The sequence below is a fragment of the Lathamus discolor genome, chromosome 2, assembly GCF_037157495.1.
Source record: "Lathamus discolor isolate bLatDis1 chromosome 2, bLatDis1.hap1, whole genome shotgun sequence".
NCBI lineage: Eukaryota > Metazoa > Chordata > Aves > Psittaciformes > Psittacidae > Lathamus > Lathamus discolor.
The window spans coordinates 21,876,280-22,452,995 of NC_088885.1; the positions used below are offsets into that span (position 1 = coordinate 21,876,280).

The 576,716-nt window shown below is 40.3% G+C and overlaps 4 protein-coding genes across 19 annotated transcripts; 2 read left to right on the top strand and 2 right to left on the bottom strand.

The window, feature by feature from the left end:
• Positions 1 to 49,181: 49,181 nt before the first annotated feature.
• Positions 49,182 to 376,508, top strand: RARB (retinoic acid receptor beta). Of its 13 annotated transcripts, none has more exons than XM_065666116.1 (10): positions 49,182 to 49,210; positions 58,285 to 58,379; positions 179,852 to 180,354; positions 306,623 to 306,771; positions 328,732 to 328,873; positions 353,783 to 353,943; positions 362,951 to 363,127; positions 370,249 to 370,453; positions 372,052 to 372,210; positions 375,046 to 376,508. In XM_065666116.1, exons 3-10 carry the CDS (start codon positions 180,177 to 180,179, stop codon positions 375,240 to 375,242), a joined length of 1,368 nt encoding a protein of 455 aa, XP_065522188.1. In that variant the 5' UTR covers positions 49,182 to 49,210; positions 58,285 to 58,379; positions 179,852 to 180,176; the 3' UTR covers positions 375,243 to 376,508. The 13 variants fall into 13 exon arrangements, with proteins under 13 accessions (XP_065522188.1, XP_065522186.1, XP_065522189.1 ...); XM_065666114.1 differs by lacking the exon at positions 49,182 to 49,210 and adding an exon at positions 49,257 to 49,432; XM_065666117.1 differs by lacking the exon at positions 49,182 to 49,210 and adding an exon at positions 49,484 to 49,733.
• A 65-nt stretch (positions 376,509 to 376,573) lies between these two features.
• On the bottom strand, positions 376,574 to 439,083 carry TOP2B (DNA topoisomerase II beta). 2 transcript variants are annotated; one of them, XM_065666110.1, is made up of 36 exons: positions 438,476 to 439,083; positions 420,480 to 420,653; positions 419,700 to 419,790; positions 417,639 to 417,702; positions 416,190 to 416,335; positions 415,409 to 415,506; positions 413,809 to 414,021; positions 413,554 to 413,727; positions 407,404 to 407,505; positions 407,184 to 407,321; positions 405,538 to 405,676; positions 402,043 to 402,200; positions 401,227 to 401,352; positions 400,301 to 400,411; positions 400,106 to 400,211; positions 399,800 to 399,909; positions 397,852 to 397,944; positions 397,643 to 397,757; positions 395,881 to 396,002; positions 394,423 to 394,571; positions 391,643 to 391,874; positions 390,043 to 390,177; positions 389,391 to 389,591; positions 387,525 to 387,720; positions 387,245 to 387,336; positions 385,905 to 386,060; positions 385,691 to 385,774; positions 384,429 to 384,626; positions 383,933 to 384,077; positions 382,632 to 382,790; positions 380,701 to 380,908; positions 380,101 to 380,180; positions 379,700 to 379,810; positions 378,250 to 378,366; positions 377,275 to 377,372; positions 376,574 to 377,059 (listed from the first exon to the last, which is right to left on the bottom strand). In XM_065666110.1, the coding sequence occupies exons 1-36, from the start codon at positions 438,527 to 438,529 to the stop codon at positions 376,898 to 376,900; spliced, it is 4,857 nt and encodes a 1,618-aa protein (XP_065522182.1). In that variant the 5' UTR covers positions 438,530 to 439,083; the 3' UTR covers positions 376,574 to 376,897. The 2 variants fall into 2 exon arrangements, with proteins under 2 accessions (XP_065522182.1, XP_065522181.1); XM_065666109.1 differs by having other exon boundaries at positions 380,101 to 380,183.
• A 20,531-nt stretch (positions 439,084 to 459,614) lies between these two features.
• NGLY1 (N-glycanase 1) lies at positions 459,615 to 482,713 on the bottom strand. The gene is made up of 12 exons (XM_065666126.1): positions 482,538 to 482,713; positions 481,243 to 481,357; positions 478,714 to 478,956; positions 475,664 to 475,823; positions 472,554 to 472,776; positions 471,714 to 471,835; positions 471,147 to 471,292; positions 470,854 to 470,964; positions 465,688 to 465,852; positions 464,854 to 465,042; positions 461,293 to 461,470; positions 459,615 to 460,798 (listed from the first exon to the last, which is right to left on the bottom strand). Exons 1-12 carry the CDS (start codon positions 482,663 to 482,665, stop codon positions 460,623 to 460,625), a joined length of 1,956 nt encoding a protein of 651 aa, XP_065522198.1. The 5' UTR covers positions 482,666 to 482,713; the 3' UTR covers positions 459,615 to 460,622.
• Positions 482,714 to 484,126: 1,413 nt separating this feature from the next.
• OXSM (3-oxoacyl-ACP synthase, mitochondrial) lies at positions 484,127 to 491,133 on the top strand. Of its 3 annotated transcripts, none has more exons than XM_065669200.1 (3): positions 484,127 to 484,234; positions 486,894 to 487,911; positions 490,537 to 491,133. In XM_065669200.1, the coding sequence occupies exons 2-3, from the start codon at positions 486,929 to 486,931 to the stop codon at positions 490,937 to 490,939; spliced, it is 1,386 nt and encodes a 461-aa protein (XP_065525272.1). In that variant the 5' UTR covers positions 484,127 to 484,234; positions 486,894 to 486,928; the 3' UTR covers positions 490,940 to 491,133. The 3 variants fall into 3 exon arrangements, with proteins under 3 accessions (XP_065525272.1, XP_065525273.1, XP_065525274.1); XM_065669201.1 differs by having other exon boundaries at positions 484,132 to 484,488; XM_065669202.1 differs by lacking the exon at positions 484,127 to 484,234 and adding an exon at positions 484,749 to 484,908.
• Positions 491,134 to 576,716: the final 85,583 nt, after the last annotated feature.

Consider the following 576,716-nt stretch of genomic DNA (forward strand, 5'->3'; position numbering starts at 1 on the left):
ACAGCATGTTCCATCTTTCAAAGGCTCCACAGCTTTGTTGTTCTCCAAACACAACGAGAAAGCAGTGACTAAAAAGCTATCAGACTGAAGCACAGTGAATGCAGCGTATTTGTGGGGTGTCTGGAGACAAATGAGATTTTGGCGTAGTGGTGACTCACTTAATCGCGCAGCTATCTCAAGATAATGTGATAGTATTAACATAAGTAACTATGTGTTGCAATTATTCCTCTCAGAGTGTTATATACTCGCATTTATAACAGTATTCGCTGCTTCCAGCTCATAAAACAAATCCTGAAAGTATTCTCACAGAGATTAGTTTGTAAGTACTCTGAATAAGCTATTAGATTTTGTGTGTATATGGCACCATTAGCTGCGTCTACCTAGAGTAAAGTGGCACCAGATCTGGCAATTACCCACAGAGGCAGGAGTGGGCAGTTTGATGCTAAGAGCTATGGCAAGAAAACGGGTGAAAGAAATGACTGTCTGCAACAAGGTTTGTTAAATTCTAATTTTCTACTGATATTATTTCTTATCCTAAAATTGCCAAGGGCCCATGAAGATAAACACAGCAAAGAGCATCCCAAGTAAACAATTTCTAAGCCAAAGAGGTAGGCAAAGGACTCTGGAAGATGATTTATTAGAAAAGTGATCACAGTTGGGGTCAGCCTTATTTTGATAACATGTGCTTTCAAGTAAAGTTTTTTAAACTCTGTTCATTTACCTCCTGAGTTATGGTAGACCCTAAACCAGGTCTTCACCTTTCCAAAATGCCATATGAATGGTGATGTTACAAATTTAAACAAGCAGTCATATGTAAATCAGAGTTAATAGAGCATCCCCTTTGGTAGTCGGACATACATTATTCAGCTCTGGGTACCTTCTTTTTCCCCTGCAGGCTCCAGCCATGATTAAAATGTTACTTTAAAATAAATGTCTCCACAGAGACAAAGATGGATTTAATACATAATAGATTCTACCCCACCATGCTATTAAGGAAGAAATTTACCTCAGCATGAAGATTTCATTACATCTCACCAAAGACTTCAGATACTGCACTGTAATCTCAGAGATATCGTGAGGCCAAAATGGATTAAAGCACAGAATCTCTTTAAAGAATATTTTCCATTCTTTTTGAATACAAAGATGTAAGATTTCCTGTGAAGATAGCTGCCAGCGTACATGAATGCCAATTGTTAGTGTTTTTTAAACCACAGTCTATTATTTTTATTAACTGGCCTGGCATGGTGTAAAGCCTGCAAGGCCATTATATATAGTGCTGTTCAACATCAAGTTTTCAACTGATTTTATTAAGGAGGTTATTGCTGTTCACTAATCACAGAATCTCAAAATCATTAGGGTTGGAAAGGACCTCTGGAGATCATCCAGTCCAAGCTCCACTAAAAAGGCAGGGCCATGCAGAGCAGGTTACACAGGAATGTGTTCAAGTGGATGTTGAATGTCTCCAGAGAGGGAGACTCCCCAGCCCCACTGGGCAGCCTGTTCTAGTGCTCTGCCACCCTCAGTGTAGAGAACTTCTTCCTCATGTTGAGGTGAAACTTCTTCTGTTTTAGTTTATGGCCATTGCTCCTCGTCCTGTCACTGGACACACTTGAAGAGTCTGGCTCCATCCTCCTGGCATCCACCTTTGAGATTTTTGTGCTTTCATGAGATCCCCTCTTCTCCAGACAAGCCCAGCTGCAGCAGTCTCTCCTCACAGGAGAGATGCTTCAGACTCCTCTCTCCAGTAGCTCCTTGTCTTTCTTGTACTGAGGAGCTCAGAACACATACCTACCATGGATACTGTTGAGACTGAGGCAGCTTGGACCCTAGAAATCCACAAAGAATAGCTCCAGCTCAGTGTCCACCCTCCAACATCCAGATCAGTAACAGATACAATGCTTTGACAGCTTTGGATATCCAAAAGCAAGGCTCACAGGCATTAGTCAAAAAGGTTAAGCTAATGATGAAACACAGCTCAGTCACTTACCCAGAGTTATATTGCAAGTGATGTTGCAGAGGCCCATTAGCAGTGCCGAAGTAGCCCCCCACACACACATAAACGAGTGGGAAACCCAGACTAATGTAGCCACCATACAATTAACAGGCAGCATACATAACATGACTGAAAGATGAGCAGTGCATGAGATCAGAACAAATGGTCTGTAGGACAATATGGGGCAGCTGTGGGGAAGTAAACCAGGGGCTCCGGGCTGAAGCAGACTGTGAGATCTGACAGAGAAATACGGATGAAACAAAAAGGTAGATGCTATCCATAGGGTTTACAGAGCTCTCTGGGGAACTGTGGTGACTATACATAGACATTTAAATATTAATATATTCTTTATTCATTTTGTTCAGCTGTAAAACAAGAGTATGTCTAGAAATAAATGTGTATAGATATTATAAATTTTTCCGACTCACACATTCTCTACCATGGCTGGAGAGAAAACAGATCAATAACCTTAAGTACTAATTTCCGGACCTATAACTACATGGTCCTTTCAGGGCAGTAAAAAATACAACCAGGATTCTTGCACATTACCTAGAAATAGTTTGCACTAGTTTGATGCCTCCCATAAACCATAAGTTCTGTTTCTAACTACAAAAAAGGAACTCTGCATGTTGGAAGTAATGTGATTGGCCAGCAATACCCTAATTCTTATTACAATTTTTTGGGTTTTTTTTTTTTTTTTTTTTTTGCTGCAAATATTGCTAAAGAAAGAAGAAATCAAGTGGTCTTTATCTGAAAGTATATTAAATACAAAACCTTCCATGTGTCAAAATTGCTAACACCACCAGCAGCCCAGCTGGATTGCTTCTGCTCCCAGACGAAGTTCAGAATTAGGATGAATTAGATCCTTTCCACACCATTATACCACTTCTACTTGTTGGAGAATGTGGGAGGAAAACTGCTAACGCTGAGGCCAATTTGTTGTTAATGTCATCTATTTGCATGCTTAATTAATGTAAATGACTAGCAGCTACAGAAGTTTTAGACAATGACAACATTTATGCTCCAGTTTTTCTAAGCTAAAACCTCCAGAAGAAAAATAAAGCCAGTTTACATTTTCCGTATATCACTGATAGCAATTTCCAGCTTTTCTTAATTTATTCTACTTTGGGAATTAGGGGCCAGGCAATAATTACTGAAATATGGAAAAAGAGATTATAATGAGGCTTAGATCTGGGCAGATGAGAATTACAACAGGAAACAGTCCTTGTTCCCATAGAGGAAAGCAACGAGTGCCCAGGCTAGTTCTGGGCATGTCCTGGAAAACAATATTGTACTGTGCAAACAATATGATGTGAAAGAATTTCATAGTACTAAAACTCCCAGACACAGAGCTGATAATGGAAGTCGTGAGAGGGCTTTGCAAAACAAGCTCAGTGTGAGCACTGAGAGAATGAAGCCTGCAATGATTAGACTTCTGAATAATCAGGCAAACAGCCCGCATTGTAACAAGCACTGTTTATGGAGCTGAAGCAAACACAGACAAGTTTGATTCACATGCCTCAGTAAGCGCAAAAACACTTGTAACAAGGAGCCTTGCAAACTGAGCAATTAGGGCTATGGAAACAGCCTCTGCCCAACCAAGATCGCAAGCTCTGGGAGAGGTGGGAAGCACTCAGCCAAGCTGGGATGCCCCAGAGGGGCCAGCTCTCAGCTCCCAGATAGGCAACAATGGCAAAACCAGCTGCCAACTGGGGCTGTGTTCCATATACAGCTGCATCAGTATAACATTGCCAAAAAATGTCTGAGCAGAATTATATAAAAATCTAGCAGAAGAAAGCCCTACATAAAGCAGTTCTAGACATTTGAGAATGTCTAAAACTGTTGCAAAAGGTATAATTTTGGTAAATGGCACTTTATTGGCTTTATTACTTAAATGTAATATAAACAGTTCCAGCTGCAGCAGCTGAGGCACAGGTTTCTGCTTGCAGTAAACGTGAATGCATAGCATTACGTGGATCTAGAAGTATGTGTGTCATGTTGATCTCCTCACAGACATATTTACTTTACATAAAGACAGTTGTCTACTACAGTGTTTCACAGACTCTTTTGTGTTAAATTTTCTTAAGAACAAAATTCTCATCAGCACAGCCTCATAAAGGGTTTGTTTTATGGTCGGCCATCTATGTGAGGCCAACTGCCATTGACTAATAAAGCTGTTGTTAGTAGCTGTGAAGGTGTAATCAGGGTACAGCCGTTAAAGCTTCTCCCATCTCCCAGGGATACTCCCAATGGCTGGGTCTCTCTGAAGCCCCCCAGGATTTTCATGTCACAATTTGGGCCAGCTGCAGTTACTACCACTGTTCTCCAAAGGAGAAGCTCACCCTAGTCCTCCTACGGCTCACCAGGGCTTTGTATGTCCTGTAATGGAGCACATGTATGAGTAGGACTGCCCAGCTGTCAGAGCGGACAGCTTCTTATCCAGAAATGCATCCCACTCCAGGGTCCAGCTGAAGGTGACCCTTTAACCACTACTGCTTTAATATTTGACTGCAACTTCCATGGTTGACCACAGCAAAAAGTTCCTTTTCTAGGGTATGGACTTGGAGGGGGCTGCAAATGGTGTGGGATCCTCTTTCAGCATCAGTTTTTTTGGATCCCCTGCTCTTTTATCCTTTCACAGAAGAAACTATAGCAATACATTAAATACACCAGAGAAGCTTCAGCAAAATTAAGTTCATTGGCTTAAAATACATGTACCTTTTAGTCTGCACCTTGTCCATACTGTAGTAATGTTGATTTGGTGCACAGTGTCAGCTTCTTTTACTACCAATTCCTTCTTTTTCTGAAGCCCCAGTGGGCCTGACATCTTCAGACCACTTTGCAGCTTGTTTCTGACCTCCTTAATCTGTCTGGTTTGGCGTCTTGTTTGAATTTGGGTGTATTAGAAATCATACAACACAGGAGTATACGAACAGAGAGATACCGAGCAGAGAGATGCCTGCTCTTTGTTCCTTACTTTAACACCACTAAGTCTAAATGGACTTGGAAATACAAAATGAATACAAATTGCAGTTAGCCGGAAGAATCATAACCAGTGTTTTGCTTCATCTTTGTGAAAGCAGCAGTGCTACAGGTCTCATGAAGGTGCTTTGCTGAGCACCAAGTAATCTGTTGATCTAATAAAATGGATCATTGCATGTCAGAAGCTGCAGACCTCATTTCCATGAACTTGTTGTGTGGCCTACCCATACTTGTTTGCCACTTAGGAATGCTACTGAATTTCAATAATTGCCCGTGAAATGCAATTAAACATTCTAAATACATCCAAACCAAATAAAACTGGTTTACGATTTATACACTTCCATTCTTTGTCATTTTTCCATCTTTTTGTACTAGATTTCTTTGCTAGTCAAGACACGTGTTTCCTGAAAATCATTACACTTTATGACTCCTGCTTCTTCTGTGTATAATTACACAAGAATTTGAAGACAAGTTCTCAAACCTACAAACCTTCTTTTGAGTCCCAAAACTTTTTCTCTTCCTCGTGTTGTAAGAAAAGAATTAATCCCTATCTGCAAACTTTGTCATTTCAAGAATTCTAAGCCATTTTAACTATGTACTTATGTGCTAAACTTTCAACATACAGTTCTTTACTAGAAGACTTTTAGGAACTGTCAAGTGAAAATCAGAACAGTTAGCTAATGCCTCTGAACCGTTAATGCTATTAAACTTCAAGGGCATTTTTCTCCCACATTAAGCATCGTTCAAAAATATATAAAAAAATCAGATCCTCACTGTTTAATGCATGGAAAGTGTGTAAGATTAATGCTAATTTACAAAAATTACATTGCCAGAAGATGGCACCTGCTATACGTATTTGATCCTGCTGGAACTAAGATGTGCAGGCTGATCTAGAGCAGTGTGATTCTGATAAATTGATTTTGCCCACTCTATGTTCCAGGGTCTAGAGACTGGAGCATATATTTGTTACATAATGACACTCAATGACTTCATTAAAAGCAGAATTTAGACTCAATTTCAAGTACTAGCACAAGAAAATCACTGTTTGCTGCACCACGTGTATTACAGAACTATCATTTCGTCTAACCCATGTTTATTTAGAATTGCCATGGCCTCGCTTAAACTTTAATGTTTGCAGCCTCTTTCCCACAAATTGGAATGTGTGTTTGGTTTCAACACTGAAAAACTTCCACAGGAAAGTATTTTATTTAAAACTGAAACTTGGGATTCTTAAATATTAGGATTTTGCCTCTTTCTTTTTTGTTCTCTTTCTGCACATACTACAAGACAGAGCTCTCTAGTTTTTCCCTTCCCTATAGCATTTTGAAGCATTTTTTGGTCCACAGCAATCAGAGTGACAAAAAAACCTGGGCACTATCAGTTTTCTCTCAATCACACTAGAGGAAGAAGTGGGGAGTTCTTTAGAATGATCCTTCTGTTGGTACCTCGTTTCCATAGATCAGATTCAATTATCCCTGCAGGCTGGTAGTGATCATTGAAATTTGTAAAACACATTTCCATTTGGTACCCACTTTTTACAATGCTTAGGGCATCCTTAAACTTTGGGACTGAAGCTTTCATTGTAAAGTAGGTTGAACTGCCCGTGTCTGGAGAACTCTTGGTTAGAAGTGGGGCAGAGTTTCCAGGATGTCAGTGTCCGTGAAACTGGAAGTGAAGCTACAAGAATTAATGGTGTCCCTGTCTGCTCGCATGTGTCCTGCATACTGGTAAGAGCTTTCAGTGAAAGAGAGGGCCATGGGCAGGTCAGGAGGCTTTGGAAAACATGATTCTTGCTAAATGCTATAAGGGGGGAAAGAGCAGCTATAAGTAAGACCTTTGGGGATACCTTGAGATCTGTGAGGCTTTTCTTGCAGTGATCCAAATGCTTGAATGACTAAGTCTGTTGTTTACTTTCTGGGAATAGACACTGTGCACCCATAATGTTTTTTAATCTAATCTTTTCTAAATATAAGTGTTTCATACATTGTTATGCTTGGAGCAAAGATAACAAAGTCCTGGCAAGGAGCAGGAAAGGTTTTAGGGACCTGTTTGGATTTAAATCATGCCATAATGTGTAAGGTCTGGAAGGACCTGTTAAACCAAAGGCTCTGGAATACAGGCAAGGCAAACCATCTTTGCCAGCTGCAAATTCTTTAAAATGAGAGGAAGTGGCAGGAAATGCTTCCTCACTGTTTCCTTCTGTTGCTCTCCAAAACAGTAACTCCATCTCCCCACTTCCAAACTGTTGCTCTCCCAACTGGAGGCTAGATTTTGCCCTTTAAACTACTGCTCCCTCCAGGACTCTGAAATCTCTTTCTGTACTTTTGATTTCTGTCTACACTGTAAGAGTTGATGTGACCTCTTAGATTTGCTGCTTTTTTGCACTACTGTTTCAAAAGTTTTCGTAGGTTCAGAATGAGTATCTTGTGTTATTTTTATTCAAATAGTAATTCATTCATTTTAAGTTGCTACTTCTGGATGCTGGCTTTTTTTCATCATATTAGGACAATGACTTCAATGTAAAAAACCCTCAGGGTTTTTTTTAATGCAAGGAAAATCTATGAACTAACAATAAGAAGAGTTTTCATTAAAATCCATGTAGATTAAAAGGCTAAAACATTCAAATTAGTAGACAAGGCAATCTTCCTAGGGAGAAAACAATAAGGTAAACAGATGCTCTCAAGGTAAATTGATGTTCTCGGCAGCACACAAATAAGAGAAAATACTGCAGATTTAATTTTGACAATATACTGAAAATAAATTAGCTCAGAATGTCAAATGATGAACATACTTCTGACAACATTGAATCATTTTTAAGCACTTCACAAAAACATGTGATAGGTTTAGACACAGGATGAGAAGGGTATAGAACATTAATCAGTGCAGCTGAACAGTTAGGAAGGTCTCACATGTAATTCGTACCTGACACTGACCAAGATCACACAGCCAATTAGCAATAAGGCCAGAACAATAGTTCAGCTATTTTGATTTCCTGTCCTCCAAGTTATCTGTTAAATCACAGTTACGTCTCAGACTAATGGCATTTTGTTTGAATCTTCCATTTACATGGCTTCAAGCATCTTTTTACAGTATCTATAGATAGTACCTGTCAGTTATTTCCACTTTGCCCATGAGGAAATTGAAGAGATTTATCTCAAGCAATGTAACTGCTCATGAACAATTTTCAGTCACAAACACTGAATCCCAACTTACAGTCAACTACCTGGTGCAGATTAAATGATCATTGATGCAAGTAGGAATTTTTACAGAAACCTGCAATCTTTTATTATGGCAACAATTTTAATATTGGATCAAATTAATTTACCTTCTCTAGTTGGGGCTGTTCAGCCTGGAGAAGAGAAGGCTGCGTGGAGACCTCATAGCAGCCTTCCAGTACCTGAAGGGGGCCTATAGGGGTGCTGGGGAGGGACTCTTTGTCAGGGACTGTAGTGACAGGACAAGGGGTAATGGGTTAAAAGTTAAACAGGGGAAGTTTAGATTGGATATAAGGAGGAAATTCTTTCCTGTTAGGGTGGTAAGGCACTGGAATGGGTTGCCCAGGGAGGTTGTGAGTGCTCCATACCTGGCACTGTTCAAGGCCAGGCTGGACAGAGACTTGGATGAGGTGGTTTAGTGTGAGGTGTCCCTGCCCATGGCAGGGGGGTTGGAACTAGATGATTTTGAGGTCCTTTCCAACCCTAACTATTCTATGATTCTATGATTCTATGATTCAGGTACTCCTTTGGATTCAAGGCTCTATCTTCCTAAGAAAAGCAGTCTCTGATATAAAGAAATATTTAATTACTCACTTCGAGTGCTAATCAGGATATTTATGTGTTAATTGATTATTAAAACTATAACTACATCTTTATTTTCGTTGTAATTGAGGGTTTCATTCTACACCAAATAGACATTCAATCTGCATATTCATAAAACTCAGTGGGTGCTCTTTTAAAAGTCAACCAAATTTAACAAAATGTAATGAAAACTAGCTTATTAAATACAAATTAAAGCTGGAGACACATGAACGGAACTGTCACCCAGCTTTATGTTCTTGGATTACTGCATCAAGGATCATCTTTCAAAACAAGTCCACAAAATAGACTTTTAAACAACAATACCAGCATGTGATGTGGAAATGCGAACACCGGAGTGATAATCACTTTGTCACTTATTAGTAATGCTCTGTGGAGTAGCACGCTTGTATCTATAATGAGCCAAATTTGCTTCTTGGAGACACTGGTGCAACTAGCTCCATATTTCAGGAATTCCCTACAGATACGATAGATCTTTTAAAAAGTAAATATTTATATATTTTGGGTATGACAGTTTACTAATTGAGAAGAGGGATAGTCCTCTCATGGATTAAATATTAATATCTAACAAAAAACAGGAACAAATTGCAGAAGCCCAGTGGAAGAAGTGTACATGTGGGAGTTTCCTAAGGATCTATACTATTCATAAATCATTTGGAAAACAGTGTAAATCTGAAATGAATAAAGTTGCAGGTGATACTACATTATTTAAAGTAGTTAAACCTAAATCTGACTGGGAAAGTTATAGAAAAGGTTTTGCAGTCCTGAGTGACTGGACAACAAAAGTGCAGATGAATCACTTCTGTTTCTGACAAGATGAGAACTAGCAGGCATGGAATACAGTTGTCAGGTAATGAACAGAAAACAAGGTGAAGTACTTTCTCATAAAAGATGTAAGTAAAATATGGAATCCCATGTTACAGTAAAATGCAGAGAGCAAAAATACAAAAGGTATCGAAAAGGGATTTACTAAATACGCTTTGGTAGATATTAGATGTGTTGATCCAACACAATCCCAAAGTGTGTATGCCGGTAGGAAGGAGTAAGATTTTTGTGAAATACTAGATTATGAAATAGGCTGAACCAGCTTCAGATGGAGACTCAAGGCATCTATCTCCACGTTACTAGAGGTGAGAGTACCACCAGGCACCATTATCAGTTTAGACTGGAAAAAAAAGGTAAAAAGGTAAACACCCATGTTACCTCCTGCACCTCAAAAGTCCCTTATTCGTCTTATACCTTCCAGACCAAGTGAAGGTGGACACAGTAGAATACAACACTGCTGCAGCAACACATCCTCCTTAACATCTCTAGGTTAGGGATTAAGCTGCACAGGAGCTAAAGCTGATTAACTCACATCAGGCTCCTAAACCCTAGGAGCCTAAAAATAACATTCTGTGTGTTTTCTTTTTACAGTCACATAAAATATGCTTGGTCTTTCATGTATTCACTAGCACTTGTGTAGGATTTTATGCTAAAAGGTTTCCTACTTTCTGAAACAATCTGTCTGGTTTGAATCACAGCGGCCTTTTTCTTTCTCTCAGTTCATGTTTTTGGGCCTCCATTACCATTTTCTCTCTCAGATGTATTGCAGAAGCGTAGGTTGCGGCATACTGTTTGCTGTGGAGGGTGTTCTATGGAGCAATCTCTGAAGCAGAGGTGCCCCACCCATGAGCTCAGCCGCCAAGTGCTGCTTCTTGCCTGGCTTCAGACTATGAGCTTGAGCCTCTGCCTGTCACATAGCTGCTAGTATGCCATGCTGTCCCCCTAGCCATCACACCAGCAGCTTTTAAAGCAAGAGCATTGCACAAGCTTGAGCTGTGACACACTAAGAAAGCTATAATTTTCATATTGTATCTCCTTACCAATTGTAAATCAGTCATTTTAAGGATGTTTTCCATTCTTGCTTCCCTTCAGGCATCTCTTATTTCTCTCTGGAAAAAGAAGATGTAGTTTATAGCCAACTGCAGGACTGAAATGACATATATAATAGCAACAGCAGGCAACAAATGTGTCCCTAAAGTGGCAATATGGTGCCTTTTGTTTTGTTTTAAGACTTTGGAGTGATAGGCAATTTGTCATTTAGAGCTGCTATTTGAATAGTTACAGGGAATTTAGAAGACAATGTTATGCATGTTCAGTAATGAGAAGTGCATAGTCTGACCTAGGCCCTTTGAAAATTGAAAGACAGCCAGGACAAAATGTTACTATTATACATAGGGCTATTAGCATTAAAGGCTAATAATACCGTTTTTTTTTTTTTATTTTCTTGCAGTCTTCATTTACTTTCCATTAAAAAAGACAAAACAAGCCCATTCTGACCGCCAAATACTTTTACACAAAACTGAACTCTTTCACATTTTGTAGGAATAAACATAGCCTACATGGAACACTTTTGCTATTAGAAAAAGAAATGTTTTTTGTCCCTAAATATAATGGTTTACTTATATAATAATATCAAACTCCCCCATGTAGCTATTTAAAGAATAGATATTGCCACTCTATCCACATGAGTAATTCGTCTCTCTAAAGGGATGCCGAGGACAGAACAAGTACTTAACCATGTCGCAATGCCCAGATACAGTATAACCCCCCTGCCACACAGAGGGCAAACCCCATTCCAGGCTCAGGGATGCAGCAAGGCAGAAGATATGGAAGCCACAATGTGGTTAGAGCTCCACAGTTCTCTTTACCTCTTGGGTGAATTCTGAGAGCACCTCAGAGGGGCAAGTGCAGGGAAAAGGAAAGGGATAGGGATGAGGCAGCTGAGCACCTGCAGCACTCACTGACTTCAGCTGTAGTTCTATGAGCTCACATTTCTAAAACCACTGTGCCAGGAAAACTGATGCCACTGTGCAGATCTCAGTGGCAGCTGATCTGAAGATGGGATCACTGTCTGAATACCTTCTTGTTAAGAATTTAAGGGGGAGGAACATAAGGCACTAACACAGGGACGGGGTAGGAGGTGCTCTGAGCATCACTGATAGCTGCTAGCTGAGAATCACCCATCTATGTCTTTGTGGCTCTAGCTCATTAGTCACCTGACAGCCCCTCTACTTCTTACTTCAGTTCTCTTGATTACTTCAATTTCACTTTTCTCTGTCTCACTTACTTTTCTCTCTTATTTTTTTAACTTCTATAATGTCTGCTTCCACCTCCCTTTGCTTATTGTATGGAAAACCAGAGGTGAACATGTATTATTTGCTATTTTAAAACATGCACTAAAACTTCAGCAGTATCATGGGTGATGTTATATCAAAATTATTAGTTATCTGATTTGTTTCTATTTGTAAATGTGTTCTTAAGGGACAACACTCATTAACCAAAACACAAAAATTAAAATTAAAGCCCTATAAAAGAAATATGAAAACCTCATAAAAATTAACCCCCAAATTCAATATTTTTCAATATAAGATCATTTCAACATTTGTCATTATTCCAGGTTCTCCATGTTTTCCCAAAATAAAATACACTAAGATGGGGTTGAAGTTAAGAATATATCTCTGCATTTTAGGTTAAGACGGTATAGGTACATTGCATGTTATCATTGTATAGAGTGCCCTAAATGAGAGAAATCAAGGTTAGGGATTATAACCGTATATTTTAAGGGTGAAAATGCCTGAGCAGGATATTGAAACAGCCTTATTTCTGTCCTCCTTTGATGGCATAAAGCCATTCAATGTCTGCCATCAAAATACTTCTGTTCATGGTCCTAAATTAGACTAAACTGACTTTTATAAGCAGATTACACTCTACTTCTTTATGGTTATTATGGTAGTATTAATGCTGGGTTTATCTCCTGAATTTTCCTATTATCACATGCTAGTGGGGGCAGCTGAAAACCCATCATGGATCGGTTTCTCTTTCACTGATCTCCATGGGGTGGGGGTCTCACTGTCGCAGAGCCACGGGCAATAAGGCAGCAGGGGACTAAGTCTCTCCAGCAAACGGCAAAGAGGGGGAACTCTTCTTGTAGTTGCCATGGCAATCAGGCAGCCAGAGCCATCCCCATGCCCTGTAATGGACAGCATCTCACCATCCTCCCGAACCCACTGCCTTCCACTTGTCTCTCATTCAGTGATGCACCTCTTGTTTAAGATGTAACTGCCAGAAATCCGTCTCCCCTGCACTGAAAGTTTCTCACACAAATAATTTTATGGCCTCCTGTATTTTCAGGCTTTGTCACATGTAGAATCCCCCACCAGGATCCACACAGATGTACATCACTGCCTACATTCTCACTCCTGTCTCCAGCCTGCATGACCAGCAAATATATACCCTGCACCCCAACAAAATTCAAAATCTTAACCATAAAGTTATAACTACTATGGTTCTTATACCTTCATTCAAATTAAACAAACGGTGTATCATTATATGGAATATATTCAGTATTTACTTCTGGAATGAGGTTCAAGCATTTCTACTGTCTGCACACAATATCAATAGTGTTGCCACTGGTTTTACAAGTCTTGGATATGATTTTAATCTATCTTCATTACTTAAAAGTACTTCAGTAGATTCCATGACTATTCCTTCTTTTACACAGAGGGATGTCTCTCACAGGATCAGTGAGATGATAGCAGTATTCTGACATGAATGAATTGATAAAGTGCTAATCCTTTGTTGTTATTTCACTCAAGAGTGCAAACTGTTTTTATTGACCTTTGTGAGACAAATGGCTGCAAAATATGGTACAATTCTTGGAGTTATTCCAGTTTCTGTATAAATATACCAGTGGGTCACTTGCTTAGTCTGTGGAGTATGCATTGCCTCTTGCATAAGAAATCACAGAAATATTAATGTAAAACTACTACTGTGTCTCTTAGTGCATTATCATCACATTCTGAAGCTTTCAATAGATGATCTTTCTCATGTTCTTAGACAACCTTGACCTTCACTTTTTAGTGAGGTGAATAATATTACATCACATACAAAGAGAACAGTGTAATCATCTTTTCTATTTGCAGTACTAAGTCAACAGTATTTGATACAATCAGCATGCGTCTTGATACTGAAGGCACATGGTGACAAGTCTAACTGAATGTAGTTATTTGGCTGTCATGAAATGCACCTTATGGTGATAAACTTCTGCCATAAAATTGGAAGACTATCACATAAACATGTTTCATGAAGAAATACGCTAACAGAATTCACTGCTAGTTTATAGTTGGAAAACTGCATTCTATTTATTGTGCTGCAATTTTTACAGTAAGTCAGGTTCCAAAACTCATTATGTTTTACAATGAAGTAATTACTGGGTGTTGATTCTTTTACTTCAACCAACAGGTCTACCTAATTAGTGTACAATAAATTGAAATACCATGATTAAGGATGTATGAAAGGATCCAGGACTGGATGCAGCTTCAGTGTGCTTAGAAGCAGGGGGAACCGTGCAGTTGGTCTCCCAGGGTGCACCTGGGATAGGTACCTCACAGGGCAATCCTCATGGGAAACTTTCTCTGCCTTTGCACCCTCTTCTCTGTAAACATGTCCTAATGCAGATACTACAATAAGGGTATAAGGCAATTCACACTTGTGTGTATTAAATCTTAAGCTCGATACAAAACCAGCTTTTTCTTTTAATAGCTCATCAAACATTTTATCTTTTAGATAAATTTCTTTTCCCTGTAATCTTAAAGGATATGGTGTTCATAACACTTACGGAAGGTTAGGCTATAAAACTACCCAAAACAATAGCTTCTATAAACTCAGAGACATTCTCTTATCTGCAGCATAAGTCAGCCTCACTGCAGTGCAATGTTTCTAGCTTTGTATTTTATTGGTTATGGGAGATGTTCTGTGGCACAAGGAGTAGGAAGGTTTCTCAGTCCTACTGAACGTCAAAGAGAATTGGAGGCTTACCCTCCATTTGTGCTATTGAAGATCTCCATTGTGCGTCTGACCGGCTGCCTGCGAATGAGATTTGAAATACGGGGTCATTTTTCTACCAGATTAACCATCCTGCTGTTAGCAGTAACAGGATGTGGGTATGACTGCACTTGTAGAACATTCCCCCAAAGAAATGGGACTTTAAGAGAGGCTGTGTTCATTTGATGTTCTTAGGCTGCCCAGGTAAAAAAGCAGAACAAAAATGGTCTCCCAGGAATATTTTCAAAGTGAGGGATTGCGTGGTGCATATTTGCCTTCCTCCACCTTGGAATCTGTAAATTTTAGAGCATGAATGGGTACTGTGGAATAGCAGAAGGAGAAAAAGTTTGAAGCAAACTATGATATAACTACTCAAACAGCAAAGCAGCCCCCTTTAGAAAACTGCAACTCACCAAAATGTAAATAAATCTCAGCTGCAGTTCGCATATCTGCCAGTAGAAGAGGAAATAATTAAATAATCCAGATTGTTTTCTTCAGATCAGCAAAGTTATCTTTCTCTCAAAATTATTTAATCTTTTCAAACTTCTTGCAGCCATTCATGACATTAGACAGCTGTATCATGATAACAATAAAATTAATGCCTCACTTTTATCAGGCCAATATTAACCAGTACTAGGATAGTTCAACAGACAAAGAAAAATAACCACCAAGTCTCAAAGAAACAGGAAAAGTTTTTACAGGCCCATTATAGCTACACGTTTGCTAACCTTGCCAGAGCTACTGAAGCAGAGCTCAGCAGGAGTGATTAATACAACTAAAGCCTAAGCTTTGACTTGATCTTACTACTCTTTTTTAAAAAGCAGATTCTATTAGATGAAATAAAGTTCTCTTTCTGATCTCAGAGAGATCAAGAAGGGTTTTTGTGGTCAAGTTAAGAAAAATTGAATCTTCATGTTGGCAATAAATTGGAAAATCTAATTAATTCTGATGAAGAACTAATAATGGGTCATTCCAAGATCTATAGGAAAAACTATTTTTCTTCAGCCTTTTGTTGCTTTTATTGATTTATACCCTGATATTCATAGATAATAGAATAGTTTGTTTTGGAAGGGAACTTTTTAAGGTCCTCTAGTCCAACTCCCCTGTAATGAGCAGGGGCATCTTCAACTAGACCAGGTCTCTCAGAGCCCCATTCAGCCTGACCTTGAATGTTTCCAGGGATGGGCATCTACCACCTCACTGGGCAATTTGCTCCACTATTTCACTGTTTCCCAGGGGATCCTAATAACTAACACCTTGAAGAGCTAGAATTTGCTTTCCTAAAATTCAAGGTCCTGACTTTACTCTTTGCCTGATCCATATCCCAAAACTGTGGACTCTACCAGTGCATGATTAAGATCACTTTCCATGTTGTGAGAAGAATAGTGAGTTAATACATCCATGCTGAAACGCTGTTTTGACTTTCGTCTGCCCAAATTTGAAAAACTTGTATCAATCTCTATTAAAAAAAAAATAGAAAAATCAGATGTGCTGTTGTTCACAAAGTGGGCAAACCCTTCAGTTTCATTCATGTCCTATAATGTACCACACAAAAATTAGATGGGACTAGTGTATGAGAAATTGCAGTACAAGACAGCCTGACTATAGATAAGAGTTTTAGAAATATGAGATTGCCCTCATAGAATTGGGCATATTCACATGAAGAAAGTCATTAGAAAATGACAGATAAACATCAGGGCAGAGATCACTGGGGAATTATGATTAATGATCAGAGGAACAAGAAATTTATCAAGACATATAGGTGTTATTGATCTCCTGAGACAGGGGATTCCTGGGTTGCTGTCTCTGCTTCACAAAGTATTTATGTGTTTTCACATTATATGTCTTTGTGTTCTGCTCTAGGTCTGAAGCATTCCCTATAGTTAGTCAGAAAAAATGAAATGCCAAGAGATTAAAAATTCTGCAGATATTAGAACAGTGGCTGGACACGGACACATAAGATATCAGAAATTATCATTTGTACGTTTCCTCCCACGCCAGTGTAAAAGACTTGACTAGGTAATGACATGGAAGCTTGGTACTTTTCAGGTTTATTTGATTGGGTTGTTTTGGTTTGGTTTTGGTTTGGTTTTTTAAGTGGCCTTTAGAATTTTAGAAAGATATTTGTATTTTTGCTTTCAATTATTCCTTAGTCCTAGGGAATTAATTATAAATATGAAAGGAATGCACAGATCAGTCAGGACACAGTTTGACCATTTTAACTGAAAGATTTTAAGATTGCTGAAGTCTAGACCTGATTAGAAATTAAAAACAAGTAAGATTAAAGAACCAAATCCTATCATTGAGGCAGATTAACTGCCCCAGGTGCTCCTTGTGATGTACCATGATGTTTAATGAGTTCATTAATGACTTGAAAAGGTGAAAGGTTAGCATAGCAACAAAGTTAGTTGAGCAGACTAAGTTGTGTACACGTACAAGGACCTGAGATGACTGTAGAGAACATTAAAGAAACTTAAATAAAATAGCTGGAAAGTCATTGTGATAACAATGTGGTTCAAAATCAGGCTACGCAGAAAAATAATCTGTTTAGCCTGGAAAGAGCTAAGCTGATTATATCATCTAAAGGAGACCTGAGACATCACTGTACACAGATCAATGTTCAACTGCAGTCAAAAAAGCAAATCAGCTACAGGGCTGTGTGAAGGGTTCTAACAATCAAGAATGCAGAGACCAGTGTAATGGCAGCACAGAAACAGAGGCATAGCATGGTGAGGTATGTCTCAGCCCATCTCCAGATAGGTGCTAAAGAGGAAAGAAAATAATTTCTATGGAGATGATAGAAATCACTTGCCTTACAAATAAGAATCTATACCATAATGTACATTCTAGATCAGGCAGCCAGGGACTCACAGCTTGACTTCTTTGCATATATATTGAGCTAACCTTTAAAATTACTGACCTAACCTGTCAAATCCACTTCTGTGCTTGTGCCTATCTGAACATAGATAACCACAAGCAGAACACCACCTCTTCTCAGCAGACATCTCCCTCAATTCCAAGATCAGTCAGAGGGCAAGTCATCTTATGTTTCCTTTTTTGACTTTGTATTTTTTAAATTTACTCTTTTTTTTTGGCCAAGGATGATCCCTTTCCCCATATCAGTGCCAACATTCGAATAATAAAAAAAACAACCCAAAACAACCAACAACCAAAACCAGCAAAAAAACCCCCAACAAACCATCCTCAAAAAATGCTTTTGAATAGAACAAAAGACTACATGAACCTGTCCTGATTTGAGTAGATGTTCAAATGACTTCTTCCCAGCCACCTCAGTGGACACCCCCCAGATGCCATCCCCTGATGTGCCCATATCACCCATGGACTTCTCCTCAGGGCAGCAGTGCTTTGGCCAGGCAGGTGAGCCCCTACACACTAGGTGGGGCTCAGGAGGGTGCAGAGCAATGGGGACAATGGCCAGGCCCACATACAGCAGGCTGACAGGTTTCCTCACAAAACTTACAGCTAGAGAGAAGAGAAACACTGACAGAGAAGCTGTCATAATGTGGCATCTCCTATAACTGGGTCTCAAGGTGCTGAACATGAACCATTAAATGCTTTTATATGTGTGAAACCAGAGGGTTGTTGGCCCTGGGGGAGGCAAAAGAGTGGTGGCTCCTGGGAAGCGTAGGAGCACTGCATCATCTCTCCTCCCAGCCACAGCCTGCATTGCCACATTTCCAAATGTGGAAAAAAGTTTCCAGTACCACTTTGCTGAACATAGGTCCCATGAATGCGGAGGAGGGGAGAGACAGCAGTGTTGAGGGGAGCAGTGTGTCCTCAGTGTTGTACTTTGTTGGTTAACGTTGACATAGCTACTTCCTCGAGCTGCTCCAGCTTGTCAGAAGTGGGAAAGTGTCTTCTGTTCGCATTTCAGAAAAAGATACACGGCTGAATCAAGGAATGGCTGTGTAAGTAATTTTGGTTTTTATGATTTGAGCCCCAAAAGGTCTTAAACTGTCAGATTTATTGTCTATCCAATGTTATGACTTTTAGTTGTGTTTATTCTCTGATGTTTACCATCAAATGTCTCTACATGAGCTTGGATCTGCGGGCTTTCATATTGCTAAATCATTTTTTAAGCTTGAGATGTAGCTTCTGTTCAACATCAATCCCTTGAGACACACCATTAACATGAATCATTTCTGAAAGTATGCCGTGCAATATGAACTTCGTGTTGAGTCAATCACTCACTCTGAATGAAAGAAGTGATGACCTTCATAGAAGCAGCGCATCACAGCTAAATATCCCCGGACCCTCTTCTCCGCTGTCAGTTGTGGCTGCTTTTGGTGTGCATGCAGACTTAATCATAGCACAAAAATAGGCTGAAGATTATTTTCCGTCATGTGGTTAGGTCAGCAGAGCTTTAAATAAAGGACTGACAACAACCTGAGGCCTTTACTGAGTCACAAAGACCACTTTCTTACTGGTTTCACAGAGGACTAAAATAAAATGTAAGTTGTACTTTAATTAGTCTGTTCCAACTTCCTCAGTGCCCCTCAAGTAAAATCTTTTTTTTTAGAAGTGCGGGCTTCTCAGCAGATATTACAGCAACAGATGCTTTTCGGTCCCCTTAGGATAGAGGCTTAGATTTGCAGAAGTATTGGGGCATCTCCCTCTACTGATTCTGTGAATCCAGACCAGAGGCTTGGATCCTGCAGATCTGATCTTGCAACAGGGGATGAAAGCATGAAGCTGATCAGTCTATTAATTTGATGAGTGCTTAACTGACTTGTGCTTTAGCACAGCTCCCTTTGTAAGAGTAGACATTATATGTTTGCACATAGTCCTGTGCAACTACTGCACAAGTGGATTGGGTGGAAAAAAACAGTTTTGCTATTAAAAAATAAGGTTTTATAACTGGTTCTGTTTTGGGTGTCCTTTGGGATTTGGGATTTTTCACTCACCCTTTCAGTACATCAGCGCTTTCTTCTGTAAATTAGCCTAATTGTATGTTCCTGCTTTATAAAATCAGTGGGAGGCCTGGTTCAGCCTCCTTCATTCATGAATGATTTAAAGAGCGTGGAGATTACTAGATATAAAGGGCATAAAAGGGAAGTTAAATTCGAGAGAGATATTCTAAATAAAAATAAAAAAATACAATAGCGTCAGTTCGACACACTTTCACAAAGTTATTTTTCCCAACTCCTCATGTGCTACATTCTGCAATATAAAATATTATAGAGGTTTTCTTTTTTTTTTTTTTTTGGTAAGCAGATGGATTTTGGGGGCCCTCTTATTCATTTGTGAATATGTCGTTTCCTTCTGAAGATAATTTGATTTATAAAAGCAATTATCTTCTTCCTAAGCAGTATTTCTGTTGCTGAAATACCATATTTTAAATAATACAAATACTTTAGCAAGACTAAATATGCAGATTGCATTTCTCTATGTTCACATTTGCTCTTAATTTCAAAATTAATCAGTCACTGCAAATACTTCCTAAATTCCCATCTTTGAATGAAAATAAAAAAACAGTGTTTGCACCCAAGATTTGGCTAATATATACAGGATATTGTCAACAGAAGTAAGAATTATTGACCTCACATATCCCACCAGTTGTGTCTTTTGGTCAGTATGAAATACTAGCCAAGTCATTTGAAAAAATTCAGAGGAAGACATAAAAAACTCTAAAAAGACAATTACTGAGTACCTTCCCCATACAAAATGTTTCATCTTGGCTCCTTCTGTTGATTACTCTGACACAAGGTAGGATTTTTTCAGTTCCAAATTTGAGAAAATATATTATTTAGGTAACTGAAAAATCCTGTTAGTTGGATAAGAAGCTAATATTCAAGCAAAATCCTGCTGCTGACAATTAGACAAGCACTAATATCCAGAACTGCATTTAGGAGCATATTTTTATACAGTATGTCTGATGTACTAGTGAGAAAAAAATGAGATGGATGACAGAGAAAAATCATTGACGTAGTATTTAAAGAATAATGAATCGAGTGTTGTTTCCAGTAGGAAATGCCATGCCCAAAGGTAGTGATTTAAAATTCAGAACGTTATCCTCCTCATTCCTCACTTTGCAGAGTGAGCCAATGTATAGATATGCCCCACTGTCATACACACTGCAATTTGATTTTTTCCTAGTAGATACTGAAATGAAGGAATATTCTTTCTGCATAACTTAGGGCTGTGGCATTTAAAGGTCACCATAAGAAGCATCTTCCAGACACCTATTATCAACAGCAGCCTCTCAGAGTGTTGACTGATCATGATTATGTATTGTTAAAAGCATTTTCTGTCAAAGAGATATAAATGTTTTTCATATTGTTTCCTGCTTCTCAGAAAAATAGAAAAAGATAAGATTTTCAGTATTTATTCTACTGTCTGCTCATGGATGTGAACAGCCCCTTCAGAGTTCAATCTTTATAGCAATATTTTCTTTATAGATATCACAACCTTGAGTTGAGATTTTAACATCAAATACAGTAAATTTTAGTGTTCAGAACTGACAACAATGATAATAACAAAACATCCCTAAGGCTGTGTGGCAGCAAAGAATAGTTTTTAAATTAACAAAATACATAACAAATCATCACAGGCAATTGTCTCCTTCAATTTCTTGAGCCCCTGTCATATTTTCAGATAGCCCATTGAAACTAAGAGGAAAGACAGGGTAGCTAACAGCTAGTTTTAGGTGAAAACAAAACCTGCAACATAGCCCAATGTAGGGAGATACTGATTTACAGTTACGTTGGAGGTTGTCTGGTTCCCAGAGAACATCTTTGATCTTTGGCCATCACAAACCTTATGGAAGCTGTTGGTGTAACTGCTACTTTCAAGTCAGGTTAAACCAAGAAACAGTCACATTTCCTCTTTACTTTGGAATAGCATCAGACTGTTTCTCAGTCCCAAAACAGCACACAAGGCTGGGATAAGCACTGAGCGGAGGGTTGAGGAGGTGTTTTGGCATTGCTTTTTTTTGCAACAGGGATCCCTGCTTCCCTTTGCTCCTGTTTGTTTCTGCTCTACCTCATGTTTTGCCATCCCAATCCCAAGTTGTGCTGCAAGGCTGTATGCTAAGGCAAAGCCATGAAAAAATCCAGTTGTGGTGCTTTTCAATTTATTAATGTATTTATTTAATTAAAAAAGGATTGTCAGTGATCAAGGTTACACTGTGATATCACAAACATTTGTGCTGGTACTTCAGGGGGGACTAACTGCAGTGTAGAGAGGGCTAAAGCAGGGGAGAGAAACAAGTAAAAAGGGGCAGAGAGCAGAAGGATCTTTTAAACCGTGTTGCTGGAGAAAATATCGGTGGAGTGACACACTTAAGGGTTTTTCCTGGGATCTGAATGGAAATATAGAGACTGAGTGTTGTTCTGATATATTTGTGAATATTTGTGAGTCAGATGCCACCACAAAGGCATCAGGAAAGCCCAGAGGATAGCAAACAAATCACGGTAGAATGGCTGTGGGACAGTGTTTTGGGGCTAGACACTGAGTAGAAAAATTTGGAATTATGATTAGGGATTATGAGCAGTCTCCTGTTGCCTGATTCCTAATGTGTTCAGGCAAGCAAGAATCGATGCCTATTCTCTGAGGACAAACAGAAATATGAGGCAAATTTCTAATTATATTTTATTTCTTCTGCTGCTGGAAACAACCCACAAAACTCAAAGAATTTAATAGCTACTTAGCCTAAAAGATTAGCACTATCACACATAGCAGAACTGACAAAGAAAGCACGACTAGCCCAAGGAATTAGCTTCATTATTAATCACAATAATTATTTATGATGGGTTTGTTAAGCAGTGACAGTGCACTTAGGACTGTATACAGCTGAACCAAATGCCTGAAGGACCATATGATGACAAGCAGGTGCTGACCATCTGCATCTCATGTCTTATGTGTATACTGAAAGTGTTAACAAGGGGATCTAAGCTGAAAATTCGTACTCTTGTAGAGTATGCTTACTCTCTTGAAATACTTATTTTGTCATAATACCTAGCTGTTACAAAGTTTGAATGCTCTCTAGTAATTTCTTCTTACAAACAGGAAGCAAGAGAGTAATAGCTGTATGTAATAAAAGGGACACAGAGATCTTCAGGACTGAGGCAGTGATCATCCCCTGTACTGGGCACTGGTGAGGCTGCACCTTGAATCCTGTGTTCAGATCTGGGCCCCTCATTACGAGACAGACATTGAGGTGCTGGACCATGTCCAGAGAAGGGCAACAAAGCTGGTGAAGGGTTTAGAGAACAGTCTAGAGAATAAGTCTTGTGAGAGGTGGCTGAAGGAATTGGGGGTGTTTAGCCTGGAGAAAAGGAGGCTCAGGAGAGACCATATCACTCTCTACAGCTACCTGGAAAGAGGTGGTACTGAAGTGGAGGACAGTCTCTTCTCCCACGTAACAAGCAATAGGACAAGAGGAAACAGCTTCAAGTTGTACCAGGGGAGGTTTAGACTGGATATAAAATAACTTGGTTCACCAAAAGGGTTGTCAAGCGCTGGAACAACGCTGACCAGGGAAACGGTTGAGTCACCATCCCTGGAAGTATTTAAAAGGTATGTAAGTGAGCAACTTAAGGACACAGTTTAGTGGTGGGCTTCGCAGTTCTAGGTTAACAGTGGGACTCAAGTATCTTAAAGGTCTTTTATAACCTAAGTGATTTTATGATTCAAAGGAATAAGAAGCCTGATATTTGAATCCAACTTCCCACAGTTGTAATAGGTTAAGATTAGTTTCCCTTTTTTAGCTGAGATCGCTTCATTCTTGTTCCTTCTCTGCACTATACTGTCCCCTTTCCAATCCTCCTTTTCCACAGTCCCTTTGAATGAGCTGCCCATCTGCTTGCCCAGGATTGCTGTTGCTGTGCTGTAAGTCATATCTAGCACTGTTGCCTAGAAAACTGCTCTTCATCATTGGAAACCAGTGGTATATCTAAGAAATTTGCTGACTTACTCTTCGTATAGAGTTCTCCTCATGTACTAGGGTACATGGATTTTTCTAAACACCAGGGTCATGACAACATTTCTTAACAGATTAACACAGATAAGCTTTTTGGAAGACTTGATACTGACAGAGGGATTTGAATCATGCCTGGCAAATTTGGTGGTCTTCTACAGCACTGGTGGAGAAGGGAAGAGCTACTGCCATTATCTACCTGGGCTTTTGCAAGGCATTTGACACCATCCCACACAACAAAAGTTGTATTTAGACAGGATATCTGTGAAGTGTCAAGGTAGGAAGACCATATTCATTCTCTACTAGCAATGAATGAATAACACAATGGAACAAATAATATGTTAACATAATAAATAACTTTGTCACAGGCTCAGATGCACAACTAAATTATGTCAGCCTGGCTGAGATGATGTTATCCCAGTTGAGCCATGGTAACTGACTATCTGCATACTTCTCACTCATAGGAAGCATGAAGTAAAATGTGCTACCTTAAACCTGTCTTCAGGCTAAGAAGATGCATATGGTCACATACTTAGCAGTTAAATCATCATAACTCAGTCATTTGTCCATTTCCTAAGATACACAGGTATGGGCACATCTAATTCTGCTATTTGCTATCTTCAGAATATAGGGTTTTACAGATTCACTGTTCTGTATAAATGCTTAAAAAGAAACATTTTTGATCAACGATTTATTAAAGTAGTGTACTTCAGGCATCCTGAGACAAATATGTGCAGAGGAAGCAAATGTAATGGGTACTAAACAGAGAGCTCCCTGGTGTGTTAAGTCTGTAACTACCCTGGAGAGGCAAAATGCCTCGGAGCTCTTCTGTTCAGTTGTCTATAACGGTTTCACACCATCAGACTAATTCAGGGTGGAACAAGCCCCAACATTTTCATTGGCACTAGTATGTTCCACATGCTTATTTACTCTGACTGTCATCAAACTAAAGATAACTCCAGCATCAATGTTGCTTTTTTGAAAGGCCTACCAGACAAGATGAATTAAATACAAACTGCAGCATTTTTTTCTGAATTCACATAATGGGGGAACTTCAAAAACTGTAATGCTGCTTCTCTTACCAAGGATTTGTAACCCATAATTACATTGATACATGTGCCATGTCAGCAACAGCAGTGAAATTCACAGTATTTTTTATGTGAAATATACTGTTTTATTGCATTAATTCACATTTAATGTGTACACAGTAATAACCATAAAGCATGATAACCAAAGTTATATATTTTCTTCAGAAACTTCATTTAGAGAGCTTTCAAAAGAGTCCAAGGAAATTAAAATATCAGTCAGTTTACCTGCAGGATATAAAGCCAAAGCACTATGCACTATAATTTCTTTTACAAGCAGTCCCTTCCTCACATAATGTTCTACCTCTGATAAAATACAGTACTCATAATACTTGTACATATTGTTAAAACTGCTGTGCACAAGACCAAGATTTTAGAAACTAGAGAAAGAATGCATCACTAGAGAGAAACTGTGTTATTCATACTGGGCTGAGGAAGGAGAGCTGTAATAAAGAAACAAAAATCAAGAATTTATTTTCTGTAGCACCCATAAAGCAGGGATGTCACACTTGGTTAGGAAAAAGCTCTTCTTGATAGGGAGCATAAACAAATGAATAGGCATTAAATGGAGCCAAAGTCTTGAAGTCCCTTCTCTTGAAAACAGAAACAGCAATAATAGGGGGCATAGAAGATTAAAGGGGCATGGAAGATTAAAAAGAAGCGATATGACAATTTTGTCTTTATTTTGCCTAATTCTGTTAGCTGCCAGTGCTATATTACACTAGCCCTAAGCTAAACTAATGCAAACACTTCTTCATTATAAAAAGGAGACAAAAAAAAAAAAAAGGGGGGGGGACGACAGAATACAGTCCAAGAAATGCACCCTCAAACAAAGACGCAAAAATAGTCATAACTTGTCCTGACACTGGACAAAGCTTTTGGTAAGGATAACACAGTCATTAACTCTTCCTTACAGACATAAAATGAAATTTCAGGAAGTTTTTTGCTATTAGTCATTTAAGTTTAATTACACATGTAAAAAACGTGATCAGTTGAATAGTTGAGTAACAACTGCACATAAGATTTCTACTAGGTGTTATAGCAGGAAGCAGAGGTACAGAACAGTTATCACTGGAATCTAAAAGATAAAAGCAACCTCTGATAGATTATGATTCAAGAGTTGGATGGATTTACTTAGAATGACAGAAGTACACAACCACTTGATGTCAAGAAAGAGACATAATCAGAGCTTGCTTTTATCACCTTTAGCTTGCCAGAACTTTGTGCCACTAGCTGTCACAGATAAGGAATAAGAGTGTAGATTTCTCTCTATTTCAACAAAATATTCAGTAAGAAAAGCATCATCTTGCCTTCCAGCTCCTGAACATTTAAGACTGGTGTAAAGACAGAAGCTGTCTTAGCACAGAAACATAAGAGTTGTCTTCCTGACTCTGAACAAGACCAATTCTGTTACAAGAAGGTTCCACAGCAATTTCCTTTTAGGGTTTTAGATATAAGCTAACTAAATATACTTACCTCTATAAGAAAATCACTTTCACATTGCACAAGTGACCAAATGACAGAAACTACTGGAATTACATATGCTTTTATTATGGAGACAAGTTCCATAATCTGTTACTACCATTCTCATATTTTCACTCTATAGATTTTCTTAAAAACTTAGTGTAACCAGACCTTAAAACTTCTCTAACTTGAAATTTCTCTGATAACTCCACAAGGTTCAGAACTTTTTCTGTGCAGAAATCCATGGTACTGTGATGCTTCTGATATTGAATGGGATTCCTGGTAAAATATGGAGATTTGTGTCCACTGGTGCAAAACATCAGAAGAAAGCACTTAGTACAGGGCTGCAGGGCAATGACGCAGATAAACTCCTGAGCAAAACACTGAGATCTCTTCTACTTCCAGAGAAGACTCTTAATTCTCTTTGGAGTTTGTTAGTCACCCTTGTGTACAGCTGATTAAATTTGTTTGCAGATGTCCTGAAGATTATATTGACAGCTATTCCTGCTTACATCCTAAGTGGCAAGAAGTTGAAGAGTATGAGTTGACAGGATATGACAAATGGAAAAATGAAATTCACCATTGTGTATAGCACTTAGACTCATCTCCTTTTCACCCCTTGGCATTTTGACTGTGTTGAGACCGGAAGTCAAATGAACGGATGACATTTGGTTTTGCTAAGATAGCGGTGTTATTGGTGATTTATGGCTAAATTCCTCCATAACTACACAAATTAGCATGGAAGGTGAAAGTTAGCTACTCAGAAGATTTGTAGAGTTCTTAAGCATCAGTGGCAATTTCACTGAAAAATAAATCATGTAAGCCATAAATTTTAAAACAACTATGAAGAAGGAAAGCAGGTGAAATAAAAAGCTGGTTAAAAACGATCACACAGTGCACATGCCTGCAACTGCAACAAAATATGGTATCTCTTTTAGGCATATCTGCAGATTTAAGACCTGATTCCGATCTTACTTCTACTTCAGTATAAGCCAATAAAGCAAATCTATTGAACTTATCATAATTACACTGGGTTAAGAAAAAAAAAAAAAAAAGCAGAGTAAAATCAAGCTTAGAATTTGAATATTGGTACTTACATAGTAGATAATGCAGTTAATATCATATAAAATTACTGTAACTTTAGGTCAGAAGGTAGTTTGGGTTTAAAAATATATTCACTTTTTGAAAATATATTAATTTACCTAAAATGATTTTACTTCTGGGCACATTTTTTTCTGTCAGAACCTTTCTAATCATCAGAAATGTCTTTTTTGGAGTAGGTGCCCAGGGAACAGACACATACATACCCATGCAGAGTAACTTAAGTGGTCAAATGAAAATGGCCCCAAAATTAAATGAAAAAGGAAGGAAAAAGACCCCTAATTTGCCACAATACAAATTCTTTAAAAATAGTAACAATATGAAATAGTGAAAGAAAAAATTAAAAGGAGAGATCAGTGGGGTGAAATATTTACAGTTTCCACATTAGAGATACAGATACAGAGAAAATTCATGCTATCACTAAAAGTACAAATTAGGAGCAAAAAAGCACCTGACCTGTGTTAAATAGTAAATCAGTGAAAGCTATAAGAAGTGAAGTTTGGGAGCTACTTCCAAACAAACATAACAGAAAGGAGTATAAATGGTAGCAAGCTAAATGCAGAGATGCCATATGACAGGCCAGAAGGGATTTGAAGGAGTAACAGTAAGGACAGGTAACCTATTAACAAAACTTTTTTGAAACATACCATTACCAGAAAGCCTGACAGAGAGTTAGATGGGACCAATAGGTAATCAGGGTATGAAAGGAACATTCAAGGAAGATGAGGCTATGCAGGAAAGCTAAATTAATGTATTGCATCAGTGTTCATTACAGAAGAGAATGAGGTTCTGATATCAGTCATTCCTTATGGGAGACAAGGCTGAGGAACTGGCTCAAATTCAAGTGTCAATAGAAAAGGCTTTAGAACAAATTGACACACTGAACGGTAAGAAATCTCCAGGAACAGATGGTATTCACAGAAGATTTATAACAGAACCCAAATATAAAATGGCTAAAATACTAACAGTGGTGTCTAACCTATTGCCAGAGGAACAGAAGGTGGGAAATGTGACACCAACCTTTATGAAGAACTCCAGAGAGATCGTGGAGCTATAGACTGCAAGTCTGGTTTTTGTACAGACAAAATAGTAAAACTGTAGTAAAAGATGAGATTAATAGACACCTGGACAAACACAATACATTGCATAATACACAGTTTCTACTGAGGGAAGATCTTTAGAAATGCATTTGAGTTTTTAAAAACTGTCAACAAGCATTTAGATAAGTGATCTCTTTCGATATATGTATATGTAGTATATATATGCTATAGCATACTTGGATTTTAAAAGGCTTTCGATACATTCCCTCACTAAAGGCTTCTACAAATTAAATTACCACAGGATTAATGAGAAGAGGTTCCCACAGATCAGTAATGACTAAAAGGCAGATGACAAAGTATAGATGTAAGTGGTCAACTTTCTCAATCAACAGGTCCCTTCAGTACCAGTAGTGGGATCTGTACTCTTCATCATTCTCCTGTGCTACCTGGCAGAGGCGCTTCCTGGGATGTAAGACAGCAGGGACTTCCTGAGCCCACTGTAAAGGACAGTGGATATAAAATGGCAAATGAAGTTCAGTATCAGTATGTGCAGGGTAATGCATTTGGATTAATACATTCTTGATTATAAAAAGAATGGACTCTGAAGAAACTATCTCCATCCTGGACAGGAATTTGATGATTACCGAGGCTCATTCTACAAAATCATCCACCAGATGATGCCATCGCTGATGGCAACTAGAGTGTTAGGCTTTTTTAGGAAAGGAACTGAGAACAAAACAGAAGACATCTTAAGAAAACTCAGATGTGTAATAGCTTTAACTCTGCATGCATCTTTGGTTACCCTATTTCAAAAAGCTTTCAGTAGAACTAAACAGAGGCAAAGTTGGCAATAATTTTGGCAGAAAAGCTACTGAGCAGCTTAGGTTAAAAAAAATGGAGATTTACAAAACAAAAAGTTACGTCAAAAGTATATGGGTAGTGAATTGCTATTCACTGTTTTTCAAATACTAAGAACTGGAGAACATTCAGATTGCAGCAGTTTTAAAACAAATAAAAGAAAGTGCTTTTATATGCCATATAATTGTGGAATGCATTGCTTCAGGGTGGAGACCAAAATTAAAACGAATCAGTAAAAGAATCCAATGAGTCCCTGAAGGAGAGGTTCATTAATGAATTTTAAACACAATTCTACAGATGCTGCCTCTGTTTCAGGAAATTTAAACAACCAACAAAAGCTGGAATGATACAGAAGGCAAAAAGATACCTCTACATGCTTTGTTCAAGTATCTGTCACTGCCTTCTGTTGGAAACCTTCATATTACCTAGAAGGTAAGGACTTGCATAGATAAGAATTAATTTGCAGTAATATATCCTATAAAGCTTTTTTGTTGTAGGTTGTTAGCAGGGTGACATTCATAGTGAACTGAGCTGTACCATTAAGTCATCAATACTTGCCTTTTTCCTTGATGATTTCAAAACATATATTTATTATGTTCCTAAGTGAAGAAACATTTTAATTTTGTGGGTTCGCTTTTAATACTTGCTCTCACTTATGGAAAGTGTTGAGTGATAAGAACTCCTTTATTCTTAGATTGGATTTAGCAGATCCAGTCTTTATTTGTACAGGTCACAGAAACATTTAAAAGTAGTGAAAATGTTGAGCATGTCATACAGGTTTAAAAAGGCCTAAAACAGGCTACAGGAGTAGCAGTTCTGTACCTGTTTACAAACAGACTTGGACACAATGCACAGATAAAACCAGACAGACCAACACAAAAGACAAGGTACCAATGAATTTACTGAAATTTCTCAAAGCTGAAAGAAAACTGCTAAGAAAATATATCTTCTATGTTTCCTAATAATTAATACTAATGAGCGAGAAACAAAGCTACCAAATTTGTTTTCTTATGTGAGTCTTATTTCCAAATTCAGATTTAATATATGAGGAAAACTGCCAGCAATTTTCCCCTTGTCCAAAAGTTCCTTTCAATTTAGCTGCCAGGAGGCTTTCTCTACAGCACCTCCTTTTTTGAAAGCTCCTACTTAAATTCTGCCTCCATAAGAGAGTAAAAGCTCCAGATTTCCCTCTATCTAGGGTGGAAACAAGAGGATACAAAGAAAACCCTTTAACTTCTGTTGAAAGTCTAAGATGTTTTGGCGTAACACAGACACAAATGCAGAACTGCAGAGGCAGCAAATTCCAATAGGTGAATCTCATGGATGCAAACTAGTAGAAACCTTGTTCAAGTGCATCTTCCTCAGACAGCTTCAGATCTTGTAAGGTTGTCCTGAAAAAACTTTTCTACCATTCATGTAATGTTCATGAAAGCTGTTCTCCCACTTATGGATCAAGTTCTTCGTTTCAGGTGGACACAACAGACCAGGTAAAGCAGGCTGCTTTCCTGAACTCTATCTATTTTGCACAGCTGGGCTAAATTTTACCATGGGCACACAAAACTCATGTGCACTGAAGTTAAGGGCAGTTGAGGTGGGGGTTCTGGGGTTCTGCACAAAGGCTATGTATGAGGGGCACAGCTGGCTGCACTGATCATACTTCATGCTATCCTATAAAATGTATGTTTCCACTCTAAGGAAACCTTTTAGGATGCCTCTAGAGTTTACAGAGAGGGACAGAACCCTTCATGGGCAGGTCCATCCACTTTTACTATTTAGGATGGGATTAATTGGACTCTTAATTGACCTGTTTCTCTCCATTGGGCAGTAGAGGAAGCCTAGCTGAGGGGTTAACATTTGGTGTATTTTACATGATAACGTAAGGGGAATCCTGTCCACAATATAAGAAAAAAAAAACCAACCCAAACAGCATAACCCACGTCATGGAAATTACTGTGTGACTAGATCAGATACAGTTTGTACCTCAGACTCTGGCTTTCCCAGAAGACCCTAAATAAAGGATAAATCATGGTGCTTCTTGAACAACACTTGTAACAGTATAGTGTGAACATTAAACTGCACTGCCTCAATAAAATAGAGGTGAGGCTGCAATAATAAGCAATTCAATTCAGCAAAGAGCCCAAAGGTAGCAATCACAGTGTGCTTCAGTTCATCAGTCCGACTGCTGCATAACAGCCACAGTACTGGGTTGTCATCAGCATGTGAAAGATACCCTTCTCTTGTTTTCTCTTCCTCCCCAAAACTTGCTGTGACATATGAACTATGGTATCTGGCTCTAATGAAGTTGTACAGAAGCATCTGAAAGAAGAGATGAACACTTTTTTTCTATTCTGCCTCACAAGGACTTTTCTGAAAGCTGAACTATGTATAACAGATAGGAAATAAACTATGACATAATATCGGTAATTAAGTAGAACTCTAACAGCTGAAATATAGGAGTTGCAGCTTGTTGCAGCTTTTGGGATAGCAGACCTAATCCCTAATACCACATCTTCACTCATCTTTAGTTTTCAGTGCCAATAAACTGTGAAAAATAGTGTAATGAAGTCCAGTTTAAAAATAAACAGTATGCAAAATATACATAGTGGTGTCCCACAGATACAGCATCTACTATGAGATTTACACATTGGAACTGTGCACTTGACAAATGTTTTTCATTCTTGCTTGCAACTGAATACCCAAGTATGTTTTCTGAATGTATTTTGGTCTCAAGCATAGTGCCATGTTGTATTACATTCCACATGCAAGCAGTTAGAAGATTATATGCCAGCCACCAGCACTGTGAAAGTCAAAAGTGATTTACCATGTACACATGTGCCTCTTGATGAATATTTCTAAGATTATACAGCTGTTGTTTATCAAGTATCATTTATAAAGCATTACATGACAGTAAGCTATAACAAATGCCTGTGTAAGCTTGTAAAATGAAACATAATGCTTGGCAATTCAAAAAAGTATATTCATTGTAGATTTAATTGTTGAATAGTTATGTTGATTTATACCGCACAAATGGGGACTTTATGATTCACAATTACTTAGCAGACAGTGAACTTCATTGCATCACTAAAATTTGTTAATGGGATTGACTGGCAAAAAAATGTTAAGTGTGCTTGTAGGGATCAGTCCTGCATTCCCTGCACTGTTGAAACTTTGCACTACTCTTAACTCCACTTGTTCAAACAGAAACAGCACTGGATTTATTCCTACCAGCCTGAGTCTAAAAGTTTCTGAGATGTCTAGTTACAGATTCTTGTTAAATCAGTTAGCAACATGTCGTGGTTTAAACCAATCCACACAGGTCGTCCACTCACTCCCCCCCCTTCTTGCCCTCCCCCTGCTACTGGAGGGACGGAGAGGAGAATCAAAAAGAATGCAACTCCCATGGGTTGAGATAAGAACAGTTTAGTAACTAAGGTATAACACAAATCACTGCTGCTACCACCAATAATAATAGTGCTAAAGGAAATAACAAGAGGAAAGAATACAACACCTCAACACCAGCCGACCAATAACTCACCCCACTCCCCCCAGCCGAGCACCGACCGATACCTCGTCCAACCCTGTCGACCCAACCCTTCCGGGTCCCTCCAAGTTACATCCTGGGCATGACGTGCTGTGGTATGGAATACCTCTTTTGCTAGTTTGGGTCAGGTGTCCTGTCTCTGCTTCCTCCCGGCCTCCCCTCCTCCCTGGCAGAGCATGAGGCTCAGAAAATCCTTGGCCAGACCAAACATTCGAGCAGCAACTGAAAACATCGGCGTTATCACCACTGCTCCAAGGCCAAAAGATCAAAACACAGCACTGTACTAGCTCCTAAGAAGGAGAAAAATGACTGCTGCTGCTCAAAACCAGGACATTATCCACCCCTTATTCCATACCATTCACGTCATGCTCAGATCCCACATCTTCAATATGCCATCACTCTTACATATATATATACATCTACATATACACAGAGAAAAACATCATTTCTTAGTGCATGGACCTATAAAGCTGCTGAGTCCATCTGGTCCATGATGTCAGGCTCCATCTCTTGTTACAGTCTCTCAGAGCAGGAGAGGCTGTGTGCAGTGTTCACACTCATGAATAACCTGGGCAATAGTGTCCATTGCTAAGTCCACCCCTCGATCATGAGTCCATCTCTATGTTGCATCTCTGCCCTGATGGCCTGAAGTGTCATGGCCCACCAGGCTCGAAATAATTCACTGTCCCCTTCAGCAGTTTCTGCAGCTTGTTGCTGGGGACTCCATACAGCTGCCTTCCATCTCCAATGCTTCCAAAGCACTGGAGGGGCCCAGTGGACCAGGTACTCGCTCATACTGTCCCACACACCCTGCCACTCATGGCTGTTCAGCCTTGGGGAAGATCTCTTGGTCCTCCCATATTGTTGTCTAACCCCAGACAAGAAGCAAACCTGACTCTGCTTAACTTCTGAGATCAGACAAAATGGCCGTGGGTTGAACACGCTCTGTGTATGTGCCAGCATGCTGATCCCCATCACAATCAGCAGGCAGGTCCCAAGGGTACCCACAGGCCATTCAAACCCTTCAGAACTCTCCAGTGATGCTGCTGTACTTGTCCCTGGGGCTGGTGCAGCTGCTGTGCCTGCCGGCTCTCCCACCACCGGCTTCTCTTTCCCTGGGTACAGCTCTTCCTGCTCTGCCGTGCTGGGAAATGCTGCCTGGGCTCCTGCATCCTCCTGGGGCTCGGCGGGCGGCTGCCGGGGGACGCTCTCGGCCGCCACGAGGCTCGGCTCCTCCGCGGGGCTCGGCTCCTCCGCGGGGCTCGGCTCCTTCGCCGCCTCCTCCCGCTGCTCAGCAGCCGCCTTCCTCCCGGGCTCGGGCCCCGCTCCCGCCGCCGCCTGGTCCCCGGGGCCGCTCTCCCGGGCCGCTTCGGCCGCCGCCGGCTCCCGGGGCCGCTCCCCCTCGGCTCCCCGCAGCCTCACGAAGACGGAGGCGAGGACAAGGGCCAGGGCGGTGAAGAGCAGCGGGACGGCCCGGTACAAGTCCACGGCCACGTCCATCTCTCCCTGCTGCTGGAGCCCAACCGTATTACAAGCCATTGCCATAAAGTACAGTGAAACAAAAACCTTAGCCCAAGCCCCACACTTGATAAACACGAACACAGGGAATACCGGCTCTATGTAATGTACTACATTCTGAAGCGCTGAGAGCAAGAGAAACAACTTTGAGAGCCAATAAATCAGCACTGTGACGACTATTAATCTGATCATCTCCGTCGTTATCTCAACCCTTCGTGCCCCACGTTGGGCGCCAAAAAGAACTGTCGTGGTTTAAACCAATCCACACAGGTCGTCCACTCACTCCCCCCCCTTCTTGCCCTCCCCCTGCTACTGGAGGGACGGAGAGGAGAATCAAAAAGAATGCAACTCCCACGGGTTGAGATAAGAACAGTTTAGTAACTAAGGTATAACACAAATCACTGCTGCTACCACCAATAATAATAGTGCTAAAGGAAATAACAAGAGGAAAGAATACAACACCTCAACACCAGCCGACCAATAACTCACCCCACTCCCCCCAGCCGAGCACCGACCGATACCTCGTCCAACCCTGTCGACCCAACCCTTCCGGGTCCCTCCAAGTTACATCCTGGGCATGACGTGCTGTGGTATGGAATACCTCTTTTGCTAGTTTGGGTCAGGTGTCCTGTCTCTGCTTCCTCCCGGCCTCCCCTCCTCCCTGGCAGAGCATGAGGCTCAGAAAATCCTTGGCCAGACCAAACATTCGAGCAGCAACTGAAAACATCGGCGTTATCACCACTGCTCCAAGGCCAAAAGATCAAAACACAGCACTGTACTAGCTCCTAAGAAGGAGAAAAATGACTGCTGCTGCTCAAAACCAGGACACAACACCAGTTCAGTTTCTAATAGGTTGGTAATAAGACTTTCTTAAAAAAATTATTTTGTAGTTGAAAGCAAAATGGATTAAGAACTGAACTTTCTTCAGAAACTTGTACTTTTAGTAAAAACAAGAAATAACTTATAAGCAAAAAAAATCAATAGTTGGAGAGAAACAATGGAATAAAAAAAATTAAACGGTAAATTTTTAATTGTGATATGTTTGTGCCTTGCCTCCATTTCCCACTATGATCTGGGCTACCCAGAGGGACAGCAATTCCCATAAAGCCCATGCTAGAGTTCTGAGAGTTCTGGTGAAACTGCACATGCTGACCATCTCTGACACCTCTGTGGGCAGTCCTAGCTGAGAATCCTATGGTTATAAGGGAGTGGAAAATGCCTTTCCTATTCTGTGAAAAAACTTATTCAGTAGCTTGCCTGTTTCAATGCACAGACAGCTTCAATATCAAAAGTCTGTAGTCTTCATAAATGCTAACTAAGCTCAGTAAATAAAAAGCAAACGTTGTTTCTTTAAAACTTTAAAGAGTGGGTCTGACAAGTGTAGTGAGCCAAGAATAATCCAATAATGTTGGATCCCAGGTGAATGTATAATTGGATGCAGTTCATCATGGTGCCTGTCTACTTTTTTTCTCATAAGGAAGTGGTAAAGGAAAACCTGTTATTTTTCTGAATGAGTGAGCAGTAGCCTTGTAAAATGTGTATTAACTGCTTACATACACAGAAGACTAAATATACACAGCATTCATGCATATGCTTTTGTCATGTGCTTGCACACCTGCGACTGTAGAAAGAAAATAAAGCTGTGTTATTCCAGGCTCAAAATTAATGCACAGTATTTACTTACTGAATTCTTATAATAGATTCTAAATTTAACATACCACCACAAGAAGAGTGGGATACTTGCAGAACACAAGGGTAAGACTATTAGATCTTTCCAGCTTTGTCAGGTGGTAATCCATCTGCTTTTGTCTGTTTCTTTAAGTTATGAGGAATTTTCAGGATAGAATCTATGTATGTGTAGCTTTTATTTTGCTTTCTTTTGGCTGTTTATTTTGGAAGATTGGATGTGTATTTGTGCTCAGATGTTTGAAAAATGTCAGTGCCCTGCCTTAACCCACAAATCAAATACCAAATGCAACAGGAATTTCCTACAAATGTGTTAGATGATGAATACTTGGCCATGATCTCACAGGAACACTTCAAACAGAAAAATCAGAAGTACTGGAATTCAATTATTATGATAGTTCAATTAACCTCTATTGAACAGATGTAAAAATTATACCTAATTATACATGTAGCTGACTTCAGACATGGACCTCTGCCCACCAAGGACTAATCTAAGATCACCAGATTCATTTCATTTCAGACCTTTGCTCTCAGAAATGAGTACTACAGTCAGTGATTTCACCGTTAAATATCCCTCTAGCACCATAATCTCTGTAAAAGTCTGTTCAGTGCTCAATTTTATACTAAGGAACTTAATATGATATCCCCAAATGTTATCACAGAAATTCTAAAGGAAAGGTCACAGATTAAAAGGGTTTTTTAACATGAGCTTTGCTGAATAGTGCTGTAAGCCTGCCTCACTTAGGCTCCATAGACGTACACCAAAACGCATTAATTTGTACCTCCAATTTTAATACATCTGTATTGCGGTGACTAGAAAACATTATGAATTTATTCCTTTACACAAGACTCAGTGTAAGGCTGTATTCTGAGAACCCAAGTGGTGTATCTAGTATCAGATGTTCCTCTAGAAGATGTTATTTTCTGTCTAACCATAAAGTATATATGTTTATGATCCAGCAAGTTCCCTAACTTATAACAGCCTTTTCTTATCACTAAGAAAACAAAGTTGTATAATCAGTTATGCAGATCTGAACACAGATTCTGCACCAGTGTATTCTAGGAAAATATCACCTGCTCTGTGCAATGTCATTTTTGTTGCTCTCATATTAAGACTAAAGAATAAAACAATGAGCACAGGGCTTAAAGGCAGTGTTTCCTTCTCCCAAATGTTTCATTTTACCACTGGCTCAAATATATCATTTGTTCATTTCCTTTTCTCATGCTAGCACCATGGCACAGGGAAGAGAGACTTTTCCATTCCTCCATGACATTTATTTCTGTTTCTGTTGTTGAGACTGACTGCCCTGATCTTCCTGCTGTCTCCTTAGCTATTTTTATGAATACCCTCATTTTCTTACAACTAGTGGTTTCCAAAGGAAGTCTGTGGGCTGGCATCCAGTGAGAATATCCCTCAATATTCACCATTGTCTTCTGAGTAAGAAAGAGATTATCTGCTTCTTTGATCCCTGTTGATAGGATATATACAGTCATATATCTAGACTCCTTGCTAGGAGCTCATTCACTAATCTAAGTTTTCTTCCTATCATTCTGGTAAATCGCCCTTGGTAAACCACCAGCAGCGGCTGCAGCACATTCCCACAGAAATTACACTGGAGATGGAAATTCTTCATTATATTCTGAATTTGTGCATCTTGGATTTCCAGTGGTTTAAACATTCAGTTACTGTTGACCATAGCTTTCCTACTTTTGAGGTTACTTGCTTTTTTTTGTATTCCTTTGGCAAATATGATGTTACCTAGATAGGAAAGCCAACAGTCAAGTTGGGGTGGAGAGAGTGGGGAGTCAGATAGTCTTTCTTAGAGAGTCTCATAGTCTGAACATAGCATCTTCTTCCTTAAAGCTGCCAGTATTCTACCGGTAAAGAGATCTAGTCCTTTTGGCAAAATCAGTTACTTTTAATGAGACAAAGTGTTTATCCTGAGCTACAGAAAGGAAAATCCAGGTGCACTGCCTAAATTTATGACATTGGTATAGACTTATGAGTAAATTAATATCTTCAATAGTTATATAAAAGGGAAATGATTTTCAGTGTTTTCTGATGTGCGGTCATCATTTTAATGAGATAATGTTGACTAGGCCATTTTCTATTTGTGATTACACTGAACACCTCACCCAGGTTTACTGCAGGATAATAACCTAGTGGAAAGCAAAGCAATTCTAGTTTTTGAACAATGGGAAGTATTTAATGTAATTATAGCTTCTTTTAAAACAACTAACAGCTTGGAAATACGGGAAAACTGCAGAGTGCGTAACTTCTTAAATACCGCTGCTATGATTGTTTTTCCCATAATGTATCTCTTTTAAATAAAGAAACTTCATTATTGGCATGATAATCTAGTAAGAAGACATTAAACTTCAAGCCTGTTAACAGGGAGTATATTGTCTCATATATAAACTAGTTTATGCATTACATTGTGTAATTTACAATTATGGTCTTCTATTGTCTACAAGCAATTACATTTACAGTAAGCAGGTTGTAACAAGAGTAGTAAGGCAGCCTTGCTCCCTATAAACTTGTGTCCTACATCTTCTCCAAAATCACCCCTGCTAGCTGTGTTTCCTCTTACACAGATTCCTCTGCTGTTGTACCTGCAGTTGCCTTTCCCTGATCTTACTGCCTTCCACCATAACATTCTCTTATTCTTTTCAGATCATTAGTTCACCACCTGTGTAAGCTCTCTTGATGTATCCACCTGATCATCAACTCCCTCCTGTGCCCCCTATCTATATTCATGTTCCCAGGTGAAGAAAAGCTTGTGAAGACTGGCTGGCATCTGTTGGTTGGTTAGCCAGGTAGTGGGCACGTGTACTTCCAAACACCAGATTCCACACAGGCTGGCTTTCCTTCCCTTGGCATCAGCACCAGCAAGGTGTCCATCTTTTACCTAGACATGAAGTTCATAAAACCTGTAACAACTTACATCCTTGGGAATTCTGACAGATTTTATTGAAAACTGTTTACTGGTTTAAAAATTGATGTGGAAGGAGGACTGCCAAAAAAAGATGCGCAGCCATGTCAGCTTTGCATGTCGTGAAAACTGAGCTAAAAGTGACTTTCACAGTTGTAAATTAATAAGATTTGAAACTCGAAAAGCAGCAGTTCCTTTTAGTTTGCTTTTAGTTTTGTTTATGGTTTATTTCTTTTTTCTTTTAGATGCAATGAAACCTTAAATATCCAGTGTGGTCAAGATGTGTCCCCCGAAAGGATCACAACTGTTATGTTGCCTGCCTTCCTTTTAGGATAGAAACTTCTGAAATCTTACCAATTTTTTTTTATCAGCAAATTGCCCATAAGAAATTCAAAACATATTTTTTCTGCTACAGAGTAAATTCAAATGGAGACACAATACTACTAAATGGAAAAGAATTTCTCATTAATTTGTAGATGTAAAAATCCAAGACAGTGAGCTCCTAGAGACCTGAAGGGATTTGGTCAGCTTGATTGTTCAGAGAATTTTGCGTTGGCTTAGACTAAAACACTGTGGGAAAGCAGAAAAATCAGTGGTTGAACAGTCCAGAATTTTCAAACACAAAGGGACAAATATTCAAATAATTTGTCTGTCCCTGCTATTCCATTTGAATCCCCCTGAAATGCATACACTCTCTATCTCTCTCTGTCTCACACAAATATATTTTATGCAGACACACCAGTTATTATTGCAGCTGGACTTTTTGAGAACAAATGTGTGTCATAAAGCCATTTTTATATGTGGCAGTTTTACTAGCATAGTCTCACTAGAGGTCCAGGATTGAATAAGGATTGAATAAGCATGAAAATTGAAGTGCCTTCATATTCAAAATGGTGCTCACTCATCCTTGGTCAGAATTGAAGGAAGGCAAACTCAGAGGAGCATGCACTGCTGGTAGTGCTGTAACTGCCTATAGACAAATACAGGATTTTTGTTTCAGATGTTTGCTGCCCAGCAGAATCCAAACAAAAGGAAAATGTCATCATGGTGTGTCATTTGTGCTGCTGCTGCAAGACTTCAAAATGTTGCGCTATTTCCGTGTGTCTTAACTGTAACCCAACCATTATTCTATGTAATCTATATCAAGATTGTATTGCAGAAGATACCATACTGTAAACCTGACACACTCCGAGGGCAACTAAGACATATTAAAGTGGGATAAAAAATAACCTTTGATAAAACCTGAGAGCAATGGAAATCTTCCATAATACATTACACACAAGAATAATAAGTAACAAACTCCTTTAAAATATTCTAAGGCTGAAGACCAGTCAGGTCAGGACCCTCCTGTGCTATGGGCTGTAAAAGCATTTAGCAAATGACTGTTCTTAGCCCAAAGACTTAAGCAGATGAACCAGTCACTTGGGGGAAAAGAGAAGGATAATGCCACAGAAAGAGGCATATTAATGGGGGACAGTAACATAATCTCCAATATAAATAATCCTTATCAAAATTATTCTTTATTGTATTTGAAAATCTAGTGTTACAAGATCATTATTATACATGGGTTTTTTCAGAGAAGTTTCAGACTTACCTTGTGAGCATATTAAAATGAAAGAAGTAAATTAATTCTTTAACTGAAAAATAATTCCAAGAAGTATTTTCCATGTTTACAAAAAACTGATGGCATTTTAAACAAAACTTCACTGAGATTGCAAGTGCCAATTATACCACCTTGCAACTGGCCATAAAGAGAGAAGGCTGGTCTTAGTATGTTGTGTATTCCTGTTCGGTTTTCATTTAATTTAAATGGTGCCTTGATGACTGTATTATTTGCAGTCAGATTATTTAGATTTAAGTAGAAGAGGTATGGATTTTTGTGTTTGTCAATGGAAAGCCCAAGCAATGCCACAATAAAAAACAATAACAAGCAGTAAAAGAACACAACGGTATAATGTTCATTTAAAATGGAAATGGAGGTTAAGTGGGGCAATGACAAAATCTAGCAGGGAGCCATTTCTTCGGGTTAAACGAAGGATACTGCCGGTGATGAAAGCTATCTGCAACGGAAGAGGGAGCTCTCACTGCACAGGCCCCCGCCAGCAGGGAGCGGTGGTTGCCTCGTCTTGCTGAGCCTGTGGAGGTGGTGATGCCCATATCCTCCCCCTTATTCTCACTCCTGAGTATGATTCAGTGCAATTTTCATATTACCCCTTATAGAAAGCTATAGCAGAACGCTCCACAGCAAATTACAGTCAGATATGAGCAATGGTTGAAATTCGGTAACGCTTACCAAGTCTGGCTGTCAGAGGGATTATTTTCCTGAGTTAGGAAGGCACATTTCATCCCCATAGCAATAAGTCTGTTTCTTCCTGTATTTGCACAAAACCCAAACACACTCAGAAAAGTACTTCACCATAAATAATAACAAATACCAACTGTGTTTATGACAACCAAGAATGCAGACTGAAGGCTTGATGTAAAATTCACTGAATTTAATTAGAAGACTCTGACCTCATTGGGTTAAATGAAAGAGTGAGAGCATGATTTCACAAACCTCAGAATAGCTGTTACCCCTATACATCACCCTTTCTTTCTTAATAAGCTGTTCCATGTGACTAAGAAAGTAGACAAAGGTTAACACAGATAAATAGCTATGTTTTATCCTCCACACATAAACAGTTATGCCTAAGGTCTCAATTACAGACACCCAAGTGGTATTCTTGTCTGTGTGCTTACTTGTTTGTATTGTTTTGGAGATAATTATTTCCAGATAGGCATAAAAGGATGAAATACTCAAGATTCAGTGTGATTCTGTGAAAAAAGGGCCAGAAAGCACCTAGATGCTTGGTGTAAAATTGCCTCCAAGTTAGGGACATTAAAGGCTTGCTGTGACATAGGTGTTGCATGCCATTCTAAGATGCCCTAGGATATCTTTCCTAATCACCAGATAGGCTAGAAACCCATGCTTCAGCCCATGAATTGTGCCCTGTCATTCAGCAGCATTTGCAGGACTGCTTAAAAATCTGGAGGAGATCCTATGGTGAAACAATAACTTGCAGCAGCAGTGGATCTACAGTATGTTTCCCAGTTGAGCATCTCAACCTTTTCTTCAGCCAGTGCCACCCACTTACAGTATATCCAAGGGAGAATAGAATACAGGTTCAATTACCACTCTTGATTCTCTCTCACATTAAGTATTTGTTGCTAACCTGTAAGGTCTTAGGGAAGGTAGGTACACTATGCACATCAATGGAGCAATCAACTTGTAAAAGACCATAAATAGCAACTGTTAAAGTAAGACACCTAAAAATATCCTTCCATACTGTACTTTACACTAGTCACTTAAGGAGTAAGGTTATAGGAATGTCATTTCAAAAATAATTGCAGTACTGAACATCTGCCTTAGAGGCTCAATTCAGGAGGTAGAGCCAGGAAGAGGTATATTGAGACACTGCAAATGAGAAGTGCTACATGTGCTGGTAGGACTTAATTTTTCTGTATTATATTTTAAAAAAAGACACATTCACTAAGGCACATTTATAGACACATACATCCCTATAGCTGCTTGCACTGATGACCAAAGGCTTTTTCTATGTTTACGTTTACAGGAATCTAACCAGTAACAAGTTTCAGTATCGTAGAAACTCCCAGAAAACCAGGAATCCATCATCTACAAAGACTATGAATGCTGCAGTCATTCCTAGGGCTCTGCTTTTAGATGGGCTATAATTATGGGCCAGGCCCATTAGTTGGGCACACATACTATGCTGAAGTCTTCCACTATTTAGTGGCATAGTTGCACCTTTCTGGTGGTGTTTTGTTTGTTTGTTTCTTTTTTCTTAGATGTATGTATTATTATCTTTTTCTTTTGTTTTGGGTTTTTTTTTCTTGTTTTTGTTTTTTGTTATCTTGTGTTTGACATGCTTGCTGCTAACTTCTCTTGAAATATTGTCCCAAGTCACTGACATAAAAGTCTTTTGCATCTAGCACCTGTGCAGATGCGAAGATCCTTGATGAAGGTTTTGATAAATATGAAAGTTTCTCGGGAAGCATGAATCCAAAAATAATTTTATCAAAACAGTATTGCATTGTTGAGGGCTGAGTAGTATCACATAAAAAGATGACATAGGGACCTTTGTAACACAGATTTGTTGCTCTTCTCTGATCAGAACTCTAAGCATGGACTACCAATCTGATTTACACAGTATAGCCCTTCCATTACTCAAAGGACAGACTCTAGTTCATACTTGTCTGAAGATGTCTGAAGCTTTGACGTATAACAACCATTTGGATTCCTCTGCCAGAACACACAGCTTGCAGGGCCAAACTGCAATGCTATGTTTCATCAGCGTATGAGTAACTGTCCCCAGTCTTTCAATCCCTTTAGTGGCCAGGCTACCAAATCCTTTCACAAAGCACATTTTGATGTTGCATACTATCAGCAAAGCTTATTTCTTCTCATCATTTAATAGAAATATAGAACAGTTAGAGTTGGAAGGGATTTTAAAGATCATCTAGTTTAAAGGCCCCTGCCAGGGGCAGGGACACCTTCCACTAGACCAGGTTGCTCAAAGCTCCACCCAACCTGACCTTAAACACTGCCAGGGATGGGGCAGACACAGCTTCTCTGAGCAACCTGTGCCAGTATCTTACCACCCTCATAGTGAAAAATACATTTCTAATGTCTAATCTAAACCTCCCCTCTGTCAGCTTAAAGCCATTCCTGTCACTACATGCCCTTGTAAAAAGTCCCTCTCCAGATATCTTCTAGGTCCCCTTTAGGTATCGAAAGGCTGCTGTAAGGTCTCCCCAGACCCTTCTCTTCTCCAGGCTGAACAAGCCCAACTCTCCCACCCTGTCTCCATAGCAGAGGTGCTCCACCCCTCGTATAACCTTCACAGCCCTCCTCTGGACTTGTTCCAACAGCCCCATGTCCTTTTTATTAAATTTATTATTATCTGAGGACACCAGAACTGCACACAATACTCCAAGTGAGGTCTCACGAGAGCAGAGCAGAGGGGCAGGATCACCTCTTTTGACCTGCTGGTCATGCTTCTTTTGATGCAGCCCAGGATACAGCTGGCTTTCTGGGCTGTGAGCGCACACTGCCAGCTCATGTTGAGCTTCTTGTCAACCAACATGTAAAGTCCTTCTCAGGTCTGCTCTTAACCCATTTTCTGCCCAGCCTGTTGTTGTGCTTGGTAACATCTTTCCTACTAACATATTTTTGATGGCGCTTTGTAAAATAGTAGGCAGTGTAATCCATATAGTCTGTAAACGCCATACCTACTGTGATCAGCCTTAAGGACCAAAACAAGAATGAAATACTCCACTTTTATAGTCAAATACTTGTATTCCCCATTGCTTCATTTGTGACCCCCCCACCCAATAACACTGATCTGTGCCTACTAGATGGATCAGTTTCTTCAAGAAAAGATCCAGCAGAAACCTTGGAGGAATTGCATGTTATCAGAAGTGTATAGGACAAATACTGAAATACAGACACAGACTGATTTAGACACCTGTCTTTCTGTAACTTCCATTTTCGTTCTTTCTCCATCCAAATAAAGTTTTCCCTTATTAGATAGGTCCACAGTAATTTAGCCAGCTCTCTTCCTGTCCTGTACACTTTTTTCTGTAACTAAGGTTCCAGTTGTCACTGATTATATGCCAAATGATATGATTTCTTACAAATTGGCATTGCTTTCTGCAGTTTTACATCCTAGCTCCTTAGGCAGTTACAACCCTTTTCACTCCCATCAAATGGTCCTCCCATGTTCTTCATATTGTCTTATCAGTGCATTTGCTCCCTGATGCTCCCTGACAATCCATCCTGGAGACAACTTTGAGAAGCAGTTCTTCAAACACAATGCACCTAATTATGTCTCCCAATCTTCTCATTATTATCAAAGAAAAATCTCAGGTAACAAATGGGTTAGCTGTTCTAATGCCTTCTTTCTTTGTCTTTTATGCATGCCCTTGTTAAGTCATTATAAAGCTCAGTAGAGGAGGTTTTACAATATCAATTATACCGGTTGGATTTTTCCATGGCTTTATTTTTTACTTCCTTTATCAAGCATTCAGAAGTCATGGCGCCCATGTGCTGTTTAGTTCAATTCCCAAGGAGATAACAGAAGACCAGGTGATACATAGAAGCCTAAAGAAATCCCAGCTGAGTATTTGTAGCTGCAGATGCTCCTGTAATCTCAGCTGCCGCCATCAGTTATTATTGCATGATGGTCTGGTTTCACTACAGCTTTATTTTTGATCTCTAAAGGTAAAATATCATCTGTTACCTAGTAAGCATTGCAGAGACAAAAATCATGCTCTAAGCTCTGTCCACAGACCACATGTTCCTTCCTACCAGTATCTTGTAGGGAAAAAAAAATACTGCTACGGATTGAGTTGTCATTATTACTACCTTGGGATTTATATCATGTCCTTGGGTGAGTGCTGGCTGTTGCAACAAATGTTCATACAGTGCGCAGAAATCCCCCCAAGCTCAATGGGATTCTGCATTTCTCTCACCTGCTAGCTGATGTTGCAAATCCTGCAGGATGGGGTTTTTTCTTCCTTTCAGTACATGATGCTTTTCATTAAGGAAAGTAATTTTAGATTCTGAGTCTCAAGCATTTTGCAGTTTTATATGAGCTGATGTCTCCAGACTATACAGTAACAGATATCTGGGAGGCTGACATCAGTCAGTTTGTTTTAATAGCTGCTGATGCTGGCCTGAGAGGATCAGCACATCCTACTTTCCCTGGTAAAAGTTCCTTCTGCACAAGCAATTTTGTTTCAGATAGGTAACATTGCCTCCATATGTTATGCAGCTCAGGAATCAGTCTTGCACCTAACCTCTTAGGTCCATGGAAAGTAACTTGTAGCTGAAACTCCTCTAGTTTTTTGTTCACTTAATTAGCAGTCTCTTCAAGTGTGTGTCTGTCTGTACATGAGGCTGGCAATTAACAGCCGCTACTTTTAAGAAGACCCTAATTTCTGCTTTCACATTTGTAAATAAACTAATACATCTGTTGTAGTCTTATCCATCGTGTTATTGACCTTCACTAGCAGACTTTGAAATTCCCTGGATTAAACTGTTCTTCAACCTACTTTTTGTAAAGGATTTGCTCATTTCATGCATAGTTTCCTTTTTACTGCTGAATTCATATATGGTACAGAAGTTGTGAAGGAAGCAAAAAGCAGGGAAATTGACGATAGACTCTTTAATGTACACAAGTACAGATTCTTCTTCCTATAGGACAAAGTCTACTACTTTACTTTGTATAGCAAGAGACTACGCAGACGTTTTCAAAGCTGCATCTCATCAGTGTAGTCTTTGCTGCGGCCTCAGAGACATTGCTTTGGTCCCAAGCATTTTGAAATGTTTTGTTCTGTGGGGTTGTTTTTGTTTTGTTTTTATTCTCTTTTTTCATTTTTTTCTTTTTCTTTTTTAATCCCAGGTGACATTTTCTAAAAATAAAATCTGGGCCATATGCCTCGAAATTGGCTAATAGCAGAAAAAATTATAAATACAATTAGACCAGAAAATCCACTTTCAACATTCTCCCCTCGCTCTATTTTCTTTCTTCTTTACAGTAAAGGAAGAGTCTGACTAATCTTTCATGAACTGTAGGGAAAACAGGAGAATCTTGAATAGAATTTATATAAAGTATTCAATCCCCTTCTATGAGGACTTAAGAGGCATAGGCATTTCACTTGAAGATGGGAGACAGGTATGAAAGGATTATCCAGAGTTTTCCTCGATGATTTAAGAAAGGCTGCCCTACTTGACAGGATAGTTAGCCTTTCTGCCACTTGAACAGGAGGTTATAAAAGAAAAACTACCCAGTGAGCCTTAGGAAGCCAGGAATTATGAGAAGTTCCAGTGGGGAGCATCTAAGAAATCAGTAAAATGTTCCAGAAGTTCCTCCAAGGTATGAGAGGAAAGAAATTTCTGAGGGAGGGGAGGGAGGAAGGAGGAATGAATGTCAAACCTCTGACAGAAGCCCAAAAGGCACCAACATTTACTTCAAACTCTTCTGATCTCTACATCTAACTTCTTAATGGGGGAGAATTAATGGAACAGAAGACGAGAAGGACTGCTTTCTCTGTGAGTACTAAGAGTCACACTTGGAGGTACTGCATTAGGCACTGTAGCCACACATGCTCAATTCGTACTTACCATAGCAGTATCCATCGACACCTCCTTAGCATAGGAGAGACCGAAGTGTCGTACATGTACGACATGTACATGTACATGTAGTATGCTGTTCATGGGTGATGGTGGTCACCCACCCCCAGCAATCCTGACACCATCTCACTCACGTTTGCAGGACCCGTGCCTCCAGATCCCCGTCTCCTTCCTTAGCTCCAAGCAACCACTGAGAAGAAAGGTCTTCTAGGACTTCCCAGGACTGATGTGCAGGCTCCACGCTGAAGTCCAAGCTGCCCTGTGATTAACGGAAGGGCTGACCTCCTGACCTGTGGGAAGGCATTTAAGAGAGTGTGACCCACAAGAAGGCAGCATAGATAGCCTAGCTTTGTCATAGGCTCTGCACCCCGGCAGTGAAAGAAGCAATGTGGGAAAGGTGGCTTTAGGCGTTTTAAATAGGAGAGCTTTGAAAACTGATTAAGCAAGTAGAATGCAGAGCTGACTCACTCTGTATTTGTCTCTGTGTGCATGTGTACATATATAGACACATATTTTTGTAAGTGTGTGCATATTTGAGTGAGGATATGAAAAAAGAAGGCATACACTTCCAAAAGCCACTGCAATAACAAATTGTGAGCTGAAGCTGTCACATCATATGAAACAGACCCAGAGAACACGTGAAGACACAACATAGGTATTTTAAAATTACACTGTTTTGCTCACATTTGGTAGCATTTAGATCTGATATCCTTTATGGCTTTACTTTTTTTTTTTTTTCTCCTGAAACCAACATTACCCTTGTGAAGCAGTGTTTGACAAAAATGCAAAAATTCTTGGCTAGCAAAATATTTCATATTTTTATCTCCCAAACTCTTATCATTCAGCTTCAAGCAGTGAAAAAACCACTGATGTTCTTATGAATAAAAGAAGGATTGGGAAGATTAAAACGCACACCACTGGACCTGCTGAAGAAAGGTTCAAGTATGAGCCTTGAGGATCACGGTTGAAACTATGCTCCTCTTCACTGACAAGGTAGTTCAGAGAGATGCCAGGTCCAGATCCTCCCCATATTGAGTTTTTCATACAAGTTGCAGTAAAAAGAGCGTTGCAAACAGAACGCTGCTGAGTGAATGATCAGATTTTATGTTATTTATTTATTTTTGTTATTGCAGCCAGATGTTGCCTCAGGAAGTTGAAACAAGGAGTCAGGAACTGACAGCTTAATAATTAAATTGGGAAAGTTGGCAGGCCTCCTGCCACTTCCTCTCATACGCAGCATCTATGAGTGAAAGCGTGCAGTATCCCGGTGGCTCTCCTTCTGAACAGGCTCATCTATTACTGGGTAACGATTTTCCGTCGAGGAACAGCAAAGCACAGGGCCTATTACACCAGCTACACAGAGTTAAAAAGACATTATGAATAAAACGCTCACCGTGGCTTTTACCAACATTTCAACACAAGGCTGCCTAATGCTGACGTGTGTTTATTACACTTAATAATGTTTACATAATCCTTCCTTGAGCTCATTACGGCTGTCAGAAATCTGAATAGAGCATATTTTTGCCCGTGTGCATCTCTTGAAGACTTTAAGCTGAGATGAATGGCAGCTGAGACAGAGACTTTGCGGCTGGTTTCCCGTCCCGGTCAGAGCATCATCACACCTCTTCCCCCTCTTTGGGGATTTCTTCCCAGTGAGAAACCCAACATCTCACTCCTGGAGCTCCGTGCGGGCCCAAGCACCTGCAGAAAGCACAGCAATCACGCCAGCCCCAGCGCCAGGGCAGGAGGAGGCACACAAGCCCCGAAGGTGCTCTAAGCGGGTGCCAGGCTGCGAGTTTGCAGAGGGGAAAACTTTATCCACAGGCTGCGGGCAGCGCAGTTAAAACACAGAGAACTGCCGCGGCGGCACCTTCGGCTTGCAGGGCGAGGGGGCGAAGTCCGCTCAGTGCCCTTGCTCCCTGGTGGGCAGAACCGAGGACGGCGGGGGTTCGCAAGGCAGCGGAGAGCCTGCGGGGACCGTGCCCGGAGCCGCACAGCCCCCGCCGCGCCTCAGAGGGGGGGAAAATGGCGGGCAGAGCTCCCCTCATCGCGAGCGGGAAGGGGGCGCGCGAGCCCCCGGCGGCCCCGCCAGGGGGCGGGGCGGGGCGGGGCGGGGCGGGGCGGGGGTCCGGGGCTGCCGCCGCCGCTGCCGGCTGCACTGGCGGGGCGGTGGCGGGCGCGGGAGGCTGCGGAGGTAAAGCGGGGCCGGCGGTAAAGGGGGAGGCGGGGAGCGGAGCGTGGGGCCGGCTGCCCGCGCGTCAGCCCCTCCCGCGCGGGGCTGGCTCGTACCGTGTCGGCGGCGCGGGGGTTATCTCAGCGTTGAGCCCGTTAGCTGCTTCGCGGTAGTGCCTGCGCGCCTTACTCCTTCAGCTTCGCAGACAAAAGCGCACCCGAGACGTCGTGAGGGAGTGCTTCGGTACAGCGTGCTTGGGAAGCGCCGAGCTGTGCTCGGGACCCTGACAGCCCCGAGCCGGGGTAGAATAACTGCGGCGGCTGCCGCTGAGCTGCCGTTCGCTGTCCTGTTTGCCGTCCTTTGCATCAGCGAGTAGTTATCCTAGCGGGAAACAGGCAAAAATACCTGATGTTTACCTAGTTGCATTAAAGCAAGCTAATGGGTCTTGGCAGCGCTTGTTGCAAAAAGTGATTCAGAGGATGAAGGCAGGATCCCAGCCGGGGTGCGCTTTGGTGAAGGAGATTCCAGCGCAGAGACAGCCACGGTGTGCACTGGGTTTCTTTTAGCTGGCTACTTACTTCATCCCCGTACGTGTAGGAGAGTTACTTACTTGAGTAACTCGGTACATGGCCGGGAAGGCGTGCAGTGCAGGGCGGCCCTTCTGCCCCTTCGGGGGGCGGAATTCTCTTTGCCGGCCCCCGCACCTTCGTGTCTTGCTGTGGGACGGTGCTGGGAGCTCGGGGCTGGAGGGGGGTGGGCTGTGTGAGGGTCTGCGGGAGCCCTGCTGCTGCCCGCGAGTCAGGGATGCATCGTTAGCAAACGCGATGTGAGGGCTCAGCAATGTGCCTTGCGTGTTGCAGGCGCCGATACAAGGAGGTAGTGTGAATGCTGTTGATGCAATTTTGATGTTTTCTATCTGTACACTGTTGTCTGTATTGAGAATGGCAGTTTGGTCATTTGAATCTGTGGCAGAATTGTGCTGGGTTTGATAGCGTTGATATTTTGCCTTTGGGTGAGACGTGCTTAATAGCATTTTAGCAAGCTATGTGTAACACAATATGAAGGGCTTAATCTTTGGCGATAAATGCAGTCTAACTTAATGCTTTGAAGAGGGATAGGTAATAATAACACGGCTTCTGAAGGCAAAATATTTAATGTAGCAACACAAAATATTATTGCCCAAGGACTGTGCTGTATCCAGAGAATGCCAGTCAGGACAGCACAGCAGCAGCCCAAAGAGAGGAAATTGACTGAGACTGTTCTTCAGCTCCTACTCTTGGAAGAGTTCTCATGAGAAAGTTTAGCAAGCATAGGTTAATTATAGATGATGTTATGATTAACTGAAGGAATTGAACACCTAGTGCAAGAGCCTGTGCTGTGTGGGAGAAGCTGATTTAGGGTAAAGTGGTGACAATGTAAACTTAGACCAGTCGTGTGTGGTGAAAGTTGCTACGTGGACATCGCTAGTTTTCAGTTCTGGTTATGTCATTTGGGAAGAGTTGGAAGCAAAACTGAAAATAACATAGCTCTTGAAATAAGAGATTGAGAGCTGGTGTGTGCTTTGGTTTTTACCAAGAAAGGCAGTTTTTGATTCAAAATATTAACCAAGCCCTGGGCTTGATGTGTCAGGGTCTGTCTGAGCCTGATTTAATGATCAGAGAAGGTTGTTCCTCGGCTTTTTATATGGGTAAGCTTCCAGAGAAACACATTGTGCTAACTGAAGGGTTGCATTATTTATCCTTCTATAGTAGTGTGATAGTGTTAGTAAATGAGAGTGGTTACCAGTACAGGATCTCCCTCAGTGTGGGTTCTTGTTATTCTATGACTAAGTATGTGCAGGCTGTCTCCAAAGCAGATGGTCAGTTGCACTTTGCATCGTGTCTGATTCTCTGCTGCACTTTCTTGCAGAGCTGGGGGGTCTTTGCAGGCTAAGTCACCCCAGCAGCAATATGGTAAAGCATCTCTGTTATACTCGAAAATCAGGTTTTCTCCAGGTAGAAGGAGTGACACTGTGAAGGAGTGCTTCACCATGATGCCTTTTTGGTTTTCTGCCAAGGTAGTTTTGTCTGTATCTGTAGTAAAAGTGATTTATTGATAGTAGCTTGTTTCAGGGCTAATGGGTCTCTAGTGTGGGCAAGGTGTAGAAGGCTCAGTATTCTCACATATCCATCTTTCTCTAGAATGAAATGAGTTATTCTAGCAAATTCCTAGTTATGAGGTGCCCACAGGTGTGTATAGCAGGAGTGTGAGCCAGATGTGTCCGAAAGGGATCATCCACTTTCACAGTTCTGTCCATATGGATATGGTGGGAGAGGTATGTAGTGTGAATAAAGTCCCTGTGAATTCTGTAGATCTACATATGTAAAATCATAGTTGCAGTCAGGTTCAACCACATCTGTGCCAACTGCTGTATGAAACACCAGTATTTTAAAGACAGAGTTCTGATTTTCCACTGTTTTGCACCCTAGGGTGTAGTTCTCCAAGTATGTGTTACTAGCAATGACGTAAAAAAGTAGCCATTCCTTGGTGGGATGCTGTACAAAGCTGGTCTGGTGTCATCCAGCTGTTGTGAGCAGTTATGGTGTGCTTTGTGTCATAGTGGTATTTGCTTCTAACCCTTCTCAGCTAGCAGTTACTTTATGCATCAGGTTTTAATATATATTCTTGCCTGTTTAATAACTTGTAGTTTCCATAATATCTTGTAGCATTGAACTCTGTAAGTTATCGGCATTGAGTATGTTCTCTTTCGATATCATTGACTCTCTCCTTGTTTATATATTAAGGGGAGACAGTAGTTATTGAAATTCCTTAATTATTATAACAGAGTCTATTAAAATGCATATTTTAAGTGCAAACTACTGTTAAAGCTTAGGAAAGACTTTGGGGAAAAAATTGTGTCAAATCTTGCCTCTTTGTAGGTTGTGTTCTAATTAAATATTCAGTATTATAGGAGACAATCTTTGAGTCCCAAGATACTGATGAAATGTCAGTTAAATTGTATTTCCCTCCTTCAAAGTAATGTGCTGCAATACTGGGAAATCTTTAAGAGTTGAAAAGTCATTTAACTCTGAAATCTACAGTTTAGTTCATATTCAGGGTATATAGATTGGAAAATGCTGAACATGTAGGAAGTACAGACATAAAACCCTAGAATTAGGCCCACTGGGAAAAAGCCAAATGAAATACAGGGAAGTGTAGAGAATTTGTATTCCATATAGGTAAATTTCTATTCTACTTTTTTTTTTTTTTTTTTTTTTTTTTTTAGGAGCTACTCTTGTTATTGAAAGTAAAAACAACTTGATTTTATTAAATATTTATGTAGTTTGTTGAAGCAATACTTTGGAGATTTTGGATTTATTTTCTACACCAGCCTAAATTTTTTGTATTGTTCACCTTTCTTTTTTCCTGACAGAGTGAGCTTATTATTGTCAGCTTTGATTACAGCCATATGCATTTTTGTAGTGCTTTACAGCAAGTGTGTAGGGCAGTAGACCCTATCATATCACATGCCTAACTTTTATGACTTTGTTTTTCAGCAGTTATGGCAAGTCTGCTAGTCAGGTCAGAATTAAAATTATTTAGATACAATTGAAATATGCCAATAGTAATTCAATGGTGAAATGCACTTGAGCTCATTCAGTTTTCCTTTTCACTAGACTTTTTTTTTTTTTTTGCTATTTTTGTTTTTAATATAGAGTGCCATCTGTGCTAATTAGCATAGCACTCTGGAGGTCCTCTCTAAGCTAAACAGAAAGGATAGGACAAAGAGAGAAGCAAAACCCTAAACTTGAAGAAGTAAAAGTATCAGTCTTGGAGTTGTTAAAAAAACTTTGCACATAGAGTGGGTTTTGTCCTTATTAGACAAGCGATGGCAAAACCTTTCCCTGTTGTGTGTAGAACTTCAGACCTGAGTTGAATCCTGTGCTGATGTGTGTGTTTATGCTGTATACAGGCAGAGGGATCTCTCTTCAGAGGCACTGATTTCCCTTTAACTTCTGGAGTAGTGCTACGTCTTGTCTCCCACCTTTTAGTAGGCTGGCATGGGGAGTTTAGGTTGACAGCATTAAAACTACCACCATGCAACAGCTCTGGTGCGTTTGCCATGGCTTTTCTGTCATGGATACAGAATATTACAGATACCTGATGTCTGTCACTGTTATTAAATTGTGGAAGGATTATTTACTTTGGATATGTCTGTAATATGCAGAATTCTGCTTACAGTATACGAAAATAAGTATATGTGTGTGTATAAATATTTCCATGTCCATTTTTCAATGTTAAAGCATATTTTATGCTCTTGTGTGTAACTTCTGCAGCAGCTATGGGGGCAGGTTTTGAACTTGCATGACACAATCTTAAGGTCCAGGGCTGCTGGTTGTTGTTGGAGTGTTTGACAGTTGTGATTCTGGAGGTTTTAGCTCCTAGGTAAATGTGAAAAACCTGCTCCAGGCAGCAGCAATATGTAGCAAAGTAATAAAAGACAAGCTTTAAATAAATGATAAATAGAATCTTTATTAAACCCATTCTCGCATATGGTCAGCATCCTACAAAGGTGTGTAGAAAACTGCCTTCCTTGAGTCTCTGAATGAAACCTGATTCACCTCCTGTGAGGGCATGCTTTACACTGCCAGGCAAGCAAGATTGCTCTCCATAGATCAGTCCAAGTAACGCATCTTCCTTCTCACACATCTCCTTCCTCTTGTATCTGTTTTGATCTATGCCTAGATTCTCTGTGAATGCTTTGGAATTAGTGCTGGCAAGTGAGTAGCAAGTACTGCTCATTACATCAAAGTAATGCAGTACATGCTATCTCGAAATAATGATTAGAAATGGTTTTTCTTCAAGAGGGTATTTTAGCCCATGTTATTGGCACTTTGAAATATTTTAGTGTTAGATGCTATTCAGGAATTTAATTTAACAAAAATCTTAGAAGTAACTAAAAAGAAAATCCTGCTGTTTAAAGCTTTCAATCTCGAGTTCAAAGAACAGTCAAAGGAAGTTACAGATCATGTGTATTTTATTTTTCTTGGGATCAACTGCAGGAAGTTGTATAGCTGCATTCTAAACCACATTTAATTTTCTTTAAATGTAGATATTTCTTTGTTTGCTCGCCATAAAAAAAAAAAAAAAAAGCTGTTCCAGAGTGATCTGTGTTTAGGTGATCTGAGGTGTTACTCATGAAGGAGCGCATTTACTTGTCAAATCCTTTGTGCTGCTCTTCTGAGGCTGTCCTCGGAAGAACTTGCTTTGAGAGCAGAACGTAAGGTAGCTGATGGTGCCCGGTATGTCAGGGGACTGTAAAGCAATGCTGCATGATCAAGGTGAAAGATGTGAAAGACTTTATTGCATTTTCATAAGTATTTTAAAGAGCTTTAACGTGGAGCAGGCACTTTGTTTCAGTGATCGGTAGATGTTACCTAAAATATTTTCCTTTAAAAATTCAGCAGAAAAAGAGACAGAAACTTTTCAGGCTTACTGTACTGATTTGCAAGTTCACTGCTTCAGATGTGGGATATTGCTGTTACTTCTAATGTAAAATTTGGGTTGACCTTCATGGCTGTAAAATCATGCCCCACTTCTTCCTAAGTTTTCACTAACAGTATTAGCTACAATGTTAGTTTCTTGCTTATATTGTAGTATTGCCCAAGGGGTATTTGGTGACCATGCAAATCACTTGCTTTCTTCTATTTCTACCCTTATTCTTATGGTAGGGAAATTGTAGGAATAAAAGTATATAGTGATTAAAAAGCAACGTTGAATCAGAGTCAGCAGTGTTCTCTTGCAGTGATGGAGGCTAATGGTGTGCTGAGCTGTATTAGCAAGAGTGTGCCCACCTGGTTGAGGAATGGGACTATTGCTTTTGACGAGGCTGTTCTGGAGTAATGCTGTGTCCAGTCTTTGGTCCCCAGTGCAAGAAAGGTAGAGACAAACTCGAGGGAGCCCAGGGGAGGGATGCTTAGGTGACTGGGGGCTGGAGCATGTGGTATACTAGAGGACACTGAGTGATCTGGGTTTACCCAGACTGGAGATTAGAAAATGAAGGTGAATTACTGCTTTCCATTTCCTGATGGGGTGTTGTGGAACAGAGAGAGATACTCTTCTCTGGGGTGCACAGAGAAAGGTCGAGGTGCAGTTGTCACACATGGAAATTGGGAAATTCTAACTGGGCATAATGAAACAAATTAACAATGAAAATGGTTGAGCTCTGACCTGGGGTCATTGATATTGCAGGATTTGCCCTTGGAGGTTTAAAAAGTTGGCTGTACAAGACTCCGAAGAAGATCTAACTTTGAAATCATCGCTGTCTGGGAGTTGGAGAATATGGCCTCTAGAGGTCCTTTTCAGCCTAAATTAGTCTGATTCTGTAAGAAGGTTTCCCACAGAGGAAAATAAGTATCATAAGAGTAATGCTAAATAGTCGTTTTAATTATATTCTTAGAAGGAACAGCTATGCGTTGCGGGATCAGAGGAGCCCTTTGTATAGTACTCATAATCAAGATAATTTACAATGAAAATGATTTTGTAAAGAAGACGTGCAAAAGGAACAAGTTTAAACTTTCTGTGGGGCAAAGTACTTCTGCACTATGCTGCTGCCCTGACTAGTTGCAGTCTTGCTGTTGACAGTAGCTCTGACAAATAAATGTAAGGCATGTCAAGTGGTAGTCTTTGCTGGACTTGGCTGTGGTTAGCATAGGTGAGTTCCTCACAAGCCTGGGAAGGTATGTAACACACAGTAAATTTGAAATGGCTGTTACAGTTTGGTGTAATAAAACCCCCTTTTGATAGAGTGACTAGCGGAGCTCTGTAAGATTGATTGTTGACGTCCTTTGGGCCTGATGTGACAAGAGTACTCTTTGTTGATGGAGTGACTCACCGTTGTTAGTTGTGGCATCATGCTTGAGCATTTGTGTTTGTAATATACAGCTTGAATATAAGATGTACTGTTTTTCTCAGAGTTGTTTCATATTTCCCTGAGCTAACTTTGTGCCAAGGCAAAATATCAGTACTACTTGTCTTTGACATTTGTGTGAGGTCATAATGACATCACCAGAAGTCCCCTTGAGACTTTACTTTTTGAGCTGGTGATAATCAAATAATCTATGCTACACGAATTGTAATTCCACCAGCATTAGTCATTCAGGCCGTATCTCACTGAAGTAACATGGACTTTATGTATTGATGTCTGTATGTTCAATTTGGAAAATTCAGTAGTGAAGAATGAGTTTATTTGTTATCCAGCATGTCAGTGTGCAGACATGCTTACTTGTGGGAGAAGGAGGGAGAAATGTATCCACAGTAACCTCCCTGCTCCCCCCAAAAGTGTTAAATGCCTTTTAACACTACTTGAGTTAAATATGCTAGCTGTGATTCAGTTTTAAGAGTTAAGACTCTTGTTCAGCTTTTCGAGAAAGACTGAGACATATATATATATATATATATATATATATATATATAAAATCATCAGCGGTATACGTAGATACTATCAATCTAGGCTGCTGTATTTTCTCTGTGGACCAGATTGAGTGTGGCCTTTGTGCTGAAGTACAATGGGCCAGTATTAAAGCTTGAATGATTGCTGTTGGTGCACTGTAGGATGCATAGACTTCAGTGGCTTTTCTCTCTAGAGGCTAACTACCTGTACAGGCCACAGGATGGGAATTGAGGAGGCACATCAGGGAGAGCAGGCTGTTCATTGCTCAAAAGGGTATTGGGCAGGAGATACATTATCTCATACTCGCAACAGGGAAGGGAAGCTGTAGCTGTAGCATTTACCTTCCTAGAATCCTGCTTTTGTTTTTAATATCTTTAATATTTTATTTTATTTTATTTTATTTTAGTGTTGAGATTCAAGCTTTTCAAGTCTAAGTCAGGCTTCCAGAAGGACCTGAGAGTGACTTAATAGTCGGGAGGTATTAGCAATTTTGAATCCCTTTTAGCTGCTCTGTGTTTTTAAGTAATACTCAGGATGTGTTTTCAAGCATTGTGCACATTAAAGGGAAAGGCGATTTCTTTAATTTTTAAATGAAAGCTGAAATGCATGCGTTGTTGAGGAAGTGTAAGAAAAAGGCCAAGTTTCACTAGATTCAGATCAGAAATCTGGGAGCAGCTCTGCTGGTTCTACAAAGCTGTGGTAGAGCAGTAGCTTTGTTGATAGATCTGATTATTTTACACATAATCAGGCTTGTGTTTTTGGTTGGGTTTTGCAACTAATTTCACTAATGTTAAATGTGTATCTTTGATTTAGAGTATAGCCTGATATGGAAAGCCAGTAGCGAAGTTTGTTCAAAGTAGTAGTATGAGTACTAAGGGCCGGAGAGGCAAAGCACTTTGTTAGTTCAATACTCATTGTTTCATAGCACTGCTGATGTGAGAGAGAAAAACAAATTGTCTATTGTGGCTGCAGTTTCTGTACACTGGTAGAGTCTATTTGAGACCAGGCAATTATCTGCTGAAGATGAAAAAGGGCAGTACAGAGCAATTCCTTTTTTCTTTCTTTTTCTCTGACTGCTTTCTCTTTTGTCCTGCTTTTCTTGTTGGGCAGGAGTGGGTTGGCAGAAAAAGTGTCTAGTTGGATCAGAAGGATTGGTAGCAGTCACCTTACTGAAATCACTTTTCTCTTTTTTTAAAAAGGGGATAGAATTTTCTTGTATTGATGGTTCTGCTGCAGAGGTATTTCAGATTTTAACTTTTTCCAAACTTACCTTGAGCAAACTGGGGGAAGTTAATTGTGCATGCCTGGTGTTAGTGCAAAACCAGTTGACTGACCGTGGAATTCCCCTGCGTGCTCACAGGTGATTTTGGCAAGGACACCTACTTATTCCTTGAGCTGGAACTAAGGAGAGAGTCGGTGTTGCAATTGATAGGGGTGTTCAGTGGAAAGAGGAAGAAAGGAAGCATGTCATGAATCTGAGACACCTGTATTCAGAGACTTACAGTGAAGCAACACTGGTTTTGGTTTCTCATTTGTGGGTATTGGAGAGAGCATGAAGATCTTCCCTGATTTTGCCCTGACTATCATTGTTCTGATGATGAGAATGTTTGCCTTATTCCTTCAAACTTCACTTCGTAACTGCTTGTTTCCCTCATTCTTCCAGGATGTCAAACTGGTTTTGGTCCACGAAGACTACACTGGTGTCAATCTCCTTCTGATTTGCCTCCAGCTCTCAGGAGGAAAGGTACAGTTAGAGGGGTAAGTTAAAATCCACTCACAGAATCCTGTGAAGGAAATGAAGGCTTTAATTAGTGCCCTTTCTTTTGCATGGCAGTCTCTGGTACATTTCTTCCTTCAAAGCTGCTTGGTCCATGGCAGCAGGCTATCAGTGGTAGAGAAAGGGAAATCCAAAAGAGTGGAATCACTTTGAAAATGTAATGAAGAGTTAATGAATAGAGTGCTCGCAGGGAAAATACCAATGCAGGCTGTGTCAGGTAAGCACTTTAAAAGTGAAAAGTGCCCCCCTGTTGGTTTGTTCTCCTTTTAACTGATGTCTTTGAAAATCTAATTGGAATCACAGCTGAACTGCCATGACAAAATATGTTTTTGGTAGATAAAGTTGAAATAATATGCATTTAGCAATTGGGAGTGTTGCTGGAAATAGTAGGCACATGTAGAAATGAACACAAATTCGCGTTTCTTGTTTCATCCTAAGGGCAAAGTACCCTTGGTGCAAAGCCCAGGGGACCTATATAGTCATTAGCAGATGGAGGGGGACATTAATCTTCTACCCGCAAATCTGCCCCAGCACATAAAGCAAGGAGCGTCTGTTGTGAGGATTGCTAGAGGTTGTATTAAACGTGATGGTATAGTTCATAATCACAGTGCCAGCCACACTTGCTGTTCATCGCTCTGCTTTCTTGGTACTCTCTGTCTCTGGATTTCACTTTTTCTATCTGTGTATAATGGAGTAGTGAGCATGTTTCTGCCTTGTGAGATGTTGGCAGAAGCTTCTTCCAATGCTCTTAAAATCTCCCTCTTGCTGTAAGCACTAGAGTATGTTAGGATATATTTTAAGTACTTTTTTGTACATAAAGTGCATAAGGAGAAATGTATGATTTTTGTGTCATTCAGTCTTTCTTATTTGGAGTAAGCTAGGAGACATGCATGCTTAATGAGGTATCTCAGCAGCACATTTTTATGGGAGCGTAGTTTAAGGTTGGGAGTATGTCCAGTCTCCAAACTGCCTAGTATTTGGAAACAAGTGCCAGCTGGCAGTGGTTAAGGAGTGCATGCTTATTCTGCTCATGATAGCCAAAACATGCTCCCTGCTGTGTGCTTTTGGCAGCTTTGCACTGGCAATATGTCTCAAATGCCAGTTGCATGTCCTCTTTTCTACCTCATAAGCATGTCCCACAAGGCATGATTTAGCCTAAATAAAAATGTGCCTCTGTTAGACTTGGTAATATATGGAAAGAAAGAGACTGCTTGTTTTCAAAAAGCAGTCTTTCTGAAACATATGTAGTACGTTATTTCCATAGTGGAAATAATAAGATGATTATCACGCCTTGCTATACTCAGTGGCAAATTGGCCTTAAATTCCTGAAGATGTGATGATTTTTGAGACACCAATTCTTAGGCATGCAACACTGACAATTTTGTGTAATGTATTCTCAGTGAGAGCACTGGTTGGAATTTCAGTCCCAAAGTGGCTGCTTATTAAGAGTATTTGAAGCTCTAACTCTATCTGGTCAATGTATTAATTTCATTGGTGGTCAAATTAATTGCACATAATCATCACAACTTATTTTTCTTCCTATTTGTTGAATTGCTTCAAGCCAATAAACATCCAAAATAGATGTTGTATTTTGTTGAAAAAGATATCCTATGTGCGGGAGTATTGACTTTTGCAGTAAAGTGTTGCGAATGTGCTTAGCTGCATTATTTGAAGCAGTGCATGAGTTGTGGTAAATTGGGTACAAGTTCGTAGGAATCTGAAGGTAAGTAAATCCAGTCTATATTTGTTTGTCATTTTTATTCCCAGTAACAGTGTAACGGGTTAAAAAAAAGCACAGTTAAAGAAATAAAAATAACCCCAACCTAAACAAAAAAAAACAGCAAAAAAAGCCGAACTAAAACCCCAGCGAACAAAACATTGAATCTTTTCAACTCCATACTCAAATGACTGCATTTAAGGTCAAGTCAACTGCAGGGTAAGTAACTTGTGCTTAGAGCTTGGGTTTAAAAATGCTTACATATTTAAGCTCCGTATTGCTTGTTCTTTGAGACGGTCTCTCACCTTGTTTGCTTGCAGCAGATCTTGATATTTAGCAAGATGATTATTCTGAATAATTCAAATGCCTTTCCTTTTCTTAATCAATGAAATTGTATTGAGATCTCATCAGATATGGAAGTTTAAGAATTGAGTTATCTAACCTGTGTTCATCAGGCAAAAATTGTCATCTTGCCGAAATCATGCAGCTTCCCAAAGCTATGATCACACAACCACTAAAGAAGGGGAGAGACGGTACCCATTGGAAAATGCTAGGGTTTTTGTTATCATGCTTCCACACTGCCTGCGATAGCTGATTTAATGTTCCTGTTACCCACTCTGCTTCCACAGTAAGAACAATCTGCATTTCCCAGTCAGGAGGTAAAAGAGGGTTGTGCTTGACCCTTTCCTCAAACTCAAGCTTACCTCAGCTTTTTTCCTCTCTGGCAAGGACTCAATTCAGTTGCTTTCAACAGCTGTTCTAAAATGTTGCAGATTACCTTGTAAATTCTTTGTCACATCCATCATCCAGCTATATCATGGATATCCAAGGGCATGGACACCTACCTTCATGTACCTAAATGCTTTCATGGTTGACTGTTCTATAGTGAAGTTGAGAATCAAATGTTGTTGTGATTGGTGTTGAAGGAGCACTGCTGCATATTGGTTAACTTATTCATGCTCTAAAAAAAACTTGGATATGACATGCAAGAAAGGTATCTTAGAAAATAATAGGTTGCAAAATCAAACCCTCAGAAGTTGTGAAATGTCAGATTTATGTTATGCCAGATTTATTTTCTTCTGTGCCTGTAATGGATGCAGGAATATAGACTTGCAATTGTAATTTCATCGTATCTTAACCACTGGGCAGCTGAACTCTTACATTAAAAGACAGGAGTGTGACATGGTCATGGTATTTAGAAAATAGCATGGTAGTATTTGTGTATGAGGAAAAACAGATCATTCACAGAAGAATGATCATAGAATTCGAAGCTAACATATACAAGTAGAAGATAAACAGAATTTGACCAACAGCCTTTAAATTCTGTGTCAGCTAACTATATTTGCATTATGTAAACTTAATGTGGATTCTGACCTGCAATAAGTAAGCATGTGTAATGTGATAGATTTCGGTGAAGTTTCTCCCATTTATGCTGATGTTAAATTCTGCCTCTTGTCAAAAACTTTTCTAAAAGTTCTGCCAACACAGTTTTGTATTGGAACAGCTTTGAGGCTTGCAAGCAGTGTTTTTCTTTTGCGTTGTAGGAGCAGCTCCTTTTACATGCCAAAATATGGTCTTATTTTTAAACTGAAAAATAAATGAAACCTATGTGGAAATGGAAACTTTGTTGAATGCCAGATTCTGACCACGTTATTCCCATTGGAACCACTAGGACCACTTCTGCAGTCTGCTCTGTGTTTATAGCATTAAGAGGTATTTCACAATATGAGAAATACTGGAAAAAATGAGTGTAAGAAAGGCAGGCAGTCTGCCAACATCTATGTCTCTTTAAAAAAAGTTATTATAACCTACTTGCTGAGCTTAGTTTATGCAGATATCAAATTCAACCAGACTTCAGTTACAGCCAGCCATTCTCCATTTCAGAAGTGTTATTCTATAGGGAAGAGGCAGATGATTGAAAAATTTGGATTCCTAAAAATTTTCAACTTAATCATAATTTCATTATTTTGGCTTCTTTTCCTAAGACAGTAAGACTTGTGAGCTTGGAGGCTCTGTCTGTCAGAGCCTCTTTCTTTCCCATATTCCTTAATTTTTAAACCTTTTGTCCAATGTAACCAGAATTTTAAAGAGCTAGTTCCAGAATGATAGGGGTTAAAACAGATGGAGGGATTTGGGAAAGAGAAATACGGTACTCGAGTAGAAATTGGTTTGCTCTAAGAGTACCTTCCTCAGACAGTAGCCCTAGTAAAAAGGCCCAGATGTTTTGCCTCCAGCAGTGTTCAAGCAGTCAAATCTATTGAGGGCTTTAAGAAGAAGCTTTAGTGATTTTGGGCAGTTGTGGAATTAGAGCCCGTGTGAAAACGATAGGTATGTCATTTCATCATTCCACCATAAAAGGAAGGCGGAAATCTGTGTTACAAATTCAGGAGACTTTACAGAATCATAGAATCAACCAGGTTGGAAAGACCTTTAGGATCATCAAGTCCAACCGTTACCTCAGGACTGCCAAGTCACCACTAAATCTTGTGACTATGACTGCGTTGTACCTAGAGTCTCAACTTGGTCTTGAGCTGAAGTCTTCAGGGCAGTTACAGAGGTAGTATAATGAAGCGGGGCTCTGCCAGTGTCATGAATGCTAAAGGAGACAGCAGCTGCCATCACAGCATTTTTGAAAGCATATTCAGCCAAGCAGTGCAGACTAACAAGAAGTCTAGTAAGACCTGAAATGCTCACTAGTTTTGATAGCTGAACTAGTTTTGATAGTTCTCGATACATCACTAGACAGCTGTGGTCCTGCTAACCTGTGGCTTAAAGATGGCATACTGCTCAGCCCACCTGTTTGCGTGTTTGACAGTAACCTGTTTGTAGTTCAGTGCAGCTGGGTGGTATTACATTGTCGACACTCAAGATTTTTATCACCGCTTCTCAGTGCTGATTCATGGAAAACGTTATTAACAGTGTACCTGCTAGGGAGTGCGTAGTGTTTGGGGCTGAAGTTGATTATTCATAGGATTACAACACAGAGGCTGGTCTGATAAACTGCCCTTCCCAACATGTTCTTTCTTGGTACTGAAATTTTGATCAGGTTGTAATCTGCAGAACAAAAGCTCTTATATGAGGAGTTAAGTTCACCTTGAGCGATGCATAGTTCTTCATAGACTGGAAAATGGGCATGATGGATTTATGTTCTGAGCAGATAGCCCCTTAGCTCGGATGGCAGATCTTAAACATAAGCCTCCTGTTTTGTACATTTAGATTGCTTTTGGTGTGGATTTGTAGTACTACTTCTAATTTAAATTGTCTAATATTTGTTACTTTTTATCTCAATTCATAAGACGGATCTTCATTTTGTACCTAAGGGGAATTAATAATTGTCATATGTAGGCTTTTTGGCAGGGCATGGCTAGCGCCAAGGATCTTTAACTGTAGTAATCATACTGGCAAAAGGTGTAACTTGGTATAAATTGGGTTTCCTTTCTCTGGAGCCTGAAATTACCTGTATCTTTCTGAGTTTTAGGAGATGAAGGCTAAGGGTGTAAAAAGGCAGTTAGACACTAAGCTCTTACTAGCTGGATTTGGTGCATAAGTCTTTGCAAAAATTTTTAGTTGGTGTTTATGATGAGTGTTTAAGTAGGTGGCAAAGAAGCTACTTTCTACTACTTGGTTCTGTAACTTTAAGTACACTGACTTTGGTATGAGAATCATCAGACAATAAGTCTTGGTGATGGTTAAGTTATTCACTTTCAGAAGTTCAATAATTCATCTAAGAAGTGTCAGCAGCTGGGTCTTGTTAATGGTAAGCCTTTCATTTCTGTTAAATCAATTGTGAATAATAGGATCCTTCAGAGAAAAATGATGAAGTAAGCATTGATTTCCAAATTGGATGTCTGATATTGAAGCATTAATAAAAATCCAGAGCAAGCAGGCAACTAGGACCTCATATACTCTGATCATCTATGTAGTAATCAGAGCAAATCAATGATTTTTGTGTATGGTGCTAGATCTGTTAACGTTTCATCTGTCACCATTCATCATTTTGTCTATAATTTCATTTTTGTAATTGTTTAGATTTTGGGGGGCTTAATAGTATGCATTGAATCAAGCATTTACTGTCAAGCTTGTGTGAAACAGAAATGGCATTGCCATATTGTTTACTGTTTACTGGCTGTCTGTTTTACAATTGTAGGGCTTTCTGTAGCAATGGTCAAAGTAATGTTCACGTACTTTCAAATGAGGTTAAATCTTCTTAGAGGAGAATACTCCTGTTGTAGCTTCCTCTGCGACATCTTCCTTGGACTGTTCCCCAGCTGCACCTTCTGGCTCTGTGCGCTTTGTTCCAGGCTGTCTTGTGTTTCTGTGGAGGGCTGTGACTGTCTGGATGTTTGCAGAGATCAGTGATGACATGGTCAGATTCTGGCCTTGGGTGGCTTTAATAAAGAGGACGAAGATTTTGGTGACAGGAGCATCCATGAATGATCTGAGAGACAGTAGTTGTTGGTAGAACATCCCCCAAGACACAGAGGCCATAGGCTTTAGTGGATGGGATGCCTGTATTCCTTCTGCTTCCAGCCTCAGAATAAGTGAGGTTTTCGTAATGCAGTGCAAAGGTTACAGACTTGTGGGTGTAGGGTTTATTTTTCAGTTGTTATTTTCAGTCGTGTTCGAAGGCTGGGTTCAGTGCTTTTGCTTATTTCTGCTAGGCACTGGCTTTTTCTGTCCAGTATTGTGCTTACCAGCAATACCATTTGTTTAAAACTGTACTGAGTTTGTATGGAAACCTACATACAATCAAATCTGTTTCTTGTTGAAGTCAAAGGGTGTTTAGGCTAAAACTGGACCAGGATTTGGCCCATAAAGCATAGCAAGAAAATTGAACAGTTATAATAAAACTCTTAAGGCAAATAAAATGTTCTAGCAGGTGTTCATAAATGTGCTTTCTGCTCATAGACTCTGTTAAATGTTAATACTAAGGTCCTGCAGAAGCTGCACATAAGGACTGTGTGAAGGAAGCAAATGTCTGTTAAATGTGCTGTGCAATATTGTAGCGAAGGTGGGTGGCAGTGCAATGCCACACTACCTATTAGACTGAAACATGAAAGCTATTAGAGATTCTGCTGAATTTTCATTTTGTAAGGGAGTAGCTTTCAAGAGAGAACATATCATATAAAAAAGCCATGTGTTGTGCAAAACTAGAGGCATCTTTGTCAGTGTATGCAGTTTTCTTGGACATATGCAGAGCTTATTAGGTGCAGCTGCTAACGTACTGTACTAACAATAAATTTAAAATAAGAGAATACTTGTGAGGAAAATAATAGCTTAAAAGCAGTTTTATTTTTTGTATATTTCATTTTCCTTGGTTTGGTTTTTTTCATGCATTAGATGAGCCCACAAGCGGAAGTACTAATGTGACCCTAAATGTGTTTTGAGGATAACAGTTATTGATAGGCTTTTATATTTAGATCTCCATCTTATGCTAACTCAATATATTTTTAATCCATCACTTTTTCATCAAAGCAGTGAGGTCCATTTTAGGTTTCCAGTAGTTTTATGACCTTCCTCCTTTCTGGCTTCTAGGGGAACACTTACTGGCTTTTTCAGTACGTCTTGCAGCATGCCCTGAAAGCTGGTAGCTTGTACTGGGTTGGTTTCCTCTAGCAGTTAATTTCATTAAGATTCAGGTCAAACCCAAGGGACAAAAAAAAAAAATCTTTGTGTACTGGAGTCAGTTCCTAAAATGACACCATGAATGTGGCAGTCATTGTAAGAATGTATTTTGTTGGTGTTTGATTAATTGACTATCATCTCATCAATGCTCAGTCATTGTGCTGCAGGATAAAAGCAACCACTTATTACAAAGATACTCTCTTTCCCCGTTAACTTCTTCATTTTCTGTGCTGAAAGAGAATGCATTAGCTCGGAAAACACTAAGGTGGCTGAGCAAGGGGTGATCTTTCACATGATGTTTAGATCTGTCAAGTCACAGGCATTGCAGCTGCTCTTGTAGTACATGCCACTGTCAGAATGTCTATGTAACGTATGAAAGAGTTTTCTACTGTCATCTTGGTCTTGTCCTCAAGTGTTTGTTCCCTGCAGTGACAGTGCTAGCATTTTATTTATTTTTTTTTTTTAGCTGATGGGAGCATGGGTGTTTCAGAACTTGCTTCATTCCACCTTGTGAAAAGGACTGAAGCTGCATTTACACGGGGAATTCTCATCACTTGCTTCCCAAGGACAAGGAGGCCTAGTAGAGAAGCAGGGCAGGAAAAGACTAGGAACTGGTTTTAATCAAGTGGAAAATACATCAGTACTTCTCTTGTAAGTTGTGGCACTTCTAGAATAGTGATATTCATGCAGCACTTCTAATCCCTGCAGTATATTACAAATGCATTGTGTGAGAATTAAAAGTTAATTGAGGCCATTATTTTATGACTGGACTATTTATACAGTAAAGTTATTTGAAGTAATGGGCCATGAATGCATTTTGTTTATTAGCTTCCCTAGTGCTCATTTTTCTCTATCTTTTCTTATCACAGAGCAGTGGTTTTGAAATAAGGGGCTCTCCAGTGACACTAAATCCTGCTATATATAAGGCATGTTACTTACAAATAGTGTGTTTTGTTGATTTCAAGATACGCAACAGCATACAGTCAAAGCTTTTGGAAGATTGAGCTTTCAAGTGACTTTCTACCTGAGTTAAAAATAAAAATACAGAAGAAAGGGGTAATTTTCCCCCTTTGTTTGAAACTTTTTTGATTCAGGTACTTAAATGGTCATCTCTGCTCTGAAGATGAGAAGCTAGGGTTAAGGAAAATAATTTGACTTGTCTGGGTTATGAAGGGAAGTCTGGCAGACAAGGAAATTAAATTGAGACCCCCTAAATGACAGGTCAGCTCCACAGCTACTAGAGTATCTTTCTTTTCTTTTCTAAAATGTCTGTCAGAAATGTGAAGTTTAGATTTTCTAAGATTTCCGTAGGACAACTGCTCTGTTTCCCTGAGGATGCGAATACCCACTATTTGTAAAAAAAATATCATCCTCTGAGGTTGAGAATAGGGTATCTGTTATTAAATCTGCAAAAAAAAAATACAGTGGTAAGCCAACATACTTGTAATAATATTTTGGATTTCCTTTTCTAATTGTTTAATTGAATTAATATGAACATTTTAGCTATAAAGTTGGACAGCTGCAGCAGGATGTGATTTAACTGGCTTCTCTTTCAACACATTTTGGCAAACTTTACTGTATGCAATGTTAGAAAAATCCCATTTATCTGTCATGTAGCTTTCCTGCACTTCTTTAATATCCCTTTATTTATCCATTTTGCTGCTTAGTTCTTGGCTATGATAAAATGTAGTGCAAGGCAAAACCTTGCATGCCACCTTCTCTCTCATAAAAGGTGCTGTGACTTGTGTAGGAGCAGTGGTTACCTGACAAACTGCAGCACTAAGTGATGCAGTGTGTAACTATACAACCCATCTGTTCATCACATCTTGTCATGGTTTTCTCTATGTGCTGAGAGGCTGGATTTGCAGCTCAATCTTTTGCTTGTTGCATCCAAATTCAGTTTTAAGTACTCTTGTCCAAGTAAGGAAAACATGAGGAAGTTGCCTACAGATCCATACTAAACTCTTATTTTCTGGTAGAAACTTCTTTGTTGTTTTGTTGTTGGAGAGAGTATTGTATTGATATAATAGTTGTATGCTAACAATATATAGAGAGTATATGACAGCTTAATGAGTTTTAAGTACCTCTGGGTTGACCTGACAATCTACAATGCTTACCACAGCATGGCCTTTCCCTTGCACACATTGTTTTGTGCAATTCTGGAGGCAGCACCTAGGAGAGCCATCATCATAGCCAGGTCCTGGGGAAGTCGGTTGTGTCTTCCACCAGGACTGTGCTGACCATTACATTCTGTCTCTGCAACTGGGAGATGTTTGTGCACTCTAATAAATTACAAAATTGGGTATTGTCTATTTTCTTACAAGGTGCTGCTCTCCACCACTCTTAGTAATTGTGTGGTGTCCATTGCTGCTTAGCAGGGAAAGATTACTAGGCTGTTGTAAACCACCAGGTTCAGAATCTGGAGACAGCTGGCAACAGCAAGCAAAGAACTTGGAAAAAAAACCCTACATATGTAAGCGTCCTGAATGGAGTCAAGATTAAAGTAATTTATTCTGGATGATTTTAATAAAAATGCAGCTCTTATAGTTTTAAAAGAATACCTTATAAACTCATATTCTAAAGATAAAAGCTATCAAGCACAGATCCATGATATTACACCAGATACCAATTACTGCCGTTTCTTAATGTGCTTGTGTTTCTTTTGGTTTTGCATTTATTAAATATTTAGAAGTTCAACTGTAGATTTTTTTAATCAAAATCAGAATGTTCTCACAAAATGGGTGATTACATCATTTGCACATTTATATTGTAAGACATTTTAACGATATAAGCATTTTTTCATTTAGACAGCAACCATAATAAATCGAAATAAAATTCAGCCTTGATTGATGTTCTATATGTCATGTACAGGGCAAATCCCATCTATTAAATGTGGTTTGCCAAGGCAGCAATATTAGTAGCATTTGAATGTTTTTCTTATTAAGGAGAAAAATGGTCAGCAACATCAATGCTGTCTGCACCAAAGACCATGGTAAATGGAAACTGCCTGCAGCACATTTGAATTCTTCACTGTATTTGGGATGCAGGTATGATGCAGACAGTGAGGTTGGGTTGATTTTTTTTTTTTCTTATTTTTTTAAATTAGGATAGACTATTGCAGCTCTTCGGATGAAAGAGAGAGGCTGATTACAACATAATGGAGTGTACCGTATTCATCTCTTTGAAATATGACCTCACTCGGCCTTTTCCATTTTACAATCGATTCTCTCATTCCCTTAATGAACCTATGCATTCATGAGTCTTCCTTGGAAGTATGCACATGAAGTATTATAGTACCAGAGAATAATTGTCTGACAAGCCAAGTGCGAGTAAAGTGTCTCCCTTGTAGTCTTGTTCAATAATATTATGGACCATTAATGCATTGCATCAGGTTCCATATTGTTTTGTTAAAAATTATGCAACCATATTTTTCTTAGTTGTTCACAGTTTTTCTGAAGTGGTAGCTTCAGAAAACTGCTTCAACATCAACTCTGCAGAACAGTACATATGTGTCAGTGATGAGCTATTAGAAAGGCACTCTTGCAGTCAGTGTTCTGTTGTTAAATATTGAAACGGAATGAACTAATATTATGTTAAAGGAAGAGAGGAAGGGCTCTTTGAGAAGAAGAAAATGTATAAAGTTATATAAGGAATTACTAGCGGTACCATCATTTGGAAGATAAAATTTTTAAAAGATCAAATACCTAGTCTGACTTTTGTATCTAACTGCTGCTTCTGGCAATCGATGTGATTAGATGTAATAAGAGAATACTGTTAATTATTATGTTGCATGCTTTATATATGTGTGTATGTCTTTATGTGTGTTTTTTGATGAATTTTAATATAAATATAGATTGTTTCTATAACTACAAACTAATATGTTTTGTCTAAAACCATAATATTATCAACGCATAGCTGCAAACTGGTTGTTCACCTTTTCAACTTGCTGCAAAATACAAAACCACCCACTGGGTGATACAAACACAAAACAACCTGGATGGTGCCCAGAAACAAGCTACAAGCATAGAGCTCACTGTGTTCTCCACTGAGAAAGCAGGAGACCAGAGAATGGCTTGTACCCCAGTCTCACTTTGGGCGCAGAGCTGCCATAAAGGCTGAGCCTTACTGCAAACTACCCAGGAGAGTTGGCAAAACATTATGGAAAGACATTAAGACTAAACCACAGGCAGAGTAAATCAAACAGAAAATTTGCAGAAGTCTTAAAACCTTCTTAATGACAATTTCATTGAAATTCTAAGTATTTGATGTATAACCACCGGCACTGATTTGATAAAAATGACCATGAAATAAAGCTTGAGCTCGGAGAGAAGCAACAATCCTGTTTGTGATGTCAAAAAGATAATTCATCATATCAGAAAGCAGCATTTTCTTTCAGTTAGGCCAAAGTCAGTGTCCTAAAGTGTGAAAATTGCTTTGAACAGCAGACCTGTTCTGGTCCTGTTGCTCAGGACCAGAGATAAGAAGTAAGTAAAAGTAAGGTTTATTTTATAAAACATGAGAGAAAAAACCCTCAAGTTTTGGATTACATTAGGCCTATTAAAAGGCTTTCTTTAATTGCTTTGAAAGAAAAAAACATCTTTGCAAATGTAATGCACACTCTTCTTTTTAAATCATACTTTTCACTTTTGGTGAAACTTTTGTTCCCAATCAGTTCTCCTACTGGGTGTAGAAGAACCCATGCTAATGCATTGATGATATGGGATGTAAACTCTACTTGGGGTATTTCTGTAATGTTTTAGCATCTTTATTATCTCATAATTCGTGTGGCATACATACGCTTCTGTTTTCAGCAGGAGCTCTGCATCTCCCATGCAAGAAGTGCCTGAAGCCCCATTCGGAAAGCATGTATTCAGTAGGGGTACTTGCATGTGTGCTTGGTGATTAGACCAAAGCCTCAGCTGATGTCAGTGGGATTGAATGTGTGTTTAGTTGAGGCTTTCCATGAATAAGAGGGGTTTTGTGATGAAATACCTTTGAACAGACCATTTTATTCTTCATTACTCAATACCACATTGTACAGTCCTCGGAGGACTTGAGGATAGTTTTTTAACCTGTGATAGCAATGAACAAAAGTGAACTTTGGTTATCTCCATCTCATCAGATCCGTATTACAATAGGTCCTCACAAGATAATCTGTAAAGAGTCAGTGCCTCTGTCCAGAACAACTTCAGGCCTGTGAGAGGACAGCTTGCTGCGAGGTCAACCGGAACGCCTGATCTGCAACCTTGTGACTGATTTATTATCTAGTGTTAGTAAGCAGACTTGTGGAGACTTTTGGTTAAGGTCCATCTTTCAGAAGATTTGTGTGTGCTTAGATAATTCACATTTTGTATTTAGTATATAGCAAGAAAAAGAAACCATTATTTCTCTGCAGAAATAGTAACAATTGGGTTCAAGAGTCAAATGCACAAAGAATTTCTTCTTCTCAATTATCTATCAGTCATCTTTTTACTCTTCTGCCACCATAGAAAATACAGTTCTTTTGGTCTCAAAATTTTAAGTTTAAAAGAAATTAAAGGGCTGTATTTGTTTTATTATTTATTTTCTGATTTTTGAGTTCATAAGGATCATACGTTTTCAAGTTTTTTACTTTGCAGTCATGGGGCTGTGAAACTTGCTTAATTTTTAAGTGGAGGATGTGGTGGTTAATTTGTAGCAGTGCAACAAAAACTGTAGACTGAAATTGGCGAGAGTTAGCAATTCATTAAATGAAATCTGAAAGAACAATCTACACTTATGAGGTCCAATGAAGAAACAAAGCTACACGCCTGTGCTTCATCTCACTTTGACATCCAACATTTACATTATATTGATCCACTCTAGAAAAGAAATAATGTACTATTCTTTTTCTAAAATCTTTGATTTTGTATTGCTTCTCTTAAGCATTTTATGATCACTTGGTCTGTATCTTCAGTTACTGGACTGCTTTGCTTCCCAATTCTGTGGTTTGTTACCTACTCTTGTTCTGATACTTTAAAGCTTTTGCTGATAGTAAGAGCTAGGAAAGTGAAATGCATTGCCTCCTCGGATGTGTTCGTATGCTGTGTTTATAGCTGTGGAGATTGATGCTACTTTTGCTTTAGAAAGCTCTTTCTTAAGACAGAAATTGCTATATGATGCTGTGCTTTTAGAAAAAAAGATTCCTATAGGAGTATTTCTGAATCATTGATTCTAATGATTTTAGATGGAGACACAATAGTTGGAAAAAACAAGGACAAACTATTTTTAAAAACACAGAAGAAATTCCCCTCTCGAAGGAGACAAAAAAGCAGCGAGAATGGAGTTAAACATAGCACTTGCTGCTATAAAATTGTGTCGGACCCATTGGAGCAATTTCTTACTGTAGACTGACTGCAACCTAGGATACTGAAGAACTTTCTAGAATCCCAGAAATGGAAGTGCTTTCTTTATACATCTTAGGTACATTCGTGAGCTGACATTTAAATGGATACAGGTTTTGTGTGGGACGCATGTGAGCTCTTTAGAAACATTGCTGTTTGGAGGCTTTTGAGGTTAGAAGAGTGCCGTTTGGGACAAATGCTTTTTCAGCCATAAGAGTGGATGTCAGTAATATGTAGTATTTCAAGCTGGATTGTTGCCCCACTTTTGGATTGCTCGACAAGACTGAGAAGAAAAAAAATATGTCAGTTGATGGTGGTAGCAGCAGCCAGAAAGGTTTAGTGGAATACTGTGAGAATTTGATGATTCCCATCAAAGCATAACCTGTCCTTTGCTTGGTTATATTGCTGCTTATTGAAAGGGTTTGTTGGATCAGAGGTTGTCTGTGGCCCATTTTTTCATTCAGGGTAGAATTCTCCTAGGAAGAAGAGGCAAATAAGGGTTCACAAGATGATAGACTATAATAGATCATCTTTGAGTGGTTCTGCAGCTCTGTGCGATGAAGAAGGTATAGGTACAACTGAAGATGATACACAGGTACAACTAAAACTTAATCAGTCTATTTTGTGTTAGAAGATATTAGTACAATTTTTTTTCCTAGACTTTCAAAAAATTCTCATCTCAAACTGCTATACTATAGGAAACATTTAAGTATATTGAGTAGGAAGCATTAGCCACACTTACTGGAACCATTCCTTCTGCAAAAATTACAGCATAGTGTAACTCAAGGTTATTCTGTCTTCTGTGTGTTTCATGCTCAGAGCTACTTGGACACTTGCAGTTTGGACATCTGTCGTGGTTTAAACCCAGCCGGCAACTCAGCCACGCAGCCGCTTGTTCACTCTCCCCACCTTCCTCCCCCGACTCCCAGAGGGATGGGGAGGAGAATCGAAAGAATGTAACTCCCACGGGTTGAGATCAGAACAGCTCAGTAACTAAGGTGTAACACAAACCACTACTGCTACCACCAATAATAATAAAATGATAAGAGAAAATAACAAGGGAAGAGAATGCAACTGCTCACCACCTGCCGACCGATACCCAGCCCGACTTGAGCAGTGATCCAGCCCTTCTGGGTAACTGCCTCCAGTTTATATACTGGACATGATGTGCTGTGGTATGGAATACCTCTTTGGTTAGTTTGGGTCAGGTGTCCTGTCTCTGCTTCCTCCTGGCTTCCCCTCCTCCCTGACGGAGCATGAGACTCAGAAAGTCTTTGGTCAGAGTAAACATTACTGAGCAGCAACTAAAACCATCGGTGTTATCAGCGCTGTTCCCAGGCTGAAAGTCAAAACACAGCACTGCACCCGCTACTAAGAAGGAGAAAAATGACTGCTACTGCTGAACCCAGGACAACATCATAGAAGATTAGTGGGAAAATGTAGGAATATGAGTAGTAGGGTGTTATTAATGTTACTGTTGTATAGAGATCCCCCAAAATCAGTAAAGCAATGGTAGAATTTGTGCTTGATAGAAAATGAATTGGAGGAAGGCTGAGGGATGTTAGGATGTATCCAGTAAACCTCAGGGAATAGGCACTGTTATGGCAGATGAAATTTTGCAGCTGACAAATCCAAGTAAAATCTTCTGAGTACATAATTTGACCTAATTGTATGTTGCTGAATATTAAATTAACTACATTTGCTGCAGGAAAAAAACTAGCAAGTTAGGCTTTTGTCTGGCTCTTAAAAATGGGGGGGGGGGGGGGGAGAAAAGACAAAAATAACAAAAATAATTTTCTAAAACATAATAGCAGTAATCCTTTGTTACTGGTTGCTGCTGGTTTACATCATGATGCTTTATAATAGGAATTTTTCATTTTGTTCTGTATCACGCTTAAGAAAATATAGTAAAAACAGAGAAGGATGGTGGTATGGGCAGAAGTGATTTGTGGCATTGGAAGGAGTACACTGTGATGAGGTACTGAAAGAAATAAAACCAGCTTAGTTAGGTTAAAGGATGAGCATTCTGGGGGTGCATGTATAAATAAATCATGTGCTTTAACATACAGTAAGAACAAAGAACTGCATTGAAAGGCAATATATTGAGATAACCAATTGAAACAGTTTGTGTGTGGGTTTTTTATACAGTACATAATTAACTTTAGGATCTTGTGGCAAACCAGATACCTCAGTCTAAATGCATAAATTAAAAAAAATCCAAACCCTGACATTTACACGTCTGATTAAAACAGACACATTAACAGAAGTTAGGATAAACACCCACTCCCAACCCAATGTTTTAAGTCATAGTTACAGGAAAAAAACACCAAATTTACTATGGGCAGGTTATTCTGTACTTGTGCATTACAGTGTACCTTTCTTCTCTGTGGTACTAATCACTGTTAGGGGCAGAGGTAACATTAGACCGATCACAGATCTTCTTAGTCTGACTGACCATTTTGATGGTTGTTTTCTCAGAATTCTTATATATTTATGCATCTCCAGTGCAGCAGCAAGTACATAATTCTTCTGTGAATACTGAAGTCTCAGGCATCTAGTAATTAAAATACAAACGGTCAGAAAGAAAAATACTTTTTCTTTCTTTTTTTGAGTGCTTATTTACAGATGAGAATTTATTTCTGAATAAGGGAAGTCTCTGATAATTATCTAGTGATACGTTGCTTATATAATTGAGAATGTATTCATGGAAACACCCTCAAGAAAAGTGGATTTTGAGTCATACTGAACAGTATGTTCAATCAGAGATTCACTATGCTGTCAAAAGTATGTCTCAGGATGGAGTGTGTACTTGAATGTATTCACATATTAGCTGACTATGGATTATTTCTTTTCCTTCCGATGAAAGCTGACACTGGTTTGGATGAGCTTAAATCCTGGACTGAAGTATAGCCTGTGTGCTCTTCTGATACAAAGTATATATTTGGAAGTTATTCAGGTCTGCTAGCTGTTATTAATATCTATGCTTCTCCCAGGGCGATGAGCTCAAGCAGCTACTGCCCATTCATAAATATCTTATTTTTCCTATATGTAATGGGACTCCAAAGACATTCCTGCTCTCATGGCCAGGGCTGCATTTGCAGTGAAGCTGCATATATTGTGTAGCATATAGTTATAGTTTATGACATTTGCTTTTGTTAGGGTTTCTTCTGGGTAATCAGCATTTCAGCCACAACTCCCTTTATTTGGAAGGTCCAATCCTTGTACAGAATAATGTAATTTTTTATTATTTTTTTTTTCATGAGGAAAAAGCAGTGGAGTCACAAATGATTGCACTAAAACTGATTTGGAAATTTATGCAGGATGGAAGTGAAGGTGCATGTCCTACCTGAATGTAATGTTCCCCAATATTACTTACAGCTTTTTATCAGTGTAGGGGGGTGGTTGCTTTCTGTGTGTTGGGGGATCTCATATTTTTACAAGGTGAAACTCATTGCTGTACCGCCAGCTCCCATTAAACACATATACCACTTTCATCTTGAAAATCAGTACAAATTAGCTGACACCTAAATCTTCGGCTTATTCAGTGCAAGGGCTGGATTTTCAACTCACATATGAAATCCAAGTCTTACTCCAGTTTTAAACTTCTGTTTCCTGTCCATGTGTTCATGGATAAATACAGAATGTGACTTACTGCAGAGAGGGTTTGGTTAGACCCAGACCCTGGGGCTGATCAGCTTTAGCAGCGTGCTTTGCGAACTTCCATCCTTTAGATACACTGGCTGACTTTAACTTTTGAACACATTGGGTGTTTTTCCCTTCAGAATGTGACCATAGGGGAAGAGCTGTGGAAACTGAAGGATGCTCTCTCAAGAGCTTACGGTGAAAACTCTCCCATGTACATGCGTAACTTCTTTTAGCTGTAAGGGAAACTATGTGCTCACATTGAGGATAGAATAGAGTCTTTTGTTAATATCAAAGAGCCAATCAGGGAAGATTTTTTGATATAGAAAGCCTCCTGCTGCTTCCAAAGAAGTTCCCCTCTGCAAAGCACAATGATAAATAATCTTACTTCTTCAGTCATTGTATTACAAAGGGATATTGTTTTGTACTGTTGCATTCAGTGGGACTCATGAAATTCAGTTCTGTTTGATTAGATGGGCCAGAAATACTGCAAAAAGCGATGTGCTGGGCTGGTTCTTTACAGACTTGAGCCTCAGATGCTGTAGTTTTCCAGCATATATCACTCCAGCCTGCCCTCGCTGCAGTTACCTGTAGTATTTCTTTGTAACTTTTAATGGACCTTATTTTTGTAATTTTTAGAGGCTTTTTAGTTAAAATTGAAGATTTTCTGAGATTATTTCTGCTTCTCTAAATGGAAAGAATTTTTTTAATGATTTGTATGATCAGAGTGATCTTGTGCATTTCAAAATGAGTAGTAACACAACTAATTAAATAATATTCATCATGTAGGCTGGGCCATGCTGAAATGCCTAAAGATTTTAATGTGAAATATATGAATGCTCTTTATCTGGGAAATAATGATGAATACAAGAAACTGAAAGGCTGTTAAGATTCAAGCAGCAAGCAAACTCAACAGATTGCGCTCCTTCAGCTTCTAGTACTGTTTTTGAAAACAGTTGAATTTTATGTGTTTGATGGTAGTTCAGGTCATCTTCAGATTTCAAAGTGAAATCTGAGAAAATCATTGCCTCCCCTTCATGTTTTAGGAGAGGGACCAAGAGAGTAATTACCTGTACACATCCTGAATTCCCTGCTCCTAAATAAAATATCTATAACACATTGTATGATTCAGTAATAGGTAATATAATATTATATAGGTAACTATATACATTTATTATTTTCCGTAGATTTGAATCTTGCTAGGTCTGATTATCCCATTTATATTAAAGGTGTTTTGTTCTACTTTTGATGTCTTGACAGTGTAAAGGTCATAAGAATCACTTTCTTTTACTGCAGTGGTATAAAGTAACATTAATACAAGTAAAAATTTGCCTTAAGGTTTTAGGTCGCAATCTCCTTTGTATTTAAAAGTCTCTCCATCCTTTTTCATGCTTTATCTCTATTAAAGAACAGTTTAAGAGCGGGAAGGATGCACATCACTCATCTGCTCTGAGGCTAATACTGCTGTTCCCTGCAAAAATGTCATTTGTGTCACTGCATATTGTGCTCTTACATAATACTTAATTCTGTGACCTTGGTTCACCATCCCTTCCCAACTGTCCATTAAGTCTCATCTTCAAGCAGAGGCAATCTTTGCTGCATGGGTACCAGGAAGAATGCCTGATAGAATTAAAATAGCTTTCAAAAATAGGATTCCTTGTATGTTTGGCTCCTTTTGTACTGTTCCTCTTAATAATACTACCTATTGCCATACAGCCTAAGAGATGGAAGTGAAGAATTGAAACTGAGGGAAGTAAGGGACTGAGGAAGCAGAAAGAACTAGCCAAGGTTGAGAGTACTGTATCAGGTTGTATCACCTTATCATGTGATTGCTCTCATTTATTCAGTAATTAAGTGTGAATATAAATACCTTAGGCCTCTTTAATTTCTTGTCATGGCAAACCAACTTCCACCTTTGGTTGTTGTATAGCACTTAGATAAAATGGTTATAGTCATTTTGGAAAAAAAAAATTAGTTATCTGGACAAGTTAAGGCATCATTTTAACACATTTCTCTTCCACCTTTGAAACTTGTGAGAGACAGATCAGACAGAGCTTTCAACAGCTTCCAAGCTGCAAGGAGGATTTGAATAAAATTAGTAACTTGAATATGGTTAAAAGAATAAGGAAGCCCCATGCACTTTCCTCCCTCATCACTGGAAATGGCTGTTACAAAACTCTAATGATGAGTTGCAAACTTGTCTGTCCACAGCTTCCAGCTCAGTCCAAGTGGTTTTTTTTTTTGCATACATGGATTATAGTGGTCAAGTTTTTCTTCCATACTGTAAGCAGATCTTGCACATTTGGGGCTAACTCTGATTTAGAATACATTTTATGTTGACATACAGCTGTTCACACATTTAGAGCATGTTACAGGCTACAGTGGTGTGAGGGATGAATCCACCTAACAATAAAAGGTGCAGAACATTTGGAGGGACTGGTTTAGAGCTGATCTGAGCAGTGTCATTGACTGAAAGCGATTTTGCCCATTTATCCCAACTTAGAATTTGGTCCTTATCTCCAAATTTCTTCATGTCCTTATAGCTTTCACAGCACACTGCTGCTTTCTGACTGAGATCATTAGTAACTTGTCACAGCTCACTCAAAAGAGGTCAAATGCCAACTCTCCTTGTTTAGTTTGTCTTGCTTGGCAGATTCTTAATCAAGGGGTGTGAGATTTAATTCTGACAAATTAGTGGGCTTTTATATTGCTGAAGTTGCCTTTAAGAAACGGTTTCTACTGGACAGGTTTGACTCTGCTAACTGTTTTGAGAAATGTATAGCTGGTTCCATATTTCGGTGGTTATTGTGAAACCTCATAAATATTAAATCATTTTGGAGCATATTAGTTCCATAATGTGGGATCATCAATGGTTTCAAATTTTTCCTCACTAAGTAATGCTGTACTGAAGAGCAAAGTTGTTAGATGTACATATAACCTATTAACTTTACAAAGAATTTTTGCTGCTACACACATGCCAGTCTGTTTTAGTTACTTTGATCTGTGGGAAAGCCAGTCAGACTTCCCAGAGAAATCACAAACACTTGGCTACTGTGGAAGGTCTCCTGATGTTCAGTTTACTGTTACTGGACTATCTTCTGTACATTCCTGATAGTGTTTCATATAGGTCTGTACTACAGAATAATTAGCAATTCATTAATAGGTAAGAGGCACAACTGTTGTTCTGAAGGCTTATCTCAGGGTGTCAGGGAACCTGTTGCTAATACATGGATTCTGGCTCTGATTCTCTCCTTGTTTAATACTCCTGTCTTTAGGAATTTGTCATTCTGTGTGGTGGGAAGGGGGTGTTTACTGCTAGTGGACATGGTGGCTCCATGCTTAAATCAGATAGAGCTTTCCTAGTTGGAAAACAATGGAGAAGAATGAAAACCTAGCCCAGAAATTTTTAGGAATGCTGGGCTTTTATCTCTGAACGAAGAATTGGGATGAGCTTGTATAAAAGTGGTCTCTGCTAGCACAGTTATTATATGCTGGAGATGTTAAAAGACATCCCTGTCCAGAGGATAGCTGAAGTTCTGAGAGGAATATTAATTAATACAATCTGCCATGAATCCATATTCAGACCAGTGTGTTAGCTATTGTTGGCATTTTCACAGTGGGTCTTGTTTTTATCTATTGTATGGTTTTCCACAGCACGGCTAAAATCAAGCCCAAGTGGTGGCTGCAGGGCTTCTCTGCATTTCACTCTATATACTGATTTGTACTGGCACTGACAGGTACAGAGCAAAATAATCCTGCATTTGATACAGTGAGCAAGCTCACCTTTTGAGCTAATTTCAATTTCCTTACTACGCCTATTTTAACCAGGATTTGTGTATTTAATTCTTTTTGCTTACTGAAAAATATATCCCTGTGGGTTTGATAGCTTCCCAAAGAATATTTTAGATTTCCCACACTGATTGTGGGCCATATGTTAGTACTAATTATATAAACGAGACATCATACAATTGTGACATGCTTAAATGTTCAGTGCTTTAAAGAGTTATACAAGAGCCTGCTAGCTTGAGTAAGTGTTGAAAGAAAAGAGGAACTGCAGGTTTTGAGCAGATGTTAGTGGCTTGGGAGTGCTATCCATTGTCTTTATCTCTCTAAGAAGTTGCTGACACTTTGAAGAGTTTGTCAGACTATTTTAAGCTGCCATAGTGCAAGAAAAAAGAATTTCCTTTTTGCACCTACGGGTATGCCAGAGATTCAGTATGTATTAAATCACATGAAATGCTGGATGCTGATAGCCTCATCTTGCTGTTCAAAGTCAACATTAAATGTGTGTCTTTAGCAAGTGTTTTTGCTCTGTAGATGTTGCTCTGAGGTGGAGTAGCTCACAGATATTTTGTTATGAATTTATATCATTATGAATTACATTGTTAAGAATTAACTAAGATATAAAAAGGTAAAGAAAAAAAAAGGAAATAGTTGGAAGATCGGAGCTATAAACTGAAGACTTAAGGACCAAGGATGAGAATTTAAAAGATACTTCCCATTAATGTTAATGGGACATGCAGTATCTGTAAAGTCAATTATCTTGAACAAGTTTCTAGTAAAAAGAAAGTTTCTGCTAGTGCTGTCATATTATTCCTTATTGCTCCAAGTCTCAGTGATGTATACAATAGTAAAGAGAGTGTCACAGAAAGTATATTGCAGAAAAGTTTTGTCTTCATTGTTAAAAATGAAATATGCGTGTGGGCTATGCATGCAGTGCTGGTAAGCCAGAACTGTGTCTCTAAGCTATTTTTGTATGTTTAGCTTTAGTGCTGATGCATATTTAATTGCTTGGCCTGTTTTCCCTGCAGCAAGATGTGGCTGTCTTCCACTGAAGTCAGCGCCTGAAGTCTGCAGCAGCCCAATTTGATGTTTGTGCTTTGCCTGTAAACTGCAGCGTCCACATCTGCAAGTAGCAGGTTGATGTAGTCTGGGGGAAACCCAGAAAATCCGTTCTGCTTTTAGAGGGGTGTTCCTGTGGGGGATTCTCTGTGGGACTTTAAATGGGTGAATTTGCAGTTTCAGTGGCTGTGGCTGTAACTTCCGTGCTGGAAACACAGATATACTGTATTCTTCTGTCATGTGCAGACACCTTATTCAGAACACACTAATTTGTTTTATGTTGCTTGTCTACTTAAACAAGCACAGAAAGGTATTTGTAATCTAATGTGTTGAAGCGTTTCTTAATTAGAATTGTACTTTTGGCTTTCACTTCTAAGACCTGACCTTACACCACTTTGTGTATTTCTTTCTTGTCAGAACACGTTTGGAAAACGGAATCACAAGAAGCAATTAGTAATAATTGTGCTGAAAGATTACTTGGTGTAGGTAGATGCTTTGTCTGTGGAAGATGGGTATCATTTAATTTCAAATGGAAAAGTACCCATGGTTTCTATGTAGCGTTTGAGTAGTTGTTTCATAGGAAATCTTTTTTTGGTGATACATCAATTCAGTGTAACAGCTTAGATGGTTAGTACCAGTAAGGCAGGAGGGAGCAACAGGAGAAAAGCTTTGTAGCTGTGCATCAGCAGAACGGTTTGTGAGAGTAGAGGAGGAACCTAGCTTCATGATCTGGGCTGACCTGTTAGCTTGTATTTTCTCATTAACTAAAGCAGCTTTTTAAATCTGAAGATGATGAATAACTGTTTTCTTTTTTTTCTGTTGGACTTGTGTCCTATTGTGCTGTCTTCTGTAATTTGTGTAATACTTTTAAGTTCTCACTGTTTTATGAAAGGATAGAGGATTGTTCCATTTTAAATGAAGAAATCCCTTCAGATTGTACGTTTTCTGCTCAGCTGCAGATTAACAGTTTTATCCAGTCCCAATTGTAGAGTATATTGCCATAAGATAATTTGTTCCCTCTGTGTCTCAGTCATGCTTATTACCTTCATTTTATTATATACTTTGAGCCTGTGAAATGATTTCTTAACTGCACTTAAACATAGTTTGTGTAGACAGCAAAATTACTGTTCCCGCTCTCAGGATCAATTTGTAATGGGCTTTTATATAAATATTATGTGCTACACTTCAATATTGTTCATACTCCAGAAGATAACTGCTGCGATGAGTCTTACTTAAGCATGGTGCAAACGGAGTCCATATGGAATTTGAAGGAAAAGGTACTTAATTAGTGATGCTGTAATACCACCATCCTGTCTCCAGCAGGACGAGCGGTGACCCCCAAACTGCTTCTTCCACAAGGGAAATACTAGTTTTAATACAGGCATTTATTAACTGTGCTCTGCTTAGGGTTTGTTTTTTTTTGAGGGGTGGGAATAGAGAGCAGTAAGGAAATGAAGATGTGACTTAAAAAAAAAAGATAATACTGACTCAGAAAGATTCACAAGGGAGGGAAAAGGAGAGAAATCTTAAGTGGAGAAGTGAAAGAGATATTGATAGATAGTCAGGCAAAGAAATTGAGAAGGAAGTAGGGGAAAATAATTCACATAGTCTTAAAGAAGATTTAAGGAAAGAAGAAGGGAAAGAAGGAAGAATTGTCAGAATACAGAACAAAATTAGTTGCAAACTGTCAAATCAGGCACCCAAACATACTGCTCTGTTAACACTTGCCTGCTTGTCTTCACTTCTTTTCCCTCACTCTTTTCCTGTCACCTATTCTGAAAACAGGAGTTTGCTAGAATGAGACCACAAGAAGACTGAGCATTGCAGCTCAGAGATGTCTTAACATCTTTATGTTGACTGTTTTATGTACATTTATGTAGGTTACCAAGGAGATAATGCTCACACGCATTTAGTTACTTCATTACCATCTTTCAATTTTTTGCTGATTAAAAGCATCACTAGAGCCTCTGCGAAGCACTCCTCCTCTTTTTACCTGCATGAAATATCTGCATGGGAAAATAGGGTATGTCTAGAGAAACCTGATGCATGATAGCCCTGTAATTGGGTTGCCACACACCATTCATACTTCACTTTTTTTAAAACCTTTTCATCATTCCTGCTGAGTGAATGTCAGGTTTTGAAGCATTAGTACGCATAAGCATCAACCTTTGCTACCTGAGCTAAACTGAATTTTGCTGGGACAGGAGCCAGACTCCAGAGGGATAAATACAGTGCAGCATGTTGCTAAATTGTGGCTCAAAATAACATATAATAAAATATAAGCAGTATTCATATGTTTGTAGCTTTGCTACAAATAAAACCACAATTTCCCAGTGCTGCATTTGAGATGGGAGCAAACTCTCTGAGGTCTCATTTTTTAATTTTAAGATTGCACTTAGTTTCCTTTTTTTAATCCACGTGACTTTCCCTCCAATTACTTTGGCTGCGGTACTACGGATTTCAAGGTACTCTCACATTGCATAAAGCAATCAAAAAATCACACTCCTTAATGACTTTGGTGCATTGATAGGAAACCTGTGTTGCTCCAGCACAGTTAAGTCCAGCTAGTTTTATAAATATTTGTGACTTTGATTCCTACTTTTTATAAAGACTCTTTATACTTCTTGGCAATATAAATGAGCCTTTAAATAGGAGCAATTATAACCTGAACCATAGGTTTGTGTTTGAGAGGTGCTCGCGTGAATGGCATCGGTGCCAGTGTGCAGGATGAGGCCAGGCTGTGTTTTGCAGCAAGCAAGAGCAAGGCACCCTGTCTGACCTGTCTGCGCCAGCACTGGCAACGTGCTATGTTGCGCCTGTGCTTCCCTAATTATGGTTGAAGTAATTATTGCAATTGGAGATGTTGTCTTACGCTGTTGATTGCACTTATTTTTTTATGATGCTTGTTGTGACTCTTATTTTTAGCAAGATTCCCTTTCTGTTAATCAATATTTATATTTTGTTGTGTTATTCAGGCACCATGTGTTCTACATTATGAAGAGTAATTTGTTCAATTACATTGATTTGTTTCGGATTGGATCTGTGTATTATTCCTCCGTTTGTCTTTGGTCTTTTTGAAGGCAAAATTCCATGTGGTTCATTCTGTTGAATGAAATCCTTCATTTCTTTTTGTATCTGTTCATGTATGTGTGTCAGTTTTCCTTTGCCTTACCCAAATGCCTGTTGTGAAGCTCATTGAGGTTGATCCTCGTCCCTGCGGTTTAATGCTCTCACTGCAGCTCTACAGGGTCACCACAAATCACGCCTTCCTCTAGGTTCTCCAGTGCCTGAGGCTAATGCATGCTGTTTGACATCTACTGCTTAAACGTAGTTAAATGTTAATATAGTATAATACTGTTAATACGTCATGTGTTCTTTAACATCATGGGGCTTTGGGTAGTCTGTGCTTTGCAGGGTCAGATCACGCCACTCATACTGACTTCATGGAACATCTCACTGCTGTAAAGGTCTTCTTGAAGTTAATGCAACTGCATGAGGAGCAGGTTTTGCTGAAGAACCAGTCCTAGGGTTGTCTTAATACTGCAGGTTTGCCATGCTGCTCTCAGTTTCCCGGGAAGCTTGCTTTTGCTGGAGTATGAGTTAAATGCTATACACTTGCTTCATAGTACATTTAGGACTAAGACTTGTGCCAGTGTATTAAAAATAACTCCCACCTTTTGTAACTGTCCTGTCTAGCCAGGAGCTTGGCTTACCACTGTTCAGTCTTCTCCATGCTTCAAAACCTACATTTTTGTTCTCATAGTAGTGATTTTAATGTAGAAACATCAGTCATGTTAAATTTTCAGTATTAAGTATAAATTTTAGCTGTGGGCTTTCACAGAACTTTGAGATGGTGCTTTGCTTTTTTAAGTCAGTACAAGTACAGTAGAATCAAATCATAGAATAGTTAGGGTTGCAAAGGACCTTAAGATCATCTTGTTCCAACCCCCCTGCCATGGGCAGGGACACCTCACACTAAACCATGTCAACCCAGGGCTTTATCCAGCCTGGCCTTGAACACTGCCAGGGATGGAGCATTCACAACCTCCCTGGGCAACCCATTCCAGTGCCTCACCACTCTAACTGTACAAGACATTTGTAATACATCCAGTAAATACTTTGTCAGAGCTATCAAATGATGAGCTATATTAAAAGACTTTTAAGTATGAACATGTTGTAAGTGTGCACTCACAGTCCAGAAAGCCACTGTATGCTGGGCTGCAACAAAAGAAGCATGATCAAAGAAGCAGATCAGAAGAGGTTATCCTGCCCCTCTACTCTGCTCTTGTGAGACCCCACTTGGAGTACTGTGTGCAGTTCTGGTGTCTTCAACATAAGAAGGACATGGAACTGTTGGAACAAGTGCAGAGGAGGTCTGATTGTGGTCTGGAGGACAACATGTTGTTTGCTCCCTGCGATGATGTAACAGAAGGCTGCGTGCTGAGCCTGAAGAGTCATTCCTCCTGTTGACCCAAGTGGTTATCAGTGTGACACAATTTAATAGGAATTCTGTTATAATTTAAAAAAATATTACAAAATCACTCAGGGAATACATCCTCAGGAGGCCAGTGTCACCTCAGGTTGTAAAGTTAGATGTTAAGAAATAAGAAAATAGCAGATTTAAGTTGTCGTCAACTGTAATTCATTGCATGTGAATGAGGCTATTTGTTGCTGCTGTAATAATTTGTTAAAAAGACCGAGAGTCTCATTGTAGCTTATTCACATCTTCAGGCCCGATTACTGCATATCCTTTAGGTGAACCCCATTGTATTTACATTCATGTATTACTTCATGGAAAAGGCTTCAGCTGCTAGCTGAACTCAGATGTGTGGGCAAATTTTGATACCTGTAAGCCTGGAGTTTTGAGCTGGATGGATAAACATTCAGTCTTGCTTACTGGTAGTAGGCAAACGTGGTTTCTAGACTGACACACAAAATATACCCTGACAGTCAAGCAGTGACTTATCTGGTATTAACCAGCTGCACAGGGTTGTTACACAGGTACAGAAGTGGTGTGCTATGCCATGCCGGTCACCCCTTTCTTGACCAAAGATTAATGTGCAATTAGTTTATAATGGCATTGGATTAATTTTTAAGGATCCTGCCATACTGGATTTTAAAATAAATTTTAAGGAGATCTTAATAGCAGGATTTTTTTTGTAGACTTGATGTATTGCATTGGTTTACTGTTTGGTTGTTGGTATAGATTTAGAAATACACTGTTTCCACCGTACAGCAGAACTCACAAATGTAAGACTGTGCATTGGATGTCTTTTATTCATATATTTTCATTGATTTCTTTATTCTGGATGGATTTAAAGGTGCTGAGCAGAAACACGCTGAGCTGAGAAACTGTGGATTAAGAGGACTGGGCTAAGGTTTGTGAAGACTGTAATTATTTTTTTTTTTTCCCCAGAGGTTTGCTGCATCCTAGGTCCTGAAATTGCAGTGAAAATCAGCCTTCACTGTTGGTGCATGAGTGAAGAACTAGACTGTAAAGTGATTCTTGACTAAAGTCCCCTGGCATCTTGGTAGTAACAGTAAATAAATAATAAAAGCTGTAGTGTGGAGACAAGGAATCGTGTGTTTATATACTTGTGTGCATAAAATCTGTGTATCCAAAGACTGACTTTGTATATAGAGGCTCTTTTTCAGCTGGAAAAAGCCTTTGATTTCTTGCTGAAATCAAGAATTAATTCTTTCTGTTGAATATGAGGGATAGCTCTAAAAAGAAAGTTACTTATATATATGTCTTGCAAGAAAATAAATTCACGTATGAAAAGGTACCAAAAATACGATAAACTGATTTCAATGCCACAGCTATCAAGCCCGTAGCCAAAAATAGATTTGATTTTGTCAAAGCCAAATAGATTTGATTTTGCTTTAAAGACCAATATTCTAGTTTCATGGGAAGATGAAGTAATGCATTGTTTTAGGCTTAAACATAATTTTGGAAACCTAAATACAATCCAAATGTCTAACAACAATATTAAGTATTAAAAATTTTGAAAAATGTAATACATTTAAATATTAAAATGAATTATAGTGTTAAGTATTTGGTAACATGGCTTATTTGAGTGGTTCTTGTCATTCTTGTGTGAACAGTGAAGAGGTGTCGAGTATGCATGTGATGTCAGGGCTGTTTAAGTCATGGCCACTTGTTTAAAGTGGTTGGTTGTTTAGCCATGGGGTGGATGTCATATTTTGAAAAAACAAGCCAGAAGTTACCCACTTAATAAGAATGAAAAATACTATATTGCTGTAATCGGGTTAGCCAGTTCTTCCTCATAAGGAATGGGAAACGTGTTTGTGCATTTCTCATTCATGGCTCTACTTTGATGTCGGAAAAGCAGTGATAAATTAAAGCCTGTGTGCATTTAGTCGCTGTAAATCATCTTATAAAAAGTCCTGACCAGCAGAGGGCTTCTGTCCCTGGAAAATAATCCCTCACGCCGTTACTGACAGAGAAGAGGAGCTTTAACCGCACACCTTTCTGCAGTGGTTTTCCTTCTCATTTGGTCCTGCTGGCCAGTGCGCTCCGGGGAGCTGTGCAGAATCTCGTAGCCTCGTCTTCATGCCTTCAGGTTATACCCGGTGCAGTCTCATCTTCTCAGAGCACGGAATTGCAGTCTTGCAGTAGCACCATTTAAATTATGTTAAAATGCTTTTGTCGTTGACATGTAAATGTGAGGACAGGGAGGGATGTTTCAAAGATCTTTGGAGTTCAGATTATAGGATATAGTATTGATGGCCAACTTATAAAAAGTCTTATCTAATTTTATGCCAGAGCAAAGCTTTATTCTTTTCATCCTGCTATGGCACAGAATGGCATCTGATAAGTCTTTCTCTACTATAATTTATGTCTTTAGCAGTGTGAAAGTATATGCCGATGTGGGTGCACTCAAGCACGTCTATGGGATGGCAAGAGCCCTGATCTTGCACTCTGCTGGAAATACATTTTAAATCTGCCTTGATGCTTCATTACTGAATGTTCTTCTTGACACATAGTTTTGCATTTTACCTGCCAGGCATTAGTCTTTCTTTTGGCTAGGTTTTGCATTCCTTTTATCTGCTTTATCTAGAACTCACCTCTGTTGTTTATTCCATAGCCACAATGTGCTAAACAGCCTGAAGTCAAATATTGCTACATATAACTCTCTTCCTAAACTATCATTAACTTCGCCTGGTGCTGTGAGCCACCCAGTCAGAACCAAGCCTTTCAGCTGGGTGACTGGCAGCATATGGAGAGACAGCCTCTTCTGGACACATTTGGTTGAAAAGATAGTGTTTGTTCTGCCTTTCTGTGTTCAGCAGTGCCTTTTTTCCCTCAGCAGAATTGGAAGATAATAGGATTTTAAAGGGTGAGTAATTGACCAACGACCACTTCCAGCTGTAGCATTTTTCTTCATATTGTGTGGCCTCAGTGCTAAGGTGAAGCACAGCCTGATTTCTTATTTCCACAGCTCACTGCACTAAATCCCGCGGCAGCTTGAACATTCTGCTGGCAGCACGGGGGAAACAGAAAGATATCTCACTCGTGTGGGTTGGTTCTTTTTATTTTGGGTTTATTTTGTGTTGTGTATCTATGATTGTATGCACTAATAGATGCTAAAATTAAACCAAACGGATGCAAAATTGATTTTTCTTTCCAATACAAAATTAAATTTGTTGAAAATCCCATATATTTTAATATATCCTTTTTTGACACACCCTTTATAAATAAACTGCTTTGTTTTGTTTTGATTTTTTTGCTGCTAAGTTGTCTTTTTGGTGCAGATATTTGTGTTAGCTGTTGATTGCTGTGCTGTAGAAAGGTGAAGGCTGGAGGCTGTAGGTGCTCAGGGGCACAGCTGAGTAAAAAGAGCATTTGCAGCTCAAAGGGGTCTGGAAACTTGGGACGAAGATGGCAGTAACAGTTAAAAGCTTTGGTCATCATGGGGGAGGTTTATGAGAAAAGGAGTCAAGCGTTTTAATCTCCCGGGGGGAGTGCATTAATACTTTTCTCCTTTATTTTTATGAGAATTTATCTTTTGCTAGATGATACCGGCTGTTTTCATTTAATCTTTTCTCCTTTTCAGCTTTTTTCTGCAAGCTTTCCTCCCTCTCTCCCTCCTCTCTACTGCTTCTTGCTTGAGCATGAATGGCTCTAAGAGTAAATGACCATTTGGTGAGTCTTTGCTCACCATCCCCCCATATCTAATTTAACATGGAGTAGTTCTGAGGTGGGTGGTACCTGCTCTCCTCTTAGCAGGGTTTTAAATAGACTCATGGTGCCCATAGGTGAAGGGCATGTTTATCAAAAACATGGGGAAGCTGCACCAGCTTAGTTTAGGCTTAGCTTAAAAGCGGCTTAGACAAAGTAGTCATAAAGCCCTCTCTGGTGATTCTCCCGGCGGCTTGGGAGGCTTATTTAAATATACATTAGATTGATGGGTAATCAATATACAGCTGCATTTATTTATAGCCTTTAATTTATTTGTTTATGTATTAACGTGTTTATGTTATCCTAAATAGTGTAATGTGTGTCTAGGTGTTACTGTATCAGCTGCTATAGATAGCACGCAGGCATAGGGCTTCATTTTAAAATCAGAACCAAGGGTGTCAGGAGTTTTTGAAAACATCCTTTTTACATTTGCTGTGTCTGCATTAGAAAATGGTGCCAGAACTGAAGTAGTTTGTTGTTTTCTGATTATTTGGATCCTTATGGTCTTTCCTTTGGCATCAGTTTTGATGTCTTCTGTAAACAATCCTTAGTAATGTGAGGATGTGTAAGTGTGCAGCAGTTTGAGTACATCAAGGTTTTAGAAACTGTTCTCAGATTGCTCTGTTGGTAGAATTTTAAATTGGTGGTATATGCATTAGTGTTAGGTAAAACATATGCATATTAAATGCAGCGTGAATATATTTTGCCTTTCCTGAAGTAATTTAGAATAAATAAAGCACTCGTGACTGAGCACTTGAATGTTTTGTTGGAAAAGAACCAGGAAGCACATTATTGCAAAAAAGTGTAATGACTGAACCTTGTGCATCCCTTACCTTAGTGAGTTACTCAGTTTAAAAGGCCAAATAAATTAAAAGACAAATTAATGTCAACTTGTTGGTGGACTACTTACTGACTTTAATTGTAACTGTAAAAACAGATAACCTGAGGCAGATTTAAGCAGTAGCAGCTAACATTGTTATGATAGCCTCAGGAAGCAAGTGAAACAGACAGGATGTTTTGCAATAAAACTGTAAAACAATTAAAATAGCTGCACAAAACATGCTGCTCTTTAGCCTGTCCAGAGGAAGGGGTTGCGAAGGGAGTGTCAGCCAGTCATAGCATCACAGTTGTTATGAATTGCCATCTACTTTTGGAAGGGGCAAAAGATGAATAACAAAGTCGACAAGTAAATACATGCTACATAAATATGCATAAATCCATTACCATCTGCCACATTGTCCAATTTGACTGGGTTGTCTTTCTGTGTCTAACACATAAATCAGTTTAAAGCAGTTTCCCTCAAGCAATATTTTCTGTAATGAATGGGTGAAAGATCTACATTCTTGGGTTGTGACTGTAGTTCTGGTATATAATACAGAAAATACAGTATTTACTGTTTTCTCAAAAAAAAAAAAAAAAAAAGAAGCTGTAGTTAAAAGATTTATTTGACTGTGCAGCTTACTAAACTTTGCATTAGTCTTTGGAAGCCAAGCCAGGAAGTTAAATTATGAGGCTTTTTGCTTGGCTAGGAATTTTTAGTGGTTTATTTTCTACAATCACTACTGCAGACAGTAAGTAAAGATTAGAAATACCAGTCTGCAAATGTACGGGTTTTGTATCCCAGCATTATGATCATTTAAATAATTTTTCATAAAGTTTCATTCCTTGGTTGGTAAGCAAACATAGCTCATAGTGCTGCTGTTTATTCTTTGTGTCATCACTGTGATATGTCTCAGTTTAGGTCCAAGTAATTTTATTTTTCTGTCCTGTATATGTATAGCACACTTGCATTTAATCTTCTATCCAGATGTGGCCTCTGTCTCTTTAGATTCTGCTTGTATGATTTTCCAACATCCTGTTCTGGATTTCTCCTAATAACTATGACTATAGAATCACTGTGCTCTGCTGTACGTTCATCTGGGCTTCATTTCTTTTACACAGAGGCTGCTTTACACTGTTCTGGCAACGAAAAGGGGCCCCAGTGAGAACGGGACTCAAGACCCAGCTGGCTTGTCTTATTTCCTAGATCTTACCAAATAGATTGCACCAGGATAGATAAAATCTGTTTGTTTATCTTATAACGCAAAAAGAAAGTATTAAAATCTCCCTGTGTCCTTGTTTATTTACAGATCAAATCTATAAAATAAAACCTGTGATTTTTATTTTTTTTAAATGAACACTTATGTTCCTTCTTTTTTCCCCCACTCCCTTCCTAGGTAGAGATTAATAATCACTGCTGGAAGAATTTATAGTCCTCTGATTAAGAGTATATGTTAAGACTTTACATCAAGATATTTTTTCTGGTAGGGGGTTTTACTCTTAAAATGCTCATTTGTGTCAGAAAAAGACAAATCTGGGTTTTCATCAGCATTCGTACAAAGAAACTGGCCTGAGTTTATATATGAAACAATCTGATAACCCATCTTCTCTCTGTAAATATTTGCCTCCGGTAAGTCAAAGGTCAGAAATCTAAAATGTCTGTCAGGGTACCTCTGTGGAGCTTGGACATTTTTAAATCTGTATAGTTAGGTGTCTTTAAGTAGGTTAGAAATCCAGCTTTGGATTTCTGTTTTGTAAGATTCACAGGTTTGTAGTGTAAGAAAGTGACTTACAATTCAGCAATAAAATCATTGAAAAAGTAATTTATAGGTAGTATTGAAACAGTTTTTTGACGTGGAAAAGATTTTGTAGAGTTAGATAACTTCCAATAAAAATACAGCTTCATCCCTTCATGGAGCAGAAATTTAATGTTAATGCTGCAAATTAATCCACTTGGAAAAAAAGTAGAAGTGTGGGATTCATTTTCACTTCAAATTAGATGTCTAAAAATTAGGCATCAAATATAAGCTAATTGTCCAGTTTTCAGTGCAGTCATGGAAGCGAAGGGGCTCTAAAGAGAATGAATCGTCTCATCTAAATAAAAGTGTGCAGTAAAGGTGGGATACGTTTCCCCTGGAAGGGTAGGTTGGCTGTGGAGTTATTTTGAATAATCTGTAGTTAGCTAGTGCTGAATTAGTTGAAACCCATCCTAAATGATACGGGCTTCAGTGGTCTGTATTTCTGTGTGTGTACGGCAGTGCATAGATCTCAGTGTGATACGTGCTGTGCATGTGAAGAGGCAGTGTGCTTATAATAAAAAAACCCAAACAAACAAAACCTAGATTTTAAATATAAAGTATTAATCTACAATATGCTAATTGTCAAGTGGGCTTTGTAAAGCTGGGGTATGATTTACAGTAATGATGCTTTTAAAAACCAAACAGAACCTCCATCTAACTGCACATCTAAAGTCTCCATCTTCCTCATGAACTGACTGATACATGAAATAAAGTATAAAGGTTTGTTGGAGAAAGACCCTTTTCCTATCTAAGACTACTCTTTTGTCAGTTTTGTGTGTTGGCTGTTTTCCTTTGAACACATTTTGTATGTGTTAAGAAGAGAGAAGATAGTCTGGCAACTACATATCAAGGCAGGAAACCTATTTCCAGAGCTGCCCCAGGCTTCCTGTAAGGCTGAGAAGTTGATCCCACTAACTAGAGCTGGGAAAAAAAAAAAGGGAGGAAAAAAAAAAGGCAGCTTGGTTTTACGTGCAAGTTTTCAGTGTAGTATTTTTGCTACTGGTTTTCTTGTTCATAAGATCTAAGACCTACCTGCCTTTTAAGAAGGTGAATTTCCTGACCAGCCTCAATTGCTTTCCTGCAGGATGTGGTATGCATGTGGAAAATAACTTTTAACTGTTACTGCTCTATTAATCCCCAAACAAGATTCAAGGAAATTTGTGCAGGGGACCAACCTCTGAAACATTCTTGCTCCCTGCCCTTAATAATGAAGTAAAGAGATGAAACCCTCCTTAGAATGAGGTAATTTGTTATTATTTTCAAGCAGTGATGGCAGGAAATGGGAAGAAAACAATTGCTCTGAAAACAATTTGAATGTTGCTCCAGACAAATAAAAGACCGAGGCGGTGGCTGACCTCTCCTGACAAACAGCTGGAGCCAAAAACAGCCATGGAGTTGTCGATTAAGGACTTAATGGAGGAAATCTTTCAAATCAAAGAAACAGTAAACAAGGTAGATGGAGCTTTTACAGAGGTTAAAATTGAGATAGCTCAAATGAAAGCCAGGCAAAATGAAATTAAAGAAAAGGTGAATCAACAGCTCTGCGTGTATGAGGATGAATTGCTTACGTTAAAAGAGACTTGAAATGAGGTTTCTGGAATGATCTTTGAAGAAACGGGAGAATAAAAGGAGGAAAATCAAATTTGAGACTGGATACCTAGAAAAGGCTTGAAGGACATCACCCAGGGGAAGGTTTTGAAAATATTGCACTGGAGCTGATAAAAGTGAACGCCAAGAGAGACCTCTGAATTGGAAAGGTTGCACCTGAGCTTCCTCACATGTGCCCAGTAGACGTCAGCCCCTTGTATTGGGAATGTAGCGCTCACCTCACATATAGCAAATGACAGCAGTAAAGTTTCCTGCTGTTAGTTTTTCACATCACTCTCACTAGACCTTAGCTGGACGCAGACTATCTGCCATTGATGGTTTTATAGCTTCCCTGAATGTGAGGCCTTATATACGGCACCCTAGTGAAATGGGGGTAGGTTATTGCATGACAATACAGCAATAAGGGGATGAGCCAGTCTGGCCACCCTCAGGCTAAGGAAGATGTCTTTTCCTAACAAATGCAAAGGTATTATGTTTTGCAAAACTGCTCACTTCTAAAATGCAATGACCTACTTAAGAATTGTTGTGATAGGCTAGGTTATTTATATGCTATTTTAAGAAATTATGGCAAAGAGTATACAGGACGGTACTCCTTTGGTATTCCCCATTTTGGTACTGATTCTGACAGTGTGGTGAAATATGTGGTAGATAAGGAAGAATAAGGGTCTATAGTGCCTGGCTTTGCACTGATGGAACCTTGCATCAGTAAAAAAAATAAGGATACTCTTTCAGGTTTAGCTTGGATTTGGGTCAGGCAGTGAAGAGTAACATGAGTTTGCTCTGGAGTTGAGCCTCAGGTGTTAAGTTGGCAACTAAGTAGGATAAGTATTAAAAAAAAACAAGAAAGGAAATTAATACCTCCTTGCCATTCAGCAGAAGAGAAACCTGTTTGAAATATCTAGGCAAGAAAATGGTGGGATGAAAGCCTAAAATTAAGGTGAAATTAACTCTGCATCAGTGTTGTTGCTTGTCTTGAACTAACCACCAATTGCCACCCTGTTAAGGAGACCTTAAGGAGAAAGCTAGAGTAATGCAGTTCAACACTAGTGTTTTGTTTGTCCTTGGAGATTTCTGAATGTATACAAGAATGTTCATTATTCCTTTTCTGATTTATTTACTTTTTACTATTTTCTTCATTCAATTTTCCTGGCATTTACAGCAGTATTTTTTCCTTTTATTCTGCCAGTTTCAACTAAATAAATCAAGCATTCCAGTTTCTTGATGCTGACTAATTATTTGCAGCTAGGTTGGGTTCTTGGGTAAGGTAGTACTTTTGCCATTGAGAAAAGGAGGTCCTCAAGTGGTGAAGAATGCTACACAGTAGTCACCGGAGACAAAGGATCAAGCTCTGAGGAGCTGACATTTCCCCTATTTCTCCTACAAACTAGTAAGAATAATGGAATCAGTTAGTGCTATTGTTGAACATGATCCTAATGAGAAGAATTTTTCCCACTGGATCAAACCGAACGTGTAGTTCAGGCATTTAACAGTTGGGAGATCTGTTGTTAGCAGATGTGCCAATCTGAATAGCTGAGTGGGAGTTTACCCCTTATTTACAGAACCCAAGGCAGGCAGTTTGGTTAAAATAAAGGCTTTAAATGCCTTCTCTTGGAGATTCTGAACTGCATTATTTAGTGGACTGATGTATTGTGTAATAGTACTTCTACAGAAGTGGAGTTAGATATCAAAACTTTCCTTTCAGCATCATCTTATGAAAAGGTACCACTAAAGGTGAGTTGTAGTGAATTCAGACTGTGAGAATGAAGAAAATAGTCTTAAAGTATTTGTGTAGATAGGTTCGTTTCAGGGAAGAGCTACAAAGTGTATTGTGGATTTAGGAAAAGTGCTGAAATGCTGTCCTTACAAAACCAAAGACTTTACAGAAGTCACTCTTCTAAAAGGGTCGCAGGAAAGGTCAGTGCATTTCTAGGTCTGCACTTGTACGATGGTCCTCCAATAGAGAATTTTTCTGTTTGTACCTTTCCCTCTGCTCTTACTTGCAGGGGATGTAGTCTCTTGAGTGTCTTGAAAATCAGCTTCAATAGAAATGATTTTCTTTGCAGTTAATTGGCTTCCAGGTTCATGGTCTGTCTTACACCAGAAATAGACTTAGGTGCATCTCTCTTAATTTACAGGCTTCTGGATAGCTACCACAGGTGAAGTATTGCAAGAAACTTTAATTGTTTAGACAATGCTGAAAATAAAATACTAGCATAGGATTTCTTCACCTGGATCTTGACTGTGACAGATTATAAAAGATTGTGTGTTAGAAATTTGCCATTTTGGTTCCATTCTGAGTTTGTGGGCAAGTTACCTTATTATCTATATGTCTATCTGAAGATGTGTGTGACAGTGTATATGAGGCAAGACTAAATATATATTTATATTACATAGGTTTTAATGGCACACTTGTGCCCACAAGGTAGGCACATCATTAAACAGGGCTCTTCTCTGCATTTGTCACCAGTGGTATGAAGAAAATCCTGGGTCACATGCACTGAGTACCTTGACACCAATGCCCTCAGTCCAGGAACCACTGACGGACCCCTCAGCTCTCTGGAAAATATAGGAGTGCAACAGCCACCTAAGAGTGAGCAATTACTTACTTGACATAACTGTGTGAATTTCCATCTGCCATACAAGCAGAGGTTCTCCAGGTTGGCAAAGGCTGTTGTTGGAAGCTGCCATGTGCCATTTGTCCCACGGTCAGTAGGTCTTCTTGAATATGGATGTATTTCTAGTGAATGCTGTTCTTCCATAGCAGTTAACTAATTCGCCCATATTTACCAACTGCTGTGACCGTATACACAGCACATCTCAAAGAAACTGGGTATGGTACTGTGTTTTTTTGGTGTTCTTTTTACTGATGCAATTGCCTCATTTTGTGTGCAACTCATGATGGGCAGGGGATACTTTCTAATTTGTATTTAATAAAGTGTTCATGTGTGATGGGTGTGTAATCTTCAGTTTCACTTAATCCTTTATTTTAACTCCTTCCTTTCAGAGTGCTGCAAAATGACAGATTGATAAACAAACTAATTTGTTTGTTTCATTTTGGTATTATGAACAGTCAAGGAAAAGGCAATATCCACTTGCACTGGGGGATTTTCCTGCTTTATGTCTTATGCCAAGATACGCAGAAGCACTTTTAAGAATGGGCACTGTATAAACATAGGTAAAAGCACACTGTTACCAGGAAATGTTTGCTGTTGGATTTTTTTTAGTAGATGGTGTATTTTTGGTCACATGCAGATGAATTCTGATTTTATTCAAGATGAAGGAGGTGTATTTAAAATATGAAGCAGTACTTTTAAAAGTCTTCTATGATATTGTATGGTATCTAATGATAACTGGCACGTCAAAACAGACAGGAATGTGTTTATCTGTTTTTTTTAAGCATATTTCATTTTTGTTTAATTTTCAAAGTGGCACTGCAATTTTTTTGATTTTATGAGTCCCCCTTTCCAGTGTGGTGCCACTGTTAGGTACTTCACACTGTAGACACAACAGCTGGGTTAATTAAATAGATATGTCACAGTACTAAGCCAGTACCTGCTGCCGTTGTACACAGGCAGCCAAAAGCTACAGCAGATAGAGTCTCGCAGAAGCATTAGCAAGGTAATACCAATTGTAGTTAAAAACCCAAGCTATCTTATGAAAAATAGGACAAAAAGTGATGCTTTGTGTGCATTAATTACAAGTACATATAAAAGAGGTGAAATGTGCATTCATGATATCATAAACCAGTTATTATTGATTATGATAAATCAATACACTGCATTTCAGGTAACTGTTAGCAATCTCAGTATGGAATTTATGGAAGATTTTCTTTCTCTGTAGTCCTACGACATGCTCCCCTGCTTTGCTTTCTTTTATATTCCCCTCCCCTCTCCTTTAATATTGAGATGTTTTAACGTGCTCAAAAGATCTTTTACTGTTTTCATACAGAAGTTTGTTATTTCTTGTGTGTGGATCAAATTTGGAGACATCATCCTTGCAAGCTTGCTGCCTATTTACTCTCAGCTGTGAAAGTTATATGTCATGGCTTCTACTTCATCTCTGAAGCACTGATGGATGATGCTGTGTACTTAAGATCTGCTCTGTGCTTCTCAAAACCAGCTGTATTTCAGTGACTGGCAAAATACTCCCTTTATACCTGTTATTTGGTTTCTGAAGGTTCAGGTTAGTTATAACTGCGAAGGACAAAATGTTCTTCTATGACTTTGTCTCGTTGCCTCTTGACCTAGTGATGTAGATGTGCTGTAACTGAGGAGATAAGGTCATCTCAATGAGCATGATGGAGATTGTTAATAGATTGCAGATTTTTTTCCCCATAAAAGAATCAATGTTCTGCCTACTGGGAGGGCTACTGAGGACAGCAGCAAAAGCCGTACTTCCAGAAAGGACGGGTATGGAGTGAATGCCAGCACAAACTTCTCTCTGTGCTTTGGAAGCTGATTGGCAGGTTTCCAAGGAGCAGATGGTGCCAGCAACATTTTGTTGGTTGTTTGCACACTACTCGCAGCATTGTGGAGCAAAGGCAGCGTGGGGCTGCTCAAAATGGCAGTGCTGCTGTGGCAGAGAATGGGAAGAGTTGTAGCTGCTCAAGAGTGGCGGCTGCTAAATTGCACCTTGAAAGTAATTATTGGCACTTGCTGAATGAACTAGAATTGACCTGTTGGTCTCAGAAAGTAATGAAAGAGCCATGTAAACATCACTAATTCTGCAATAAATTGCTCAGAATTGTATAATAATAGGGAATGATATTATAGAATCATGATATGCGGATTCTCAAAGCGTGTAGAGCTGTCAAACATCAAACCTCCAGTTGCTTTTGGGGAATCTCTGTTTAAACATATGAAAAGCCAACTTAGAAATCTCATTGCTGAGACTTGTTAGCTATGGGGCTGCGTGGGCTTGCAAAAAACATTACCTTTTATTTCACAAAGTCCTCAAATTCCTGTTTAAAGTTTGTAATTTGAGAAGCAAACACTAAAATAGAGACCCAGGTCTCAGTTCTGCAAGCTCCCAGACATGTTAGTACCTACCTGCAAATAATTAAACATTGTGTTCGTACCTTTGGGAAGATACGGTTGCCCAGGCAAAAGGCAATAGGGTACCTGGAAGCAGGGAAGAAGAAGGCAGGCTGTGGCTTATGCAGCGCTCCTCTTCACATGCATCTGTGTCCACTGACCCATCACGCTGGGGACAGCCTGTCACCAGGGCTCTCTTTGCCTTCAGAAACCTGGGGGACAGTGGTTGGGATGTCCATGCTGTTTGCACTGCACTGCACTGCCTGCAGTGGGTATTCAAGACAAGGGTCCCTTCACATGCAGAAGTGTCCTCTACTTGCACCCTGTCCAGCTTCTGTTTGGAAATACATGCATTCAGAATCACTAAGGTTACATAAGGATTTTTGGTAGTTGTGTTTGAAAGGGTTCATCTAAGCATGTAACATGGGTGGACAGAAGATGGAATTTTGGGGGGTTTGGTGGTTTGTTTTTTTGGTAGAACACTGTATGTCCTGACAGAGTTTGGATGCGGAGACTAAGAGAATAGTTTTAATTTTGTCAGCCATGGCTGGCTAGTTCAAAATTAACCCTTTACAAAGTAAGTAAGTTTCACGAGTACTGAGTAGGATTTGGAGAGTACCTGGCATAACACAGCTGCCCTGCCTTAGGTAGTCATTTTGGCAAATCTGTGCCGTAATCTTACAAGCAAATGTCAGAGCCAGTTAAAATACTTCCCTAGTAGTTTTGGGGGAATCTTTGGAAAGTGGTGGAATATGACAGTAAAAGGGTTCTGGGTAGGACAACAGATCAACTGACCCACCAGCCTCAGGGGATGTGCAGGCGAAGCCCTGGGCTTGTTCTGCAGTGAATCTGGTCATCTCCTCGCAGCAGCTATGAAATGGTTGGTGGCAAGGAACTAATAGCTGAAAGTCATGACTTTTGGGGGTGTTTTCATGTTACATCCTTCCATAAAGGAGAGACTAACTATTCTATGATTCTATGATAAGTAAGCCTTCTTTCATCAGGCTTTTGAGTGCAATGTATTGTTTTTGTCCAAGGTCACTATATCCATAGTAATTACAATGATAGCTCTCTGCTGACTGTCTTGTTTTCATTTATGTATCATTCATTTGGTGTGTGTATGGAATCAATTAAATTAGTTTGTTTTAAGAAAAACAAACAAAACAGAAACCACCTTTAGTGAGCTACAGAAATGCATACACCCAGCTCCATCAATTTGGAGATGGTGTGTAATCCCGTTGCTGTGAGTTGTGCCTTTTACCCAGTGTTCTGTTGCCCCATCTTGTCTTCCTCCTGTTTTTGTTTTTGCCCATAGTTGTTAAAATAAAATTGTAGGCTCTGCAAAAGTGACCATTTTGCAAAGCAATCTTTATGAAATTATTCAAAATTATATTAGTAGCTATAAATAACAAGGAGTAAGAATAGTAAACAATCATTCATGAAGAGGGATGAATATTTGAAGACTGTGACATGGGATGTAGGCACATGGGTCATCTCTTTTCCCACCTGTTTTACATTTAATGCAAACTTCTGGGGATCTTAGGAAAAGCTGAGGCAGAGTGTGTCTTCTCTTCTGTGGGAAAAGCCAAGTTAGAGAAACCAACCCCAAGCTTCCAAGGAGTGGGGAAATGTCAAGACTCCCATCCCTGACTTTTGTGGCTGCTTCTTGTCACATCTTATAGACAAAAAAAAAATTGATAAGCTTTAATTCAATGCAGTGAATTTTTAATGTTTACCAATTATGATTGGTTATGATAGTGTTACCAGTTATGATTTTTTCCAAAAAAATTAAGGGGTCCTTGGCCTTCTCCTACCCTCACATTTGTTTTAATGAGAGATGCCCTTGAATTTGACATTAAACACAGCCTGTGATTATATGAAGTTAGATAGGGTGACAAGAGACTGAAAGGGGAGAGGCAGGTGTTTTATATCTTTGAGCAATTTCTATTTCTGGATTTGGACAGCATTTTAAATTGAAATATTCTAACATAGTTTTTACTACTGTCATAGGTGCTGTTTAACTCCCCTCCCACCTCAGTTCAGATCTGTAACAAATTTGAGTGCACTGTCCTGCACATTATACTGAGTTGTGTCTTTGGAGATGTGATATAGCCTGAGATTATGCAGTGTGACAACACTTAACCTAACATAATTCAGTTCAGTGCACTGAGAAGTAGAATGATAGAATATTTTTTTTTCCCTAGCATGGGTACCCATCCATTGTCACTCTAGTTACAGCATATTGTCTGATAGGAACATAAGAATATAGCTGTGTCATGTTTTCAGCTTACCAGATGGAACTTATCTGAATCCTGCTGCACTTTTGATGCCAGCGTGGTGTGGTAGCAGTGCATTCCACAAATTAATTATATGTTATAAATAGGAATGTCTAATGTATCTTGTCTTGTTTGTCAAACCTCCGACATGCTTTCTATTAGATATCTCACCTTTAAGCTAAATGCGTTCCCATCAGTGTTCTAGTCCCTATCCTGTAGGACTCTTCCAGTGCCTGTAATTATTTTAACAATTCTTCATATGTATACCTGGCACGTGTCACAAGAATAGATCACAGTATTTCATAGAAGAGTATACAGTCTCTTTATGTAGTAGCAACACTGTTTTTCTGTAACATTTCAATGTTGGCATGAAGAATTAGGGGGAAGAGAGAGATGCTTACAGTCAGAATTATCTTTTAAATGTGTTATTTCAGATGCATGAAAATGGTGCCAGTATCATTACAGCGCTGAGAGATTGGTCCTAAAATGTGTGTCAAGCACAGACAATGATAGTAAGAGCCTCTTTTACTTTAATGGTGTCTTTTGCCTTTTAAGCTAGTATTTCTGTAGTTTAATTTGTACACTCCTTAAGACTTTATTTCTTGTTCTTAATTAACCCAGTTAAGATCATATGCGATTTAAAATTATACTTACTGTAGACCTAACTTAATTTGGTTCTTCAGTTAGCTCAGCAGCCATAATTCAAAGGATGTTTTTTTAAAGAGATAAAAATCCTTACTTTCATATTTTGATCTTCCCTCTGAGTGTTTTCAAGGAATAAAGCTCTCTAGATTTTTCTTTTATTCCTCTTTCTTTCCTTTTCTCCTATTTCTTATGCCATGAGCTTACACTTTTTAAAAATTAATCAAGAACCGGTAGTCTTGAAAGGAGCCAGCACAGGTACTCATTTGCATGTATGCTGAAATGCATGCAGGAGCATCTGGAGATTGCAGCAATGTCCTCTGCCCTGGCTCCAGTCTGCAAATTGCTAGTAGTGCCCCTTGAAGGCAGCTGTACCTGTGTGGGAGCCCTTAAACTCCTTGCATGTATTCAGTGTTGGCTGTAGTGTAAGGACTAAAGTGATTAGATGAAGGGTAGCAACAGTGTGCTGACTTTTAATGTGAATGTTTTGCAGTGATTTTGGCTGTTAAGGATAAACCATTTCTTATGTAATATTTGACCTATAAATCTAATCAAAACTTTGCTAGGCTCTTTTTCTACAAAACTGTCAGCCTCCACTGTCCACTTTCGTAGGCTCTAAAATAAATAATGAAAACTACCATAAACACAGGGTTTGATATTGATTTTTCCGGAGTTTAAGATAATCTGGGGTCTTCAGAGATCAGTATCCTTTACTGTGTCATGCACTTACTTATGCTGCTGCTATAAAAAATAAATAACTGAAGCTCTTTAAGGTCTAGTTTGTGAAAAAGATGAAACATTTATTGGCCACTATATTTTGAACACTGTATTTCTGAAGCTGAATTTGATGCTTTGCGTCCCATAAAATAAAAATGATGAGATTGAAGGCAGTAATCAAAAGAAAAGGGCTCTATGTGTCACTCTGTTGCTAGAATACATGTGTCTGCTTGAACTGAGCTTTACTTCTAATATACTTCCATAAATTTTTAATGATAGCTAATGAATCAAGTGCTGAGAGGCCTTGGAGATGAGTTATTTGTCAGATTTTCTTTTCCCTTTCAGTGCTGTGTGGTGCATCTCCTGGATCCCTCTGGTTGCAGGCTGTTTCCAAGATATGGCTTTCAGTTCAGTCTGTTCCCTGTCCAGCATTTCTTTAGCAAATACCAGGGTAGGGTTCAGCAATACTAATTCCGAACTTTTAACACCAGCAGATGTTACGAAGACCTGCAGGAACAAAACAAGCACGGGCAGTGGTGCTCTCCAGGTCTGGCCCACCCCACCAGGTGCCGCTGTGATGCAGTGATGCCTGGAGCTGGCCAGGAAAGCCAGAGACACATACACAGTCCGTAAACTCCTGATTCATGCAAGCGAAAAGGCAAAGGAAATTGCAGCCTGCACCCTGTGACCTGACCAAGCCATTGTAAGTCATCAAGGAAGCCTTGATGAATCGGGAGCAGTCGCCTAAATATCAGAGGGCTATTTGGCTGTGTAGAATATTGTACCTACTGAGATACACATTTCTGCAGTGTGACCATATTACAGCATCAGTTTGAAAGGAGAGGGAAAGGAAACTTAGGAGTCAAGCCGCAGAAATAAACAAGATTCAGAGGGAAGTGGCTCAGCAGCTTGCAGTCAGCATTGTGTCTCCCTCCAAGTGTATGGTCTATGCCAACAGGCATGTCTGCACAGCACAGAGGAGTGCTCAGTTCTCTGCCTGCCCCAAGCATGGTGGTCTCTGTTGCTCAACATGCTTTGCTGGTGGCACCTCAGAAGTGGCATTTTGGCAGGAAAGAAATGTGTGAGGTGAGATCATGATGTAAATTGAAAGTGAGCTTTGTCAGCCACCCAAATGGAATTAATTGTGCTATGGATTAGGTAACCCAGATTACTCCTGCCTGTGGATCCTTCGAGTCTCCAAGAGGTGCAGGAGCAGGAGATTGTGCAATGCTGTTTGGGACAGTGTGCATGTACTAAGTGTGGGAGGGAAATCCCAAATGCTGGATTTAAATGGCTAAATACAGGAGAAAAGATGACGAGAGTAGGTGTCTTTTAAAAATTTGCTATTACATTGAGCTGATGAATTGCCGGGTTGTTAAACTACCTTTTCAATAAAATAGTGAGAAATAAGGCCATATAGCATTGGTCAGTTATTAGTGGATCCCATTTAAGTAGTAAGGTTTGATTTCTCATATTTGCTTACACTTACACATTTCAATTTCTTTCTGTTTCTGGAGAATCAGATTCCTGCTAGGTGACACAACATACTTTGGGCAAAGCCTCCCAGCCAGTATTTTGCTCTGTATCCCACCCAGGCAGGTGTAAGATGCAGTATACTTTTTTGCTTCCTCTTGTGCAAGTCTTATTTCCTGACCTTATCAAAAATAGTATGTCCAGCAGTTTGCTTCCCCACCTCTTTTCATCCAAGCTCATAATGATGTGAGGCCTCCCCAGCTCACTATGCACGTGGTTATTAGGAGAACTGAAACTTCACAGTGAGAGAGGTGATTATGAGAGAACTTGGTGTGATTCACCAGCTTGACACTAGGTTTACTGGGCTGTTATTGGGGTGTGCATGGATAATTCTTTCTGTACTTCTATTGCAAGATGCTGTTGCAGTTCTTGGAAGAATAGAACAGTATGATGCAAGATGAACTGAACCCAACTTTCAGAAATGGTGATAGCAAGGTTGAACTTGTTCTTTGATACATGTAGAAAGCACCTGAAATGTTGGCTTCTGTTGTGATGGAGTAATTTGAGGGAACAGCGCTTTCTAGCCCCTATTTTTCAGGCTGATGTTCTCTTCTCCAAACTCTCTAGAAATCTTGGAGCCACAGTAGGGATCTTGGAATCCTATTTCTGGGGATCTGTTAGAGTACATACATCTCAAGAGTATATAGAAGGCCTTGCAGGACATGCTCATTTACCTGATCTGAGAAGGAAAGAAAGTGGTTATCATCTTTCAAAATGACTTATAGAGACTAGCTAATGGTAGCATCTTCAGAAGTCACTTGTATGCTAAATGATACAAGGGAATTTATTCCATGTTAATTTATTCTGTATTGTTTCAAATTTTAGAGAGTCACTTGTATGATGGGATAATACTTGGTCCCAATATTATTTTTGTGAATCACTTTTAACTGGAATTGCACATGTTAATGTGTAGCCTGCACCATCGTATGTGCCAGACAATTGCACTTGAGGCAGCAAGCGTACATGTTTCATCTCTTCTGGCAATTGTATTTGAAACACTATATTTTGACAAAATTATTCACAATGTACAACCCTATCAATACAACCCTAGCTGCCTGAGTGTAAACAGTTTACATTCATGGAGCTGGAAAGTCTCACATAGTATGAGTAATTGGATTGTTGAATGGTTGAAATGGCACCGACTGGGATATTTCGGCCCGGTCTTCTTTTGACTGACATAATACAATATTCAGATTATTGCTTTTGAAGACTTCCATTTCAGTAGGCACACCATACATGAAAAAGTGTGCAGTATACTTTAATGACTTAACTCTTAATAGTAAACCTTATTGAACTTCATTATGGAAACTTGACAGTGGAAGCTGACTGAAGTTAAAAGTGAGCTTTGAAGCCCAAAGCAAAATTAATTTGAACCTGAATGTACGGGTTAAACCTCAACTGCTATTCAGAATATATGTAGTATATTTTCAGCTATTAATATTTAAATTCATTTTTTACTTAGCAACAAGTGCGCCAACTTTAGCTTCTACGGCTCTTCTAGCTGTGTTAAAGTATACTGAAATCAGGAATTCATGACTGCACACAGACATCTGGAGCCACAGACTCAGCAGACTTTTGAAGTCAATGGAGTTGCTCTGATTTACACCTTCTGAGGATGTGCCCTACAAAATCAGTGCCAGTCCAGACTTAGGTATTCTAGGTGAAATTTAGTGAACCTGGAAGAGTCATAGGATTTCAGAGTGGGTATTGTTTCTTTTGAAGGTTGATTGGGCCTTCCTCTATTTCTGTTGAGTGCTCCCCATGGTCTAATTAGTGGGGGTGTGCATTAACTATTTCTGGGATTAATTCAGTATCACTTTCATTCTTTTCCTTCTAAGAAATCAGATGGCTTTATGGCAATTCCCTGCTGGTCTCTAAATCCCTAAATCTCTTTCCTGTTTCTCACTTCTGTAAGGTATTAAGTGTTACTCAATAATGTAGAAGTTAGTGTGTTTGACTCCGTGTGTTTAATTGCACCATTTTAAGCATAAACAATTTTAAAGTCATGTTATTTCAAAGTGAATATGCGTTGCACCACACACTCTCAGGCTCAGTGGTAAGCTTGGCTGGTATTTGTTGGCTTCCAGCTACATTAAGTACTTTAACATATCATAACCCAAATGTAAAATTGCATCTTACTGCAATTCTAAAGAAGCTTGGCCATGGAAAATGTCGGGGCTAATGAACTTTCTGGCAGAGGGTATTTGCCTTTTCAGCTGCTGAATGTGAAAATTGGAAGTGTGAGCTCCTAGTATATTGGTCCCCAACCCATAGTAAACCACCCTATAATGCAGGCTGACAAGGGAGACCACAGTAATGTTGTCTGTTAACACACTGCTTGTACAATATGTGCACTGTGCTTTGTGGGACCATAGGCTTGTTAAGGAGATTCTCGTGGAGGTACCTTGCAGTGCAGGGGCTTCACATTTCTATATACCCTAGGACTGATGCTGCTTTGCTGTTACCAAGTACCAGGCAAAAGGCAGTTCATGTGTCTAGAATAGGGTCTTGCTTTATAACAGAGGGTCTGTATGTAGCAAACAGGGAATTTCTACATCATATACACTAAGCTTAGTAGCCACTCACTGGCTCACTTTTGGGAAAAGTTATGAGAGTTGTCACTGCATCCACTGGTCTCAGATGCACCGTGTGAGGTTATGGAAAGGATTACCTCCCCTGAACAGCATCTCTTTATTTTTCTGCCTGTTTACTTAGGCTGTGTGGAGAACTGAGTGAAACACCATCATCTAAAAAAACTCCAACAAACCAGCCCAAGGAGAGAAGGGCTGTGTTTCACAGAGCCATATTTTCTTGAGACCTTTTTGTACCAGAAGGGCTTTTGAGCACACACACACAAAAAGGTTTTTTAAATACTTATAATATCTGCATCTTCTGAGGTCTTCAATCTGAGCTGTTTGATGTGTTGTAGGCTATGTCATGAAGTTTAAACTAAGCAATCTAATAGGGTGGTTACTGGGAAATGTATATTAGTGGGAACATTAATGTGCCCTTTTTATATTGAAACCAGGTTTGACAATGTTTATGCAGCCCATGGGCTGAACGGTGATGTTAGTATGAAAGAGGCAGATTGTTTAGCCAAAATGAGAGGTAAAACTTGTCATGTCTTCATTACTGACATTAATGTTTTATGCACTCAGTGCTTCTAGGACTGTTTCTCTGTGTGGGATTATGGTAATTCCTGATCAATTGTGTCTTTGTAAGAAAATATAACCACGCGTAAAATAGCTAAAATGCAAGGTAGCTCTTCATTGCATAAAGACCAATTAGAGCATAGTTTATTACCCACCTGAGGTTTGAAAAGAAAAATGTTCCAATAAAAAGGCCCTTGATCAACAAAATGTGAAAGGACTTAGCAATTTTAGTTCACTAGGATTTGGCTAACTTGATTGTCCTCATTTCAGAGCAAGGCGTAAATCCTTTACATCAAGGTACAGACTTCAGCTTCTATTGCATGAAGACATCTGTCTTGGAAACACAATTACTTAGTTGTCTGTGAGGAGTGGAGGAGCAGAGGAGTGCAGGTGGGCTTGGTCCTTTCTGAGGTGTTAGCAAGGAAGGAAAAGCACTGGAGGAAGGGCAGTGTAGTGGCTGCTTTGCAGTTGCTTTGCCCCTTGATCATAAAACCTTACTCCCTTGATTGTAAAACTTCCGAAACAGAATGAAAAATAGAAGTAAGTGAAGATTTGGCCACCACAGTTAGCACTGGTTTGACTAACTGCCATGAAATGATTTGATTATCAGAATTTTGCAGTGTATTGTTTGTTTTTTTCTTCCCCCCCAAGGCAAGGATGCATCTTCTACTAAATTTATTTGCAATGTCTTGTTTTGAAATGGCAAAACTGATCTTACGATTTTTATCTTGGCCTCAGTCACATCAGAGCCCAACCCAGCTCTTTAAAACAAATTCAGCATTGCTTGTTTATATTGATTGCAAGAGTTCCATCCTGGTCTAGTTCAAGCATGTTTATTTTGCAGTATAAGGATGATACTTCAGAGAAGTAGATTTAGTTACTTCTGTTAGTTACTGTTATTTCCCTAACATTTTTCATGCTGAAAAGATTATATGCGGATAATATGCATAGGAGTATGAGGAATAGCGATAAAAAAATCAAGGAGCTCCTTTTGTTCCCCACCCGCTTCCCCAGTGCCAGAGTGACACAAATCCATTTATGCACACACACATTTATTACACAAATAAATGGATGAATAGATAGTGTAGATAGAACGAAAGAAACCTGCTATTTTAGATTGAAGTGCCTGCCACTGACATTAATTTAGATGTAGTATTAGGGAGCCTCTTAAAGGTCAGGTTTCCCCTGGAGCGTTAGTTTACCCTGGACATTTTTACAGATGATGTGCTAAAGATGTAATGCATCTAATAACTACATCTTGGCTTCATCTACTTGATTCATCAAATACCTTCTTGTTCAATACCAAGTTTTCAGTGACATGGTGTATGTGAAATATTAGAAGACAACATGTTAATACTGTGTTGATTACAATTGAATTTTTTCTATTTGGAGGTCGATAAAAAGGTGGGGGGAAAAACTAAAGCTCATTTATTGCCTAATGCTAGTGGCTTCTGAAAATAGGGACCTCTCATTGTTTGATTAAGGGAAGGTGGTTATGAATGACAATTGCACTTTCCTGGGAAGGTGGTAGTCAGATGCTTAGAGCATCTGGTCGAACAGCTTCATGACTACCCATGCAGATGGGTTTGTCATGTTGCATGTAAAACGTTACATATACAGCCAAATATAATTTCCAGGGTTCATACAAAGCCATAGGTAAAGTGCATTGTTATCACAAAGCAGAGCCTAATTCTTGCTGTTATCCTGTGACCTCTTGATAATACAGATGCTTAATCCATTTTAAGGGGTCTTTTAACTTGATTGTGAAGACCGGAGTTGACCAGAAACCAGAATAGGGCTGCCCTGAGGTTAATAAGATTGGTGCTTTATAGCAGTTTATCTTTCCTACTTGATATGAATATTTTTGCGGTGTGGCACTCGCATTGAGCTGTATGCTCTGCTCTTGTCAGTAAGAACTTCATACAAAGATCAAAAGCACAAAACATTTTTTTAGAAACCAATTGGCTTTGAAGTTAGTTGGCTTAGAGTGGCATGTGCCAAAGAGCTGGCAGTGGATCAGTTCAGAAGTTCACCTGGATTCACCTCTCCATCACTGAATTGCTGTGGTAAGTTGCCCAGCTGAAAAATGGTTTTTAGGTTTAAAACCAAGCAAATGTAACCACCCCCCCCGCCCCCAAGAACTGTAAGATCATCATATGAAAATGAAATACAGGTGTAAAGTTTTGCTATTTCACCAAGAGAAATATTTTTTTTCTGAGCTGCAGAGCTGGAGCTGCAATGCTGGCCAGGGCATGAGGCTTCTGAGGCACCAGGACAGGGATCGCTTCACTGGGTGGGGAAGGGGACGGAATTACATGGGGTGGGTGAAAGAGCTCTACGTTCTTCTGAATTGCAGATCTCTGTAATCATATTCCTAAAGGAAAGGTGTTTTTTGCATACAGATTCCACTGATAATCTGGTCTTCCCTTGCACCCAGGTGAGGACAAATGTGGTGGAATAAGGAGTTATATGGTCTTGCATCCTGAAAAGCACCCACACCAAATCAATTTACTTTAGCTTGGGTTGAAGACTAGGTTGTGTGTTCTTTGTCCAAATTTTGTTCTTAAACTCTGAAGCAAAACACAGCCTTGCCTTTGTGGGGTTTTTTTCTTTTTCCTAGAATTGCCTTTTGTGTGTATTGGCAAGAAAATAGCATTGCTCTTAAGGATCTCAAAGTCAGTTCTGCTTCTGCAGCCTTGGAGCTGCTGTTACATTAAAGAGAGGGAAAAAAAAATGCCTTTAAATATTGAATCAGTTTCTAAAGTAAAGAGGTTTGAATTTATGATTGATTTTGAAGTGATCTGTGTTTAAACTTTGAATAGGAATAAAATACTGTCTTGTTCAAATATTGAACTAGTTTTAAAGTTAAATGGCTTGAACATAGAACTCTCTCATGGGAAATTGTATTCTCATTTTAGCCTCTGACTTCTCTTGCATATTGTACTATACCTCATTGTACTCACATGCCAGTGTTTGCTTAGGCTGCACTGAGAAGCTTTCTGACACAATTTTATTAATTGATTTTAAAAAAACCCCACAAAACAACAACAAAACCGCTAAATACACTAAAAAAAAAATGATTAGCAGCGGGTATTTTTCCAGGGTAATGGAAATTCAGCAGAACAATGTAAGCAAAGGCTTAGGATGGCTTTTTATAGCAGAAGATCAGCGGAGATAAAAGAATTAAAAAACACTGGCATTGAGATGTGGTCACTGAAGTACAGCACGATGAGCGAGAACTAAGTAATGGGAATAGATTAGTCTCTGGAGCTTGGCTGATAATTAGATGAACAAACCATTACCTGTTACTGCTCACCAAGCCCTTCTTAATTTTTGGGGGTGGTGGTTATTCTTTATTGATGAGCATGCTGTAGAAGTTACTATTTTATTACTCTAGTAACAGGCCCATAGTTGTATTTAATAGCATGTGCTGTCAACTTCTTAGTGTGGCTGTGTGGCTGAATGGATTTAGTTCTCTGGCATGGCTTTCAAATTTGGCCTAATGAAAATCTTCCATCAGGAGCAGCAAGGGCTGCATTCCAGGAGTAGATAAAATGCAGCATGAGTAACGTGTGTGCTGTTGTCTTACTGGCCAAAACGTTAGGATGCCCTGTTTGTTTTATAACAAAAATGGCTTTTCAGTTTCTTAACACTTGAGGGTATAATTCAACTGACTGATTAAATCAATAGCCCCTTTTGCATATTCTCAGTGCACATTTTTCCTTGGTGTGAGTTCACGCAATGGATCGATGTGTCATTGATAGTACTGCTAGCTTGACCCTCTCTGTCAAACTCTATGGGGTTTGTTGAGAGTTGGAGGAGAACGTGGAGCTACAGATCAGCTGCTCTTGGTGCTGTACCCATCTGTGCTGCAGTTAGAAGCTGATTTGTGATAGCTGGAGACTTCCTGCAGCTAGAAAGTTTCAATGGCAAATCCAGTGTGTTATGAGTATGTATCTTTATGGCTGCAAGCAAGGTGGATGAGGGTAAATGGCATGTGCAGTGTTGGATAACAGTGTGAAAAATGATCTCTGCATTGATGAAAGTTGCATGAACCCATAGTGGAATGCGAGTTTTTTGTTTATTTAAATTTTTAATGCTGCCATGAACTTAAGTAACTGGAAGGGGAACCTCCATTTAAAAAGGAGGAAGACTTTGGGTTTGGATTGGATTGGGGATGGGAGCATTAGCTCAAGTTTTCAAAATCTGAAAGTCTGAAATATTTCTTTCAATAATGTCACTTTGTAAGTCAGTAAAAAAAAAAAAATCTGAAGAACTTCATGCGTATTTGAAGAACATGGGGGGGTCTTATTTAATATTACTGTGGTACAAAACCAGTAAAGAATCAGTGAAGGCTTTTCTGGAGCATAATAAATTTGTGCAGGCATAATTGAGAAATTATGGTAAATGTAGAAATCTGGATGACTGACATATTCTAAAAGATAAATAAATTACAGTCAGTGGAAGCTGTCTATTCAAACACTACTGTTAAGCCTTAGGAGTCACCTATTTCGTCATTTTAATAAAACAAGAGACATGGAAGGAAGCTCATAGTGGGAGCCATGTGCTGGATAGTCAGTGCAGTTGTCTGTACCAGGAAACATCCTCATCCTCCTTTGCATGCATAAAGAGCCTGTTAAACTGATCTGGCTGGGGTTTGGGGGGCCTGGTGGTGAAGGGAGAGTGTTCTTCCCCACAGAAAGGCTGGTAATGATTGCTATATGCTAAGAAATGTTATTCAGACTCCATTTTCCACATTAAATCTACATTTTCTCATGCTGTTGGCATTTAATGCCACTTATTTTTCTGAAGACAAAGCTTTTTATACAACCACTGAAAGAAAAAAAACCAACAACCAAACAACCTGAAACAAAGAGCAAGAAATGCTAGGTTGGTTAACTAAACCTGTTAAGGGATTGAAAACCTAGCACAAATGACAATGAAGTGTCGATCAGTTGTGAATTTTTATGTATTTTCCCCGCTATCTGATAAAGCTTTACTTCTGAATAAGTGGCCTTTTTATAAGAAGGTTTGGTAGGAGCCATGGGAACAGGAATATGACACTCTGTCTTTTTGCTTTGGGACTGATATAGTCATGAAGCAAGAGAGAGGGATGTGATGACTGATGGACGATGTCAGATGCAGAAATTTTGGATGTCTTGTTTAGTTTTGAGATCCTGAATTTCTTACCGCAGAGTGTATCTCCACTGGCCCTATGGTGGTGTCCTGGGTTCAGCAGTAGCAGTTATTTTTCTCCTTCTTAGTAGCTGGTGCAGCGCTGTGTTTTGACTTTTAGCCTGGGAACAGAGCTGATAACACCGATGTTTTTAGTTGTTGCTAAGTAATGTTTCCCCTGATTAAGGACTTTATGAGCCTCGTGCTCTGCCAGTGATGAGGGGAGGCCGGGAGGAAGCAGAGACAGGACACCTGATCCAAACTGACCAAAGAGGTATTCCATACCACAGCACGTCATGCCCAGGATATAACGGAGAGTTACCCGGAACAGCTAGGGCACGGCGGGGTTGGACGAGGTATCGGTGGGTGTTCGGTTGTGGGGGGGTGGGGTGAGTTATCGGTCGGCTGGTGTTGAGGTGTTGTATTCTTTCCTCTTGTTATTTCCTTTATCATTGTTACTATTGGTGGTAGCAGCAGTGATTTGTGTTATACCTTAGTTACTGGGCTGTTCTTATCTCAACCCGTGGGAGTTGCATTCTTTTCGATTCTCCTCTCCGTCCCTCCGGGAGTAGAGGGAGGGAAAGAAGGGGGGGAGTGAGTGGACGAGCTGTGTGGCTGGGTTTAAACCACGACAGGTGGTTGAGAGGATGCCCAGCCCTCATTTGGTATGTGATTCCTGCCTTTTGTCTGACCTCCATCAGCACGAATCATGGTGTGCTCTAGGTAGGGTAGCCAGTTACTGGTTCCTGAGCTTTGCACAGCTCAAACCTGAGGTTTATGGCTTCTCATCCTTTGACTAATTAGCAGGCTTTGCTGACACAGGTTCTCTTGGGCAACTATCTCCAACTAGCTGTGAGTTATGTGGGATGCCCTTGGTTGTAGGAAAATGTTGGTGTTTTACTCCTGAGCTTGGGAGGACTGACCACATCAAGAGAAGTGAGAGACCATCTGGTCTGCCAAGAGCTTGGCATCAACACCATAGTGTCATCATTTTTTCAGCAAGTTTGCATGACAATAGGACTTTTTCACTGAGTTGAAGAACAGTATTCACTGGAAAAAAAAAACCCACTCTTCCTGTTATTATTTCATATGCTTTCCCTTCTTCTAATTGTGAAGGATGTTGGAAATATTAACATATATTATGTTCTGTCAACTTTGAAATAGTCAGTAGGCCATTCAGACAGATTTATTATTCTCAGGTTTTCTTATCTTCATCTAGTTTCCATTAAATTCAGTGAAGTTACACTGATCTTTCTTTATTCTAATTTTGGCCCCAAACTGTGCATATGGTTCTGCATGTGTGGGTACATGCGTGTGAGCATGCACACACAGACTGTGCACACATTTATATATGTAAATAGAAATATATTGCAAAAGACTTGATGTCTGGAAGACTCATACCTACATGAGGTGTAATGTGAAACTCCCAGAACACTGTCATTAAGGGCATTCTACAGAAAAGTCAGTGCAGCAGTTTTGAAAGTGTATTAGCTATGCTGAGAGGCCTGGGAGTGCTCCTGAGACACACGTGGCTATGCCACATATATCATTGGGTGGGTTTTGGATCCCTTTCCTGGCCAAGATGCAAATTCAGAGAAACAATTCCATTTGAGATAAAGAAAATTGTTCTAATGAAGTCTCAAAAAGGAAAGTCGAGACTTAGAAATATGATGACAAAAATATTTATAGTTTATGCAACCTTAATTTCACCTTCGTGAAGCTTTGTTTTAATTGCTGTTTTTTCTTCTTTTTTTGTGGGGACAGGATATATAAAGTAAAGTATTGTATGGATGAGTGTAATCCATTGAATGGTTTATGGACACACTCCTCCAGGGAGTGTTATAAGTTCACCACTGAGTGCTAGATTTTGCATTCAGATCTCTGATTTAACTGCAAGAGGTGTAAAAACTGATGCATGGAGCCAACTCCCTACTGGTTACACATTTGAGACTCAAGTGCTTCATTTGTTACTTTTAAAGCTATAGTAAATAATTTTAAACACGAAGTGAGGGGTTTTTTGTTGGTTTTCTTGGAGGCTTATTGTTTCCAATAAATGATGACAAGTGTAAAGCAAATAAAACATTGCATGATCTTGGTAGAAATTATTATATTGGCTCCAAACCTGTTCGTTTGAAACAGTAGCTACAAGAGACTTGTATATTTTGGTAACTTTACTGACTTTTGTTCTCCTTCTGTCTCTTTTTGGGGGTCAGCCATCACAAATGCAGAAGCCATGCAGATCTGGAAATACAGTACTTTTTGTTGGATGGGAAGGATGGGTGAATTAATAATCTAATATGTAGGCTGCTGGCAGCACCCTTGGTGCTTCAGAAGAATCACAGCACAGCTGCAAAAGCAGAACAGATTCATAGAGTTCAAGACCAGCAATAGTGATTAGCATTAGTTATTATTATTGTCACAAATATTTGACATTTACCATGTCCCAGAGTGGAGCTGGTGCCTCGTTAGAAGTCTCTTAAGTCCTAGATTCAGAAAGTTGGGGATGTAAGTGGAAAGCCTGATGCATAGGTGAGGGGAGAATATTATGCCAGAGAAGAAGCTTTGATGGAGAGAAGGCAATAAGGATTATGGACACAGGGTAAATCAGTTACTTCACATTTGTCTTAGAAATGTGTGGGCAAGCTTGCAAGAGAGTGTACACATATTTGGAGTCAGTGTGGTGGGTCTTTACAGTGAGGCAGGATGTGAGGAGTACATTCCTTTTACATCCTGGTAGTCTGAGGATGTAAAATAGCATGGATTGTGGTGCAGTAAAATTGATGGAGGTAGAAGGCTTCTGAAGATTAGTGTCACCACTTGGGTGGAAGAAAAAGAAGAAATACTCTAATAGAGAGATATCATTGAACAATGGTATTTGTTGCCCTCTATTTATGGCTTTAGCAGCCCACTAAGCTTTTCCTGCAAGAGTTAGATACTGTTATCTGAAGAAGGAAAGCAATGAAAAAATCTCACTGTCTGATAGAAGCTAGGGATAAAGACACAGAAACTTAGGCTGATACAGGAGTGGAAGACAGCTTGTGCCTCACCAAGTTTTATCCCCTGCTGTTGCAGGATACTAAGTCATATAAATTGCTCCATCTCCCCTGTGGAAGGATTTTTCTCCATCCCATTCCCACAGGTTGGCGGTTGGAGCACCTCGCCCTCCTGATCGTTAGACATGTGCTTTTGAATTCCAGTCTTAATGTATTCGCAGCCAAGTCTTAATCATTTGTTCTTATGCCAGAATTGTCTTTTAAGTTGAATAGCTTCTCTGCCTCTCTGTTGCTTATCTCTTCTCCAACCCCCTGCAATTACACAGAAATTACATTCTTTCAAAACAGGTTATAAAACCTTGCATGACATTTGGGCCAGACTGATGGCTCAGTAGTTCACTAGATAGGTTCCTCCCCCATTCTTAAAAACAGATATTATGTTTGCTGCTTCTGTAGTCATTTGTATAACTTCTGACTGAAGAGATTTATTAAAGACTAAGTGTTCCAGTAAAGTTGAACTGAGAGCACAAACCTTGCTTGTAAAGTCTCTCATTATTTTCTGCTTGTATATAGAATTTAAACCTCCAGATACCATGTCTTGTACAGTTTGCTTACCTTTTTTGAAAGTACAGAAAGGATTTTAGACAAAGATTTAACCAGTGTGCATTTTCTGACTTTCTTTCCCCTCTCAATCTGTGTGGTGACAAATGACGGTGCTGTGGCTTAGTCTGAAAGGGAGAATGTTCTTCAGCTCTGTTGTAGGGATGGTCTTCTGGACTTGGGAAAAGGTAAGGAATCAAGGGAAAGCAGAGGAAATCTTTGGAGTAGAAGGCAAACAGCAAGGGAAATAAAAAAGCCATTACATGTTATGATTTTCTGAAACATTTTTAATTCCCCAAACCAAATGCAAGGATGAGAAAATTCCAGTTGTTTTTCACTCACAAAAAGCCAGTATTAAAACTCTGACCATTTGCACATAAATTGAACTGCAGGTGCACTTTTGGGGCATGGGGAGAGTTCTTAATAAAGTCAATAAAAATCAACCAGAAAATTCTATGGAGACTACACAAAATTAATACATTTTCCTGAAACAGTGTGGAATAACTCCATAGGTCCTCTTTTCATCTAAATGCTGGTTATTCAGTTTTCCCAGGTCAAGGCTACTTTGATTCCTATGGCCATGTGTCCCATGCAAAACAACTGATGGGGGTATGGTTTCCAAACTTCTCCTTTTTTTTCCACAGCAAGAATATTTCCCCCGCAGTACCCTGGAAGGTTATTGAATAGAGGCATTATTGCAGTCAATGTGTCATTTTACTATAGTTCAGTTCATTTAGTCCCAGGTGTACTACGTGTGTGTTCGTTCGAGGGGAGGGCATGGGAGACTTGCCAAGCCCTTCAGTTATTCTTGGCTCAGAGCCTAAGCACTACATTTTTCTAACTTATGAAATTATTTTCAACTTGTAACCTGTGGCACTTTCAAGGTCGTGATTGGAAGGTGTCAGGTGTGCTTTAAGAATAGCTCAGCATTAAAAATCCTAAAAGTTTCTTTGTATTTTTTTTCTTTTTCCTAATAATTGCTGGCTAACAAATACCCCAGAAAGCAAACTAGCATGAACTCTTCAACACCTCTCCAAATTCAACAAGACTGACATTTATAGCTTTATTGTAGCAGAGACATGGCATTTGGATTCAGATTGTTTGGACTGCAGAGTGTCAGTATAAATAGCTATGATTGACTTTTGTATGGAGCACATCTGGAAGCAATTTATGGCATTCCAGCTAGATTAAAGCATGTTTTAAAGGCATTTCACCAGTCTCTTTTTTTTTATTTCTCCTTCATTTTTTTCTAGCTATGGTGAATAAAGTTTCAAAGGCAGTTTAGCTGCTGTTTCTGTTAATGTGGACCATAGTGAAGTCAAATTAAGGGCAACTGGGGAAATTGGTGCATTTGTTTGTTTTTGTTTGTTTTGCTTTGTTTCCCAGAATAGAAAACCCCTGAATGAGTGTAACCGGAGCTGTATTCTGCTTTGGAAGGTAAAATATGGCATTTGACACCAGGACACTTACACAGTGAAAGCCAACGTACTAAACAAACTTGAGGTGCTGGAAATACTGACTCCTGAGTACAAACTTGGAGGACTTAAATATTTGCTAATGGGGACTGAAATGATGGGGCACACAAACCACCTCGCTGGTTTTGAAGTATATAAAAATGTATAGAAGCAGTAAAAGAAGGGAGAGAAATCACTTAGCATGACCTGTTGTGCTGTAATTGGGAAAATAGAAGGAAATTAAACGCATGAAATTTGAAGCTGGACAGAAAAGAGATTTACCTAAAAGGGCTGTTGTGCTGTGGCACAGGAATGAACTAGGGATAGTAAATTAGCTTGTGCTGCAGTGTACTGGTTTATTAGCAAGTTTCTAACTGTCTCTGCAGTAGACTTGTTGTCTTGCTAAAGCTTTCCTGTTTGTGGTTATGGTGAATTGGGTTAAAGGCTTGAGTTGCATGGTTTCTTTAGGTGCTGCTGCTGCAGGGTTGGCTGCTGTTAAGACATGTTGTTGGGAAAAGCCTACTGAGAAACAGTGAAAAGATAAAAATTCTACCACTGATTACTGTCACCATGTCGTATCAGGTTCCGCCGGTGACATTGGCTCCTCAAGTCTTTGTGCTTCAGAGGGTCTCCCCAGTGCTGTAGGGATGTGTGGGAGATGCTGATCAATTTAATTTTCATTAACAGGATGGACTAATTGTTTAGGGGGTTTTGTGGTGCTTTTCTTACAGCACAAAATTCATGTATCTGAAGGGGGCCTATAGGGATGCTGGGGAGGGACTCTTCATCAGGGACTGTAGTGACAGGACAAGGGGTAATGGGTTAAAAGTTAAACAGGGGAAGTTCAGATTGGATATAAGGAGGAAATTCTTTCCTGTTAGGGTGGTGAGGCACTGGAATGGGTTGCCCAGGGAGGTTGTGAGTGCTCCACCCCTGGCAGTGTTCAAGAGGCTGGACGAAGCCTTGGGTGAGATGGTTTAGTGTGAGGTGTCCCTGCCTATGGAAGGGGGGTTGGAACTGGATGATCTTGAGGTCCTTTCCAACCCTAACTATTCTATGAATCTATGATTCTATGTTAAATACATTGTCTACAGATATACCTGTACTGCCGTCAGAGGTGTGGCTTCAACACCAGTGGATGAATAAACTGTTGCCTGTCTGGTTTGCCTGAGCTACAAAGTCCAGTGGCATAGATGTGAGCCACAGATGTGGAGTAGATATGAGCACCTATCTCTAAGCCAGCCAAGTTGCTCCATTTTCATTGGTATCAGTACCTGAATAGGCTTAACTAAACATGTTTTGGGAGCATGTCTTTGCTCTTAGTTGCTTTATTCTGTGGGCAGTAGCTCTTTAGACCTTATTTCCTTGCTCTTGGATGTGGAGGGGAAAACTGTCTGGTTCAGTCACTCACATCCTTTATAGGTGGTATGAAAGCATAGGCTTCTTTGGTTCTGCCTTCAGAGAAGTATTTAGGATGATAACATAAAATGGAGAAGTAAGAAAATAAAGTCTGAAACCATTAAGTAGATTAATTGCAGTTCTAAATTAATATAGGGAAGAGTATGAGAGCACATGACTTCTTGGTAGGAGCTGTCTCTTGTGAGGATAAATCAAGAAAAGAAAAGAATTGTAAAAGTCATGAAGGTGGGATATTACTTTGGCAGCCAGCTCAGAGGCAAAAGTGCTTGGGAGATAATATTCTTTTAAATGCTGTAACTTAATTTTTTACTGCACTTCTGTCCTTCCTCGTGCCAGAGATGAGGTTACAGAGATTTTGACAAATTTTACTTTATCTGAATTTATTTTATTCCAGTCTTAATAAATCCCACTTTTAATTAGACCATATGAGGCTCAAACTGCCCTCTAGGAATTTTATGCAGACTGCAGGGGAAAGGTTAAACAATATTCAGCCTTCAAAAAGTGGCAATGATAATGAGCTCCTGGAGCTTACCCCACTTGGATCTTTTGCCAGCCAAGACAGAACATAGACAAAATTCATGAAAAGGATTCCGGTGCTCTTATAAGGGTCTGGAGTCTGGCAGGTGCATGATGCCTGTATAATTACATTTGCAGGACTAAGTTTAAGAGTTCATTGAAATATTGCATATATGTAAAGAGTGTGTTTGCATACATAAAATGGTCATTCTGTATCAACAGACGCAGTTGGTGCTGGAAAAGCTTTTGTTTGAAATACATCTTTTTGGGGTCCAGCTAGGTGCTTTTGAAGGCACTGTACAGGTGAACTTGCTTTCCTTGTGAAGCAAGAAGTTTCTGTTCCATTTTGTGCATGACCTTGGCTCACTTTGTAGGACCAGAAGTGTATATTGCTTCAGATTTTGCATCTGAGTACTTTGCTGTGAAGTTCTGTGCCATGACAGAATGTGCCTTGTGCTTCAGCATCTGAGCTTTGTTAAAAAAAAACAGGTCTTCCTGGTGCTCTCCCGTGTGAAGACGGGCACAATGCCTTAAACCAGAGGTGCGAAACCAGTGTGCTGCTCTTCCCCGAGTTTTCACACAGCCTGAGGCAAGAGGCGTCGAATTTGAATCATTCATTCACTGTTAGCGCAGGAGCCCTCGACTGGTAATACAGATGGTTCTGTTGGTCACTTCATGTGTTTAAAAGAAACACCATGAGTATTAAAGCTTTTCCTAGCAGTCAGAAAGAATAGGGGATTTGCGTTACAGCCAGGCACTGCCTAAACAACTGGGATGCCACCAAATACCCTCCCAGTTCACTCTGTTTAGCCATAGCCATCGGCACAATTTGCCTTGTGTATACCTAGATTTAACATTTAGATATTCATAACAACAACTTACTGTTGTAGGCAGCTTCCTTTGTCACTCCTGACAACTGGAAAGAAACTGGGCTATGCTTGCAAACCTGTTTAGGTGCTTGAAGTCTGTGAAATGTTTGTTGCCACGTTACGTACAGAAACCGCACTGACCACTCTCAAGCTCCCAGGTCCCTTAGGAGCCCTGCAGGCACCATGGTTTTGCCACCTCCTCACAGTCCCTGGAGCTCCTTCACTGATTAAGGGCACAAATTACCCTCCATGGTAATCTTCATAAAGCACAGGAGGGGTAGCAGTCCCCGGTGGGGCAGCCAGCAAGCTCAGGGTTACGTTAACTGCCTGATGGGAGGTGTATGAATGTAGAGAAAACTCCTTTGGGGATGGGTTTGATGAAAGAGACAACAATATATGCAGAGGAAGGCAGAAAGCCCATATCCTGCTTGACATTACATTTCACACTCTCTATAACTACCTGAAAGGAGGATGGAGAGAGGAGGTGGCTGGTTTCTTCTCCCAAGGAACAAGTGATAGGACAAGAGGGAATGGCCTCAAGCTGTGCCAGGGGAGGTTTAGATTGGATGTTAGGAAAAATTTTTTCACTGAGAGGGTGCTCAGGCATTGGAACAGGCTGCCCAGGGCAGTGGTGGAATCACCATCCCCGGAAGTATTCAAAAACCGTGCAGATGAGGCCCTTAGTGACATGGTTTAGTGACATGGCAGTGCTGGGGTAAACGTTGGACTTGATGATCTTAAAGCTCTTTTCCAAGCCAGATGATTCTGTGATTCTATGTTAGGTATCTTGTGCCATTTTCCAAAGTGCCTGAGAGGGTTCAGTTTTCTGTATAGATTTGTAAATACATTATTAAAAAAATGATTAAAAAATAGCGATGTTTTGGTGCTGGAGCTTCACTGGCTCAACAGTACTTGCAATGGCTTCAACTGAGCAGAGATGCTTTCACCGCTCCTTTCAGCAGCACCTGTGCACACCTGCAGCCGTTTTGAGCATGCTGCAGGAATAGGCATTGCAGCCAGTACTGCATTCATGCATGCGCCCTGAAAGAAAACACGCAGAAAATGACTGTAATTGGTTTATGCTGCCTGATTAATTTATTACTTATTTCCTGACAAGTTCATTGAAATGTAATTTTCTGAGTGGTGATAATATCCACAGAGTAAAAGATGGAGGATGGACAAGTTGAGAATACTAAATCATGAACAGCATTGTTGCAGGCAGACTTTGTTCGCCTTTTCATTAGAGATTGCATTCTGTTATTATATGGCCTCATTAGTTATGCTGATTGAGGCAGGGGAAACTTTAATGACTGCTGTGTTAGGCATTGGAAGCATATTTTAACTTACTGATGTAGAGTACGGGAAATAATTGCTAGAGCTGTATTAGCAGGATTGATAGGGGCACCTTAGACTCTCCATTACTTTCAGATACGGAGAGCTCAGTGATTGTTTTCGTTATGGATGATAGCTGACTTTCTCGTTATTTTTGTTGTTACAGCTTTAGAGCACACACTTTTTGTTTCCGATGGCTTTATTCTTTTAATTCACAAGCTGCCTTGCCAGTGTGCTGTGGCAAGGTAGCTGTCCTGTAAAATTCACAAGCTGGCTTCGCGCGATGCCATTATTCAGCAGTCTCATAAAATGTTTATCTGGTCATCTCTTATCAGGCTCATTTAAAAAAAGATATTTAAAACTGACATTCTTGCACCGTCTCTAATTTACAAATAGCAATAAATAGTTCAGGCAGCGTGCCAGAGACACCTTGGAGGTTTGTAACCTGATGCTGGCTGGAGCGCTGGATGAGGACTGTGACAATTCCATGCGTTTTTAATAATTAAAACATTGAACTGTTCTTGTACCTGATCCAAACCAGTGTTAGTAAGGTTGATCTTTAAATCAGATACCGTGTGGCTGCTGGGCCAACTTACACCTAGTGTAAACTCACCCGGAGTTCCCAAATAATTTTCTGTGTGGATTTTCTTAGTAGTGGTTTTCTTTGTGATTGAGATTAGTCTGCTGACTATATGTATTTTTTATATACATACATAAGCCAATGGAAAGTATAATTTAGTGTGTTTTACTGAAGCAATAACATTTATAAATGTAAATGTTGCCCGTTCACCAAAACAAAGTGTAATGCAAGTTAGAAGCACCATTTTATAAGGAAAGAGTTGACAGGGGGTATGAGAGTTTGCTTAGTGAGAGCTAGATTTTTTTTTTTAATATTTCAAAGAGGCTATTTATAATGTCAGCCAAAAAGCTTTATAAATAAATGAGGCATTAGACTTACAACAGAAAGCAGTATAAATTATAACAATGATGATGATTACCCATTTCACTGACAGGCATGTGTAATGTTTTATTTGTGTTTGAACTGAAGGAGTCTGATGGTGTATTTTAGAAATAGGTAATGAAGAATTAATTGTTTCTTTATTAATATTAGTGATGTTTAATGGTAATATATCCTCTTGCTCTGAGAATGGATGTGTGGGTGACATTGTTCAGAAGTGCTTTCCAATTATTTTAACAGAAACCATATGTACAGAGGGTAGGCGAAGTGCAGGATATCAAGTCTAGGTAATTGATGCTATGCAGACTTTATAGACTTTCTCATTTCGTTTTTAATTAAAGTTTCAGTGCAATAGAATCCTTTAAAGTAAATTAAAATTAATCATCAGTAGGTAAAGCTGCTCTGAGGAGAACATAAAGCCGCCAAAACTGTTTTTCATATTGTGCAAATATTGATGAATTAGTCAATATTAATTGATTTATATGTAAGTGTACCATGTGAACTATTTGGGAAACTTAAAAAATGTTGGCCTGTTAGGGCAACAGTTATTTTGTCATGGGTATCAATCAATAAATACTAAAGTAGATTACAGATCCAATATTATTGTACTATTTCAACTATGTGATTACATTTGAAAAACTCTGTGCGGTTATCTTTCAAAAGAAATTTTTATGTCATTTCCCTTTTTTGTTAATTTTTCATTATTCTTTTCTACAGTGATGATCATTGAGATCATCAGTCTTAAGTGGTACACGAAAATCAATTTTAGAAGTCACCTTTCATACACATGTATGTATTTTGATGAAACTTCTTGTAGGCTGCGTATTTCCTTTTTTGTTAGGAATCTGTTTTTTCCACTGAATGTGATTCCCTTTAAAAGTAGTACTGAAATAAATTAACTTTTCAAGTGATAAAATGTTGTGAATGGCTATAAAGGAAAAGTCCCAGATTTTATTTAGATAAAAATCCTCCTGATGTTAGAAGTTGAAATCCTGACACTGTTGAAACCATTGTAAAATATCCTGTTGAGTTCAATGGCGCTGGCAGTTTCACCTCTGGATTTTTTTGAAAGTAAGGGTAACATGTTAGGAATTAAGGCGAGCCGGGTATTAAACTTCCTCTGAATCTTCTGCAAATCCAAACCATATTTCTTTGCGCTTCAGCTGCCTGGATGTAAAAAAAGTGAGAATAGTTTCATCATAGAAATGCTGGAAAGAGAGAGAAACTAAAAGCTGACTTTTTTTTTTTTTCTCACGTTTTTGTGACTTTGTAGACATACAAGTAGGTAGATGGGCTCAACAAATGCCCACAATGTCTGGATGTTGTATAAATAGCAAGCTAGGAATTGTACATGCTGTCCAGATAACTAGATAATTCTTGGAAAACACGAAAATAACTTTGTACCTAGGAAGCTGTCACGATGCTCACGGAGTGGCATGATTTAACTGTGTTGTGAGATACAACAAATCCTTGCCAGGGGAAAGGACCTTTCCTGTGTTTGTCACGTTTGTTCTCTGTTGACAAGGAAAAAGATGAGTAGATGATGACCTAATTTGAGCATATGCTGAACCTTTAACATATAACTAAGCCCGCTTAAATACATGTTGTCCTGGTCTGAGGGCCTGCAGCTCCAGCTCAACAAGCAGCATCTAAAGAGATCCAAGCCATGCATGACAAGATATAAGGACTTAGCAGGCAGCCCTTTTTCATAGAAGTTGCAAATTTAAAGGTAAACCAAACTTCCACCATGTAAGCCTATGGTTTTTCTTTGTCATAGTTATAACATTCTTGCAGCGAGTGGTAAAATACCTCCTTTTTGTTCATGCACCTGTGAGAGGTTTAGTTCAGGTTAGAGAGCCTGAGCACTTGTTTGGGGGGGGGGGGGAGGGTGGTCAGGTTTGATGGTAATGAAAACCAGATAATCTGCACTGGTTTGTGAAAACATGAAGGGCATGTAGAGGGCATGTGAGTGAGTGAGTGAGTTGGGCTGACACTATTTCTAATGGTACGAAAAGAATAAAATAATCCTTTACTTTCTCTACTCAACCCTTTATTGGGCACTAAGAACAATTAAATATAGGAAATAAAATCGAATGGCCTTTTAAGCAATCAATGTAAACTTCTGTACTAAATTACTGCAGAATAAAAATACACTGTGTCATCAGTCTTTAAATACCTTGCTCATTAAAAGGTTGTGCACTGACCTCTGATCCCTAATCCTGTGGATTATTAGTATTAATTTCTTTTTCTTTTTTTGTCTTTCTCATTTTTTACAGGATAGTGGGAGTCAGTTTCCACATCTATCAAATTAAAGCATGGTTTTAAGAAAACAAGTTATTTAACTCGTAGTTTGAAAGGAGAAAGAGCCTGGTTCTCTCTCTGTTGTTTGTGCAGTGTGCATGTATGTTTAATGTTGTTTTTAAGGTTGTTTTTATTTGAAGAAGGAAGATTCTCCACCCTGACTTTTCCAGTGTGTCAGGTATCCATCCAGATGAGGTTATGAGCCCAGGTTTAAGCCTGTCCCTGCTCCCCAGGCTGCAGGAGCTCGGGGCAGGGGAGCTGGTGTGCTTCAGTGGTCACAGAGGGGACTCCGGGAGCCTGGGCAGCTCCAGCAGCCGGAGGGTTTCTCTCCCACGTGCATCTGCCCATCGCATGACCCAGCTGCTTGGCTCCTCAGTGAACTATGGGATGATGGGTCACAGCACCGCAAGGAACAAATCTTCAGCCTTAGTGAGATCTTGGTGACTTGCGAATAATGCAGCTGCTGGCGGGGGGAAAGCTTGTTTGTTTTTCAAGCCAATAGCTTGCAGTGTTGATTTTCATCTGCTTTCCACAGCCCTTTCTTTCTTTTTTTTTTTTTTTTCCTCTTTTCCCCTCTGTTAACTAGGTATACTTAGGCATTTTGTAGCTCTCTGCTTCTGCCCCATTGTATTACTGCACTATTGTCGGCAGAATGAGTTTATCAGTGCATGCCTTTCACGTATGCACTGAACTGCTTTATGGTGGAGTTTTAGAGGGATCGTAATTGCCTAAACCCCTTTCTTTGCAGAGTTGAAAGTAGTCATCAGCCTAAGTGGCAAGAGGGGTTTTTATAGGGGTGAACGAAACTCATTTTAAGCATATCAAAAAAGTGAAGAGGAGAGCAGGGTACCCCCTTGGGATGAGAGTAGCATAGGTAACGCTCTGTGGTTGAACTTCCAGAAAGGTGGCGGTGGTTTATGTTCTTTTTAATGACCTGTGTGCTACCCAGGGGTCAGTTGCTCTGGCTTTGAGGTGTGTGTAGGCTTGAACCGCAGCCATAAACTCTGTAGTAAATTGTTCTCAAATTAATTTTTCTGAGGAATCAGGATTCATGGCTGAGTCTGCTGTGACACAGGGGGGGCTGCGCCTTCATTACCAAAAGCTTTTTTGTGACCATCACTTTTTTCCCTTCCCATGTTTTAAATGATTGGTAAAGCATTCTTCTCTCCAGGCAGTATTGGCAATGCCTGTTTTCAGCTATAAACCCTGCACCTGCTGTGTGGGTATCCTTCTAGTGACTGCAGTGGGCTGCCTTGGAAGAGCTCTGCAATAATTGCCTCGTATTCATTGATTCATCTCATATTTATTGTGATGGCTTTAACAAAGCTGATCTCATTTCATATTCATCCCACCGTTCATACACAACTTTTCACTGTAATTGATCATCGCTTAACCGAACGTTGCCCTGAAACCCTTTGCTCAGAAGGGAATGTGGAATTGTGTCACCACTGTTTTACCCATAGCAGCTTTGTCGGTCAGGAAAAGTTTTCAGTGAAATGCTAACCTTGATGTGAGTAGCAGATTTCATCACTGGAAATCAGAATAGAAAGAAAAATAAGTTTGTTTCTGCATCTAGAAAGAGAAGCAGTAGGAGACAAAGACTTCTTACACACAGGCTAAAGAAATAGTTACAAATGTGTATGATTCACTTTTAAAAGGTATATCACTTATATTTCATCATCCAAGTTCTGAACTGTAGCTGAACACATTGTCTTTCTTTATTCTGATATTTCCATAGGTCAGTGACTCTATGGTAAGTAATATATCAGAAATTTAACAGGATAAGAAGCTAAGCAGACGCAATGCCTGTCACAACTGCCCTTTGTATCTTATTTTCCTTTTAATGGCAATAGATTTCGGTTTTGAGGGGTTTACAATAGATTTTCTAAGAATTCTCTAACAACGCATGAAATATTGGCATTTTATTTTCTAAACATGTTCTAAAACACAGAAGAAAAACTGGAAATTTGAAATGGAACCTTCTCCTGTTCTTCTTCCTACATTTGTATGGAAGCTTGTTATCCATGTGTTGCATTACCCAAGTATTTTTCATGTTTTGTGCTATATATTCGTGTCTTTTAGTTTTTCAATTACCTTTATTTTGGGGTCATTTTATCTGTGGACTGGATAAAGCTTGGTGTTGCTGGAAACAGGGAGAGCACTTCATCTGAAGTGGGAAAGCAACCTCTTTCCCTCATGCAATGGACTCTTACACAGGGCCTAACACAAAGTCTTTATCAGTCTGTTTGGAGACTGACATTGATGTGAGTATGCTTTTCATCAGACTAGTAAAGCATTGTTTGTTGTAGGCACTTTCTCCTCTTTCAAGCCAGTATCACCATAAATGGAGTTTTTCTATAAATAGTACTATTACCTGCCTGATACCCTTTTCCCTCCTAGTTTGACAGCATTTCTTTTCTTTGCCTTATTGTCCAATACAACACAGAGCTCAGCAGTTTCTTTCAAGTGATGTCTATTTTTCTTCATTTTCCACTGTCTGAAGTACTCCAGTGTCTCTTCCATTGTGCCGCTTGAGCTTTAATTCTTTTTGAACTTGTTATTATAGGAAGAGCAGGGCACTGAAGGTGTGCTGCAAAAGGAGAGGTCCTTCAGATTTGGGAACTGCTTTTCTAAAATCGTGAGTTGAAAACTTGCTTCGTATTATTTCTGCATCTTAAGTGTATTGTGGCTAGAGGAGGGCCAGCTACCTTAGTGACGAGTGTCATGGGTGTATGGGACTTTCATTGGTCTTACTTTGGTGGCAGCAAGGAGAGATGTTAGAATTGCAGCTGTGTTTCTAATTTGCAGGCTGTGTAATTTCCTGGCCAGAGAGGATGCTTGCCTCAATCATGTGGGTGAAGTTTTCTTTTATGCATTGTACCATCAGCTGCATAAATCATGCAGTCTTTCCTTGATAGGAAATTTCTGTCTTCAGCTTTGAGGTAGAGCACAGAGATACAGGTACATTTTGGACATACTTAAACATAGCTTAACCCCAGTTGGTGTAGCTAAGCTGTTGTGCCAACTGAAAGCATTATGTGCACTCTTCTGTGTAAGGACTTCCCAAGCCAGGCTTCTCATCCTGCTTACAGGGAGCTGAGTTGCCTTGTAGGTGTGAGGAGGGTCGGAGAACCTCCAGAGTTTATACCCAAAAAGGAGTTACAAAATGGTGATGGGCTATAATATACTGTGTGCACAGCACAGGGTTATATAGTACATATACCTGTGCCCATATATTGCACAGAGTAATGTACACAGGACACAGTACACATAATAATGTACACCTCATCTAGGTCAAGGTGGGCATTCAGGTGGCATCCAAGTATGAGAGTATTTGGCCAAGTAATGGCTAATACTGGTATTGTTACTGGTGTCCAGTATAAATACCTCAGTTTTGCCTATTTCAGTGAAACTATAGAGAATGGTTGTTACTTGAAAAGTAATACCTGAAAAATGTATTTTTTTTTCCTAAGCAAGCTGTGTACCCACTTAGAATGCATTGCTAAAATCCAGTTGTTATAGTGCTCTTGCGCTTCTAGTGACTATCAGTCATGTTAAATGTTAAAAGAAAATTATCTTAAAAAGCATTTGTAGAGCTGTTAAGTAATGTAGAATTTGTGTTTGTAGTGAAGATAAATAGCCTTTTGCTCACCAAAATGCTGGACATATGCTGAGGCAAGGCCTGAGACATCCCGACTCAGAACTCTCAATGGCATGATCCAGTAAGTAATATTCTCCCATGCATGCAGTGGTGTTGTGAAAGTGACTTTTCCCAAAAGCCTGGCACAGATTTGCAGCCACCAGTAGTGTTACTAGAGTGACACGAGGGAAAGCTTCTCAAATATTTCAGGTGCTAAGAAATTGGTGTCCCAGTTTCTTAGAGAGGCTGGTGAAGCTGACAAGTGATGCAGATGTGTTAAGACTTCATTCAAAGTCCAGTAAATACCTGATACAAGCTGTAAACTGGCTTTTGCATATTCAGTTGCAGGGGAGGGCTGTTCCCTGCATGAACAGTCCCGAACTCAACTCCCCTGTCTCCTTCAGGAGTAGTAAGTCATTGCTGTGATGATATGCCTCAGTGATTTTACTGTCTATGAAATAGAGACCATCTTCATATGAACCTCTGGGGATTCTCTGTAATAATATTGTATTTTTAAAAAATGGCTGTACCACTCTACATAATCTTCACTAATCGGTACATAAACCCTGTTTGGCAGTTTAAACTGTATGCACAAAATATGAGACTTGGCTCTGCCTGTTCCAGTAGTTAAAAGCTTTACTCTGGTATGAAACACTTATTTAATTGTTTTAAAGTACAGTACACAGGCTTGTCTTTCTGTATGCCAGATATATTTGTTGTTGTTGTTGTTGTTCTGTTCCATTGTAGCTCTGAGCAAACAAAATTTTTGCTAAATTAAGGGATTACTTTCTGAAAGAAAGCCTTGTTCTGTGGAGTTTCCATGTTGTTTGGAGTTAATTGAATAAAAATTCTGCCCATTATTCTGGTGTTTTCACCAAGTAATCTTGTGTCTGGAGCCAGTTTTCATCTATTATTAATGTATTCTTGATGGATGGGTTTATTTTCTACCTACATATGGCAAAAATGTATCATTTTAAGCAAGTTACCCCACTCCCTCTTTCCCCATAAACAGAAGCACTTTCATTAATCTGCTTTCAGAAGCCTGAAATGAGAAGTTTCTCCTCCTGTGCACTAGTAATTATAGGTGGGCCATGGATTAAATAATCTACTGGTGATGGGCTATTCAAGTCTCTGCACTATGGGAAAAAGGCACGAAAGCCATTGTGAGGTTGGAAAAGAAGTTGTTCTTCATTGCTTGGCCATTTTTGCCCTCCATGTTTTAGCTGACATTAGTAATGACAGGAGGAGTCATACGATGCTACCAGTATGTAAAATGGTTTCTTTGGGGGATTTCAGGTCCCTATTTTTAATAATTTCAAGTAAAATATGACATTAGAAACACCTGTTTCTTTGTCAAGTAGGTGAGAGAAACAATCTTCCAGGATTTCCACTGTTCCACATTTAGTAATCGTGAAAGATCATACTTGAGTTTTCTGGAAACTGATTTTACTTCCTTTCCACCAGCTCTTTTTCACCTGAATTTTTAGGACTGGAAGGTATATAGAAGGGTTGGGGGTTTGGTTTTGTCTTCAGGGTTTTTTCCTCCTCCACCCAGACACAGCTAAGAAAATGCAGATCACTCACACTTCATTCAGTCAGCACTGCCCTGTCATTTACCCAGTGTCTCTGTCCCTTACAAATAGGTATGTTTCTCAGTATGCTACCATCATGCTTTTATTGAAGACTTGCTCGGTCTCACGTGGGATGCCTGCTGTATCAAACCTGAAGTGGTTGAAGGTGGAGCCATGATCTTCCTTGCCTGAGGAGTAGCTATCACTATAGTCATGTGAATTGTCCGTGGCGCCCACCTCTTGGAATCCACTGTCAGGCCGTATTCCTGACTTTAGCAGTGGAGTGATGTAGGTGTTACAGTCAGTTCTTTATGTCAGAGAATGAAACTCCAGTGCACGGCTAGAGCATGGCACCCCATGTTTGGTTTTGAAGTTGGATCGGGATGTGTTAAACAGTGCTTTGATATCACTGAGAAAGTACCTGGTTTTCGCTCTTTGGGCTTCTCACGCAGATTGCTTGCTTACTGGCATAGCAAGTGTTTTGCTTCTTGGTTTATAGTTTGCTGTTAGCATCCACAGCTGCAACTTTTGTAGCTGATGCTTCCTGTATCAAATCTGGTAGTTTTCCAGAATTAAGATTCTATTTTTATTAAAGAAATGTTGCTTTAACATATGATCTGGCTGGCAAATAGCAAATCTTCAGAAAGAAGACTGAAGTATTTTGGTGTTCTTCCTTGTCCCACCCCCGTAAGCCAAATATTTTTGGATTAATTCCATAAATATGCTGGACATCTGTGAATTACCAGATTCTTAACAGTTCCCTGCCTGGTACTAGATCATGCCGATGCTTCAGATAAGAGTGTGTGTGTAAAACTAATTAATTGCTCTGTTGATTCCTTTTCTAAGTGATGACACTACAGCATAGGGCTCAGTAAAATTTGCTTTTTGTCCTACCTCATTAAGGAAGTTGATCAAATAAGCTGGTTTATATAAAGCTCAGACACAGCTGGTAAGGATTATGTACAGAACAAAACCCGATGTTTGTTTTGATGTGTTTAAATTTCTAAAAGCCATTAAAGAGAACTAAACTGTGTTCTGGATGCCCTTCCTGTAATTAGTACATGTAATATAAAGGAATGTAAAGGACTACTCATCTTGCCATGACAAATGTTCAGTGGCAATGCGATGAGCTTGGAACATGCCTGGTCTTCAGTGTGGAAAGTGAGACTGGCCATGTGGCATGCTTTGGGTACTGACAGATGGACTGTTTAGTAGACAAAGTGTCTAAGGAATCACAAAATTGAGGCTCTGGATGGGAAGACATCCATCCAGCAGCTCCATCTGAATCACAGCAATGGGTGTCCAGGTTGGGACTACTGGCTGACTGCAGGGGAGGGAGAGTGCTAAGAGGGTAGAGGAGAAGGGAAGGAAAAAGAGAAAAAGAATGCTGCAGACATTCAGCACCACATGAAGCAGACCAGTAGCGTGACATTTTGCTGGGGAATTTGCTGGCAGCAAGCACAGCTTGAGCATCCGTGCCACTGGCATTTCACATGAGCCACCTACTCCCTAAGCAGCAGCCATCTGCTTTTGGGGTCGCTGCCTCTACACAGGTGTGTTGCAGCAATCCAGCACCTTGCTGGTGAGAAGCAGATTAAGTGAAATAGGTGAGGGAAGGGGAGTATTATGAAGATGGGTATGTGGGAAAAGAATTGGTGTTGGTGCCTCTTGGACACTCTGGAGAAGCGACATCCCACGTGAATGTTGTAGCCATCTAGGAAATGGCTACAGAGTGGTGGTACTGGCGAGATTCTTCTCCCCAGCCAGAATCTGGCTCTGTTGTGTTTGATCAAAACTGTTGTCAGCCAGTCCTCAAGCACAAGTAGTGTGTGTCCGTTAGAAGTATTATCATGATATTTTTCCTAGCCGGCTAGCTATAGTACATGTGTTTTATAAAGATGTGGCAATACAACTCCTAATGCCCTTTAAGCCCAGGGTTCAGCTATAGAACAGAATTCTTTTCTAGTGGGTCTCAATGGTAAGCCTGAGAGGACGGACAGACGCCTACCTTCTGAGCATCTACTTCTCTTTACACTCTATTAAGCAAAGAGAAACAGACTAGTGCTTGTCGCAGGTTCATAAGAGAAAACAAAGGGCTGTAGGTGACAAGTAAGTGGGGATAAAACAATTTTTAATGCAAATATTTTTAACTGATAATTAAAGTTTGAGGGTCTCAATTTATGGCATTTGGCAACTAAGGCAAACGAATACACTTGTTTTTCTTCACTGAAGTATGAACTGCTCTCCTTGCTCGAGAAGCATCCTGTTTTCTTTAGGCTGAAGTATGTTTTGAACTTTTTTTCACCCTGAGGATTCACTTTGCCTTATTAAATTCTATTCCTCACCAACTGCAGATGTTGCTGCTGGTGTCATAGTGGCCAGGATGTTTTCTTTCCTTCGTCTGTCTGTCTCCCTTTGCCATTCAAGCTATTTTTTAATTTATTTTTAAACATTCGCTTTATCATACATTCTATGGGGGCCAAAGGACTGCCAGCCTCACAGGATTGTGCTTTCATACTCCCTTATGGATCTGTACTATTATTTTTATTGTCTTATTTACCTTGTGACTACTACACACCTTTCCTTATGTACGAGGACCAATTCCTCTCCCAGATGACTTCACTTCTTACGGAACAGGAGGCTGCCTTGCCATGTCATTTCATCTGGACAGAGAAGGTGAATATGAATGAGAGATTGCTGGAAAGCAATGTAGGAGAAATATTTTTGTCTAGCAGTTGTCAAGTGCCACAAGCTACTCTGCACAACAACTCGCATGAGTTACAATTAGGCTGCAGCTTTTAACAGTGTGTGTGGAGGGACAGAAGTGGTAAAGATCCGTTAAGGGTCTGCTCTGCACCTTGCTGGGCAGGTAGGGTGGGTCTGTGCAGGAGCATGTTTGTGCACTTGCATGTGTAAATTTGGGCACCTGTGTATGCATCCATCTGGAATGAATGGGGTTCACATTTTCATATGATCAGACAAATAAACCTGTGATTGGCAGTTAAACATCTTAGATGTCTGTTACCTAAGGCTGAAAGCACAAGCTGGCTTTCCACTTCACCTCTCTTGGAATGATGTTGGGAACGGTACAGGATGTCTGTATTCCACTAGTCTGTCAATACATTCCTTACGTCCAGCAGCCTGCTCAGTTATGACTGTTGTGCCTGCAAACAGTTACAGCAACTTCTTTCATTGTTTAGAAAGCATTTAAAAAAAAACCATCAGATAGGATGTAGGTTTCCTTTGGATGAGCTGCGTTAAAAATAGTACAGTGTCCTGACACTGGCTCTTCGGCATACAGAAATGATGCTATTACAGGAGGGCCTTTTTGTGCTAGGCAGTGTGTAAACACTTCATTGCAAATAGTCCTTGTTCTCAAGAGAGTCTGCAGTGTCAATAGACAAGGCATGCACTGAGAGAAGGAGCTCAGACCAAATAAACCTGATAGCAGCAAGTCCCTCGCTACGGTCAGGGTTATTTATCGCTTTGGGTCTTTTTTGTCTTGTTTTGTGTGGAAGTCAGTTGCATGACAAGAGGACTGAAGTGAGCTCAGGGAAGAGAAAAGAGTAAATGAAACTTGGAGAAGTGGATGCAAGGGTATGGCTTCTTGGCAGAAGTTGAAAATCCAGGGCAATGTGCTGAGAAGTTTGGAGAGGACAGAGGGCAGGAGCAGAGGGAGAAGAAGGTGTTGAGGAAGGCAGCAGGCATGGCAGGAGAGACAGTGGTGACCCTGCTGGGATGAAGAAAGGGAATGAGACCTGGGCTTGGGGTGAGCTGGACACACTGAGGTGGTCAGAACGTGGGGCCATGAGGGCCTGGGAGCCACTGGGGAAAGGAAAGAAGGGGGAAAGAGGAGGTGAGGTTCAGTCTTGAGTAGAAGCAGAGCAGGGATGGGTGGCTTGGCCTTGCACTGTGCTGGTTTCAGGTTCAGTGGAGTACTTTCCTGAAGGCAAGGTACAACTTTTAACATTTAAATAATGATTTACTGATCACTAAAGCTAGTGCTTAAACAAAACTCATCCCAGTAAGTGAAATCCATTATGAGAGTACATCTGCATTGATTGTCATGGTAGATCTTTATCTTCTTCCAACTGTAGGATGGCACATTATCTCAGTTTTCTTCAGACGGATGGTTAATCCATAGTCTTTTGCTGCCTCAGCACACCAATTGGTTATGAACTTGAGGCAGATGGAAAGTTGAAGTCAAGTTCTGTATGTAAAGAAGCGTACATTGGATAACTCTGTGGAGGCTTTTAATTTTCTTAAGTGAAAAAAGCTTGCCAAATGTTCAATAGAAATATTCCTGGCATCAATACTGCAAAAAGAAGTCCAAGCAGTGGAAACCAATGGTCTGTGTTAAGCAGTGAGACAGGTAGTGTTATCACAGCCATACCACCGGACTTTTAAACGTAGAAACTATATTTCATAATCCATCTTTTGCTGTAAATGGATCCAAAAAACCCCAAATGGTGACCACAGAGCCCGCAAGCAGACGCAGCTGAGCTAAGGACAGATGGCTTGCATGTCTGTCTTCAGACAGAGCTTTCTGTAATTCAGCTCATCAGGAGCTGTTTAAAAGTGTATAGGTGCACGTTCTTTTCACATCGTGGTAGTTCTGAACCCTGAATATGAGTTGTAGCACCTTGAGTGTGTTGGGGAAAACACTGATGAGTTATTCTCAAAACCTTATATGGCAAGCCAAGAATTATTCTCCCTGCATTTCCGTATTGTAAAATAGCCCAGTGAGTTTTCTTCCATTTACAACTGGTAACGCTAACGATGAAATAGAGAACATCTGGCCCAGGAGTTGTGCTGGTAGTCATGGTTATTTGGCATTGGGGTCCCTATGGTACTGCAGTGTGGGGCAGCTTCTTCTTTTAGCTTTGTCCAAAATCTGTCAGTTATACCGTCTATAAAAGAGGCTAATAGTAATCTGTGGAGGACTTTGTTCTGGTTATTTATCAGAAATTTAAGTAAATGAAGAGCTAAAATGACCCCAGATGGGATTTCAAGGGACTGTTACTGTAGCTAAGAGTAGAAGTTGCATGGGTACACTCAGGGATGAGTTTGTGGTCAGTATCATTACTATCCTATAGTGAACTGAGTAGCAGCACGGAGGCATAGAGGTGGTCTGTGAAATCTACTGAATATTAAATACATGGAAATGTAAAATTAATAGAGGTGTGCATGTACATAGCTGTAAAGCTGTTCCATAATTTATGTAGTTTTTCTCAAGATCTCATATAAAACTGTGAATATAAGGACTCAGAGTAGTGTTTTTTTTCCAAAGCTAATAACATTAAATTCTGTTGTGCTATTAAAGTAACCTCTCAGGAATGCTCTTGGTTTTCTGATTGGGTGGTGTACATTGTACCTTAACACCACTGTTTCTTTAAAATATTTAAAGTAAATACCACTGTGAAGAAAGTGTATAATATGAAGTTGGAAAAAATTATTATATTTCATATTTGATTTTTGCTTATTTTTCATCCTCAGAAAATGTCATGATGCTTCATTATAATTCAGTCAGATGATCTAGATATTAGGTGTAAATACTTGCAATATGTTTAAACAGCATTTTAACCTAGCAGGATGCAATATTTTAAGGAAAGACTGAACTGCTTTGTCTCTGCCATTATAAGTTGTACCTGTAAGTTTATTTAACACTCCTAAGATGTTACACTGTGCTCTTGGTCTTCTCATTAGCAGTTTTGTGTTACTGGTAAAATACAGATCAGCATTTATAGTGAAGAGAGTTACTCGGCGACAGTAGGACACGCACTAATATTTAGTGCTATCAAAATGACACTTTGCTTGTGTAAACACACATGCTTATTACTCATGTCTCCCAAGATAATTGTTCGCTAAACAAGGCAAATGTAAACAGGAGGCTATTTTTTTCAGAAAGTTGCTCCTTCAGCTTCCTGTCCATCCCAAAGGTCAAATCCTTTTCTGTGAGACCAAAAACAGCTGCTGACGCAGTGGTGACAGTGAAGAATGACAATATTATGATCTATGGTATGGGTGAGAACTTGGAGTTAAAGGTTGTAACAGAGAAACATCCTTTCAGCATGTTTCTGCAAACCTTAATAAGTGGCAAAAGAAAAAGGCTTTTGAAATGGGCTCTCATTTAGAATGCTTATTTCTTCGTGTTTTAGTCTTTAAACACTTTTTTCCTGTGGAGGTCTTTACCTGATAGCATTCATCTATATTGCTCGCATTTTACCAAAAAATGAATAAAGCTGCTCTGCCACTGAATCTGAACCACTCAGCAGTGCTATCTCTAGCTTTAGTCATAATATCACTGTACGAGGAAAAGCTTTATTAACATTTCAGCACACTGGGGCTTGTAAAACCTTGCATAAAGCGCTGACAATGGAATAAGAGATGCAGCCCAAGCCATAGGCTCAGATAATCCCTGCCCCACCTCATCCTTCACTTTTACTGCATAAAGGACTTTCCAGCTGTGAAAGGGTTTGGGATGGAGACCCAGGTCCCTGTGAGTGCCATGGCGAAGGTGAAACCCTAGTAGATAAGGGTTTCTTTCTGGTCTAGTAGGAATGGTCTCAGTGGCACCACTGTGAGGATGGCAGAAGAAGGGGAGAAAAATACACACATCAGGAGCTCTTCTGTGATGAGATATTGGGGTTTAAAGGATTAACTCTATCCCAGAAAATTAACTCTATGCCACCTGAAGCCAGTGCATGAGGTCTGGCCAGAAGCTTTGGAAGCTGTCTGCAGAGTAGATATTTGTGCTGCATGAGGTTCAGTGCCAGCACTGGGTTCATCCCCAGCATTCAAAGCCATTTGGGATTTGCAGAGGAGAGCTCTCTACCCATTTCCCTGCCAAGTAATCCTCTACAAGCCTAATGGAAGGGGTTGTGGTTATTCATAGCTGCTTGGTTTTTTGTTTACTGTGGAGCTGGGGGAGGTCGATTAAATACCAGGTTTATTTTCGGTTTTAGTTTAACGCAGGGTGTACCCCAGCTCAGGACACTCCACTGGGCGGTTTCTGTTGTGCTTTAAAAAAGCTGTAATTTCTTCTCTCCAGCTTCCCTTCTGTCAGTTGCTGTGAAATTTCAGCGATCTGACTGATTAGCCAGTAACTTATTTACTGGTTGTAATTAAAAAAGGCAAAAAGTTTCTTTAATGTGTTGATTTTTGTCTTAAAAAGTGACATTTCAAGGAGAATCAGTTTTTCTGGACAAGTTTGGAAGCGGGTGTCATCCCATAGTAAACTACTGTGTTCCTGTTTGTGGCTAGAAGTGGAAAACACTGAGTGCTTGCAGAAATTGGGATAAAGAGGAATGCTTGCTGTGAGGGACGGTAACTGTCCCTTTTGTGATGTTAATGTTCAAGGACAAGGGAGAGACCTGCTATGGGACTGGGTTTTTTTTTCCATCAGACTGGAAATATGCTAGTTTTATGTGGGAAATGTCTTAAGAGAAAATGCAGATAAAAGAAAATAGGAACTTAGGGGAAAATTACCTGAGAAAAAATATATTTTGGTGAGAGAAAGAAGTTGGAGAACTGTTTGCCTGTTGCAGGAAAAGAAGTTGCAATTTCCCTTAGTTTTCCAGCCTATTCAGTTATTTGTATGTGTATTCCTTGTGCCAAGCAGTTAGGTGAGTTCCATAGTACTAAACTGATATTTAAGAGTTAAATGCTGGCAATAAGCAGACCTTTTAAAGTAGCAGCCCAGCTAATGGTACAGCTGCCTCAATGAGATGCACTGCTAGGGCTGGGGGAGCTCAAAAAGAAGAAAAGTCAGCTAATTCTCAGTAGAGGGTAGCAATGGCAGGTAAAAACATTGTCAGTTAAAACATATTTTATCATGATTACCACAGAACTCATTATTATGATTAAAGATGTACTAGCCATGACATGCCAGCTACATGCTGCTAGCAGAAAATACCTGCTGTTTGTAGGTTATTATCAACCTCCTTTGAAGAAAATCAGTCTTTCTTTACATTTGCAATGCAATGAAACCCCAGGCATTTCTTTGCATCTTTAATTTAAGCATGCTTTTCAAGCGCAGATACCCAGCTGCAGTGAGCAACAAAATACCCATCACACTGGTTGATGGGTTTGTCATGTTTTGTGGCGTCCCACTACACAAAAAAGGAGTTTTTGCAAAGATCTGTGTCAGCATTTTGGATTTGTTGCATTATCTGTTGAAAATCTAATACATGTAGACCAAGAAAATGGAAGAAATAAACGATAATAGTGTTTAACGGGGTACTGCAACATATTTTGACTGATAATTGTAAATATCATTGCTAATGTTGCATGGTAGCATAAACAACATTAGGGGAGATTTCTACCATGAGAAAAGTCATGAACTGTATCAAAGTCATTGGTTTTAACCTGCAATTCACCTATTAGAGCATGATGGAAAAAACACGAAAATGCAAATAAAATGCAAGTTCACATATAACTAGGCCCATTCCATAAAGAATTTGTCCTAAATGTTTGAATTAGTTATTTTTATATGTTAAATACCAGCTTCAGTAAGCTCGGGTTACTCAGTCAGATAGATGCGGTGCAGTTAGCAAACTGACTGCTTTGTGGATATGTCATTCCTCCTATCTTTATTATTTTTTAAATAATTTAGCACATGTGCACTGTTAGCACTGTAATGTGAACACTCCCATGCTGAGGATTTCATTTTGCCTGAGAAGAAAATGAGTGTTGTGATTCAAAAGGTTGTTGATGCCTTGCTTTTATGACCAGATATTGTCTTGCTTTTCCAATGAACACAACTCAGTAACTAGGTGGTACTGAACCTAGATATTATAGGTAGAGAAAGCTATTCCGTTTGCAGTTGTATATCTGTAAACTTACTGGATTTGCTAACTACAGAAACTCCAAGACTGCCAATCATGTCTTAAGAGGTCAGTTTATGCATATTGCATAAAATTAAATCACAATTTAGATTTCTCTTTCCAGTGTGGCTTAATTTTGTTTAAGTTTTTATGATTTAGATCCTTTTTGTAGCCCCAATTTTTTCCTTACCAACTGATGTAAATGCAGCTTTCTATCTCCATTTTTTTCTCCTGTGCCTCTTGCTGTTGCAACTTACCTTGGATGGCAGGTTATTGGTTATTGCCTACAGGAGCCTTTTCCGTGAGCTAATTTAGCTGTCAGTCTGAAATTGGAAAAATGGATGAAAGATGGATCATAGGCCTGGGGCATGCCTAGACCGATATCTAGCATATCCCTATCTGGACGCACGCTTATTAAAACAGATTTGAAAAATATTTTTCCCAATCTTGCTCTGCCATCATTTCATCCAGCTAAGAAAAACGTTTTTATAGTGACACTACTGATTCTTTGGCAAATCTCTTTTTTCCTGAAAGGGCGAAAACAGTATTTAGATACAAGATCAATAGAAAACCAAATAGAGTATTATATTCCCTAGAGAAACCCCTCGAGAGAAGACAGATGCACAGAAATTTAATATTCTTGTAGGCAAAAATCATGAACATGGGGGTTCTGTTCAGCTGAAATGAACTGTGGTAAATGTGGATGAAATAAACATTCTAAAATGAGTAATATATATATATATATATAAAAAAGGCTTTTAGGCTGAGCTTTTTTATTTGCCCTCTTGATGAGGTGCTGTGTTTGAATTTCTGACCCCTTCAGAAAGTCATTTTGCAACTACAAATAGTGTTTATCTTAAAATTGTGGGGTTCAGGCATAACTTGATCTAGTGACTGAAAAGAAGGTTTCTCTCCATCTGTGCTTTTGTTTCTTTTCCACAATAATTTGTAAATAAGCCTAATCAAAATATGACTATCATTTTCAAAGACAAGTTGAGTGTCTCTGTCCACCTTCTGTTCTTAAAAGCCAGATCTTGCTGGTTTATCAATTCAGTGAAAAGGACTTAACGGCTTGAGCTATCTGTATGTGGTGTCTCAGGCTTCTTTCTGGAGCTCCTGCATTAGCACCTAACCAGGAGGATGAGGGGTACCCTCCTGCTGGAAGAGCTACAGGATGAGCCTTAAAGCAAAGAGGTAATTGTGTGCTGTCACACTTCAGTCGCTGCTGTGCTTTTTTTTTTTGCTGTTTCCTTGCACCTTGCTACAAGTCTGTCTGGAGGATAACACATTCAGCTCTTCAAGAAACCACAACCTTTTCCTCCACCCAGCCCTTTTTCCAAATCACATTTGCTTCAGGCTCACCATTTCTCTTCTTCCCAGAGAGCACCTTGACTGCATTCACCCAACACTGAACATTAGCTGTAATTGGGTAGACCTTGTGTTTAATTTTAAACACACAAATACCACTGAACTATGAAAGCGATGTTGGTTTCGATTCTTAATGTTTAAAACATACCAGAAACAGCTACAAGCTTCTGGCAGCTCCGACCTTGCATGGCTTTTTCTACAAGCAAAATGCTATGTTGTTATTGTCCCTAAGGAACATACTGTCCAAAGTACAAGGTGAAATAGGGGTGTGTGTCAAATGATACAGGGAAGGAGGGAGAAGTTTGGGAGAAAGTGAGAAATAAAGCAGTAGTACATGTAGTTCTTAAACTATTCTTAAGTGTGTTAAGTCATACCTGTTATTGATGTCTTCTTTAATGTTAACAACAATATTTTACCTCTACAACAACTGCATGAAATTTAGACATAAAGTTGATTTAAGGGGAGTTGGATGTGCATAGTATATCATTTTAGAAGTTGGCACATTAGCATTTCTTGGTCGTATTTTTCACTTTGTATCTCACAATCACTTGGAAGTTTGAAACTGAAATCTACTTATTCATGAAGGTTGTTGTTTTTTTTACCTAAATGGAGTATGTACATGTGCACCTCTTAAATTGTCATTGTAGAGGTTTTTTTTGTGAGTGGCTGTGATTCTTGATTATGGAATTCCCTAATGGGAAAATACTTTAAGGAAAACAGGACCCTGATTTTGCAAACTTTTAGGTATGCAAGTAGATTTATTGCTATGTAGTGTCTCTGGATTTAGAGTGGCAAGAAAATCAAATTAATCTCATCGGGCACTGTTTTTTGGAGTACATTCCTGAAGAGGGTAAGCATGAATCTGGTTACGACTTATTAACTTATGTGATAAAAGCTGGTCCACATGCTCACAAGAGAGCACTGAGAGACAGTGGTGAGAGTAGAGCTCAAATAATACCCTGCCCCAGCTGTTCCCAGGCCCATTCTAGCAGCCCTCAGCCCGTCAGAGGCCCATCTGCAGAAGCCTGGAACAGGTCAAGGGCACAAGGGCAGGTGGGAACCCAAATTACAGACTTGGAGGAAGGGGCACCCTGTGTGCGCACCTCCCTGGGTTTTCCCAGGAGAGCCCTCAGCCCTGTGGTCCAGCTGTGACATACGTCAAGATAAGTCAGTGCTAGAGCACCTGTGGCACTTGAGGGGAGCTCCTGCCTTCGATATGGGGTGCATAAAGGGGTTCACAGGAAGAGTATTTTGGGATTGTACAGGACTACTTATGGGAGGCTTTATGAAAGTGACAGGAAAAATTGATAATGTATTATAGGTGAAACATCAGACTCAACAGTTTCAGTGTAATCCAGTTAAGACTGGGAAAACAGTGGCATTTTTTTGTATGTCTTGAACACTTATTCCGGCCAAATAAGTGCTGCTTACTGTACAGGCCACAAGGAAGAGGAAATTGCAGAGCACTTATTTGGTGTGAGAGTATTATTAACTGTAAGCACTGAAATTATGCAGGAATAAATGTTTTCCTTAAACTCATATTACTGTTTGAGAAAAAACAGAATTTAACATCAGAAACTGAGAAAGAATAATACCCCTTTTCTGTGTGTTTTTACATATTTTGGGAGCTGTCTTTTTTATTAATGTAGAAATACATAGGAAGAAAGGTCCACTACACGAATATATGGATCATGAACCTGTGGATGCCAAATCTTGTTATTCTTGTTTGAAGATAATCCTGTCAAGAAAATCAGGTAGGTTCCCAGAAGCGTAATTTGTGTAATGCTAGGAGAGTACCTTTAAAAAAACCTCTTGTCTGAACATCTTTATTTCATCCTCTCTAGATTAAGAAATCTGTGAAAAAAGCTGATAAAAGGTGGTAATTTCTTTTTTTTTTTTCATGTTCACAAGCATTACTCAATGCATGCCTACAAGCCCCTGTGAATCTGATAGGAAAAGTTCGATCAGTTAAGGAAAGTGAGAAGATTTACCCAGAATGAACATGCGTAGAAGGCATAGAAGAAAATTCAAGTATGTACTGATTGGTCCCATTTTTTTAGAAACTGATCACCTCCAGTTTTATCTGGTTGCTGAAGAATGTAGACTTTCATTATTAGGTGTTCTGAATTAGGTAATATAGAGCTAGCAGCAGAGCTGGGATAAGAGCTCAAGCCATCATGTCACTTCTGTGCTCTTATTTGTCAGTCAGTTATCCCCATAAGGAACAAAAAAAGAAAAAGCCTGTTTTGTTAATAGCCACTACTGTTGGTGTTTATGTTACAAGCCTGCGAGACACCAAGCAGTTACCTGCTTCTGGATTTTTACTGGGAATTGCTCAGCAGCACTTGAGGTGGTAGTCCAGGTTTCTCACCACAACTTAATTTAGGCAGTATGTTTACATACTGTCTTATATTTGCCATTCTGTGCACCATGCCTTTGAGTTTCTTCTGAGAGAGGTACCAGTGTTATGAATTCTATGTGGCAGTGCTGCAAAGACAGGAATAATTTGATGACAGAAGAAAGCAATGACAGAGAAGTTAGAAAACCTTTCTGAAAGTACAAGTAATAAAGCTCTGGAGAAGACTGCTGTAGGAGATTGTTAATTTCCCATCACAGTTAGTATTTAATACATGTAATGTGATGTAGAAAATACATCACAGAAGTATTTAAGAACATGTCTATTAGGAATGATGCTGGTGTAGTTTATCCTGCCCTGGAATGAGATGGCCTCTTGCAGTCCAGTCTCGCCCTTCTGCAGTGTTGTGTGTTAAGCTCACTCACTGGTATGCTGTGTGTTGCATCAGTAGCATACAGGTGCCTCACCTTAGTCACCAGGCCTGGCCATCTCACAAGGTACACGTACAGTAAGGATCCCACCACAGCGTTCTGTTGCATTTTTCAGGAATTCTTCCTTGGAAAGTTCTTTTCTTATGAAGAAGGAAGGAGTGGTTTGGCAGACAGACTCTGGCACCACTTGCTGTCTGTCAGTCATGGGGCTTGGTGTCTTGGGAGTCCTTGTTTCTGCACAGCCCATAGGAATCTTTCAATCTATAATGGATGGTGCCTTTATACCGCTCTGAATGCATCGGGCCCCTTTCAGGAGAGCTTTACAGAGAAAACAGGAGCTTGTGTATGCATTAATGTCGGTCCAGACATATTTCATGTGTGACCATACTTGGTCAGAGGTGCAGTACCTGGCACAGAAACTCCCATCTTCCTCTGAATTCGGGGCACTGACACCTATTGGAAGCTGGAGGACTGTAGCACAAGGAAGGACTGGGGAAAGCATGATGTAGGACATGGTTTGTCTCATGGGAAGGTGGAGTTGTCCTGGAGACACTTGCCTTTTGCTGTACAGCATTGGTCAGAGTTGGCAAAAGTTAATTTTTCACAAACATCTGAGAAATTGAAAGTCTTGATGAAAATTACTGAGCCCTTTGCTTAAACATCTGTTTCTTCGGAGAGACCCAGTCTATGTGTAATATGTTCCGTGGTGAGGACTGGGTGTAGTAGCAAATATCAACTTTCCAAAAATTGCTCTGTATCAAAAAGTGGAATTTAAAATATCTGAAGGAAGAGGGACCCGACCCCTTGCAGATTATTCTCATTGTCCAGAAGGGAAGAGATGTGTGAGGAGCGATGCTAAGTCTTTTGTCTCCATGTCCCCTAGTGTTTTTTTCTACTATCTTGTTTGAAAGCAGATTGTGTGTGAAGGGTATTTAAAAATATCCAAACCGATCAAAATCATCTATGGCACAGAGGCAGAAATAGCCAGGAAAACAAACAGACTGGAGATGAAATATGGATGAGATAGACATTCCAGTGTTCCATGAAAGAGAGAGCTAAAACCCAAAAGCCAAGAAACACAAATATAGCGAGTTAAAGTACAGATACTTTATGGTTCACGTTACTGTCTTCAATTAACTGTGATATAGAATTGCGTGATTTTTTCCTTTCAAAAGAGAAATCCATCTTCTTGCTTATTTTTCTACTTACTGCTTTCTGTTTAAGTTAATTCAGCAGTAATTGGATACACTGTGTCTAATTCTTAATAAATCAACAGGACTTTATAGTGATATGGACAGTGGCTTTGCTTGCCCCATTGTTTCTATCAAGAGTTTTATTCTGCTTCAAAACAATTTGCTGTGAACGCCCTTGTTTGTTTGCCACACTAGGCTTTGTTCTGGCTGAAAACTTTGATTTATTACTGTATATAATTGATGGCTGTGGGGTAGGTGGACTATAGCTATTGCTCCTCCTCTTTTAATCTAGCTTTGCGTAGAAATCCATGTAGTGGAGCATTCTCAAGGGAACCAGGCTGGGAAATTTTCTGTATACCCAATGGGAGGCCATTAATCATAGTGAAGAGTCTCTTACTGGCTGCAAGCATGTTTGTGAAAGTCGGGAAAACAAAAGTGGACCACCTCAAAATGACTGATCAAGGGAATAGATGTTAAAGCAAATGTATTCATTGTGATACATCAAAAAAGAAAACAAGAAAGAAAAGTTTATGCATTACTAATTACATTGAAGCATATTTATTCAGATAGGTTTGGCACATTTGAAGATATTTTATATACTCATAAACGAGTTTATTTGTAGATGTTAGAGATCAGAATCCTAGGAGAGTTAAATAAAAAGACTTCATGATTTCTAATGTTGATTGAAAAGAGAAACTTTGGAAGCAGCAGATAAGAAATGCCCAAAATGTTTGCATCTCAGAGCTGAGCTGGTTTAAGAAATGTGCTAAAAAGTCTAAAATGTTCAGTGAGATTTTGATGAATATTTATCGCAAAGATGTTTCATGAAAAACAGGCAAAAAAAAATCTAAGAAAAAGTATTTTTTGGGGAAGTTAAGAAATCATTTTTCCTGCAGCTTGTGCGCTCTGGCTGTGGCACCGTGTAGGTGAGGCAGCACCTGAGAGCACCTGCAGGCTCTCAGAGGTGGCACTCACATGCTTACTGTGAACCCCTGCAAACATTTTCAGGACTGAGGTCTCAATGTTTCTGCAGGTCCTGCTGTCTCCTCATATCCTTCACAAAAAGCCTCTGATCAGTTGCAAACCTAATGGGTTCCAGTTGTGGCTGCTCAGAAGGCATTTATATAGCAGAGTGATTGTGCTAGGATTTGAGTATAAGTAAGTTGGATATGAGATGGGATTTTTGTGATTAAAAATTTCTGCCCAGCAGGGAGAAATAAAGGAAGAGGCTCAAATGCATTTTTAAGCACTGACAGTCTGTATCTTTTCCCATTTAAAAAAAACCAAATAGTATAGAAAGAGAGATATTGTAATATGGCATAACAACATAAACTTTATTTACTAGACAAACAGTTGGTTTCTTCTAGTAAATTTAGCCTTCAGAGGCTAAATTTAATGCAGTCCAAGGTAATGCTACAGTTTATTTTCTCATGAACCTGTGGTACACCAGCATGCTTAAATCAGTTATTTTACCTCACAGAAACTCTTCAAGTGAAGCTCCCTACCCAGCGATTTTAGCCTATGCGCTTTAAAATTCATAATTTCCATGAGTAATGCTTAAATATGAAAATGGAAATAATGCTTTCCATAAATTAAAATCTGCTGTTTTGATAATCTGATAAAGTAAGATGGAAACATTTTCTCCAGTAATCAGTACAGTAAAAACTACAACTCCTCCTGACAAGTTAGTTATAAAGTTACAAATGGCGTTGCGAGCAGTAAGTTAAATCTTAATGCAAAATGCAGAGGAATCAATGTTCATTCTGAAACATTAACTATATTTTTTAATTAATTTATACTAAATTTATGGCAGTGGGGAGTAGGAGTGACTTGCATTTGGTGGTTTTTTTTACGATCAAGGGAAAAAATAAACTTTCCTGTGATTCAAAGAAAAACCTCTGCTTAGTCTGTCTTTTTCATTATTTATGGAAAAGGACTAATTTCAGCTGCATGTTCTACAATTTCCAGTATTTTATCCCATTTTTATTCAATACTGTTCTGAATATTAGCATGACTTCATTTCTTTCTTTTTTTTTTTTTTCTGTCATGCTAAAATGAAATCAAAGTACAGTCTCTATGTCCCCAAAATGTATATTAATGCTTGACATAAAGCACATGTTAAGATCTGGCTATTTCAAGTTAAGCATATGCTTAAGCTGCTCTCAGTGGAGATGGCTTCCCTGAGCTCCAGCTTACACCCTTACATACTTTGTTAAATTACAGCCTTGTCAAACTGAGTGCTGTGTCCTGTTTTAATGGTGTTCCACAGATGGATGTAGTGCTGCCTCTAATCTGAAATCCGTTTTAATTACTGCCCCTTCACTCGTTTTCTTGTTTCTTGGCACTGTAGAATTCCAAGCGAAATGAAGTCCAGGCTTAAGTGTTCATCTCAACTATTCATCTTAGCTTTCCTTATTGTTATGTTTATATGGAGTTTTATTAGACTCATGGGATCAAAATGTATTCTCTTAGTTTTACAAAAACTGAATAGCTATTGTACGTCCTTCGCATTTAAAGTAAACACAGCGAGATTTAAAGTGTTTCGGGTTTTTTTTCAACAACTGAAATATGGTCATATATTCTAAGTATAAATCATAATTTCATTATCAACAGAGAGAGGTCCAAAGCAATGTATGTGTATAGTTGAATGATATAAGTGGCATTTGTGTGTAAAATGTATTCCCTTGCCCAAGCAAACACTTCATAACAACATGAGTGTAAAGGTATATTTAAAAAACGAAAGGCTTAAAGCATGTTACTTATAAGTTATATGGAATGCAGCTTTTGTAAAATATGAAGCTCACTGGATATGATCCAAACCAGCTGAACTATGTTAAAAGGCATAATAAACAGTGCTAGCTTTGCATGCAGTTATTTAATTGGCAAATAGATTTTTCTATCACTGTCACTGGCAATAGCAGCCATTTGATACCAGAGCTTGGATTAAATGTTTCATCAGTAGTGCCTATTAAAGGATCTTTATGGAACAACAAGTTAGTCCCCTGGGCAAGCCCATGTCAACTGCAATAAAGAGTTCCACACAAGTGAATGAGATGTATTTTACAGGATTTACAGGGAGACTAGGATTCACTTTTCTGTCTGGATGCTTTTGAAGGCTGCTTCCCATTTTGTTTAACAACAGTGTCTGCTGGTGGCAAATACTGGATACTGAGCATTGCACATTCAAAGGATTCTTGCAGTTTTCTTGTGAAAATGGATTTATAAGTGTTTGTCAGCTTTCCGAAAATAGGTGAGTCTCTGATAAAAGCATATGCATCAGGATTTAGGCGGGTTTAATTTTCTGGTAAATATTCTGCATCTACATTAAGCCTACTGATACTTCAAGAAGCTGCCTTGGTTTTTATCTCTCTCTTTCAGGAAAAAAAAATCCAACCCCCCCTGAATACCTCCTTCCCCCTTTTAATACAGGGAAAGTGTAGTTTCTGTGGATTTCAAGATTGCTTGACTTTATGTAGTCCACTATCCTGCTCCCAGGTGGCTCATAAGATCTGTGCATGTAGTTAGTCCTTGCTGCAATGTTTTATAATTGGTGCGTATAATATATGCATTTGTCATTTTATAGCATGTTGGTTGAATTTAGAAAGATTTTTAAAGTTCATTTTGAATATGTATCTGTTTGTCATGGAACCTGAGTCTGTTCTTCTTGGCAAAAAGATTAATTTTTCCCTGGTTGATTTTAATTTCAGGCTTTTTCTTTAATACGTCTTCCAGAAATTCTTTAAGAACAAGCAAAAATACATAACATAGCTGAAGCCAATTACACCTAGTGTTCGTTTTCATATCTGTGTAAGCATGCTGGGCATACATTCAAGTCTCAGCTGTTCACTGGCATCTTTTTGATCTGAACGGATGATACTAACCTCCTTAGCTAGGTTACTGCTTTCTGAGGCTGAAAAGTGGAGAGCAAATGCCTCTGAGCTTGAATTAAATGAATCGTAAATTGAGATGCAAACTCTGGTGAATAAGCATGTTTCAGGCTTACTTGGAAAAGTTGAAACTTTTGTTCTGAACTGACTGTTCTCCAGTGTGAAGCAGAACTTGCACTGCCATTACTTCAAGAATTGTTTTGGGATTCTGGTGAGAGTATAAGTAGTCCCAGTTCACACACTTGGTAGTTTGCATTCTCAAGAGGTAAAGTATACCAATTATGCTTTTTTATATCCATAAATTATATTATACAACTATACATACCAATTATATATGTATCCATATATATTTATATGATTTGTATTTATTATATAATTTGTATCTTTCAAAGTATATATATCTTTCAAAATATATATCTTTCAAAATATATATATTAAAAATAGTAGGTTTTTTTTTTTACTTAAACACACTCTCTTAAGTCTCTTCATTGTGTTTTTGGGGAAACAAAACCACAGCTAAGTAACTTCTAAAGCTAGAGATACAAGGGTAGATTCCTGCCTCTACAAAGGTTCTTTTACCGGAGCTGGTAGAGCAGAAATGCTTCTAAGTAGTAGTGTAGTATTTTACACCCACCAGATCTTCAGAGTCACATAAGGGTAAAGAGGCATACATATGACATGTACCTGAGAGTTTTCACTGTGTGAATTTCTCTATGCAAAATGGTAAAGGGAAGCAGGTGTATTGCTCAGCCAGCCCTTCTTCCCTCTTCCTCTCCCTCCTTCCTCTTCCCTCTTCCCTCTCCTCTCCTTAAATAAAGTCTGCTTTATTTGCACCATTATTAAGCAACAGCAGCCTGTATAACTCTGAAAAAACTAGTGCTCTGGCCTTGAAATCAAAACCTTAAGATTCTGTCCTCCCAAAAGACTCGGATGAAGTCGTCTAACTAATCAGCTGTTGACTGCACAGCAAGTGGAGATTGCTTAGTTATCTGATAAATCATCAAGCAAGTGGATGGAAGAAAGATGCTTGTGGCTAATGTGCTTCTCTCTGTGTAGTTAAAACTTTGAATCATCTTCTGCCATCTTAGTTTTGTGTGCTTGTTTCAAGGTGGCAGAGATTTCTGTGGCAACAACCGTTATTTCTAGAGACAGTTTCAGGATTTGACCATCTCTGAAGGCTTCGCATGCTGTTGCAGAAGAAATAGTATCATGTTATCATAGTAATAAATAAGTCTGTCCTATTCCATTGTTCCTCACTCAGAGTGCACATCTGTAGCTTTCTGCTCTCTTCCCTGTAGACTGCTTGTGCCTTCTTCCTCCATGACTCAAGGAGGCGTGATATGTGCATCAATTTGCATGGTAGTTCAGCCCTGTAACCTGGAGTGCCATGACTGCTAATGTGTTTGCTGGGTAGGTTTTTCTGCTTGTACAGATTAATGACCCGATTCAGAAGCCATTCTGCATGCTGGACTCCTGCTGATTTCTGTTTGTGCAGAACTGCAAGGGAAGCTAACTTTGAGTATATATCCTGGCATAATTTAACCAGGGTCCAGTCCCAGTGTGCAGCCAGGGTTCAAATAACAACAAACTGGCCTTTGCACAAAATCTTTCTTTTTTCATCTGAAGGCAGAATATTTTCCTTCTGCAGAAGGAGGTGCATTCTGAGTACCCTGGGCACAGGTAAAGGTCTCTCTGGGCCTCTGGCACTTCTTCAAGCTGCGACAGAGTGCATAGCTTGCAGACAAGAAGTATTTGCTTTTCTCTGAGTTGTCATGTCATGAAAGAGTGTAGTTGCAGTATTTTTGAGGGAAAAAAATACTATTTTATCCATAAATTTATTGCACCTTTAATTGGAAACCTTAAAACACGCCAGGTTTTTTTGAAATAAAACAACTGAAGGGTGTGTACCCTTACTGAAGTCTCAATTTTCCATGGAGCTGGCAGTTGGCAAAGTGCCTTATATGGACCCTTGGTTGTCAGGAGAGCAGTTGTGTGATGCATTAATCCAGCTTGAGGAATCGTTGGTCTTGCCTGTAGGTGAACCAAGAATAGCTGCGCTTATTATCTCTTTGTCAGCATCTATAGGGCTTCACCACCTGACCCCATCTTCAGTTGTGTATATGTATATGGATCTCCAAGTTGCTTATTGCTTAGTGACTTAACTATGAGTTTTGCTGATAGAAATCCTTGATTTCCATCTTCTAGAAAAAACAGTAATCCTCAAAATCCATAGAAATCTAGTTTTCTAAGAATGGAAAAATCTAACCAGGCTGACGAACAGTATACTTGAATTTACATCTTTCCTGGCTTCTCACCAATACACTTGTGCACAGAAACTCTTCCTTGCAGAAGGCAATTGTCTGAAGTGCCTCAGATATTTGTAATGCTAGAGGTAGCCAAGGTGAGGATGGATTACTAGGTAGAATGCAATTTACCACATGGATACCACCCGCAGGTTTGTGGGTGGCTGGATGGGTTGATGGATGCCTACCTAAAGCTTTAACTTAGTCAACACTTAATTCAGAGGGTTTTCAGTTTTCACGGCTTCTAACAACACTGTAGTTCACACAGATTAGCTGTTCTTGAACAGCTTTTCCATTGTGTTGAGTGTAGGCATGCTTCTCTGCAGAATCACTCAAGCATCGATGCCTTTTCTTTCTATCTAGTTATTGCAACAAACATACCTGTTGTTACCGCTGAGAGGTTATCACTGCCTGGTAAGCAGTATTGTGGCTTCTCAAAGGGGATTTCATCTTTTGGCTTCATGCATGCATTTATGGAGAAGAGTCATGTTGTGAAAATCTTTGTGTGTCTCCACCGTCTTTTTCCGGCAGCTTTGGACAATTAGATTCTGATTTTACACATATGTTAATGTGACACTGTTGAAATGTCAGTGGATTTACCTGTGATGGAATCCTTAAGACTGAGGTATCTGACTTTGTAATTTGCATTGGCTTTGTAATGTCTCCCAAGAATATCTATATGCATTTTCGCCAGAAACTACAGAGGCGATGTATTTTCAGATATGAGAACTAACAGCAATAGCTCATTAGCAAATCCTCCTACAAGCTTCTGTTTCCTTAAACTTCATGCTTAATAGCTGCTGGTAAATATTCTCTCTTTTCATCAAAATAACTTGTAAAGACAGTGATTTTAAAGACTTCATGCTAAAACTGCACAGATCTGCTCAGCTAGCTAAGTTATAGATACTGACAGCAATATGAGAATAAAGAAGGAAGTTATAAATCTGAAAATACTGCAAAAGTCGAGATGAAAGTGACTGTGATTTTGAAATGACACTGTGTCTTTTTTGGTCACGGATGAGTGAGATTGAATTCATTTAATGCCAATAGCAAAGAGTCATTCTCTTCAACTGGTCTGAGATTTTGCTGTAGCGGGTGTGGTTAGAGCGATCTGTCATTTTCACTTTGATACCTGAAACCACAGAAACCACCAAAAAAAGCCCCTAAATACGGGGTTTCTTGTTCTGTTACCATGTAGACGCTACCTCTAGTTTATTCCAAAGTTCATTTCATCCCTCACAGCTGAGCTGAAAAATCAAATACCAAATCTGATACTCTCATATTCCATGTGGAAAAGAAAGCCTGGATTTGGAGTCAGTCCTACCTCTGAATAAATAGAGCCAACATTTCAAACAAACCTATGCTGATTAATAATGCACTCCTATATTGTGCCAAAGTAAATTTTGCATAAGGGTATGCAAAACCACATTGAATTTAGTAATCTGCAGTGAGTTTTAATTTTAGTTAATGTGAACTTTAGGGAGTCAGGGCTATACTAAAATGGTAAAGAAGTTTAATCTGCTGCTGTCTATGGGAACTGCTGTATTTTGCACATTTGTCTGTTGATCCAAAGCTTCTATTCCTCTTTTTCTTTTCTTTCTGAGCAAAATGCCTTTAGTATAAAAAGATGAAAGCAGAGAAGCATAACAGTCTGTAAGCCATTAATGCGTGTTGTTTATGATACATAGTTAAAGTGCTTTTCTCCTGATACCAGCACTTTTAAAGCCAGATACAAAGCAAACAAGTGGACAAAAGTCAGGGCTTGAGCATTGTGGGGAGACTGCCTTTTAATGGTCTCTGTTGGGAATATACACTTCTGCTGAAATTCTGAGCTTTGAGCATGGTGTTATGGTTGGCTTTCTGCAATCAGGATTCCATTTCTTTGGACTGAGGCGCGCATCCATGGTGAGACTGCAGTGGAAAGAAATGTGATTTCAGATGAGTAAGATAACATTGTGGTAGTGCTAAGAAAAATGTCTACTTTGAAGCTGACATAAACAGTTAAAAATGAATACATTTGCAGTGTATGATTTTTCATGGTTGGCCTGTGTATAAGAATACTAACTGTGTTGTACAGTGATAGTTTAACACTGGCATAACCATCCTCAGTGGAAGCAAGGAAGCACTGTGCAGCTCTTCATATGTCAGCTTGTTAAGCCTGACCATGTTTTGTATTTATTCAGAAATTATTACAGTGTAGCAAAAGGTGAAATTTTTGCTATGATGTGTAATCAGTTCATCTGTTGGCTGGTGGATCAAGCTATGCAGTGAAGCAGTTAAGACATCACTCTCTTAGCTGTTTGCATTAGTTTTACATCCAGCTGCTTTGCTTCAGCTAGTGCCCAGTTGTGCTCGACTCAGTAAATCATGGCTAATAAACAGCAATTTTTTAATGTGATGACATGCAAAAATATAACTATATATAGGGCTATGTTTTTTACATGCTAATGAGCTCTTGCTTCATTCCTTATTGTATAATTCCTCCCCATTGCCTTTCAGTGATGGAAGTGCTCTGTTCACAGGTTCTGCCATGTGTAGTGTCCCCATGGAGACCGTGTGCAGTGTGCACCTCCTTTTCTTTTTACCTAATAAGATCCTAGATGCTTATGGAAGCTTCTCTGAGACATATTGCAAAAGATACCACTGAAATGAATACTTTGCTAGATTACCTAGTATAAAAAAAATAGCAAAAGATGATTCCTACTTTGTGGCGGAAGGGGGGAAGGTGAGAGGCCTGTTTATGACATTGTGAGCTTTAATAGCATATATTCAAAGAAAGACTTTTATTTTGCCTGATGAGGATGCTGCCTGTCCTATTTACATCCCTTTTCTTCCTGCCTAGAATTGCTTTCTTTTGTTAAAGGCTGCTGCTGTACCTGCATTATTGACTGGTGTGGTTTCCAAGTGCTAAGTTTGCAGTTTCTGTGAAAGCTGTTTGGTTCTCATTATACCCAGTTCAATCTGTTCTGTAACTTGGTCTCCTTTCCTATTTACTGTTGTATGCCTTTATTTATAAATATCTCTTTTCTTCTTTTTTTTTTTTTTTCTCTTTTTTGTATGTTTTGTATGCCTGGTTCATAAAATCACAGCCAGAAGTACAAGCTTTATGACTATAAAACAAGTCATGCCTACGTTGTAGACTGTATCATCTGCTGTGATGTTGTATTCTATGTATTATCAATTTTACTGTAAGAGGAAAATTAGAGCATGCATTTTCCACATGAAGAAATCAAATGTAATCTAAATGCAAACCACAGGTTTTATTGCACAGTAATATTTGATAGCACTGCTATTACTAATCCCAGCATGACAAGAAACACAGCATAGTTATGAAGTTCACAGCACTCATTTTTTAATGGTCTTTTTGGTAGGAAAGCCACAAAGCCCGGACAGATTTTGATATGCATCCTTCATCATTTCTGTGAAAACATTATTGAGTAGGAAAAATAAAATGAGATAATTAACCATATCCAGTAAATACCATATTACCAATGCCTTTGCTTCTGCAGGGTACTTTATGGGGAATTTTACCATTTTTGTGTGGTTTTAACATCTAGAATCAAGTATTAAAAGGCAAGTGATTGTGTTACAGTAAAGATCATACACCTCCCAGATGGGGAGCACACTGCCACTGGTCTCGTAGGTTATACAGAGCTATTAAGATGACAGTGAATGAGCTTCTTTCAGTGCCCCACTAAATGTGTTACATTCATGTAACAATACGTGGTTTTAGTCACCTTCAGTAAAGTGTGAGAACTGACTGTATAATACAATGGTAACTTGGGAGTATTAGGCAGGTGTACTGTTTGGGAGTATTGAATATTAACTGGCACAGATCAGGTGAGAATATATTCTCCCTTCTTGAAATGTGTGAGTTTTGACATGACAGCTACTGAACACTGAGTAACTGGGGGTGCCATCCCTTAAACTGTGACTAAATCAGTTGCAATTAAAAGTGCATTTAGTATGTTTGCCTACATGTTCCATTTTATGACCCAAGAAAACTTGCTATGTATAGTTGTTCTTATGGTGTTTTTCTTATCATGGTTGTATATGCTCTGCAAGTTGCAGTTATCAAAGTAGACCACGCCTGGGGTATAAAACCAGATTCAAGTAGGATAAGCGGTTGCAACTGCATGGAGAATTTGGAGCTGTTATTGCCAGAAGAGAAATTTAACTAAAATTTTGGGCATAATGCCCGTTTTCAGATGATTAGGATTGAGTATTAATCCTCAACAGTTGTTATAAACTCATGATATCCTGAAGTCAGAAACATCATCCTGTCTGATCCTCTCTGGATCAATACTTACTTAGAGTGAAGGATGCTGCCTACTGCATCATGGATATTGCTGTTTCCATTAGATAAACTTTTCCTACAGACATCTCTTTCTGAAGCAAGCATCTGAACCAGATGTATTGGACACAACAGGCTAAGAGAAAGGCAATGCTGCTACATAGGCAGGCACTTCTAGGGGTTGCTCCCTGGACTATGACCATCTGTTCTACAGTTATTCTTAAGTATGTACACTATAACCATAAATTGGAGAGGAAAAGGGAAGGAATTTCTTGGTAGAAGTGAGGAACTTGCCGTCATTTGAAATCTTTTATTTTATATATGTGGACAAATGCATTAATCCAGGTTTTAGGGAAAAAATACAGGCCCCATGTTTATGGTTGGCCAGGGCCTTCTATGATGGGGCTACAGAACTGATGGATAAGGGTAAAGCAGTTGATGTCATCTACCTGGACTTATGCAAAGCGTTTGACACTGTCCCACATGACATCCTTGTCTCTAAATTGGAGAGACATCAATTTGATGGATGGACCTCTCGGTGGATAAAGAACTGGCTGAATGGCCGCACACAAAGAGTTGTGGTCAATGGCTCGATGTCCGGCTGGAGACCAGTAACGAGTGGTGTCCCTCAGGGATCGGTGTTGGGACCGGTCTTTTCAACATCTTCGTCACTGACATGGACAGTGGGATTGAGTGCGCCCTCAGCAAGTTTGCCGATGACACCAAGCTGTGTGGTCCGGTTGATATGCTGGAGGGAAGGGATGCCATCCAGAGGGACCTTGACACGCTTGTGAGGTGGGCTGATGCCAACCTCATGAAGTTCAACCACGACAAGTGCAAGGTCCTATACCTGGGTCAGAGCAATCCCAGGCACAGCTACAGGTTGAGCAGAAAAGAGATTCAGAGCGGCCCTGCAGAGAAGGACTTGGGGGTGCTGGTCGATGAGAAAATGGACATGAGCCAGCTTCAGTGTGCACTCGCAGCCCAGAAAGCCAACCGTATCCTGGGCTGCATGAAAAGGAGCGTGACCAACAGGTCGAAGGAGGTGATCCTGCCCCTCTACTCTGCTCTTGTGAGACCTCACCTGGAGTATTGTGTGCAGTTCTGGTGTCCTCAACATAAAAAGGACATGGAACTGCTGGAACAAGTCCAGAGGAGGGCCACGAGGATGATCAGGGGACTGGAGCACCTCCCGTATGAAGACAGGCTGAGGAAGTTGGGGCTTTTCAGCCTGGAGAAGAGAAGGCTGCATGGAGACCTCATAGCAGCCTTCCAGTACCTGAAGGGGGCCTATAGGGATGCTGGGGAGGGACTCTTCATCAGGGACTGTAGTGACAGGACAAGGGGTAACGGGTTAAAACTTAAACAGGGGAAGTTTAGATTGGATATAAGGAGGAAATTCTTTCCTGTTAGGGTGGTGAGACACTGGAATGGGTTGCCCAGGGAGGTTGTGAGTGCTCCATCCCTGGCAGTGTTCAAGGCCAGGTTGGATGAAGCCTTGGGTGGGATGGTTTAGTGTGAGGTGTCCCTGCCCATGGCAGGGGGGTTGGAACTAGATGATCTTGAGGTCCTTTCCAACCCTAACCATTCTATGATTCTATGATTCTGTGATAGTGGCCTCTATATATAGGAAATTTGCTAGCTATCCTGAGTTTATAGTGCCTTTCTATCTAGTTAGGGTTTTCTTGCCTTTTCGTTTAATCTGTACTGTGGGCATTCAGTCCTGTTTCTATTAAGGGGATATTAGCAAGATACCTGGAAGGAACTGGCTTGCTTAAGTGATATAACTTAAGATAAAATAAACCAAATTCAGAAGTACTATCACTGATACTTATGTACATGCTACTTTGATCATATTTTATTCAGTGTTATTTACCATTGGTGATAATGCTTTGTCTGCTTTATCTCCTCTGCTCTGTTGGTAGTTTTGTCTCTGTCCATATTCAGCTGTCTCAATTAATAATGCTTTTAGTTCATTGATTTTACTTTCCAACTGGCTGAAATTGAGCTGCCCAACTTTTCCTTTGTGAAGTTTTCCTAGATCTTCCTTGCAAATACTCATCCTTTTCTTCTTCTGAGAGGAAGCCAAGAAATTTTAATATGACTCTGATGACAGTGTCCAGTTAAAGCGCAGAGAGATTTCTGAGAGAGTTAAGTTCTGTGTGTTCCACTAAAACTCTCTTTCCGAAGTTGATCTTTACTTTCAATTAGGCTGTGGTTGTGTGCACTTCTGGATGCAGTTATAGCCAGCCTTTTGGTTGTACTGTGAAAGCTAAAATGGTGGACCACACTGGGCTTTGTTTTTGTTAGCTTGTGCCGGGAGTAAGTTAACCCAAGGATTTTAAGTCTTCTCCAAATGGCATCATTTTGTTGCTAGAAACCCAGGACTCTGAAATACTGCATATGTATGTATATGTATACTGAAAATGTCACTGCGGACTTTATCAGGTACACCATCCCTGTCAGGTGACCCTTTCAGTCGCTTTTCAGTCACAGCATCCCCTTGGACCTGTCAATGTTCCCCTAAATGTGGGTTCTGTCCAGTTGACCTTGCATTTACACACTTATGTGCTCATTTTTATCAGCACTTCCTAAAATATATTCCCCTCATGTAGTCCTTCTGCTGTTAGATGGTTGTGGGAGCAAGTCCCTATTTCCCCAAAACGCAATGTACCATGTACAAATGTACCAGCTGTGCAGTTTTTTAATATGCTTTATCTTATCCAAAGTTACAATGAATGTTGTCCAAGTACCTCAAAACACACTTTCAGAGCCTACATATCTTTAACAGATGCCAGGAAGAACAGCATGTGCTTTGACTTCTTTCAGCTGTCTTCTCCGCTTTTGTCATCTCCAAAGACAGTTTTTATCTTTTCTTCTTTTTTTTAACCCTTATTTCTTATATTTTTCTATATTCTTCTTTTTTTTTCTTTCTATTTTTCTTCTTTTCTGTTTTAATTCTTTCCCTTTTTACAGTTCTTCATATTCTGTGTCTCCTGGATTACAAAGAGAAGAGTGAATGAATGGGGCAGTACGTAATATAATAATACCAATTTTTATTTCATTTTATCATTAACATTTTGAAGATAAGTTCAGCAGGCAGTGATTACAATCAACTGAGGATGTCCAGAATAGAAGAGAAAGCAATGCTTGATTATAGCAGTTTACAGTTTTACAGTTAAAGTTGTAAAAATCCCACAAATAGTCCCTTTGGGAAATGAAATATAATGGAAGTGTGGTTATTAAAAACTAGATATAATGTACACTAGTTATTACCTATTACTGTAAATCACCATGAGATGCAGGAAACATATCAGATAGACAAAAGGCCTTTTTGGAATATGTTGCCTTTTTTTCTGTGGATATTTTTTGCTTCTTAGGCACTGAATTGATTTGGGATGTGGAATTCATTTAGGAGCATGCATGTTGCCCCTTTCTGAATGGCTCTTGAAATGAAGTTGTTATCTGTTCTAAACTGTAAGTCATGTTTCCCTATGCCCCCAGGAAAAGAACTTAAAGGGGCAATCACATACACCAAGTACTAATAGATATTAGTTACTTTTAGTTAATGATGTTGCTAGCCTTGAGTAGTTCACTTATCTTAAAATGGAAGTGCATGTTGATCTCCATTTCACAAATGGAAAAATTAAGTCAGATGGAGGTTAAATGACTTTCCTGAAGTAACCAGCAAATCACTGTCAGATCTGAAGATACAGTCTAGCAACCTTGCTAGACTTGCAGTTCTGGTGATATCCTTTCTGTTGTCATGGGTGGAGTGTAGGTGATTATGTAGGTGGTCATTGTCTCCCCTTTTCCTAATGATTTCCTGAAATAATTCTTACAAATTACAACCTTACATTTATCCTGTGGATTACAGAGTGTGAGGTTAGCCTAAGGAGGACATGCAACGTCACCTGGTGATTTCACATAAATCTGTTGTGATTCCAAGCATGCAGTGATGCTAACCAAATCAACTGTTATGTCAAGACTTCTCTTTGATCTGCTAAATTAATATGGATTGATTAAATTAATTAAATGGAAAATGACTGGAGATAAAGAAGGAGTCGAGAAGAAAATTACTGGCAGTTGTAGCCTTGTGTTGAGTTGGCCATGGCTAACAGCCAAATGCCCACCCAGCTGCTCACTCACTCCACTCTCTCAGGAGATGAGGAGAAAATAGGAGGAAGGTGAGAAGATTCATGGATTGAGATAATGACATTTTAATCGGGAAAGGAAAAGCTGTTCATGGATTGAGATAATGACATTTTAATCGGGAAAGGAAAAGCTGTTCATGCAAGCAAAGCAGAGGAAATAATTCGCTGCTTCCCATCAGAAGGCAGGTATCCAGCTACTTCCTGGAAAGCAGGACCTCAGCATGCGTGGTGCTTGCTTGGGAAGGCAAACACCATAACCGTGAATATAATTCCTTCTTCCTCTGTTCCCTGAGCAATCGTTGCTGTCATATGGTCTGGAATATCCCTTTGGTCAGTGCAGGTGTCCCAGCTATGTGACCTCCCAGTCTTATGCCCACTCCCAGGGTATTCATTGGGCATGACGCAGGGCAGAGTGGGCTCAAGAGGTCTTGCTGCTGTGCAAGCCCTGCTCAGCAATAGTGGGAATGTCAGAGGGTTATCAATACTGTTTCAGCCACAGATACAAAGCACAGCACTGTATGGCTGCTATGGAGAAACTTAACTGCATCCCAGCCAGAGCCAGTACAGCAGCTAAACATGGGTCTACAGCTTTAGAGGGTTGAAAAAGTATTTTATTTTGTTTGAGTATTGACCAAAATTCTCCACCAAAACAACCCAACCAATCAAAAAATCAAATCCCAAAAAGCTCCTTTTCTAAGGAGCAAACAGCAGCAGGCTAACAATAGCCATTCATAACACTAAAATGATGGACAGAGCATTGGGTAAATTGGACATTAACAAATTGCCCACAATGAGTGGGATTCAGTCTGGACATCTCTGGGAGCCGGGTAAGAAAATGGCAACATCAGAGCCTCCCTGAAATGTCATACTCTATAATGGCAGAAGAACTACGGGTGAGAGAGATTTGGATTACAGGGTTTTTTTGTCAAATGAGGATGTATTCATTTCTAAAAAATAAAAGCAACAGTGAAATTGGTAGAGACATTTTAATTAGATTGTGCACCAGCAGGGGTTTTGTTTCTATTTGATTAATATCTTGATCCATGACATGGTTATAGAAAGGCCTGCGTTTGGGCACCTAGCAAGAGAAGGCAGTGGAAAAACCCTATTACTTATTTCCAGACACTTAATTAAAAACCAAAATGGGCACTGTGGTCACTAGATTTATTTTTCCCATGTAGTCTATAAACAATAAGCTGAAATTGCAAAACAAAAAAAGTACACTTGCACCTTCTTCTGTTGACCTTTGAGCTGCTGCTTCTCTGAGATGGATGTAACCTAGGCCCAACTTTGTGATGTTGAGAGCTTTGTGTCTGCCTAACCCCCAGCTGATAATACCTCCCTAAGGCAGACATTAAATCCTATTGGGAATAGTAAGCCTTGAAGTTTGTTAGCTTGCTGGTGTTTCTTTTCAAGTGCCATTGAGGTGAGATGCAGCCTTGGGGTTCCCCTCATGCGGTACTGTCATCTTCTTTCTCACTGACACCTGAAAACACAGTTAGAGTTGTTTGTTAGTCTTTCTGAAATGTTCTATGGAAAAGTCATGGTCTGTAACCTCCCACCCCATGAACTGTGGTCATCTCATTGTGCCCAGGTCTCCCACTATGGTCTGTGCCTTGCTGTTCAGTGAGGCTTAGTGCGAGCCTCCAGCTGCCAGCCCTGCGTGTGCCTCTGTTAGCCAGCATTTTTGGGCTGTGAGGATAAGAAAGGAGCTTCATGAAGAATTGCAGAGTTCGTAGTTGTGATTTCTCTCTGTTGAATCTTGAATGCAAGTAGAACACAGGTAGCCCTCTGATGAGAAATGGTCTGTAAGTGTGGAAAATTTATAGTTTTGAACTGTATATATTATATTTTTATTACAGTTTTTCTTAGGATTCCTTTCTTGAGCTTTTAGAAGCTGCACTTGTAGGGATTATTACACCTGGTGTTTACACCTTGGCTCATACCAAGCTTGGTACCACAAGGGATTTGCAGCAGCAGCAGTGCATGCTTGCCCCATGGGCCAGCCCTAGCCATCTCCTCCTTCCAGGGACTCCAGACCCTGGTGTTCCCAACAGGCTTATGTTTTAAAAGTATTGAGAACAGTAATAGTTGACATATGAATGTTTTACATGTTAACAGTGTAGTGAATGGATTCAAAGAAGGTTTTTCGGTTAGTAGGTTTAAAATAAATATTAAACCAACAGTTAGGTTTTAAAAGAAATACTTTGTTTTCCCCCCCCCATAACTGTGCTTGTCATAGTGAAATGTAGAAGTATTTCCATCCTGTAAACAAATCAGAAAACATGTAGGCTTTCCTCAATCTGTTGTGACCTGCATTTAAAACAGGAGAAAGATGGGCTTCTTTTAAAGTCCGACTGAAGGCTGTTCTGGGCTGAAGCTGTTGAAGTAGATTTGTATAAAATCCATTTCTCACATATACAATTAATTAAAATGCAATGCAACTACAGCCAGCCTGTAAAGAAATACATAGGACACATGAAGAAATAACTGTGGTTTACGATGAGTCTAAAATGATGGATTCTTTCTGTCTGAAGACATAAACTTGCTCTTGCAAATCAGCATGTCTTCTGAGGATGGAGAGGGACTTTTCATAAGAGGAAGTAGTGACAGGAAAAGAAGGAATGGCTTTAACCTGTAAGAGCAAATTTAGATCACATATTAGGAAGACATTCTTCCCTGTGAGGGTGCTGAGGCGCTGGCACAGGGTGCCCAGAGAAGCTGTGGCTGCCCCATCGCTGGCAGTGTTCAAGGCCAGCCTGGACAGAGCCTTGAGCATCCTGGTCTAATGAAAGGTGTCTCTACCCATGGTGGGGGAAGTGTAGAACTGGACAGCCTTTAAGAGCCCTTCCAGCCCATTCTGTGCTGTATCTGTATGCATTCAGATACACAATGGAAGTTTGGGTGGTGTTTGTTTGCTGTGAGCTGCAGTGGGTTTTATGCAGCCAGGTAGAGTGAGTTAGCAGGGCTGCTCAGGTGAGCCTGATGATGGTTTGCAGGACTCCCCTGCAGGAAGGGTGGGGTTTGGGGTACTAGGCCAGTAGTGAGCTCATTGCAGAGGGTGAGGTTTCTCACTCTGAGTCTGTGGTCCATAGAAGGTGCTTCCATGTGTCCGAAGGGACTTGATCCAGGTAACTGCGAGGTAATTTACAGTATTTCCCAAGCTTTATTCAGGACTATTTTGGGTTTGCCTTCCATGGGGTCTACAGCTTCAAGTGGGTTTTCAGAGGTCCGCCCCTCATGTCTGGGGCAGAGGGGCTCTCCATGGTCATCAGGCCCTTCCTCCAGGACCAGGGTGTGATGTAGTTTGCTGTAAGTAGATATCAGCAGTGAATGTGTGGTTCCTATTGTGCATCAAGGAGGTGGCAATGACTGCTCTGACTTTTGGCACAGTTCCTCTCACTGGAGCCCAAGTTAACTGGGTGCTTTAAGGAAGGGAGGGATCAATGTATCATGAGTGTCTACTGTTTGTAGGAAGCCTGCTGCTTGAAGTGGGTTACCATAGCTGGAAGTGGGAAGAATTGCCATCATTCCCAGGAGCAATCCTGGACACCCACCACCCACAGACCATGCTGGTTTGGACGGTCAGAAGGCCAGGTATGGATATGGGTGCCCTCCACTAGTGTTAGCTGCTGGTTTATGTAGGGGTCATGCTGTGGCTTATACCCCTGGGTCAGTCACAACCCATGCTTCCGGCATTACTTTTAGGCTTTCCTAACCTGTGTAGCAAATGCTGCCAGCAACAGTCTTGAAGCTGCTGAAATTACAAACGGAAGTGTGTGCTAAAGCAGTGTCTTTTATTCAGTTGCTGGTGTTGGTTGCTGCTGTGTTCCTGTGTTTGCCTGTTCATTTTAATAGCCGTACTATAATGGTTGCAACAACAGTGGCTATAAATAGAGGAGATTGTGTTAAACCGTCACAGAAGGGTGAATATCCTGAGAAGCTGTGTGCTGGAAGTAAGCGTGCCTCTTTCAGAAGTTACTTCTCCTGAGCTGGTGCCATGAGCAGAGGAACACGTCAGTCTCTCTCTGTACCATTTAAAGTGTATTTTTGTTTGCAAAGTGTGTTTTGGTTTCAATTAATGGGCTTTTGTGTTCTCCCTGCTAATTAAATGTATGTATGTCTTTATCCTTCTGATCCTAAAATGAAGCTTGTAATGGGGAATAGGCTGGGTTTAATGTTTGCTTCTGAAAAGACCAAAATACTGTTCAAAAAACGCCGCAGAGGGTTTGGGTTTTGGAGGTTTTTTGGCATCTCAGCTCTGTGCTGTATTTTGCTTCTTTGTTAGGAAGTTTATGTAGAAAGAAGTTTTGTTGTTTCTAAGAGGTATAAAGACCTGCGTCTGTTCATTTTGTAGCCTTTGACTTTTAGCACGGCTGCTGGAGAGATGAGGTGGTTAATGATTAATGAAGAGGTCTTTTATTTAAAATGCTAATTAGCTGTTGAAATAGGCTTTAACCAAAACAAAACTCTTTCCAAAAGTTTCAGATGAGCTTGCCATTCCCCCACACCTTCTCCTTCCTCCTGCTGGACTTTCCCTGTTGTCTCACACAGTCTCCTGGTCTGGTCCTCAGAAACCTCCATAAGCACATGCAATACCCTGCTGCTCAGCAGAAACCATGGGGCAAGCCCCGCATCCTCTTTCATTCACAGATAAATACAGGGACCCTGAGGTGTGTACTGAAATGGAGGCACGTTTCCCACTTCTCCACATACTGGTGTGCTTGTTTTCTTTTTTCTTCCCCCACAAAGAAAGGAGGTCTATAAGAAGACCTAACAATGCCCTTACTGTTCTGTCAGAAACTGCCTGGCTATGACTTGTTTTATTTGGCCCTCGCTAAATGGCAGTTTCATTTACGTTTCGGGTGTTTGGGAGATAGTTTATCTTTGTCAAACTTCACTTTTAACATTTGTTTGGATTACTTGTCACAACACCTTCCCCCCCCCCTCGCCCCCCTATCTCTTAAGGTTCCAGTCAGCTTGACTTCACTCAGAAGTGGGTTTTGGTATTTTTGAACTTGCTTCTTATGTATTGTCCCTTTTTGAGCCATCCCAGTTAAGCTTGTTAATTGATAGTTTCTTTTTTGCATTTTCCCTCTGCTGATAATGCAACACTGTCCCTTTGAGCCTCTGACTCCATTGATGGTGGGGTAAGCGTCTCCTAAATCCTGTGAATAGTCATAGAATCATAGAATCAACTAGGTTAGAAAGGACCTTTAAGGTCATCAAGTCCAACCTTTATTCCAGAAAGAAAAAGATTATAGTGACACTTGTAAAAACCTGGATGCATGCATTTTACTCCATCTCACCTAGTACATAAGACAAGATCATGCTGCCTATGTTGAATAGCTGTGCTGGGATCAGGAGCATCGTTCTCCACTGTCCTGTCTGATAGGTTATGGTATTTGCTTTTTGTACCTGTGAGGAGATCCTACAAGTGTTCAGCAGTGTTTATCAGAGCCATCTGTCCCTGACAGCACCAGGAGACATGGGCTAATCAAAGAATCATAGAATACCAGTTTGAAAGGGTATCATCTGGTCTAACCATTCTTGGCAGAGCATGGTCTAGACTAGATGTCCCAGCCCCCAGTCCAGCTGTAAAACTGTCCAGCGCTGGGGAGTCCGTCACTTCCTGGAGAGATTATTCCAATGGCTGATTGTTCTCATTGTGAAAATTTTTCTTCTATGTCCAACCAGAATCTCCCCAGGAGTACCTGTTGGCCATTGCCCCTTGTCTTTTCTATACAATTTGTAACAAAGGAGCCTCCATCTTCTTTGCAGCCACCTTAATTCTGGAACATGGTGATAAGGTCTCCTCTGAGCCTTCTTTTCTCTAGGCTGAACAAATCCAGCTCTCTCAGCCTTTCCTCACAAGGCAGGCTTCTTAGTCCTTTGATCATCTTTGTGGCCCTTCTTTGGACCCTCTCTAGCATGTCCACATCTTTTTTTGCATAGTGGGGACCAAAACTGAACACGGTATTCCAAGTGTGGCCTGACAAGTGCTGAGTAGAGTGGGATAATGACTTGTTTATCTCTGCTGGTGATGCCGTTGTTGATGTAGCCCAGCATCCTGTTGGCATTCTTTGCTGCAGCAGCCACCATTCACTCATCTTGAGCTTGTTGTCCTCAAGGACCACCAGGTCCCTTTCCACAGAGCTTGCTCCCCAAAGGCTAAGGATTCTTCGTGCTGGGTTTTGCCAGATGCTGTCAGCATTGTGGTATCTCTTTACATTTGTGAGGGGCGGATCACATAGGAATATTGGTCCTTGAATACAGATGTGGTTCCACTTCTTATCTGCCCATACAATGTAATCATTGCATTAAATTCATTTGGAAGGACTTGCAGTAAGAGACAAGGGCAATACCACTGCAGCTTCCCAGCTCTCCATGAGCAGCTGTTCTTGTAATCCCTCCTTTAGGCTGAATCTCAAGTAAGCAGACTCTTAGCATTTCTGTTGTGCTTTTGGCTACATATAGGAGAAGCTGAATGGAAGAATATGATTTGAAATGAGACTGGGGAAGCTTGGAGTATGATAGCCACACTGTGTTGTTTAAGAATGAAAATTTAAAGAAATGCCCCACGTAGCCATTCCTTGCTCAGGTGTTCTGTCACAACTGGTTTCAAAGGGATGATTTGCTTATGCTAATCTTACTTGCAGCAATTATGTTTGGAGAATTGCCATCAATAATGTTTGGAGGGTTGCCATCATCCAAACATGTTTGAACTGATATTCTTTTCTGAAAAGTTTTTTAAATGTAAAAGTTACATTTCTGAGCTGCAGATGCTTTCATTTGGCAAAAGGCAGTTTACCAAAAGTAATGTGATTGCTGAAATAATTTAGTCTAATGCTTGCCCGTGCTTTATTCATTTCCATGCTTGAGCTGACTTGCAAAGGATGACATACGGACATGGGCAGTGTAGATAAATAAAGGAATAATTGCAAACATTCAGCCTTTTCCCAAAATCCTGGAGAGAGCCTGCAGACTTCAGCCAGCATGGTTGACTTTCCAGTGACCCTAAAGTCAACCAGAGGTCAAATGATGGGGCAGACTGCCCAAGAGCTGCTGTCCCCGCTTGCCTGGAGCTTCCGTGTTAGCTGCTTGCTGCAGACCAGTTGGTAGGATGGGCAGAAGACTGGTAATGGCTTGGTATTTACAATGCCTAAGTGTTTGCTTGCAGATGCAAACACAGGTTTTGAGCAGCTTGGGTCCATCTTATTCCGCTTTTGCCTTCATTTGGAAACTGGCATAGTGTTTGTCTGGGGAGCAAATGGAGTCCTTTTGGTAGTGCTTATCTGTCAGCTGCTGTTATTAATTGATGTAATTGGGTCTTTACTAATATTTACCTAGGGTTTTAACATGGAAGTGACTACACAGATAATTCTAGTGCAATCTTAGAAGAAAGTCGATGCCTTAATTAGAGAGATGGCTTGCTACTCTTGACTTGTTATTCAAGCATTGATTCTTGTTTTCCTGCCCTGGAAAGTGTTTTCCTTGGAATTTGAAGAAGTTGTTAACTAGATGGGTAACATCTGAAGAAGCATATCCTAGCAATTAGGATGAACAAATAAATTTGACAAACTAATATTTGTCCTGAAGGAAACCTGAAACATTTGGGGAGGGGAAGGGAATTTGGAGGCATTTCTGCCTTCTCCATGTCTCTTTCTGAAAAGTCACTACAGGAGAGTGTGTTGAGGAAAAACAGAACAGCAGGGACTCTTGAAGAAGGTGAGTTCCATCTACTTAACTTTTACTATGCTACACTAAGTCCTGTAACTACACAGGATCATCCAGGGAAAATGAGAGTTATTTCAAAGCATAGCAGAATATTATTTTAAGCAACACACTGGTGATGCTGAAGCACGGTGCCTCTTAATTCTGCTAGGGCCAGCAATTTTAAGGATTAAAAACATATGGAATACAGATATAGAAGATATCCCCAATGCTTGGGGTATTATTTAGCATTATTTGTATTATTCAGGCTAGCAGAAACAGAGGTACCAAGAGAAAGTCTCCTGTTACATGGTATGAGCCATCCAGTAGATGATGGGAGTTGGAAAGAAATTTTATGGGGAAGTTTTTCTTTAATTGCTCTCCTAGAGATTTCTTCATCCTTCCCCTGAAGCATCTAATGCTGGATGCTGTCAGATGAGCGGCTACTGAACTAGATGGACTATTAATCTGACCCAATGCAGCAATTCCTGTGTTCCTGTGTTTGTAAGCAAGCTTTGTCTGCCGAAAGCTGTCTCTCTGGAATAAACCCTCCATTGGAGGCTAGGGAAGGGAAATTGTCCAGAAGCTTTTATACTGTTGCTATGTAATTTTTGATGTTATTTTTTTAAAAGTGTGTTATTTTTTTCTCTCTCCTTTTATGTGTATGCATGTTTTAAATTATAAAATTCAGCTTCCTGTTTGATGCATTTGCTATTCAGTAATAATAGGGTCCGTTGAGTAACATAATTATTCAGAATTATGTGCTTCTGAAAATTGAGGGACAAAGTAATCTTAGCTGGTTGGCTGGCATATGGCTGAATGATGTATTCTGTTCAGAAGGGTGTGAACTGAGTCCCTTCATCACCCATTGCCAAAACCTCTAATATATATGTTTCTTCTTTAAAAGTAAAGATTTTCTTAAAGGAGGATATATTATTATTGTTGTTGTGACTAATCAGGGTTGGCAATGTTATAGTGAACCCAACTTTCTACCTTCACTCATTTTTAATAGAGGGTGTTCTATTTTGCTTGACTCAAAGAGCTTCAGTGAGTAACCTACTTTTGCAGTGAGTTAAGTGAAGCAGAGTTGTAATGTCAAGGAACTGTGTGCCTTGGGTTTGTTTATTTAAAGATTAAATTGGGTTTCCTTATTTTTCAAAGGCTGAAGAGTGGATGTCCCAGTCAGGCTATTTAATTCAGATCTTTTTAGTAGTCAGACAATATTGCTATATGTAGATGACATTCAGTTCTCCTGACTGCTTTAAAAGGTGCCTTAGAGACGCGAGATACAAGCATGCTTTGTTTCACCCAGAGAAATGTGAATTTCATATAGGGAGAATGTGTTTCATTTCCTTACCATGTGTCAACAACTGGATCCTAAACCTGTGTTTATCAGATGCAGAACTGGTTTGGGAGGATTATCACTAAATCAAATGCTAGACTGGAATTTAAGTTCTCACTACAGCATTTCTCAAATTTTTGTAGTATTCTACTTTTAGGCCGTTTGGTCTTTGATGCTTAGATCAGATATACGGAAGGCTATGTTTTTGCGTTCTCTTTGTGCAGAAGAATAAATACTTCTTTCTGTTGCAAAACCCTTGTACTCTTGTAATAAAGACAATACACCTGATTCTTTTTCTATAGTAAGGCTCATAATTACTGCTCAAACCCATGCTGAAAAAAGTTGTCTTGACTCACACATGGTAAAAGAGATCCTAAGGTTTTCTTTAACACATAGACTCTCATTATAATTTTGAGAATATATCTCCTAATTTTTAATAAAAAGAAAATCCAAACACATGTTTTTGTCTCACAAAACCAGGATCAGAGTGATTGAATACGAGACCTAGTCTATGTTGTAAATACAGCTATTAATACAAACAAGCGGTCTAGAGGGTGCTTTGTCTTAATCTTCTTTGGAGTATCTTCTATCTTCTGCTGTACTAGAGCTCTGCATCGTTTTTCCTTGGAATATTCGTTCATGCTTTGGGTGTGTTGCTTTGTATGCTTGAATTTCTTAGTTTTCCACACAATTGAGTCACTTTTAATTGCAATTAAGTAGGCTGGGGTGTGTTTTTGTTGACCATTGTCATTGTGAATACCTTACAGCAACACACTAGCTTTGCATTCATGAAAGAGGGGTCTTCACAAATTAAGTCATCAAGTGACTTAATGGTGACTCTACCCAACATGTCTGTTTTTCCTCCCACTTCTGCTCCCTTTCCCTGTTCCTCATAAACTCAGATACACAGTGCAGAGTAACCACAGTTCTCTCCATCTCACAGTCTTTGCAGTGATGGACTCCATGCTGGGAAATGGAAATCTTTGTCTTAGGATCCAGTATGGGCAGGATATCTTCAAGAGCCATGTCTTGTATAAGGGAAGTGGCAGCCTTTAGAGAATTCATTTATTTTGATTATTTCCATTGGCTGGCATCTCTTTTGCATTCTCTTGCATCATTTTGAGGACACAAATTGATTTTTTTTCTGCTTGCTTCTGATTTGTTTTAGCATATGGTACTCTTTGACACCCTGTGAATATAATGGACAACTGTCTTCATCCCAGGTGGCACAGATAGCACTAGCTGGGAAGAGAATGGAGTGAGGCTAATACTGAGGGATGTGCTTGAACCATCATGTGCCTTTTGGCCATTTCTGACTGGACTATTCTCCTTAATGGTTTTTTGTGGCCTTATTACATTAAAAAAAGTCAAAAGTGGATTTTGAATGGCTCAGCCTTACTAGTTAAGGTCCTCTTTTGCTTTCAAAATTAATAATTTTAATACATTATCTTGCCAGTGAAGCTGAAGGATTTAGTGATCCCAATTCATTTAGAGGTGAAATGCTGCCCTGCTAAGTGTTTGATCTGGGTTCAGGTTAAACTGGTTATGGCTAAAATGCTTAAGCATGTAGGTTTGGGCAGGTCTAAATGCCACATGATGGCATATAACCTATCTCCGTCTTAAAGAGTATGCATGCAACTTCTTGCATAATAAATGTGAAGTAATTCAGGCTAGTTTCTCTGTCCACAGAAGTGGGAAAGTTGTCTTACATTTATGAGTGGAAAGATGCTTTCAGAAATGGGCCTGTTGGGAATGATTGCTGTGCAATTAATTCACACACTGGTTTGCACTGCAAGAATACCTCTGTGTTGCATCAGAAGTCCTGCTTTGCTGACTGGCATGTATGACATAAGTCTTGAATTTCGTCAGTGCTTAAGCTCCTCTTAAGTTGCTTTTGGAAGTGAAATGAGAGGTTGTAGTTCACTTTGGTCTTTCTGACAATGTAATCCATTTGTTCAGCACCTCTAACAGGATCATTCTGGGAATCAGATCTTCCAAATATGTTAAAATAGGGAAAAGATGTGTTGGTTTTGTGGCTACCATGATTGATTATTGCACCTCTTGTCCTTACAATCTGACTGGTAAGGTTTTGTGACATTTTCAGGTGATTGAGAGGAGGACTCTGAAGGTGCTTTACATGTGCAGTGTTATCTTAGCGTATTACTGGCATGTTGCAATTTCTTTGATGGCTCCCTGTTAAGCAAAATATTGACTATTGACATAAAAATGCTATTTTTGTTCTGTAATCCAGTCTATGGCTTTGACCCCTCCTAGTTAATGGCTGCACTTGTTCCTAATTTTGCTCCCCTATTGTTCCTGTGACAGGGAGCTACAAGGAACAGAGGTTTTAAAATAAATGTTCATAATCTCTACCAGCCCTCCGGCATATTCTGCTGACCCTTAGGGAGTCTTACTGGGAATATATTGGAACTTGTAATATTTAATAAGTGAAGGATCAGGAGCCTGAAGTAGACAGCAGAAATGTCATCTTCTGGGTAAAGGAGGACTGAAGACTCTAATAACTCAGAGGAATTACAGAATATTTCAGCAGACGTACTACTAGACTTGTCATATGTAACAAAACATTATAAATTACGTGTTATTTTGTGTTAGCACAGTGTCCACACCTCCATGATAGATGCACCTCTAGTCCAAACAGACAAGTATTCAGAAATAAAGTTTGCAACCAATGCTTAAACCCTATTTATCCCGTTCCACTTAGATTGCCCTCCTCTATTGGCAAAGGGGTGCAGCAAGGATACAAACTCCTGTAGCTCTGAGGAAGCAGAATTTCCAGTCTTGTAGTGCAAAAGATTGGACTGCTAACAGATTGAACCTACCTCCTGAACATAGTGTCTTTGCCTCCTAATTCTGTCCAGGAGATTGAGAAGCCATCATTTTGAGGTCATCATTTTGCAGTTCAGGCACATCCCTGACAAAATCCTCTTTCAGGTTTCTCAGACAGACTCTTGAATAAACATTATTCATCTTCTGGGTGAATCCACATGCTCATCCTAACAATGAGTTTAGATTACTGCAGACAGCAGATTTTTTCTTTGCAGTAAAGTAGATTCTTGTGGGATCATTCTATGTGGCATATGAAGTGTGCTGGATTGAGGCAGAGCCATCCACTGCAGTGCATGTTTTCCAAATTAAACAGACTTTTATTCTTTTCTTTATCTCAGTAACTGTTCATTTCTTTGCATCACGTGTGATGATCACTCACCCTTCTTCAGTGCATGTCCAGGCGGCGCATCTGTGCCATAGTGAGGTACAAAAAGATCTATTTACTAGTTGCCCAGGTATTGAAAGCTGAAATTGCCCAGAAATTGAAGCTCTAGAGCTTTTTCTTCCTTAAATTGGTGATGGAGGCAGGTCTAATGCCATAAGTTGAAGTTGTGGCTAAACATCCAGGTTTGCTAAATTTGACTAATAGGTTCTATCCTTTGTACCATGAAAGATATCCTTCATGGGTTCATGCAGAGGAAGACTACCAAACTAACCACAGAGAGAGAGAGAGGGATGGTGTGCTGCTTTGCTTTATTGTGATGGTTCTGCTAAGACCAAGACTTCTCAGGAAGATACCTTTAAGACTGAACAGACAGATGGGACTTGCTTCTGTACTGGAACAGTCATGTCTTGCCTTGCTAACAGCAGATGTTTCAAGTTTAAATTGCCTGATTCCTCCCTGCCTGCTACTGGTAGAGCATTTGATGAGCCTCTGTCCCGACTGCTGGCTTCTCTGGTTGGGGTTTTAAGACCCGCATCCACTCACTTATTGTCACAAGTAATAGTTACCATGGTTGTCGCATGTCTTTGCACTCCTTTAATGAAGTATCTTGTCATTCTGTTTCAGTGGTTCACCTGCAGTGCTCATTGTGACCATAGAGTGTTGGTCTCCCAAAGAGATGTACTTGCCTGTCAAGGAGCTGCCCTCCAAAACTGCTTCCCTCTTCAGCTTCTGAACAGATGAAGTACTCCATTCTTTTAATGATTCCCAGGCCACCATCATTTACTAGGGATCTTCCATCTGTCACCAAAACAATAACATCACTTGACCCCTCTTACTGATCTCAGAGGCCTCTTAAAGGTTATAAACAGTCAGTGTAAGGCCCTTTTAGTAGTTGCACTGGTGGTAAGTGCTGTATTTGCTATTGGTCACCATGACACGTTTCCCATCAGCTAGAAGGTTAAGGATGCGCACTCTGAGAGCATGCTTGGGAGTCTTCAGGTCCCTTACATCCTCCTAGCTCTAATGCCACTTGGGAAGAAATTGGCATACTTGTAAACATCTGCAGCACGGTGTGGTTTTCCTTTCTTACCCAGTCTCCCTTCCCCTGGCCTCCCGTCTCTTTCCAAGAACCCTTCTCAGAAAAACTTGCTTTGGCAATCAGTGTGATGCTATATTGAGGTGCCCTGTAGCTAAAGTCCAATTAATTGCTAGTCAGGGGAAAGACCTTTAATGGAAGATCTTTTTGCTGGACTGGGAACATGTCCCATTCTGAATTTGATTTAGAGAACAGAGATGCTACTTTTCCTTTATAGATAGTTGAGTATGCTATCAATTTAAGGTGCTAACTCTTGGCCTGTGTAAATCTTCCCAAATCTTAGAAGCTTGTTGATTCTGGTTGTAGCTCACCTTTGTTATCTGCGGTGCTTTTCTCTGCTGTGGCTGGATGATGAGAGGGGAGCCCAAGGGACAGGTTTCTTAGTCCCATCAGTGATATTTTTTCCTCTTCATTGGTTGCCATATTGCATAGAAGCACGTAGGATCAAACCGATCTTGTTGGACACAGAGGATTGTAAAGGACTGTCTGGTCACAAAGTCGAATCTAGTTTTTCTGAGCTATGAGGAGAAACTGTGCAGGAGCAAAGAAAACCCCCTGAAAAAGGCATAGAGAACAAAACTAAAGCAGTAGGCATAGCACCTTGAGTGGGAAAAGCTTTGTATTGGAATTTCTGATTATATGTGACTTGAGTGACCAGCCTGCTTTTAAGAGCTGGTTTGCTGGCTACATTGTGCTGCTTAGATTGTTGATCATCTGAATAGGGAGATGAATTGAGTGATGCATTTTCCCCTTTTAGTTTGGGGATGGGCAGAAACAGGGAAATGGGTTTGGTCTGAAAAAACAGACAAACAGCAAACAAAACCAAACTCACAAAAAAACCCGCCAAACCTGCAAATGTGGTTCGGAGGATCTCTGATCTCCTCAGCTTCTGTAGCTCTTGGGGTAGTCTCTCATTTGGGATATTCTGAATATGAAGTTAATGGTTTACGTCCTTAGAAACATTAATAAAGTACAGATGACAATGCAAGAACAGAAAATTTGATTCCACTGAGAGCAATTTTGAGTATTAAGATACAGCTTTTAAAGTCAAGGAGGGAAACCAGTTTAAAAGTTCGCTTAAACTCAAGGAGCAGAAAGCTCCATTACCCTCCTTTTGGTTTCCTTAAATGCAAGAGAACTTCTTGATAGTCCACTGGGACTTTTGAATGTGGCAGAATAATGAATGCATTTACTTACCAAGCAGAGTATCCTATATACCAGCACAAAATGTATTCAAAGCCCCTTGAATTCTCTGCAGAAAACTGCAAGAGTCCCTTACAGAGGTGATTGAAAGATGCTGCACAGGAAATCAACTTCTCATCCTGTACATAAACATGAGCCAATTCTACTATATCTGGCTCTTGGAGCAGTACACACAGTAAATTGTTAACCCCATCACCTGACCTAACCATTTATCTTTGCTTCTCAGTATAGTTTTGGCAACTGCTGAGTAATGAAAGAAACATGGAATGCAGATAGCTGTAAGAAAAAAAAAAAAAGAGGGGAAAAGAAAAAAACAACCCTTCCCCCTCCGAAAAGCCCACCCTCAGTTACAGACAGTCCTTTAAAACAGCAAATAACAGGAGAGAATGAAAAATTTCCTGATGCAGTGGGAGGATCTTAAATGTGGTTCATAAAGAACAGAATTAACATCTCCCTAGAATAACAGCCATGTGAAGCATGGATTTTCAGTCCTTCACATCTGTTCATTATGCTAGCATTGTGCTAGCACAAATATATTGATAACTCCCCCCAAACCTTTGTAGAACAAATAACTGTAGCACATTTCAGATTCTGAAATGTAAGCTCTATGTGTTTTTAATGTTATGTTATACTTGAAGGTTGGCTGAAATAGGTCCTTCTGCTTATTATTGTTCCCATATGAGGATTCAGGCTATGTACTCACAGCTGCTACTCTCCAACATGGACTCTCAGTTCCACTGAAATCAATAGCTGGCACAGCAGGGTACTGTTGTATGGTGTGTAAATAAATGGGTGTCATTGTGTCTCACTTTTTCCACACACACACCCCACACCACCACCACCCCGCTTTTTTCCTTTTCTCCTTTCAGATTTAGATTTCCTTTTTCCAGGCCTATATCAGTGTGTGCTTGCAGTGCAGGCAATACAAAGTATAGCTGCTTAGGGAAAAAGAAGCTTCCCCCCTCCCTGTTTTCATACTTCCCTACTTCCCAGTAGGATTTTCAAATAAACAGCAATTGCATTAATTACATTAATTGTCTTTTAACAATCTCGGGGAAAAACACCCAAATAAAACACAAACCCATTTTGCAAGTGTCAGCTTTATGACAAAAAGGAATTCACAGTCACCCAGTAGACAGCTATCTTGCATACCAAGATGCAGAAAAGTAGTGTGGTAAGAGTGTCTTAATTCTGTTACAACAATTTATCTTACTTTCTCCCATAAGTCTTGCACCTATAGTTGAAAATATATGACAGTTGTGCTTACGGGATGTAAAGGCTGCAGATCTGCTTTTCAATAAACTGACTTTGAAGTTCTCTTCCATGCATTTTCTTTTTTATTCATGCATCTGGTCATATGGAGTGGTTTACTTTTTTTGGCTGCAGACTTGGCAGATACAAAATGCAGATGTTGTTCTTCTGACTTAAGCTGCTATTTTAAGCTTTTTGGCCAACAGTTGAAAATTTCAGGCTTGGTTGTTTATTTGCTTATCATCAAAGTGGGTTTTGTCATATAATTCATATGCAAGTATTAGCTTTCTATGTTTACTTTCAGAGTTTGAGATTAGCAGTATGGTCTTGTTATATTTTTTTTTCTCTTGCTCTCTTTTTAAACCAGGATGCTCTTTTGATTAATAATACAGTAGAATATGTTATGCTTCAGAAAGCTTTTCTTTGCCAGCGCCAATCCCCCCCGCCCCCAGCCCAACCTTCATATTGTGCTATAGTGCTTTCCCTTTAAGAAAACCGTATCTTTCTCCAGATGCCTGCATCTCTTTGATACAGAAGGGTACACTAAGTTCCATCTATAAACAGAATCCACTAATTAAGAGTAATTGCTTCGGAGATTGGTACAGACTATTCAGCATCAGATGCATGTTCTTCTCGGATATCCATTAGCCTCTAATAAGATAATGCAGATGTGCCAGTCTGTTTCCTGTTTCCTTCTATTGTACCTTTATTGCCGTATATGGACCAATGGGATGGGCTGAACAATAAGTGGATGTCCTTTTGCTCCCGGAGCCCTTCTCAAAGGAACATTTGTTATTAGATTGCTTTTTCTGTTTAGTTTCACATCACTATGCTAATAAAGGAAACATAACACTCCAAAAGCTGGGGGGTTTATTATTACTATTTTTTTTCTTCTGCCACAGTAACCAGTTTATTGTTTAATTAAATTTAGTTGGATAGCCAAGAAAACAAAAATGCAACATCTCACAGTCAATGAGGACTGGAGGAAAATGGAGTACGCCCCTTTATGAAATAAAGTTTCCAAGTGTTTTTAAGAGTTTAAAGGCAGCGAGGTTATCATGTTACTGTATCTGATTTACACTTGAGTCGTGCTAAATCTGCTGAATTATTCAGTACTACTCAATGCAACACCATCAGCTAGCATAATAGAAAGCATGTGCATAATCAGGGATTTCAATACAAACTGTACATTAAATACAGTAAGGGTTCTTGAAACTATTAGGTCCTGACTTGTTTTGAAAACAGCAGTAGAATATGTCTCAAAGCTATCTATCTAATAAATAAGGACTCCATCGACACTCCTTTGGGAAAAGATATAATATATTGTTGAGAAGTTTTTGCATGTAAAATTCCTCTAGAGTTGTTTTTGTTGCTGGGAGAGGAGCAACTGGTCTCTCTCATCTTACTGCCCAGGCTGTGCTCGCAGTGCAGAGGTTCCTGGTTTAGGATTTAGCTGAAGATTTAATAGTGGGGGATTTTTAGCAGTGGTAAGAAAATGGGAAATGAACTTGGAAAAGTCTTCCTCCGTGAGCCTGGAAGCTGGGGATAACTGTGCTGCAGTCTGCTAGCGTCAAATTCCCCAGAGCCCAGCACTATGCAGAGCACAGTCTCATGTCAGCATGCATCTCCTGTGTTTGTGGTTTCACCCCCCAGTTGTAGAGGAAGGGCAGCAGTGGTTCACTATGGTAGAAGGGTGAAGGGATAGCGGTTTTGCCTTTAAAGTTTGCTGGGTGCCGCAGTTGTGGATATCTTAAAACTGCTGGATTTCAGACATTGCCACAGGTAGATCAGAGCTCCCTATGGTCCTTTTCAGAAGCAAGGGAAGAAAAAGAAGGCAAAAATCGTGCTTTACTTGTAACACTGACCGCTTAATTCCCTGCTATGGACAGTGAGATGGGAGGAAGAGGAATGTGCAGTTGAGGTGGTGTTGGCAGAAGGGAGGACAGAGCATAACCTTCCTGCTGGCACAGGACTATGGGACAAGCCTCCTGGCTTGGCTTCTTGCCTATCCAGCTGTTGATGTGCGTCAAAGTCACCTGTAGCAGCAAAAGGATTTTATGAATTCAAATAAAATCTTGCGCAGAATTCCAAAGGATGAATTACGTTCCAGTAATACCAAAAATTATTACCAAATGTATGCTAAATAACAGTGTAATGAATGAGAATTGACTTGTTTAATACACTCTAGGAGAACTGACAGATTGGTGGAAAGCAAAGCTGTTTTCTATAGTAAAGCCTGTGCAAAATGCATGGGAATTTGAGACAGTAAGAAAAGCTGGCTCACTGTTTATCCAGCAAAATTTGGAGCTTGTATATGAAAATTTGTGGGTTTAAGCTTCTGCTCAGCTATGCAACCAAGAAGAAACATGGAAAAGACAGGTACACCTGCTGCATTAGCTGCAGCTGATAAATATTCTGTCTGCTCTGTGCTAGAGCTACTGTAGTCTCTTTCCCCTGTGGCCATCTGCTTTATCACTGAAGTCAAGTCAATAAAAAGCCTGTAAAAAAACAAAAAGGAGGCATATGTTCTGTCAAAGAAGAGTCATTGGCTACTGTTCAATGCAGTGTAGTGCACAGTGTGATCATCTCTTGGTGAGTCTACAAAGAAACTTTTCTGTATGATCCTTTTCCATGCTGTTTATACGAAGGGCCTTGTACTCGTGAACAGTCTCTAAGGACAAGTGTAATGGATGAGGATTTTCATCTTATACTAAGTAGACAATCTGAAGTGCTTCAGTGACAGCAAATTTGTGAAAATTTTGTCTTGTATGTACAAGGCAGAAATCAGTGTTGCTGTCTCACGTGAATGGGCACTTAGCTACCTTCAGGGTGACTCTGGGGCTAGTTTGGCTTGCTCCTTTGGAGTTGTTCGTCAGCTGGCTCTTCCTGTCCTGTTTAGAATCACCTTGTTAGCTCCCTCCTCAAGGGAATACAGATGCCAGGTTGGATGTAGCCTTGGGTGGGATGGTTTAGTGTGAGGTGTCCCTGCCTATGGCAGGGGGTTGGAACTAGATGATCTTGAGGTCCTTTCCAACCCTAACTATTCTATGATTCTATGATTCTATGTAGGACAGAGGAGAGTATGTTCAAGGTCCACATGGCATGGAAAGGATGGGGCTTGCTTCTGGCAAGTCACAGTCCAGAGAGGATTGTAGGGCACTTGCCATACCAAGTGACAATAAAGGAAAGTCTCCTCATAGCTGGCACCCATACAGTGTCTTACAGTGCTTTGCAGTGTGGTACAGGTTTACTTGAGCAAAAAAGATGCAGATGGTTCCTAGGTGAAAACATCTGTGGCTGATGTCCAGTGCTGATGTTTATCAGTGAGTAGAGGGGCATGAACTCTGAGTTGCCTTTAGTGCCATGGAACTAGCATGAACGGGACAACTGATATTTGGGTTTCCCATGCTGCAGCAGTTTCTACTTTGTGATGGCCTCTGCTGTGCAGTGGTGCTTCTGTAATCTCTGTTAGCAGAGCTGGTGACTTGGAGTCCCTTGGTAACCACAGAACACACATAGCTTTTGCTTCTTTACAAGAAGCTGGAGTTGCTGGAATGCAGGTGTCTGCCTGTGGTTACCTTCTCAACTATGGTATTGATGTTCAGCCATGTGAACACTGATAACACCCTGCTGCTCCTGAAGGACTCGACTTGGAGTCGAGCAATACGCAGTTTAGGGTATCATACCTTTTACACTGTCTTCCCTCTCTGCCTTTATTTAGAGAGAAAAGTTCTGGAGAACTTTGGGGAGACCAAGTTCTGGTGGCTCGTCTCCAACACAGCTATCGGCAGGAAGTTTCCTGCCATGAAGGGTGAAAGGAGGGTGATTTTTGAGTAAGATGAGAAAACTTGCTTTCTGGTAGTAATTTCAGTATAATTACACCTCACAAAATTGTAAGCATGCAGAACTATGGGGTTATAATCTGATTTTGGCACTGTTAGGTATCTCATGGAGTTGCATGCTGAGGAGCTGTAATACTGATGCATTTTGTCATCACTGGGTACATCACAGAACATGTTCATCCAGTGGTGAGGAAAGGACCAAAGAGTTGCCTCAAGTACCCTTTCCTCCTCTCTTTCCTGGAAGAGTTGGTTCTTTTATGGATACTTAAATATATAAATATATCTGATGTTGTGGTTCTGCGAGTTTTTATGCTTTATGATGAGCTCTTCATTTCTCCTGGCTAACAGATGTGTAATTGAAGGCATTACTTTTAAATTAGAAACTTTATTTCCAAAGCTCAATATCATTTAAAAATAGGTAACCTTGTTCTGTGGTTAATTTTATGCATAGATATTTGGGACTGGTCTTCATCAACATCCCTCCCCTCTTTCCCTTTTTCCACCCCCTTCTCACCCTCCCCCTAACATTTTGAAGTGTGGTGGTTTTGCCAGGGTTTTTTATAATTGCTTTAGAAAACATTAGTTCTTTATGTATTCCTTTGATACTTGTCTCTTAAGCATCGTAAAGCTTTAGCTAGGTAAAACAGTCACCTGTGAAGGTTCATCTTATTCTGTGTTGTTAATGAGTCAATATATTTTGAACGTTGAGGCTTCCTCAGAAGATCTGCCTGGTTTCACTGGTCTCCAAGCACGTGGTCCTCATGCTCGGCATGCACAGCAGCTGTGTGTTAGCTCGCTATACCCTTGTTACAGTCTCATCTCTGCACATGTCTGTCTCCATTGCATTAAAGGTATTTTGTGCATAATTTATACAGTTATCAAATACTTACAAGCTACATTTCTGTTATCCCTGAGCAGGCTGCACTCAGCAGAAATTGCTGTCTGAAAACATGCACAGCTGGTAACCTTTGCTGGTATTCCGCACAGAGCAGAAACACTCCACTGCTCTCTGACAGGCAAACATATGCATTCAGCAGGGTTGGCTCTTTACTTTTTTTTCCTTGCTCATTTGAATTCGTACCGACAACTAGTAGACTGAGTCGCAGTAGTAATAGTCAACGCTGCGTTGTCACAGTTTCCCTCCTCTCGCATCAATTTTGCTTTGTGACCTTGACAAGTCCTTTCACCACTGCCTTTGTTTTCCTACCCAAAAATCTTGCCTTTGCTTTCAGGCTGTAATTTCAAAGAATTAGGAATAAAAATGCTGTGTAGGGGTGGATGTTGATAGTGATTGCTGACTGTAGCAGATGCAAGGATGTAGCACGTTGTATCATGAAACAAAGGCTTTAGGCTGCCCAGGAAGTGCCCTGTTCTCAGCCTGAGGCTTTTGGTATACAGACTGAGAAAATGGGGACCCCTTGGTAGGTGACAGCCATTTGGGTAAAACACTGTAGCTCTAGATGACTCTGAAGATGGTGGTCATGAGAGTGAGTGGGCTCCCTAGCAGAGCGCAGGAGCAGTGTATTTCCTGCCTATCATGCCACTAACCCAGCTCATGAAATAATGGGTGCTTGTTTGGTGATAGAGGCGGTTCACACACGCACACAGACGCACACAGGCACACACAGAAAAAAAGAGAGAATGGTCAGTAAGGTATCTTTTAAGTAATAATGCGATTAACTAACTGTCCTTTGTACGAACAATCACTGGTAAACCAATTAGTGTGTTAACAGCTGAGTACAAAGTCACCCTCAGACACTTGGTATTGAAGCAAGCAGGAAGCTGCCTCAGCATCATTCATCCTGTACCTTCTATGGGGAACCTGAAAGCTTTCACATACATAGAAGCCCTACCATATCAGTATTTCAGGTGGTTATTGATGTATCTGTTATAAAACTGTCTGTTTCCAAAACAAGATTGCGTTTGACCAGAGACTGCTTTTGGTGTAACATATCAGGCAGGGAAATCGAGTTAATGGGTGTTCTGCTGTCAGCTTCACATAGAGTGAGAATTTTACCCCCAGGTAGTGATCAAGCTGATCTTGTAGGACACTGATAAATAAGTGATCACTCAACAAAAGTAGCAAAGGGATAAAAGAATTTTCTATTTGTATATACTAAAAATATGTATATTATTATCAATATATTGTTTTCTTCTTTCCACAGGCTGTATCAGTATGCATCTGTAGAGAGCAGCTGCCCTGCCAGAGAAACATTTGTGTAAGCAACTGAACTCTGCCCTGATACCTAGTGTAAGAAGACTTTTTCTGTCCATAATTTGCAGAACAAGAATGTCCTGAAAAAAAGAAGAGTAGGAAACAGCGATCAAATATAGGACGGATCTGATCTAGTGCGCTACCTTTTCATCATCACACAATCTAGCTCAAGCCGTACCTGCAGGCTTGACAGCCCTTTTCATTCACAAGTTGAGATATCTGTTTGCTGGCCTGGAGTGATGCAACATAATACTTACACACTGTGAGGTGTTAACATGACAACCAGTAGCCGCACATGTCCAGTACCAGCAGTGAATGGACATATGACTCACTATCCAGCAGCGCCATATCCATTACTTTTTCCTCCTGTCATCGGTGGACTGTCACTCCCTTCCCTCCATGGACTCCAGACTCACCCGCCAACTAGCGGATGCAGCACCCCTTCACCTGCAAGTGAGTGCTCGGTATTAATAGTTTTTATTGACCGGTTTTCCGCTAACAAAGACTGATTTTCATTCCAAAATTATTATAAGAGTAATTGGAGTTGCTCATCTGTGGTGTTTTTTACTTGGGCAAAGAGCATGCATTTGTTTTGAAATACAGTTTTCACTTAATCTTGTTTTTACACAAATAAACATGTAACTCTATGACACACCAAAGCTGTGGAAACCAGGGATGATAAAACCTGCTATGGATTTTGGCATATCCTGTATTATCATGTTAGCTGCATAATCTGACGTTGTGTATTAGCTGTATTCATGAGCATGTGTATTTATGAACAGCAATGGTTCCTCAGTACAGAAATCTCTTAAGTTGTGCAGTAATTAATACTGCTTTCGTTCTCTGTAGGTAACTACTTTCTTTCTGGGCAGCTTGTGAAGGCCAACACAATGGACAGCTAGTAGCTGTGAGCTGCATATGGCTGTAGAATGAGCCTTTGAGTCTATGGTTGAGCTCCCAGCCAACTTCCCCCAGTTTATATAGTGGGCATGACGTGCTGTGGTATGGAATACCCCTTTGGCTAGTTTGGGTCAGGTGTCCTGTCTCTGCTTCCTCCTGGCTTTTTGTGCTCCTCTTCACTGGCAGAAAGCATGAGAGACATCAATGTGTTATCAAGGTTGTTCTCACACTAAATCCAAAACACAGCACTGTACCAGCTACTAGGAAGAAAATTAACTCTATCCCAGCCAGAACCAGGGCAGTTCCACAGGCAGCAGTCTCACATTTTCAGTGCTGCTGAGTTGCTGGGCAAGTTTTTTTTTTACTATTTTATGATGAACACACTTTTTTTTCTTTTCTGCTTTGTCTTAGTTTTATATGTGTTTAAGTGCTCTTAACAAAGCTGTGCGAGGTATAAACTCTTTAACTAACATCACATGGGCATCTCTGGAGGTCTTTGCAGTGAGTGACTTATGTATTTTTCACCCATGTTTGGAAAACCAAAATGTATACAGCTTTGCGGGTCAGTTTATTGTGAAGGCACTTGTCTAAATTCATTACTATGATTGTTCACTATTAGAAGGTCTTGAGTAAACAGCATGTTTGCCAGACTACGCTTTCTATTAAAGGAAAAGGCAGTGTCCCCAATACATCTTTCAACAGAAAGCATGCAAAGTTAGAGCTCCAAACATGAAGGGGAAACCACAGTGAAGGCAAAATGTAAGACAAGTCGTGAGATTTTTTTGATGCCCAGTACTAATTCTGGCTTTGTGTCTCACTGTCTCACATGTGTGTATTTGAAGACTGGGCAGTCTTGAAGTAAAGCCTCTTTTTCCAGTTATGTGGACAGTTTTCATCCAGTCACCTCTGGGAAGAGGTGTAATTAGGTCAGGCTTTTATTTGCACTGTTTTATTGCAGGGAGTTGTATCTTTATTGGAGGTGAAAAATGAGAGACACTCAGCCAGAAAGTCTACAATCCTGCCAGAAATTATTCTGGTTATTTATCAGAATACTGTATCGAATTTATCCCGCACTATTGGAGGAACAGTCACCTGTGGAAGAAAGTGTTGCTAGTTTTGTGAACCTTTTCTGAGGCGTACATTGATAAATACCAAATGAATATGATCACATGTGCAGAGTTTTTCTTTTCCATGATTTTTTCGTGTGAAATTGAGTGTGTTGCAGATGAGTTATTAGTGATTACTGAACCAATCAGTGTTCAGTCTTTCAAAAATTAGTCCTAAGTATGAATTTCTGTCAATATGAAAAATAAGCGGCTACTTCTGAATCTTTGACCTTGCATCTTTTTGCCCTGGTCCCAGCATTTTCATGGCAGTATTTTTGTTGAGATGCTTTGCAGCACTGGCTCACCTTGACTAAGCATGAAAGCCTGGTAGCTGTGTTGTATAGACCAAGGCAATAGTGTTTGAAAACACCAGCCAAAATTGGCAAGATAAGGAAGAGGGTGACTTGAGTTAAAATTTCTTCTCAGACACAATCCCCTGCAGGATGACTCCTGGTTTGTGCTGCTCTTTTCTCACCTTTGATGGCAACAGTCTCCCTTGCTTCGGAACCCGTAGACTTGTGATTCTGGAGAGCGAGGTTAATATCGCTGAAGTTGTAGAGACAAGTTCTTGGAAGCAAGTGGGCTGAGCTTTGGGTTCTTTTTCAGGATTTTGTTCTTCACTGGGGATTTTTTTTTCATTATTTTTTTAGTTTGTTTGCTTTACAATGAAGTGGTTGATGGCCTCTGTTAAGGTTAGAACTTCTACTGGGTGGTGGAAGAATATAGATCTTGCTTGCAAAGACCTGAAGTAATTAAGGTTTGGCCAAACCATTGCTCTCTACGTGCTTGAAGCTATTTTACTATTTATCTTCCAGGTTCTTTTCATTCATACAAAATCCAATAGAAATAATTTTGCTAAGCGGGAATGCTGTGAAGATGTCTGGTTTTTTGTTTTGTTTTGGTTTTTTTTTAAACAATGTAGTTCAGCAGCTTTTGGTCAAAGTTACAGTCACTCAAGCTTTCATATTATTGTACTGTTCTATTTTGTTCTGTATTGGTTTTATATTTTCCATCATGTTGGATAACTTAATGCAACTTGATATATAAGGTTTATCTTAATCTACAGCTGGGATACACGTCTCCAGTCCCATTAAAGAGACAACAGTATTTTAGATGTTTGAATTTTGTGAGCACAAGGAGTTTTCAGTAAGCGTTTCAGGATGGGGTGATTTAGTTTCATAGATGCTAATAATGGTGTTGCCTCCATGACCTGTGACTTGGCTTCTGTATTATACTGAGATACATAGTTCAAAATGCTGGTCACAGTGCTAAAGAGGTCAGAAGGAAAAATATCCCTTTTACACATACATGAACTATGCATTAACACCAAATGAGACAACGGTCAAGAAGATCATTACTTTTATAAAGTCCAATTGATTTACCTACCAACGTATTACCCCATGCAGGACAGAGCAGACACCTTCAGTCCTGGAACGATCTTCACTAATTTTCAGGAGGTTACTGTTTATCTCATTTAGAAATAATAAGGAAAAGTAAAATGAGAGGCATTCCTGTGCTTTCTGGGTGGTGTGCCATCATGTCCCAGACCAACAGGGTCTGGCTGTCTTTTGGACTAGGAGCAGCTATAGGGAAATGGATGCTTAACAAAAGTCCTGCAGAGCCTGACATGTTTCCAAGAGGAAAACCACAAAATTTTAGTAAAATATTTGAGGGAGGAATAAATAAATATGGATAGATACTGCTACATGACACTTTATTAAAGTAAAAGTATCTTGGGTTCAGGCAAGTAGCGCTCATGGATGCACACACAGAAAATTCCAGTAACACTGGTAATGCTGTTGCCAGAGACCAGTAAGGCAGCTTGCCACAGTGTGAGAATACTAGCTTAAGAAGAATTTATCTTCTTTATGAAGCATCTGTTGTGAATGTAACTGCAACTCTTAATTTCTAGAAAAAGACTAATTATAAAAATAAGTCTTAAGAAAAACAAACTACAGAAACCGTTAACAAAGTGAAGCACTACCTGAAGAAGGTGGCGCTTCTTTGCAGAAGAAGGTCTGTAAAAGCCATGCAGATCGCCATAGTATATCTAGAGTTAAAACCTGATGAGGAAATTACTGTCTTTATGTTATGGCTGATAGAACCAAAAGCCTCACAGTGATGTTGTAGTTTCATAAGCAAATCTCAGCATGGAGACGATGAAGCCATGCTGCTTATTAGTAGAGGCTAGTAGGGTCTGGACAATAACTACTGTGGGAGCCACTAAATAGTAAACCAGTTTGGTTGTCAATTGTTTGTTTTCTGCTTAGACGGAGTATTCTGCTTCAGGCATCCTGCTTGAGTGGGGTGATGTGTGTAGTCCATGCATTCAATGGAAGCAACCCCATATTGTAACTCTAGCCCCCTGCCACATTTTAGTCCTTAGGTCCTTGGCCAAGGAGCATTTGCACCATCAATATTCTGCCTTTATTTGTTGTGAGGAAGGAGGAGGAGTAGCTTGGTAAGGGGGCAGGGGAGAGCAGTGAGCCTGATGCAAGAATGTCCTGGAATTTATATAAACTTAGTGAGATGGCTTCATCTAGATAGTTTAAAAATAAAATAAAATAAAATAAATCTGAACATGTTATTAGGCTGTTGGGATGGCAAGGAGAAAAATCCGTGCTAAGGTAATTCATTGTATTTTAGCCAAGCTTTTTCATACTTTTTTTTCATACTTTTCTGTCTGGGGTATTTTAAAAGTGCATTGTAAAGAATAAAGGACTTTGTATTCTGTTTTATGTAAATCTTATGAGAAATGTGTGGAAAGTAATATCATATGAGGAACTGGAAGAGGTAGACAAGGAACTAACTGCGACATTACTTCTGGGTTGTGCTATGTAAATACTAATTATATTTAGTAGTCAGGGTTGCATCTCAGGCTTTTCAGACATGCTCAGGCCATGCAGATGGTTGTTTTAGGGGTTGATTTCTCCTGGAATTGTTTTTCCTTTCATTACTGCTGGTTATTTACCACTGCATCCCCAACTAAAGACTGCTTGCCTTTTTTCTTTTTTTATTCCCTGGAAAATGGATTTTCCACTGGTATCCTTAAAAGAGTACAGTTAAATCCAGTGTTACTGGTGTAGTACTGCAAGATATTTTTGCCAGCTCCACCCATTGCAGGAATTTATTTACTTTTCCAGTTCTGTTGTTAATCATTATATTGACACAGAAAGTCCTCCCAAAAGCACTCTTTGGCAGATTGCATTAAATATGAATAGCAGATATTCATTACGATGTGTTGCCCCCAAGAGAACTCTAAACTATATGCACTACTCATGAACAGGCAAATACACTAATTCTCCAGCTATTCAAATTATTTTCAAATAGTTTTGTGTGTCTCTAATAAAAACAAGAATGTCTCTGTTTCCCTTAATTACTTGGAAGGTCAAGGACTCCCACATCTCCTTTTTTTTACTTCACAAAATGGGGAATATTTCTGTTGGAGGTTGGAGTATGGCTAATACATGATGGATTTTCTTCCTTTGGCATAGTTACCGAGGCAAGTGCTGTCTATAATGGGCTAAAAGAAAAAACCTCTGCACTCCTTGGCACTTTGGAGTTGTCTAAAATAATATTATAATTGTTGTATTAGGGAAATAATGTATTAATCAGCATTGCTTGATTATGTTGTTGAGCTTTTTCATGCCTTCTAATTTTAGTGTGTCTGTCTCCCTCTTCTTTATTTTTCCCCTGTTCTTTGTCCCTAGGAAGGTTTGCTGCATAGTCATTTACATGCATCTGCAATTAACAGATGACTTCTAAGACTACCTGTGTACCTATTCAGTGCATGTCCCGCACATCTTTGTTAAAAAGACAGAACATGTGTTTGCATTCAGAAAGAGAGGGATAAACAGAATATCAGTATCACATTTCTTAGCTACAGCCAGTGTTGCCTTATGCTGGCAAGTCTGAGGAGCGATGTCCAGATGATACCCTGCAGATATCACTCGTGACCTTGGAAATCAGCATTTCTTTTCAGTTCTTCCATTTGTTTGCTTTGTGGGTTTTTTCCTTGTTGGACTATTTGTGCAGCTTGAAAGCATCCATGCTTGGGTTAAAAAAACTATGTTACATTGTCATTCTAGTTAATCTGAAACTAGTGAAAACTTAACTTCTTTTTTTCACCTCAAAGCTTCTTTTTTCAGTCGTGCCACTTTCCAAAGGAACAGGAGTGCCTCTTGACTCAACAGGGCTGGTGGCTCTTGCCATAGCTCTGCCATGTGGAGGTGAATCCTCGACGCTCTGTGGACACAGACACAGTTCACTTTGGATTTTAGCAGGCACTACACTGATCTGCAAGAAATCAGTTCTTGGTATGTATAGAGAGGAATGTGCTTCCTGGGAGGAAGCCAAATTTAGAAATGGTCTATTCTGGGCAGGGATAGTGGATGGCGTAGTTCTGGCACATGCTTCGTAATGGCTCTGTGCATCCCTCATAGACCTGCTGTAGTCTGAAGTAGCCTGGCGTTTTGAAGCCTTACAGGAGCTGCCAGAGAATTGCTTCCTCCCTCCTTATGGGCCCCGGAGCAAGGAAACTCCCCAACCAAATACTTTCTTACCTAGGGCTGGAAATATGTTTCTGCAGAGTATTGCAAATGAGGTTTTCCTTTGTTCTAGCCCAACAAAGATAACAGTAGGTCCAAGTGCTGGGGACATCAGGAGTGAAGAGCAAAAGGCTGGTTCCAGTTCCCCACTGCCAGGTGCTATTGGATGACCCCTCCGTCACCGCTCAGCCTAATGGTGTCGATTATCTGTTGCAAATGAAACACGCGGTACACCATTCAAAAGGAGTATAATGCCAGACTTTGCGGTTGGCAGAGTAGCAGCGCCCAAAATTTTCTCAATGTCTGATGTGTTTCCAATCACCAGTTGCACCAGTAGGTGCAATCTCCTGGAATTACTAGTTGTGTGCTAGTTCGTGGTATTAAAAGTGAACATAAGCTTTCATTTTGCCAGTTCTCCATCGGAAGGGCTGTGTGTAGGAGCTACAGTTTTAAGACAATTAATCATGTTATTTTAATTATGAGGAGAGTTTCCATTCAGTCACGGTGCCGTGGTGGTGTTAGCTTGGGCATGGGGTGTTTGTAAATACCTCTTTCATTTTTTTTCTTTTTTAGCTAAAATGTGCCTTTATTTTGCCTCAGACTTGAGGCCTTGCTAGGATTTTCCTCCTGCACTCTTCTTGTGTTGTTATTTTGTGGATACTATGCTTTTAGAAATACTCAGCATTTAATTGGGAAGCCCTACTTAAGATTTGGATAGGGCAAATTTTCTTCAGGAGAGATCAGTTTATGGTTTTCCTCATCTAGAATATCTTCCCCTTTTGCCTGTTTAGGGAATATGGGGAACAAATTGTGTTATGTGGACTTTTCAGCTGTATCAATGACAGCATATTTTCCAATTACAATTTTATAGACCCACCTTATCTGATGATCCCTGAGAGGGCAGGGAATCCCTTTTCACTTCCTTTGTCCTTGAGCACTCTGTTTCCTTTCTTACTGCCCAGAACAGGCATACCCAGTAATATTCATAAATGATTTACAAAAGTAATTCCTGTGTAATAGCTTGGGAACGTCGAGATTTTATGATGCTGCCAGATGTGCTATCAAACAAAATTATCTGGTTCAAAAAACTTGTGATAAATCTAGGTGGGGAAAAATCCCCGGGGCAAACTCACCCTCTACAAAAGTAACTATATCATAAAATCGTGAGATTCTCTTTAGCACATGTTTGAAATCAGACCTAAAGCAACAGTTTTATTCACAAACTTGGGTTTGGAATAAACTAACAAACAGGAAGGACTGGCTTTAAGCAACAGAAAACTCCTTTCCTTTCAAAACATCATGTGTACTCAGAGGAAATATCACAGTAAATGTCAGAAATATTCTGAAAACCAGAACCTGCATCCCTGAGATGTTTTGTTCAGATGATGCATTTTTAGAAAGTAGTCATAGCCTAAATATAGTGGGTCTCATCTGGGTTAAGCTGCTGAGCTCCCAGTGGCTGTATCTGAGAACCCTGAAGTTGTGTGCTGAGCAGCATGCCCAACATAGAATCATAGAATAGTTAGGGTTGGAAAGGACCTCAAGATCATCTAGTTCCAACCCCCCTGCCATGGGCAGGGACACCTCACACTAAACTATCTCACTGAAGGCTTTGTCCAACCTGGCCTTGAACACTGCCAGGGATGGAGCACTCACAACCTCCCTGGGCAACCCATTCCAGTGCCTCACCACCTTAACAGGAAAGAACTTCTTCCTTGTATCTAACCTGAACTTCCCCTGTTTAAGTTGGAACCCATTACCCCTTGCCCTGTCACTACAGTCCCTGGTGATGAGTCCATGTCTGGCATCCTTATAGGTCTCCTTCAGGTACTGGAAGGCTGCTATGAGGTCTCCATGCAGTCTTCTCCAGGGTGAGAAAATTGGGGCCGTTCAGCCTGGTTTCGTATGGGAGGTGCTCAACCCCCCTTATCCTTGTGGCCATGTGTGTGTGCTCATTCTTTCCAAGTCTCTGTAGGGGGAAGTGCATGGGCAGCAGTGTATATGTTTTGATTGATTGTAAGTTCAGGTTTTGAAGGAGAGGAAGTGATGGAGATGCACTGGAAGTCTCTATGAGCATATCTCTGCTGGAGAAGGCTGGACCAGGACAATATGCTTTTGGCTTAGACCTGCAGGTTTATGGCAGTCCTTGAGAAACAAGGACTGCCAAGTCCAGCTCCCTGCACAAATGAGCTTCACCAGTATGAGCAGTCATGCCAGAGGAGCAAAGATTTTGAGTATGACTTTCATCCCATAGTTCAAGGTGTTTGGGAGAGGGGCTGAAAGGCCCGGCTTTGGTGGGAGTTTTGGGGGAAGACATGCTGAGTTAAGGCACTAGAAGAGTTTGGTTCAGCATGTTTTGGGAGCCCAGAGCAGGGTGCAAGAAGTGTGTCTGGAGGGCCTGACGTGTGCCATTTCTCACGGGAATGTGCTTCTGCTTCTGGAGTAGTCTTGCGATTTTCATGGGCTCGGTGTGCTGCCTGCTGTTACACAACATGCTTACAGCTTAAATTTAGATGGATGTCAGCTAGTGTATGCAAGTAATAGGTGTGGACCCTCAGGTGGAGCTTGGTCTTGCTATTTTTTGGTGCTCAAAGTGGCTGAAATTTGATTTAACCTCACTATTAGCTTCCTGAGTGTCATATGTTTAAATCTGAGGCTTGCACTGAGGCTCATACTCACTTTTTACAAGAAACCTGAACTGCAAGGAGAAAAAAAAAAAAAAAAGGAGGGTGGGAGGAGGTAAATGCTATGGAAAAAAAAAATAAAGAAGTCCTTTCCTCATCCTTTTACCTCCCTAGTGATGGAATCACAGGCACACAGCTCTTGGGGCTGTGGAGACTTCTCTCTGCCTGTGGTCACAAATGGAGATCATCCTCTTCTGTATGTGTGGAAAAACTATCTAGTTCTTAGAATTTCAAGCCTTGATATTTCAGCTGGATTAGTAAGGGCATGTGAGAGTGATCAGTGTTCATTCTGTAAATTTAAGGCAGGCACTTTTCAAAACCGGGCTTTTACTAAGGATGTGTTTTCATATTTGCAGTAATGTGAAAATATAATGTCTGAGAGATCATAGGGGGAAAATACATGCTTAATGAATTTTTCACTGCTTGCTTCTCAAAGTTAAATGTTTTCAGGTATGTTTCAAGGATTTATAACATACCTGACTAGAATCTTTTATAACTTGTGATGGTTTTTTTCCACTCAATTTTTAAATACCTAAAAATTAGTTATTATGAAAAAAATGCCAAAAGTCCGTTAAATATAGCTGTAATAGCATCACTTTTCCCCTCTCTGTATTTAAAAACAAAACGAAAGACATTATTTAACAGTATTGAATACTCCAGAGGAGGAAGGTGGTATCCTGCTGCTGTTACCAGAGGCTTGCAAAAACCTCTGGGCTCTAACAACCTCTGCAATCGTATTTGAGGGAGAAAAAACTTGGCTCCCTTGTAAGACTGAAAGTGTCCAAGCCAAAAGCTGGAGCAGTGCCCTGTTACAGTAAGGTCACCGTCAGTGGAAAATGCAGCGCAATTTCCTGTGAATTGTGACTTTTATTTGGGTGCTATGCCAGTAGTAATGTTACATTGCTATGGAGCACAGCATCTGACAAGGACAAATACCTAGGGGCTACAGCAGAGCCAATGGAAATCCCCATTATTTCTATCCTTATTCCCTTCTTACCCTCATTCCTTCCAGCCTCTGAGTGATACTTGTTTGAGGGTAATGATCCTGTGGAGAGATGCACAGACGTTAAGTCTAGAGCCCTGAAACGAGGCCATGCTGTAAATCTGCAGTCTTTGGAAGAGTTCACCTGCATACCAGCATTACCTAATAGCTATCGCTGAAGGCATGTGATGGGAAATAGAACTGTATCATGTAAACAAATCTGTTTTATTATATATTGCCTTTTCATAGCAATTCCAGGATCAAGAGTTTTGTTACGTGAGAAATTAAATCCTGCGAGAATCATTGAAAGTGTAGAAATAGTGATGTCATTACAAAATTAACTAGCTATAAACCCACGGGGTGACATATCAATTCATAAAGGGAATAGCAAAACATAATGCAGGGCACATCTGCTGCTCTGATTCCTGCAGAACCATGAGCCTATTGGTATCTGCAGACCACTTGAAACTGAACATCTGTTAGAAGCACTCAAAAAAGCAGCAGGAGAAGCCATACACCTTGCAAAACACTTTGCTGTTGGTAACATCATCATTTCCATGGTTTATTCTTACAGAAATTGTTCTAAGTCCCCTTCTAGTCCTAGATCTTCCTGGCATTGTTTCTTAAACAGCAACAGCATGAGTAATTGTAAAAATAGCATGGACTTTCCTAAGGGCTTTCCTAACATTTTTATTGCTTTTTATTTATTATACTGCTGTGACATACAAACTACTGTAGAGTTTCCAAACAAAGAGGGAGATATGATCTCTTTTCCAAGTAGCTCTGAAGCAAGAAGAGGAAGGCCTATAATGGGTAAGAGAAAAGGACCTGGGCCAAGCAATGAAGGCAAAGAATTCTCCCATCCTTGAAATGCAAAGTTTGGGGCTTCTTAAAAAAAGAAAAAGCTGAATGTTTAGAAACAAGGCAGCCTGTGGAGACTGACCTGGTTCATGTGAAGACCAGCAGTAAAACCTCAGTCACAGTCAGTGATTGGTTAAATATCGTAATTGAACTGTGTCATCTTAACTTTGAGCTGAACTGGTCAGGTTGACCGTGTTTCCCCTGGCTGCTTGGTCCAGCAGTCCAACTAATTGGCAATTTCTTCTGTTTAACAAAAGGAGAAATATAGTTAAGTAAGTCAGGGAGAGAAAGATTTCACTATTGATTAGCAGTGGTTGGTTTTGCAAAGTGACCTGACAGGCGTTTGGAATGCATCAGTTGCCTCATGGTGCAGGCCAGACATCTTGGAGCATGGTTTGCTCTCCTCAGCTTTTATTACTTGCAAAAGAAGCAAACTCTGCCAGGATGTTATTGGAAGGGATGTTTGCCATTTTAATATGGACTTACTCACACAAACTTGATGAAAACATGTTGCAGTATCTTTGCTTTTTAAGAACAGGTAAGTGTATTTATGTGCAGTAAAAAATGCAAATCATTGCTGTAAATTGTTTGGGAAGGTGAATTAAAACATGCAGCGCAAGTCACAGAAAATGCTCATTCTTTGTTCGGTTCACCTACTGCCAAAGTATTATATTAGAATTACTTCCCATTTCACTTTTTTCAATAAGCAAAGAATTTTTACTTGCTCATCCAAGCTGGAGCATTCCATAACCAAGGTAAAGCCTAACTGAGGCAGCCCATCACTAGTGCAAGTATATGGAAAATCACTAATGCTGGTAGTTTAAATGAGGTTTCTGCCAAACCTGTTTCACCATTGTGAAGCACTCTGCATGTGTGCCAGCGGGTTTCTAACAGTGCTGAGAATACTGCACCCTGGACAACCTAGAATTTAAAACTGTAATGAAGTATGCAGAGGAAGAGCATTAGCACTAAACCTCAGAGTGAGATAGGTGCGTTTTTTCTCCCTAGATGTTGCGTGATAATCCTTTTTTTATCAGTTTTCGGCCCATGAAACTTCTTTGGCTGCCCAGAAGACTCTGCGGTTAGTCCCAGTAAGAAAGCAGTGAGAAGATGAGAGATGTGTGCCCCTTAAACTTTTGCCTTTTCAGGAGTGAAAAAAGGTCTAGACAAAGTTGTTAAAGCAGCTCTCCTGAAGTCCTACTGCTGCAAGTTCTCTCTGGAGCTGATGCCTTTCCTTTCTCATTGGATGCAGTAAGCACATTTTGGGGGTTACCTGGTTTCTTCCTTAAATAAAGAATGTAATTTGAGGGTAAGGTATGTTGTTTGAGCCTGACAAAGAGCCATTCAGTAATGTACAATCACAAAAGGAATCCAGCACTCAAAGTCCCTTTCCTTACCTGTAGCTTCAACTCTCAGTCCACCCAGGAGCTCTCCCTATAATCTTTTCCTTAACTTTCTTGTCCTTGCAAGTTGTCTGGCTGTGTCTAGTTTTCTTCAATTAATTTCTGTGCTTTTATCCCACATGTATAATTACAGAAAATGTTTTTGCTCCCTCCTGTCTGAGGGAATTGCTTTGTATTTATCCTCAAAGTGGAAGGGTGGCATCTTCAGTGAGATGTTGTCTTTGGGGCAAGAGGAACATAAAAGTGGTTTTTAAGGTTAGGCTGGGTCTTGGCAGTCAAGACAAGGGGAAAGTGCAGCCTGGAAGGGAGCTTATGCCTGGACGGTGACAAAGGAGGCAGCTGGCTCCTCGGATTTGGTCTGAAACAGCTTCTAACAATGGGGGAGCCAGTGGGCAGATTCAGATTCTAAGTTTCTCAGAGGTGACACCAGTGGAGAGGGGGGCTCTTTGCTTATGTCTGCTGAGCAGTAGTCATCCTGCAAGAGTAACGGAGAAGGCATTAGAGCCTTGCTACTGAGTCACATCGCCTTTGTCGAGTCTCAAGTCAGAAGGTTGATGGTAAGTGTGTGTGACGATTTGAGAAAAATGTTGATGGTTGTCAGTTATCTATCGGTCCGGAAAGTTGGGAACCATTGACCTAACGTATGTCTCTAAGGTCAGGGAGGCTGATTTCCAAGGATTTTGCCCAGGATCAGACATTGGCCTGCTAGGAGGAGCATGAAGAAAGGTTGCTGTCACAACAAAGTATCATTTTTTCTTAGGATGGACTACTTTTTCCATATCTCTTTCCCTGGAATGCTTATCTTGTCTGATCTGATTTCAGAATACTTTGCACTGTACAAGGCACAATGATACTTTGGATCAAAACTATGTACCAGGGTATGTATCATAGTGAGAAAGTGGCTCCCACAAGGGGCAGATTTCTTTGTGACCTTGTTAACTTGAAACAATCTTGCCTTTGAATTGTTGGGAAACACATGATCATCTCTGTAGCCATGTTTGGCTATGCAGAAAATGAATGAAATGCTGCTTCTGTGCTCAGTGGCTCTGTACATGGGCATCACTGACTATAGAACAGCCAGAACTGGGTCTGTCCATCTCAGTGTTCACCATAGGGCTCTGCAGAATGACCTGAGACTGGCCACCTGTTCTGATGTTTTTGTGTTCAAGAGGTGTGTTTGCTTTCTAAAATGTTAGGCTCAGCCAGCCCATGCAGTTTCTTTCCTAATAAGAGGTTATTTTCTGTACGCACGAGTGTTTGTGATGGAGCAGAAGGTCTGAGTGGGTTGCAGGATAAAGGGGTGAAGGAGTGCAGCCAGGGCTGCTAGAAGGATTGCTGGTATTTCCCCGGGACAGAGGGAATGGGCTTCATTTGTGGCTTACATTTGTTACAGGTTCTCTCTAAGATCAGGAAATGAGTACAGTCAGTGCTTTGTAATTAACTGTGAGTGGAAAATCTCTGGAGATGGCTAAAACAGATTTGTCCACTTAGAGAAGAAAAGCCATGACTTAACAGGTGTATGGTGCCTGTACTCTGCTACTTAGGAGTTCTTCAGGCTCGGCTGCAAACAAAATATTATCCGACTGTAATAACATTGTGAACCCAAGGACCTTAACTGGTTTCATTATCAAGTGAGCGCCTGAGGGGAAATACACAGATGGAAAGGCATTCCTTTCCCTTGGTATAATGCTCCCATGACAGAGAATTTATGGCCAGGACGCAGTTGGCCCTTGCATGGGCGCCTGCTGGAGGAAATGCATGAAGCCAGTCTGGTCTTTTTGGTTTTTTTTTCTTGCAATGTGTTTAAGGGGTGAGTTTTCATTGCCATCCCCAGGCTTGGGGACAGCATAGCTGTATGCTGCAAGCTAGAAGGTGGGGTTTGTGTTGGCCCCTTTTCTGTGCTGTGGTCCTTGTTCTCTCCCTGGGCAATGGGAAGGGAGCAGCACTGCTTGGGAAGCACCCACTATCCTGATGGGTGGACTCCGGCTATTGTCTAGGTCAGTTTGAAGCTCAACTGGCATAATCTTCTTAGAAATCAAGTTTTCCCAAGATGTGCTGTGGGGGTGATCAGAAGTAGTCTCCTAAAACTGTTTTGGTTTTGTTTTGTTTGTTTTGGTTTTGTTGTGTTTTTTTTTCCCTTTCTGGTGAAGAGGCAGATCTTGGAAAGATCTCTTTCCCAGCCTGTTTGCTATACTGGTGGAAGTAGTATCTACAAGGCAGAGCCCTATAGCTCAGTCAATCTGAAAGAATACACATGGGAGCAAGAGGAGATACCAACTCATCATTTAGCGAGCTGAGGTGACTGTCCTGTTGTCTGATTCATTAGATATCCTGTGGTTTCTCAATTACAGTTGTCAGGAGAAAGGTATGAAAGCCAAGGAGGTGTTCTCGGATGTGTGACCAGAAAAGCTGATGTTCCCTGGTTAGGAGTCTGGTCCATCCGTTGTTGATGGCTGTTATTCTGGAGGACCTGGAATATGAACATGCAGAGCCCACTGGGTAGTTGTCTAAAATGCTGTTATGTTTTCTACAACTGAATAAATCCAAAAAGTTGGCAATTGCATGCCGGATCCATGTTATGTTTTCGTGTGTGTGCGTGTGTGCGTTTATAGACTTAGTCAAGAACCCCAAAGGTATTGAATCGAAAACTAAATAAGTAGTGAAGCTGTGGTTCAATTATAAATGTTAATGTTTTTGTGAAAAACTGGAGGAGGAGTTCTTTTCTTACTCAAAAATGGCTTGTTCCTTCTTGTTTGCATATCAGTTTGCCCTCCTTTTGAGCACTGTGTATGGTTTCACAGTGAAGAGTTCACAAATCTGAAAATGTTGCCCGCTTGTCGGGGACACTGATCATAGTGCAAAGGTCCTTTGAAAATTTCATACAGATCAAATAGCTCTGTTAAAAAAAAGGTCAGAATAAAGGTCACTGGAATCTTTCATTGTTGGCAAAACAACCTCTTTTTTCTTAATCTGGGGCATAGAAAGAGCTGAACAGAACGGATTTCACTGAAGTTACTGATTAAAACAATCAGCCACCCCCTTTCCCCAGCCTTCCGCCTTCTTCTAACAGACATCTGGCATGGAAAATTTAAGCTAAGTGTTTTTACCAAGGCTATAAGCAACCAAGAGCCTGGTACGATGGGGCTGCTGTCATAAGAATAAGGAGCCTCAGCCTCCCTGCCTACAGCAGCTTCTTAGTTTGAAGATGTTTTGCACAGGTGTAAAATTGCGATGCCAAAGTGCGTCTTGATATTGGCTTACTGTGTGTTGTATCCTGTAATTAACTGCACCCACCTGTATGTTGGCATTTCTCTGACTCTTGCTATCCTTTAAACTGTGGGTATCCGAGGATCTAATCCATCTAAGCCCTGGACACCCTGAACTGCAAATGAAGTCAGAGAGCTGCAGGCGCACAGCTCCTGGCAGGATTATGCACCCAGTGAGCTATTGCTCTCATTATGTTGCACTGCAATATATCATCAGTGTGAAACATCATCCTAATGATGCATTAGTGTAATACATCATCAGGGGAGTCCCACCAGTAATGTATTACTCCAAGTATGGCGCTACTCAGTACGGAAATTATCTTGCAGGCCTTGTGTTGTTTCATAACAGCATCAGCAAAGGCAAAATATGTTGCTAAAGACTGATGCAGTTTCCCAATTTCATAACTATGTTAATGGTGGAGGTACCTTCTGACTTTGCGATTGTAATTTCAAAGAGGTCTATTTGGTCAGTCTTTGGCTGCATTTCTGTTTGGAAGGAGCAGGAATTGATTCTTTAGATTGATGGCTAGTGAGGGCTTGAATAGGAAGCCGTAAATCTCTGGCCTGCGTGCCTGTTATATCATTTTTGGGGATGTGGAAAGGCTCTATGAAAACCTGGTGCCAGAATTTGCAATTTTAAGGATTTTTCTGATGTTGTCCTGATATAGCTGCCTGTTTCAACCACACACACAAAGATAAGTATGTTTAAGAAGCACTGCCTCACAAAAATTAAACCCCTCTGTTTCCTATACCAATCCATTGATTTTTCTTTGGTCTGCAAGATCCTACAGCAAAACAGTCCTTCCCTTGGGAGTTGTCTTGAAGGCAAGATTTACTTCAGGGGCAAGGCAATTGGATGACTTTGCTTACACTTTTGAATGGCAGTGGTGATACTGTGAGGTGCTTGCCATGGGATTGCATCAGTTCCAGGGACTGCCAGATGGAGAAATGTTGTTGTCAGTGGTCCATGTAATAGAATAGGACTGCATTACTCCATAGGACACATCTAGAGTAGGAATGGAGGAAATACTAGCTACAAAATAGGCATTTCTGAAATGTGGTTTTATTCATTGCCAGTGTTTTCTAGAGGGATTTTTGGGCTTTACAGGTGCAAGACAAGAAAACCTAACAGGAGTCTGAACTTCGGGGTGCTTTTGGACCTGCACTGTGTATTTTCAGAGTTAAAATGCTGCACACAGGTTGTTTTCAAAAAAATCTTCCCAGTCACGGAAAAACCTCTGCAAAACCACGGGCTGGTTTGTGAGCAGGATGAGCAAAATTTGGTCTCCCTTTGCTTTGCTGCTGCTTCTTTTGTATTCCCATGTAACTGGACTAAGCAGTATGATTGTGTCCCTCTCAGGATTTGGCAGTCACCCTTTTATTTTGCTGTAAGGTCTTTACCAGCTACTCCTACCTGCATACCTTTGTCAGAAACAGAAAGTAGTTTCACAACATGACTGTATTTGCAGGAGCACCTACTGAGCCCTCTGTCACTGCAGCAAAATGGATATTTTTTTTTACTGCTATAGCTTGTTGCATTCATTTCCAATGGTTTTACTGTCCCTATCCAAAGCATGCACATATTAATACACCGTGAAGATCACTTTGGTGGTGTTATACTTCTTTTACTGCTTAAGTACTTTGTGGGCTTATTTAGACAGTAAAAGCAGTACCACAAGCCAAAAAACTTCAGTTGTAACTTTCTTGAAGCCTTATTTGGGCAAAAAATGAATGGCCTTAAAAGACAGTGTCTAATTTATTTCTTGAAGTGGTGCTGGGTTAAGATCATCATCACAAATCACAGTCTTCAACGTTAGGGTCTCCCTTACTGCTGTAAGGAATACAAATCTGCTCTTCTAAAGTTCCTCCTTGAGACTGGCTTAGGCTCCCAAAGGTCCCAGCTCTCTCTAGAGGAGGATGGTGAGGCTGCTGACACAGCACAGCTCCTTTGTGCTAATACAGAAGCAGCTGAAGGAGCAAGCCTTTGCCTGCACATCAAGCAGAAGAGTGAAGCCTGGTGACTCTCTTCGCAGTGACAGCACCATGGACGATTGGCACAAATGAAGATCAGTCTGCACAACACAAACAAAATCCAGCAGAACAAAAAGCTATCCATCGAAAAACCAGGAGTTTAAAGGCAGAGAACATTTAATGAGTTGATCGTTATAGCTCTTAAAGTTTTAAGCTTAAAACTGCCACTTCATTTCCCTGCTGTTGTTTGGCCCTAGTTTGAAATTGGGTTCTTTCCCAGCCTGCCTCAATTCGGTAAATATTTTTCATCACCGAAACCTAAACTGGTTATAACCTTTTCTGATTTTGCAACTGCTGCTTAGGGCTTGGTTTTGTTGTGGTTTTTTTACCTTATGACTGCTCAGCTCATGCCTTAGAGTCTCTTGTTAGAGAAACACTGCCCTGGTCTGTGTATACAGAGCATGTAATGAATCAAGCATTGCTGTAAATATTGTTTGCAAAGTGAAGTGTTTCTGGCAAATTCCCTCAGCTTATTGCATAGTCATATATGGCTGGTTATTGTGTTAATAGATTATTAAGCTCTGCATATGCACTTTAACCTTCTCTGAACTTTGTTCTTGTCTTTTAGAAGGAATTAACGAAATCCAAATTAGAGGCAGGCTGTCAATCAACATACATACAGGGTTTTTGGCCTTGCTGGTATGTCCTGTTGCATAGTATCATGCTTTGTTCTTCCATCAGGTTGCACCATGACTCAGGCACAAATATGACATGTCAGAAATGTAACATGATGTGACACAGCCAGCTAAAATATCAGTGAGAGTTGTGTGGATAGCTTCAAATCATTCAATTCATGGGTTATTCGCTGTCCATTCATGTGTTGATAAAGGGTCCGGTAGGTTTCAACTTGCTGGCTGTTAAATGAAAGGGAAAAACAAACACGCACACACACACACGCACACACAAAATCCAAACCAACACCAAAGTAAAGAAACAATAGGTAAGACCCTCATCCTTCAGCTGGGTTCCCCCCCATTCGGTGCCTGGGCTGTGCACTGCGATTCCAGCTGGTGGTATTTGGAACCTGTAAGTTAATTAGAAGGAGAAATTTCTGCAGCCAGCCATGTAGATATTTTGGGGGAAAAGCATTGCCCCAGGGGAGGAATGATATTTGAGCAGATTTATAGTGCTCTGAGTGTGCATATGAATGAGACGATGGCTGTCAACATGGCTTGCTGCTGTGGGGAACTGTCAGCTTTGCTTGGGTGGAGGGGAGCAGTGGAAATGAAGGAAAAATAATGATAAAAACTACATTGGTCTTAAAATGGGATTTAGAAAATCTTGGAGTATGTAAAAGCAGACTCTCTTTATCTCCGGAGGGGAAGGGAAGAAATATCCTAGATAGGCAAGAAACGCAGATTAAAGTCTACGAAATACTGGGGAGAGTAAGGAGAGGATGGTGTCATCATGCATAGAGGCTTCTCTGAATGCCAAAGTGCCACCTCTCACTTGCATTTTGGTTAAAATCACCCTGACAGAGTTCAAAACATCGTGGTTTATTCTGCTTTGGCAAAACATGTTTCTTAATTTTGGTGCACATGGAAAGGTCATTGTGATATGGGGTAGTGAGAGAGAGGGACTCGCTGAGGACCATGGCCAAGCCAAGGGATGTGCTTGTTCCACCCTGGCCTACATGTTTTAATAAGTTGCATCACCTCAGCTGAAGTGTCATCCCTTGCTGTGACGGTGCTGGACATGATTGTATGGGGCAGTCTGTAGCTTTGTCTAACGTCCGTACAGGGCTGCAGCACAGTCACACACCTCACTGTGTGGGCTGTAGCACACTGCTGGCCAAGAGGGTCGATGGATGGGTGCAGCAGGTTCATTAGTTACCTTTCTTTGACAGAAGGATTGCATTTTCTGCATAAACACTGAGACATATTGAGTGGGTTTTCCAGCAGTTTTAGGAATTGCTTTTGAATCCACTCCTTTCACTTTTGCCTTTCTTTTGCAGCTTGAGTAAATCTCTAGAGGTTACTAATTACAGCGTGCTTTCTGTAGTGCTGGCGTGGTGGGCAGCATGTTTTTAACCTTGCCTTGCACAGAGGGTTGGTGTCACTTGACGTGCATGTTGAGGAACACTTGTGTGTTGCTGAACTCTGTCGTTTGGAGGCCCCTCTGTTTTTAAATATTTGTCAGTGCAGCCTGCTGTCATTTCCAGTGAGCCTTTATTGAGATCATTAAACGGAAAGTTTAAGATTAATTCCCTTTCAGGGCAAGAGGAGAAGGATAAATAACCAGTCCTGCTCGGTGTTCATTCTTAATGACTCCAGCACAGTGTGAAAGAGTAAACAGTTTTGACAAAAGATGTAATTGATTATTTGGGTTTGACTGATCACTCAAAAATGTAGCGTATCCTCATTCAGAAGGTGCTCTGTAAGGTAATGAATGTGATACTGTTAGAAAACAGGGTCTCATGCTAAGCAAGGGCAAGGTTTCATGCTGTGGCTCTGCCTGTGGCCAGGCTGGCGGCTACTGGGAGCACTGGTGCTGCTCCATCCCCATGCACCTCGGTGGCTGTTGCCCCTCTCATCTGTGGGGAGCCAGCTCAGAGAACCAAACTAGTGAAAAGCTAGGCTGCCAGATATAAGGAAGATTTAAGGAGAACATTTTCTGCCAGCTTAGATCCCTGAATTGCCACACTGATGACCCAAGTCAGAAGAACACCAAGGCTGACACAAAGGGATGGGGTCTTGCAGCTGTGAGGATGGGGTCTTGCAGCTGTGAGCTCAGGAAGGAGAAAGGTGGGACATGTTTAGTGTCAAATGGCCAGTAGATCTGCCAGCTGAATTACAGACTATGATGGTGGGACACGCTAACAGAGAAGTTAATGTTGCTGTGGTTATCTGTAGGCTTTCTGTATTCTCCAGCTTCCACCTCTAGTTTTTTGGGAATAAAGATGAGAGATTTAAAAGAATGTCTATTGTTTGCATCCTCAGATGCTCTGTGGGCGTATTAATTCTGTTCACATCATGTCTAGATGTAACATTGTCTTTTTCTGACCCCTTTTCTTGTGTAAGTTTTTCTAAATGTATCTCTTCCACTCCTTAATATGCTAGTCTTCATGCTGATTTTCTGTGCCTCCATGATTTTGCTACCAGAAGCACGGGTGATATGCAGACCAGTATGTTAGAGATGAAGTAACTTGTTTCCCGTATCTGTGAAAGAATGCGAAGGGGATATGCAGCAATGAAAATGAGAAAATACAGGAGTAGTACATGAAAGGCCACTGAACGAAAAGGTTTGAGAATGCAAGTATTTGCTGTTAAATTCATGCCATAGGAAGGCATTCTAGGTGCATAAAACAAGTGGAAGACTCGTATAATGCTTATGTCTTTAGGATGTCTTTAGGGATGCAGGACTGTTTTAAAGCTGAGATCAGAGTCGGCCCATTCATGTTATGGTTTTGTAGTGACAGTTACAATTCTTGGGCTTAACTCATCCTTTTGTTACTCATCTTTCTAAACCAGATATGGAGCAGCTGCAAGGGACCACAGGGAAAGATTGAACTGTTAGTGGTACCGATTAAATATTTAAATGATAGGCTGAAAAGGAAATCTATCCTTTTGGATATCCTTTGGAGCTATCTACTTATTGAGGGACTAAATAATACTTTGCTATGTATTTTGTTTCACAAAATATTGTGAATTGAATGGAGAAGGGCTATTACCATGGAGGTTGAAGGTAGTAGGTGATCAGTGAAGGGTTTGAAGTAACATAGTGAAAGGTGGCCAACATTAAGATCCTTGTAGCTGAATCGGGTGTGAAGAGCCTGCTGGGTGACCTGGATGTATGGCTGTGGCTAAGTGATAGCTTCTCTGAATCTCTGGACCCTTCCTGCCTTTTGAGTGCTCAAGTCTCTAGAAGGCAAAAGAAATTACAGGGTTTTCATCAAAAGGATTGCTCAACAGTACACATAAATTCTCTGGAGAAGAAAGTTGAGGGTAGAAACTGCTGTGAGCTTCCTCACCACTCAGTACAAGCACATACATAGTTTTTGTCTTCATTATAGGTACAGATATTCTGTGACTGAAGAGTTATGTTGATGCCTTAGGCAGAGAATTGTCAAATAGCTAGGATATAAAGCTTTCCTGCTTGTTGGAGGGATACCATCAATGCTCTGCTGTTTGTAGCATCAGCACTTACGCCTGATTAGCTACATCATATTTTAGTGCGTGTTTCTTTGTACTTCCCAATGCCTCTTCCACCTCACTCCTGTTTTTCAGCGTTCTGGGCAATGGAGAGTGTTTGGATAAAAGGATGGATGTTAGAGGAGAATGGGCAAGAAATACAAATTATCTGTTTGTGTTTCCTTCAGTGGTGAGTTTACCCACTTACGCTGCGCATGTCTGGGATTCTTTCTCCAGATGATTCAAGGTGTTTCAGTTTCTCCTCTTCAACAAAGTGAGACCTAGACTCAGGTCTCAGCGGGGTTTTTTGTTTGCTTTGCCGGTTGCATTTGTTTCCTTTTTTTGGTTGTTTGGTTATTTGGTTGTTTTTAGTTTTCAGCATATAACAGAGTACCCAGGGCAGAGATCATTGTGATGCTCTTTTCCCAGTCATTTCCAGCTGGTCAGCCTCCTTTTGGAAAGTGGATATCAGAAGTATGTGTGTGCAATAGGTGCTTCACTAGCGTTATTTACAATCACAAGCATCAACTTGCTACTCCAGTTTCCATACATGAAAGATGGTTTCTCTGTGGCTGGGTTGTGTGGTAATTGTACGGCAGCCACAGCGATTGTCATTTTTTTCATTTGTACATGCGTGAAGGTGAAATGAGATGGTACTGAGGGGGTGGTTGTTTGAGGTGGAGCCTATTTAATCAATTATTGTGCTTTACTCTCTGGAACTGATCTGGTGTTAACCTAGTACTGTACTTTCAGAAACCTTTGTCAGTGATATTGATAGCATTGCTCACTTTATCCCCCAGTAACAGAATTTGAGCAACATTGGATTGAGACCAAATCCACATCAAATTGTCTTAGAAATGTCTGTAGTCGCTGATAGCTTCCCATCTACAATTACTTTTTGGGATAGATCAGCCAGCTTTTAATCTATTTTCTTCTCTGATAATGTCCACTGATAATTTTTAATTGGAATGTCATGCCTGACATTTGAATTAGTCTATATTATTCCCCCAATAGTGTTGCCAACCATACTTGTAATGATGCCAAGCTTATGTGATAAGACTTCTTTTCTATAACACTCTTGATTTCCTTTAGTTATGCTACCATCCCTTATTTCTTCACTGATTGCATTTGTAACAGCTTTTATATTATGTTGCCTGAAATCAATATCAGTTTAGCTGACCTATAAATACTTACATCATCCTGCTTGCCCTCTTAAAATATTGGCATAAAACAAGCTTTTTCAGCTGGCTGCAGCTTCTCCCCTAAAACTGGGAAACAGGATCGGGTTATGGACAAACTCCTTTCACGTCCTGCTGCAGCCTCCCTACAACACTGTTCCTGCAGAGGCAGTTTTAGCACATGTCCTGGTTCATGCACACCTTGCAGGCTGGCTATGAGAAGTATGTAAATTCACAGTACAGCTATGGAAATGAAAATGATCATACACAAAAATCATTTTACTCTGTTTCTAGTAGCAGTGTATCTGTGAAGTGATGGTGCCAATATACTTGGTGATAATGATCCATACCTTCATTAGTAGTGTGGTGCTCTCAATCTTATGAACCCAATGGTGTCTCAAAAAAATATATGCGATGTGATAAATAAAATAGGATTGGAGACAGTATAGAGAACAACAGGTAAAAGTCACATAGCATTGCCCACTGGTTTCTCAGTCGCTGGGGGGCTATCAGCCCCAAGGAGCAGATAGCAAAGTAGTATGTGTAAGGTGATACAGTAGTGAGCGCACTTGCACATGAATAAATGTAGAGTGATTTCTGTGATGGAAGACCAAAGATCTGGGAATAGAGACAAGAAAATCTGCAGGCTTTGATGCCAGTATGTTTCTGTATTTGGCTTGAGGAAAACTAATGCAGAATTTGACACATTCTTTTAAGCTGATTGGAAATTTGTCCCTCTCCTTATTTTTTGAGAGCAGTTCTGACCTAGCCCATAATTGTCAAAGTGAAAAAAGGAAATTGTGTCGTCTCTGCTATTGTGGCTTAAAGCACTTTTTCAATTAAATTATCATTAGGGTTACATCATGAAAGGTATCAACATAATCCGTTTAACTATATCTTATAAGGCTCTTTACTACCAAGAAAAATCTCCTGTCTTTCAGGTACCAACATTACAGGAATTAATCAATCATGAACTCCAGGTGAAAATTCAGCCTTGGTGTAACTCAGTAGAAGGCGTTCATCTGTATCACGCCTTGGCATGTATCTTTGTCTGTGCTAGGATTTTATATTTGGTATTATCACAGAACTTGTGTGCAGGTCTTGTATCAGACTATTACAGCTAGCACAATAAGTGCTCTATACACCAGCATTGCCCCTGCTATTTTGGTTTCTACTTGATGTCACATTCTTAATTTCCATGGCGGATATTTTTGCCTGCAGAAAACAATTGAGAAAAGAGGTGTATTTGAAAAGCCAGGCATCAAAGCAGTGATAAAAAGCGGTTCTGAGCTCCGTGAATAATCAGGAGTTAATTCACTGTGTCATAGGTGAGCAGTATTTATTGCCTGTTACTGAAAACTTATCTCTGAGATAATACTAATTTTCTTGAGGCCTTTGTAGGACCATCAGTCCTGGTGTGTTTTGTCTGGTAGCCTCAAATACATGTTTTTATTTTCAGAAGATTTTGGGGTGGTGAGGGCTGCAATCGTCTCCATGTTGCAGCTGGGGAACTGAGGCATGGAGAGGAATATATAAAATACATTGTCATTCACGTTATGTTTGGAAGGCATTCCTGCTTGTGCTAGGTTTCTCACTGGGAGAGGTACGAGTTTCATGAGGGTCTGCCAGCGATGCTGAGATTTACAGTCTTGTGAGGGAATAGACTGCATTTTTTTCCCTTTATTTTTCCTTTTTGCTTTCTTTTTATGTTCTTGCTTCACCCCCCATCAATAAGGTAGCACCACACCATGGGGAGGAAGCATTGCCAAGCACTGCCCAGTGACACAGCAGCTGACCCAGAATTTCCCAGTGGGGTCGGTGTGGGATTGGTTGCTGTTCTCATCCTGTGCTCTTCCAGACAGCATAAACATGTCTAAGTTACAGGGATTTGAATATTTGAATAGGAAGCAGTTTCAGAGTATTGCTATTTATGCATTTGTCTCTGCTGTGTAAGGGTATTCATCACAAGTGAAGAGATTTTTTTTGATAGACCTTATCTTCATGTACAGCATAAGTACGGTGCATTTTGGTTTTTCCTGTATTGTTTTTCAGAGAGGCAAACTGCAAATGAAAGCCAAAACAAATCAAAATCAAAACCTCTATGATTTCCTGATGCAAAATAATGTTTCCAGCTTTAGAGAACAAATGTTTAATCAGTGTGTATCGTGCAATTATAGAAGAGGAAAGCTAGCATTTTTAGCTTAGAAAATATTGCTGTTTGTGACCCAGAGGTAGAACAGTGCTGCTAGTCCTACAGGAAAAAAACCCCAGACCAACAAATTTACTGTTGCTGAAGCACACCACCTCTGCATTGTGGGAGAGCAGGTTTTGCCTTGAAACAAAAAGCCCTACTTTGGGGAATGCTCAAAACCATTAATTTATAACTTTGAGGATTTTAAGTTTTAAGTCTGCCAAACAGTGGCATGTAGTCTGTCTTTTAGAAGTAGATATTCTTATCAAGAATCTGCATTCCCCATGAGGTGTTAGTTGCTGTTAGGGCATGGTTGATGTTCAGAAGAAACTTCAGCTCCCTATTTCAGCATCCATGCGATCTCTTGGTGTCTCTTCCTTTGCTACCCCAAACTTTTCTTTGTGGTATTGCTTTCTGTCCAGGCATCCAGGTCTTTCTCAGCAATGTCTTTTAAATTCATATTTTCCTCGTTCTTTATATAAACAATGTCAAACCCACTTGGTCTGCATATTTACCTGGAGAAGTGATAAACAAGGGTGTTTGTGTAAGCAGGCGTCAGTTGATGCTGGTGAGCACCCTCGCTACTGCATGCATGGAGCTCTGCTGTTGCTCTCATCAAAGCTGCTGATGTGCTGTCAGCGTTCAGCGTGCTCCTTGCTCAAAATTCAGTTGTGTATTTAGCTCTTGGAAACAAACTGATCTTTTGTGAAATCATGCAAGCTTAATTTTGAGCCTATTGCTGAGCGTTTCCCGTTTGGTGTGAGCTAGTCTCTTGAGATGGCTGGCATCCTGGAGTGAAGAGATGGAAATGAGAGATCTGCTAAATCTGCTGTTGCTTAGAGTCTCTGCCTTTGATACTGTCTCCAGAGACTGCACTGATCTATTCCGTCAACAGTCTACATCCCCGCTGGGGTTTTTATGGGAGATTCCTTTAAGGCATTTTGTACTGACAAGGCTATTTTTTCTGTGCACATTCAGTAGAATTTTGCAGAAACCTTCAAAGAAAGGGGTTTGGGTTTTTTCCACATTAGAACCAAATTCACCATTTCTTAGGTTCTTTGTAAAATTACCGAGAAATAAATTACATGAGTGGCCTAATTAACAGGACTTCGGATGAAAGATGCTTTTCTCTTGCATTAGTTTTTTTATATATACCTATGTATGCTGAAAAGTGACAGCTAGTAGAGCTGTCTAGTTTTTGCTGAACACAGCCCTTGGTGAGCACTGGCGTTAGGCATTTGATTTGGATATTAAAGGAAGAACCAGTGTGTTGCTGTCTTAGCAGACTTCTGCTTTCACTTATGGATGAGGTCATAGGTGTTGAAACCTCCTGTAAACCCCCCCCCCCCCCCCCCCATTTTGAAATTCTCCTTTGTTGCAAACCTGAGGAGATGCTGTTGTTGGTTGGGGTTTATTTTCCTTCTTTTTGCCACAGAGGTTTTCTTTCCCAAAAAGCACAAGACAAATCAAAGATGTGAGAAATGTTTATCGACTGTTTTTCAGCTAGTATTCCAGTAAGAAGGGCTTTCAGCATCTTGTCACGTGGAGGTAACTTTGCTTGTCTTTTAAGGAAAATCTCAGTGTTTTTACCTGAAGGAAAACTGGTTTTCGCTGAAGTTTTTATTTCTGGGATTTGGTTTGAGACCCAGTGGATGTGGCTGCTCTGAAGAGCAACTTTGTTGATTTTTCTCCTGCAAAATATTCCATTAGAGACTTTTAATATTTTTTTATATATATATACTGAAGTTACTAACCTTTTTTGTGCTGAATTTCCTTTATTTGATATTTTTTTCTCTATGCTGTACATATATGTACCATGTGGCCAGGCAGGGCTGCTGGTTCAGCTGCAGACACAAAGGGGAAATGCATAACCCAGCATTATGTTTGCTCCGTGCTAATGAATTGCATTTTAAAGTCTGCAGCTATGGATAACTCTGACAGAGCCAGGTATATCCACAACTAAGCCAGATCTCCTTACATTCCCACAGGGAAGGTGCTGAGAATTTTGGGTGGGAAGAGGAATTAGGAACAGGCTGCAGAGATACAGCTGCTCCATCCTTATTACATGAATTATCTCTGAAATATGGAGCACTGATTTCCAGTTGCTGTAGTTCTTAAATATTCAAAATGGGGGATTAGGGATATCATGGAAGTGCAGACAGATCTCTCTAATGATAGATAGTATGTCTGTCAAGAGCATGCCAATACAATCCGGAGAGAAACTGTGGTCTAGGCTGTTTAGATCTGTGATATTTGGGTGCCATTATAAAGACTTCTGTTAGTTGAGAAAATCTCTTTTGGAGTTGTTTTATTTTTCCTGTTATGTGTAAGACCCAATAATGAGTGATTCTGATGAGCTCATTAAATTTATTTATTGATCTACCTTTTATTTAGCAAAGACTACCCAAACAAGAAACCGCAGCATGGATTGTAGAGACAAGTGGCAAAGCATGCTTGTGGTTTGGTACATCAGTGTTAGTGGAGAAGGTACTCTGCCTGGGGTTTCGTTTCAGAATAGCTCAGAGTAGTAATGTAGATGAGTACATTAATCTCCTTAACTATTCAGAAATGAAAGATCAGGTACAATAACTTGTTATTTATTACTCTTCCAACATGTCTGTTCCATAAGATTTGCCATTAAAATTAAAATATAGGCGCCGTAACAGCTATTTTAAGAGAGTCTGTGGCTTTTCTGTTCAGTGCTGGACTATTTTTCACTGTCATTTCCAGCAGGTTTCTTGTCACACCGGTGTCCCCAGTGATGGGGCAGTGGAGAGCTTACATTGAAACAATGCCTACAGTTATTTAGAAGGACCCAAGGGGTAGGGTTTGACAACATGCAGCCAGGTAAGGTGCATTGTGGTGTTGGTCAGCCTCTGACAGCTAGAAAAGCAGCAGGAGCAATTCAGTCTCGCTGTACAGTAGCTCCTCTGAAAAAAATGGGAAATGGGATCATTTGTTGCGATGCATAAATAAATTCCCTCGTTCCGTGTTTCCTTTTTTCTCCAGCTAACAACTGACATTTATTCTTGCAGTCTTGCAGAGAAATTCTCAAACACACTACTTGGTGCAGCAGTGAAACTAGAATTACGTGTGTAAGCATTTTAATAGCGAGCCGTGCCTCCAAAAGGCTTTTGTGTGTAATAAACTTTTACAAGGAGGGGGTAATAATGACAATTCATTGTGTGGCAAAACTTCATTTTCATGTTTATTACAGATTAAGCCCTAATCTTGCATTACATACCTGAGGAAAATTATCCTTAAGGTTCTTGGAAACAAATCAAGAAAATAAAGGTAGACGCTGTAGTAGCCATCTCTGCCCATGCTGTTCTGTAATGTAACTCTTCTGACTATTGATTGATTTATTTCACTGCACATGAATGTGCCAAATCCTATCAAGCCACACTGCTTGAAATACCATGTGAACACATAGCCCCTGCTTTTAGAGTTCAACATTTAATCGGAGGAGACGGACAAACAGGAAGAGCGGAGGTAATGGAGAAGGGAAGCATGGGGATTACGTTTCCCTGCCCAGGGTAATGTGTGGAATTTGTGGCAGAGCTGGAAACTAAACCCAGGTGTTCCAAGCTCTGCTGTGTGGCTGGCAAACCCATACAGGGTATGGTATCACCCGGTATCTTGGATGGGACCCCAGGAGCGGTCCAGTTGGGTGCCCTGCTGGAAGCAGGGCCAGCTTTGTGATCAGCCCAGGTGGCTCCCAGCTTTTTCCAGTCCCGCTCTGAGCAGGCGGGAGGTTTGGGTGGCCTTGTCAGACGACCTGCTCAGCTGCCTGCCTGGCCTCCTGGAAACATCTTTCCCTGTGTTCAGCTAGAGCATCTCTTGACACCTCTCCCTCCTCTAATCCTTCGAAGGAAATTCCTATCAGTTATTTCATAGGCTGTTAACAGTGGGTGGCCAAAATGAGACCTGTGGTCTGGTGGCAAAAAATACCTTTGCCATGTGTTTGGAAAACAAAACTATTTCAAAGAGCTCGCGTGTTTTCCAGGGAAGGCTCTTCTCAATTTCCTTTTGGAGGCAACAGTTGGAGGATCTCCCTGCCAGGCCATTTATATCACTTTTATCTCTGAAAATACCATTTCTGAACCAAATTTACAAAAACTTGGTCCATATTGAGTAACTTGCTGGTCACCTGTTGGTGGTTATGTTAGGCTGGCGTTATGAAGACTAGGTATTCATATTGCTGACCTTTATATATACCCCTGGTTTTGTATAGAGATCTCTCCATTGTTCTGTATCAAGCTGCCCTTTTACTCCAAATGGCTTTGAAATTCAATTTATCTTTGAATATAACAGATGTATAAATCCAGGATTAAGGGTAAAAAGTTCCATTGTTCTCTTGGCTTTTTTTTATCTTTAAATGGGTAGTCGTCACCATTCAGGATTTTGTCTGATATTTCCCTTCTTTTGGTATATAATAACTTGTCTATCAGAAAAAGAGCTTTACAGTTAGGTGGGGGGGTTTTAGCTGTCTGTTGAAGGTATGTGTCCAGAGGGGTCGGGTTATGCAGAGGTTGCGTGTCTTCCCTGCTCTCCATGGCGTAAAGTATTTCTTAGCATTTAACCCTCAGACCGTGAATCCCCATGGCATTTGGGCAAGTTGGCATCTGACATGAGTGACATGAGTGGTGCCTTCCCAATAGTTGCACACTGCCAGGGCTGCACATTTATTGTCAGTCAGCACAGCGGAATTAAGGAAAGAATTGACTTAGTGTAGCAAAGGTAAGAAGGTGGCATGCAGCCTGGCCTCGTGTGTGTTACACCTGTGAAACTGTTAGCCATTTAAATTTAGCTGTGAATAACCTGGCAAGGCTGTTGGAAAATGCAGAGAGCAGCTGACAACCTCTCCATTACCTGAAATCAGATATTTCACCTCTCTGTCACACTCTCGCTCCGGGAACAGGAGGTGACAATCCCAAAACCTCTCTGAGAGCTGAGCTAGTGGGAGCACTGTGGGGGCTGACTCAGCCAGTGGGATCGATGGGAGGCTTTCCAGACCTGACTGGGGTTTGAGCTAGGTCAGTGCCGCTGCATTTGGGTTGGGTGTACTGCAAGGTCCTGTGTGTGAAATGGGCTTGACCCATGGTCTTGTTTCCATGTGAATGTGTTTCTCGGCCTGTAGCCTGAGAAAAGGCAAGACTAGTGCTGGCTGAGGGTGTCTCAGCCATACAGAAATGGGATCAGAGCTTGGGTCTTGGCTTCCCTCACCTCTTTGCCCCAGACCTAAGCACATAGACTCTCCCACACCCTATTTGCTTTCCTCACATGTCACTGCTGGTTTCCCATTGAGAAACATTGTCCCCTCCCTCCAGCCTTGCTCTAATGCAGCAAAGATCTCCCCAGTCCCTCTCCAGCTCATTGCATGGTTGAGGAGGGCAGAGAGGTATGCTGCATGCTCCTTGGGTCTCCAGTGTGCTTGCTCCTTGCCTCCTCCTTCAGCATCATGTGCAGGAGCCAGAAAGCCATGCAAGGTTGGATCTCGCTCAGCTGTTCATCTGTATGTGCTGCTTGGACACAGCATCTCACCAGTGCACCCAGGGTGTTTCACTGCCTCGGAGGCTGGGGTAAGGTCTGTGGGTGACAGTTGCACCCACACTTTTGCAGTGTTTTGCTTCATTTTTCCTTGCCCCCCCTGTGAACTCCACTGAAAAGTTTGTAATGAGATAGCTTTTGTTAAGCACCTGCTTCCTTTGCAAACTGGCAAACACAGTCCAAGAATGGGCACAGATGGAGTTGGCCAACAAGAAAGTTGCTGCCACAGCTAAGGCAGTGTGAGCCAGGTCTTTCTCAAATGGATAAATGGGAGTTTCCTCCAAATCTGGGTCCAGCAAACACGTGCCAGTGTTTGTTTCCTTTCCGATTACGAGCTTGTTGGATAAATCAGATAGCACTGTGTTTAATGTTTTTGATGCCAGCCTGCTATTTATTGATACAGCATGATGATCAGGTCAAATCTGTTGCTGGCCTCCCCTAAGTCTGCAGCTGCTATAAATAAACATTTTGTGCAGGTGGAGGCTTTGGCTTGCGGTTTGGCTTAACTTGCAAGGTTTGGGAACTTCTGAAGAATGTAAATCACATTAGAAATATTTGGCAAGGCAAGTCAGTGCCTGAACATAAAGGAATTCCACTTGAGGAGCTGGAGCAGCTCTGATGGGTCTTTTGGCACATCAGCCACCTGAACTCAACAGTGTCTTCCATGTTGCTGTGTTTTCCAAGGTTTTAGTCATCCTTATGAAGCATTGGCTTCTTCTAAGCAACGTTTGTCAGGGTTGTACTTGGTTGGTCTTACTGACGATCGGTCCATCAGGATATTTAAGTACTCATGGCCCTGGTGGTGGGGTACCTGGGGATTGCAATACCAATGCCGGAAAAGCCACTCAACGCAGAAGATGTTTCAGTGAACCAGGAAAACTTAGCAGCTGGGATGGAAGTTGGAGGTTGAGAGACCATCTAGGCCATCTTTTACCTATGTTTTAGATACCAGCGGTGCAGCCCATGTAAAATAAGCACTCAAGTCCCCTGTGCTGGAAAGGAAAAAAGGTGCTTTTGAAAGTTTGCAAGTGGAATTGCCATTTGGCGGCTAACATTTAAGCAAGAGTTAAAGGATAATGCTTGTGTGTTACATTCCCATAGAGGAGAGACTGTCTAAATTAGGTGGATTGGATCTTGCTGTTATCTGATGGGGAGGTGATCCGTGAGCTTGTGGACACCAGAAACAGAAAGATGAAAAATAGTTTGCCTTGTTCCCACTGCTCTCCACGACTGAGACAACAACTCCTCATCCAGAGACACCTTTGCATATTGCAGTCCCGTGTCCCTCGGGACTTGGTCAGGGCCTCTGTGATTAACCTGCACTTTAAGATATTTCTGAGAGTGTCAGAGCAGGTTCGCACCATTTCAATAAAAGTGTGCTAGGTCCAACATATGCTTCTTGCTTATAGTGATGGCAGCCAGTGTAGATAAGGGGTGACTGAAAAAGTTCCTGAGATTTCAGATACTTTAAAATAATAAATAGAGGCATACAGAAACTTCAGCATCTTTCTAGCAATGGGAATCAAGCATACTAAGTTACAGCTTAAAAGAAAAGAAATCCTGTTTTATCTTATCACTGTAAATTGAAATTAAGAAGCCATTCACCTTTAAAAAGCAGGCTTAAAGAAACTAGCTTCTAGGTACATGGATTTGATCAATTCGTATTTGTGACATGGGACATCCAGTGTGAGATTTAATAGCCGGTTAAGAAGAAGAAAAAAATTAGTCATAAATACTTACAGTTTTATTTCCTTCTGTTATGGCTTTGTTCAGGGAGCTTTCTCTCCTCACTACTGACCAAATTTCACTGTTCAGTAATCCAGTCCAGCTGTTAAATATTCAGGAAAATTCTGGGTGTTTTTCTTACCAATTAATTTGTATTTAGTTACCTTCGTCCAGTGCAGATTAGCTACCGAGTAACTGGGAGTTGGAATAAGAACTTGTAATTTTAGATTCTTCCATATGTACTTGGCTTAACACATTATTTTTCCTCAAAAGACTGTGCTCATAGGTATTTTATGTGAATATTTTTCTAAAGTCTTAACTTCTAGATACTTCTTTGGTTTGAATACTCATCTGTACTTTCAGTGAGTATATAATTGACATCACTCTCTGCTTTCCTACTGTTTGAACAGACTTTGCTAGAATAGTATAGCTTATTAATTTAGGGAACTGTTGAAATACCGGTGGATTTAGATTTTGTATAGGAAATCATGTGAATAGTGTGTTTAAAGCCTGAGGATTGATATTGTTTAACTTTTTATTTGTAGCTATGTTACATGCTCTTCTGAAGCTGATTTAGTGTTTTTCTCCCTCAAAACAAAATGTTTTATTGAGCACTTCTGATTTTTCTTTAAGTTTCAAAGGCAGGGACTTTTCTGCAGTGGGCTGTGTCGTTGCATGGTGTCTTCTTTCCATGGCTATTTTGGTGTCTTTGAGTGATAGTATTTCCTTGGCTCGGCACTAGGAGCTGCTTCAAGCCAAACCAGGCAGTTTAGAGAGCTGGACAGGACTGTGTGGCATGAATGCTTTTCTGTAAATCTGTAAAACCTTTTAACCACACTATGTGTTAGTGTATTGTCCAGTGTATATTTCTATAACAGGCTCTTCAGGCAGCATAGTGGTGTTAAGATGGCTGCAAATCACAAAAGGTTGATTTGCTGAAAAAAATCAGTTTTGGTCGAAGCAAAATTACTTGATAATTTGGGTCATATTTACAGAATACTTTGACTTGGAGAAAGGAAAAAAGCCTGCTTCTTCTGAGCTAGGAAGATCCTTTTCCTCTGCAGATTAAAGTTGAATGTTAGAAGGGAGGGTTACATCCCTCGAAGGGAGTATTTTTCACAGATTTATTGGAGGGTTAGTAGGAAAGGCACCAAAGCTGGCCATTTTTTCCTTCATTCGCCATTAGTTGCAGTGGTAACCTGGGATGTCATAGGTCTAAGTTTAAATCAGGGATCTTTTGCAGATGTTTTCTGACTGAGTGCTCTAGACATAAGGTATTTTCATTTGTGTTTAACTCCTACTGAAGTGGTAATAAACTTTTACATATTCATTGGCTAAAAAGCATAGAAATTGGTAGAGAGCCTAAGGAGGTTGTGCTTATTGACAGAGATGGGATATTTGACTTACCCACAGAAATTAAAAGACAATTTCTTTCCTTTTATATTTTCTTTTTATTTTCTTTTTTGTTTTTAATTATTATTATTGGGCTTGGGTTTTAGCTTTAGGGTGTTTTTTTTGGGGGGGGGGGGGCAGAGGTTGGTATGGTGGGGTTTTTTTCTACTTTCTACCTTTTTTTGCTTTCTTCTATTGTTTTAGACCTGGCTGCTAAAAGCAGTCCCTGCAGAGGGCTTTCCCTGCAATGATCTTTGTGTATGTTCATCTTTGCACATGAACTACACAGTTTGAGATGAAACTTTAATATCTGGATGTAACTATGCCTTTTGATGTTCTCTGTAATGCAGTGCACTCAGAGATCTATATCTGTAGTGACTGCAGAAGACATGCCCTACTGAGAAAAGGCAACAGGGCTGTAGTCCTTTGGAATATTCATTTTAATAGGTATGTGGCAGCAAAGTCCTACAGCAATACGATGGAAATGCTTATCAGCTCCAGTGATGTGGTGCTTGAAGAGAGCTTTGACGCCAGCCTTGTGAGAGGTTGGGTTCCCCATTCTCCTTATGATCCCTGAGAGTAGATCAGAGTTTGCACTGCTGCTCTCCATCTCTTTCTCTATCCTCATATTGCCAGCACCAGCTATTTTTACACTGCAAATGCATTACTAGAGGGAATCCTGCACCTTTTGCGCAGCACACCTTATGGCTGGTGGTATGGAATGGGAGGGCAGCTCTTGAGCATATCTGCTTGTGCTGCTGGGTACAGAAACTGATAAAAAAAATCTAGCTTGGGACTTTGCTTAACAGCTCTGTTTTAATTTGCTCAGCAGAAGAATTGCTTCTTATTTGCTCCTGCAGTCATTGGGGTTTAGGGAACAAAGGGTTTAAAGGGAATTGTCTTTTTTTTAAGGCTGCTTGGAATCAGAGATCATGCAAAGTATCCATCTGTGAGATTTAAATTACTTGTATAGCAAGGCTATAGAATTATCGTCAGTCTTGAGCCTTGTCTCGCATCAATAGAGAGAGGAGGAAAACATTTACTTGGTACAGTTCCTAGCGTAATTACCTGAATAATAGACTTTGCGCAGCCAGAAGAAAGAAAGAGGAAGCACTTTCTGTACTGCCTGTGACAGGGTAGTTTGGGAAACATATTGCGATATGAGAGTGTAAGGAATGCTGTGCTGGTCAGACCGAGGGTCCATCTGGCCCAGTGGTTTGTCTTCTACCCTGATTGCAAGCAGACACCTAAGGAAGAAGAGGGGAAAGAGGAACAGGTTTGTCTGTGATTTGAATTTAAGTCCTGGAAAATTACCACTGACATCAAACATCGGGAAGGATTTCAGATGCTCAAAGTTGTCCCTCTTGGGACTGGCAGGGATGAGGTGCAGGGCAGGTGTCTTCCCTGTGTTCACTCTCCTCAGGATCTTTCCACAGTGGTTTGCTCAAATAGTTGCAATAGGAATTTATTTTTTTTTTAACCAGAAATCCCCACTGATGCTTAGAAAAAATGTTTTTGCAGCACTGTTGACAGTCATGCTGGAAACACTAATGTAAACTGCTCCCTGCTTTCAGAAGCCATTTTGTTCACCGCACTGATTTAATTTGCTTGGAGCAGGTTTAATTAAGGTGGTGTTGAAAACCGGCACTCAAGCCAGGGACTCGTGTGTGCTGGAGTGCCTCCATGCTAATAGCAATAGTTCAGCTGGATTAAAAGGGGGAGGGCTTTGCCTGGTTTCTGATTTGGGTTACTTGTTAAGGGGACATTACTAAGGCCTCAATATTTATGGTCCAATTTGTATTATTGGTGCCAACCCTGGCAGATTTCAAAGCATTTTGATTTACTTTGTAACAGGCATGGCTTACTCATTTAAGGTAGGAATATAAATGGAGGGGAAGGCCGGTGGATAAATAGAACAACAATGAATAAAATAAAAATGATTGGTTGGTAGCTTTTGTATCATAGTAGAAGAGAAAATATTCTAAAAGTTTCCAGTGCAAATGAGCTGTTTCCAGATGTGAATAAATATTTCTGCATTCCAGCGGAGTAGAGCTGTGGGCTTACCCCTGGCTCTGTAAGGGGCTGAATCAGCACCACAAATCCCCAGAGCTTGTACTTTCTGAATAAGGTCCAACCCGACGATACTACTGGGTAAGCTTCCACCTTCCCTTTTGCCCAGTTTAATCTTTATGAATTACCTGAAAAATAGGATAATTTAAAATACAAAAATACTGGGGGGAGGGGAAGGAGGGAAAGTCTGGAAGGCCATTTCTATATGTGCTGTTAAATCCATTAAGGCTGTTAGAGCTGCGGCAGCTGGAAAGCAGAATGTAGCTTTATGCATGCTCTCAAATGGCAAAGGCGTTTGGAAATATATACGTTTGATTTCCTTCGTGCTGGAAGGTGTCAGCCAGTCATGTATTTTTAAGTCAGATGTGCATACACAAGCACAATGGATCTCTGTGGGCAGAAAGTGCCTCTCCATAAGGGGGCTTCTTGGAGGTTCAAATGGGAACGGACTGCAGGTCATGGTCCAGATCATTTTGTTGCGTTTGCGTGCTGTACGTAAAAGAGGAGGGTGGTGACAGGATGGCTGAGGGAACCCCTACCCCCAGCCTGGTTCCCAGTCCTTGCTGGACGCAGCTGCTCATGCCTCAGAGCCCCTTCTGTGAGTCAGTCCAAGTCCATTGCCCCATGAAAAGCAGCCTGTTTCACCGTCTGGATGAGTGGAGTCAGCTCATGGAGATAATCCAGATGTGTCAGGCGAGGATGTAGTAAGCAGGACCTGTGAAGGTGAAGGTCTGGGTGGAAAATGAGCATCTCACTCTGTTCCCCAAACTGCACCCATGAAGTCCTTCTTTTACAAAATGCATGTGTTCAGAGTAAGTAATTTCCTTGTGAGTGAGCAATTTTCCTAGTTTGATAGGAAGATTGCGTGTACCCCTGAGTGACAATGAGAGTCAAACCTGTGCTCAGTTGTGATTTTTCCCGTGGAACCATACATGTCCAACAAGTGGTGGTTGGACAGGCTTTGCTGAAGGTTATAGTGTGTATACACAGTTGCTGACACAACGCACAAAGTATGTACTCAGCTCTAAGCAGTTACTGCTGAACCAGTGTCAAAATGCAGAGCGGCAGAAGAATGCCAAGTTACTGGCCAGTTACCATGCAAACAAAAACATGTTATGAAATATAAAGCTGACATCTTGTTGGAACAGAGGCAGGGTGTGTTAGCAGCATTACTGGAAATTTTGAGGTGTATATATCATTTCTTTGTTCATGGGTGTGCATGGAAACGTCCTGAAACTACATGCATCACAAAAGTGACTGTGAAAAGCTGACAATCTCAGGACAAGAGCTTTGGTGCCCACACGAGTGAGGATACAAAAAGCTAAGTCAGAAATCCAAATTGTAGTTCTTGACCTTACAAGGCAACTTTAGCTAATGTTAGAAGTAAGTGCTCTCTTGTGGGCTGGATGTTAGGTCTGGAAAGTAAGTCCTGATCCATTTTTAATGGGCTTTTTGCACGATCCGAAGTCATCCAGGCTTGGAATATAGATTATTCTTTCTCCGTATACCTTGTTTTCCCTTAAGTTAAAATGGAAATTTCATTTCTTAGATGTTTTACTTGAGGATAACCTAATCATTCTGTTTGAAATAAGCAAACCAAAGGCAAAATGGAAGTGCAAAATGATACTGTATTCTGTGCTACCAGCCCGTCGTCTGATGCAAGCTGAATTTTGCCACTAGTAAAAAAATTATTCTGAAAAGGCATAGAAATCCAATCACTCCTAAGAGGTTCTGCCTCTCCAACAAGCTGGGTTTCCTTCTGCGTGAAATTCTGTTGGTGTCCCCTACCATTTTCTTTCTAATACCCCACTGTTTGGCATTTGTGAGGAAATGCACCTCTGTCTCATGAAGCTCACATCTTGAATTCACTGCCTGACTGATTAGCCAAGGACACACACAGCCAAAGTACTGGTCATGAAGCTCTATTGCCAGACAGCTTGCTGAAAAACACTTCAGAAAGAGGAGAGAGGGAAGAAACCCACTTGCCAGTTTAAGGACAATGCCTGTTTACTATTAAAACTTCTGCAGTCAGCGAAAGCAGTACTGACAGCAAAGCTGAATTTGCACTTATAATACAAATATGAAAAATGAACTCTACCATGAGCATGTCCTTAAAGAGGTTATAAATCCACTCTTGACTGGTATGCAGTGCAGCGTTCTGATTGTTACATCTAGATATGTTGCACTTGAAAGTATGGCGTATGGCATACTGGGAAAGACACCAATATAAAGATTTTGCAGCCAAAGAAATTTTACAGTGGAAAACTAAATGAGAGCAAGCCTGCCAGTACCCGAATGCTGTGTTGTTTTATTGGGTATCTTCGAAGTTTGGCATGTGGTGGGTTAATAATTAGATACTCTTTGTGTATAGTTCAAGTGAAGGCCACCAGCTATGACTTCACTTTGGCTGGGGTTTCCCTGTAATCCATTTAGCAAATTAAAGTGATTACTTTGATTGGTGCCATTATCTCCTATTCTCTTGCGGTTGAACCACTTAACCTGTGCTTAATTGAAAGAGATAGAGAGGGTACAGTAACAAATACAATCAAATGAAAGGGGCAATAGGATCTGTAGGCCAAACAAATGATCAGCACTAGGCTAACAATAGCAGATTAGAGGTGAGATCAATTAATTAGAAGCTATTGTAGGCGTTGGGTGACTGCCAAGCTTTCTAATAGCCTAAGCCATCATGCCGTTCTGTTTAGGAGGATTTTAATGACTGGGAGTTGATGTGGTTATTTCAATAATTACCTATTTTAATAATTACTTCATTAGAATATAAAATATATTATTCTGCAGGCTCTGTGGGAAAGCCAGTTTTATTAACAGTTCACCTGGATCCAGGGGCGTGCATGTACTGGCATGGGTCATGCCCTGCCACCTCCCGGGCTGGAGCTGCTGGCATAAAGGTCACCAACTGCCTTGGGATCTCCAGCCTTGTACCAGGAGACAGGAGCCACCTGGCTGGCCATATTTTCACAAGTGCTGCCTGCAGGCCTTTGGCTGATGGGGGCTTTGAGTAACAGGTTGAGAAGTTTTGTTGCCTGCAGTGCCGCTGCTGTGCGCAGGTGTGTTCCTGTCCCTGCTCAGCACTTGATGCTTCAGGTCACGGTGCTATTCTACGTTAGCTAGAGTAGATCTAGTGGTTGCAGGCAGAAAATGTGTTCTGTGTGTTGGGAGATGAGGAGATGTTTCCTCAGCCAGGTCAGGAACATTAAGTGCTTCCAGTTGGGAAGCCTGGGGCACTCTGGTCTAACCTTCATCCTGCCTGCTGGGACAGCCTAGTGTCATGCATGCTATAAGTGCAAGTGGGCAAAGTTGTCAAAGAGCTAGCATTGATATCCTTGAATATTCTGATCTATTAGTACTTGCCATGCATACAAGCATAGGGCAGTTGGTATGTGTAGCATGCTTTTCATTTGTGGTAGCAAACAATTTTTAAGTTAACTTTCTAGGAGTCATTGAATTGGATTTCAAAGGCACTTAAGGGTGTAAGTTTAAAAAGTTTTCAAGGGGCAAGAAAAGTACTGTAAAAGCCTCAAGAAAGGCTTGATCTCTAAATACTTTTAAATATGTATATGTGATAAATATTGTGGCAGCTAGATTTGCATGTAGCCACGTATGGTACAAATATTTCCTTTGTCACATGCTGCAGAATGCAAGCATTGCCTCTGGAGGTGTGGAATATCCCAAGCCGTTAATATTTGGATGTATGAGCAGAATTTGCTTGAAATGTTTGAAAGGCATCAGCTTTAGACCAAACCTCTTTTGTTCTATTTTGGGGGTGAGGGGAGGAACTGAAAAGAAGGAACATTTCCCAAGGCATTGTAATGGCTCAAGAGCAAAGTTTTAGCACATTTTTTTTTGTGGACTTTTTCAGGTTGGCGTAAATAGTGATTTTTTAAATTATTATTATTCTTATTTTGTTTTAATGGAAATTGTGCCAAGAAACTTAAATAAATGTGAAATTTTATTGTAGCTTTAATTCTTTTTACTGATGTTTCTACCAAACAGTAAACTGGGTTCTTGTTTTGTGTGTGTGCATAAACTGGGTTTGCTGAGAACTGGGATGAAAACCTGTAATAGAATGATAGCAAGTGCTATCATTGGACAACGCTGAGTGACAGATACATGCAGAGATAAAGAAGAGAGCAGTCTCCAAGAAATGTGAATTCTGGTCATTATTACCCTGTGATAATGAAGAACAATACAGAGTGTGGTATTTTGGTGGTGCTTGGTGGGGCTGCATGTTTGGGTTTGTGAGTAAGCGCTCAAGTGTTTGGGTGTTTTCCAAACTGTACAACCCTTTTGGAAGGCTGCATTAATCTCCAGATGTGTGAGAGGATATAATGGAAATAGCCATCCGGTGCCATTTTCCATCTCTGATCTTGATCAGTAACATGTAAAATGCACATGCTTATGCTAAAGCAAAAAAGTTTTTTAGTGTAGCTGAATTTATTATGATCTCAGGATAGATCAGGTTTACCCAAAGAGTGGGTGAAATCACTGTTTAATCTGAACTGCTGGCTCCATCCTTTTAAGGGGGAGCCTAGTCAGTCAAGAACTTGGTATCACTGGGAAGCTCTGGTTCAACAGAGATGCAAGAGTGGCTGACTTGATGCACAAAACAGACATACTGAAGTTAAACTATAGCACGTAATAAGCAACCAAGCCCATTCTTAAATCTTTGTAGTACCAAAATTTTCTTCAATGTTTGGCACCACTCATACTCCTTTTTTGCAAGAGCACTCGGGTTTGAATACAGATATTTTTTCATAACTAACATCTATGTTTCTAAGCGAATATATCTGAAAAAAAACCCACACTGTATGAATTAATTTTGGAGAATAGGATCTAAACCCCATATCTTGAATGAGGCAATTTCTTCTAAATGAGCAGTAGGTTGAACTGGTATCAGAGCTAAATATCCCCTTACTCCAAGGGATACTAACCCCTCAGGGCAGGATTCAGGTCATTAGCAGGTTAGTTTGAAAAAGCATATGCTATTGCTGCCTCCATCCGTTCTGGCCTGAAGATAAACATTAGATTCCAGTTTCCATTGTTACCAGACCAGGAACCTTCACAGCCCATAACAGCAGCTTAACAATTGTAAAAAAATAGGCTTGTGAGTTTAAAAGCCTGGAGGTTTTATCAGAGATGGAAAATCTAATGCTTTTGGGGGCGTTACAAAGGAATGCATTAATGGAATCCTTTGTGTGCCATCAGAATTTTATATGCAAATATCTACTTACACTTTAAGAGAAGTGTATGTATGAAGAACAAATAATGCACTGTGGACTGGTGTGTTTAAAATTTATCAGTGTGCATTTAAGGTGGCTACAGTGTAAGGTTACTCACTAAAAGGACAAATAACCTGGCCATACCAACTGTTTGCCGATAAACTCATTACGTGCCACTATCCACATTCATTTATATGCCATGTGGGTTATTGGAAAGCCTTTTAAGAATATTTCGAAGGGGTTTAAGTTTCATTGTGACTTTTTTTCCCTAAGATCCCACGCCCGCAAAGTGAGGAGGTATGCTTATTAAACAGCAAAACACCTTTAGAAATGACCTAAGAACTTTTTTCATGCAAGAGTTGATGTTAAAATTTGAATGCTTTAACTGGTGGGCACACTGAGCCCTTGGTGCTTGCTGGCGGAGCTGAAGTCAGTTGTTAACCTTTCATGGATATGAAGAATCTAGATGGCAAAGTTGTCCCTTTCTGCATAGAGCAGGGAGATGTCCTCTTTCCCCACCCTTGTTGCTTTTTATGGAATACAGTACACACCCATTGAAAGGATCTTAGCTGCTTTGAAACTGAAAAGGACACAAAGTTGCAAGGCAAAAGGGAGAGGCTGTGTACAGTAAACTCATTTACTATATGATAGAGCAGCTTTCCACATGGATATTGCCACCCTATTGTGTTTGCATGCATGCATACGGTGTGTATACATATTGAAGACCAAAATCTAGGATGCACTATCCTATAGAATGACAGAGAGTAGATGCCATATATTTTTATATATTTGAGGGACCTGCATTCAGTGTTATTTGTCTGCACCATTTTGGACCTTTCTGTTACTGGACATATCCTCAGGGATCTAGAGACTGCAGGTCTAACCTCTTAGTTGAGGTGTCAGACCTCACGTGATGCTACATGCTCTTAGCAGCTGTTCCAAAAGATGTGGGTGTGCATGCACATGCACAGGGATGTTGTCTAGAACATGGTATTTATAGTAGCATTTCTTACTGGGTTTTTGTCCTCCTTACTGACCTCTCCAGTCAAAAGGTACACAGTGGAGAGACAGAAACTGAAGATATTTGTGAAAAAAATCTGTTAGTAATTTGGATTGAAATCCTACCCTGTGGACATCAGTGACAAGAAATCCTATTACTTCAGCGGCGACAGGATTTCAGTCTTTGTGCTTTTTATCTTTATAAGATTCGTGGAAAAGCCAAGTTCAACACTAAAAACACATGCAAGGTATAAAACCAAAATGCCGACCTGCAGACTTTCAATAAAACAGGGTTTAATAAGTTACTGTCCAATCTGGATGATAGATATTGTGTAATAGTGTTTTAACAGTCAAATCTGCCTTCATTATGATTTGGACTTAAACGAGGAGATGGTGAAAATATTGCCAGTGACTTTAATGTAAAAAACAAATAACTGTAAGTAAAGGAAATGTGTCAAGAGGAGGCCTGAAACAGGGTTCAACAGCAAAGCGCATTGGATTTAATCACTTCTGCTTTCCTTAGAAGTCACCGCAAGTGAAGTATTTGGACATAATCTGAGCAGAAGGACCACAGCCAAAACCCTGTATTTCTTCTTCCAAGTTTCTGATGGAGAGTGTTCTTAGCTCCTTCACTGTCCCTTGAATTAAAATCCTGGCTCTGTTAGTCCAAATAAAATATAAAACCAGGGTATATTTCAGTCCCATCTGTATGTGCTGGGTGATGTACAACAGGTGGAATCCATTTGCCAGATAATTACTAGGATGCAAACAATGGAGAGCTTTTCAAGGAAGTCATCTCTCTTCATCGCAGCTCTGGTGTTAAGGCTGTATTTGTTCCCAATAATCACCAAAATTCCAAAAGACCAGTAATGAAATAACTCAGACCCATCTCCCCAAAAGCCATATGTTTCATATGAACAATGAAAGACTTGCTGTCCTTTCAGCAGAAATTAAAACAAATCCTTTGACGATTACTGCTATTATCTTCCTCCTTCCCCTTTTAAATGTAAGCAAGCTTTTGCAGGGGGCAGAAAGGGAAGATCATTCCTGGAGAGGGTGAATTCTGCCTGACTTCAGACCTCCCCCTACCCATGCTTCTGTCCTGTCCTCTCAAACTCGGTGGCAATGCTCCTTTTCATTAATTTCAGCTGTACAGGATCAGACCAGTCTTGACCCCCAAGCCATCATCCTTCAGAGACATGTATTTTCCTTAGCAAGAGATAACCTTCTATTATCCTACACCCTTTTATGCAGTATATGACTCTCACCTCTTTGTGTTGATAAACACTGGATTAAGCTGCCTTTGCACGTGAAAGTTCCTTCACCTACAGCCATCTCGTAACATGCTGCTGCCTTCCCAGTGGCGGCTCCAGATGTTTGTCTCTCCCAGCATCCTCTTTGTTCTACAGACACTAAATACATCTTGGGAATTGAAAACAAGCCTTGATAGCAACTTTGTGCAACAACTCAAAAAAAAATGGAGTTCTTCTTCAGTGGTATTGAGTGCAGTTTGATTTTTGGCTAGGTGAGCATGGCAAACATGATGGGGTTGTGTAGGGCAGAGGAGCAAAGCTGGTAGCTTCTCCTGGCAAGAGGTGGGAGTTGCTTTTGAAGGAGTACAGGCTGTGCAGTGAGCTCCCAGTAAAATGGGTGCATGGGGTCTACCCCTCTGGGGGGCTGTGAGACCAGCCCTTCCCAGGGACCCCCACCCCCTCTTACTGCTTCTGTACAATGGGGAAAGAGAAGGAGCTGTAATGCTTTAATTTGTCTATCTTACCCCTCCTGTTCTCTATTTATGTAAAACTTCTAATTGTATGGTAATACAGAAGATATGGGTAAGTAAGGTTGCTGTAAGGTACTACCTTCTGTCAGAATTTGTTACTTTAATCAAATGACTTCATTGTTTTTTAGAATACAGATTGCTTTCTGGTAAGGTAGGCCAATGGAAATTTCTTGTTGAATCAAGAAGTCACATAGGAATAACTGATATTTCTTTTTCTCCTCATGCAGTAAGAATCATATCTCTGACTTTGAATTTCTTTTTTAAAATCTCTTTCTATTCTGTTTTTGATATTTTATCTGCCAATGCCAGGAGCCAGCTAAGGAAAGGCTGGCATCCTCAATACTAGCTTGGTTTTGATTTGAAGTATACACGGTCATGCAGATTTTCCATTTCTCCCTTCAGATTGCTGTTTGGAGCATCACATAGGTAGATAATTGCATTGCCCATTCCTCTTCCAGGACTCTAGTTTTCACATAGCTATTTTCATCAGAGAAGACCTGGTGTTATGAAATAGCATTTCTCAGTCTAGGTCTTGAATTGCCTGTGACCTACTGCCACGCAGAAATTTTCCTTCTGACTCCAACATGACGCATTGTTTCTCAATTGTATGTTCTCTGGGGCTTTTGGGGGTTTATGGCAAGGGGCTTATTGTCTTTTTAATTGACACTGCCCTGCACACATTAGCGTCAGTGTTGCTGTTGCAGAGCAGAGGTTCTTCCTCATGAATACATTGTGCGCTTTGCAAGAAAAAACAAAAACAAAACCAAAACCAAATAGACAATGACCCTTCAGTGCTGTGATGTGCTCACCTATAATTACCTGCTGACTAAGAAGCGGATCAGTGACAGAACCTAATGGAGCTGAAGCAGCTCACTGTGATAAGATTTTTCAGGGTGTAAAGTTTTTGTGGCCAGAGATTGCGTAATAACTCTACTGTATTCCCGATAAATTCTTGGAAAGCCTTAAATCTGATCTTGGGAGTTTGACAGATGCGATATTGTTTGTGCGTTGGATTTTACCTACTGTAACTCCGTGTCCTCCGAGTACAGCAAGAAAAACCTGTGAGATTGTTAAATGGGAGCTTCACCTGCCAGTCTGTACTGCAAGATCTCTATAGCAACCAAACATAAATCAAGAAAATGGCCCCTTTTGTAAGTTGGTTAATAGGCACAACATGCTTCTTTAGAAAATCCAACTATTCTTTCAATAGACTTTGATTGAAAGTCAGCCTTTTCTACAGACACATTCACATTCACATCTAGTAGCAGCTTGTATGGCTGTCCAAGGTCTAATTTATTACCCTTTAAAGATTGGGCAAAGAAAAAATGGTTCTCAGAACAATGTTTACATTCAGAAGCATAAGCACAGTGCTACAAAAGACCATCCTTTTGTTCTGAACTTAGAATATTAATATTTAACCTACTACGTATTTCAACTCCCCCTGCTTTTATTTGGTTATCCACATTCTTCCCTTGTAATTGAAATCTTAACTATTTAATACCTTATTTATTAGTGGTGGTGGGAGAACAGATCTCTGTGCTGTTGTTTCCTAAATCTCTATGTGTATCAATACACTTCTCAGGCTCTTCCACTCTTTCTGTGGGCTGACTCTTCTCCTGAAGAGGTTTCTGATGGCAAAGGCAGGCATTTTGGCTGCTAGCATTTCTGATGTAAAATTTAGGTGTGTTAACCAGGGCGTTCCAGTAATCTTCCTCCTAATTCATTTAAAGCAATTGTGTGCTGGGAATATTTGTATCAGACACATCATGGTCAGATCCCTATAAATGCCAAAGGAAAATATGCAAGTTCTATACAGCAGAGAAGGAATTAGACGCCAAGGTGTTTTTATGTGAGGTCTGGGGGTTGACTCAGTTACCAAAAGGTAGATTTTCATTCAGAGGAGAAGGAAAACTTTGCAATTTCCCCTTTCTTTCTGGCTGGGGTGGTAGAGGGAAAGTACATCTGTTTCAGATATATTGCAATGGGAATTAACCCATTTACCTTCAACTAAGACAGCAAGCATGGGAGAAGCAGTTTTTTGGGGAGTGGATAAATTAAATGCATTCAGCTTGGAGTGGACAATTGCAGCACAAGTACTGCAGCTGACCTACGTCCCAGCAGAGTGGTGCATGTCCCTGAGCATGGGAGGCATCTTCACCTTGAACAGAGGCAGGGAGCAGAGAAGAGCAGTTCAGGCTCCTCAGCTCTGGCCATAGTGAGAGGGTTTGAGTGACACCACCTTCTTTTGAAAGCAAACTGGTGAGAGTTGTAGGGGGAAAGTCTACAAGAGCTAACTGGGAACTTTCTTCAGCAAAAGACCTGAAAGCATCCCTTAGGATTCTCCTGAGAAAAAGGACTTTAAAATGTTCTTTGCCTCAAACGCGCACCAGTGATTCGCAGATGGATGCCGGGATTTGTGTATGTACATATATATACAGCTGCATTTGCACAGCGCACACACATACCTATGTGTTCGCGTGCCCAAAACAAGCTCACTGCTGCCTGCTTTAGTTGGAGGCCAAACACAGAATTTGAATCCTTGTTTTACTTTTCTTCTAAAAAGTTTGCCAAAGGGTGCAGAGTTCTGTGTGAAGCTGTTAGCTTGTTCGAGCCTTGTTCAGTGCCACTTTCCCTCTGGGAGTTAGCATGGGATGTTATTTGTTAACTGGGAGTTAGCATGGGATGTTTCTGTGGCAAACGCTGCCAGCGGGCACATCCTCATAGCTGTGCCAAGTGTCAGAATAGTTTTCTTCTCTCTTGTTAATGTGCAAAGAGATGGTATGCATTTACTTCATTGCATTAAAAGAATGGCATGCAGTATATGCCCCGGATGTCGTTATATTAATAACTGTGTCAGTGATATCAAGCAGACACTGCCACACACCTCTCAGACTACAGCTGGTGAAATGCTGCAACCTGTAGTCCCTTTTCCTCCCCAAAGCCTGTAGAATAACAGGAGGAAAAAAAAATAGAATAACGCTGTTCACGTTTTATCATGTTCAAACTAGGAACATATGTAGTCTGCTTCAGAATAGTAGGTATATGGGTGACATTCCTTGGCATGTTGAGGAAGCTTTCACTGGGAGCCTACCCGGTGCATGATGTGTTTAAGGAAGTGTCTGCTGTGCATTTAAAAAACAAAACCAAAACCCCACCAAAATTTCAGAAGTGGGCGCAGTTTTGATGAGGACATAGTCAAATGTGTCTGTCTGCATACTCAAGATCAGAAATCCTTTTCAAAAATAGCTGGGTTTATATCATTCCACTATACCTACACAGCCTCCTGTGAGGACAGATATCACAGACCCGCTCGCATTAGGGCAACAAGCTTCTAGCAAGAAACTCCATTAAATCAGCAGTTGACACATTCTGCATTTGTTTCCGCATTTTGTTTTGCCCTGTGGAGAGTGTGTTACAGCAGTGTAATTCCAAGTTGACAAAAATACGGACAAACTGTGACAAGGTTTGCGTGGAAGGGAATAGGTCATGCCCTTTTCACCGGTCTTGAGCAGAGGGAAGCGCTCTTGGGCATGACTGCTCCGTGAGTGCCCGGGAATAGTCTGCAACATAATACACAGGTTTTTAATCTATTGGGAACTGACATCTTGTTTTATTGGTGGTAACGACATAATTTTCCCCAGCTTTTCCAACCGCTTTCTTCTGTGCTGCTAACATTATCTTAGTCTTATCTAGGTACAAGGGCAGAGTCCCAGGTTAAGAAGATGATGTGAAAAAGGGGGGTTGAAAGCAAAGCACACCCATGAAGCATTTCTGTTTCTTTTGTACTTCCAAAGCTTCGCAGTGAAAGTAATATTTTGTGCCTAATTTTTTTTCTTAATGTTCTAGTCTAGTCCCACATGTGGGATTAATTAGACAAGACAAATGGCTATGAGGAAACTTATCTCTTTCTGGGAGGTTGTTTTCTGATGTTGTCATGCCATTATTTCCACTTTTCAGTTGCTTGTTTGAATGACTTATGGACTCGATTGGTTCTTATGTTTGATAGGCAAATACAGCACTCCACTTTGCTAGTGTGTGTGTATGCGTGCACCTATGATAAACATTCATTTTTAATTTACTCCATTTACCTTGAGAGACTGCCAAGAAGTGATTCAGATATTCCAGTGCAAAGGGTTTTTCTATTATGATACAGGACAAAAGAATGCTGAGCATATGCTCTTTCTTCAAAGAAAGAAAGAATATTATTTATTTGTGCAGCTACAAGAGGGCTAGTTTTCCTATGTAAACACTCGCCTCATTTTGTTTGTCACACAGTCTACTAAATCTTTTATTCCCGTGTTTAAGAAAAGTTTTGCTTTGCGATGACAAAGGATTTCAGCATGTGGTGCCAGTGCTGCTGCCCTCCTCATGCTGTTGCACAGTGAATATTACAGGGTTTATCCATCTCAGTTTGCTTTGGGGTGAACACTCTCCTAAGGGACTAATTCAGGAAGCAAAAAAAAGCCTTTTGCAGCCCTGTTTGGTCCTGCGGACAGCTGCATGTTGTACGCAATGCTGTTGGATCAAAAGGCAATGCTGAACTTGATGGCTGCCTTTTGTATTTGGGGAAAAAGGTATCCGTCTATCTAGTACTGTGGGTCAGCGTTACTGAACCTGCACTTGAGAAAGAGGTGCAGATTTAGAAATATTTGCATAGTAAAATTGGACTGAATCCAGCTGAATGGATGTGGAGAAAGCTTAGAGCCATAACCTGCCCTGCTGTTAACAGTAGTCCTTCACTAATTTAACATGGAGTCTCTTTGGCTCAGACCCCTTTCTTGTCTGCGGCTGATTTTGAACATTTTCCTTTGAAACTTGTTTTGGACTGGATTTCTCTAGACAGTATGGCTGTTTTGGGTTTGTGTTTTAGTTATTTGAGTGACAGGGATTCAAGGGACATGAGTTTGTGTGCCAGAAGTGCTTTTGCAGGGTGGTATGTTAAGCCCCTGGATGCAGAAAGCCATTGTGCTATCCCCTTTTTTGCAGGGGAGGCTTCCAAATGTTTTGACCATGATATAGTTTAGTCATCTTTTATTGCTGATGGAGGGAAGTAATCTTCATTTTTGAGAGCACAGTAATGGGCATTGCCGATGTCTGATGTCAATATTTATTGAAAAGACAGCAGGTTATCTGGATGACGTTACATCTATCGCTTGCAGGGCAGAGAGTGACATTGCATTGACTGAAGGGCCACTCAAAATCTAACGAAGCAACAGTACTTCTTAATAAAACCTTCTGAGTAAAGATGTTCCTGATGTAAAGACTTATTGTCAGTGGCAATAAAAATCACAAATTGGAAAACAAATTCAGCACTTCAGTCTGGCCATTGAGGTTCCTGGGACTGCAGTGTTCATGGACTTAATGCAGAAGTTTGAATATGGGCTGATGATGGTTTATGCTTATGTGGTACAGGTCTGGCTTCATGCTCCAGTTTGCTTTTTCTCCTTTCTCCGTGGTTTATCATCCCAGGAGGTGATACAACAGATTAGTGATGTTTAGTCAGACTGCAGAAAGGATATCTCAGTGTATAGGATCATAGCTTTTTGAAAAAAGGTTAATTTCATCTTTATCTGGTTAAATTCTATAAAACCTTTATTTGAATGGCACATAGAGTTTTTATGAACTATCCCTGAGCGTCTATTAAAAAATGTCATTACAATTTGTTCAGCACAATTAATGAAGAAGCTTTCTCAGAAAATTAGAAAAGAAAGTACCGTAAGGCCACAGCAGTTACAGTTTAACATGCAACAAACAACATGATGGATGGAGGGGGGTGACGACATGTCTTTTCATTTAGATTGATTGAAGAAAAATGCTATATGAAGTCTCCGTTCTGGTAGGCATTGGGACAGGGGCTGCTGTAGAGCTGAAGACATGATAGTTATATACCAGCCTGAGAGAATGAGACTGAACTGCAAAAATCCAGCAGTTTTTGTCATTTTTTTTTTCATATACTGTGATGTAAAGCTGCAATTTGCAACTGTGATTTTGTTCAGAAACAGCCTGCAATTCAATCATGTTTAGTAAATATTCATTGGAGCATTTGCTTGGTAACAGTCCGGTGAAGCTGGGAGGACTATACCAGGCAAATATGATGACATGCAATTTTGATTTCTTCATATAAACTAGGAGTAACTAAAATAAAAATCTATAACTATATTAACAATGAAGCAAAGACTTATGTACTTACTGCATTTTGGTCCTAAGGTTCCTATAGGCTATTCATGCAGCTAAATATCTGCAAATCCAGAACACTGATTTCAAGTCTGTTCTGTACTCAACCGGCTACTGTAGTCAGTCCATTTCCATTGCTAGAATGGTTTCCAGTAGTTCATTTAATTCCCCCCCCCCTTTTTAATATAACAAAGTACTGCAGATACAGTAATTTTGTAAATGCCCTATCTTGGGATATAGTTTTGGAAATGATTTTTTGAAGGTTGTATATGCATCTTGTTCATCTTTCTATTTTGACGTGCTTATAATATCAAGAATTACTTCTATAATCTGTGACAATGTAATGCTGGCTTTAAAAATACATAGGTATTTCTTGGACTTGCATTGTTAGAATCATGGTCATCTAAGGAAAAAGCAAGGTCATATTTGTACAGTTTTCTAATGCTCATATGTGACACTGCTTGATGGTGGATGCATAGAAGTTTAAAGCTTGCTACCAGAAGTGTGTGAGAAGATCCACAAAGTAGTGTGTTTTCTGCTGAAATGCATCAAGCACGCTTCCTTGGGCAAGTCTAATTCCTCTGCTTGGAAGGAAAATGCTTGAGCTTTTTTGTTTGTTTGTACTTGTATAGGAAATCACTTTTTGTTCCTGTTCTAGGAGATACCACGTAAAAAGCCCTTCATTGGCTGTGTTGAAAAGTAAACTGACACAACCACAGACAGCTCAAAATATTTGCCATTTAAAAGGCTTGTGACAATAAATAGACCATAGTGATGAGCCGAACATAACAGCCATGTGTGGGGAAGGAAAAACAAGGCAAAACAATAAAGCTGAGAACTAGGCAGTGGATATTTGCAGCACAAAAGCTCACGGTGTATCTGCGTGTGTATTTGCGGACTTGAGCGTGCATTTCTCTCTGCACGCCTGTGGTGCAAATTGGTTGTGTTAAATGCTTCAGAGACCTGGCATCTGGACACCGATTCTGAAGTGTGGCTTCATGGGCCCCACTCCCATGTGTGCCTTTGTCCAAGGGAAGAAAATACTAAGGCCCTGAATATAATATGTGTACTTGGCTTATGTGGCAGCGGCTTCTCAGAGGTCTCTGCCAGGAGCTGGCCTGTCCAAGCCTCACACCTTTAGCAAGGATTTGCTCCCCTGACCCCATCCTGCAGCTCTGTTTCCTCACCGACTGCTGTGGTGTCTGCAGGGCTTGTAGAAGCCATCTCTTCAATCTTGTCCCTCTAAAGTCCCTGTTGAGAGAAGGGACAGGCTTGGTGCATTGGGCAGGTGTGAGAGGAGCACGCGTGATGCTTCCTTTGATCCCACAGGGCTTGGTCAGAAACTGAACCTGTGCCAGGATGCAGCACCATGCAGGAAAATCGCTGTGGTCCTGCTGAGAGCCAGGGCTGGGTGAGAGTTTTGTATGTAGTGCTACAAGTCTTGCCGCATGTGCAGCAGACACAGGTAAAAGCTGAATTCAGGTTGACTTTAAAATAATAAAGATAATAAGAAAAATATGCAGATAACTTGTGTCATTAGAAGTTAATTGGAGAAATGTGGGTAATATTCCACCCACAGCCCTGGGTGCTAAGTGATACTAAAGCAGCTGTTTCACTCGGGGGACACATAGAAGAGGACTAAGAACTGATAAGTTAAAAAGAAATAACAGTAAGTTTAGTATAAATTGCTACCAAAAATAAATGTGTAGCAAATGTTTATTTTGCCTGATTGCCTTTGATACATGCACAGTTGTTAGGGAAGGGAGAAGGAGTTGTCTGCAAGGAATTAGGCAAGTGACATGGCAAGTGAATTAGCCTCTGTTAGATCCCAGCCCTCTTGGCTCCAGCTCCCTTTTGGTAGAAGCCCTCTCCCCACATCTGGCTCCCAACTCCATCTCCTGCTTTTCATTAGTGCTCCAGCCTAAGTTGCTAGAAAGAGTGAGTGCATAATGCATCCTCTGCTCTTCCTTGGGCTGGAGCAGGGTTTAATGCAAATGGAAAAACACTGCTTATGGCTGCCTGTAACTGCTTTCCCCCCCCCCCCGCCCTTGCTTTCTTCCTTAGAGTAATCTGTCATTCAAGAGGTGTGCCATGCAAAGGGAAAGCTGAAAGGTGGGCGGCTAACAAGCGCGCAGGGAAGGTCAGAGCAAGTAGAGACGCGACATACAAGGCGCTGCGTTCATTTTCCCCGGCTTTATCAGTGCCTGGCTGGGCCTGCCCTGGGTGAGAGACAGATTTGTTGACTCTGCAGCATGGGAAAGAGCCGACAACAGATTTACTACGGAGATGACTTAGCAGCCCCCTCTGAGTGTTATGAAAAGAGTTTAAAATGTTTATATTGGCTCCTCCAATGTACAATAAATTGTTATCCGAAACAATTGAGAATAAAGAAGGGAAAAGTCATAATTGCCTCTCAGGAAATGCAGAGGCTGTTTCAGCGCGCAGGAGCAGGAGGGCGTTGGGTTTCATTGACTTGGTCTGGCTGGAAAGCAGCCTGCCCCACAGGAAGGCCGCGCATTCCTGTCCTCTCGGTGAACCTGCCTGAAAGGAATACAGGAGTTATTGGGTAATCAAGGCTTGTCAGCACCTTGGTTATGCAGCGTGGTTCAATCCGATAATGTGAATGGAACCTGTAATAGTGCTGATGAAAAGCACGCCAGTTTGAAAGGGGCCTTGAATGATTTTTTTGTTCATTTTCTGTTTACATGTAACGTGTTATTGATGCTGTTGCCTTCTAATGTGCCTGCTTGTTTCATAGAAAAACTGGGAATTATTCATTATTTTTAAAGAAGAGAGAGAGAGAAAGAGAGAGGGAGAGGAAGGAGGAGTGAAAGAAAGAACCCTGTTACGTGAAGAAAATTGCATTCGAATGCTGCGACTGAAACATATTGATTTTCTGGCACAGACTTTTTAGATTAAAAATGCCAATACTAAATCCTTTCATGACCTATAGTTCATATGAAGTTCATGTGTCGCTTGCTGTTATTCTGGAAAAAGCAGAATCTTTAATGAAAACATAGTTTGAAGGAATGTCCTGCCATCCCTGCATTTGCATGCGATTGTAATAAGACTTGATTAAGAGCTAAACATGCTACCGAGATGGAGGTTTAGGGTGGGTTTTGTGAATTGAAGTCCATCCATATCTTTTTTAATTGCTTGCTTGACTTTACTCTTTGTATTTCCTTTCTTTTCCTTTGTTTTTCTTTATTTTACTTATTCTTTATAATTCAATAGGAGGCCAAAGAAACTCATTTTTTCCCACCACTAAGCACAAGGATCTTGCTTCATATTTTATGGCATTCAGGGGATCAATGAGTCAAAATGCTATTTTGATCTGCAGTACAGCAAAAATTTCTCATATAAATTCCCAGAGATGCCCCAGACATCTCCAACTGTTTTTACCCCTTCTTAATAGAGACTTTAAAGGTACTGATGCTGTGTTAGCATCAAGTTGAAGAATTTAAGGCCAAAGTCCTGGCTCAGGTGATTTCAAACTGCTGGCTATTTCCTGCTGCTAAATTTCACTTCAGTTTCTTTCAAGAGGACCTTTGTATTTGTGAGACGTGGCAATAGGAAGCAGCCACGTATCTGCTGGCTTCAGCAAGACTGCACGAGGGACGTGTTCGTCTTGCTGTGCTGCCCCAGCGTTTTGACTCGCACAGGCTGGTCTGCATTATACCTAATATTTGCTTCTGGGTGGGAATGGCCCTTCACAGAGGGGCCCTTTCTTTTGCATTTTATCCTGAAACCATGCAACCCTGTGTTGCCTGTTGCAATCATCACTGAAGGAGCATGGGAGTACGTATTCATCCTCATGGCTTCAGTGCGATATAGGTCTGACTTGGGAAAGCAATTGAGCCCTTCCGTATTTAAAAAGGGGCAGAGGAAATCTGTGTGATAAATGTATGTACTTTTCCACAGGTTTGTTTGCCAGCTGGGCTCCAAGAAGTAAGTGGCTGTTGGAATTCAGTTGGCTGGCTGCTTCACTGGGGAGCCAGCGGGAGGGCTGCAGCATCCTCTGGAAGAACTACCCTCCTCACTTGCCACCTCACCTTACCCTCCCTCCTTCATGGGCTGGTGTGACTGTGAGAGTCCCTGCGGGGCCTGATGGGGAAAGGAAGGCTGGCCTGCTCACTATGGATAATTCACTGTAGCAGGGGAGACTTCTCCCTGTGCGGGAAGGGGCAGCACCTGGCTGTCCTGGGGTTAGACAGGACTCTTCAGGCTTTGCAACCTCCTGGGCCTGACTCTTGGGAGAACTTAATACTGGAAGAGCTTCTGCCTCTGTTTAAAAACACACAACATCTTATGCATAAACAGGATCAGTACTTAGTGAGCAGCGCTCTGTCTCGCTAAACAGTTTGATAGGTTTTTATGTGGTAGAAACAGGGAGCTCTTTCCTTGTGATCAGGTACTGGAACAGGTTGCCCAGGGCAGCCACCCCTGGAAGTGTTCAAAAACCATGTAGATAAGGCTCTCAGTGATACGGTTTGGTGGCTGTCTTGGCAGTGCTGCAGTGAAGGCTGGATTTGATCTTGCAGGTCTTTTCCCACTTGGTTTATTCTATGATGCTGTACTATTGCCCTATACTGTCTTAGGGTTGTCATGGCTGCTTTTGCACACCCTGCTGTTGGCAGGGTCTTCTCCTTTGCAGTCAACATTATGCTGGAGATCTGTGGCAGCAGCAAGATAGTGCCTGCATGGCACAAGGTACAGATAGATGGTTGGGTGTGAGGCTGGCCCCTACCGGGTGGCATGCTTTTATCTAGCATGCCATGGTGGCCACCTGGTAGCTGAGCCATCCCAGCCCCAGTCAGCCTGGGAGGACTTTGCCCCTGATTACAACACGTGCTTTTTGTCTGCCTTTGGTCAAAGCATGCCATGTGACCTGGGTTTCTTGCTGTTGTTTTCATTCCTGTCTTCTATTTATTCTCTTGGGGAGGACTGAGATGAGTTCGTGGTCTGTAACCGTACCCAGTAACAGAGCAAGGTTTTTCTTGGCATGACTGTTCAGTGGCTGCCGTAACTCCTGAGCTGTCAGGGGTCCTCACTGTGCCCTGCTCTCCAGTTTGATACCATACTTGGGAAAAAAGATTCCCCTTTGTGGACATCGGATACAGATGGCTCACTGGCTGTAGTGCTGGTGGAGGGGCAGAGTGTGGCCCAGGTTATGGAGTAGGAATTGAGGTTCACCTGCAGCTTGCTTATGAGGTTCTGTCCTGCTTTAGATAAAAATTTACTGTGACTGGGTTAGATACACAACTCTCACTTCTCCCTTCTGTTCCTGTATCGCACGTGTGGGTGAATGTGAGAGAATCACAGGGAGCAATGCAAGGCCAAAGCAGGCTGGGAGAGCATCTGTCTTTGTCAGCTCCTTCTCAGAGCTCTGCCAGGCAGCCATGGTGTAAGGTTATTGCAGGGTTTGAATTCTTCTCATAATATATACAGATTTGCAGTGCTTGTTTATCAACAGGAAAGTTATTTGTTCAGCAGTGGATCTTGGGCAAAATATTTACTTGCTCTTTCAAAACACCCAATTCTTTTCCAGAACTGGGTGCGTTGCTCCCTTCTTGGTGGCACCACGTAGCTCTCCTTGGTGAGAGACATGTGGAGCATCTCTCATCTGACAGGAGTTAGGAAGAACATTTAAACCAGTGCTGAGGTTTCTTGCTTTCAGAACACCCTTCACTGCTATGGCTGTTGTGCCATAAAGAAAATATGGACATGTCATTGGAAAAGCAAGCTTCTGCCTTGCCTTGGTTCAGATGCTCTTACTTGCCTGAATGTATGTAATGATTTTGAGCCAAAGCAAAATTTATTTTGAATTTGTAATGAATAGTCTGGACATTTTGTCTTGATTATAGGTGCTAGGACAGCAGCTAGGTAATTTATGGGTGTTTTATGGGTGTCTTGTTTATAGGTGCTGTAGGTGCAAGGGCAGGCAGTAGCAGTATACCTTGGGCAGCATTGGTTTGCCTCTTGGGCTCTGGCAGGACCAACATGAGTACTTTTAGAAACTGCCCAAGGAGCTACACTCAGAGCCCAGCCTTAATATGTGGCCTCCCTGGAGAAAAAGAAAAGGCAGAAAGGAAGTAGGAAAAAAGTGGTGTAAATAGACCTCTAGATAAAGCTCTTGAAAAAGGGAGCACCCAGCATACATATCTGCAAAGCCAGCTAGTACACCCCTTAGGAAATTAAGAAATTTAAGTTAATAGTAATTTTAGAAACATCACAGAAAAATCAGGGGTAATAGAGAATTAATAGTAATGGAGCTGCTGGGCAAACTCAAGTGGAAAAGGAGAATCTATGGATTATGGAAGGAGGGGCTGGCCGCTTGGGAGGAATATAGGACAGTTGTTAGAGGATGTAGGGAGGCAATTAGGACAGCTAAGGCCTCCTTGGAACTCAATCTTGCTAGTCGGGTTAAAGACAATAGAAAGGGCTTCTTCAAATACATAGCAAATAAAACTAACACAAGAGGCAATATAGGCCCACTGCTGAACGAAGTGGGTACCCTGGAGACAGAGGATATAAAGAAGGCAGAGGTGCTGAATGCCTTCTTTGCCTCTGTCTTTACTCCTGCAGACTCTCCCCGAGGGCCCCGGATTTCTATAGCCCCAGAAGGAGTCAGGACAAAGGAGGAGTTTGCTTTGGTAGATGAGGATTGGGTTAGGGATCAGCTATGCAAACTGGACATCTGTAAATCGATGGGTCCGGATGGAATGCACCCACGGGTGCTGAGGGAGCTGGCGGAGGTCATTGCTAGGCCACTTTCCATCATCTTTGGTAAGTCGTGGGAAACGGGCGAGGTGCCTGAGGATTGGCGGATGGCAAAGGTCACACCAATCTATAAGAAGGGCAAGAAGGAGGACCCGGGTAATTATAGACCGGTCAGCCTTACCTCCATCCCTGGAAAGATGATGGAACAACTTATTCTTGACTCCATCACTAGGCATATCAAGGATGAGGGGGTCATTAAGAACAGCCAACATGGTTTTATGAGGGGGAAGTCATGTATGACCAACCTTATAGCCTTCTATGAGGAAGTGACTAGGTGGAGGGATGATGGTAGAGCGGTAGATGTAGTTTTTCTTGATTTCAGTAAGGCATTTGATACTGTCTCCCACAGCATCCTCATAGATAAGCTAAGGAAGTGTGGGCTTGACGATCAAGTAGTGAGGTGGATCGAGAACTGGTTGAAAGGAAGAAGGCAGAGAGTTGTGGTCAATGGCGCAGAATCTAGCTGGAGGTCTGTGACTAGTGGAGTTCCTCAGGGGTCGGTGCTGGGACCGGTGCTGTTTAATATTTTCATCAATGACCTGGATGAGGGAACTGAGTGCACCCTCAGCAAGTTTGCTGATGACACAAAACTGGGAGGAGTGGCTGACACACCAGAGGACTGTGCTGCCATTCAGCGAGACCTGGACAGGCTGGAGAGTTGGGCGGGGAGAAACTTGATGAAATTTAACAAGGGCAAGTGTAGAGTCTTGCATCTGGGGAAGAACAACCCCATGTACCAGTACAGGTTGGGGGTTGACCTGCTGGAAAGTAGTGAAGGGGAAAGGGACCTGGGGGTCCTGGTGGATAGGAGGATGACCATGAGCCAGCAATGTGCTCTTGTGGCCAAGAAGGCAAATGGCATCTTAGGGTGCATTAGAAAGGGAGTGGTTAGTAGGTCAAGAGAGGTTCTCCTCCCCCTCTACTCAGCCTTGGTGAGGCCGCATCTGGAATATTGTGTCCAGTTCTGGGCCCCTCAATTCAAGAAGGACAGGGAATTGCTTGAAGGAGTCCAGCGCAGAGCCACAAAGATGATTAAGGGAGTGGAACATCTCCCTTATGAGGAGAGGCTGAGGGAGCTGGGTCTCTTTAGCTTGGAGAAGAGGAGACTGAGGGGTGACCTCATCAATGTTTACAAATATGTAAAGGGTAGGTGTCAGGATGATGGAGCTAGGCTTTTTTCAGTGATATCCAGTGATAGGACAAGGGGCAATGGGTGTAAACTGGAGCATAGGAAGTTCCACGTTAACATCAGGAAGAACTTCTTTACTGTAAGAGTGACAGAGCACTGGAACAGGTTGCCCAGGGGGGTTGTGGAGTCTCCTACACTGGAGATATTCAAGGCCCGCCTGGACAAGTTCCTGTGTGATGTACTGTAGGTTACCCTGCTCTTGCAGGGGGGTTGGACTAGATGATCTTTTTAGGTCCCTTCCAACCCTTGGGATTCTGTGATTCTGTGATTCTGTAAGAGCAGCTACACAGATAGGAGTGAGCATTTAAGTTCTTAAGTGTAATTTCTATTCCTGGGAAGGAAAAAAAAGAAAAATAGGCAATAAACCCAGGCAAGTATCTTGGGGATAACAGAATTTATGCAAGAAGCAGCATGGTTTTCTACGTACAAACCAGCATGTGTGAAGTTTAGGTGTGACAGACATCAGTCCTTCAACACCTTTGGTGCCCTTTCTTCTCTGAACCAGGCTGGCGGCAGGCATCTTCAGGAATCCCAATGGTCTGAAGTGCTGGGTCCTCCCTGTTAAACAATAATCGCTTGCTTTAGCATGTGGTTGTTTTTAATACTTGGCAGAGCACTAATTCTGAAAAATGCTAAACTGTGTTCGCAAACGTTTGAGGTTGCTTCTTGGTCTGGGGCCAGAAAGTTACCAATGGCCTTTAAGACTGTGTGGAGACATTGCGTCTGGAAGGAGACAAACAGGTTATCCCCTTTGTCGTCGCTGAGCCTGAAGATGAAAGAGCACCAGAAAGGTCTGGACATGTTATAGAAAATTTACCAAAACTGTTAAAAATGGTTCGAGGGAGTCTGAAAAGCATCTAGTGGGTCCAAACAGTTTAACCAGAGAGCTAGCAAGGGAGAGCGTGGTTTAGCAACATACGTAGGCTGTAACACACCAGGAAAATCAAGGAAATTTTCATGTGCTGGGAAGATAGCATAACCAGTAATAATGGAATATCAGTGTTTTATTAGACACTGGTTTATAAGCATAGCATCCCCTCCCTTGCATATAGGGCATGTTAAACTGCCTAAAGTATAGAGAGGAGGTTCTGATTTTCCCGTGTTGCTTGTTTATTCCGGGACAGTTATCATCCTCCCTAAATTCTGTTTAAAGTTCACAGCAGTGTATGCAGCTAGTGCAGTTTTAGGTTAAGCATATTTTATCCATAATTGCTATATTTGGTTCTCAAGTTATTATTGCAGTTCCTTGGGGTACATTTAAATCCACCTTATTGTAATAGATTATGGAATATAGTGGCTAATGTGTCTAATGTAAAATAAATGACTATAATGATTTATGATCCAGCACTTCAGTTTTATTGAACATAAGGATCATTGTACTAAAATGGATGGTGTATTGCTGGTTTAGCATAAAATACTGAATAACGTATTCAAGGAAATGAATGGATTGGCCAGTTCATAATATTCTGCCCCTTCAGCTGAGAGGTCTTTAATAAGCAAGAGTGTCATTACACTTGAAAATGTATGTGTAGGTAATCCATTATCTAGAACAATGACAGTGATTGGATGAAGCTCTTATTAAAGAAGGGCCCTCCTTACAGGGAAATACAGAGTACTTCCCTGCCTGCAGGAGGCTGTGCGTGTGTCTGTGTTTCTGGTTTTGTTACAGCAGTTAAAGCAGTATTTAGGATGTCTTTGAATATAGAAATTTCCATATATTTGAAGATAATTCTGGGATAGGGAGTTATAGGGTGGTTTCAGAGGTGGAAAGCAATGTCACTAGGCTGTGGTTTTGCATAGACTCATACCAAAGTGCATCTTGGTGGTCTGTATTACTGCATGTACCTGTAAGATATATTTTTCAGCTCTTCATTTTTATCTCATTTGAAGGCCAATATAATTTACACTCTTGCATGCACTTCTGTTATATCCAAGTTTAGTAGTGTCATCTCGTACTAAATGTCAAGATTGGTGAATACCATAAGGGTTAATACCACTGGGAGTATTACTGTGCATGGGTGTTCACCTTGCCTCAGTGTCACCAGCAATGTTTGCTTTAGGACAGTTGCAGACAGAAGTGTCCTGACTTAAACCCTTGGCTTCCTGGGGTTTATCCTCAACTCTTTAACTTTAACCTCAAAAAGGAAGACAGTTTTATTAGTCAAGAGGAGGAATTAATAGGAGTTGAAATGTGGGCAGTATACTTCAAATTTTATCTGATAAAAGCTTGTATCTGTATATAAGGAAACAAAATTAAAAATATGAAAACAAATTTACAAAGAACAGAGATGGTGTTTTAAAATACATGTTCAAAGGAAACTGGTAAGGGAACAGTGATGATTGTATATCTAAGTATTTTCACGTTTTGCTACTTACAAAAGTAAGACAGCAAGTTATAAAAGATCAGCTTCCAGCAGTTTGCGTGTGATAATTTGTAATAAAGATCACATTTTGTTATGTACTGGAGGGGAAAAAAAGAATAGATCTGGGGGATGTTCTCTTGGAATAGCTCCATAACCATTTTCTTAATAGTGCTTGGATAAAGCTAAAAGACACAAACTGTTAAAAAGGTGTATTTGCATTCGTTATGTCCATAGTAAAAGTGAATGAAGAACTCCTCTTGATATATTTACAGCTTAAATTGTTAAAGTAAACATGATCAAACTACAATAGTTCTGTTACAGCACTTGCAGACAAATAATCTTCCCATTTAAACAAGCTCTCACCAGCATTTTGAGTGGGAAGGAGTTTCGTGCTATTTTGCCATCTATTACTATCTTATCTGTCAGTGAGCACATCCTTTGGCAGACTTGCAGGGACACCTTTAAAACAATTCAAAAGCATTTTGGCAAGAACTGAAACACCTTCAGTTGCAAAAACACGTATTCAAAATTTTTATGTATCCACAGCTGTTCAGGCTGGCTTTGACATGTAATTGGAGACTGGTTTATAGCACAGCCATTCTGAGTTTTTCATTTCTTGCATCTCAGTCGGGTTTATAAGTACAGAGTCATACAGGCACACTCAGAAAATCCTAAACTAGCTGCAGTCATTCTTCTACTGGAAGCACAAACTGTATTGGTAGCTATGGCAAGCTGTTCCTCTGCTTTGGTGCAGAAGTGCTTGAAGAACCTGGCTTTCTCTAGTGTTTGGGGCTTTTAATTATTCTTATGGGTTTGGTGGTAACAAAGTTAGAAATGATGCTACTTTTTACGGGAGCCTGCTGTCAAGATTTCCTTGCTGCCTTAAACTTGCAGATTGTTAAGTTGTATGTTTTGAATAAGAAAACTAGTTGGAGAGTGTGTTGACTTTTTGTTGACTCTGAGCTTAGGGTCTTCTCAGTATCACAGCAGTATGATAATGTGTGGGGATCTATTTTAGTGGCTTAGGTAGGCTTAAATAGACTTACCAGCTCTTAGGACTAAGCATATTGGAGCAGCATCCCACTGCCTACTCATGTATAGCTGTGTTGCAGTTCAATTCTCCATCGGGGTGATGAAGCATCCTGGTTGCTGGCTTCATGGTTTGTTACAGCTGCTGCTACTGCATGGTGACATCCACAGTGTGGTGGCTGAGGCGCATTAGGTGATGCAGGATGCTGCCTACTGCTGCTGCCATGCTGGCTGTGCTCCTATTCATTCTGGGGTGTGAGTCATGAGGATGAGTGAGGTGGCAGTGCTGGGACGTGGCTGACTGCAGGAAAAGTGGGGCCTAACCATGAGCCCCAGCTTATCCCCTTTTCCTCCCTCCCATGTCTAAGCACAGGCCTGTCCCATAGCGAAAGCACAGATGTGCTTTATTGTATAGCCCCATGTGTAACCCTACAGCGTCCTGCCCATTGCCAGAACCTATCACGGAAGGGAATGCCTTGGGCTCTGAAGCTGAATTATGACTCCCCCCATTCCTGAAAGGCCTTTGAGTCTTTCCTCTGCCTTGGACATCTGGTTTTCACATCACAGTTACTTTGGCCCATAAGCTTCCACAAGAATTTTAAATAAAATATCACTACTAACCAGATCCACAGGGGGAAGCAGTGGCTTTGCTCACAAATGGGCACATTGTTGAGGCTGGAGAAGAAGGGGGTTCTTTCATTTACACTGGGTTACATCACTGAGCGCCAGCCAAATGATGGAGAACAGCGAGAGCTGTTATAGGAATAAGTTTATGCGCTGCAAATGCAGGAAATGTCATTGGTAATGGTGCAGATCTGATGTATATTCAGGCCTTGCCTATAGACTCACAGGAGTAGGAGATGGGCCAAGTGATGCCCTGGGAGCTGTGGGCATCACACTGCAGGATGGTGGGGGTGCCACTCAGGCTTGGCATGCAGTCTTGGTGGCGTCAAAAAGAGCCTTTCCTGGCTCTTCCATATGCGGATGTCTGGATTTATCTCACTCAGGTTTTAGACGTCTCTAGAACTTATACACTAACTCATTATTGCAAGCCCCCTTGACAGGCAGTGAACAAGCACTTGCAGGGTGGTGTCTGTCTAGGAAGGATGATACTGAGGTACCCTTACAAATACCTACCTGATGTAAAAAAGCTTTGACTGGCTCAGAACTAGACATCTAACTTCAGGATACTGAGGTTAGGCAGATAACTTCTCTTCTGTTAGCTCTCTTTCTGCTTATTTGTGTGTAACTTACAAATCTTGAGAAATGTGTGCAGAATAAATTCAAAGGTCTGTAACTGCCTCTGCGTATATCTGTGATTTCAAAACCATAATGAGATCCTGCCATAGAAAAAATCTGTTAAATCCCTGGTTAGTGAAGAACGGTGACAGCCTAAGCGTACACATAGACATACCCTGTGCAACTATAACTGTTGTCAAGGTCTTCCTACTGAAGACATTATTGAAGATTATTTCTAAACCATGTGGGGTGCAGGGCCTTTTAGACACCTCGTGATTTGTCTTTTCTGGCCACGGTTGGTGCTGCAGGCCCATGGGCTGCTGCTGGAGCCTGCCCCAGCCTCCCATCTTAGCACTGCCAAGAAACACCTTCCCTTTCTGTGGAAAGGGATACTTCCTGCCCCACTACCTTGTCCTGGTAGTGCTCTCATCCCAGCACCCGCTGACCACGGAGGAACAGACTGGCAGGGAGCCGCTGCTGACCTGCATTGCTGACCCGAGCTCAGCTTGCACAGCCAGACCCCGTGCTGCTTTCTGCTATCAGGAGAGGCACTTGCTGATGCTGTAATTATTGAAGTGAGAACTTCACCATATCAACAGGATTTTGTAAAGTTACACACAGCAATTCCCCAAATCCCCCCCACTTGGCCGTCAGTACGCTTCCTCTGCATTTGCAGAAGTTTCCTCTCAGACCAATGCATTTCCCACCATGTTCAGATGAGGGATGTAAAGCCAGCATAACATAGTGTCTGTAGTTAAAAATGCCTCTCAGGTTCAGGGTGCAAATGGGAGCTTCATAAGTCCTTATTACTTCCCTTTTTCTGTGTGGCCTGATTTGAGGCTGGTGGGATGTTCACCTTGGTTTACAAATCTAAAACCCAGCCAGGTCCCTTCCAGGCTGTGGAGCCTGGTGTTTAGATGGAGTTAAACAGTTTCACATTCCTGAAGAGAACAGGAATGTTTTCACAGTGGAATCTGCTCTGTGTGGATCACAGGAGTTTATTTTTTTAGCATGAACTCCTTGGGCAGGGTTTTTTTTTGTTGTTGTTGTTGTTTGCTTTTTTTGTTAAAGAGGAGAGGATATGCAGTGAAAATACCTATTGTAGTAACTAACGATGCTGTTATTTAAGCTTGACTGGGGAAACTGGTGTTAAAAAGTCCATCAGCTATTGAGGAGAGACAGTAACAAACACCTTGTGGTGTTTTCCTCTTTCCTGTGTGTAGGGCTAGCTATGGAAAGCCCCCACAATTATGCCATGTGCCAGTTGCTGTCAGGTGCTTACCATAGTTATTTCCTGGTGAATGCGGACAGAAAGCAGTGATGCTGAATGGGGTGAACCACAGCAGCTACGCAGCAGTTCAGGCAGACCGGGTAGCGTATTGCTTTTCCTGGGTTGCACGGGCACATTTTACCTTGTGTGCTGCAGCTAGTTGTTGAGATAGATAGAATAATTATGAGCCTGGTTAATCATTTTTCCCTGTATTAGTGTTGGTTTTGGGTCCTCATGAAAGTGTACGTGCACCAGGGACAAAACCCATTGATACTGCCTGCACAAAGAGGAGCCCAGGGCATGTCTCTGACTGAGCACTGCTGTTACTGGGGCTCTGCTAGTCAAGAAGCTCTGTGTCACTGAGGTTCCTGAAATGCTTTTTCCAAACAAGGTTTATCTGGGATTTAAAAGTAGGACAAAAAGCACTACATAAAGCTAAATATTAAGTCTGTTGCTTCCCTGGCAACAAAGGCAAGGAAACAGACCAAGTTGTACTATTCCGTCATGCAACTTTAGCTACGTGTCACGTGGCTGTATGTGGAAGGGATTTTTATTATCTTTTCATTTGAGCTTTAAGGGTAGGATTGAGTTTTGCCCTCAGAGAAGTTCTCCAGACTCCCTGTGGGTCCCAGCGGGAGGTTTGTGTTCTCATTCACGGGCAGAAATCACTTACAGTTCGTGAGCTTCCATACATGGGCATGCTCCTATGAGGTCCCCCCAGTTGCTGTGCCTCACTCAAGCTGGCTTTGTCTTGCAGCAACTTTTGCAGTCATTACATCAGAGGGGTTATCAGCCTCATCTCTACTACCAGGTACGCACAGATACCAAAGAGCAGCTGAAAGGGGATAACCTTTTGTCCCAAGTAAATGGTTCATGTAGTTGTGTTGATGTACCGTTTGAGATGGTATTAATCTGATGCATGCCACTGATGACAAAGGGATGGAAAGACCTCAGGTCACTTGGCAAAAGAAGCTGGAAACATATTAGTGGCATCAACTCTGGTTCAGGTGGCTTGGATCACTCACAGGAGGACTTTCTCCTTTGGACGGGATTGCCAGTCAAACAGGAGACAGGAGGGTAGGACGGAACAAAGAAACAGCAACAGTACATGTGTAGTTCTCTGCCAGAGATGGCAAAGAGGACAACAGCTCTGGGCCACAGAGCCATTTTCTGAGCTCATACAGGCAGTTTGTAGATTGTTTCATCTCCTTTTCTGCTCAGGGAGAAGTACGGGAGAGTTGCCTTGAGCTTCTTCTGAAAGAAGCAAAATCTTTGAAGGAAATAAGCTCAAGTAAACTTAAAAAGGAATGCAGGAAGTCTTTCTTTAGGAATTTGTGTATCACATGTGGCATTATCCCGTGTATTTCATTGCTGTGCTGCAGCTAAGGACTTTCTATGCTGTCTCTTTAACCAGACTAATATTCTGCTTACACTAACCAAAGTGAGTTATGTTCTGTATGAACATCTCTTCCACATTAAACTTTATAAGCTTTTCAAGGCAGTGGCAGAAGTGGAGTTGTAAGGTACACCCTCTGACTTGTTTTAGTTTCGTACATCCTGGCAGTGACACGAACTACTCTAGGTACATGAAAATAAAATCAACGAATTGCACAGGATGTGCGAGACAAGCTTGACGTACAGAGGCAACACAATAAGATCATTTGACTTTGCTATATTATATAGTAAAACACACAGTCTTAGCCGGAAACCTTAATCAGAAATGGTGAATATAAGCTCCTATTCCAGAACAGTAAGTGCTTTATGTTTCACCATAGAAGCAAATGGCCCATAGAAGCAAAATTTTTTATATCCTGTATCTTCACCAGGTTAGCTTATTTCATATGTGTAACTTGGTAGCAGACTGTTTGTAAATGCACTGTGTAGAGGTAATGGGGGTTTTTCAAACAAAAATTGGAAGTTATGGATGCTCAGCACTTCCCACACATTAAAACTGGAGCAACTGAAATGGTGTGCAGTACAGGACTGGGAGCGTGTTGTGCAACAAGTGTCAGCTAGAAGCAGACATGGAGAAGGAAGACTGAAAGAGCCTGGCGTGTTTAGTCTGGCAAAGTGCAGGCTGAGCAATGATACAGTGTGTGCTAAGTACAACAGATGGGAAAGCTGCTAGAGGTGAAAGGAATTAAACCTGGTGGGCAGTGTTTGCATAAGAGCAACTGGGAATGCACAGGTCAGAAACTAATGCAGTTTGTAGAGGAAAGGGAGGCTTTCCTGGCCAGCGGAGGAAGGAGGTTCCAGAGCAGCCTCTCAAAATCAGCTGCAGGGACATAAAGTCCTTGTGTTTTGTGAATGGACTTTCATGACACAAGCTTCTTGCAAAGATGCTGATTGGAATCTGTAATGTGTCATGTCATCTATTGTCCTGCAAATTCATGAGTTCTTTGCAGATTCACTGGATTATGGCACACACGAAAGTGTAGGTTATCTTAAGATCTTAAGTTCAGGGAAAGGAGCCAAGTCATTGGCATGTGCTATTTTTGAGGAATACCCTAATCTTTCTCCACAAGTAGTTTTAGTCTCTGGGGAGGAGGGGTAGGAAGATGCCTTCTATTCACTGCCAATAACAAAGCAGTGTGAGAGTGATTTGCATATTGTATGCACCTTTGTGTGCCAGTGATGGACATTTCCTGTTGGTACCACATTTCTGCTGATTGTGCCCCTTCATTGGACCAGTTTGTTCTCCGATAGGTTACACATAGAGCAGAAGTACTCATAAAGCCAGTAAAAGTGAACAATGCTCCTAACCTTTGGTGTGGCACAAAGATGTGACTGGTCCATCGTAGCATATCCGTGATTACCAGTGACGGGGGGAGGCATCTGAGCATACTTGTTAGTATCCACCTGTACACGTCTCCATGTGATTTTTCTGAACAGACCTAAACTCAATGACCTGAATTATGGTACTCATTACCTAAAGGTTAACGTTAGTACTGTGATGATGTTTGGTTTTTTCCCCTCTGTACCACAGGCTGTTCAGGGAGAGAGAAAAAGACCACTCAGGCCTTATTAAATCAATCATGGACTTTGTGTTAACATATCTTGCCAAGAGCCCGCCCTGTGTATCGCAGCATTCCCGGGGCCGTAAGCAGGAGAAAGTACCATAAAGTACTGTCCAAATGGTCTGTCTCAAACTGCAAATGCAGGAACATGGAAAATTAAAGAACCTTTGTGACAGGTATTATAGCACCAGAGGCTCTCAGGATACAAAAATCTCACTTTAAAAAGGAAAAAGTATGCTTAATAATATTGGTTATGGAACCAGGTCACTCATGCAAATAGAAATACAGTCTTTGCTTTTACCTAAAGGAGCCATCAAGGATCCTTCTGTGTTGTGCTGTGGTGTAATGTTCAGACTATGGAGTAAATCCCACTTCTGGTGCATGTTTCTGTCAGCAGAAGTGCTTCAGGGCATATGGCTTCGTACTGTGGGCTAGGAATTGTCTCCATTCCCATGACCAGATGAATTACACTAAGTTTTTAGAGCGACCTGGAGCTATTTCTTTCAGATGCTGGGCATCTAGTAATGGGCTGCAGAGAGCAGAGGCAGAAAGAAAGGAGGCAGAAAGAAAGGAGGCAGAAAGAAAGGAGGTGTGAAAACCTGCAGAATGAAGAGGATGCAACATGCCAGGTACCACTGCACTTGCTGTCCTATGTTTTGTGATGGGAGCTGTGTTTACCATGTAAGCGATGAGAATAGGGTTATTACTGTGATGTATTAATTTCTATTGCATATGCCACAAATACTGGATAAAAAATTAGACCCTGGCATTTCTACCCGAGTGTTTCATATGTTCCAGGTATTCTTATAATTTCCTAAAAGGCAGGGGTAATAAATAGCTTCTTAAATGCACAATAACACTGAGGCAATCTGAATGACATAAAGCTAATAAGCAAAGACATGTAGGGGTAAAACACTAACCATATTTGTTCTCAGCCGTATCTGTGGAGAGCGTATGGTAGTTTTCAAGGCAGGCAGACAACTACCAACATTTTTCTTCAAAAGGGCAGAATCTGACTTTTACCCTTTATGAGGGCATTGAGTTGCCTGTCTGAGGAGTCTTCATTTTCCCTGCAATCAGAAGGGGCACTGTGCGGACTAATATTGATGTCATTTCTCAGCTGAAGCTTGTTCTGTCTAAAACATCAGGGCCCAGACATCTCTATAGCAGCAGAGCAAGTGAAAATACCTGGTTCCATTTATAACCTCTCAGCTGTATTCACACTTTGGATACCAGTTTTTACAAACAATTTCTAGGTACTACAAGAAAAACATACTCTGTAAAGGTCAAACACTGAATGAAGCTTGTTTGGCATCAAATGCTTGATTCCATACATTTACATGTAGAATGACCCAAATTTAACCTTGGCCAAAGATAGCAAAGCGCTGTCAGATTGCACAAGGATAGCCTTTGACATGGTATTTCCTAGACTGTTGCAACCTATGGGAGCTGCTAATTATCTGTGGATAGCCAGAAAGGTAATACCTGTAATTTCCTCATCACCCCAGGCCAGCTGCCGTTGCAGTGGGTTAGTGTGGTATGCCACTATTGTGCACCATGGGTAAACTCTACAGTGACAAATGACTTCGAGTCATTTTCAAGGTGACATTTTGATCAGGGAGCTTGTGCCAAGTGTTTTCTATTAAGCATTTAATTTTACTGCATGGTTAATCAGCAAAAAATTCTTCCAGAAATCCATTATGTCATATGTAATATGTCAGGAGTGTTTATCCTTGCTTAAAATTAAGAAGGGCCCATGAATGCTTGAAAAATAACAAATCGTATTTCTGCTTAAAAGTAAAAAATATTAGAATGAACAAATAGCTTTGTTTTTGACCTCGTTTTAAAACTAGATGAGAAACCAAAAATGTAAAGATTTACACAGCTTGACATGTTATTCATTATGCAGATATTTTCAAAAGCAATGCCAGCCTGAGTAGTATTATGATATTTGATAAAATCAGTATTAACTGTGTGTGTCTTTTGAGGCTGTAATAAGTCTGGATCATTTTATATGACTGCAAAGACCTTTATGGAATATAGATCAAATCCCCAGCATGTTTTCCTTTCTTAGCGAACCCTTTGTGCATCTAGAAAGCTCAAGTACTAAGACTATCTGCAAGCTTGTATCAGACTTGGTCTGTCTTTTCCCTTTCTGTAAATGAGAAATGAGTTTTATATATGCTTACCAGCAATACATTTCTCTTTCAAGTCAGTGTCAGTATAGGTTCAGTTTTAAATGTGCTTGATCCTTGTTCGTGACCAGTTAACTCTGACAGGGCTACACATGCGTCTTGTTTACTCAAGGCAGGAGGTAGGCTGAAACTTTGGTTTCCTCTTACTGACCATGGCAGTAAGATGTCTAAATGGTTTCCAACCTGCTAGCTTTTAGCTTGGGCTGAAGTGCTTTGAAATCTTCAAGAACTGTACAATCCATAGATCTGTTTACAATCCTCTGTTCTTCTGGTTTGAATGCCTTTAACTATTGAAGTAATAAACAGCTGGACAGACTGGCAAAGTGCCCTTGTGAAATGGGGACCCAAAATATTTTGTCTGTAAGCCTTACCTATTGTGCTGTGCAGTAATTGTCTTAGAGGGCAAAAGGATCATCTGTCTCTTCTGCCCCTGGAAATCCTGTATACCAAGTAGAATGCTCTTCAGTTGTCTGAGACTCTCCATTCATAATACCAAAAGGGAAATAACTTTGTAATTTCTTTTGGTGCCCAAAGGATAGCTTCCATGTATCAGTGAAAAAGACCTTCAATTTAGACTGTGACACACTCTGCTGGCTTAAACACCATCATTTCCAAAGACTAGTTGGCATTGGTTCTGCCCTCGAGGGAAGAGACCAGGACAGAGCCAGGTGTTTCCCAACAGTAGTCCAGCCTAACTGCTGGAAGGACAGTAGGCTTTAAATCTGCTGCTGGAAGTGGTGTGCTTTCATGACATAGTCTTCAAATCTCACTTTTTCCTCATTTTCTCATGGCAGTCATTGCCTCTGGGACCTGTGAATGTTGCAACAAAGAAACCTTTAAAATTCCACAGGGTGCTGTCTTGAGTGCCCAGATCAGTCAAGTCAACTGAGCCACACAGGAGCCACCCACATGGTGGATGTTGCTGTGGTCCTACTTTGAGAGATGGAGACCTACATTTGTATGCTGCAGGAAACTAGTGTCTACCAAAAGAAATTCCCTTATCCATCCAGTTCTTCACTTGGACAACTGAAAGTGGAAAATCAACACGTATGTGAATCCTTTGTACAGTAAATCCTTTGTACAAAGTATATGATCATAGAATCATAGAATCATAGAATAGTTAGGGTTGGAAAGGACCTCAAGATCATCTAGTTCCAACCCCCCTGCCATGGGCAGGGACACCTCACACTAAACCATCCCACACAAGGCTTCATCCAGCCTGGCCTTGAACAGTGCCAGGGATGGAGCACTCACAACCTCCCTGGGCAACTGATTCCAGTGTCTAAAGATTGTTTTGATTGAACTAAGAATGATTTTCTGCAGAAGAACCACCAGTGACTGATTTGAGTTTTACAGTCCCCTTCTGTGCTGTGTGAATTCTGTGACACTTTGATTCTGTAGGGAGGAACTATGGCAGAGTTCCTTACTTTCTCGTGGGGGATGAGCTTTTCTTTGACATCGAGGAAATGAATGCTATGGACAATCATCATGGTCACTCCATCCATTTACATTATATCCAGCCCTTTTCCTCAGCCCTTAGCAGTAATTTCTTTCAATGGGGACTGGCAGTCAGACCTCACTTTTATAGCTGCATCAGAAATACAAGGAAGCAACTGCTGCTTGTTGATGTTTCTTCATTCTAAAGAAACATCCTGGTTTGAGTAAGTTCAACTAGTGCATGGGCTCTCTCTTATATGGGGTGCAAATGCTTTCCTGAAGCATCCTACCTCACTCTGAAAGCACTTTCTGTAGCATTCCATGGAAGTAGTCTGTAATACAGTGCCTATGTCTTTGCTTTCTGGGGACATACACCATGTTGAACAGTATCCTCAGCTACAAATTATTTTTAAGATTTTGTTCCATTTGCTTTGCAGTTGGAGAGGACAGCATAGCTGTTTTAGGGATTCCAGTAACAGAGAATAAAGACCGGGGTAGAACTCTCAGGGGCTGGCTGGCCTGGGAGCTTTCAAAAAATAGAAATAGGTGAAAAACTTCAGAAGCCCATTGCCAGAATGTGTTAACTTACTCTATCAGTAGGAAAAGAAGGTTGACCAGGTGCATTTATGCAGTTTGTATTGTCCTTACTCTGACTTCGAGCCACAACGATCATGGGCAAACCTGGACTGTGGCAGAGAGAAATGTCTAGAGAAAAGACTGCTCTTACAGTGAAAATTCTTGTTGCAGTTGTGCTTATTTGAGAGGCTTTATAGGGAGTCTGGGTAGAGCTGGTTTGAAGGAATTTGGAGGACAAGCTGGGAGAACCCAATTTAAGGTTGCAGCTACTATGAGGGGCTATATACAAACCCTAGAGATTTATAGAAATACTGTCCAGAATTTCATTTTAGAAAAAAATAAAATAGCCAAGTTTATCAGGTAAATGTCAAATAAAAAAGGGAAGGAGGAATTGGCTGGAGGGGCTTTTTTTTTTCCCCCCTCTTGTAACTAATAATTTTTCACCTACCAACAAAAGGGCCTACAGCACCTATCCTCTTGTTTTGCCAGTGACCCTAGAGGATGTGTTCATATTCTAACAATTTGTTTTGTCATTCTGAATCAGGGCACATTTAAGTTTTCATGCTTTGATAAAACCACTGCTGTCAATTTTTTGCAAATGCTCTTGCTGAAGTACTTAACTGATGCACATGATAATACTGTCTGAGCCTGGCAGAGTGAGTCAGAAATCTTACTGCAGTCTGTAAAGCTAAGTAGCAATTCACCTTCCACCCTACTGGGCAGTAAGTAGGAAAACATACACTCACATCCACCAAAATGTTCTTTGCTTAATATCCTTGTCTCTGGTCTCAAGGATAAGATGTTTGTTTCCAAATCTGTTCCTGTGCTACTCATAAAAACACTGTCAGAACAGTATTGGTGTGATACATTTGACAGGAACTTGTATTGGGCATACTTGATCCATCAAATCTCTGCAAGAGACTGACTTTGGGAAGTGCTCTGCCCTCAAAAGCCCTGATCGCTTTAGGGGATGCCAGGAAAACACTGGCAGTATAGGCAGTTGTGTTTGAAGTGTAAGTTGCCGTTTCTGTAAGAGGAATGAGAGATGGGTTTCTCTAAGAAGGGAAAGTAAGTGGTTTCTGAGAAGGTAGAATAAAAGAAAGCAGGGAATTAAGGAGCTGCTCTGTGTATATGATGATGGATTGTTACTGCTTTTTCTGGCTATGAACAAGACTGCTTTCCTGAGTGTCGGGGAGAGTGGGGAGTGAGCAGTTTGACAGGGCAGTAAGATCACTCGATAGCAGAGAAGAGATTCTCAGCTATCTTTGTCAGACAAAGATGAAGTAGGTAGGATGACTAGGTACAAATCCCTTTTTATCAGATCCGATTTCAAGTAATATTTTTGTATTTGTAAGGACATAAAAGTGTAAGGATGTTTATTTGCACTGACAAGAGGTTCTCACAAAATAGTACTGGGGCAGCGTGTAAGAGTGTGCCACAAAGACAATACTCTAGGTGTGAAGAGCACAGAGGGATCTATCAGTGCTAATGTCCTTCCTTAGGGGGAAAAATAATGATGTGCTCAATAAGTTATTGCTAGCTATATTTCTTAATTACCATGTACTCATTATATGGACTATTACTGACCATTTATACAAGAATATCTCCGAAACAGTGTCAGTCTTTCAGACATGTAAATTTTAAATTCAGTAAACTAATTATGATTTCTTTTAATAATTCTTTTCAAATGGTACTCAGATTGTTGAAAATGTCATCTTTTATGATTTATGTGATTGAGGGGTTTTTTTTGTTCCATTATGGTTTTATCTTTATCTTGGAAAACTAATACTAGCATTACTGTTGTTAGCAATTGTTGGTTCTTTCCCATACGTCTGGAACTGATTTTGTTCTCCATGTTCTTAATGGAGCTGAAGTGAATGTGGCTCTTTGTTTAGCTTTCTTTCTGTGCTACAATATCATTAGGTGTCTGAAAAATGTAGAGTTGCTGAGGCAGTTCACAAACATAAATCACTGACTGAGCCCAGTTTTGCAGTAATTTTAGAGCTGGGTTTTGTCTTAAGCTGGCACTTAACTCAGGCTTGGCCCAGCTGTGTCTTGGGACCTCCTGTTGTCATAGAACCATGTGGCCCTGCTGCATGTGCCTGCATAACCAGCAACCTCACTAACATCATCACCCACAAATTTGGTGTTGGCTCTTTATCTGCTGTTTTACCTAGTGCTGCTTTCCCAATAGCTTTGCCTCAGTGAGCAACACTCAGAGGGCCTCTATTCCCACTCTGCTTCTCCACCCTTCCACCCATAATGTACCCCTTAGACAACAGTTTCTAAAAAACACGTTATTAGCACAGAGCTATTTTTAAATGTGTTTTGTTGGGGGAAACACATTCAAACCATATGGAATTTGAAGCTTCGGTGCTTGCCAAACAACTGTTCTGCACTCATCTCCTTGGCACCAAAATGCTAAGATGAAGGCTGCTCTCTGCAGGTTGCTAGATGGGAGAGAGATGGCTGGGTACTGGTTGGGTAGTTTTTGCTGTGGCAGTCATTGAGATCCTGACCTGTTGCTGCCACATGTCATCCATGTCACATCTAGGGACCAGGTTAGGAAAGCTAAGGCCCAGTTAGAATTAAACTTAGCTAGGGATGTTAAGGATAACAGGAAGGGATTCTATAGGTACGTAGCAAATAAAAGACAGACTAGGGACAATGTGGGCCCTCTCCAGAAGCTATTGGGAGACCTGGCTACCCTGGATTTGGAGAAGGCTGAGGTTCTGAATGACTTCTTTGCCTCAGTCTTTACTGGCAAATGCTCTGACCGCATCACCCAAGTCTTGGAAGGCAGACACAGGGACTGTGAGAATGAACACCTTGGGCCCACTGTAGGAGAGGACCTGGTCTGAGACCATCTTAAGAACATGAATATGCACAAGTCCGTGGGACCTGATGAAATCCATCTGCGGGTCCTGAAGGAGCAAATGAAGCAAATGAAGTTGCTAAGCCACTGGCCATCGTATTTGAAAAATCATGGGAGTCAGGTGAAGTTCCCGACGACTGGAAAAAGGGAAATATAACCCCCATTTTCAAGAAGGGGAAAATGGAAGACCCGGGGAATTACAGACCAGTCAGTCTCACCTCTGTGCCTGGCAAAATCTTGGAGCACATTCTCCTGGACAACATGCTAAGGCACATGAAAAACAACAAGGTGCTTGGTGACAGCCAGCATGGCTTCACTAAGGGGAAATCCTGCCTGACCAATTTGGTGGCCTTCTATGATGGGGCTATGGAACTGATGGACAGGGGTAGAGCAACTGATGTCATCTACCTGGACATGTGCAAAGCGTTTGACACTGTCCCACACGACATCCTTGTCTCTAAATAGGAGAGATATCAATTTGATGGATGGACCACTCGGTGGATAAAGAACTGGCTGGATGGCCGCACACAAAGAGTTGTGGTCAATGGCTCGATGTCAGGCTGGAGACCGGTAACGAGTGGTGTCCCTCAGGGATCAGTGTTGGGACCGGTCTTGTTCAACATCTCTGTCAGTGACATGGACAGTGGGATTGAGTGCACCCTCAGCAAGTTTGCCGATGACACCAAGCTGTGTGGTTCGGTCAATACAGTGGAGGGAAGGGATGTCATCCAGAGGGACCTTGACACGCTTGTGAGGTGGGCTGATGCCAACCTTATGAAGTTCAATCATGCCAAGTGCAAGGTCCTATACCTGGGTCAGAGCAATCCCAGGCATAGCTACAGGCTGGGCAGAGAAGAGATCCAGAGCAGCCCTGCTAAGAAGGACTTGGGGTGTTGGTTGATGAGAAAATGAACATGAGCCGGCTTCAGTGTGCGCTCGCAGCCCAGAAAGCCAACCGTATCCTGGGCTGCATGAAAAGGAGCGTGACCAGCAGGTCGAAGGAGGTGATCCTGCCCCTCTACTCTGCTCTTGTGAGACCTCACCTGGAGTATTGTGTGCAGTTCTGGTGTCCTCAACATAAAAAGGACATGGAACTGTTGGAACAAGTCCAGAGGAGGGCCACGAGGATGATCAGGGGACTGGAGCACCTCCCGTGTGAAGACAGGCTGAGGAAGTTGGGGCTGTTCAGCCTGGAGAAGAGAAGGCTGCATGGAGACCTCATAGCAGCCTTCCAATACCTGAAGGGGGCCTATAGGGATGCTGGGGAGGGACTCTTCATTAGGGACTGTAGTGACAGGACAAGGGGTAACGGGTTGAAACTTAAACAGGGGAGGTTTAGATTGGATATAAGGAGGAAATTCTTTCCTGTTAGGATGGTGAGGCACTGGAATGGGTTGCCCAGGGAAGCTGTGAATGCTCCATCCCTGGCAGTGTTCAAGGCCAAGTTGGACAGACCCTTGGGTGAGATGGTTTAGTGTGAGGTGTCCCTGCCCATGGCAGGGGGGTTGGGAATAGATGATCTTAAGGTCCTTTCCAACCCTAACTATTCTATAAGTCTATGATTCTATCCTTCTCTTCCATCTTGTCTTGTACTGTGTTTTTCACTGCCCTCCACTTCCCTGTGCTTCTCCACTCCATGGAGCCATTAGAGTCTTCCTGTTGCTTGATCCTTCCTACAGCATTGCATTCAATAATCTTACTGTCTTTTCCAGGACCTCTATCTTGCAGTGACAGCTCCACTGGCACTGGTGTCTGTGTCTGTCTGCCTTATTTCGGAATAGCCACACAACTGCCTCTGCAGTAGCTCTTGGCTGCATTTGGCAGGTGCCAGAAAAAAAACCTTCAATGTCTGTATTAACAGCTAAAATTGCAGATGACAATTAGTGTCTTGTAATGTTCTAGTTTTAATTGGTCCTATTGGGGCTGCAGCTGTATGAGAGCTTCTCATCTGAATGGTTGTCCCCCTGAAATAAACCCCCTTTTAAAACCTTACTGCTGGTTATCCCACAGCCTGTGATCATACAAGTCCTATCTACGGGATGGCTGTTAGGGTGCTTTGCTATCCTTCTAGCCTCAGTCGCTCTCAGCAATTCCTCTGGGCTTTTGAGAAGGGTGTGGTGTTGATTTGTCTCTTCCATTGGCTGGCGATACCTGTGCTTCTTTGTGTTTCTTCTGTCACCTTCTTTTTCTGTTGTCATCCTTTTCTGCACACCCCCTCTAAGCATTTATCAACCACAGAAAAAAATCATCAAATTTTCTTGATCGGTTCATTTGCCTGTGGGTGATTGAGTGACAGATGGTCTGCATTCTTGCTGGCTGTGGCGTTAATAGTTTGTTGCTCATTCTTAATACGCTGGGGGTGGTAGGGTGGTTATGGCTTTTTTTTTTTCTGGCTTTTTCAAGTGAATTTTAATTTGAATTAGGTATTATGGTTGAAAGCTGAATTTTTACTTCAGATCTGCTGTTTTGACCAAGTGTCTCTTCTGCCTGTTTCTTTCTTCTCGAATCTTTTACCTCTGTGAATCTTCACATGTTAGCATATTTTTGAAGGCTGTTCTCAGTCATTGCCTGTCAAGGCTCTGCTGGCCTTTCTCCATGTTGCCAGCTATAGAAGGGTTCCTGGGAAGATGCTACATTGCTCTGACTCCAACCACTCCAGCCTGGCTGTATCCTGGAGGTGCTCATGCCAAAGACATGACGATGCCCCTGGGAATGGTCAGTGGTATCCATAGGGCCATGAGGAATGTTTTCTTTCTCTCCACAATCAAAACCTGCCACTCTGAAGCATGAGTCTCCAGCACAGCCACAGCACCCTTGCTGTGTTTGCCCAAGATCAAGGTTTGCACTCCACTGTGCTTCTTTCCTTCACTTTCTTCCATGTATGTATATTCTAAAGCTTTCTTAATGGACATTTTCCCCACAAACACTTGAGAAGACTGGCAGCTGAAGGGCTGTTTGGACTTTTTGAGTAATGTTGTTATGAGCTTGGCCATAATCTCCCGTAGTAAAAACTGCTGTCCACTGTGTTTAAAGGCTTGGGACTGCTGGGGAACATCTGATTTATTAATGGCCTCTTTTCAGCTTCCTCCTCATCTTAAGAAGATATAAGCAGGTAATTAGCTAGTTGCCAAGAAGATGGAGGAAATAAACTTTAAAATTCCTCCTTGTAAAATGACTTAACAGTTTTATTCTGACATGTGTGTTTTATGCTTTAATCATCTGTCTGTGGCTGTGAAGCAGGCCAAGTCTCTTAGTATTCTCTTAGATTTTAGAAGACTGATCCTGCATGGGGCTTTTTTCTCTTTTGTTGCTGCATGTGAGTGTTTTTGTTGGTTTTCTGGTAGATACTTAATTGGAATGTAACTGATTTTACAGTAAAGACTGATGTCCAGTTTTCGGTCCTATCTGCATTGCTCTGGTTTCTGCAAGGAATCAATATTCAGAGATGGATTGAACTCTTTTGCTGTGGCTTTCCATCAGAGACATTACTTACGTTTGATCATCTGTGCCAGTTACGCAGGGTGATGGAGGTGTACAGGTGCCTTGAGCAATGGCTCTGTTCCTGTTACAGTTATTTTTTGGAACTGGAGTTCTGGTATCTGCAGGTATCTCCACCTGAATTCCGATAAAAAAGGCAAGACAAGTAGCTGTTGTCAGGACTCTTCCAAACTCCTTCCATTCTCTTTCATCCTTCCTCACCATTTCATTTGGTGGCAATTATATTTTTCACAGAATCATAGAATTACTAGGGTTGGAAGGGCCACCCAGAGCAGGTTACACAGAAATGTGTCCAGGTGAGTGTTGAATGTCTCCAGAGAGGGAGACTCCACAGTCCCCCTGGGCAGCCTGTTCCAGTGCTCTGCCACCCTCAGCATAAAAATGCTCTTCCTCATGTAGAGGGGAGGATCACCTTCCATGACCTGCTGGCCACGCTCCTCCCAGTCACCCCATGACACTATTGTCCCTCCCGCTCCTAAGGGCACACTGTTGGCTCATAGTCAACTTGTCATCCACCAACACTCCCAGGTCCTTATCAGCTCAACTCCTCTCTAGTAGGTCAGCCCCTAACCTGTGCTGGTACTTGAGGTTCTGTCTCCCCAGGTGCGGTACCCTACACTTGCTGTTGTTGAACTTCATTAGGTTTCTCCCTTCCCTCTTTGAGTCTGAGCCTTCTTCAGGAGCTCATGTTAATCACATTATTTGTGAAACAGCCTTTTTATCACCCCAATAATCTTTAAAGGTATTGAATGACCCGTACCCTTTGTCAGGAACTTATGCTAGGTACACAAGTCTCTTTTAATCGTCATCCATTATCTGCAGGCTCCCTTACTTCTGCTTCATTCAAGCATTTTCTATTTGTATAGAGCTCATTTGTCTTTCAGATCATCAGAGTCTTTAAACATCTCTCTCCTCTGCTGAAACAGATGCAATCATGTTTGAAGAAAAAGATTCATGTCTATAACTTGTTACTTGCTACTTTTATTCACTGCTACAGAAGACCATGAATTCACCTAGAAGAAAATCTTCCTTGAAACTGTAGCCTGGAAAGGCCCTTGTTTGGGGTGCCAAAGACTCAAATTTACAATTGCATTCCCCAGGGAAAGCCAGAGGGATTTACAGTAAATATCACTGTTTGCATCCAGAACTGCTGACAAACTGGTCTCCATTTGATAGATGGATTCATTATCACTTCCTAATTACAAGCATGTTTCCAGGTGTGTTCACCGTGTTATAAATGAAACCTGTCCATTGTTATACAGTGATGGTCTCTGGGTCAGCCATTAAGGGATCTATAGCTCCTCTTCTGTCGTTGGACCAAATTAATCAGATGTATTTTTAACAGATAACCAAAGTGACTGATTAATCACTTGGTAATGCAGACTGCTATCAAGTTCATCATCTCCAAATAAAGGCAGGAACTCAGCAAGACTACAATGTGTCAAATGCATCAGTCTCAGTGTGTTAAAATACTTTCAGGGCCAGATGCTACTCTTCGGGAAGGAAGAATCTGCTACATCAAACATAGATGTTTTTCTGCATCTGTGGGTCAGATTTTGTGTTCATATGAAAGCTTTCTGGTTACGCAGGCTTGCTGTCAAATGGAGCCCCATGTGTATAGATGTAAGGAGAGAATTTGATCACTTATAAAGTAATACAATTTCTACCAGATTTTAATTCGATTTTTCTTTAGAACAGTGATTTTTTTTAAAAGGGTATTGAAAGCTGTATGCATCAGTAAAACACAGCCAGTCTTTGTCTAATCCTGTATCCAAGGATAGATTTAAGTGTGATTTTTCTATGTTCTACTCACCTCTTTTGAAGATATAACAGTCTGTCTTTTAATTTTGTATTGAAGAATATGCTTGCCATACTTCAAACTGAGATTAGGTTAGTGAAGGCATACCCTCTCTTATGCTGGAAAAATGAAACAAGTTCCTAATTGTCAAAAGATTAATCCTTGGCAGTCATCCAGGGCAATATTTGCTGTAGCAACTTGGTATCCATCACAGTTACAGACCAAAGGTCTTGTCATATATGTATTCCTCACAGCAGTGCTGTGGCAGGGCAGGGTAGCCTTGCTACACTGGGCTGTTAGTCTCTGGGAAACTCTATCCATTCCTCACTTAGTGCCCTCACAGGGGTCACAGTCTTTGATGACTGAGCTATTTCTGAAGACTGAAGTATAAAGCTGGGTAATAGAAAAAAATCAGTTTGGGGTTACTTTTTTTTGTGTGTATTGTGGTGTTTCTTGTTACAGATTTTAGCATTTGCTAGAAGCTTCGTCCATCAGTACTGATAACAATAATATTAGTGAAATGCGAGGCTGTTTTTTACTGTGAAAATCGCTATTACCTGTAGCCTGATAATGCTTAAATTGGATAATTTTTCATTTATTTAATTCATTTGGCATTGAAGTGCAAAGCTGCTATAGCACCATCTTCATCTGCCTGCATGATGACAGGACACCAGTCCCGTCCCTGTGTTTGAATACTGTCTTTTTCCCCTCATAAATTTACAGGGACGAGACTTCATTGTCCTGCAAATCTAACAGAAGAGTAGGTCAGTATTAGAAATGCCTCATAAATTGCTAAAGCCAGCAATCCTATGGCTTGTTCTCTTAGTGTAGCTAAAACCCACACAAAACTGCAGAATGCTGCCCCAGTATCCCTCCTGCCATGTCAGCCGCCTCTGTTGTGGTTTGGGTTATTACTCTCAGTGTTGCTTTAGAAACTTCTTCAAAGAGTGTTCTGTGTCCCTTATTCATCGCAGAAATGACGGTACAGAGAACGGTCTCGTTCAGTTCAATATTCATTGTCACTCATGCTGCTTACCCTTTGACTCCCCACACTGCTAGCTGGCAGGGAACTGCCTGCACTTCTCAATTTGCATGGCAGGGAAATAAACGGAGAAAAATTCACTCTGCTGCAGGCTGATAATGGGGACTGCAGAGAGGGGTCATAGATCTAAAAATGTGGGTGCAGCTTTGTTTCCTTAGACTCCCATTCTGCACTGCTGAGCTTGACAGGATTATGGGGTGTGGGTAGGATCAGGACTTGATCCCTCATTCCCTTGCTGATGAGCCTCTGCCTGTTTAGTGCTTTATAGGCCCAAGGGAAAAGGGCAAATTGACAGAGTGTTCTGCCATGCTGCAGTCTATATTTGGATCCCTGATTTAAAGCTGACAGATGTGTAAAATCATATGTAGCCAGAAAACTCCCTAGCGAGGACACAGCTGCATATATCAATGAGTCAAAGTTATTCCAGTTAAGGCTGGCATTAATTTATATGTGGCAAATTCCCTCCAGATCTCTGTTCCTGCTAGTGTAATATCACTGAGTGTAGTTTTGGGCTTGTTCCACCCGCTCTGGATCAAACCATGTGCTTTTTGGATATGAATGGAGACGACTTGTAAATCTGAAGCGCTGCTCTTCTCAGATGCTGGGTGAATGCCATCATACCCTCATTTAGATGTGGCAGCTGTTGTCAGTTACTTAATCTCATAAATAAAATAAAGCCAAATTTCCACAAACTGAATCCATCTCTACCACACGGCCTCCTGCAATGCCTTAAATGAACTGCATATTTTTGTTTCTCAGGAATCTTCCCTTTATAACGCATTCTGCTGCTTGATTATTTCCTCTGTATTGTACAGGAAACAGTGAGTAAGTGATTAATAACCTGCCTCAGTTATACTTTCCCCTCTTGCTGCAGCCTTGTCATGAAATAATGTGACCCACAGATGTCTGAGCAAATCAGTCCATTGTATTAGTGACAGATGCTGTTGGGGCTTGTTCAGTGAAAGTGAGCTATCGCAGGAAGAGAAGCTCAGGTATTCCTGCTACTTTGATCATCTTTTTTTCTTTCACTTAAATTCTGATCATGCTGAAAAATCCCAACAAAGCACGACATAGCCCACTCTGGAAAAGAGCCTGGGGTGAGTACCCAGTCCTGGAGGCTCAGGAGGGAGGTAGGAAGCAGGTTTGCTGGAGAAAGGCACTGAAAATTAGCATTCACTGGCATTGTCTGAAGGTATGTGAGGTGCAGCATATATGTCAATGCTTGCTTGCTTCTCTACTAAAAAGGATGTAATGGAAAATAAGTCCTTTGCACCTAAACAAATGAAAACTCTCAGTCATAGTCAATTCTATCATACACGTCACCCTTCATGATATTTAACGTTGTCTGGAGTGAGCGAGTGATGAAAATTAAAATCTCAGAGCTAGTTTTACTAGGGTTTACTTAGGAAGTTGGTGTATGGGGATAGCTGGCAGGAGAAATTTCCCACCCACAGTGGGGAAGATTCAGACTGACAAGTCATTTTCATAAAGCATGAACCAGGGCACACTGAACCAAATTACAAGCTGATTGAATCTTTTAAGAATTGCTGATAGTTGCTACAATTAGTCTATAATATGCTCTTTGGCCATCAGCTAATGCACTGGAGTCAGTTGGTCTCATAGCTGGAGAGAGTAGGCAGCCCTGGTGTGTGGCACGGAGCACTGGAATGTGTCATGCTGGCTAACTGAGGCTGTCACCCAAGCACTCTGCCAGATCTTTGTTTTCCTGAGTGGTTTTTTACTAAAGGCATGTTTGAGTAGTAGGGAAGGGCAAAGTTACATTATATTTGGTAGCAGCAGGAGCACACAATTGTATTACGTAAAAAAATATGAGTAGGTGGTGATACTGGCCACTCTTTTATGGTAAGTCGGCAAAGGAAACAAGAACACACATGCATGCAGATTACTCATAGTAGCTGGTTTGACCCAAGATAAGAAATTCTGCATTCAAATTCACTGGATGGGGGGAGAGGTCATTATTGAAAATTTAGATGCCAACTGGAGGAGCCTAGAAAATGGGCTAAAGGCTTAGTAATGTATCTGTTTAGCAAAAGGTTAACTAGGGACTCAACTGCTGTAGAATCTGCAGAGATTTCTGCTGCTGGGGGGATGTACCTTTTCCATCATTACTGTTTCTGAAATTTGCCATTGCCAATCAGAATATCAGTGCATATCAGCATGTAGTTCCTAAGCATTTTATTTCACATCAGCTTTTAAAAATAACAACAGAAAAAAAAATAGTCATGATGAGGAAGGGAGAAATTGAGATGTAATTTTACAGTGGATAGAAAGAATTACAGTGCTTTGAAGCCTTACAGTTGTCTGATGGTTCCATCCGATCAAATGCTTAATATGTAGTAGCCAAAGTCTTGCTCTCTTTTTGTTTCCATAAGGATGAGGGTCTTTTTTAAAGTCCTTAGTTCAATGGGATGGAAGATGTCCCACTTATGTCTTTCCTCCTCTCACCCTACTTTAAGGTACTTATCTTGCAATAATGAAACCTGAAAACAGTCATCAAGAGTTAACATCAAGGACTTCAGCAAAACCACAGACAAAATACCCCACAATCCTGCTCTAAAGAGCTTTCTATAGAACATCTGAGTTAAGCATGGCAATTACAAAGAAGCTCAAGTGGTCTTTGCTTGAAATTGCAAATGTACCACATTGCATTATCACAAGAATTCTCATGCAAGAACAGTTTGCAGATGGTTTGCATTGGCATACTTTATGTAAACGCTCTAGGGAACAGATGGCATCATGGGTTCTTGTGGCAAATGTGAATTTATAGCACTCACAACATGCTAAAGTCTTTTGCCTGTAGCTGAAAAGCAACAAAAATGAAGTGGAAACTCAGCCCTGTAAATCAGTTTGCCAGTGCCTTTGCCATTGTAGCTATGGATAACATTTAGTTTAGTCTTTATTGTGAAATTTGGGTTCTTTTATTTGCCATCTACTTGAAATTGGGAGTGAGTGCATGTGGCGTATGTGTGTTTATTTCAGTACCCATATGCAGCTTTTAAATTAATAGGCTTGACATTGTGTAAAGACCAGGTAGTTGAGATCTCAATCATTTAATACAAAGCTTTTGAATTTTTGATCCTGAACTGAATTCAGATAATTCCTGTTTTCCATGCATACATTGATAGCTCTGGGTAAACAGACTGATATTAAACAAATATTGTTAAATATTCTTAGAAGGGAAAAAATAACAACAAAGGTTAAATAAGAAACAAAACAGGTTACAAGTGTGAATTACAGACCTCTGCGTCATTTTCTATATACATATGCAGTGGGATGAGTGTCAGGGCACATTAATATAAAAAGTAACAGTTCCTTCTCATTTTTACAGAAGTTTGAATTTGAACATATTCTGTAAAGGTGTTATTTAAGAAGCCAGACCGGGGGGGGGGGGGTGGGGGGGGGGGTGGGGAAGGAGTGGGAAGAGAAAATTGTATAAACAAGCAAGAGATCAGTTGAATTCTTTAAAGCTATTATATTGAACTTAGAATGTAATTATTATTGTGGTGTGTCCCCTAATTATTTAGATGCTTGTAAAAAGTGATTTTATGTAAACACAGCTTGTTCTAAAACAGCCAGGTCTTTGCAGTGAACATAAGTTGTTTAAAATTTATTGACCTGTCGTTCACATGTGTTACTTTACTAGCACTTAATGGTCTGTTTAGATAGTCTTGGTGTGTATGAACTCCCAGTGCGCTACTCCAAGCACCACACGTTGACAGGTAGCTGCCATGTAGATAAAATAAGGGGCCCACTCCAAAGCATACGGGGACACACAATCATTACTTATTTTCTAATCTAAAGCAGGGATTTCCTCAGCAGCTAGAGGAAAAGAAGCGTGATGGTTTTGCGTTATCTTTGCAGCTGAGTTCAGCCCTAAGTCCTGGACCAATATGCAGCGAGCCCAAAAGCAAATAAGCAGGAAATCCAGCCTTGCACCAAATATAATTGATTTAAGGAGCTTGAGCTTTGAGGTTTTCTGTTTGAATGCATCGTGTGGACAGTGGCTGAGATTAGAAACTTAGTTGGTCCTTCAGACTGTCCCGAAAGATTAAAGACTGATAATGGAAAGGTAAATTACTTTTGTAGTAGATAGAGATCACCTTAAAAAACATCTGTGGTAAAATTTGCTGTGGTGTTTTTTCATCCTGTGTATAAATAAAGCTGTCCAAAAGGAAAAACTGAAACAACAAAAAAGCATTACTTCTTACAGTACTTATTCTCCTCTGGCTCCAATGTGATTGCTGCGCTTCTTTTGGGGAATTTCTAGGGCTTCCATGTATTTTATCAGTTGAGATAACTTTTTGTTGTCTAGGTCTTATGAAAAATATTGTGCTAATGATGTTATCAATATAACCCAAGTTGCTAACCAAACTTTGCTGCTCTGTTTCCACTATTATGAGGCTGAGTATTTCCAGAGACCCTCAGCTTTTCTGGTTGTTTGTTGTGATTGTGGATCAGCAGCATAGTTGTCTTCATTTGACACAGGCAGGGGTTGCATCCCTAAAATCCACTGCTGGAATGTCATCTGTTCTGCCCTATTTAGTGGCAATCAATGTCTGTGAACCATGAATACTTGGCACCTAAGAAGGTGTTTATCTTAGCTTTAAGTGCTTGGTTTGAAAATGCTGGCCTGAATTCATCATAATACTACATCATACCATCTGAAAACCTACTTTTGGAATGCCTGTGGCCCTGGGAATTCAGCAGTAAATTTGTCATAGAAAAACTATTTTATGTAAGTGTTTAAATATTGCAAAGGGTTCTGAAGTAAAGAATATATTATGTTATTATTTTCTTTCACATATGCAGTTGCATACTTGTTTTTCTGCCTTCATGTCAGGCCAAATTCTGTTGTATTTGACCAGAATAACTCAGAGTAACTATTCTTTCCAGTGAATTTTACATTTATGTAATCTGACATGACATCTATAGTATGGATAAGAAAAATCAGCATCAGGTTTTGTTTGCTGTGGCAATAAAGATATTTATCCATTCACTTTTCAAACTACACTGGCTTCCCTATAGACCGAGCAATTCCAGTATTTCTAACTCTTAAAAACAACAGAAACCCCACAACTCTTAAATCCTTCAGTCCTGTGACATGCATTTGGCTTGGAAAGCATATGAATCTAAACCATAAAAAGCTATGGGAAATGCTTTTTAAAAATTAAGACATTTTGCTCATATAATGCTTTCTGAGCTATTTTCCACCAACACAGGATTGCAAATTTTCTTACTAGGCATCCATTAAAATTGAAAATTCATACTTTAAACAAACAGGCCATCCTCTGCTTGAACATAATGTATCAGCAATGGAAATTTCATGTGGACCTGACAGATTATATATTTGGAGATCAGAATCAAGTTCGCAAGAATGGTTGAAAATCATTATTTGGGGAAAGGTTTGCTCAATATCTCCATTTTATTCCTCTACAAATATGACATTTTTGTGCTGAAGTTTCATATTTCTTTCATAGTTTCACCCTAGGAGCAGCATGGTTAGCTCAGGACGGTGTTTAAGCCTAGATTGTCAACCTCCAGAGCTGTCTTATTTTGACTGGTTGTATTTAATGATATTTACCATCAGCCCTGTTCACTAACAGGTGGTCTTATTGTAATGTGCTGAACATGAGCAAATCCTGGTGAAGATAAGGAAGCTAAAATAGCGTGGTGCCTCTGACAGGTTTAGATCTAGAGATTTTACTGTCAGAAGTCCCCTTTATTGAAAGCTACATGGTTGTGCCTCATCATGCCAGCTTTTTCCTCTGAGTATCAGATATGTGCTGAAGTTGACTTTCCAGCAGTTCCTACGTTTGTGTGAGACCGTTGAAAGGATTTCTTTCCCTTTGCTGTAGTGCTCAGCTCTATACCAGTCCCTCAGGCTGTTGTGCTGTGCTGTACCCCTCATTGTTCCAGGGCATAAAGGGCAAGTGCTAGGACTGTTTTTTTCTCCTGGGCACTCTCTGCCAGCGCTGGAAGGTAGGTCTTCATGGCACCTGCTAAAGAATGTATCTCTTCCCTTCCGGCATCTTTATCCTGGAAGAAGTCCTGCCTCCATCTTGACAGAGGACACCAAGGAGAGGGTAAGGAGTGCATACTACATGTGTTAAAAAGGTTGCCTTTTTGGCTACAGTTCTTCATTTAGCTAGATAAAGGCAAGGTTAATGATGACTATGAAGACTAACTAATGATTAGACAGTGTAATGAACAGTCCTCAGGGTCAGCAAAATCCGTAGGAAGCTCTTTGATGTGCATGGTTCGTACTCATGTTGCTGGCTAGGACTTGGATTCTGCAGGGTTTCAAAGGCTATCAGAAAAACAAGCAGGGTCAGGGAATGAGCCAAGGTGGTGTCCTATGAGTTGTCCAGACTGACAGCATACAAGCTTCCTCTCCCCAGCAATGCCGTGCATGGTTCAGGGGTCAGTTGAGTGAGGAGCTATCCCCATAGGTATCCCTGAGGAAGTGCTGTAGTGTAGTGGGAGTTGCTTTGAAAGCAGGCTGCTCCTCAGGGCTGCAACTGAGCTCTGGCACATTGTATTTATGAATACAGGAGGAATTGCTGTGCCTGCACATAGACCCTCTGGAATTCAGGGGCAGAAAGTTTGTGCTGAATATTGTTTGGATCCAGATTCCCAAAGTGGTCAGAGGGGCAGTTGTGGTATAGTGTGGTGGCTGCACCTTTGCTACGGACAAGGCTGAAAGAGAAGGCTAAAACTTTGCTAAAACACAGGTGTAAATATCCATGTATATTCTATGGGCTGTGACAGCACAGAGTGATTAGCAGAACAAAACCAATCTTAATTTTTTTCCTGTGCTGAGCTGCCCATATGGTCACTAATAGTTGAGAGCTAGGTCTGGTATTTCACAATAGCTTTGCATATGCTGTTGTGATCATGACTACAGATCTTGAGGTGGGGGGCAGGCAGGATGGACGTGCCACCTTTAATAATATTCATGTTTTCCTATGTGTTTAGAGCTACTTATGTCTGTTGTTAGATTCAGATCCCACATCTATAAGCTTTTTATTAAAAATTTTCTGGAAAATTTTATCTTCCCACACTGAAGGCCTTTTCATATGAAGATATGCTTCCGGTCCCATTGGCAGGACCGTATTAGCAGCATCCAGAAAGCCTCCCGGCAGGAAAGCCGTGAGCCCTGAAGCTGTAGCTTTTACATATATAGCCATTGCCTGCTCTCCCTCTGTCTTTAGAGGCCTGTAAGATCTTCCTGTGTATTGTTTTTAGGATTATGTTTGCTAGGGGTAGTAAACAGAGGGATAAATCAAAGGCATTTTGTGATCATCAAGATTTATAATCATCACTTTATTACATATTTGAGTAGGGTTAAAATAACAACTCAATTTTAAAAGGGAGATGGGGGAGTATATAAAGAATACTATTTTTTGTGTAATTATCTAGTAAACAACGATGTGCAAGATTGCACAGCTTGAACAATTAGTATGGAATACAAAGCTTGTCTCAGTGTTTTCAGTACCTTCTTGTTGCCTCTTTTGCAGGTCCTGAATTAATTTCAGTATTTCTGAGTTACTCAGTGTTACCAGCCCCAAATGTAAAATAAATTATAATACTGACATACAAATTTAAAGGCATAGCAATAGTAATTTAGAGTATCTCTTCCTCATCCTTCAGTTTCCTATATTTTCTGGCATGCCAGACTGGTCATATTTGTAAGCCATTCTTCTGAGTCTCTAAAACTGAAGACTTCTCCTTAAATGAAAAGCGAATTGCTCAATTAACTGCTGAAACTTAGATGAAGAGAAGAAAAAGGGTTTTTTTCAATCTCATTATGAAGTTGAAAGGTCTGGCAAAATTATTTAAGATTCTTTCCATACTTTAATACCTTTCTATAATGGTGATGTGGGGTCTTAATAAAAACTTATTTATTTAAAATCATTGCAGCATCCACTGTGGCTCAGCTTTGCAACAGCCATCTAAGATCCTCTATACAGCTCTGCAAATCATAGAATCATAGAATAGTTAGGGTTGGAAAGGACCTTAAGATCATCAAGTTCCAACCCCCTGCCTTGGTCAGGGACACCTCACACTAAACCATCCCACCCAAGGCTTCATCCAGCCTGGCCTTGAACAGTGCCAGGGATGGAGCACTCACAACCTCCCTGGGCAACCCATTCCAGTGCCTCACCACCCTAACAGGAAAGAACTGCTTCCTTATATCAAATCTAAACTTCCCCTGTTTAAGTTTTAACCTGTTACCTCTTGTCCTGTCACTACTGTCCCTAATGAATAGTCTCTCTCCAGCATCCTTATAGGCCCCCTTCAGATACTGGAAGGCTGCTATGAGGTCTCCACGCAGCCTTCTCTTCTCCAGGCTGAACAGCCCCGACTTTCTCAGCCTATCTTCATGCGGGAGGTGTTCCAGTCCCCTGCCTGAGTAGCAACCCAAGCAGCAGGCATGCATAAGTCATGTTGGGATGAGGCAGGTGTTTGCACTTTCAAGGGGAATTTAAAACCAAAAATCATTAAATAAGCCTCCTTTGGATTCTAAAATGTGATTTTAACTCAGAAGTGTAACTGTTAAACTAGTGGCCAGTGAGAGGCTTTGTGAGGGTTGTTTTGATCATGTGTAATGGAACTGATATGCTTTTGGAGAAAAGGAAAATCAAAGAGCACAGCAATGCAGTTCTGTTAAAAGACTGGGTATATACTGTAAAGTTACTAAAAATATTCCCACTGTGGGCTTTACCTCTTCCTGATGAGTGACACAACCAAGCCCCAAGACTTCATAATGTCTGACCATAAGGCATTTGGATCCAGGTTTTGAGAGACTAGCAGAAATCTTACATGCAGGTGCAGGTCCCAGTTCTGAGCTTATATTTCATGCTTTGTTGAGCCCAGATCTAGAGTTTTGGAGAAAGTGAGGCAGGCTCTGAGCATCTTAAAGTAGTTTAAAATCACGGTCTGGCTCTGCATTTCTGTAACAGACATCACAAAGTATTTTTGTTCTGGACCCTATATGATCTTCTACTAAAGCCTCTTGCTTCCAGTCTCTAGTATTCTAAAGAGGCCTCTTAATTTTGTAAAAGGCTCTGCTTTATCAGTTGACTTTCTATGGTTCTAGTTGTCACTCCGCTGTCTGTTTTCCTACATGTCATCTTTTCTCCCTCCTTTAGTTGGGTATGTGTTTGAAGTTAGTTTTAAAGGAATAAAATTACACCCATTTATTTACATAGCAGCTGTCAAAGCATGATACATCCAAAAGTAAGCACACAGAAAAGAGTTCATCCCCTGCTTTACTATCTTGAAATTGCAGGGACTAGGGTTTTCTAAACCCTTCTCCTTTTTATGAGTAATGATTAAAAGGACAAAAAAAGAAAGCCCTGCCAGGAGCACAAAACCTTTAAGTTACTGTCACACTGGTGTCACTTGCTAAAGCCATGTAATAGGTTTGTGGGAAAGACCTTCAGAAGAAAGAACCATCTCTATGTTTTTCAGTGGGAACTCAGCATAGTAAAGCTGTAGCTTAATTTCTTATGGTGTTTTCTTGGCATCAGCTTTATCTCCTCAGCTCTTAACTGAGGTCAAAAGAAAGGGCTATTTTGTTTTGTGGTGTTTTTGTAAGACTGTAAAATAAAATCTTAACAGCGTTTTTTCTTTTTAATATTGGGAGTATAATAAGGTCGCTTAAGAAAAAGAAAGCCAACCAGTAAGCCTGGGACGTCTCTCATTTCTTTAACAGCTACATAGTGTGTGCAGCTGAGAGCTGCCAGTTGGATCCTAGCAGGGGAGAAAACACTTTAGTTTGTTTGGTTTGTATATGGAATAACATTTTTCTTGCCTTGCAATACTTGTTTGTCATCACTCCCCCTTTGTGTTTATGTTCTGCTTGGAAATAGTCTCTGTGCTGTATATGCATTTGCCAGGATGTGCACATAAACAATGTTCCATTATGGCCCGCTCTGCATACTCCTTATTTACACCATATACATTCAGCAGTAAACACATTGGGGAATGACAGCGAGCAAACTCTTCTAGGCCCCTTTTTTCAGTTAGTCCAGACTTTCTGCCATATGCTTGCTGAGGTCCCACTTCTATTCATGTTTTTATTAGGTAGAAAAAAGTGTCCAGACTTCCAACAAAGCAGCTTTTGTGTTCTCTGTCAAAAAAAATCTTCTCCTATGAAATGTTGATAGAAGTACCCAGAGCCCTTGTGGGGGTGCAGAGTCTGAATAGGCCCATGGTGAAGGCATGGAGGGGAGCGCAGGGAAGCTGGGGTAAAACTCTAGCTTCTTACACGCCGTGAATGATTTTCACTTAACTTCTTTTTCTCTAGTTTTCCATTTAGCAACCAGGGTTGTACCTCTCATCCTGATACTGATACTTGTTACAAAGGCAATGTTTTTAGAGTGTTAAAGGCTTTCACAATTTTAGCTGGAAGAGATGAGAGATGCAAAATACTGTTTAGTGTAGCATAAAATGGAAGTTTGACTTGGAATACATGCTGGTTAGTAAAACTATAGAACCATGGTAAAAAAAGTTTTACAGTGGCATAAATCATTTGTAGTCACTCTGCACTTGAAAATGGTCAGATTAGATCTTTTTCTCATTGATTTTGTATTTGGTTAATGATTCCAGTCCCGAGATCATAAAGCTATGTAAGATGTAAATGATACGAGAGAATATCTTTAACCTCTACATTTAAACTATGTATTTCTTTTGACATTGAAATACTGCAATGACCTAGTAATGTTTTTCAATGTATTAATTTTTGCTGATGTACAAAAATATCACAGAAGAGCTGATTCGTAATTATTACACATGGTATTGCATAAATTTCTTCCTAATTAAAAAGCTTCTAAATTCTGAATAATCAATTTATGAAGGCATATGGTTTTGACAAATTATACATTTAATTTCTAAAGATTTATTCAAAATCTGACCTGCAGCTAGTTAATTATGGCTATAGTACTGATACAGTAGTACTGGAGATTGAGATAATCATATGGTTGCAAATTTATTTGGATATTGCCACCCTTAGTAGCAGGACATGAGAATACACCTATATTTTTTACCATCTTGTTTATTTTGCAGGAAGGAATTAATTTAATGAAGAACAGAAATATTTCATAGGTGCGTATGAAAAGGTACTTTCAATAGAGCATAAGCATAGTGAGCCTAGTCCTTCAAGTTTTACCCTTTTAGAGGCTACATTTCCAACGGCATCAGTGGTAGTTTTACATGAATAATATGAACTGAAGAAAAAAAATCCATAATGAGAAATGAAATTGATTTTTGCTCATTAATTTTCAAACTATTTCTGAAGTACCTCTTTTTGGTCTAATCACCCATCCACTATCTTGATACTCTTAGTTTTATAAAGTCAGCAGCTAAGTTATTCAATAAGAGCTTTTAAGATATCCTGCAACCCAAATTAAACAATATGATTTAAATTTATATCTTTCTATTCCATCTAGATTTACAGATGGTCTATGAGAACCACACAAAGAAAATACAGGTGAACTTTCAGAGTCTGAAATGTTCAGAAAAGCAAGGGTAACTTGACCATGTAGGTAGTCTGTCTAATAATATGCAACGGTTGCAATTGAGAAAAAAACCAAATAAACAACAAACTTAACAAGGTTCTCTGTGTTATTACAGCACATCAATTTCTGGTTCTTCTGATTAATCGTAGCCTTAATCAGCAGTCAGGAGCTACTACTGAGTAGTGAGTATCCTTCGTGAAGAGATGCTGGGAGGTATGCATTATACCTGTGTGTCCTTATGTGAGAATGGTGGGTGAGGGAAGAGGAGCAGACTTGGATCAAGGCTTTTCTCCTCTTAACCTTCTACTGAGAGGGTCCCTGGGTCTTAGAGAGGAAAGGAAGGGTATTGTCTTACCCTGCTTGTTTGAAATGGGCAGTGGCAGTGGTGCCTGAACTTTCTGGCCTTGGTTAGTGTCTTCAGTACTGTGAATCCAGTTTTGGGTGCGTAAAGAAGAAATGAGACAGACAGTTCTCACTTGCTATGACCAGAAGATGGTCAGAAATAAGTGTATCTCACATCAGCCTCATCTCTTACTTTCTCCACTGGAAACCTAGTAGCTCCACAGTGCACTACAATGCACAGTTGAGGCTCACCGCACCAAAGCGTGGCTGTACAAGGTGCACCCTGAGTGAGGATGTGTGCCCTTTCTCCTCCATCTCAGGCTCTCAGAAAGGTGTAAACTAATAGGCCTGAATTATAACATTTTTAAAACAGAGAGCTTTAGGAGTCTTTGACCTAAATTTTTATATTTGTAGATACAAACTTTGTTATTTCTGATAAGTAGGAGAACAGGAACAGTATTAATGCTAAATGTATATAATATTTGTACTTACGTTTAATGTACATACACACAAATTAAAGCAGTTCTAAAAACAAAATAGGGAAATTGCTGTAATGAAGTAAATTGAGATTCTCATGTAATTACTTGATGACAGTAATTAGGACTATTAGGGAAAAAAAACAGTATGATAAGATTTGCTAGAGGGTATAAGTTTACAGTAGTCAGCCTGTACAGTTTTGGATGAAAGCAACACATTCTCTGATGGTGAGAATTTCTCTTCTAGATCGGTTACTACCCCTACCAGCTTCAGTAATTGTCTAGACATGGGTGAATTTGGGTGAAAGAGACCATTGGTACTTGATAAATGCAGTCCATATAGGATCCCTGCAGACTAAGCATAAACCATTTTATGAAAATTACATTGTTTTTTACGTCACAACATCTGATGATACAAAATATGATTTAGACTGACCTGACCTCCATGCATGCTGTTCCTTGTACCATCAGGATCCCATTGTGAGTCAGATAGCTTTTCTTTTACCCTAGTAGCACTTGACTCATTTTTTTCCTGACTGATTTTTGCAAACCTATGGGATAATTCTGAAGCAGGAGGAAGAAAAGGTCTCTTAAATCATGCCAGATGTGTTAACTGGGAAAGGGTTAATCTGCCCTCAGGAGTTGCTATGTAACTGAGCCCTGCTGGGAGAGTCGGGGTTTCCAGCCAATGAGACTTAGCCCGACAATACAATGCATCTATCTTGTGTTTCTAACATGTTGTCAGTTACTGAAGTTTTTCTGAACTGGAATTACACTCCTGCTCCTTTCATACTCTCCCACCAAGTCTTAAATTATTGTATTCCACACCAAAGTTAGAAAATAACAGTACAATGACATGCATTTATCCCTGGAAATGTTACTTTGGACAGATTTGAGTAGCGTGTAGAAAGACCTCTTGTGCACCAAAACTAGGAAACTTGTAAAAGATGAGATTTCCCAAACAGCTTGAGGATAGCATGCCTTGGTTTGCTCTCAATCCTCCAGAAAGCCTTCTCCTGTCTATCTCTTCTCACCTGTGCATTCATCCTTCAGCACATTTACTTACGCAGAAAGAATGGCTAAATATCTCAATCTTAAGCTGTTCCTTCCCGCCTAATGTATTTCAAGAAGCTAGTATTGATTTTTCCTTGCTTCCTGATTAGGCTCTCTCTTTAGCAGTTCCTCTGCTCTAAGGCCACTCAAGACCTGAGGGCTGAAGCATGAATTCTTTAATTTCTCCTAGAAGAGCCAGGTCTGTTTTCTCAAAGTTTCACAGCTCAAGCAAAGCCTCTGTGGTTGTGCCAATGTATTTGTATGGAAGAGGTGGCACTCCTGAGGGTTTTGTTTTTCTTTTTTCCTGGAGGAGATCCACCCACAGTCCCTTTGAAGGCTACTGAGAAGATGGGGGAGAGACTAAGCTTGGCTTGTAAAAACACTACTTAGGAATCTCTGCTTTGGCTGTTGGGTTCTCTTAGGAAGCAAGAGGATAAAGTGGTATTTGTCAGAGTGTCGTTCAATTCTCAGTAAGAATTACTTCAGTTCGATACATGTGCCTCATTTTTTCCAGTGAGATTCTGCCTGACAATTTGCATTGGCAAAGCTCTCAGCCTTTCATACATGCCTGTGCAGTCCTGCCTCTGAGTGACATAATGATCCTGTGTTGTTCAGATAGCAGAATAGGCTTGAGTATCAGTGGTGTGCGCTTGTACTCTTAGTAAGTCTGTTTAAAAAACAACTAACCGAACAGGTTTTAGATGAATTTAGGAATCCAGCAGGTGCACCTTAAACTTTTTTAACTTGTTAAATAACATGTATTCAGTAACTTGTCATTTAGTCTAGCCACTTAGGATCTGGTTGTAAATAACACAATGCTGTGCTTTTTTAAGGATAATTCCAACACATTTCCCAGAATTGGGAGTGTGCACATGCCTTATCCTTGTTACTAAACCTCCTGTGAGTTTAGGCTTACTTTCCCCATCCATCAATCTCAATAATTCCTTGAAGAAGTTGGGCCATAACCCTGTCTTCTGGCATATCCTTTGTGATACTTCATGCCAAAGACAATGGATGAATACAGCAAGGGCAAGATCTCAGAACCACTTTTGCGAAGGAAAGAGTTTACATGCACACATTCTTATTTACACGACCCTGTATAAAAATGGGTGAAATCTGTTCTTCTGGTAGCCTGATGAGAATATGTGGAAAATCAGTGTCGATGAATGGGAAGCCTGTTCTTAAGATATTTGCCCCAAACTGTGGATGGATTAAAAGTAATGGGTTTTTTCAGTGTGATGGCAAGGTCTGTGCAGAATTGTTCAGTCAGAAGCAGGCTCAAGATATCAAAATGAAGAGTTTTGGTCTGGTTTATGCGAAGTAGAATTGATAGTTTTATAGACTGTGAAGCCTGATATGCATTACGTGCTCAGAGACCACATTGCGCATCCTCCACTATACATAGCACAAAAGGTCCCATGAGGGCAAAAAATTCATGATACTTCACAGTTGCTGGGCAATATGCTGCTGACCACCACAGTCTGTAACTGCATTCCAGCTCTGTAAGTCCTCTTTGATTAAAGCATGTGTGTCAGTTGTGATTCCATAAGTATAGCCATATGTCTGGACAATATCTTTTCTGTGGCCCAATATGGGAATTTTGCAGACCAAGAATATGGGAATTTGCAGATCAATTTACTCATATAGGACTAGCTTAATGAAGCAGGTTGAGATCACACGGATTTTTCTTTGTGGGCTTAAATTGCAGAAGTCAAGTAGAATTCAAGGAATGCACCAAAGAACAATCTGTTAGGTGTATTCTAGTAGAGTTTGGAAACCAGCAAACATTTTGCATGCTGCCATTGCTTGTTCTGAATGCAAGTGGAGTGTGGGCCGGCCTGATTTTTGCGGAGATCTTGTCTACCTTTGACTGTTACATTGGTGTAACAATGTTGGGTGAGAAGGCAATCTGAGAGAGTTGTACCTGCAACAGCTCAGCCATGGGGAGTTATTGTTGCATGAAGGGGATGTACAGACACCCCTACCTGCTCAGCAGTAGTTACATTATGTTAACCTGTAGGCTTGTAAAACTGCCCCTGTTAGCAAAGTTTACTTTTCAGGCTAGTCAGTATAGCTACAGTGATAATAATGACCCTGAGATGAGAGGACATGTGCCCTTAGTTAATTCACACAGCATCGATGGCACATATGCTACAAAAGAAAAGGGATGCTGATTTGCTAAATACATGCATAAGTTTCTAGGTAATCTTGCCTCATTTACAGTAAAAATTAGTGCATGCTGTACCCCAAACTGAAAATACATCTGCATATTAAAACAAAAGTGTGATTGAACAGTGTGTTAGTGCAACAGGCAGAGCAGAGGTGTTGTCATAATGACCATCATTATCAATGGATTTCAGGTGGTGTCACCACATTGTTATTATTATACCTGCTAGCCAGGGAGCTATGCCAGCACATTTTCCAGTCATTCCATCATTCTGCTTTTTAAGATGCCCACAGACAGGATATTGGACTGCTTTTTCAGTGTTTGATGCAGGTTTGGGAGCTAGTTAAGCGGGAATTGAATTTGCATGAATACGTGTGTCAGGCTGCCAAGCTGTAGATCTACTGCAGTTTCCACTAATGGCATAATCCAATCCAATCTTTATCAGACTTTATGTGACCAGAAGTCTGCACAAGTGTGTTTCTGGCTGTTGCTGGTCTCTGGGATCCCTCTATCTAGGCTGCCCCTGCAGCAGTGCAGGAGCACAAGTCCTAAATGCTGCTTAAGTTTGTCTTAAGTTAAACAGGGCTTAAGTGAGGTTTAGTCTTTGTTGGGATGTATGTCTGCGCTGAGTTGTAGTTCCAATTACTTCTTGGTAACTTTGGTCTTTTGTTGGAAAAAAACTAGGGCTAATTTTCCATTAAGAATTTAAACTGCCATTAGTGAACCTCTAGAAATACTGTTGTCTCAATTTCTATTCTGATTCTGGATACAACTACGGGTTGTAAGTTCTCTCCATTTGGAACTCAATTTATTCTGCATTTTATTTACTTACACACTGTGAGGCACCTTTCAGGATTTCAGAACATCAGGAAATGCTATCCTTTTATTAGGTAACTCTTTCCTTCTCGCGCCCCCTCCTTAAAAAAATACAGAAATAAAACAGTTACTCGAATAGCCTTTTGGAATCTTTATTTTCTTTTTAATGGAGCTCTGGGCTCTTTCACCTTCAGCCAATATACTACACCTGTATGCATATTCAGCATATAGGAAACTTTATTGTTAGAAGTAGTATTCTCTACAGTTTAATATTCAATATTTCTACTTACTCTTCTGCTCTTTCCTACATCTTGCTTCTACTTACACTTTATAGATCTCACATCCCTCATTTTCCCTGGATTATATAATGTAATGTGTCAGTGCCATGCATGGCACTCCAGTTACCTCAGGATTTTCATTATAACTCAATGTTTTGAGGGATTTATAGGCTAGCAGTGAAAATCTCTTTTCTTGGCTAAACCTTGAAACAAGAGCTTCTGGTCATTTAAAAAGAAAACAAAATGAAGCAAACTTTTTTCCTCTCCTTTCCTCCCTTTCCATTTAGCAGTGGTGTTTGCACTGCAGGATCTTCCTAAACAGCAAGTATACAGTCAGTATGTAGGCAATTTTTAATGTAATAATGCTTTTTCTTTGTATGTGTTTCAAAAATGCATGTCATCTGCTCTTCAGGCACATGATGCCAACCTTTCTGGAGGCTACAGCAGTCCACGTTTTGTGCCTCAGGTGCAGTTTGGTCTGTGTTTTCCTCTATTTGCAACATGGATGAGTTCTGCAGTGTTTTAAAAAATACACTTATCCTTCATCTCACAGCCCATTAACTTGCTATCTCCTTCTGTGACATTTGAACTGATCACAATCCAAAAAGACATGGGCTATATGTGCATATCTAGAACATCAGGACTATTTCCAAAAAATTTGGAAAGGATATTAAATCTCATGCTTTAATGCTTAAGTGATCTGTTGTTACAGAACAGGCTATTAGAGGACCTATGGGTGAGTTGTACTCTGCCACTCACTAGGGATTCCTGTGTTTTCCCTAGATCTAGTAGCAATCACTCTTAGAAATGGATTGCTGAACCAGATACACTTCCAGTTTTATCATTTAGGGCAGTTCTCTTCCCCTGGCTCTGGGCCAAAGGAGTGTACAATGCAGTCTGGATTCTAAGAAATGTGGTCATGTGCTCAAGTTTGTGGAGATGAATTATTTTTATAGCCTTTAAGTTAAGCAATCAGCTTTAAAGGCATCTTTATGAATGCATACCCACTGATTAAAACAGACAAAAAGCCTTTATCGCTAAGTGGCTCGCACACTGGTTGCATGCCCGAGTTCTGGGTTTGGAGCTGACTAACTCTGTTTTTCCCATCTAAAATAAAATACTGCTCTGCAATGAGTAGTCTTTTGCCAGTTGCTGTTATACTTCAGGCCTGAAGTAACTCTTCCTGTTACGTGCAAATTCCTGTTTCAGTCATTGCGAGCTGTGCGTAAGTAGCATACAGCAGTCAGAACCCCCCCCACTTTTTGATTTAATGTCACTGTAATTCCTACTTTTCTGTGTTTTTTCTGTCATTTGTGCCATTTCGTGCCAGTAACTTTACTGTTTTCTTCAGGGCAGTTCTTCCTCAGGATTGATACCCATTTCCCCAGGACTACCTTGGAGTTTTACATATTCAGCGATTCTGTTGCGACTCAGTGATTTTTTTTTCCCATAATCTTTTGACATCATTCATGTGCTTGAGATGCAAGGAAGACATCCGTCTACACTAAAAAAAATACATGTGTTGGGGGGAAACAGATCTTCAGATTTTGAGACCCTGGACCACTACTTGGAGGGGGGTGAGAAACATGCCAAGGCAGACAAGTACTGTTTCATATTAACATCTATTCTCAATGAAGAGGTAAAAATCAAAGCCTCTGTGTGTGAGGCAGGGTTAGTGAACTGCCAGTGATTCTCCCAGCAACTGACACAAAGGAATCTGTGAGTATCAAAGCTGAGGCAGCAAGCTTAGTGTCAGCTCTTGCCTAGGGAGTAGAAGAAAACATCACTTTGTCTCTGCTTTCATTGCTTAAACACAAACATCATTCACTAGTAACCATTTACTCTGCTGTCAAAACTGTTTCAAGAGAGTGCTACATTTGATTAATAGTAAAATGCATGCAAAAAAAAAAAAAAAGTCTGCTGCCCCTGAGGTACTTCATTTGGGAGAATTTTTGCATGTAATACTTAATTTTTCCATCCTATAAATATGCCTGTAATATTCCAGGAATACTCTGTTCCTTCTAGTAAAGTAATTTTTGTTAGAGAGCCCAGTGCACTTATCCTAATTCCAGTTAATGCTCTCCTTCTCTTGGTGAAGCATATTACGGCACGCTCACTCTCTCGTATTAACGAAAAAGTGACCAGCACAAACATGTGTGCAGTACATGATTCATAGTGCTGCTTTCTGAATTGTCCAGTGGGTAATTGCAGTACAAAAACCAGAGAAACAGATGTAGACCCTAAACCTTGGCTGTAAATTTTTGTTTTATGATTATGGGTTTCAAATGTGTTATGTCACACTGACAGATATACAGTAACACCAGAGGAAATAGATTTCTGACTTGAACTTTTGCTTTTTATTTCACTTGTGGCTAAGAATATGTTTATTGTAAAGTTTCTGCCATCATAGTCTGAGAGAAAACAGATCAAAGCGGTGATGTGAAATCACAATTTCTTTACACAGATAAAGTGGAAGATATTGGAGAGCTGTTGCCTACTCACACCTCTAAGGGAGCTGGGTAGGCATTTAAAGTATGTGGCAACACTTAATGTTTCATTGCATTTGAATTAGAGGGCTACTAGTTATCACAATAATCATGGTTAATCCTGGTCTAAATTAGAAAATACCCCATTTTATGAATGTAGCTTTTCCTGATAATCTGTTTAAGAAAAACAAGTGCCACGCTTGAAATATGAGATACATAAATTACTGTATTGTAGAAATAGTATGTGAGCAAACCATGAGGCTATTTGAAGGATTTCTTAATTGCATGTGCTTTTAGTAATAAGTATAAGCATTAGCACAACTATTATTTGTAATAAAACATGAGAGCTACCTGGCTCATTTAGAGACAGTGAGAAAAAGCCATCTTTTTGAATTCACACACAGTAAGGTGTGACTTCCTGACATTCACTTTCAGAAGTTGCCAGTCTACATTTTGAGGTAAAATGGGCAGGTTTTATTTTTAAATACAATATGCTAATGGAATAAACATAACTGTATTTCTGTTTGTCTGATTTTGTTTATTTTGACTCACATGGGAAATATGTTTTTCTTGGCGTAAGCTTAAATTGTTCCAAGAGTCTTGGTCCTTACAAGATGCTGTTTTCTCCCTAAACTGGAGGCTGACAAAACATACTGTGTTGTGTGTCATCCTTTCCAGTTATTTTTGTGGCAGCGTGTTACACAGATTCCAAACTTCTCGTGCATCCTGCGTTATCTAGTTAGAAAATAGTGCCTTTTAATTTAGCTTTGCTACTCAAACCAAAATTGTAGCAACATGGCCAGCTGAGTTTTGAACAAAAATTTACCTGCTTTTCTGCTCGCCTTTTTGACACAGCGAATGCTGCTTGCTGGGCTGAAATGGTTTAAACAACCCTTCCCTGATGGATGGCTTTTTCAGTAAGTGTGTGCTGTGCATAACTTTTGGCTTGCAGAGTGCAGGGGCTTCTTAAGCAGGGCGAGGACACCTCAATGGACCGAGACAGTCCTTAAAAAGATGCTATTGAACTCCAGCATTTATAACTGTTCTGCCTGGAGGGAAGACGGGAAGAGGGAGAGGCTGCCTGCTGCAGGGACAGCCAGAGCTCTCCCCTTGGAGGGGAAGGAGGCTAAGTAAGAAAAGCTTTTGGTTTTATCTCTTCACGTGCATTTCCTCCCAGATTGCAGCAGGTCTTTTTGCTGGCCGCTGGTTTTCAGTGTGGGTGTATCAGTTTCAGGGAACAAGTATGCGCTGTATGGAGGGCTTTGTTGTGTTTTGGTTTCTTATTGAATTCCCAAACATGTGTAAAAGTTTTGTTAATACAATCAGCATGCACTGTCAGAGAGCTTTCGGTTCATCAAAGGACTTTTTGTGGAGAGGGGACACTGCATTCATTAAAGTGGCTGTGCAGGTCCCACAATGAGACTCTCCCTGGTGTGTCTTTACAGTCACCAGTTGTGTGCCATGTCTGCACATAGCATCCCCTGCTCCGCCTGACTCCCGTCTTGGGCTTACAGGCAGTAATCAAAGGGTTTGTTTCCCAGTTTCTGAACCCCAGCTAGCTTTGGGGTGGGAAGTGAGGCTTCTCCATGCCTCGGGAAACCTGGCTCTGGACTGGTGCTCAGTACAAAGGGGCTGAGGAAACTTGACTCATTTGCTTAAAATGAAAGCGTGCACGTGGCTGTTGAGCTCATGTGCTTTCCGGTGGGCTGAGGGAGTGTTTCTAGGCTGTTGGTTTTTATTAGTAAGTGTCCATAGGAGTAAGGATTGGCGGAGGTCTCGATGGAGTCTTTGTGAGCAGGACATTGCAGAAAGTGCTTATCTACCTGAAAAGCACAGGGCTACCTGCTGGCTGGCTGCGGACGGTGCGCCAGCACAACCCTTGGGAAGGCCTTGACGGGTAGTCCGGCCGTGAGGGAGGGCTGCCAGCAGCGTGGTTTTGCAGAGACCTCAGTGGGTGTTTTGGTGGGACTTGGCCCCATGCCTTCAAACTGGCTGTGAGGGGCAGCCATGATCTGCCCTCCCACCACCCTGGTGTGGGTCCTGTTCCCCAGGCACCTGCTCGTGGCCTTTCTGCCCTCCTGGGGAGCTGGGGCTCATTAGCCCTCTGAAAGCTGATACAACCCCTCCAGGGCCACACGACCGACACCAGCCCCTCTCTGCTAATCAGAGACAGGCAGGACTCACCGGCAGCTGGGCGGGGGAGAAGAGGGGATGTGTGGCTGCCTCGGAGCTGAATGGTGAGGGCAGGCTCTCCTGGGCAATGGCGCCTGCCAAATCTGGCCCACTGGGGAGACCTGGAAGCGCTTGCGGGGTTTAGGAGCCAGGGTTAAGGGATGAAAGATGGACCTGACCCCCACACACACCCGAGGAGGGAATGGCCTGTGAGGTCTCTGCAGGAGTAGGACTGGCACCAGCCGTGTCTCAGCTGATGGCACTGAGCAGGGGTCCGCGCTGGTGTGCACAGGGGCTGCGTTAGGGTGTGAGGCTGCTCCGAGTCCAGTCCTGCCACTGCGTTAGTTGAAGCGCAGACCAAAGCCTTGGTACAGCAGCAGACGTCTGCGCCTCACTCATGGCCTCTCTGCTAAAGGAAGGAATGGGGCGGGGGGAGGGGGGCAGGCACAGAAGTTTTAGCAGATTGAGCTTCATTCTCTACAACGTCCAAAAACACCGCTGCCCCAGCTCCCCTCCTCCTCTGGCTTTTGGTTGCTCTGGGCTTTGGGGACTTTATTATTGCGGGTCTGTTTGCAAGTTGGCTCCCGGTCCGCGCCCGCCGCGGCTGTGCCCGCTCCGCACCAGCGCTGGGGCTAGCCTTTGCCTGCCCGCCCGCCCGCTTTCGCCTGCCTGCTTGTTTGCAGGGCTGCTGGGAGTTGTGAAGGCGTGTGAGAATCCTGGGAGCTGGTGATGTCAGACCGCTTGGGTCATTTGAAGGTTAGCAGCCTGGGAAGGGTTCACGGAAAGTTCACTCGCATATATTAGGCAATTCAATCTTTCATTCCCTGTGACACAAGTAGTAGGAAGTGAGCTGTTCAGAGGCAGAAGCATCTATTCACAGCCGAGGGGGATCCCGAGTCCCTGCCGGAGCTGTTTTATCCTGGGGAGGCGGGTGATCGGCACAACGCGGGACACGGCACGCACCCGGCGAGCGCCCGAGGAGTGGGACTGAGTCTAAAGAGATTTTGGGGGGAAATTCGTAATAACTAAAACTTGGAATGCCGCTTGCTTCCCCCCATCTTGCTGGATTGGCTGGGCAGTCTGGAAAATGGTAAATGATCATTTGGATCAATTACAGGCTTTTAGCTGTGTTGTCTGTCATAATTCATGATTCTGGTCTGGGAAAAAGACCAACAGCCTACGTGCCAAAAAAGGGGCAGAGTTTGATGGAGTTGGGTGTACTTTTATGTGCCATTTCCCTCTACACCTAGAGGAAAGCACTTTTGCAGGCATTCTGTGCAGGGGGAATCATGTTTGACTGTATGGATGTTCTAGCAGTGAGCCCTGCTCAGATGCTGGATTTCTACACTGCGAGTCCGTCTTCCTGCATGCTCCAGGAGAAGGCTCTCAAAGCATGCTTCAGTGGATTGGCACAAACAGAGTGGCAACACCGACACAGTGCTCAATGTAGGTCCCAACTGTTATTTTTCCAATTTAAAGCTGCTGTTATTATTGTTGTTGTTGTTGTTATTGTGTATTTGAAACATCAATATTTTTAATTAAGCATAGGGATAATGGGGGGAGGGAGGTTTTGTGTAAAGTGTGGTTTGCAAGCTTTTTTTCTCCTTTTGTCAAGAAAGAAAAAAGCAAAGAAGCACCAGACTGCTTTTTGTTTATCCCTTCTCATGTAGCATATTGATCCTAACAACAGTTGTGGAGCCAAGCAGGAGCACATAAAATTATAATGTAGTACGGCAAATAACTTGCAAAACTCCAATCAGTGAAGGACAAATTTACATAACATCTCTATGGTAGTTTTTTTTCTGTGTCTCCTTAATCTAATTTTATCGCACTTCTGATAATCTAGATGCGTGTTGTCTCAAAGTGCATTTTAGCAGAGCAGCCAAGCAATTAAAATACTGCTCTGAACAGTTCTTGAAAAGGCATGGAATTGGGTAGATGCCATTCCAAAAATCAGACAGTAGTTTTAAGTTTCCTAAGAAAAGGCAATATTTCTTTGTACTGACCTTGCTGCCACCTTTCCTCTTCACTTTGTTGCTCTAAGAAGTTGCTGTTTTGCTAGAAAACTACTTACTGTGAACACCCTTTGAGTTTAACCATCAATTATTTCTATACCTTGAGATTCAGGCAGCGTCGCACTGGTAACGGAGGAGGGAGAGTTAGTGGCAGGACACTTCTGAAAATGCATTATTAGATTATAGGGTCTTGTTTTGTTGCTGAAGTACATAGATGGTTAACACTGGCAGTATTTTATCACCTCCGTTTAAAGTTTGAGAAATGACAAAAAGTGCCAGAAAGCATCACCTTATACAGCTTATAAAAGCTTGCAGGATGCTTCACTGCTCTGACGGTGATGTAGATAAATGACTTGGCTATCTATCAAAACGTTTTTAGCACACTCTCAGGCACTTCAGTACACCATTAACTGTATAATTCTTTTTTTAAACTGTTCTGCAGGACGTTAAAAAGTTACCTAGGAATTAAATAGTTTTTCCTTCAATAAGGTTTATTTCAAAAGGCTGGAGGGCGGAACATAAAAAATGTTTTGTGAAAGTGTTTTTCACTGTGCTTAAAAGTTTTCAGTCACCATATGACGTTTGTGTGGGTTGAGTAATGAAAAGAGAATTGTAAAACTCAGTGACTACCAGCCTACCACACTGCAAATGTTTTGATGTCTTTACAACTAAAATGAGCTGTGAAGTTCAGCATGGGATGTTTATTTTCTCCGTGCTGTTTTCAAAATGCTTCAAACAAGATACAAAACAAAGCTTTTTCTAGCTATGGAGAGCTTCAGTTAGGGGAAACAAAAAATAAAAGCCCAAACAGATGTTTTACTAAAAAGGTATTTTCATCCTTCCATAGTTTAAATTTTAGTATAACTTCAGTGGTGATATTACGGAACCTGGAATTAAATAAACTTTCCTGGAGTAGGAGGCATATGCTGTTGTTAAAAAGCTTACGTTCGCAAAATGTTCTTTAAATAACTTCTGGCTTCAAAATGCCCTGCTCATTCTGTTGTATGTTGTTAATACCTAGAAGCAGGATTCTTAAAAACAAAATATATGGTACTTGTTCTTGGGCAAGTTAAACACAGGATTACCCTTATCAGAATGGAATGAGTGGTAAATATGTCATTTGCCTAGGGCCTGTGATAAGAGGCAAGTGTTGATAACAGCAAAGTTTAGTTAATCAAAGAACTCGTATTAACAAGAGTAAATAAAAAATACAGGAAAATGCATTCAGGAATCCAGTCTTGTAACTTTGTAAGCAATAGGATTAATCTTCACTGCATGGGAATTTAAAATCAGGCTGAAACCTGAATCATAATACATTGGCTGTAATCTGAACTGTGAAAGTTAATGGTATAGAAATGTGGAAAAGCAGTTTAGTTAAGGTCCAAATGAATAATTCTCTTTGATTTGTAGAAAAAGCTTTGGTTTTAATTTTGATGAAAGTGTAAGCACTTTATGTGTATGGGTAAATACATGTAAGGGGATTATAAAACACTAAAATTCTCTCAACGTGTAAGATTTTATCTTGCATCTCATAAAAATAATGACAAAACCAGAATTTCTGTGGTGCAGAAAACTTTTAATGGTTTAAACGTTGCTCCAGTGCTTGTAAATACAAAGATAGCAATGTTTAACATTAACTTGACTGTTTCCTGATTCTCTGTTTTTATGAAGACCTCTGTAATTTAATTCAGTGTAATTGTAGCCAAATTTTGAAAGTGCTAGGCATGTGATAGTTTTTTTGGTCTAGTTTGTTGTTTTATTTTTGGCTCTGCCATAAAAGCAGGACACCTGCAGCTATTGCTTTAGGCCTTAGAAATATTGCTTTGATAAAGATGTGATTGTAGAGTAAAAGGTAAATGGTTGTTGAGGGAATAATACATGGATAGTGCAGATTCTGAACAGGCCAGTAACAATCCCAGACAGCATCAGGGTTTCAGCTCAGATGCTGGCAGAACTGGCAATTGCAGGGGTTAGAGTTAAATGCTTTGGGTCTCCAACTTCAGTACATCTTCAGTATGTTAATCCCATTACGATTCACTAATCAAGCACACTCCTGCAGCATCACAAATTTGCTAGTCCACAAGGGTCTGCAAAGTAAAAATAGAGGGTAAGGCACAACACACACGACCTTAACTTGTGTGGCATTTTTTTCCTACTGCCTGTGGGAGGAAAAACCTGCTACGTGTTTTGCAAACATTAGCCACTGTATGTTGCAAGATGTGTTAAGAGCACACACAAAATAACCCAGTTTTGTGCTCTGTATGTTTTATGTGATTTTAGATATTGTGAATTTAAAAGGAAATTATTTATTTGCAAAGAAATATTAAATGCAAAGAAATACTCAGAAATGAGAGTAGAATCGGCTGCACTTATAATCTTGAGTCATTCTCACACCTTTTCGCATAAGATAAAAGTCAGGTCAGTAATCAAATCAGACCAGAATAGTTCTTATGACAACAAAATAGTAAATAGTGCAAGAATGAGCAATTCAGACTTTTTTTCAAGTAATGTAGAATTTTCTACTCCCTCATAGTGCAGCAGCAACGCATATTGAGAGAAAACTAGTAACTTTTGGTGAAACGTGAGCTAACTAAATACTGCTGAAGTGGGAACAGGACAGGCCATGGGAGATGATCTGCAAGGACTGGTGATTTGGCCTTAGAAAAGCCTATTAAAAAACATCTTCATTAGTCTCCATTAATTAAACAGGCAAAAAAAACAAATCAGCAGGCCCCAAACAAGAGTAAGTTTGTTTGGCAGCATGTAGTGTTTCAGCTAATTATATCAAGTAGAAAACTACTGCCCTCCCGTGTGTTGTTAGACTTAGAAGAATAAGAAATTTGATGAATGCAAAAGTTATAGATATGGCAGCAGAACATAATAGGATGTCGAGGCTTGCAGAGTATACAGTTCTTATTTCAGTTTGGTGGGAAGTGTTTTCCTGGAGAGGATCTAGCAGGTATTAACTCTCAGAAAGTTTGTGAAGATTGACTCTAGAAGGCGGGCGTGCATTTTCCTTCTGAATTCTGGATTATTGCAACTTTTGGGTCAGGTTCTTGTTCCCTGCAAGCACTGGAAACATCTGTGCTCAACAGAAAAAAAAATGCTCAGTACTTAATTTTCTTTCATCTTTCTGAATTTAAAAACAAACAATTTCAAGTGAAGAACTTGTAATCTGCATTCCCAAGTATCAAATTGCTGCAGGTGTGTTTGCTAGTGCCCAGAAGGCAAGATCTGCTTGAACCAGGCTATTTTCTTTAAAGTTCATCTATAAACTTACAGCTAAATCTCTAGGACTGATTTGCTCAGGGATACAGTCTTTGTTTTATATTTTTATACTCTTAGCTTAATACCCTGAAATATGTGATGAGGAGAGTTTATTTCTGATCCCCTTCATTAAAAAAAAGTGCATATTTTTCTTCCAGATTAATTGAAATGAGAACAACTGTTCTCTAGGTGGACCCTGATACAGTCAGCCTGTATCAGGAAAATGCTGCTGGCACAGGAAAACTGTAATGGACATACACCACTGTCAAAAACTCCAGCAGGCAAAAATGATGAGAGGTGTTTGCTGGTGAAGTCCGAGTGGGTAAGCGTGGAGGAAAAGCAATATATCTTTGGGTGATTCCCTGCTTGCCTAATGAGTCTGTGCAGCCAAGGTGCAACTTGTCAAAACAAAGCCAGGCTATCATGGTGCTGCTTTGCCTCGAAGAGGGTTATGGTGAAGTTAAGGAGTTGAAAGAGAAGAGATAATGTTTCAGACAGCAAAGTTAGTCATCCTCATGTCCAGTTAAATCCCTGCTTACTGCTGAGCTGTCTTCCTTAACCATGTGTGTGTCATGCCTGCACCAGGCTCTATGGAGAGAGGTGCCCCGGTTGGTGGTTATGCTTCCACCTCTCCTAAACATCCCAAGTGACTGTTTTTGCTCAGGTCTAATTTATATACTGCCCTTTACACAGGCGATGGAGTGTGGCTGTGTTACACAGCCAGCATTTCGATTTGGGAGCGGGGTTGTGAAAAAGACATTGTACTCGGGACTGCTGTCTGCCGTGGTTGGCTGCGCCGTGCCCCATCCTATTGAGACCTCAAAAGCAGAGCACAACTACCATGAATTGTGAGATCTGTTTGGCCATGAGGACCAGTGCTGGTATGCGTGCGAGTAGGGGGGAGCATCCCTCTCCCCCTCACAGTTTCTGCCTTAGGGGGCTGGCAGCAGCCTCCGAGCAGCAAATCTACAAGGGTGGGCGGCTGGGGCCAAATTAGCTGTGGTTTCAGAAGGCTTTCCAGAGCTTTGCTAGGCTGTAGCGTGCAGCCCCATGAGGAAGGATATCAGTTGATGCATAAAATGGCCAAGGAGCTTCGGTAAATAGACTTTACCCTTCAAATCCAGAGGTCCTGGCAGCGGCTGTGTGGGAGGGTGGGGTTGTACTTTTCCCCTTCCTGTACTTGGACACTTTTGATTATCCAGACTTTCTGGGACTGAGCAGGGCTGCCTAATAACAAAGCCTGCATAATATAATTGCCTAAATAGGCCTATTGTCCTTTTCAAGTCACTGTGCTGTGAAATCTTTCAACTTTTTGCTGCAAATGTTGCATCTAACGTTTAGATGACGTAGTGGCTACGGCAAGGAGATCTGTTTCCCTCATTTCTCACTGCTGCGTGGTTGAGAAGCTGACTATATTCCTGCCCCCTATTGATATTTAGTCCTTTTGGGAAGCAAATATTTTAGCCCCTTCTGGCAGGGAAAACTGCCAAAAGTAATAGGCCTGGAAATACAAAGCTATGATTGATTCTGACCTTTGCTCACGTGCATGAAGTCTGTCCCCATGCACTGTGACCCATGCCACTTCTTGCTGAAATCCAAGCCCTTTCAAACCAAATGGAACCATGAAAATACAACCCACAAAATGCTCAAAACTATTCTAAAGTAACAGAATAATCATTTTCTCTGTACTGCAAGAAACGGTATAGGCAGGAGGGCAGCAAAGCTGGATTTTCTAGCAGGCAAACCAAGAGTAATGTCTTTCATCTGCTGCTGCCTTTTTATGAGAACCATATTCTTGGTACAAAATAAACAATCTGGTATCATGTGGAAATGATTCTTCTGTGCAGTTTTTCAGTCACAGTAATCTTAGCTATTCCTCTTAATTGTAATCAGCAAAAAGCTTTCAACCAAAAACGTGGGGTTTAAATTGTCTCTTTAAAAATAATCTAAGGTTTGGGATTTTATTACCTGTCTTTGCATGAGCAAATAACGTTTCAAAAGTTAAGAATGTCAGAAACAGTAGCCTAAAGTTAGCATCCTAAATCCACATTTCATGGCTTCATTTCCAAATATGCTGGGCATCTAGGAGCTCCCTCAGCACTTTAAAAAACAGGCAATATACTGAAATGACCAAATGCTACTTAGAACCTTCATTTAATGTTAAAAATTCTTAAAGGACTTCCCCACTGTCCCCAAGCTGTGTGAAAAAGTAATTACATGACAGAGTTCAGAACATTGACAGTGGAAATAGAGACACTATAATAAACAAAGTAGGACTTTGCTTATAAAAACATTACTCTTTCTATAAATTTACAAGTCAGCCGAGGTTTTGTCCCTGTATTTTGTCTGCCTTGGATTTCCCTGATTCTCAGTTTGCTTCCTTGCATTAAAGTCCACTCATCACTTACTTATCTGAGTGGTTTCAAACTTGTGGTAGTATAGATTTTAATAGCAAAATTATCTCTTCATATAGTCTCTCATCATTAGCAGCTGCTCAGGATTGATTCCCAGTGGCAGCAGATTAATATGATTGTGGTCACTGTGCATTGTGCTTATTCTGAGGAAGAGAAAAGAGGGGAAAATCTAGCTTCCTTCAGCTCATTTTAGTAATCTGAATAGGAGCGGAACTTGCATCATATGACGGGGCAGCTCGCAGCAGCTCACCAGCATGGGGTCCCTGTGTGAGAACCTCCCTTGTACATGACAATCTGATAAGGATATCATGTGGTTTGGAAACACATTCCCACAATGTTCACTTCTTTGTCCTTTTATTTAGGAGTGGGTAGGAAAAAAGCTTTTTAGCAAACTAGTGCCAGCCCTTATATAACTGACCCCACTTTCTTTTAGCGTCCTATTTGAGCCTTACAGTTTCTTCAAGTACTGTTGTTAAGAGAGATGGAAATATAATCCAGCAAGTCTGTGTAAAGAATCTTGGACCCAGAGTGTATAATACACCTTTGTTCCCCTCGGACAAGGTGATTTTTCTTTCCCATGCTTATACCATATATAAACTGAATATTGCAAAACTATGTAAGTTAAATATACACATGCAAGTGACACTTGTATAGCTTTAACAGGTTAAAGCTTGAATGAGTATTTATAAATACTCAGAGTGTTCTGGATCTTCACCACTAAGGGCATGGTGTTAAAGTCCATCCACAGTTTGGAGGGATTTCCGTTTTATGCACTTCCAGTGACTTACATTTTACCCTCTAAGCGCACCGCCTAAGAAAAAGAGCAGAGAAATGTCTGGCAACAAAGAGATTTTTTTAGCAGAGCTTAGTTTCTTTTAGTGGTTTGAAGGATCTCTTTCCATTGAACCATAATATTTTTCTCTAGGCTCATGTTGTATTTTTAGCAAGGCTCTTTGAACAATAAAATGACAAATTAAGTCTATTTTTGTCTTTTAGACAAAAGCACTTAAATGCACTCAACCGTCCACCCTGGATTTTAAGAAGAGTTTTGGACACAGAGTGGTTGTATGAATGAGCCTTTGGTGTTATATATTTACCACTACTTTTATGAAATACCAGTAAAAGCTCATGCCATTGCGCTGGATATTCAGCACAATGAGCATGCAGCATTTCTTCTTAGAATCAAAGAAGGATCATTCTCCTTTTAAAGATACATAGCAGAGGTGTGGAGCAATTAAACAAGGTACCAGTGTTGCACCAACCAGAGAAAACTACCACAGGTTGATTTAACTCAGAATTCCTTCAGAGGTTGCTTCAGTCCTAGGAAGCCATTTGTGCCTGTAAGATACAAACAGTGGAAGGAATGGGTCCATTAAAATAAAATTTAAAAAAAATTAAATAACAACAAACTCCAAAACACACAAAAAGCAACACGAAAACACACACACAAATCCAAACAACAGTCAAGTAACAAAAATTCTCTCAAATCCTATGATTTTTAAATCTGAATGCAGCTTGAGGTTGAGTGGTCATTGGCCATTGCACCGTTCAAGTGGTCCTTTCTGCCAAGCTGGCTGCACAGCAGCACGTAGCATAGAAGTGTGTATCTCCTCTTTGCCCACGAGACTTCACTGTCATCTTTCTGGTCTTGTACCAGAATCACTCCTCTGCCAGCTGATGACCAACACCATGAGGATTCCCAGGTCTCTGCATGATACATGGAGGTAGCAGCATCTGAGTTGCTTTAAATATTTTGCTTCTTTGCAAATCCTGATCTGGGATAGAGCTGTTGAGGCACAGTGCAGCTGTACTCTGGCTTTCAGGGGTCTTGGAGCTTCATGCCCCCAGTGCTGTTGCTCAGAGACTGTCTTCTGGCAGAGTCCAGGACAGGGAGCGGGCTCCTCTGCAGCTCACCTCTCTGGGTCTGCCGAGTGCCTTTTTAGTTCCACACCTTGTACCCAAAATCCCACCATGCTGACCAGCGTTGCCTGTCTTTCCACGACTGAGCGTTTACACGCCAAGGAACAGGAGCTAGGAAACTGTGTCACAGTGCCATCTGGCGATACCTGCCCGAACCTTCCTTTGGCAAGGGCTGCACCCGCCGGGGCAGTTGATCCGCAGATAGATGCTTTCCCCAGGACCCTGGTTCAGGTGCAGGGAAATGCCTGTGCACCCCAGACGTCTGGGGCTTTTTTGCGCGGCTCTCTAGATTGCTCTAATCCTTTACAAACCTTCTCTTCCTAGCAAAGAGTACTGATCCACCAATATGCTTTTTTGGCTTGGGGCACAAGTCAGAGGGCTGGCTAAAAAAGTCAGGCATGTGTGACCTTTCTCATTGTTAAGATAAGGTCCTGAGGGGAAGGTTGGTTGAGTTTTTTTAAGCAGTTGTTCATACTTCTGTCTTTCAGCTTTTTGTCTGAGGAGATTTCTCTTCCCACCCCCATCTTTCAAAGTATTCCTTTGCATTGCTTTGCTGTTTGGGTTTCCTCCTTTCATTCGAGGAAGAAATTTTAGTAGTTACTGGATCAGGTTATATGTCAAATCCTCCTTAGTGGCTGGCTGAAAGTCTTGGAAACCAGTCTTTCTCAAAGATCCGTCTGTTTTACCCCAGACTTTGAACATTAAGATGTAGAATGCAGAACAAATGGCAAATCTCCTGTGTCTTTCAGATACTTCTTCAAAGTGTCTTTGATGAAGGAGCTAACAGAAGAACATACTTCTCCCTAGTCCTCATCCCCAGTGAAGCTCAGCCTTTCTCTCTCCTTTTAGAGAGCATATTCTGGCTGTGTTTTTGTAGTTGCACATGTCATCGCATGCTATGCAGGTTAGGTATGTGTGTATCGATCGCCACATTCACTTCTCTGAGACCACGCCAAGAAGGATCCATGATCCCTCCGAAGTTTCAGAAGGAAGCCTTTGGCTGCCTGCAAGAAGCTAGAGCTGACTCATATCCTTCTGTGCTTTTTTGTGTGTGTGTGTGTGTGTGGAGGGGTTGGTTGTTTTTTTTTTTTTCTTTTTGCCCCGCTTATCCAAATCCTTTCCTTTCTCTGTGTTTTGAGAAATCCTGCAAGACTTCATGGTTGAAGCACAAGCTATGTGTTAGGAAGTGCTGCATGTCTGAAGGCAGTTTGGGAAAATAGCTGTGCCTCTCTCCCTGAAATGGAGTCTCGTATGAATGCTGCAATTGTTCACAGGGCCTGTTTTCACCTTTACCAGAATGTGAGAGCAGAGCTTGGTTACACTGATACTGCCCAGTGACACCGTGTTTTGCTTCTGCTAACCTTAATTTCTGTGCAAGAACAAGAATCTACTCTGACGAAAAGAGGTGAGGAAGAATGACGCAATTAAATGAGATTAAATCAGAGTATCGGTTTCCCTGGAACACATATTTGGCTCTTTGCCGACAATCTTTTCCCCATTTTTCATATAAACACATATTCTCACATGATAACTCTTTTTGAAATATTAATGCTTCCAGGGCTGCATTACCTTTGTTTCTTCATCAAAGTCCATTACTATGAAAAGGCTGCTGTTCCTTAGGCTGTTTCAGCTTCAAAAGAATTTTAGGGCCTGGTCTATTGGAAAGCTCAGGGGTATAATTAGTGAAAATGGAAATAGATGCAAGAGAAATTTAGTTCCTGATGTTTTAATTTAGTGTAGTACTGCCATGTGTTGTTGAAGAGGATTCTTAAAGGCAAACATAATTATTTCATTATGGTCTTCAGAATGCTTTCATTGGTCTTAATGACAAGAAGCTGCATGAGGAGTCATACATTTTAATTAGGACTTCTTATATTTACATCAGATAAATAACAAATAATTGATGAAAAACAAAGTCTTCTGAATGGATGATTTCACACAGAGCTCTGGTTACAGTTTAATGATAAAACATTTCTCTTATTGCTTTGCATTTTAATTATCTAGAATTATTACTCTAACAAAGATCTCAAAATACTGTTATTTCCATGCATTTCGTTAGATTCACAACTAGTTTATATGACTTTGAAGCTGAGAAAGGTGTTTTTCAACATACGTCTTTTACAATCAGTTTCCAGCTCTATTAATTTCACTTTGCTTTTATTTCTTGCATTTAAATGCCTTTTTTTCTTTTTTTTTTTTTTTTTTTTTTTTTTTCTGGCAATAGACTCTCCAATAAAAGCTAATGGGAAGAGCAGTCAGACCTTTTCCTGTGTCCAGTTCCCTACATAGGGGTAAATCCTGCAGTTGTTACCATCCCAAAACTGCCGTAGAGGTTGAGCAAGTATGAAATTGCAGGTCGTGTAGTGGAATTTTCTAAGGAAAACTTTGGTGCCTTTTTGTCACCAGCTTAGTTGAAAGTTGTACTCTGAAATCTTTTGGATTTATTATGGAAATCTTATCAATACCCTTTTACAATTGTGTGTGTGCTTTCAGGTGCATTTAAAATACCTGTATTTTTTTTTTTTCCTTTTCTTTACCACCATTATCGGATGCTTTATAATACCAGGATAAATTATTTTAGAGTTTCCTACTTGCAAAAGCCTTTTATGTTTGCAAGCTCTCCAGCCTTTCATTTTTGTAACAATGTATTTCACATGATTCATTCCTTCGAGTATACAGAACGCTAATTGTTGTTATTGATTTTAAATTTCACAACCATTACAAGTAACGCAGATTAGTGGCAGATAAAGAGTAATAATCCATGGAGTTCTGGAAGTGTTTCATGTTTGTCTGTAGTACTTTATGTGATCAATAGTAACTGCCCCATTGAAACTAACTGCTGTATCAAATAACAGTAAATCAAATGAATGTGCTTACAGATTATTTATTGAAAGCTTTAATTGTTCACTGGGGCCCTGCTTATCTCAGGAAACAATAGAAGGCAGTGATCAGGCAAACTGCTTTGCAAATGCCAGGGGTGCCAGCAAACAATGGGGTGTCCTTCCTGCCTCCCTGGTGTGAGAGCTTTCCAAAATGTACCGTGTCCGGCTGCACTGGAATTGCCTGCTGCGACTGGTCCTAGCGTAAATTGGTCAGAGATGAGTATTCTTAGAGAGCATTTCTTGAGATCTTAGGTTACTCTTTTTAATTATTATAGGTTGTCATCTTTGGATGACAGACTTGTTATATCTGGTGGGTTAAAGTGTGCAAAAAGATTTCCCAAAATTTCCACGAGGTCCATTTAATGACAGGATAAGACCTTAGAAAAGGAAGTAAAGGAAGGCATACCAAACATACTCTGTGGGAAGCTTACCTAGGTATATTACAGTTTTGGGCAATTTCGTGCTGCTGTACAGCTGACAGACTTGTGCAAATACTAAGAAACCAATTATTTCTAACTAACAGCACCATAACATTCTATTTAACTAATTGCATAAAATGGACACTGTTTTGTGAAACATATTTATATGCCTATGTGTGATATTGGAGAATCATGATACAGACATTTTAAAATTACTAAAGCAAGGTAGCTTTAGTCATAGATCATGTGGAATTGAATCTCACATGAAAACAGTTGCTTCCTTTTTTCAAGCATAAGCTTTGCCTTAAGTTTCTTGGGACATCAGGTGTCAGGACTGAAGGTTGCTTGTCCAGTTCTTGGGAAACAAAGTAGTTCCTTTTTGCCATATTCTGCATAAAATACGGTTGATATTTTCCCTGTTTGTAAGACTGGAATATTGCAGTCAGTTGTGATCAGCTTAGCTGGGCAAAAAAAGCGCAAGTCACCAATAAGCTAAAGATTGAATAAGACCAGGTGAATAGGAAGTACTGCTAGCATGTATGCATTTGCTTACAGCGTACCGACAGATGGTATACAGGTAAAATTATGAGCATTCCTCACTCCAAGGGTTTAATAAGAAAATTCACTGCAGGTAGAGAATAGGAGAACAGAATATCAGAAAATGTGCTCTGCAGTCATGGTACTCATCCTCTCTCCAGTCTCTTGTGAATGTCATATTTTATTGGTCTTTACGCTTCTAGGCAGGGAGTGGAGGTGTGCTCTGAGCCACAGTTGCAGTGTTGCTACTGCTTGGCTTTAGGACACTGAACTCCTTTCTAGCATCCAGATACTGCTGCACCTGTTGTGCAAGGGGCAGAGGGATGTTTGCCAGTTTGACTGCACCGGTGGAAACTGAAATGCACCTATTAAAAAAAAATATATATATATAAAGAACATTTATGTAAACTCAGTGGCAAGGACTCTGAATTACAAGGAGAGGAAATCCAGAGGTGTGTCAGTTTTTCATAGTACCTTCCCCACCGTGTTATCATCTTTTGTCTGGCAGGTATTCAATTCAGAGATACAGAAATTCTGCTCAGGCAAGCATTACGCTCGCTAAACTGTATATTTTATTTGTCACCTCAGAAGATACCGGTGATGCTCAGTTCTTAAATATTCCATAAGCTTGAATTTCCTACACTAGCATCAGAAATGTTGAGATGAGCTGCTCTTAGTAATGCACTGTCCTGGTCTGGCATGCTGAGAGGTTTGAGGAGAGCGTTTGTCCCTGTTTTGGTCTCAGATGTTGCTCGTGTATGTGTGCTGGAGCATATCAGAAAGGTTAAGTTTTGGTTTGACTGCCCATCTAGTTGCAGATAAGCTGAAGTGATGAAAGCCATTTTTTCCTGTTATGTCATGTCTAAATGTAAATAATGTATTGTTTTAGTTATACCTCCACAGTTGCAGCAGTACAGCAATGTGGGTGCAGTTAGGCTAGAGTAACGATTAGTTTTGATGCTTACTCAAGTAGTAAGCTCCATGGATGTGAAAACATCTATATACAAGCAGAAATACCCCAGAAGTCCAATGCAATAGCGTTAAGGGCATGGGAGATGTGTACTGAAATACCTGCTTGGTTTAAGGATCTACCTTTGCTTCTGTTAGTCTACATGTTGCCCTGTCCTCTGCAGGAGGCTGCTGCTTCACGGCAGGAATAACTCATTGCTCCATTTCACAGCCCCGAGCCTTGCCAGCTTCAGCAAATGGCCCTGTTTTGCAGCAGCATAGATGGGAAGCTGGACGCATGCTTTTCTGCCCATTCCTTTGCAGCATTGGTAACCTCTGGGAAAGGTCAAGGGGTGGCTGCCTGGGATTTGCTGGTTCAGCAGGTTTCATCCCAGCTCCATTGTGGCATGGAATTGTACCTCTGGGTGGTTTAACTCCAAAAACAAGGTCTACGTTGAGGGCCTGAGAGTGATATCCTGAGCGATGAGATACAAAGCCTCACAGTTGCCTGTTGCCTTGTAAAAAAGGTGAGTGACAGTGTGACAAGGGGCTGTCGAAGAAAATAAGGAGATAGATCTCCTTTTCTAAGGAAATCAAGGTTTAGAATTAGCAGAGCAATAAAAGCCTTCTAAGGCAAAAGCTGGAAACAATACATTTTTAATAAAATGGGCAGTTACTCTAATTGCTGATCCCCCACTGTTCAATTTCTTTTAGTACCCTTATTCATTAAATTCAGCATACTTATTATTTACAGATGTATGCGTTTTAACTTGTTTATAGAAACCATGCCTTGCAGAAAGCTGTGGATGGTATAATACTAATTTGTGTTTATTGCTGCATATAATATGCAATTTTAAAAACAATTAAAAAGAGCGGTGGAGCTCATCATTGGAGTCAGCCCCAAACTGCCCATGAAAAGTGAAATATTAGTACCATGTACCACCTTAAAGGTTATAGGCCATTTGTAGTGGATTGATAGCATGCCGATTAATGATTTCACCTGTTCTTAAAGATTTTAAGCTCAGCAGTCTAGTTTCTAGATATTATTCTAATGTAACCCATTTAAACATATGTGATGGAGTTCATAATTGTCCTTGTAAATGGGTATAGAAAGGAGGGTATATAAATCAATTAGTAATATCCAGCAGTATGGCTGTAATACAAATTAATTGGGATGATAAGCATTTTAACTGCTACTATACTCACTTGAAGTAGTTTTGATCATTGAATTGGCTCTTGTTGAGTCAATCTATTAATTTTAAGATTTAAAAGCACCTAAAGATCAAAATGTTCTGAATCAATGGTCCTAAAGTTTGAGAATAAACTATTTTAAATATTACACAGCAGATCAGTTTTACTGCATTTCCAAGTAGAGCACAACAGTTCTATTTTGTCCATGTGGTACTGAACCACTGTGTAATAGTATTACATGATTAAAGATATTAAAACACTCATTTTCTTGCTGGATTTAAGCCACAGCAAAAAGTCATGATGGATGCTGTCATAAGAACATGTTGAATATACAGGAAATAAAAAATTTATTTGCAGACATAGTAACACTGAAAACTAATGCTAACTTGGATAGGAGGTGAGGTTTGAAGAATAAAATCATCGTTTTGTATAATACTCTAAATTATTCTATTTTGCATTTGATGCTTGAAAAGATTTGATGATAAAAGTCCTCAAACGCTATAAAACATTTAATAACTATACATGGAGACTTTATGACTTAGTAAAATATTTGGATGTATGTGAAGATTATACTCAGTACTTCATTTCCCTTGCATTCGTTATTTATTATTAAAGATACTTGAGCTGCGTTTTCTCCCATTTATGTTTGGAAGCCAGGAGTCTTTCTTGGAATTGGTGGTGTGACAGAACTGCAATATCTGAGAAAAGAATCAAGCCCCTTTTATTTTAAGTGGTTTGTCCCTCACAGTGTTCCTTATTTTTGATCGTGTGAGGAAAACATGCTGAATTTGTATCAATATGCCACAGATATAGGCTCAGTTTTCATAAACAGACCAGCGTTCTCATCCTCTCTACATAGGCATTGCTGCTTTGCCTATGCCACTTCACTCCAGATGAGGGTCTGACCTGGGAATTCACTGGTAAACAAACAGGGGCCAAATTGTAAGACAAGTCTGTTTTCAAAGGAAAATTTACCTCCTTGCAGATGATCATACAATTTATATATATATGTGTATATATACGTATATATATATATATAAAAGTTCCTATTTTCCAGTTTTGCAATACTATGTAATTTTCACTGCTGCAGTTTTCCAGTGGCCAGGCAGAAAATCACCGACCTGAAAAAACTATAGAGCTAGCATCTTTCGGATGTTTTTCTTCAGTTTTCCGTACGATTTATTTTTTTCATTTAACATGTTTTCTTTTTCATTTTGAACGTAGGCTCCTAATCCAAAGTGATGAGCTGCTGCCCTCTAAACTCCGCCGTGCTTGCCAAACCCTGAGGCCATCTTGTCTGTACACTTACTTTCACCCTGTCTCCCTCACGGTGTCTGCTTGGCCATTTATTTAGTGCAAGGCACTCCTGTTCTCAGTTACTAGCGCATCATTAAGTCTCGCTGTCCTGAGAGTAACACAGGTATAACCAGATGCAGTTCCTGTCCCTGATATAATTAATCCTGACAAGCTTTCTGCCTTCTACGTTTGCTCAGGTGTAAATGCATCTCAGGCTACATGGATATATAAGCTCAAATGTAGGACTGCTTTGCTGATAGAGCTATAAGAAAAACCCCAAACCTCAACCTGAAAAACAGTATTGTTTTCTTTGAAAAGATAATGTGAACACAAATCTCCATGGATAGTGGAGTTGGAACTTGAGAACCAGGCATTGCAAACCTACAGAGTGGCAGCAGCCTCTTCGTTATCCTTTACTGCTAGCAGTAGTAAATACATGTGTAGCGTATGTAGTTGCCAGAAGTCCTGGCTTTACTAGGAGAAACACCAAAGGCTGCAGTGATGGCTTCCCACTGGAATACATGTGGGACACAACAAAACGATGCAGCAGCTGCAGAAAAAAAGGGCTTAGGGTGTTTTCAGTCAGAAAGACATGGTTGGGGCATACTGGTGACTTCCAGATCATATGTACTCAATATATAAGACTAGCCTGGTATATTCAGGCTAAATCATAGAGTGGGTTGGAAGAGACCTTAAAGATATCTAGTTCCAACCATGGCAGGGACACCTTCCACTAGAGCGGGCTGCCCCAGGCCCCATCCAACGTGGCCTTGAACACTGCCAGGGATGGAGCAGTCACAGCTTCTCTGGGCACCCTGTGCCAGCACCTCACCACCCTCACAGTAAATATGAGTAAATATTAATATAAGGCTGATGTTGGCTTGGGCAATATAGTCAAGAGCAGAGGTATTTGTGGCAGCCTCTGGTGTTTCTTGTGCCTTTGTGGAACACAGCACCCATGTGTGTGGCTGCTGCTTAGTTGCCTTCAGGAGAGGATGTGGGACTTCTCTTCAGGGCAGGTCTGTTTCTGCCAGGACATTCCTATGTAATTGTATATATGGTGGGGTACAGAAAGATTCTTAGCTGGACATGCAGATCAGAAAATGAAGACAAGCCTTCCGTCATCTCTCCCAAGTTCCCTGCCAGCAGCAGGGGTGGCTCTCCAGGGGAGAAGGCACCCTTGGCCAGCCTTGCAGTCAGCAGGTGAGCAGGATGCACACACAGACTTAGGGATGCTTTGGAGCCTCTGCATTAGAGGGACTGAGCACAGACTTACCTGAATTCCCTGGTCTGTCATGTATCCCATGTGTAACTTGGGGCAAGGCACACAAGGCCATGTTTGGAAAATGCTGCTAGAACTACAGGTTGGTTTTTGGTTGCTGTTGAAAATCCCAGTTGGGTTCTGCTTGCAGTTTTCTAGGAATTTAAGACCAAGCAAATCAAGCTCTTAGGCTGTCAGTGCTTCTGTTTCCCATCTGTAAAGTTAAAAGAATAGCTTTTCCCTTATCTAACTTAAGTGTTACAAGGTAAAAATATGAGTGATCGTGGGTTATTCGCATGCTGGAATAATAGGAGCCATGCTTGTAGATCAGATAGGTGGAATAGAGCAGGATCTTTCATGCTGTTAAATATGGCAGGACCAGAAGCACTGCCAGCAGTGCTGTGTAGTGGGCCCTGGGAGAGTCACTCAGGGTGTTTGTGGTCTGCACAGGAATATCCCTAGGGAAGATATGCTGGCAGGTGGGGACCCTTGGGTGCCTTAATAAATGGCACTGTGAAGTCAGGAAACTGAATCTGCATGCTTTAAGAAATGGATTCATAAAGAGGCCAGATTGTGGCATAATGAAAAAATATCTTATAGAAGGATGCCCACCCTTCACTGGGCAATCAATAAAGGATATTTGTGGGAATAATAAAGAATGAAGAAGTAATTCTGTTAAGGAAAAGAAATTGTGTTGTGAGATTAGAATAGAAGTATAACCAAAAGGTAGATGCTGTTGTCTTCTGATTTACTGCACAGAAATCTGGATAGCTGTTTTGTATTGATAGTAGGATGCTGAACTTTATTTTTTGGCCTTAATCACCTGTTATAAAGGTTTCAAAGGGCTATACTCCTATTGTATAGCCAAGATCAGTATCCACTGACTCTGCTGACTTATGTTACATGACTGCTGGATAACGTTAAAGATTTGCAATTGAAACTTGGCAATTTTGTTGATGAAAGGCACGAAGGAGTATGATGCAGCTCTCTCTCTCCCAGTTATAAACTGAAGGAGATTCAGTAGTCAAGTGTAAACACTTTTGCCATTCTAGTTGGCAAATACAACTTGGTATATACACAGCAAACACATTTGCTGAATATGAAGAAGTTCCCTTTTTTAAGACACATCCTTCGAAGTTAGTCTGTGTTTTTAACACTGAAATACTGAAATAGTTAAAATAAAAGCCCTCTGAGGGCTTGCTTTGCAAGCAATAGCTCCCTTCAAGGTTATGGAGGCCTTTCAAGGTTCATTCTTTAAAATACATTTTGACTTGGCAGGATCACGATCATTACCGTTATTTTTGTTGGAGAAGTACTTGAAGGTCCTGCAGTGTTGGTTACTGTACAGCATATTCTGATACCCTGCCCAAAATACTGTACTGTATAAATACATGAGATGTGAAAGGGTGAGGGAAGAAAACAGTATCCTGATGGTATGTCTGCCTGCAGTGAAGCAATGGCCAAATTTGTACTTGGAACTTCATTAGGGTAAGGATATCAGAGCAGAGAGTGTGCGTAAGTGCTGCTTGTACTCACAAGGCAGAGGGCAGAGTTCAGCAGGACCCCCTTCTCCCAGATGTGACGGGACAGAAGCCAGCTGTCCGTATCATTCTAACTGACAAGAGTTGTAACAGTGAAAGCACTTTGGCTTTAGAGGCTTCTGCCAACTCAGCTACGCCTACTGGGGCTTGCACCTTGTCCAAGATAGCTATTGGCAGCAGCAGCCTGTGCCCTAGTCGTGGCACTTAAAACGACCTGGTCTGAGACACCTTTTGGGTGACCCTGTGTGCAGTTTCCCATTAGTAAGATGTTGCAGACTGGGCTTCGAGCTCCATAAACTCTACTTCTCGCTACTTCTGTTGTGATTTCAATCATACTCTAGAAATCCTGAGCAGCACATAGCAAAAACCTGTGGGATACTCTTTGAGCTTTTAAAATAACAGGTTTTTGAATTGGGCACCCTGAAGCAGAAACCAGGTCATGAAGTTTCATCTTCTGATGTTCATGTTGAAAGTAGAATGCCCTTTTTCAGACTAAAAGCAAACCTAAAGACCTGAGAGGTTTTTTTGGCTTTCAGCCCAAATACCACTTTTTTTAAGGCTGAGACTGTCTTGTAGAGATGAACTATGACTTGATTATTACTGGCAAAATTGTAACAAAGAATTAAAATAGAATAACTTACATTTAATGTCATGCATTAAGGCAGCTGTATGCAGCAAGCAAGACACAAATAATAAAAAAGAAACCCTCAAATGTGGAAAACATACTTCATTAAGTATTTCTGAAAATCTTGATAATAGTATCTCAATTGGAGTTATTGTGGCAGCCTGTGTTTTAATCCAGGTATGTTGTGTTCTCTCGAAATAAGAAGCGTTCCCTCCTGAACCTCGATGTATACCCAGCTCTATGAGGAAAGACTTTTGATGGTGGCGACTTTTCATTCTGCATTGATTAACATTTGCACATGGTTTTCCATGAGCCTTTTGCTATGTCTTCCTGCCCTCAGCCCGCTCTACCTCCATGCCACCAACCCCTGGGTAGAACAGTGAGCCAGCACAGCAAGTGCCGATACGTGAAATAGTAGCACGACTTCTTTACTTTGTATTGTTTTCTTTGCAAGGAAGAAAATTAGAGTCTTTGCAAAAGAGAAGACTTAATTTTCCTCTTTATGTTGTCTGTGATCCCCACCTGTTATATATAGGGTAAAAATATCTGGGACTTATAACCCAGCAACAGTATGCAGCCAGCGTCATATGTGACCGGGTCAAACACACACTCACTGAAGGGTCATGGCCAGGTTACTAAGTCAAGGCTGGCAAGTCTCCACCATAATGTTTTCTTTCTCTCTCACTCTTTTTTTTTTTCTTCTCTCCTTGTCTGTCTTCCAAACTACAATTTTAAACCAAAACCCAAACTCTGAGAACAATGCAAACTATTTAAGCATGACAAATTCAAAGAAGTTTTTTATTAAAAAAGAAAAAAAAAAAAAAGAAGTGGATGGGAGAGCTGAGTCAATGATATTTTGGATTTAATTTTATAGTATAGTTTTATGTGGCACATGAAAGAGAGAAATTTGTATTGAAACAATTGAAACCCACTTTTCCAGTTCCTGGCTCTTTCCTGGAAGATGATTAAAAGCAGACTTTTTTTCCAGACGAGACATAAAAATTAAATGATCTACAGTATATAGTTATTTTTTCAAATGTTTGGAGGCTTATAAATAACTTCTACAATCAAATGCACACATATAAGCAGCAGAGAATCTGGTTCTAATTACTTGTACTTTAGTTGAACTTTGGCGTTTCCTTTGACTTTCTGCCTAATGTATGTGAGCTGCGTGCCTTGCACTCCTGCAGTGAATTCACACACACACACACACACACACACACACATACACACAAAAAGCAAAAAATCCAGACTCTGGTTGGTGCCAACAAAAATGAGGGTTAACAGAATGTTTTGACCAAATGCAACACTTTGCTATTCACCCTAATTAGCTGAAATTGCTGCTTCCCACCAGGGACCCTGAGCTCAGTATTTGAAATTCCCTTGAGGCTATCCAGGAAATGCCATTTGCTTTACAACTTCTTATTCTTTTAAGACTCAACTGCCCAAAGTATGCATTAACATGCAAGCTTAATCTAAGTTTCTAGCAAAACTCAAGGCATTTCCTAGTGCCTGCCTGCTTCTAGATGGTCACAAAGTAAAATACCTCCTCCGTCTGTCAACACGGTTTAGCTGGCAGTAAATTAGCTCTCACAAAGCATGCTGTGCTTTTAAAGATCTTATCTGCTGCTTTATCTAACCTCTAGAAATATTTCAGACATCTTAGGAATTGTGAAGTGACCGATTGTTTAAGTCCCTGTGTGCTTAAGCTGCATTCAGTTGTTGGGTGACAACACTGAGGCTGTTTTCTCAGGTGAGTAGGGACCCTGAAGTGTCACATCCTGCAGGACAAGACAGCAGGGCATGGAAAGAAGTTGCTGTTTTCTCCCCCTCTGCTTTTAAAATTCTTCCTAAAATCCTAAGACTCCTTTAAAAATACCTCTTCTGGAAATGTCAACTACCTGCCCCCATCCTTTCTTTTTTTCCCATGTTGCATGTGCAGGCATGCATAGAAGAAAGCGTGTTCTGCTGTCGTGTGACCCCTAGCCACCGTCATGATACAGAAATAATGCTTTATACCTGCTGAGCATGAATTGCTGCAGATGCCTGCACTGGGTTTCTGCACTTCCATGAAGGCAGTATATCTCTTTTCAAATAAAGAGTCAAAAAGTCTAAATCCAAGGAAGAATAGTAAGTCAGAAGCTGGATAAAGTGTTGAGCATGTGTAACCTGAGTACAAGACTTCTCCAGAAAACTGCACGTTTTGCCTGTTATCAGAAATTAATGTTCCCAAATCGGGTTTTCTTACAAAAATAAAAAAAAATCAAAAAAAATCTAAGTCTCATGATAGTTGTTCGGTTGATGCAAGTATTATATTGAATAGATTAAAGGCCTTTCAGTGGCACACATATATATGTGTGTTTTAAAGAGTGACCTCTGGTTTACAATGGCTCTTTCCTTTTCAAATCATCTAAAAAAGAATTGTCTAGCAGCAGCTTTAGCTCTTCAATTGTTGACTATGTTGTGTGTTTATTAACTGAACTGGTAGCTTAATCTCTATGGTTATCACAAGTTGCTGGAGCTTGGCCAGTGCCTGACGGACCCCTCTGCTACGTATGGACCATGGCTCAAACACTGCTACAAGCTGGTCCTTGTTTAGCATGAAATCAGGAAAAAAGCAGAAGTGTATCAGTATTACCTCTCGAAGATTGCTTTCCCCAAACTGAACTCACAAAAGGATTGCAGGAGTGCAGTTGTTTTATTGAATAACAACCTTGTTTTGCCTGGGGAGCCTAAAACCTGCCTTTCAGATGGACTGGCAGAGTTGAATGCACTAATACAAAACACATTGTCTTCTGGTATTAGAGTTTTAAAGCTAAAATTTTACCATTCCATAGGCTGATTGGAAGCTACTGTAATTCATGTACAAGCATGAAATAAGGCAAGGAATGTTTGAGGCCTCTCGATGAATTTAACTTTATTTTAAAAGTACTAATAGGTTATTGATTCAAGCAGGATGGCTGTGCAGAGATCAATAACAGAACTCTCTAGCTCTCTTTAATACCAAAAATTACTGTTGAAAAGAAATGATCGTTCTCATCTGTGTTTTCATTAAGAAAAAATTTCTTCAAAGTTTTTGTGCAATAGGAACCTGCAGGTTTGCCAAGGGTCAGTGTATTTAATGCTGAAAAACCTAAGTACAGGTCTAGAATTGTCTTAATGTGTCAGTTTATGGAGCTACGTTATTTTACTTTTCAGAGTTTTTTTCTTTTTTTTTTCAGAGCCTCCTTATTGTTAGATGTATAAATTGTTCCTGTTTGAACAATATTTTTTAGTTTGCTTAAAATACAGCCTCTAACATGTCACTTGAGCATTTCTTTTCTTCTCAAGGAATATCCATCTTTGAAGTTGCTGCTAGCTTAACCATAGTAAAAATGGCAGAAAGGGGCCCTTCTCTCACAAGTAATCAGAGGTTGCATCATGCTCCATGATGCCCTCTGTGAATTCTGCAGCACATGAGTTGACAATGAATCATGAGTTTAATACAAATGTATCATCTTTGTAATCTGAAAAAATTGTGGTCAGTAAATCTTGTCTAAGGTTTTTCCGTTGAGCAATGTTCTTTAGCACCTGCAGTAGTAGTCTTGAGATTTAGCTCTGCTGGTAGTGCCTAATATCTCTGGATAGATCTGAGTTCACAGATCCTGTCATTTCTGTATATCTGTTGAAAAGTTAGAGGGATTTATCTGAGAAGCAGCAGACGGCTAGGTGAAACATGAAAATGTATTGTACATCTACAGTAAATGTGAGGACTGATGACAGGGTATCACAGAAAACTAATGCAGATGTTTGGAAAGATGTAGTTCGCATGTCTTATCTTGCATTGTAAAGCTTTCATGTCCTTTCCTTGAAAGGGAAAAGTGGCTTTTCATCAGGTTCAAAACAAATTACCATCTAGAAATATTAAGGCAGTAAAGGAATGTGGGGTTGTAGTGTATAAGTAGCTCTTTCTCAGAGAGGTTTCCTGATGTTACAGGATGTTTTGCGGGGTTGTGCCAGATTAAAGAAAAAAAAAAAGACAAATCAGGCAATTTTCACTTCAGGTATTACACTTTGTCTCTTTACATATGTCCTGATGCATGCTGCTATCCTGCTGTGGCAGAATTGAACATTGGAAGTGTTACCTTTTGTAGAAGAAGGCGAGTGATAATATAAGACCTCTCCCAAGATTCGATACTGATTGGAAGGGTACATGTGACAGTTTCCTGATATCCAGCATGCACACATGGATCCCACACAATTCAGTAGACTAAAACTAGAAAATTTGTAATTCTGGAGTCTGGTACGAGGTGCAAGCTCTGTATCTGAAGAGAGCTGAAGCCTTTGTAGTGGTGAGTTGCTGGATCGTGAAAAATGGTTGGATACTTTAAGATATACTTTTGAGGCTATAGTATGTAGTCCTGTCATTACTTGCCTTACTTTAGTTCCCCTTAAATTTTGCTGGGAAAGACACATGAATGTTTATTATAGTTTGATAGTTGTAATACAGTAAATAATCAGTTATTTAAAATTCATTCATGAAACATTCAGTTATTTCTTTTTTCTTTTGTAGCAGTTGAAACCCAGAGCACCAGTTCTGAGGAACTTGTTCCGAGCCCTCCTTCACCACTTCCACCCCCTCGTGTTTACAAGCCCTGTTTTGTCTGTCAAGACAAGTCATCTGGATACCACTATGGTGTCAGTGCTTGTGAGGGATGTAAGGTGAGTACCATCATCTCCCTTTCCTTTTATAGGACAGCGCTTCATTTTAAAGAGAGGCAGTGCAATGCAGTTTGGTGTAACTTGATTGTCTCCAAAGACCCCTGTACCTTTCTTTCGTGAATTAATTCTGATCAATGAGTAAAGCCAAGTAAATTACCATCGTGCCTGGAATTACTTCTTCCAAAATACGTCCTTCAGGGACTTCCGTAAGTATTGACTAACATAAGAATGCGATCACAGATGCAGACATAATCAAAGAGTAAAGTGAAAACACTTTGAGACTCTTCACTGTCCATCATGTCAGAACTCACACAGCTGTTGGCTGTTCTCAGCCTTTTTCTGTGTGCTGCTCTGTGTATCTAGGGGGTAGAATTTGGGAACAGGATCTGATCATCTGGAAGTTTTTGGCATAGACTCTAACTATCTGACTAATCCCAAATCAAACTGGGAATTTGAGCATTAGCAGGTTGGTATTTACAAAATTTAATCTGGCAGACTACAGGGCTGGTACATCTGCTAGCTGCTTTCCAATGCTCCGATTGTCAGAAGATGACTTGACTGTCCATAGGATTTGATAATACAATACACTGTTCTAAAGTAAAGAATATCTAAAAAGATACACAGCAGAGAAGGAATGTCAGCTAAGCCATGTGTGTAAGGCAATAATTAGAGATGTGCATACAGTGAACAGTAAGCATGCAAGAAATAAGGTAGTGTTAAAGATGTTGAAGAAATATATTATAGGACAGATGCTCTCATATTTAACTTCATTAGTTATGGCACCGTATTGCAATGTTCTTTAACAGTTAAAATAAGACCTATGATTTCCATCCTTCAAATTAAAATAGTTGTGTCGTGTTTAGTACAGTAAAGATACTAATGTATGCCAAAATGTGACAGGTGCTATATCCATATAAATAATTAGGATAAATTAATAAAAGGTGTTTTTCTGGTTTATTTTTGTGAGATGTGATAATATTTTCAGATACTGAGCAGTTAGCCATTTTTACTTTATCATTTGAACCTGCAACTTCTTCCATGCTAATGGCCTTTTGTAGTGACATATCATAGTCCTGGGTTTGTGTCAGGCAAAAAATATGGGACTGGAGCCTGGTTTTCCCTGTTTCATAGCTGTAGATACTGAAGTAATGAAAGTAACTATTCAAGTTCACCTTGGTTTTAAAATGTCTTTCTGATATCGAGGTTTTCCTTGGGTATCATGTCTGGAATTTTTTTCTTTTAGATGCCACAAAACCATCAAAATGTGTCTTTTAGGAAGAGCTATGGTAAGAATGTGCTGTAGCTAATTTCATTAAATAGGATCTCTCATCATACTCAGATGCTAACACACAGATGGTGGTGTCATTTGCTCACCCACAAATTCCCTCTAAGCGCAGACATAATTGCAGACTGTGGCAGAAAGGTCACATGTCCCTAAGACTTCGTTATATTTGAAAAATATGCAAAAATAAGCTGTAGGTCTTTTATTGGCATACTGCAAAGCATTTTCATGTGTGATGAAAGCAAGACTGCACTTGTCAAAATACATGAAGAAACCCATCTTGTAATGTGCTAGCCATCATTCAACAGCAACAACAACAACGAAATCGTCTTCACTTGCTAATTTGCAAGATGGGGTAATTCAGTACTTAGCAATAACTGCTGTTAAAAGAAAAAGAAATTAAAAATTAGCTACATAGAAAACCTGTCAGCCTAGGGGAAATAACGAGATTTCAAAGCTGTAACTTGGCTGCTTGAGACTGGTAAGATTTGGGTTAGTTGATGCTAGCTCTTCAACAGGTAGAACTAGTATTTTATGAATCTTTTCTACTGATTGAATCAACTTCCTTTATGAGTGCTAGAAGCTGGCAAAGAATATGATGAGACTACTGAGTCAACCAGTGGCACCTTTGATGGACAGTCATGTACCACATCAGCATTAAAAGTTGTCTGAGCTTTCAGGTCAAGAGATGGATGATGGATGGATGACAGCAGACAGCAGTACATGGCCACATCACCAGAGACTGCCTCAGAAGCCCCTACTCTTGCAGTTCCTACTCCTTCTCTGAAGAATGTTACCCTTTTCACTTAAGCCCTTTTGGACTGTTGGTTTTATTTTTGTTTTCCTTTGTCTTTGCTCTGTCTTTGTTTTCAGACAAGCATTACTTGGTACTGTATGATAACAAAGCTGCCACCTTGTACTTATTTCTAGCCATCCAGGCTTCAGCCTGTGCTCAAGCTTACCTTCACCCTTGGTTCCCAATATCAGTTCATGATGCTTCTTTTTTTCTCCAGCCTTCTTAATGCAAAAATCTATTCAGTTGCTTTTCATCTTTCAATAAGTACTGTATATTGAGCACTGCTACTGGGGAAGCCTTTTCTCTTTCGGATCTCTGCCTTTCAGTTGGTTAACATAGGTTTATTAGAGAGCCTATATTTCACTAAAAGCTTCTGCTTGGTAGGGAGCTGGAGTTACATGCTGATTCTCTGGTGAATAAGCAAGCAATAATAAAGAAGAATTCATGTTACAGATTTTAATCTAGTTAGGGAACACAAATGGATTTCTCCTTTACCTCAACACCCATCTCCATGCAATTTCATAGGATTTTATTTTCCTCAAGATTTGGAGTTTTACTGAAGCTGACCGTCAGGTTCAAAAGCTGTTGGGATGGGGAGAGGCAACCTCGCTTACAGACTCCTGGGATGCACAAAGCTCATTTTATAAGAAGCTAGACTAAAATGTCAACCAAATCTGTTAATTCTTTTTATTTTCTTTTTAATTTATTGCCTCTGACCTTGTTGCCATTTTCTTTTTCCTCACTTCTGTTTCCAGTGTTACTCTCTTCACATGATTTTACATCTCTATTCTGTGACATTTAGCCTTAAACTCACTTCTTTTTCCTTCTGCATTGCATCTCTGCTATGAGGTCCTTTCCTCAAGTCTTTTCCTTTTTCCTTTCTGACTCATTACCTTTCCCTTCAAACTCATGACAGTCTTGTTTCTCAAGGGAAACACAAATGAAAAACTCTGCTCGTATCATAGTTATCTAATTAGGGTCCCATTCCTCTTGTATTTTTGTGCTGGTTTTCCCTTGGTTTTCTTCTCATTCTTTCTCTCTGTTTTCTTCTCCTTTGCCTTTCTTCTTTGAGCTCCAGTGGAGCTGCTGTCACAGTCATTAGCAGTCTCCATCTAGTGCAAAGGTACAGCTTACTGTCCTCCAGGTTTTGGGTTGATCATAGTTTGGGTTGGAAGGGACCTTCAAATGTCATCTAGTTCAACCCCCCTGCAATGAGCAGGGACATCTTCAACTAGATCAGATTGCCCAGAACCACATGCAGCCTGGCCTTGAATGTCTCCAGGCATGGTGCATCCACCACCTCCCTGGGCAACCTGTGCCAGTATTTTACCACCCTCATTGTAAAGAATTTTTTCCTCATATCCATCCTGAATCTCCTGTAATTTAGTCTAATACCACCACCCCTTGTCCTGTCACAGCAGGCGCTGATAAAAGTCTTTCCCCATCTTTCTTATAGGCCCCTTTTTAAGAACTGAAAGGCTGCAGTAAGGTCTTCCCAGAGTCTTAGCTTCTCCAAGCTGAACAGTCTCAGCTCTCCCAGCCATTTATCGTAGGAGGGGTGCTCTAGCAGACTTGCTTTTTCCTGGCTCTCAGGGCTTTTTAGATTCTCCTCCTGCTTTGCTTAGATTTACTCAATGTCTCCTTAAATGGCTCTTTATCCACTTGCTTATGCTGTTCCCTGAGGTTCAGTTTGTTTCTTTGCTTTTTTGTCTCAAAAGCATCAGCTACTGACCTGTTTTATGGTAGACTGATGGGGAAGGTTATAGCAATATTCTGCTTATTATTAATGGATACCCTCCCAGCCAGGAGACCCTGGAGAGCTGTGGATGGTGATTATGTCCTTCTGATGTTCAGCTTGGGAACCACTGCACTGGAAATTTTATCTTCCCCCAGTTGCCACCAACCCAGGGATGACTTCCAAAGTTACCCCATCTCTGACTTCTCACCTGCCATCTTTCCCTGGTGTGCCCTCACTGTTACCTTGGGCACAGAGTTCGTGAAGACAGAACTTTCCATTCTCTCTTAGTGACATCGTCAACTGTAAACTCACGGCATGCAGTTTTTTCAGACTTTGTGCCACAATGACATAATTTCATAGAATCATAGAATGGTTTGGGTTAGAAAGGACCTTAAGATCATCCAGTTCCAACCCCTCTGCCATGGGCAGGAACACCTCACGCTAAACCATGCCACCCAAGGCTCTGTCCAACCTGGCCTTGAACCCTGCCAGGGATAGAGCAGTTACCACTTCTGGTCTGCAGCGTTGCAATTCACACAATTCGTTGTCCTTTTTCCTCCAGAATCTGCCTTTGTCTGCTTTCATTGACAAGTCATTGCTGTGTTTGCCTTGCATGGTGATTACATTGGTCCTTACTTCATCTTTTTCCACTCACTGTCATCCTTGGACCTTATTCTTTCTGGTACCTGGGAACAACCTCCTAGCCTCCTTTGCCAAACACTTTTTCTGTATTCTAAGTGCCCTTTTTTTAAGTGATCCTTCTCTCTTATTCATTACCAGTCTTCAGTACTGTGCCTACTAGAAAGTCTCTTTGTGGCTTGTTTTGATATACTAGTCTTAAAGTTTTTAGGGACAGGAGTATTTCATCATGTACACTTACAAACCACAATGGAAGTTTGGGAGCTGTATAAATAGTTTCAAGCTATCTTGTTTGCTAATTCTAGTATGCTCATGCTGAAAATTTTGTGATTATAGATTAAAGTACCTGACTTCTTGCCTTCCAAATTTGAAATATAGGAGCTTTCAGAAGGCTGAGAAAAGGCTGAGCTTTTTCTCAATTTTTTCTCATTTTTTTCTAAATTTTTTCTCATTTTTTTTCTCAATTTTTTCTCGATTTTGTCAGCCAGATTCAGCAGACAGGTTGTGGGTTGTTTTTTTTTTTTTGGGGGGGGGTGTTTTAAACTGGTTTTAAAAAGGAAAATCATGGCTTTGCGTTTATTTCTGAGTGTATGCTGCAAAAGACTCATGTGCCTCATAGCCAGTCAGTGGCTTTGTGTGTGTGTTAGAATCTCAAAACCAAGCTGATCCTCACAGTGCACTTGTATTTTGTAAGAGTAATTCCAAAGCCAGTCCATCTTTTCATATGTAAAATACCATACATTGACTGTATTCAACTTATTTGCAACTTTCCATTTTGTAGACTGTGACATTTCAGAGGCATGTTTTGGAATGTACTTGTGTGTTTCATGACCTCAGTTTAAGATCTTTTTTGGGGGGCTCTGTGGGTGTTGCTGGATAGCACTCAAATTCCATACAAAATGAGCAACTTGGGTTTATACAGCTGGTACAAGTGGCTCTGAGATTGGCTGTCACTGAAAGCTCAGCTCTTTGGTCCTGACTCGACTCTTCATTGTAGCCAGGTTTGCAGAAAGGAGACTGAGGGTTGTGGGCTGGATTCCCCACACAGCGCCATCATTGTGTATCCGAGGAGGAGAAGCTGGTGTTCTGACAGCTTCAGCTGTCTCTGAAAGCCTTGTCTCTTGTTCTAGATGTTTAAAAGATGGCATTCCTCTGCTGGCAATCCTGCCCGGATTCCTGACTTGAATTCAGTGGGCTCAAAGATGCCTAAGTGATTTCAGAAGAGAAAAGCACACAACACATAAGAGGATAAGATAGGTTTATGGTTCAGCAGTTTTGTCTGAATGATCAAGGTGCCTCTCTGCCTGTTATTGATGCTAACAGGCAAAAATGTAGGTAAATCTACTTCAGTGCTAAGTGATCCCAGGTTGGCTTTTATCATAAAATAAGAGTAGCTTTCCTTCCATCAGAGTTTTCATATAAAATCACATCAAATATGGGGTCATTATATTAGAGGGGTAGCCATATTTAATGTATTTTCATAGGTCTTCAGCTGTGAAAATACGTCTATTTGTTTGACACCTTCCTGTCTCAAATATTTTTTCTTTCTTTTTTGTTATTGTAAAGACTTTAAGCAGTATGGAAAATCGGCATTGATATAAACCCTGAAATTCAGATCTGTAATTCTGTTGGACTGACTCACATAAAAGAAAAAAAAGATAAGATACACATGGGAGAAGAAGAAAAAGATAAATAAAGGAGAAAAAGAGAAAAAATTAAATGGGTTTGTCCAAATTTGCTGATCCATATGGATATTCAGCTTGGGAGAAAAGTTGCCATGAGGTTGGTGATGTCACAAAGAGAAAAAATGGGAAGTTCTGTCTTCATGAACTCTGTGCCCAAGGTAACTGTGAGGCAAGCAGGAGGACACACCAGGGAAAGACAGCAGGGGAGAAGTCAAAGATGGGGCAGCTTTAGAAGTCATCCATGGGTTGGTGGCAATTGAGGGAAGATAAATCTGTTTTTACAGCTTTATCTTACTTGCTTACAGATGCAGTGGATGGCAGTCCCACCACTCAACTTTGGGCCCAAAATTAGTTGCCTAAGTTTGAAGACTGGGCTCTACACAGTCAGTGGAGAGGAAGGAGCTCTTCTGATGGCTGATTCAGAACATGTAAATTTAGGTCCACACTGGGTCACCCTTCAGAGGAACGTGTCCATATGAGCCATTGGGTTAGGTGCCTAAAGCACAACTGTGTTAATATTCACCATCATATCTCACATGGTTATGCCCATCAAGACAGAGCGTGTTGGGGTTCCCCTGTTGCAGGCCATGAATTCATGATCAGCATTGGATTTACAAAACGTTACTGACAGAGAGTGGTACTGGGTATTATTTAGTTGAAGTTTGCTGGCAAGGATATTATGCTTTGGTCTGCAAGAAATGTTGATGAGCGGTCTAAACTATTTTAGGGATTCTCATAGCGAAGTTCCCTTTATGGATCAGTGTTCTTCAGGACAGATGCCTTTTTGGTTTAATAATGCCTCTTACATCATATGATGACAGATTTGCATTTTCTGAGGCATTTCTGGGATTGTAGAAAGATCTTAAGCAGCAGCTCTTTTTGATAACACCACTCCTGCACATTAGCTTCTAGCTATAATGTAATTATATTTCAGCCTGCATTTATGCCCCTTTAATGGGAATTAAGGATCCAGACATAAAATTTTCTCAGTTACTTAACTAAATAAAGTTAAGTTACTAAATAAATAAAGCAAATTTCGTAAACCCGACTAATTCCATATATTTGTTTGGCTTTGTTTTCCTGGTATGTTTTGATCACCTGCAACTGAAACAAAAGAAATGTGAAGTCAAAAATATGTGCACAGCATAAGTTATATCAGGGAAAGAAATAATACTGTTTGCAGCAATGCAATTGTAAAAGCTTCTATTGGTTCAAAGAAAAATACAGATCAGCTTGAATGATCAAACTGTATTTGTCTCAATTTAAGCTGTATTAGTAAGTGACAGTGCCAGCAGTAGAGATGCATGCTGTCGTTCTTGCACAGCTATGAAAAATTCCTCAAATCATGGAAAATTGCTCCTAGTTTCAGCTAAATCAACAGTCGTTTCTTAGAAAGTGAAAAATGAATTTTTAGATACATTTGTGCATCCTATTAATATCATCTAATCTTAAACTGTAGGTGCTTTGCAGTGTAAGAATGTTCAGCACCATTCATTTGCAGGAAGCAAAACCTGGAATTTTTATGTATTTTGTACTGTCAGAGGAGACCTGATTGTTTTAATGCTGGTTTTGATATTTTAGTTTGTGAAATAACAAAGCTGGGAGGAGCAGGTGTCCTGTGAAAAGCTGGTATCTGTTTCAGTAAGTTCTTAATTAACTTTTCTCTTTCTTTGGAAGATAAAACTGTTTCCAGACACTGAATTTATTTTGAGTTTTTGAAGGATGGGGACGCATATATTTATTGGAAGCCCACCGAGAACAAGTAAACTTGCTGAAATAGATGGGATCAGGAACAAAAATGTTGTCTTGCCATATATTTTAAAATCTCTCTCTGGGTTGTGCGAATAACATGAGTGAAGAAAAGGATTAATCACTACCCATGACAGGTAACAAAAATAAAACTTGTGTTATGTGCTTGAATGCCGTATTTGATATCCAGTGCTTTGGGCCCAAGTTGTAGATTATACCTCTGCTGCTCCCCTCTGCTGAGCTTTGAGGGCAGAGATGGACAAAGAGCAGCAGCGTCTATAGGGGGGTATAGCAAAAACATCCACAGCTAATATTCCTCTTATCCTGCCTGTTGCCCTCTGTCATAAACCAGGGGTTCCTCTTAAGCTGTAAAAACGTTTTTTTTTTTACTAAATACTTTATTTTTTTCCTGGCAGTGATGCCAGTGCTACAGAAACACAGAGACTATCCCAGATTACTTTCTAACTGTGCTAACCACAGCACTTCAGTTATTTGTGAGCACAAGGGCTAATGTCCTGTGGAAACAGGACCTGGAAATGACTGTTATTTCGCATGAACTGTCAAATAACAGCATATAATTGATTGGCTAAAATCTTGCACTCCCTTCCTGTGCAGTATTCCCAATACAGCCAGTGAAGGCCTTCACGAAAAAGAACCATCAGACTCTGAAACTATGGTGCATCAGTGACCAGCCACATTCCGGGGCACTGCTTTGCTTTGCTGTGTACCTGAAAGGTTTCTGCTATACCAGCTAGTGCTGGTTAACTCCTGTGGATAGGTTGGATGCAGCCATCCTGTTTCAGAGGCTGAAAGAGTTAACTAAGGTAGATGTGGTACATCAGCCAGCCACAGTGCTCATGACTATTCCCAAGAGCATTTCGTAATATAGATGTAACTTCATGCCTGCTGACCTTTTATATGTTTTCAGGGTCTTTGGCAAACAACCGGACTGTAACAGCTAGCTTTTTCAGTATTATTATTATTAAACTAAAATTGCTGAGTCTTATTACTCTTCTGGTAGTATCCGACTCTCTCTGTACCTGAGAATACACACTGTAAAAAACCCCTTCAAATTTACATGTTTATATACCTGTTGTTATTGGAGATGAATCATGGTTTCTCACACCAACGTATGTGTGAGAAAGGTCCTTGCAGATGCGTTTGTCACGTTTCTATCCAACTTTCACCTGCTTATAGCTGTTGTAGCTTATTAGCAGAAGGCTGTGAGAGCTGAGGTTCACACCAGATCAGTAACATGTGCAAGGTTTGCAACAGCTTCAACAGAATTAAGTAAATTATATGTACATGTCAAAGTGCTGTCTGCAAATCACATCGTGACATGCCGACCAGAGATGCCAGAAGCAGGTGGACTGCGATTGAGTCTGGTACACTTGCCCACTGAGAAGTCCCCTGGTATGCATGCAGTGGATGTGGAGGGCGGTTTTGTTTTCCTCTAAGTAGGTTCTAATGGATTTTACATTTTCAATTTTCTTCACAAGAGAGGGGGGAAAGCCTTTTATTTTGTTCTCACTTTGTCAATCTATTTCATAGCTCTCTATTAGTTTAAGGACCACATGTGGCCTATAATTATAGATGTGGATTACAGGCTGTTGTATGCACACCCAGAAAGTTGTTACAGTGTAGGAAAAAATTCAGCTTTCCACCATCTTTAATACAGTATTGGAAGACCTTTAGAAGTATTTTTTGCAGGGACAATTCAGCAAATAAGGAAATATGGATATCTGAGCAAACATCTGAGATTTTATAGTAGCAGTAATAGCCTATCTTTTTTTTATATTATGCCATATTTATGCTTACTGAACAGCGTATAAAATTAGAGTGAACTAGCTTTCTAATTTCATTTTCTAATTCTGGAACTTCTTAAAAAGAAGCTGGTTAATGAGACATTGATGAAGAAGGCTATACAAGCAATTGAGCTGTTGAATTCAGATTTAGGATAGCTTGCTGGAGCCCTCAAGAAAGTGAAGTGTTTTCCGTGGAAGAGAGGGAGAGTACAATAGTTTGCTGAGTGTGGTTCTGGCCGAGTGTGTTGACTTTGCTGCTGGCAAGATGGTTGGGTTCACTGTTCTGCTTGCTTTAGGCATCTTTTTAAATTGTAGCCTGTGTTCTATATAGCAAGTACTTAAAGATTTTCTGATTGGCACATCTTAGAGAAGTAAATGCAAAATGAAGGTATTTCATAAGTGTACAAGATGGAATTGCTTACATGTTAAGTGGATATTCAGCTCTCTGTTTGCTACTTATTTTGGATTAGATTTTGAAAGCTAGATCTATCTATATTTTCTGGTTATTGTAAACTATCACCTAGGTCATAAGCAGTCAGCTTCCCAATTTGCAGAAGATACTTTGCTTGGCCTTGGAAAGTGTCCTTCCATTGCTCTCTGCACTTACTGTCTGACCTGCTAATGGAAACAGAGGTTCTTTATAATCCCAAATGAAGTGTTCCTTTGAGCAGATTTCCTAAAGGAATATTTTCTAGCATCTTCTGGGAATGGAGTGCAATTGAATTTGCAGCATGGATCCCAGAGCTGTTCAGCTTTGCAGAGCTGCTCTTTGTGAAACTTCAATCCTGTGCTATAGCAGGAAAGACAATTAGATGTAATTTTCCAAGATTTGGTATTTCCAATAGTCAGTATACATTCATCTTTTTCTTCCCCCCTCTAAAACAAAACAAAAACTTTACTAAAAGGCTCTTCCATATTTGACTAGCCATTCCAAAAATAAGAAACTGTCACAATTGAGGTTATACCCATGTGCTTATCTTTCCCTCTTTGTATCTGGATTTTACTATAGTCTTTAAGTATGGATACGTTGTTTCTTAAGTTATGTAGAAAAGACATGCATGCTGTGTCCTTCTTTATATTATTCTGATTATTTCAGAGGAATTCCCATATACAAAAGACGCCTCTAGGTGTGACATCTGTGCAGCTCAGTACTCTGCTTACAAAAGTTTATAATGTTGAAGAAGCCATGCATCCAATTCTGTAATTGCTAGTTTTGATATATTGGCATAGTAGTTATTTAAATTGTATACTGCTATAGCTGGTCTGCCAAATATTCATGGTCACTATTGTGAGTTGTTCTTCCCTTTGACAATATGCAGGAGTCCCCACAATTTCCACAGCTCAATTCAGAAGACAGCTAAGAAGTAGAAACACATTTTTATGTATAAAGTCTCTTACAGTTTCATGTTGCTATGCTTAAAATTTCTCATTTAATACATTTTAATGGAGAAGTTATTATGCAATAAAAAAAATGTATCATAATACCTAGGTTTAAAGGGGAAAATTTATTCTGGATCCCCTGTCTAGAATAATGGACACATAAATTGAAAGGTGAGACAGCAGTTGCAAGTAGTGCTAAAAAAATGTAGATTTGGATTTTTGTAAATGCAGTCGGCATCGTCACTACAGCTATAGTGAACCTCAGCGACTGTTGGGGACCCTTCCAGCGCTGGAAGGGAGAGCCAGCAGCCCCCAACCACAGCACATGAGCAGGGGCAGCCGTTGCCTGGCGGCAGGAAAACTGATCAAATCCTTGCAGAGCAAGTTTGTTCTTGTTTCAAAGTCTCTTTAAAAGTGACAATTTAATGGGACCCATTACTGTCAGCTGTGGCCGGTTCCCTCTCCCTCCTTACAGGCACTTACCAGGGAAAGCAGAGATTTATAGTATGCTGCAGCCACTCCAATGGGCTACTGTTCACTCCTCCTCCGAGTGTCTTGGCTGGCTGCTCTCCAGATGAATCTTCCCAACAGGGAAGACGGCTTCCCTGTCTCTGGAGTGTTTGACTTGCTTTGGAGCCCTGTGCACCCATAAGAAATATATATTAGGTTGTCACTTCAGAGTGTGCTGTGATCCTTGTGCGCTTTCTGCTGGTCCAGAACAGTGGTAGTGCCACAGATTTAGAAAATTTAAGCAGCACATTTCAGAGATAACTGTGCAGCCCATAATTTTTTAAATGAATGAGCATTACCACTTTTTTACTCTTTTAATTCTTTTTTTGGATCAGGGGATAAAGGCATTGTTCAGATGCTGCTACAAATGGTCTTAACTGATAACACATTTGTCCATAGTGGTGCACAGCAACTGCTACATCTATAGAAACAAGAGTGAAAACTATGTATTTTTTGGAAAGGAAAGAAGAAAGGGGAGTGCTGTGTGAACAAGAGAGATGCATGTGCAGCGCCCAGGAGCCAAATGGATGAGCTAACTAAAAAGACCTTTTATCTTATCCCAAGTCCATGTGATTTTTGTAAACTGAAAGAATGATTGTCCTGTGATTATATGAGCTCTGTGCTTGAATCTGGCCATTGATTAAAGTCTGGCAGGGGAGGGAGAAAACATCTTGCTAAGTTTTTCCTGTGTTAGATTAATAGTCCCAGTTCATTCACTCATCTCTGAAAGGTCATGTTTTCTCATTGTCAAAGTTGCCCAGTCACAGACTCTCCCTTGCTTCCCTACGGCTTGGTTGAATGAATAGTGGTGCCCAGCAGCAGTCAGGGTGGAGGCAGCACTGCATTTGTTCTGTAAGCTGTGATGCTTTTTCAGCATCTCAGTGTGATTTGTGTTGGTGTTTGCAATGAGATACATACCTCCAATTAATGTTACCTAAAGAGCCCTTATTGCTTGGAGGAACTAGTCAGTTGATTCCTCTGGCTCTGTCTGTGCAGTTGCTAATCCCTTTCACTGGCACAGGCTGGATTTCATCCACCTTCCTCAGCCTGCTTTTCCATGTTGTTGAGACCATTTTGACCGTGTGTACTGTGACTGTGTACAGGAACCAGGCAGAGGGGGATAGCCACCATCTCACGCTAAAAAATGGTGGGTTTGCCAAGCTGGTCCAGCTCCAACTCATCCCTCTGCTGTCGCCTTTGGTAATGAGTTTCAGATGTAGTGTGGAAAGGTAATTTTCTTTGACTACTGCCAGTACTAGAGAGCCAGACTTGCATGTTTCTGGGTGTTTACTTAAACTCTGATTTCTACTCTCCAGGCATCCAAGGTTTTAATGGGTAATTCTGTGTAAACAGAGCTTGTCACTGAATGTGAGGGAATGAGGGCGTAGCATAAAGTACTAAGTACAAGACATTACTTGCCAGATTTCAAGATATTTGATACAACATACTTGTTTAGACATCAACTGTCAAAACTAAGAGAAAAGAAAAAATAGTGTGAGGACATAATTAACGTGTGTTGATGAGTCATTCACATAGATGCCTGAAAAATGTACCAGGCAGCGTAATGCTCAAGACATCTGTTTTATTTTTGGCATGTTTATGTCAGTGATATTTCTTCTGAATATTTTTGGGCTGCTTTCTGCATTCTTTTCAGATGTCACTTCATCCCTTCTCAGAAACTTCTCTGCTGCAGATTTGGGCACATTTCAAAACTCTCCTAGCTTGGACAAAAAGCATAGAAACATGCTGGGTCTTGAAGACAAGCGGGAGCCATACTGCAGCATGCACAGAGACAGCTCTTCACCAGCAATCACGGGCACCCACTGGGCTGGCCAGGCTCAGGCTGGGGTGCCGCCTTAGCTCTGGGTGGGTTGGGGAGAGAGCAAGAGAACATCTGGCTCTGCACGCAAACTGTGCAAATCTCTCTGCTAGAGCAAGGGGAATTACGCTTGGGGGATATATAAATATTTGTGGCATAGTTTGCATTGTTTTGGCTGAGCTGTTAGCATTTGATTGGGTGGGTTAGGAGCTAGCTCCGCTGTAAATTCAGACGATGCTGAAATGCAGGGATTTTTTTTGTATTGGCTGACAATTAGTTAAAGCTCCTGTGCCTCTTCTGAGAAATGACTGTGGTACCAAATATGTGCAGGAGCTCTTCAAGCCTTTGTGGTGAAGGCTGGGAGGGGAGGAGGAAGAGGAGCATGCAAAGCCTGCCAGTGCAGGGAATTTCCTTGGAGCATGCACATACTTTCTATCTTGTAGGTTTGTGTCTGAGCTTGTCCTTTTCTCTTCACATGTTTCCATCTCTGCCAGCAGCTAAATGGAGAGCCTAATTTGGGAGACTACTACAAGTAATTGCAGCATAGTAATTGCATAGCTAACATGAGTCTTCCTTGTCCTGCCTGCTGCAGGAATCTGCATGTCACTGCATGTGGGTGTAGCTTGGTGGGGATTTTCTGTTTGTTTTTACTAGGAGGTCTACTTCTTTCTATGTCTAGTAAAATTGTGACATTGTTCTTGGAAGCTGGTCCACTTGAAAGCCCAATGGATAAAACCAGAGACTGAAATGATGAGCATAAACCAAAATCAGTCATACATTTGGGGGATAACAATTTGGAAAGGCTTTCTTGATACTGTGCTGCCATGCAAGAGAACAGCTACATAAATGGTTTGGAAAAGTGTCATTCTTTACGAAGAAATACTGCGCTTAATTAATTCTTGCTCCTGGGAGGTCAACCTGGGGCACTCATTATTGTCTTAATTGGTGGTATAAATCCTGAGGCACTGGAGGGGAAGAGAGAAAAAAACGATGAGCAGTTAACAACATACAGCCCTTTGGATAAGTGCTAGCCAGTTGTACGGCCATCCTAGTGACAGTTTATGGTTTTATTGGGTTATAGGTCTGGTCCTCTACAAATTAGGTTAAAGGGAATTGATTTGCATAAACAAAAGTATAAGAAAATAGCAAAATTCAATAATTCATTCCTGAGTTCTCCATTAAACTGTGTGAAATAACTCAATGCGCTGCAGCTCAGAAAAGCGTTTCTCTGATCTCCTGTTATTCGTATTAAATTATATTCATTACTCTTCCCATCTGGAGTTTGCTAGCAGGCCAAAAATCATCCTACAGACGTTACTGACAGGAAGTTAACTGTAACTTTTTAATTATATACACTTCATCTCCTTTTTTTTTTTAATTTGAAGAAAGCAGATGGAAGTGCACACCAGTGCCTTCCTTTCTGTTTAAATTACTGAAGTGGAGAAGCAGAAAATCTCAGCCGTTCCTTCCCCTCACATATTGTTTCAGGGTGATGACTGTTCTGTCTGGCGACTTTGACGTATTTGCTAAAAAGGTCAGAAGTTCAGTGAAAATTGAAATTGTGGAGAAATCCACACATGGTCTGAGGGATGCCGCGGTACCTTTGCTGGAGAAATCCAGTTGCTGCAGATTTGTACCTGATTGAACACATCTCCCCTTTTTTCGTCAGTAGCTGCCTCTCTGCCACCTGACAGTTTTGATTGTTTGGAGCATATTTTTAACATTAAGCCAAGGTTTGTGTAATCAGAGTATATGTTGGTGTGGGGCACCATGGAAAATGAGGTTTGTTTCCAGCCTTACCAGTGGCTAATGGCTAATTGGCATTAGTAACACCATGAATAATTTCCTTCAAAACTGGCTGGGGTTTTTCCTGCCCTCTGAGGCTCGCAATACTTTTTACCTTAGAAACTATTAGGATTTATCAGGTAGGGCCTCCTCTGTCTTTGCTGGGGAATTTTTTGCAGTAGTGGATGAGGATGAGTGTCCCTCATGAAAAAGATCCTGAAACCTTTCAGACTTGTCCATTTGTGTAAAAATAATGAAAAGGAAATAAGCCTTTTTTCCCTCCTAGTGGGTTGCTTTTAGGTCCACAGTTCTGGATTCCCGTATGCAAAACATGAGATAACACGTGCTTATTTTTATGAAGTGTTTCAAGTTCTGTCAATTTAAAAAAAAACCTAATAATTTAAAAATAGTTTCAATGGAAGGTTATGGCTGCTCTTCATCTGCAGAATAGATAGCTAGATGGAATAAAATGTGGATGGTGAGCAGTTTCTGCTGGAAATAACAGCAACAGACAAACCTCAAGCACTTTTCAGAGTGGGCTGGTGCCCCTCTTCTGCCAGGCATCTCTAGGTGCTCTCTACAAGCTATTGACATTTAACAACATTTATTAATTTGTTTTTGCAAAGATCTGCCTGTCCTGCCCTGACATACATCATCAGCACAATTTCCTTGCTTCCTGGCAGTGAGCCTTTCTCTACTTATTGTTGTAGCTGCTTCCATTTTGCGCCAGCGGTGGTTTCCAGCCGCAATGTCAGACAATTAATTTGTTTATTCTGCAAGAAGTAACTTCCAAAGCATGATAGACAGTGCGGACATCCCGGAAAAGTCCTGTGCATCTGGGAATGCGCTCGTTTTGGCTTCCTTTTAGATAGCTGCTTTGGCAGCTTGCATTACTTGTGGCGTCTCATGTTCTCGCTGCAGCCATTTTACAGTGTCTTTTGGACTATACAGAGTCAGCTAACAGTGTATGTTAGGGGGTTTAGGTCTTTTGCGAGCCTTTCTATGCAACTCTAGTTGTGGGATTGCGTGTTATCAAGGTATTTCAGAGCAACTATTCCTGGTTAACAACTAAAAATTGTGTGTCTCTGCCCTAACCTGACCACTGATCCTACCAGGATTTTGTGAGGGAGGGTTTTTTTTTGTTCATTGGCTGCTGTTACCTCTAATAAACATACTGCAAACTGCATTCACTTTGTGAACATACCTGGGCAATTCCTTGGACACAGAGCAAAGTAGTTTTGTGCAGATCTCGTTGCTGAGAGAGACCTTAAATGTCTCTGTTGATGCTCCAGAGAGAGCAGGAGTGGGGGACTTGACTTTGCCTAAGTGCATTTTACAGGGTTAGCAAGGATAAAGGGTAGCTTGAATGATTAAAATAAATGGATTGAAAAGAGGCTATGCATCACAAACAGGTTTATTTTGTAAAAAAGGTACATATTCACACAGCCACTATTTCAGAATAAAGCCAGTGGAAGAGATTTCAGGTAGGTTATGGGCTGGATGTTCTTTTCAGTTGTTGTTGTTTTTTATCTTTCCCTTCAGAGCTCTGCCAGTCAGAGTTTATAAGTGACTGATAAACTGTATGATAGAAAAGTCCTTCCTACTCATTTGTTTCTTTTACGATAAAGCAGCAACACACTCAGAAGCTTAGTTTGCAAATTTACCAACAAATGGCCTCTAAATCTGCAGGAGTTGTAGCTGGCTGCCTGTATTTGCGGGCAATCAAAGCTGAACCAGATGAAATAAGCAGGTTGTTGAAACAGATTGAGCTCACTCACAATAGCCCTTCTCTGCTGATTACGGTGTCCCTGGCTTGCAGCGCAAGTTTGCAGCTCGTAAGCTCACCACATCTGCAAGTAAGATCTGGCATGCCCAATGCTGGCAAAATGTTTTTAAGACGTTGCTGAGATCAAATGATCCATCTCTTCATGCGATGTGCATAACCTGAACTCTGAATCGTCTGACTTGCCAAAATCAACTGGACAGTGAAGGAGAGGTGGTTGTATCCCTTTCGGATGCATAATGGTAGCAGTTCATGCTAACAATTCGTAAGACTTCATAGGCTTAAACACTTCACATTATCTTGAGGGCTCATCCTTAATGACCTCCTTCGTATTCAGATAGCCAGTGGCATATTGGCATACAAAATATCACTGAAATAGTATTCTCTGTGGGCACCACTGCTGCGTGCAGAGCTCTCTAATTTTGGCAGGCAAATACAAAGAAAGTGAGAGGTGAGTGGGTTGAGGTGGGTTTTTTTATGGCATTGTTTGAAGTTAGATTGACTAGATAGGTTATTTAGGTCTAAGCAACAGACCTAGTAGACTGGGTTTATTTGCTGCTTGATGCATATGGTTTCACATATCACTCTGCTTTCAGCATGGCAGATAAGATAGCAACACAATTAAAAGTGAAAAATAATCTGCCTGCTCTGCCAGTGGTGGATGCTCAGAGAACACACGCTGATACAATAGATTCCTGAATAATTTATACTCAGCATTTTTTCCTTGCACTCCGTAAATGAGGACGCCTAATGTGGCATGGTCAGAGTGATACTCTATCTGTCATCCATTAAGATAACAAGATTGGTGGGCCTGGGAGGAGCGCTGTGTGGTGCACAGAAAAGATGAGATTAAAAATTGAAATATTTGTCCAAAATGCTGTGTACAAAGGGTGTCAATAGAAGCAGCTACGAAGAACAGAATTAATGCGAAAGTGTGATTTCTGCAAAGCTTTGTTTGTCTTTGCTAAAATAAAAACACAAGATCCATATGCCTTTCAAAAGTTGTGGATAAAAGGAATATTAGAACACATCACTGCTCCTGACAGACCTTCGGTTGCTTCCTCTACTTTAAATTCAAGTACTTTGTAAGTGCTATTGAAAACAATTATGTATGGCAGTGATGCTTTATGTCTCACAGATTTTTTTTTTTTAATATATATATATTCATAAGGCATTTTAGATTACAGAGAACTATTTGTGCTTGGTTTTGGCACAGCAGTGTCTCATCTCCCATCACAAGGTGTTAATTTGGGCAGGATGCTAAAAATATTTGCATTGAAAATTATTCATGTAAATATTCAGCCAAATTCCTTTCCAGGTGAATGTATTACAGTAGTAAGTAGGAGCTTGTTTTCCAAGAGCCAGTAGGTGCTAGAAGTTGATCAGTTTATAAGCAATGGTGGTTTGCTGTCTCTGAATTTTCTGACTACTTCTTAAGGTTAGGTCGCATTCAGATTTTCTTGGGCTTTGAAGAAGCTGGTGGCGTTGTGAGATCAGATGGAAATCATCTGACAAAAAAGCAGCTGGAGGAAAACTTAGGCTTGCTTCTAACTTTGCTATATTTAGTGAACAGGCCTGTGCATTATACCTGTGCTACCTGTATCCCAGCCTTGAAATGGTTTAAATGTGCTGTTCTGTCTAACTGGCAGCAAGCTCCCACTCTGCTCACCCCGTGTCCTGCAGTGTTTTCTCTTGCTGCAGAGCTGCAGGTAACCAAAGCAGGTGATATCCAAACTGCTCCCGCCCGCCCCGCCAGGGGGATAGACAGGACACTGTCTGGTTTTTAGCCCAGTGTCAGATTCACAAGATGTTTCTGAGCATGACCCTGCTTGCAAAACTTAGGGCTGAACAGGACAGGTTATGGAGGCGGGTGGGGAAATCAAGCCCTCACACTCCTTGCCTGCCAGTGCTTGAAATCATATCACTCCCCTTACAATGGCTTTGGTTTGGAGCTTGTATGCAAAGAAACAAAATCACATGTATAATCTAGGCATTCTTTTCAGCGCCTGCCTGAAGGAAAATTTAAAGATAAATCTTTTTGGTGATGTCTTGCTGAGATTTTAAAATCAGCTTGCAACAAATCTCAGTAGAAATCGTATTCCAGTGTTGTCTTAGAGAAGAGTACACAGGGAGTCGGCATTAACATAACTGTTGAGAAACATGTCACTAGTTTTGGGCAAGACCACATTAAACCTTTTTCTTTTTTGCCTGAACATTTTATGTGAACAAGTTCATTTTTCTTTCTGTTTTGTGGGTAGCGACGAGAAGAAAATAAAATACAGGTGTTAAAAAGTAATTTGCAAAATGGCAAAGCTTCCACGATTAATGCTCTCATTCATCTGTATCTTTCACTCTGTAGGACATTGATCGTGGAGGTTAAGCTGTTGAAGAAACTGCCTTCATTTCCACCGGGAGATCTCTTTCTGAGTTTGTTCTTCTTTAGCCTTTTATACTAGTAATGAGTTCATGAATGCTTTATAATTGCTGTCTGTGGAAGTTGGATCACCTTTTTCTTTTGGACTGTGTGGTCAATGTTGTATGGTAGCGACTGAGATAGCCTCCTCTGCTTTCCTTCCTGGTGGGCTGTAATTAAACCCTAGGTTAAAAGGATGCAGAACCTTGATCTAAATTACGGAACAACTGATCAGTCAGTGGGTATCATTAGCTGCTGGTTATATTTTGGTGAAGTAGATGTTTATTTAGAGGAGGCTGTTTTCTCTTTTCTCTGTATTGGGTGACACTTTTGAAGCTCATCTTTCATTTTGAGTAGTGCCTGTGTCAGTAAACCAGAAGCCTCTTGAGCATGGATGCACGGCAGCTTGTGCCCCAAAACATGTGCAGGCAAACAGGAGGCTTTGGGGGTTGGGTTTTTTTGTAATTATGCCACTTGTTCAGCATGATGAGTCAACTGACATGGTCATTTTTGTTTGTTTGAGCCATATTGTTTTCTCCTTGTCAGGCTGGTGGTAGAAGAGTTATTCCATCCTTGACTGTGGGTGTTAATTTACGTGCAGCACTGGATCAAGCTGGGTGGCTTCAGGGGAAGATGCTATTCTTGCCTTTCCCTGCCTTTTTCCAACTAAAAAGTGGTGACTGAATAAGCAATGCAGAGACCTTTGAACCAACACAGCTCACGCTTTCTGTCTGTTGAATTAAACCAAAATAGATGCCCTAGACACCTCACTGTTCTAGTTAGCATCATCAGCAGTTGCCACAGAGCTGGGCATCTCAATTAGGGGAATATCAAAGGAAGAAAGTAGTAAGTGAATATCACCATAAATTTTCTTCTTGGCAAGTAAGAAAATGTATGCACGTTTGCCATGCTTTCCATTGCAAAGATTCAAGCAGTGTTAACGAATAAACGGCTGGAATATAAAATAGCAGTGTTATTGATGACTTAAAGAATTTTAATTGTCTAAACAAATAGCTTTAAATTCTTCTCTGTTTAGAGCTTAAGGAAAAGAAAGAAGTGAAGAGTTTTTATTTACCTCTTTGATGGTAGTATCAAGTATGTTCTAAGTCAGAGGAGCTAACCTCAGGATGAGGCTTGCCTGTGCAAGACCTGCAGAAAGGGGTTACGTGATTAAAATGACATTTTTCAGTTCTGAGTGAATCTGAGGTATTTTCATAACATTAGCATCTATATCATGTTGGGTGTGCGAGGAATTTACGGCCAGCCCTTACTGACTGTGCCTGCCCTACCACTCCCTGATCATATGGCCAGAAACTCTCTTAGTTAACTCTGAACAATAGGGGTTTTGGACTTTTTACTACCTGCATATCTCGGTGAGTGTTTCTAGGAGAGCCAGTTTTGTAGCTTACCATGATTGCATCTTTAGACAAATGCATTGTGGGCGTGGAGCTATCGTCTGCTGCATGAAGTTTACTGTTTCCCTGTAGGGTCTAAACATGTGGCTCGTTGCAGAGTTTTAACCTCTCAGGCCCTTCAGCAAATATTAAATTGCAAACCGTTCTTCCATAATACTATGATGTTGACTGAAATTTGACCCTGGTGCTTGTTGAAATGATATTCAAAATCTGAGTGAGAAGGTTAAATAGTGCTGTCAAATTTCCGAATCTCTGTTGCAGAAATGCTTTCACTGAATATCTGTGGGTTCAGATCTAAACTGTAATCACCTTTTTGTTGGTTTTTTTCCTCTTCATTATTACGTGGTATTATCTGAAGTTTGGTTTTTCATGCAGATAGAGAAATAACTTGGGTTTTGCCTTTTTTTTTTTCATGCCTCCTAACCTTTATAGCTGGTTTTCTCCCTTTTATTTGTCAGAGGAACCCAGTCAAATGGTGTTACTTAAGTATAAATGAGACCTCTAGTTTTCTTTAATTTCTGCTCAAGATCAGTGTAATTACTTGATTATTTTCACAGCTGTATCTGAATAAGAAAAAAATGCTGTAATTGGCACCTTTTACAAGTTCACAACTCAATAACCTGATGCTAGAACTCTTCCACCTGCAGAAGCCTCATTAATTGCTGTTGGAGTTCCAGCAGCTGAGAGACCTGGGTTTCTCGTTTTACGTGCAGCATTCAAATCAGGGAATCTCTGCAGCAACAAAAATAGATGGGACCTTCAGGCTGAAAGAGGCTGTTGGTTGTTGGATGAGTGTTTGCCTTCCAAGTGGATCTGTTAGGAAGGCTGTTGTTTACTGAACTCATTACTACAGCCATAAGCCAAAACTATTTTTGTTTGAGCTTTTTTGTAAAATCTGGGCCTTAATTTCCTGAATGCTGTTGCTAGTTCTAGTTCTGTTTATTTTGGCCGTACGTTGCATTATTTAATTAGTTTTTATTTAAGACAAGAGTCTTCTGTTTGAAGAAACAGTACTAAATTATAAGAAGACTGAGTCTTTAAAGATGCCATACTTCAGCCATAACTTTGAATTTATTTTGTTATTTTAAAGCAATGTTAGTGCCTGTCTCTAAGGGTTATGGGAAGCTCAGAAGTTTGATTTCTTTTTTTTCTTGATTCTAGGGCTTTTTCCGCAGGAGCATCCAGAAGAACATGGTTTACACATGTCACAGAGATAAAAACTGTGTTATCAATAAAGTTACCAGAAATCGCTGCCAGTACTGCAGACTACAGAAGTGCTTTGAAGTGGGAATGTCCAAAGAATGTAAGTTTTCTCCAGAAACAATTCATTGTTTGTCATATCCTATATATACATATATATATACAGCAGTCCCAAGGGAGAAAAATGTTTTGCCATTATGTTCTTGAAGCTGTTATCTGCATTCATATGCAGAGAAAGGAGTATGAATTTTGTACACAACTTCAGACCTGTACTTAATGAACTTTGCAGCCTAAATGCCGTCAGTAAAGAACTTTTACTGCAACACACTGCCTGTGTGGGTGTAAGAACGCCTAAGTGGATAATTTTGCCAGGTTTTCTAAAGGAACTAATGCAGAGATTCTTGCTTTAGACTGGATTATCTCCCATGTGCTCTAGAAATAGCTTCTTGGGGCAAGGGTGTAAGCACAACAGCACTGGCTTCTTAAACTTCATCAGAGTTTTCCGTCCTCCTTCTGCCTTGCAGACCCACTCATGGTCTTGCTGGGCCTGAGGTCAACGCAGGCTATTATTTCATAAGGGCTTCCCCTTGGCAGGAAGCAGACTTCTTCAGCCTTGCACCTTCTCCCCTGTGCCAGTGCTGATGCTTATGGCAGGGGTTTTTCTCTTAGCAGTAGCACCAGTTTGTGCCCTTTCACAAAACTGAAGGTGAAATGGCCTTGAGTGTTCTGTTCTTTCTAGTTGGAACTGGCAGTGCTCTTCTAAACATGCAAAGCCAGTAAACCTGATTATATAAAGGTACTGCCAAAGGATTTTCCTCTCCTTTTCTAGAAATCTTTGGTTTGCCCTTTAAATTAATGTTTTAAAGTATTTAGGTAGAAATCTGTGATTTTTCTTTTTCTAGTTTATCGGTATCCCTGTCAAGCATGAAATGTAGCTAAAAATGCGTTCTCAGATCCCTATCTATGGGGTAATGATTCTGAAACCTTCTCAGTTTTGACTGGAATGATTGCAGTAGCAAAAAATCTTTTGTGTAGTGATTTGCTTGATTGTTGAGGGATTTTACCTCTATCAGGGTGTCGTGGTTTAAATAGGGATGTTCCTGATTTTAGTCAGTCAATTCCAATATAAACGCTTCCACATTCTCCTTCCTCTCCTCTCAGGGGAAGTGTTGAGGAGCAGAGAAAGAACCGGGTGCGTCTTTAGGACTTCTTTGCAGCATTTCCAGCTCCTTTTCATGGAAATCTGAAATTGCTGTTATTGAGAAAAGGGCCACGATCAAGTTTCAGCTGGAAGAGAAGCTCTTAGAATTTCCATGATTTCACTGTCTTTGCTGGGTTTTCTAGTTTTCTCATGTGCCTGAAGTGCATTTATCTATACTTATGTGTAGTTTTACTGGAGTGCCGACCATCGTGGGAGTAAAGTAGAAGGTAGACTAGATACAAAGATGCACAAAGATATGAGACTGAAAGAGGTGGATTTTATTGTTAGGTGTTTGACCACATAGATATCTGTGCACGTGAAGCTTTTTTTTTCCTTGATAAAAGCAGTATAATGCAGTTTGGAAGAGAAGAAAGAAGACTTTTTTCGCATGAGGGCTTGTTGAGCTTGAATTCTTAAGGATTTTATTCACGATATGAAATAGTAATCTTACTAAATGCTGTAACTTCTCACCAGAGTAAGTTTTAGAAATACCAGCAGTATTTCCAACATATTAACCAAAGTTACTTTGGGTGAAGTATAAAGACTTACTGCCTTTAGGATGATGGATTGTTTTCTCCCATAGGGTAGCTGGAGCTTTGCCAGCAGAAGTTAAGGTTTCGGTCTGCCTTTTTCTTTGGGTGAACTGAGTGAAATTGCCCTTTGGCAGTTGCCTTTATCTCAAACCACTACAGACACTGAAAGGAGGATAGCAGGTTGGAGGGGGAACAGAGGATACTGGGGAGAAGTGAGGGATGTCCTCCGGCTGCATTTCTGTAGAAGGCATTTGCAAAGGAATAGAGAAATTATTTAAAATGTCATCAGTTTGAATGCAGCGTGTGTTGTCTTCTGGGTTTAAGAACTAAGTCTGAAGTTATTCCATGTTATCCCTTCATAAACAGGAGCTTTTAATCTCTTAAGAGATTTGAAAAACTGTTTTCTTATTTCACCTTCTTTCATACATGTCTCGAGGTTTCTACTCCGCTTCTTTAGAAGTTTATGTAAACAAAAGCACATTTATCAGTGGGCTTTTTCTTACCAAATAGAGTTTTTTCTTTTACCCTGGTACCCTATTCACATTTTGGTTTTCTGTCTTCTGTTCCCTTGTAACATGAAAGCCATGAACAAAGGACAGAAAAAGGTATCAGGGAAGTCTCATAGGAAACAAGCCTGCAATGCTCAGAGCAGTCCCAAATGGAGAAATAATCGTGGTGGGCAGCTGCAAATAGGAACCACAAGGTCTGTTCCCAGGAGCAAAGGAGGAGTAAATGCAGAGTTTCAGTATACAGAATAATCTGCTTAACGCTACAGTTCTGTGTTTATTTGTTCTGTCTTTAAAGGGCATGCAAAAGTACTTGCATATGTGACACTTTTTAAGCTTAATGAGGGTTACACACAATCATCAGAGATAAGATGAGAACTGGCTGCCTAGCCAATGTGATAGGTAAACTTTTAAGAATGGAGGTGCAGTGTTTTGGAAGAGAAGAGGTAGAGTCTTCCTTGTATGCTTTTATCTTCTTTTAGAGAATGAAGTGAGATAGAAGGAATGCACCACATTTGCATTTCTTTATAGGTTGTTTTGTTCATGCAGGGGAAAAAAAGTTATCTTTGACCTTATGTTACTCCCCAGATCTGATCAAGGCAGGTCAATAACAAGACTGCCTCCAGGGCAGGAGTGGAGTTATTTGCCTTGCGATGGTATCTGCAAGACCCACTGACACTGGATCCTGCCAATGTAGGGACTGTCTTTCACTGTGTAGTCACTGTTGCAAAAGGTTTGTGCTCCAGGTAGACAAAACAAAGAGTGTGAGGGGAAACAGCATAGTGATGACTCTTTTATCATCCTGCAGTGGGGCAAAACACAGCTTGAAACAAAGCCCTGCTGTCTTTCACAGAATCACAGAATCCCAAGGGTTGGAAGGGACCTCAAAAGATCATCTAGTCCAACCCCCCCCGCAAGAGCAGGGTAACCTATTTCATCATATGCCTGCCTTTCTGAACCCCCTGAGCTTGTGTCCCTGCAGCCTGACCTGTCCCTAAATGCTTGGAGCCAGCCCCTCCACCAGCATTGCCCTGGGTTTTGGTTTTGTTGTGTGGTTGTCCCACATCAGTTCATGCATCCACATGCACCGTGCGAGTGCTCCGCAGTGTGTAGGTGCAGCTGAGGCTCTGATCCCCACTCCAAACTATTTCTGTCCTTCTTACCCTTCCAGCCTGTTAATTTTTTTAATTAATATGTAGACACAAATGGTGATCACACAGGATTTTATTGCTGCTGCTGAAATAGGAAGGCTCCTGAGGCTGACAGTGGCTCATTATGTGATGGCGAGCCTTAGGAAACTAACCTTTGCCCTTTTATTACGTGATCTCTGAGCCGATGTTGAAGCACCATCCTTGCCCTGACCCCAGGTGTCAGCAAGCAGCACACTGTTGCCTGGATGTACGGACCTTGGTCCTCGGGAGCTGGAGTGGGGTCACGAGTACAGCGCTGCCTCGTGCAATTAAGGGAGAACGCAGGAAGCTGGGCACAGCTCTTGAACAATAATGGGCTCTTTCAAGCAGGATGCTGGAACATATGCTTACTAAGGTGAAGCCTGCCCTGAAAACCTAAACTGGGTTTACTGCAGGGTACAAGCGGGAAGAAAATGGAACTTCCTTCTGCCACAGCTGCTCAGCCTAGCCCAGCAACTCTTCCACTTCAACCCTCTCTTGTGAAATCTGCAGGCAGCAAGGACTGTGACTGTGCTTGCTGATCTTTGGAGTCCCCCTCAGACGTACACCCAGCCCGCATACCAGGGTCTGATGCAGAGAAGTCTCATGTAGTGAACTCTAATAGGGCAAAATTATAAAGGCACAGAATTATTGTTCCAGATTGCTTCAGTGCACTGAAGTGTAAATCTGCTTACAATTAGCCTCTCTGGAGGGAGGGAAGGAGGAAAGGAGGGAATGCAGGGAAATTACCATGAAGCGGAGAGAATCCAGTTTTTGTGCTCAGTATTTATTTTAGTTTGGTTCGGTTGGGTTTTTCTTAAACTTGTGCAGAAATGTCTGATACTCTTTATCACGGACTTGAAAGTCTTAGAATACTTGAATGTTCATGCTTCTCGGAACATACGATTGCATTCTGCTCCTGAGTAATAGAATGAATTGATATACTTATTTTAATTCTGGTTTTAAATTGACAACCAGGAAACAGCAACTTAAAGAACTGTCATATTTGTATTTTTCATCTTATAATCCTGTTTCATTTTCTTTTAGACTCCTTAGTGAAATGTGTTCCCATCTCCAGTGAGTGTCTAGTCTGCATAGCTGTGTTTGAGAAGTTCATGCAGATTCCACTGATGTAATTTTAAAGTGTGTTAATTAGAACACATTAACTCTCTGTTCAGAATATTATACTGAGAACTGAACTGCTTTTTATATTTATAGCCAAGAGAAAACACTGGATTTAAGAAATATTTCTGCTTTGCTATGGGCTAGATTTTTAACTAGATGCCTAAATACCACACAGTGACTGGGGGCTCTTTCAGGAGTTCCAGCATAATTGCCTGGCCTGCTTACTTGACATGCTTTCTCAAGAGGCACCAGCTAAATATCAGAGTGGAAATCACAACCTCCTGAGTTCTGTGCTGGGACTAACTCCTTTCTCTAAATATTACAAGCTGATAAGACTAGCTTTCCTATCTTGAGGCGTGAAAATGATAAGTTCTTTTACATGGGCTGGGGGACCTAATATTGTAAGTGCTCTGAAGGTGAAAGATTGTGAAAATACCAATTCTGAAGAGATTGAGTAAATAAATAGTGGAGAAACCGTGCCCCAGCCACATAGATCACAGGTTTTTCTTTCTGTTAATTAAGGCTGGGTATTTATTTTTTCATTCAGTTGCCTATCACATAGGAATGTTTGTATTTATTTTCAGGCTAAGAAGGTGGGAGCTTTTAAAAGTTAATGCCAAATTCTCAGTATCACTGATGGGGAGATGTTTTAAGATGGGAGCAAAGCCAACATGAAGGGTTTCATGCTAGAAAACCCACAGTGCACTAGTATCAGTCTGTCCTCTGGCAGAGATAATGCACACTTTGCTATGCAGGGTGGCTGAAAATGATTTCTATACAATTAAAATTCTCTTGTAGAGAACTGGTTTCTATTCTTCTTATTGCACGTTGTTTTCCATGGTTAAACAAACATCGCTTGCTTTTCACATTGGTTTGGTGTCTTCAAAAGAGCCGGTCTGGTTTTCTTTTCTCCTTTTGGGGTCTGCCTCTTTTGTGTGTCCGCCTTTCCCCTGATTTTGCATGGCTTTCACTTGCCAGCTTTAATGTTTAAAGGAGCAACTTAGATTGAATGTTATTATCCATAATTTACTCTATGTTCTGTGAAGATGGTTATGTAATAGCAATAATTGCATCAACTCACCTAATGAGCTTTCCCTCCAGTGCCATGTACAGCAGATTAATAGCCCATGAATTCATTTGCAGCTCGTTGTGCTTCAGAAAAGTATTTCAGGCAGCAATTAATAAACTGCTAAAGAAAATAACATAAAAAATGATTTTTTTTTATTATGTTCACTCTCCAGCTGAACAATTTATTGGCACCTTTCATGATGCGGCTAAGTAAATTCTCTCCTAATTTTTCAAGCAGAGCATGATTAGTGAACCCTGCTTAACTCAAGACTGTTTGGTAATTAGTCTGATTTTTATATCCTGAAATGTTAGGGAAAAGTATGAATAGTGTCTTAAGGTTCTCTTTTTCTTCTGTTCGCTGCCTTTTAGGCATTACGCAAATAGCTGTAACTTTAAACCATAACACACTACTGCTGCAAGTTTATTTTTTCCCCCTTTCTTGTGTAGAAAACCCATAATAAGAACTGAAGACCTTGGCAAATAAACAACCCCTGGCACTGTTTCTGCACTGCCTGTTGTCAGCTCCAGAGTCCCATACCTCCCAAGTGGTAGGATGGAGTCCAGAGCAGGGACCCGGTCAGGGTCATGGGTGCTGCTGCCCCATGGGAAGATAAACTAGGGGTTGAATGCCACTGGGAAGGCAGATGGTGGGAGAAAGGCATGGAGAGAGAAGAGAGATCAGGGAAAGTCCAGTGTTATGCAGCATAAAAGGGAATTGAACCCAATAGGAAAAGAGCAGCAGTGAGATGCCAGGGCCTTGGCCATCTCTGTAAGGGAGGTGTCAGGGGGAAGGGAGCAACGCAGTTGTATCTGGCCAATATAGCCAGGCTGCCCTAGAATTACTTTTTCCTTGCCTTTTTTTGTTGTTGTTGGTTTTGATTGAGCACCTTTATCAAGTTTTTCATATTTTAAGTGGTTTCCTTTTCAAAAGAAACAGGTATCTTTCCCCCCCCCCCATCCAAAAGAAACAGTAGGCCTTGGCTTGCCTTTAGAAGTAGTAAAATATATCTATATTTTAAAACCTTTTCCCTCGTTTTAGGCTCTTGAGGACTGAGTAAGCATAAAGGGAATTCCTTCAATAACTTCATACAGAGATTGATTACATGTCCTCAGCTGGAAGGTACATTAAGGCTTATTCACTAAGGTATAGCTACCGTGGTGAACTTTCATCGCTCTCTGCTGTCTCTATGACAACTTGGATCCTGGCAGAAGTTACCAGGGCTTGTGTGCTCTCTGCAGCCCTTGTCTGCATCCATCAGTCCTAGTCCTCGGCAACTGTAAATGTGTGCCTCTCAAGTTTTTGCTTAACAAGGTGTTTTATTAAAGTTGTGACACTTCTGAAGTTACTCTGCTAATCATTTGTACTGCAGTAGCTGACCATGCTTTTAAAGAGATGTGCATTAAGAAAGGCAAAAGTGTCAATAGATATTAGTGGACTTTCTGAACACCACTTGATCTTGTTCCATGGAAGAAATTCAGCTGAATGGCAGAGAATCACTGTACAAGTAACTTTTCTTTCATTATAGATGAAGCCTGGAGGTAACTAGAGCCAGAGAAAAGTCTAATGTGTACAGTCTAACTTCTCCTTACACCTGCAGCATGCTCCGAAGAAATACATGTTAATGGTCAGTGGCTCTAGCAAAGTCCTCAGACTTGATTGAACCCTTTCTTTCTTTAAAAGGAGCACATTTTAATCAGAACCTGTGGAGTGACTAACACCTGTCAGTTGATGCTAGCAGCTCAGGTTTCTGATGGTTTTGCCATGTGCCACCTTCTCCAGAGGTCCAGCTCTTCCATGAGAGCATTAGTGGCACTGACACAAGTGGAACTCCCCATTTTTTTTATTTCAGACCTTTGGGATTTTTTAGGAATTGTCAATGTACTTTCCTCAGACAGCTTCCCAGTAAAAGGCATTTGGGCAGATATCTCTTACAAAGCTGCTTCTTAACATGGATCTAGTTGTTTCTGTAGCCTTTTTCTGTTAATTCTTGTCGTCCCCCCGCTTTGGGTTTGGGGTGTCCATTGACAAGTAGTCTCAGTAGTCTGGATTGTACATATAAAGACACTGGCTCTATGCATTCGTGTTGCCATTGCAGGTAGCCTTTGCCTCTTCTTGAGTGTAGCATTCCAGCCGCTTTCATGGCAGGCAAACCCCTGGATTACCCTTTCTGCCTTGTGCTGTGCTGGGCAATGCTGCTGTAGGAGCAGATGGGAAATCTGGAGGTAGCCTGGCCCTGCTCAGTCCATGCACTCCGAAGCACGGGGCTGAGGCCACACTTGCTTGGTCATGCAGATATAACTGCTGAGACCCCAATCCCATGACCTCAAAAGCTTTGTTTCAGAGCTTCCATTCTTTATGTACTCAGTTCACTGCTTTGTATTCTTCATTCAGATAATTTTCCTGTTCAGAGGCACAGGCATCTTTGATGCATCTCTTTCTCCTAATTGCCATTGCACCATGTGAGATGTACTTTCTATACTGGCACCTTGTGGCTTCTTGTGTATTTTGTTTTTTCTCTGTTTGATGCTGGTTTTTATTTTGGGATGTTGATCTGAAGGATGGAGAAATGACGATGAGATAAATATCAGTCTGGGAACGAGCAAATGGCCAGTGTCCTGAAGCTAAACACGGATTATTTGGTTGTCAGGCCAACCTGAAAATGTTATCTACAGTAGCCAAGGTTCATGAGAAATGCAGTAAATTGTTCCCAAGAGTTCTGGGAAATCTGAACTGCAGCAACCCAAATGTGCCTGAAGGACTTGGTATCAGATGAGGCACATATTTGTTCCTTCCACTTAGGAGAAACATCTTCCTGATGACTTATATCTGCAAACTTACTTCTTTGTTTTCCTGGTGATCACTTACTGGAGATGGTCGTGCATAGAACAGGTGCCTCTGCAGAAGGGAAAGACACAAAACACATGCTGGCCTCTCAGTGGAAAGCAGCTCCTGCGCTGATGGTGTGGAAGATAGAAAGCAGGCGCTTGGAAACCAGTAAGCTCTCAAAGATGTTTTAGGAAGATCGCTACATAAGTAGATGAGTCCATGAATTTCCCTCTGCTGCTGTCAGGCTCTTATGGCTTGCTTTCATCCATTGTGTGAATTGTTAGAGCAGAGGGAGTTTTCCATTGCCGTGCCTGTGATAAGCCGGCTGACACATTGCAGCTCCTCCTGCTGGGATGCTGGCCCTAGGACAGTGCTCTAAAAATAGCCTTGATTTAGCTGGACATGGTATCACATGCTCAATTTAAATACATCAGAGCAGTTAATCTCCAGTTCTTCAACACTTGTGTGGGAAGCGTACAGGATTTTTTAAAGTTAGATGGCATACAAGCAGTGGAAACACCCTTCTATCCTAACTTAAAACACTTACCTATGAAATACTATGAAAGGAAAAAGATTGTAAGGTACTGGGATTTTTAATTTCCTTTGGTCCAGAGTGAACGGAATTGATTTTGCCCCATCTCATCTTACTGCAGTACTTGGTCGCATGCTTGCATGTTTCTGAAAGCTCTTGCATTTTTAAATCTAGGTCTTACGAAAAGTCTGCCACTCAAACAACAGCTCTGAAAACTGACTTTAACAAGTTGTAGCATAAAGCCCTACAGGCAGTGCCTGTGGCTGATAGGCACTTAATCAGCTGTGGGATTAGTTCTCAGTGCCGTGCATCCATAACCATTTGCTTATTGTTGATATAAACAGATTTGGTAAGTAAATGTTGAGGAAATTATCTGACTTTTGAAGACATTTACCTGAATTTCAGAGCTAAAGCTAAGTGGAATTCTTCCTTTCCCCTGGCAAAAAGTGCAACAGAAAGCAAACATGCTTTTAGTTGGATTACAGGCATGGTTAGTCATCTGACAGACAGTTTTAATGGACTCAGAAAGACATGCTGGGGAAACATGCTGACCTACTTTTCTTTCTTTTGCTCTCATTCTTTTCCTCTTTCTCTCTTTCTCTCAACTTTTAAGCAAGTCAGTTATTAATTTTAAAGCTTCCCGTAGCTTTTGCTGAAGGAGCTGATTTTGTAATTAATTTATTTACACTTCTGCATGGAGTACAATAGATGGTTTTGGTAACTGAGTTTCATCAGGTTGTTTTCATTTCTGTTCAGAAATGGGTTACATCTGAGAAACCCATGTTCTTCCCCTTTTCCAGGACAAAGCAATCAGCTCCAACTTAATGAATGATTTAAGTCCAATCCTCTGAGAGAGGGCTTTACAAACCATTTAAAATGACAGACTAACAAAGCATATTCTATTTGTATCATTTTCAATGCATTATATTTTTAAGCCTTTTTCATCTTTAAACTTGTGTCAAGAACTGGCAGATAGCGTCACGTGTTTGCATTTGGGATTGGTTTTTCCCATGTTAAGTAGGTTGGTGCTCCATCATCAGTGTTTTCTTGGAAGGAGAACTTGGTGTTTTTAAACCTGGGAAACTCTTGACCTTAAAACTTCAGAGCCTGAAAAGAAAGCATTGAATCAGAAAACTCAGCAATATGAGTAGATTAAAACATCACAAACAGAAATACCAAATAGAATGATAAGGCAAAGCTTTTTTCAAAAGCTGGAGGCATCACCTGCAGCTTGTCTTTAGCAACAGGCACACATGCAATTCATCAAATAGCTCAGGGGTGCCAGATTACTGCCTCTCTGGCAGAGAGATGTGCTTTACTCCCTTGCCAGCAACAGAGTTCTGGAGAAGATATAACCATGCAGTTGAAGGAGTGGGAGAGGTCATCATTTGTTGACTCACCCGATGATCCAGAGACACTGTTTTCACCTGCTCTGTTTGCTCCTATTTCCATCACTGGTAGGTTTCCCGGTGTCAGTCAACCCTGGTGCAATGGGTGGTGCTGCAAATCCTCTGATTCTTCCCATCTCTCTTAAAAAAAAAATCTGGCTTCCTTGTTTTTATTTTAACTCCCAACTAGCTGATTGCAGTTTGTGTTATGGAAATAGTAGTACAATGTAAGAGAGGTAGAAAGAATTGAAATTTTCGGGAATTGCAGGAGGCTATGGGGAATAGTAGTACGTTTCAACGAATCCACAAGTTATGTATGCACTTATGAAGTGTAGTACTTTTACTTGAGTTCATAGTTGTGTACTTTTAAGAGAATGTCTCAGTGGCAGAGTGAAGATTGAAATTTATTTTTTATCTTTTTAAAAATTAAGCATGTATTTTGGCTAACATATGAGAGCTGTTTTCTCTAACTCAGGAAGACTGAAATTGGCACAGCAGGGGTTTCAACCATTTTGTAACCTGGAGGCATCAGCCTAGATGTGCTTTTATGTGATGAGCTGCTGTACAGTGTGTGTTCAGCATCCCTGGCTGCATCATAGCTTTGTGAGCTCTTTCTTACATACAAGGAATGTCTTCCCCCATTTTTCTTGCCATAGTACTTCTAGGTGCCCTCTGACACAGTTTATTTTAGTTCTAGTGGAGAGACAATGGGGAAGAGGCACTAAAAAAGGTGTCACTACTGAAATTTCGTCAAGGTGGTTTTTTTTATTTGATACAGAAGAATCATTGAGACTGGAAGACAGAACATCTGATTTAGTGAAGCTTGAGTTGCTCTCTCACAATATTGGTCTGCTTCTGTTGGGCAGGGAGCAAGCCAGGGCTCTTGTGGTTCAAATTAGATGTCTTATAAAGATGGGTGTGGAAATCCAGAGCTCATTATGTGTTTGGTCTTGTAATCCATGCTGTACAATGCCACATCATCTGGTTATCCCCTTTAAGATCTCAGGGATCAAACCTATATGGTCCTGTAACAAGTGACATGGAGAACTGTTAGTTCATAAGAGCCTTTTGACAGCATTTTTCTTCAAGAAGGATGCTTGATTTTCCCCTTTCTGTAGTTTGGAAGAGAACCTCAATGCATACTTTTATTTTTCTCTTTGGAGGCCTTTTCAGGTGAGTGCTGCTACTAAATCAGAACAATTTTAAATAATTTTAAACTGTACAAATAATTAAAAAGAGAACAAATAAAAATATGAGGACAGTAGTTATTAAGAAAAAGAAACCCCATTTTGTTTAACTCCTTCCCATTGCAAAATGAAAAATACACAGGGAGAGAAGAAAATGAGCAGAAATACTTACTGACCAGCCTGATGCAGTGACCATACAAGGAGAAAAGAAATACTTTGTCCATTTAATGCTGCAGAAGGCTTAAATCCTGTTTGTCCTAAAGAGACTCAAAGCCTTTTCTTGGCAATTATTCCTATTGTTTTCTAAATGAGTTATGGCTATTTCACATGTTTATGAGGACTATTTTTCCTACTAGATTTCAAGCATGGCAAGGCATGAACATATATAAAACCATACAGGCACATCAGCTGCCTCCCACAGGGTATGCAGTATTAAGCCCCATGTGTTGTGGGGTCTTCTTTCTTGGCTGGAGGGATAAGGTGGGGAGATAACCTTATGGTAAATGAACGTTGCAGTAATGAAGGAGGAACATGTAAAAATGTTCCCTAGAAAACAGGGTGTGGGAAGAATGAGGCAATTAAGAAGAACTGTTAGATATTCTGTCTTAACAGTTCATTGTATATATTTTTAATGAGTATTTAATCTCTAATGCTATGTGATGGATTAGAAAAGAGGAAAAGTCAGGCCTCTTTCTGTGCATACTTTCATGTTTCCCCTTCAGTGAACATTTTCTCATGGCAAATTGTTTAACGTGAACTGGTTGGAGGTGTTCCAGCACAACAGAGCTTCACTGAGGAATAACACTGGGTGCAATTCCAAAATGCAGAGTTGTCAGGATCATGTTGTGCTCAGATTTGCAAAATCTCAGGATGAGTTATGAGGCAGGGTTGTTGGTTCTTGTCTTCCATGCTGTGTGTCCTAGCCCTGCATGGCCTGGGGATCTGGGGCAGTCCTACAGCTGCTTGGGAGGTAGATGTTCATCATCGCATTCAGGAATTGAATAAATCTCTGCTTTTGGAAATCCATGTTTTCAGCCAGTGCTTCCTGTGGGAGTTGTAGCCCAGGAGCAATATCCTGAGAGGACGTCATAAAAAGCCTTCTGTAAGTATGCCTTGCATCGGCACATGACACAGTATTGGAGAAGACCACCCTAGCTGAAAGGAGGTACCAAACTTGTGTATTATGAGTTAAGGGCCCAATCCCATATTGAAAGACATGAAAGGTTAGTCATTGATATCGATGAGATACGAAGGGGGTAGAAACCACTAGTAATGCCAGTTAATTGTATGCTGAGTAGTCATTTGTAATGTCAACTGGGGACCACCATCCTCAGTTAGTTAAGGAGCAGCTGTGTGTTGAATTCAGCCTCCTTGCCCAGCTCTTGGCTTCCCTTTCAGATGTCATCTCATGTCCAAGTTGCGTCCTTTGTTTTCATAGAGAAGTCTGGGAAAACTAGGTCAGTTTATCCAAGTAGAAATTATTATTTTATTGAGTTAACTCTGTGATGACCTGCTGCCTGTTTGCCTTCTCAAAATGAACTCCCTTGTGTGCAGTAAGTCTTGCACTGAAAGTTGCAGAGGCCTCAGTAATCACTTTGATTTCAAATCAACAATAAAAAGGCTGCTTTTTTTAACATCTTGATGTTTTCTGGAAAGAAGCATCTGGCTTTGCTCCTTGTATGGTCACTATATCAGGCTGGTCTGGTGTACTGTGAAAGTGTTTAATGTAAAAAGGTTATGTGCTGGCGTTACTGAGGATATTTAAAAGATCTTATGTAAGAATCAGGATCTGATGCTGCTTGACCCTGTCTGGTAGAATTAGGCTCTTTAAGCCAGTCCTGCAGTTACTAGCATACCTTATTTCTAAATAATCTGGTCCACTTACTCTTGCTATTTCAGAACTTAAGCTGCAGACAAGAAAGCCATTTTTTTCTTTTTTAAATGAAAGAGTAGTTGGAATATATTTTAAAGAAGTTCTTTGGCATTGTACATAAAAGATAAAATATATCAAAATAGTCTGATAATTAGGTGCAGGCTTGTGGAGTGATTCTTGTCATAACAGGAATGCTGAAACAGCTGAGGTTGCTGCAGGTGTGTTAGGGGAATTCGACCCTGTAATGCCATGATGCTACTGCTGCTACATAAAGGAGGAGCACAGATGTGTGGAGAGTCTGCATTAACAGATGAAAAGCGGTATTTCTGTGTGTGGATTATGGATGGCGTAACACACAAGCAACAACCTTTGTCTCCCAGGCACTTTTTGCTTTGAAGAGTCACGTTAAAGCCTGCTGCTATCCCAGGCGCAGAGATCCAAGGCATGAGCTGAGGCTTCAACTGCTGCAGGTTAAGCCCCGCAGGGCCTCAGCACCAAGTGAAGCCATGCACGGGCAGAAAGGGACATCCTGCCTGGCAAAAAACCTGGGTGGCAGAGGCATTTCAAGTGCCTCAGCTCGCAGGTGGAGTGTTTTGGTGTGGGCAGTGAGATGCTAAAGCTGCGTCAGGAGCCAGCTTCAGCAGGGCTTTTATGGGAATCCGGTGATGCTGCCAGCTTGGCACTCCCAGAGCATGCTGGCTGGCTCGTCTTGGCCTTCCCAAAATCCTGTGGATGGAAAGAAAAAGAAGTCCCTGACTTCACTCCTTTCTTTCTCCTTAAGTTGGGGGGGGGGGGGGGGGGGGGAGGACCATGTAATTAAGAAAAACAAAACCTGAAACAAAACGATGAGCAAATTTGCTGATTGTTTAACAGGAGGATAAAATGCAGCGAGATGCAGTGTTATTGCTTGTTGTTTTACCATTTGATGAAACCTTTCTTTTAGTATTATGGCAAATCAGCTTTAGTGACAGGCACTGTTAATTACAAAATCTGGCCCAGCTGCACTCCAAGTCCATGGCAGGTGCAGCTCATGCCCACCAGCTGTGCTGGACAGCACATCAATATGAGGCTTAAAGTCAATTTTTTGGTGCTTTTAGGTCCACCTAACGTAATACAGTTCTGGGCAGAGAGGTTGAGTATGGCTGTGGAGCCACATACACTGTATCCCCCATGCCCACCACTAGCCCTGGCACCTTGAGAGCTGGAAATAACCTACTGATCTTTATTTTATTTATTACTTTTAGTAGTAGGAGTATCAACAAGCCTTTGCTCTTAGGAAGGAATTTGTGCAAGTTCATAATGGCATGTTTTCCACTTTAGCTTCGGAGGAATAGGTAAATAGTAGCTGAGCTATTACTTTGCTTTTATTATCCCTGCCTTAGCGGGAGGCCAGGGCTGCAAGCTGCCAAGGCTGTAACACAGGCTAATGCTGAGATTCAAGACTATGGCTCCCTTTCTTAAGATACGCCGGGAACAATTGTTCCTCCACCTTCATGAGCTCACTTTACGGTTGCGGGAGGCAATGTGTTCTTTGTGCTTGATGAAGTGCACTGTACACGCAGGCCTCTTCATATGTATTGTCGGTTGGCAGCTCTCTCACTAGATGCACCTTTACACAATTGCACAAGGCACCAAGAGGTACAAATGTGAATAGCCTTGGGGGCAAAACAAAGAAATGAAACCTAGGTATGAATGCAGTGTTACCCATCTGCAGGTTACAGATATTAGAGCTGTTCTCCCACTATGCTGCTATAGTTTTACACTAATAGGATTCTGCTGCAAACAGTGGAGTAGCACCACTGCAAGAGAAAAATAGTGGTGATAAGTTGGGGCTGTTATTTTTAATTCTGGGAGATAATGTAGGGTCGAACCCTGTTTGGAAACTGCATTCACTGCAGGAAACCCTGAACTTCTGCTCTTCCTTCTGGGGAGCCACTGCCGTGGGGACTGAGCAGCCATGTGCAAGCAAAAGGAAGAGGTGTTCCAGCACACCTCCTTTGTAGCTTTTCTATTTGTTGTCCCATAAAGTCATATGCAGTCAGTTAGTCCCATAGGTGAGACTCATGTTTCATTGAACGAATGTGCTTATTATGGAAAGTTGTTGTTTTGAAGGAGTCTGTTAATGGCATTGCCAGGAAAGAGGTTGCAATTTGTCATGGTAGGTAGCTTTCCAGTTAAGTAAAAATCAAGTCATGTTCTTTTCCTCTGTGTGTGTTAGGATGAGAAACAGCTGCAACAGAATGAAGTATACAAAGTGCTGCCATCAGGCCAGGCAGCATGCAGGAACAGAGAGCAGTGTCTGGTCTTAGCTTACAGCCATGCACTTTCCCTGGCCATCAGCGGCCCTAGATAATGCCCAGCAAATTGAATTGATGACTTTGGATAACCTCAGCTTCTCCCAGTTGCGAGGCACTGTACTACCATGACTGTCTCCTAAGAGAAATTAATGTAGTATCTGTAGATGAGTAGACTGATTCACCTTTTGGTGACCCTGGAGAGAAAGGTCAGGTTCAGGATATTTTTGCCTAGAATCATTTATCCATAGAGAGTTAGTGTACCAGGCTTCAAGATTGTAGCTCAAAAGGGCAGTTGTTTTGAGAAGGTAGCTCGAAAGGGCACTTCAACAGCTGAAATCAAATGAGACATTTAATGGCCTCTTAGTGATTTCTGACTGAAAGTTCAGAGTTTGAAATTTAGGGATTATTTTCTTTGCCCAGCCTGTGGTAAAACAAATGCACTATCGCTTAATAGGAATTTAATTTCAGGTTGAGTGTTTTGAAGTGGTTTTCAACTGCAGCGTGTGCACTTGCTCGCTTCAGCTGTAAGGAAGAGAAAGAATAATCACATTGTGTTTGTGGTCTTGTGTATTTTTAGCTAATGTGTTAAGACACTGCAATTCCAGAAGAGCCATCCTCCTGTTCCCCAGAGTGTTTCAGTTTAACCAGCTGTATGCAGAATTTTATCTGAACTGCTACAGAAGTTACTAGTAAATCCACTGGGATTTTGACAGCCAAAGCAGTAGATGTTAAGTACCATACTTTGAGGGTTTTAGTTTCCTGGGAATTCTGCTGTAGGCTAGCAGTTCTCAGTGATACCTGCTGAAGCCCTGTGAGTTTGTGAATCTCCCAAGACGGAGGGATTGATTCCCAAAGCTCCTTCCCATTCCTGTACTGAGCAGAGGAAGGGGTGACTGGCAATATCCACTGATATAATATCCACTGTGATGCTATTACTCTGCAAACCTATTGTAGATGGCATGGTAGAGCTTAATAAAAAATGTGCATTTTACATTTAGAGTAAGAAGTGACTGATTTCATGCAAAATACTGAGAGCAGTGGGGCAGGACATGAACAAGGAGGGCATGACAGATGTGTAGATTAATGCAACAGCAGCACAAGGTGCACAGGGATATTGTGGGACCTGCTTGTGGACCTTCCATCTCATAGATGGGAATTTCTAGCTCTATTTAGTAACTTGAGGTGATGCCTATGTGAAATACAGATGGATACATATCAGTGAGTAAATTTTGGCATAGTCAGTGGTTATGGCTAGGCTATTTCCATTGTGGGTATGTTGGTGGGCCTTCATGGGAAATGTTAGTGATTTATTCTGCCTGCAATTGTTCATGCTAAACAACCTTCAGTAGCTCTTTAAGCCGATAAGAGTATGTGGATTATCCTATTTCATACTGGCAATTAGTTGATGATATTAAAGCACTTTGAAAATGGAAATTGCAGGGCAAATGCCTTTTAAACAGTTTATCATTAAATGCATAATGCAGTCTGCCTACTTTGATTGCAATATGTAGGGAGATAATAAAGAGTCTTTCAGGCCCTGGTATAGATACTGCACCCTTTACGTCCTCACTCTGACTTAACTGCTTCTCTTGTTGTGTCTTCTGCCTGACCATATCCACGTGCTCCAAAAGCACGTTTTCTTCTAGTTTTGTTTCACTTGTTTGCAGTCCTCCTGTTTCTGCAACTTCTTAATTTCTTATTTGTCCTTAGTACCTTAGGGTGTTTTCATTTGCATTTCTGGAGTTATGATTTTTATTCTTCGGGCAGTTGTTACTGTGTTTGTCATGTTCTGCAGAACTTGATCCAGTCCTGAAATACTATAGCCAACGTAAAGGTAGATATTAGCAGTATATTCATATACACTGAAACAGTTTATAGGCTTTTGGATTTGTTTCTTTGTTGAGTTTTTTGTGTTGTGTTTCTTTGTTTTTTCATGCTGAAGCACTGTATGGGAGCTTCTGCAACATTCAAGCCTAATACACCTTTAGGACTAATATTCTGCCTTCAGCAGCAGTTCCAGGTCTTGGATTGGCAGTTTCTAGATATCCAAATTATGATGGCTGCTGGTTGTGTTTCTGGATGTCTAAAAAAAATAAAAAAAAAAAAAAAAAGGAGGAAAAAACCTTTTTGTCTTAAATGGGGGAATGAAAGTGAAATACTAAAAATAATATCATTTTAAAAAAAATTATTATCATACCTTTCAGCTATCTTCAAGTGGTATTTTTCTCAGCCTGTTGTTTTGCATTTGCTTTCCAGTTTTGATCCCATATCTGAGTTCAGTTGGTATTGTTTTCCTTCAAGGTACTAGAAACTCCTATTTTGCTCATTCCATCTACTAATATTTCAGGGATGTGGCAACAGCAGGTGCCAAATTTCATGTCAAAAATAGAATTTTCGGAGTGGTGAAATCCTTGAAACCACAGATCAAGTTTCAGGCCAGTTAAATAAAGCTTTAGAGCATCCATTTGTATCATTCCTTCATATAATGAAACCTGTTCTTATAACTCAGTTCTTGATATATTAACCCCGCAGTTATCCTTATACATAAATGAGAGATATGTTGCTTTCATTGGTTATAATAGAATATAACTATATAAATCCCCTGTGCATAATGGAAAAATAGAGGCCCTTGGGCTATAGGTATCAAAGGTCTCCCGTATACTTACAATAGCCTAAGAAGGCTATTTTGGAGGCATAAGTAATTACTCACGGACTCTCTATAGCTAGTGATTCATTGTTCACTACTGAAACATTTCTAAATGAATTATGTTTTAAACAAGCAAATCCTTGGCCTTCTCTTTTTATTTTGTGGGGATGGGGGAAGAGAACTGAAGGGACGCAAACTTCCAACATTTTCTGCATTAAAATACACTGCCTGCTAGTTAAAAGGTCCCTGGTATTTGAACCAATTTAAATGTGCTATCATGCTTCTTGCTGCTTTGATTCTCTGAATGTGTATTTCTAAATTTCACATTTTGATGAAAACATTATTGTTGTCATTAATTTGATATTTAGAAAAGACTGTGGATATGAGAGCTCAGCGCAATGAATAAACCAGTTGGAGTTAACTGTCCCTGGGGATAGAATCAATCACTGTTGTAGAAGAGGGTGACATTTAAAAAAGAAACTCAGAAGAAAATGTCATGCTTAAAAAATTAGATTTAAACGCACTAGCTCCTGATTGATTTTTATTGCACTCGGATACACTGATTGATTATCAGCCTTACAAATGTTTCGTACCTTTCTCACTTCTCTAATAATCAGAATAATCTAATTTTCAATGTCATTTAAGTTACCTTATTCAAGGTTATAATAGATCATATTTCTAATAAAACATAGCAATTATGTAATGAATAATGCAAAGCTTCAAGGCAGAGTTCAGATTCACCTTTGTCAGAAAAAAAGCATAATAGATATACCACCAATGGGTGAAGAGCCAGCATATGTGAAGGCAGCCAACAGGACGATGTCTTCTGGCTTTGTGGTGTTTTCCCCCGTTGTTGAACTGAGGTACTTGAAGCTTTGGTCGGGGCACGTTTGCCATAGATGCACATTATTTCTCAATAGGAAAACAGGGGTGGGCCTGAATTCTGTAATGTGTGTGCGCGCTCTGTGCCTGGGGATAAACGATAGCGTGCCAGGTGCTTATGAAATTTCTTCCATGATTGTTTCTCTGTGCTCCCTGTTAATTTTGGTACGTGTCTGTAGAGAGATACTATCTCACTTAGCTCAAGATGTTTTCTTGTAGCAATTGTACCCGACAGCTGACATGCTTGATTTCTCTGAATCAGCTACAAAATATGCAGGTTTCAATGTGTTTTGGTTTTGTGCTTAACATCCCTTACATAACTGTGTACTTGTTTCTGGCTTTGTCCATTAGAAACGAGAGCTCTGTGTTTGAAACATGCTTTGCCTCCAATTGTTCTCCATGTGTTAAAGCTCAGCTTTGGCATGGGAATTTGTTTTAACATAGTTTCCTGTTCTTTTTAAAGACTGAGCAGTTTTGCCTAAAAGAAAACATTATTTCATCTGGAAATCATGACGTAGGAAAGCCAATCTATTTATAACTACCTGGAGTTCTGCATATTTTAATGCTATGTTTGGCTTCTGATTGCATTGCTGTTAAAACATGAATAGGAGTCTTGCCTTTCTGAACTGATGGTGGATTGATTTGTCAAGCATGGCTGTGTTGCTTTCAAGGTGGTCATTTGGTTTCTTATGTTGGAGCTGCAGAAATCAACCTCCTTGAGGTCCTTCATCTCTGTGCCTGCTTCCACCTGGTCCGAGGCAGGGGAGCTGTGAGGGATGTACAGCTGGGTGCTGGCTTTGTCCATAGGGTCGGGGAGCCTCATTCATCAGCAGTGGTGGGGGTGCTAAGTCTCCCTTGGTTTGAGGCTTTCCAAGGTGACTGTTGTGAAAGACATCCTTATAGACTGCCAGCCATTACCACGAGTACAGTTTATTGAAAGGTGGTGGGGAGAAGGGTGACGTGTGGTATGTGCACAGCGTTTATCTTGACAGATCAAACTTGGCAGTGGCAATATGTAAGTGTTTTGCTTATTTGACTGAAATTGTCCACAGCCACTAACTCCTATCAGAATTAGAAATTTTTAACAGCTGCCACTGGAACTGGAGAAACAAAGGAGCTGTGCAAGACTTGTGGGTTTCCACCCTAGCAAGCAGCTTGGTGCTCCTGGAAGCCCTGGGTGCAATGCAGCGCATCAGCCTCGCCACCCACGTGTGATACCGTTTGCCTGCAGCCTGAGGCAGCCCTGGCTGCCTGGTATTTGGCAAGGGATAGATGGCTTCCCGAGGTGCAGGAGAGCAGGTAGGAGAGCGAGCCTCAGCCCAGAGGGGAGAGGTGGCAGGTCTCTGCCAATCCCACCTCAGCTCACCTCCAGTTTCTCTTCTCACCAGTGTTTGCGAACAAAAGGAGTCTTTTTGAAAACCTACCTTGCACCCAGCACTGTGCAATTTCTGACTTGCTCTGTGTGCTTGATGGTGCTTTTGAGGCTTGTAGCTTAACAAGTACCTTCCAAAATATTTAGGGACAAGAGAAGTGTGGTTTTACAGGAATGCAAACTAACTGGAAACACTGGTAGTTGTTGCTACAGGAACAAAACCAGTTAACTAGTACACAGAGCTCTTCAAAGGTCACGGGGATCTCCAGGAGGCAAAACTGTAATGATAGCGTTTCAAGTCATGAATTTATAGGTGATTAATCATTATAATATATGAAAGGTGCTGTTTAACTCTTTTCTGGGCGTCTGGGGAAGCACAGATTGTGCAAGTAAATGGAAAAAGCAGCTTGCAAGCTGCAAATTCTTCTCCCCTGGACACGTTCATGCCACCTTTAACAATGGGAAGTGCAAACACTTGCTATTCCATAGTTTTACCTGATTATCTAGAAACTGCCTAAATCTCTCAGGCTGGATCCCAGACTCTCCTTAGGACAAGTGGTGACTAGGTTTGGTGGACCTGAAGGGTTTGCATTTAAGACTGGACAATTTCAGCATTACAACATGCTTGAAATGATCCCACTCAAGCAGGAGAATTACTGTGTGGTTGCTAAATGAGAGTGCTGGGGTCCTTGGAGCACTCGGAGCTTGTGTCTTTCCTATAGTTTCGTCTGCAGCAGGCCCTGCACTTGAAGAATGCATCCTTCCCTCCTGCAGCTTCTTTGCCCTTGCCCATTGCTTCAAGCAGAAGAAAGAAAATGTGACTGAGGCTAAGGAAAGCAGTGGCAAACCCGGGGTGAGGATAACTGATTGGATGGGGCAAGAGATGGTGTTTAGCCCATCTACCATCAGGTTAGGGGAATGAACGTAGAAGGGTACGGACTGGTCCTTAAAACTAAGGCAACAGAAAATGTCTTTATCAGCTTACTAAGCCAGCTGCCTGGGTGTAGAAGTGCAAGTCCTGGTGTGTGTGTGTGTGTTGAGGGGACAGGGCAGCTGTCATGGGAAGATGGATCGGAGCAGACGTGCTCAGACATGGGCGTGCAGTCATCGAAGCAGCACCAAGACGTGGCTTCCTCATGTATCAAGATACACCTTTCTTTCATTCGCTTTCCCCACCCCTTATTTGTTTTCTTAGGTTTTTTAACTTCAGTATTTCTCACAGGGCAAGAGAGCTTCCACACTGTCCCCTGTCGGGAACTCCTAAATAATGCAGCCATCGGGTCAGATTTTAGTGCACAAGTAATGAAATTTGTAACCTGGGTTTTCTACATCCACATTAACTGTGACACAGATTCATGACTGGCGTATCATCATTAAAAGGCAGTGAAATTGCATTGGGGATTGATGTGATCATATGCATGTAAAGATCAAGATACAAAAAGGTGTGATTTATGTAATATAACCATAAGCTGTAATCCAAAACCCTTCTCACATGTGGTGTGACAGTTCCTGTTCCCAGAGCTGTGATGGTTTTTAAATTTACTGGGTAAATGTGTGTGTTTATATGTTTCTATTTAACTTTTTTAAACATATCCTAATGCATAATGGTTCAGCGTTACTGAAATTCCTTATTTTTGGAGCCTGGGTATTATATATCAGCACTTTATTGTGTTATCCTTCAGGGAATATAGAAACACTGCCATGTCTGATACAGCTTTATCAAAGGCAAATGCAGGAAATAGAAGAAGTATACCTAAGGTAGAAAGATAAATGCTAATCAGGTTTTATCATTAAAAAGCCTGTTGGAATCATAGAAAGAAGGTATCGGTGAACAGAAACTGTCCTTAGTTTTCAGGATGTATTAATTCTCCCCTTCCTGCCCTTTATAGTGATTTGCACCCGAAAAGAAAGAGGACAGAGCTGGGCCAATTTGGTGATGTGGATTGACCAGCAGCTGTCCCTTTGGTGGCCTTTGGAGGCAAAGAGACTTCAGGTACAGCTGCAGTGGGAGCTGTGCCGGGGTAGCACAGGAGCACAGCGCAGTTCCTAATGGAGTCATCTCCTGGCCTCTGGGAGCTCTTGGCAGCTGCTCTGAAGCTGGCCTAAATTATGTCTTTGTCTTCCACAAAGAGTTCAAAGCTCTTGAGAAAAGTAGCTGCTGAGGCCTCCTGTTTGGCAAATTTGTCAATCAGCTCGTAGAGCTATAAGCAAATGGGGAGTTATTACAAAGGCTTATTGTGCTTTGCGGTTGTGTAGGAGTTAACAGAGTTTTCTAAGGAGCTCTTTTATCTCCCAAGTGCAGCAGCGATCAGGATTTACTTCTGAAGTGCACTGGCTGTTTGGAGTACTCAGAACTCACGTGTTGGTCCTGGATGTTTTTTCAGTGCGAGAGACTGTACTTGCGCTTTGCCGTGGGGTCCAGCAAATAAATCAGGGCATTGGCTTTAGGGTTTGTAAGAGAGGAATCCAGCCCAACCCCCTAAACCTCATGGCACTGGTAGCATTGAACCTTAACAAAAAGGTACCTTTTCAGGCTACATTTCCTGGCCGTCTTTGAGTCTGTGTTACTCCAGACACCAGAATTGATGGTGTTTGAGGTTAGGCTTTAGTCCATTGGGATTCCCAATGTCCCAGCCCTGATCCAGCAAAGCGCATAACTGCTTCAGTGCAAGTCTGTTCACACAGTTAAAGTCAAGTTCATCCTTAACATATCTGCTGGATGAAGGTCAGAGTTCTCTCAGTTGCAAAGTCAAACCTTCAGTGGGAAAATCAGAGCCGTTCATCCCATACAGTATGTGCCTAATGGTCTCATGAAGGAACAGCAATATTCACTGCACCTACCCCTTGGTTTCTGTTACACGTATTATGTTATTTCTGTAGTGCCCTGGCTTTGCTGATTTCCCACCCCACAGTTTTCCAATGCCTCTTCCTTTTCACTCAGAAAGGACACCCAGAGGAAAATGAATCCGTGTCGTTTGTTCTCAGACAGATAGTGTAGGTGAGACTGGATTGACACCTCTTCCTCCTGAAGCATTCACCATTTGTCTGCTCTTTTTGATCCTTTCTGGTTCATAGGTGTGTAGGAAGCAACCACAGAAGATGTAGAGGTGGGCCTGGAGAACCCACAGGGGAAAAGAGCTGGCATGGAGATGCCTCCGGGCATCTGCAGATTTTGCTGTGTACATAGAAATAAATGTTCCTCTTTCTGGAGCAGGACAGTACTAATGAGAATCAGCAAATCTTTGGCCATCCAAAATCCCCGGCTATCCTCACATGTGCCAAACCCACCAGCTTCACCCTCAGGGTCTAGGGCTTTGTTTTAAATATAAGGTTTTGAACATGAGCGAATGTTAGGATTGGTTTTATTTGTCCAATAACATTTAGTCTTTGGGGTGTTCAATATTGATACAGAGTCTTTGGGGGAGAGGGATTGATTTTACTTAGCTTTGTTGTAGGGCCTTATGCATCTGGTTACACTTAAGACATTAGATTTGGCTAACAAGAAGTCTCTTGATAAAATTCACAAGTACTGGCAGTACTGCAGACATAGACTTATCTCCTGGGCACGTTTTGTAAAATTAAGCTATTTTCGTTAAAAGAACAAAGAATAGCATGGTGACAGAGCAGCTGTCATATTTTATTACAAAACACAAATATGTGGGAAATCAGTTACAGCACAAGTGCTGCACAATGCATATTTCCAGTAATCCCTCACCACCAAGGGAAGGTAGAAGGCTGATCTGAGTGCAGCAGCAGATGGCAAGCAACTTTAGATAGCTTCACTGCCATTTTTACTCTTTCAAGTGTTTGTGCTTCTCCTTTGATCTTCAGATCTGGAGTTTAATGTGTTTCATCTTCTTTCATTTACTGTTTTCACATTTAACTTTCTCTTTAAATAACTTCTGCTTGGTGGAGTTTGTATTAGTTTTGTATGGGTTTTGTTATTGCCCATACTGAGAAATCTAAGAAGAAAGACAGTTGCTGTCTTTTTTTAGTGGTATTCATATCCCATAAAATAATGTTTGCATCACGGCAGAGGACTTTGCCATTTACCATGCACAGCTGTAATGATCCAATGAAAAGATACCACCTCACAAAGTTACTGAGACACTTCCAGTGCATACAAAGTGAAGTAGATTTTCTGGGAAAGTAGATACTAGGGGAGTGTGATGGCACATCCAGAACAAGCACCTATGGAAGTTTGGTTTCATCACTACCCATTCAATTCTTACAGTTAAGTAATTACTCTTGCGTTAGTATTCTCTGTGCATATAACTTCTTTTTTTTTTCTCCACTTAATTTATGTTTAAAATAAAAGCATTTTACAGTGTTTTGAACTAGAGCAGCAAAAGCAGATGGGGTGATATGAATAACAACGTGATCTGTGTCTCTGCTTTTTCTGTAGCTGTCAGAAATGATAGGAACAAAAAGAAGAAGGAACCTTCAAAGCAGGAGTCCACAGAAAACTATGAAATGACAGCAGAGTTGGATGATCTCACTGAGAAGATACGAAAAGCTCACCAGGAAACCTTCCCCTCACTCTGCCAGCTGGGAAAATACACTACAGTAAGTATGGCTTCTGTCACAAACATTCTGGATGATGTGGGTTTTGCATTAGAGGCTTCAGGTGTTTTAAATAGAAACAGATGCAGAAGTAGATGCAGTCCTTGGATGTCCTTAGCTGTGAGAAAGCACAGGTATGTATGCAAACGCTGAAGAAGAGAAATTGCACTTAACTAAGCATCACATAGTGGTATTGTAAGATCCTGTCTGAAGGATTGATCGAGCCAAGAGACAAGCTTGGAGTCCATGAGTCAGTTACATGCCATCATTCATTAGAAATTTGTTGGCTTCTAAAGGCATGACCTCTGCTTGTGCGTCAGCGGATTACAGCTTTGCAGGTGTAGGGAGTTCTTAAATGCTGCTGGATTAGTGGTGACAGTCCCAAAGCTACCAAGGTCAAGGAAAATACTAAATGTGTAAATAAACCAGTTTCCAAAATACCACAGAGCAGGAAAAACTTCTGCTGCTTTTAGAAATGAAAAATCAGTCCCCTCCCTCAAGAAGTTCAGTACGGTGGGAATTTGTCCAGAGGATGAGCCAGGGAAATAATTTTTTTCTATGCATATATATGTTGCTAAATACATGGAAGGTCAGTGATAGTAATTATTTCAGAGAGGAAATTCAGTGTCAAGTTTGCAAATGCCATTGTAAAAGAGATGCTAAAAAATAACTGTTAGGTAGTGCTCAGTCAGGAGAGGAATGACTTTGCTGGGTCTGGTCTTGCTGTCAGTTGTAGCAGCACTGTGTTTCAGAGGGATGTACAGAAGGTCCTGAAGTAATTGAGCCTGCACTCTGGCTGCCAAGATCAGGAGTACAGGAGTGTTATGGCTGCAGCAGGGAGACATCTGCCTCCAGTCCTAGCTGGAGATCTTGGACTAGCCCCAGAAAACAGGTGAAATACCTCTATCACTGGATTACTCTCTGTTTTGAGTAAGTGCTCTGCTACTGAAACAAGCATTAGATTTCTCAAAGAGTGACCTAGGCAGTTCCCTGTGCGGCACTGATACTCAGCACAATTAATTTCAAGACCTACATAAAATGGTTAGTAGTGGGGAAGGCATCTGTCCTCTGCGTGCTTCTTTGGTGCTAGCCCTGCTCCTGTGAGATGCAGTCAGAACATCAGTGCAGGTATGCTGGTAAATATTGCACAGGCAGGCCCTGAGGGACTAGCACAGCGTGCAAGGCTGAAAGCTTGAAAGCAGCCAAGTGGTGACATAACCGTAGGCAAAGCTGGATAGGACAGGATCCATAGTGTGTCTTTCAAAGGAAATTCCTGGGTTAATGCCCTCTACCCCTCCTCTCAGCACGTGCAGTTGCATCCTCATCTTGGAGTGAATAAAATCTTCCAAACAGGCTCTCACACTCCTGCAAATGCAAAACCATTTCTAGACAAGTACGAAAAACATATCCCCAGTTCAAAGACTGAGTTTATGCTTTGTAGAAGAGGTGGTCGTATGCCTGCAGCTGGGAGTCATAGCCAGGCTGGTATTCCTGCCAGAGTTTATGGCTCACAGGCTGCCTTGAAAATGGCTTGGCTATCCCAGAACAGTCTGTCAGTATACCTCCCAACATGGGCATGTTGGTGTGTACTTCTGTGTTACCTCCGAGTTAGAAGAGTGCATAGCAGCTGGTATGGTGGTACTTCATACTGGTAATTGCCAAAGATCTTAGAGGGTTGAAAGATAACCCTGGGCACCTATACACTTGCATTACGTATTGGATGCTTAAGCATCATTAATATTTTAGCTCTTGAAATGATACAAGTGGATGAAATTGGAGAGGGTCTTGTTGCGTATCACACCCAGCACTGATATCTTCCTCCTTGGGTTCCTGCTGACCCCCATGGTGAGTTTATGTCCCTGTTGGAATTTCAGAACCCTCACTGAGAGTACCTTGAGCTAAGTAATAAACAGATGAATCTGGTCTGTCAATGGGTCCTGAGTAACCATGACCTGACCACACTCTCTCTGGGGCTGGATACTGCTCATTTGTATCTCAGGCCAGATCAGAGAGCTTGGGGAAAAAGATTTCTTGGGTTTATTGCTGGTCTGTTGGAAGTCCATGGCAGTTAGCTGTGTGTGGCTGAAGTCCCTGCTGCTTTGTCATGGTTTGGTACTATACACCTTGCAATAACCAACATTGTACTGAAAGAGTATTTTTGGCTTATTTACCTTGAGTCTTTGGCAACAATACAGCTTCCTTCAAGAGCTGTGTCAAAACTAGTAACAGCAGTGCTAAATGCTGTCTTCCTACTGCATTCTCATGGTCTTTGTGTGAAACACAGAGTATTTAAGTCTCTCGTCAACTAAGGTCTGGCAACCAATCCAGCTTTTTAGCTAGGAATTCAGTGTTAAAAACTCATTTTTATGAACACTGTCTCTACCTAGCTGCAGAAGGGACAAAGTACTGCTTGGGCTGGAGTAAGGGTCATCTTCATCTCCTATCAGCCCAGGAGCAGGGGGGAAGGCTTTGTGCGGTGGCAGAGGATGCAGGAAGTAGAAGGTGTATGTGCTGGTCAGAGAAGCACAGCTTTGGTGCTTGCATACCACCACCAGCTGCTGGTCAGATGGCAGGACTCAGGCAATAACCTGTCCTTTTGAGATGCTTGAAATAGAGACCAGAAACCAGAAATAAGGAACACACATTCCTTTTTATAAATGCTGAATCCCAGGGGAGCAAGAGGCCTACACCATTTCTTGATCAGTCGCAAGCTAGTACGGGTCGAAGATTGCTACCAGTCCTGCTGTTATGCTCCATTCTGCAGGCTAGCAGTCATGAAGCGTGGCACGCTCACACTGCAGAGCATAGAGATTGCTTTTGTAACCTTAGAGTTTTTTATTCAATTCTTTAAGCAAGAGGTGACAAGTGAGTGTATTGTATTGATGTGGATTCACTTAAATTTCATGAGCTTTGCTCTTGCGTACAGATAGAGGTGATGGGCAGAAGAAACTGTTCTGCAAGCGCAGCCCCTGTGTTCCTTCAGTTACATGATCAGCCAGACTGATTTAAAACACAGTTTTGTTTGTTGCTAAAAAGAGAGAAGAATTTTAAGTATAAGAGAGTACGGTAAAGAAGATCTTGCAGAGATACAGTCCTAAAAAATGTGCTCAGACATTTGGCTTGTGTATCTGGCTCCTCTCACCCTCTAGTAGTGCAGACTGCATTTCCCAGAGGTAAATGTTGCATGGTGATTTTTCCTCCCCCATTGTACTTTTTTACCTTTTCAAAAACAGGTTTGGAGAAGCATTTTGAATTATGATTTTTTTTTTTATCCATCTGCTTTTTGTAAAGAAAGAGTGTCCCTATCTGACATATTGCCATACTTTGCATAGTTAATAAAAGTCTAGTTAAAATAATGGGAGAATGGCACTCGTATTAAATTTCCTGGATCATTTGATTTAACAGTTGCATTTGCTGGGTAGCGGCAAGTATAGTTCTGATGATGATGAGAATCAGCAAGCTGTTTAAATGTTACGGATTTCAGAAGTCCATCATAAATAGATCTCTTTTATTACTGTCATCCAGGTAGGAGAGAGTGCCTTAGTAATTTCTCTGGAGATGTCATACTTTATAGTATAATTGAGTGTAACTGCACTGCTTGTCCCTTGAGATTGGCATTATTTGTAGGTCTGCAGCTGTGTTACATCCGGCCTCATGAGAAAGGGAGGATAAAATAGAAGATAAGTTTGACTCTGTAGACCCTTTCTGTGGGTTCTCTTGGGTTGCTCTCGTCTGGCTGAAAGCAGAGATGTTTTGCATCTTAGCAGCATTTTGATAATGCTGGGCTTAGAAGTTACATGGCTATTGTTCTCTGCCTATATATTTTTTTTTCCTTTGTGTATATATATATATCAGGATATATACATACACACACACACATATATATCTCCTGATGCTGGGACTGAGCAGAGATGTGTGCTGTGGTCCTTGGTGGACTCACTGGAGCTGGAGTGCATTGCTTTTGCTAAAGAGGCATAGCAAGTGTTCCTGATCAGGGCAGAGTTCCCCTGTGAGCCTTGTTTCCTTTGTAAAGTGGATTTTAAAGACGATAGGGATTCTGCTACTATGTATGTTTCTGTGAGTACCACATCCCATATTGTTAATGTGGAGATAGAGCAGCCTGCAATGAAAAAAGCAAAAATGATGGAAAAATGGGATCAATTTATGTGGCAAAAATGGCTGTTTAATTGGATTTCATAGCAAGGTTGGGCTTTTCAACTAATAAAGATGCCACTGGGGTGTATTACAGTATTGTTCCACCATATGTGCACTGGTGCATAGGCCTGAAAAACATGCAAGACTGCTCCTGGTAAAGACAGTCAAAAAACTGCTTCAGTAAAATATTCAGGAAAAGTCATAGCATCTGCATCTTTTTCACAGCATGGTTAGAGGCGGTCCCCAGGCAAATTTCATCTGAGTTTCTGTTTCTAACGTGCATTTTATTAACCCCACGCTTTGCTGTTCAGCCTGTTTTATTTACTGCATTTATTTTGTTTTGGTTTTAGTGCATGCTGAATGTTTTACTGCATTTGCCGAGGTGAGTAGCTCTGGAGAGGATGCCTTCATCACCAGAGCATGGGGAAAGCACAGCATCCAGTCTCTTTCCTCAATGACCAGAGCCACAAAAGGAGCCCCAAGCCCTTGCCAGGTCTGGCCCAGGAGCTGGCAGTGCTGCTGACTGAGCTAGCTGACTCTTAGGGCACCAAGAGTGACAACTCCTGGTCGCTCCCGTGGGATAAAACCACTCCCATGGGAGCACAAGTGACCAGGAGCATGCACAGCAGTCATGGCGTGTTGTGGTAGTACACACAGGCAGGGCAAGCGGGAAGGGCCCAGAAGCCCAGCAGCTGAAGAGGTAGGCTCAGCCAGTGGTCATTGAGAAGGCGCTCAAGGATGTCATCTTCTCAGCAGAAGGCAAAGAAAACAAAGTCCTCTCTTGTGGCCAGGAAGGACATGGCGACCCAGACAGGGGTCCCTCAAAAACATGCATTCATCAAGGTGTATGGCTGTAATGAGTGCCAGAGCCTGTCGGTGATGTTGGATGGTAACTGTGCAAGATGTGACCAGGTTGATGATTTGTTCTATGTGGTGGCAGAGCTATGGGAAGAATTGGAAGGGCTAAGGAGCATGAGGGAATCTGAGGAGGAGATTGACTGGTGGAGCTGCACAGTACCATCCCAAAACAAGAGAAAGTAAGGATCCCCTATCCTCTTGTTACCAGGCAAGTGGAGGGGACCTAGGAGACAGGGGTGGTTGGAAACAGGTTAGTCCTCCGAGTAGACGGCATATTACAGCTTAGGTCACCTTCCCAAGGTGACAAAAGATTCAAGGCCCTGATACTTCAGAAAAATGAGGAGGATGATGAAGCGGGTAAGGGATCATCCAGGTCAGAAGAGTCACTGCGGGTGAGTCAGCACCTCATGTCAGGACCAACTCTACCAGGTAAAGTAGAAGAGTGGTTGTGATTGGTGACTCCACCTTAAGGGGAGCAGAGGACCCAGTATGTGGACCTGACCAGACTCACAAGGTGTGCTGCCTCCCTGGGGCCAGGGTAAGGGACTTCACCAGAAAACCATGCTCTCTAGAAATGAGCCAGGCTAGCATGACACTGTTGGAGGCCAGATCCACAGGGCAACTTAAATGTATCTGTGCCATTGCCCGCAGCATGGGCAACAAACAAGAGGAGCTGAAAGCCATTGTGCAGCAGAGAAATCATGACATAGTTGCCATCACAGAAACATAGTGGGACATGGAAACATAATTGGGGTGCTGCAATGGATGGCTACAGGCTCTTCAGAAGGATAGGTGAGGAAAGAGAGGTGGGGGTGTACTGTACGTCAGGGAACACACTGACTGCCTTGAACTCAATGTTGTGAGTGGGAAGGTTGCATGTTTGTAGGTGAAGATCAGGGGGAAGGCCAACCAAGCAGATTATCCCGGTAGGTGTCTGTTATAGACCACCCAACCAGGATGAAGCTATGGATGAAAGTGTTCTTCAAAAAGCTGGGAGAAGTTTAACGATCATGAGCCCTTGTTCTCATGGGGAACTTCTACCTACCAGATGTCTGCTGGAAGTACAATATAGCAGGGCCAGTGTTGTTTAATATATTTATTGAATGATGAGATCTTAGGCTGGATATTAGGAAAAATTTCTTCACCAAATGGGTGGTCAGGCATTGGAACAGGCTGCCCAGGGCAGTGGTGGAATCACCGTTGCTGGAAGTGTTCAAAAACCATGCAGACGAGGCCCTCAGTGACATGGTTTAGTGGTGGCCTTGGCAGTGTTGGGGGGAACTGTTGGACTGGATGATCTTCAAGGTCTTTTACAACCCAGCTGATTCTATGATTCTGTGCATTGATATTGAGTCGGGCTTGCTTTTACATATTCAGAAATGCTAATAAAAATATAGCTGTTTTCTGTGATGCTTGTGACTAGGTTCATTAACAGATAAAATGTGAAAACCCTCTCCATTTGTAGCATCTCCATGATAATGTGTAAACCACATTAGCTTCAGCGCTGAGGAATTTGGCACCTGGCATAATAAACCACCTGGTTATTTTGTATTTTATTAACTGCCCCTTCTCTTCAGTTTGCATAATACTGAGTGAGATTTACATTTGTTAAGACGGCCGCGCATTACTCTTAGTGGAAGACATGTCAAACTTCCCGTTGCCAGTACTGCAGCGTGATAAAGTAAGCTCATATGATACTGATGAAGATTTCGTTCACACTTACTGGTTTCATGTAACGTCTTTTTTTTTCCAGATGGATACCCTAGTGTAAAATGATTTCCTGCTTTAGGCTCTGCTTTGTGTAGCTCTCTGCTATGCCATCTTTCTATGAACTGGATAAACTGCCTATTAAATTTAATTACAGCCTAAATGACTGCACATCTTGATCTTATTTTTCCTCCAATGTATTGTATTTCACCAAGGTCCTTGAGGATGAAATAAAATAAATCTGAAGGATGCATACTCCGGTAGCCAAAAGAAATGTTTCAAAGGGCATTACAATGACTGTTAACCTGTTAGTTTGGAACTGTTTTGAAGGCAATTCTTTAGGTTCAGGATTATAAAGGCATTTTCTCCCATATTTTCTTATATCATTAAGAAAAAAAAAAAAGAAAAAAAAAGAAGTTTCCAGAATAAAAATTCAAATAGAAATGATGAATTTAATTTCTTAATCCCTTGTAAAGAGGGGTAGCAGGGAAGAGCATGTGTGCACCTTCAAACTGTGCAGCATGGTTTAGCATCTGTTTTTGCAATAAGAGCCTAATGTAACTATTACTGGCTCAAATTGCAGCCCTGCTGCAAGTGAGGGTGAATGTCAGGCTGGCAGTGCCCTTGGGACCTGTCAGGACTTTCCTCTTTATGACTGATGGTGGTGGTGGTGCCTGTGAAGGCAGCCCAGGGAGGGGGTGACAGCATCACAGTCAAGCTGAGCTCACCCTGTGGCCTTGCCATGAACCGAAGGAAGCTGATGGATTCAAAGGTATCTGCGGGAGGGGGACATCCTCACCATCAGTGGTGATGGCGGCATAGTCACTAGAGAAGTGTCCTCCAAGAAAGTGCTGTCTATGTAAATGGAATGGGTTTTGATGGCTGTTAGACTTTTAGGTTGATTCCTCTCATTTAACTTTTATTTTAAAGTTTATTTAACATTTTAACTTCAACCAACTAAGACTAGGCAGCTAATCACAGTTGCGGAGGAAGCCAGCATCTGACGGGATTTTCCCTTCCCTGACTTAAGTACCTATCTGGAGTACTTAAGTACTTAAGGTGAGCCTTTCTTTGGAGATGCCTGCCTCTTGGTGAGTCAACAAGCTGAGATGAGAAGTGGAAGAGAGAAGCTCTGCCTCTGCTTTTCTGTCATTGCAGCTCAGCACCTTTTGCAAATTCATTGCCGGCATATTTTGACAGGTAAAATTCCTCTTCCAATGAAGAGAAGATTGCCTGAATGCTGAAGGCAGCTAGAGCACACACTAAATTTGGCAGCTCATGAAATAGTGGGGGAGGCCATCACACTGGCTGCATCCTGAACAGCATTGGATCAAATGTTGGCAAAACAGGAACGTAGTGCAAGGTGTTTCAGAGCTGTCTTGTTATCTGTTTCTTGTCATCCCATTGGAATCATTGAAAATGACTCACCAGGTCTCCCCTTGACACCATCTTTTCTTGGCTGAGCGTGAAATAGAACACAGCAACTTTTGAGTAAGCCAGGTCTTGGCTGACATGTTCAACACTTTCAAGTGGTTATTCTGAATGTATGAAAACATGAGCTTAATTGCAGAATTAACACAAATTTGCTACACATCCTAGCAAATTACGGACTTTTTGATTAAGATACGTGACTGTACGGAAACAAAAGATGCAGCTGGGATGTCCTTGTAACACTTCAAACAGTAGAGTGTAAGTTGGATGCATCATCAAATGAGCATACAGCATTCATCAGTGCACGTGGTGTTTTTCTTAATGTTGTGTAAAGAAGTGCTCTTTAACTCATGGGGGACTGTAGCTTGAGAAAGCTGTAGAACTCTTGCAGAGCCACAGAGCAGATAAATTAAGTAGAACTAATTTGCTAGGACCTTAAGTATGTGAAACTGTGTTCCAAATATTGTGCTGCTTCTTCCAGATGAGGACCTGATATTCTTGTTCCACTGTGCATTCCTATTTTCTGGGGTACAACTCTAAATTGTCTGTCTCAATGAACTTATTATATAATGGCAGGGAAGAGTAATGATAGTGGCATTTGGAAATGTTTAAGTTCATTTGTATTCCTTGTACAGATGGCCTCTGCAATCATAAGTAACAGAGAAATATCCAAGGAATTTTCAGGCGATTAATTCAAGTTTAAGACCAGCATCATCCCAACAGCAAGCGACAGAAAATGCCTGGAATGTTAATAGAAAGTACTTCTGGAAGCAATACTCAGTTGTTATTTCTTTCCCTTGAAAACCCTTCACTGAAAGAGACGTTGTTGATTTATGGTGCCTTCTGTCTGTCTTTCCAGAACTCCAGCGCAGATCATCGGGTTCGACTGGACCTTGGGCTTTGGGACAAATTCAGTGAACTTGCAACAAAGTGCATTATTAAAATAGTGGAATTTGCAAAGCGATTGCCAGGCTTCACAAGTTTGACCATTGCAGACCAGATAACTCTACTTAAAGCCGCCTGCCTGGATATACTGGTATGTGTTTTTAACATCATTGTTACACTACTAATGTATTCTGTAGCCTTCTTTTTACTGTAATTGGTGAAGAGGTCAAATACTGCCCCAGCCTTAAGATTGCAAAATTGAGTTTATTGGATAGTCTGGTACGGCCACTTCTAGAGATGTGTGTTATATGGGATGAGCATAGCTTTCAAATTAAGTATGAACCAAAACAGTAAGTGTGAACTAAACATATGGCCTGTAGATTTCAATACAGTTGCAAGAAGAGCACATTTTGGTATTGTGGCACTAAAGTGAAATCTGTGCAACTTTGGAAAAACTCCCGTATTGTGTTAACAGTGTTAACTGAAGAGACATCTGATTCTTTTTCTTTCCTCCTTCTTCCTCCCTCCAAAACTTAATGCTCTATATAAAGGATACCTAGAAAGACAGTATGCCACAGAACATTTTAGGAATGTTATATGTGGTCATGAGTTAATTCAAGGAACAAGGCACAAATCTTGAGAGTGAGGTTTTGGGAGGTTGTAGAGGGGAAACTGGTGTGCTGGGGCCTGGCAGGCACAGATCCCCCTGCTTTCACCAGTGCTGCAGGCAGCTGTGGAGAGTGGATGCTGTAATGGACTCTGTGCAGATTTTGGCTAAATGTAGTTCAGTTTTAAATAGGCAAGCCTACAACCTGCAGCAGGGAACGATGCAGGTGGGCTTGGAGTTTTTCTCCGTTATGTCAAGGCAAGGTGTCTTCCCTCCCTTTGCCCGCAGTTGTTTCTGTCATGCTGACCTTCAGAGGAGCCCTCTGGGATCTCAGCTTTTCTATGGAGGTCTTCAGGCTTTTAGTGGCAAATATGTTTCGTGTTATTGGTCATAGCAACAACTTTCAGCAAAACAGTATTTTCAACATGTTTAAAACATATTTTAAATGCTTTCTTCTGAGCACAAGCATTCAAGTCTTCATTGAGACAAGCATGGCCAAGAAGCCCATTGTAGAATGGCTACTATAGATACATTTTTTGCATGACACAGGATTTTTAACTAGGGAATTTGAAGTTGAAGTAATTAATCTTTGAATTTCTAAAAGTGCATTAGTGCATTGCTTCAAACAGGATCATGTTGAGAAGGATGCTAACTGCTGTGACCTCTTCCTCTTGTTTTGGTCAAAAGCTGTTTTGAAGAATTACATCTAGAGGACACTGATGAAAGAGGAAGAGGGGTAGGAGAGGGGAAGGGATATCATTCTTTGGCCTACAAAAAAAGGGAAGATTGAGGTTTCCCTGCCGTGCTTAAGAGTCACCTCTGATTGTCCCCTTCGTCCAGGCTCCCATTCAGACTTGCCCATCTCATTGTTAACTGTGTGTGGTCCCTCCATGGGGCAAGGCCATCCATTACCAATTGCATGCCTGTCATCAGCAGCTCTGTCCTGATAAGACATAGTTATGTTCCCCTTACACTGAAAGGCATACAATAATCAGGAAGCTGTGGTGCTTCCTCAAGCATCTTCTGCCAGAAGTACAGGACAGGAATACTTTGTGCTTTGCTGTTGTAACCAGTAACAAATGGTTAATACAGAAACTACTCAGAAATGGTGGGGAGGAGTCAGGATACAGCAACAATCTGTACATCCAAACTGAAACTTTAGCCCTTAAGCCGCTGCCCCCTATTTATTGCTGCCGTGCACTGGCTCTGTAGCTGCTGGAAAATCCCATACCCTGATTCTGTAATTGCTCAGGATCCTGCAAGCTCCTGTCTCTTTATTGGGGTGGGTAGTGGGAGCTTACCCTCGGAGCACAGACAGCCGCTGTTGCGCAGGGTGCCCCCGGCAGCTGCACTTGCTTTTCTCATCACCAGCAACGGCTGGACTATATCAGGTATTTGGGGACACCCTTTCTGAAAACAGCTTTACCTGAAGCATCCAGATAAAGGCATTTCACAGCCTTTGGTCAAAGTGACGAAATAAAAGCATAGTTGCCAGATTAGAAAAAGAATAATAAAGCAGGTGGTAAACTGTGACTTTATTCCAATTAATGAATGGATAGAAAAGCTTGAGTCTTTAATACAATTAAATGCTTTTGCTTTGTGGCCATGTAGCAACCTTCAAGTTCTAGTTATAGACTTTATTGAGACGTCTCATTCCCAGTCACCTGCTCATTCTCTTTTTCATGTTTCATGAAGCCAGAGAACATGACACATCTGAGCAAGCAGGGCATAGCGAGTGCCATAGCTACCCATAGCAGGGATGAGCTGAGGCTCTTCCACAACCAGGAGCAGATAATACGTGGTTGCCGCAGAGAGCACTAGCTTTCCTGTGCAACATTTACACAAGCTTTATGTGACTATTTTATGTGCTGCTTAAAAAGAAAAAGGGATAATTACCATGGGCACAGTAACGCATGGTGCGCACACTGCCTCTGAAATGCCCATATCTGTTGAACCCACATCACCTGCACATCATCAGAATTGCAGTGCAGCTCCATATCTGTATTCAAGCTAAACTTCAGTACTTGGGGCAGTGTCTTAATAGTGCATATTTCCTCCCCAGCAAGCTATTTCTCCTAATTATGAGAGGTTTGGATGTTTTACCCTGTTGTGCACTGAGACACAGAGTGAGTACTGTTCCCCCTCATGCTGTGTGGGCGCCTGGTGCTTTTGCCTACCTGTGCTGTGCCGTGTGAGTGTTGTAGAGCATGGGTGTGAGCCTCACCGGTGTGTACTCATGATCCCACTGCTGTGCAATCCTCTGGATGTGTCCTCATAGCCACAGCACAGAGGAGTATCGACATGGGGCTCCCATCCCAGCCAGGAATAGTGTTGGGCTCCTCACACCAACAGGACCCCCAGCTTCGCTGCCTGCCCTCAGCACAGTCCATAGGGACTCTTAAGCATTTATAAACCCTGCCAACGGGTCTGCTTGTGTTAGTTCCTGTGGCTGTGGATGCTTATCCCCCTCCCTTAAACAGGCTGACAAAGGAAATGTGGTGCCAGGAGCTCAGTAAACTCTACTGGGTATGTGCCAAAGAATTGTTTCGTATATAAACAAGCAAAATCTCTGGAAGTGAAATAACATTAAGCCTCACAGGGCAGCTGAAGGCACCAACTGAGGATGGTGGAATTTATATCTGCCCTGGTGCCACCAGTTTCAGGGGTAAATATTACTAAATTCAGTGAGTAAGCCTTGCAAAGGTGAGTGCTGCTGACTGCTGTGCACTGGCCTGGCAGTAGCTGAGCATCCCCAGCCCCACCAAGCTCTAGCAAAATGAACGTGGAAAGGGTCCAGGGTCCAGCCTGTCCTAAATCCGATGGATAAAAGCCTGAGAAGTTCCTGGAAGCTAATCTTTAATAGCGTCATTTTTGCTTTCTGTTTTAAAACCCCGCGCATTAATGCTGCAAAGGCATTTGTGTGTGTGGAACAACTCATGCTGATGGGGTACGGCAGCACGTATGGGGAGGTTTGTTCATTGTTTCAGTCACCTGCTTGGGTTTCACCTCTGGGGGAAACTGTCCCGGGCAGCTAAAGCAGCTAATGTCTAACAGGGCTCTAAATAACAAAGCCCAGCTTGCCTTAACTAACCTGTTTAAAATGAGTAACAATACTATGGTAGCAACTTTGTGGATGCTTTTGGTTTTGCTCAACCTGTAGGGTTTTTGCGTTGCACTTTGTTAACTGGCTGTAGGAACCTCAGATGCTTCAAGATATAAATATTCCTTAAAACAAAGGGTCCTTTAGTCATGGGCAAGAGCCTTATTTACAGCTGTAAGTGGCATTTAAGAGCAGAGTGACAACTGAAATACTTGGCTTGGTTACAAAATCTAAACAACACTGAGGACATCAGGAGTTCAGTTTAAAATGCAGAAAGATACCGTGATTTCTCATTTTGAGGTGCTGACGTTTCCCACATGTTCCTCAGTGAATACGAGCCTGAAATCAGCTTCACTTTGACACTGGAAGCTTGCCCAAGAAGGGCTTAGTAGCAGCTCAGCAATATCCACGGTGTTACACAGATCTTGATGAAGGACAATTCCTAAAAAAAAACAAACCCAACTTTTCAGGTTGTCTGTCTCGGAGTTTAATAACAGCATGTTGTGGGATAATGTCGAAGGGAGTGCAGGAGGAACCTGAGACCCCATTGCTGCAGTTGGCCTAAGTGCGTTGCAGAAAGCACATAGTGGAACTTCAGCTGTGCCGGTGCCCAGCAGAACCACTGCAGGCTCCTCTGCTTGAAGGCTGGTGCAGCAGTTGGGTGTGGAAGCCTTTCTATGCATGCCCACAGAGTAACCAAACCCGTTCCCAGTGAGGATCCAGCCAAGAGCACTTGCTCTCTGTTAGCCGGGGGAGGGCGCGGTGATTTGGGAGGTCTGAGCACCCTAAGCATGAACACCCAGGGTGGGCCTTACAGCACAGGGCTGTGAGCATGGAAAGGGAGCAGGGGCCTGTTGTATGTCAGGAGAAGTGTGTTTGGCCGCCAGGCTGGTTAGGGTGACTGCCTCCCGGCACCCCAGTCCTCCTGGGCTGGCAGTCTCTGGTACCCAGAGGGAGGGTGTGGAGAACCATATCTGCCAAACACCGCGGCATAGCCCAATTTACCTCCAAGTTCTGCTTCTCTGATTTGTTGAGCTGCGGGTCCCTGAGGGTGGAACTCTCATTGCTAAGGCTTATCAATTAAAATAGCACCAGAGTAAAAGGGGCTGCCTTTCTCCCCAGCTGAGTGAAGGAGAAATCAGTACCACTTAAGGAGTACAGAGCCGTGTTCCTCCAAAAGTTGGATAACTGATGAGCACAGGCCTGTTGGAAGGCAGCTGCGTTATGTGCAGACTTCAGACGGGAAGAGCTGTGCTCCAGTTTCTCTTGCATGCCATTACAGAAGTAGACAAGCAGCCCTTGGGTTTCTCAGTAAACACGCAGTTTTAAAACCTTGCTTTTCTTGAAAACAACTAACTCTGCATTGTTTCTTCTCATTACTGTGCAATCCTTTTAGTGATTTAAAAGGATAACCAACAGCAAACTTTAGGGGAGAGAACGGCAGCTACGTTCTCTTACGGAGAGTAAGCCTGCTGTCTCTTATTGATGGGTTGCCATCCTTTATAACCTTAATTCCTGCTACTTGTCCTGAAATACTCTTACATAAAACCTTTGGAGATACCAGCAGCCTTTTAAAATCATTTATATTTGTGGGGAATTTGTGGTCAGTGAAGAATTGGAGTGCCCTGTGTTTGTATTTGTGCTTCTCTTGCTCATTAGCTCAAGTAATTTCAAGAGCTTATTCCAATTGAGGGGCAGGGGAAGGATATGAAACATGCCTGTCCAACCACGCAGATCCTAGGCGCTCCAGTGTATGCCCACAATGTGAGATAAGATTATTGCCGAGATAGAAAATAGTTGAAGAACCTTCTGCAGAAATGCACCCTATTAAGCCTCTTACCAAGGAATTTAAGAAGAGAAATAGCAGCTTCCCTCTAGGTCTCTTATGTGCCACGTCCTCCCCAGTCTCCTCTCTGCTTATTTGGAGCACTGTTGCCAGAGTGATGAAAGTGGGAGAACCAAGCCCAGACTGGTCAGCTGCCAAGCACTGGGGCCTCTGTCACGGAGTCTCAGCAGCCATAGGATTAATGAAGATGCTCTCTGTGCTCACTTACATTAGCGTAAATCTTTGTTGTCCAATCTTTAAAACCAAGTAGGATGGCTGCGTGGGAAATAAATACAGTCAAGCCTGAAAAAATAGAGCTGCAGCCAGCTCAGCTGGTCAGCAAGGCTTGTGAAAGGTTTGGTTTTGTTTTAAGGATAATCCCTCTCCCACCTCTGATTAGTGTACACATTAAGCATTGATATATACATATATAATAGAACTATGTCAACATGATGGACATCTCTTATGTGGTCATTGAGGCAGTGTTCATTAATGGCAGCTGTACAAATGAGCCCCCACCATAGAGAGTCTGTCGTGAGACACAGCCTAGGTTCTCTCTGAACTCAGCTGTGGCTGTCCACGCTGCCCCCTCCGCTGTGGCAGCGGTCTTGACTCAGTTATCCCAGAGGCATTTGCTAACGAGATGCAGAGCATCCTTGCTGTTTTATCCATGTGGTTTGCATTCCTCCATGTCCACTTAGAGGTGTGAATCCTCAGCCTCCCCTCAAATGCTCTTTGATCTGGGGTGGGTGCTGGGTGGCTGTCGGCATTCAAGCGCACTTGACAAAACCACCACTGCCTAGGCTTGCCCCGGAGTGAATGATGCTGTTGGCCGTGGGAAGGGATGCTTTGCACCAGGCAGACAGGGTGTGCGCCCTGCCCAGGGATGAGGGAAGCACCAGAGCCTTGCAGAAGGCTGGAGGCCGACGGGCTGGTGAGGAGGTTACAGTTACAGCACACGGAACTAACGACCACCAGAGCAGAAAAGCTGAGCCAGCTCCTCGGGCTGCTATGTGGAGGTTTAGGTGCAAGCTCCCAGACTGGCAAGAGGAGCATCGCTCATGGAGACCATAACTGCAGCTTCCAGGGAGCTGGGGGGCTTTGCCCTGCTCTCTATGGAGCACTCACTGCGGGGCTGTGTTCACAGGGGATGTTCTCCTGTTTGCTGTCCCACAAGAAAGCAAGCAAAAGTTAGGTGTTTCTCACCAGCTCGCAGCTGCCCACACTCACACACGGTACTGCAGAGACACTTCGTCCCTGCCAAAGGCACGACCCAGAGAAGCACTGCAATGCAGAACTGATCCCCAAATCAGTGACGTATGTGTGCGTTCAAAGGGGAGGCACTTTCATGATCCTGCTGGATCAGATCAGCAGTGCAATAGCACTGTATAGCTCAGTGTGTATGGCATACTAATTAAAGAGCCATTTATGTGACTGTTGTGGTAATGCTGGTGACCAAAGTGGTGAGAATTGCGTGGAAGTTTTGGATATTTCATAACTATGAGGAAAATCCCTGTTCTTAAACTTCAGTTATAAAAACCATCCGTAATCAATCGAGTGTGTTTATGTTTTACCGGAGAGCTTTTGTGCTACTGGAACTAAACAAGCTGGGGTTTGATTTTGGGTTGTTTTGATGCGATGTACTGCAGTTCTGTGGGTTGTTTGCGCATCGTGGAAATGCAACAAATCTCCTCGGATTAAATTCTTCAGATTTCTTCTTCTTTTCTTGTCCTTCCACAGATCCTTAGAATTTGCACAAGATACACACCAGAACAAGACACCATGACCTTTTCAGATGGCCTTACCCTAAACCGAACTCAGATGCACAATGCCGGATTTGGCCCACTGACTGATCTCGTATTCACGTTTGCCAACCAGCTCCTGCCTTTGGAAATGGATGATACAGAAACGGGTCTCCTTAGTGCCATCTGCTTAATCTGCGGAGGTACTGCATACATGAACAGGGATGCATTCCAAAAGGACAGACACAATAAGAACTTTGATGTTTTACTTGTTTTGCTTTCCTTTACTAAAATATATCTATATAACATATAGAGGTAGTAATATTACATGTATTTTATAAATCACTTAACACTAGAAGGTTCTTTTCACTGATGATAGTTATTCGGTTTATTATTGATATGTTTTTAAATGCATCAAATTATTCTGTCAAGCAGCTGATCCTATTATTTGCCTGATGAAGGACTACAGGCTATATCCTGCTGCTTTTTTCTTTAAGCAGTATGGGGGTACTGTATGAATGACCTTTGTTACAGCAAAGTGCTTGTTACACAGCTTTTACTTACAACTACAGTTGCATGTATGTGTGTATAGTTACACTGACACAGAAGCCATTGGGGATAAATTTCTTTAGACAAAAATAGATTATAGTTCAAAACTGTCATGCTGGCACTGATGACATGATTGGGGTGGGCTGATGGCAATGTGAAAGGGACATCTTCAAGTAAAATCAGGTAAAACCATGAGTTTAGAATACAAAAAGCAAAGCCTCAGCTCATTTACAAAACCTTCTGTGAATTTCTGTTATTTTAACCACCTTGTCTTGCTCCTCCTCCTTTGCAAACTGGCCTAGAACGCACCAGAGTTGTGTTTAGTTGGCCATTTTGGTGAAATACAAACTGGATGCTACTAGAGGATGTCTAAGAAAACCAGAGTCAGTCTTTGTTGACAGTGGCCCTTTAGTACAAAACCATTCGATTTTAGTGTCTCTAACCATAACCCTTCTCAAAAGCATTGATGGGTCCCGGTAATAGGTGACTGGTGTGTCTTGGTTTATAGGTGACGTTTGCTGTCACTCAAGCTAGCACTGCCATCTGCTGATACCTGACAGTAATTCACTTTGGTTTAATATTGAAACAAAACCTAAATTAGCTGCAATCTCTTTATGTACCTATGTAGGTTATCAGTGATGCATACAAAATTAATTCTGAAATATCATAGGATCATGGAATGGTTTGGGTTGGAAGGGGCCTAAAGGCAGTTCCAACCCCCTGCCATGGGCAGGGACACCTTCCAGTAGGCTAGGTTGCTCCAAGCCCCGTCCAACCTGGCCTTGAACACTGCCAGGGATGGGGCAGCCACAGCTTCTCCGGGCACCCTGTGCCAGGGCCTCAGCACCCTCACAGTGAAGAACTTTTTCTAATGTCTAATCTAAATCTCCCCCTGTCAGTTTAAAGCCATCCCCCCTTGTCTTGTCACTGCATGCCCCGGTAAAATGTCCCTCTTTCTTGTACAGAAATCGTTTGCAGCAAGGTGTTTTCCCCTTGTAGAGGGCAGTACAAGAGCAAAATGGTAATTCTGGACCACTCAAATGACAAACCTTTCCATGGAAAAATTAATCTAAGTTTTAGAAAGCCATGTTTATCCTCTTCCTCTGGAATACTCACTGCAGAGTGTGGGTCATAGGTGGAGCGAAAGATGAAATTCATGGAGTTCTACTCAAGCACATGGAGGAGCTTCTGTGATTTGGAGTTTGTAGAAAGATATTTAAAATAACACAAGTGCTGTGGTACTTCTCTACAGATCGCCAGGACCTTGAAGAACCAGTGAAAGTGGATAAGCTTCAGGAACCATTGCTTGAAGCACTGAAAATCTATATCCGAAAGAGACGACCCAACAAGCCTCATATGTTCCCAAAGATCTTAATGAAAATCACAGATCTTCGTAGCATCAGTGCAAAAGGTACAGTGTCTCCCAATAACTCAGCAGTAGTGTCAGTGTTACAGGTCAGGCGAAACAGGCCTAGAGACTTGGGTTATTAGTTTTTTAATACATCTAGGAAAGGTACTTGTGACCCTTATTTTCTTTACATAACTCCTGTGTTTACTTTGGTGATACTTCAGACACACACAGTGTTACATTCTTGGTGCAACTTAAGAGTGAAAATGATGTTTAGGTGTAAGCAGGTTAGCAAAGCATTAGCATGAACTCTTTGTTGGTCATTTTAAGACAAGATAAAGCCCTGAATGAAACCTTTCTTAATGTTGACAAGGGGGTGCGGGTCAGCGTGTACTTTGCTGTCTGTACTAGTGGCTTTCAAAAACCAAAGTCTGCAGCCAGCAGAGAGCACGTGTACATCCAGATTTCCCCTGACTGTAGTCTGACGTGCCGAAGGTTTAGAGCAGTCTTATTCAGGATTTTGGAGATTCAGCACCTCTGATCCTAACTAACCTTGCTTACACATGGCACACTTTTGGTTTAACATTTAGTGTAGTCTCACATGTGATTGCCTGATCCTGTGAAACACACACACAGTCTAAATGCTGTCACATAAATTCTCTAAAGCTTTCATTTAATCAGAGGCATTCCCTGTTTGGGCACATTGTCCCTCACCAGACGTACAGCCCCAGAGGGGAGGCCAAGCAGCTGCTCTGATGGTAGAAGTGGACTGTAGAGGAGCTGTATCAGAGATGTACCAGCCTGGTTACAGAGCATCTAAACTGCTACAATTCTTTTGTACAGTGGTTGCTGCAGTTCTTTCTTACTATGTTTACTCAACTACAGATTTGATACCCCCTGACTGATAAGCAAGCACATGAGCTTGTATGTACAGGCATCGATGTAGCTATAGATTGGATTTTAGAGAAGCTTTCAGCATAATTCTGCAATAATTTCTTAACAATTACAGAGTTTGTCCTTTTGTTTCTAACAGAAGTCTTACTTGAAAGACTTTTTTATTCAGCATTTGCTTGTCAAGTTAGTCGTTGCCTTTGTAGATGATTTTTGAAGCTCATGAATTAAGGCAGGAACATAAGCGCTCCCTTCCAGTCCAGGGTTACCACTATGGCTGCTCTCTCCGGCATATGCACTGCAGAATCTTATTGCAGAATATATCCAGACTGTTTTCTGTTTAATTTTGTTGTCTTTTCTTGCCTCCCTTCACATTTAAAAAGCACAGGTTCCTATTCCATCACCCAGATTTTAAGATAATCAGGAATCCTATGCAACTTGTTACGCTAGATATTTGAACACTGAGGTTTATAGCTATAAATTTCCTGATGTTGTCTTGATAAAAGAAGTCTTTTTGACACCAGCAGCAAAATATGTAAAGCACATTCATGCCTCAGTGTGGAGTAGAATCTTTACCATATGCCCTCACTTCACTTGAGATGCAGTTCCAAAATACTCCTGTCTCTTTATGTTTATTAACTGGCTTTCAGTCTTTCAGCTGTATCATTTGTTTGCAACAAAATGCTGTATGCACTGAAGTTGCATTAGCATTACTGCTGCCACATCAGGGCTTGCTGAGCGTGGGTTGCCTAATGCTGTAAGCAGTAGAGGCAGCAGTACAGAGCAGCCGCAGCAGCTGAACCCTCCCACTTTACAGATCAGGCATTTCCCAGTAACAGCCTTTCTTTTCACTTTCTTTTCTTCCATCCAGCATTTAAGGATTCCCATGGTTGTAGTAATTTACTAATTGCTCAGAGGTAACTGCTCTGTGTCAGGCAGGTTCCCGGACAGTTTTTAAACACAGGCCTGAACTCACAGCATACGGCTCTGCACGCTAACAAAGCACAAGGCTTCTTTGGAGCACTGGGTTGATGTCACGTACATGTCATGAGTGAACTGTGACTTGTCTGCCTGTCCATACAGTCATCCCTGTATGCCTGTCATGTTCAAGAAGCCTTACTGCACCTTAGCAGCATCAGGCACTACTGCGTGCTTTGTGTTGTTTGGGGGTTTTTCTCTTACCTGGCATTAGTTGTTGGCTCACAGTTTGTGTAGTCAGGATTGACGCAGTAATTTTGTTTATTCCTACACACATTAGCCTGCAACGCCATCTCCGTCTAAAAATAGCTGGTGTTTGTTAGAATTGACAAGGCCAAACAGTGAACAGTTACTTTCAGTTAAGTCAGACACAAACAGGATCAGCATTTCTGTGCACTTGTGTGGTTAACTGGCACAAGAGAGGATGTCTGAAAGCTACAGAAGACAGCTCCATAAGCCCAGTATCCTTTTGCCTGAATTTATTCCTTCTATGAAACAATGCTAAGTTCTAAATCTTACTTCAGTTTTCTATATGGGAAAGAAATGTTCTGCTTTACATCACTGCAGTTCTCTTACAGCTATTTGCCTCAGCTATTCAACACAAATCAGCCAGAATGTTTGGAATTTTTGTCATTTAGTCTTTCTAGATCCAGTATGGATTTAAAACCATGAAGTATTTTCCAATTGACAAGAAGACATCTACATAATCAGTTTAATTTTTCAGTGCAATTTAATATCATTTTGGTTCCTTCTATGAAAAGCATCAGTTCATCCAATTTACCTCTATTGGAATATCAGTTGCTATGTTGTAATTTTAAATGAATTTGTTAAGTACTCATCTAACTAACTCCTTCTTATTTGTAATGAAGAAAATAGTTCATTGACATCATTTTGTATGCAAGAAGTATAGAAGGAGATACCAAATCTGTTCAAGTAGCATGTTCTGAAATTGCTATTGATGGTATGAACCAAAAGGAAATTGTAGGAATCACACTATAATGGGAAGGACTTTTTGTTTTCTCTTTCAAGGTGCAGAACGTGTCATCACATTGAAAATGGAAATTCCTGGATCCATGCCACCTCTCATTCAGGAAATGTTGGAGAACTCTGAAGGACACGAACCACTGACACCAACCTCAAATGGAAATACTGCAGAACACAGTCCTAGTATCTCACCTAGTTCAGTGGATAACAGCAGTGTCAGTCAATCCCCTATGGTGGAATAAGACATTTTCCAGCTACTTCAGACATTCCTAATACCTTACGTACAGGGATGAAAAGCAAGAAAAACATTTTTACTGCTGCTTAAGTTTCTGGACTTAATATATATCTATATATGTATATATATAGATGAAAACTGAACAAGGACCAAGAAATTTTCATATGTATCGATATATACTCCTTGCTGTTTAAACTCCTAAAACTAGAAAATGCAAAACTTTTGAAACTCTAAATCAGCCATTTCATGCAAAAAAAAAAAAAAAAAAAAAAAAAAAGGAAAAAAGTTAAGCTTCTGTTTTCTCCTCTGAGCATTCAAGACTGCGTGGTGACAAGAGAGATCTCACATGTTAAATTCTGGTTGCGTTTCTGATGACTTTGTAGATACAAATGTATGGCTGTACTTTCCATACTGGATGTTTGGTGCTTTCCCTTTGTCTCCCATACCTAAAAATGATCAAGACACCAACCAGATGAAATGGACTACTGTACTCATCCAGGAAAGGAAGTTTAAAGGACCATCTGCTTTAGTTTAATATGAAAACTTGGCTTTGATGCCCTCAGTTTGCATCTCCTTCCTTGTAAAAAGTATACAAAAAGTCACTGCACTAAGCAGAAAAGACAGCAGTAGCAGCATTAACTGCCAGATCAGTTATTCAGATGTCATTTGTTCCACTGTTAATGTCACTTTAAAATTCAAAGAAGTGGTTTCTTACCTGGCTGGTGACCTAGCTACACCGTTAACTACTACATTTCTGCAGTTAATGATAGCCTCCAAGGCACAAACAGTCTTTAGTGTTACCATGTTTTTGTTTACTTGTCCACAAGCCATTAGGGAAGCTTCATGGGATGATAACCAGCACACTCATTTATTTACAGCTTCTGAATCAGTGAGTCTAAGGTATTTCCGTAAGATTTGACTGCTGGGAATTAGCTGGGTTATCCAGCCTTCCACATGCTAGGGAAGTACAGCTAGGACTTCTAGGAACATAAGGAGAGAATCTGCCGCCTTGGCCTTGTTAAATCACCATGAAGCAGAGTGAAAACTGTGGTAGAATGGTTAACAGATTTAAAGTGTCAGTTTCTTAGGTTTCATTTAAAGCACTAGTGGATTTTTTTTTTATATATATATATTCTAGCAAGTCTGTGATGTACTTTCACTGGCTCTGTTTGTACATTAAGATTGTTTAACAATGCTTTCTATGTTCATATACTGTTTACCTTTTTCCATGGAGTCTCCTGGCAAAGAATAAAATATATTTATTTTAAAAAAAGCCAGTTGTGGAGTAGTCGCTCTAGTGCAAATGTTACACACACACACACATACACACACACAGAGTAGTTTTCCATTTTTTAATGTTTAAACTTCATTTCAAAAAGCAGGTTTGCTGTTTGCAACCATGACAATTAAAATGTGCTTTAGCACAGCTGTCTAGAACATCTCTACAAGCCAGTCAGACAAATACATGACATTTCAATGAGTAAAAAAGAGCATAAAACTTGTAGGTGTAAGAACAAATGTTAAAATGCCTACACACAATAATAAAAACCATCAATTACATTATCACATAAAAGAAGTCAAATGTACAAAAGTTTGCGACAGAAGGGACAAAAGGACAACACAAGGTATTTGTTGGAAAACATTTGTGTGCTCTTTGGGCACTTAATTAAACATATCAAAATCATCATCTTCATCCGACTCTGCAAAATATTTCACTTCTTTTCTAGCCCGGCCTGTCCGTGGCTTTGGGGCAGTTTCAGAGGCAAAGCCTGACTGAAAGATTTCCACATCAGAATCCTGGTCAAAAGCGGCCTTCTTGGATTTCTTTGGAAAAGAAATGACAACCCAGTTATGATGCTGTGTACCTTTTCCCTTTTAATATTCACAGTTGAAGGAAACCTTATCTAACATGTAATTTCTAAACAAACCTAAACCCCTAATTTCATGTTAGCAATTTATACAGTAAGAATATGTACCTTTATATAAAGTAATCTATTAGGTTCCCTTTACAAGGAGAAAAGAGCATATCTGGAACTGACCTTGCTTGGTGCTGATTTAGGTGTTTTCTTCCCAGGGTTGTAGTCACCTTCATTTTCTGAACTAGATGCTTTCCTTTTCTTTGCCCCTCTACCTTTACCTGGGTGAGAGATTGCAATATAACTTGGTTTTCTTTTTCTTTCTTTTTTTTTTTTTTTTAAATAAAACTCCAGACTTAAGCAAACTGAAAAAAAGCCTAGTTAAACTACTTAAACATGGCTACATGTTAAGGTTCAAACGGTTCAAACATCCTTTACAACTCATGCTTTTTCACAGCAGCAGCAAAATACAGTATCTTATTTTCTCACTTTTGAATCTTTTGCACTTTGTCTGGAATCACCATTTCAGTTCAACTGTTGGGTCAAGACAGGGACAGACTTCATTACATCAATGACTTCCAGACTTCTCACGTACTACAAGTCCTCGTTCACCTGTACTGATTACACAGCATTAATTCACCTCTACTATTTAGGAGATTTACTGTTAAGATCAACTGTCAGCACTGGCATGTCCTTTACAGACTCCTTGGATTACACTGCTTGATGTGCTGTGCTCTGAAGACTGACAACTGAGAACACTGGGATACCAAAAGTTTGGTTTAAAAGCCAGAAATCACTCCTTACTAAAATTACTACCAGATTTTACTATCATGTGAAAAGATCAAAGAAAATAAGCAGTATCCAGTAGAACTGACGAACACAAAAAAGAGAGGGTGGGAGGTGGGGTATTAAGTACATTTCCAAAAGTGAAGGTCAGATTAGAAGTTCACACGTTGTTTTTCAGGAAAAGTCAGTGCACTGTATTTGTCACAGAGAAGGTGCACAGCTCAGTAATCTACTAGTGATAAATTGACTAATAAATCAATGTAATTCTAACTTCAGAGACACTAGTCCTGCTTCCTTATAAAAATTACTATGAACGTGTGCTACAGAGAGCATGGATGTGAGTGTTGAGCAGCACAGCACCAAAACTCTTACCTTTGGGTGCTGCAGTCTTCTTTGGAATGCCAAATTCTGAATCTGAGTCAGAGTTTACAGTTTCCACCTTCTTGGCCTTGGGAGCTCTTTTAGGTTTAGGCGGCACATCTGGTTTTGCTATTAGAATAGAGATACTAAATATGGTAAACTCACATACTGGTTAGAAGTATTAAATTCTATTAGATACTCCAATTATAGCATAAATGGCAGATCTGAAAACAAGATGAGCTGTTTCTGCATTGGGGAAAGCATAGTTCAGCTTTTATACTAAAACTACATGGAATAAACAGGTTTCCTCTGTCATACTTTAAGGTGTTTCAGTGCATTAAAGTTCCAGGGGCTTTGATTAAATACTTTAAATCCTTCTGAGCACAAAACAGGTTACCAGTAACTAAAGCAGCAACACAGTTTCTCCAGGTTGGATAGTTTAAACATGTTCGGATACATGACAGTGTTACAGAGAGGGCTTGCTGCTCGTGACATTTTTGCCTTCACAGTAGTTTAACTGCCAGACAACTTTCCCCATGATCACTGCAGGAGTTTGAGTCTGTGACATCGTTTTCTGTCAATCTATCTTGGTGAAAACGAACTTCAGAAAAAGCGGGGAGGGGACATACCTATGGATTTCTTAACTGCTACTAGGGGAAGAATACATAAAGTTAACCTGCAAAATGGCTGAAAGAAGTTTTAAAAAACAAAGACCACAGCACTACGTAAAAAAAGCTTTTGGAGGACAGAAGATTAAGCAGCAAGAAAAACCAAATTTATCTGAAAAACATAAAGGAAGAAAGGCAAAGATCTGAAAGTAATAAAATCCCCAGTTTATCACGTACCAAGAACTCTATTTTGTAACCTGTTTAAAACCACTATTGGATAATAAAAACCATTATTTTCACCAGTAACTATGGTGACTAGCATATTCTTTAGCACGTATTTAGAAACAAGCACAAGTCTTTCTCTTAAAAGGAGAACCAACAAGTGACAAACCAACATTCCCCTAAGTAGTCAGAGCAATCAAAAACCTGCTGGCTGGGGTTAAACCACAACACCTACTTAGGACATAAATATTTCTTGGAGATTTCTTCTTTGCACTTGCCCTCCTTCCTATGAAAGTACATTAGATCCCTTACAGAAGACTATCTTCAACCCCAAGGTCGTCTTGTTTCACTTATTCCCTGAGGGTAAAAACCTCCCTTTAGTTAAACTAATAAAAGGCTGGACTTAAACTCCATATGTGGAAAGTATTAACTTTTGCACTGTGGTAGCCAGTGGAAAGAAAGAAACAGATACCATTAAGGAGCTGGAAGAAGTTCACACCCTGCACTGAATTGCACCAAGTTTAAAATAAAGGAATGCAGTTCCCACTTTGAAAATGTGAAAAGACAACACAAAGGTGGGAGGAGATCAGTTTCAAATAAATGGATGGCTTACAGGACAATCCTATACGTACCCTTTTTAGCAGCTACTGTTTTACTTGTAATTTTCTCTGTTTGTTTGGGAGTAAAAGACGATGAGAAAACAGGAGCAGAATCCTCTTCATCACTGTCCAATTTTGTTGTATCTACAATCCAGAGTACATTTAGAGTAAGATTAATTCACTGCGTATTTTAAGTCATGAATACTAATTACAGTCAACCTCAAAAAAGTGCTGCTGATACTACAGCTAGGCTATGGATATACTGTGGCTTTCTCACCTGTGATACAAGCTTTATTACCCTAAGGATCAGACCCTCCTTCCCCTTCCCCCTTTGTAAATCTGGACATCCTTATTTTATAACAACTGTGTGAAGTTTGCGTATACCACATAAACTCCCTAATACATTGCCATAAGATCAGTGAAAACAAGCTCACCATCATCTCGTTTCTGCGAGTAAGATGGAAAAGAGAAGATGTTTCCAAAATCTTGATTTTTCTTATCTTGAGATGTTTTCCTACTTCCAAACAGGAAAAAATACATTACGTGAGTTGCATTAACTATATATTGAAGTATGTAGATAATATCCATATGAGATTAAATTGCTTTTAGCAATTTCATTTAGCACTATAAAGCATTTCTAGCATTTTTGTATATGCTTGCAGCAGTCAAACCCCTAAAAGCACCATTCAGTCATGAACTTCAGGCATTTAAAATTAACGGGTTTTTTTTTCAATAGCGCTATATACCAGACTGGTACAAGATGGAAAACAGACAACTGTAAAAAAATGTATTTATTAGATGATATTACTGACAGTGTACCATACTTTGGTAAGTCATATTTGCCTCTACATAGGTCAATTGCAAGGCTGAGATAACACGTGCTTTCACTCCTCCTCAGAAATGTATAAATATTATTTTATAGGGTACACATAGAGGAACAACAGCTTGATGTTCCTTGGTTTTGTTCAGAAACTTCTGCATTCAAAAAGATTATTAGTAATAATCAAGAAACACTGCTGAGTTACAGTACTTACTCTGGAGATGGCTTTGATTTGGCTGGGGAGAAGTCATATTCATCTTTTTCTAAACTGTCTGAGGGAACAAATTCCTCCTCTCTGTCATTTGTAACTGGAGAGGCTTTTACTTTAAGCTCATCCAAATCATTATTATTGTTGGCATCATCATCATCATCGGCATCGTCTTCTTCTTCTGAGAAGTCAAAAGTGTACTTGGGCCTCTCAGCTAGAGAAATAAAATCACATACATACACATTTCAAAATAGTTGTTCATGTTAATACATAAATTAAAGCAGAAGTCACTAAACAGTCCCTGCCTCAGAGTACACAAGACAAAAGACTGGTGGTAAAGAAATTTGTTTGAGCCTGGAAGAATAGAGGGACATAATTTAAGGTTAGCCAACAACTAATACCACTTGTGGCTTGCTCAAATACCTTCAGCTAATGGGTTTATGAAGACACCACTGTGTAAGTACTTTTAAAGAATAAGAAACCTTCACTTACAATTGAAGTTTTCTTCAATCCATCAGCTGTTTTAATACTTTCATCAACAACCTGGATGAGGGAACTGAGTGCACCCCCAGCAAGTTTGCTGATGATACTAAACTGGGAGGAGTGGCTGACACACCAGAGGACTGTGCTGCCATTCAGCGAGACCTGGACAGGCTGGAGAGTTGGACGGGGAGAAACTTGAAATTCAACAAGGGCAAGTGTAGAGTCTTGCATCTGGGAACAACCCCATGTACCAGTACAGGTTGGGGGGTGACCTGCTGGAAAGTAGTGAAGGGGAAAGGGACCTGGGGGTCCTGGTGGATAGGAGGATGACCATGAGCCAGCAATGTGCACTTGTGGCCAAGAAGGCAAATGGCATCCTAGGGTGCATTAGAAAGGGTGTGGTTATTAGGTCAAGAGAAGTTCTCCTCCCCCTCTATTCTGCCTTGGTGAGGTCACATCTGGAATATTGTGTCCAGTTCCGGGCCCCTCAGTTCAAGAAGGACAGGGAATTGCTTGAAAGAGTCCAGCGCAGAGCCACAAAGATGATTAAGGGAGTGGAACATCTCCCTTATGAGGAGAGGCTGAGGGAGCTGCATCTCTTTAGCTTGGAGGAGACTGAGGGGTGACCTCATCAATGTTTACAAACATGTAAAGGGTGGGTGTCAGGATGATGGAGCTAGGTTTTTTTCAGTTATGTCCAGTGATAGGACAAGGGGCAATGGGTGTAAACTGGAACATAGGAGGTTCCATGTGAACATCAGGAAAAACTTTTTCACTGTGAGAGTGACAGAGCACTGGAACAGGTTGCCCAGGGGGGTTGCGGAGTCTCCTACACCGGAGATATTCAAGGCCCGCCTGGACAAGTTCCTGTGTGATGTACTGTAGGTTACCCTGCTCTTGCAGGGGGGTTGGACTAGATGATCTTTTGAGGTCCCTTCCAACCCTTGCAATTCTGTGATTAGAACATTCTTCCTAATCAAATGCTTGTAAAATTCATTGGCAATTTTCCAGAAAAATCTGTGCATTTTGCTTAAACTATCAAATACTTGTGTATTTTTCCAAACTTTCAGTCTCTGGTATTTTTATTTTCATGGACTGTTTAGAACTTTTTTTGATAAATGTTTATAATCACTTGGGCTTTTGGACCTTACCTGACAGTATAATTGCATTGTTTTTTTTTTGTTTGTAAAGGTATTATCTTGTCTATTTCTTGTGTAATTCACTAGTTTTTTGAGTAATTTCTGTTCTGTTGTTTAGAATAAGGGAAAAGACTTCTGGACCAAGTTACAAAATCTTTCTTATTGACATTAAGAGGTTTTTCACTAACCACACAGTGAAGAAAATATAATGCAAGCTACCTGTAGGAGGAAAAGTCCTAAAGAAGGCCAGAGGAAAATGCATGTTTGCAATTTAAACTTTCAGTCACAATGCACAATTCACAAAAGCTTGGGTACCTGCAGCTCTCCTAAGCAGAGAGTCTCTTGGAATAATCACAGGCTCATTCTCTTCTAAATCACTTTCAGATTTGGATTCATCATCTGACCACGGGTTTCGTTTCTTCACTTTTTTTGCACTGGACTTTGTAGACGATGGTGTTCTTCTTACCCTAGTACCTACCACAAGTTAAAACATTTACTATAGTCAGGGTAAAAAAATACTATATTTTCTATTAATTTATGAAGAATAAATTTAGCCTAAATGTTTATCTTTCAAAGCTCTCTTTTAAATGCTGTAAATTTTCTTCTCCTTCCTAAAGAAGGATGTCATGGTAATTGTATTATGTCACACAGAACCTGACCTGCTGCTGCCAAACAAATTTATTTGATGACTGAAAAGCACGTACGTCTCTAATCTGAAGTTTTAACTCCTCTGCAGTCAACCTTCCTTTTTTTTTTTCTTTTTCTTTAAAAAAAAAAAGGTTGCTGGGGTTTTCCAGAGGGGAAAAAAAAAAAAAAAAAAGGCAGTTTTCCATTACTCAGGGAATATGAAAAATCCAATTAATGTGGGAAGCAGAAGATACTATTGGGTGGGTAACAATGCGCTCAGTCAATTGCAGGGCAAGTTAAGGTCAAACTGAGCTAACTGGCTCTAGCTCAGCACTGGCTAGGGTAGATCTGAACTGCAGGTAGACAACTCAGTCCTAACTCGGTTAATCCACTCAGCCTGGAAAATCCACTGAATATTTGCATAACCACTTTTTATTCCTTTTTTACTTAAGACTTCCCTTCTGTCTTTAATTTTCTTTTTTCTTGCTGCCCCCCCCATTACCATGCATATCTCAAACAGTAGTAATAAATTGTTACTAATAAAAAGAAAAGTTAACATAAACATTGTTTAGTCTGCCAAACCATAATATGTATAGCTTTTTAAACGTCAGAATTTTACAATCTCTACTATTACTCAGACTGAAGGCGAGTTCTGCATCTTCCAACATCAGAGAGCATGCAAACCAGAAATTTCCATTTGCGCAGAATTAGTCTAAATATGTCAAAACAATCTATTTTTCTACTCACAAATTCAAAGATTAAGACCCCCCCATAAAACTGAACGTAGGAAATGTAACATCCACCCACCCCAGAAAAGAGCTTAAATTTCACCAGATTTTCAAGTGTTTCCACACATCTTTTCAGGGAAGAAAATCAGATGAAATAATAACTACTGTGGTATATTTCCCTTCTCACTATGTGTTAAAAATACAGTTAATGCCCAGTTAGTATACACAACTACAGTTACAATGACTGTGTAAGAATCGTACCAGGCTCCTTCTTCTCTCTCTTAGGTTTAGGGGTTTTAGCTGCTGTGGCTGGTGTATTCAGTGACTCATCCCCACCACCCTCAGCTGGCACACCACCAAATTCTTCATCAAATTCCATTTTTATTGTCAAGGAATCAGTTTCACCCTGAAAATACAAAAAAGTTGCTCAAAATGAAATAAATTACACCTTTGTATTTCAAGATAGAGCTGGAATAGTTTTGTAAGAGATAATAAATGAAAGTAGACTAGTATATTGACATTTATTGAACTGTCTTGGAAAGAAGAAAACTCAGTAAAAACACCTGAACAATAAGGAGTCACAAGAGGCTTGCAAATGTAAAAGAAATCCAGTATTAACTTTTTCATGCATTAGGTCAGCAGAGCAGTATGAATACAGCAATAATGAGGTCTAGCAGTTTGCATTTATGCTACCAGCGTAGAAAAATATAGCAGTTACATAATAAATAATCTAACAATAGCACTAGTTGTGACTTACCTTTTTCTTTTTCAGCAATTTCCTACTGGCATCAGCTTTCATGGCAGATGTAATCTGTGGAACTATTCTTCTGCCAAATGGTGATGGCATGGTTTCTTCCAACTGAAGTTTCTTCATTTTGGGTTTACCAACTTTGCCTTTAATTGGTTTGCCAACCATGCCAGCCAAAACATCCTCTCTTTCCTGTGCTTCTACTTTCTAACAAAAAATGAGGGGCAGGGTAGGGGGAACAACATTTAATAACAACAAAGTAGAACATGGCCATTATTTAAGCTTCATCTCCTACTGACATGGAGCATAAGACCTCACTTAATTCTCATTTGAACTGTAACACTTTCCAGTAACAGAAAACCAACCACTTAATTTTGGTAAATTCTTCATTACCCTGTACAGTTAAAAATTATGCTTTTATTCAAGATTAATTAAATACCACCTTTTGGACACTGCTAGACTGAAAATCTTTTATCAAGTTTCTATTTCTCATGTATGTAACTGATGTAACTTTTCAGTATTTATTTCAGTGTTTAATTTAAGCAGCTAGCTTCTAGAGTAATTTTTAAGAAACATATCCCATTCTTTTAATCAGCTTTTTTTTCACAGTATGAACATATAGCTGAAATGCAGATGTCTGAACAGAACACCTCCAATTGCAGCTGTACCACAAACATACAGAGAAATAGGACAAACATCTTATTTGTGTTATCCTGTGTCACCTCAAAAGATTATGTCAGCCTTTTTCAGGTAACACTGAAAGCTGAGGCTCACAAGGTACCTACCAATAGGACTTCACCTCTTTCCAGATTTACTAACAAGTCAAAGTAAGAGCTCCTCATACAGTACTTAAGGTCTACACACTCCATTCATACATGTACAGCTTTCTATCTGAAAATAATTAGTCCCTCACAACCAATTATATCTTGTAGAACTACTATAATTATTACTATTAACAGTTACTACTCCCAGGTTTTTGTGTCATCTGAAAACATTTCCTCCTGGTAGTTTTTCTTTCATCATCACTGACTTGGAACAAACATAAAATTGTAGAGATGTAAGAGACAATCCCTGAGAAACACAGCAAGGAACACAAATGACCACTATTGGCTTCCTACTTACTACTATATTTGAAGGTCTATCTGCTTCTAATCCAAGATGTGGGTGGTTGTGGGAGTTTTTCTTAAATTTTAATACTTTAATTAAGTAATGCTTTTAACTAAGCTAATTGAAATTTATTATTTTAAGAAAAATATGTAAAAAAACCATACTTCAAGCTCTTCAACAAAGGCTGCTAAATCTTCTTTCCACAGATCTGAAGAAGATTTCCTTTTAAGGTCATTCAGGTCTCTCTCCTAAAACATGAATATATCATTAGAAAGTAAGTTACAACTAAAGTAAATGCTATAGAAACTGAACATTCGCAATTAGGCACATCAGTTATTACTACATCATTCCAGAACAAGCCGTCTATATTGTACCAACCTTTGAATCTCTCTGCTTAATTAACTCTTCTACTTTCTCTTTCGTGAGTGACCACAAAGACATGTTTAAGATATAGTTAAAGTCTGGGCCAGAAGTTGAGGCAGAAGCAGAAGAAGCATCATCATTTGGGTTCTGCGGGTCCTCTTCTTCTGCTGCCTAAAGTGAAGTATTCACAGTTATAAGTACCAATAATCTGAGCTCTATGCATAAACTGCAATGCTGCTCCAAACCTCCATCATATAGAAGTGTCCTTATAGATTTGATAACCTTAACCTTTCCAAAAGGCCACGTTTCTGTGACCTTCTGTAGTTGGATTATTTAATAATTTAAGAACACAAATCTAAACCTGATGCTAGCCATATGCCTTGCATGCTATTAGCTCCAAATATTGGTACAATCATAGCTATCCTCACAGGGCTGAGACCTTTGCCCTTGGGTTACTTTTTATCTGTTGTTTTGTATCTGTTTCTTCAGAAATGAGCAAGGCTTTTAGATAAAAACTGCTATCAAAGCCCTGAATGTACAAACTGTGGTTTGGAAATGGATCAAAATTTCTCATGATAGTTTTGTTATAAAATACAACACAGTTCATGAAATTAAAATAGAGTAGTAAAAAATAAAGGTAAAGCAAATCAAATGATAAATGAAAACAAATAGCAAAAGCAGTGGCAATGGCACAGGAAAAGGGTGTCTGACAAATCTGAAGATATGAAGTTGCTTTTCAAAGTAGTTTCATCTTCCCTTAGTAAAGCATGAAATTAAACATGTTACATATCTCTTTTGGAACAATAAAAAAACCCTCCTGTTTTATAAAAAAAAGAAGAAATAAATACAGGTCAAGGCCAAATTTATTAAAATAAGTTCCCAAGGCATACCTTTAAAATATTCATGTTTCATTACAGAAAACTGATAAGTTATATATAAAACAATTACCTTTTGCAATCATGTAATAATAAGGGGAAAATCAGTCATATGTGTGGGGTAACTGATGCAGCATTTTAATTATCAGCCAGTCAGAAATCAAGTTGCCAGTTTTGATTTGGGTACATTCATAAAGCAAATCCTCTGTATTCTCTTTTGCAGACTCTTATTATCTAGGGGTTTTTATAAGAATTATCCATATACAATACCAACATTATATTAACTATATGACAATAGTTTTGTACAAGTTTAATGTATTTTTTTTAAAAATGGAAGCCCATAAAGAGTAATGATTAATTTTTTCATGGTGTTGTGTGTGTTATAACTGAAGTTACACTAGTAAAAACAAACATCTGAATAAACTAATACCTTTTATAACATCAGCAGCACCAAATAGTTCAGAGATTTCAGATTATTACCTTTTCCTGTGCTTCTTTCCAGGCTTTTACTGGATCAGATTCATAACCTCTCTGGACCAACATCTGAATCAAATCTCTTTTTGATCTGTTCTCTACAATACACACACACACACACACAGAGACACACAGACACAGACACACACAAAACCAGGTCAGAAAGGAAAAGAACAAAGGATCAGTGTCATGAAAATAAATGTCTTACATGCAAGTACATTCTACTACATTTAAATCATTTCCAGATTTTCCCCCACCAAGATAAGTCTAACTTACATTTACTCACCTATTGTAATTTTTCCTTGTATCTTCTCTAGAACAAAACGAGCTTGATTGTTAAGCTTGGTAGATTCCGCACCCAACATTCCCACAAGCCATTCCTTGCGTAAACTATAATAATGTAATCTCAAATCAAAGAACTCCTTCAAGATGTCCTGCACAGTTTCATACTTCTTTAAGCATCCCATATGATCAAATAGCACCTATAAAATACATAGTATACTGCTTGAGACTGAAAAACTCAGACTTTGTAAACCTTTTTGTACAAGTTTATTTCTATCACACATATAAATGCACAATACAAAAAGCAGTGTTTTGAAGACTGTGAACTCAAAACTTACTATGGAACTATATAGCACATAAATGAATAGATTTTTATTCACAAATAGATTTAAGATGAGGATTATGGTAACGTGTTCAAACACGAAGATAGCTATGTAGAGAAATATACCTGAATTCAGCTGAATAATTAATTTTATCTAAATATTAAAGCATGAGTTCAGTAGCACCTAATGACTCACAACCATTTAACATAACAGTTGAAAAGCATCTTTATCATTCAGTTCAGCTGAAAACTTTGCCACTTTTCAGGTCTGAAAACTGCCATCCTTCAAGTTCAAGTTCAAAGTAAGACATTTTTATATTATAGGTGAAATCAATCCTGCCTGACTTCTGACATCTCCAGTTTAGACATTTATAGGTGAACTAGTCACCTTAGCCACCCTCTATAGTCAAATGGAAGAAATAAGCCCCTCCAGAGGGCAATTCATCTATCTAAAGTATCTGGGCATTGGGTGAACAATGACTAGCTCACATAACTTTTTAAGATGCTTACACTAGTGCAGATTATTTCGTAGACATACACAGAAAGCAGCCCTTACTATTTATTTCAGTAGGGAGAAAATGCAGGATTAAGTTGCAAAACATTTTAATGTGTTAAACATTAATTCGAAGACAGAGTCCTACAGTAGTTCATGTGGCTTTTTAAACCTGGGAGAAATACTATTACCTTGATTTGGTAGATACACTTTTCAAGCACGGTCTACACATTGTAGATTGAGCAAGGACCTCTTCCTCTTCCAATTCTATGGTATATGGTCTTTCACTTATTTTTAACCCATTTTCCCATAGCTTTTGATTTATACAACAGCAGCAACAGTAACTGTATTCATGCTTTGTGATAATACCTGAAAGTAGCCTTTTTTATTTTTCCCCAGTCTTTATTAAAACAGATTGTTTGGAAATATTCTGGCAGAAATTACCTTACTATTCAAATCCCTCTTATAAGAGACAGACGTGTATATTTACTCATATTCTTACTCCCACGGTACTATAAGCAGAATAAACCATATGAGTAACTAGCACCACTATTATGTCTTCAGTGATGTAACGGTAATGTTTTCTATACCTTACAATCTAAAACGGGATTTATATGTTGGTGAAACATTGGATCATTTAGCTCCTATTAGAGGTGTAATGGTCTTGCATGAAGTGTAATTTTGAAAATGTAATTTATCTCAAGTTCAAAACTCAAATCTAATTATAATATGGCAGAAAGTTATTTGTATGATCTACTTTAACCTTTTTTAGTCAGCTGCACAGGAAATTTTCAGTTACAGGAAACTACCCACCATAAGACACCCTAAGCCTGTCTAATTTGGTTTGAAGAATCCACCTCAGTTAAAAAGGATTTGCTGATCCGTATTGACTTAATATTTGTCATGCCTGTATGTCATCACAATTTTGTACTATTCAAACGATTTCAAATACACAATATAGTAATCAATACCAAGCACCAAAATACACTACAAAAACGTTCGAGTTCCCAGCAAGCAACAGTAAGGATTCTGATAGCCAAACATGTAAAAGTTACCATAGAATTACAAGTAAGACTTGTTTGAAGCTTAAAGACTTTGTGCAATCCAGCAGCTTCTGCCTGTGCAAGTTTTTCTTCCGTCATCTTCACAACAAATTTCACAGTTGTATCAGTGTGGTATTCCTTATAGTCAGAAATTAATGCTGGAGTTTTTTCAGTCCCATTCAACATAGGTTCTAGAACCTGCTCTTTGTACACCTATTAAAAACAGGGTAGCAAAAAAACAGAAGCACTTCTTAAAATCCCTAAATCCTTAAATCAACTGAACAATATAAGATCAAAGCTTTCTACATTACATCTGATACCAGTTGAAATTTACAGAACCAGAATAACATGCAAAATGCGGGCCAAGACTAGTGCAAACATAAGATGCATCTAACAAGGATAGAAAAGACTAGTCAAAAGAAAAGGCGGATTAAATATTAATTCAGCAGGAGAAGCAAGTATTCTTTGTAGTATGAACAGTAGGTGGCACAAGTAGAAAACCTGCTTCTACAAAGGCACACAAAAGAGTGAGATCATGATCCCTTCCATGTATGTATAATCATCAGAAATTATGTTAGAAGTTTATCTGGATATAGGATTAAATAATTTAATAAGCTTTTTGTTAGTTTTGGTCTTTAGGTAACTGTACTTCTGTGTTGCTTACCTGGGTCCACGTCCTTACAGGAAGCTCTGTAATTTCTACTGTGTTCCTGTCCACCACAAATATTTCACCACTGACTACATACTGGTTTTGACCAAGTTCCTGAATGGTTCCTTTGAAGTTTTTGTAGTTTGGAAGCTGAAATTGCAAAACGTAAGAAAGTTGTAATTATAATAAAACATGGGGAAAAATATTTGTTTACCATACACCTACCACTTCATATTGCACTAATCCATCAACCAGCCTCTCATGATGGGAAAATCTTAAGTCATAGGAAAAATACTACAGAAAAAACAGAATGCACACATGCAAGTGACAGGAAAAAGTACCTCAACACCTTAACGTCTACAGAGGAGACAGATAATTAAGAAGATGAAGCTGAACCCAGTGACACGGTGGGTTGTAGGTTTGGGGGGCTTTTTTTGATTTGTTTTTTTTTGGTTGTTTTTGTTTGACTCTGTTTTGGTTTGTTGGTTTTTTTTCCCCAAAGAAAACTGCAAGTGCAGGTAAGGCATGACAGAAAGCAGATTAACACCCCAGTCTCACAGTGACTTTACAGAAGTGGTGCTACCTCCCCTAACCATTTTTTCATTCTATGATTCTATGAGTCATCCTTGTGCTGTCTGACAAAGATAGTGGAACCCATCCAGTTTAAAAGTAACCAGCGGTGAAGAATGTTTTTTATCTGAATTGATTCCTTTATCCAGCTTACCATGCAACCACAAACACATACCAGCATACAGAAAGGAGCTAGACGGAGGCAGAATTGCCTCTTTCAACCAAGTGAAGCTTCAATTAACTGTGAGACTACAGAGAAGGCCTAGGAGTCCTAAAGGAAGGGCATGGATTGCATTAATTAAATTATAAGTCATCATTCCCAAGAATTTGCAAAAGGAAATTTACTATGTCAGGAAAATTGATACTGCACACTAAGTGACCTGTGATGTAAGTAGAGATGTTTCTGCTTCTATAACCTAGTAAACACAGCAAAGTAGCAACATCCGTCAACTGTGAAGTAAAGGTAACATTATCTGTATTTCATCTGTTGGTTACAGATATTCTGGGTTCACCCAGGTATTCTTCTTGGCCAAATTTTTTTCACACCACTTCTGAGACTTCTTATAAAATTTTAAATAAAGGAGTAGAAGCTAAATTCAGTTCAGAAGCTGCTGATTTTCTTGAAGTGTGACAATGTATCTTCTCCTGTGCTTACTGATATATAAAAGAGTACAATTCAGACAAGACAGAGGAAATGCTAAGCTCAGCTGAAATAGTAGTACCTTCAAAAAGGAAAGAGTGGTACAACTGTTACTCTATGTTATAACTACCCTGTAAGACTTGCAACTGTGAAAGCTTACAGTCAGCAGACTAGAGAAAAAAAATCCTTGCAAAAATACAAATTGCAATGTTTTTGCTTCAAGGTGAATTTCCCCAGCCTCATCCCAACAGTGAAGTAAAGCTCCTACGCAAAATGACTGAGACAATGCAACCCAGATGTTCCAATAAGCACGCATTTCTAGCGTGATATAAATTCATTTTGTAAGTACAAAATAAGATTAATTTAGCAAACACATAAAATACTAGCAAATGCTATTATTTTTACCATTGGGTGGGGATCTAAGCCATCCAGCATTCGTCTGACATTGTTTACAATCTCTCTGGTATCATAGTTTGGAAGTTTGCACGCCCATCCAGTACCAATTCCTTCAGCTCCGTTTACTAAAACCATTGGAATGATGGGAATATACCACTCAGGCTCTACGCGTTGGTTGTCATCATAAAGGAATTTAAGCAAGTTGTCATCCACTGATGGAAAAAGCAGCCTTGCTAAAGGGCTTTAAAAAAATAAAAGAAATAAAAAAAAAATAAATCTATTTATCTGGAGTCCAGTAAGTACATAAATAAATGCAAGTAAAGAACATAACAGTCCATGGGTCCAGATATTATCTACTTGTAGATTTTTATCATGTCTTCCTTTCTCTTTGACATTCTGAAACTGAAAATACAGTGAACATACCTCCTGAGAAAAGGAAGTTTTTCCCCAATGGAAGAGCATTTTCATAACCAATGATGTTTGTTTCCTTCACAGTAACACATGCACATGATACACTAGTACCTGATGACATTTAACATCTACAAAATAGCTTTCTTTGAGGCATTCAGAACACACGGTTCAGTGTGACATTAGGCCACCCAGTATTAAAGCAACACAACATCCAAGCAGTTGCATAAATTTGTTGCTTAATTGTAGGACTAGAAGTTTCTGAAAATACTACATCACTTTTACAGGTGACTCCTTTTGCTTATCTAGAACATTGTCCTGGGAGAATACAATTTCTAGCACTTCATACAAAAAGGAAAATGTACAAAACTAGGTTGCTGCAGAAAGCACATTTATGAGAAAGGGATTAAAACCTTAGGTATTGGTATAAAGCTTACAATTAGAGGAAAAGAAGAAACTACAAGGAATTTTAGACAAAATACCACACTGAAATTGGGAAGTAAAAGAAGCAACATAACGCAAGTTACAGCATATCATAAGTTAAGGAACACATTTTAACACTCTGCATGCTAAGGCACACTGAAAAACAACAGGGTTCTTGGTGACAGCCAGCATGGCTTCACTAAGGTAAAATCCTCCCTGACCGATTTGGTGGCCTTCTATGATGGGGCTACAGAACTGATGGACAGGGGTAGAGCAGTTGATGTCACCTATCTGGACTTGTGCAAAGCGTTTGACACTGTCCCACATGACATCCTTGTCTCTAAATTGGAGAGACATCAATTTGATAGGTGGACCACTTGGTGGATAAAGAACTGGCTGGATGGCAGCACACAAAGAATTGGCTCAATGTCCAGCTGGAGACCAGTAATGAGTGGTGTCCCCTCAGGGACCGGTGTTGGGACCGGTCTTGTTTAACATCTTCATTGCTGACATGGACAGTGGGATTGAGCGCGCCCTCAGCAAGTTTGCCAATGACACCAAGCTATGTGGTTCGGTTGATACACTGGAGGGAAGGAAAGCCATCCAGAGGGACCTTGACATGCTTGTGAGGTGGGCTGATGCCAACCTTATGAAGTTCAACCATGACAAGTGCAAGGTCCTACACCTGAAGCAATCCCAGGCACAGCTACAGGTTGCCCCACAGAGAAGGACTTGGGGGTGGTGGCTGATGAGAAACTGAACATGAGCCGGCAGTGTGTGCTTGCAGACCAGAAACAAACCATATTCTGGGCTGCATCAAAAGGAGCGTGACCAGCAGGTTGAAAGAGGTGATCCTGCCCCTCTACTCTGCTCCCCTGAGACCTCACCTGGAGTATTGTGTGCAGTTCTGGGGTCCTCAACATAAAAAGGACATGGAACTGTTGGAACAAGTCCAGAGGAGGGCCATGAGGATGATCAGGGGACTGGAGCACCTCCCGTATGAAGACAGGCTGAGGAAGTTGGGGCTGCTCAGCCTGGAGAAGAGAAGGCTGCGTGGGGTCCTAATAGCAGCCTTCCAGTATCTGAAGGGGGCCTATAGGGATGCTGGGGAGGGACTCTTTGTCAGGGACTGTAGTGGCAGGACAAGGGGTAACGGGTTAAAACTTAAACAGGGGAAGCTTAGATTGGGTATAAGGAAGTAATTCTTTACTGTAAGGGTCGTGAGGCACTGGAATGGGTTGTGCAGGAAGGCTGTGAATGCTCCATCCCTGGCAGTGTTCAAGGCCAGGTAGGACAGAGCCTTGGGTGACATGGTTTAGTGTGAGGTGTCCCTGCCCATGGCAGGGGGGTGGAACTAGATGATCTTAACGTCCTTTCCAACCCTAACTATTCTATGATTCTATGATTCTATGCATACCAAATGCATTTCAAGGTACTAGCTGTGAAAAAAATCATCATTATTAAATTATGTCTTCCTTATTAATTATGTATGTGTATTTCAACTGAATATAAAGAAATTCATCCTAAAGGAAAAGAATCCATCTCAACTTTCAACTCTATGCTGAGTTGCAGGACTTATCACCAGGTAGCAATACACTTTCTATTACGAAATTGATTTCACACCACCTAGAGAAACTGAAAGCTACTTCTGCAAGAAGTCAGAATTTCAGATCAGCAACTAATCTGAGTGATTCGCATTTTCAGACTTCAGCCTTGTGATATGAAGTTTAATTCCTTAAAAGATACAATTCCCACAGCACTTCTAATGCATGGGGGGAAAAAAATATTGATGTGCAAAACCACATTTATAGATTATGTAAAGCAGAATTTGAGCTTACATCAAATATTCCAATCCTCCCACATTCCTCTCAGACAAAAAAACCTGTAGTGTTGTGAAAGGATTAGTTCCATAACAAGGCTTTTTAAAAGCATGTGTTTAGCTTCATATTTGTTTTTACCTTAACATGGTGAAAATATAGCGAGGGCTAGCAGCATCCTTTCCACCATGAAGCCTGGTACCAAACTGACCAATAGGTTGTAGCAGATTAACATTGTTACTTCCAACAAAGTTCTGAGCCAAGTTGACAATAGTCATCATTAATGCTTGCTGCAAGAAAAAAAAACAAACCAAAAAACTATTCATAGTAAGAAATGTAAGAAGAAATAGTCTTTCTTCATCAGCCAACAAAATATATTTTTAATGCCACAAAATTGTGTGTCTAACCTGAATTCAATTTCAGAAAAGTAATTTCACTGAGAAAGGAATGTTGAATTCTAATTACAAGATCTGCTGGCAAAATATAATGCTTCCTCTTCTACAGCCACATTGCCTCCCTGATTTAAATGTCCTTACATCCTACGCTTATGAAAACCCCTGGGCTTCCCCATTTTTTCTAAAGCACTTCCCTGGAGGAGTGAAAGGGGCACAAACTGACTGCACTTATTACTGCACAAACCACTACTAATTGCTTTTAATGGGAGAGCAGAAGGGATAGAGAGAGACTTAATATGGCAACTCTTGCTAACATTTCAGATAAACAAAACCAGAGGTAGAAATAATCTTTGTTCCAGGCCTTCAAAGAACACAACCTCTTCTTCTTACCTTAAAAGGCTGTATTTCTCATTTAAGACAAACACTGTTCATGTGTATATATATATATATATGTGTGTGTTTATATATATATATATATATTTGATGAGATTCGATATATATATTCGATGAGAAAATGAACATGAGCCAGCTTCAGCGTGCGCTCGCAGCCCAGAAAGCCAACCCTATCCTGGGCTGCATCAAAAGGAGTGTGACCAGCAGGTCGAAGGAGGTGATCCTGCCCCTCTACTCTGCTCCCCGAGACCTCACCTGGAGTACTGTCTGCAGCTCTAGTGTCCACAACATAAAAAGGACATGGAACTGTTGGATCAAGTCCAGAGGAGGGCCACGAGGATGATCAGGGGACTGGAGCACCTCCCGTATGAAGATAGGCTGAGAAAGTTGGGGCTGTTCAGCCTGGAGAAGAGAAGGCTGCGTGGAGACCTCATAGCAGCCTTCCAGTATCTGAAGGGGGCCTATAGGGATGCTGCGGAGGGGATCTTCATCATACTTCGTACATCATATATACTTCCTACATCATATATACTTCCTACATCATATATACTTCCTACATCATACATACTTCCTATGATTTGAGAATCCAGAAGTTACCTAGGTAATTGGGTATCTGTTATTACACCACAACTCACAAAGACACAAAAGAATAATGAAAGCGTATTTTGGAACTGCACACTCTGTGGTTCATTTTAAATCTGTGATTAGTAGACTTGTTGTCAATATGTTTGCAACTGCAGTACAACAAACATTTACCTAATATTTGATATAGGCTGAAAATCCTCATAACTCTACCATCCTTCATACTCACCTCCCCATGGTGGTAAGCTGACATTTCAGCAACAGAACCAGCCAGCTGAGCAACCTTTACTTCACGTTTATCATTTCTCTTAAAGCAAGTGAACAAAACTTTGCGTTGCCCTGGTTTTAAACCTATTAAGAAAAATATCCCATTTCAACACATACACAAGCATTTGCATTTAAATAATGAGGGGTTTTTTTGCCTTATTTTAATTTCTAATATCTCAAAATAAGCCTAACCTTTAAATGGAAATAAATCAATACTATAGTATTAACAGAAGATAACAGATTCATATCTGTTCTTTTAAAATAATAAAAAAGATCTTACCAAATGGAAAAAGTTACCAGAAAAGTGGAAATGTTACCTTTTCAATCGTTACCATGCAGTATATAATACATCATTCTAACAACCAACAACTTTATTCTAAATGTACATCTTCCACAAGACTTGCTTCTTCCCAGTCTACTAAGCAAAATCTTTTTCCTAAGAATATTAACACAAATTCAGCTCACGTGTATTTCACTCTCTCAACTACTGTCTAAAATTCAACAAAAAGATGCATTATTTGTCTCCCTTTTAGATCTGTTAAGGTTTTAAGACAGAAACCAGTCTCTTTGATCTTCTGATTTGCTTTTATTGCTGAGGCACACTTGAAGTACAGCATCTGTGTTGAAGATATTGTGTCTTTTCTTCTGCATGCTATCTAAAACTCATAACCAGTTCTAGATCATGCTTATTTATCTGTTCAGTTTATTCTTAATTCTCATACATTCCTGAAATGCACTAAAATATTGTTACATTTTATCATTATTAACCTAGGTTAAATATAAGAGCAAAAGTTGGAAGTCATCAAACCTGGTAACTCCAATCTCCATTTTATTTAAGTATGTAACATCAAATTTTCTTTACAATGAGCCTGCATTATGTTTTCCTACCAAAAATATACTTAATTTTACAGACCTGGAGAATTTCCTTTAAACAGGAATACCTGCATACCTAACCCAGCTTCGTTCTGCAGCAGAGCTGGAGATCTATCGTGCCAGGAAGCTACTACCCCTACCTTGCACTTGTGAACTATTCCACTATCTAAACATAAAAAGCTCTTGCTGCAAAAAAAAAATTTGTTATAGGTCTGTAGCGTCAAGAAGGCTGACCACCTCCGCTATAAAAACGTACTGGAAAGTGGAGAAAATGCACTTAAATGTGCCTTTTCTTAATTCCCTATGAAACCTCAAGGCCTTTTTTCTGTATCTGGTAAGCATACGCATACTGATAATAACATAGGGAGGAACTGCTCATGCTGTCTGCAGAGTTTTACAAATGAAGCTGCTTCTTCTAATGATGATGTTACTGCAAGGGGAGACTTAGCAAACCTGACTGACAGAACCCTGGCGAGATTACAGGTCAGTAACCACTAAAACACTGCCTGTGGTATAGAACTGAAGGGAGAAAACATTTGCATCTTCATCTGCACTCAGCTGATGACTTGAATTTTAATTATTATAAGCAGTTAGACTTGCTTTCACTGATGGCTTGACTAGAAACAAAGCACTTGTAGTATGGTCTAGGGAATAGGTCTGATTAAGTAAAAAGGCTGCAAAGCAACAGCTTAAACTTCCTCACAGAAGAAATATGGATATTCTTTAGCATATAAATGATAACAAACAAAAATATATTTGCTACTGGAATGTATTGACTTCCAATACAAATAAAAGGTTTGAGAAAAATGAAGAGGAATATTCCAACACATAATAATGAATTATCAGCTTACCATCAACAAGGGAAGGGATAGATCTCTCGTTGTCAGAATTTGAGAAAAGGATCAACTCCTTGTTAATAAAATCATTGTAAGTCAAATGTTTTGTTGCTGTACCATATAAAAATTGCTGGAAAAAACAACATACATTAGTCAGTCAATAAAAAGCCTACATTACATTTAAATCTCACCTACCAGATTTATTACTATCATTTAGAACTCACCTCAGGAAGGCCATGTAGCCGACGCTGCCGCCTGTCCTCCATGAAGTTTGTTAACCACTCTTTTCGATCATCAATCTTCTTCTTACTGAAGGCCTGAAAAGATTGCAGGTACACTAAAGTATCATCACATACATGTTTGTGTAAATGGATGTTACTTTAGCCAGAATTTTAAGTGCACTGCACTAGGTGGTCAAGTATTCAATAATACTGATTTGGACAAGGCAATCCATATAACTGATGTTTATGTACGACCAGCAGTACAAGCACATGACCTTTCAGACATGGTTGCACAAGGCTTTTGAACCAACATATCTCTTACTGATCATAATTTATATTACTTTCCAGAAATCTGCACACATTTAGACAAATCTTATCATTCTTACTCCTCTCTTCGTTTCAGAGTTGTCCTTTGATACACAAGTTTAAAGGTGTTGGGATCTTTTCCCACATAATTTTAAGGTTGAACTATAACCTGCTGTCATCATGAAAATTAACTGAAGGTACTGGAAAAAATACCCCACTCCTCTTGTCCTCTTAATGCCCCATTTGCTCTGTCACAATAGAATACCAATAATTTGTAGCTGTTTGAGGGGCTGGCCCTCGTCCTCCTAAGAGAGTTGACAACTCAACAAAACTGATGCTGCATGAAAAGCCTAAACCAGAGTTTAAACCAGGTGACTGAGGGCCTTCATCTTCCTGATGATAAGGTGTCACTTTAAAGCAACAACTTACCACTACAAAAGGACACAGCAATGTGTCCCCTCCAGTGAGTGGGATTACACCTATCAGCAAAGAAAATGTGGATAGGAGTATACCTGAAGTTTCTGTTAACAGCTTCAGTACTAGTCAGTAGATGCTCCTAGCTTCATCCCAAATTGACAGACTATAATTTTGGACAACAGTGAGGATCAGCCATAACAGGTTATATGGCCTCATATATCAGCCTGTATATGGAGGTCTATCTGCAGAAATAGAGCCCAGAATTTTAATCGGGGAGTTTAGGGTCTCTCCATCAATTGGTTTAGTGTATATGCAAATATACAGACTCCTTTTCTATCTAGGTGAGCACGCTTCTCTGGGATATGAAACCACATACACAGATTATACTTGAGTGCATCTTGGACAGAAGTAAAATGAGTGGTATAGATAACTTCTGACATATCAGGCTGGTTTTCTTCAACAGAACAGATACCTACTATATCTTTCCATTAGTAAAGGCACACCATTGTAAAATGGACCCACAAAACAAGAAAAAGTTGTTATGTAAGGAAAAAATTGTTTTTACTAAGATGGGTATTTTCCTGTTTTTATTTTTATTCCCCTACCCATTTTTGTGCCTAATATCACCTACAATTAAAATTGCAAAATAAAGTAGGTAAAAGATGAAACATTTCTTGCAAAAAGTTTTGTTCCAGACATTCCAGTCTTTATCCTTCCAAAAGCTATCTTTGAAACATGAGTATGTGCCCGCATACAACTATCTAAAAGATTTCACATTCACATATGTAGAACACAAGCATGAATACACATAATACACACTATATCTTCAGTGAATGAATAATATTTGCCTGATCTTATTTGCTCAGAAACAAAGCACAGATCCCTAAGCAAATGCAAAACATCGTTTGTTTGGACTACTGCCTTACTCAGAATACTTCTTTGCATGTTCTGTCTTTAAAAGCAAGTCTGAATGTAATGTTTCTTGACATCCACACCACATAAAATTGATCAAAGCTGATAAGGAGAAGGTAGCGCTGATTTTGTAGCATGGATAAAGTTCTTATTCCAACATTTAAAATTGTTTCCAAAAGCTTAATTCTCTTCCAAAAGTATTTTTTTGAGTTACTCAAAATACCTAAACCCCCCTGTTAGGAATTCTTCACATGCCACTTTCAGAAACAATGGAAACTAAAGCATATCATATAGAAGCACTTTTATAAGATCATACCAGTGTAATGGCAGCATCATCTTCAGGACCAGCATATCGAAATAAGATCCGATGTCTTTCCATGTCAGCAAAATATTCTTTTGCTTCTTTAGCAGTGCTGGTACCCAAACCTGTACATTAAAATGAAATAGTTACTCCATATTAAAAATTCAAGTTTTATCATTTTATCCCTTTTAATTTACTGGGAATATTAGAAAATCATTACAGAAGATACTACCATGAAAACAGCTATAAATAAAACTCCATAGCACCATTTATTATGTACTTTTAGATCCATGAGGTTCACTTATTTGTTTTTAAACAAACCTTTGTAGTATTTTATCTTCCATGCTTTATGATTCTCCATATGCTTTTTCCACTCATCAAATTCAGGAATACTATAGAATGAAAGTTCCTGCTTATTTTTGCTTGCCTTTAAAAAACAAAAGCAAACAAAAAAACCAATAAATGTTTCTGTTGCACTGTAAGTAATACGTAAAATCTTATTAACAGAGCCCCTACCTTTACGATAGGAGTGATGAATTCCTCAAGAAAACCATGTTTCAACAGTGATGGCCAATTGTGATGAATAAAATTGATCAACAAGCCTTTTATGTGAGATCCATCCTGATCCTGAATCAGAACACAAAAATGTTAGGCAACCTTATGAAAAACCACCAAAAAATCGTTATTTACTGGCCTGGATACCTCAAAACAATGTCTGTTTACAAAAAAACCAAACATATAGGGGAACAGTTAGTTTTAATTTGGATTCTAAGCTGGACTTGGGTATGGAACAGCCACCTGTGAATGGCACTATCCCTGAGCTAGTAAGCTCTTCCAAACCAAGTGCACCACTGCATTTCAAAGGTGTTTTTCCTAAAACATGTTTTGTCTGAGAGATTAACAGCTCTCCTAGCCACCATGGAGCTAAACCTTTGCGGAAGAAAGCCAATCTCACTGGTGTTAAGATGCTTGATAGTTCAACCTGTCTGGGAAAAACAACAAAGCTTCTCAAATATCCAAAGCATAGGATTCCTACACTGCTAAAATCTGAACAGACGCACTCTTCATGAGATTGTCCAAAAGTAATTGCCTGCATTCTTGTCTTCTACCTGACTTTCTAGCATTATTACCTCATCTACTGTTCCCTTTTGTCCTTATTTTCAACACTTTTTTTTTAGTTATCAAAAGCATTCTTGTTTATGCATGTTATTATTACTTTGGTATCTACCATGCAGCTAAATTCAGTTGTTCATTTGGAGTAAATGAAACAATATTTAAATTATTCCCTTAAAGAAACCTCCTACATTAGGGATTTCCTCTGAATACATCTTTGTCATAACACAAGAAACAGGTTATAATGCACACAAATGTAACCTAACAAATTGCAGCCAAATGCATTTTAAGAAGCTCTGTATGCTAAAACCTGTGAATTTCAGACTAACCTGATCTGTCATGATCATAATTTTTCCATATCTCAAACTTTTCAGAGATTCTGGATCTTCATAGCTTTTCTTGTATTGTAGTCCAACTATTTTGATGATGTTGTTGATTTCTGCATTTTCCATAATCTGTGTAAAAAAGTTATCTTTGCACTCAGCATAAAACACAAATTCAGAAACATTCAAGTCCTTTTCAAGTGGGCTGTGCAGCTACTTTTTCAACACACCCCTACCTAAACCTCATAACCTTTTCAGCCCCAGCTCCCTTGCAGACTTCACATCTCCCCCTTCATGCAAGTTCTCAAGACTACACCACTCTCTTCCTCTTCAGCCAGAGTTCTTTGGGACAGAAAGGCAGTGAGAAGAGTGCATGTTACAGAAAGTCATCTCTCAAAGCTGCCTCCTCTTTCCACTCTTTCTATGGGCAGCTGCAGCACTACTAATGCACAAATTATGGATGGCAGCAGAACTAATGCAATGAGGTAGTGCTGCCTGCTACTGCCTTACATTGTGACCCAATGAAATCACATGGCAATGGAGAGAATGTAAAATTCTAGGGTTCTCTTAATATTCATGTAAAATGTTATTATGGGTCGTAACAGAATTTCCTTGCATTTGTGAAGTGAACTTTATCATCCTAGTGCTGCACTACTACACTTAGTATTTCCAGCCTTTAAAGTAGATGGTAACTTATAAAATCCCAGCCACAAAATTGTCATTAAAAATAAATGTTAAAATACAAAGACACAACCCTGGAAAACAAAAAATAAACAGGAGACGTCCATTTGTTAGCTGAAAGGAGATGACAAAACTACTTACCTGTTTGTGAGAAGCTTCTCGAACATTGAGAATTTTACCCCTGAGTGGGAATACTCCATATCTGTCTCTACCAATAACACCTAAGCCAGAGACAGCTAAAGATTTGGCAGAGTCTCCTTCTGTTAATATTAATGTGCAGTCCAAGGAATGTTTGCCACCTGCAGATCAGGAAGAAGGAGAAGCAAGGCAAAAAAAATCCAGAAGGCGTAACTTTTAAACTAAAATAATAGAAATACAATTGAATCAGTCGTGAATACTCTTCCTACTCTATGTCAGGTAACTCAAAGAGGCTGAATTTCTGTTTTTAGGGATGGCCCTCCATACCACTAAACTTACACAACAAGAATGAGTATACACTATGGATAGCTATGGACAAGGAACAAAACAGACAAAATGAGATGCAATGGTGACACATCCTATACGATGGTTCCCACACATCTGCACAGAAAAAGATCAATCCCATCGGTATATTACCATCTCATTTTTCTAACTGCAAATTTCTTACACACATACATTATGCATGTCTGAGTTATATAAACTGAATTATTTTCCACTCTGCATATCCCCTTTCCTCACAGTATATTTTCAGAAGTAACAAATTACATTTTTGCAGGTTTCCTTTTTTACTGTCCATTAGCTGAAGCCAGGCAACTGTAAGATAAACTTGACAGAAAAGCTCAAAAGATCAGAACTTTTGCACCTATTACACATTCTCAGAAATTTCTTGAACAGAAGAAACAAATCTTCACTAATAGTGTAATTTTGATTCTATAAGGCACACTGCATTTCAGTGCCTGTGTGTCCAGTATGCTCAAAACGTATGAAATACGCGCTCTGTTTATTGCAACTGCAATAGTTGAATTCAGGTTACAAATATTAAGCGGGTTCAAAAAAGCAACCCACCCTTTTTCAAAGGTGCAAATGCTCATTAAGCAGTTTTGCTATTTTATCAAGGCCAAGTGGTAGGAAAGACTGCAAAAACCTTGAGTCTCATCTCCTGTTTAAAAGACAGTTTTGAATATATTAGCATTTAAAATAGGTGCTTTGATTTGCCTTTACCTGGTAGGTGAAAACAACCCCAAACTTCCTACTACATAGAATTTACATTTAACATTTTGGTCATCTGAATCAGATGTACAGCTTAATATAATCTAAATTAGGCAGCTATTCACAATATATCAAAAAGTGTTAATAGCTACCATGCTATCAGCAAGGTGGAATCTAAATACCAAGAAAAATACTAGTCTGCTGTTTTGGAATATGAGAGCAATTTTTTTTCCCTAGATGAATGCCAGAAGACACATCTGAATATCATCCAGGTGCACTCTAATTGCTAATGACTGCATCCATTCCAGAAGAATTTCATGGAAACACACTGTGCCAGGTATTTTCCTGAATACAGTTCTAAAGAACTCAGAGAAAAACTAAATGAACTAGCAGGCTTCAAAGAATGCTTCACCAGATTTAGTAATCTAGCTGCTCCCTTACAATCCTATATTCCTATTTTTGGTTCTTGATTTTTCCTTTCATTTCTACATCTTCTACTCCAACAAGCCATAGAACTATGTATACTTCAGCAAGATCTCAAGAAAGCAAGAATGACCAGGTATAGGACTCATTCTTCTTAGTGGAGGAAGAAATCTACAGCAATTACCTCACTGCACAGATTCATCTCTCTCCTATTCCTAAGTATTAACCAATATAGATTCAAAAATCAGTGGTACCTGGCACCAAATAAACCTGTGGATCCTGCAGCTCAGGTACAAATTCACTCTTCAAGTAAAAATAAATCTAAAAAGCACAGGAAGAATTAAAGCCAGAGGGGTCTGTGGCCAGACACTGTTCTCTCCCAGCTGCACTGGAATGCTTCAAGTCCAACAAGTACTGCGCACCTGCTATATGAAACCAAAGCCAAACCTGTTCCCTCACCTGATTTGGAGCGCTTATGAAGGTGTAATTCCTGGGATCCTTACTAACAATTATTGATCCTGAAACACAACATCAGACTACTGTATTTTGCTGCTAGATTACAGATAACCTCTGTGCAACATGTATGAATGTCCTGAAACAATTTCCCTGAAAGGGTATCTTCATGCATCAGTTAAACCTTTTCTCCAGCTTATGGGGAGGTCTGAAATTCTTTTGAAAAGACTATTTATGACTGTGTAACTCTTCATGATATGCTTAGTCACATACACATCCATAGCAAACATTCATAAAGCGGAGCTGAATACTTTGGACCTAGGAGTTATCATCACCTCACACACAGAGAAGAGCACACACAGTCCTTACTTCACCTAACCCTCAAAATGTCCAATCCTCTTTATTAAGATCCCAAAGACAGAAAGATTGATAGTTCTAGTGTTTTGTCTGTGTCATCATTAAGGAATTTCCATGGCACCAGGATTTCCTTTTCCCCTTATATTAAGAAACATGGAGCTTTCAATCAGATAAAGTCACTAACTAGAGCTCATTGAGTCAAGTTCTCAAGAGCAGAACAACCAACATGCACTCAGCCACACTGAAGGAGTCACTCTTCTGTATCATCTTCTGCCTTCCCTTTTTCAATGAAAGCAGCTTTTTATTGACGCCAGACTTCCTGATTACATTATTAGCTTAGCTCTTGTGCAAAAAGAGCAAAAAATTCCTACTGATTTTCAAGAGCAAACAGATGGATCCATATGGTACCTTCAGTCTTTAAAAAGAAAGGACTAAAGAACTTTTTAGTAAATGTATTACTTGTGATCCTTCAATTTAAAGCATCTTTGCCAGTATATATTACATTCAGAAAGTCAGGCCAAGTGTGACTATGACAACACACGTTGTATTCAGAAACTGAATGCCTCTGCTCTCCAAATGTGCAATGCCTTCAGTGTGCGAAATATATTATGTTCCAGATCCTCAGTAAACCAGTATTTGGGTAAGCCTCCTTGGGAGAAGCAGAATTCCTGCTTCCCATGTAGCAACAACTAGGCAGCAAAGAAACACCAGCCGATGCCTATTCCTATGCATACTAGGAGGCAAACCAGTAGAGAATGCCAGTTTGCCCTCTATTCCCAGACAGGAACCTAATGGCAGTTAAAATCTTATGAAAGAAGTCTCTTGAACTATTCACTCAAGTCTGCACACTATATGATCTACTTCCTATAAAGATTCTGATCTTTTTATATTAGAAAGGTCAAGAAGACTAGTCACATCCAAAACAGGACATTGGTAACACTACTTAGCTGGAAACCACAATTAAAAAATACATGCTCTTTCAATATGGAATTATACTGGCACTTTTGTTTACCGTTATTAATGCATGGAGAAGATAGCATTCCTAATATCAGACTCTAACTCATGTTTTAATTCTAGCTCTAGAGAGTTTAGAAAACTAGAAAAATCCTTATTTAAAAATTTAGATAAGGATGAAAAATAAAATCGGGTTTAAAACTATGATGTCTGTAAAAAATCTATGAAACATTAAAGATATCAAAAAAAAAGTGCTCTTACCAGCATCATTAGCATCATCCAGTTTCGGAATGCCCTTGATTTTACTGTGTTTCACGGAGGAACATTTTTTGTTCAGCTGAGTTTGTGCCTTAAATTTGACCCAATTCAAAATGCTCTCTATGATACCACAGTTGGAGGCCTATAAGTAATAGATCAGAATTGTGCATGAGAAAAATAAACCTTCACACAGCAGATTCTTATATTTCAATGTTGTCACTGCTCTCAAACTACCCCTCAAAGCCCTCTAAATTTTAGAAACTGTGACATTCATAAAGTTCAGGAATTAGCACATCTTACTTTTTAGCATTTTATGCACACAAAACCAAAATACAACACTCACACAGCTTATTTTCCAACCCTTGTATAATTAGGAAGGAGTAAAAGATGACTGAGACCTAAGAAGAGGTTGTCTATGTTGCGTGATTGATGTACCAAGACATTTTAGGAACTAAGCATATGCTTCCTGGACTTTGACAGCAAAAATGGGGTATTTATGACCATTTAAAGTTTCTTTGGAAAGGACTGAAAATGGTTGAAAGACAATCAAAAGCATATAAGAGTAAGGCTCTACAACAACCACTTGAGAAATTGATAACACTGATAAAATTGATAATTTTAACAAACGCATCTGCAGCAAAAATATCATGTAAAATAAGAATATTATGTAAATAAGAAAATTCTAAACCAAAACTGCTTTAGGTCTGGTTTCACATCAAAAGAAAATACAGGTGGAGCAAAATACTGCAAGCTTTGGATTTTCATTATCCCCCATAATACAGCACCCATTGATTAGAGATTCTGCTGCACTCTTAACACCCACTGATAGAAAAAAAATACATAACAAATTCTGAAGAATTAATACAAGATTGTGTTGTTTTTTTTTTTTTTTCCTTCCAAGTTCTGTAAGAATGCCACCAAGAACATGTAATTAGAAGAATAAAACACTATATAGTAAATTGAGTTTTGATGCCAAGTGTAGCATTTGTGGTTCCGTTCTCCTTACTACTGGAGTTCCATTTATGCTACTGGCTAACAGAATTCTACTTTTCCTTTCTTGCATAAAAATGCAGTAGAGGAAAACCTCTACCATGTATTTCTGCTAATACATTAGAGTAGCAATTCTTAGCCCATCTACAGCCAAAATTTCTAAACTTGCTGCCTGACAATAACAATCACTTTGAACACTACAGCCACACTTTTGCATTTCCTTGAATACTGGAAGAATAAATATGACATGTTCCCTACCTTTCTTTTAACTTCAACTAAAGAGAGTAAGACTGATCTCAAAGAGTAAGGTGGAAGTATTCTGAACTTCAGAAAAATATTTTAACACAAAAAACTCATTAAGGCCTATGTTTAGGTCTTACAAGTCAAATGCATTTCACCAACATAAATATTAGAATCCCCCAACAAATAAGCTGATCAGGTGAAGCTCACTTTTAAATCCAGGCCAGCAGCCAAAGCACAGTCATTGCTTCCATTAATTAAGGTCAGAGAGTGAATAGCAGTTCCTCCATCCCATTTTCATAGTATGCTAATGTAACTAGAATGCCATAACGCACTAATTAATCTCCTGCCACATAAGGTACAAAAACCTGATCCAGTATGTCAATTCCTGCTTCACAGAAAAAAAGAAATATACTTACTGCTTTAAAAAATTTCTCAGATAGCTGGCACTTGGACCCAAAACTTTTAGGCTGCAACGTCATGTTTTCCTTTGTCTGGGAATCAAATGATGGGTTTTCAATCAAGCAATTAACAAAAACCCATATATGATTCTTCACCTGTTGAAAACATAGAAACCCATTTATTCAGTAAAATTACCACATTTATCTTTTAAAATATTTTTATATAAAAGTTACTTGCCTGAAATGGTTTCACGGAAACTCCAGCTTTATTCTTCTTTTTCACCACTTCTATCAGCTTGCCCACAACCTGATCCACCACGTAATCAACATGCCTACCACCCTTGATGAGGAAAGAGAAAAAAACACAAAACAAAAGGGGTTGGGGGAACAAAATTTAATTTCCTAATACCTTTTACCTGTATTAACAAGGAACCTGTAATCACAATTAAATTTGTTAAGTCATGCAAGTTCAGCTGCAGCATAAGAAAAAAAACCCTACCAACTTTAAAGTTTCACTTTCATGTCATTCAGTCTTCATACAAGTGAGGATGACAGATGTTACAAGGAACAGAATAAGCAGGAGACCTTTCATTCACTATACAGTGGTTGACTTGGTAGACTTCAAACACAGATGCTTACAGCTTGTAACAAGATAGAAAATCTTACAGAATGTGGCTGTTCTGAAAATTACTCTGTAGCACCGGGATGGTACCTGCAACACCACATGGCTGTTAAAAGCCATGTTCTTAACAGGTACATAAATACCCTTGGACTGAAAACATCACCCATTCTTTCATCAAATTAAACTCACCCATTTGGTCTAAAAAAAAAAAAAAAAAAAAAAAATTCAAGAATTCACCCTCAGATATATAGCACCCATGCCTATCCCTTTCCAAAAGCTATCTCACCTTTTCTTAGCTGTATTTACAGAACTCTCTAAATATATGCAATTACCACTCTCTGTTAGCTTACACAAGAGCAATTTGTGCCTTACATCTAACCCAAAACCAAACAGCCAACATCAAGATTCAGAAAACTCTGAAAGAACAGAGCAAGGTAACCTTGAGGAGGTGAGTAGTTCTCCTTAAAACTCACTTAAAACCTGCTTCGAATTCAGACCTGATGTGGCAGCAAGAGCTACATATAGAGCATGCAGTTAACCACAAGATGGCAAAACCCCTTAGAATACCACAGGGCAGTAACTTGTAGCTGCATAATCACCACTTTGCTTGTTGCAAACAAAAGCAGGCAGCTGGACTCCCTTACAGTTAATGCCCAAATGCAGAAGAAAGGACATAAAAAAAAAAAGGCTTAAAGCAATTTCTTGCTCCATCACAGTGCAAAATAAATCTAAAAAAAGAGAAAGGATTTTCTTCCTCCATTGCACTGTAACAGCCAAAAGTGAAACATTCACAGTGCCTGTCACATTTATTCTCTCTACCTTACAGTAAAGGATAACAAGTGGTTATCATTGCTTATGGCCTTTCCAACTAGGTATTTCAAGCAGAGCCATTATTGCAAGAAAACTTTTAGTGGAGGCAATGTATCCAGCACCTCCTGAGGAAGAAATACTTATTTATGTACTTAAACTTTGGAAGTAATAAGTTAGAAAAGTTACCTGTTTGAAGCAATATTTAACTCATGCTTTGAAGGGGAATGATTATTTTCCATGTTTAAATAGTGGTTTTACTATTGATGAAATTCAGCCTAAATAGGGAAGTACTAAGCATTTGAACACCTTCAGGAGGTGCCCCAAAGCTATGATCTTCTCTAGCTACAACTCTCCTTGGACTTAAACTTTAAACCAGCTTAAAGGAAAACAAACAAAAAGCAAACAAAACAAAACAAAACCCCAAAACCAACCAACCTGCTAGAAGACAAGTAAATTTGAGATTAAATTGCTTACAAAATAAAAGCATTTCACACAAGCTTTGTGTAAAAGAAAAAAAAAAAAGTCTACTATAGATCTAACTCCATCCTAACAATGACTACTGATTAACATGTGTCAAAGGAACCTACTAATTAAGGGGTATATTCTAAGTGCAGAAGTAATCTGAATCAGAACCAAACTAAACAGCACAGAACTAAAACAGCACAAACTTGCATGGTAGATGAAACAGTCCAGATTAGGAAGAACAACTAATATTTTAAGGTCTGTATCCTGTAGTCTTTAATTCCATAGACCAATGACTACTGAAATTGCCTAAACCAATGGTGATAAGTATGTTTAAATATTTACAAGTCCCAGATGACAAAACTTCCCTTACAGGTAAAATAGTTGACTTTCTTTGGAAAGATGTCAAAAATATGACTGGTTGTAAAAAGCCCTGGATATCTGAAAACTGTTTACATTTCTAATTATTCAAATGCCTTCCTTTATTTTTATAGACAAAAAGGTATCAATAACAATAAAATGTTTAATTCTAGTGGCTGCTATAGAAGGTTTGACTAAAATCTAATGACTAAGATCATTCTTGTAGCAAAGAATGGAGTGATGCAGGCACATCCTATAAAATTAAAACATACCTAATTCAACACTTATTTTACACAGAAGATCATCTTTGCTTATTATCAAGCAGTGCCTTACAAAAATATGGACTAAATAATGGCTCCTCTTCAGACCAATTTGCAATACGACAGGCAAAATAAAGAAAACACATCTACAGAGACATTCAACATTAGGGAACAAACAAACAAACAAAAAAAAATAATATCTCCTTTAAAGCTATTTTAAAAACAGAACTGAGAGGAAAAAAAAAAAGCTTTTGTTGGGTATAAGGAAGTATAGGATGGATAAGAAATAATAAAAGGAAAATAACAAAACCAAGAAACAACAGCAGCCAAAAAGACAGAGGAAAAGACAGAACAAACAACAAACATGTAAACCTCAAAAACTAGGATTCTATGTTTTAAGGGAAATTATGCATTTCAGTAGGCTGAAGATGTAAAGTGATTGAATTGACAGGAGATAGAAGCTGTATTCTCAACTTCATGTAGAAAGTAGACTTACAAAAAAAATAATAGAGGTGGTAAAAAACTGGCTTAAGATGGTAAATATTATTAGTCATAACCAAAGCACTTGCACTTCAAAGAAATCATCCGTGGTTTCTATTAGTCTCTAGAGTCACCTGCTAAACAGCAACACAAACTACTGGGTTTTTTTTTGAAACACCACACATAAGTATTTTTTCATGGTATTTCTTTGAAGGAAAAAAAAAACCACACACCCCCCCAAAATTAAAACACGGTTTTTATTCATGTGTCATATGGATGACAGAGTTTCAACACAGGGAGAGTTCAAGTGCAAGTTGAAACATTGACATCCTGCATCTTGCTACTTTAAAGAAAAATAAATCCAATTTGAAACTGCAAAGAAAAGCTACTACAGGAAAATATGAAATTACGTGTTTCAAAAACATTCCACGTTGAAATGGCAATTTTAAAATGCATTACTTTACTCATCACATTACTGAAAACTTATGGAAATATCTCAGTACATATTTGTATTTACAACTTTAGTGGCTTTTTTTTTTGGTACAATTTTAGCACTCCAAATATTTTGCTAAAACTAACATCTGACATAGCAAAAAATAGCTACTTACCAGTAATTCTTCTTCTTAGAAGATAATAGTTATTACAACAGTTCCCCATTCCTGTGTCCATTCTTAGTGTGTAGCAACGAGTGAGGGATGTTCAGAGCTCAAAGTTGGTAACTTTTCAACCATCTCACCAGTAGGTGGCACATTTACCCACTATAGAAGCATAACAGCCTATAACTGCCCCAACTGTCAGTACATTTTAGTTCGAGACTGAAAAAGGACCCTCTAAATCTAGAGAGCTGTCAGTGATTATTATGACTACTGCATTATGAAAAAGAACAATAAAACTGCATAACCTTCTTTTCCCAGAAAGTAACCATTATGACTGAATCCCAGTCTGACAAACTTCAGGATGCAGACATCTAATGGAACAGTAACAACTAAAATCTTTGAAATGAAGCTTAGACTGGCTCCTGTATCCATTCTATTCATATCATGAATAGCCAACAGCCTCAATTAATTGTGAAGTAAGCCATATTTCAATTCTATGGCCAGATAAACGGTTCATATGAGCAGACAAATTCAGAAGTCAATTATAAGCTTGAAGTTTTTATTTAATTATACAAATCAAATCCTATTTTCTTTTGCATTTTTTTATTATATTTTTTTCTTAGCATAAATCTGAAAATGTCAAGCTGTAGAATTTCTTGCTGAACTCCAACAAATTTTACCAGGTTGGTATGTTCCCTCCACCCAAGTCTACAATCTGACACTGCATCTGTATTAGTTAAGCATTTCTGTTAAATGATTGATAGTATTACAGTTAGCAGTGCAACCATATTAAAAAATATCATTAGATTACGTTAATAACTGAAGTTTCTACTATAATTTCTACTACAGCTACTATTTGAAAATCAGAACTTGAGAAGACCATGTGTAATCAGTTTATATACAAGTCTCTATAAAGGTTATCTACACAAATGTAATAGCTACAAACACTCATTCAAATGGCATCTCAGAGTCAGAAGTCAAAATCTGTGGTGGTCTAGTGTAGCAAAATTGTGAATAAACGGGGACTTGACCAAGGTAACAAATTTATAGGAACAAAAGAAGGAAGCTGTGCCTCAACATACTGCCTGATCTTCTACACACCTCTCAAAAAAAAAAAAAAAATTAAAAAAAAATAAATCCCACATTGACCTAAAAAAATTTGTCTGGAATTTTAAGCAAGTTAAAAAAAAAAAGGTGGAAGGGAAGTTACGACTGGGTGAAATTTATCCAGAAACAGAAATGAAAAGCTTTCAGCAAACAGTGATAAATAACCAAAAGACAGCTGAAATGAGCTCCTCACCTGTTAGCAGATAAGGGGACAGGCAGTTGACGCAGTTAGTTACTAGCCATTATGTCTCAGCAGTGGGTAGTTGCACATCAATTGCTGGTGAGGTGGTTCACCGGCCCGAACATTCCACATCGTCACACACATAAGGCATGGATCGGAAGAGTGGGAAAAACTAGAAATTACAACACTTACCTTTGAAGAATACACAGTACTTTTTCTATGAATTTTCTTAAAGAACATATAACAATGTATGTGTAACTGCATGATGGGTGAAAATTGATCCAAAAGAGTCAAATTCAAAACCTTTTGAGTAAATGTATGCAACATATTTAACTTAGGAGTCAGTTAGTATTCATTTTTTTTGAATACATTTTCTTAATCTCAAATCAAACATTATTAATTTTCTTTACCATGCCAGCTTCTTCATAAATGTACTGTATTCATCTTTAATGTCATGCTATTTTTCTCCATGTTGCATAAAGAGGCCTGAACTAAAACTGAGTTTTAACCTTTCAACTACCAGATATGTTTGTGAGCCCTAGTTTTGATCAGCATCAGATAGACATTTAATTAAAATGCACACTTAGAAAGTATATATTCTACAATGAAATAAACTATGACCCTTACCACTGAACACTGGAAAATTACACTGGAAGAAATTATGTAGTAAAAATTATATACCACCAAAACAGTCTCACCAATGACTAAAATTGCTCGACTGTTGTTAGATCACTCATGCGGTGCAATTTATGAAAAGCAGAAATTACAAAGACTTTCTTTCACCAATGCAAATGCCAGATCCCTAAACCTGGACCATACCAAATGGGCACAAATGAGTTACACTAGTTGATTTCAGGTGAATACCTTGCACCTGACCTTGCCATCAATTTGAGAAGCACTAAGATTGCTTTAGAATGCTGAGCATATTGCTGCTTTATCATAACTGAAGATTTGCTATGATATCATTTCACTACTACTATAGTTGTTAATAACTACAGAGAACACCTAGATACCTTTATATAGAAAAACAAATAAAAGACAACAAAACTCAACATTTCAGGCCAGTTTTATACATCATAAAGTGATCAGTAGGTAATCATTTTTCAAAAACACCAAAAGCCATTTTTGCTCCCACACACTTACTAGTACTAGCTTTAAAGGGGTTTCTACATTATTTTTACCTTGATTTCAGAATTATTTTACTACAATGAGTTAAAAATTAAGGAATCAAATAGTTATGTTCATTTTATATTTAATCAATACCATGTATGCTCATATACGACATCACTATTCCTAGTGTTTTAAAAACTAGTATATATTCAGAAACACTGCTATGAATGTATTTTGATTGCATCCAATGCTCTGCCAGATCCTCTCATTCAAAGGATTATGTCATGTATTTAGTTTTAGTAACCCTGATTTGGTTTTTTTTATCAAATGCCTGACCGGGCATAACATTAGCACACATTTTTATCATTTACATTTTTTATCATTCAATATAACTACTCACCTTTGTGGTAGCTATGCTATTTACAAAGCTGATTTGCTGAAAACCTTTTTCACTTAGAGTGAGGCACACATCCCATCGTTCATTCACAACTTCGTGAATAACTTTGAGCGCAACTCCGGTTTCATCAAGCTTGTCTTTTACGTAAAGATCTACGTAACTGCGAAACCCATTTACCTATCAGTAACACAGATAACAATTACTATTTTTTTCATCAAATACTCAGTACACTTTAAATATTTTAATTGAGGCTCTTACAGGTAATTTCTTCCCATTCAACATGACCTTGACTCCTTTGCATGACCCAGCTAAATCATATGCTCTTCTTGTCATGATGGCAACAATATCTTTATCAAGTTTTTCCATTTTAAATTTAGCTAGATCTGGCTGGAATGTAATGCATGTGTAGTCATCACCATCAAAATGCTTAATCTTGGGTTCAGAGGTCTTCATCATGTTGTTCATCCAAGTCTTTGGAAACAAAAACATTTCAGATGTTAGTTTACAAGACATGTTATCCACCTCCTGTTCCATTTTCCAATTATACTAGGATTGCAACAGCTGCACAACAGAAAGTTCACAGCTTTCTTTTAGAGGTTTCCTCTCGTTAAACGCTAGGCATAAAATTAATTGCTTTACTAAGACATGCGTATCAGTGACAGCACATTTGTGATTTCTGTAAATATGCAGGTATCATTAACATTGATGGACATGATTCTAGTGCAAATAAAGCTCACTGATTAAATTAGATACAGTCTTACTGCCCACCAGTTTAATGCTTTCAATCTACTACACACTTCTGTAAAGAGGTTTATTAGTCCCTGTGCAGATTCAGGAGTCTCCGAGATAGAATCTTTGTGACTGTACAACGTACCAAAGTATGCTTCTTGACAAACCAACTTGGCTCAGACTTGAGCCGAGATGCTTGGTGGTGTTCCTTGTTTAAGAACATGGGAACATTTTAAGACCAAGCAGAACACCTACTCACAGCATATACCAAAGTTCAGTTGTATTAAACTTTCAACATTTTTGAAAATGCTGGAAAATGTAGCACTCTAAGTCATAAAGCATGTCATTTTCAAAAAGTACCCTCAAATCAGTATTAATTTGCTTTTTGGCAGTTACCAGAAAATAATACATTTTTAGAGACAGGTAAACCCATTGAAGTGTATTGTTTATATAGTGACATGATAGGAACCAGAAATTAATTATTCGTCCAGAAGAAGTGAAGGAAGCCACCACCTGGGAAACACTCCAAAGCCAGAAGAACTTTCTACCAAAGTTCTTCAGACCTTCAGGAAGGTGACTCTCTCAAAGCTGTATGTAGTAGATCAGATTACATTCAATCCTTTTCAGTTCGGTCTGTAAACTAACAATTGTAACAATGAGAAATGAGTTCAAATGGGGAGGGAGCAGAGTGTGCACTTAAGTCCATCTAGGCTAATGAAACTCATGACAAACACTGGAAAATTTTTCTTAACACTATACAATATTATCTAGGTACTTGTTTCCATGTTTGTATAGATAAGTAGAATTTTAGACAAATTATATAACAGCAATTACTAAATGCTTCAATTATATTGCTTTTCACGTGCACATGAATATACTTTAAGTTTTAACAGAACTTCTCAGTTTTAGTCACCTAACACCCCCAAGAAAAACATTATTTAAAAAATAAATATCTAATACACACAAGTATTGATTTTAGTGACTGAACTAAACAAGCCTGGAAACTTCACACATCCATTCAAATGTTAAATGATTCATTTCATAAAATATTAATGAAATACAGAAAATGTGTTAAAATTTAAATTTATAATTGCAGCAAAGGAAAAATAAGTTGAGATAATTTCTATACCTGCTTAAAGCTGTGTTTGTATTCCTTGCAAGCAGTTTCAACTGTAAACTTTGTACTAAATATATTACAAAGTTTTGCACCATAGCCATTGCGCCCACCTGAAAAAGCAACACATAGTAAGTTTTTTACAGCAGAATCATATTTTGTGATAAACAAGAATATGCCAATAAAGTAAAATGCTCTTGGGCCATATGTCAATACAGCTATCAAAGGATGCCAGAAATGGAGTGTCACACTATTTCCAATCTGGTGCAACTGCTTCTGCCTCAAAATGAGCAGTTTGCTCCTCCCTCCAAGGCCAGGATGCTCCCACTGCTTCCCTTATGTTGATCTACCAGTTGCTTGGTGAAAGGCAAGTGACTTTAATAGCCTGATCCAGCTATAAACTAGGTCATGATCAGATCCAAATCACCCTGCAACCACACATCATAATGGGCAAAATATATAGAGTAGGACAGAATGGAACTAACTATCACATCCATGATCTAAATTAGGGTTAGTTTACGATTAGTAAATAATTAGTAAATCATACATTGTATCTTAATTTTATATTAATTTTCCCCTTCATTTCAAGAGCATAAGTGTTTAAATGCTTATATGTAAAGTTCTCTGTAAATACTGATATTAAAAACATCTTCAAGTCATTTCACTTTAACAAAGAAATATAGAAATGATGACTAAGTAATCACCTCTTACAGGAAGACAAAAACTAAGAAGTATACTGAAAAATAAGCACCTGAAAGCTTAATTGACTAAAACAAGGAATGTTAAATCATCTTACCTGTAACTTTTTTCTCATCATCATCATAGTTACTGGACGTTAACAGCTGCCCAAAGATTAAAGCAGGTACATACACTTTTTCTACTTTGTGTTCTACAACTGGTATACCCTTTCCATTATTCCATATGCTGATAATGTTTGATTCCCTATAAAACAGTGAAGGCATTAAGCCAATTAATGAAATCTTGAAAACAGACTCCTGCATGCATTTTACCTGTTTAAATAATTACATAAAATACTATAAAAGACCACATTGTTACCATGTTTATTCACAGCTCTATCAATTTTAAAACAAAGAAAAACCCCACACCACATTTATTTGTGCTTACTAGATGTCTTAGAAAAAGAAGCATAATCATTCAATAACATGACAGTATTTTATATAGTAGTAATAACCCCCCAAAACCTGTTTGAAGAGCTTTCACTACCAACATGATCTGCAACAGAATCCTGAAGTTTGGTGACAGGATTATACTTCAGTTAGAGAAGTGGCTTTTCATGTTTCATTGAAGTCCACCCAGACACAGACAAGTTATCATCTGTTCAAAATCATTAATTGCCAGTTATGATAAACATTGTAACTTATTTTATGCATTGGTGCCAAAATCCATCAACATCTGGCACCGTTAATACTTGGAGCTCTCACACAGAATTTTCAGTGTGGAGTATTGGAGAGCTAAACATCAGGACAGGTAAGGCAGATTTACATTACCATTTCCCTCCCACTCCATGATAAAAGCAATTTTGTCCACAGAAACTGATAATGCATTGAAAAACTGAAGAAACATTACTTACAGGCACATTTATCCTAAAGATTGGGCGTGAAAGTTAAGTGTCTAAAACATTTATTGTTCAGTTACATGTCACTGAAAAGGTTCTACGAAAGGAACTCAATCAACATCTATTTAACCTGGAACTTTTAATCAAGAAATACTTTACCACTGGTTTTCAAAATAGAATATTTAATGACATATATGCAATCAGCAGTTTCACTGTGATATAACTAATTCAAACATAACCTTATCCTAATGCTAAAGGAGTTAACATGGAAGTTCAAGAGGTGCAAAATTATGTTACAAAACCTCATGATTCTTGATTCTCGAGTAACCTGGCTGGTTATAATTACGTACTGCCAAGCTTTCATCTCATAATGAATTTTATGATCTTCTGGTTTTAAGTTTCATTCAATCAAACATTAATGAGTGGTTTAGGAAAGTAAATTAAAGTAAATTATTACAAATTCAGATTGGTAGCACTTACTATTAACCACTTTTCATTTACCTTTTCATCTTAAAAGAGGAAGGTAATGGAAATGATTCCAAATATATTATTTTGTTTTTAAGGAAAAAAAAAAAATCGCTAACAAATTTATTTAGTTAAATCATTTGTACACATGCAAACTACAATAGCACTGGCAGGGAAAGTAAGTGAAAATATGCTTTTACTTACGGATCAATGGATATTTTAATACAAGTCATATTCTTGTCCCTCTGCTTATTGTCTGCAGCATTTACTATGAAACAAAAGTAGCACAAATTAACACTTTGTAGGAGCAATAATTAATTACTTGACCTGTAAGACTGATTGTATATATATTCCATCACAAGTTATAATGGTCCATGTATTCCTTAATCTGCTGTATCTTTGTATATTCTGTATCTTACTACTGAATTCCATAAATATGACTCAATGTCTGGAAGAAGATTCTTTGCAACCTTCTTGTAATTACTATTTCTAGCAGTTAGACTGCTTTACAAATAAATATAGAAATGTATTTTGTGAGCCTATTCTCATAACTCTTCTTAAGATACTAAGCATTTAATTCTTTCTTGTACTTGTTTGGATATTCATTACACATATTACGCTGTGTATGTTAACAACACTCGAAAATTATATGCATCACCAGATCAGTTTACATATCCTTTTGTCACTGAAACACAATCCTGAAGAAGTTACATCCATTAAGGAGTGTCTTGACTGGAGCAAAATTTTTTCTCTGAAGAGCCTGTGAGACTTACAACTAATGCTTGTCAGTTCCTAAACAGCTTACACAGTTTAGGGTAAAAAAAAAAAAAAAGGATAACTGGAAATTAGTATTCGATCAGAATTAAACTGCAGTCCAATGTATATTAACTACAAACAACAGAAATCAGAAATGCGGTTATGGTCATTAAGCATGAAAACACACTACAATAATTTTCAGCATTTGGCTCAACAACCATGAAACAGATCAAAATCAAACCCAAAGCCAAAGGACAATATCTTCATAGATTATAAGGGTCTCAATATAAAATCAGATATTTCAAGGTGCTTTTGCTAAAATCATTAAGTGCAGTTTCATTCAAAAGCATGCGCAGCTACAATCTCCAATTTTCATCATGTTATTACACTGGCCCCTAATTCTCAAACCACACTCTATCCAGCACTTATCAGTGCTACATAAAGAAGCAATAAGCCATCCAGTGCTAAGATAATGATATGATAATGATCTGCCTTTTGAGTGGGACAAGATGGAAGTAGACTCCCTCCTATGAAAAGCCTGTGCCATCTATGAGGCAGCACTCAAAAAAGAAATTATGAAATATATTTATTCCCATATTTTTCAAATCAAGTAATGAGCAAATAATAAAAATAAGCATTCTTCTCCACCTGGGAAAGATAGAGACTTCATTGCCTCTACGACAGCATAGCTCTGGAGGTATGGAGAAGCTTTGAACCCAGTGAAGGCCACGACGAAATTTCTGTTGACCTCAACTATTACTTAGTTTACAATGTAATTCCTCCAATTCATAAAACATAACTTCATTAAAACTGATTAGCCAAAGATTTCATTGGTCAATTAACCCAAAATATCAGTTCAGCAGACAGCACACTATTCGGATGTTGCACATCTCTAGCACTGGTTAGTCTTCAGCGTGCCTGTCACTGAGAGAATATCATAAACTAGTAAGCCACAGTGACTCTTGGATTTAGGATAGAATTTTCTAAAAATCACTGGTTTGTGCCTGAGTCACCATGGCTTAAATGGCAGGACAATACTTATTCATTTTAAAACTGTGAGAAGTCCAGAAATCCACCTAAGAACCACCATCACCACCACTGCCATGCTGTACAGGAGGCAGTAGTTTTAATGAATCATGAAATGATCAAAGTTAGCAGACAACTTTAAGTTATCTTCTTTCAGAAGAATAATCTTCTTTCAAATGCTACTTAAAACTGTGGTCCCAATTAACTTCGCAGATTAAAATTCTTTTAACAGTAATGATCATAAAGAATGACACAGTTTGGACATTAACAACTACTTACACTTTCTTACAAGTTCAACTGAAAACTCTACCCTCTTTAAACTGTTCTATAGTACTGGAAAGCTCTAAAATTTTCATGCACTGCAGTTTAATGGGACTCTAAGTATGTGATTTAAACATAGATATGAATTAATGTGCTTTGAGAGAACTCAGAAAAGTATGTACTCTATAAAGCTAAAGCAATATTATTGTTAAAAATACTTACCAAGGATTTCATCAAAGATCTTGTACAAGCCTGGAACAAAGGTAACTTCTCTGCAATTCATTCCTACATCTTCATCATAAACCCACATTGACTACATGTAAAAAGAAATAAAATAAAAATATTTACTGTCTTGGTAAGCCAGTCTATGACTCTCTAAGATCCATTTACCTCAAGAACTTTACTCCCCCCATCTGACTGCTGCTGTCATATGAGACAAAAGCAGCAGCAGAAGTTTGGCAAAAATTACAACTGTACCCTCAAAGACTTCCATAACGAAAATCCATTATTTTCTGATTAGTGGGGAACTCCAAGTATAGACAGTGAAGTTCAAAGCAATTTGCAACTTCACAAAAACAGCTGAAAAAAGGTGCCAAGAAGAGGCTTAAATTCTCTGTACTCTACTTAAACAGACCAAAGCATTTTTGGATCTTGAGCAAATGTTACAAATATATGTGTGCATGTGTGTATAGGCATGTTTGTAAACACACATATACACACACGCACACACGTAACTGCATGTTTACACACAGAGGTATGTATTTATGTTTTCCCTGAACTTCAACATTTTTCTGAGCATGTTTTTTCAGGTGAACTAAGCTCTGCTTTAAAAAGTTTTCTCATGCCACCTTCCACCACATGCATCCATAAACATGACCAAACTTCCTAGCATGATAATTCAGAATACTCAAAAAAGTACAGTTGTGCCTATTTGTTAACCAGAGTAGTCATTTTCTCATTAAAACAACAATAACCATTAAGACTAAACTTAGTGACGCTTACCTGAGTTAATGGTTCAACTGACCCAATGTAAGTATCTGGACGCAGGAGGATGTGCTCAAGCTGAGTCTTTTTCTGATAAACTCTCTCAACAGACATCTTCTTTGAGGAATCATTTTTATTAATGCTTTCTGAGTCTTCCTTTTTTGAAGCACTGATCTGATTATCAAATAATGTCTAAAAAATAAAAAAAAAAAAAATAAAGACACCACAACCTCATTCATTCAATGTCACTCTCAAGATACAGAAACAAAACCTGACATATTTAAATTACAATCAAAACTTGACATGTAATTTAAATGTATTTAATCCTAATACATGTAAATTTATTAAGATCCAGATATCCTATCAACAGAAAAAAAATAATAGTTTATAGGATATTTTCTCAACAAACCGTACCATATTCAAACTTTAGTGACCTACTAAGCATGATAAACCAAAATAAGTAAACAACAGTATATTACAAAAGACACCCACTTCCTCAGGTTAAATATTTATAACATCCATTTTATGCTTAAGCATTTTAATCCAAATCACTAAATACTGTTCTGAATAATAACAGTAAAATTACTCTCTTACATTTTAGTTTGGAAAATTCATTCAGCACCCAGAATAAGAGTGGAGAAAGAATCCAGGGCACCTGACAATCCTGCACCAGGATTACACATAGTAGAGTTGGAACACCAGCACTAATTCTCATGACTTTTCCTCTGGAGCACATCACATCTCCCACCATACAAAGAAGTTGCAAAATCACATGCATGTGTGATTAAAGTGTTTTGGTATCTGAGTTAATTTAGCCTGTACATTATCATTTGGTCTTATACTGCAACAACCATTAACACCATCCTAAAAAGATTAGCTATGGATCTGCTAAGCAAAGCAGAGAAGGAACAAGAATTTGAAATCAGATACATTAAACTGATATAATGAAAATGAGGAAATAAAAATAATACAAAAGAAGCACTGCCAAGAGTTGCAACATATATTTTATTTCATTGAAGTAGTTGTGTGAATTATACCCAGCTTTCAAATGAGTTTCACTGTATGTGTATAAAAATATTTTATGTCTTTCTGACCTTACTTTCTGATCATCTTGGACATCATACCTCATGGAAGTCACCTTTAGTTCACTTATTGGTCCCACAGCACTGTCAGTACCGTTTTACCACATTCACACTTGTTCTAAAGGGACCAGTGATTACCAGAAAAAGAGAATACTTGTTGGATGAAGTGTTGAAAGATGTGAAGAGAGAAACTTAGAGCTCATAGAATCATAGAATGGTTAGGGTTGGAAAAGACCTTAAGATAATATAGTTCCAACCCCTCTGCCATAGGCAAGGATGCCTCATGCTTGACCATGTCTCCCAAGGCTTTGTCCAACCTGGCCTTGAACACTGCCAGGGATGGAGCATCCATAACTTCCTTGGGCAACCAGTGCCAGTGTCTCACCACTCTCACAGTAAAGAACTTCTTCCTTATAGCTAACCTGAACTTCCCCTAAATTGAAACTCGTTATCCCTTGGCCTATCGCTACAGTCCCTGATGAAGAGTCTCTCTCCAGCATCCTTGTAGCCCCCTTCAGATGCTGAAACTATGAGATCCCCATACAGCTCCTCTTCTCCAGGCTGAACAGCCTCAACTTTCTCAGCCTGTCCTCATATGGGAGGTACTTCAGCCCCCTTATCACCCTCATGGCCCTCCTCTGGACTTGCTCCAAAAGCTACATGTCCTTCTTATGTTCAAATTGAAAGCAAAAGAAGTACAGGTGTAAAAACCACTAGAATCTTGTTCTAACTGTTTGCTCTGAACTTTTGAACCTCAAGAGTTGGTTAGGTTCTTTGGATTCTTTTAGTACACAACATGGCAGTTTTTCCTTTTGTCATGTACATTAGTACTTAATTCTTATGATTACTCTGGGATTGCTCTCCAAAATGCTTCTACTTGTACAGTATCTGAAGACTAGGGGCTAATCATGCATCACAACACAGAAAAATGTTAACACAGATAAGAACTCCAATCTTAGCAAAATAAATATAGGTTACAATTTTCCTATCTCCAATGCTTTACCTGTCCTACAACATGTCTGCAAGAGTCAGCAGATCACGAAAAAGTCAGTTTTACTGTGTCTGAATGAGTACTTCTAGACTGCGGAATTATTGGGAAGAGATTCTTACAAGATGTTGTTTTCAGTACAACACTAGGAAATCCATTTCTGTTTTCCAGTGAAAGTCTTCCTGCCAACTTGGAGGAGCTTATACATTCCAGCTTAGTAGTAAGAAATGTGTAGAGTATCAAAACTGTTGAGATGCTACTGCCAGACTGTTATCATGTTGGCATTGACTAGAGGTCACACCTAGACAAACGTTGCTTCCTAAAAAAGAGCTAGTCCTGTACAAGTGCCACTTCTTGGGGAGCAGTGAGCTTGCTTTAACCCAGCAGTAGCAAGGTTCTTCTGTTACCACACCCCCTGTGACAACTATGTCTGTTATCTTCTGTAACACACTAACTGGAACATGATAATGTATGACTTAAAAAGGGAGGGAGCGGGGGGGCAGGAGGAAGAACTCCACAAAGGATCAGTGTAACATTTTTTTTCTTTCAGATCACTGATTACTACGAAGTAAAAAAACATAGAACTTTAATTCTATAGTTTTTACTAAGGCATCACAAACACCTTTTCAGTATGCTCTATTTAAACACTTAAGTTTCATTGTCACAGAGCAGGACAGATCTTATTTGTACAATCCTCCAACTATAGGATATCTTCTGAATACAAAAAAAAACACTTGTTATAAATGTTCAGAAATTATTTAACTCACTATTGAAGCATAAGCCTAAAAACAACAGCTAGAAACTATTCAACTAAAACTAATGTTACTATGCAGGCATGCAAGCATCAGGAGTCCACAGAACTGCAGTTTCCCAGACCAAGCTGTAACTGGCTTTTTGGGTTTTTTTGGTCAATTTTGGGCTGTGCTGTAACTCTTAAACAAAAGGCCGGCTCTGAATCCCTGTATCTGTCTTGAATGGACTTTTTTTAGACTTCAAGTGATGTCTAGAGCTCATCCCAAAAAAGACAATCATCACCACCAAATCCATGACATAGATCTATGGATGCAAATATCCTCCACAGTCTTCCCATTACATAATTTCAAAAGCAAAATAAAATCAAAAGTGCTTTAATCTGCACTCCCTCTCCTCCCCTGCTTTTTCTTAACTGAGCAAGTAACAACTGCAGTGTTGTTAAACTGACCATCTCTTCCCTGTATGTTGAAATTGTCTCCAGAATGTGTTTTGTATTCTGTCTTGTATGAAAGATCTTCACATTGTTAGAGGTCAAATAACACTTCTCAAAACAGCACCAGCTATTGTTTCATAAGAAAACCACTTAAGGAGAATTAACCAAGTGTCACAAAGGACTTTCAAGTCTTCTGCTTTGCAGTAAGTATGGTTTTTGTTTGTTAACAGGTTTCAGGGTCTGCACTGCAATCTTAATGTTGTCTTTTTATTTTTTTTAGACAGTGTTTGACTTTTCCCAGTGTTCTTATGACATTCACCACTTTACAGATTCTCGATACTCTTTCAGACTTTCTAACCCTCCACACTGATGACTAATACACACAGTCACACACATGTAAGTCAGCAAGATGACCATCTGTAAGTAGTTTGAAATGCTGTTGCATAGTGCATCCTTCTTTATAGCCATGCAGTTACACTTCATGCTGTGAACTTTGATGTAGCTAGCATCTTAGACACTCATAACAAATGCCGTGTAATGATAACTGTATGGAAAAACATACTGATTCTCACTTGACTCCAGCTGCTGTTCAGTTTGTATCAAGATTACTGTGCATGCTACAATGACCATGTTTTATTACTTTTAAGTGCTTTCTCCATATGATTACAGGGTTTCTCTTTTGAAGTTGTTTTTGTTATGAATTTATCCAGTAGTGTGTGAAAGCTACAGTCATTATTTCCTTTTGTGACCTCAACAGTTAGAACCCAAGCAGCCTTTAATAGATGACAGCTCGGCAACTAGAATTTTACTGTCTACCTTCTTTCCTGACATTTTGCCTTTTCTTTTTTAATTCTTCCAATCTCATCCCTTCAAATTTCTGCATATTAACAAAGTAGGCATGACAGCTATATTAAATCAGAGATTTTTATTGCACTTTTTAAACACACACCCCCCTTCCCCACCCCCACCCCCCCCCACCAACAACAAAACTGGTCATGTCATCTTTGCATTTCACAAGTATGTTATGACACCATGCTGAGTTTCGTCACTTACGCTGCAAACAGATCTACCTAATACAGCTAAACCTTAACACACGTTTGACCTGGATAGATTGGGAGCCCCAGAGAAAAGCTCCTCCTATTTAAATAGACAATACAATATAAAGCTACAACATAGGTTTCACCATCAGTTTCAGTGTTGCCATAACCGAAACATACATTATTTGTTTGACTCCTTACTTCAAGTGGAAGCTTTACTTTAAGTAGTGCAATTTCACAGTGCCACAAGAAGCTCAAAATCCTAAAAAATGTTAATGTCTCTCCCCACTTACACAGACTTAATCCTGTATCAGCCACCATCATCTCCACACTGTAAACTACCTGTAGAGGACAAAAAAAAACCAAACCCGACAAAACAAAATAATATGGTTTTCTTTAATCTGCCCATTTCTTTTTCCCCATATTAGATGGCAAATAAGGCTTCACTGTCTAGGTTGTCAGACAAGCATAAATGGCAGAGAAGAGACATTGGTATTGGAACAAGAACTTAGCCTCACTTTGGCTTTCTCTTTTCAGCCTTAACCTCCTAAAACTACTACAAGCAATGATTGTTTCTCCTGAAAGGCAAATGCAGCCCTGAGATACAAAATTTAGAAAAGCACATACCATGTGTCCTACATTCCTTCAAATAAAGTGTAGAATAAGCACATTTAGTAGGACAAGGCAGTAAATTGAATGTAATTAAGCTGTAAAACGCAGGGAGGTTAATTAAGCAACAAAATCCAGGGATGTGGTAGATTTTGTACCACTTACAGTTCAAAACAAAACTACCTCTTCTGAGAAAGATAGGGGCAATATAGTATTACAAGGTAATTCTATGAATAGCACGTATTTGACAGTAGTGTGGTGTTATATTGGATCATAAGGGCCTCTTGCCATAGAAAAAATATATGCTGAATAAATACATTGTTATCTAAACATTTTGCAATTTTTCTAAAGAAAACTCTGGCTGAGAATACCTCCCTCCATGAAAACAGAATTGAAGGGAGCTTCAAAATAAACCACTCTCCTGCTGCGTTTAACAAAAGCTTTGGCTGTCCTGCCAAGATGCAAATACACAAAAGTAACAGCTCCCTGTTACCACAGCAAATTTCCATAGATCACTGCATACATTAGTGTATGAACCAAATATCTCTATCAGATCCTCCCCAAAGCAGATCATAGAAAGGAGTTCCTAGTAAACTAACCCAGAGCTAGTCTCACTCCAGTGAGACTTTTTCATCTCCTGGTTTGGAAAATTTTCCCTGGACTCTGAAAGCATCACATTACATAGATTTTTGTTACAATGATTCAGTTACAGAATAGCTTGAGGATGGTCAGATTTCCCCATTGCAGAAAACCACAACAGTTAATGGCTGCCAAAAGGGAAAAAAAATCTTTCTTTCTTCACTCCCCCACTGCTTCTCTGTTCCATAGAATCATAGAGTGTTTAGGATTGGAAAGGACCTTAAGATCATCTAGTTCCAATCCCCCTGCTATGGGCAGGTACATTTTCCACTAGATAAGGCTGTTCAAGGCCACCTTGCAACCTAGCCTTGAACACTGCCAGAGATGGAGCATTCACAACTTTCTTGGGCAGCCTGTTCCAGTGCCTCACCACCCTCACTGTAAACATTATTTTTCCTTATATCCAACCTGTCTCCCATGTTTAAGTTTCAACCCATTACCATTTGTAGTATCACTACAGATACATAGCAGTTTCCTAGGTACTGGAAGGCCGCTATGAGGTCTCCAAGCAGCCTTCTCTTTCCAGACTGAAAAGCCCCAAATTTCTGAGCCTGTCTTCATCCAGGAGGTGCTCCAGCCCTCTGATCTTCCTCATGACCCTCCTCTGGACTTGTTCCGACAGTTCCGTGTCCTTCTTACGTTGAGGACACCAGAACTGCACAGAGTACTGCAAGCAGGGTTTCACCAGTGCAGAGTAGAGGGGCAGGATCACCTCCTTCGACCTGATGGTCATGCTCCTTTTGATGCAGCCCAGAATATAGTTTGTTTCTGGTCTGCGAGCTCATGTTCAGTTTCTCATCAGCCAAGACCCCCAAGTCCTTCTCCACAGGGCTGCTCTGAATCACCTCTCTGCCCAAATTGTAGCTGTGCCTGGGATCGCCCCAACCCAGGTGTAGGACCTTGCACTTGGCATTGTTGAATTTCATGAGGTTGGCATTGGCCACCTCTCAAGTGTGACAAGGCCCCTCCATCAAGGGAAGGGTGGCTTCCCTTCCCTCCAGCATGTCAACTGTATCACACAGCTTGGTGTCTGTCATCAGCAAACTTGCTGAGGGAGCATCAATTCCACTGCCCATGTCAATGACAAAGATGTTGAACAGGGTTGGTCTCAACACCAGCCCCTGTGGGATACTACTCCTTACCAGTTTCCACATGGACACTGAGCTGTTGACCACAACTCTCTGCATGCAGCCATCCAGACAGTTCTTTATGCAGCTGATCTTGACTATTTTCTTTAAAAGCAACTAATAATTGCTCATGCATGAGTACAATTTAACTGAATTTTACTGATAAAAATTTTAAGTGTCTAAAATTTTTTAGGTGTCTATTCACTGACAAATTCTATTTTATTACTAAATTTTGATACTGTTTACCCATTAACAAAAAGAACATCTATGGATGCTTTGGTAACAAATTAATCTTTTAAGAATATGGTTTTCCAGATAAAATTCAGAGACAAGGACAGAGAAAAAATAAATTACTCTCATAGAAAAGGAATTTATTCATGTTAAAATTTAACACAAGACAGTTTTCTTACAGATCTTAGAACAGTAATCCTTGAAACCAGTGAATGAAGCCATCTGGTCACTGAATGACCAAATCTGTCCACTGTTTATCAGAGAACTCATACAACAGCCCTCCACTAGCCAAGAAATCAGAAAGTTAGAGGTACTGACATCAAAGCTTTATGTTATCAGCATTTGGCAGCACCTTTTTATAACTCAGTGTTTTCTCATATCCTTGCCCTTTGTAACAGTTTGCGGCATCACCAGTTTGAGTGCTGTGGAAGTATTCTAGACTCTCAGCACATTCACTTGTCCCAGTTGCCAAAATTACTCTGAAAGGGAGCAACACAACCTGATAGATCCTTCTGACACAATCTTTAAAACCCATTCAGGCTCTATGTCAAATATCCCATACCTGGAACAGCACTGTGATCTGTCTTTCAACACCCTATGGATTCTATGGCCAGCTGAATCCCTGCTGTATCACAAGGTATTTTTACTTTGCTAATCTTCAGGTTAATAAGCAGACTGTAGAAAAAGCTTCAGGAGTGAGCAGGACAACATTTAAGACATTCATGCTGCAAGAGAATACACAGCAAATCAATCAGATCAGCTTTTTAGCCCATGTTACCTGGCATAACACCATGAACAGGAGTCAAGTTGTGATGCAATAAAGTATACATGTAAACCCATACATGAAGATTTTATTCTACACAACACTCAAAGCCCACTCTTTTCTAGTGAGCTTGAGAATTACGAGTCATGTTATGTTAGTAATAGACGAAGGCACAAGCACCATTTAGAGGCTACTTATCCAACTACGCTCTTCAATAGGAAGCAATTATTCACTATACAACAGAATCAAATTTTTGAACTCTCATGAGTATAAGAGTTATACATGTATTAGGATTTATATACCTTCATGTTATTTGCGTGTCTACCTTGCACTGATCATGAATACCTATGCTAAGCCAGCCACATTTTCTGGTATTCTGCATTTTCAAGATCTATTATTTTTCTTGCACATTAAAGTAAATATTAATCCAGTGCTCTTAAAAAAAAAAAAAAAGCCACAAACCCAAAAATTGAGCTTAACAGCTCAATTCGTACTATTCAACATGCATTGCTCCTCTGGAGATTTTACAAACCTTGAAATCCTTTTCAAGTCTCATAAATATACTACATATTCTAGTCTCTATCCCGTAGTAACTATATGAGAAAGGAACACAGTTTTTGTGTTCCAGACATATACACAAACTCAGAAGGATGAAAATGGGCAGCAATGAGGCAAAAAAGCCTGAGCACCGCTCCCTGTGCGCTCCTTCCTCAGCCACTCATCCCCCTACATAACTTATTACGAACAGTCTTTCAGGATTGCTCACTAAAAGCAAAGCACTGAAAGTCTTGAAGATCATCAAAATTCTACCTTCTAATTTTTTAAGAACTGCATCTTGGCAGGCAGAAGAATTCAGTCCTCCATAAAAAGTACCATATAGTAGACTCAAAGTAATTTCAAATACCTTGACATTAATTTTTAAATTGTTCAGCATTTTCATCATCTTTCTATTACCTAACATGCATGTTCATCACTCATCTGGAAAAGGAGAAAGTCCACATGGCATAATCTTAAAGATTTAACTAGTATCAGAAAGGGCAGGTAAACATGGTACAACTTTGGATTTGCTTTATCTCAAATATCTAGATCACTTCCCTCCTCAGCAAACCAGATAAGGAACTATTCCCCACACACACACCCCAGCTACCTCCTCATGTGCTTTTATAGTCTCTTAATTGTGAGTTTAAGAAAAATCCTCTGAATAACAAAATGGAATAACATTCACACATCTTGAAACTGCTTGTAACTTGGTTACATTTTACTCCAAGACTGTGATGTAATACTTGAAAGTTTTCATGACAACAGTGTAATACAACAGTGGTGGAAAAGACTAAGTTAGGATCACTAAATATTGTCCGACAGGAAACACTACCCCAGCCAACACAGAGCTCTGTGTTGATGCATGGAAGCAACAGCCTGTATGACTGCGTGCACTAGAACTCTCTAGCAGTCTAAAACAGTGCTATTTTTCCCCCAACACCTTGCCACTTTTGTATCTTTATATCATGGTACACAACTATTACAGAAATAAACACAAGACTGAAACATTCATACACTACTACACTCTCTTCCTTAAAAAGTCAAAATACCCCAGAGCTACCACCTACAGCTGCTTTCTAATATCTCAACTGAATCTCATGCTACCAATTCCTTGTAGATAAAGATACTCTTCTGCGGGCGTAACTGCAGAATTCTTACAGAAACATTGCATATCAAGTTATTTGGTTGCAAGAGCTTGTGGTTTTGGTTTGATTTGGCTTTTTCCCCCCCCTACTTTATAGCAGCTAATTTTGATTTATAAGAAAAGAACTATTCAATGTCACAGGTCCTGCAGTTTTTCCAAGACAAGAAAATACTGTTCCTTGCTCTCCCCTTGAAGATTCCTTCACAGATTGAGAAAGCAGGTGTGAGAGATTTTGGCACCTCACCAAGTTATACATTTGTCCAGTTTCTCATGAACCTGTCCTCGCAACTGCTCAACATCTTAAAGAAGGAATAGGAAGCCTCAAGATAACCAGGCCCACTCATCCACTAATAAAAAAGTAAAAGAAACCAGTACCTTTTAAAGACACACAGCTTACAAGAAAGGAGGACTGCTTAATATATCAATTTCAATTCTACCTCACAAATCAGCAAAAACATGCATAGTAGAATCATAGAACAGTTAGAGTTGAAAAGAAGCTTAAGATCATCTAGTTCCAACACCCCTTCCATGGGCAGGGACACCTCACACTATTAGATTAAGTGATTTAATCTTCCTCTGTGCCTTTTGTTTTTTAATAGGTTTTTTAATTATGTCCCAAGGAAAACATATCTGAAACTTTGATCTGAACCTCTTAAACATGTTCTAACTCAAACAGTCTTTACACTAACTTTGCTAACACCCTTTTTTATTACTTGTTAAAAAAACCCAAACCAATTGCTTAAATGTTAGTGTAACAAATATGCAGATTTATCATTTTAGGAAAACATTAAAAGCAGTATTTTACTTTCAGTGGCAAACTGCAATTATACATAAAGTGGAATTGCAGTAAGACTCAGCATTTTTATAAAGCTTTGTTAAATGAAACTAGATGAGCAGATATCATTGAAAAAGTTTAACAACACTGACTTCAAAACATAACAGAAGGACTCAATTGATAAGAGTAACAGCATTTATAATCACAGTGAAGTTTTAAAGCCAGCAGATCTGATTCTTACTTATCAGGAGAGATCTTTCCCTGCATTTCACATCAACCTTTTGAGTCCTTATTACTGAACTATCTGGAAAAAAAAAAAAAAAAAGCAAACAAAAAACCAAAACCAACCAACCAACCAAAAGAAAAACAAAACAAAACAGCAAGGAAACCGTTTTTGAACAAAATTTACCAAGACATGGTCTATGACTTGGCTTCTGAGAAGCACTTTTCTTCTGTGTTCATAAAACCAGCAAACATTCAGTGTGTTTAATCTTGACACCTTAGTTGGTTACTATAACTTAAATTATACTTCAAATTTCAGTATTTATTTTCAAAGTTCTGTAAAAACATTTTTCATGAGTTGACTTAATACCAGCTTTAAATTTTGGATATAAGTATTAAAATCATTCTTCCAAAACACGTAGGTTTCACTACATGCACTTGAGAAGATACCAGTAGGTCTCCATGCATACAATTGTCAAGAAATGCTTCTTCATAGTTATCTACATTTAGAACAACATATTTTTGCTTAATCTGCTTTTAAGCCCTTCCAAACTGCCTGTATAGTGCAGAATAATATTTTCTTTGTGGGTGACTTGCAAAAGAAATTGTTACTTTTAGATGAGGAAAATTAAGTTTTCTGTACCAGTTTTCATTTCAAAGCTCTCTCCATATAGTCTATAATACACATAAAACTAACTCCTCATGAGTGGAATCACTCATCTCAGTCAGCTAAGATTCACATGTGCTGCTTTTAATTAATTGAAACAAAGGCATTTGAAGACTGCTTTTGCACATAGACATAGACAGTTTATATGCAAGGTAAAAATCTAATTCTGGAAAATAAAGTCTATGAAAATAAAATACCAGATTTAACTTATAATTTTTTTCAACCCTAAACTGCCTACCTTAGATTACTTACATGCTCTTTTATTTGGAGAGGTTACTTTATCTGTCCAAATAAAGTAATTCCTTACTTACTATTTCATACAGCATGGATATTATAAATCAACATACACACACACAAATCTAGACAGAACATCAACAGAGTACACATACTTGAATGTATACCTTCCTCACCAAACACCTAAAGTAATCACCCATGTTGTTGCTTTTTTTTTTTTTTAATGAATTCCCCCACCCACAAGATACACATTTCTTCCTAGGGCTTATCACAATCTAGTTCCTCACTTCTACACATTCAGCATTCTTTCATCTACACCGGAACAAGTTTTCCTCCCAGCTCAAAATTCACAGAGTGAAGATGTGTATTAAGTTGTAAGACTGGCACAGTTGCAGTCAAAGTGGTAGCACTGACCTTGTTCCGTTGCCAAGCCTCTACCTGATATCACCTCTGTCACTTTGATCCTGCATTATTCAGGTCTCTAACATTGAGAAGATTGGACCAGAAAGAGGACCACAAAAGTATTTCACTGGACAGTGGTGTGAAGGATAGAAGGTAAGATATAACAACTGTCTTTTGGCAGGCAACCCATAACAGTGAACAAATACCTCTTTAGAACTATTGTGTCTGACTTACCAAACAGAGCCACAAACACTTACCTCTAGCACTAGAATTATTCAGGAGTCATCACATCTCTGCAACACTGCTTCCTTAAGGGCATCAGAATCAGAAATTCAAAAAGAGCAAGACAGAATGCTGCTTTGCCTTGACTGTTGATACACTACACAACTCAAAGCCTAGAAAATGCATTATGTTTAATAAATGTAAATAGTAACATATCGGGGCACCTATTTCAGGCCTGACCTTCCTTCTACTGTATAACAAAAAAGAGGGCAGGGACACAATGACACACAGGGCACACAAAAACCCCAAAGAGCTCTCTGATCAATAATAGCAAAAGAAAAGGTAGGCGATCATAAAGAGCAGGAAAGAAGCACTGAAACAAGACTTTGCAATAAAATAAGGTGTTTTTTTTTCTCCCTTTGCAGACACCACAGAGGAAAGATAAGACAGTAAAATTAACAGTATTAACAACTGTTACACATGACAAGCATGTTCTAGGCCTAGCTTCAGACATCAAAGAAACAGTTCAGACAAACTGAAAGAAAACTTAATTCCAAGCTTTAACCTGGGTCTACAGACCGACCAGTAACATACTACAGTTCTTGGGCACCCTGTCAAGCATTATATTGTCAGAAGAAGGGAACTCCTGTCTTGCTCCTACCCAAAAGCCCCTGCTCCCAAATTGAAGCAACAGTTGAAGTTCAGCATACACCAATGATGGGCAGATCCGTGGTGCAGGAGAGAGACCTAGTTCATATTTCAGGTGTAAAAAATTTACCTATAAATTTAGAAACCACCTAGTGCAGAATCATAAGTGAATTATGACGGAAAATATCAGGCATGACTCAAAAGAAAGGTTTTAATCCTCCCAAAACAAATTATTAAAAGCCAAGTCAAACTGAAAGCTATCCCTACATTACAGTTAAGAGCATCTGTTTTCAAATGAAATTATAAAAGAAAGACAATGACAGTTTAACAGAATGATTGGAGGGGAGAGGAGATGTTTTAACTGGGGGGGGGGTATTCTGTTTTCTTTTGACTCTGCTGTGCTATATTCTCTATTACATACACATCCTTTATATTAATAAAAAAAAAAAATTTAAAAACCCACCAAAACCACGCCATACAACAACAACAACAAAAAAAAAAACAACCACAAAAAAAAAAACCCACAAAAAAAAAAAAAACAACAAAAAAAAACAACACAAAATTAAGTTACAAGTTATTTTTTAGGTAAACTTTGAAACTGCTGAGAAGTGCCAATAGCTGAATTTAGATTATCTGAAAGGTTGCTATCTTTTCACTTACCAACATACACCTACAGCCATTTATTCAAGCCAAAGATGAACCAGTATAAAACAAACATATACATATTTTCCATTCTGCTCCATTCAAGGAGCACACATCTGAGTTGTTTTTTTTTTTTGTTGTTGTTGTTGTTATTGCTTTTGTTGTTTGGTGGTGGTGGTGGTGGTGGTTTATTTTTTAATTAAGAAAGGTCATATTAACACTCAGTACATATTCAGTTTAAGTTAGCATTTTCTAGAAATGAAATCAATTTCACAAAGGGCAGGAAAATGGAAGTGGTGTCCGAAGCTTTCAATATTTATCAGGAGACTTAGCTTTCATTTATCAGGCTTGTGTAGCTCTTAGGGTCAAGGATAAAGCCTTGAAAACATTGACAGAAGTAACTCACGAAGTACTGATTATTGGAAACACTTTAGCTTTGTGGGCATTACTATTGTATCAGCGTTATTTGCAGTGACTTCACTTTAACTATAAAGAGGCATATTTATTAAAAAAAATAAAAAGTACTATTACTGTACTAGTACAAAAGCTCATTTTCTGTAGTCTGTAAACACACAAAGGCTGAAGAATTACTTTTTTTGTTCAGGGTTTTTCTAGCATTAGAAAATGCCATTATGTTTCACCAATGAAAACTTCTCTAGTTACAAATCCATGCTTTTGTAACTAACTCTTAATACAACTTAACACTTTTGTGGGTGACCCTTGGAAATCATCCACCAAAAGTAATTAATATCAATCTCTTGGTCAAAACTCCACCTTACACCAACTGTTAGAGTGCGGAGCTGCAAGTTGATCCAATGAAATCAACCAGATGGAAAAAAAAAAATAAATGTTCCTCAAAAAGTAACCAGTACATTTGATAAATCAGAGGTTATTTTGGTTTATTTTCAGTTCTATAATGATAATCCTCCCAGTAAGCATGTTGGAATTATAGAATGGGTTGGAAGCGACCTTGAGATCACCTAGTTTTAATCCCCCCGCCATGGGCAGGGACACCTTCCAATAGACAGGACTGCTCCAAACCCAGTCCAACCTGACCTTGAACACCGCCAGGGATGGGGCAGCCACAGCTTCTCTGGGCAATCTGTGCCACTGCCTCACCACCTTCACAGGGAAAAGTTTATTCCTAATGTCTAATCTAAATACCCCCTCTTTCAATTTAAAGTTGTTCCTCCTTGTCCTATGCCTACATGCGCTTTTAAGAAGTCCCTCTCCAGCTTTTCCAGAGGCCCCTTTAGGTACCGGTCAACTGTCACAAGGTTTCCCCAGAGCTCTCTTTTCTCCAGGCTGAACAAACTCAGTTCTCTCAGCCTGTATACCCTTCATAGCAGAGGTGCTCCATGGACTTCTTGAGCACACCCACAACCCTCTTGTATTGGGGGGCCCAGAGCTGAATGCAGTACTGCAAGTGAGTCTCACTAGAGTGGAGTAGAGGGAGAGATTCACCATCCTCAACCTCCTGGTCACACTCCTTTTGATGCAGCCCTGCATAAAGTTGGCTTTCTGGGCTGAAAGTACACACTGATGGACTGTGTTTGGCTCCTTATCAACCAACACTCCCAAGTCCTTCTCCACAGGGCTACTCCGAATCCATTCTCCACTCAGCCTTCAGTTGTGCTTGGGATTTCCCTGACCCACGTAGAGGACATTGCATTTAGCCTTGTTGAACTTCCAAGAGGTTTTCACTGGCCCACCTCTCCAGCGTCAGGTCCCTCTGGATGACATCTCTTCCCTCCAGCATGTTGACAGCACCACATAGCTTGGTGCTGCCAGCAAATTTCCTGAAGATGCATCAAGCCCATTGTCCATGTCACCAACAAAGATGTTGAACAGCACTCATACCAGTACCAGCCCCCGAGGAATGCAATGTGTCATTGATCTCCACTTGGATATTGAGCTGTTAGTCACAGTTCTTTGACTGCAACCATCTAGCCAACTCCTTATCCACCAAGTGGTCCACCCATCTCTCTGATGATGCTCCATGCCTTTCCAGTTTAGAGACAAGGATGCTGTGTGGGACAGCACCAAATGCCTTGCACAGGTCCAGGTAAATGATGTTGATCACTCTTCCCTTATCCACCAATGCCATGACCCCACTATAGAAGGCCAATATTTAATTTATATACTCTCATGTGTCCCCATCACTGGCAACCGTGCTTACTTATCAGCTAGCCATTGCTAGTTACATTTCTTCAGGTTCTGTTTCAGGTAGCTGAAAACACAGATCACTTGCTCTTTGTTTCCATGAACATTTAATTCATCTTGCTTTTAAAAGTAGCTGTCACCTGATGCTCATATGATGCATATGAAATTCTGCTGTAAGGTAAATTCTCTACCCTTCCTTTTCCACAACTGCATTTAATTATTTCTTAGTTAGCTGAACCAATGAACAGCCATGTTGTTTAAATCAGAACCAAAGCTAAGCTATACGTACAACTCTTTATCAAGATGTGAGCACAACGTTATATATATAGGATTTACTACCTTGAAACACAAATTAACATCCCACTAAGTTTTGAATGTTTTCTCATCTTTAGAACTAGACTTACTTTTGTTACCTTTCAACTGTTTAACTCAGTTTTATTAAGAAACCACTAACAATACAAAATACTTTACTCAGAAAGTAAGCATCTTAGTGGTTTCAACACACTAGTAAGAGAGCTAAAAAAAAAAAAAAAAAAAAATAGATCGGGATACTTTCAAAACAACTTACAACCAAATAGCAAGTAGTTGGATATCCAGCAGATATATGGCAAGCAGACTGAAAACAGATGGCTGAAACCACTACTGTCCCTAGGTCTGTACCTCTCATTCTCAAGGCCAACATATGACATCTACTCATGAACCATTGCATGAACCAACATTTTTTTTAAGCCTGGCACACTAAACCAATCAATACCCACTGCCCCATCCATTTTAGTGCCACGACATTGGGTTTTTGTATGCCAGTGTTCTACACCTGACATTGAACAGGCCTGGCTTCAGGAACCAGCTCAAAAGTCCATCTTCAGCACTTAAAATGCATGTGAGACAAAGAAACAGCATTTTACTGTTTTCTGAAAAAAAGTGAACAGTTTTAACTAAAAATCCCATTATTACGCTACAAATACTCTAAGTGGACAAAAATATTTTTTACTGCTTTTAGAGCAGGAAAAGTTTGATTACTTCCAGTTGTAGGACACTGCCGACTCACCATAATTTAATCCCCATTACATTTAAGAACATTTCATTAAAAATGCCTACTCACTGATTTTCACACCCATTCTGCAGTTTTCTATATAAGCTGTAAGACTTCCAATTGCATGGTCCAACCTATCTGGTAAAAACCTTAATTCTGAAGACCTATCCAAAGGTCACAGTTGCTAAAGATCACACAGTATTGCAGGAAGGAGAATAATTTTAGTTTCTCTACTTTGGCCGTTCCCATAGCTAAACAGTCTAATTTTAAGTGGCCCACCCAGAAACCTGTTCATTTTTTAATACACCTTTCCACAGTTCCAGCTTCCTAAAATGAAAGAGAATTACCAACATAAAACACAGCAATTAGAGCCACAGTTGTAATCCATCATCACAACATACAGGATTTGTTCGCCCCAGTAATACTCTTCACATTCTTTTCCAACAGATCAAAGACTTAGACACAACTGAAGAACAAGTTTGATATAATTCTCTTAAAGACTTTTTAGAAGTTCCCAACTCTGTAAAGCATATGCATCTGATTAAAGACGCAACTACCTCACCATCTATCTACCTAGATACACCATCTTCTGCTTAACCATCTTACCCTCTTTTGAACCCTATGCTGAGCATAAGAACAGCACGGAAGTTATTGGTTAGCTGAATCAGACCCCTTCAGGTCATCTTTGCTCCTCTTTCTTCAGGTCTTACCAAAACTAGAGAGCATCCACTCTTGCTACAGACAAGGAGAACATTCCTCTGCACTGTGAGTCGCGGCTAATGCTCTCAAAGGCCTGTAATTGGTTCAAAGGAATTCACCAGTTCTACATTCAGTTATCACCCCCTCAAATCTTACTACTACTGAGCAGCCCATGAAATGCAGTAAAGAAAAAATATCCAACACATACAAAAAAAACCCAAAACCCACCATCAACCGAAATAAAAACAGAACTTAAAAAAAGCCAAACAACCCCCCAAAAAAAAAAAACAAAAAAAACAAACACACCCTCTTGCCCCTGCTTATGACTTCTGGGAGATAACAAAGTTATATTTCAAGAGACAATAACAAGCACACAGCTCCAGCCCCCTGAATATCTTTACAAACCTCCTCCTTACCCATCTCTGAAACTTATGAACTTCAGGTTTTCAGACAGCTGGGGGAAAAAGCCAGAATCAGGACATATCCCTTTTGGTAGTCCACAAAGACTTTGCTCTAGCATCAGGAGGCAGTAACTGCGACTTTTACGGGACGACAGACAGCCCACACCTCACTCTAGAGAACATAACTTCAAACCAGCCCTACCGACCCACCCGCTGCCCCCAGGGCAGTAGGTGCCTTCCTTTGCTCACGGACTAACATCTTCCCTACAGTCCCGAGCGCCCAGAAGGCCCCCCCCAAAAGGCTGCAAGCTCCGCTCCTGCCAGGCCCACCACAATCGCAAGCCCAGGCTGACTTCGCCCTCTACCTCCGCTCCCTATACCCCGGACCCCTCCACCAAGCGACTCTACAGCTGTTCCCCTTTTAAACCAGCTGACAGTGTCTTCCTCGTTTAAAAGCCAACCCGCGCTCTTTACACACACACTCAAGGGGCGCAAAAAGAAATAATTATGATTTAAAACAGCAAACCCCACTACCACCAAAACACAACCCCACAACTTACCACCCAAGTCAGTCCCCCGCTGCCGCCGCCGCCGCCTCCTCCAGACGTTGCCATTTTCTACCCGTTTCTCCTCAGCCGAAGCGAGGGCGCAAGGAGGCAACCGAAGAGAGCGGCACCGAGCCTCGCAGCGCAGCACAGCGCAGCAACCAGCGGCGCGGCCGCCCTTCGCGCTTCGCCCCGGCTCCTCAGGCACTGCGCGGGCCCTCACACACGCACACCCCACACAGGCACCCCGACAGCTCCACACCCCCTTCGGCCCGGCTCCTAGTTCATGTCGGCGAGCGCAGCTGAAGCAAAGGAAAATAGTCCGCTGAGATAGGCTCCCAGAGGCAGGAAAGCGCAGAGCCGAGAGAGGAAGGGCAAGCGAGGGGCCGCGCCGCCCGCACAAAAGCGCCCTTCCGCCGCCCGCACTCGAACTCGAGGCCGAGAGGCAGCGGGCGGGCCCGGCCGGGCCTGCGGCTCTCGCTAGTTTAAAGGGACTGCCGGTTCTTCTACCTCACGGCGGCAACAACAGCCGCCGCTACCACCGCCGCCGCAGCGCTGCTCTCCTCCTCCTTTTCCTCAGCCCCGGGCCCTCCCCTCACGCAGCCACAAAGGCCCGGAAAACAGATTAAGAATAAAACCTCCCCTTCGCCCGCGCACCCGCACGCTCGTACCCGCGCAGCCCCCACCCCCCTCACACATACACGCCGACACCAGAAGCTGGCCCGGCCCTCCTTCCGCTCCCCGTCCCGTCCCGGTGCCACTCCTCCCCGCTACCGCCAGCGCCCCGCGCTCAGACAATAAGTGCGCAGCCCCCGTCCGGCACCAGCGCCGCTACCGCCTACCGAGTCCAACCGGCCCGGGCCGCCTTCCCCCCCTGCCCCGCGCCCCGAGCCGAGCCGAGCCGCCAATCATGCGCCGGAGGCGGGCTGCCTGGGAGGGCTGCTGACCAATCGAAGAGGCGGAAGGAGCGGCGGCTGTGAGACGTCACTACGGGTGGCAACAGGCAGGGAGCCGTGCCACCGCGCGGGGGCGCTGGGAGGGACGGAGGGAGGGAGCAGCCGGGAGGAGCAGGCGGGACAGCGCCCGCCTTGCCGCGGAGACGCGCTTCGTGCGGGGTGCGCGGGGCACGGCCGTCCCGTGCCCCGAGTCTGCAAGGGGATGCTGACACCGCGGGTGGGGGAGAGGCGGTGCTGTCGGTAGGAGAGGCGTCCGGGGCACGGTGGAACCATTAAAGGGTAGAGCTCTACCCGCTTTCAGTCGGCTCCAACACCGATCCGTCCCCGCCGCCGCGGCTGTGCCCTGAGGGTGCTCCAGCGGGATTGAAGCCCTGATGCTCCGGGCAGGAGTTTGTTGATAAACCACTGCCCTCTTCTGGGCTGTGGTAATCAGCACGGGGAGCTCTTCACCTCAGAGGCCCCAAAGAACTTTATTCTGCTACTACCATGAATGCTTTCAAGCATCACCACTATGTTGAGCCTTCTTTCTACCAGCGACACGTTGCCTTACTCTAGGGTCGCATACTATTGTGTAGGTTGTACAAGACTACATGCTCAAAGGTACTGCCAAAGCATGGTGCCCCTCCAAGTCGCCCTCTGGCATTGCCTGCCTTTTTCCACCAACTCGGGAGGGAGCCTGGACTACTCACTTTGACTTCAGATGTAACTTCTAGGCATGTAACCTTAGGTGGGATCATCTCCGTGTAATAGCATCATATCAGTGAATGAAAACCAAATAAGACTCTACCCTTGCTGTTTTTAACACTGTTAGTAAGCAGAAATTCTACTGTGTTCAGTACAAGCCCTGTTCTGAAATATTTGCTGTTTTGAAAAGAAATATCCTGTGGTGTAACTTAGCATCTATTTCCTAGGCCTAAATGTGTATGTAGCCCCAAACTCACGTTATTTTAGGCACGAGCATGAAAAATATTTACAATTTAAGATACCACCAAAAGTAAAATGCATAAGATGATAAATATTATGGTCATAGATTTCTGACAAGCCTAAAAAGATGTTTCCCAACATGCAGCTTCTCAATTAGTAACTTTCATTTTGCTGTGTGAAAGGCAAAGGCTTGCCTTGTCCAGCCTGCTCCACTTCTTGAATTATTGCCCATGTAAAACCACAAGAGAAGGGATTAGCAGGAGCCCCGCATCTGAGTTAGTATACAAATTGGAATCTGAAGAGAATCATTTTGACTGAGTAGTAATAAAGATTTTCCCTTTTGCAAAATGCTTTTCCTGAGAAATGAAGGGATTGGAAATGGAGCAGCTGCCTTTGAGGAGTCAGTTGTAACGTTCAACTATGCCTCCAGGGAAGGATCAGAAGAATTTCTAGTAAATATTGCTTATTTAGCATAATTTTACTCTGCCAGTTTCTAAGGAACCTATTAAACTAATATCTAAGTGCTGCACAGAGATTACAGAAAATAATGGCAGCTGCCTGGAAGGGAAAGTAAGTTATCTGTTCTACCCCCGTTTTATTGCAGACACATGAACGTCTGAGCCGTAGGCTGTGTTTTCTTCCACTTTGGGCAAAATAAGAAAAAGAGTGTTTCTTGCAGAACAAGAATGAGGTAACACTTGCAGGGGTTTGCCTAGTGCTTGAGAGTTTGGGGCTTGCTGATTAGAATGGTGTCTGTTTTTTCCAATTCTCAAATGTATATGTAGGACCTGTCAAAATAATTCATATATAGTGAAACAGGACTGCTGCAATGAGTATCAGAAAGACCAGAGAAAACAGAATGAGTGCTTCAAAGGTTTTTGCATGGGTAGAGAACCATTAATGTATACAGCAGAAATAGAACAAATCACAAATATTAGTGTACTATGTTCTCAGTAGCTCCAGCAGTTTAGTAAATAGGTCATTCTTAATGTTGGAATGCCTTTTCCAATCATGTATCCTGAGCCAAGTAGTAGATAGCGATCTACCTTGAAGACAGCCAATTCTATATACATTAGAGAAGGACAGAGGGAGTTTCTTTCTTTCTGGCAGCTGCTGATCTGTGAATGTGCATGGTTAGACTTGTTCAGCCTATGTATGATGCTGGAGTAAATGTAGGTGGCTATGCTGATGTTCCTCCAAGCATTTTTAGTCTTCTTTTAAATTTCTTACACTACAGTGCACATTCCACGTTTTATAAAGTATAAACATATGTATATAGTATAATGTATAAACAAATATTGTATATTTTAACAGGAAATTTTTATTTTTTTAAAAAAGTTCATATTCTACTGCATTTTAAAATAATGTCATCATAATCCAGTACTGTAATTATGAAAGAGCTGTTCAGATTATTGAGTGCCCTTGATTGTGAATTAATTTCAGGCCATGGTTCCAAGGCATTTAAGAAGTCTACCCATTGCTGGATCATGTAAAGGTATACATTTAGCCAGGTCATGTGTATTTATACAACTGTATCTCAAACACTTTGCTGAACTAGCAAAAGCACATGTTAGCAGCTTTCTGTGGGTGTACACTGTCAATGCCTGATACTGTCATCTGAACTGTGTTCAGGGTTTACCCACCTGCCTGATGTATTCTGAACGTGCACAAGTCCGTGAGACCTGATGGAATCCATCCGCGGGCCCTGAAGGAGCTGGTGAATGAAGTTGCTGAGCCACTGGCCATCGTATTTGAAAAATCATGGCAGTCAGGTGAAGTTCCCGATGACTGGAAAAAGGGAAATATAACCCCCATTTTCAAGAAGGGGAAAATGGAAGACCCGGGGAATTACAGACCAGTCAGTCTCACCTCTGTGCCTGGCAAAATCTTGGAGCAGATTCTCCTGGATGGCATGCTAAGGCACATGAAAAACAACAAGGTGCTTGGTGACAGCCAGCATGGCTTCACTAAGGGGAAATCCTGCCTGACCAATTTGGTGGCCTTCTATGATGGGGCTACAGAATTGATGGATAAGGGTAAAGCAATTGATGTCATCTACCTGGACTTGTGCAAAGCATCTGATACTGTCCCACACGACATCCTTCTCTCTAAATTGGAGAGATATCAATTTGATGGATGGACTACTCGGTGGATAAAGAACTGGCTGGATGGCCGCACACAAAGAGTTGTGGTCAATGGCTCTATGTCCGGCTGGAGACCGGTAACAAGTGGTGTCCCTCAGGGATACGGTGTTGGGACCGGTCTTGTTTAACATCTTCATTGCTGACATGGACAGTGGGATTGAGTGCGCCCTCAGCAAGTTTGCCGATGACACCAAGCTGTGTGGTTCGGTTGATATGCTGGAGGGAAGGGATGCCATCCAGAGGGACCTTGACACGCTTGTGAGGTGGGCTGATGCCAACCTTACGAAGTTCAACCATGCCAAGTGCAAGGTCCTACACCTGGGTTGGAGCAATCCCAGGCACAGCTACAGGTTGGGCAGAGAAAAGATTCAGAGCAGCCCTGCAGAGAAGGACTTGGGGTGTTGGTTGATGAGAAAATGCACATGAGCCGGCTTCAGAAAGCCAACTGTATCCTGGGCTGCATCAAAAGGAACATGACCATCAGGTCGAAGGAGGTGACCCTGCCCCTCTACTCTGCTCCCCTGAGACCTCACCTGGAGTACTGTGTGCAGTTCTGGTGTCCTCAACATGAAAAGGACATGGAACTGTTGGAACAAGTCTAGAGGAGGGCCACGAGGATGATCAGGGGACTGGAGCACCTCCCGTATGAAGACAGGCTGAGAAAGTTGGGGCTGTTCAGCCTGGAGAAGAGAAGGCTGCGTGGAGACCTCATAGCGGCCTTCCAGTACCTGAAAGGGGCCTGTAGGGATGCTGGGGAGAGACTCTTTGTCACGGACTGTAGTGACAGGACAAGGGGTAACGGGTTAAAACTTAAACAGGGGAAGTTCAGATTGGATATAAGGAGGAAATTCTTTCCAGTTAGGGTGGTGAGGCACTGGAATGGGTTGCCCAGGGAGGCTGTGAGTGCTCCATCCCTGGCGGTGTTCAAGGCAAGGTAGGACAGAGCCTTTGGTGACATGGTTTAGTGTGAGGTGTCCCTGCCCATGGCAGGGGGGTGGAACTAGATGATCTTAACGTCCTTTCCAACCCTAACTATTCTATGATTCTATGATTCTTGGCATGCTTGTCAGTAGCTGTTACTAGGGTCAGATGGGCAAGACTGTTCTCAAAAAACACCGGGACATTTTCCATTTTAATCCTCCAAGAACAATATGATGGTTTGGCATACGGCTTGGACCTTGCTTACCCTCTAGTTATTCCCTTGTAACTAACCTGTTAATTGCTGTGCCACTGCTGAGGCATGGAGAACTTTCTAGTTGTGAGTGGTGCTGAGAGAGTGCTGCTGGGGAGAAGGTACAGCAGAAGCCCAGGGTTAGCTGTGGGAAGCCCAGGGTTAGCTGTGGGGACCCCAGGGCCCTGTGCCTGGACTGCCCACTGCATGGCTGGGACTGCTGTACTGATTCATCTAACTTTCTTCTAGACCACACCACCTCCTTTACTGCAGAAGAAGCAGGTTTTCTAGAGACTGTCACACTGGACATCACACTGCACTCTCTTCCTGAACAACAGGGAGGTCATGTCACTTTCCACATTAAATATCTGTGACTCCAGGAGCTTTAGTATCCAAATCCACCTAGTCTCCTCACTGTCAATTCAGTCTTAAACTGTGACACACTTTCACTGAGCAGCATAAACAGGGTTGTCAAGGCAGGAGCTGGTTATAGAAATTACACACATTTGTACTGAAATTCGCTGTCTAGGAAAAAGCTTCCTTGTGCTGTGACCACACAGGAGAAGAGAAGTGCATGCAGAGAGAAAGCAAAGGAGGCTGAGCTGGCCCTGCTCAGGATAAATTCTCATTATGAATAAAATTAACATCCATGCTAGTAACAACTGAGATTTTTAAACGATTGGTGGCAGTGGAAAGAGCTACAAATGCTGAGCAGGCAAAGACAATGGCAAGAAACACAATAGAGAAGGCAATGTTTTTGAAGATCTGTGCTGAACACACATGGCACAGAAACAGCCATCAGCCAAGTTATACTGAGCTGAGAGGAAGGTTGCTGCAATCATGTGGAGGCTGGGAATCACAAACTTTGTTGTGGTGGTGTTAATTAGCACTGAAAATGCAAACAGCCACCGGGTTTTGGACATGCTGTGCCATGCCATTCAGAAAATCCCTGCCTCCCTTGAGCTCAGGGTGATGAAAACAATGAAGCATGCTAGGCTTTTCTCACTTGGGTAGCTTTTGTGTGAGTTAACCACATATCCCCTTCCTTCCTGTCCCTCTGTTCCAGCTCCCCTGAAATGGAGCTCTCTTTTTCCAAAGGGGAATATCTTTTTGGCTAACAGATGCAGGTTTTTTTCCTAGCAGTTCACCCAAGGCTCTTTGGGCAAGAAAATGTGAGTGATGATTCATTTTTACCCAGCAAGACTCCTCTTGCACATTGAAGGTCTGCATTACTAGTATATTTCTCCAGCTTTCCAGACTGAAATCTATGATGGATCCAGAGTGTGTATCAAGACTGCTTTCTAATAGCAGAAAGCCATGCCTACTCATTCCTGGGATGATAGAAGGGTGAAGGAGTTGTTACTGTACAAGGCATGCGTGGACATGTTGAATCTGTGGGGAAGAATGATGACTGATACAGCCAACAGAGAAGCCCACTATTCTGGAAAGTATCTAAACAGATCATATCTGGTTCTCTTAAGCTAAAATTCAGTCACCTCTGATACATTAACTCTGGTTTGATATATGATTAGTAATTACATGGGGGGCAAGAGATAGAATCATAGAACCATAGAATACTTAGGGTTGTAAGGACCACCTCATTGTAAGATCATCTCATTCCAACCCCCTGCCACAGGTAGGGATGCCTCACACTAGACCATGTCACCCAAGGCTCTGTTCAACCTGGCAAGCTCTCCTGCATAGCTTCATTTTACCACCAGTTTTGACTGGAATCAATGACAACTGGGTCAGGATGTGCATTCGCATTTCCTTTCTCAAAACTGAGCCGTGTGGTTCTTGTGGTAATGCAGGAAGAGGAAAGTCTCAGGAAAGAGCCAAGACAGGCAGATGGTTACAGCCTCCACTTATAGCTGCTGAGGTAGAGCATGTCATTATGATGTGTCCAGTGCACCCACATGGCTTATACTGAGGTCAAAGGGAAAAAGAGGAGGAAACCACAAGTTTTGGAATATTTGGACAACTGGAGATCTGAGGCAAAGATCAACAAAAAGAGTTGAATAAAATATCTTGTGAAAGTCCAACTGAAAGAGGACTGGGGGTAGGCACACATGAGGACAGCTCACATCTGAGCACAGAAAGTGGGGAAGACAAAAAGAAGGAACTACCAAAAAGAAAAGTCTGGGCTACCTATGAACGGTTCAGTCAGACACAGAATAACAGAGCCACGGTCAGACAGTTTGAAGTTACCTATCACACAAATTAACAACACCCCTTTCCAGCAAGTTTGCATTGGCAACTTGAGTGTATGCTGGCTCAATGCTTTGAATCACTAGGCTGTGATGATTTTGAATTGGTACTAGATGCCCTAAAATTTGAATTACTGTTTTATAGCCCAAAGCACAGGAAATGTGCTTACTGTGTGCTTCTGGCAATTACAAAGCAGTTTAGAAGAGGAAGTTGATGCAATAATGTTCTATTTGTGAATATTCTTTTCTAGCTGACTTAAGCTGCTTATCTTCCCAGTAACCTGTTTACTAAAAATTCAATTTGCTGAAATGCAGTGTTTCAGACTACCTGTCACTAGACAATCCTTGGGCTTTTGGGAATAGATTTTTTTCAAAAGTCTTTGAGAAAGTAATTACAAAAATCAGATGCATGCTTGAACTAAAAAAATTAATAAAGTAAAGACGGTTGTATAGCTGAACTGGTGAAATGTATACAAGACTCAGTCACCTACTTAGTCTTAAATGTAAGCATTATCTGAACTTACAGCTCCCTAGCAATAACTTTTTTCAGATCAGCTACCCAGCAATTTCTCAGGTGGCCTAATTTGTAACAGAGCTCAGAAGCCGCAGCTCCTATTTATCTCAATAGTTGTGTAATTTGACAGCTTGGATGATTAGACAAGCGGTGTTTAAAAATGGTCACTGCTACTTGCCTCATGCACTTTAACATATTGGTATTTCTGGGTCTTGAATGTTTCTTTCCCAGATGGCACACAGCTGTCCTCTATTATTCGTTTCAATAGTGATGTTTCTGCCTTGCATTTTATTCTTGCTATATTCATCAGGAGAATGGGTAAATAAAGTAGCAAATGCAACAAATTAAATATGGTATTATATTCAGGTTATGGTCTCCTGTCCTATTTTTATCCACATAACAATGCTTACCCTCACTTTCTACTGCCTTCTTTACATTGCTCCCATTTAACTCTGTGGAGTCTTCACTCTACTTAGCCCTCTCCTGGTTTTGATAAAGAAAAGTAAGAACACATTACCTCAGTCTTTAGGTGAAGTAAAAACATCCAGATCAATCGTTCTTATATGTACCTTGCTTGCAATAACTGTAGCCACCACTGGTAAAGGCAGCAGAAGTTGCAGTTAGCAACAGCCTTCAGTAGCAGCCAGGACACTGTGTTTGACTACTCAGGAATTATTCAGGCAGTGCTTTGCTATGGCACACGTGTATTAGAATTTGTGAATCTCAGACTAGGTTATCTTCAGTCCGGCAAGGCTTCCAAGAACATCTTTTCTGAGTTGGATCACATCATTTCCTTCTTAGATTCAGGATTCCTGCCTGTCACCTGTGAGGAAGAAAAACAGTCTTCTGAGTGACTCTGAACATATGTGCTTTAATACTCAGTGAATGAATTCTGATGTTCTAGAAGAAAGCTTTTCATCTACATGATGTGTTAAAAGTAAGCTGGTTTCAGACATTTATACCTGTGGGGGGTTTAACCCAAATCATATGGAAATAGTGTCCCCATTATCCTGCACATTTCTTTTTGAAATCTACTCTGCATTTAACTTGTAGTACAGTGAAGTGTTCTTCATTGATGCCTTTCTTTCAGAATATTCCTCCATTTCTTGCAGACTATAAAGCAAAGAACCTTAAGAAAAGGTCCTGTAAGTTTTACCTTACTGCCAGACCTAAGCATGAAAAAAGCCAGCATATCTATTTTTTCAAGAGATCCATTAACTATTATACAACAATCATACCCCACGTTCTTTCAAAGCTAATTTTGCAAATAACTTACTGATACACTGTGCTCATATATAACAGCTGGAGAGAATATGTTTTCTTATACTGTGTCTCATAGTAAACTCACACCAAAGTTGTTACCATTCTGCTATAGAATTGTTATAATAACAACTCACCTTTCTTAGTTAGTTGGGTTTTATTCCACCCATGCTCTTCTACTGGAAGAAAAGTAAGGAAGCCCTTGAAGAGCAGCTCTTTCAATTTATCTGGAAGCAGCTTGGTTTCTTCCACCTTGGCTGTTACCGCTGCTCACATTCTTTCATTTCCAGGTAGTAAGTGCAATGGATTTGTCAAGTTCCCATGAAAAGGCAACACACCTTATCCAGAACTTTGCAACACAGTATCAGTTTCTGTCCCCATTCAACACTTTCTGTCCTTTTTGGTCTCTTCAAAAGTTAGAAAATGCAATTTATGTATCAATAGTTCTTTTTTTTTTTTTTTTAACTTTTTCACACTAGGTATCAGAATCTCATTTATCTCGTAATGAGTCCCAAAGGGAGCTCTTCACTCAAACACCGAGAGATTCTTCCTGGTTCTTCCATGTTTCCTGAGCCTTTGGAAACAGAGTGGACGCTCTACTAAAACATGACATTTTCCTGCTAAGCTCATTTCTCTCATGACTTGCGATAGGGAAGCATGGAAGCTCCTTTTTCACTTTACATCTTGCCTTTAGTTTATTGCAAAGGCACCTCTTAGCTCCAAAAACATGCAAATGAATTCCTCAGGTTTCCTAACCTGCGGCGGGGGATTTTTTTTTAGTGTTTTTTTTTGTTTGTTTTCTTTTGGTTTTGTTTGTTTCAGTTGCTTATTATTTTCTGTCATTTCTCTCAAAATACTCTGGATGCAGTTCTCCAGGACACGAGCAATGATGATGAAAGAGCGCACTAGCATGACAACTGAAAACAATGACATTACTTGAAGTCACTAAAGTTTCAGAGATCGACTACAGACGTATTGTTCTTTGTGACATTTAATTCACAAAATAAACTGTAAAGTTTTCCTCAACTTTCTAATCAGAACATCCATTCTCCCAAACAATGGAAGCTACTAATTTTGACTTGCTGTGCAGAATTGAAGAGAACTCAGAGCAAACAAACCTTTTTTTTTCTGATAGTTTTTGTTAAAGTACAGCAAAGCAGGAACCGTACCAACTCTCACATTACCGTAAAGACAGAGCACAGTTACAGTACTCAAACGTAACTCAAGGCACATGTTCCAGCTGCAAGCTGCTTCACCAAACCAGCATGACTGCTTTTAGCCACAAACACCTCCATAGCATGGTGCAGCACACAGCATCCCCCAGACATTCAGTACAATACACGTAGTCCCACAGAGCACACACACGGAACATAAGCACTCCCACACTGCCTCCTCCAGCTTCTGTTTAATGTTTAGATCTCTCCTGCTCATTTATGATCACTTATCAAATACTGCATTTCAGAATGAGGATTGCAGTGCCTGTCATCCCGCCTTTGATCTGTGCTACTCCCATGCTGTTCATGACAGGATATCCCATAATCCATAACGATGGTGCTCCCTCCAGGGTGTTAACTGTGCCAGGGGCATGGCTTGCTTAACAGGTTCTGTAACACAGCAGCATGAAGATGCAAATAGGTGAAACTACTTTTTAGATTCCCTCTAAATGAATTAGCATGTTAATGGGTTGGATGTTGTGCTTTACATTTTTACTCCTACAGGCCTTTGCAGGTTATTAAGAAACATAGTTGATACTCCAAAAAGACATGAAATGAAAATATTATTCTCAATTTAGTATTTTTTTGGGGTCATCCTCTGGAGTTATATTGACAGTCTAACAGCATTTGCATCCTTTCAACAGGCATCTGTGGCACAACATGCAAACTTGATGTATAATCCCTCACTCAATTCTTTGTGCTTCCGGTGCCATTTCTTCAGTTCTTCTGTAATGCTTCCACAAGGTGTGAGGAACAATTTTCCCAAGAAGCAAAATCTGCTGATATAATTTGTTCGGAAGCCCCATTGCCCTTTTGAACTGTATGCATAAACATGCAAAAATATTAGATTCTAATACTGGTCCTAATACCCTTTCCTTAGAGCAACTGCTGCTTCACTTTCCCCTGCTCTGTGGGCCCCTTACACCACCTCCTGCTGGGAACAGAGGAGAATACCAGTGAGGGACGATTACTGAGGGACACGATACTAGAGTGACAACAGGCTGAGGATTCAGCTGTCCTGTGAATATACTGTGAGTGGGACAAAAACCAGTTAGGAAATAAGATCATACAAGGTGGTGAATAAAATCTGTCAACAATAAAGGCTGTGGCAGTTTTAGGGGACTGTACTATGGAATCATAGAATGGTTTGGGTTGGAAGGGACCTTCAAAGGTCATCTAGTCCGCCCCTCCTGCAATGACTGGGGACATCTTCAACTACATCAGGTTGCCCAGAACAACATCCAGCCTGGCCTTTAATGTATTCAAGGAATTCACTCAGCAGACCTTGCTACTGTCATCTTCACACCTTGCTTTCTCCCACTGCCAAGAAAGAACGGCAGCCATTATGAGCTGGGGAATGCAGGGAGGCTATATGGGGCTGGGGTATCAGCCTGTGATATGCAGAGAGAGTAAGAAAAAGACAGAATCTGAGGAGGGTGTGAAACTCTCCAGATCTTACCTGTGACTTGCTTGAAAGTTGCATTGATCTCCAAAGCCGAGACTGCTTCAAAGGATGGAAACCACTAGTTTAGAAGAAGGAAAATCTGGAAGGGCTTTTCACAATCAAGACAAGAGGGAGGGTTCCCCCAGAAGGTAATGGATATCACACGATAATTAAGGGAATCTTCCAAAAGATGGCCAAAGCATCTGATTAGGCTGCACTGTCAAATACATTCATCTTACTGATAATATAACTAATCCAGTGTTACAGTGCTGGCTTTCTCAGTCTAGTATGTATTAAATACAAAATCCACTGATCAATACTGCTTAGTGGTGACTCCTGCTTGACTAACAGGTAACACTATATGACCAGAATGCCTCTTCCATACAACTTCTTCAATAAAATATTCCCCAGTTATAGATTTAATATTCAATTCTTGGAGTATAATAGGTTCTAGTTGGCTTCCACTGAATTTGTTATCCCATGCCAGGAAACCTCCAGTTCTTTAAAAATTAATTATATTATTTCCTTTTCTCTTTTTCCAGTCTTTCAGCCACTCTTTCACTAGCATACGTGCTGCCTCCATGCACTGTTCACAGATGTATTTATCACTGAATATTTGCAAAGGGCTGAATTTCCTCCCATGACCAGTAATCACTCCTGTATGCGAAGTAAACGCAATAAAAAGTTTAAAAAAGTACTTTCCAGTGTTCTGGCAAGTGCTTGTTTCTCTTTAATGTCTGTTTCCTATCATGGATTTCATTTCTGTGGGCTGGAAATGCGTGTAAATCTTCCTGTTTCTTCAGGAGGTTATTTATATATTGGGACTGGATGAATGCCCATTTCTTCATATCTTTCTGTCACACATTAATTTTTTGTCAGCAATAAACTAGTGCACAAGTATCGATTACAGGTGAGCCTTAAAAATCTGAAACAAAACTATAAAACAAAGTTGCAGAATATAGTTAGCTACAATGCTAGTCAAGAAAAATTGCAGTGTCCATCACACTGAGTGTGAACCCTGGGTTTTCATCCTGGTTAAAAAAACCCAAATGGATTTATATTGAAAAAAACCTCATCAAAACCTGACTTTGAAGTAGGGAAATAACTGCTACCACTAACGATAGTGTCAGGGGCTGAGATGACTGATGGCTGAGATAAAGGCAGTTCATACATAGTTGTGAAACTTGAGCAAGAACTTGCTGAAGGCACTGTTTGCCTTTGTAAGTCTCCATGATAATAATACTTCCTTTAAAAAAATTTTTATTTACAAAACCCAAACCAATTAGCCTAACTCGCTAAATAAACCCCCAAATGATACAAATTTCATATTCATTTACCAGCATTAACCTGACATCACTTTATTTATCCTCAACTGTTGAAATTAAAATGCAGTGTCTAACACATCCTGTCTGTTCTGCTGCCTTCAATGTGGAGTTTTGGGGGTTTGTTTGTTTGGGGGGGTTGTTGTTTATTTTTTAATTCCAATCTGTTATTTCAAATGTTGGGGTTTTGTCCTATTTTCTTTGAAGCCATCATTGCTAGCATCATGGAAATCAGCAAGTATCCTTAGGCAGAAACCCAACAAAGGGAAACACCCAAACCAATCATCAGGGGCAAGCTTCTTACTAAACCAAACCAGACCAGCTCCAAAATTATTAATGCAGTCCACAAACAGGCACTTCCCTTTTGGCCAATAAAGTTTTACATCTTTTTGCTAGCAGTGAACTCTGTATATTGTTATTTGAAGTGCTTATCTAAAATAAATCCAGCATTGCCTCCTGATTGTGACAGAAGCAAGGTGCTAGCTGATGGCAGTTTTGGAGGGGATATGGGACACACACGTTATATTACCAAAGTTCCAATGATATGAAATAACACATACCATTACATAATGAAAAGATCAAATCAACAGGACATATATGGATATGTTACAATCAAAATGCATAGTGAAATAACCTTTTCCCCCATTTATAAGGTCCCTAACAGAAAGCTATAGCTAGCCAGTATGTAAAACTCAGTCCTTCAAGTCTCTATAGGTACTCAATGCCACAATGACATCTCATAAGCATTATAGATATTGTGCTCTTAAAACTCTTGCTCACAGTATGTCACTAAACACACTTTTTCCAAAATCAAAGACTCAGGTTATTCACCGCAAGAAAGAAAGGAATGAATTTGTGTCAAGCAGTAGGAGCTGTTCTTAATTTTCAAAGTATTTCTATAGCTTAGACTAGTAAAAATAAAGGATGTTTAAAAAAGGGTATTCCTGAGATCTTAGACGGCTTTGCAAAAAAAGCTGCTCACTATTCTGAGCATTTCTACTGAAAATTTTCAATGATTTAAATATAAATGAGCACATCGAAAAACATCTCAAAAATGGGGTCAATCATGGAAGTTACTTTTGCTAGCACTAGCTTATGTAGACCATTACATTTTCTTTACCCATTACATTTTATTAAATACTGGTGGGGTTTGTTGGTTTCTGGGTGCCATCTGTTTTAATTACTATTGCCTTTTCTTTGTTGCTGAGCTTGAGTATTTTTAATCTATCCCTTTAGTCTCCTTACTAAATAAAAGAAACTAACTTAATTTTTGTCATAGGATAATTAGAATATAGTTGCAATCCTCTGTATAAACTAAAAGCAATTTGAAATGTATTTTAAATTAGATGGAAATGTGCAGAAAAAGATGGAGCTGCAGAAACTGAAGCAGGCTAATCATAAATAAAGCTAATAGCCTAATTACAAAGCTTACCATAAAAGGAAAAGCCCAATAACAAACAAAGTCTAAATAAAGGAAAAAACCCTCTTCTCTTAGTCAGAGAGGCAGTCACATTTAGACCCTTACACATTTCACAGTATCTGTACACCTAAAATACAGATACTTGAGGCTGTTTGACCTTGGCTTCTTACTTGGCCAGTCCTAAGTGCTGCATTGTAGGATGGAAGGTCTCAAAATTCTGCTCCTGAAACTAATTAATAACTTCAAGGAGGAAGAAACTGTATCAACCTACTAAAGACTATCACAGATGTTAGTGCTATGACTCTTTCATTCTACCCATGTTGACAACACTACGTGACCAACAATCAGTATAGTATCACCAATTACTGCTTAGAGAGGACATAAGCTAAAGGGCATAAAGCACTGCTAGCAACGATAGTACCCTATATAAGAACCTTAAAAGCTAGCACACAGTAAAGCTGAACTACTGCCAGTGATGCTGAGTAACTTTCAAAACATATTCAAAGTCTAGATAGGACCTAGGTCTATTCCACTGTGTTGGAGGAAGTCATGGGTCTGTGTTTGCTTCTCCTCCCTACATATGATATGAAGCAATGATACAGAAGTCTTTTCAACATAGACACATTTTTTAAGTTGCTGAATCGCTTACAGAACACTGGCAAAATCTTAAATTTAGTCCAGAACCAGAGGTTTGAACATATAGTGGAAATTAGAAATGCATTTTATATAATGTCTGTGCTTAACAAATGCTAAGTTTTGACAAATACTAAGAGTACACCAAATTCTTAACTGGTGGCATGCTTTCCTTTCTAGCTTAAGCAACCAAAGGTGAAGAAACAGTGACTGTGGGCATGGAGGACAGATATCCTGCTATCTGCCTAAAACAATCTCTGTCCCCCTTGGAGTTCCTTTGTTTTGGCTTTTGTTTTGAGCTGCAAGAACTATGCGAATGGGTGTTCCCAGCTTCTGGCAGCCATCTGTGCTGCCTGCCATATGTTTTCATTCCACTGTGCTATGGAGACAAACATACTTCATTTTTAGTGTTCTACGTTTCCCGATGTTGCACATAATAGGGATTATATCTCAAGTCTAAGCCGCTACATGTGGAAAAATCTTCTGTGGGTAGCTGATGAGTTGAGATACACAGGATGAGATAATTTGCATTACCTACTTCTCAGTGAAAGTACTGAATTTATACAAAAGTTTGCTTGATTCCTGAATACTTGTGCTTTCTCTCTACACTGCTAACATGCGGCTTCCTCCATATGTTTTAAAGATACATTTTCCCAGCAACTTCCTGGGTTGTAGGAAATTACTACTACAACTTCATGGGTTGCCCTTTGTGGTTGCAATTCTGTGTGCAGCGGAGACAAAACAGGATATGAAGAAATGAACAGCTGTAGAGTCAACAGTGCAGCACAACAAATACTGGTTTGAAAGGGGGAATTCTCTGCACAGGCTCCCACATAGTTCTGCTGGAAACCATGCACTCCAAAACTAGCTTGCCAGCATTACAGAATCACAGAATCCCAAGGGTTGGAAGGGACCTCAAAAGATCACCTAGTCCAACCCCCCTGCAAGAGCAGGGTAACCTACAGTACATCACACAGGAACTTGCCCAGGCGGGCCTTGAATATCTCCAGTGTAGGAGACTCCACAACCCCCCTGGGCAACCTGTTCCAGTGCTCTGTCACTCTCACAGTAAAGAAGTTCTTCCTGATGTTAACGTGGAACTTCCTATGCTCCAGTTTACACCCATTGCCCCTTGTCCTATCACTGGATATCACTGAAAAAAGCCTAGCTCCATCATCCTGACACCTACCCTTTACATATTTGTAAACATTGATGAGGTCACCCCTCAGTCTCCTCTTCTCCAAGCTAAAGAGACCCAGCTCCCTCAGCCTCTCCTCATAAGGGAGATGTTCCACTCCCTTAATCATCTTTGTGGCTCTGCGCTGGACTCCTTCAAGCAATTCCCTGTCCTTCTTGAACAGAGGGGCCCAGAACTGGACGCAATATTCCAGATGCGGCCTCACCAAGGCTGAGTAGAGGGGGAGGAGAACCTCTCTTGACCTACTAACCACGCCCTTTCTAATGCACCCTAAGATGCCATTTGCCTTCTTGGCCACAAGAGCACATTGCTGGCTCATGGTCATCCTCCTATCCACCAGGACCCCCAGGTCCCTTTCCCCTTCACTACTTTCCAGCAGGTCACCCCCCAACCTGTACTGGTACATGGGGTTGTTCTTCCCCAGATGCAAGACTCTACACTTGCCCTTGTTAAATTTCATCAAGTTTCTCCCCGCCCAACTCTCCAGCCTGTCCAGGTCTCGCTGAATGGCAGCACAGTCCTCTGGTGTGTCAGCCACTCCTCCCAGTTTTGTGTCATCAGCAAACTTGCTGAGGGTGCACTCAGTTCCCTCATCCAGGTCATTGATGAAAATATTAAACAGCACCGGTCCCAGCACCGACCCCTGAGGGACTCCACTAGTCACAGACCTCCAGCTAGATTCTGCGCCATTGACCACAACTCTCTGCCTTCTTCCTTTCAACCAGTTCTCGATCCACCTCACTACCTGATCATCAAGCCCACACTTCCTTAGCTTATCTATGAGGATGCTGTGGGAGACAGTATCAAATGCCTTACTGAAATCAAGAAAAACCACATCTACCGCTCTACCATCATCCCTCCACCTAGTCACTTCCTCATAGAAGGCTATAAGGTTGGTCAAACATGACTTCCCCTTCATAAAACCATGTTGGCTGTTCTTAATGACCCCCTCATCCTTGATATGCCTAGTGATGGAGTCAAGAATAAGTTGTTCCATCACCTTTCCAGGGATGGAGGTAAGGCTGACCGGTCTATAATTACCCGGGTCCTCCTTCTTGCCCTTCTTATAGACTGGGGTGACATTTGCTATCCGCCAATCCTCAGGCACCTCTCCTATCTCCCACGACTTCCCAAAGATGATGGAGAGTGGCCTAGCAATGACCTCCGCCAGCTCCCTCAGCACCCGTGGGTGCATTCCATCCGAACCCATCGATTTACAGATGTCCAGATTGCATAGCTGATCCCTAACCCAATCCTCATCTACCAAAGCAAACTCCTCCTTTGTCCTGACTCCTTCTGGGGCTATAGGAATCCGGGCCCCCTGGGGAGAGTCTGCAGGAGTAAAGACAGAGGCAAAGAAGGCATTCAGCACCTCTGCCTTCTTTATATCCTCAGTCTCCAGGGCACCCACCTCGTTCAGCAGTGGGCCTATATTGCCTTTTGTGTTAGTTTTATTTGCTATGTATTAGAAGAAGCCCTTTCTATTGTCCTTAACCCGACTAGCAAGATTAAGTTCCAAGGAGGCCTTAGCTGTCCTAATTGCCTCCCTACATCCTCTAACAACTGCCCTATATTCCTCCCAAGCGGCCAGCCCCTCCTTCCATAATCCATAGATTCTCCTTTTCCACTTGAGTTTGCCCAGCAGCTCCTTGTTTAACCACGCCGGTCTCCTAGATCCCTTACTTGATTTCCTACTCATTGGGACGCTCCGATCCTGAGCTTGGAAGAAGTGGTCCTTGAATGCTGACCAACTATCCTGAGCCCCTTTACCGCCTAGTACCCTTTCCCATGAGACTTCCCTTAGCAGTTGACTGAAGAGGCCAAAGTTGGCCCTTCGGAAATCCAGAACTGTGGCCTTGCTAGGTATTCTATTCCTCCCACACAGGATCCTAAACTCCACCATCTCATGGTCACTGCAGCCAAGGCTGCCATTGACTGTCACCACTTCGACCAAACCCTCCTTGTTGGCGAGTACTAAATCTAGCAGCGCTGCTCTCCTAGTTGGTATGTCCACCATTTGCATTAAGAAGTTATCATCAATGCACTGAAGGAACCTCCTAGACTGTGAATGACTGGCTGTGTGAGTCTTCCAGCAAATATCGGGGTAGTTAAAGGCATGTAGTCGCGAGGCTACTTCCAGTTGCCTGTAGAAAGCCTCATCAACTCCTTCGTCCTGATCAGGAGGTCTATAATAGACCCCCACAACTGTATCACCCGTGCCAGTCTGCCCCTTAATTCGTACCCACAGACATTCCACTTGCTCCTCATCCGACCCCGGACAGAACTCAATACATTCTAGTTGCTCTCTCATGTAAAGAGCAACTCCACCACCTCGCTTCGCTGACCTATCTTTCCTAAAAAGGACATAGCCATCCATGACCACATTCCAGTCATGTGAACTGTCCCACCATGTCTCTGTAATTGCCACTAGATCATAACCTTTAGACCGCACACAGACTTCTAACTCCTCCTGTTTATTCCCCATGCTGCGTGCATTGGTGTACAGGCATTTCAGGGAGCCAGTCCTAGTACCCTTTTTCCCCTGCAGGACAGGATCTAAAAAACTATCCTTTCAAACAAATGAAACAAGAGGTTGATAGTCCCCCTTAGTCTGCCATCCTTCAATCCCTAGCATGTTTCTCTTGGGCTTGTCCCCAACAGGCCCAGTTAAATCCCCTCCCCCCTTCATATCTAGTTTAAAGCCCTGTCAATAAGCCCTGCTAACTCCTGCCCTAACACCCTTTTTCCTCTCTGGGACTGGTGTATCCCACCTGCCACCAGCAAACCAGGTGTCTCATACAGCAGCCCATGATTGAAAAACCCAAAACCCTGCCTTTAATTGGGCAGTATAGTATTTATGTAAAACTTGACTGAAAAGATTTCAGTGTTACACCTCAGTGCAACTCCGGAAAGCAACCATGGCCCATTGGACTGCCAGCAATTCTTGAAAGCGCTTTAAATTGAATTCTAGAAAACACTGCTGGTTTTCCAAATCCTGACATTAAGCCATACATTTCTAGGGAGCAGCAACCACTGACTTTTAGCTGCATGTGCCCTGATCAGTAACTCCTACAACTCTATCAGTATCAGACCATTGCCAGCATAACTTGATACCCATATTTTCAGAGTACGTTGCAGTGCAGATCTTTCCACCATATGATATTCCAAATTAAGGATATTCTAAGTTATTACTAAGCAACTGTTGATGAGGAATTACCTCTGGTTTTAGAAAATAATGAAAAAAATACAAAGCTGCACTGAAGTAGAGATCAACAGTGAAAATTAGTGTCTTTAAAACAGCCTATGCATGAAGAGATTCAAAACGTTCATTGTTTATGGAGTACTCCAAAAGACACCTGAAGGAGTTCCATTTAACTTTTTCAGATTAGCTCTATTCAATCTGAGGTTTTTAGTCATTAATTCTTTCCTATAATACATACTTCTGCTCACTGCATGTCATGTTACAAATACAAAAGTACTTCTTGATTAATTAGATTGGAATCTTTTTATTTCATTCAAACATTTTAATAATGGACTTCCACTACTCTACTGTTTGAGTGGGTGACTCTGTTAAGTTCTCTGCAGCTATTACTCTTCCCCCAGAGATTCTGACCAAAATTGTGAGAAAATTACTTTTATCTTACTACTATTCTGCCTTCTGCTTTCAAATTAACAAATGCAGTTAAACTGTTCAGCAATTCCTCAAGGTCCTCTAAATAATACAATGCAAGAAATTATTTCTGTTTTACAGCAGTATCTTTTTCAGATATCAAATTATGAAGCAGGAATATTTTTTGCTGATTAGTGTCACAAAGTCTTTTTTTTTTTTTTCCTTTTTAATTCCAACATAGCATACATATTAATCTAAAATACTTTTCTGTTGGGTTCCAACTCAGAATCTCAGAACTAGCACACAGGAGGGGTTTTGAATGGAGACCAGCAAATTCCCTTTTCATTAGTCAAGTGTTGATGAATGCTCTTCTGTAACAGCTCCCTGTCACTGTTCCACATTAAGGGAGTGAAACCATCTCTTTTTAATCCCCCTTCTAAACTGTCAGTTTACATTCTGAAGCAAACTATATAATCCATCATACATCATTCTGTCATTCCCGAACTACCATAAACTGCTGCTGGAGAGGGACTCTTCATCAGGGACTGCAGCGATAGGACAAGTGGTGATGGCTTTGAACGTTAACAGGAAAAGTTCCAGTTAGATATAAGGAAGAAGTTCTTTACTGTGAGGGTGGTGAGGCACTGGAACAGGTTGCCCAGAGAAGTGGTGAATACTCCATCCCTGGCAGTGTTCAAGGCCAGGCTGGATGGAGTCCTGGGCAACATGGTCTAGCACGATGCATCCCTGCCCATGGCAGGGGGGTTGAAACTGGGTGATCTTAAGGTCCCTTCTGACCCTAACCATTCTATGATTCTATGTCTGTGACACAATTTTGATGCCTGTGCTCACTGTGTGTAGGGAGTTTCCTAATAAAATCTGAATAGTTTAATATCTGCTTAGATTTTCTGAAAGGTCAGCAAACATTTTGATTATTTTTAATAATTATTTCAAGTCAATACAGAGGCTGGGAAGGGTCAGAAAGAGGAAAAAAAGCTATAAACACACTTCTTGAGAATGTAATCTAATTTTCAGTTATTTTAAAATAAAACTATAGCTTGAATTTTCCTCAAATTCTCTGATAAAGATTACCTAATCTGAACGTTCATTCTATACTTTATTCACAGCACTGCTACGTTTGACATCTGAGTGGCAGTTTTTATTAGACTCAATGAAAAGAAATTTAAACACTCCATTAACAAACAGAATAATTGCATAGAGTGTTACATCAAATTTGGGAAGAATATTCAAAGCAACTCAAGACAATAGCTTGAAAAGTAATTTCAAGCTACATGCTTAATAAAAAATTTTAAGAAGTAGGCAGATCTGAATTTCTATCATTAAAAAGTATTTATAATGAATAATCTATTTTTCATAGAAAGAAATTCTTATGGTTTTAGTCTCAATTTCATATCACAGACCATGACATTTTTAGGTACATAAACACTTCTTTCAAAATTAGTTTATTTTCCTAGCATATCACTATACTTCCAAATATTTCTGGGTATTAAATGCAACTTTAATACTTATATAAGTATTAAAGATTAAGGTATATAACACAATTACAAGATTTCTTCCAAATTTACCTTTATTTCAGCCCCTACGGTTATTACACAAATTAATATTTTTCTTTTAAAATGTCTAAGTCTTCTATTATTCTTTAAAATATTTTAAAATCATCACAAGCATCCGCTGTAATTGGAAAATTGAATTAAAATTGTTTTTCCAAGGAGGTTATATATTAAAAAGAAAAAACAACCCCCCTCAATCTAAAAAATACCCCAGGCAAGCCAATTCCAAATCTCCAAATTAAAATAAATTACAATTGCTCTGTGACCATGTTTTGCTTCCTAAAAACATGTTTCCTTTTCATTATAAAGTTTAAGGAAAGGTATTTAATGGTTCTATCCCTTCATTCTGGTGTTGTTTGGTTTTAAAGCAAAGAGGTTTTCATTGTGAAGTTTACCTATTCAAGTTGGTTAAATGGAAGTTTCAAGTGCAGTTTCAAGTTGGTTAAATGGGAGCAGTGAAACAGAAAATATCTGCCAGCAGGATGAACAAGAACTGACGACCAAATCTTCGTATGTTGTATCCATGGTATAAGGACTTCAAGGAATTCAAAGGATATTTCTTCATTTCAGGTTCTCAGAGGTCACTGAGTTTTATAATTATCTCTAAGCAATTTTCTCCACTTCCTGTTAAGCTCTCTCTAAATAGCTGTGTGTGTTGCCATGCAGCTTCACCATTCCCTCCATCTAGAACTGCTTCCAATATAACTTCCGTTGCACCAGAAAAATCTGCATAGGAGCAAAGATTTTTATCTATTGGAAGAAAAGATAAGTAATTCAGTCAGCCACTGCTCCAGACAGCATAAAATGCTAGAATACATGTTAAAAAGGGTAAGTTGTAATGAAAGATTAAGGATCTCCGTTGGAACCACTCAAATTCATCTGCCAATTGGTGGCAGGAAAAAACACAACTGCAAATTTTCAGTTATTATTTGTCCAGTGCTTATGCTCAGGGGACTTAGTCAAGACTCACATATATAAGCATCTATCCTTTCTAGTAAAACACACGGGTATCTTGTATCCGCTATGTTCTTTCTAACCATGCCCTTTTGCAGACAGGGCCGTGTGTATTGATAAACCCGGGGTTTGTACCAGGTTTCATTCAATACACTGTATTTTCTTGACCTTCCTAAGAAGTTGGGAAAATCAAAATGCATTTGCATTTCATTTTCACATTTGCACAGTGCTCTCTCCATTTAAACACCTTTGCTGAATGATCTAATTCACTATTTAAATTCCACACTTACCTCCTATCAATTCAATTTCCGCTGTTGGAGAGCAAAGCCTCCACTTTATTCTTCCACTCTGAAATGTCTGACTGCTTGTCCTCACTGAAATGTTATCTATTTTTAGATTGACTGACTTGCATTCAAACTTCCAGCTGATGGAAGCAGAGGATGACCTCTCTTTTCGGGCTAGATAAACCTAAACGGAAAGAAGACATAGTCAGCATGTCAAAAGTTAAGATAACCAACATACACCTAATTAATTGTTGCAATAAGGACATGAAATCTTAAGATAATACACTTTCGTTCTTTATCAAGACTCTGAACCTTTAAAATTGTACACAGCACAATTTTGTGCATAATCTCATTCTGAATCCTTAAATCTGCTCCACAGTTAGGTAATTGTACATGCTTACAGTCCTTCACTAGGAAACATTAACCTATTTCAACATGTTTGGTAAAGTTTAAGCCACAAAAATACCTGAGCTTATTATTAAAAAATAGCAACAAACAAAAGGCAACAAAATGACCAACAACAGACTTCTGTTTTTATATAAATGCACAAGCCCACACACCTCGGTTGCTCATTTCGGTTCATCAGTATTGCTGATGAAAAAAACCTGCAATCAATATTTCAGATTTTTCAGATGAGGCTGTTCACTGTACACTGCTTCTCCTAGGACTTGACAAGCTTTGCTTAAAGCCAATCATACATGCTAGCTATATATAAATCTTATATTAACATTACGTGAACTTTTAGTGATATGTATAACTTAAGGTAGTCCCAATGCTGTTCCAAGCTTCACCTAGCTGAACAGTCAAGTTCACATGCTAACGTTCATTAAATTCACAATGAAACCTTCACAAGAATTTTGTAATAAGCATCTGACAGTCCTTACAAGTCTAGCAACTATTACCAGTAAACCAAGACAACAGAAATCACAGATTTAAGAGTGGAAATTGACACGATCCTTTCAGAATCCTTAATTAAGAAAACTCAAAGTTCTGTCATGCCCAGGCTTCTGATTAATGTCATACTGAATGGACTTAGACAGGTCTTTAATCTTGGAAGAACATCCCTGAATAAAACGATAACAAAACACAGTAGTGTGTTTTACTAAATATCCCAGCCTTATATAGAAAGGCCACTGACATATTATAAAAATATTTAGTGTTACTATGCACCAGGCTTTAAAATAATAATTCTCACATTATAGAAAGCTGAAAAAACCCAGAAGTGTGAGGGTATTACACTGAACATCACCTTCAAAGAGGAAATACAATTTAACTTGCTTTCATGTGAATATAATGTTTATGCTCATGAAAGTGCTGATGTCCAAGCAAAATTTTTTAAGTACTTTACTAATTCTAGCAAGAGAGTCTCTTGATCAGCTTCTACTGAACTGCTGTATTTGAGTAGGGAAGCTAAAACACTCCATTAATTATTACTTGGTTGAGGTGCACTAAATATAGGCTTTTAGGGATAAAAACTGAAACACTAGCTTGTCTCATCTTCCATTATAGTATCCAACCATTTAATCAGAGAAACAGAAGTTGAAGTTTCCTATTGTGCCTTTTTGATGCCCTCTAACTTTCACACCTGCCTACTCTTTTTCCAGTATTATTTCAAAAAAATCTGAATTCAGGGGAAGAAAAATTCTCTTCTACTGGAACAGTTCTTATGGAAAACAAGCTTTTAGAAACCCATGCATTTCAGATCTACAGGTTCTTACAGTCTCATTATCATCTATTGTGGTTTGCATGTTTGAGCCCTGGACACCAAATTCTCTCTGGGTAATCTGATTAAATTTGTGGTTTATATCTGTTTCAGTTGTGTAATAAAGTCAAGTGACACTGAATCACAAGAAAATACACAAATACAATGGAGATGGCTACCATCAGATTGTCAAAGATGATCATCTATCTGAATCGTATTGATCAACAACATTGCAAAGACAGAATACATAACCGATTGGTTTTTTTGTGTTACTCCTGAGCTAATACCTATAGTCACGTTTACAGCGGCTTTTAGATTTAAGTTTCTTTCCATTCATCACATGCTGAATTATAAACAAACCACAATGATAATATTGGCTTGTTTCTTGAACAGCTGATAAATTCCAAATCAGTACCTTCCGCATTTCCTAGAGATGTTACAAAAGAACAGACAAACCCCAAACAACCTTTCCCTCTGCTGTCATTCATAATACAGACAAACCCCAACAAAAAGTCATTTTAGATTCATACACAGACATTACACAGGACACTCTTCCTGTTGAACTAATATGCCTTATCAAGGAGCCTGAGATATACCTGTATCTGTAGCTCCTAATTCCTCAAGGCCACCCTCTCATTCTTTATCTAGAATGATTGAGGTGCAAGGCAAATACAATACAAGGGCAAAGTTGGTTTGCCTGGACTTATGCATTGGACCCTCTCTGTTTTATCTGATTTGTAGAGCTGAGTGGAAGAACAGACCAACAGTAACTGGCTTACTGCAAACACTTCTTGTTGCAAAAATGAGCATAACTGAGCACTGTCTTGATGATATAATGTGCTAATAGATTTTCAGCAGATCCTAGGGAAACAGAGAACAGTTGTCCCTCATTCTGAGTTTTTCTTTCTTCTCTTTTTCTATTAACCTATTCTGTTGTAATATATTTTGTATTAGTCTCTACTCTTCTTCCTTATTCCTTCCCTTTAATATAAGATAACCTATTTAAGCTATTCCCCCATTGCATTTTGCAGGGTAGTTATACGTAGAACCCAGCATAGTAAACCTCAGAAGACACTTACATACTCAACTCCATCTTTTATCAATGGGAAGCAAACCACTGCCTAAACTAGAAGAATGCTTGGCCAGAGACCTTTCAGATTAGTAAAACAATAGGGGACCAAACCAATAACATGCTATAGTCCCTGACAGGAACACTCGGTTCCACAGCTGATAACTGTTGCAGGAAAAGTTGTTTGCTGAGTGAATGACCCTTCCCCATCTTAACAGGCATCAGTTCTCTTCTTGGATTTAGAGCATATGACTATCTGGCTGCTCAATGTCCTGTCAGATTGGAAGGAGTCTGGGCAGAGTATATGATAATCTGGGTAACAGACAGGATTTTGCCTTGTGGATGAAACTGTAATATTTAGGTATGACAATTTCTTCCTTCAGCTGTGTATCAAAGAGATATAATACCCTATAAATCTGTTCTCCAAAACAACAAAAGAAAAAAATTATTTTTAGAGGGAAGTACTGCTTTTCAAGAAAACAGTATTTGTGCATTTGCCGCCCTAAGGCATACATAAGAAGGAAGCCATTTCTTTAAATTTGGTGCTTTAGCAAGGATTTTACCTATCTGCAGGGAATTTGATTGTCCTTTCTGAAAGACTAGATTCATTTCAATTTTTTTATGTCAGGTAAGATCCAGAAATCTTACCTGAAGCTTAATCATTTACTAACATCAGCTGAATTCTATGAGCACCAAGAGAGGTTTTGATTCCAAACACAAACAAGGGGTTTCTATTTTATTGGAGTTATTATACTTTCATGGTAGATTTTACACTTTTAGTAACTGCTATCCTTACCATTTTCCAGTCTGTTTCAACCTTTCTCCAGATAGACTCTGCCTTCCAAACACCTGCTTCCCAGCCACTTATTTTTTCATTATTACTGGAAACCCGTGTATAACTATCTTCTACTATATTGTAGGTGAGATGGAAGAGTTTAGATGTCTTCTCTTTTTCAGAGGGAATAAAAATTACTTCTTTTCTTTTCTGAAAAATTAAAAAATACAAGCATCGTCATTCCCCGATACATTTCAGTAAGAATATGCTACTTTTAAACAGCATGCCTTGGCTTCCCAATTCAGTTTTACTGCCAACTGAAAAATGTCATTTTTAAGAGAGGTCATGGACAAAAGTCGTTCTGCAAATAGAAGTTTTAAACCAGTTTCCTACATTAGACCTGAATCTTTTTTCGGAAAGGAACAGAGATTTCGTTTTTAAAATTTTCATTCAATTACTTTTAGAAGTAAATTATTAACAAAATAACATAAAAATAGCAAATTTGAGAGATTAACATATTAGGAACAGAAAATTTGCGCCGAGTATACTTCTTGTACAATCATGAATAACAAAGGTGATTTGTGACTATCATATAGGATGCTTGTATATGACAGCTTACAAATTGACTTCAAAAAACTGAAGGTAGAAACTTGAGAATCAATGGACCACCATCAATCCTCAAAAATTACTTGTGGACCTCTACTGCATTCACATCAAGCTTGCACCTAATGTTTTTGCAAGTTTCACTGTCCGCACTAAATCTGTAGGCCGCCTACCATGTAGTGATATTCGTCTGCAGACCACAGTAGGCAGTTAGGTACCTCTGAGATAGTTACCAATGCAAAAGTTAAATACCTCTGGAGCAATTTCACCTCTGGCTACTCGCCAAGCCATTGAACCTGATGTCCTTCCACCATATTCTCCGGGTTTAGGCGTTTTAGGAGAAATGAATTCAACAAGCTCCACAATTGTTCTTTCCAAGAGCTCTCTTCTTCTATTTTCCGACAAAGACTGTTGTCTCTGAAAATACATGTAAGAAACAAAGTAAAAAATTCAGAAAAATGGTATTTGTAATTCTGCTCTAGAGTGACACCAACACGGAAAAGAATTGAAAAAACAGACTAACATTTAAAGTCAAGACTGACTGTTAGAAACACTAATCTTGGAAACAATCTTATACCACATGTGCTAATATAAATCAGTCATGACTGCATGTGAACTTGCATACACTAACAATATAGCTTTATTTTAAAATCAGGTTTGTGCTACATTTTTAATACATTTGCTTAGATGATAAAACACTTCCACAGCATATTTCATAGCTATCCATATGCATTCTGTATCATAGCTGCTCTTGATACTATTTGGGGGAAAGGGAAAGCAAGCATAATTTTGGACTCAAGTTTCACTAAGGTGGAATGATTTGATTTGCAACAGTCTTGGTTTCATGGTTAAGGCCAAATAAATGATTCTGTTGGTCTCTGAAGCAGTTATTTCACAGTGACTGATTTAATCATAACCTATTACATTAATACTTTTTGCAGGTATCAGAAACATGAGAAAAATCACCTACACTTCCAGGTATATTAGTAGAAAAGAAAAAGAATGACATAACACACTTTCTTTGCCCACATGAATTAAACTATGGGCATTTTTTGGTACACAACTTAAAAATTTGCTGAGAGGCTGGAGTTTTGTCTCCATTTTCACGTCAAATATACAGAGCTGATACGTGAAGCATTTTTCTTTAATTGTGGGTAGTTTTTTCCAACTCTGTGTGGGTTCAACACTGAGTACATAAACGATTACACATCATCTTTTTTTTTTTTTCCTGCTTTGGAGACCACCCAAGGAATGCACACTCAGCCTACTAGGACCTGAAACTTCAGGCCAGTAAGTATTCCAATTATCTCAAAAAGCAGTCCTGACTCCAGAAAGTTTTGCTATTAGAGATCAGAAAAGACACATTTGAAGGGTTTGCAAACAACAATATGGAACTGGATACAGGAAAGTAGATAACAGAGAAGTCATGAGAAACAGCTCCAGCTGAACAAATTCCAGCTGCCAAATACCAGTTATAACACAGCAATGGGGTAATGCACCTCTGTGTTGCTGGATGACAAGCTGTGACTCCAGCAGCTCCTCATGGAATACCAGGCCTTCCTGAACCTAACACTTGCATGGGCACTTTGGATGCCCACATGCAGTACCACAGATCTCACTCCAGCTCAGAGGAAGTCTGATACAGAAGTTTGATATTGCCCTTAAGGTAACAATACTAAATCTACAATTTTCTTTGAGCCGCTTTGACATAGGGAAACCCAGTGTCAAGGGTCATCACACCAAAATTAGTGAGCAATGGCAGTCTGACACTCGGTTGCCCTTGCTCTGGAAGCTGTTGTAACAGTATCTGAAGAAACCAGTTGTTAAAGAACAGGGCTTCGACACAAAAAGGGTGCCTCAGAAAACATACCTCTTTCATATGACAGAAAAAAAGTAATAAGCTCTCAACTGTAAAGTGTACAAGCATGCTAATTTTGTAATCTCCCCACACCCAGTAGACTCTTGCATATTAAATACTAGCAGCATGTAAGACATAACAGACTCCACAGAGATCAATACTGCCTGTGCTGGGAAAACCTGTAGCTACATTTCCTACAAATGACATTGTCATAAAGCATCCATGTACTGAAATGGATTCCAAGAATGCCATTATCAACTGCCATAGCTCAAACTTCCTGCTTTTGTTTTTTGTTAAGGTATTACCCTCTACATACATGCTCAGGCCCCACCTTTCTTTGGCAGACAAAGGAAATAGGAAGGAAGAGGAATTGTGAACTGCAGCTTTAAAATTAGTTCTGCATCACATGCATGTTACACTGTTGATGTTTTCTGAAGAATCCTGTACTTTCAAGGAGATTGATAACCCATGGTTTAACTGGACCCACTGCTGGGCAAGCAACAGATAATTTGAGGAAATTGAATTTTAAACCTTTATACAAGCAATACTGGCTCATCTCACATCAATCACCATGAAATGTCTGCAATGTAACCCAAATTGCTAGTTTTCCTTTTAAGAGCTGACCTGGCTGCAGCTATAACCATTCACAACCACTACCAAAAAAAATGGTGCCTGGAGCAAATAAAAGTTGTTTGTTTCCCTGCCCCACCACCCAATTTCCAATGAGAGCAGTGGAAAGTTCAGGGTCCTCTCCTCCCTTTCTATAGAGGTAATGTACAATGGACTGGAATAGGACAGTGCCCACACAAAGTTGAAGAATATTTGTATGGTACTATACAATAACATCAGATAGTTGGTAATGCAGAGGTTACACACCCATTTAAGAATGCCTGACCCAAATAAAACACATTCTATTTCTGAGAAGTAAAATAGTGTAATGAATAGATTAAATTATCCTTTGCCTCTTTTCAATATACTTTGAACTGTTGCTTGGTCTCTGCCTGTCAACTAAACAGACAGACTTGCAGAGAAATAATGGCCACAGCCATTGCTCTTTATGCAGGAAAGAAAAATAATAATCTCTCAGATTCCATTTTCACTAATATTGCACTATAAATTATAATGTATATTGCATACCGTGCTTCTTGTGCTTCTTTTATTTGAAACTTAGAATAATTGAGCTTAAAAGATGCAGTGTTGAAGCTCTGCATCAAAAAATATTTTTGATGCAGGAAAAATAGCTCCTAGTGTGAAGTCAGTCTCTATGAGACGATGGGAAAAGGGAAAGTTAGTGGAGGCCTTTGCCTATGTCAGTTATCTGCTGAATAGGTTGCAGTGAAGGAAAGAGCATACTAGCTGAAATACAGACTTGCAACTCAGCAGACTAATGAAAACCCACTATAAGACGTCCTGATAGTTCTAGTGGTGAGCTGCCTTACCCCCCCTACTGTCTGCAAAACCTGCTGAATATGACATGGAGATCCTCGGACAGCAACTTTTTAAAAGCCCCTTGATTCCCACTGCACTGTCACCTTAGTATGAAATCTTACAAAAGGCCCTTTGACTAGGACAAACAATGGAGGGGGGAAACTGTTCTTTTGATAACCGCACAGCAAACCGCCTCTAAGCCCCTGAAATCCAATTCCAACTATAATAGACAAAAGAAAAAAATGAGTAAGAGCAGCTACTTGCAAGGATTAAATTTATTGATTAAATTAAACATTCTGAACAGCTACTGTGCAAAAGGAAGTGTGTGAGAGAAGGGAATATGAGTATCATTCAGCTTGTAGAAAGGGAAAGTAAGCTGTTCCTCAGAATAAGATACCATTAAAAAGACAAAGGTTTTCCAATAAAACCATAAGACAGATTTAATAATATGGGAAAGCAATAGGGAAAGTGCGCAGCATAAAGAAAAGGCTGAGATTTCCCATGTGTAGAGAAAGGAAGACAGGAAAAATGTAACTGTGTCTTGGAAGCACATGTATAGCTTTGTTTTCTGTACTCAGTTTTTAATAAAGCTTTCATTTAAAACATGACCAGAATGCCTGTCCTCTGCTTGAAAAGTGCTCACATCAGCTCAGGAGCTAAAGCAGGCGGAAGGGAGTAAGAAACAGGCCAATAGACCAACATGCAGCACCATCTGTTGGAGATGGCAATGTACTTTTTACTGGAGTTCTCTGAACTCCTGTAAGTGAAGCAGATCATGATCCTACAGTGATATCATCGAGGTGAGATGGAGGTCAGGCAAGCCAGCCCATGACTCAGTTGCATATACTTTCCCGATTCCACCTGTATTGTCAAAGCTATTTTTCAATTTACTAGTGCCATATTTTGAGTGTTTTTTCCCTATGGACACGTGGTAGAGAAGTGTCTGGTTTCTATCACCAGCAGATCAGAAGAAAGGCCCTCGAGATCAGTTTTGTAGCCAGCAAGGGTACAATGCCTGAAGAGGATGGCATTAAATTTCTGTAACCCTGCACAAAGCGCATGCACTCTTTAACTTCACTTTCTGATCCTCTATCTCCTTTTGTTCTGCTACTCTGGTCAGTCTCCTCAGAGCTCCACTCTGCTGTGACTCTAATATTTCACTATTGATAAAATTTCAAGCTCTGGGCTCAAAGATGAGGCAGGCTCAGTTTTTTTTTTTTTTTACACCCTTACTGTAAGCCTGTAACCCTCAGGCCAGCAGGCCTCTAAAGAAGGCATAATCTGTTTATTAAGCCATCGCCTGTACGCTACCACGGGATTAAAGTTTGCACAGGAATTAGCCCTGAAAGGAAGTGGGACAAAAATGGAACTTCACAGGTGGCTCAAGGTTTAGTGGTTTTCTAGTATTTCAAGTCAAGAAAAGTTCATGCTTTCCCAAGTAGGGAGTGGAAAAGCTTATTAGTACAAAGGTGCTGTATGCACTTGAGTTCTGTGACTATGACATGCTGGTGCAAATGGCTCCATGTATTCATGCCTAATGTCCCCAAAACAGTATATGAGGCTCCAGGCCAAAGCTCTGCTGATAGAATTAATGCTTCTTGAAAGTCTTGGAAGCAGCCCGTAAATCATTCCTCCTGCTTCCTAGAGCTTCTAAGAAGTCACAGAAAACAAAGTAGGCCTATGTTTCTTGTAACTATGAATACTATCACTTTCAAGTTAAAGCATTACTGATGCAGAAAATGTTCAGCTGCCCTCAAGGAGTCCATATAGTTACAAAGCAGCTGTAATTTACCCACAACATGTGATGATGCACAAGTCTACTCTAAAGACATCAAGAAAAAATATATAAACTTGATATACATTTTACATATACACACACATTTGACTACGTAAAAGATATGATAATCCTCTTGCAATACTGTTCTTTACCTCAGCTCACAGACGTTCAGCAATGTGACTGATTCTTAGGTATTCAGTGTAAAATGAGGTCTGTATAGTTATCAGCATTTTATATTCCACAGTGCAGACATTCCTCTGAGGTTACCAAATTTATTTCTTTGTTCAAGGACTTTGCATTCTGAAGAGAGGATTAGGTTTCACTCAAAGAAACCCATTTAAGAAAAGCAACATACCGTTCTATTCAGTGCGTTAATTGTTTCACGTAGCGTAGCTTCACTGAGGGCTGTCCTTCTAGAGAGTACTTCTTCATGTTTACAGCTGTATCTCCAGGTGACATCAACAACCTCAAGCACAAGTTGAAGAGAAAATAAAGCAACCAAAAATTCTCATGTATCTTGTTTCATTTAAAGAGGCCAGCTAATCAAATATGGTTTTCTGTAATAATTCTGGAAATCACACTAAGATGGAATACATCACACCATTGCTTCAGGGCAAGCTTGTTTATTATTGATATCATTACTCCTACCTCATCTTTGGAGAATGCAAAGATGTAGGAAAGCTTCTTTCCCCACCCAGTTTCATAGAGAAGAGGCTTATCACAGACATTTTCACAGGGATCACAGTGAAGCCATCTTTTCTGAGCTGAAGAATATACTTCAGTCCACACATGATCTATATAACAAGGGCCAAGAATAAACAATGAATTATAAGGGCAGGTCCTCCCTTCTAATACTGTAGAATATTTTAACTTTTCCTGATTTATTAAATGAAGAATCAGGTGAAATAACACATCTTCTGTTCAGCTACATTCAGAATTAAAGTTACCAGAACTTTCTCTAAGGATCATAGTCTCTTAGATTTAACTAAAGATTGTATTATCTTGAAGTCAATCATCTAACCTTACTTGCAGAAGTGTATTTCAATCTCATCAGGCAAGACAGGAAATAGAATTTATATTGTCTTTGTTAGCTGAATGGCAGCTCATAACTCTATATGCTGCCTGATGGCTTAATATAATTTGAGAACCATAAAATACATAACCTCATTTTGCATAGGTTTTTACTAACAAGAAAATGTTCTAGAATACTGATACCTGTACAGTCCCAGACGTATCTAGCTTCAAACCCTGCAGCTCTGCAACACAGTGTAAAACAGTTAGCCCACTCGCCACAGCGTCCACATCTGGTTTCCAGAAGTTTTTCAGGGTGGTTGTACCTACAGGAGAAAACCAAGATAAAACCAGAATAACTGAAAATACATTTCAGCTTTCCAAATCTTTACATCATGACTGCCCTTATTTGTGATTATTTAAACAGATTTCAGTGCCATTCAGTCCACAAAAGAAAATAGAAATGATTGCTGCATTGCACAAAACAAGTGTGAGCAGAATGCTATTTCTAGTTTGACTTACGTGACTCCATCACATGTTTCTGGCAACACTAAAATGAATCTGGGTTTTCAGTTTTCAAAACTGACTTAGACTTACATGCTGGTCCTTCTGACAGCAAAAATATAAAAGAATGTGTATTTGCCCTTGTGCTACAGACTCAGCGTAAGATGTGCATTACCCTTTATTATTTCCACAGAAGTAAAAGTTCTCACTGAAATAACAAAACCCTACCTACATATTATGCCAATATTAATGCGTTTTATCTAGATGATGCACGTTATCGAATTAGCAAAAAAGAAGAAAATCAGAGAAGTATTCAGAACAAGGCCACGTAAAAGAAAGCAATGTATAGTTTTTAAAATCTCTAATCTTGCAGTGCAATTGCTGGTTCATCTACCATCCTATTATGTTACTTCAAATGGCTTCTCTGATCTTCAATCAGCAACTTACTACTTGTTTACAAAACACACAAATGGAAAGTTGTTTCTTGAAAGACAAGCAAAAAAAAAAAAAAAAGGACAAGACAAACCTTTGTGCACTCACCTTGGGAATCTATTACACAACTGACACTGGCTGCAGTAATGATTTTCCACTCTACTGGCATTCCACCTTAGTTCATCATCAATAGGCAGCAGGTAGTCACTTTTAGGCTCTGTCTGCCCACCACACCTGCTGCAGGGAAGATTATTTACCCAGCGAAAAAAGTTATTCTTAAACCAGTCCAAGAGCTCCAAGAGTAAGAAATCTTCTTCATTCACATGTGCACCTGTAAAGTTTACACAACACACAGTTAGTGGAAAATAATTTGGTTGAACTTTCCATTATCTACATAAATCACCACCTCTAGGTCTTTATTATATTTTAAAGTCTCATTATAAAAATAAAGCTTCACACGTTACTTAAGGACCGACACAAAAAAAATATAAATCTAAATTCTCAAAACTGAGTAACAACAAACTCTATAAGGAACAAAAAATTGCAATCCTACACACTAGAGCTAGAGTGAGAGTAAGAAATTGCTCAGAAAAATAAGTTAGATAGACATTGAAGCCTATTGAAGTTCCTCATGCCCCTAGTCTTCCGCAGCTTTCTTCTCCTAAACATTCTTTTCCTATTCTTGGATATTAAACTAGAAATAACAATCACTTTGATTTCATAATCCCCTGGAAGAACCAGACACTGGCAGCAGTCTAGACAGCTTGGTGTAATTATGAACAGACTTTCTACAAACACAGCTTAATTACTGTTCACATGGTATATTCTACAGGTTGTATTTGTTAATGAAGTTAGCAAATAAAGACCTTTGTTATCTTACCCCAGCTAGAACAGGATATGTTTAGTTTTCTACTCTAGCCAATTTCACCACACTAGACTCTTCTGACCCATTTTCCTGTGTTCACAACAGTGTTAGAATCTACTCACACACTGTCACTATTCCATCACCTAGAAATAACTCCACTTTACCTTATTAACAAATTTAATAACATATTAACATACTTAATTAAAATTTAACAATCCAGTCTCCCAAAAGAGATCCTTCTAATTCCTTAGTCTTTAAATATATAATCTGCTTCAATATCCAGATACTCTTCCTTCTTAGATTCATAAACATTCAAATAAGTCCTCCTATTAACTCCATTATTTAAGTCAGACTACAGTCATAGATATTTATACCTAGTTATTTTACATACTACAGTTTGCTTGTTAGTCACAGTGCAGACAGGTCTGACTAATAAATACGAAGATACAAAAAAGAATTTACAAAAATGCTGTTTAAAGGAAATTGAAACAACATGCAAAAAAATTCTGCACTAGCTCCTTTTTGAGGATGGCAAAGAGAGATGAGGTAAGATGCATGTTTTACTTATTTAAGTTCTTCCTCAGAAGCTGAAATAGTCTTTGGTACAAAAGACTGCAAGGGCCCGAACTCTATTAAACACATATTGCCAAGACCATGAAGTGCATGAGAAAAGATCATCTATTAATTGAAGCAAGAACACCTGAGATTTAATTGTAGTAAAAGTTCCATTTTTATTTATTACATGTGAAAAACATTTATACTGGAACACTCAGGTTGTTATTGCTTACAAAATTAATTATTTAAACTTCCTGCTAAAAATTGAGTAAGAAGATTTCAAGCACAGGCCATATAATATTCTTGGATAACATTCAAATCAGAACCTATCTATGAAAATGTGACTGCTATCATATGAATATTCTTTTCTTGGTTTGCAAAATAAATCCTTCATGAAAACACTGCACAGAAAGAATGTCAAATGTAATTTATTTGAACAGAAAATGCTGGCTGGGACACAGCACAATCCACCTTTCTAATGGAAAGTGGTAAAGGGAAACAGTTAAAACAAATTTGTGCTTCTGATCAGATGACAATCTTCCTGTCACAGTCTCTATGATCCAAACCCGCCTATTATGCATTGTAAGGGAAGTCCTAAAAGCAAGTGCCACCTAGCACTAAGCAGTTATTCCCACAGGTGACAGTCTTACTACAGCAGTCCAGGTAAGTCAAAGAAGCTGAAAGGGCCAATTACTGATATGTCTCATATACAGTCCATTCACAAAAGACTGTTTCTAGAACGCTCTTTAAACGTGGTTTCAGATTGTCACAATACAAAAGAGTGGAGTTCCATCCCTTCCCCTTTATCTGTATCTAAATTAAGGTCTGGAAGCTATTTTGAATAATCAGTTTGATGGCTTGCAAAGAAGCACCTGGAAACACCACCCTCCTCCTCCCTTCCCCTTTCTAAATAATGTGCACAACAGTATTTAAATGTGCACAATAGAGCATAGCTTATTTTTGGCTTGCAAATCAAAAGCCATCCCATCAAGTTAGCAGAATTACTTCAAACAGAACCTTCTATCAAAGATTCACCTTCAAAGGATTTTTTGGTGTAAATATGCTCCCGGAATAGTGTTGGGGATTTTCAAATATATATTTCATACAAGTAAAAATTCACTACATTACTAAAACGAATCAAACTGCTACTTGAAAATAGAAATGTCACTTTTAACTGATACTTTGTACATTCAAAACAAATTTGCACTTATGAAGAAAATGTAAGGTTTAGCCACTAGAGCCACAGATATTTGTGTCTATTTCACTTTTAGCTCCTATTCATTTAAGCATTAGCAAGACAGACAACTATTTGTATCAGGTTGTCTCATGCAAAATTTCACTGATAATATCATTTTTAAAAGTTAAGCGATATTTTGAAGTTTTAGTCTGAATTTGGAATTGTACATACAGCAAAATTGCACTGTGATAGTGCAACGACTGCTCAAATAAGAAGCTCCCCTTCTATTGTATGAACTATTTCACTCTAGATGCAAAGAACATAACAGTACATGCTCACCCCATTTGTTCCCCCAGCACTGTTTATTAATTCCAAAGTTAAGAGTTCAACATCTTTATGTACAAGCAATAAAGGATGGATGACAAAAATTAAAGAAAAAGTAATAAAAGAGTAGAAAATTTTAAAATTATAAAAGAAGGCAATTCTGGTTTAGTGACAGCATTTGGAACCTCCAGACATATGACCAAATCCGTACACCTAAACCATAGTAGATATACGCATCATCCAGATGTTTGAAAGAATATTTTAAATTTCATATACATTATAACTTTGTAGCGTTACCTTTGTCCAGTCTTGTAGCTTGCGCTAACTTTTTCTGAGCCTTTCTTTTCAGTTCCTGAAGGGGAATTGAAGCTAGTGCTTTCTGCTGAATAGAGGGATTCTCATACATCAATACAAGATGCTCGAATTTTGTTTGAAGTGTTTTCAAGATATTTGCAGCCTGCAAAAGGATTTTAAGTCACAAGATGATTTTTGAACTTCTACCTAAAGCCAGAAGAACCAAGCTCTCATCTCTTAGTTTGAGTCATAATGATATATTCAGTTACATTATATATTTCTTTACAGGCAAAATGTTTATTTGTAAAGATGTCAATACAAATTACAGACACCATCAACACAAACTGTAAAGCCAGCCTTGCCATCTATGACTATTTTAATTGTGTCCTAAGTGGAAAAAAAACAAACTAATGATTCAGGGAGAAAACTGGTTTACCTCTGATGGCAAAGGTTTGGGATTTTTTTAATTACTATTAATTTTATTAATTATTCACCCATTTATTTTGGACACCTTTTACCTGAAACCCACAAAAGAACCTGTAATTCATCACATTTACTGAACACTGCAGCACCAGTTCATAGAACTCTACTACTGGTTAATGCTGCTCATCTATTTCTACTTCCTTCTCTCACAGACCAACTCTGATACAGATTTGGATAGCCCTGTGACCACACACTGAACAGTGTATTTTACTATAAATCAAATATAAGAACTAGGCTTCTTCAGGCAGTAATCCCAAGTGTCACTTAGTGGCACCCGATAAGGTATCTACTGAAATAAATAGCTAAAGTTAATAATACTGGAGTTAGCACCCAAGCAGACTATTTACTCTCATTTAAAGGGGGAAAACACAAAGTGAAATGGGATTTTAAAATTAAGTCTGACGTATTTTGGGGGTAAACCTGTGGCACTGCTAAGTTGCCTTATCTCTACTGCTAGATTGTGTTTCAGTCTTCAGCCTTCTTAACTACTATCTTTTTTTCCATCAAAAGCCTACACTTTCCTGAAATGCTAGCAGGAAATACAACATAATATATGTATGAGAACTCTTCAAGAGTCTTCTTTCAAAGGAGCATCTAAATTAGGAGTGATTATTTCGAAGCTGAACAGTACTACAGGGCCAGTCCTTACTTTTTGCAACTGCTAACAGAAAAGAACTGGTTTTATTCTTCCTGGAGCTCATCAGCTGTAGGTAACTGGCTTAACATCATAAGCCAAATTGTGTTCAGGTTCACTTTAATGCAAGTTGGAAGAACAGAAACAAGGGAAGTTAGGGACTCTCAATGGCTTATAGATCTTCATGTTCTGTCAGCTTCCTGAAAGAACAGAGATATTGCTCAGCACATCAGAAATGACTATGCAGATTTTCCCACTGGCAAACACCATCCATGTTACAGTAGTGCTTAACGGGTTTAATGGAAGCCCCTGTATGCCAGTAAATGTTCATGCAAACATCTAGAAGTGTACTGAACCTCACCGCAAATCTAAGTTTGGATACCTTTTTCCTCCTCTAATCACTACTCCATTCAGGAAGGGATCAGAATCTAGCCATCAGTATAATGACCACTCAGAGCTTTCCTTCCTCCAAGCCCTTCCACCCCTGTCCAATCTCATGAAACATGGAAAAATAACAGTTGCAGAGTAAGGGATCCACAACTCCGATGGTTAGGGTGAGTCAAGTAGTTACAAGTAGCTACGAAGGATTAACCTCACAATACATTGTGTCAACTTGAAATCTGCAACATTTTCTCATTGCAAGATAAGTGCAACTTCTACAGCTTTAAAGCTTCCAGTATTGCAGCAAGTCACTCAACATTTCATTATCACTTTCAACCACTATCACGGATGTGGCTGAAAGAGTAAAAACAAAGATGCAGACAAAAAAAACACCAAGACTTCAAACAAATTCAAATAAACCCAGTCAGTATATTTTAGAGGCAACTACTAGCATGCAAACACAATTAAATGGTTCAATATTCAAGTGCCTCCAACAGTTCCTTTCCCAAAGGACATTATGGGTGATGATGATCACTGAGTGCTCTCTCCCCAAAAGCCATCACTTCAATCTATGCTTTTCAATTTCTCTTCCACTGATCTTGTGGTATGTATTGGGAAGAAACAGTACGTCATATTTCAGTATCCAAGAATATACTGATACTGTAATTTAAATGAGACAAACTGTTTAAGGACATATGAGAAACGACCTCTGGAAAAATTCAAGTGACACTAGTTTTGGGGGGGTGTGGGGAACTCTTTAGAAAGTTAAACCACAGCATCCTTCAAATCTTCTATCTAAAGGCATAACCATTTTAAAAATTGTATGGGGTGTTAAAGAGTTTTCTTCCTCCAGGCCACATAACATCAGATGAAATGACTCTACTTCTCTGTCTTGATAACAAACTTTATCTCAACCTCTTGGACAAGGGTAACACAGCCTAAATAACTGCAGATCTGTCCTTATCTGGCTAAATTCCCATCTCTCACAGCAATTGCATGTGCAAAAAAAGAAAAGCCTTCTCACAGGCTACACACAGAGGTCATAACGCATGAACTGAGATGCTAACAATCAAACATTATGGTTGTGCTCATATTCTTTTGCTGGCTCTCAAAAACCAAACACAGTATACAGCCCTTGTCTTACCTTCCCACCCCTCTCTTTGTTCCCCCCACCTTGCTGTTCCCTTCCAATACAATCAGCTGGTTTTCCTTGACACCCTGATGAATAAAAGGTATATGGACATCTTCAATAAAATCTTCGTTAATATTCTATTTATGGCAAGTTTCACATTGAAGCTGCATGGAAACCAAAGAAAACACTCAAAAACTTCAGAAAACACTGGAAAAAAATAAAATTCCTCTAGTCCAACCTCCTACTCAAAGCCAGGTTAGCTACAATGTCAGACCAAGTCATTCTGGGCTTTATTCAGTCAGGTCCTGAAAGCACCCACATTTGGAGACCACACAGCTTCTCCAAGTAAGCTGTTCTATTAACTCTCCAGCAATCTTTATACTCAGAATTAGTGTGCCCACAAAGTTTTCGGGTTATAGTTACCATTTCAAGAGACTGCACAAGTGATGTTTCTGGCTGCTGATGGGCAGGGGCAAGAACAGACTCAGCAGGTCTTGAATGCTGATGTGCAACTGTCCGAGTGCTGGCCACAGTTTCAGAGGATCCTGATCTATGGATTTGATTAGACTCATTCAGCCTGCTACTCCTCTCTCCAGCAATTAAGTCTCTGATTTTACGTAGCTGTTCAATTGAAGCTTCCTTAGGGAAAACCAGGTGAGTTTCTTCCTGAAATTTAGACAAATTAATTCAGCAGTTAATGCAGGTCTAAGCTTGTCAGTGATTTCTATCTATTGGTAACAACTGTATCACTTACTGGAAGTTAGCACACTAAGGCTTGGCAGGATTCAGCCTTGACATTAGGTCCCTTACAGCAGAAGCTATTAGATCAAGAACCTACAGTCAGTCTAGAGAAAAAAGGCTTGGAACAACACGCTTTTGTTAGTAACTTATTTTGTAGAGCCACACACGGGCAACCCAATTATGGCTTGGCAAAGAAAGCAGCAATAAAAATGAACAAATGCTCAGTTCTCACTGTGCAGCAGTGAAATGCAAGGCAACAAAGGAAGACAGCCAGTGTTGGAGGAAGAAGCTTCTAGAACAGCATCTGCTGGGATTTCTGTTCTATACTGAAGAGAATATATGTATTTCTATACATAATCTTCTATGTTTTACGAGTTTTCAGATAGGAAATGTTAGTGACATGTAAGCAGCTTGGGTTCCTATATTTGATTGTAACATGATTACTGGTATTGAAACAAAAGATTAATTGTGACACAGCAAATATCATGGAATGGTTTGGGCTGGAAGGGACCTTAGAGGTCATCTAGTTCCAATCCCCCTTACCATGGGCAGGGACACCTTCCACTAGACTACGTTGACCAAAGTGACCTTGAACTCTTCCAACTTAACATGAAGAAATAGGTTGCTAAAAACAGGAAAATCCTGAATCATTCACACTTTAAGAGTTTCAGTTTCTTGCACTGCAGCACTTCTATTTAGTACACTAATTTGTTAATCCACATTTACTTTAGGTCACCTATCACTGCAGATGCAGTGCTTCATTTTAATACTTTTAGAATCACCACAAACCTAAATTGATTTTATCAATCCAGCAGAATACTAATTTTTAATTACCAAGCAGACATAAAAGAAGAAACAACTTTAGTTATCACTGCTGAATATAAGTTTGTGAGCTCCAGCCTCAATTGACATGATAACCAGAAGCTTAAGCCAACATGGTCCTAAAGAGCTGAGAGAAGTGAGAATAGCACTTTATAATATGTTCAGAATGACTGTTACTACGGCTTGAGCACTTCACTAACTACACTGCTACACTGCCTATCTCTGGGCTAAAGCACATTGTTAAAAATAATCTCCTGAGCACCAGAATGAGAAAAAATCCACAGACCATTGACCTCTCTGCAGTCACCATTTCCTTTAGCATATATTTTTTTTTTTTTTAAATTAGGACAATTACACTGACTAACTTCACCCAAAGAGAAGGGGGAGGTCTCATGACAGCAGGACCTAAATAACATAATGTGTATACCAATAAAGAAGCATAGCATCAAATAGAAAAACTAAAGCAAAGCTCTTGCATAAGCTCTGCACTGTTAAACCAGAGTTTCACCCCAGCTCTCCTGTAATTACAAAGGCTGCTCCTAGCTTAACAAACTGGCAGGTTAAGCTCTATCAAGACAGGGACCATTTCAGGACACAAAGCAATCTTCAAAATACATCTTTTTGACTGCAACAGAATCAAGATTCACTCAAGACTATTTTAACATACAGTTTCATAAATGTTTTAAACGGCTACAAGTCCCACCCTCTCACAACTTCAACAGGCTACTGCCCTCCACTGCTGTCATGAGAACACTAGTAATTGTGCAGCTGCACTGTGAATTAGCTGAAAAAACATTTCTTCTCTTGTTTTGGGGGATTAATTTTTAATCAGATCAGTTTCCCTTATCTAACTCACTGTAGGGCTATACAAGCCCCACTAATGGTAAGAGCAAACAGCAAAAGAGCAGGACATCACCTCCCCCCTCTTCCAAATGACAGTTTCCACACACATGTTTACAATATGGGAACTGCTGTCTGATGGTGCAGTCTGATGCCTACCTAATAGTGGGCTGCTACCAAGAGAAGTGGTTTTCACCATTTCCCACCATTTCCTTGGTGCCAGCATGGATATGTATCTGACAGTTACGCAAACTAGTAGTGCACCTGAACTGTACTAGAAAACTAGATGATCTTAAGGTCCTTTCCAAGCCTAATTATTCTACAATCATCACAGATCAGGTTAGCTCTAGCTCCACCAGATTCCTGAAGTAGTTCCACCTAAATTTTCTGTTGGTTAACCGCAGATATTTGCAAACAAGGATTGAAAGAAAACAGCAATTTGTTTAAAATCTAGTGCCTTGCAATTGGGAAAGCAGAAAAAAAAAATCTAATTTTAAATTTTAGTGCGTAAACTGATGAAGACACCAGAAATCACCAAATTAGACTCACCTCTTGAAATCCCATCTCAAATAAACATTCAACTGCTCCTCTGACAGGCAATAGCCTCGTAGAAAATGCTGGATTTCCAATTCGAATTAACCTGTATTTTTCTTCATAAGGATTCCTGAAGAAATGGAAAGTTTTAATTACGTTTGCAAATTAAGTAAACACAAGCTGGGCAACTGCACTAAGCAGCATTAGTCAGTGACAACAGATTAAAGTTTAGTTTCATTCTCACCACATAGGCAGAATATGAAACCTACTTTGACTTAAATCATGTTCTCCATTCAACTCAGAGTTACAAACTGGTTCTAAATTTTAGTTTGCAAGTTAAGTTCATAAATACATGTTTTCTTGCCCTAGCCAGAAGGACTTAGTCTGAAGTGACACTTTGAGACAACTTTACATCCCACTCTACCTAGCAAAATTCTTACTGAACTCGTCAGCACAATGCTGGATCATTTCAGGTCCATGACAGGTGAAACCGTTGTAGCCTTTTTACTTCTTTTACTTATTTTACAAATATACAGTGAGGGGGTTGCTCATGCATCTTGAGCTGCTTGAACATCAATCATACATACTGGTATGCAAGTATACCCTACAGAGCCACCTCTCAAAAATTCAGCTATAATTAACTCTTGATACCAATCTTACAGAGTCAGATGAGAAAGGCAACAGAAAAATCAAGTTACTATTTTAGCATTACTTGTTATACATCCACTAGCTTTCGGGTGCTTAAATGTTTGCGGAACCAGGGCCAATGCAGGCTTTTATATTTAATGCAAAAAAAAAAAAAAAAGAAAAACCCAAAACCAAACCAGCCTTCATAACAAACCAGGCAGAAACAAATTAGGAAATACAAATCCAAACCACACACACTCACGTGAACAGTAAACTTATTTTTAAATAACGATGAAGAGATGCTAGATATTTTTTAACTTCAATATCCCATAATAAAACTGAATTGCATGGCTCATCTTTGAGACGGTCTGCCTACAAGCCCATAAATAACTTACTACCTAGGAGTATTTAACGTTAAGTTCCTTACGGAGCTGCAGTAGTAACCAGACAAGAACCACCCAGCCGACAAGGCGACTCTGGTTACCTAACACCGCCCAGCCAAAGCGCTCGGCCCACCGCGATGCCCGCAGAGCCCTCGGGCACCCCAGCACGGCCCCGACCGTCGCGGTCAGGAACCGGGGGCCTGCCCTCCGGCGAGCCCCGACCGCGCCGCCCAGTCACCCTGCGGCAACGGGCCCGCAGGCCGAACCGAGCCGGGGCTCCTGCCGCCGTGCTCCGCTCACCGGAGGATGTTGTCCGCGTAGGTGAGGAGCAGCCGCGAAGCCTCCAGGAAAATGTCGCGCCTGTTCTGGCAAAGCTCGCTCACGGCGGGAGAGGCCGGCACGGACGCAACACCCACAGCAGCCGCCATCGCACCCCGCCCCCGACGCCGCCGGGAGCGCGCGCAGCACGCATGCGCAGTAGGAGCGGTGAGGTCACGCCCTCAGACCCGCTCCGGTGGTGGCCGCGCCCCGCCTGGGGACAGCTGTGATGAGCTGAGGTATCCTGACCGGTTTAGTCATGGAATTAGCTCGGCGGGGAAAGACCTTTAACATCAGCAAGTCCAACCTTTACCCAGCCCTGCCTGACCACCGCCAAACCACGGCTCTGAGGGCCTCATCTACACGGCTTGTGAACGCTGCAGGAATCGGTGATTCCACCACTGCCTTGGGCAGCCTGTTCCAATGCCTGACCACCCTCTTGGTGAAGAGATTTTTCCTAATGTCTAATTTAACCCCCCCCCGGTGAGGCTTGAAGCCGTTACCTCTTGTTCTATCACTTGTTAACTGGGAGAAGAGGCTGACCCCCACCTCTTCCCATCCTTCTCTCAGGCAGTTGTAGAGAATGACAAGGTACCCCCTAACCATCCTCTTCTCCAGACTAAACATGCCCAGGTCCCTCAGCCGTTCCTCATCACACTTGGGCTCCAGACCCTTCACCAGCTTTGTTGCCCCTCTCTGGATGTGCTCCAGCACCTCAATATCCCTCTTGTAGTGAGAAGCCCAGAACTGAACACAGAATTTGAGGTGCAGCCTCACCAGTGCCCAGAACAGGGTGATGACGCCTGCCCTGGCCCTGCTGGCCACACTATTGCTGATACAAGCCAGGATGCTGTTGCCCTTCTTGGCTGCCTGGACACAAGCTGGCTCATATTCAGCACCGTCAATCAGCACCCCAAAGTCCTTTCTACCAGGAAGGGTGGCAAAGTTAGAAGCTGGTGAAGGATGGGGATCTAAGGAATGCCGGTAGCAGAATGGCGACCAGAAGAGCACTGGGACTAGAGCAAGGGAGCAAAGTGTCGGCAGGAAAACTGCTCTAAGGAATTAGTTAAGGTGAAATATAAAATGGGCCTGGTAAAAATTCCATAGCATGGTCCTGAGGAGCTCCTTACACATGTGTGTGATGGCCCTGAGTTACGTAGCTCTGTGCTGCGCACCGCGGCAGGTTTGACAGCAGAGCGCGGAAATGCATGCAGCACGCATGCGGTATTGAGGGAACCGATGGGAGACAAGGCGTCCCTCACGGCCTTAGCGTTACCTTCTTGCCTATTACTGCACTGGGACCGTGAGTTCGGGGAGTTGCCTAGTATTTTTGCTCTGCCTTTGTGTGTTCTCAAAGCGCCTTCTGGGGGAGGAAACCATTTCCCCACCTTTACCCGCCCCCCCGGACTACAGCCGCCCGCCTGCACCGGGGGCCATGCCGGGTCATCGCTCCGCTCCAAGCGCCGCCAGGCCGCGCAGTCCACCGATGAGCTATCGATCTGCTCGGGCGGCTCCTCACCAATAGTGACATCAGCGATCGGCTACAAAGCCGTGGCGTGTCGGTCTCTCCCACCGCCTCCCGGGTGATGCGTCCCGGCGTCCTCTGCACGGCTGGGGGGAGCCTTAACTAGCCCCGTAGAGCGAGGGAGGGAGACCGAAAGGGAGTGCGGCAGCCGGAGGTAGCGGGGAGGGCTCTGGCAGGCGTAGCGGGACGGGGAGGGAGCGCTCCCCCTGGTCTGCGGGGCTGCCGGAGAGGCTGCCCCTGTCGGAGCCGGGCGGGACGGCAATTGTGGTGCAGGGGAGTCCGGTGGCGTCAGGGTTTTAACTCCTGGCTTAAACGTTAGAAGTAGTTAATAGCTTTTAAACGCGCGGTGAGGTCCGGTAGCTCTTGGTACCGGGGAGAGATCACCACCGCTTGTTTACCTCTTCCACGGTACGTCATGTAGTATTGCTTGGGCCAGACGAGGGCTCCTGATCACCATACAGCAGTTGACAGCGTGTTGTAGAAAGCTGCGTGTTAGGCCAGCACCGGTTTAGAGACCTCTGCGATGATATTATGTATATTGCTGCTTCTTAAAATACCCAGGCTACTTGTCTGAAAAATGTACAATGACAAATTTGGGCCAGGATTTAAACCAGCCTTATGGTTTTTTAAAGAGAAGACCTCTTTAGTAAGCGCTGGTTTTAGCTTTTTACTCTTTAATGCTACTGTAGTGTACTTGTGCTCACATGGGAAAAAGCGTGTATGTGTATTTTGTCTCTTATGAGGAGAGACGGCAGGAGCTGGGCCTGTTTAGTCTGGAGAAGAGCAGACTGAGAGGGGATCTCATTAATGCATGTAAATATCTCAGAGGTGGGTGCCAGGAGGATGGTGCCAGACTCTTCACTGGTGCCCAGTGACAGGACAAGGGGCAATGGTCATAAAATAAAACACCAGAAGTTTCACCTCAACTTGAGGAAGAAATTCTCTACACTGAAGGTGGCAGAGCACTGGAACAGGCTGTGCAGGGAGCCTGGGGAGTCTCCCTCTCTGGAGATCAACACTTGCCTGGACACGTTCCTGTGTAACCTGCTCTGGGTGCCTCTGCCTTGGTAGAGGAGTTGGACTGGATGATCTCCACTGGGGTTGGAAGGAATCTCTGATTCTGTGATTCTATGATTTGATGGTCTTAGCAGGAGTGCATGAGCCCAACAGCCTTGTATGTTCCCTGTGCAGCTCCCTATGTATTTTACCAAAGACCTATCAATGCTCAGTTGCCCTTTTTATGAGGCAAAAAGCAGGTTGTTGCCTGTTTGAAAGAGAACTCTTGAAACACACTCCTAGTCTATTTAGAGAGGATATATCATTTGTTCTGCAGTGTGCTTGGTGGTGCATTTCTGGAAGTCGGGCACACTCCATGCCACACTGACTGCTTTGTTAATTTATACACAAAAGTTCAAGGTAGTGCACTAGCAGTTACAATGATTGGGCTGTAATCTACAGTCACCAGCTCTTACATTCTCTCATCTCTGTTTAAAGACACAGTATAGATTTATTTCACTCTGCCTGTCCTGTGAGTAAGGCTCTCTGTGGGCAAAGGTCTCTTACCTTAAGGGGGAGTGGTTTTTAGTATTATAATGAAGGCAGTCCACTTCAGGATACCTCCAAAATCAGTTTTATTGCCAACTTGACACTAAAGAGTTATATGTCCTTCATCTGAGGATGTTATTGTCCTCCTCTGGTGCCCTTTGGCCTTCCTTCAGTCAGTTGTTATCTACCTAAACCAAGACAGTTGTTCTTCTAAACCTCAATAGATATACTTACGTTGTTCTTCTGGGGTAAATTTTGACCTTCCTGCTGTAAATCCAGGATCAAGGTCACCTGCAGAAGCCTGTATCACAGGTGTTGGCAGAGCTGAGCTGCATCATCTGCCCTGCTCCTGTGTGCCATATGTGTGTGATCAGACCAGCTCCCAGCCTGGCAAATGCTAAGGCAAGGCAGAAGGACTGCGGTGCAGTGCTGCAGCATTACTGTTTGGCATGGCCCTTTTGTCTGCCCAAAGTACTTGTGCCCTCCTGCCATCACTTCACATGCCTCATGATACCTGAGGTCTGGTGGGGTTCTCTTCAAAGGATGGTGGGGTACATCTTGCTCAAACACAGCTGAGGTGCTGTCTCCTGATGATCTAAATAACCCAAAGCTCATGAAGGGTAGGTGGAGGTAGAAAGGTGAGGAGTCATGCCCAAAATACATAATTACCTTGGTGAGTGCCTTGGTGGCAGAGCCAGGAAGGTTATCTTGACTTTTGCTGAGAAAGATTGGACCAGATGACTCTTGAGGTCTCTTCCAACCTGGTGTTCTATGATTCTATGACAACTGTTCTGAGTTTTCTAGACCATTTTGCCTGACAAAAAGATTGAGATGGCAACATCCTTAACAGGATAACGATAGGAGATACAGTTACAGATGAACATACACTTCCTCCCTGAGATGACTGAAGCTGTTAATGGTCATTGTTGATACCTCCAGACAGCTGGTGGTTAAAGCTGTGGGGAGGACTTTTGCCGTAAAACCAGAGAGTGCCTTGTAGTTCACAGCAGTGCAAAATCATATTCATGAGCAGCTTAAGCTAGAATAGCCCACTAGAGGCAGTCATAAAGTGAGTATATCTCTATGCCCTCTCAGCCATAACACATACTCTTCATGATTACAGAGATGGAAGCTACATCCATCTTTCTTCAGGGTTGAAAGTAGGCTTTCACATAAAAAGCAGGTTTTAATTAATGTAGTGTAATTGTGACGTTTTCCACATTAGCTGCTTTATTGACATGTTTGTGTTTTTTTTTTTTTTATCCCAGTTACAGGAATTTGCTTGAAGTGATTGATTTCTACCATGTTCTCACAGTGTTCATGGCATTTGTTAAAGATTGCAAAGATTCAACTCCAAAGTCTGAATTTAAGTCTGCATTTACAAAACCACAGAAGAGCTTTCAGCAAGTCACTGCCTGAACGTCGAAGGAAAGTAGTAGTTACAGGTATTGGCTTAGTGTCCCCTCTTGGTGTGGGGACTGAGTTTGTGTGGAAGAACCTTCTCCAAGGAGACAGTGGGATTGTAGCACTCGAGGGGGAAGAATACGGAGGCATCCCATGTAAAGTGGCTGCTTGTGTGCCAAGGGGAAATGGGGAAGGTCAGTTCAGTGAAGAAATGTTTGTGTCAAAATCAGAGACCAAATCCATGAGTTCCGCCACTGTGATGGCCATTGGTGCAGCAGATCTGGCAATGAAGGACTCCAGCTGGTCTCCCCAGTCTGAAGAGGATCGCTTAAGTGCTGGTGTGGCAATTGGGATGGGAATGGTTCCACTGGAAGAGATTTCTGATACAGCTGCTTTATTTAAAACAAAGGGTTATAACAAGGTCAGCCCATTCTTTGTCCCAAAGATTTTAGTCAATATGGCAGCAGGCCATATCAGCATTAAATACCAACTGAAAGGGCCAAATCATGCTGTGTCAACTGCTTGTACCACAGGCGCACATGCTGTTGGAGACTCCTTTAGATTTATTGCTGCTGGTGATGCAGATATCATGTTGGCTGGAGGGACTGAGGCTTGCATTAGTCCTTTGTCCTTGGCTGGGTTTGCAAGAGCTCGGGCCCTCAGCACGAGTTTTAACTCAAGCCCTAAAATGGCCTGCCGACCATTTGATTTGCGGAGAGAAGGATTTGTGATGGGAGAGGGTGCTGCTGTGTTGGTCTTGGAAGAGTATGGACATGCCGTACAAAGAGGTGCTAGGATCTATGCAGAAGTTCTAGGTTATGGACTATCTGGTGATGCTTGCCACATAACAGCACCTAATCCAGAGGGAGATGGTGCATTCAGGTAAGAACTGTATGTTGATTATGATAGATGCTTCATATGCTAATTCTAGTGAATACATTTGTTTCCATTATTGCATGCTTTTCCTAGAGAAATGCTGTTCAATCTTGAATTAATATTCCAAAAGCCAGAAAACTTAACCTGAAAACTGAAAGAACGTCTGATAAGGTTTTACCCCAATTTTCTTCTTCTAGTAACAAAGTGAAGGCCAGTTCATGCTAGAATCAGCCTTTTTGCATACAGTTATGAAAACTTTCTGAATGTGAAAATATTTCGTGTTTGGTGCCTACAGCTGTTCACACAAAGTGTCAAAGGAAACATCTTTTTTAAGATTTTTGTGGTATGATAGAACCTTTTTCAGGTTCTCCTTTGCACTTTGTCCATAGAGAAGAGAGACCCCACTGTAAAAGCAGGTTGTGTCATTTGTTGTGTTCTGAAAGGAGAATAGCATTTCTGAAGAAATCCAAAGTGATGGAAACTATAGAGCACTTGTAGGATTTAGTTTGTTAGAATAATTACCATGCATGTAATTTTCATTAATTGTGGCTATTCTTGTTTAGAAAAGACTTGAGCTTTTCATAGGGAAAGCATTTAGTTCATATGCTGGTGCTGCAAGCATGTTTAAATACTTCATTCTTGATGCAGCTAAGAGTGTGGAGGGGGGTAACAAATAGACTTTAGCTTCATCATTGTTAATTTCATCAAAACCAGGTCACAAGTAGATGATATTAATTTAATTGTTAGCATTGACCTAATTAAATTGTCAGTTAAATTACATAGGTAAGTTTGGGAGCTTTGTGTAGGCTGAATACTGCTGCTGACACTGAAATCTTTAGTAAAGGTTTAGTTTGCATTATTCTGAATGTATGTGAGTAACAAAATTCAATACATCACTGCACAAATAGATCAAATTCCTGCATGGTATTGTAAAGCTGTGTTTGCATCTTTGTTGGGTTAACAGATTTTCCAAGAGGTGTAATATACCAGGTTTTCCCTTTATGCTGTTTGATTCATACTTCATTGTTCTGCAGACTTGGGTGTGAGCTGAGTAATCAGCAGTGTTGTCTTTCAGATATTCAGATTTGTTTACCCTTGAGATTATATGGCAGTATATTGTAACAGAATTTTTCATGTATTTTATGATTGCAGTAGCATATAAATTGAATTCACAGTGGGAAGTAGTTCAAAATTAATCTTGGTATCTAAAAATGTTGAGCCTTTCCACCCTTGAGATGAGATAATACATTTTAATACAGTTTTCAAACCATTATTTTATTACTGCCGTGGTGTATGGATTAAATCCATGTATATGCTTCTCTTACTTTTCTGGGGGAATTTTATTTGCTGCATCAAGAAGAACGAGGGGAATCTATTTTTGACATCTAGTAACTGACTTCAGTTGGAGACTAATATGTATGTTGGAAAAAACCTGCAGGAAAGGACAGGCAAAGCCAGACTCAGAAGTGTGGATATAAAGTGTGTTCTACACACTTGATCTGTAAATGTAAATGTGCCTTGCAGCTGACATTTAACTAAATTAACGTATCTGTTTCCCTCAGTAATCCTTTTTGCCTGAGTGTTGCCTCACTGTCTACTGACAGCATCAGTGACTTCCAACCTAAGCTAAGCTGAACGCTTCTTGGGGTAGAAGGCCATACTGGAGACATTTAAATATGACCAACAGGCTGTGCTGTCGTTTTTTTGGGCTTCCTTTTATTGTCAGTGGTCTTTTGCTCAGAGATACTTAGCTAAGCTCTGTGTGCAAGGAGTGATGTTGGATTAATCTCTTTCTTTCTGTAGGAAATCTGTGAGAAAATCACCGTATGGAGATGTATTGATCCTTCTGTGATTTTCATAGAAAACAGTATTTTATAGAGGCAGTCAAAGTCCACAGGTTATCAAGAGTTTGAGTGAAACTTACAATGTCGGAGTAGAAAAGTGTGACTTTTAGTAAATTTAATTTTTGGCATAGGAATTTGTGCTATCTCATTGACATTTCTAGCCTCGGGAAGCGTGCTCAAGAGGAGGATGACTGCAGAATTTTTCTTTCATTGCCCAATATTTTTTTTTTTTATTTTTTTTTCCAGTTCCCTAATACTGCTAATATGAGGGGAAATAAAAACTAGTAAAAACTAGGGAATCTTTTCACTTAGAATGGGAAGGGGATTTCTTAGTCCATTGTACTGAAAGTTACATTAATGCATTACTATACTAGAGAAACTTCAGTGGACAAAAGATAGATTTTTGCAATTATTTCAGGTCATTATTTCAATCTCAAGTGTTTGTTTGTTTTTAATTTTGCATTGAGAAGAATCTTTGAGATATTAATGTAGTCTGTATAGTTATATCTTCATTCTTTCTGTATTTTTCCCAACTGTGGAAGTTTTAGCAGCAGGTACCTGACTTTTTAGTGGGTCTCACCACTACTATCTTTCTTGAGTGGCTAAATGTAAATGCTGGTATGTTTAGTTAGGTGAATCCATCTCTTGTCATTTACATCTTGGTGAAGTATGTCATGCAGATTTTAATATATGATAAACATTCTAAAACATCCTATACTTTTGCTTTTGTTTTGTACATGTGTCAAAAAACCAATGGGAAATTAATTCTGTTTTCTTTTTTTCTTAGGTGCATGTCTGCTGCAATAAAAGATTCTGGGATCAAGCCTGAAGACATTACATACATCAATGCACATGCAACTTCTACACCTCTAGGAGATGCTGCTGAGAATCAAGCGATCAAGAGACTTTTTAAAGATCACTCACGTAATATTGCTGTTTCCTCAACAAAAGGAGCAACAGGACATCTCTTGGGGGCTGCAGGAGCTATTGAAGCAGCTTTTACTGTGCTGTCCTGTTACCACGGAGTTTTACCACCTACTCTAAACTTAGAGAAAACAGAGGCAGAGTTTGATCTCAATTATGTTCCATTAACAGCTCAGGAGTGGAAGACTGAAAAACGACGTATAGCACTCACAAATTCATTTGGTTTTGGTGGTACTAATGCAACTTTGTGCTTTTCAAGTGTTTAACTTATGGTGAGCATGTTTTGAAAAATGGCGCTGACATTGATTTTCTGTACTGCCACCCTTGATATGTACTGTGCTCTTTTCTCAGCTTTGAGAATTGCTCATTTGATACATAAGGACTTTCTTCACCTTAAACTGGTAATCGTAGAAGACAGAACTTATTTTACTGATTTTAATAAAAGTAAGTAAAAGACCTATTCTTCGTGTTGTAAAGAAGTTTTTCTTCTTGACTAGAGGAGGAGACATTGACCATTTTGTGGGTTTACTTCATTAGAACAGAGTTTTCATATGCATGTGATACAGAAATGGCTCTGAAACATTTATGCAAAAGGGAGGCTGGCTAACAAACTAGTTTCCATGTGTTGTGTTACTTCATTAGCTATGGTGTGAAGTGGTAACAGTGAAGGATGCATACAGCATGGCTGATACATCTTCCATGTGACACATGGAAAGAATTAGTAGGTAACCTGATTTGTTCTGAAATTTTGGACAAGAATAGCAAGGTAGATATGAAAGTATGGATTTACAAGATAGTTACACGGAAAGGAAAAAGACTAGAAACCCCCTGCTGCTCTGCCAAAATGGAGAAATAGAAATAGCCAAACTCGGAAAAGCGAAGAATCTTTTAGCAAATAAAAACCCCACCACATGCAAGAAATAAGTCTGGGTCTTGTGGTGAGGGTAAGAGGAAGAAAGAGAACAGGAAAATGAAATTATACCTACAGCTGACATATTGATGGTGGATTAAGTTGTCTCTTGGAAAGAACAAGTGAACAACTTCAGCTGTTCCTTCTGGCTCCTGTCAGCATCTTAGCCAAGTAGTGCATTGATAGCGCAGATGTGAGCGAAGTCAGACATCCCTATTGGTGAGTTATGTCATTAAAAGACTTTTCACCAGTTCTCTTTGTGACCAGTGTAAGTGGAGGCAAAATAACTCACTGGGTTTAAAATAAAGGACATATAAAGCAGCTATATTGTAAGTAAATTTAATTCTGGAAAGAGATTACTTATGGGCTATCATGAGGCTTAGCATTACCCTAGAACCTCATTATTTACACAAATGGTCTGAATGCTGATGTGGAAGAGCATAATTTTTGCATCTGCTGTCTTTACTGACATCTAAAGAGAATTATGAGAAAAACTGCAGAGAATAATTAAGACTCTTTCAGAAGCTGAGCTCGTACAGAACAATGCAGTCCAAAATAGATTAATGCATAATAAGCCTGAGAGCAAATAGAGAGAGTATGGGAATTTGCTGTTGGAAAAAACCCCCTACAAACCTCTTATATTGTAAATAATTAATATTAGCAGTACAATGAATGAGAATTTGGACTGCATGCAGTGTAAAAGGCAGACATAAAATTCAACATTACTATCTGCAAATTATATGCAAAAAGGAATTGACTGAAAATATTCTGCCTCCAGGAGAAAGCCAGCATCAGGGTTGTGAATTTGAATTATCCAGCAAGTTTCTGGAGATACTTTTTCAGGTAGCTGTAATCCAGGGTGGAATATAGGAAGACTAGGTACTGCTGCATTATTGAGGACCTGAATTACCATCTAACCAAACTTGCCCAGTTTGCTGCAGACCAGTAATTAGCACTGCAGCCCATAGCTGCAGACCAGTAATTAACACTGTGGCAGAGTGATATGTTTCTGTTTCCCTCTGATAGCAGAGATCGTGGCCCCAGGAGTGTTGGAGGCAGACTCTTGTGTACCAACCATGAAAAGACAGATTACACTGTCAGACAGTAAAATAAAACAGAAACTGAAATGATTAAAAGATCTTTCTCCTCACTTTAGCTCATTGCAATTTAATCATCGGCTGCAGGTAACCTTGAAACCATGAAATCTTGTGACAGCAGCCAGTTTAGGAGTTTTGATAATGGATAATTTTAACGGGCCTAGATGCAGTAATAGATAGTGTGTCCTGTAGCGAAGGAAGATTTTTTAAAATTAATAGAGCCAAAGATTAACTCCTTATATTTGCATTTGATTTGTACAGGCTTCATTTTATGTACTTGTTTGGAGTCATCTCTTTTTATCACATACCACACTAAGCTGATCTGGGACTACTTACTGCTAATTACTGCTTTATTATTGGTAGCTGCAAACATTAAAAGGAAAACAGATATCTTTCTGTTGCTAAACTATTAAGTGGGTAAATTGACCAACGTATTAGACCAGAATGCTTTCCCTCTAAAATGGTCCCTTTATCTTAATCAAGAGATGTAATGGTCCAGAGTTTGAATTAAAAACCCTTGATGTTCAGGCTCGTAAGCTCAGAGTTAGTTACAATCTGGTAAGCAAAGCCTGGAGATGCTGGTAGAGTGCTTATTTTGAAGCCTGCTTCTGAAGTGGTGCAACATACTTCTGGGAGCCAAATGCACCAGGCAGGATGACAGAGTGCCAGAGGCTGGAAGGCACCTCAGGAGCTAGCCTAGTCCAGCCCCCCTGCCCGAAGCAGGGACAGCTAGAGAAGGTTGCTCAGGGCCATGTCCAGCCTGGTTTTGAGGGTCTCCAAGAATGAAGACTCCACAAGTTCTCTGGGTAACCTGTGCCAGTGCTTGGTCAACCTCACCATAAGGTTTCTTACTTTTAAATGGAATTTCTTGTATTTAAGTTTGTGCCCATTGCCTCTTATTCTTTCAATGGAAACTAATGAGAAAAGTCTGGCTCCCTTTTCTTCATTCCCCCATCAGGTATTTCAATACATTGAAAAGGCTGAACAGTCACAGCTCTATTATCCTCTCCTCTTATGTGAGGTGCTCCAGTTCCTTCATTGTCATTGTAGCTCTTCATTGCACTTGCTCCAGTATGTCCATGGTTCTCACGCACTGGGGAGTCCAGGACTGAACCCAGCACTGTGCTGGTGCTGTGCAGCTGCAGAGAGGAAAGCTCATCTCCCATGACCTGCTGCTGACACTGTTGGGGACAAGCCCAAGAGGAACATGCTAGGGATTGAAGGATGGCGGGCTAAGGAGGACTATCAATCTCTTGTTTCACTTGTGGGAAAGGATAGCTTTTTAGACTCTGTCCCGCAGGGGAAAAAGGGTACTAGGACTGGCTCCCTGAAATGCCTGTACACCAATGCACGCAGCATGGGGAATAAACAGGAGGAGTTAGAAGTCTGTGTGCGGGCTAAAGGTTATGATCTAGTGGCGATTACAGAGACATGGTGGGACAGTTCACGTGACTGGAATGTGGTCATGGATGGCTATGTCCTTTTTAGGAAAGATAGGTCAGCGAAGCGAGGTGGTGGAGTTGCTCTTTACATGAGAGAGCAACTAGAATGTATTGAGTTCTGTCCGGGGTCGGATGAGGAGCAAGTGGAATGTCTGTGGGTACGAATCAAGGGGCAGACTGGCACGGGTGATACAGTTGTGGGGGTCTATTACAGACCTCCTGATCAGGACGAAGGAGTTGATGAGGCTTTCTACAGGCAACTGGAAGTAGCCTCGCGACTACATGCCTTAGTCGTCGTGGGGGACTTTAACTACCCCGATATTTGCTGGAAGACTCACACAGCCAATCATTCACAGTCTAGGAGGTTCCTCGAGTGCATTGATGATAATTTCTTAATGCAAATGGTGGACGTACCAACTAGGAGAGCAGCGCTGCTAGATTTAGTACTCGCCAACAAGGAGGGTTTGGTCGAAGTGGTGACGGTCAATGGCAGCCTTGGCTGCAGTGACCATGAGATGGTGGAGTTTAGGATCCTGTGTGGGAGGAATAGAATACCTAGCAAAGCCACAGTTCTGGATTTCCGAAGGGCCAACTTTGGCCTCTTCAGTCAACTGCTAAGGGAAGTCTCATGGGAAAGTGTACTAGGCGGTAAAGGGGCTCAGGATAGTTGGTTAGCATTCAAGGACCGCTTCTTCCAAGCTCAGGATCGGAGCGTCCCAATGAGTAGGAAATCAAGTAAGGGATCTAGGAGACCGGCGTGGTTAAACAAGGAGCTGCTGGGCAAACTCAAGTGGAAAAGGAGAATCTATGGATTATGTAAGGAGGGGCTGGCCGCTTGGGAGGAATATAGGACAGTTGTTAGAGGATGTAGGGAGGCAATTAGGACAGCTAAGGCCTCCTTGGAACTCAATCTTGCTAGTCGGGTTAAAGACAGTAGAAAGGGCTTCTTCAAATACATAGCAAATAAAACTAACACAAGAGGCAATATAGGCCCACTGCTGAACGAAGTGGGTACCCTGGAGACAGAGGATATAAAGAAGGCAGAGGTGCTGAATGCCTTCTTTGCCTCTGTCTTTATTTCTGCAGACTCTCCCCGAGGGCCCCGGATTTCTATAGCCCCAGAAGGAGTCAGGACAAAGGAGGAGTTTGCTTTGGTAGATGAGGATTGGGTTAGGGATCAGCTATGCAAACTGGACATCTGTAAATCGATGGGTCCGGATGGAATGCACCCACGGGTGCTGAGGGAGCTGGCGGAGGTCATTGCTAGGCCACTCTCCATCATCTTTGGTAAGTCGTGGGAAACGGGCGAGGTGCCTGAGGATTGGCGGATGGCAAAGGTCACACCAATCTATAAGAAGGGCAAGAAGGAGGACCCGGGTAATTATAGACCGGTCAGCCTTACCTCCATCCCTGGAAAGGTGATGGAACAACTTATTCTTGACTCCATCACTAGGCATATCAAGGATGAGGGGGTCATTAAGAACAGCCAACATGGTTTTATGAGGGGGAAGTCATGTTTGACCAACCTTATAGCCTTCTATGAGGAAGTGACTAGGTGGAGGGATGATGGTAGAGCGGTAGATGTAGTTTTTCTTGATTTCAGTAAGGCATTTGATACTGTCTCCCACAGCATCCTCATAGATAAGCTAAAGAAGTGTGGGCTTGACGATCAAGTAGTGAGGTGGATCGAGAACTGGTTGAGAGGAAGAAGGCAGAGAGTTGTGGTCAGTGGCGCAGAATCTAGCTGGAGGTCTGTGACTAGTGGAGTTCCTCAGGGGTCGGTGCTGGGACCGGTGCTGTTTAATATTTTCATCAATGACCTGGATGAGGGAACTGAGTGCACCCTCAGCAAGTTTGCTGATGACACAAAACTGGGAGGAGTGGCTGACACACCAGAGGACTGTGCTGCCATTCAGCGAGACCTGGACAGGTTGGAGAGTTGGGCGGGGAGAAACTTGATGAAATTTAACAAGGGCAAGTGTAGAGTCTTGCATCTGGGGAAGAACAACCCCATGTACCAGTACAGGTTGGGGGTTGACCTGCTGGAAAGTAGCGAAGGGGAAAGGGACCTGGGGGTCCTGGTGGATAGGAGGATGACCATGAGCCAGCAATGTGCTCTTGTGGCCAAGAAGGCAAATGGCATCTTAGGGTGCATTAGAAAGGGAGTGGTTAGTAGGTCAAGAGAGGTTCTCCTCCCCCTCTACTCAGCCTTGGTGAGGCCGCATCTGGAATATTGCGTCCAGTTCTGGGCCCCTCTGTTCAAGAAGGACAGGGAATTGCTTGAAGGAGTCCAGCGCAGAGCCACAAAGATGATTAAGGGAGTGGAACATCTCCCTTATGAGGAGAGGCTGAGGGAGCTGGGTCTCTTTATCTTGGAGAAGAGGAGACTGAGGGGTGACCTCATCAATGTTTACAAATATGTAAAGGGTAGGTGTCAGGATGATGGAGCTAGGCTTTTTTCAGTGATATCCAGTGATAGGACAAGGGGCAATGGGTGTAAACTGGAGCATAGGAGGTTCCACGTTAACATCAGGAAGAACTTCTTTACTGTAAGAGTGACAGAGCACTGGAACAGGTTGCCCAGGGGGGTTGTGGAGTCTCCTACACTGGAGATATTCAAGGCCCACCTGGACAAGTTCCTGTGTGATGTACTGTAGGTTACCCTGCTCTTGCAGGGGGGTTGGACTAGATGATCTTTTGAGGTCCCTTCCAACCCTTGGGATTCTGTGATTCTGTAATGCAGCCTATGATGCTTTTGGCCTTCTTTGATACAAGGGCAGCTGGTCCATGAGACCACCAGGTCTTTTTTGTGGCAAGCTGCTTTCCAGCTAGTTAGCCTGAGGGAATGCTGTATGGTGCAACATAGTGCTGTATGGTGTATGCCCTAGGTGCAAGACTTAGAATTCCCCTTTGTTGAAATCCATGAGGTTTCTGTCAGCCCATTTCTCCAGCCTGTGCAAGTCTCTCTGGATGGCAGCACACCCATCTGGTGTAGCAACTGCGCCTCCCAGTTTTGTATCATCAGCCAACTTGCTGAGTCCTCTATCCCATTGTCTAGGCCATTAATGAAGGTGTTAAAAGTACTGGTCCCAGAGTAGGTCTCTGGGATACTCCATTAGTGTCTGGCCTCCAGCCGGACTTCATGCCACTGATCGGAACATTATTCTCTTCACTGTATACAGATAAGATTTATATATCAATAAGATATTGAAAGATCTATCAGAGCTGGAAATATAATTCTGTAAGTGTTGCTTTCTATGTCATATACAGTCCATTAGATATCACTGTCTATCCCATTGACTTTTCCTAGCAGAAGCTCATTACCCATAAGTCAAAACTGGTTTACAAGGATAGGCTCTAAGTTTCTTAATACTGATGAAACTGAATCTGATCTACAACCCATAAGTCAAGCTTAGATTTTTTATTTTTTCTTTTAAGCACAACTTCAATTTAACCGCTAGGTGAGGGATATTATGCATTTTCACTCTTTGTATCAGAACATGAGAGAATTTCCTCTGTTCCCTTGTTTGGAAAAGCAGAAGATCTAAAATCTTTGTCACAGTGAAAATCAGTTATCAGTGCTTTTCCTATATTAGTGTAGGCAAATTACTCATAACACGTGCCCTTCTTAGCTTAGTACATAAGGTGGAGTTTATAACAATAAGTCTCCTTGAATTTCTTTCAATAACAGAGAGAGAGGAAATTACCTTTACTTGAAGGATTCAGATTAATTTGGAAGTAACAAAAAAAGATTTATAAGCCAGATGTGCTAAGAGAAGCAGATTCCTGAGACTGTTAGCAAATCATAATGGCAGTCTACCACTGCAGCAAAGTCAATGAAGAGTAGTTTTTCTATTCAAATCTGGTTTAGAGACATTCTCTTTGTAATTCAGCAATATAAGACATAATGAGAGTAGAGGACATGCTCTTTGTTCTGTGTTATGCAACTTAAATGTGTGTGGGAGAGAGCGTGCAGAATGACAATTACTGAAACCCTGGAAAATAACAGAACATGCCCCCCAGAGGCAACTGTAATATCCAACTAGATGAAGTTGCGTTTGGGATTCTCTGCAACGTCATGTTTCTAATGGGAGCCAATAATTTTGCCTTAATTCAATTAATTAGTCTTTGTTCCTCCTCTGACTGGCAATGAGTGTGCTGGTTCTGGTGGTTGTGTTTTGAATGTTAGTGCCTATACGTTGGGAAGAGAACTGACACAAAGGTCTCACTCCCATGGGCCATCTCACCTGAAATAAGCATGCTTATGGAAGTATTGTGTTTACTGTTAAGATCCATAAGTTTTACATGGCCCCTAGGAACAATTTATGCCTGGTGACCATGCCACTGGAACATTCTTAATATCTGTACTGAATGATTTGCTCCTGGTCTGTTGGCACTGTAGAAGAACATTGTCCTCTTCTGAAACACCAAAAAAAGAAAGCATTGTTGTTCACACTACATTTCTGACCCTGCGGTTTACTGGCCAGCAGCCAGGTTATTTTGCCAGCACACTACTCTATACTGGGATATTATGGATTACAGTCCTGTACTGGGTCCAATCAGTTTGTGCCTTGTGGGGGATGCTATAAGCTAGCTTTGAAAGAGGTGTGCTTAAAGATTTCTGGAAAGAAGCTTAATGTTTCTTCCACTGAAGTCCAGTGGGTCTCCAGAGCAAATCTTTAAAATCCCCCAGTTGAAGAGTGTTTGCTTTGTTTTCTGGCCATGTTCAGTATAACAAACTTTGGAGCCATTTCCACCGCTAGCACATGCTCCTCATGAGATGGATGTACCATGGTGTTGGTTTCTGTGACATCTAGTAACCTCTGCCAGAACAGTTTCAGACCACCTAAAGCCTGTTCCTTGTGCCATGTGGTGCCTGGAGAGCTTCTCATACTGAGACTATTTTGAAACACTTCCAGTTATTTCAGTTATAAATAGTATTAAATATTTAAAATCACCATCTACCGTGAATCCTATGGGAGGAAATTGAAGAGATCTGCTCGAAGCTGCTGCTTTGTGGAATAACTGTTTCTGCCCTGAGCACTCCTGTTTGTCCATCTCCAATGGGTGATACTGAGGGACTAGCACAGACCCATCAGACAGCACAGAAGAGCTTCTGAAACTGGGCAAAACCGGTGAGCCTCTGCCTACTGACAGTATCAACCCCTACTCTCCAAATGTGCATCAGACTCAGTTGGGGTTGACCAGTTAGCCTCAGGGTTAAAATGAAGTTTTGACCGCAGATACATCCATGTCAGCAGTCTTGCATGGAGACCTCTTTTCTCCGTTTTAGGAGAGGGACCGTTTCCCCTGGTACCCTGCGGTGGTTCCTCCCAAGCAATGAAAATCGTGAGCGAAATGAGAGTGATCACACGGTGGCAGCAAATTCTCAGTTATCTGAGGCGCTCGGGCACCCACAGTGTCCCCAGTGATGACCCTCAATCTTCATTTTGCTTTTCAAATCACCACCCAGCCATTGCTTACAGAGGAATAGAGCAGAAGAAGGAAGAAAGACTCCAAACAGACTTCATCCAGCCTCTGCTTTTTCCTTTGGTTCTACTGTGTGAATAAAAATAAAGTCTAGACTGACTTGCTGAAGTGCAGAGAGTTTGGAGAAGGCCAAAGCTATGATCTTAAACCATCAGGCAGAAGCACAGATGGAGGACCAAAGAAGGGAAATTATTCTGTACTTCCTAAGCAGCATATTGACACGCAATTCCCAAAAGGGACACAAATTGTTCTAAGATGCTTTAGAGTGCCCCATCCCTGACAGTGGTAAGGGCCAGGCTGGACAGAGCCTTGGGTGACATGGTCTAGTGTGAGGTGTCCCTGCCCATGGCAGGGGGGTTGGAACTAGATGAGCTTAAGCTGCTTTCCAACCCTAACCATTCTATAAGAAAAGCCAAAAGCAAAAAAAACCCCGACGCTGACTTACTGCCATAGGCACAATCCCACTGACTTTGCTGCATTTGTACCAGTTTGTGTTGTCTGGTGCTATCTCCTGGAATTGTAGGAATGAAGAGGATTAAATACTGCATTATTTTTAATCTTGTACTGGGGGGATGGAATAACTGAAAATTTTCAGTGCTGTTGATGGACGAGTGAAGTTAGTTCATTCCTAGATTCAAAACTAACCAAATATCGAGAATTGCTCAGTGTTGTAGTTTTCACTGCTTGTCCTCATAGATGTCATTGTGTCAGACAGCATGGCAGGATTTTTCAAAGCCAGGAATAAATCAGTTTTTACTTACACTCTGATAGAATGGTGTAAACAGGTATATGTGAATGCACAGAATGCACAAATTCATCAACCATCTGCTTCTTAAATAATAAGAATGCAAAATATAGTCTGAAGTTACAGAGCGGTTTTGCTGTTAGGTTTACAAGCACATTTGGGGAATGTTGTGTGACATGCCTAGTACAGCTGCAATAGTGAGCTTCCCCTCTGGCAAGGCCTAGACTAGTGATATTGCTGACTAGTGTACATGGGCTAGTGATATTGCTGACTAGCGTACATGGGCTCCTTTTGTTTGTACTGTGTGACTGCACACAGATTTTTACATAGATGATATTAGAACTGACAAACTGTCTGCTTTTCAAAAGTATCAGTGATGTCTCCCCTTTCCAAGGTTCCAGCTAAGTAAATCTGATTTTTGGAAATGATCTTGAGAACTACTGAGTGCATGGGCTCTTTCAAAACCAGAGTGCTCTGGCTATATCTGGTACTACAAAACAGGCCATATATTGATGTACAAAAGTTAAAGCAGTGTTATTATCAATACCTGCCTTCATCTGCAGTTGGGTTATTTCCTTTCACCTGCAATCTACATGTTTCCAGGGAGACAAAGAAAAAGGATAACACATGTTAAACTGGCTTAATTTATGCATGTGCCAGCTTACAGAGAGTCTGCACCAACCTCTTTGTCTCCTGGCTTTACTGATACTAAGCAGTAAGAGCATTGAATTAAAACCCTTAGATACTCAAGCCAGAAGTGTAAATCAGGAATAGCACAAATAAATAAATGGAAGGGAAAGTTTTGTGTTACCTGAAGATGAACATTATTTCAATACAGGGGAATTATTCCAGGATGCATTTGCTAGGTTAAAAAAACTGTATTTCATTCCATCTCTAAATATGAATGAAAATAAATAAGAATGAGGAGGTACAGGCATTTAATAGGCTGTTAGATTTGGGGATGTTTAAATAGTTCAGCTTCTTCAGCAGCTTGGAAACCATATGTAGCTTGTAATATTTGGTCAAATGAGCTGCCTCACACCACAGAAGAACACTTTGAACTCATATTTTTGGGGTGCCCATAATGATTTTAGTGTGTTAACACATTGTAGGATGAAACACATGACCTTGAAGAATTACTTTTATTTTTCACATGTAAAACAATGATGTAAATTCTATCATTCTTGAAAGCCAATTATAAGGTCTTTTGTTCTATACTGCTGCCAGAAGTTTCTGGAGCATAAAATTATGGAGGATAACATTGTCTGATAACAGAGCATACGAAGGGCAAAGGCATTTCTGAACCTTCTCAAAGAATGGAGGAAATCTTTGAGCACATACTTCCAGACTTTAATCACTTTCTAAAGTCCAAGTAATGTCTTGAATTTCATTGGTAGCTTGCCACGTGGAAAGTATACTGATAAACACTAGAAAGCAGCTGAATATACACAGAAGATTGTGTGCAATAAAAGATTTTTGAGCTGCGGAGATGTTATGAAATATAAGAAAGCAGTCACTTTAAGCAGAGACTTCAACATCTCCTGATGGATAAGCATCTAGTAGAAATCCTGTCCTGCCTTTCACATCTGCTGAGATTGATTTCAAGGCATTCTTACATGGCTTTGTCAGTGGGTTAGCACTGGCATCCCTACAATGATATGTGTGGGACTAAATTAGTTTTTCCTAACATGCTTCTGATTTTAAATGTCTATAAGGAAAATGAAAAGCCAAATGTACTCTGTCAGACTCCAGAGAACAAGGTTTAAATAAGTTGCATGAATATGAAGATTTCCCTCTCTCCATTTACCATATCAAATGTAATAAACATGTTTATTTTTAGAGGCCAGCTGTTTGACATTTATAGTCTTTGCATGAGAAAGAGAATTAAATGGCACCTTTTTATCATCCAAGTTACAAATTATTTATACCATAAGCAGTTTATAACCATTTTAATAGTTTATAGCAAGGCTGCTACTAATAAATATGTCTCCTGCACCTTTATATCAGAGAGCTTACACGGTAAAGATGATGATGAAAAATGAACATGAACAGATATAGTATCTCTGTGAAACATCCTGCTGTGATCCTTACTCTCTGTCAACATCTGGTGTTGAGTGATGAAATCAAAAAGTGACAGAGTCTACTGGTTCAGGCTTTCATAGAGTGTTACAACATAAAACCTTTCTTCTGCTTTCCAGCCCTTTTTAAAGAATACTTGATAAGTGATAAATAAAGCAGAATGTAATGAATTCTCTATATATGATTTTTTTTTCAGGCAGCAGTGTACTTCGCATTTCTAAAACTCTAAAAGCCGAAAATCATTATCTCCTGTATGTGCAAACAGAAGAGCTGGTGTTGGCCAATGTTATAGTTGCCTCATCAGCCCACAATATCTAATAAATATCAAGCAAGCAATAACCAATTAACATAGAAAACAGAATGTGGAGATGAAGAATGTCCAGATGAAGGAAGACTGCACTTACTGCGGTGGGACATGAACTTGTTTTGAAGCATCCTTATGTACTGCTCAGAAGTTCTTGTGCGGGTCTTGTTCTCCACGGGTAGAGGGAAGGCAAATGTTTGTGGTGCTGAGGGCCATAGCCATCGCAGCACCACCCAGTGTCTGACAGGACTCCCAAGTGTTCCTTTGAGAAACACCTTTCCAAACTCTGTAGCTTGCAGCTACACTTGCAGCTTTATGTGAAGCTAGTCCATTAATTTCAGTGGCTCTTTAGGCATTCTCTTTTTAAGCAATGACAGTGGCTTTTTGTTTGCGTTGGTGTGATCTAAAACTGGCATGTGCTGAATCTGGGATTAACAGCCTTTTTTGTGTCAGTTTTTAATATGAATTAAAAATATGTTGATTATATCTAGATTTTATTATAAAAATCTGTTATTTGTAATTTAGATTATGGTTTCATAGGTCAATAATGATAGAACATTTATAAGGTTTTCTATATTAATACTTCTGATAGTGGGTTATGATTTTTATTTTAAAATCTATCATCATGCAGTAAGGTTTTTCTGAGATTCATTATACATAAATATTATATGAGACACACATTTCTCAGAATACATCAAACATTTCTAGTCAAATGGCAGTTTATGCTTGCAATAATGAGCAAGTAAAGAAAATTTCTATGCTATAAACCACACTCTGAGAGACAATAAATAGATTTTCTTAAAGTATTGGAGATGGCTAATTTATGTTTTAACCGGAACATATTTGATAATTACTCTGTCCCACTTACAGACAATTCAAAATCCTTTTTAGGTATGGCAGAAAAGAGCATGCCTAATTGATAGGATGTCTTAGCTGCTGTGCTACATATATATAGGCAGTCATTCATAGTTCTTAACTAATATTCAACTCTTTTGCAGACTAATATAATATGTTTTATTCACTAACAACAAAAATTAATCAGAAAATGTCCAACATATAAATCAATTGTTTACAATTCAGGTAATTGTCTTATTCATTATTGTCGCTATAATGAAGTTTTTAAATCCCTATTATGACAAAGTTCCCTTTTGTGTCCCTAGCCAAGTATATACAAGTAAAGCTGTCATAACTCAGTACTGTGGAGTAGTAACTTAGTTCTGAGGAAATGTATGCTAAGTTGACATAGTTTAAGCCAAACAGTGTGTACAACTAAAAGTTTTATTTGCCAACTGCTGTTGGTAAAATGCTGCAATATGGAAGTGGAAATAGTTTAATTCCCAACTGGGTTTTTCCCAAAATGTTTCTGTGTTTTAGCTTCTCTGTATCTCTTCTTGGCCCTATAAAAAGATTTCAGAGCACATTTGGTATGAATTTCTCCAAGAGAAGTGTCAGAATCAGTTCAAGTATTGGTGAATGCTTGTAAATTACTACTTGGTTCCTGCTGGCAGGCTCCTTTTATTTAATTGCTTATTTTCTTTTAAAAATATTTGAGTTGGTGAAATTAGTCATGGTAAAAGGTGCAGGCACCTTACCATATGAGAGAGATAAATGGGATTCTCCCTATAAAAAATCTTTCTTAGGGTTGTTTTCTCTGAATCAATAGCAATCCCCTAGAACTTTCTCAGCTGCCTCTATGCTGATACCTGTCTGTCATGTGGCAGGTGGAAATGATCCATCCAGAAAGATAATGCCACTTCAGTGCAAAACGTAACAGGACAGAGTAGATGTGATAGCTGGTGACTTTATGATATGGGGGAGGCTGTCATCAAGTGTGGCTAGAGCTGGGCACAAAACCTCCTGGGAGATGTTGGCTCAGACCTGTTTGTGTTAGAAACAAGTCTCACAAAGACATTATTTGATTTGGATAAAATTCCAAGTGAAATTGGAAAGTTGGATGTAGCAAAATATAATTTTATGCCACCTTGATTGTAGCTGCTTTTGCTGTTGACTACCTCAGTCTTCCTAGATCCAAGGCTCTGGAAGAAACTCTATGACAATAGCCTCAGAGATAAAGAGGTGTAGAAAACTCACAATTTAGGACCATAGTGTGTCTAACCACCTGGCCCGCTTTAGGTCTGGGGACTTCTTGTAATCTGGAAATGCTTCCTCACTGTGCAACTATAAGTGCAATATAGAATGAAACCAAACACCAAAATACTTCATGAAACCCTTATTTCCTTGTACACAGCCCTATTTCTACAGTTGTCATTCCACACAGGCAACAGAGGCAAGCATTTGTCACTAACTTGAGATATCTCGAAGTTGTGGCTGCACCATCACCACTGGAAATGTTCAACATCAGGTTGTACAAGGCTTTAAGCAACCTGATGTACGGAAAAACTTGCTCATGCTTGTTCCTACCTGGTATATTTTTGCTGAGAAGAGACCATTTGGGAAATCATAGGGAAAAAAGTTGCACACATTTATTGTTTTATTTCCTTACAACTGGAGGGAAACTGGCCAGAATACTTGCTTCATGTAGTTCCATGCAGTTTAAGGTGGGAGGGCAGAATTTTATCATCTGTTTCAATCTTGGTAAAGCTGTCTTTCTGGTGCAGGGATGAAATGTAGGCTGTAAAGATGAAAGCTGTGTTCGCAGACTGACCACCAGTGAGGATGCAGCGTAGGTGGATGAAGATAATGAAAAAAGCCAATTATCTCAATGTCACTAAGCAATAAGTCCTTTAGTAACTGGAGAAACACTCATAAAGTGCATAAAACTCCAGAGGTTTATATGTCCCCTGGTCAGATAGTGCCTCACAAAAGAAAAGCTACTCTACTTGCATACGGTAAGGTGTTTACCTTCCTCTAGTGAGGTCTGAAAAAAGCCAATCTATAAAATATTTTATGAAATGGTGTTTTGAAAAGGGGAAGCCATCTGGAAAATCAATGTTTTGCAATTTATCTTGGGTTTTTTATATAATGTATTACTCCCTGATGCAGTTCTTATTTCAAGACCATTTCTTTTTAGTCTTTCTTTATAAATCCACTCCATCAACACACTTCTTTCTCCACAGCCCTGTTCCAAGAGATACCATCTGATACACAATGAAATATGCCTTCTAATCCCCTGCCAGTGCAGTGGGCATTGCTTCCCACAGCTGTGACAGGACAAAGTTTTACAGGGAAGATGCTCTATCTCCTGCCTGTCCTCTGTTGGATAGAAAGTTAGTAGCCTGCCCTCTTCTTAAAGAAGTGTAGGGATCAGGTCCCACAAGCCCTGTGTAGGCTCTGTAGCATTTTAAGTGTTTTACTACTGGCAGTGATGAGGCTCTTTCTTTGCTTTCCTTACCCAGCTCCCAGCTGTTAGTAGATGACCCTTGCTGAAGAAGCTATAAACTAAATCTTCTGTCTTCTGAGTCAACTGTGCACACATATTGTCATAATCAAAAATAACCAGAATGAATCAGTGATTTAGCTTACGGATAAGTCACGTCCACCTGTGGCCTTGAGGCTTTTTTCCATTAGCTTGGTTCCTCACAAATGAAAGCAGTGTTAAGTATGCCTGTTACCAACTGTAGCTGCTGCTCTCTCAGGATGAGTTCTGAATTTTTCATTGAAGCTTTTACATAGCACACAATTATTTTGGGAATGTGCTCAGCGATGTTCATCTCAGGTTAGCCAGAGGTTACCTAATTACTGGGTAACTGATACCAGAGCCCCATTCTCCTAACTCTGGTGGGGCTTTTATGATGGACTATTCCATGTGAGTGCTTGATTTTTTCAGATATGAGTCTGAGATGATCTCATGAGGTTTGATTATTTTTTCCTTCCCCTGAGTGTTGACTTGGTCGTTTTTTTCCCCCAGACCTGTGAGTAAAGATGATTTCTTTGTGTTTTGAAAAATCAGCCTTGATGTCCCAGTAAAATAATGAAGAGGTGTCACTATTTTTAGGTGGGTGCCTTTAGATTTATCTCTTAGACGTAACCACCTTCCAGTGGTGTGGAGCTGAGAGTGGTTTTGTTCCCCACAGCAGAGGGAATGAGGTCAAGGCCAAAGGTCTGGTCACATTGCACTGAGTGCCCAGGAGGTATCGGACCACCTGATGCAGCAAGGATTTTGTTCAAAGTCTTATCTAGTTTTCAGATGCATTAAACCCATGCTTGCACAACTCACCAGATCAATGTGATTTATTTGTATGCCAGAGTGACCACTAATCTCTGTAGCCTACAGCTAGCCTTATTTCTGAAGGGTGGTTTTAATGATGACATTCCATAACCATCCTGACTATCCCAGTCAGGGCCTTTTGTGTTTTCCTGCATGTTGGAATCATGAGATAATACCTTCTATCTCAAACCTTTGTTGCAGCCATGTAAGACCAGACTCCTTTGTCTTTTATCCTGCTGGTAAGAGCCCCCTAGGGAAGGGGTTAGAACATTAGAGTGGTTTTGGGGCAGTGATTCTTAACATGGGATAATGGCTTCACCGGCATGAGCTACTTGGATTGAAAGAAATCAAATTCAGAACTGCTCCAATGGATATTGTTATGTGCTGGAGGGGAGCCACAGGGACAGCCACCTAAAGGAAAGCAGGGTGTGTGAAATAACAAGTTTGATTTAGAGCTAAAGTGAGAAGCTGTAAAGTAAAGGTGGCTGCTGCAAATCTGTCCCTGCCTGAGCTGATCTCAGTGTGAAAAGGAAGAAGAGCCACAAGCTTGTTCCAGAGGAATGTGTGGAAAACTCACGGAGGAAAAAACTTACAAGCAATATTCAACAAACCAAGCTGGTTCTTGGCCAGGATCTCCAAGGCAGATGGTACTGTTGATTGCAACAGCTGTAACTGAAATCAGAAGACAAAGGGATAGCTGACAAGTACTTAAAGATTGTTACCATCTGTTGAGCCAAAATTTCTACTACTTTGCTTGGGAGAGAAAGCTTTGTAATAGGACTTCTTTACCTGCTCTTTATTATTGGATGGCAAAGATGATATTTAGATATTTCTGTAAAGATCAAGCTCCTGAATGCCAGCAATGTGCCATAAGATCCCTAAGCCTGATGGATTTGCAGCCCCCCATCTTTTTTACCTGAGCAGGTGGGCTGTTTGTTGGTCCTTCCTCCTTCCTGTGCCTCTGCAGCCTGATGATATCCTCATGTTTGTCATTCTTAAACATCAAAAAAATGGGTGAATAGGGAGAGGATATCCTCACTTCCTAATCTGTGCTGCTGTTTCATCTGAAATTTAGCAAAAAATACTTGGACTGAGCTAAGCGAACAAGTGTATTTGTATGAATCTACAGGTGACTGGTAGGTAGGAATGGAGAATGTAAAAACCACTTTTTTCTGAAAGGAAATGGAAGTTGTCATCAGAACTGATTACAACTCTGGTTACAGATTGCAGGTGACTGGGATCATTTAATTCATCTATCTGAATCCTAATAAGAAGATTAGACCATAAAGGGATGCCAGAGGACAGAGACAGTCATAGGCAGGAAAAAAGCAGATACTGGGTCTGACATGGTGAGTGACATTAGAATAAGATTATCTTTCCTGTCACGTACCTGCTAAGCTGAAGCACCTCCTTTGGCTGGTTCTCTTGGCTTTGGTGTCATTCCCACCATGAAGTGAAACTTTTGTATGAGCAAACAGGCAAGAAAATGATATATATATATATAAAAAAGCAAACTCATTGGTAATATCTCTGAAATACTGTGGAGTCTGGGCTTCCAAGTTTCTCCTTGAGAAGGGGACAAACATTCCTTCTGACTGAACAATCTACTCTCCCAACACGGGAGCAGTGGGAAGTTGAGCTGGCTGATCTGAGTGCTCTTTGGGAAGGCAGGTGCTCTGGGATCGTTTCTCTGGAACACACTTTGGTGTGTGTTACTGACACTGTGGCCTAGCAGGGACTTGGGAAGCTGTGTGCAGAAAGAAAGAACCAGTTCCACAGCTGAGAATGTAAGGGAATCTATCCCCAAATTAACAACAGTGCATATATCAGTTCAACAGGAGACTCCATTGTACATGCAGATGAAAATATATACTTGCTTGGCAATTGTATTGAGCTGTGAGCTCTGTTCATTTCAGAATGCATAATTATGCCTAAGTGTCTTTATTCTCTTTCTCATTGAAAAAGTATTCCTAAGAGGGTTTCCCTTAAGCAGGACCATACCGAGATTTGCTGCAATTATCTGGCTAAGGTGGTCACGGCTTTTGTGCTTAATTATACTGCAGGACACCAGAGTGCCTAAATGGATTTTTCCCAGATATGGGCATTTAGAGCTCTCTGGTGGATACCAGCTCATGCATTCAGTGATGTCATGCCTGCAGTCTCTGTATGGATTCAAATCTATGAGTGCTCTCATTTCTTGTTGAAATTTTCTTTTCTATATTCTTTCAGCTTCTCCTAGAAAGTGACTGGTTTGAGAAACGTCAGCTGGAATGTTTTTTTTTTGGTTTTATACAAGCAAAATTATGCAAAAATTATAGGTTTAGTGACATTTAGAAAGGAAACAGACATTTGCATTGAAGAGGTTGCATAGGTGCATGACACTTCTGGGGTTTAAAAATAGATTGTATTTTATCTTGAACTGACAATATTCAGGGAAGACCTGAGAATAAATTTTCTTTTTAAAGAAGAAGTACTTTGATCACCCCAAAGTATTTAGTATTCTTTCCCAATATGAATGAAATAAAAGCCAAGAGCTATGATGCCTTTACCTTTCTCTGACATTGTCTTGTCTTTGCCGTCATCATATTTCTGTGTCACTGGATTTTCTCATCTCTCCATGAACTTGCAGCAGCATTGTCTGGAAGGTATGGTGACAGGGCCAATTCTATTTCAACTGAAAGGCAAAATAATGCTAGACAATGGAGTTACGCCAGGGAGGAGCTTGGCCTGCTCTCCTGATAGTATTTAGAAACAACTGCTGCTGTAATCAGTCTCTAACTGCTGATGATTAATTTTATGTGACTGAAATTTTTACATTTCCTTCTAAATAATTTAGTTCAAACTTTGCATTCAGAATTACATTTTAGTTAACAAATATCCCTAAATATTTACCATCCTAGGAGCAATTATATTTTTTTAAGAGTTCAGCTTCCAAACCTTCAAGTGCTAAGAGTTTTTGACTCGACTGATTTCTCAGATGGGTTCCATTCACAAACATGCCAATGCCTGTACGTGTAGAGAGCAGATTTACTTTTTCTGAGTTCCGATGTCACTGCAGCTCTTCACTGCCATAGGTTCAACTGGTTTGTCCAGTCTTGGGTATGTAATGTCTCAGCTTTACATCTTGTAATCTTGAGTCTGATAAGGTTGGAAATCTTTATAAAATATGGATGGATGTATCTGAGAGTTTAAACTATTTTTAAATTTCTAGCATTCTGTAATCTCATCTCTTTCTGGGAGAAGTGACTTCTCTCTGCTAATTCAGGGGAGATCATTTAGCCCAACTTGCATTCTGCTCTGCAGAAGCTGCAGATCTTCCCTGGCAGAACTTAATTGGATTGTGGTCACTGTTTGTTGTGGTAAGAGGACTAATGCTAAGCCAAGTGACTACAGCGATTTACCTGTGATAAAATCATCCTTTACCCTTCTTTTCTTTCTTCTTTTATTATATTTTAACAATCAGTAGCTTTGAGGTGTTCCAAAGCCTTCATTAAGCTGCAGCCTTCAGTCCTAGGACCCATAGTCAATGACAATGTTTGCATTCATACTAATCACCTTATTATTGAAGGATCACCTTCATTTATTCTCTTCCCACATTTTATTTCCATTAATGCATTACATTACTGTGGTCAACAAAAAGTCTTTATGGACTGGGAAAATGGTTTCCTAGGTCAATCTTTGAAAATGCAGTCTTTAGGGTAAGGCTTTAGGCTTGGGTTTCTTCTTCTTTGTTTGTTTGTTTGTTTGTTGTTTGGTTGTTTTTGTTTTTGTTTTTTATGGCATATAATAATTGTAAAGCAGCGGAGCTTTATTTGATAGGTTTCAGAAGATGTTTTGACTCTGGTGCCCAAATCTGAGATACTGATAGAAGGATAGAATGAGAACAAAGAAATCAGCCAGTATATTTTTAATAGGAATAGTGTCAAGAAATAAGCGAGTTAGTAATGGTATTTTTGGTGATTATGGGGTTAAATCCTATTTTAATGTAAGGTGGAGAAGGCAAATTCAGTGTTTATTCTGAAATACGGTACTGTTCTCTATGTAGCTGGAAGAGACTGGAAGTTTTCCCTTTCTGAAGAATAGTTTTCTTATTACATATTATCAATATGAATTCGATTTGCAGAGTAGCTGTAGTTACAGAATAGTAGAGTCTCCAAAATAACAGCTTTCTGCTTTCCCCTTGATAATCTCAACTCCCACTCCTGCTGGTGCATCAGAATGTGTGGTGCAAAGCTACTGTCTCCTTGTACTGGCTAGGAGCACTTCGACTATAAATCACGAAGGAACAGTCTGTACTATCTAATCACTTCTTTGACCTGAGTATTGCTCTTACTGTGAGAGACTATGATTTATTGTCTGGCATTGAAGTGCAAAAGAGGTCCATGTGATACCTCCAAGTTTAACAAACCCAATTGTGTTTCAGTTGGTCTATCTCTAGAACTGGGTCTTTCCGTATCGCTTGCCACCTCCTACGGACAAGGGTGATTATGCGAGAGTCAAACACCAAGGCAACTCCTGAAACATCAGATCTTATGCCTTATGTTAGAGAAGGGCAGGGTTTCTGCCTCTTTAATTACTGTCACGAGAGTAGGGTGAGATATGTGATCAGCACCCTAGAAACCTCCATCACTTGCTGGGTATGTGTCCTGGGTTGACCAGTGGGCATTTTTCTCCTTCTTAGTAGCTGGTGCAGCGCTGTGCTTTGACTTTCAGTCTGGGAACAGAGCTGATAACACTGATCGTTTTTAATTGTTGCTAAGTAATGTTTATTCTGGCCAAGGACTCTGTGAGCCTCATGCTCTGCTGGGGACGAGGGGAGGCCGGGAGGAAGCAGAGACAGGACACCTGACCCAAACTAGCCAAAGAGGTATTCCATACCACAGCACATCATGCCCAGGGAGGTAACTGGGAGTTACCCGGAAGAGCACAGGCTCTCTTCGGGGGGGGGGGGGGGGGGGTGTGTGTGTGTGTGTGTCAAACTCATTCGGCTGTGGTATTGTATTCTCTTCCCTTGTTATTTTCTCTTATCATTTTATTATTATTGGTGGTAGCAGTAGTGGTTTGCGTTATACCTTAGTTACTGGGCTGTTCTTATCTCAACCCGTGGGAGTTACATTCTCTCAATTCTCCTCCCCATCCCTCCAGGAGTGAGGGGGGGGGTTGGGGAGGAATGAAAGAGGGGAGAAAATGGGTGGGGGGAGTAAGTAAATGAGCTGTGTGGATCAGTTTAAACCATGACAGTATGGTACAGCACTTTGAAATCCTGGGATGGGTTAGCGAAGGAGCATTACTTGACATGATGTTTTTACAACATGCTGTTTTTAATGTGCAGAGGAATCTGAATGCTACACAGGTGGGGCAAGGTGTCATTTCGTTTTCTTCATGGAAGGTTCACCCTTCCTTCTCCTTCTCCTGCAAGTTACATCAAAGTCTTGCTTAGCTTGTGACAGTAAAAGCTTTCCTAGCCAATTTGCTTTTTCTTCCAGCTCCTAGTCCTTCTCCATGTTTTCTGGCCTTTATTGACTTTGCCTTCTCTCTTCCTTTGCATTGCACCCTACACTTGTCTGTCATTTGTACCAGTCTTTCAGGCTTTTAATCCTTTCCTCCTAAATCTGCATCTTTAATACCTTCTTTATGAATTACTGTTTTTCACTCCTTTTCCATCCAACTGTTTTCTTACAGATACATTTTCTTCAGAAAGTCTTCCTCTGTGCAGTCTCTCAAACGCATCTTTGGCCTTACGCGTCTATTATTTCTGACATGCCAAATGTGCTTACTTTAATGTCCATATTCTGTTGTCAGTCACAGTAACAAAAACCTGTAAGGACTCCACTATTTCGTATCCATATATTTGCAGCTGAAAGATGGGTATCTTAAAGCAGAAAAGTTCCTTGTCATTCTGTGGTAAAATTAACAATGTTTGTGTTGCTCTGGACCTACCATAATTTTTGTTAGGTTTGTTAGGAAATGAACAATTTTCTTCTGCAATATATCAATCATTATTGTCAGATGTCACATAATGACCAAACAACTGTTTCCTCATGTCTGGTCAGGCTTGACCTGAACCTAGAGGTTTAAAAGTGATTGAGGTTAAAGCAAGAACCACTAAATAGTTTGCCAATAACTTGCCAAATCCAGCCTGGTGTTACTCCTGGTTTATGCCAAGACTGAATTGAGTCTACCATCAATACAATGCACCTTTACAGATGTCCTTTTAATGAAATAAAGTACAATTTTTTTTGTTGTTTTATTTCCTCAACCATATAAGAAAATGAGATATGTTTTGAAGCTAAATCACATTGTCAGGCTGAATACTAATTATACAGCTTAAGTAAGTGCAAAATAGAAACAGATTGTAAATTATAACAGCTTTTCCCTTTAAAAGTCCTTCTATAACTACACTGCTGAGTTTGATACCTTCTCTTAATTTGCAGCCTTATTCATGCTTGGGTTATATTCTTTTGTTTGGGCCAATGTAGCCTTGTAGGTTCATTAGATGCATAATTTCTGATGTTTATTCATCTCTTGTGTTCCTGTCCTGTTTTCCTTTTACTGGTATGTATGCCAAGTTTTTCCAGTCTCTTCTTCTAACGGTCCTATTAGATTTTTGCTACACCTCTTCCAATTCAAGTTTATTTTTGCTGTGGAGTTTTTTGTTGCTACAAGAGAGACAAAGGGAGAAGTAATACTACTGCCAATAGTAGCATTACTACTGCCAATAGTATAATACTGCCATAATGCCAATATGTATGTAGGTCTATGCAAGTTTTGTCTAGTACAACAGTCATTGTCCTTGCCTAACTTGCCAAGTTAGGAATATCATGAGACCAAGCTTTAGCAAGGTGAACTCTGTTTCTGCTTCTTAATTCTAGATGTTAGCTCTGCAGTTACTTAGATTCAAAGCAACTGTGTTGTATCTATAATCACGATGTCTGTAGCAGGGCCCAGCACTCATTCTTGCTCAGCTTATGTAGAGCATCTGATCATACTGATTTCCTAGGTGTTGCCAGTACTCTACTAGAGTCTGGCCAGCCTATGCTGGCTTACAAAGTGTTAGGGTTGAAAAACTACCTTGGTAGGACATAGTGACAGGTTCTTACAGATGCATCATATCTCTGAGGACTTGTACTAAACTATACTAAAGAGAGAAGATGGATCATGAAAAAAGCCACTGCAACAAATAATGCATACTCAAGTTTTAAAATGCAAAATAAATGAAATCCTTATGAATACAGGGAGCTTGTTACCAGCAGTAGAATCTAAGCTTGAATAGTACTACATATATGGACTCTTGAAGTTACACACCTGTGCTTCATTGGCAGAAATATTAGATGTACTTAAGTGTCTATTACAGACCTCCTGATCAGGACGAAGGAGTTGATGAGGCTTTCTACAGGCAACTGGAAGTAGCCTCGCGACTACATGCCTTAGTCGTCGTGGGGGACTTTAATTACCCCGATATTTGCTGGAAGACTCACACAGCCAGTCATTCACAGTCTAGGAGGTTCCTCGAGTGCATTGATGATAATTTCTTAATGCAAATGGTGGACGTACCAACTAGGGGAGCAGCGCTGCTAGATTTAGTACTCGCCAACAAGGAGGGTTTGGTCGAAGTGGTGACGGTCAATGGCAGCCTTGGCTGCAGTGACCATGAGATGGTGGAGTTTAGGATCCTGTGTGGGAGGAATAGAATACCTAGCAAAGCCACAGTTCTGGATTTCCGAAGGGCCAACTTTGGCCTCTTCAGTCAACTGCTAAGGGAAGTCTCATGGGAAAGTGTACTAGGCGGTAAAGGGGCTCAAGATAGTTGGTTAGCATTCAAGGACCGCTTCTTCCAAGCTCAGGATCGGAGCGTCCCAATGAGAAGGAAGTCAAGTAAGGGATCTAGGAGACCGGCGTGGTTAAACAAGGAGCTGCTGGGCAAACTCAAATGGAAAAGGAGAATCTATGGATTATGGAAGGAGGGGCTGGCCGCTTGGGAGGAATATAGGACGGTTGTTAGAGGATGTAGGGAGGCAATTAGGACAGCTAAGGCCTCCTTGGAACTCAATCTTGCTAGTCAGGTTAAAGACAATAGAAAGGGCTTCTTCAAATACATAGCAAATAAAACTAAAACAAGAGGCAATATAGGCCCACTGCTGAACGAAGTGGGTACCCTGGAGACAGAGGATATAAAGAAGGCAGAGGTGCTGAATGCCTTCTTTGCCTCTGTCTTTATTTCTGCAGACTCTCGCCGAGGGCCCCGGATTTCTATAGCCCCAGAAGGAGTCAGGACAAAGGAGGAGTTTGCTTTGGTAGATGAGGATTGGGTTAGGGATCAGCTATGCAAACTGGACATCTGAAAATCGATGGGTCCGGATGGAATGCACCCACGGGTGCTGAGGGAGCTGGCGGAGGTCATTGCTAGGCCACTTTCCATCATCTTTGGTAAGTCATGGGAAACGGGCGAGGTGCCTGAGGATTGGCGGATGGCAAAGGTCACACCAATCTATAAGAAGGGCAAGAAGGAGGACCCGGGTAATTATAGACCGGTCAGCCTTACCTCCATCCCTGGAAAGGTGATGGAACAACTTATTCTTGACTCCATCACTAGGCATATCAAGGATGAGGGGGTCATTAAGAACAGCCAACATGGTTTTATGAGGGGGAAGTCATGTATGACCAACCTTATAGCCTTCTATGAGGAAGTGACTAGGTGGAGGGATGATGGTAGAGCGGTAGATGTAGTTTTTCTTGATTTCAGTAAGGCATTTGATACTGTCTCCCACAGCATCCTCACAGATAAGCTAAAGAAGTGTGGGCTTGACGATCAAGTAGTGAGGTGGATCGAGAACTGGTTGAGAGGAAGAAGGCAGAGAGTTGTGGTCAATGGCGCAGATTCTAGCTGGAGGTCTGTGACTAGTGGAGTTCCCCAGGGGTCGGTGCTGGGACCGGTGCTGTTTAATATTTTCATCAATGACCTGGATGAGGGAACTGAGTGCACCCTCAGCAAGTTTGCTGATGACACAAAACTGGGAGGAGTGGCTGACACACCAGAGGACTGTGCTGCCATTCAGCGAGACCTGGACAGGCTGGAGAGTTGGGCGGGGAGAAACTTGATGAAATTTAACAAGGGCAAGTGTAGAGTCTTGTATCTGGGGAAGAACAACCCCATGTACCAGTACAGGTTGGGGGTTGACCTGCTGGAAAGTAGTGAACGGGAAAGGGACCTGGGGGTCCTGGTGGATAGGAGGATGACCATGAGCCAGCAATGTGCTCTTGTGGCCAAGAAGGCAAATGGCATCTTAGGGTGCATTAGAAAGGGAATGGTTAGTAGGTCAAGAGAGGTTCTCCTCCCCCTCTACTCATCCTTGGTGAGGCCGCATCTGGAATATTGCGTCCAGTTCTGGGCCCCTCTGTTCAAGAAGGACAGGGAATTGCTTGAAGGAGTCCAGCGCAGAGCCACAAAGATGATTAAGGGAGTGGAACATCTCCCTTATGAGGAGAGGCTGAGGGAGCTGGGTCTCTTTAGCTTGCAAAAGAGGAGACTGAGGGGTGACCTCATCAATGTTTACAAATATGTAAAGGGTAGGTGTCAGGATGATGGAGCTAGGCTTTTTTCAGTGATGTCCAGTGATAGGACAAGGGGCAATGGGTGTAAACTGGAACATAGGAAGTTCCACGTTAACATCAGGAAGAACTTCTTTACTGTAAGAGTGACAGAGCACTGGAACAGGTTGCCCAGGGGGGTTGTGGAGTCTCCTACACTGGAGATATTCAAGGCCCGCCTGGGCAAGTTCCTGTGTGATGTACTGTAGGTTACCCTGCTCTTGCAGGGGGGTTGGACTAGATGATCTTTTTAGGTCCCTTCCAACCCTTGGGATTCTGTGATTCTGTGATTCTGTGATTCTGTATATGTTTATATTAATTAGAAAAATGGTGATTTGTATATAGCAAAAGCAGTCCTCCCTTTTCTTGTGATCCAAGGCAACGTTCTTTGAACTTCAACAAAACAAGGACTGTCCATGTATTGTAACAGTAGCCATACCAACGTAACTAATACATAGAAGAATAAAAAGCCCAGGTAATTATTCGATTTTCTGTCACTCCATGCTTATTTCAGCAAAATAAATTTATTGTTTCCTGATTTAAGATGAAGTAGGGCATTGCTGACCAGAATGGGTCTGCACAACTCGTTATTATGTAGGAAATCCAGCCAACAACATCGGCAGATGTTTTTTCACCATTTTTTTTCCTTATGAAAAAATGCTTTTGGTGATTGAAATGCTTTTGGTGAATGAAAATGCTTTTCATTTTTTAATTTCTAATAATTTTCTTGCACATTCTTGTGCTGCTTTCCAATAGATGGTGGTTTCATCAAGTAGAAACATCTGAAAACTGAGAAATACTTCAGTCCTTCAATGCCTGTCTGTGGCAAAGATTTGGAAAGAGAGCTGAGGTCTTTTCTTTAGCAGTAGCTACACAGCACTCCGGCCCTTTCTTGGCACCCTTTGCCATCTGAAGGAAAGGCCTTATAGCACATTCTGCAGGAGCTGCCAAGAGCTGTGTGCATTACACTGAGCTAGTAACTTTATCTTCTGGAGAGATGGCTCATTAGCAAGTTGGATGTACATACAGAGGGTTAGGTCCCTTTCTGAGGCTGTTGTTTGGGCACATTTCACTGACACTAAATGTGACCTACCAGCTACCAGCTAATCTTTGATTTAAGTGGGTTAAATAGATGTCAGAAAGACAGTACCAAGCTGGAAATATAAAGAGACTGTGAGCTTGCTCAAATGCTGCTTTTCCTTCTGTTCATGATATTGAAGAGAAAGGATAGACACAGTATTTAGTAAATCTGGTTTAAAAGCTGGAAATCAAAATAAATACATTTATAGTACTTGTCTTTCACTCTGCTTTTTATTTCCTTGGTTTTCTCAATGTTAATTCAGCACCAGATTTTTTTTTTTTTTTACAATTTCTCTCTGGGTAACACCTTACATCTGCTATGAGGGAGCAAATGACCATAATCTTCACTGCATAGGCTGAAAGTCACTGAGAAAAACCCATTTTTTATGTCATGAGTGTGAGAAAAAGAGAATAGGGTCTCAATCATTCCAGAGGTGGTGTTTGCATCACAGAAGGGGAGCTAGTCCTGTTAGTTTCTAGATGTGCTTGGACACACTCACATCTTATAAGCATAATTGAATTGTTGCAACAATGCTCCCTGGACCTCTGCACTGCTTGGCCTGTCTGGTTAACACTGGAAAAGTAGGCATGGGAAGGAACAGGTGGCGCTGGAGGATGGAGGTTTTAAAGAGATGTAATGGTTAAGAAAGATGAGTGTGAAGCCACAGAGCTGTATAAATACAGTTAGAAGGAGGTCTGCCGTGGAGTTCAAGGCTTTAGTCTGCTGCTTTGTCATTGTGGCCAGTCCCTCTGCCTGGGGCACCTCACCTTCGCCATCAGCTAAGATGTGGTATGTAGGGAGGACCCAGAGGACAGCAAAACCTTAGATACCAGCTCTGTTTTGAAGATGATGTTTGAATTTTCACATTTAGTTCTGAGCGAGATTGGCTGAGAAAGGAAAGAAGCTGCTGAGCTTGTTAGAGACCTACATAGGAGAAAGTGGTCTATGAGTTGCTGTTTTGGCAACGGTTATTCGACATAGCCAATAATTACTTCTGTAGCTATAGAGGCCTGTAATTTGCTTTTCATTACTGTATTAGCAAATAGTACAGCAACCAAGAGAGAAAAAAAAGGTGAATTTCTTTCAGTCCTGTTCTTTGTGACTCCGGGAAGGCAAAAATATTTGGACAAAAACAAATTATGCGATAATGAGCCCCCAGAAGCCACATCATGAGACTGAGGAGAAAATAGCTATTCTAGATAGCAGAAAGCTGGCTTCTAGTGTAGTCCTGTAAGGAAATAATAGACTCTTTCCATTGTAACTTTAAAGTATTAATTCAGCGCTGTTCTTCTGATACATCGTGATAGATGCCAGGAGTGGAGATTGTTCCAAGTGTGAGTCAGATAATAAAGCAATTTCTGAGCTGTAGCAGCATTGCACCTTTCTTTTTGTTTCCTCTGAGAGATACTGTAATGCTGCATTATCAAGATTGACCCTTGCAGCCCAATATTTTATTTTTAAATCATCCTTTAACAGAATTTGTGAATCTAAAAGGGGACATCTCTCATCACGGGCAAGTCTCCTCAAGAATCTGAACAGGAAAATGCTGCATGCATTTTCTTACCTTGAATCTCAAACAATGGAAAGAAATCGGTGGATTTCTTGACCTCTTATTCTCACTGAGAAACTTCTCTAAACACTAATGAACATTTAATTGCTATTGCTGTCTTGGTGTGTAAAGCTTCAGACAGCAGTCCCTCCAGAATCAATAACAGCAGGCAATCTACTGCAGTTTATCTGGTGTTTATTTTTCCAAGATACTTCCAAAACTTGAAAAAATTAGATGTTCCATTTTAAAGGTGGAAGAGCTCTTCAAGATGCTTTTACAGCATGTAAAATGGACAAAATATTGGGATTTAATGTTCGCCTCCCTGCTGCTTAGTCAGCTGCCAAGCCATGGAGGGAGCATGGAGATGGCTTCCTTCCATTAGCAAAGCACAGGAGACTGTGCAAGTGCAGCCTCCCATAGGAGTCGCAGAAGGAGGAAACAGGTCAGCTAAAATGAGGGAAGGCAGTAAATGATGATAAAATCCCCGTATTTGTTTTAAAGTGAAAACCTTCTCTCAGGCTGCTGTACTGCAGTAGAAGTAACAGCTTGGTTGTGCATGCGTCTTTCTCTGTAACATAGGAGTAGAAGATTATGGCAGCTAAACAGGCTTTTCCAAGCAGAATTGCTGTGGGGCTAACTTAAGCTTGCACGCAGCTCCCGCTGTCTGGCATTTCCTGACTTCTGAATATTTGTTTTTACAGCCAGAGCAGTGGCTCCTCAACATCATTTTTTGTGAGGTGTTTATGTGTCACATTGTCTGTCAGTAGTAACTATGCTCGAGTAAGAGTCCCAGCTGAAGTCTCTTTTGTGTCCCTCAGGGAATTGTTGATATGTTTGGTTTTTTGGGGTTGGATTCTGAGATGGATTTCAGGGACAGATATGTAATTTTGCAGTGTTAAAACAAAAGTTATGATAAGAAACTACTTTTTTTTTACAACTGAAACAATCTCTGAGTTTTTTACCTCCTTACTGAAATTATGCAAGTAAATAGAAACAAGGTCTATGGAAAAACAAAGCTAAGGTGACCAAAAACCTGTGTGGCACTGGGGAGGCTCAGAAAGCACTGGCCTTCATCTTGACACTTTAACTCTCTTTCTTTAAGGCAGGTACTGTCAGTTTTGCTGAGAAAGGGGCCATGAAGATTCATGTATTCAAATTGTAGAGCACTAGGAACAAAGGTGTAATTTCGTATTCAGTACAGGGTTTGGATGTGCTGGTTAAATAAGGCCTGAAGGCCACACATTGAACATTGCATATAAAAGGAAGTGCCCACTAAACAAGGCAGACACCTTATGGAAGAAATAGTACATGAGCTTGTAATTAAAACCTACATCCTAATGTATATACAAAATGACCTGAATTAAGACTTGTGCATCCTGGCATGTTGTAACTTTACAGCACTTGACTTTACACCTAAGTGTTCTTTTAAAGTGAATTTTCTGTATGTAAACTAGAAGAAATACACATGCAGGCACACAAAAATGGAAGAAAAAGATAAATACTTTCGCTCCCATACCTCAGATATGAGTGCAGCACATATCTTCAGTTCTCCTTAAGCCCGCGAGCAACGTAAGAAGTAGGACAAAAAAGCCTTTGGGCAGAACAACCATTGCTTCACTTCTTGAAAATGTTCAGAGACTTTCCCTCAATTTCTTTCCCATCACTATGACATTTCATTTACTTTTGCTTCATCTCTCAGAGACCTTGATTTAATTATTTCAATAGACAGGCAGGGCTGAACACCTTCTTCCTTCCCTTGCAGAGATAAGGCTGTTGCAATCTCTGCTAAAAGAGAGCTGGAAAGGCAGCATCAGGGAATGAATACATTAGAAAAAATGAAAGACCAAAACTTCGGATGTAAGCAGAAAAGTGTAGGCACAAACTGCTTCAATTACAGGTTGTGCTTTGTCCAAGCTGACAGGATTTTGTTCTTGATGTCCCTTTCTTCCAGATATCCTTGCATAATACAAGACCTTGCAGCAGGGGCAAGCCAAGATCCTACAGACAGTGAGCATAGAGCTGGTCTAAACAGGGAAAAGGTTCTGCATCCAGGTTGAAATGGCCCACAGGTCTCCCCTGGTAGTGCCTCTGCAGGTCAGGTTATAAGCTGTGTTTGTGTCTATTTAGGTGGCTCAGACTGTTTGTGTAAATGTTTATCTCCAGTCCTTCCAAGGAAAACACAAAGGAGGCTGCCAGAATGGAAATGAGCTTTTGGAAGGCTGTGCCTGGGGCTAGATAGCAATGTGGGCAAAACTGGGGCAGGGCAGGGAAACTGAATTTTGCAGTGAAAGCGGTTTAATTTGAAGAGTGAGGGATCAGTGCAGAGTGTGTGCTTTTATTTGGCACACTGAAGTTTTCCTTAAAGCTATTAGAAATTTATCTATCAAGCTTGAAGTTTGGATTTAAAATCCATATTGGCTTTTAAATCCATATTTAGACACATCCTTAAATACTCTGACGTAAAAAAATACGCTCCCATTAAAGCTCCCGTATTTGTGAAAATTGTGTTTCTCTTGACCACCTGGACTATGCAGTTAGGAATTAGAACGCTACAAAGTTAGCATGGTAGCATTAGATACATTAAACACAGGATAACCAGTTTTGTAAGTAAGTAAGTGTAATTGTAAATGGGAGATCATCAAGGTTTCTTTCATGAGGCCCTGAAGAGATTAATTCCTTACCTTGGACACATTAATGTGTTTATCAACGGCCTACAAAAAAAACCAAAGAAAAATTAATACTGCAGATGACACCAAACATAGGTCTAGCTGACACTTTTGCATCCACCTTTAAGCTTAGTTGCACTTAGCTAAACAGTTTAAAAGTTATTGAGGAGGACTTGACAGACAGAAAGAAAGTCAGTGTTACTGTACAAGCTCCATTTCCCTAGGAAACAAAGCTAAAAATTTAAATAGGGATTCAAAGCTTGATAGTAGCCTTTCAATAAAAAGAATGGAGCAAGAAGGTACGCTTGCTTTCCTGCCAAAGGAAATTGCTAAAACAGGAATTTCTTTTAAAGATCAGAGTGTCTTCTGTTGCTCTTTGCCCAGGTGCTGTAAGAAAATGTCATTAACCTGCTGGTCCAATAGCAATAACTAATCAAAAATTTACCACTGACTATTTGCTAAAGTGATCCCATAGCATCAATCTTTTAGCCTTTAGGTTTAATTATGATTTATGAACTAACTACTCAGCAACCAGGAATCTGCAGTTTGTCTTATTAATCCATTTGTTCATCTCCTTTTTATCTTGACTTCTTTCTATTACAAAAGCCTAATGCCCTTACATTTTTATTCTAGTCACACAAGACTTTAAGCCATGGTAGTGAATCTTGTGGGGAGCAAGACAAGCAGAAGTCCAGTAGTTCTGTCTATTCTTGCAGCTGCGTGATGTTAACATTGAAAGAGATGTTGAATTTAATCACCATCAAGAACTTCGATGCATGAACTCACATGGAGAAAACGAAAGTGTGGAAGATCCAAGGATATATTGATCAAAGAGTTTCAAAGCACTAGAAAGACCACAGGAAGCATAATACAGCATAATAATACAGCAAATACGGCATCTAAGAATGCTGATCGGGGCACTATTTATACAGTCTTTGTCTCCTACATTCTGCACTATTCTCAGGCTTAGCTAAAAAGTGGCATTGTCAAGAAGAGTGACCCTAAACATACAACTTAGAAGCTTCTTCTTCCCAAACAGCTGTGAACCCTTTGCAGCTGTTGTTGCCTAATTCAAGGTTCAGTCAGTCTCAGTAGCAGAAACTCTGTCTTGCTCACTAAACTCTCACTCTGAGGTATCCGTTATACTGAAAACATGTAGTTGAAACTAGTGGAAAAGAAGTTTCATTCCTCACTGGTGTCTATGTGACCAGCTGCACCTCTCCACCACTGCAGCAGAGATCAGGGCTCTTTCAAGAGTGGGGCTGAACTGGGAGTGAAGGAAGAGCCCAACACGGTGGGGACCTCACCCAACAGAATGCCCTCCCACAAGATCTGAACAGTCGAGAACATGATGACTGCACAGACACATTTCCCACTGCAGAGGCTGTGTAAAGGAAACAAACTGATATTAAATAGCATATCCAGGTCATGAGATTCTAGAAGAAACATTTTGAGGTTCTTGACAATTTCTTATAATTTCAGATCCAATGTCTTTTAAAATCATGTTCTATGATTTATTGATCTTAATTCTTAGAAGAAAAAGGGCCAGATGATTAGCACCTCATATGTGCCATATTCTGGTGTAATTCCTAGAGATGTTAAGGAACGACCAAGAAGGATCCTTGGGTTTTCCAGGACTCTTGTCATATTCATGAACACCTCTTCTCATGCCCTTATTTAAGACAAAGATTGATTTAAAACATGTTTGCAGGTAGTAACCAATATCTCTGACTTTGATTCTTTGAGCAAGCAAGGGGAGCTTGTAGGTTTGGTCTAGATGTGTCTGACTGTGTTGTGGAGCAACAAAAGTTTTCTGACACTATAAAGTGAACACAGAAAAGTTTGGAAGAGGCCATTTTGCTTAATTTTAACAACAAAAACATGTTTTTGTTTAAAACATTTAACACAAAACAGTTCTTCAAAGCTTTTCATCTTCATTCAGTTCAACAAACATTATGTAATTAATCATAGAGATGGCCCTGCTTTGTTATTTGGGAGACAAGCCGACAGGCACTTTAATGAAAAATTATGATAATTCTGTGTCTACCACCATGATTGTTCAATGGATGCGGGCAAGAGCTGAGTTTGCAATTCAAATCCTACATTCCCTTTAAAATTGTTTATAAAAGAATGAAAGGCAACTATCACTACCTATTAATGCTTTTAATGAACTTAGGAATTTTAAAAGGCATTTCATGGCAGAAAAAAAAGCCCGCAACAACAATAATTTATGTGAGATTGAGGATGAGAAATAAATCAGAAAATCAGAAAATAAAAGCTAGTTTAAAAGCACAGCACTTTTTCTTCTGCTTTTATGTACTCATTGCTAAAATGGTTGGCTGTCTGTATAAACATTGATACAGCACATAATGAATTGATACTGCACCTAATGTAAATTGGATGTGAATAAAGTACAGAAAAAAGCATATAGAATTATCTGCAATTTACATGTTTACAAGATGATTTGCATTTCCTATTTATCTCCTATTTCATGGTTAAAGTGTCAAATAAAAACCTAAGAAAAAGAAACAAAATTTTGCCCTTTATAGAGGAAACATTTTTAATTATTCTAAAAATACATAGCAGCCACATAATGGCTTTCATTTAAGCAGTTGCCACAATGGGTCAGATATATAACAGAAGCAGTATTAGAAGCTAATGTAAGAAAACTGAGATAAAACACAGCATTCTTCTATCCTGTGCTTTGGGAACTGCTGTCTGTATTTTCAGGGTTTTTGAGACTGAGGACCACCACAGATGGGATTGCACTGCACTGTACAGTGCTTGTGCTCAGCAACATGCCCTGAGCACCTCTGCTTTAATGCATTCTGCTCTCTCCTCTGTTGCCGTTATATGGCTGGCCAAGCCACTGACCCTGGAGTTTGACATTCATACTTCCTGAGGCAGAAGAGGCATCCCTCATAGCTCAGGCAAATGAGTAAACCACTATTTGCTCTGCTAAAAACTAGCTGTCCTGCAGCCAAGGACATTGATGATTTTAATCCATTACAATTGCATTTCTTAGTGGCAAAATTACATGTAAAAAGAAAATTTGTCCTGCCCTGTTTTAAGAAGCTCAATTATAGAGACAGCACCATCTCCTGCATATGCTTTGATCTTTTCATACTCAAATGCCAAGCATCTGAAGTTGAACAATAGAAATTAAGGTGCCAATAAGTAGAAATCAATTTCAAAAAACCAGCCATATCTAAGCTCTCAGAGTGTAAGGAACAAAATTAGCATAAGATTTTCTAGCTAAAACCCAATGACGCTATAAATTGGCAATGAGGACAATACTTAAACATGTGTTATCCCTTTCCCAAGTGATTAGTGAAGAAACTACAGTAACCAGCAATTTTTTTAAGTACTCTTTTATTCTATTGCCCCTAATTACATAGTCATTGCAGGCCTGGACAGCATAGAGTTTTCCTATCAATTTATATCATGTAAATAAGACAGAAAGACTATAGCATTTTTAGTCTTAATATTGGAACTAATGATAAATATCTTTGTGCCTTCTGAGCATGACCTAAGTACATAGTCAGGGCCAGAGATATTCGATCCACTCAGAAATATATACTAACAAACCTTTCATATTCTTAAGCTGGGAAACTCACTATGACAACTGCAACAACAATCACGGATAGTGCTATCCAAAGTAAGAGTGGAAGACCTGAATATAAAGCAATGTTTTAACACCACTGCAGTGAGCAACTTACTTTTAAGTAATTTACTCAAAACAACAGGATGAATGAGTATCTCATTAAGGAGTTCTTTTCAGCAAATAAAGGAGACAAATAAAATGGATTTATAAAATTAATGATCAAATCATCCAACAGAACATGTAGGTCCATCAATGTGTATCACTTACTTTAAATCAAAGATTAATCTTTTAAATGACAAAATGTTTTTTATTATGCATAGATAATGTACTTATATGATGTGAGCAGGCATTCACAAGACTGGTTTTCGTTTATGTTCATTCACAGTTGACAATAAGCCTGAAAAACCGTGTGTTGCTCTCTGTGAAAATCCGAGAGGAATTATTCACTTCAGGAGATTGCCCTCAGGAAGACCATACATTCCTGCTGTTTGATGAAGTGCTATACTACAGGAAAACAACATTATTTGGATCCAAATTTTTAAGTAAAAAATGATGCAGAGCAGCATGTCTTTTACTTGAGATACCCTGAAACCCTTATTCAGTTGTGTAGTTCAGAAGATAAGGAATTACCATTACCACAGGGTAACATACACCAGCAGGCTTTTGAGAGAGCTGGGAGGCCTTTAACTGACCTTATTTGTGTTTAATGACCTTCCCTCTCCTTGAAACTGGCTGCAGAGGCAGATATGTCAAACATTTTCTCTTGCAGCTGTTGAATGCCACAACGGCTCTCAGTCATTAGAACACTGAGGTATGTTTCTCGGTACTCACTGGGCTGTCATTTGTTCTCTTATTATTTCTGTGAAATCCTGCTAAGTGGTGTAACTGTCCACAAGGCAGGAATTTTTTGGCTTAAGCTTGGGACCACGGATATCTGCAGAGCAAAAATCCTGCCGTTTATGAAAAATATACCATCATCAAAACAGCAATTTATTGATAATGGGTGACATTGAAATGGGCCATACCTCCCCAGCACCTGGCATTCTTCCAATGCCCCCTTCTCACAGCACCAGCTTGGGAAAATACTTTTCATTTCTTTGCCTGACATGTGCCTATGGACACCGGTGTCTGCTGCACTGGTATGCCCAGCTGCAAAGATGAAGCCCCAGAAGACGTTTATTCATTGAAAGCTTGTGGGCTTTGCGTGGAGTTTCAAACCAACACCACTCAGCTGGTGTGCTCAGGTACAGCCACAAGTCCACTATGCTTCTTGTTACAGATAGCCTAACTATGCCCTTGAATCAATCAACATGCAGCAGATTAGACAAGGAATCAAAAAGAATTCAGAGTCTAGCAATCTCCACACTTCCATTTAATCTCTGTTTAAACTGAGATAAAACTGGTCAAATATGTCAGTTTGCAATGAGCTTCTAGTATTCCCTTTAGGCCTTCCCTGGTGTATATATGGTACCTCCGTAAGCAAGAAACAGAGCAAGATATTTTGATGCATCCATAGTGCACTCACTGAGGTGGAGTCTCTTAAACCTTTAGCAGTGAAAACTGAATGAAATTTGTGTTTAGCAGTGTTTGACAAGTGTATAACATACTCGTACTAAAGCAGGTGGTTAAAACTGTACTCTGGAAACTGTGGGTTTCAGAACAGAATAGCTTTACAATATGTTCCTACATTCATAGTTATGGCCTCCTGTGCCAGCAGTTGTGTAATGGAAAAATAATTTAAACTAATGCTGCCACCGGGGCACTGTAAAGTCCTTTAAAGGAGGAGTTTAGATGTGGCTCGGAGACCAGAGTTGGAAGAGGCTTCATTTGCATTTGGCTGGCTAACAAATGAACAAATAAAAGCAATCGTGAACTTCCTGGTTCAATACAATATCATTGTATTATTTGAGCAATGTAATTAGGGGGTGGAAAGAAAAATCATGCATTCCAGTGTGACAGTTATTCTAGCCACTTAGGAGCTAATTCAGGTATCATACTTTTGCTCTGAGGCAGTTTCACAAAGTGATGCTTCCTCTCCATAACCTCTCAGTACTTCTTCCCCCATGTATGATTTAAACTTTTCCAATTGAATCTAAACATAATAATTTTTTAGACAATTTTTGCAAAAAAGAAAACAAAATACTGCCTGAAATATCTGGTACTCACTGCAGCAAGGGATGAAGACACACAATGATATTTAGCTAAAGGGTATCAAAGAACGCGGTCATCTTTTTTTAAAGTCTTTGAGAAACAATGAATAAATGAAGCATAGATTAAAACCTAAATGCAACAGCAAATTTCTTAAAGGGCAGCGAAAGATTGCAGATGTTAATAGCCAGCACTAAAAAGAATGTGACTTTTAATGCTGTTACTACTCATATATTCTTACTGTGACAGTGTTGTTGTCTTTCAGTGCATTTATCTGTGATTTCAAACTTAATAAGGATTTTCAGGGTCAATTAACTTCTTATTATATGTAGTCTGTTCAGGGCAATAGAGGCTAGCATACCTACTGAAAGAGTGTTGGTTGTATACTCCCTTTTTGTATTTGCAATATGTATAGCCAAAGTCATGTTAGCTGTGAAGATCTGCAAAATGTTTTAGTTCTAAATAACAAGGAGCAAGTGTTATTCTCCTTTTAATTTTAATGCCCTGATTGATAGTATTTTGTCAAGTGTGGTTAGAGCAAACATGCTGACTACACTGAAGATTCCCTAATATAAGAAGGGATTCATGTCCCAGCAAAACAGAATTTGAGAATACTCTGTAATTCTGTCATGGGAATAGCTGGAATTTTTTGATACACTGTACAAAAATCAGGGTACTGGTGGTACTTCATTCTCCTGCTTTTCCCTTGTAAAAATCTAAATCATCCTATACCTTTCCACACCAAAATTTAAGAAGTGTGTTCTTTCCCAGCTGTATGAGATCTAAAAATCCTTTCCCTGAGGAAAAACACTGGGGATTAGCCACACCTTTAAACCAGCAGAAGACTGGGAAGTGCATCAATGTATGCTGGTGAACATTGCACCATACAGGGGGCTGCTGTGATTATTTTCTATGTTCCCATTGAACATCCATGCCTCTTGATCAGTGATAGGGTGTCAGGAGGAAGAAAAACGTTTCCCTTCAGTTTGCTGCATCCAAATTCATTTTGGCTTCTGAAACAGTTAAGGATTTAAGTTGTCTTTTATTTCTGAAAGGGAAAAAAAGTGCTCTTTATTCCAAAGGTTTCAGCAGGGTTGCTTTAAAACTAAAAGCAAGCAGTTATGACAGCTAACCCCTTCATGCTGAGATATGCACATCCTGTCCTGTCTTTTCTTCCATGGCAGTTAAAAATCTTTCCATAAGAATCTGTTACATTGAACAAACTGCAGATGCAGAGAAGGGACCGAGCCAATATTTAGGTAATTGATTGCATTATGTGGGCTGCATTTTCAAAGGCTATTAAGTTTTCTTGCCAATTTAGTCCTGTTTTTACCTGTGTTTAAAATGTGAATCTCCTTCCCCTACCTGCACTACACACACATACATGAGCATAAACATGCATAGGTGCTTTTTAGCACACAGATATCCAACTAGCAAATTCATTCAAGTATATAGCTAATTGTATATTAACTTGACATACTGCTGGAGATTGTATGAGACCATGGATTGATTTTGGTGACATGCCCTTTATCACTTGCAAGAGAATTCTTCATGTGAGTTTTGGGATGCTTAGTTTAAAAGAAGTACAAACCTGATCTTTATTTAAACCAAACCAAAAAAAGATATTGTAGGAATTTTGTTTTGGATAGATTTCATAGGTTAGAGTGAATTGAACAGAACTCAGCCATTCTTTATTTATTTACACTGGGTATTATAGTCACAAATGACGGCCCCTTACTTTGCAAATTAGACCCATTGAGTTTATTGGGACTTGTCAGTTTTCCATGAGTAGCTCTTTTAAGTAGAAAGTTAGGCCTTTCAATATGGGGAAAATCATGATGGAGGGGTGTCTATTTGAAATTCAGTACCACAGTCAGCAGGAAATTACTTTCAGGAGAGTCGGGAGATTTGTACACATGCTGCTCTTTCGTCTCTACAAACAAGATTTGTTGCTGTTGAACTAGCGGCATCTACACTTAGTGCTTCTTAGTTGCTGTCTTAAGGTAATAGATGTGATTGGAATTTTCTTGTTATTTCATGTTGTGTGCGTTCATTATTCATTTTCTCAGGAGGGCTGGAATGGCAGTCGTAAGAGTTTGGGAGAACTGAACATTTATCTGCATGTGAACTCAGCTGCTTTTTGTTGGGGTACTCTCATACAAGCAAAGCCATTATCAGAAGATGGCAAATAGCACTCTGGGTATTTTTACTGCTCTGGTCCTTTGTTTCCCTGATTGTGTAAAGTTAAGACGCTTTTTTTGAAATCTGTTCTTTTGTATTGTAGCATATGTTGACTCGAGAGCTCTCCCAGAGCAATTGCAAAAATATTATGCAGAAGAATTCCTGTCTATAGTAATTTCTTTTACAGTTACTAGAGGACAATATTGACTATGGATAAAATAATGTGAAACAAAGAACTCTGTCTAGAGTAATAGTCATAACCAAAGTTCAGTGTTTCTCCAATACTTCTACATTTGGGCTACTTGATTTATTTTTTTTTTATATATAAGGATATTTTAGAGTTTGACATCAGCCAGTATCTTTTTGAAGGCAAGTCGTGTTGATGGTTTCATTGGTCTTGTAATGTAGGGAACTTTGTACCGTGGAATCATCTGACCAGAATGACCATGTAACATTTGTATTTATGCCAGCTTCTAGCCTTCAGATTCATCCTGAGGAATGAGTCTGTGCAATAAATCTTAATTATCTTAACAGTATCAGTGGTGATTGTGTCGGATATACAGTGGTGTTGAGTCAGTGGTGCCATCAATATGTGTGTTAAAGATGATGAATCCTGTAAACTTTTATCACCACGTCAGACAGCATCTCTTTAACTTTTGAAAATCCCTTGATGTCTGAAAGGGTGTACACTAGCTGAATAAGCAAGATTGTCTTTGTGCCCAAATAAGGCATTGATGAACTCCAAAGGCTGTTCGATGATGATGAGTTAGTTTTCCTTGGATTTGAGTTTATTGGGAAGTATACCAGTTCTGTCAGATGCAGGAATTACATTTTGCAAATACAGATTTAAAGCTGCTATTGCCACTGTTTTCCACTGTGAAATATGAGTTTCATCTGGAATATGTGGGAAAGCATCAACTAACAAAAGTGCTCTCTCTCAGGAAGGAGAATTTTTCTGGTCCTATCCTAGTGCTCCGTGAAGAAAGACCTCAGGCTATAACATCTAAAGACAACTTGATTGTGTTCTCGTTCTCAGACCAGCTAGCACAGCCTGTGTCTCTGCTATTAAAATGCTCTTATTCTCCCAGACAGTGTCTCCACACTGGAGATGTTCTTTGGAAAAAAGAGTGCTTTTCTGGGGCCAAAATCATGCCCCAAATCATTCTTCAAGTATGGACCATGGAATAATTCCTTGGAACTCTTCATTTTATGAGAATGATGTAAATTTGGATATACCACTCTGCTACTTCCAGCGCCAGGCCTGCTCTACTCTGAGAAACACAGAAGGTGGTAAAATGTTTCCTTTTTGTACAGGTATTAACAAACACTTTGCAGGTTTTCACCATTCGCTTTTCCTGTCTTAGATTGACTAATTGGCTGTACAAAGGGGAGTCTGGTTAGCTCATCATTAGACATGACTCGTAAGTCAGGCAGATTCAACCAAAGAGAACATAAATCATAAAGACCATAAAAATCTGTCAGCTGGTAGGAGAGAGCAGAGGGCACAGTAGGGTAATTTAACAGCAAATTCAGAAACTTCAAATCTGTAGCAGTCATTAATGGTTTTGTGTCATTGCTGTAAACAGTTTCTCTGGGATACAGTCTTGTCCCTGATCAAAACTTCACAACAAATTACAGTGCAGATGGAGTGTTTGGATCACAAACACTCACAGCAGTGGAAACTGACACTGACCATATTGTTCTTTCCTTTCAGTAACTGTTAAAGATGAAAGGTTTCCAGGTTTTGGTGCTCTGCAGTACCTACTATTAGAATGGTTTCCAAGAGTGGAATCTTGTAGAAGTGTAAACCGTCATGAAGTTTCTTAAATTGAGCCTTGCATCCTGCTACCGCAAACTGCCCTGTGGTTTGTGGCTTGCCCCTTGCCTGCTCCACACTAGTAGGGGCACAAATATCCTTTGGTAAAGCAAATAATCTTTCTCTTTTGGGAAAAGCTAGTACCTTATGTACTGTTTTGACAAAAAAAATGAGGCAGACAGAAAGAAAAATTGACACACATTGATTTTGTGATCATTTCCTGAACTATACTGCAAACACAAATTAATTTCTCTTGTAAGTAATGACTTATGAAAAAAATAGAAGGAATCAATCCTGCTAAGAATTTCTGGTGTGCTCACTTGTCTCCACTGTGAAACTAACTTTAAAAGTCTTGAATTCCCAGGATTCATGTACACTTATGAATTCCCAGCTTAAGAGCCATGAGGCCCTAAGCTTGAGCTGGCCAAGCTAACTAGAGCCAACAACAAATTTAACTGAGCTCACCTTTTCAGCTACTGCCGTTGCTGCTCTATAGGATGGAAGTAAGTGCCACTTAGGTCCCATAGTAGATACATCTCATCTAATGTTAGTCACCTGTCTGGCACAGGTGCCTACCCTAAGGTAACCTTTGAGGTTCTGTGTATAGTCAAATATATACGTTTATATATGGGGGATATGTGTTTTATAGGATAATTGTTTCTACCTTTGTTAGACTTAGACTTATCAGGAGATCAAATATCCTCTAGAAGTATCTAACATGCTATTAAGACAGACACTGGACAATTTGCTTAGTTGAGACGTCTAACTTTTAGCTGGCTAGATTTAAATGAGAGGACTCCATTACTGCTGTTTTCTTGTAAGTATTTTCTTTGCTAGCTCTCCAGAAAAAGATAGATGAAGTCTCCTGGGAAAGTATCTGTATTGTGAATACCCTCCATCAATTATGTCTTAGAGGTTGGTAGGTGAAATAATATATGAAGGTGAAATCCCTGTTCCTCACGTTGCATATCGTTGTCATATTTAATTCATAAGACTTTTGGATTAATCTACTCCTCCATATGAGAATTCTCACAAGTGTGATTAAAGTTCCCCCCCTTTTTTTAATGCCTATTATAATCCTATCTTATATCATTCACATCACTGTATTTCCAATACTGGGACTGTAATGCTATGCAGTATCTGTTCCCTAGGTTTCAAGTACTGTAGAAGATCTGCTTAGAAATATGAGGGGGATATAAATAAACTAGATCAGAGAAAAATGTGAAATGTTAGCTTCAAAGAAAGTTCAAAGAATGTAAAAGTCCCCAGGGAATAGTAGGAATGATTAAACCATTAGTGCCTGAGAAAATGATCCACATCCGGTGTTGGAGCTACGCATCAACATTAGCCTCCAGTGAGCTGTAATGATAATCTCAACTTTCAACATCATTAAAATATCGTGGAAGTAAAGAGTTAACTTAGCTGTTATTATATATGCAATTCCTAAGCAACACATTACTAAGGTTAAAATAAGCAAATGGAAAAAAATTAAAATTGAAATTCCCACACTGACAATCTAGACATTACCTCTGTGGCCTATCCTTACTCTCTTATTTGAATTTAGTTTCTTCTTCTTAAGAATTATTTAATGTGTTTCTGTGAGACCAATTGTCTGACCATAAACTATACAGGCTGATCAAATGAAGATTGTAATGACACTGTTTGCCATTTTATCACTTCCTTTTCCAGGCTTTTCCATCTAAGAAGTGGAAGCTTACCCCACAGAATTTTTTGCATTTTTATGAATTCAAGCAGAAGCAGCTGGCAGTCGATAAAGACGAAAAGAAAGATAAATGCAATATTTCATGCTCATTGTGTGGTTTAACAAATACAGCCACAACTTTTGAAATTCTATAGAATCCCTCTCTTTGTGGTACGGGCTTGTCTCTGCATCAAAAGAACCTATCTCTGATGTCCAGGTATTTGTAACTGCTATCTATCAAGAGTACGGTTTTCCTTTTACTGAAACAGAAATTGCTGCCTAGTCTGAAGTTAAATACTCTCTGCTCATTGCAATTCCTATGCCTCAAGTAGCCTTACAACCTCCAGTATATCACACAAGCCAGGGACATTGACAGGAGAAGCTGGATCCCACACAGATGTCATCCATAATCCCTTTGATATGAGAAGGTTTCTTGTTTAACAGAAGATCAGAGATAAAAAGCTGCTTAGATATTAGTTATTAAATACTGCTTTTTTTATGGGTTTTTTTTCAATGTTTGTACAAGGTATTATATGCAGTGTACAAGATAGAGCCTACAAGGTAGAAATATGAAGCTCTGCCAGTAAATAATTAATATGTGAAGTCATACTTTCATACGCATCAGGCATGGAAATGAAGGTAAGACAGTTGCAATAGATTTCTGGCATAGACATTACAGCTTCCTTTGTAGAGGATAGCTCCTGTATAGACTATTGTAATATCTATTGTACTTAACATATAAGTATGGTTGTTAGGACACAAACCCACTTAATATAAAAAAGAACAAGGGAAAATTTAAGGCAGGTAAAGAAAGAGCACCTTTTTTTCTCATGCTGTTGATTGTTTTCCTGCTTACAAGCAGTCATTTCCACGTGTGAATGTCTGACAAAAACAAGCTGTTGCAGCTGGGGTTTTTTGGACTCCACTTAATGGAGAAAAACATCCTTTGAATCCTGCAGAATACATCAGGTCTGACCCCTTTATTTCCTAGTAGAATGGTGGCCCAAGGCAAGTTGCCCCTTTGTAGCGCAGTCAATGTTGCAACAGAAAAGGCCAAGAAGAAGGCACAGATAAGCTCCCTCTGCAGCAAACCTGAGCTCTAAAAGTGAGTGAAAGAGCACAGAGAATGAGAGACAGACATATAATATTTGCTCCAGCAATCCCTGGTGCACTGTACATTTATAACTACTACCTGGTAGCCTGGAGCTTTGATGTGCCAGACAGCAAAATAGCCGTGCTCAGCTTGCAAGCCTCCAGACAGATAGAAAAATAATTCCTCTGCAGAGCCAAACAGAGGGGAAAGAATATCTGTCCCTGAAAAATAGAGTTGAGATGATGTCAAATGTCAGATTTCTTTATACCTGACCAAATTCTTTTGTCTTGTGTCATTCAATGAGCACTGGAAAGAAATAGTTACATAATTGGCCCATCAACAAGATGGAAATATTCCCCTTTGTTATATAAAGCAAATATTAGCAGGATTAATGGAATCAAAATCGCTTAAAGATTTTGTGGCTCATATGTGGTAGGTATTGCTGTACTCCTGACACGGTAATACTTTCGACTAAAATTGCCAAAGAACTGGGATAATTGTTATCTTACTGGTAAGAACATTGTCTGGGCATTCTGAATTGTGCTTTTATACACTGAGGTCTAATCATATATAGACACTAACCTCGACCCTTTTGTTTTTCTATCACCCTGCTGTGAGGACTTGGCCACCAACACCACCTCTTGCTGCAGCACTTTTCTTTTGAGGATCAGCTTTCCTTTCCACGTGGACCATAGTTGCTAATGAAATTAAAACATGCTCAAACCATCACTGTGATCTATGCAAGCTCCCTAATGCTTCCATGCATGTTTAATTAAACAGGTGAGTTAGTTACCCCCTTAAATCAAGGATCAAGTTAAGCAAGGCTGCAGTTATTTCAAGAAAAGTAGCCTAAGCCAACAGTACTAGGGAAGGAATGAATTGCTCCATACATCAGCAGGGAAGACACTGGTTCTGAAATACAATAATGTTAATTTCTGTGCCAAATAATTCCAGTGCTGATAGTTTAATAGCTTACATAATACACATAATTTCACAGCCCTAAATAGCTTCCTATGTCAATAAAAGTTGCAGTTCTCCTCAGTCTTATTCTCAGAATTACCTCTCTCTCTCCTAAACAAGTTAGGAGGTTAGTACCTTTACCAAAGGATATTTGTGCCCCTACTAGTGTGGAGCAGGCAAGGGGCGAGCCACAAACCACAGGGCAGTTTGCGGTAGCAGGATGCAAGGCTCAATTTAAGAAACATCATGACAGTTTACACTTCTACAAGATTCCACTCTTGGAAATTGTTCTAATAGTAGGTACTGCAGAGCACCAAAACCTGGAAACCTTTCATCTTTAACAGTTACTGAAAGGAAAGAACAATATGGTCAATGTCAGTTTCCACTGCTGTGAGTGTTTGTGATCTAAACACTCCATCTACACTGTAATTTGTTGTGAAGTTTTGATCAGGGACAAGACTGTATCCCAGAGAAACTGTTTACAGCAATGACACAAAACCATTAACGACTGCTACAGATTTGAAGTTTCTGAATTTGCTGTTTAATTACCTTATTATGCACTCTCCTCTCTCCTACCAATTTCCGATGGAAGCACGAGAGAGCAACTTTCACATTTATTTCTTGATGCTACTGTTGGATGCATTAAAGTTAGATGTACAGACAACTAGTAAGAATCCAACTCAGAGTTCAGACAATTCAGCCAACTGACTGCATACAGATTCTTGTTAGTTTGCCTTGAGCTGCCTGTAGAAAAGAAAATGCAAAGCTATCCAAACATGTCTTTCTCTTCACATGAAGTTTACAGAAATTGAAAATATAAAACCTCTGCATCTTGCTAGCTCTTGGCTGCTCTTAAAAATAATTCTAAAGTACTCTTAAAGTCCCATTTCAGTTCTAAAGATGGGAAATAGGGTAACTTTTGGTATGTACGTAAGTACTAATGCATGCATTCCATCTAACAGCACTGATTGCCCAATGAACTTACTCAACAATACTGTGTTTGTAAAACACTTCTATTTTATTTTCCTTTTTTCTTTTATCTCTTCCTTCACCCCCCAAGGAAGCAGATACTAGAGCCTGAATTTTTACATTCTGAATGAAGAACCCAATTTCCACACTGAAACGATTTCTCACAATGAAGTTCTGCATTCACTTCAGTAGCTGTGCTAAGTATAAAATAGAAGATCAAAGTGAAAGGGTCAGCAGAGCAAGCTACAGCAGTAAGCCCTGAGTTCATAGACTCTGACCAGCCCACCCAGAAAAGGAGAGCGGCAGCACACATTGAAAAACACGAACAATCAGACATTCCTACCTTGAATGGGCCTCATGGGGATTTGCTTTCCAAAAATATAAGAATATATTTCTTCAAAAAACAAGAGAAAAAAGGAAACAGACAATAGGGAGTCTACCAAGGAAATTCTGTGCTTTCTCTTCCCCAAGACAAGTTAAATTGCTTCTATGTTACCTTGATTGGAAGGATGGGGACAATGATGCTGGACAGCCTCTGTGAACTGGTCCATGAGAAGCTATGCCTGTACACAATTATTTTCTTACCTCAAAAGTAAAAAAAAAATTAAAAAATAAAATCAAAAAATCAAAAAATCATCTCATTTCTCATTGAATATATGCTTCAGCATAAAAAACTTAAGGCTCATTAATGCCTTTTTTCCTGATGAATAAAAAAGGAGTCTGTAGCTATCAGTTATTTTTACCTCAGATAACCCAATAAGTTGGAGCCTCTCTAATCTTCCAGGAGCACAAGCATTCCCATAGCTCTTTGTATCCTTCCTACTTTCCCAACATTCTTTTTGAAATGAGGCCACAGTTTTCCAACATCGTGCCCTGTACTCGCACAGCAAGGTCACCTGCCCACCTTCATCTGCTGTTGCTAGCATAGCTTAGGGTAGCAGAAAATGAACTAAGATAGCTTATAGCCACAGCTTTGCAATAGGAATAGATGTTTTACCATTATGTTTTCTTTGACACCCCCTCTAAATCAGACTCTTTCTATATGTGTTATGGCTCCGGCAGAATTAAGCAATGGACTTTATGCAGAAATTAACTGAGGGGTGCACTGCTTGGTGTTTGTCAGGTTAGCCTGATCTTTTGATGATGCTGAGGTTAGTCCCTGAGAAAGCAATGCACACTGGTCATCTGGTAGTGTGCTGCTGCAGCAGAATCTTCCTTTAGGAATCCATGACTCAGTCACTTAACCTCGCTTCCTCTCAAGTGAAGAGGAAACCTCTCATTTTCACCACTTGTAAAAGTTAAAGCTGATGTAGCAGCAGCACAGTTCCCCTAGATGTTGTGAGTGCTGCACAGAGTGACCGGTCACACAGAGGTGTATCAAACCGCTGTGAGTGCAGAGCACACCTGGGAACAGGTGGAAGAAAAGATGAGAGGCAAATGCTGTCCCCAGGGCACGGGTTTAGTGAAGCAGTGAATCTTCTGGTGCCCTGGCCCCAGCAATATTCTCTGTACAATTGGCATCGTTCACTTTCAAGTTTTGTGTCCGCCACCTTTGCACTTAGATGAAATGTCTCTTAGTCAGCCTCAGTGGTTCCTTGCGAGGCAGCACTGAAGAACTCCCAGGATCAAAGGGAGGAGAGGGGAAGCAGAAAATGACATCTGCCCTTCCTCTCTCTTTCCTTTCTGTTCAATTTCTTCAATTTCTTTATCCTCCTGTACCTTCTTGTGCTCACAGTGCCCTTCATTTCACTTGCCAGTTGGATATTTCCCTTCCCCACTGCCTGACATGAATTCAGTCTGTTGGCCTCCAGTGCAGAAACAAAATTAACTGCTCAAAAATCTAGGAATTATCTTGGAGCTCCTGGGACCATAGAAAATATCCTTTTCCAAAGCAGTGCTTTTGGTGAGACCCCCAGTCCTCCGCTAAGATTAGTAAAGGCTTTCAAGTCTGGATTCAGAGTTCACTGTCAGAGGTAATTAAATCTGACTCTCAGCTAAACTCTCCCCATGGATCTGGGGATGAAGAAATGTTAACACAAAAATTAAGTATTATGTTTTCTCACCCTTTGTGCCTTCTGTAAAGTGGTAGAAAGAGCCCAGCCTATTCTGTATGGTTTCATAAGACTCAAGCAAGAATACAGCATTGACTTTCTTATTTTGGGCACATATTTCAGGGGGCTTTCAGGTCTTTTTAATGTTGAAGTTACTGATAAGTACTACACCCATATGTAAAAGGCATACACAGGCCTCAGCATTAAGCCTAAAATTAATCTAGATTGTTGAGTGTCTCCTCTCTATTGTGCTGCTGTTGCTACATCAGACAAGGGCAGGGGACCAAGGAGAATCTTTTCCTGGCTTAAAAAACCCTGCAGAATGATCTATTTGCCAAGAACTATTTCTTCTGAGTGGTGCCAAGCATGCTGTGTGGTTGCCTTCCTTTGTAGCTGCACTGCTGATGCATGAGAAGGAGCAATGGAAATTTGAAGAAGTTGATTTTACCTTGACTTCCTTTCCTGCACTGCACAGTTTCAAAGTTAAGGTTTTGATTTCCTAAGGAAACTTGGAGACTGAAAATAACACCTAGCATATTTATAAAATGAAAGAAAAAAACAGTCTGTTTCCATCTTGCATTAAATAGGGCCAGAATATAAACACTTGAATATCTGACTGAAATTTCAGCATCTTCATTTTTTCGGTAGGTTTCTGTTCACATGTCTCTACCCAGCTACAACAGTGCTGACAGGGTTATTAGCCACAGAAGCACCATTTGGTGAATTTTACTTCCTTTTAGGAATGCAAAACCTGCAAGCAAATGGCATGCTTAAATTATTTTATTATTTAAAAAAACCCAAACACATTTTGGGGCTGAATGTCTTTTGGAATAAAATTAATCTCTAAGCAGATTCTCACAGAAACCATAGATAGAACTTTAATGGTGTTTCTATATTTGGTGCTGTAATATGTTCATGTGACAACCAGCTCTATCACTATTCACAGAGTCATATATGTAACTGTGAATCCAGTACACCACACATTAAAATTTTATAGTAAGTTATTAAACTCATCATTCTGCCTCTGTGTTTCACTGTAGCAGTCACCCAGGCCAGAAGCAGATGCAGCACGGTATGATCTGAGTAGTTCATCAGCCTTGCACAAACTACAAAACACTAACTACAGCAAGCAATGGAGTGTGGTGCTGAGATCCCAATGCAGGTGCCAGTGGGGCTCCTTCAAGCTGGGAGAAGATGGCTATGGAGTAGGTAATGCAAATACACAGCTTTGGGGACCTTGTTTCATTATGTTGTACTGAGCCATATTGACACAGCTGACTGCTTGAAGGGAATTTCTAACACAGTGCTTCACTGCATCGAGTCATGATTGTGCTGTGTACTGCTACTCAAAAAAGGCTGGGAGAGGATATGGCACTCAATAAATATGGATTTTTTCACAGATGTACTTAATCTATACTTTCAATTAAAATCAGATTAAGACTTTACCATTCAATATCACTTGTATTTCCCAGTACATAGATTAGAACATGTGGAATCACCTGTGTTTTCCATTCATGAAAATGGCTTTTATCCTGGAAGGGTAGAATTCATCCCTCCTAACCTCAGCACTTCCAGTTTAGGCATCTGGTCTAGCCTAATCTGATCAAGTTTCTTTGTTCCCCCTGTAGTCAAAGGCCAGTGATGAAGGCCCATCAGAAGGCAAACCATCTGAGATGCCTGCCTTGGGACAGGATGACTTGCCTTTGGGAGGATGCAGGATGACTGCATAAGACCAACTGCTTAAATTCAGAAATGCCATGGACCTATTTGTATGTTTTAACCTATTATTGATGTCAAGAGTCAACAATATCCAATACTCTGTGACCTCAAGATAAAAAAGAAGTGACAACAAGGCAAAACATGACCAACAGGTAAAAGTGAAGTCAGGTGTAAAAAATCGCAAATATTCCTGCATCTAAATTATTTTAAATGACAGCAACTTTCCAATGTGTAATGTGAAAGGGGGAAACATTAGATAAGCTAAACTGCAGATTTATGCTGTTCATAGTTCATCCTACTGGGCAACCAAAAAACAAATTGCTCAAGAAAAAAACAACAAAAAAACCAAATTACTCAAGAAAAAACAAAGATGCCCCAAAGTAGCATCTTTGCAACCACGATAGCAAGCAGTCATAAACTCCAGATTCCCTTTGCTACTTGCTCAAATGTGGAGCATTCTTATCATGCTGTCAGAGAAAAATCCACGAGTATGACAGGGTCCTTGACCACATCAGCAGGTTGAGCTGCAAATGCTGTTCATTTTTCTTTCAGTAAGATAGTTCCTCACAGCAGCAATCAAAACACTGTGTAAATGATGCTTTAAGGGAGAGATCTGAGGCATCCGGGAACTTACAGGGGGGAAGTCATTGGTTCTTAAATGGGAAGTGAGAAACCATCATCTGCTGATCCATAGAGCCACAATGCTTCTTTATATAGAGAAATTATATTCATATTGAGTCAGCCCTTGGACTTTACAGATACGGATAGCAAAAGACATGCTGTATTTGATCCTATCTTTCATAGCTCTTGTGTTTCACAAGGCAAGTGTTTGTGGGATAAGGTTTCTCACACTTAGTTTCAGCCTTCAGGCTGTTGTTGGGCTGCTGTTACTCAGTTTGAGCCAAACAGTGCAAAACATTCTGTTGCCTAGATATCTTTTTCCCCTCTGAACAGCAGCCAGATATAGCAGTAAGAACTCTGCACTGGGAGTCAATATGAATTCTCTTCAGCAATAAGTTCTGATGGCAATAGTTTGGGCTATTGCCCAAACTGACCCAGAATTTCTCTGTTTCCTCCCACAAGTTACAAGCAATTTAGAATCCAGCAATACGTGTAAGCAGTTCCAGTTATTTCTCCAGAAAAACTGCTTTTCAAGGCTTATTTTCACTTCTTATAACCTGTCTTTTCATACAGTTGCAGACATCTCATGGGCATAACAGGAAAAAGCTGAAGAAGTAAACAACAACAAAACCAACCAAAAAAGCAACCACCAAAAGACCAAGGAAAAGGGAATATCCTTGAGAGGGAAATTTATCTGTTTGCGCAGTTTTCAACAAAAGTTGCTCAAAATTTTAAATTCAGGCAAGCATCAGTCATTACCACATTCAGCCTCGTTATTTGTCTTCAGTTCTTCATGGCTAAGGCTTAGCTTATCTCTGAGCCTGATCTCACTTGTGGGACTGCTTTGCAAATCGTGAATAACTGTTTAGAAGTGGGTTTCATTCACATTTCCTCCCTTACTTTGCATGTTCAATTTAATCTAAAAATCTCCTTGGTTGAAAGTGCTCTATAAAGTTCTCAATCAGAGTGTGTTGTGGTTTAACCTCAGCCAGTACATAGGTATCACAAAGCTACTCGCTCCCCAGGACAGAGGGGAGAATCAGAAAAGTGAGAAAACATGAGCTGAGATAAAAACAGTTTAATGGGACAGAAAAGGAAGATACTAATAACGATAAAAATATTAGAATATACAAAACAAGTGATACACAGGGTGATTGTTCAACACTTGCCAACTGATGCCCAGCCAGTTCCTGAGCAGCAACCCCCTGCTAACTTTCCCCCCTTCCATTTATGTGCTCAGCATGACAGCATATGGTATGGTATGGAATAATCCTTTTGCCAGTTGGGGTTCGCTGTCATGGCTGTGTCCCCTCCAAACCCGTGCACCCCTAATCTTCTTGCCAGCAGGCTGAAAAAGAAATTGAAAAGTCTTTGACTTAGTGAAAGCACTGCTTAACAGCAACTAAAAACGTCAGTGCATCAACATTATTCCCGTAATAAATCCAAACCACAGCACCGTATGGGCTCCTTGGAAGAAAATTAACTCTATCCCAGCCAAAACCAGAACAAAGTGACTGGTATTATCTTTCTTAAGTGTAAGATTAAGTTTGAAACTTCCTCCCCTAAGCGTTATTGTTTCCGTTTTGAAAAAGAGCAGCAACTGGAAATCCACCTTGCAAGTTGTCATAACACTTAGAAGCCTAGGCTGATGCAGTCCTGGATAAGCAAACACAATGTAAAACTAGATTTCATTAGAACATCACCAGATCACATTGCCTCCAATTAGTATTTTAAGTGTGACAAATTGGAAATTCCTTTCTTAAAAAATTAAAAACTATATAAAATAATAATAATTAAAAATTTCTCCCTCTCTGCCACCCTTCAGCAGCTCAAGTGATTATTCTGTGGCTTTAGATATCAGCAACAAGGCTTCAGCCATATTGGAAACCAGCCATTTGTTGAAACAATTTTGCACATCAGATTTTTTCTAGTGCCTCATACAAATGAAGTTCTCACTCCATCACTGCTTTATTTCCTTAATAGACTCTCCTGATAGTTATGCCAATGAAATTAGTCAAGAACTTCGAAGCAGCTTTGGCTGTTTTTCTGAAAGACTCAAGAACATTTGGAGATCCTATGGTGTAGTAAAGGGTTCATGACTGAAACCAGCAATAAAAGAAATATAAACACACTTGATTTTCTGATAGCCTGATTTTTATTAAATGTTTCTAATCTAGATACCCAAATTATACCCTAGACCTTGAATATTCTCTATGTAAGCTAGGCAGCGGGCGTTACAGTGTGTTAATCTCTCTTCTATAGCAAGCACAGACCCCAAAGAGGCAGTTACCTAAACATAGAAAGATGAGTTTATGAAGAGCATAATACGCAACTGATGCCTTCTTTGCTCAGTGTGGGGACTCCAAGGACATGAGAGGAGGACCCAAGTCCCAGAGCATCAAATTAAGAGGATGTACTTATACTCTGTCTATTCTCTTATGCTATCCCTTTAATAAACTTAAAATTCATCCACATTGGAGTCACTAGTGCTTGATTCAGCTTCCACTGGAGCCAAGACAGACTGTTTGCATATTTGCTATAGCTATACTATTTTGGCTGTAGGAACAGCCTAGAAGGGATTTGCTATACAGGCTGACTGTGAATCTCTAGTGTGCAGCAGCAGTTTTGCTCCAACAAGCCAAAGAAAGGGATAATAGAGGGTTTGAGGCTCCTCAGGTTTTAGAGAAATAAATCTGCTTTGTACAGAAAATACCTTCTGCAGTCACCTGTGATGTGGGAGGAAACCTCCTGATTGTGTCAGAGTGCTCAGAGATATTGGTGAATTGTTTAATCAGAGATGTATCTCTTGACCTTTGAAATCGCGAACAACTGAATCTTACAATTGGGAAGGCAGTAAGTACCACCTCAGCTGCAGCTGAGTGTTGTGTATCACACACCAACTAAAAGTATTTTTAGATCAAATTGGAACTGCAGTGAAAACCTGAATCTGACCAGAATCATAATGCAATGGAAAACCTTATACAGACACCAGTTTCAAAGTGGTTCCTGGCTCAATTGTCAGATCAAAGAGTGTCAGCTACCAGTGATAAACTCAAATAAGCCTCTGGAATCCTGGATGCTTTGCAGATCCCAAACCTCTTAACATGAGAGTTTCACTTATCAACAGTTTCGTTTGGGAGTCCTGAAATTAACTGATGAAATTTCACAGTGTGTAAAAGAGGATGGCTTGGGAATTAGCACTGCATTCCTCTTCCCCAGGCCAGCGTGCTCCCCACCACAGGCTCATCTCCCACGTGCGTAGTGAAGTAAATTAAAGACAAAATTGTTCTTATTTCCCCAAGACCTGGTGAAAAAACAGCTAGAATGTACATGGACATGGGTAGCTAGAATGAGTATTATTTACCTGTGAAAGAATTTCTGTCTCCCTCTCTGTCACATACGTATACTCTATTTCCTTCCTGATAACAAGACTGACCAGGGTGCTGATCAGCCATGTCATCGATATGAACAATGATAAATCCCTTTCACAGCTCAGAAGAACCTGACATAAATTTTCCCTGGACACTAGCAGAGGTTCTCCTCTTTGCCCTGTCACTCATGGTGAAGGCTCAGAAGTTGAATTAAGCAGGGACATTTGACAATAAAAAAATAACTCTTAATATGGAAGTTGAGACTATGAAGTGTATATAATTCCTTCATTTTCCTCCTTCCATTCTGATTTTTGGGATTATTTTTGCTTTCTCACACTATGTATGATCTCATCTGCTTCACATGATTCTAAGGAATTTACTACTGAAAATAAAATTATTGGAAGGTAAACATATCCCAGAAGAAAATCCATGGCTCCCTTAAATCCTTCCCACTTCCGCCCCCCGCTCCCCACCCCCCCCACCCCCCCCCCGGAACATGTACATGTCAGAAATTTGTGCCAAAAACCCAATCCTAACATCCATATCCTTTTCCACAAGAATAGTTTTATTTGATTGTAAGAGAGTCCTGTTTCTGGTGCAAATGGCAGGTGAAAGCGACAGCAAGAAGCAGAAGCTGTCATCTTCTCAGGTGAAATCTTGTCTGGTCAGAGCCTGTCCGGGTTTACAGATTGCATTCAGCATTTCTCAGAATGAAGTGCATTGCCTTTCAGTAACATTTAATGGTTTACAAATGCTACAGAACAAATAAAAATACAATAAAAAAAATTAAAAAAGGGAAAAGAAAAAATAAGAGCTCACCGAGAAGGAGAACCATGTCTAACCTCAACCCAAAGATCAGTAGTCTTACTTGCATAGCAGTTCAGATGAGTCTTTTCTCCCTGCCTCTCAGGTCTTTTGTTTCTCTCCTAACACATTCTGCTTGGCCATTAGTGTTCTTCACAGTATGTGGCTCCAGGGTACCATTTAAGACTAAAAACTCTGGGCCACAACCTTGGAGCAGCAAGCAACAGTATTGAATTCTAGTGACAAACAGGACAAAGACTAGAGAGGCTGTGGCACCAGTAGCCACAAGCTTGGCTTCACACAGCAAAGTGCTAAGGCTGCAGTGAAACAGATGTGGAAGGAAAGGAATAAGGAAAACTTTGGAAAAAACAGTCTGTTTTTGCTTAAGAAGAATTTTATTATAAACCCGTTGGAGTACCACTTTATTTTAGGTAGTCTTCACACTGGGTGTAACTGTCATATGCTGACAGCACCTTGAATTGCCTCTAGGGGCAAGCTCTAGGATGTAAGTGATATTAAAAGCTCCTAAAGTTTCATATTAATCTGCCACAATTATACAAAAGGTCAGCAGTAGGAATTGCTGTACCCTGTAAGGAAGGTTGGGGCTGTGCCCCAGACCAGCCTTGTATGCTGCATAGCTGACTATGCAATGTCCCTTCCAAAACACAGGAGACCCCCTTTAACTTGGTCAGCTAAGACATGCCCATCCTATCCTGTCTGACAGGGATACATGTTCAGTGGGCAGGACTCAATGAAGTGGTTGAAGTCACATTGAGGGAAGTGCTGTTGGTGGATTTCAGTGGGATGAATGTCAGAGGCACTTGGAATAGTGATGAATGTAAAGCAGCAAAGGCAAGACAACTCTTTAGCTCTCTCAAAGGCAGAGAAGGCTCCAAAGATGTTTGATTAATCTTCCTGCTTGAAGGTATTCAAACAACAGGTTTATACAATCTGATAATATATTTTGATGCAAGATGTTAAACCAAATAGAGAAATGAGTCTACTCCAGTGTGACACGTTCCCTGTTTATCTGGATTTATCATTTTAATAAGCAAGATAAACTTTTCAAAGCACATTGTCTAGCATTTGTCATGATGTTTGATGATGCTTCTGTTGATTTTGTAACAAATTTTGCATTTAAAAAGCTTTTTATAATGTTTTGTGCCAACTCTGAGGCTATACATTTACCTATCCAGCTACAGCTAATCTTCAGGCAGTTACAGCCCTAATATCTAGCTTCTGAAGGGCACTCATCCAACTGAGTTATTTTGAACATATATCCCCTCATTTGTGGGTAAAATGGATATGCTAGGTGGATTGTCTCCATTCTTGTGAAGCTTAGGCTGCTCCAAGCCTTTCTGTGAGAAGCATCTTAGAACAAAAAAAGAAAGGGAGAGAAGAGTCAGTGTTTACCCTTCTAGGTAAAGAGCAGAAAGCTTTTTAATTGATAAAACTTCCATTACAAGAACACAGTACATATTAGCACTGTTGGATGTTACTTAGATGCAGTAAGATTTTGCTCCTTGACAAACAATCACACCGTCTACTTCATCACCCCGTAAGGTGAGACATTAAAACTGTTTGCAGCTGCAGAAATCCATTTTGAGAATATTGCACAAGACTCAAGAGGCAGAGACTGAGAAATGAAGAGGAGATTGTGAGACAGTGAAAGAAGGTATCTGAATTAGGAGATACTAGAATCTGCAAAACATTAGTAACAATTCCTATTTATGCAGCAGAGCTGGATTTCCTTGGACATTCTATTAATTGTAAATTAACCAGTTAAATGGTAATTCAGATGATGCACTGCTGATCTCATTTAGCCTGAAAAACCCCAATACCCCTAACCCTAACCCAATGCAACTGCATAAAAAGTTTTTGGTTGCTCACTAAAGCTGAAAGCTGAAGCACTGGAAAGCCTGAACAAGAAGCTTTTTGATCTCTCAACATGTGTTCACTACAGGTGTTTTTCTGTGATATGTTCCCAGAAAAAAAACCCTCATTGACCTAAATGGTAACAGGAGAGGTCTGTTTGGAAGCTTCTGGCACATTGGCTGTTTTCCTCAGTTGTGAACATGTGGCTGGTACTATTTTAAAATATCAAAGTGATTCTATCGTCAGCATGAAATGTCTGTTTTGATGTTGAACTCTGTTGTCCCCAGGTCCTCCTCCTAGCCAATGAGGGCACCACAAACAAGACATTTGCTGTGGAAATCAAGCACACACCTGGAGAAAAGCAACTTGCCAACAGGCTGCTGAATAGAGGGGCTGCTGAATGAATACTCTCAAGAAATATCTGCCATCAAGATATGGCTCCCCCGTGGCACATCCTTGCTACAGCTACTTACATCCTGTGTTTCTGCAAGGCCCGAAGTAGGAAAGTTAAATCAGTTTGACTTGAAGCTCTGCTTTAGTGTAATATGCCGATGACACCAAGCTGTGTGGTTCGGTTGATATGCTGGAGGGAAGGGATGCCATCCAGAGAGACCTTGACACGCTTGTGAGGTGGGCTGATGCCAACCTTATGAAGTTCAACCATGACAAGTGCAAGGTCCCACACCTGGGTCGGAGCAATCCCAGCTACAGCTACAGGTTGGGCAGAGAAGAGATTCAGAGCAGCCCTGCAGAGAAGGACTTGGGGGTGCTGGTCGATGAGAAAATGAACATGGGCCGGCTTCAGTGCACGCTCGCAGCCCAGAAAGCCAACTGTATCCTGGACTGCATCAAAAGGAGCGTGACCAGCAGGTCAAAGGAGGTGATCCTGCCCCTCTACTCTGCTCTCGTGAGACCTCACTTGGAGTATTGTGCGCAGTTCTGGTGTCCTCAACATAAAAAGGACATGGAACTGCTGGAACAAGTGCAGAGGAGGGCCACGAGGATGATCAGGGGACTGGAGCACCTCCCGTATGAAGATAGGCTGAGGAAGTTGGGGCTGTTCGGCCTGGAGAAGAGAAGGCTGCGTGGAGACCTCACAGCAGCCTTCCAGTATCTGAAGGGGGCCTATAAGGATGTTGGGGAGAGACTCTTCATTAGGGACTGTAGTGACAGGACAAGGGGTAACGGGTTAAAACTTAAACAGGGGAAGTTTAGATTGGATATGAGGAGGAAGTTCTCTACTGTAAGGGTGGTGAGGCACTGGAATGGGTTGCCCAAGGAAGCTGTGAATGCTCCATCCCTGGTGGTGTCCAACGACAGGTAGGACAGAGCCTTGGGTGACATGGTTTTGTGTGAGGTTTCCCTGCCCACAGCAGGGGGGTTGGAACTGGGTGATCTTAAGGTCCTTTCCAAACTTAACTATTCTATGATTCTATAACAAACCATAATTTAAAGAGGTCAAGACTGAAGTGTCCGATGGCTCCTGGGTTTTTAGTGTGTAATGAAAGACACAGCTCAACCTGCAGTTGTTTGGGCAGCTGGTACTGCATGGCACATCCAGGGAGGCACAGCCAGCCTTCCTAACCCCAGCGTATCAATCTAGTACTAACAGTCACACTGTCTCAAAAAATTAGGTGTTATTTTTATTTCTGAAGGCAGTCCTGACTTCTGCCTCACCAACAAATTATTCACTCCAGTTTCCATTGCAAATTCATGATAGTGTTGACTTTTTCCTCTTATCAATACAGAAAAATTAAGGTAAAGTACTGACTACCTGAAATCCTTACTACGTTATTAAAGTCAGCAGGCATACCATGCAAATTTTCAGATTACTTAGCCTATTTTGTGAAGCAAAAGCTAATATATGACCCAAACAATTACAGTCTGTGAACTTTCACAGACAGCCTGAGGGCTGCTGTAGAAGGTAGGACCGAGCAACAATTTGGAAAGAGCAGCAAGCAGTCAAGTGCTGTCTGTCAGGATAAAGCTTCCCTTAGCTCGTTAGCATCAAGAGGGAATCGGGTAACTGGAATGCACTTCCACATGTATTCAGCTTTTGAAAACACAGTTGAGCTATCTGAGTTTCCCCAAGGCATGGCATCACACTGATAACATAAATCTTTTCTTAATTCTTAGCAAGGGAAGAGAGAAAGAGAAGGAGGAAAGTTTTCCCTGTTAAACATCAGCCCACCTTCAACAAGAACAGTCCTAACGACCATGAATGAGGTTTTCATTTAACTGCTCAGTGTGTTCAAAATAACGGAAAAAAATGGAGGAAAAAATAAATCAAAAGCAGCAGTGACTAGGGAATGGCAAAGCAGGCAAACTGAGACCCGAACACAGAAGAGGGTGAGAAAAATCACATCAGACTTCAGTAAAGGTTTCTGATGCAGTATTACAGCTTATTTAAATCAAAGCCTTTGAAGGGCTTTCTGGCAAATGCACCATGACATTTCTGAAATAGTGAAAAAAAAAGTTACTTTAAAAATAACATAGCCGTTTTTGCAGTCACATGAAGCGAGACCTGAATAAACAATTTCAACAATAGAGTGATTCCTTCCAAAGGAAATTGGGTGCCTTTTTTATCCTCTGTGTGCCGTTTAACTGAGGGGTGCGAGAAACAGAGTTGAAAGCCAGCTGATCTTGTCTGGTTACAGCACAAATCTGCAGGACAAACGGGTTCCTGAACCTGTCCTGGAATGGCAGGGAGAGGGGAAAAACAATCTCAGCAGCAGCTCCTCCAGATAGCTAACAAGGATGAGATAGGTATTAACCCAGGCAAAACCAGTGTCATAAGAAAGCACTTGCTAAATCATTTTAGGAATCTGGTGCTGACAGTGCAGGTGTTGACATACACCAAACCAGGTGAGGGAAACAAAGGAAGAAAATGTGTGGAAAGGGAAAAAAAAACAGATTAATTCACAGCTTTTTCTTTTAAAATAATACATATAAAATCATACTTTAATAAATGCATTGATTTTTATATATTGTTTTTAAATAAAAGGGATAAAGCATTACTGCTTCCCCTTGGGGCTACATCTTTTGCACACTTAGCCCTATCAGAGATGAGATACAAGAACCTAAGCTGAAATTATCCCAATAAAAGCTCACTACAGATGTATCAGCATCTGGAGATGCAGTTAGTTATCCAGAATACCCACTGAATCAGTCTACAACTCCAGACCAAAAATCCTGTTTCTACTGAATTAAGCTAAGCTTCTGAAACGTAAAAGGGGATTTTATTTTTATAAATATATGTGTTTGTGCATGTGCACACACACACAGAGATACATACAAACAGCAGTTGGCTTCACCTCGCTGCCTCTTGTCTCTAATAGGATATTTTATGGTAACCAATGCGCACATCTTTCTGAGGAGACAATATTAGTGACATACTATGATTTATACAGTCATGACTGGACCACAGAATATTCACTAACATTTATTTTCTACTAATTTCCAACACAACTGGCACAATAGTTACAGACAATAACTAATTACCACACACTCCTTTGACATTAATACTAAATTACTGTTTTCTTACCTATATAGCCTCTAAAATGAGAACACCCAGATCCTTTAAAAAACTAAAAAGATTGTTTCTTCAGTAGCACTAACAAACCAAAACTATTATGAATTCCTCAAATTTATGCCATAAGAATTTTTACCATCCTGTGCCAGGTATTTCTGGTAAAAAAAAAGTGGCTTTTTTTCAGTCCAGAAAAGTTAAGGCAGTGGAGCATCATTGCATACAAATGCCTACTTATAGCACATAGATCTGTAAATTTACATTATAACTTTATAATATCATTACAAAAAGGGAGCCATGGGACTCATCCTGCTATCAGATACAGTGGCTTGTACCTGTAATGAACCAGAATGGAGTTTTTCCTGATTTACACAGGATTAACACAGTTTGAGTATGGTTCATTTTCTTGATCATCATTTCCACATGGTGACATTACTACAGAGGAAAAGTTTAAGCAAATGTCATGCATAATAAATTGCATTTTTATTTCTTCCACTAAAAGAGATGCTATAAGGAAGAGTACATTTTTATATACTGTGCTAGCCTGGGTGAAATTGATAATTTAACCGAATAGCAATTGTATAAAATAGCAACAAAATACAGGTGTATGCTCGGACAAGAATTTCAAAGGGATCATAGTCTGCAGAGACAGCTTGCTTTTACAGCCCATTTGTTCCACAGGACAGGCTGAGTTCCCAGCTCTGCTACCTGTAGCTGTGTGAACTTGACCAAGTCACCTCTGTTTCCGGTTCCCCTTCCATCTTGAAAATCAAGATGGTCAAAATGGGTCCTTGTCACTGTGAGTCCTGGTTGTATTGACACTCAGGGTCCTTCATCAGGTAGCTGAAGCTTACCCTGGGTGAGCAGAGTGCAAGAACAATAACAAATAGTGAATAGGGAACTGTGAGTATGCTCCTATTCACATCTGGGAAAACTAGATGTCCTTAAGGAGTCTGACCATATAGAAATCTATATTGTTTCTTTGTATTGTGTAGGTAGTAATAAGAGAGGTGCCAAATGAAAGTGTAGGATACTAGGCTCTAAGACTTTCTTTTTCAAATTCCTTTCTAAGGAATTTCCAAGTCTAAGACTTTCCAATTCAAATTTTGAATGCAGTAACCTAATATCCTTAATTTGCACACATGCAAGTAAATTATCTTTCACAACAGCCTCAGGTAGTACCTGTTTTCTGTCAAGGAAATGCTTAGATATAGCTGGCTTTTCAGGTTTTCTTTTTGTTGAGTATGGTCATAGACATCCCCAAACCAACCCCATTGATTTACCTCCCTTATTGATTGCCTTTCCTCCAAAAAGCAGCACATACAGATTTGCCTCAATGTCTTTGTATTATACATGGGTTAATGCACTATCTTTTTACTGCCTCAACTGGATTTAAGAAACTTAAGGACTTCTTAAGTTGGGTGTATTTGCTTGATTGTAAAAGGTTGCTTTGCAATATTGCCTACATTACATGCACTTGGAGAACATATTTGAGAGTAACACTGCAGTTGTGTATGTTGGCAACATACACTGTGTTTGATCTTACATTGTATCAACAGCAACCCTAAGCAATTCAATCCTAAATTCATTTCACAGTAGGCATTGACTGCTCTTGTTGGAAAATACCATCACTAGCCAACTTCTAGCATCTTACAAAAGCTTCTTCGGTTGCCACAGAGTGGGATATAACTATGGCAGATGACTGGAGTCTAGAACGATGAGTACTAAACAGAGGAGTGGTTTAGTTTTCAATCTTTGGATACTTTTGATGGAGTACTAATAAAAATGCTGTCACACAAGCTTCAGTTGCAATTCTGCTCTGAAAATTTGCCTACTGACAGTTTTAAGAATTTCTTTACAGCCTAGATCACCATCAAGATGAAGGGCTTAAAAAATATCTGCAATTACCTGGTTATAGAGCCAAACTGATGTAGATATTTAACAGCGGGGAGTAGCCAGCTCTGAATTCTTTTGCTCAATTTGAATAAAGAAATAAGTGTTAATTTTATTCTTTAAACTCCAGGCAGCAAAGCAGCACAGATTAAAAGCTGAGAAGGACTTTTGTAAGCAATTATTGTTTTGGTCAAGAAGGGTCTAGAACACACACTGTGGAAAAAAATCCCTTGGGAAGAGAAGAACTGAGCAATTTTCACATGGTTTAGTTTTTGTGGGTTTCTATACAATGAACAAGATAATTAAAGACAGAGATACAAAGTTATGTTTATTCCTGTACTTGGCTGTCCTGAAGTATCAAGACCACATTTCTCTTGTACTCCATTTGTTTCAACTACTTTTGTTCTTCAGTGAACGTCACAATTGTTCTCTTGTTTGACTTTCTTGTAATATTCCTTGTGAAATTTAAGACAAACATTTTTTCTTTCTTTAAGAAAATAGGAAATATTATGAATAAATCTTTGAAATATTCATATGCCATTCTTTGTAATTTCATGCATTGGTGTAAATAATGTATTATGTTATTATTTACCTAGTTTTAATTAAATATAATTTTTAGCTTTCTACTCTTCATGGAATTTGAGCAAAAAAAGACAGATGCAGACATTTCTAGTTCCAGGAAAAGAGAGTTGAAACATATACCTTAAATTTTGAGGACTGCAGATAACAAAGTTTCCGCATTGGCAGGTAGATTTAGCTGATGGTGCTATGACTCCATATTTATAAAACAGGATCAAAACTACTATACATTAGAACAGCTATGGCTTTCTTTTTGGCTACCGTGGGATGGCTTATTTTAGTCAATGTATGTAGTTATCACTCCCTCCTGAACCAAAATGCTCAGGAAGATGCAGTTTGCCCAAAGCTGAACAATGTTTGCACTTGTCCTGCTGTAGGGGGCATATCCTGCTCTGGGGACAGATCCTCACCAAGGACCCTGGATCTGGTGGAGAAATGACATCAGTATTTCCAAAACCATCCCAAATGTGTGGGAGTGGCACTGTGGGATGTGGTGAGGGATAGTCCTCCGCAAGGTACCTCACTCACATCCTTTTTAAGGTTGCTAAAACAGAGTGAAAATTCAGGGTAGGTGGACTTAATACCCAAGTTTTGGTTTGTTTTTTTTTTTTTGTTTGTTTGTTTTTGTTTGTTTTTTTGTTTGTTTGCTTTTGTGTTTTTTGTTGTGTTTTTTTTTTTTGGGGGGGGGTGGTGTTTGTTTTTTCTTTTTGGTTTTTTCTTTTTCCCAACAAGCAAAATGTAAAGAAGCATTTACAGTAGGGGTTTTTTGTTCATAGTTCAAGTGAGCCTGCTCAGATTCCCTTACATGCACTTTAAATCGGGCTTTCGAAATCAGTTACAAAAAATTCCTAAGCCACAGGTTCTCATAAAGCTGTTTACACACACAGCCTATTCTACTGCTCCTGGATCTCTAACTCATTCAGGTCATATTTCCCAAACCCTAGAAAAATTACTTGTTAGTCCTAAAATGTGTCAAATGTATATATGTCATTTAAACAGTGAAATACACTAATCCACTGTTGTGGCAATGTATAATTTATTTCTAATAGGCTTAAAGTGAATCTTAAAAACATTTAATTAGAGATATAAAAATTAAAAGGTCAACATTGTAGTAAGAGACTTAAAGTGACTGCGGTTCACGTAAACCCTGTGTCACAGAACCATGGATTGGATTCAGAAGAGGGAAAAGGCCTTGTAGTGTAACATCTTGAGATGTGCATAGTTTCTCACCTGTGTTAACCCACCTAGTGGGGAAAGGATCCCCTTTTCCCAACCTGAATACTGCTATTTGGTTTCTCTAAATGAGGTAGAAGAAAATAGCAGAGGCCTGGCAGGTCCTCATGGTCCCTTTTGGACCACACCACAATATGAAGCACGGGTGGCAAATCCCCACTCCACTGTTCATGGATCCTGTAGGCGCAGTGGATACAGTCTCTGATAGGCTTTGAGTTTCAGAGTGTTTAAGAGCTCCTGTAAGTTGTGGAGTCCAAACCCATTACCTTAATTTTCCAAAGCAAACTGTATAATGGGAGAACAGTTACCAAAAAATCTGGTCTGTTTTTCTCCAACAGCCTAACGTGCCTAGCAACTGTCGTGATTCTGTTTTATTGCTCAAGGTTTGCCCCGTCTCGATGCTTGATAGGGTATCATCAGGTTCTGCGACAGCTCCTGCTCCCCACCAAGTCCCTAAGAATTTAACTTCTTGTCTGGGACCTTAGCATTTGGAGGGTGGAACATTGAGCCCATTTTTATTCAATAGGTTCCAGACAGCTTCAGCCACTTGCCCCACCTGCTCTTTCCTGTCTCCACCAATTAATTAGGATATCATCTATACACTGATATATATGCACACCTGCTGGCACATCCACTGTACTGAGTAGCTTGGTTAAAGCAATATGGGCAATAGTGGGGGAGTGTTCATACCCTTGTGGGAGTCAGTGAAAGGTGTTCTGCATTCCCTCCCAAGTGAAAGCAAGTTGAAGTTTGTGCTCTTCCCTTAAGAAACCTAAAAAAAATGATATACATATCCTGAACATCTGGAGTGGGCACCCAGGGCAGGCAGCAGCTCATATCGCTGTCACTGCAGAGGTTATGCTTGCGACAGCAGCAGTCAGTGGCTGAGCATTACTATGCCTTTTCCTGTAATCAGCTGTTAAACACCACGGGCCATCAGCGTTATGGACTGGCCAGACTGGAGAGTTAAGGGGAGTGCATACAACTTATGTCTCTTCTCTAGACCTTTAACTGCTTCAGAGATACCCCGTTTGGCCGCGGATACTGAGAGAGGGGTTGCTCTAGATGGTGGGTACTGCAGGGCAGACGGCAAAAGCCTCACACGAGCGAATTCTGCCTCTCTGCATCCAAAGCCCCTCACCCTGCCATTGGGTAGGTACCGCTGCTTGCCCGCTGGGATGCCAGATCCCAATGTATGTGTGTTGTGAGCACTTAGAGCCACTCGCACAGCTGCCATCCTCCTCTCCCCAGGCAGGCAGCCCCAGGTGAGTACCCGCCCTCGGGGCATCCCTTGCGGCGATGCTTGTCCAGAAAGGCCTTTCCTTTCCGAGCCCCGGGTGCGCCCCGGTCCGCATCGGGACGGTTCCGGATCCCGGAGGGTGGTAGCAGCCGGGAAGGGGCCGGGACGGGGTTTATCACCCACCGGCCGGACCTACTGAGAACTGGTATGTGGGTATGGGTATGAGTTATGGGATTGGACTATGTTTTCAGTTACCCGTTATAGGTACCCCTTTGAATCCTGAGAACTATTGAGCTGTTGTCTCAAAACATCCCTAGCTGGGCAGAGTCTTTTGGGTCTTATTTTGGATTTGGGTCTTTGCCTGCTCTGGTGATGTGGGCATTCCTCTCTGCAGGTAAGAAGAAAGAGTATTGCTAGAGGGGGAGTTTTCCTGTGTATACCAAAAGGTATACACAGTTTACTCCTCAGGAGTTGTTATGTCCATGTGTGCTTCCAGAACAGATTGAGAGAGAGAAGGGGGGAAATGGCCCTTTTTTTCTAGTTAGGTTTTGGCCATTTGGTGTAATTTCTTTCCTGTTATAAGTTTTAGTTCTCTGGGAGAACTCTAATGTTTAGCTGATAGGCCTTTGCTGAGGATAGGAGGAGCTGGGCAAACTTCCTGGAAGAGTACGCTTTAGCAGAGCTAGGGAATGCCCATGCAATGCTTGACATGCTTTTTCAGTCCCGTCTTGTTTGCTGCCATAAAACTGTTTCACAAATAAGTAAGTGGGAACTGATATGATAGAGAGACATTGAATTGATGTTATAGACACCTGTGAAATATAACAATGGTATCTGCAGCATGAAGGCGTATGGGGAACTAAGTCCAGGGAGTGCTGCTGAAATTATTTTGAAGTGGTTTACTCCCCTTGCAGAGGGGGAGTGCTCTACAGTTTGTTTTTCCCTCTTGTTCATGAGAATTTTACGATAGATATCTTTAATATATCCCTCTTAAAATTCCCTCATCTGGAAAAAGAGGACATAGAAATGGGGTTGCGGGGGTCAGAGCTTTCCTAGTGAAAAGATGGGGATGGAGAGACTGATTTGTATGTTTTCCAAGCTCTCTTCTCTTTATCCTTTCGTGTAGTTTTACCAAATTCAGCCCCAAATAAATCAAAGCAAATCTCATACTTATGAGCTTTTATGTAAAGAGCTGGTAAATAGATAAGCCTATTTTTTTTCCACTGAGCTGGTAGGGTCTGAAGGTCATGTATTCTCTTCTTCATACTTGAAATTAAAAGATCACCAAGTAACTGAAGAAAGGATTCGTTTTGTGGTGGGTGCTTTCCTTCCTCATTTCAGAAAGAGGCAACAGCAGGAGGGGATGGAATTTCCTGACAGTGCAAGCAGGACAATTTTATGTATTTATTAGTAACACAGAGAGAAATGACTGCATTAATAATCCATCCAACCCAAACAATCACACCTGCGGGATGACATGGGAACATTTCCAGTTGCAGGAATCAGAATCCACTGGAGAAATTTTAACATACTCTTGCAACATAAACAATGAAAGCCAAGGGTTAGGATTGAGTAATGTGATAGTAGGGGTTAATTGTCTACTATTACATTATATTTGTTATGTGTTACCAAAAATTGTCAATGCTGTGCATGTACCTTTGGCTTCTGAGCCCTATCTGACAGGAAAAGCGATTTTGTAGCAAGAAAGCTGCCTGAAGGCCAGTGAAAGGCTAAGGTACAGAAGGATTTCATAACAGTATAAACTAGTGGCATATAGAAACAACATCCCTGTCACTTTAATGCAATAGACCTTCATTTTGAGACAAATTCAGGGCAACGGTGAAGGCCTAATTAGGACTCTCAGTTGATGTAATTCATCATATAAACTTGTCATGTACAGGTCAGTGGAGGTGGAGATACCTTCTTGGGACACAGCATTAAGGTCCACCTGTGTCAGTGCTTCTCCTCTCGAATTCTTGGGAAATCCACTCAAGAGTGAGAATGTTTGAGGTGGGAGAAGATGAATGGGTATGGTGCTGAACTCCATGGACACTCTGCACTTCCAGGGACATATGCTGACCCTGCCCGTTTCCCACTGGCTCCCAAATGGGGCTGAGAGGTGGCTGGCCTGTCTTCCAGAAACATGTGGCATCCTGCTCTGCAGCACCCGCCGGTAACTTGGGAAGCCTGGGAGCTGCTGTCTCATCCGGAGCACCTGCTGTATGGAAATGCTGGCTAGGCAGTGAGCAAGGAGTGTGTGCTCCTTGCTGCCCCTGGTTCAGAGCTGTTTGCCTCCTTCACCCCTGCACTGTACTGTTAAAGGGCATGGGGTTTACAATCCTGAATAGAGTGTAGTAAAATAAGATCGCTGCCACATAGCAGCTGTTTCCTGACTGACAACAAAGTCCTTCTGAGTTTGGGAGGAAGGTAAGTTATTCCAACCGATCTCTTCACCTAAATTTTCACTACAATAATTTTTCACACCCATTATTCCCACGTAGTATATTTGCTGCAAGAGTAATTTCAGGACATGGTTTCCACCGAATTGTGCTTATCTAAGCACAGAAGGAGGAAGTGAGTCTTGAGTCTTGTTTTAAAAATAATCTGGCACTTTTCCAAAGGTACCTGGATATTGCTTTTCATAGAGAAAGCTGAAAACTATCTGAGGTATTCTGGTTTGGCAAGCTGGTCTTAAACATCAGTTGCTCGGAATATTCAGTTTGCATTGAAGCAGTGGGGAGGAAAGAGCTTTCCCCAGACATGTGTCAACTGACAAGAAATAAGTCAATCTGTATGTGAGCTATCATGGTTTTCCCTTAAAAATATTTCCTTGTGCTGGAGACAGTAGTTTAACATGTTAAATTATGTGCTGCAATCTGGAAGGTAAACCCTTTCATAAAGCTGACAGTGTAGCACATAAGCCACCATAATAGCACTCTTTTCAGCTTCTGCAATATTCTTTTTTTACATTGTATATTGTGCACTGCCTGAAAGTGTTTATGTGAATTATGCTTCGATTGTGCATCTCCATATTACACCATTATTGAGAAGCTTCTAGTCATGGCATCTTTGGCACTGTGGAAGCTGGGGGCCACTAAAACCAGTGTAATGAGTTATAGGCAAATGAGCCTTTATGTGAAGATCTTGTATTTCCTCTCCTATTTGAGAGCACATCAATGGCATGCATCAAGGATAAAATGCTCATTTTCAAGATGTCACCAGAGAGAGATTTCTGAGGATAAACAGAGAATTCATTTTTTATGGGAAAAACACAGGACCAAATGAAAACAGTTGAATGATTAAATAAGCCCACTATTTCCCTAGGAAAATAATTTATTCTGCAAACCACCTAGATACACTCGAAATACAAGAATAAAACACTTGTGACACTGTCTTCCTTTTTTCTTTTTCTCCTATAAGGCTTCACCCCCTAAAATAACTATTGTAGATGTAAAAGATACTGAGTTCTTTTCCCCTTGAACTTTAAATCGTGAATAAGAGGTAAACTCAGATTTCTAACTTAATTCTTACTTAAATATCTTAACTGAAGATTCAAGGGAAGCCAGATATTACATCTAAGATGAAATACACTCCAAGAGGCCTTTTGGATTTGAAGTTTTTCTATATACGTAGTAATATGTGTACAGTTTCAGCATTTAAAGCCTGTTGACTGTGGAAGAGAGAGTAATCTTTCTATCAGTTTCAAAATTACAGGCTGCTGGTTTGACACTGCACACTTCAACCTATTGAATCACAAAATGATGGAGAAGATGAAATGTAGGCTTTATGGATGTTCTTATATCCAAAAATATTCCAGTTGATAAACACTATTCAGAAGTTGTGAGGAAAATAAAAAAAACACTGAATTGTATGGGTTATTTCTAGAGAAAAATCTATCATTTACAATAAAATCAGTGTCTGAAATGAGCATTCCAAAAGCAGAAGGCTATTATTTCAGATAAATGTGAAGCCTAAAATAATGTTTAGAAAGCTGGATTTTTTTCTGCCTACCCATAAAATTGAGTTCAGCTCAATGCCACTGAAGGACTAGCTGTGGCTTTCAGCTCAAGACAAGAATGAAGAAAGAGCTTATATATTGGGCTTAAAAGGCCAGTAATCACCTAGAGGTCTTTCCAGAGGTGCAAATCGGTGCATGTTTGTTCTGGTTCTATTGCAATGCATTTATTTGAATTTAAACACTGTATGATTCAGTTATATAAAGCACAATTTAGTCACTCAAGTAAATGTTACTACTCTTTTAAGGAAACTTTCTCATGTGATGTGATCACTAAACCACAATGGAAACAGAGATCTGAGAATGTGTGAAATAAAAGATACCAAAAATTATTAACAATTCCAAATTTAAAATTTAAGTATTCTTCCTCCTGCAACTGTAGCCAAAAGCCATTAACTGGAAGTCTTTGAAGGCTGAATGATCTCCTGGTCCTTAGTACTGACCCTGTCATGCCAGTCTGGACTGTAAGAAGAAATGTATGGTGCTAAAACTTGTTCTGTGGTTGCCTGTACTGCTAAGTCTTCTGTGAAAAAATCCCTGGAGATTTCAGTCCTTGTGTCTGGACCTTTCCTGAGCTTCCTGAATTTAAGGCTGAACTTTTAAAAGATGCCTTTCCTGGCATGTCCATTTAGGATGCCCTGGGGGAAGGTGTTCTATAGTTTAAAGTACCTGTATTTCTAAAAATGTTATTTTGAGGCATCAGAAGTTGAGGACTAAAAAATGGCTAGTCATTTTTGAAAATATAGACCTAATATTTTAAGTCAGATATTTATTTGTCGTAGGCAGTATATTTAGAGTGTAAACACAGTATATACACAGAGAAGAATCATGTTTCTGATATACTGTGGATGATACAAACAGCCCTCCATTTATTTTTCCAAAGTGTTTTAGAGAACTGTGTTTCTTTTAAAGTGGGTTTGTATTTGCTAAGAACAGCTTTGAGCTGCGCATCTGTTGACTAAAACTTAGATCTTAGTTTACTGTGAAAAATCTGCTGGTTTATGTTCGCTCGTGATTTGTTATTGGCAATAATAAGAAATTGCTGTTTTTTTCCAGGGACGTGTCTTCCTTCTTGGCTTAGTTGTATGTCCCCAGCTTCATGTCTACCACACATATTCCTTCTGCAGTTCCTATCAGCTTTTATATCAGCTCTTGAGCAGTTAATATATTTAATGTAGTCTTCCGTCAAAAATAATGCGTTTTACAGTTGTGTGTCTTTGAAGTACCATTAATTAAATTACTTTTGTGTTTGGTATATTTTAATGCATAATTTTTGAAACACCAGGAAAATTGTAACTGAAAAACTAAAATGATTTAAAGTTGCTTCAGAGCTCCCATTCTTGGTAGATTGTTGAGCAATATCCTAAATGCGCATTTTTCAGTGATTTCTTGTGGAAGAACCTGTGCCTTGGCTTGTGCGCTAATGGTGGATTTCTGGGTTATTTCAGTGATCCTCTATAGAAGTATTTACATTTTGCTGGTGATTTAATGTGGGTCTGCCAATGAATAACTATGAGGCAGAGAACTCTAACTGAGCCATTAAATGTTCCCACAATTTCCTTTAAGTACCAGAATGTCTTAGCCTAATTCTTTTAGGGAAGGACAGACAAGGGCAATGCACTCATGGGCTTGCTGATTTCCCTTTGTATTTGTCTATATCCCTTGTCCTGAGGCTATAGACAGCTGTAAGTGCCATTTTTAACAACTGAATATAGCAATTTGGAGAGATCTCCTTAAAAAGATCCAGTCATGAATTTTGTAACAGCAAATTGAAATTTTGCTACCTCAACGTAGAAAAAGTGACACACAGATTGTGTGATGACTTTGCAAACAGAAACACACTTTTTCTATCCCAGATGATCAGTTTATACTTATTAATTTACAAATGCATAGGTAACAATGAACGTAGACCTGTGATGGTTTAACCCTGGTGGCCTTGAGGATAGTGGAGCTATGTAGCATGTGGATGTGGAGAACTCTCGCTGCTTTTCAATTTTAGTGAAGGCATCTGTGCTTTTCAACAGCTTACATCACTGATGGAGGAGGAAATTATTATCTTATTGATGTTAGTAAGGGGTTATGCAATGGCATCAGTGGGTCATGATTCTCATGTTGTGTGAAAGAAGACATAATGCATTATTTGCTGGAATTCCGCAAAATTGAAAATGCATTTTGTTGAAATCAGACTAGAAGCTAAATACTGGATACAGGAATAATAATAATGAATGTGATTTCATGTAGATTTTGCTTTTGCACTGCATAATAACCAGTGTATAACTGTTTGGTGGCCATCTGTCACCGTCAGAGAAATAGGTATTTAACTGCCATACCCCATGTACAGCATGACACCAGAAGCAGCACAGTGGAGAACTTCTGAAGTTGTGGGATACAAGGAAAGCATGGCAGGCTGGCTCCCGGGGGTCTGGGAGGATATCTGCCTCACTCATTTGGGGTTTGTTTTCAGGTTTCCTTGAACCAACCCAAGTATGGGTTCACTTCTGTAACAAAAAAAGGCCTATAATCCCTTACTTGGAACTGGAGGTAAGAGTTTTGTGATAATTTCTGTCCTACTAAGAATTATTTCTGGCCTCTGGCATAAGACAGCACTTTTTGTCTCTTCCTGCTTTGAGTGCAGTGGTATGTCTTGTAGGAAATACAAATACAGCTGGACTAAGACATTTATTGTTATGGAGAAGCCACGGCAACCTTTGATAATGATGATAATGACCCACAGTATCTTTAAACAATGGCTTATTACTAGTGTGACCTTGCATGCTTCCATCCATTCAATCACTGTGTAATTTTCTTGGCTAACCTTGAGGACCTTGCATTCATCTGGCCTACATGCCAATGGGAAGTTATCTGAAAGTACCTGGTTTTGAAATCATTGCATTTCTTCAGGCAAAAGTGGACACTGGGTCAAACTTCCACTTGTTTGATCACAGGCTGGGGTAGGATACTTGAGCATCTTCACACAGAATGGCTTCTGATAGGAATGGAGCTGTAATTTCATGTTCAAGTCCACAATTACAATTGAAATGAACATGCCAAAAAGATACTTAAAAATTTAAATATATTCTCACAAGGCTGACCTTGAATAAAATCAGTAATTAAGGGGCTTCTGAAAAGTAGGTATGATTAAGAATTTATTATACATAGCCAGGTTGTCAAACTTGAATGCTCAGATGGGCATATGTGCATGTGCAGCCTGTGTGTGTAGTGATATATGGTCACTGTATATGGAGAGAAGGAAGGAGCAAGAGCTACTTACTGGGGTAAGTGGCAGGCAGGACTGGTGTCTAGTAGCAAGATACACACCTGCTGACTTCATAGGTCTCATGTTACAGTTCTGTGCATGTTATAGTGCACAGGAAGCAGCACTGGAGAAATTGCTCACATGAGCTCAGACCAGGGCTGAAATTTTCTGTGGAAATATTGTCCATCTTTCTACATAAGCCTGGGAAGATGAAGTAACATGCTGTTGTGAAATTATGTGGAATGGGTCATCAGGGCATGAAAATACACTTGTGATAATGATTCCCCAGACTCTAGTAAGATGTAAGGTGGGACCTGTGACTACCTATCTTCACAACAGCTTTTTAATGTTTGCATGTCAAGACAGGCTGTAAATGAACAACATAATAGAGAAAACATGATCACTCCATACACAACACTCCTGCTTCCCAAGAGATGCAATTCATATAGCTGCACTGCTGCATTTTCAGGTGGCCAGAAGTGAGAGAGGGCAGCTTGAACTCTACAGGAATAAAGGCATGGAAAAGAAAAGAGACATGGAGTGAGGAGAAAGAAGCATTTGGCAGACCTCTGGGGGTCCTGGCTTCTCAGTGCAAGATCACGGGGAAGGACAGGCAGGTAAGCAGAAATGGAAGAGAAGGGGAAGGGATCTTAAAAAGGAGAATTAACCTCACAGGCTAGCTGAGATGCAGAAGGAAAGGATGCATATAAGGAAATAGCACTTTCTTAAAAGTCTTTATAATGCATTTGTTACTCTGTCTTTTGATTATGTATTTCATCATAGCAAATCTAAGTATCAGTTTATCCTCATATTTCTTTTCCTAGTTGTGAAGTTGAGCCTTGGCAACCTGATGCACTAAAGCCTTCTCTGTCTATGGGAGCAGCAATCCTTAAATCAAGATGTTAAAATGCTTTGGCAATTTCTCCCAGATTCTGAAGAGTGAGAAGAGGGATTTCTGCTCAGTTACGCAAGCTGGCCTGACCACTGCTTATACAAAGGCTGGGGAGGGAAATACCACCCTTCGGAGGCCAAAGTTAGCAGGCATCTAAGTAGCATTAGGGAACACACATGATGTCCGAGGAAGTTCTTATCAGGATTGCCAGGAATACCTGCTGTTTCCAAGAGCTGGTACAGCCATAATAATTTACTCTTGGGACATTCTGTCCCAAAATTCTCTTTAAATTCTTTTGTTCTTGCTAACAAGTCTATCAGCCTTATTTAGTTTGAACACTTTGATTCACTGCTAGGTAACAAAGGGGATTTCTTTACCCTCATCTCTCACAGTACAATATCGTTAGTAGGCTCAAGATAAGTTGAGCTCTTGGGAAGGCAATAGTAGGTTTGAAATTAATCAACATCCAAAAGCAAATTAATTTTTTTCATGTGGGAGCATAAATTTAGAGTAGTCTGATATTTTTCCATAGCTTTTTTATGTTGTGAGCATTTTACAGTCTGTGGTTAGGCTGAGATCATCAGAGTGTTCATTTACAGGAAAGAATCAGTACATTCTTTGTTATGTGTGTGTCTCTGTGCATGCATGGGAAAATGTTTCTTACACATTGTCCTTGTTGGTGGAATTTTAAATTATATTCATATTTCACCTCTTGGCTTCCATTCCAGAAAATAACTAGGGAAATTAACAAGTAAAATATTGGAGGTTTTACGTAGGGATAAACCTTTGCCAGCTGCTGGTAACTAGGTTACCCAAAACAGCAAAATAAATGTGAATCTCCCCATCTTACCTCCCCCTAAATGGCTTAAGAATGACTTATTTTTCATCATTATTTCTGCTATGGAGCACAGCTTTCCTATTGGATGATTTACAGTACTCTGCCCTTTTCTTAGCTACAGAGGTGAGTAATGCTGAATGGTGCCAACAGCAGCAATTTTTTCTCCATCTAAAATTTTTGTGTTTTTCCTTTTTATTTTCTTTTTAGGTTACCATTAGTGAAATGGAAAAGTTCTGAACACAGCGACAGCAATGAAAAGGTTAATTGAGGCACTTCTGGCTTCAGTCAATTTGCCTTAAGCAGTAAAAAGGCTTGAGTTTCACAGCAGAAAGGGAATGCTTGGGCTGTGACCATAGCAAGTGACCTCTAGGTACTAATCTATGATTTCTGTTGGTAGGCACAAATTAGAGTTAAAACAGTTTAACAAAATCTGACTTCTTGAAATCACGCAATTTCAGTGCAGTTGTTGAGGAAGGCTTCTTTTCTGCAACTGCCCCTGCACAGATCTGATGAGAGGAAGCCTAAATTGAAGCACAAGGTACTGATTTTCAGGGCAAGGAGAATCTCACTGGCACGGCATTCCCAGCATTGTGAAGGTATTTCTGCTGAGAGCAGCCATCACAGGCTTGTAGCTTAGCTGTTGAGAAAGCCGGACGGTAATTAAGCTCCAGGCCTCTATTGTTTTGTGTTCACACTCATCAAAGTGAAAGACAGGATAAATCTTTTGAACTTCCGTAAAATAGGCTTTACCTGCCAGGCCAGAGTGGGAGCAGAGATGCCTGCTCCTGCTGTAGGAAGATGCATTTGATTGTTTCGCAGAACTAGATCTTGTCAATTAAATTCAGAGTGATAAAGTGATGGTTTGTCTGATTCTGAGTCAGTCCAATGCCCAAAATTGGAGGCAGTCTTGAACTGTATTCATAAGGAACATCGTGCATTATAAGCTGTAATACAGACTTTTCAGTGTCTTTTAGTGACATTTTAGAAGTTTATTCTACGCCATCCAGGTAAGCTGTTTTTCCAGCAAGTTATGACTGCAGGTGTCACCAGACGTGATGGTGGTGCTACACAAGGTAGCAGTTTTATACTGTTAATATAGGTTCCCTCTGCAAGACATTAACATTCCTTGTTAATCATAGCTGTGGATGTGTTCCAGGTTCTGAAGCTCTGGTTACATTTTTGAAATGGCATATTTTTGCATTTGTTTGCACTCGTTGCTTTTTCCTGTCCATGAATATGCAAAGAAATGAGTCCACTGGCAGGAACATTCATAAAACAGCAAATTGTAAACTAACAGAAGAGGATATTGCAATGTTCCAATAAAGTGACCATGGGAGTTACTTCCTCTTCCACTGGGGGTAGAAGAGGAACAATTCCTTGCCAAAATTATAAGAAAGAGACAAAAACTCTGTTTTGAAGTTTTTTACAAACCCCCTTTAGAAAAATAAAATTAAATACTGAATTGTAAAAAAAACCAACCAACCAACCAACCAACCAAACAAAACCCCAAACCCATGGCTGTCCTTCAGAAAATTCTCCCTTTCAACAAATCCATGTTATTATGAATCAAACACCTCAGACGTATTGTCGGTGTGACAAATTTTATGCAGATATAGCAATAATGTGAAAGCAAATGCAATGCAGCAATAATATTACACCTCCAAGACTGGTTTCCAAGGCTTCTCCTTTTGTGTATGGTTGAGAAAAGTAATAAAAGTCTTAGTGTGCTTTAGGCACAGCTAAGGAGCAAATTCCTTTGTGCTGTCATGACGTGGGTTCATCTTCAGAGGCAGTTTTGCTCCCACTGAGGCATATTCTGCAACCTCCTGATGATGTATGATGCAAGTGTTGTGGGGTTTTTGTTAGGATCTTCTCTATGCTGTCTTTTCCTTTACAGAGCCCATTTTCATCAGGTGTTTATACCAGACAGGATTAGTTTTGTTTGATTCTTTGACTCTTTTGTCCCTTTTCAATTTTCATCCGTCATGAAGCTGAATGTTATTGCTTAGCATCCGTTTCTTTATCATACTCATTTAATCTGTCCATCATCATTAAATACTGTCAGGTTTAAGCCTTTGAATGATCAAAGCCATTCAACATGTCGCTGCTGCATCTGTTTTCCTTTATTACCCATTTGTTCAGTGTTCACATGATTCATGCAAGATGCAGCTGCTTTTACAGCCATTTCCCTGTGCTTCATGCAACTCTGTTTAAAATTTTTTAGGCCACCTTTCCGTTCATTCCATGATTCCCACACTTCAGGTTTAGCTATTAAACTTGAGAGTGCCAGCTGGTAGAAAGGGAAATCTGATACCTGTTAAAAATGTCATCTCTTTAATCTTGAAGGTGATTGTGCTCATTATCTGTAACTTGGCTTTCTGAAGACAACCACAGCAAATAGAGGAAAAGACACTTGAAAATCTAAGTCTCAAAATTGTGAGTGTCCAATCCTTCTCCCATCTGAAGGAATGAGGCATATTTCTTCTTGCCAGTCTAGAAATGAGAGGCATCCTATTAACAGTCTCACCTCTTAAAGTTTTCCTGTCCTATACTATCAGCAGCTAAGCCACCTCTTTGTACCTTAAGCATCCTCTCTGTGGGACTCTGCAGAGGATTTACCTGGGGCTGGACAACCTCAGTGGTGGAGGGAATCAGTAGCTTTGTCCATTGGATACATTTCAAGTGGGGACCCAAAACAGTGCTTGAGTCCAGGTATGTCAGGGTACAAACTGGGTGTTGCCATGGTCTTCCTGAAAGCTTTAGAGCAATTCTGAAAAGAAAGCTGGAACAGTCACTCACTCTGCAGGAGTACAGCCCCCTTGCTAATGCTGCTGAGCAAGCTGAAGAGAGGCAAGCCTATTTTGCCCTTGTGTACCTGCTCCAGAGACTGGCTAATTTACATGGCTTAGCCTTTAAAGGTGCAAAACGTGACTTAGTTTTGCTATTTGCTTTTAATACATAACTGTCCTGCTCTGCTTTATTTTATGTTGCTGTCTACCCAGGCATGTATGAATAGGATTTAACTTCTAAACTGCCCTGATCTATCTAAGCTTTGATATGCCTCTTGGCTGAAACTGATGCGGTAAAACCCAGGGCTCATAACAACCTTCCTACGGTGAAACACGAAAGTTTACCATTTGTTTAATATATTTTCACCCGGACCCTCAAACTTGCATAAAATATTAGCTCATGTTGCCAATTTTACCTGTTCTTCTCACACAGAGAATCCTAGTTATTACTTTGTCTGACACTCTGTGCAGTAAATTTCGTTGTAATTTTCATTTTTACCTTAGCTTTCTTCCCTCATATACATTGACTGACACTTTCTGTAATTAACCAGAAGAGCTTAAATATTATCCACGGTTTCTGCCAGAGCTAAGCCTTACTCTTCTTTCTGCCTGGTTAAGACGGTCGATGTGTTCCACACCAGCATGGCCAGTATGACCTGAAAGGGACCTGCCTCTTGGCTGGCCAATGATTTCTGTCACCCATCACTAAAGGTGAATTAACTATCTTAGACTTATCTGGATGTTGTAAACTGCACTCCTATTTTTCAGATTAACCCAAACAAACAGCTGCATTCTTAATGGAAGATGGTGAGGGAGAAGAACCACTGATATATTGCATGTTTACTGAGTACTATAAAATCCTTGGACCAAGGATTTGAAGTCAATCCTTGGACCGTCAGAGGACGAAGTTAATCCAAATAATTTCAAGCTGTCTTACCAGGACTGCATAATAATGAGTCTTTGCCATCTTGAATAAGTCCATAGGGAAGGACAAGGTGATGAATTTTGTATTGTTTCAATTCAGGCATACTGTTTTTTCTGCCATTCCACATAAGGTAAAATGTGTTGTCTTAGTGCAGAGCAGCAAGGAGTCCCAGAAACTTGATCTTTAAAGGCTTTCTAACTTCTCACTACCTTTCAGTTGTGTTGACAGTAGTTCATATGAGGAATGTGCTCTGCTTTGTGGGGCTGAGAGGACTTTCTGTATAACTGCATATCTGTGCAGAAAGAGACTTGCTAAAGTGATCGAAAAAGTGTAAATTAAGGTATCACAAACTTCCTACTCAGCAAAAATGGGGCGAGGTCAGGAAACAATTCCTGTGGCAGTTGTTTGCAAGTTAAATATGAGCCCTGGAGCAATCCAACATCCTGGATGCAAAAATCCATAATTACATGAATAGTAATGTTCCTTCTTACCTTCCCTCTCCAAACCTAGGTACTCTGGAAATTACACTGGTCTGAAATATAGGATTAATTATATCTTTTGTATCTGATTTTTTTCAAGTTTAATATGTACTGTCTTCTGAAAGCTAGAAATACAATCTTTGTTATAGCAGAAAAAGATCTTCATCTGTGTGAGGTAGACACTTTAGGAAAGTCCATAGAGGTCACTAAATTAACTATAAAAGCTCGTACAAAACCCTGGTGCTATATCTAACAGTTCAGAAGAAGCATCCTTGCTCAGTATATTTCAGCCATAGTAAAAGCAAATGAATGAATGAATAGATGCAAGGAAGTTAAAATATTTGGATGATTAAGAGGAATAAGATGTGGAATAATCTCATATAAAAATATGAGAAAGCCATCATGTAAATTGGGTACCTCCACAGATGAAGAAAAAGAAGAGGAAAAGATTAAAAGCCACAAGAAATAGTATGTCTGAGGCACAAACAATAGACAATAGAGGACATATTTCCATTTCTGTTCACCCTTCAGAGAGCGCAGGAACAAGGAACTGTTACCAATGAAGAAACAAGCTCCAAATCCAAAGAATGTTTCCTTTTTGACCAATAATTTGCAGACCCTTTGCTACAAACATCTGGAGAGATTTTTATTACATTTACCTGAGTGTGAAGAATGAAACTAAAAAAGGTAAAATAGAAGAAAAAGAAATCCATACTATAGTCAGAGAGGAAAAATAATGTTTGGGTTTATTTTGAATAACATCCCTTTTCAGGACAGCATTTTGGCACATGCTTCACTCAATGTGATAATACACAGCTTCCAGCAGAGGTGAACTTGTATTCAAGTGTTTTCCTGATTCTTAGGTAGATGAGCCAGATGTTACTAGCTACCAGTTGCCTCAAGCTAGGTTTTACGTGCTTCACCACAGCACAGTATTTCTGGCTATAGATTGTAGATACTATGGATAGGTGGACAGGGCAGATGTGACTGTATTTTGGCCTTTTAAAGTTATTTGTGGCTTATAAGACTTGATAAAGCTTCCAGCTTAGCAGGGCCCTGTACTACGTGGTGCCAAAAGCTGGATGGTACATCTGGGACTATGCACCCTCTTCAGTGCCACAGAGAGGATGCCTTTGATTTTACCTATTGTGGCTGGTCTTATGTTCATCAGGACACAAGAATTTGCTTTCTATTTATTACAAGAAAGTAATGTGAATGCAACTTTAATAATTAATGCATAATGCTTAGATTTTGAAATAAATGAGGAGGCTTTGTTATTGAAAAACAGATCTTTTAATGCAGATTTTATCGAATTAATAATATCTTCATTTGTTAATATATTCACTGTAAATAGCTTAATAATTTTTCTGGTGCCAGAGTGCCTCTTATATGATGACTTCTAAGCACATTAAAAAAAGTAGGTGGCATATTTGATAAGGCTCTATGGCTTCCCTAAGGAAGGGTGAGAAGGGAGTGCTGAGGGAGTAGAAGTCTGTTTAGTGCATAATTACTTTCTAAAATAAAACCAAGGTAATTATAAAATGACATGTTCACATATCAATGCAATGATTTTACTGAGATTGCCATACAGCTGGAGACCATGAATACATGGAGCTACCGTAAATCTAACACTACAGTGAGTTTCAGAGGCTAAAACAATCTTGTAGAGAATTTGCATCCTGAGGTCTGAGCAGAGACTGAGCCTGCTGTCTAATGAATGGATGTGGGAAAGGATACGTTAAGCAGTAGCATAAGCATCACTGTTTAGAATGGGACTGTGTCGCAGTGCACTCGTATTAGGCCAAAGACATTTGCAAGGCAGGTGTGGGGTTTCTGCAGTTGTTTTGCTTGACACTTTCTAAATCTTTCTTCCTTTTGCTTCCTCTAGCCTCTCTGACTCTTCCCTACATTCTGATATGGTTTAAGGATGCACACACCAATGACATTGCTCCTTTGCACTGCCAATGACCTGTTAACAGAACCACCCATACAGACACCTAATTTAGAGATTGCAGCCTGAAAGTAATCTGGCCAAGGCTATTGCATTCTGCCTAAGTACTGCCCCTGGCCCCTGATCTGCGCAGGGACCCCAACTTACTTCAGGGAGCCACTGCCTCTTAGGGGCACTCAATGCACAAATAAACATAATGACAGACCCTTACTGACTTCAGGGGCAGATAAATATCCTCATGGGCAAAGACAGCATCAATGGTCGGCAGCTCTGTCCACACGAGTCCTGCCCTGGGAAAAAAGTGTTAATCTTTCTGTCCAAATGAATATCCTATCTCTCTCAACAAAACCGAAAGGATGTCTGCAGGGCCTTATTTTTATTTATTTACTTTTATTTTAGCAATATCTCATCGGCATTTCTAAAGTATAAGATCATGTTCAGCATAAAACCAGTAAAGCATAATCCTGCTTTTGTTATTTGTGTATTTATTAAAATCTCTTTAAATGGGGCTATATTTGATACAGCAGACTTTTCAGTTCTGTTGTAACATTATTTTTTTTTTGCACCACTGTATTGCTACAACCTTATTATGGCTCTATAACCTTAAAGTAGGACTGGGATCAACCAAGGTCTTCATCACAAAAAAAAACGGAATGTAAAATCTTGATTGGTGACAGCCAACATGGCTTCATTAACAGCAAATCATGCCTGGCAAATTTGGTGGCCTTCTATGATGGGGCCATGGTATTGGTGCTTTGGGCTGCGTTTCTCTTGCCCAACCCAAACAGGAAATGAAAGGTGTGGAAGACGTCCCTGCCCATGGCAGGGGGTTTGGGACTAGATGATCTTTAAGGTCCCTTCCAACCAAAACCATTCTATGATTCTATGATGAAAACTCCCTATCCCCACCCTGATGCACATATATATATAAACTAGTGCTTAAATGTATTACAGCATTCCCATGTATTTTTGTGCCTGCGCAGAAAAGGAAGCTGGAAGGAGAACTTGAGCATCAAATACTTGTACACAAACTCTTTTGCATCTCTTTACAGTATTAGCTGTATTTTTCTGGAAGGCCCCAGAAGTGTAGCATCACTTTTTCTCCCTGTGTGCACCTTCTCTAGAAGGATTTTCTGCTTTTACAGCTTCGCATATGAAAGAGACCATCTTCTCCACAGCTTATTTTGCAGATTTCTTACAGGAGGACATGTAAGCCAATGTGCCAGCACCCCCAAATATTTTAATGTCTGTTACTTGGGTCCATATTGGTCTGCTTGGAGCCTACACAGATTGGCCAGGGCAAGAGAAGTTTGCACACAGTAGAGAACAGATACGCAGAAGTAACTGAGCCCTAGTAGCTACAGAATGTTTTCTTATCAGTTTTAACTCTTTAACTTAATTCTTCTTGACTTTGTTCTACTCTTCTGTAAATGACAGACATCCGTTTTCTGTGAGGGCTGCTTTGTACCCATGCAAAGTTTTTTTTACTAATAGCCTTGCTAGCCCAAGCTAACTAAACCAGGGGTTAGCCCAGTCTCCTTAATTAGGCTTTGCATGCCTTCATTAGCTCAGCTGCTTGGAGAAAACCAGTCTTATGGAGCGAGCCATGCCCTGTCTGGGGTACTTCCCTGCTCTTTGGAAGCTGTTGCTGAGCCAGGTAAGCAAGCTACTTTGTTTTTTGTTGCCTTTTGGCAGTGCAGGCAGCCTGTATCTAGGCAGAAACTAATAGGGGCTCATCAAAGGCTGGTTTAGTTTCTTCCCAGTTTTCTCAGTTAAAAGGGAGGGGAGGAAGCAGGGTTTTATTTTAAAGTTTTTCCTGATGACTGATTGGCATTGTATACTCAAGGAGGGACAGAACAGCTCTGTTTCTTTATTTGTCTTGGTTCCAGATGGTGGTTAAGATTTATGAGCAGTCATCTTATTTCCTGCTTTGTTTTGGAGTGAACCCTTGGAATGCTTATTGTTTATTGCAGAAGTATGGCTTGAAAATGCCTTTTCTATTAACTTGTGAAGTTATACTTGCTATTAACTTGTAAAGTTGCTTGTAAATGTGAAGTATGCTTATTCTAGCAACAGACATGGCCGTGGTTGCACTACAGATACAGATAAAGCACCCATTTAACGGAATAGATTGGTTTTTACTTGCAGATGGCATCTGCAAAGGTGCAAGCCCTGCTGAGCTACCTTAGGTACCTAATAAACCTGTCTGGTTTGGAGGCAGCTCAGTTAAATTACTTAATTATCACTACAGCAGGCTCTTCCAGGTAGTGTCCTACTAGGTAGTTAAAGGCTGTGCTTTGCCTATGCTCAGCTTGATGAGGAGCAGAGCTTCTCTACCCTCCTATCTTAACTATAGATGTAGAAATGGGGACTCCCTCCTTCACACTAGTATGCAGAGGGAAGGAAGGGCAACTTCTGCACTGGATCCCTGACTCAGTTTCTGGACAGGAATATAAAAAGCAGAGGGTTCTTTTGCAGCCATGGTGTAGGCAGTCCCTTTCATGCTCTCAGGGGAATTATGCTGGTGGATGACTGAGAAGTAATCTTGCCTCTTAATAAGATATTGATACCTTTGCTCCCACAAGTATGTCTAGATTTACTTCTTGATGTGTTGTACATATCTATATGCTCAATGAGTTAAAAACTACAGTGGCAAAAGAAGCTGTATTTCTGAAGGAATTGGAACAATAATGCTGCACAGAGCTGTCTAATTAACAGGCTGTGAAGTAACTGCAGTAAATTAGCAGAGACAATTAATTTACCCTGCATCAAAATACAGATTGGAATGCTGCTGAGTGAATGCCTAATTTTCATTTCTGATTGCTCGAAAGAACTTATGGGACCTGCTATTCAGATTACTTTTCCCTGCTTCCTGAAAAGCATATGGAGGTCTCTTCTGTTTTCAAATTTTAGTGCATGATGACTGGAATTTTAAATATTTTTTCCAGTATTTTTGCTTTAAGAGTGTGGAGTGTAATCCTTGGGTAGCAGTGCATCAGCAATGTTAATTACTCTTCTCTGAGGCTATGACTTTTTAATCTTAAGTTCCTTGGGAAGGGGTAGTGGTGGCGATTCTTTATGACCTTCTCCTGGAATGTTATTTTTCTGATGCAAAATGTAGATAAGGCTTGAAAGTCAAATAAAGAGGTTTTCAGTCTAAGTCAGATTTGTACCTGCAGGCAAAAATGCTCAGAGCCAATGGTTAGTTTGAACCCTGTCTTGAACGTACCCTTGTAACAGCAGCTGAGGCAGTTTAGTGAAAAGCTTGCACTACATCAGTATACCATAATGCCCATGATTACTACATGCTAATAACACTGTAAATATCAAGTGTTGCACAGATATAAAACACCAGCTTTTTGCCTTCATAAACTACTTCTCTGCTACTAGAAGAGAGTAAATTGTGATAGCTCTGTAGAGTACACTGGCGGTATTTAGTTGGTTCAGAGTAGATTTAGTAATACATAAGCTTCTCCTGAAAGATTAACAGTGCAGCTTAGAAAGGCACTTGATTTGATTGAAGACAAACTTGTTCCCTCTTCTGAATCACCTTATTCTTCATTCACAATTTAATGATGGTGAAAGCTGCAGCAGCTTCTGTTCACACAACTCCCTGAGTTAAGAAGACATCTTAAAGGCCAAGTCCCACCATCAGAATGATCAAACTTAAACCTGAAGTAGGTGTATGAGCCATGTAAATACTCACCAAAAGTGAGTGTTGGTTGTCTCAGAGTCTTCATATTAATGGTTCTGGCACCTCTTTGTATTTGCATATGAGCAAGTAATTCAAAGTGCCTACAGCCATTACCAGTAATAATGGCTGGTGAGAGTAAAACAAAACCCGATGCTTCAGTGGATTAAACATCTGATGCTGCATTGAATGATGAATTAAGTGCATTTAGCTTAAAGACCTATGATACTGTCTCCTCTAAAGCAAGCATGCTTTTGAAACTGCTACTATATATGACATTAGGCAGACTTTGTATGTCTGTAGACCTGGATAATTTTTTGAGTGTGAATTTTGTATGTAGTAAAATGCTTTGTAACTGGGGATATTCTCTTTGGGCATGTCCTACTTACTATTTAAATTAGGTGCTTCTGAGAAAGAAAATAAAGAAATTCCTCATGAATAGCTCTGCTATTCAAAATTCGTATCAAATAAGGATCTGAATGCTGGGGTTACCACTTGCTCATTTATGAGGCTAGCACGTAAACTATACCAGCCTAATGTGAAGTCTCGCACACAACTGCATGTAGGCACGAGAGGCAAGAGAAACTGTTTACTTAGAATAAGCACTCATTCATTTCTGCTCTTTACTGTTTAAAAAAAATCCAACACAAAAAACCTTAGGCAGATATCCTTGGGTAAACCAACTTTATGTATAGTTTGAGAATATCAAAAAGATAGTTTTAGCTGTTTTCCTGTATTTCTAGCTGTTGAAATGTGGTTTATTTGCTCTAAGAAAAAACAAAAAAAGAGGAAAGACATACTGAGATACTTTCCTCCTCCTTATTTGACTTTCACATTGTAATGTCTAATAGTGGTTAAAGAAATCACCTCCAGATGAGATCATTGCTATTATTTACCAGCACTTTAGGAACTGTAAGTCTGTAATGCGATAATTTTTTATAAAGGCTTTGGATCCATCAATGAAAATTACTTTTGATTTTTTTTCTCTGTGATGAGGTTTTTTGCAGTAGGGACTAATTCAGTAAAAGTCGGGGGGGGGTGAAGGAAGTGGGGGAATTGGGATAATGTTTTTGGCTTTCAGTAATGATTAACTGGCTGAATATATTTTGAAGTTGACATCATGAAGCAAGCTTTTCTTTTTTTCACTGATAAGACTGTTACATAGAAAAATCAGTATATTGTAATCATCGTTTAGTTGAATTGATTCTCTGGTTCTTAAAGCATAAAAGATTTAATCGGGGTTGGCTTAAGAATAATTATTTAGTAAGCTTCAGTGCTGGAGGAACAAGTTTAAGTGGGAATGAGAAATTACTTCATTCAACTGCAAAACTGAACCCTTGAACTCGATGGGAGGTTTGACCTATTTTGTTTCTATCAGTGTCATTTTGCCCTCTGTAATTCAAGTGATTTGGCTAAGAGCAGAAGCCGAGGAAACATGGTACTCCATGAGAGGATACACCAGATAGGTATTTGTTGGTTTTGCAGGGGTGAAAATCGGGGCATTCTCGATGGGTGGATTCTCCGAAATCAAAAAAGCTCATTTTGATAAAATGAGCTGAAAAGTTCTAGAGCGAGTTGGCTGGTTATGACTAACATCTGCAGGTTTTGACTCACTGTGGGGTGAAGAGTGCTGTGGTTTGAAGTTGCCACCTCCTGACTGTTATTGTCCCTTCACTGGAGATTCTTGAGCTCATTATCGAACTCGCTAAAGGGAGTGTGTGATTTTAATTGCAATTTTTGCGAATATGCGAAAATGAACTGCAGGGGAGATGGGGCAGTGACCTAGTTGTAAGTACTAGAAAGTAAGGCAGTACTGTGACTCCACCAGATTGGTGCTCAGAGTTTATTGGAGTCCTTGGCTTAATTGCCTGGAGACACCAGGAATGAAATGAGTTTAAGCTTTTGTGAGTTTAAAAACAAGTTTTAAAACTTGTGTTGGTTCTTTGGTTTTGGTGGTTTTTTTCTTTCTAAAAAAGAAAAAATCAGTATTTTGACCCACAACCACCTTATTTCCCCTGGGCCGAGATGAGAACAAGTATCATACCAGAGTACCAGGAATTACATTCTTCTCCTGTGACATTTTCTTTGACTCTTTATTTGTGAAGTACCCCATCTCATATGGGACTTTGAGATCCACCAGGCAGTTATCAATATTCTGCCTGCCCATATTTGTCTTGAAAAACAGGTAGACTTGGGATAAAAGGGTGGAAAGAGAAGCTGTATCTGGGAAGCAAAGGGCATGCGGCAGCCTGGTCAGGGAAAGATTGCTTGTGAATGTTGAATGATTCTTGCAAAATGTGTTCAGCCTCTGCTAGGTCACTGTTGTAGGTGAAGAGAGAAATTGAGAGAAATAGAAATAAGTCTCTTATTGAATATTTCAGATGAAGCAGCTCATACACAAAGCTTCCCAAGTCTCTTTTCACATAAGCAGCTAAAGCCAAAAACAGATCTTGGCTTTAATAATCTAAAAGAGATAAAAATTGGACAGCTGCTTTTGGGTTTTGAAATTTTTGATGAATCCCCAGGAGGAAGAAGGTTAGTAACGCATCAGAGTTTGTCAAGTATTTGTCAAGATGTTTAATGCTTGAGAGGAAGAGAAAGGCAAGACAAAATCCCTCAGTGAGAGCTTCCATCATTTCCTTTGTTTGCATTCTGATGACCTCTGATTATTCAACTTATGAAGATTTTCAAGTGGTGCGC

Bases quoted from the DNA above. Each gene is read 5' to 3' on its own strand.
- RARB (XM_065666116.1), top strand. From the start codon at position 180,177: ATGACAACCAGTAGCCGCACATGTCCAGTACCAGCAGTGAATGGACAT. The intron at 306,772-328,731 runs GTGAGTACCATC...TCTTGATTCTAG, and splicing joins GTGCTTGTGAGGGATGTAAG to GGCTTTTTCCGCAGGAGCAT. The intron at 353,944-362,950 runs GTAAGTATGGCT...CTGTCTTTCCAG, and splicing joins AGCTGGGAAAATACACTACA to AACTCCAGCGCAGATCATCG.
- NGLY1 (XM_065666126.1), bottom strand. From the start codon at position 482,665: ATGGCGGCTGCTGTGGGTGTTGCGTCCGTGCCGGCCTCTCCCGCCGTG. The intron at 472,777-475,663 runs GTAACGCTACAA...TAAACTTTACAG, and splicing joins AGCTACAAGACTGGACAAAG to GTGCACATGTGAATGAAGAA. The intron at 465,043-465,687 runs GTATTTAACTTT...TTAATTTTTCAG, and splicing joins GAGGTGAAATTGCTCCAGAG to AAAAGAAAAGAAGTAATTTT.
- TOP2B (XM_065666109.1), bottom strand. From the start codon at position 438,529: ATGGCAACGTCTGGAGGAGGCGGCGGCGGCGGCAGCGGGGGACTGACT. The intron at 415,507-416,189 runs GTAAGATGATTT...TTGCTTTTTCAG, and splicing joins TGATGAGAAAAAAGTTACAG to GTGGGCGCAATGGCTATGGT. The intron at 378,367-379,699 runs GTACGTATAGGA...CTATTCTAATAG, and splicing joins AACAGTAGCTGCTAAAAAGG to CAAAACCAGATGTGCCGCCT.
- OXSM (XM_065669200.1), top strand. From the start codon at position 486,929: ATGTTCTCACAGTGTTCATGGCATTTGTTAAAGATTGCAAAGATTCAA. The intron at 487,912-490,536 runs GTAAGAACTGTA...TTTTTTTCTTAG, and splicing joins GAGGGAGATGGTGCATTCAG to GTGCATGTCTGCTGCAATAA.